Source organism: Triturus cristatus, chromosome 4_2 (genome assembly GCF_964204655.1).
Source record: "Triturus cristatus chromosome 4_2, aTriCri1.1, whole genome shotgun sequence".
NCBI classification, from domain to species: Eukaryota; Metazoa; Chordata; class Amphibia; order Caudata; family Salamandridae; genus Triturus; species Triturus cristatus.
The window spans coordinates 309,994,993-310,571,708 of record NC_140586.1 but is presented as its reverse complement, the minus strand read 5'-3'; the positions used below and the strand labels follow the sequence as shown (position 1 = coordinate 310,571,708).

Sequence of the window (576,716 nt, the reverse complement as noted above, 5' to 3'; positions counted from 1 at the left end):
GTGTGGCCAATGCTGTAGTGTGGTAGGTGTGCACAGGTGTCCCTGGCAAGTAATTGTGTGTTGAATCCATCGAATAGTCACACCAATGAGGTCCGACGCGGGGGACAATGCATAAGCATTGCACGGTTCATGACCGTGCCGTGCGTACGCTTTGTCACTGACTGCAATGAGGTCCGATGCGGGTGACAATGCGTACGCATTGCACGGTTCATGACCGAGCCGTGCGTACACTTTGTCATTGACTGCAATGAGGTCCGACGCGGGTGACTATCATGCATACGTGTCGGGCAGGCATGGTCCGAGACAGGCGACAGCTTGGCCATTGAATCGTATGGAGACGGGTGTGTGTGTGTTTTCAAAATACGCATTGTACAGTCAGTTGACCGAGCCGGGCACACCCATTGGCTCTGGACTGTCATGGAGAACTTGTACGAGTTGTGCACTGGAAATTCAGTTGGATGCCTACAACAATGTTGCAATTTCAAGTGTTTCATGAAGGTGAAGATTTGAACGATGCGGAAGGCCTGTATGAGTCGTACATTTCCATGGATTGGCCAGATTCATAGAATGCAACCGTGTTGGACCTATCACGGGGGACACATGGCACAGGGTCTGCCTCTGCAGCACAGATATAAGGCTGGCTGGCCCCCAGGAGCTCACTTGGCTGCACTACATGCTCCTGGACCACATCCCTGCTACCACTGCTGCTGCCTCTGCATCCTCTGGCTCCTGCTATGGCACGTACTCTGGAGAGGGCCCCAGCCTTCACTGAGGAGGAGAACCAGGCCCTGCTGGATGGGCTCCTTCCACAGTACAGCAAGCTCTATGGGAAACAAGGGGAGCAGGTGAGTGTGCAGTCCACTGCCTTCCGAATTATGCATGTTGTCTGACTAGCAGTACTAGCAGTGTGTACACCAGTGGCAAGCATTCTCACTGACTACTTTCATCCCCCAAAGTGAGTAGGTACATGTAATGAACAGGTGTCCTGCTGCTAAAGTGCATTAGTGCAACCTTAAACTATCCAGGCATTGTTAACATGTCAGACATGCAGGTGATTTGTCCTTCCCCATTGTTGCACTACCTGTGTAACTCATTTCCCTTTGTGATGATGACATGTATATCCAAATGTGTGCAGCACAAATCTGGGGCATGTGTGTTAATGGACTTTTAAATTTGTCATCCTCACAGGTTGATGCCCACCAGAAGCAGGAGATATGGCTGACCATCGCCCGGGCAGTTCGTTCGGTGGGGTTCACCAAGCGCCGGATCCGCAACTGCCAGAAGAGGTGGCAGGACCTTCGGGGCTGGACCCGGAGGATAGCTAGAGTCCAGCTGAAGCTGTCACCTCCACGCAGGAGGGGCGGACACCGGACCCTGACCCCACATGCTCCGGATACTGGCGGTGGTCTTCCTGGACCTGGATAGGCAGCTGAAGGCCAGACAGCAGCAGGAAGAGGGTAAATCCATGCCTAATCTGTGTACTATGTCTGACATGCTAATTGCTGTCTTTTGACCTGCTCACACTTCCACATTACGTAGATCTTGTAGTCCAATACTTAGGTACCGCAATTGTGTGATGCACCCTCCTCATCTGTTCCACAGGTGTGGCCCCTACAGTCTGTTGCTTGTGTCACTAGGGCACTGTGCCCTGCAGTCAGCTATGCTTCATCTACCGGAGAGCATCTGTTCCCGTGACTCTGTTGTGTGTTTCATGGGTGGGTCAATTGTTTGCCCACTGCCTGAGATCTGACATGTGATCTGTGTGTGCCCTTGAGATGTGTTCCAATTTCTGGTCTGACTCGCCACATGTGGCTGTTGTATTCCAAACAAACCCATGCAGCAGGGGATTCCAATTTTGGGACCTCAGGAGTATGTATATCAAGTATGTCACACTTGCTTAGCCACCTGACTGCTGTCCAGGGCCAAACACTGTTTCATGTAGACCTGGGCAGTCCTGCCTCCTCAAGGGCATTTAGAAACACTCTGTAATCCCACTCCTGTGTATTAAATTACAGGTTGTGCTTAGTGGCATGCGCCCTCAGGTGTCTGCCTCTGTGTCATTATGGTGTGGCTTGTTGTTACGTACAACTGAGATGTCCATGATTCAGAGGGTCAGCAGGACATCTGAGATGTGACTGTGAGAGACAAGACCTGTGTGATATATAGGTGTGTGATCATCTGACAGCGCACAATGGTGTATGCAACTGTGTCCTTCATGCAGCTGGGTTACATGCATGGCAGACTGTGATGTGTTACTGTACAGGGAGTTGTGTTTGCAGAGACTCATATGTCTGATTTGCATGATGTGGGGTCTTCTGGGTCCTGGATATGTTGTTTGCAGGGGATGGTTAAGTGCGCCTGTCATCTGCTGAGTTAGCTTTACCCCTGAGCTGGGATTGTGAGTCAGTCCATATTGTTGTTGTCTGGATGCCCTGCCCCTGTGACAGGAGACAGTGTTGACTGACTTTCCAGGCATCCCAGTGCCATGGCATTTAACTTGATATGAGTGATCCTGCATTGTGTTCAAGTGTGCACCATGCACCCCATTGTGGAATTGCCCATCAGGACATGAGAACATCATAATGTGTGTTGCTGGCATGCATCACAAACATGTGAAATGAGTCTCTGCCCATCCCTTCATCCGGACACCTGTGCTGAGTCAGTCAAAAGAGATGTGCTGTGTGTATAGTGACTTGCATGTCCAACTAATGTGTGGGAGGAGCATGTCGGCATATTGGGGTATTAGCATCCAACATGCAACAGGCATATGTGTGCAAGTCAAGGAGGGATATGTGTGCCAAGGTTGATGTTGAGAATGACAATTGGCTTATTCTAAACAGTGTTGGCACTTTGAGCTGTGTTCAGCTGATGATGCCAGGGCTTGCCAAGTGATGTGATGTACTCACTGTGGTGTGTGCAGTCGGTGCAGGTGACTGATGTTGTTCTCTTACTTCCTATTCCTATCCAGATACATCCACGGCCACAGGAGGGGACAGCTCCACGGACCAGGAGGAGCCACAGAGCCTGACAGGGACAGAAGGAGAGGAGTCGGGGGGACCCAGTGGCACGGAGGGCGAGTGGAGCCACATAGAGGAGTCGTCAGCACCGTCCCCCCCCAGCTGAGGGCCACAGCAGCTCTGAGGATGACTCCCTTGTGGAGGCGGGTGTCAGAAGCCACCAAACCCCAGCTAGTGAGGCTGTCCCCACCACCGCCACCACCACCACCCCCATCACCACCCTCCCATCGGCTCCCATCCCAGAGGTACCTGTAGGCTCCTGTGTTTGTAAGCATGTCTCCTTTGTGCCAGGCACCGCACCCCCTGCCCCTGTTTTCCCCTGCTGCCCTGAGTTAGGAGTATGTCGACTTACTTAGACAGATCCATATAGGGCAGACGTCGATGCTGAAGGTCCTCCATGTACACACAAGTCTGTTGCCGCAACTGGTGTCGTTCATGGAGGGCATTTCATCGGGCATGTCTGACCTACAGAGGACCAATCAGTCCATGGCCTCCTCCCTGACGACAGCAGTGTCCCTCCTCCAACAGTCCCGCACCCCTCCTACCCCTGCACAACCCACGATTCCTAGCAGCCTACCTGTCCCAAGCACACAAACACCTTCACATTCTCACAGAGCCACAGACACAGACAGCACACAAACACCCAAACCAAGGTCTAGACGTGCACACAAGCAAGCGCAGGGGACTGATACCACACTCACAGGGGCTGGTTTGCAGACACACACACAGTCATCCACAACCACTCCGCGGTCCTCCGAAACCTTTCCCTTCCAGCCCCCTTCCCTTGCCTCACCTGCAACCCCATCTCCCCAGTGACCTTGGCCTCTTCCCCACCGACCCAGCCGATCCTGATTACAAGGGAAAGAGGAAGTCCCCACACACAGAGGGGAGTGCCCCTCACACACGGACACCCTCCCCCAGGTGCAGTCAGACTGAGACCCCCACCCGCAAGTCCCCGCGGAGCCGGAAGAGCAAGACCCCCCCGCCACCACGCAGCTCCTAGGCAAAGTCTCCGTCCTCCATCCCCCAGGCCACCACTCCAGAGGTTCCCCCGCCACTCCCTGCCCCGGGTTCCCACACCCACAGATACACCATCCCCAAAATGCTAAGTCCCTCCCCCCCTACCACTTGCTCCTCCACACTTGGTCAGATGGTTAGTGCCACTGATGTGGGGACCGAGTCCCCCCCTCTGTCTTGTCTACCTCACCTGCACCCCATTCCACTCCCATGGATGTAGGCACTGCAGTGGAGTCCACGACCACCCCGTCTGACTTGGGCACTGCAGTGGGGACCCAATCCACTCCATCTGACCTGCCCACTGGAGTTGTGCCGGCACCCACCCCATCTGACTTGTGCCCCACAATTGTGACTGCACCCACCACTTCAGTCAGCTCCACTGCAGTTGCAAGTGTCTCGCCTGCATCCACCACCTCTTCACTGCCTCCTTCTGCTGCGCCCTGATCCTGTCCCTGCGGTGCCTGGCCTGCCCCCATGTATGCCCCTCCGAGGGGATGACCCCGGTCCTTAGCAGTGCAGGCAAGCAACGTGTGACAGTTGTCACTCTAGTTCACTCCTTGGCATTTGGACATGGACTGGCCATTGGCCTTTTGTTTGAACAGACGTTTAACTTTTAATATTCTGAATAAAGCTTTTTTCTTTATCCCTGTGAACTTGATTTAGCTGTACATTATGTTGATGATGTTTAACATGCCCTTGCACCTGTAATGCTTGGTTTCCAATGTTGAATACTGATGTGTTGATGTGAGGTACTCCATGTGGTCCATGAGATATGTATCCTATTCTGGTGGGTATCCATGTCATCCTTTGCAGCTACCTGGGTGTGTCATGATCAACTATTTGTGGACATCTCTGTGAACATTTCATTTGCATGGTCACATCTCTGGCTTGCACCCATGTACATATGATGTGCTACCCATTGTCCAATTTGTCAATTTCACAAACTTTGTGCGCATCACCACTGGACCTACAGGTGTGGGCATCATTGGTATAGGAGCAACTGGATCCTCTGTGCAACTTACTGTACATATGTTTTGAGTATGTGCAGATGCCTTAGGGGAGACTCCTGTACCCAGGCTGTTGTGACTAGAGCCTTCATTGTGTGGTAACTGATGGCTGACTGACCAAGTGTTCTGCTGACATGAGTGAGACGTGCTGTGAATATGTTTGGTACAGCTGGGCTTCCACAGGAGTTGGGTCCCCTCAAGTAAGTGTGTTGTCCCGTGACATAGCCTGGGCCCATGGTGTGTTTTGTATGAGCATGTGTGTGTGTCCACATCCCTTTTCATACACAGGCAGTGTTCCCTTGATATGTTCCTGTTGTTGATGCTTGCTGAGTGGTACTGTGTTCATCCCACTACTTTGCCATGGGCTACCAGATGTGTGGGTGCATGACACACTACTGTTAATTGGTGTTTCATCCTTGGGATTTGTCAGTTCTGAGTGGTGATGATGTTGTCAGACGCAGATGGGACACAGTCAGGGCTCCCCAAGCCACTTGTTTATTCGCAATATCATGTAGTTGTCCATAGGTGGTTCCTTTCAGTGATTGAGACATGTGTATGTGTGTGTGACTGCTCCCACTTGTCGGGTTCAGGGCTGCAATGTTGGCAGGTGTCAGCATGTGTGCCTTGTGGTTCTCCTTGGATTCTGCATTGTCCTGGCACTGTGGCAGGTATTCTGAAGGTTACGTGAGCTTTGACGTCATGGCTATGTACCGCATACTGTGCAGTATGTCTGTCATTCCCCAGGGTTGTAAACAGTCCTTGTGTGAAGTCTGTGCACCTTAGTTCCTCCCAACATTCCTGTGTTTGTCATGGGTGCATGTGCAATGTCACCTCTCCATGTGGGCTTCACAGATGCACATTGTTGCAGTTCAGGGTGTGTGGTGTTGAGGGTGGACTGATGTAAATGTTTGCATGGATGGTCCTCTAGCTCCCGTTTGTCCATGGATGAGGGGCCATGCTGAGTGATTTGTGTTTGTGTATGTGTGATGTAGGTTTGTGGAACAGGACACATGTCTGGGTTTCCCAGTTTGTACGACATCTGCCTTTGTCATCACAGTGGAGGTGTCATGCATGCTTGTGTCACCCCAATGTCTGGTCACTGGGGGTAGTGCTGTTGTGTGTCAGTCTCTTTCTGTGTTAGTTGGTGTTCATTCAAGCTTGTGTCACATGTGTCTGTTGTGCTCCCTCTCATCTCACAATGCCTGGTTCCCTACTAAGGGGGTCCCAATGATGGTTTACTTTTGTATGGCACTGTGTCCACATCTGTGTCACTGTGGTTCAGCCCCCCTCATGTGTTGTGTAGTTGCCTGGGGATACTGAGACACACACACACATGTTTTGTCAGATTTGCAGTGTGAGGTTGCCTGTTTGCGTTTGTGCATCTGCATCAGTGCATTGGTATTGCTGTTGTGGGCCTTTGTCTGGATGCTGTTTATGTGATTTTCCCTGCTGTCCCTGTGAGTCATATCACATTATTGTGCACATTCATCCTGGTTGTTAGGTGCCATTGCTGGCATGGAATGGGAGTTTGTGAGCTGACACCTACAGTCTACACAGGTTGTTTTGATTAGTGTGTCTATTTTTGAGATGTGTGTATGCTTTGTGATGGTCACTTCTGCTCTTGTGTCATTGTACACTGTATGCATTGTCAGCCCCCATGTGTGGTGCCTGTCTGCACATGGCCGAGAGTGTGTTATGTTTTCACAGCACTGTTAGCCTCACCACATCTCTGTGGGAATGGGACACAACCACTAGTTTGCCCCAGAAGTTTTTAATGTGTTGGGAGCAGGGATCATACATGCTGTTTGCTATTTGCAGCTTTGACCATGATGACACTTACCTTTTGGTCACTGTGATGAGGGGGGTTTAGACTCCATCACCACAATGCTCAACATTTGCTGCAGTTTGGAAGCCCACACTTAACTTTTGTTCTACACAGTGATAGGGTGTTCTTTTTACATTAACACAGTGCTATAGTGATGCTAGCCTTGTGTAGAGCACACTCATTTGTTGGTCACACATGTGCTGTTAGTTACATTGTATGTTCAAAGTCATAATCACTGTTGCGGGCATTTGTCACAGACTACACACTGTTGTCATGATGTTAGGGGGGATGTATTTTGCTGACATACCTAATATTGGAGTATGATGGATGTGTGGTGCATCACCCATCCTATGTGTGGGGGTGGCAGGGGTGATGGGCAACAGGTCCCCTATGAGTGGGGGTGGCAGTGGTGATGCGCAACAGGTCACCTATGATTGGGGTGGCAGGGGTGATGGGCAACAGGTCCCCTATGAGTGGGGGTGGCAGGGGTGATGGACAACAGGGCCCCTATGGCTGGGGTTGGCAGTAGTGATGGGCAACAGGTTCCCTATAAGTGGGGGTGGCAGGGGTGATGGGCAACAGGTCCCCTATGAGTGGGGGTGGCAGGGGTGATGGGCAACAGGTCCCCTATGGCTGGGGGTGCAGTAGTGATGGGCAACAGGTCACCTATGGGTGGGGGTGGCAGGGGTGATGGGCAACAAGTCCCCTATGAGTGGGGGTGGCAGGGGTGATGGGCAACAGGATTTTGCGATGCAGCGCGCGCAACGAAATTCGTTTTATTTATTTAAATGTGTACTTACCTCCGTTCATCCATATTCCGGTGTTTACAATTCCCCACCCTGCCCCTCTACCGCCCTGCCTCACTGCCCCGCGGAACTCCCTCCACGGGCCGCTACTGCAAACACCCAGCTGAACAGAACACAGTACACACAAATACACAACAAGAAAGCACAAAAAGGACTTGAGGGACATGACAGGGACAGAAGGCACAACTAACCAGCTCCAGACACACCAAAATACTCTGCAGCACGGCCAACACACAACCACTCAGAAGCACAGAAAGTAATATTGTGACTTAAAGTGAAAATGAAAGTAACTTCACACTTTCTGGTTTGCAGCATGCATGAGAGATGACCTCACTTCCTGGGCGGATGTGTCATGTTTTCAGCTGATTTGTGTTTTTTTTTAATACGCCACCAGTCAATGTGTCGATTTCAAACAAGGCCTGACAAGGCACTATGCGGTCATTCAGATGCGTCAGCCGGGAAGTGTCATTTTCGGCTTGTCTGCAAAATTCACGCTTTCAGCTCATGCGTCCTTTTTAAAAAATATTTTTACAAAATAGGGCAAATGTTTGTTTTTGGGTGTATTGGGATGTGCAATGCATGTAATCATTTACAAGGATTGCTGTGTTGGGTGTGAATAGTGGAGTTGACCTGCTTACCGTCTTTAAATGTGTTTAATATGTAGGCTGACAGTGTGCATATGTGTGAGTTCATGCTTTTTGGGGATCAATCCATGCATAGGGCCAATCCCTCTGGTAGCACAAGGGCATACCTTACAAGAGGTGCCCCTTGTGCTAAATTAGTATTAGTACCCATTGATATTGCTTCAGCTTTCCCCAGGGATGCCACAAACTTGCACTGCCATGGGGTCAGTGCACCCACATCTACAACAGCACCGCCTACTGCCAATCTGCACCATGTACCACAGTACAGGCACCAGGCTGTGGGGATACTTGGGAGGGTTACATTTTCCCTTGCAGGCGAGTGCTGCGATTGGCTGCAACCACCTGGAAGGGGAGGTATGGATGACGCCATAGGATTGGTTGAGTTTGGGCCATTCATATTTAAGGGTTATACCCCACAGGAAAGTAAAAATCATTATTTATGGGCCACATGATTCTCACTCATGCTGATGATGCTATGCTGGCTCACCATGCATGCCTTGGCGTGACTTCCTACATATTGATGACAGTAAGTCTGCGTAAATCACACCATAACTACACTCTGTATCAAGGCGGGTTGCTTGTGTGTAGCAGTGGGTGTTTGTCAGATTAGCGTCACTTCCTCAGGATCTGCACAAGGCTATACAAGGCTCACCTCCAGGCACCGCCAACCCTGAATGCTGTTATAGCATAGAGTATGGGAGTGGCCAGGCAAGGGGAATGGTGTGAGAAGTGAACAGCAGGGAAGGAGATCTGAAAAGCAAAATGTTAAACAGCAATGTAAACATGAACATAAAAGAAAAGAACACTCTCATATGGTTTGGACGATAATTTTCTAGCCCACTTTTACCTCTAGGTTAGCGAGTACAACACTTATGCCCACACTCTGTGTTGTGCACTGTCTTGCTACGCCTTTCAGATAATACAGAATCTCTGACACGCTGGTTCAAACACGGCGAAGCAAAACATAAAACACAACAATACCTAGAAAAGGGTTTCACTTTACAAAATGCAAAGACTCTCTTTTTAGAATAAGGCTTGGGGTTTATTTATGCAATGCTCTCTAACAGTAAGGCTTTCCCAGATGTTGATGAGTAGCATTCAAATAAACATAGAGATATATATTCATATGCCAGCAATAATAACACAGTTGGTAAATGCAACAGTTAAATGCATGGATATGAAATACAAGCAGCAAATATTATGAGATAAAACTCAAGCAAATAATATACTGGATGTCCTCAAAAGAATAATCAGAAAGATATATACACTGAATACATCAAATAATTACTTTGGATGTGCATCTGACTAATTCACACATCACAAAGAAAACACCTCAAATGATCAAAGCCACTGGCCACACATCACAATGGCAATAATCAAAACTCAACACTTCACCTGGTGCAAACACTGCGTCTTAGCCCACTCCTGACCGGGGGATTTAACAGCCGGGGATAAGAGCCTCATCAACCAGGGATCCACTGTACCGAAGTAGACGAGTCCGTCCCCATTCGGATTCCAAAATCCCGGTTTCTTAGTCAACAACCCTCAGCTTTATAATCTCAAAACACACACTAGTCACCAGTCACCACTGACCTTTTATTGCGCTGCTATGTGTTTTTAACAGTTTTTAACTAGCAAAGTATATTATCCTCTTAAAACTCCCTGCTTATTTGCACTTCTTCCCCCGCTGGTCCCCGTTCCACCGCAGCTTGTGCTGTTTGAGTGGAGGGACGTGGCTCCGCCCTTTCTCCTTCATTTCCGCTGCCGGGGGTGTATTTACACTGCATGTCAGCCTGGCCGCGCAGCGGACGCGTACGGCGGACACGTGCAGCGGACGCGCGCAGCGGGTGCCTCAAAGGCAAGCCCGTCTGCGCCCGTCCGTGGCCAGATCGCCGCCAGCGCCAGCCATACTGCCCGTTTTCAGATAAACAAGGTAACCCAATGGTCTAGAGTGGATCTCTTGGCCCTTAATGCTGCTACCTGTCCCAAGCCTCATGGCTGCGACCTGATGGCAGATACACCTCTCAGCCTGTGTACCGATTGCAACTGGGTGCTAGGAGTCCCAGGCTTAAGGGATGGCAAAAGGGAACAGAGTGAGCCGATTGATCAGATTAGGGCATGCCTAATAAAGTGTAGATCTTTATCTAAACATGCAGAGGACCTGTGGCTGTTATTGGCTGGAAATGAGTTGGAGGTCATGTTTTCAACTGAAACTTGGCTGAAGGATGATACCCTTGCAGCAGTGGCTTTAGCTATGCCTTCTGGGTTTAAAATATGTTGCGCAAATAGGGCTAGAGAAAAAAGGGGACTGGGGTAGCGATCATTTTCAAGGACTACTGGGACATAGCCTCCTCAGCATTAGTGAACATGGGCATGGTCGAGGGCCTAAATTTTTGCATCAAGACTGGCCCCGCAACCTCTTGGTTTATAAGCCTCCTGACTGTCCACCCAATATACACCTGGAACTATGTAATTTTATTGCACAGAAATCCCTCTTAGCCTCTAATTTCACTGCATTAAGGGACTTTAATTTGCATATAAATGATCCCACTTGTGTTCAAGCAATGCAGACGGTCTCTTTGCTAGAAGGCACAAATTTGCCCCAACTTGTGAAATTCCCTACCCATAAAGCAGAGCACACCCTTGACCTGATATTTTCTAATATCTCGTCCATGAGAACCGAAGTGCCAAACCAGGTGGTTTGGTCAGACCATTTTCTCATTCCTTTCTCCTTCAATCTGGCAAAACCCGCCTTGCCTGAGCGTGACAGGTACTTTTTCAAGGGAAACTGGAAGAAGCTACTGGCCGAATGTTTAGGCCCAATTCTGTTAGCCAGCCATCCGCCTCTATCTCTAGACCCTAACGTAGATACTCTGGCCTTACATAATTGGATTGCCGCCGCAGTAGAATCTACAGCACCAGCCAGAGTTACAAAATCTATGGGGAAATCCCCCTCAGCCCCTTGGTTTTTCGAGTCGCTTAGGGCTATGAAAAGCAAGTGGAAGCGCTTGGAACGACAATGGAGAGTGGATTATGATTCCTCTGCCAAAATGACATACAAGAAATCCTTGAAGGTTATGCATAAACTCATGAAGGAGGCAAGGAGAGATCACATTGCCAAGTGTATTGACACTTCCAACAAACCGAGTAAGGCTATTTTCAAGGTGGTCAACTCCTTCCTCAAACCCCGCGAGCTGGTCATCGACGCCCAGCCGTCACTGGCACTGTGTGAGAGAATCTCAATTTTTTTTAATGATAAAATCAGCAAGGTTTACAATTCCTTTTCTGCTACAACTTCTACGTAGTAGTTAGAAAAACACCCCTGCCACTCCTCTCTGAATTCACCCCTATCTCTCAGAAGGAAGCATTAACTGTGATCCACGGTTGCAAGTCAGGTTTGCCGGAAGATCCGTGCCCCCCTAAACTGTGGAAAGTGCTGGCAAATTCCACGTGCGATATGTTGTCCAAAGTCTATTCTATATTGACACAATATCTTCAAGACAGAGGGTTAATGGCACTGCCCTGGCATGGCTGAAGTCTTTTCTCCACTTGTGCACTCAAAGGGTTGCCCTACAACCGCATCAATCCACCCGCAAGCATCTATTGTGCGGGGTGCCACAGGGGTCAGCCCTAAGCCTGCTACTGTTCAATATATATCTGGCTTCTCTATTTACTCTGATAGCCAACTGGGGTGTGAAGGCGATTTCCTACGCCGACGACACCCAGCTGGTCTTCCCGTTTAAGGATCAGACCGAAGACTCTTTTAAGTGCTTTAAAGGCTGCTTAAAAGACATTGCAGTCTGGAAAAACAATAACAAACTGTAGTAATGTAGTCCAGACAGGTTGAGGTATTTCAAGAGGATTTATTGTAAGATGTTAAGCATCCTGGAATGCAGGCAGCTAAATGTCGATAAAACTGAAGTAATGTTCTTTGGCAAATCCCAGCCTCCGGCCGCAGACATGTGGTGGCCTGTGGAAATGGGCTCACCACCTGCACCAGCGGGATATGCTAAAAATCTGGGTGTAAAATGGCAGGATGATTCATCCTTCTCTGCCCAAATTCAGCAGATCACAGCGGCCTGCTTTAGTAGCTTGAGAAACCTACGAAAAGTTATACATCTGCTGCCTGAGAGCTGTTGAAGGACAGTAATCCATGTCACAGTAACTGCCCACCTAGACTACGCAAACGACCTCTATATCGGCTTACCGGCATACCTCGTAAAGAAACTCCAAGTGGTCCAAAATGCGGCTGCGAGATTAATCAAACATGTTCCTTGTCGGTAAGGGTGGGCGGAATTTGCGAAATTGACTTTCGCAAATTGTCGCGAAATTGCACAAAATCTCCGCGAGCATGCGAAACTTTCGCAAAGATGCGGAGAAAGCTTTTCCCGCCTGTTCGTGATGTGTTTTTTGCGTGCTCGCGGGTAAATATATCTCCAACTTGCCCATGCGGTCGCTAATGGGCGCGGCCATCTTGCTCGTAATGCTTATTTCCTGTTCGCGATCGCAACGATGTGTTCGCGATCGCAAACTCTCGCGGGATAACGCGACTGGCTACCAACAATCCAACATCTTGTGGCGCGCGCGAACGGATAGGAAAACTCGTCGGCGAATGCAGGGACCCGGTAAGTTGCGACCGTGCGCACGAGAATGCATTTTTAAAGCGCGAACAAGAAAAATACTTCCGTTTCGCGGCAGGTTGCGAAAGTTTTTACATTTTCGCGCTCTCCGCGGAACACGAAAATGTCAAAATATCGCAAATTCCGCGAACGGAACGAAATTTACCGCCCAGGCCTACGTTGTCGGCAATACATCTCTCTGCATTTCATAGAACTACATTGGCTTCCGGTAGCCAAGAGAATCAGATTTAAGGCCTTGACCCCTGCCTTTCGGTCATTTCACGGATCGTGCCCTTCGTATCTGAAACAGAGGCTGGGTGTCTACACGCAATCGCATGCTCTGAGATCCAGTTTCCAGAAACTACTTTGCATTCCTCGAGTGAAGAAATCCCGGCTGGATGGCAGATCTTTTATGTTTGGGGCGTCCAAACTGTGGAATTCCCTTCCTAATCCCTTGCGTCAGATATCGTCTGAAATACAATTTAGGAAGGCAGTTAAAACCTTGCTTTTTAACCTGGCTTAATTTTTTATGTGTCATGATCACTGTTTGTTCCCCGTGTATCACTTGTCGCTCTAGCACCGGGACACCTCCTTGAGGTAGCTGTTCGCACTCAACAAATGTCTGTAATATTATTATTATTAGAAGGTTTGAGAGTCTTCCACTCTGTGCCAAGGAATCTTACTGGAATTGGCCTGCTTCCAAGCAAGCATTCCATGGCAGGAAGGAGTTCCCACATTCCCTCTACATTCTTGCATGTTCCAGCCTTTATCTTGACGAAAGCCTTCCAGGGTACATTAAACAATCTCTCACAAAAACAATCCTGGAACGTGATTAACCCAAACAACTTGCAAGCATGTCTGTGCGCGCAGAGAAGCTGCAGTAAGTCAGAGTCAGAATTAAGGATGACATGAGGCCATGTCAAAGCCAATAGTAAGAACTTCATAATTCTTCCTAATGTACAACATAATGCACATTTCTGCACCACTGCCTATAGCATCACATACTTCAGCTCTCAATGTACAACACAGTGCACATTTGTGCACTACTGCTCATAACACTGCACTTCGAGACCAAAAAGTACATTCCACACCTCTCTCTCTCTCTCTCTCTCTCTCTCTCATGCTTTCAAATGCACATCCCGCACGTTCTGTTCTTGGCAAGGTTGTTCTACTGTGTCAGCTCCCACTGTAAGACTGTAAGATTACAAGAAAGAAACCTTCAAAAGAAACAAGGCATATGCAGGATGTCGAACATTCAGGCTAGGATAAAATAACACACCAAAGACAATTAAAATGATGGTAGTCAAAGGTCATCACATGGTGTCAGACCACAAGAGTGCCTCTAGCACTACATGCACGTTTATTCTGTTTTGGAAATGCTATGCTAAAAGTAACAGTAGAATACTAAGAAGGCCAGACCCATTCTAGTCATGAGACCTAAATGCACTCTTCAGCACAATAATGGAGAGCTTCCTCACTCTTTTCAGTTTTAAGGTCAGAAAAAGACCAAAGTAGAGCTCTGGAACCAGAGGCTCAATTATATCTCAGCACTAAAGGTAGATCCCAAGGGAAACATAAGACACCAAATAAAACCTGAAACTAAAGAAAAATTCAACTTAATGTCAATTACGTTTCGAGCTCTGACAGCTCACAAAGCACTTAGAACACATACACATGCAGATGTATGTTTGGTCCTCCTAACTATAGTACACCACAACTGAGATCGATCACGGCAAGCCGATACTCTTTACCACCCAGAGCACGACCTGCTCTGTACCTGCGCTGTTGTGGGTCTTTTTAAAAGGAAAGAGCCTGCGGGAATCTCAGCGGGAGCTGGCGAGAATGAAGGCAACGGAGAGCGTCGTAGGATATCAGCGTGAGCCCACCGTCCCCTACAAAAACAGGATACTGCAGGTCCAGAGAACATCAGCTCTGACCTGGAAGGAAGCCTAAGCAATAGTGAGCGCTGAGGGTTAGGCATGACTCATTTTAAAGAGCCTGCCACACCCAATATGGCCGCCACCAGGGATTCTGGGAGTGGTAGTCTCCTGTGACTACAAAAATCCTGAATGGGAAAAAAGGCATCAAAACGCATTGGGAAAACCCTTACAGTAGAAACAACAGTAGTGCACAATAAACACCCCCTCCCCCATTGGTTGTAGAAAGAACAGTGTGACCACCAACGCGCAGCAATGGCTGCCTCTTTGGCTTTCCTGCACAGGGGCTTCACACACAGGGCCATAGGCAGACAAGAAGCCGCAACTGGGATAGTTGGGGTGGGCTCTAGACCGTGCACTGCCCTAGACTTGACAGTGTTCACATCAACACGCATGTAGTTTGACACTGAGACAGGGGATGAGATTCACATGGACCTAGCACACTTCAAAACTTGACAGTCATCCCTAGTAGAGCCAGAACAAGGATGTATCAATTGATTCACACTCAGACTGTACTGATAGGAGTTTAGCCATTCTTTATATCTGAGTGCAATATATCAACATGGTAGGCTATATCACTGCTTATCCCATTAGCGTCTTAGTTTATTGGGGCATGTGTGGCTACATTCACACTAGGTACACACTGTTGCACTGGCAAAGTATAGTATGTAGCATTTGTATGTGTGATATGAGTTCTCCTAATGGATTTCATATGTGGATGCAGTTTTTGATGTAGCATATGTAGACTGTAAATTCGTGACTGTGTTCACATACTAAGTGGATGACTTCACAGTACAGTCATTATTCTATGAGTTGAGTCAGCTACCGTCCACAAGAATGAGGCCGTACACATGACTAGCTGTAGGAGAGACACACACACACAGTCATAGCACACTATCTACTTTACCACACCATTGTACTTGTGGTTGGCAATGAATGACTATTAGCTACAGGTAGTTGGCATGCACACTATTTTGTTTGTGGCAGATGTTGTCCTATGCTGTTTGTTACACATAGCTATATACATGTTCTGTGTGGCAATTTGTAGCTGGTGTGATGTGAATGTTCTTGATGTTTACTGTGATTGTGAAATCAAAATGCATACACACTAGTAGTGCTCATATGTTTATTTACACAGTTTCATGTTGTCATCATTTTGTGACATGATGTAAGTCACTCATGCAGCAGTGAAAAAATTGTGAATGATATGGTCCCTCTGCTGTGTTGCTGCTACTGATGGAACAGTTTGATGTAGCTCCTCATCTTCCTCATCTTCATCGTCCGGCAGTTCCTGCTCGCCATTGGCATCAGCCCATGGTATATTTGTCTGCACACAAATATTGTGTAATATGCGGCAAACAAGTGTGATTTTGCTTACTATTGCTTACTATTGGTGGAAGGAGAGCAATCGGCCGGCAGACATATCTAGACTCCTGAAAAGGGATTTCAGTACGCCGAATGCCCGCTATACTATAGACCGGGTCCTGCCCGTAAATGAGCCCTAAAGTCCGTTGTCCATGACTGATGTCTTAACGGACCACATTTGTCTGTAATATTAGCTTCTTAGCTAAAGTACAAGAGTTCCTTACCACAATTGAGATTTCCCAGCTGAAGTTCAAGGGGAGGAATCTTCTGTGCTGCAAATGTGTCTAATTGGTTAATTGGCAAATGTGAAGGCTGCTTGGGATGCTTTAATTTATGGAATCACTTGAAACCGCCTGATGACAAGATATTTTCTTTTTGCGAGTTACTTCAAGGGTGCTGCAAGCTGAGCGATTGAGTGCATGTTTTTAATGGACAGTTATAAAAAAATGTATGCACTAGTTATAGTCTGCATAGTACTGAAATCTATGCTTTAGAAGCACTTTTCATCTTTAACCTAAATTTAAATGTGCATTTAGAGACTGCCTGTACTATACTATGTATAATGCACGTTTAAAATATGTACTTAAACATCCACAGTGCTTTCAGGGACCTCGTGGCACTAAAAAAGTCACTTTTCCCTGCTGCACCAAACACATCTGCAGTGAACGAGTTAACCAATAGAGGTTTCATTACATAAAATAATGCATTTCTCACTTTTTAGTTCAACTTTTATCAATTTTTCAGTGTGTTATTTTATATCTAATCATCTGACGGTGTGGGATCAACAAAATAGTTACAGAATATTTTGCTCTTTTTCGCCATGCCTTTGATTACGCGCTGCGCTCACTGATCCTTTCCCCAAGGCAGTATTTATACTTTTTTTAATGCACTTCAACCGCTGCATTGAATAGCTTCGAGGTGGGGGAGCCAAGAACGTAACAAGGAATGCAGAGCCAGGGCTCTTGCTCGGATCTTAGAGCCCATGAACAAGCCAAGCCATATGTTTGCTGTGTAAATCATATAATAAACATGTAAAATATTCAAGAGAAGTTTTATTTTAACATGTGAAGCATTGACATTTATGCATCACATTAAAGTCTATTAAATCATATGCAATAGTTTTTTATACAACTAGCATTTGGAACTCACATATTTGAAAGTGCTTTCATGCCCATTAATGAAGAAAAAAGAGTTTTGGTGAAGTAAAACATTTGTCTAAGATCACACAATTTAAGCAGGGAAGCTGCAATTTATCCCGGTTTTCTAACTTAACTTTGTACAAATCAACCAGAAAATGGGTACTTGTATTTCCTTATGGTAAGTGCTTTGTTTTTACTTTGTGCATTTTTCTGAAGTTTTTATATTGCGTGAACTTGACCCAAAGGTATTGGAGGACTTTATATTAGCACCGCTTACATTGCCCAGGGTCACATTCATTGTTTATAAGCATAGGGAGATGAATTGCAGGATCTTGAGCCATTGTCGAGACTTGAATCTGGATCCTTAGTTCCAAAGTCAGTAGCCCTGTCCCAAACGCTACATCCTGGGTAGAGGGAAGAAGGCAGGCAGAAGCCACATGAAAGCTTGGCTCATTATGGGATTGAGGTTCCAACAGGACCTCGAGCTGAGCCAGAGCCAGGATTCAGGCTAGGACGTTATGTGGTACCTTGGGTATGAAGAAAAATTGATTACCGTAATGTAATCAAGGGGCATGGCTCCAGATTTCAATGATCCTTTCAATCCCAAATGTTTCACCAACATGTTTCTGCCCTTCCGAATAGCCAAATCGGTCTGGGGCATTCGTCAGGGTTATGAGCTTTTTTCTCCTACCCTATCAATAAGTGAGGGCCAGGATAATAACCCTGACAAATGCCCCAGACTGATTAGGCTATTAAGAAGGGCATTACGGTAATCAATTTTTATTCATACCCAAGGAACCACATAACTAAAAGGATACATGGTGGTATACCTTGAGGTATTTTTAGTTTAGTAACTGGAACATTTTCTCCAGCGTAGAAAAATATCTAAGAACTCCCTCCGGATAGTTTAACCCGAGGTTGAGTCCACCCTGGTGGTATGATCCTACCAGGGTGGGACGAGGTGGCCTATGATGATGCATGTCACATTACGTGAGTGAACCCACCTCATCCAATTCTTGGATTGACCTTCCTCAAATGTCTATACAGGTTTGTGTACAATAAAACAATGAACTCACCCTCTTAGACCTGGGATTCGTTCTATCCTAAGGTCTCTGAGATACAGCCATCACACCTTTGTCTTGAGTCATATATGTATTTGGAGGTCGGTGTGTTGGCCCATTGGGCCTCTTTCTTTCTCCCATTGTGTTTTATCTGTATTTATTTAACACAGTATACTATTCATCTTACAGAATTGTGCAAAATCACTGTCTTCTGGTCTTAAATGGGAATGAGAAAAATAAATTAATGTAATCAGTGTTTTAAGTGCACTATGTGTGACCGGGAACCCTGGGTTCAAATCATAGATTTCCTGCATGATGTGATCTTAGTTAAATCAAGTTACTTCATGTGTCTAATTTACTTGATAGTGGCATTTGACAACACTTTCAAGTAATTCAATTTAAGATGGAGTGTGTACAAAAACTCACTTGTATGTTTTATTAGCCTGGAATCTTCCACCATACATAACAATAATATTGACCATGATGTAAGGGACACAAGTTAATTGGTTCACTTTATTCACTCCTAGTGTTGTTAAGAGGAGGGGTTAATGAATGCTTCAAAGTTCATGTTAAGAAACTTTCACTTCAAATAAATGTCAATGCAATGTTGTCATCTAATGCACTAAACTGAAACACTACCATATGTTTTTCAAAAAGATTTTATTGTTGTCTGCCAAAAGAGGTTAAATAGCATGATAGTAGCCAGGTGTGTGGCAAGGGATTCCATTGTACAATTACAGAAGAACAGTTTAAGGGCTATTTATGAACAGTTAGCATGCATTTGTTAAAATTTTCTGTGTAATAAACTGACCCATAATAGACTGTCCCTTTCTATCTCCTGCCCAGTTGCCATGCTTTACCTACCAGTGTAGGTCCAACATACAATAACTGGAGGAAGTGAATTCTTCCAGAGTAGTGTAATATTGGGTTTCGCTAGAAGAAGAATCAGATCGAAGAACTTTGTGGAGGGTTTCTATTGGAAGCCGGAGTCCCAGTCCCGCACCACTGTCACTAAATGCGAGACCCGGGACTCATCACTCAACGTTAAGCCAAGTAAGTACACCGTTTGAGATAGCCCTGCTCACCCCCTTAGTAGCTTCGCACGAGCAGCCAGGCCTATCTCCAAGGCATGAGTTTGATAAAACAAGTATAAACTTTATATAAAAGGATATACGATCAGACCGCACGATACAAAAGCCAACATATATTAAAGGGTAATCTTCGTTCCGGCTGGCTGGTTGGTAGGTTCAAATCCCAACCACCGCTTTCAAAATGCTATGCTGGTCGCAATGCTAGAATCACACAAGTTGCAATGGACAAACAATAATGCACTGCGTAACGATATAATCCTGTGCTGGGCAAAGGAGAAATAATACAATGTGTAACGATACACCCCAGTACCTTGCAATGGGAGAAATAATGCAATGCGTACCGCTACAATCATGTACTGCGCAATGAAGGAATAATGCAATGCGTCACACCCCAATCACGTACTTTGCAATGAATAAATAATGCAATGCGCACCGCTAAAATCATGTACTTTGCAATTAAGGAATAATGCAGTGCGTAGCTACAATCATGTACTTTGCAATGAAGAATTAATGCAATGCGGGCCGCTACAATCCTGTACTTTGCAATGGAGAAATAATGCCATCGTAGCACTACAATCGTGTACTTCGTTATGCAGAAATAATGTCAGGCGTCATAAGACAGTCCGGCCGTTCGTTAGCAGCAATATTGCAATGTGTATTACGACAATCAGCCTCTTCGATATCAACGCTCAACCGTCACGTATCAACGATGACATACAGTACAGCTTCTCACTCTGGCCCCAGTACTGCCATTCCTTTGGTCAGTACGGGCCCCAATATGAGCCGAAGCAAAGGCTCACATCGACAGAAGGACTGAGAGGCCGAGAGGGTGTCCCTCCGAGCCCGCACCCTGCCCAGGTAGTGATCCACGTTACCTGGTGGAGCGGCCCCACTCTCCTCTCAGCAAACTGGGCCTTGCATGCAGAACTTACTCAATAGGCCTCAGCGGCTCGGCCTGACAGCTCAGCTCCTCCGGGGCTGCCGGTTCGGACCGCGACTGTTAGGAAGATCTCAGGGGGCGGCAGGGCACACGTACCCCACACCTCTGAGATTATGTTACTCTGGGTGCACATTCACCACAGCACCGTCCGGGTCTCCTCTGGCAAGAAGCCACACACACAACGCCGATGGAACTTCACGTCGACTCCGAGTGCACGTTCACCAGGCACTCCTTCCTGCAGTCTCAGTTGGCACCAAGACACGCACACCGCGCTACAGAGACTCACTTTCTTCCGGTGCACACGATGATCAGCCGATCACCTCCACAGTCCCAGGTTGCACCAAAGCACACACACTGCTTCACTGAGACTTACTCCAACTCTGGTGCACTCGATGACCAGGCGCTCTTCACCAGCGCCTCCGGTTCACCCTGCCACGCACCCTGCACTTCCGAGACTCACTCCACTTCCGATGCACACGTTGACCAGGCGCTCCTCACCAACGCCTCCTGTGCACAACGACACGCACCCTGCGCGTCCGAGACTCCCTTCACCTCCGATGCACACGCTGATCAGGCGCTCTTCACCAGCGCCTGCGGTGCACCACGCCACGCACCCTGCGTGTCCGAGTCTCACTTCACCTTCGATGCACACGTTGACCACACGCTCTTCACCAACGCCTCCTGTGCACCACGACACGCACCCAGTGCATCCAAGTCTCACTTTTCCTCCATGTATCCAAGATCACAGGCCACATCTTCCGAGGGTCTCAAGCTGCCACAACACGCGCCCACCGTGTCGCTTGAAACTTCTCTGGAAACTTTTATGTTCCTGCGTTTCCAAACATGGAGCCAGCTCACCTCGGATCCTTGGGGTAACAAGACACAGCACAAAGCACAGTCTTCTTCAAGCAGGGGGACCCGGCGCACAAAGCACTGTCCCAACAGCCTCTTCCTTGGTTAAAACAGCAAACTGTAGACCAGCCCCAGGTCACAAAGCAAGGGTTGTTCCTTCCCAGCAGTCTCTTCAGTTGTTCTTTCCTTAGCAGAGGTTCCTCTTGACCACGAAATGGGTCCAAGCCTTTTCAGTCTCAATCCATTTCTATTCCAACGTTCAGGGGTCTCAGCTCTCATAGTCATACCCCTAAATGTATTTGAAGTTCGTTGATCTCAGGGGTCCCTGACCCCTGCCTATATCAGTTCTGGGTGTCTCCCTCCCAGTGTCACCTTTCTCCCTTTGATACTGGGATCTGGATCCTTAATCACTCAGCAGGAGACGGGTCAATTGTTTTATAGCCGCAACCCAGGCCTCCCGGGGGTTCTCCTCCACCTGCTCTCCAAATGCAGGGCAGCCTGGTGCCATCGCAAACCCTCCCTGAGTCAAGACCTCCCCCAGCTCCTCCCACCTCTCAGATCCAGACAGTCAATCCACATTCAGCAGAGACACGCAGAAATGCTTAATTTACAAAACTCAGCCACTTTCTAAAAGAGTGGGTTCTGAACACACAGTGACAAAACCACTTTCATAGAAAGATGTTTTATGACACTGTGAGTTCATACATACTAAACTTCACCTCTCCATTTTAAACTTATGGGAAACTAGGCTAACAAAACACAATACCCAACCTCCCCAATTCTGTCTTATGGGCAGGATGGCCTTTCACCACTGAAAAACGAAATGGAGTGTTTTTCACTGTCAGAACATAGCACACACCTCAATATTTGTCCTGCCTTCTACTTACACTGCACCCTGCCCAGGGGTTACCCGGGACCTACCACAGGGGTGCCCACTGTGTACGCAAAAATGAAAGTAAGGCCTGATAAGTGGTTGCACTTGGCAGGACAACATGCTAACTTAGCAAACTGCACACAGGCCCAAAACTGCAGGCCTGAGTTCCCTTTTCCGCGCACCTTTGCATTACTAGCCCTGGCACACATAGTGCACATCACTAGGGACTTTACTAGTAAGGTAAATATACCAATCATGGCCAACCAATTACCATTACACTTTACACAGGGAACACTTGTACTTTGACACTGATCAGCAGTGGCAAAGTACCCAAAGCATCTAAATTGGCAACTCTATTTCAGGAAAACGGCCTAGGGGGAAAGCAAAACGTTTAGGGAACTTTAGCCAAAAAGGACAAGTCCTACAGTTTCTCAACCTTAGGGTGGGGGAATACTCCTAATAGGATCACTTCTGGTCCTGTTTGTTCTGGGGAATTTGTTAGTACATGGCCCATCATGGTCAACAGCACCTTGAGAACTCTTTGCCTATATGAAAGTATGGGAAAAGACCAAAAGCATGTGAAACAAATTGGCATCTAATTGCATACAGCGAGGACATGCAGCTACAGCTCTCAGTATATTTTGTTAATTCAGGCAGGTGTAAGGTAGGCTCAGTTCAGAATATTCAATTGAATATAAATTGGATATTAAATTGAATATACTTGAAATGGCAGTCATGGGATACTTTTTGGGGACATTTCAATATTTTAGCCCAGTCTGCATCATGCAGAGGTTTGGCCACGTCAGTCTCCCAGTTAGCAGAGAGAGAAGCCCTACAGTGGTCACCATGATGCAGGAAGGCTTTGTACACCCATCCTAACAGTTTTTCTACAGCCCTATGGTGTAGAGCATCTGGTACACTTCATGTGGGGCTGGTGCTAGGTGGTGGGCATGAAATGGGTATTAAATAACCGCTTATGGTGTTCATAAGAAAGAAATTGCCCCAGGCGAAATTTCTAGTCTGCCATAAGAGTTTGGAAATCTAGTAACTCGCCGTCAACAAGCAAATAGCCCCATTTTGAGAGTCCTTCAGCATGCCCTTGGTGGACGTGCCCTTAGCAAAAACATCCTATGCAAGTGACGAGGCCTAGCAAGGGGATTTTGCAGAAGAATAGAGTTTTTTCCTGTTAGCAAGTTTACGGGTTCTAGTAGGGTAGGAGAAGGTCAGGTGGGATAACCTTGGGTAGAATGGTCAGTAGGAAACAATGAGTAGTGCAGTAGGCCCTCCTTAAATTCTTTACTGGTAAATCCATCTTATGCAGTGGTCAGCCAGATAACCAGAGAAACACTCATTGGAGCTGTGCAGGTAAATATTTACATTCTAAGTCCAGATGGGCAAATCCACTCACAGTAATTGGTAGCTTTAGAGTGAAAAGAGCTACCTGGTGGTGCCCAGCCGCCAGATCAGATGTGGGATGTTTCGAGGTGTCTGAAGAAGGAACGACGAATGAGCAGGTGAAGGATGGCAAAATAATACAATAACTGGGGTATCACCACCATCTACACTAGTGCTACATGGCCAATTACTAAAAGTGGAAGAGAAGATCAAAAAGCAAACTATGCTCGCAGAGACCATGTTGCTATGGCCAGATTTCCATCTTGCACATCAGTGGGGAAAAGGTAGATATTAATCCCTTAGTATCGAAAAGTAACTGATTTCTAGTTGAATCTGGAGTCTAATTGTATATAAAGGGTTAAACACTACCATATAGGTAAAGAAACACTTACATTACAAAATCTTCATCGTATTCTTAAATTTTGCTTGTGTAACATACATCCAAAATGTTTTTGAGAGTCTGCCTGTATACTTTAGCACTTAGCGATGAGCCATATCACTGGTTTGACTGCAGAAAGATTTTAAGACATGGACAGAGTGGACAATTGCCCAGCACAACCATCCAAGGGGCCAGTCCCCTGGACTCCCTCTCCAGACCCGGGGAAGGTCAGCAGCATTGTGGCTTATTCAATTGCCATGCCAAATAACCAACAGGCTACCACTACAGCCACGCCCCTGGACTCTGAGGACACACAGGTCACCTTAAAACGACTTGCGGTAGGGGCCAGCAGGAGATGAGGGATCAGGTGAGGGCGGGGTTGGATACCCTGGCAGCCACAGCATTCCCTGGCTGACATCGCTGGTGTCATGAGGCACCAACAGCTTCCCTGCCAAAGGCACCAGGGAGTTGGTAAATGAGATGCAGACAATGCAAAAGATCTTCGAGACTATGGAGCCGGAGCAGGACTCCCACATGGCTGCCATGGCTGCCTACCACTGTGATGCTGCTGCTGTGTTGCAAAACAAGCAGATCCTCCTTGCTGCAGTGATGCCTCATGTGTTGGCACACATGAATGCTGCTGCAGCTACTACATCCATATCTTCTGCCCCTGATGTGTCTTTGTCTCCCTCCCCTGCCCATGTACCACAGCACCCTCATGGGAGACACCACACACATCAGAGGAGGAAGATGTGAACAGTACAAATTAGCGTGAAAGAGGTGGACAATGGGTGTTGCGGTGGGCGTTCCGCCACAACACCCATTGATTTAGATGCTGCTTAATATTTACAAGGGTGACATATGAATGGGGCAGCACCAAAATTAAGACCAGGTAAAACCTAGTCTTAACCTTGTGAAACGAGGAGAAATGCTATATTTCTCCTCCTTTTTGCTGTTTTTTTCACAGAGACAGCAAAACACCATGAATGATTGTTTATGTTCAGGAAGGGACACCTTTGTGCACATAAACAATCATTCCCACAATGCAGGCACCCTTGCACAATGGTGCAAGGGTGCCTGCGTTGGTGCTAGGCAGCCAAATTTTGCACCAGTGCAGGGAAGAACGCAGGGCTGCACCGTATTGTTGTAAATACAGCACAGCCCAGCGTTTGTAAAGTGATGGAGCATGCCATTAGCCTTCTTGGCCTAATGCTGCGCTCCACCACTTTAGTTGTAAACATTCCCCAATGTCTGATATACATTGAGTGCTAAATCAAGTGGACCAAAACATTGTTGAACTGGTAATGTGCCCTCAAAGTGTATGAAAAAAACAGTCCATCAAAAAGTATCATGTCAAAACATGGTAACCAATGAAAACACCTCATTGGGGTAACAAGCAAATGGAGTGATTGTCACAGTTCACGAGGCAGCTAACTAAGTAGCAACCAACATAACTACATTACGGAAGGAACACAGAGGGAGCTCCATTTGTTTCACACAATAATCTTTCATAGAACTTATTTAGCAACCTATACCCATGCAATAAAAAAGTAACCTTTTTAAAACTACATTGTATGCATGTTTGTTCATGTCAATCAATAGGCTGTACCACTGTACCCTGTCCCTAGATAATGAAGTCACTCACACTTGTTGGGCAAATAATCAAGTTGGGAAATGAGATCTGATGTTTGTAAATTCTACCTCAATACCTCTCTAATTCACATTAAGCATTACTGACGCTGCCAATTAGAAAACAGTATACGTTTATTATTAACAAAAAAGTAACTAATTATAAACCTACCTAGCTTATGTTAAATTCCTAATCTACACTACACTACACTACCTTATCCTCAGTACCCTAAAAACTAACCTAAAAAACCTTATCTTAACCTATACACTTAACAACATATATTAAACATCAACCCACCAAACCCTTTAAGGCACATGTGAAGACAGGACAAAGACAACTATACCTAAAAATAAACTACCTAAACAAATATCCTAAACAATTATATATATTATATTATATATATAAAGTGCCTTTAGATCACGAGACACGTCATGTGATCAAGCGAGCGCGAAGCGAGCGTAACGCGTCATGGAGGGCACTATGCCTGATTATCTGGTGCCGATTTTTCATCAATAAATGTCCTCACTGCTTTCAAACTTCTAATTGAAGTCTCCGTGATTTGGGCTGGGTGCGCTGAGGTCCGTGCCTGTGGTTTCCTGGAGTGACTGCCAGGTCAGGATTTGGAGTTTCATATATATATATATATATATATATATATATATATATACATATATATATATATATATATATATATATATATTACCTACTGGCGGTCGCCAGTAGGTAGTTATAGTTAGGACCACGTTTCCATAGGAAATCCGCAACATTCTATTTTGAATAACTTTGGCGCCGGTCGACGAATCCACACGAATTTTTCAAAATAGGTGGGGCGCTACACTCCGCTCCTACCCTGAAAGTCTCGGGGGGATTCGTCAAGCGGGGGCTGAGATAAAAGGGGGGTCCCAAAACACGTTTTTCCCATGCATTTTTCCATAGGACCTTTAGACAGGGCTACAGCCCGAACGGCTGAACAGAATTACTTGAAATTTGGCAGAGAGGTAGTCCTCAGGTCAAGGAAGTGCCTTTTGTAGGTTTGGTGTAAATCTGTTCAGTAGATTCTGAGAAAATAGCCTTTAAATCAATATATATATCTGAGCCAGCTTACGGTGTGCTTACGGTACGCTTACCGTACGCGTACGGTGGCGTGCGCGAGCGCGATTCTGATTGGCTCTTAGATCTTAGTAAACATTCGAATCGGCCGAAACCAGGAAGCGGCGGCCGCCATTTTCTCTCTCGCACTGAGAGTGATGATGAAAATACAAAGCACAAAAACATGTAAAGGGGCTGTTTAGACAGCTCCCACACACATAGCCATGTTGAGGGAGTCCACAAAGATCCCCCAAGGCCAAAAACGGAATTTTTTTTTTTTCGCTAATTTCGCCGATTACGCTTACCGTACGCGTACGGTAAAAAATTATATATAAAAAAAAATTATCCACACTCTCCCCACCCCGTGTGCAATTCGTAGCCGAAGGCCACCAATTGTGCATGGCTTATAACATATGAGATAAACTATAATATTTAAAAAAAAAAAAAAAAAAAAAAAAAATTATCCACACTCTGTCCACCCCGTGTGCAAATGGTGCCCGAAGGGCACCATTTGTGCATGGCTTATAAAAATTACGAAAAATTAAAATATTACCTTTCAAAACGAAGTGCATCATATGTCCTCCATGTGCGCACGGTGCGCGAAGCGCATCGTGCGTAGATGGCCCATCTAGCGTAATGTGGGCACGCGGTGCGCGTAGCGCACCGCGTGCCCACCGTGCGTGCACGGCACTAACTGCGTAAAGTGGGCGCGCGGTGCGCGAAGCGCACCGCGTGCTTACTGTGCGCGCACGGTGCGCGAAGCGCACCGTGCGCGCATGGAACGAACTGCGTTAAGTGGGCGCGCACGCCACGAATGGCGTAAAGTAACTTAGCATTTAAAAAAACGTACAAATTCACTGAAAAAACCATAGGTTTCACACACGTTATAGTTAGGAATTAGCATTTAAAAAACCTTGCAAATTCACTGAAAAAAACATAGGTTTCACACATGTTATAGTTAGCGGAAATTTTACTGATAAAAAACCAATGAAATTCCCCCGTTATAGTTAGTGCAGGCAACTATAACTCACGCGACCGCAATCTTCTGCTGATGACATATGTGTCTTTATGAAAAAAAAATATTTGTAATATATGTATAGCTAAAAATGTATGGAAGAAGACATGGGCAAATAAGTGTCTAAATACAGTATTAGCATCAGCAGAGGATTGCGGTCGCGTGAGTTATAGTTGCCTGCACTAACTATAACGGGGGAATTTCATTGGTTTTTTATCAGTAAAATTTCCGCTAACTATAACATGTGTGAAACCTATGGTTTTTTCAGTGAATATATATATATATATATATATATATATATATATATATATATATATATATATCAATTCCTCCTTTCGCAACACCAGCCGGTGTTGCTGCAAGACACGGACACAGGTATGCTGGTACAAATAGATTGCTTGGTTTATTTTCACTCAAACTTCATTCCGGTTCTGACGCGTTTCAACCGACGCAGCGGTCTTGATCACATGATTGACACGAGCAGAATGTGATGCTTTTAAACCAAATGTGTGACCCCTCCGCACAGACATAAAAGAAATACTTTACGTATAGGCATAGAAAAAATACTGTCGCTTTGTTGAGAATCTCTCTCATAGCTTTATACCAGGATTAATCCTGTATGCTATTATGTACGCCAATTTCCAGAAGTGGACTATTACAATGAATGTATCCATATATGATGCAAAAAAAGGTAAAAACAAGGTAGTTTGCTCAAATGCACAATACTAGTTGGTATGTTAAAACTGAATGGGGAAATGTACATAGGAAAAACTACATTTACCATTAATGTGCAAAATACGCAATACATGTGCAAAAATAAGCTTGATGGAAATATATGTACAAATACAGCAAGATGTGCAAATCTGCGAAGAAAATGTGCAAATCTGGCAATCTATACATTTGAATGTGCAAATACGGCTCAATGTGCATATCCCCAATAAGATGTGCAAAATATGCAAAGCATATATTATAAACCAAAATAAATACCTAATGCATAATTCAAGATACATATCTGAAATAAGTCTGGAAAACTGGAAAAAACCTATATACTCATTTACTTGAAGTCAAAAAACGAAGGCATATAAAAGCACAACTAAAAACACACTATGTGTGTATATGTGTAGGCTACGAGGAAGCTTATATACTTAAATACCCCTAATATCTACTCACAAACCTGAACTAAGGTGTACGGGAAGAAATATGAAATGTCATAGTAACTCCTCTCAAATCATCATGACATTAGGATACTCATAGTGATGTAGCTATGCATCAAAATATTTGCAGATCAAAAAGGAAAAGGAAAACAGGGAGAAGACCCATATGACCAAATGAAACCGATGCACCCAACAGATTACAATACAATTTACCAATCATTAAATCTCATAAAAAATGGTGCAAATCCTCCCCATTGTTCAATCCTCCTGGTATACGTGTGTCTAGCTCTAGTATATACTTGCACTCCAATTGCCTAAGGGTTTTTTCACGATTGCCCCCTCTCTTTAGCTTAGGTACCGAATCTATGATGAAGTAGCTCAGACAGCTCAGGTTGTTATTATGGCAAGCTTTAAAATGTCTGGCTACTGGGTACGTAGGATCGGAGTTGACTATAGCACGTAAGTGCTGCAGAATTCTATTGTAAGCTTGTAGCTTTGTACTGCCAACATATTGAAGTTTGCATGTGCATTGCAATATATAAACCACATGATCGGTGCGACAGGTATAATGTCCCTTCAAATATTTAGGCTTATCACTAAAAGGTGTCATATAGTGGTAGGTGTTGGTTCCAAACTTACAAGCTCTACAGGAGGAGCATTTAAAAAATCCTTTTGTGGGAGTGAGCCAGGTGCCTCCTACTGATACTTCCGGACTACTGGAAACCAGTTCGTCCCTCATAGAGAATGCACGTCTATATGTGACGGTGGGAGTGTTGGGAAGTACTGTCTTCAAGGTGGGATCAGTCAGCACAATGGGCCACTCCTTACAGATTATATTTCTGATTTTCTTGGCCTGTCTGCTGTAGGTTGTAATCAGTCTCATTTCACTTTTGCTCGCATCGTTATCAGGAGCAATACTAGCAACTGCTGGAGTTTCCTGATTCATGGTATTTTTAACTACCAAAAGATCGTCCCTATTTCTAAGATTAGCTTTGATCATTGCTTTGTTAAGACTAAGTTCCTCATATCCACGTGCTAACAGTCTGTTCTTAGCATCCAACTGATGTTGGTCGCGCGCTGCCATAGTGCTACACGCTCTGTGGATACGCAGGAATTCCCCATAAGGAATACTCTTTATGGTGTGTTGTGGGTGGAAACTCTCTGCGTGCAGTACCGTATTCCCTGATGTCTTTTTACGAAACAAACTGGTCTCTAATACCCCGTCCTTAACATGTACTGTTACATCAAGAAAGTTAACAACACTGGTGCTCACATCTACTGTGAATTCCAGATTCAGGTCATTATCATTGATGTTTTTGGCAAATTCAAATGCTTCATTTTCCGTACCCTTCCAAATGACAAACACGTCGTCTATATAACGCCACCATGCCAAGATGTTGTTCGACCACTGTTTCACAAAGCGGGCCCTGAGGGCATGCTTCTCCCACCAGCCTACATGTAAACATGCATAGCTGGGAGAGAAGCATGCCCCCATCACCACGCCTCTCAACTGTTGAAACAACTCACCATTAAACTGAAACATATTATTGTTCAGACAAATACGAATCATTTTCAATAACATGTTGTTGTGGTTGTAAAACTCAATGTCTCTTTCACCCAAAAAATGTGCCACAGCCTTCAACCCATCTTCGTGAGCTATACTGGTGTATAGTGCTGTGATGTCCATAGTCATAAGAACAGCATCAGAAGGTAAGTTTAGATTGTTCAATTTATGTAAAAAGTCCATGGTGTCTCTTATATAGCTAGGCAACTTGATCACTAGCTCCTGGAGGAAAAAGTCTATGTACTTCGAGGTATTCTCAAATATACCATTGATTGCCGATACTATAGGGCGTCCTGGAATCGGTTTGACTCCCTTATGCACCTTGGGGACGAAATATATACTCGGAAGAACCGGATACTCTTTATTCAAAAATTGTAGTTCTTCCTTCGTAAGCAGCCCTTCTTTGTGCCAGATATGTAATTCATCTTTGTACTGTTTATTTGTGCTGGCAATCAGTGCTCTGGGTATCCTACGATAACATTCCGAGTTGTTGAGGTGACGGTAAGCTTCCTCCTTATATTCTTTTTTACCCCATAGAACTACGTTACCTCCTTTATCTGATTTGTTGATAATGACATTACTGTTTTCCTTCAATTTGGACATCAATTTGAAATAGTCTCTCATTCTTTGGGTAGGTTTTGTCTTGTTGCTTAGAGTCTGGTGCTGTAACTTTTTAAGTTCATCAGTGACTCTCTCTTGGAATACGTCTATGGAATCACGCGGCATAGTAGGCATAAATGTGGAGGCCGGTTTGAAAGGACTCTTGCAAGATTTGGAGATGTTAATCCCTTCATACTCTGCCACCTCCTGTGTAGCACTTATAGCTTCCTGACCTTTACCCAGTGCGTTTAAGATGTTAATTGCTTGCATGTCCGATGCCACCAATCCTCTAGTGTTGTTCTCACTCGTACACACATTGCTTGTGGGTGTATCCAGTTCAGATATCTTATTGGACTCTTCACTTAATTTATTTTTAATAGTAAAGTATTTTTTCAATGTAATCTTCCTAATGAACTTGAATACGTCCACTCTCGTATGCACATAGTTAAAGTTGCTTTCTGGGCAAAACGAAAGGCCTAATGAGAGTAGTTGTTTCTCCGCCGTGTTCAATTCGACATCCGTAAGATTAATGATAGTATTGTCACTTACTTTTTGTGCTGTCTCCATTGTTGTCCACGACGATTTCGCCCTCTTGCACTTCCTTCTTTGCCGCCTTCTGATGTTTCGCTTCTGGCTGGTTGTGATTGCTGCTGACGTGGGCGCAGGGTCTGTTTGCGTTGCATGCGAACATAATCCAGTTCTTCTGCCAAAGTTAAAAGCCCTAGGTCCCCCGCTTCATTGCTTGAGCTTGGGTTGTCCGAATCCACCTCACTGGTAGTTGCGCTAGTCATGGCGCTACTTTCTGTTGATATATTGGAGGTCGCGTCATCGTCAGCCTCAGGTTGATTACCTGGTGAAGGCACAGGTGCTGATGTAATTTTGCGTTGTCCACTTTGATTTTTACGTAATTTGTCGAACTTGCGGGCAAACGTAAACACCTGTCCTTGTTCATAATCGCCTTTGTCTCTGGCGAATTTATAAGCCTTCCTCGTTTTGATGACCAATTCTTGTTTCTTTATGCGATCCTTCATTTCATGAATGCTTTTTTCAATGAGGTCCTTATTCGCTAGGAATTCTGGTTTATTGAGTTCTTTTTGAATCCGGTCAACTTCCTCCATATTGGCTGCTCTATCCACTTTAGCATATTTGATTAGCAAGCATACTATATACTATATATATTATCTACTGGCGGTCGCCAGTGGATAGTTATAGTTAGGACCTATTTTCCATAGGAAATCCGCAACATTCTATTGGGAATATCTTTGGCGCCGATTGACGAATCTTCGCGAAATTCTCCAAACTTTTGGCCAGCTCCGCTCCGCTCCTACCCTGAAAGTTTTGCAGTGATCCGAGAAGCGGGGGCCGAGAAAAAAGGGGGGTCTCAAAACGTGTTTTCCCCGTGCAATTTCCCATAGGATCTGTTGTCGCAGCTACAGCCCGAACCGCTGAACGGAATGACACCAAATTTGGCAAAGAGGTAGTCCTCAGTTCAGACTCGTGCCTTTTGCATATTTGGTGTGAATCTGTTCAGTAGTTCCTGAGAAAATTAGGGTAAAAAAGTTAGTGATATCTATGGCCGCGGAGGATCCGCGGACCGTACCCGCACCGTAAGCGCACCCTCCCCGAACGGAGCGCGCACCCTCCCGATCGCGCGCTGAATGCTAATTGGCTGTCGAGCGTCTCTCTACATTCGAAACCAGGAACTGTTGGCGGCCATTTTCTGCCTTGGTAGAAGCGAGGCTGAAGATGGAAGGGGAATAAGCGCGTAAAACATATAAAGGGGGCAGAGTGGGAATACTCTGACCCTCTAGAGGTGCTTAGGGGGTCCCAGAAGGACCCCCTGTGGCCCCCTTTAAAAAAAAAAAAAGCGGCGAAATGCACGCACGGTGCGCGCATCCTATCGCGTTGGATGCACGGATTCTCTCGCGGTGGGTGCGCGGATCCACGGCAACGTTTTTTGAAAAACGACTAGAAATCATTGGTTGTATAACAACTTTTTACACTGAAAGGTAGGGTGTATATTTTTGTTTTTTAAAGGTATGATTGTTATTGGTTAACAAAAACAGATTGTAAGGAACATTATATATGATAAGTTGAAAAGTCAAGCACACTTCCTGTCTTGTGTAGGAACATTGTGTGATGAACTTGTGACCTGTGAGCTCAGTGCAGTGTTCCATGACCTGTTTCTATGGTAACAGGCAGAAGGCAGATTGGGGGAAGGGTTGAAATGTATTTCAGTTGGAAAGGGTTGAAATGTTTAACCAATAGAAATGTGTGTTTGCTTTTGAGTTTATGTGCGAAGGATTGTGATTTGATGTTTACATGTATATGTGTGGAAAATGAAAGGGAAACTTTTCCATTCTTTGCTTTCGCTGAGAGGTGCACAGTGCAGAGATTCTGTAAAAGAAAATATGGTGAGTGATTGATATACTCCTTAATCTACAAAAGAACTTGAAAGATGAGTTATTTAATTGTGAGGGGATGTATGTAGACTATTTTGATTTTAATCAGACTAATGTATTTTTCCTGCTAAAGTGTAGGGAGTACTTTTTGCTCTACAATGTGTGTGCATGTAGAAACCATTCTGTGATTGGCATTTGTGTTTTTCATGTGTTTGTAGACAGATAACTGTGCAGTTTTTATATTTTGGTAGAATTAGAAACCAGTCATTGTTTATGAATTTGTGAAATGAGTTATGTTATGTTTCTATACTAAAATGTAGTACTACTTCTAGATGAAGAAATGTGTTTTGATATAGTGCAAGGGATAGTGTTGTTTGTCTAGAATCACACAATGAATCTGTGTGCATTTGGGAACCACTGTGAGAGAAGCATTTGGTAATATCGTGTATTTGCTGACAGATAACTGTTTTGAAACCAGTCAGATTGTCAAGTTTTAGTAGCATTAGAAGACAGTTATGGCTTATGCTTTCATTAAATGAGTGTGGCATTGACAGTAAATTGCAGTAGTGAAATATGTAGATTGTGTGCAGTTCCTCTACTACTTGCACTGTAGTGAATGAGTTTTGGTAAGCTCATAGGGATAGTGGTGCTTGTCTAGAATCACACTGTGAGTTAGTGTGCATTTGGGATCAGTGTGAGAGAATCATTTGGTAACATCATGTATTTGCTGACAGATAACTGTTTTAAAACCTGTCATGTTGTCAAGTTTTAGTAGCATTAGAAGCCAGTCTTTGCTTATGTGTTGATTAAATGAGTCAGGCATTGACACTAAAGTGCAGTCGTGAAATATGTAGATTTTGTGGAGTTCCCTTCCAGTGTAGTGAATGAGTTTTGGTAAACTCATAGGAATACTGGTGCTTGTCTAGAATCACACTGTGAGTCTGTGTGCATTTGGGAACCACTTTGAGAGAAGCGTTTGGTAACATTGTGTATTTGCTGAGAGAAAACTGTTTTAAAACCTGTCATGTTGTCAAGTTTTAGTAGCATTAGAAGCCAGTCTTTGCTTATGTGTTGATTAAATGAGTCAGGCATTGACACTAAAGAGCAGTCATGAAATATGTAGATTGTGTGGAGTTCCCTTATCACTTCCAGTGTAGTGAATGAGTTTTGGTAAACTCCTAGGGATACTGGCGCTTGTCTAGAATCACACTGTGAGTCTTTGTGCATTTGGGAACCACTGTGAAAGAAGCGTTTGGTAACATTGTGTATTTGCTGACAGAAAACTGTTTTAAAACTTGTCATGTTGTCAAGTTTTAGTAGCATTAGAAGCCAGTCATTGCTTATGCGTTGACTAAATGAGTCAGGCATTGACACTAAAGTGCAGTCGTGAAATATGTAGATTGTGTGCAGTTCCCTTACCACTTCCACTGTAGTGAATGAGTTTTGGTAAGCTACTAGGGATAATGTTGTTTGTCTAGAATCACACTGTGAGTCTGTGTGTATTTGGGAACCACTGTGAGAGAAGTGTTTGGTAACATCGTGTATTTGCTGACAGATAAGTGTTGTAAAACATGTCATGTTGTCAAGTTTTAGTAGCATTAGAAGACAGTTATGGCTTATGCTTTCATTATATGAGTTACGCATTGACAGTAAATTGCAGTTGTGAAATATGTAGATTGTGTGCAGTTCCCTTACCCCTTGCACTGTAGTGAATGAGTTTTGGTAAACTCATAGGGATAGTGGTGCTTGTCTAGAATCACACTGTGAGTTAGTGTGTATTTGGGATCACTGTGAGAGAAGCATTTGGTAACATCATGTATTTGCTGACAGATAACTGTTTTAAAACCTGTCATGTTGTGAAGTTTTAGTAGGGTTAGAATCCAGTCTTTGCTTATGCGTTGATTAAATGCGTCATGCTTTGACACTGATGTGGTGTAATTAAATATGTAGATTGTGTGCAGTACCATTAACTCTTCCAGAGTAGTGAATGAGTTTTAGTAAACTCCTAGGATAGTGTTGCTTGTCTAAAATCATGCATTTGGGTAAGGATTGTGAGAGAAGCATTTGGTAACATCGTGTATTTGCTGACATATACCTGTTTTAAAACCGGTCAGGTTGTGAAGTTTTAGTAGCATTAGAAGCCAGTCTTTGCTTATGCTTTGATTAAATGAGTCAGGCTTTGACCCAAAAGTGCAGTCCTGAAATATGAAGATTGTGTGCAGTTCGCTTACCACTTCCACAGTAGTGAATGATTTTTGGTAAACTCCTAGGTATAGTGGTTGTTGTCTAGAATTACACTGTGAGTCTGTGTGCATTTGAGAACCACTGTGAGAGAAGCTTTGGTAACATCGTGTATTTGCTGACAGATAACTAATTTAAAACCTCTCATGTTGTCAAGTTTTAGTAGCATTAGAAGCTAGTCTTTGCTTATGCATTGATAAAATGAGTCAGGGCTTGACACTAAGGTGCAGTACCATGTACTATTCTGTTCACTGTGGCAGAACTGAAAATTTAAAAGTTTTACCTAAGCACTGTCCTAGATGTAGTCTGATTATTTAGTCAGTTTCTAAGTACCAAATAGATTGTTTCAAATAAAAGTGTTCTGACATACTATACACTTGTCTTTTACACCTTCAATTCCCTAGTCAGTATCCATACACTTCCAGGAAACATCCTGTCACTTCCTTTGCAGTCCTCCAGAGACCCATTCAACAGCATGTACTAATCCATTGACTGTGCCAAAACTCAAACACTTATAAATTAACCTAGACACTCTCTTTCCAGTACTCTAATGATTCAGTCACTGCCTAAGTATTCATGCACTGAGCCAGGTCTTAGCACATGGACTACGTCAAACCCATATCCACTATGCATGCAGTCCTCTAACCACCTACACATTTGTCTTTCACACCTTCAATTCCCCAGTCAGTATCCCTTCACTTCCAGCAAACACCCTGTCACTGCCGTTGCACTCCTCTAGTGACCCATTCAGCATCATGTACTAATCCATTCACAGCGCCAAACCCTAATAAATTCACCCAGGCACTCTCCTTGCAGTACTCTAATCATGCAGTCAGTACCCAAGTACTCATCCAGTGACCCAGGCCTTAGTATATGGACTGCTTCAAACCCTTATCCTCTATGTATGCAGTCCTCTAACCACCTACACAATTGTCTTTCACACCTTCAATTCCCTAGTCAGTATCCATACACTTCCAGGAAATACCCTGTGACTCTCTTTGCAGTCCTCTAGTGACCCATTCAGCACCATGTACTAATCCATTCACTGTGCTAAAACCCAAACACTTATAAATTCACCAAGATACTATCTTTGCAGTACTCTAATCATTCAGTCAGTGCCTAAGTATTCATACACTGAGCCAGGCCTTAGCACATGGACTGCTTCAAACCCCTATGCACTATGCATGCAGTCTTCTAACCACCTAGACACTTGTCTTTCACACTTTCAATTTCCTAGTCAGTATCCATACAGTCCAGCACTTGTCACTGCCTTTGCACTCCTCTAGTGACCCATTCAGTACCAAGTACTAATCTATTCCCTGTGCGAAAAGCCTAGCACTTATAAATTCACCTAGGCACTCTCCTTGCTGTACGATAATCATTCAGTCAGTACCCAAGTAGTCATGCAGTGAGCCAGGCCTTAGCACATGGACTGCTTAAAATGCCTATGCAGTATGGATGCAGTCCTCTAATCACCTACACAGTTGTGTTTCACACCTTCTATTCCCTAGTTAGTATTCATACTCTTCTAGCAAACACCCTGTGAGTCACCCAGTGTGTCTCCTTATAGTACTGTAATCATTTAGTCAGTTAGCATGTAGTATTTTAGTGAGGTAGTTAGGGCATGAACTGCTTCAAAGTAGTATGCACTATGCATGTAGTGTTTTAATGATCGTCACACTTGTGGTTCAGGGCTATAGTTTCATAGTCAGTTTTTATATAAAATGTGTTTGTACAGTAATGGAATAGTATAAATTTGAAAGTTATTAATATACATTTATTTGTGATTCTTTTTTACAGATACAGAACAGGAGTGTTTCTCATCTGTTTGCACTCCTCTCGTGCAAGATTGTTTGGATGAAGGGTCCTTAGGTGTTTCATCATACTTGCTTGCCGCACAAGTATTTTTTGTTAGGATCTCCTCGTAACAGAACTCTTTGGCAAATCTTGCGAGTGACGAAGGTGGCATTGGTCTTTGTTTGCTCCTTGGAAAAAGTAAAAAATTTCCTCACCACTGAAGAAATACGTTGTTTGTGTGGTGCCTTCTGCAAAACATTTTCTTCAGATTCGGTAAATATTTTAAAGCGGCAACATTTACAGTTTTTGTAAGTTAAACTTATAAAATTTTGTTAGCTGTATGCATTTTATATATCTGTGATTTGTTTCTAGTGGTATTTTGTTGAGAATACCATGTTGTTGTTTTTTTAACAATCTTTCTTATTTTCCAGGTCTGTCGTCGACATCCATTGTCCCCACAGTAGTGTTCCACCTTGTTGTTTTTTATTATTGTTTGTTACATTTTGTTTGTTAGTTTATTGTTCATATATATGTTAATAAAAAAATAAATTTTGAAAATAGTTTTTCGTTTATATATTTATTATTATAAAAAATAAAGTTTGAAAAAAAAATTAATAACGTTTTTGGTTGTTCTCTTAACTGGTGTGTGACTCTTTCTTGTTCTTATTACTGTTATTTGATGGAGTCCACCATGGTGTTAAATTTTGGGGCACTTATCGCTGGAATACTGGTGATATCTGCAGTTTGCACCAACTTCTGAATAGTGTGTTAGATTTATCTCAACTTTACTTCCGTTAAAGTGCTGATAATGAAATGGAGAGTAGCCGTTCCCGTGCAAAAAGACACGAGGTGCACCTTTCCGATTTATTCTAAATACTAAAATTCTGTATTGAATTGCACTGAGGTATTGGCTGCACTTACAGTGTACACACAAAATCTATTAAGAAATCTCATTGTATTTATATTGATTGGGAATAGTGCGTCAGGTGCTGGATCTTGATGAGATACACTGCTCAGTTTGTATATTGTTCTGCACACGAAAAAAATCACATCACAACTTTCCCACCAATTGCAATGCGAAACAAATTCCGGCGATAACGCACGTTAGCACCAGGGATTTTTCACCTGCTTTCTGCTGGTGTTAAGCAGGACAACTACCTGCACCATGAAAGGGAACACAGCCAAGAGCCACACCAGAACACCCACAGGTACCATAGAGTCAATGAGCATGATACAGGGATACCCATGAGGGCCAGAAGACTCATCTCAACAACTCCAGGACCGCCAATGCCCCCCAAACCCACATCTTAGTAAGTGTGTCCCTGTGGTCATTGTCTTAGCATGATAGGCACGAGCCCTGCAACATCACAGTGTGCTGTCACCTCAGCATTGGCAGTGAGCCTGGATGTGTAGCTACACACGCATCCTCCTGCATGCACAACTGGCGTGTGCTGGTCTGGGGTTCACAGGTCAGTGCAGGGGTGTGCCTATCCGGCAAGGGGAACGGGGTGTCTCGGACATGTCCGTGTACAGGAAGTGCGGTAAGTGTGTCTCTGTGTTCTGGTGTGGCCTGCTACAAGAGCTGCAGCAGTTGATGTTGTAAACTGGCATGCACCACCTCCAAACGGCACTGTGATGTTGTAGTTGGAATGTAGCAGGACATGCGCAAATAGGCATTACAATGGTGTGCCGTACGAGTGCACGAGATACAACAGCGCACCGTACAAAAGTGTGGGGGCTCGTGGGAGGGAGGTGCAGCCGTTTGGCAACATAACACACAGTGAACTCGACCATGTGCCACATGCTGGGCATCTCATCCATGATGACCACGGTCGCAGACATCCCACAAAACCAACGACTGGCCTTTGTACACATCCTGTATGAATGCAGCGTGGTTTTCACTTCTATGCTCGTTCAGTGGTGTGATGTTGGCGGGTTGTGTCACTTGTGCTGCTTGTTGGTGTGTTTCATTTTGGCCATTGTTAGTTTATATGTGTGTTGTACTTAATTGTGCATGTGGGCCATTCTGCCCATCTCCACCCCTCCCCCCACTCCCTGCTTCTTCCTCTTCCTAGTGCTGTTGTGTCTATAATTTTGTTGCTGCACACATAAATACATGTAAAGAATAAATTAGAATAGTTCCTTGATTCTTTTAGGTTTCAAAACTTCTCTATTGGTTTATTTTTAATTTTCCATATGAACCATTTTTTAATATTCAACAACACATAGAAGTCAGAAGTGCAACGTATTCTATCAACACACTCTAGAACATTCTACAACACGTGCAGGTTAAAAGTTCATCAATTTTTTAAAACTTAACGATATTTTTTTGCAACATTTTCTTGAATATTTAACGACACGTGCAGGTTAAAAGTTGACAATTGTTTTAAGTTCGGACAGTGCCTTTCAAATGCAAGTAGCAGGTGTGGTTGATCTGAGCAAATTTTATCCTTTGATATGTACTCCACGTTGAAACTGCTTTTTCTTAACCAATCACAAAGATGCTTTTCCACAAAACTAATGTGCACCCTACTTTAAAAAAAGAATGCTTTTCATGATATCTTCAGAGATAAGTTATAGATAGGAATTAGCATTTAAAAAACCTTTGAAATTCACTGAAAAAACCAAAGGTTTCAGGGGCGTTATAGTTAGGAATTGGCATTTAAAAAACCTTAGAAATTCACTGAAAAAACCAAAGGTTTCAGGGGTGTTATAGTTAGCTGGACATTTCCCTCGTACAAAACCCTAGAAATTCCCCTGTTATAGTTAGTTCAGCTAACTATAACTCGCACCCCCGCAATGCACTGCTGATGACGTCACATATTACATCACTCATGACATGGTCAGTGACATCACTGATGACATCACTGATGACATCTCAAATGACATCACTCATGACATCACTGATGACATCATCCATGTGATAAATGAGTGCATCTTCTCACACCCTAATATAACCTTTGATACACCGACTCAAAATTTCAGACGGCCATTTTGAAAATCATAGATACTCCAATACCAATAACTACATACCCACTCATTAACTCTTAGGTCTACATACACCTCCACTCACTCACCTGTACAGTCACTCATACTTACAGTCACTCCGTACAAGACTATCATATGCATTTATACACCTATATAGACACTCACACACCGCCAATCATCCATTGAGGTACTGACACACCTAGTCAGTCGTGCAAGTAATTAAATACAGTCCAATTTACTCACCTATACAGTTAAACACACTCAAGTTCACTAACTCAGAAAAATAGTACCACATTCTTATGCTCTAATAGAATCATTGATACAAGCACACACTCATCCATACAGCCATTCTCACAATCACACACTCTCACATACACCCACTTATATACTCTTACACACATATATACTGCCTTTCCCATATGTAGTTAGTCACACATGTACCACTGAGATATACATTCAATCCCTAACACACCCATACATACACTCACCCAACCATACAGTCCATCACAGATGCACTCTTAACACCATGCACCCATAGAATCACCCACTCACACATCTATGCATAGAGTCACACACACCCTACCCACACAAACACTCAGGCACCCATACAGATACTCAGACAACCAATCAATAATCCATATAGACACTCATATAGCTATTCACAAAACCATGCATCCACTTATACACCTACACACAGACACATACAGACATTCACACAGTTTAGTCACTAGTCTGCAGTAAGATACATTTAATGACTCACTTAAAGAGTCAGTTACGCACCTACAAAAACATCCATTCACACACTTGTACACCCACTCATTCTTCAACAGACCTTTCCCTATATATATTAAACATATTAAAACTGTACAGAAACACATACCTACTGGATGATGTCATCAGTGATGTCATCAGTGATGTCATTTGAGATGTCATCAGTGATGTCATCAGTGATGTCACTGACCATGTCATGAGTGATTTAATATGTGACGTCATCAGCAGTGCATTGCAGGGGCGCGCGTTATAGTTAGCTGAACTAACTATAACAGGGGAATTTCTAGGGTTTTGTACGAGGGAAATGTCCAGCTAACTATAACGCCCCTGAAACCTTTGGTTTTTTCAGTGAATTTCTAAGGTTTTTTAAATGCCAATTCCTAACTATAACGCCCCTGAAACCTTTGGTTTTTTCAGTGAATATATATATATATATATATATATTTAATTTCTAATGTTTTTATTTTTTTAATATTTTTTATATTTTACATTCTAAACAAGTACTGAAACATCAACCCCGCACCCAAATGAAAAGGAAACTAAACCCAAATCACTATAACAAAAATCAAAACTACATTAAAACACTAGCTACACCTAACACTAAGCTAAACCTACTCTAACTATAACATTACCCAACAATTCAAAACATAATAACAAAGATTAAATGTAACACATGGGAATTGTGAACTGTACATGAGCAAAAGTCACAAAGGAAATTCAGAAAGAGAGCCCCAGCGCTCCCTTAATGTCCTAAGGATGTGTGAGCACCTGCTCCATTTGCTGCTCCATATCAGCAACCTTCACATTGAGGTCCAATAGCATCCTCTTGTCCTCCCTGCTTGGAGCTGATTGCTATCTTTGTGTGGCAGGTTGGTCTGGTGCAGTAGATTGGCCAGTTGTGGATGGTGGAGCAGGTGGGTCTGGTGCAGTAGGTTGCCCAGCTGTGGATGGTGCAGCTGGTGGGGTAGGTTGGGCCAGTGCAGCAGGTTGGCCAGCTGTGGATGGTGCGGCTGGTGGAGCAGGTGGGGCGGTGCAGCAGGTTGGGCAGCTGCGGATGGTGCTGCTGGGGGAGGGTGTTGGGCACCAGAGGAGATGGACATGTTATCAGTATCCCCATGGTGCCTTGCAGTGGCTGGTACTATTCCTCTTGGTGTGACTGCTCTTGGGGCAGCCTGAGAGAATTCTTTCCAGTGGCCTGCAGCCTTCTCCTCGATCTTGCAACTCTCCATTGCCATGCAGCCCTTGGCAACTCTTCTCACATTCCGGTATCTGTACTTCCCAAGTTTGAAAACCTTAGCTGCCTCAGCTCATATGTTCATCTGTAAAAATATGCACGCATGACTAGATGTAAGAAACAGAACAAACAACAATAGGTAAAAAGTAGCATTAGCAGTGTAGGCCATAGATTGCTGCACAGGTATAGCGTTCTCCATTGGTATCTAGAATTCTAGATCTAATATGCTAAAACTTTTTGTGACCCCACTGCTTAGGAGTCACAACAAAATACAATTACTGATACACAAAAAATGAAAAGGAGCATATGGTTATATCAAATCAAGTTGTAAAGGACAATAAGTCTTGTGAATCCATCAAATCCAAATATAGTAATCAGGGAGCCTTTGTTCATCTATTTCCAATTCTACTTTATTGCAGTTTAGAGAACATGCGTACATCAGCCCAGCCAATGCGTTTCGTCCAACAGGACTTCCTCAGGGCTGTAAAACAATTATAAAATATATATATAGATAAAACTATATTTCAAAACTAGATAGACGAACATAGATATTTACATCAAGTCATAGTAACATATTTGTTTCCATCACTCTTCTAAGACCCCCTGCCGATATACATTCTTTTGTGCCAAAGCACAGTCAAAGAATAATTTTCTTTAGACAATATGAATATATTGTTCACACTACCCCTCAATATCAAGGTTCATGTTCAGTCTCATGTATTTATCAATTCATGATATTCCCAAATTTATTTTTGTCATCTAATTGTGAGAGGGATGGGCGGAAAGTAAATCGAGGAGGTCTTAGGTAGGGCTGAATGATGGCTGCATTTATTAACAAAAGTTAAAAAAAACAAGATCAAACAATAGGAGGTTTGTAGCGGATGTGGCTTGGATGTCGTCTTCTTCCATTAGTCTGGTGGTGGGTATTCTTCTCCTCTTCGTAGGGCGATGTTGGCACAACCCCGGAGTACAAAAGAGAAAGGAGAGAGGACAATCAGTATGGCTGTCTTGTCTGTTTAAGGCTAACGTGAAACAAGTCACGTTCCACCTCCTTAGGATTTAGGCAACCACGGAGGAAGTGAAGGGGTATAGCAGGCAAAGAACCCAGGAAGACGTTTTAGGGGGGAGGGGATTCGCAACAGAAGGAAAGAACTCAAGAGTAAACCTCCTTTCTTTGGTAGTCAGGTCCGTCTAAATGACCAATACTCTTTTAGTTGTCAAGAGCTTGCTATTTTCTTTAATGTGGGCCCCTAAAGTTCCGCGGGGCTAAAAAAAAAGGCATTAATACGTGCAAATCGGTTGTGCATAAAGGAGGTGCTGTGCAAGGGGTTTATCCTCCCCCTGGAACGTGAGTGAGTGAACCGCAACGGAGTGAGTGAACCGCAACGGAGAAACACACAAAAAAATAAAAAAACAACGGGGGGAACAGGAGGGGGTGAACGGTAGAGGAGCATGTGACCACCACACTTCCCTGGGTGCCCTGAGTCTCTCAGACTCGCCTCCCCCTTCCCTATGCCACTGTCCCCGGCCCCGTTCCACGTACCGCTGGAGCCACAGCTCTCCAGAGCTGTGGCGGCGTTATGGCGTCCTCCGGGGGTGTCCACCACTCTTCGGACCACTCCTCCCGCTCGGCGTCGCCTTTTCCTCCGTATGGCTGGAGCGCTTCGTCTGCTTCTCGTCCTGGCTCTGCACAACCTGGTCCCGTCTCCACTCCAATTCTCCACTCTTCTTCTTCCGGCACTTTCCTCTCGCGTGCCTCTGTCTCGGCGTCTTCCTTGTTTTCAACGCAAGGATCCGCCCCTGCAGCCCACGACGTCTTCCGCCATTGGCCGATGCATCGAGAAGGGTGTTCTTGGTCCTGCGAAGGAGAGGAGCCGAAGGGGGTTAACTCTTTCTGTGCTGGGCTCTGGCTAGCGAGAGGTATCGTTGTTATTCTAGGGGTTTTAGCAGGGGTCCCGGGCGCGGTGATATCCCGGTCTTCCTCACATCCCCCTTCCCTAACATTCTTGTTGGCAGCAATCCCATCAAGAGGATACCGGGATAAATAGTCAGCGTTAGCTTGGTCTTTTCCCTTCCTGTGTTTGGTATGAAAATGATAGGGTTGTAAGGCTAGGAACCACCTTAGTATCCTGTCATTATGTCCCTTGTTTCTAGATAGCCATTCTAAAGGGGCATGGTCTGTGAACAACGTAAATTCCCTTCCTTCTAGGTAATTCCGAAGGAAATCAACCGCCCATTTGATGGCTAGGGCCTCTTTTTTCGATAACCGCATAGCTCTTCTCTCGAGGAAATAACTTCCTGCTTATATATAGGATGGGTCTTTCTTGTCCCTGGTAGTCGACTTGAGACAACACTGCTCCCAAGCCGGTGTCGGATGCATCTGTTTGCAGAATGAATGGCTGGGAATAATCTGGGCTGAGTAACACAGGGTGACACGTCAAGGCTTGTTTCAGTCGATGAAAAGCCTGAAGAGTGGGAGTAGGATGACTCAGTTCTTTCTCGGTCTGTACATTCTTCTGTAGAAGGTCTGTCAGGGGGGAGGCTATTTGCGAAAAGTTGGATATAAATCGGCGATAATACCCCAAGACCCCAAGGAATGCCCTTAACTCCTTTTTTGTCTTTGGAAATGGGGTGTTGGAAATAGCTGCTACTTTTTCCGCTTGCGGTTTGATGTATCCCTCTCCTAAAAGATACCCTAAGTATTTCACTGAACGGGCAGCGAGTCTACTTTTAGCTGGGTTTATAGTTAGTCCAGCTTTTCCCAATACTTGAATGACTTTCCGTAGGTGGGTAAGGTGGTCTGCCCAAGTGGAGCTATAGATGACGATGTCATCTATATAAGCTGCTGAGAAATCGGAATAAGGCCTTAAAACTGTGTTCATCAGGCGTTGGAATGTAGCAGGGGCCCCGTGGAGACCAAAGGGAAGAACAGTAAAGTAATACAGGCCAGTTGGTGTTGCAAAGGCTGTCTTCTCCCGGTCTCCAGGTCTCAAGGGCACCTGCCAATATCCTTTGCACAGATCAAGGGTGCTAACATATCGGGAAGTTCCTAGACGCTCTACCAATTCATCGACTCTCGGGAGGGGGTAGGAATCCAAACAGGAGATCTTATTCACCTCCCGGAAGTCGATGCAGAACCGGATGGATCCATCCGGTTTGGGTACCAGTATGATTGGGGAATTCCATTCACTACTGGAGGGCTCAATGATACCCATTTGCAACATTTGTTGTACTTCTCCCTCTATTGCTTGTCTACGGGATTACGGGATGCGATAAAGGCGTAGTTTCACTTTTGTATTGGGTGGAGTTATAATGGTGTGCTCTAGCAGATGTGTTCTACCTGGTTGTAGGGAGAACACCTCTTGCAGGGACTGAAGCTGGATCACTAGTTCCCTTTTGTTGGTTTCAGGGAGGTCCCCATCTATGCTTTGTATAAACAAAGGTTCGGGACCCCGGACAAGCCCTATCTGCACTGGAAGAGCTCCCTCCCACGTCTTAAGCAAGTTGACGTGATATATCTGCGTACTTGTCTTTTTCTGGGGATCCATTTCCAGACGGTAGGTAACTGGAGTGACCTTTTCTACAATGCGGTAAGGGCCCTGCCATTGTCCCAACATCTTATGGTCCGAGGATGGCATTATTAAGAGAACGTAGTCGTTAATGTCAAAGGAGCGGGCTTTGGCCTTTTTATCGTACTGTGTCTTCTGGGCTAATTGGGCTTGTTCTAGGTGGGTTTGGACAATACTGCGAATCTGTCCCAAATGGGTTTTTAGGTTTAATACATATTCGGGTAGGGGTTTTGCCCCTTCTGGCTCCTCCTCCCACTCCTCCTTTAACATGCCAAGCAAAGTACGCGGTTGTCTACCATAAAGCAACTCGAAGGGTGAATACCCAGTGCTTTTTTGGACTTTGCAACGTATTGCAAAGAGAGCCAGAGGGAGCATATCCTCCCACTTCCGTGACTCAAGGTTCAATAGTTTCTTTAACGTCACTTTGAGGGTGGCGTTGTAGCGTTCCACGAGCCCATCTGTTTGGGGGTAGTATGCTGAAGTACGGGTTTGCTTGATGTCCAGGGAGTGGCATACCTGTCTCATGAGGCGTGACATGAAGGGTGTTCCCTGATCTGTAACCAGTTCCCGGGGAAAGCCCACTCTCGAAAAGATGGTAATCATGACTTTGGCTATTTGCGAGGCGTTAGCCTGGCGTAAGGCCACAGCTTCCGGAAAGCGAGTGGCATAATCAACCAGCACCATCAAGTATCTACAACCACTGCGAGAGGGTAACAAGGGTCCTATGATGTCCATTCCAACCCTGGAAAAAGGTTCTTGTATGATGGGCATGGGACGAAAGGGCGCTCTTGGTGGTAGGGACCTACTGTTTTTTTGACAGGTAGCACATTCCTTGCAATATTTCCGGACCTGAGAATAGACGCCAGGCCAATAGAATCTTTCCAATATCGTCCTCTCTGTTTTGTCCTCCCCGAAGTGACCCCCTAACAGGTTACTGTGGGCTAGGAACAATACTTTTTCCCTATATGATTGGGGCACCAATAATTGTGGTGGCAAATCCCTTCCACCCTTTCGATAGAGTAGGTTCTTTTTTATAAAAAACTGGGGACCTACTTGTCTGGGATCTTCCTCACTTGTAGCCCTATTCCAGGCTTCACGTAAAGTAGGGTCCTCCCGTTGGGCTTCTTAAAACCCTTGTTCGTAGTGCCATATGGGGGTCTCCTTACTTTGGGTTAAGGCGACTCTTGTCCAGTCTCTTCTTTCTCTTTTTTTCTGCTTTCCACTCTTCCTGCATTTCCCTGGGGGACAATCGGGTTCCACCTCTTGGTAAAAAGGTGCTGATTTCCTCCATTCCTCCCCTTCTGCCCAGGTCTCTTGAATCAGTTTTGGCATATGTGGGTAATCATTTCCTCAGACTACAGGTTCAGGTAAACGAGGAATAAGCCCTACTCTCAATGGTTCTGCTTTCAGGGAAGGGTCATGTTGGATTTCAATCTCCGTGGTGGGATACTGATGACTGTCCCGTGCACGTATTGTATGGTGACCTGTCCCGTGAGCCTTGGGTGCCCTCCCGGGATCGCCTGTGGTTGTATCACGCTTTGTAAACAGCCTGTATCGATCAACGCCTGTCTTTCTTCTCCGTTAACCTGCACTGTTCTATGGTAGGGAAGACGGGCGCCAGAGGCATTACAATAATAGTTGCGCACCAATCCCACCTCAATAGGTTCTTCCTTCTGGGGGCAAAAACAGGCTATATGGCCTATGGCTCCACAATTGTAACATTGTGGTCCCTGCTGTACAGGGATTCGGGTTGGTGGTATGGAGGGTCCTGGTAGGAGGGTAACAGTGTCAGACTTGCGTGAGTGGTGGGGAGGTTTGTTGGGTTTCATAGGGGCTCCAGGATGTTTCCAGTGTATGTCATCCCATCCCCGTGGAGACTCTTGGGCCCTGTAGAAAGCGCTTGCAATGTCAATGGCGCGGTCCAGGGTGAGACCCGAATGTTGTCTTACCCATTTTTGTATATTTGGGTACAGGGATGACAAGTATTGCTCCAAGTATACCTTCTCCATAATTTCGTCTTTTGTTGAAAACTGAGGCTTCAGCCACCTATCGGCCATGTCCCGTACTCGGTAGGCCAGGGCACGAGGCGTTTCCATGTGGCCCTCTTTAATTTGTCCCAGACGCAAACGGAAAGTCTCTTCGTCTATGCCCATTCTCTCAAGTATACTCCTCTTGACATCTTCATACGGTGTTACGCCTAGTGGATTAACCGCTTGGTAAGCCGCTTGAAGTTCTCCGGACAACAGCGGGCCCGGGTACTGTCCCCACTTGTCTTGGCCCCATCCCGCAGCCCTGGCCATACGCTCGAATTTTTAAAAGAAAACATCGGGGTCCTCCCCTTCTACATATTTCTGTAGGACCACAGAGGGGAACCCCACTGCCCCTTTTTGTTGGCTAAGGGTGTCGGCCAGGTTCCCTATGACCGCCTCCTGGGTCTGGGTCTGTTCGGCAAGGGACTTATGTAAACTTGCTCGGTCCTCTTCTGCTACGGTCAAAAACCTCTCCATGCAGCGCTCCAACTTTTCCTGGCTTTCAGCCATCTTGCGCACAACTACCTCCATCTTTCCCAATCCCACTTCTGACACTAGATGTGAGAGGGATGGGCGGAAAGTAAATCGAGGAGGTCTTAGGGAGGGCTGAATGATGGCTGCATTTATTAACAAAGGTAAAAAAAAACAAGATCAAACAATAGGAGGTTTGTAGCGGATGTGGCTTGGATGTCATCTTCTTCCGTTAGTCTGGTGGTGGGTATTCTTCTCCTCTTCGTAGGGCGATGTTGGCACAACCCCGGAGTACAAAAGAGAAAGGAGAGAGGACAATCAGTATGGCTGTCTTGTCTGTTTAAGGCTAACGTGAAACAAGTCACGTTCCACCACCTTAGGATTTAGGCAACCACGGAGGGAGTGAAGGGGTATAGCAGGCAAAGAACCCAGGAAGACGTTTTAGGGAGGAGGGGATTCGCAACAGAAGGAAAGAACTCAAGAGTAAACCTCCTTTCTTTGGTAGTCAGGTCCGTCTAAATGACCAATACTCTTTTAGTTGTCAAGAGTTTGCTATTTTCTTTAATGTGGGCCCATAAAGTTCCGCGGGGCTAAAAAAAAGGCATTAATACGTGCAAATCGGTTGTGCATAAAGGAGGTGCTGTGCAAGGGGTTTATCCTCCCCCTGGAACGTGAGTGAGTGAACCGCAACAGAGTGAGTTAACCGCAACGGAGAAACACACAAAAAAATTAAAAAACAACGGGGGGAAAAGGAGGGGGTGAACGGTAGAGGAGCATATGACCACCACACTTCCCTGGGTGCCCTGAGTCTCTCAGACTCGCCTCCCCCTTCCCTATGCCACTGTCCCCGGCCCCGTTCCACGTACCGCTGGAGCCACAGCTCTCCAGAGCTGTGGCGGAGTTATGGCGTCCTCCGGGGGTGTCCACCACTCTTCGGACCACTCCTCCCGCTCGGCGTCGCCTTTTCCTCCGTATAGCTGGAGCGCTTCGTCTGCTTCTCGTCCTGGCTCTGCACAACCTGGTCCCGTCTCCACTCCAATTCTCCACTCTTCTTCTTCCAGCACTTTCCTCTCGCGCGCCTCTGTCTCGGCGTCTTCCTTGTTTTCAACGCAAGGATCCGCCCCTGCAGCCCACGACTTCTTCCGCCATTGGCCGATGCCTCGAGAAGGGCGTTCTTGGTCCTGCGAAGAAGAGGAGCCGAAGGGGGTTAACTCTTTCTCTGCTGGGCTCTGGCTAGCGAGAGGTATCGTCGTTATTCTAGGGGTTTTAGCAGGGGTCACGGGCGGGGTGATATCCCGGTCTTCCTCACACTAATGCTCTTAAAAAGAAGGCTCTATGTGTAGCATTACTCATAACTAGCCCCTGTCCTTATCCATTACTCTCAATATTCATGAACCAACCATTTAAGTATTTTCAACATGCAAGTTTACACCAACAGGAAGGTAACAGTCTGATAAAACTTTTTACAACGTGAAGCTTGAGGGAGCCACTCACATGTGTAGTCAAGGTCAATTCACAACATCAAATTTAGACCTTTAGGGTAATGATCGGTATATCACATAGCAATGGCAAAGTTACACAGCATCAGTGGATGGTCTCCTAAGTGAAATACTGACATTATCACAAACTCAGACTGAGTCCACCAGGGCCATGTACACAATGAGACTGAGTTACAGGCCCATTTTGGGCCCAGGGCATGACATTTACCCATACTCATAGGATGCACTGGGTGTAGTAGGGGCACATTACTGAGCACCAAAGTGTTTCACTTACACAAAAGTCACTCATCTGTCAACTGCAATGCACAACATAGTCTGATGTGTCTCCATAGCTACATATCCAGGGTTCAGGCTGTTTTCATCTACTTGAAGCATGTTGTACTTATATGTCACAATGCAGCTTCCCGTACTAAAATGCTACAAAATATGAGCACATGGCAATTAAGACAGGGAACAAAGTTGGAAAGTGTAGTTGGCCACATTCCATTGTCCAAATATAGATCTGGAGTAGATCAGTCATCGAACATTCTGATATACAACAGTTCCCAACATGTGTATGAGACTGGCTCATTGTATAAATAAGTCTCACTGACAAGTGTAGCTACAATACTCTGATCCTCAGTGATTGCCATATCATGCCAGTGTGCCCCAGGACGGTCATACATATCACCAATATCCCTTTTTCATAATGTTGCCTGTATCTACACTGTGAAACAGAGGCAGAGGCAGATGTCAGATAGACCTGTTGCACATATGTACAAGGTGAAAGTGCTACAGGAACGTCAAAAGATTACCATCCTCCATGTGTATTAGATAATTCTCTAGCTATCCACTGTGGACAAATGCTGCCATGTACACATGCAACTCTACCAAGAAGGCATATTTTCTGGCAATACTTACATGTTATGGGACAGGGCAGACACCTTACGCTCAGAACCCACTCAGCGATAAGCCTGGATTCACTCCACCACAAATGGGAGCAAGACTAGGCCACCAGTTCGCAGACACAGAGTGGGCTCGGGTGCTAGAGAGTCCGACACGTATCCCCAGGAACATGCGGTTCCGAAAAATCCAGTTGTATATAATTCACAGGGCATATCTCACACCTGCCAAAATCAATCAGTTTTTCCATCGCAAGGACGCTGCATGTCCGAGGTGCGCTGAACTGGGAGCTGATTTGATACACATGCTTTGAAGCCGCCCCCGGGTTAGCGCATACTGGAGCATGGTACCCACTGTATTACACACCCGTACTTGGCGTGAGTTGCCTTTTGATTGGCCAACGTACCTACTGCACAAATTCCATAGAACACCCTATACCAAAGTAACATCCAGGTTTCTGACTTAGGAATGGTAGTAGCCAAGAGGTTGATAACCAAAAGATGGAAAGCACCAGACCACCACATGTAAAGGCCTAGCGTAACTCATTGCTCGTATGGGCCAAGGCGGAAGGTCTCGCCATTAGGCGCAAAGAAGCCCTGGGACTACGTCAGGTTCCCATTGTAACATATTGGGATGCGCTCTGCGCTGAGCTGCAGCGGAGTGTGGACGAGGCCGCAGGGGACTCCTCTGCTGAAGTAGTCCGTGGGTAGACACCATGAGCACATTCCACAACTGCGTAAACACCACAACACTTTGCTAGCAATTACACACTGGCTGTACTAGTGCGCAGATGCACGCACCAAAGCGCAGAGGTAACAAGCAGTCAATAAACATAGAAGCAACACACAGGACCTATGTAGGGAAACGAGGGTTACTGCGGGCAGAGCGAATGTTTCAAGAGTTCCTTTTTTTTCTTTTCTTTTCCTTGTTAATCTATTAATGCCAATCAGGCACTTGCATTAACCTGTGTTCTTTTTTCTTCTGTATTTAAACAAGAACAACTGCAAACAGTAGTTGGTATGCAATATTAAGCATAGTCGAAAGGATGGTAATGCTTCTACACTAGTAATAGCTATCAAGACATGCCGGGTAAACGTATAAAGAACCAGGATCAGTATAGCAGCTATATTACCACCTGAAGTATCAGAGACTCACTAATGTATATATACCATACCAATTGTATTTACCAAAAGAACAACAATGTCTGTATATGCAAATTCTGAAAAAACTGCAAAATTCAATAAAAATAGAAAAGAAGGCATATTTTCTTAGGGAGATGCTATAGATGTTGCTGTTGACTTAACAACACTACACCCATTGCAGGCACATGATGCATCTAGTACACACCGAATCAAGATCTGTAGCTGCACCATCAGGTTACAACATAAATTGCAATATTGAAGGATGGGCCCAATGGGTGACATAGTATTGTAGATCTGCGTGCAAAAGTGTAGGGGCATCCTTTCAGAAGAATGGTGGAGCGTGGTATCATGGCATAACATGGGACATAACTTTGCCCTGTACGTACCACGCGCCTCTTAACGCTATTTACATTTTAGCCTAATAACGCTGCTATCTCATTGCTATTTTGCACATTACTAGGCACCTTGCACCTTCATTAGAAGCTTGGGGACTATTCCGTTTGGGGTTACGAACAGTATCTTTTTATTGTACTTTTATTGCATTTTTAACGTGTTCTTAGCCATTATTTTACTTACTGTTTGTATTGCCTTCTGTTTGCTGGTGTTGGGGCCGCCCCGTTCCGTCACGGCTGCTGTGCCGATTGAGCGGAGGGCGGACCCTGCAACACTCAGCTACACTGCCTCCTTCCGCTTCCGGTGGCTCACGCTCTTGGCGCTCACCGGAAGGGTTCATAAGCACCGATGGGGCGGACGCGCGCAGCGGGCGCGCCGAAGGCGCGCCTAAGGCAAGCCCGTCCGCGCCCGTCCGCGCCAAGTCCGTGCCCAGGGCCCCGCTTATTGCATCTTCAACATTAAAATATACGAGCAGTGCTCTACACGCCCTGGGACATCCTAGGGAGCTGACTTGTTGTATTTTATATCCCGGGGAAATGATAACTAGCTGTGCCTGTGGATTCGCTCTCCCCCTCCCCAGACTGGTGAGGGCATTCCGCGTTCATGAATGGCTAGAGGAGACCTTGCCACAGGTCCAGCCTATTTTTCAAAGCGGACTTATCAATGCTAGGTCCTTGGGCAAGCACAAGTACGAAATTGCTCACATGATAGAGTACTTGGCCCTAGACATACTATTCATAACAGAGACCTGGGCCGATGCGGCATCTGACCCCGACTTTATCAAGGCCACTCCCACGGGATACAAAGTGATTAGAGAAGATAGGCCTGCCAAGCATGGGGGTGGAGTCGCCATTATTCTCAGGGATCAGTTCCCGTCAGCTCATCATTCCATCTCCTCCTCCCTCTATGAAGGCCTCCACTTCTCGCTTACACTTCATCCCAAATTAACGCTTAAGGGAATTCTTCTCTACCGCCCACCTGGCCCTCGCACTACTTTTTTAACCAATCTAGGCAGTCTATTTGAATCAGCTATCTTAAACTCCGATTTTATCATTCATTTAAATTTTTATTTAGAGGATGCAGGTAACAAAGATACGGCAGAGCTATTGGATAGTTTTAGTTCCTTTGGACTCTCTCAATTGGTGCAATCTCCCACACACTAGATGGTGTGTTCTCCTCAGTTCAGGCTCTTATGGTTGAGGAGACGCTTCCTTTAATTTGGTCAGACCACTCCCTAATTAAATTTACGCTTCCTATGCCCAGTGAAGCCAAGGAGGTTGCCAGTAAACGCTCTGCCTCTGTTGGACTAGCATGGAACAAAGCAGACTTACTGTCCTTTAATGCTCTGTTAGAATCCTCCTATCCCTCCCTACAGGACCAGGTAGACCCGGCCGTGGATAGCTATACTAATTGGATACAAGATGCAGCGAATGCTTTAGTTCCTCAAAGAACTCTCTCAGCTAATAGGTCTACACCTTCCGCCCCCTGGTTCTCCGACTGTCTTCGCCTGGAAAAACAGCACTGTCGTCGTTTAGAAAGACGGTGGCGGATAAACTATGATGAGCCAGAGAAATTAGCATACAAAACAGCATTATCCAAATATAAAAAACTCCTCATATCTGAAAAAAAAAGATATTTCACCTCTCAGATCGAGTCTGCTGCCAACTCCTCTAAAGAACTGTTTGCAGTGATCAATAAGCTCTCAACACCCATTGACTCAGGCAGGAGGGTCAACCAGGAATTCTGCAATGAGGTGGCCGAGGTTTTTAAATCTAAGGTTTTAGATATTTTTAATGCTTTTAGGGAAGTTTCTGATCCCAGCCCAGTATCATGCCCAAACAGCCCAAGCATTAATAAGCATCCACCATTTGTATTTTCTGCAATCTCGATAGACATAGTGAGAAACTTTGTCCTTCAGGCTAGATCGGGGTCACCTTTAGACCCCTGCCCCCCAAGGGTCTATCAAGAACTGTTACATTCGGTGAGTCCTCCACTCACCGATATTTATAACCTGATGTTCTCCTCTGGTGTTTTCCCGACTAGCTGGAAGCAGACATCCATTCTACCTTTACTAAAAAAAACTACTCTTGATGCGACTAACCCCACCAACTATCGGCCCATTGCCAGACTGCCGCTGCCAGCAAAGATAGTGGACAAATTAATGAACAACCAATTGTCCCTATTTATCAATACCAACGGCCTATTGGATCACACCCAATTTGGCTTTCGCAAGGATCATAGCACGGAGTTGGCATTGATTAAAGCCTCCGAGGAGATCAGGGCAGTTATGGATGGTGGAGGTGCAGCAGCTCTGGTGCTCCTCGACCTTTCTGCTGCATTTGATACGGTGGATCACCGTCTCCTGCAGAGATGTTTGGAGAAGCTAGGATTAGGAGATTCAGCACGAGCACTTATAGCCTCCTTTCTCGCTGATCGAAGATCCACTGTATCCATGGATGGTTTTAACTCAAATCCCTACACCCTTCCATGTGGTGTACCGCAAGGTAGCTCATTGAGCCCTACACTATTCAACATATACGTCTCTGAACTGGCACCCCTTATTCGGGATTTTGGTTTCAGTCTGACCACCTATGCCGATGACACTCAGATTGTGGTGGCAGCCTCCAAATCTCAACAGTCTCCGGCTCCGCAGTTCAGGAATTGCATGAGCGCAATTAATAAGTGGATGACAGCACACTGCCTGAGGCTCAACTCCAGTAAAACGGAAGTTCTTATCTTCGGCAGTATACAGCCCCCTTGGAATGATCTGTGGTGGCCTGTCGAGTTGGGCTCCCCGCCCAATCCGGTGGTTAAGGCAAAGAACCTGGGTGTGCTTATGGATGCTAAACTCACCTTCCATCACCACACAAATGCGGTAGTGTCGGCATCGCATTTTCTTATTAAAAAAATTAGGAAAATCTTTCCTTTCATCCCCGATCACACCAAGAGAACAGTAGTCTCTTGCCTTATCTCATCCAGACTGGACTATTGCAGTGGTCTTTTCCTTAACGCCCAGAAGCAACATCTGCATAAACTACAGATGATTCAGAACTCAGCAGCTCGTCTCATACTGGATATCCCTAAACATCATTCTGTCTCCAATGAAATCCGCAATCTTCACTGGCTTCCTGTACCCCAGCGTATCGATTTCAAAGCCCTGTGTATTGTCTTTAAGGCCTTGCATGGTATTGGTCCGTCTTTCTTGCAGGATCATTTGTCTTGGTATTGTCCCACCAGACAGCTGAGGTCCACTGGAGCCCGATTACTTGCTGTTCCAAGAATCTTCAAAGCCCACTGGGGTGGACGCAGTTTCTTTTATGGAGCGTATAAATTGTGGAACACTCTTCCTTTTTCCCTCAGAAATGCTAGCTCCTTGACGATTTTTAGGAAACAACTGAAAACTTGGCTCTTTCAGCATTAGGGGCAAGGTAGTCTCGTGTCACTGTTATGTCTAGCGCCAAGACACCCCCGGGTATATGTGCGCTCTATAAATTCCTGTAACATAACATAACATAACATAACATGGCAAAATTGATGATGTGCCAAAACATGTGGAAAATACATGAAAGCAAGGAATGCACAATAATAAGGGGCACCCATGCATTTTCCCAAGCACCTGTGCCATTTTTGCTGCCCAGCACCAAAGCAGACACCATTGCACCATAGTGCAAGGGTGCCTGTGTTGGCGCTAGGCAGCTAAATATAGGACAGGTGCATTTGGACAAGTGCTTGGGAAAATGCAGGGGTGCCCTGTAGCATTGTACAGATGGAACATCCTTGCATTCTGAAAATGTTGGAGTGCAGTGCAGTAGATTTTTCTGCAGCTCAGTGCTACAACATCTTCTCATGAATATGCCCCATTGTGGGAGAGGTAATATCCATGTCATGCACACCCAGAGTGGGATCAATAACCTACCAAACCAGTCATCACAAAAACTCATTTGGGGATCAAGCATACATGGACTAAGGCACTCACTTGTGTCGTGGGGGGGTCCTTGAAAGAATCAACGTCCCCTTGTGTGAACAATGGCCATCTAGCCGTAACAAAGGCAATAGGAGTAATGATCAGTCATCATGTAGAACATGTATTATGTGTTGGTTTCAACTCATCTACACGCAACAACTAGTATTTCAACCATGTGTAGGTTTATGTTGCATAGAGGAAGGGGTGTGAAATGACTGACTCACACACAACACATACTCAATGCAGGATTATGTAGTAGAAGACAATCTGGAAAAAAAATAGGTGCTTCTCTTGTGACTACACTTTGAGAGTGGCAGTCACCTCAAACATTGCTTAACCACCTAATGACAACTGAGTGTCAGAAGACACCAAACCTAGATCACTTGTATGTCAGAGACTGCAAGGTGGTGTTGTTTCCATCTCAGCAGCACATCAGACTCTGAGACATCAGTCTACCATTTGTCCTCACATACTTGAATGCATGTAAACAATCACCATATTGCCAACGGTGGACTATTTTTATGTGCTCGGCTGGCATAGCCTCATGTCAATTAATGAAAACGTGGTGCAGTGCCTCTTAGCATGGCGTGGGCCACATTGTAAATATAGCCCTTTCCACTGCAGTCCACTAGAGCAAAGGGGCATGCAATGGGTTTTGGGGCTGTGCATACAAACACAAGACCCATATTGTTTGGCGCTGACCCAGATTAGCAAGTCGGTGGCTAACTCAGTCCTAACAACTCTAAGTGGGAGGTGTTAGAGTGGACCTACAAGGGCTAATATTTACATTCCTACATGTAATGTGCTCTACATATGCATACTTCATCTTCATTCTGCAGCACAAATAGAAGCATGGATTCGCAGTGAGCTATAGTTTTTATGCAGGAAGGTGTCCGTTCCTACACATCAAAAATCATTGCAAAACGGTGAGTCGCAAAATCTATGTGTGCGGCATGAAATAGCACACATAGAAGTCACAAAGCACCATTACCAATTGTCTATGTGCAGGAAGGGACACCTACCTGCTAATGAACTATCTTTTTCTTCACCAAAGTCACCCGTGCACAATGGTGAAAGAGTGCCTGCATTGGCGCTAGGCAGTCAAATTTTGTGCCAGTGCTAGGGGAAATGCAGGGGTGTACCGCATGAGCCTAACATTTGCGCATCCAGGCATTTGGAAACTGTCAGAGCGTGGCGTTAGCAAATGAGGATTAACGCCACGCACAGACAGATTCCTTGCACATATGATCCATGGAGTCATCAGCCTGTTTCCAACCTAACATGTCAACTTTGAATAATATTATTTACCTGGAAAACACAGTGTGAAGGCAGAAAATAGGAGAAAGGGGAGAGGATGTAGCCTAATGTCTAGAGCCATCAACCATGAAGCTGGGGAAAAGGGTTCAATCCTCAGCAGGGACGCTCAACATCCTGTGATTCTGGACAAATCACTTAATCTCCACGTGCCTAACAAAAAAATTAATGTGTCCATCTGTAACGCAAGTGGTGCTCATGTAAAGTGCTCTGATACCTTTGGGTCAAGTTTGCGCTATATAAAACTCCCACTAAATAAATAAATAATGTTCATTTACTTGCTACCTTGCCTGCCAACAAGGTTTCCCAGGTTGTCCAAGATGTCGCCCTCCCACCCAACTCAATCCTGCCACCGATGTTTCAGTTGTCGGACAGTCCTGTCCGCACCAAAGATTCTTAGCATGTGTCTGCAGATGCAGTCCCATCGCAATTTCCGGAGCATCACATCATAGCCCTTGAGGACCCGACTCCCACTCTCAATCATATTGGGGAGGTAGAATTTAACCAGCCAGAGGAAAAGCCCCAGATGCTTCCTCCGACTTCCTCCGGCATCCTCCCAGGCCTGTCTTCCCCACAGTCAGAAACCCACTATAAAAAGAAAACCCAACCTAAAGTAACAATAACGAACTAAAACTTAACTGTATACCCAGTAGACAGACACCAGACAAAACAAGAGTAAAAACACAAAAAACATGACAAATACTGACAGAGGACTTGACAGGGACAGTAGGGACAGGAGACTAGACACCACAAGTAGACTTTAGCCACACAGATCAAGCACACTCCTCCAAAGACAACCACACAGCTCAAAGGACACTAACAGTGTGGGCAAAAGTGAAGGTGAAAGTGTACAGCATACTTCCTGGGGAACAGGATGCATTCTGACATCACATCATGTGCTTTTTCAGCACTTTTTGGGAGTTAGCGTGGATTTACTAGACGCTAAAGGTTTAGAGGGTAATTTCCATTGACAACTCATGTACTTTGTGAGTTTTGTGTAAAGTGGCTCTGACAAACTTCATGCTAACGTAAAATGCGCGGGAAAAATTGTCACTAAGTGGTATTTGACCTTTACTTGTACCATTATTTTCTCTGTTGAATGCCTGGCAATGGTTTATGGCTATGGCATGTGACATATGTTGTGTATGTGGTTTTTTTTGGTCATATGTCTTTCCTTTAAAAAGTGTATGGGCTATTACCATGCAAACATTCACAGAGTCATGCTGCGCCATACGTCAAAATGTTTAAATGGCAATGCATGCATTTGTACAAGTCATACAGTTTTCCATATGTTGTATGTGTGTCTATATATGTGTCAAGTATGTGCCCCATTCCAGTAAGGTGTGTACCACTGTCATGGGGTTGAGGCACACACATATGTGTCAACCAAGCATTTACTACTTGTTCCAAAGATTTGTGGTCACAAGTAGTAAAAATCCCTTTTGATATTGCTTTGGTTGTGTTAAAGATATCCGCATACTTACAGAGTGGTGCGAAGACACTTAATGTGCTTTACACCACCTCGTCCATTTTTGTCTTATCACAGCAGTAACCTACATTGACGTGGGGTGAAATTGGTGTTGTGTTGGTAATTCCAACACAACATCCATGACTTTTGATTCAAGTCCAAATTCACAGGTCTGGGGCTGTGTCAACTTCGACAACCAAGAAAATGCAATGTTAGACAGGCAAGACTAGGAGACATGTACTGAGTACTTGTGCATTTCCACTGTTTAGAATATTTTCTGTTCTGGAAGGAGTCCCTTTATGCACACAAAAATACAAACATGCAGCATATTGACTCTTTCTACATGGCACAAGGGTGGCTGCACTGGCACTGCCCAGATTTGTTTGCACCACTGCAAAGGCACGCACAGGGATGCCCCATAAATATGGTACATATGACTTGCCCCTGTGTGTTGAGACAAGATAAAGCACCATGTTATAAATTAATGCACAACACCTGCCTCAGACCTTTCCTCATAGATTACCTCTAACAATTCTGAAGCTGAATTTGCAGTCTCAATGTGTGCAACAGCATGCATTACACAATTGATGAGCAAACTAGGAGGAACATGCAATGCTTTAGACTCGTATCACCCTTCTTAAGCATCCTTTTCAGAGCCCTTACATATTTTGGCACAGCTTCAGATTAAACACTTGGTTCCGCAACATGAGGCCATGTATGTTGCAGCAGAAGGCCCACTGCAACACCCTTTGCACACCCCTTTAACACTATGTGCAGCATGTGCAGATGCCTAACTTTCAATGCAACATTCAGTCATGTTACGTGGCTTGATCCCACTTTGAAAAACAGGAGAAGGGGAGTTTGCCATCAGTACATCACTAAAAGTGATGTTCTGTAGGTGGTATCCCCTGGTACATGTACCCCTAAGTAGTTTCAACACATTAGACATGTCCTTATACATTTGAAGATTTGTGTCATGCATGCTATAGCAAACGTTGCTTAGGTCCCACTATGTGGGCCCATATGTGCATGAATGTGTGAAGAGATGGTGGCATAGGATGATGTAACAACCATATGATAATTGTGTGTGTTCATGAGTGTTAATCAAATATCTGGTGACATACAACAGTATGTGACAGGACTATTTACTAGGTGTACATGCTCTTATTTATGTTCAATTATGCTTGTAAATAGAGTGGCATGTTGACAGGTGTAGTGCAAAGAAATACCTAGATCACATCCATTGACCTAACAATGTTTCAATTTGGTGTGTAGCATTTACTAGCTAGGTGATAGCTCTTCATTGTGGTACCAATCGCTTTTAGAAATTTCTGAGCACACTGGATTTGCCTTTGAGGGTGTAAAAAGTTGTATGTCACCTTGCATGTATTGGCCATGCTTGTTGGGATCCCTAACGCACTCTACTCCTGAGACTTTCATCATTTTTTGGAGAGTTTTGGACACACAGTAAGTGTGATCTGAGGAGGATAGCAGCTTTTGTCTAAATTGATTGCCATAGCACGATCATGGTGGTGGGCATAGGACATCCACACATTGTTATCATTGAATTGGTACCCTATTTGGTCTACGTACACATTAGTGAACACAATTGCTTAATCTGTTATCACATGGCACATGCCAGTGTTTGTGCTGTGTGTTGTAAGTCAATTTTAGGTTGGTACAGTGTGGACAGATGAGTCAAACACAGTGTTTGCATTTCAAGACATTTACCAACCTATAGTTACATCGACCCATGTCTAAGGTATGGGTAAGTATCACCTGCAAGACCGGACATTATGTGTATCGTTGGTGTGAGATGTTGTCCTTCCACTGTATTGATGCAACAGTTGGCATTGGGACCTTATCCTTTTCGTCTTCATCCTCCCCACCTTCCAGGTGATCCTGCTCACCATTGTGATGTAGCAATTGGACTTTTGTCCACACACATATTTTCTGTGTGATAAAGCACACCAAGATGCCTTCAGACACCATTGGCAGTGAGAAGAGCAGTCTGCCCCCAGATACATCTGTGCATCAGAAGCAGAATACCTTGGCTCCTACACTCATGCAAGATGGACCTGGTGCTACCTAGGGCACAACACTCCATGCACATAGTTTTTCCCAATAGTGCTCCATCTGCTTTTTGTAGTTGGCATGGACTAAACATTAAATGATACCAAGTTAGGTCATAGGCAGTGTCACACACTCTACTAGGTGATTGGTCTGTATGACTGAATTAAGGGGTATGAACTACAGTATGCCAGAAGTGTAATATTCAAATATGATTAATGAAGCTTACAATATGTTGGTTATGTGATTGTTTTTTTATGTTCCTAATCCTGAAATAAATAAGTCGATATTTATAGATGATTGTTGAATTGTTGTGTCATTACGTGAAGAAATTGTTTATGATGGCCTCCCTCCTCTGGGTTGCTGCGGCTGTACTTTCAGGTTGCCTTTGGTCCTCCTCTTCTTCCTCTTCATCTTCAGGATTTTCCTGATCCACATTGTCATCAGGCAAAGGTGTATCAGTCCGGACATATATGTTGTGTAGTATCCAACATACCGGAATAATTCTGCTCACCAGGGGTGGTGAATACAACAGTCTCCCACCAGATATGTCCAGGCACCTAAAACATGATTTTAGGACACCAAAGGACCTTTCAAATATGAAACCGATGGGGCCACGTGCAACATTGTTGCCCCTCTGTGCCTGCATCTGCGGATTTTTTTAACGGTGTCATCACCCATTGTATGAGTTCATAGCCTTGGTCAGCTGTAAATGAAAATGGTGAAAAAGGTACATTAGTCTATAATCATGATGGAGTTGGGGAAAAGTACATTAGTCAGCATTGTGTCCAGTGTCCAACTTTCTAACTTCACCTTGCACATGGTCTAGTACATGCCATTAAACAGCATCTAAAACATACCAGTGTCAATTGGTTACAGCTTACACATTACATCACAGCCATTTGTGTTGTCCCATGTGATATCTGTTTTTTGATAATCAGAAAAGTGCCAATGCCTTGTAGGATCTGATTAGTAAACACTGTAAATGTGTACTTAAGGATCTCTCAGACAATTGTCTAACATGCTTCATTTTTTTGGAGGTATGGGTACCATTCCAAATCCTCATCCTTACAATTACATGGCACATGACAGTAGCTGTAGGAGTTACATCCTTCTGGCAAAATGTTTGCAGGGTAATTTTTTAGGGATCCACAGGTTTCAAGGTGTCAGGCATGGCCATGACAGTGGATGTATGTGACCCCGTGCAATGTTTAGCAACACATGTTAGTGCACAATGTCCATTGTAGGGACACTATACATGAGTTAGTGACTTTATGTTGTACTTTTGCATTATATGGGCCTCATTTTTGCGCCACCAGTACGTGACTTTTTTTCCTTTCCGGTGGCGTAATCTGCCCCGGCATATTTACACGGCTACGAAAAGCCACTTTACGTGGCTTTTCCTGGCTTGTATATATGTGCCCCTTTCACGCAGCGCTTTGCATGAAAGGGGCATTCCATGGGTACTGCTGTGGTTGTTCACCCGCAATGGCTATCAGATATCAGCCAAGAACATGTTCAATTGTAAACCACCAATGTGATTTACCTTTTAGTGTGTCCCTGTGGTTTGGTTCTATATGGGTGAAACCTCACGAGCCTTCCATGTCCGGCACTCAGAACATCGCTCAGCGATACACACAGCCAAACCCAATGCCCCTCTTGTTTAACACTTTCTAGAACATAAACATACCGCGAATGATGTACGGTGGTTCATCATGGAAAAAACTAAAATCACTCCAGGAGAAAGAAGTGACGCTGTTCACAAGAAATGTGAAGTTTTGGGGATTTTTGTCCTAGATACAGTGAAACGGGGTCTCAACAGTGATATACCATGGGCAAATGCCATCTGTTACTGTTGATATAATGTGTTACTATCTTCTCAAATGTATCGTATGGTCTTTTTGTAGTCACTTTTCTTGGACATTTCATTGCATGTTTAGCGTGCTATATGTGATGCCAGTATACATATGGCATATATTTTATCTACATGTATTGATCTATTTTTCTAGATTTTAGGTTTAACTTCAATAATATATATATATATTTGAGTAATCAGTTGAATTTAAATAGGGTTCTTGCCTATCAGAAAAATTATAAGACGATGCCGGATTTATTTGGCACTACCTCGCATTTTATGAGTGGGTCACATTTTATGGTAACCAACTAGACAGACCATATTAATATAAAGGAGATATTTTGATATCCCTTTGCAGAGTATTCTTCATTCACTAAAACTCAATATACATATATGTGTCTCGCCATTGAACTCTCGACCATCGCGTCTTTCTTTTCTGTCTTTTTTGACTCTTCTATTTTCATTACAGGTGTCTGTCTGCGTATGACGTCCTCACGTTTTTTACGTACGTTGTTGCGTTACGCGGGATTGCCATCCGTTTGAGTCCATCAAAACGCGTATAAATATACGTACTATTGCCTGGCTATTTTGCACCCGGGGAGTATGCCACGATAGGAGACAACCTTATTTTGGTGAGGTAAGGAATGCTGGCCCGAGCCATATCTTCCATTTTGATCTGTCATCATCACATATGTAGGGCCCCTCGCTTTATTTAATTTCTTCGAGCCGGTGGCGCTTCGAGCATTCTGTATATGTGTTTGCTTCGTTTAACAAACACAAAGCGTGCGATACGTGCTCATTCATTTATTTATCATGTATTCCCATTATACAATACATAGATATTAGCGCCCCATTGATGTTCTAGTTTATCGCAATTGATATGATTAAGACCTTCTTTCGAAATATAGATGAGTTTATTTATTATTTATTTTTTCTTTCCTCTTGGTGTCACCCTCAGATAGTTGTCTCCCACTCGGATTTGATCTCTCGACTATGAGGTAACATACCATCCAGTAGACCATCTTGGGCAGAGTAACATATACATAAGGTACCTTCATTATTTTCACATATTCTGCAATTTATATATGTCTATAATATATGGTAGAAGTTTCTTCGATATCTGTATTTAGGATACCTTCCTTTTCCTGTTTTACAGAGCCTCTCTATTTTACAATACAGATTCATTTTCACTTGGAAGGCTTCATTGTGGCCCCTGTGGACGACTTGATAGAACTTGTTTAGTTGAAACCCATTACATAAAAGTTTTTAGGTAAGGTCTTCGTCATTTGTAGGTACTTCAGGGCCTCCAGACATAAGAACAAGCTCCTACATGGCAGTTCAATGTTTTACAACTTATACCTTATGTGTTTTTTTCTTTACTTACAGTATCATTTGTTCTTCTCCAATGAATCCTTCATTTCTTTAAACAATTCTATGTACGCCAATTGCATCAAAAATAGGTACTTTGAACGAGATGGACAGATGCATGCTAGCGGAGACCGCAGTTTTTAAGGCTCGGGGATGCCCCAAGAAGTGGGATAGGAAATGGTCGCATTAGAATGCATACCGAGGGAATCCATGTGTATCGCCTACTGTCGAAATAGAAATGAATAAGCAGTCGGAAAGGGGGCGGGGGGTAATGACATGTACTGAGAATTAATGACTGTCCCTTACTATGTCTATATATCCTGGTTCTGTCGTTCATTTATGTATGCATGGCTGAAACTAAAATCCAATAAAAATAAGTTTAAAAAAAACAAAAAATAGGTAATTTGAATTTATGATTAAACCAATTATCCTTGGTAATTATATCATAATAAAGAATATAACTCTCCTTACTCTTTCTTTTGCATGATAGGCAATTGATTTACTTCGGATACTAATATCCTAGTTTTGGGCCCCTTTCTCTCTTTTTGCTGTTATATCAATTTAGGTAAGCATTCCATTAAGTAAATCCACTTGTATCGTCATCTCGACTTCTGATTAGGAATCTTTGCTTACTTTTCTGTATCCTATCTATGCTTCACTCTCTGGGGCCGATTCCAATCCTGGAAAAAGGCTGTACGAATCACTGTACGGAGCGTTTTCTCCGTACTACTCGTACCCGGTAAACTTTTCTTACAACCTAGGAAGTACGATTCGTACAGAAAGCCTTTTTCTGTACGAATCGTACAAAAGAACATACGGCCAAAAAAAAACAACGATTCTGATCCCGAACAGCTTGTACGCGACGTCCGGACTTATTTAAGCAGCGGTTTCCGGCCCAGCAAGTACGAATCGTCCCTACGGCACTCCGTACGGCTCTTTTCTTACGGGAGCCAAACACAGCCGGAAAAGCAGAGTCCTACGCGAACCGCTACGCAACGGAGCCCCGGTACGCGATGTACACGCCATGAACCCCATCGTACGTGTCATCCCGGTCCTCTTGGCCTACGACCTGGTGCACCGGACCCGACGCAAACGCCGCAGAAGGTGAGAACAACACCCAGGGGACAGGGTGGGGGTGAGGGGCAGGAAACATACCCCATACCCAAAGCCAAACCTATAATATGGAGCCCATACATTACCACCAGGGTCTGGTCACTTGGGGGAGGTGTCCAGCAACCCCTGCGTACCGCAACAACGGAAGTGGACATGTACGGTGCGTTGCACACGTACCCCTACGGCACCATGGGAATAGTGATACGGACTGTACACACGCAATGAATACGTGGGTACGGTGCGTTGCACACGCACTCCTACGGCACCAGTAGAACAGCGATATGGACCGTACACACGCAATGAATGCGTGGGTACGGTGCGTTGCACACGTACTCCTACGGCACCAGTAGAACAGTGATACGGACCGTACACACGCAATGAATGCGTGGGTATGGTGCGTTGTACACGTACTCCTACGGCACCAGTAGAACAGCGATACGGACTGTACACACGCAATGAATGTGTGGGTACGGTGCGTTGCATATGTACTCCTACGGCACCAGTAGAACAGCGATAAGGACCGTACACACGCAATCAATGCGTGGGTACGGTGCATTGCACACGTACTCCTACGGCACCAGTAGAACAGCGATACGGACCGTACACACGCAATGAATGCGTGGGTACAGTGCGTTGCACACGTACGCCTATGGCACCAGTAGAACAGCGATACGGACCGTACACACGCAATGAATGCGTGGGTACGGTGTGTTGCACACGTACCCCATTACGGCACCAGTACATTTGGGCTACGAGGCGTACACACGCCAGAAATGTGGGCTTACGGACTGGCCCTGCATGTTACCTTCATATTGGTGTGTGTGTAGGTCCAGGCCAGCAGTGTACTGCTCCAAGGGGGTGGGTGGGTGGGTGGGTGCAGAGGATTCCCAGCAGTGGACAGAGATATGGGTGTGGGTGCAGAGGACTCCCAGCAGTGGACAGAGACATGGGGGTGGGTGCAGAGTACTCCCAGCAGTGGACAGAGACATGGGGGTGGGTGCAGAAGACTCTCAGCAGTGGACAGAGACATGGGGGTGGGTACAGAGGACTCCCAGCAGTGGACAGAGATATGGGGGTGGGTGCAGAGGACTCACAGAAGTGGACAGAGATATGGGGGTGGGTGCATATGACTACCAGCAGTGGCCTCTAATATGAGGGGTGGGTGCAGAGGACTCCCAGCAGTGGACAGAGACATGGGGGTGGGTGCATATGACTACCAGCAGTGGCCTGCAATATGAGGGGTGGGTGCAGAGGACTCCCAGCAGTGGACAGAGACATGGAGGTGGGTGCAGAGGACTCCCTGCAGTGGACAGAGACATGGGGGTGGGTGAAGAGGACTCCCAGCAGTGGACAGAGACATGGGGGTGGGTGCAGAGGACTCCCAGCAGTGGACAGAGATATGGGGATGGGTGCAGAGGACTCCCAGCTGTGGACAGAGATATGGGGGGTGTGTACATCATTATCAGATGACCACACCTACATGGTGGTATGGACGCATCCCTAACTTTGGACTATGATGATAGTGCTATAACAACACATCACTGACAGCAGTGTCCCACTCCCAGGAGGATGGATGTCTTTCACACACTGCATGACACACCAAATGTGGGTGTGAGGACATATAACACATGCATACCCACCCATGGCGGATGCAGCACATTACACACCCTGATATCATGCCACCAGACTGTATAGTCATGTAACTGCCTACAAAACTAAGATAGCCAAAGGGAACACACACTGTCACGCACATCCCAGGAGTGATCGGAATGTCCAGGTGCTGGTTCAGCCACCAAGATGTTGTCTCTCATGGAAGGAATAGGGTGGAATTCCCCTAGATACAATGCCTACAATTGTGATTCAGGTGCCCAAATACCCTGCATAACAAGTACCATTTGTGTGGTAGGTCGTGATTACACACATGCATAGTGCTGAAAAGGTGGAATTTGTCCCTAAAGGCATTCCTACATACTCAAAACACAAGTACAGTGACTAGCAAGGATGGCACAGACGATTCAGCAGGAGACATTGGTGAGCAGGCATGGCCATTGTTGAAGGGATCCGTCACCAACAAAGGAAATGTTAACACAGGTCAGCAATAGTGCAACTCTTTGCAGGTAAGATGTCAGGTGCCACAGAGGAAGGAACACTCCTTGGGACAATGTCTCAAAACAAAATGAACACACACTACCAATGATTCTTTGCAGACACATTGTGATGGCACACAGATACCATGGTCCACCTCATGACCATCATACAAAAACATTTCTCAGAACCCTAACACATTACCAGAACACCAACTCCAGGAGCCTCATCACCAACATCAAGTACCTGAAATGCAATAGTGTTGAAAGTAAAAAAAAAGGCGTTATTCAGCACAAAACAAAAAGTTAAACATATCGAATATTTACAAAGGCCAATGGCCAGTCCATAATTCAAGTCCAAGGGTGGACGTAGGGGACCCCGTCTACCACTAGCTTGCCTGCACAAAGGAACCTCAAGGTTTGTCGACCGGGTGGGGCATCATCTGTGGCAGGACCAGGCACCACAGGGACAGGAGGGGGAAGGGTAGGTGTGCTGGGTGCAGGGGTGGACGTCTCCACCACAGGGGGTGGGGCAGCGCCGAAGGTGGAGGCGAGCTCGGCGCTGCACACTGCTGCTAGGACGTCCGTCCTAACCCCTGCACCTGAGGATTCCCCAAGGTCAACGGAGGGTGTGGTGGGAGAGGGATGGGGTGCAGCGCTCTTGGTGGAGGGGGTGGACATGGTGGGGGACTCAACTCCCGTGCCCGTGGACTTCCTCGCCCGCTTGTGGGGTGGTGGCTCAGTGGGGGCGAGGTCCAGCTCACCCATAAAGAGCTGCTTGGGTGAGCGTTTGGCAGGGGAGCTAAGGGGAGTGGTTTTGGAGGGACAGGGTTGTGAGGACTGCGGACTGTGACTGTGGCTGCGTGTATGTTGTCTGTCCCCAGACCCTGTGGGTGTGCCTGCATCCCCCTGAGTGTGCGTACCAGGAGGTGTGTGCTTTGCCTTACTTGGGGGTGTGCTGGATGTGTCTGGTGGGGTGCGTGCCCGTGACTGTCTGGGTGTGCGATGGGCAGGCATGGGAGAGGGAAGTGTGGATGGGTCTGGTGTAGGGGGGGATGGAGCGCTGCAGGAGAGTAACTGCTTCCATCAGGGAAGAGTCCATGGACCGCAGAATCCTGCATTGGTCAGACATCGTTGCTGACATGCCCTCCATGAACGACACCATCTGTGTGAGCAGTTTAGTGTGTCCATGGAGGACATTCAGCACCGATGCCTGCCCAACCTGCAAATGCTGCAGGATGTCCACAGACTCTTCACTGAGGGCAGCAGGGGTGACAGGGGCAGGGGGTGCGGTGCCTGGGCCGAAGGAGACATGGTGGGCCTTTGCACGGACAGAAGGAACGGGAGCAACTGGGAGGGCGGAGATGGTAACGGAGGAGGCGGGGGCAGATGTGGGGATGCTGCCAGGTGGTGTTGCAGCCTCCGCCTCCTCGAGGAGGTCAGCGTCGGACCCGTGGGCGTCGTAGCTGCTATCGCCTCCAGACAGGTCCTCCGACTGACTCCCTTCACCCTCCGTGCCACTGGCTCCTTCTGACTCCACAGCACTGGCGGCACTGTCGCTGGGTCCCTCCTCCAATTCCGTGCAGGTGTCTCCCTCTGTTGCGGATGATGATGCTGTGGGCAAGGAGAAGAAACCAAAATGCATCAGTCACCTGTATACATCTGACACATGAGCACAAAAACAATAGGTCACAGTGCATATCAGGCAATGCATCATGAGTAACAGCTAGATTACTCTGCACATATGTAAGCCCTGTACTGCCCAGTTAGTAGACCCACTATGCCACTTGGACACCAGGAAAAAAAATAACACACCAGGCCAAAACTTGAATGAGAAATACACTGAGAAGCTAGTGTCTGTGAACCGGTGAGCACAGCAATACAATGAAGTCGTACCACCTCTTGTTTACCCTGAAAGAAACAGTAGGGGTGCACCCAAGGTAAACTAACACATCTCAATACTCAATGTGTCACCACACTCAGAGACCTGTAAGTACTTTGGAACACAAAATGAAAAAATGTTGGTACCTTGGGACTCACAATACTTTACACAATCGACATGTTTTGAATGTGCCAATTCGCCATTTTGTGAAAAGAACACTCATGTGCCTGTGTGAAATATGTCTCACAAGGCAGTGCACACAAAACTACATTTACACTGTCATTGAAGAAGCTGGCACCTTTTCTAAGAAGCCACTGTTAGAAATAAATGGTGTTGCCGAAAGTACATATACATGGGCCCACGGAGGTATTGATGTCTTGAGACTCGTTAGTTTGTATCACCAACAACAAAGGAGTCTCACCAAATCAAGACCACTGTGGGAACATGTATATGGAGAATCAGCAACACCATTTAATTCTAACAGTGGCTTCTTTGAAAAGGTGCCAGCGTGGTCCATGAAAGTGGAAATGTCGTTTGGTGTGCACTTCCTTGGCAGACATCTTTCATGCAGGCACATCAGTGTTCTTAACACAGATCATCAAATTACCACATTTAAAACATGAAGAACTGTTGACAAGTGCTGTGAGTGCCAAGGTACAATTTATTTAGAGTAACAACTTGAATTATGTTAGTTGTCACATGGCCATCCGGCACCTGATTACACAGTTGGCTACACATATGACCTACTGCCTGTCATCTGGAGTGGCACACATGTCCACACCCAGGACAATGCATAAGCTAATGGGCCTGCAATTTGTTAGTAAAAAAGCATAGCTGTACTATGGAGACACCCTCATGGCAAGCCGGAATGTACACACAGATGTCAGCACACAAAGTCCAAACTACGTTGCATCTGAACCACACACATGTGATAAAAATGTATGAGCAGGAATCATGTTTTTAAAAAACTGACACAGGCTGCAAAGCACGAACATTAAGCACTGGCCAGCATCACAGGGGCACTGCACGGTGATTCTTTGTACAGCCAATTCTCACACACAGGTCAGACCTGGCAAGGAAAAATCAGGGTTGCCCATGTAGGCCTCTCCCGCACAACCACCCATACCTGAGTCAATGTGATTGATACAGATCAAGAAGTGACAACTCTTATTCAGGGTTACAAAAACTGTGCAGCAAAAATTGCTACATTTACACAACATCACCTCGTGGGGCTGTCAACACATATTTGTGACAAACAACCATCAACAGATTGTTGTGAATAGCCACACAGGCACTGCCCAGTGTGAGTATGCACAAGCAAAATGGTGTATCCCTGTCCAGTGGACACATGTAGCACACATTTGAAAAATACAAACTAGGCCAGGGAACAATGACACAGAGGTAGGCCTATGCTGAACCCACAGAGAATGTGCACAGTGTTGGATGACACACATGATTAGGAGACCAGGGTGTCTCAGGGGACTGTAGTGGGCACACTGCTCCGTGTTCCTGGAATGAGCTGACTGTACCATGATCAACCGTCATGGCACTATGCATATCTCCCACTCATGCACATCATGTCTGAGGCCACAACATTGGTCATGCATGGTGCAAGGGTGTTCAGTTGAAACCTCACACTCCTATGTTGAGACTCATCATCAGTGCCAACAAATATGGACCCCCCACATAGTGAACAGGTGATGGCACAGGCAAGGTACCAACAGAAGTCACAGACCACCCTCCCACATGATGCAGAAAGCAATGTGCACTTAGATTTACTGGCACCCTAGATGACCATGTGCAAATGTGATTACACACAGACCAGGGGACACATGTCAAGGAGGGGAAGTGATGAAAAAGAGCACCAGGTGACATTGGGGAACAGAAAATGCACTGCACATATAAACTCTGGGAGTGTATCCAGGCTACAGATCACTTCCAAAGCTGGTGACACATAACACAACAAACAGCCATGTACCTACCCCCTCCTTGCTGCAGTCTCTCCAGTAACTGCCTAGCGAGGTCAGGGAAGACCACCGCCAGGACACGGCTCATGTGGGGGGTCAGGCGTCGGCGGCCGCCGTGGGGGAGAGGAGTGTCAAGCCCCAGCTGGACCCAGGCGATCCACCGGGTCCAGCACCGGATGTCCTGCCACCTTTTGCGAACCTGTGGCAGCTGCCGACTACGCTCCCCCGCAAATCTCACGGCCCTGACGATGGTCCGCCAGATCTCCCCCTTCTCGTAGGCAGTTACCTGTCAGGATGACAAAGTGACACAACATCAATACACCTGCTCCATGTCCCAGAGACACACATTTGAACATCTTTGAAATGTTGAAAAGGGCATAGGATGCAGACACAAATTGCATCATACACAATAAGAAATTGGCCTGTGTGCAAGCCCCAATGCACTACATGGCATTGAAAGTCACCAGGTGGCATGAGGGGTGCGACACACTCACTGATCATGCCACACACTGTGCAGCACATGCAACAGCAGGCTGATGGCCAGCACGTGCCAAGCAGTCACATGTCCCACTCCACTGACGCACCCTCATCAGACTAGACAGACACACCCAGGCACAGATCACTTGCCTGTCATTGACAACAGCGGATTCAACCCTCACTCTGCACATGTGCCACTTGGCAGTGGGGTGTCACAGGTGTCATGCTAGCTCTGCAAGTCAGACACACAGCACGGCTTACTTGTCACATCAGATGGGTATATCTGTCGCCTCCTCCATGCAGCTGTGGTGCAACACTTCACATAGACACTCACCCACATGTCAAGGAACATTCACACACATCAATGTCCATGAGGTCGTACACATCATTTGGACACTCTCACCACAGGTCCACTCAACTCATACACATCTGTGGGTTCAGTCACCTGTCACACCGGGGGGACCACTGAATCACCTCAGGACAATAGGAAAAAAAGCCATCAAGGATTTTCCAGGCTGAATGTGTCATGCACTATGCAGTGAAAGTCACAGTAAGCACAATGCAAGTGAGGAGGACACACAGGAACTACATCATGCTCTGCATGAGAGACATCAGCAAGTCCCCCCTGGGACCCACTCTAAACAACATAGCATGTCTGTCCCACCTGGACACAATATTGACAGTCACACAACAGGTGCATAGGCAAAGGTAGTGGAGTCAGCACTCACCTGCTCCCCTGGTCTCCCATACAGCTTGGTGTACTGTGGGAGGAGGCAGTCCAGCAAGGCCTCATTCTCCTCCATGGTGAATGGCTGGGCCCTCTCCACAGTACGTGACATGGTCCAGAGGAAGCAGAGACAGCAGCAGTGTGGTCGACTCAAAAGTTGTGCAGGCAAGTGCCCTCTCATGGGTTCTGGCTGCCTTATATCTGTCTTGCTGAGGGGCATTCATTTAGAGGAGTACATAGTGATTGGTCAGAATCATTTGCATCGTACGATTACTCCAATCACTTTAAACATACACCAATGACACGTATTCGCATCGTTCAAATTTTGAGCATCATGTCAAGTCAACAACCAGTTTGCAGCATTGTATATTGTGGCCAACTGACTGTTCCAGGACACCTGATCGACACATTTCAACTGAAAACTCTGTATCCATGACAACCAGGCATGCATTTAGGGCCTAATACTTGTCCCTTATGTGTCCCCTATGTAATTTTGAAATCCACACACAGGTACGGTGCGTTTCACACGTACCCCTATGGCACCAGTACAATGGTGAAATTTCACACTGTACCCCTACGGCACCAATACAATGGTGAAACGAAGCGTACACACGCAATGATTGCGGGTGTACGGTGCGTTTCACACTGTACGCCTACGGCACCAGTACAATGGTGAAACGAAGCGTACACACGCAATGATTGCGGGTGTACGGTGCATTTCACACGCACCCCTACGGCACCAGTACAATGGTGAAACGAAGCGTACACACGCAATGATTGCGGGTGTATGGTGCGTTTCACACGTACAGGTACGCACTAGTTGTACAGTAAGTTTCGCACGTACAGGTACGCACTAGTTGTACGGTGCGTTTCACACGTACCCCTACGGCACTAGTTGTATGGTGCGTTTCTCACGTACCCCTACGGCACTAGTTGTATGGTGCGTTTCACACATACAGGTACGCACTAGTTGTATGGTGCGTTTCACACATACAGGTATGCACTATTTGTACGGTGCATTTCACACGTACAGGTACGCACTAGTTGTACGGTGCGTTTCTCACGTACCCCTACGGCACTAGTTGTATGGTGCGTTTCACGCGTACAGGTACGCACTAGTTGTACGGTGGGTTTCTCACATACCCCTACGGCACTAATTGTACGGTGCGTTTCACACGTACAGGTACGCACTAGTTGTATGGTGCGTTTCTCACGTACCCCTACGGCACTAGTTTTATGGTGCGTTTCACACGTACAGATACGCACTAGTTTTACGGTGCGTTTCTCACGTACCCCTACGGCACTAGTTGTATGGTGCGTTTCACACATACAGGTACGCACTAGTTGTACGGTGCGTTTCTCACATACCCCTACGGCACTAGTTGTACGGTGCGTTTCACACATACAGGTACGCACTAGTTGTACGGTGCGTTTCACACGTACAGGTACGCACTAGTTGTACAGTGCATTTCACACGCTTACAATGGTAATACAGGCGTACACATGCCAGGAATGGAGGGCTACGAGTCGCAAAAGGGTGTCCATCAAGTACTTGTCATTGCATACTTTCATGTGCAGGCCCAAGGTGTGGCAGCCAGTAATATTGCACAGGTCATCTCATCTAGTTGCACAATTGATGTGTGATGACCTGTGGCCACATGTCATGTGTGATGGGGCACTATGTGGCACATATCACCTTGACACTTGCCACATGTGTGTCTGTAGTCCAACTGTGTCATGCACAGCAGCAGTGGGATGGCACAGTCATCAACACCCGCACCTGTCTCCTGATGCCAGGGACATGGACACTCTACCAACTGACATGTCACGATCAGCGTGCCCCTTTGTGACTATGTCAGGTGTGTGTCATGTGTTCCCATGAGCTTGCTGTCAGTGTTCCGTCAACTGCATCTGCTGTTGGTGCATCCAACATGGGTCTGTGTGGAGATGGGCATGGCACACATCTAAGCACACCATGCCACATGTGGATTCCCACGGCTGTAGGGTCTGTGTGCATCGGACATCATATTTTCCCAGGCATACATGTCTGCGTCGTCTCAATGGCTGTGTTTTTCTGTTGTCACGTGTACCCCTTCATCGCAATGTGTTTGATATGTACATTTGACATTCCATGTGACCTGTGCGTGTGCCTTGTCGTCAGCTGTCTGGATGAGATGACATCCTTCCAATGCAGCTATGTGGATGTGTGTCACTCCGGTGATATCTCTGGCTGTTCACTCAGACTGGCCCCCAGCTCATTTCAGGGATGTCATGTAGACTTGACAATCAACGGGTGTATCTGGCTTTTCGTAGGAGTGCCAGCAAGCTTGCATCTGTGTCCTGGATGTATTGCACACACCCGACTCCATAGTTACCTGATGTGTAGTAGCAGTTTAGCATGTGCTATGTTCATTGACATTGATGTTGGCCAACTCTCAAACTTCATTCTTCAAAACAATGTCTTGCAGGGCACCGCCTGTCCCAAGAACAATGCCAGACGTGGCTGGCATGAGGGAACGTGCCTGCATCCGCCGTTACAGATTCACTCGTCAGTTGATTGAGGACTTGACAAACAAGCTGGCACCACACCTCCAACTGTAACACAGGTATCCTACTGCGCTGACCCCCAAGATGAAGGTGAGGGCAGCCCTACATTTTTTTGCCACAGGTACGTTTCAATTGACCATAGCTGATGTTGGTGGGATGTCACAGACAATGTTCAGCCGTGTCCTGCGTGATGTTTTGCCAGCCATGTTGGAGCACCTTGATGAATTCATCAAATTTCCTACTCCTGAGGAGTTGACAGATGTCAAGGGTGATTTCTATGCCCTGGGAGGGATGCCCCATGTCATTGGGTCCATTGATGGGACACATGTGGCTTTGGTACCACCACAGGCACAGGAGCAAGCCTATCGCAACCGAAAACATTACCACGCAATAAATGCCCTTGTGGTGTGTCTTGCTAACATGCTGATTTCCCATGTCTGTGCACGTTTTCCAGGATCAGCACACGATGCCTACATCATGAGGCGTAGCAGGGTGCCACAAATGATGCTGCAGCTGCATGTTGGACTTGGCCCTTCTGGCAAGTTCACCCCTAGAACTTTTTGCAGTATCCTAGCCTTTTTCCTGTGTTGTACTAGTGGTTTTAGGCCTCTAGGCGCTTTCACACTGTGTCCCAGTGGAAAGCGCGTGCGCTCTGTGTGGTTGAATGAGACTGACCTGCCCTCCCATAGGAATGCATGGGGGATCTGAGTGACCGTGCTAGTTCCTGATGCGTGGGGAGTGCAGGGTCGAGTTTGATATGTGCGAACTCGTGAGAGTGAATGCTGTGCGATGATGTGGGCGGCGTTACTGTAGCTAGTGTAGAAGTACCACTTCTAGATGCTGGCATAACTGTGCAGTGACTGCCTGGCGCGTGATTGGCTGGTGAGCCTGGCTCCAGGGGTCAGGATGGGTCTGCCCCAGTGGTGGGTGGAGAGAGCTGCATGTTGATGAGTTGGAGGAGTACACCTAGGACCTGAATAGGGCTGGGCTTTCCCCACACAATGCTGGCTCCGCCCCCTGTGGTGCGGCTGATGACCCTGGCCTGCTCTGTGAATAGGGAGAGGGGCTGAGCAAAACAAAGTGCTCAGGAACCAGTTGCATCTGGTTCACCCCTTCCCTGCACCTTTTGAGAACAAAGGATTTGGTGTATAAAAGAGGGGCTGTGACCCCATGAAAATGTTCTTGTTCTTGTGCTTAACTTGAAACAACCAGGGGCGTGCTGCTGCTGGGGCCCAGGGGAAGGCTTGCCTCCCTGGGCCCTGCCCAGCCCCTGGATGTCTGATGGACTTTGGGGGACCTTTTGTTTCTGTTCCTGGATCTATCAATGACTTTGTGCAGGTCCTCCACATAGCGCCTGGAGAGCGCTTTATTCTAAATTTCCCCCAGAGAGAGCAGATCCTGATTGAACCACGAAGGAACTCTGCCTGACCAGAAAGACCTGGAAGAAGCTGAAGGAGGAGTAACTTTCCCTGACCTGGGGATTGGCCTGCAGTTGGTGCCTTGCTGAGAAAGGAGAGGAAAAGACTGAAAGAGACTTTGCACTTTGTTTTTCAACTATCTCCAAGGGCTTGGCAGAAGAGCTTGCCCCCTGAACTGAGTCCCAGGACCATTGGACTCATCTGCCTTCCAAAATTGAGTTGCTTGGACGATTTGTGCTTGTTTCCCGCTGGATTTGGCCCCAGTACGCCTCGTACCCCATCCGCCGCGAAGCCGTGTCTTTGCCGCCCGGCACCGTGCGTCTACGCTGATCCAAAAGCGTTAGTACGCGCCGTATCCCTCCCGGCCGCATTGCACCTAACCTTCCCCGCCGATTCGAGACGTACAACACTGGCTGCCGAACCCTGTAAGCCGGACCCAAGCTCCATCGTCCCGCAGGTAAGGTCCGTACACTGCTAACGTACTGCACCGTGCCGTACTCAGAGCCGAGAAGCCGCAGTACGCTGATCCTCCCCGTACGCTGTACGGCGCCGAGAAGTGTCGCCGCCTATCCGCACCGAAGGTACGGCCCGAACGCCACGGACTCTGCAAGCTGATCCGGGCCATCCGCACGTATCCCTGAAGGTCCCGTACCAACGCCGCGTCCCGACGCCGCGACCCGACCAGCATCCGAATACGCTGCCGAACTACGACCCGGACCCATCAACTTGTCCCGCACTGTCCATCGCGGACTCCACGAACTTAAGGTACTTTGTTCTGTTCGCACCGCAGCGTGCGCTCACGGACCCCGGAGTCCGCACCGATTGTTTGACTCGTACTTTCCTTGTTTTTTATGCGGACGAGCCGCACACCCAGGTACGAACCATACAAAGCCTGAAAAGAAGCAGAATTGAGTAAAATAAGTATTTTTGTATTTTAAGCCTTTTTACAAGAACATTGAACTTTGAAATAATACTGTGGTCATTTTAATCGTTATTCTGGTCTTGTGCTAAGCCTTATATAAAGAAACCTATTTTTGAGATAACCTTGACTGGTGTCCATTTGTGGTGTGTCATTGTATTACTGTATGTGTTCACAAATGCTTAACCTATGACGCCCTGAGAATAGTCTTGACTGCTTGCGCCACACTACCTAAAGGGTGAGCAGGGGTTATTTGAAAGGGTGATCCCCTTACTCTGACTTAGAATTGAGAGTCCCTGCTTGTCGCAAGTGCATACCTGTGCCAACTAGAGATTCCCAATTCTAACACTGCACAACGAACGAGCATGTCTTGTTGGTGGGTATACTCTGTTTGTCCTGTGTGTTACGGTATCTTTGGCTCTTACGGCATCTCCTGACCCACTTATTTACATGATGTTTCCATGTAGGGAACTCTGGATATCCCAACATGCCATGGCTGCTGACACCTCTCCGCAACCCAAGAACAGCTGCAGATCACCGGTACAACAATGCACACGGGCAGACCAGGCGAGGGATTGAGAGGACGTTTGGACTCCTGAAGAGCCGATTCCGGTGCCTTGACAAGACAGGCGGGTCCCTCCCATATGCACCGGAGAAGGTCTGCCAAATCTTCCTCGTGTGCTGCATGCTGCACAACATGGCAGTTCAGAACGCAGTGCCACTCATCCTGGATCCGGATGAGCAGGAACATCCACCCGTGGAGGATCAAGGGCTTGGTCACGAGGCTAGTGATGAGGAGGAGGAGGATGATATCCGGAGTCAGCTCATACGCAACTTCTTCTCATAATGGTGAGTCACTGGGTACGAGTGTGCAAGCTTGTAGCATTGAGTGGCATGTGTTGCAATGTGTGTGTCCAGCTGACTGAACGCAAAGTGACTTTGATGTGTGTTCTGATGTGTCACTCGAGTGATGATGTCATGCCACACAGTTTTGCGGAGAGAGTTTTTTTAAAATTTGCATGTGTCCAACATTGTTTGTTTCGTAAATGACCATGTGTGCGGGGAGAATTGTTTTAGGTGACTTCTTGTGTGTCTGTCATTCCCAGGTTTTTGCGCCTGTTTTCTGCTCGTGTCATCGTTGTCCTCCTGCTATTCCTCATGAGGATTGCAACGTGCGCAGAATCAGCGTCCCATGCACGGACATGTGGAAATGTCAGTTTGGGTAAGGACTGCAGCAAGGCTTTTTGGTGGTGGTACGGGTTGGGAATGTGTGGGGACTGCTTCTGTGCATGTTGTGGTACCATGCATACATGTCTTCTCACCATGGAGCATATCACATGTAGCATCACTCCCATGACATGATAGTCACGCTTCTTGTCAGTCATCTGTAGTGGAGTGTGGAGTCTGATGAAGGCATCAATGTGTGTAAACCTTGCCTCTGAAACATTGCGGATGGTACGGGTGGACATAGTGTGGGACATCACAACAACAGGCTCTATGGGGAATTGCAGCCTCTCCGTGTGCAGCAGGATGTGTTTGGCTCATCCCTTAACTTGTGTGCCAGTTCATTGGGATTTATATCATCCGTGTTGTGAAGGGGGGGTCCAGCGTATGTCCCACATGTTATGTCAACTGACCTGTGAGTCTGTTCATATGGATACATTTCCCTTTGTGTGAGTTTGCGGAATAAAGGTGTTCAGCACAATCCAAAGTGCCTCATCTCTGTCACTGTAGATCTCTTGCCAGTTTGCATGTGTCATCTGTGGCATAATTGTCAAAGATTGAGCATATGGGTGTATGTGTACTTCGGCAACATGCATGCAGTTCTTCATGTCTAATAATATCTATTGTGCATGAAGTACTTGGTTGTGTATGTATTTGTGCAGGTTGCTCCCCACAACAGGACGTGAAAGCCTGCTGATGATGTGTCTCCTGTGCGCGGCTCCGCATTTTGTTGCCTGATCCTGTGGCTGTCATTTTTGGTGATTGTTCATACATTTTCTCGGAGTGACCCATGAGTAACCTGACACTCCTTCCTTTACATACACCTGTTGCACTGTGCCTTTATGACCTCCTTGTCTTTGTGTGCTACTTTTTGCCTAGTTTCTAACCCCTTCCGCCTGCTGCTGCCTCACCTGCGGCACCGCCCCACCGACTGCCCTGATTCTGCAACCCACACGCCTCCGAAATGCTCCTCCCTTCCCCCTCCCATTCTAAATGCAGCCAGCAGCTTGTCTGTGCCTCTGTTGCGCCAACGCTGTGTCAAAGGCAGGATCGTCTGCACCTGCAACGTACACAGTGCACGACCCTCTGGTCTTTGCATGACCCATGTCACACAACAGGCTCATGCTGCAGCCACCCTCCAAGCAATTTCCTCCATACAATCAACCGCCTGCTATCAGGCAACCCCTAAGCGCACACACGACACCTTCGCATGCTGAGTGTGCAACTCCAACTGCCTACACAGAGCTGCCCCACCTATCAGACCCTGTCAGACCAACCAGGTCATGTGCCTCCTACTCCACACCCGCTCCGTCCACCAGCATGCCATTGGACTCTGTTACCTCCTCAACACAACAGCCCCACACATCACCTTCATGACAGTAACCTGGACAAAAGCATCCTCAGCACACAACTTCTTCATTGCCATCTCAGACAGATACAAGATCACCCGCAGGGACGGCACTAACAATGAATTGCAATTTATTCACAGGTACACCCTCAGAGTCAAAATCCGGTTTAGCACCAACGCCCTGGCAACCCTCAGAGTAACACTCATCTACAGATCTCCAGGCCTACATCCACAATTCCACTAAGCCATCAATACGTACATCTGCACGCACGCCCTCACCTCCACAGGCTACATGTGGCTGGGGACCAGTAACTTCTTGCTGGAGGAGAACCACACCACCATCCATCATTGGTCCATCAACATTTGCATCCACGTCTCCCACATGCAACACACTGCCCCACACCCCACTACCGATCCCCCAAAGATGCTTGATGTGAGTCACCACAGACAAGCTGTGTGGGACACTCAATACAACACCACCGCCACACCCTGCAACCTCACACACTGGATCAGCAACTGATCCAACAATCTTGCCACATTGACGGACTTTCCTGTGAAGCACAACAACAGTTAAGCCACCTGGGACAAGGCAGACCTACTGAACTCATACAGATCTAGCCGGACTCTCGTGCAAACCTTGTAACACAAAGAACCATAATTTATCTTACAGCCCTGGAAAACGCCACACACAGCCATCACCATATCATCAGCAATGACAAGTGGAGATCCTTCAGATAGGGGCGAGGCACCAAAACACACAACATCAAGGAGCTCATCAGCATGGTGAGTGAACTGACAGCAGATCTCCATCCAAAAGACACCCCACCCTTGCAAGGCAGATCACATCCCTCGCAACTTTCTACCACTACAAGCTCATGGCCATACACGACAGCCTTGGCACACAGAGGCAGACAGCACTATTATCCGCAGGACAAAGCCCCCTCAGGTTCTGGACTCCCGTCAGCAGCAAATACACCACCTGCCCCATGTGCACCATCCACTCTGGCTCTCCATCAGGCCCCTTCCCACACAACAGCTCAAACACATCATTCCCCATCCTTGAAGCCCACGTCCAGCGCGTCATGAATGTCTCCTTTGAGTTTGCCACATTCCATGGGAGATGTAGGCATGCAGAGACCCAGGCCCTTTGTTATATCCTGAGTTTTACATTGATTGTAATTAGCCTAGGTTTTCCTAGCTGCTCAGCCAGAGTGAGAGATGGTAACGGAATGTTGGTGTGACTGTGATGAATGGAATGCCTGGGTGCCTGTGTGGATGAATGATGACAGTTGGAGATGGGCTGAGCAGCTAGGCAGGCTGCTCCTGGTGGGGCTGAAGTAGGGGCTGGTGTAGGAGCTGGTACATGACTTGTACCTATCTAGAGCTGGATGAACTAAGTCTGATACAACCTGAGCTGGAACTAATAAAGAGAAATTAGAAACTGCAACATGGCTACCAGTGTCTTCATGTAAGATCACAACATAATTTTGGCGACGAGGATGGGATCTGGACACAAGCGTACTCAAGCACTGAACAGTAACCCAGGAACTAAAAAGAAACCAGCGCAACTACAAAGAAAATAGAAAGAAAAATACCAGCGCAACTACGAAGAAAAAAGAAAGAAAAATACATGAAACAGAATGGAGTAAAAGGCAAGCCGGCCCCACCAGTGTCCAGTCATAGGACGGCCCCAACCTGTGTCCTGCCTGATCTTACTCCATGGGCTTGACCACAGGTATGGTCTGTATGTTAGGGTATGGATTGACTGGCTTTCTCCCTACCACTTCCTTTTGAATCTTCTGTATGGATGTATCTACTGCGCAAAGGAATGTGGCTGTTCAAGATGTGAGTTGTGGTCCAACTCAGTGAAGTAAATTCACAGGTGCCACACAGGAGCGGTGTGGTTCTGCTAAGATTGGTACTTGTATGGCACTTAGAAAGTACAAGCAGCGTCAGTGAACAAGGTGGAAATAACGTGCCTGGAAGTTGTTATACAAAGCAACATGTTATAAATTTCTGGACAATATTCCTACAATTCGTTTGTACCCACAAGTTTTGCTTCAAATTGGGAAGTCTACTCCTTTGAAATGTTTTTCCACATTGAGTGTACACAGCATGGATGCAGCAGACGTCATGTTTCAAATGGAAAGTTTTTCTGCAGTTAATCTGTCTACTGCCAGTGGTGAGCGCCATTTGAGAGGCGCCTGCATATTGCTTTTGACATCTAAAATGTTGAATGGATATTTGTGCACTACAAAAGGAGTTTTGCCTCATCTAAATATATGTCCGGTTTTTGGACTTGAGGCGATCTGAGTGTTGGGAGCTTAGGAAAAACTAACGCTGGTACTGATCTCGATATCAGGAATTCTATGACTTGCACCTGAGGAGTTTTCCCGTGGAGAACGTAGCAGTGGTTATTTGGCATGGATGTGAGTGTGGTGTATTTGATGCTGGCGATTTCTCTGCCGGTGACACTTCCAGCCATTTCCGAAGTTTGGCGTATTGGTGCAATTATGGATGGTGAGACTTTAAAGTTATTTTTAATTGTCCCTGGCAGTCTCTCATTTTTGGCAGTTTAACCGCACTGTCTTGGTTTGAAAATGCGGCGCGTGTCTTGCTTGGCGCGTTCTTACCTTCACGAGGATCTCCGAAGGTTCGTTGGATGTTGTTCCAACTCTTCTGACGTCGTGTCAGCTTCATGGTTGTTTTTGGCGCATCCACGCGTCGTGAGCCACCCGGTGTGATGCCGAAAACGTGCCGCCATGTTGGGGTTGGCACAGTCTGCCTGTTATCTATCTTCGTTTTGCCAACCACGTTACTTTGCAGTGCTGCGAGACTGTTCGCAATAAAGTTTGTTCAAGAGTGTACTACGTCGATGCATGTCAACTGTAATGGACAGAGCGGCGCGGGTTGTTTGCGAGTGTCAGCTTTGAAGCAGCCCTTTTCGCTTTTCGGTTTTCCCATATTGTGTGGCAAAAGTCTTCTTCAGCTGACTAAAGGTACATTTATCTATAATATGTTCGGCGAACAAGTGTGGTTCCAGAATCCAGCACATGGGAAGTCACCACGGTCTTATGCCAACAATCTCTTTTAGTCGTCAGACTGCTCGCTTCCACAGTCTGTATTAACTGTGTGTGTTTGGTATTTGGTTATCTTGGTCTTGTCTGTACACACATTATATTGAGGTTAATTGTCCCCATATATTTTTGGTGAAGTCCAGCAATAGGGTGGTTGTTTTTGTGTTTTTCCTTATGTAGGGAAAGCTCTGATCTGGCACAACTCGGGTGAGAGGTCGCTCACCGGCGTGGAGCATAAGTCACTAGTGTTCTACAGTAATTGGGATTGTATTGGTATTATCTAATGTTTCAAAGTTTGTGATGCCACAGTTTTACGCTGTTTATGGGTGGACATCACAGTTTCTCCCTTAGATGAGGGTGGTCCTGATCTTGGTGGGTGATTCCCATCTTCTTATGTTGTGTGTGCAAGTTGCTTTGCGTTGCACGTCTTGTCTGTGTGTTGTGTGTAAGTCGCCTTGTGCATCACATGTGGTCCTGTGTAAGTCGTCCTGCGCTACAGATGTTGTTGTGTGTAAGTCGCCCTGCGCATCACATGTGGTCCTGTGTAAGTTGCCCTGTGCTACAGATGTTTTTGTGTGTAAGTCGCCCTGCGCGTCATATGTTGTCCTGTGTAAGTCGCCCTGCGCTTCAGATGTTGTGTGTAAGTCGCCTTGTGCATCACGTGTTGTCCTGTGTAAGTCGCCCCGCGCTTCAGTTGTGGTCGTGTGTAAGTCGCCCTGCGCCTCACTGTGTGTACCCTCTATGTGGTCCATATTGTGGTACACGTGTATTTGTAGTGTCTGTTCACCCTTGTTGTCTGTTTATGGCCTCGGATGTTCGTTGTGGGGTGTGTTCACCTCTCGCTACATGGTTTTCAAATGTTCGGGGGGAAGGATGGGGTTACTGCTAGTTTAAGTTGTTTGACATTTTATACTCCTTCTCTAAAGTATGCAGTGTTATTCTGCGTTGTAACATGGTGTGTGATTTAATATCTATATGAATTAATAATCTTCATGAGGGAGGATGGGGAATTTTGATGCATGTTTTCTTTAATATGTCGTTTTTTGCCCATCTTTTCTTTATTTGCTTTGTTCTCGCTTTTGTGATGTTTTACTTTGTGTTGCATCCTTGAGTTATGAACATTACTGTTTAACTTATGTAAAGTTCTCTGCTGTAGAATGGTAATCTTTGTTTTCATTTTAAAAGGAAAGTGATAATGTTATATCCTGAGTTTTACATTGATTGTAATTAGCCTAGGTCTTCCTAGCTGCTCAGCCAGTGTGAGAGATGGTAACGGAATGTTGGTGTGACTGTGATGAATGGAATGCCTGGGTGCCTGTGTGGATGAGTGATGACAGTTGGAGATGGGCTGAGCAGCTGGGCAGGCTGCTCCTGGTGGGGCTAAAATAGGGGCTGGTGTAGGAGCTGGTACATGACTTGTACCTATCTAGAGCTGGATGAACTAAGTCTGATACAACCTGAACTGGAACTAATAAAGAGAAATTAGAAACTACAACATGGCTACCAGTGTCTTCATGTAAGATCACAACACCCTTCTTAAAAAACGGACGGCAGTACCGCAGGATCTCCTGGAACATCACCCAGCTTCCCTACCCAGCAAATGTCATCAGGAAGACACTCAACGAGCAACTGACAAACTTCATTCACACAAACAGCTCCAGGCAACCGGCAACCGGCACCAGACCATTTTCCACAGTAATCACACCACTGCAACCGTCATCATTGCCACCACCAACTACAACTTTGCCCTGCTCAACAATGGTGAGACCACCCCCCTTGACCTCTCAATGGCATTCTACACCATGTGCTACCACACTGTCAGCTCACACATCTCCAACACTGGTATCCAGAGGAGGGCCCAGGATTAAATCAACAAGTAGCTCACCAGCAAGGCCCAGGGAGTCGGCCTCCACCCTGCAGCATGTAGTACACTGGGGTTATCTGGCCCATGCCCCAGGGCTCATCTCTCAGCGTGACTATCTTCAATGTCTCCATGACCCCCCTCTCCACCATCACATGCGCACACGACATCATCATCATCTCGTATGCCATTGACACCCAGCTGCTCCTCAACCTCACCAAAGACCCAGCCATTGCCAGATCCAACGTTCAAGAAGGCATGAGATCTGTTGACAAATGGCTGAACATCAGCCACCTGAGGCTTAACTTGGACAGGACTGAGGTCATCATCTGAGGAGTGTCCCCTTACGGCTGGGTCAACTCCTTGTGTCCCACAGGCCCGGGCACCACACCAGCATCCAGTGGCCACGCACGCAAGCTGGTGTTCATCATGGACTCATCGCTCACAATTACCATGCAACTCACCACCATCTGTACCTCATGCTGCAACACCCTCCGCATGCTGCAAATGATCCACAGATAGATCTACTCCAAGGCAAGACAGACCGTCCCTCAGGTCCACAACACCAGCCGGCTCAACTACAGAACCGCCCTCTACGGAGAACAACAGCAAAACTGCAGGAGAACTTGTCCACATCCAGGGTGCATCCGCACACCTCATCTTCAACATCCCCCGCCCCAGCCACATCACCGTCCACCTGAGATAGCTTCAATGGCTCACTGTCTGCTGCAGGATCCCCTTCAGACTCCTCAACCACACTCAGGAGGCAGTCCACAACCCCAGACCCAAAACAGACCTTGGACGTCTGTCATCCAACACCCCGTTGGCCCAACTCCGTACAGCCCACCTTGCCCTGGCCACCATTCATCACATCCACAGAAAAACTGCATGCAGGAGATAGTTCTCCCACCTCACCAAACAGACCTGGGACTCCCTCCCCGGGCACCTCAACATGACCCATGCCCTCTACACCTTCATGATACTCTTCCAAATTGGTCTGTCTGAGCAGAATTGCAAGCCCCCCCTCAGCAGCTTGAGGCCATCACGGGTGAGTATTGGGCTCCATGTCTTTATTTGGTGATACATTGTGACGCATGTGTGTCCTCGACCGGACTCAGATCCAAGTGTATGGATGGCTGGAGTTAGTTCCACACTCAGGCATACTTTGACATATCCCCACATGTATGTTGTGGACTCATGCTAAATGACTGCAACATAAAATTTCAATTATTAATTTTTTTATTATAGGTCTGGGGCGTGATTTGTGCGCAGAAAAAGGTGCAATACAGGGACCATAGAATCCAAAGTTCACAGGGGGAGATGGGATCCTTGGCATTTGAAGTCATCAGAGTCCAGACCACAGTGTTTGGCATCATTGGTCAGACTGTGACCAGCAAGTCCATGTGGCAGATGATGTCAGTCAATGAGGTAATGCTGTCGCACATGAAGGCCAGGTGCCAGGCCAGGTGACCTGGGAGATGTGGATGTGCCGCTGCCTCTCACGGTCTTTTCCGTGGACGACCCACCTTCCTCGGGGGACCCTCAGATGCAGGCCTTGACGATGCTTGGGACGCTCCGTCAGACGAATCCTCCTCCTCCTCCCTCCCTGTGGCTGGTGGTGGTCTTCGCCTGGTGGCACAGGGAGGGTTGCCCATGTTGTCGGCAATCCGACGGAGTGAATGGCTTATGTCCCTTTGCACCGCCAGGAGCTCAACCAGTCTTGCCTCCATCCGTCCTTGGTGTTCTTGTTGACTGGCGTGTTGCTCGGCCTGCTGGTTCTTCATCTCTGTGAGTGTCACCACTACCTGGCTGAACTCCCTGGTGTCACGCCGGTATGCGTCCATGATGTTGTGTATGTGTGACATACCGGTCCCTTCAGCTGGCTGGTCAGGTTCTCGCCTCCGCCTGCCTCCACTCCCACCACCCCTGCCCACACGAGCCTGGCCTGCCGTTGTGGGCACATCGGGTATTCGGGACCCCTGAGGGATGGCAGTGGTGGTGTTGTCTGCCTCCTCCTGGGTGCCCGCCGCACCTTGTCCCTCCTGGTCAGACTGGCTCAGTTGTTCACTGCAGGCAGGGCTCCTCGGTGTCTTCTGGGATGTGGCAGGAATGGGGGTGGTGGTTGGCACAGATGTTCCTGAACCAGGTGCTGCAGGGGCTTGGACACCAGAGGGTCCATGTCGGTCGGGGTCATCCGCGGACTGTTGAGTGTTGTGCGTCGCTGCCGGTGGGATCAGGTTCCTCCCGAGCCTGGGACTGTGATTCTTCACCCCCATTGTTGGGGGGAGATTCATCACGTTGCCCTGTGTGTGAGAGACAGACAATGTTAATGCTGTTTCATGCAACATCCATGTTTCATACACATTCAAATTGGCACTGTTCCTCCAGGTAGTTGTATGTGCCTAGCATTCTCCTCAATGTTCACTTGTGGATGGGTATGTTGCGGGGGACAGATTGATATGTTCTCCTGAGTCTTTGACATGTAGATTTTTGGCTTTTTATGCTTCTTCGGCTATGTATTGGTCTTGTTGTGTTACATGTCCTTTGTGACAGTGGGTAAATCCATTGCCTGTCCCGGGGGTGTCTGCTTGTGTAAGGGGTGTGTGTGGCAGGGCCTGCTGGTGTGTGTAGTGTGAGTTGGCACTGGGGCTCTGTTCTGCTATGGGTTTTTGGATCAGGTAGAATTCGCTCATCAGAGCCTCACTAACGCAGCCAGAATGTTCCTTCGTCCCTAGGACCTATTTACAATAGGTAACCACATATATCTACCGCCTAAGGACAGGGAATTCCTAATACACATACCAAGACCTTTTACAATCGGCGGCCTCGCGATCCCATACGGATCCAGAACTCTCTACCCAGACGGCAGTATCACAAATGGCGGCCTCGCGGTCCCATACGAACCCAGAACTCTCTACCCAGACGGCAGTATCACAAATGGCGGCCTCGCGGTCCCATACGAACCCAGGACTCTCTACCCAGACGGCAGTATCACAAGTGGCGGCCTCGCGGTCCCATACGAACCCAGGACTCTCTACCCAGACGGCAGTATCACAAGTGGCGGCCTCGCGGTCCCATACGAACCCAGGACTCTCTACCCAGACGGCAGTATTACAAGTGGCGGCCTCGCGGTCCCATACGAACCCAGAACTCTCTACCCAGACGGCAGTATCACAAGTGGCGGCCTCGCGGTCCCATACGAACCCAGGACTCTCTACCCAGACGGCAGTATCACAAGTGGCGGCCTCGCGGTCCCATACGAACCCAGGACTCTCTACCCAGACGGCAGTATCACAAGTGGCGGCCTCGCGGTCCCATACGAACCCAGGACTCTCTACCCAGACGGCAGTATCAGCACAAGTTCATCCTATGATCACCATAACATCATCACACAAAGACTGTTAGTTCGAGCACTGCCTGTTCTCTGGTTCGAGGGGCTCCCCTTCCCCCTTATTCAGTTACCACTCATCCGATCAGGGTTAACATCTGTTCATATAGCCGCAGCTGACTGGAGGAATAGGCTACCCTCTCATACAAGAACACACAGCACACGTTGGTCCACTACAAACTGGGGTATCATTATTCATCGGATCACACAAAGATTACTAGTTCGAGCACAACCTGTTCCCTGGTTTGAGGGGCTCCTCTTCTCCCTTGTTCAGTTACCACTTACCTGATCAGGGTTGACATCTGTTCATATAGCCGCAGCTGACTAGAGGAATAGGTTACCCTCCCACACAAGAACACGCAGCACATGTTGGTTCACCACAAACTGGGGTATTTTATTACTTATTTCATAACATTACAATATAACTCACAACCTGTAAAGAAAAGTGAAAGATTAGGTTGTACAATCTAATAAGAAAGGGTCGACATCACCTTAATAGTGTGTAGCCTGCACTCCGTGGTCATCTAGGTTCCCTTCTCGTCTATGCCTCGGCTCGTCTGGAAGTCACACCTCCGCGCACGGATCTGTTTCCTTCACCCTTCTCCGAGCCACTGGGACCTCTTCCTCATTGGCTACTCTCTCCTCTCTGGCTACTCTACTAGGAGAGTATCTGTCTCTCGGTTTCTTCTCCGCCTTCAAGATGGCGTTTGTCTTCCCTGGAATAAGTAGTAGCTCTACTGCTAACGGCCAGACGCCGCCTACGGACTGAAACAAGTGCCCACAACTGCCTCGGACTTTCACTAATATAGAGATGCATTTCCTCATGGAAAATTCCGGCCCGTAACCTGCCGCCCACCAAATTCTTGTACCTCCCCGTACCAAGGACACTTTCCCAGTCGGCCGGCCTGATGTAGTGTCTTCGGCATGAAGAAAAATACAATCCTTCGATAAGGGCCGGCCCGAACCGGTTCTCTCCAAGCGAATAACACCTCATAACTAAAACACTCCCTTTGACCTAGAAGCTTCCCAAGCTGTCGGAGCAGAAAGAAAGATGGAGTCTCTCCCGTTTGAGGCCTACCAGGTCTGAATTCAGCACGGCCCCAGGAAATACCCTCACTACAGGACAGGTTATCCCTAATACTAACAAATCTATCCCCTAGGTTATGTGTGCAAGCCCTGATCTACGGGAAGAGCACAGGATCATGTCGAAGTGCCCAGCAGATAGGCTCCATTCACTACTCTAACCCTTAGACTTGGATGGTAAGAGACTGAAGTCACAGTAATCACCCTACAACACAAAAAGGCCGGGAAAATCGAGCAGAACATTTCACCCTTGACTTCAGTCTATTATACATCCATTAAACGGAACTAACATCTGTGGAAGAATAATATGAAACAAAACTAACTGATCTATGTCTAGTACCAGGTGTGCAAAATTGAAGTAGTGAAGGAATACACTGAATAAAGCAACAGATAGATATTAAAATGGCGATAGCAATCAGAATACCTCCTAATACTTGACGTAACATATGGACATTGGGTAACCAATTAAAGATCCAGTCAAACCAGCCCTGGTCAATGTGTTTTCTAACTTCTTCTGTCAAGTCATGTAACTTATTGATATGGGTTCGAATGGATTGTGTATGATCAGACAAGTTAAAACAACAAAGACCCTCAAAGTCAGAACAATCATGTCCATGTTTAAGCAAAAGATAATCAATGGCCGCTCTGTTTTGCAGGATAGCCATGCGTTCACCCTGGGCGTCTAATAGCATGTCAGACAGGACTGTAGACGTATGATTAATGGATTTCACCATCCAGCAAGCCATTTTCCCAATAGATTTGGCATTATAAACTGCCAAAGCAGGAACACCAATAATTGAAATAGCCAGGCTAAGGTATTCAGACTTGGAATATAAATGTAAAGATGAGTCACAATCCTCATGTAACTTCACTGTATCTCGAATCACGCGAGAGTTGGCATTTGGATGTGAAGCGAACATGAGTAAACTCAGTCTAGTAATAGCACAAGGGCCTCCAGAGATATTTGCGGGGACATATGGCCAGGAAGTATTACCACATGAGAAAAGCCATCCGGCGGGTAGTAACATCGTGTGATAATGGCTGGGGGTAACTACCAAGCTCTTGCAAGTCATATTATTTAGAACAGGAGTACATGTTTTCGGTGTCCTTTGAAGGCACAAAGTTCGTTCATGAGCGGTAAATAACGTGGCACCTTTTAGTTTTAAGCGCACACATTCAGAGATCGCACTAGGATTACACGTGAGGAAAAAACATAGATCACCTTGTGTGATATTATAGGTAGTTATTTGAGACTGGATGGGAGGTATCGGGTCTGACAGTTCAGTACACGAGGGGCAATATTCATGGGTGGCAAAGTCTCCCAGAAGAACATTGGGGCGAGCCTCGGATATATTAAAAACACGAGTTAAAGTCTCCAGTGACGCAGGGACAGCAACCAGACAAGTTGCTAAAATATCGTTCACTGATCTCATCGGTGTCAAGCAGAAATGAGGGGCGCTAGTCACCCGCTTCGCTAGTGCAGTCCAAAAGTTCGACGACGAATCCCACGCAGTGAATGAACGCGACACTCGGATTCTTGGCTCATCCCGGGTTGAAGGGATCCCTCCTCTCTCGTCGTACCAGCCCGAAAACAGTCCACTTCCGACACATCCTGCAGCAACAGTCCAAAGAATGATCTGCTAGTGGCTTTCTCTCCAAAGTGTCCTGCTTTCTGGTGGGCCCATTTCGCCAATCCCGCAATATCAGAATCTTGCCTGTCCACCACTGCCTCAGCAATTTTGGATTTCTCATCTGCAATGTTATGAAAAAATTTGTCAAGAGAGTCTATCGGGGTATGAGCATCCACATGGAAGATTGTAACAGTACTCTGTGGGAGCATTTCCCAAATCTCCTGCCATAATTCTTTTCCCCATAGTTCTTTGGAATGTAATTCCCAACCATGGGAATGCCAAGTCGGCAACCAAACTGCCAGTCCATTGAGAGTAGACCAGGAGTCGGTGAAAATATGACATGTACCAGGTAACTTTTGTTTCAAAGCTTGATAGACAGCATAGAGTTCAGCAAATTGGCTGCTCTTACCCTCACCAGTTGTGCTCAGCAATTTTTGTGTGATCGGATTATAGGACACCGCCTTCCAATGCCGCTTCGTCCCTATGAACCTTGCTGAACCATCCGTAAACCAGACATGATTTCTGTCCTCAGCGGACAAATCATCAAAAGGTCTGCCCCACTTAACAGGAGACTCCTGTACTAAAGGTACGGAACATTCATTCTCAGTCTCAGTCGATGGCGCTCGCGCCACCTGCTCATGCAAAGATGCAACTCCTTTTTGTCCCACACGCGCCCTGTCTTGTATATACCACTTCCATTTAATCACACTCGCCTCTTGAGCATGTCCAATTCGGTGAGTTTTCGGCGAACTCATAACCCACTGCATGATAGGAATTTCAGGTCGCAAAACTATATCATGTCCCAAAGTCAATTGCTCGGTATCCACCAGAGCCCAATAACATGCAAGTAACTGTTTCTCAAAAGGTGTATAACGCTCACCAGCATCAGGTAACTTTTTGGTCCAGAAACCTAACGGTACTCTACTCTTGCCTTGTTTCTGCCACAAACTCCAATTCGCATAAAGACCTTGTACCGACACATTCAAATCCACATCACCATCACGTACAGGCCATAAATCCAGAGCATGCTGAATCGCTTCTTTTGCCAGACTGAACGCATCTTGCTGTGGTTTATCCCATTCAAATGCATTCTTTTTACGAGTGACACGGTACAAAGGGGCCAATATTTGACTCAAATGAGGAATATGCTGTCGCCAAAAACCAAACAAACCAATGAAGCTTTGGGCTTCTTTCCTACTCCTCGGAACTGCAAAATCAAGGATCTTCTGTTTAACCTGAGGGATCACTTCTCGGTGCCCCTCATGACAATTAATACCCAAAAATTTCACAGCCTGGGACGGACCTTGTAATTTATCCGGGTTGATTTCCCAACCTTTCTCACGCAGGCACTCAATGACTCTGTCCAATTGGGTCTGAACTTCCTCTTGTGTCTCGCCTTGGATCAAAATATCATCAATATAGTGACATATCTGAATTTGTGGATGAACCGGTACCTCAGCCAAATGCTCTGCCACCAGCCGGTGACATATCGTAGGACTATGTACATAGCCCTGGGGAAGACTTCTAAACGTCATCTGACGCCCGTTCCACGTAAAACTGAATTGTTCCTGACACTCAGGGGCAATCGGAATCGAAAAGAAAGCATTAGCAATATCAATGGACGCATACCATGTACCTGGATGTTTTTGAATTCTTTCAATTAGGGTAATAACATCCGGTACTGCAACAGTCAAAGAGGGTGTGTGTTTATTTAATTCTCGATAATCAACAGTCATACGCCAAGAATTATCACTCTTACGTACAGGCCAAACAGGATTATTCCAAGCAGAAGTAATTGGGGTTATAACTCCTACATCCACCAACTCCTGAATAGTGGTACTAATCTCTTCATGACCACCTGGAATACGATACTGCTTCTGACAAACCACTTTTGTCGCCTGGGGAACTGTTATGGGGGGCATTCTTAAACGACCAACCCGTACAGGCCTGGACGATATATAATTTTTAGTTCCAAATTGGTAACATCCGTCATCTAAGTGCAAAGTCATTCCTTTCAAAATATCAATTCCAATTATGAATTCTAAGAGTGGCACCACTAATACAGAGTATTCTTTTCTAGGAATTCTACCTATTCTCATTTCAAGTAACGTTTGAACTGCGGGAGTTTCCTTTCCTCCTAATCCGGTAATTGTAAAAGACTGACCTTTAAACTTCTTTGATTTTCCATGAATAAGAGTGGCCTCCGCTCCTGTATCTACCAATGCTCGGGCCCTTTGGATATTACGATGTCTCCAATAAATATCAATATCTACATAGGGTCTATTATCTCTGTGAGCCCATCTGTGTACTGGAGCTTGACCTATCTCCTAGTCATTTTTACTGCATTCTGTGTACCAGGATAAATCAGGATAGAGACTCTCACGTTTCTTAGGTATCGATACCTCCTGTTCATATCCATCTCCATTACGAAATGGATTCCTGTCCTCTGTACTGTGCTGCGGGTATCGATCAGCCAATCTGTGCCGATCCTCTCTCCTTCTCAACTCAGGGGATTGATCCCTATCATCTCTACGTCTGCTATTAACATAATCATCTCTCCCCCTTTCTTTTTCCCCCTCTCTCTCTCTGTCTCCGTCACGACGGGGGGACAAACCACGTACAGGACGTCGATCATCACGACGAACAGAGCGCCCACGGCGGTCGTCATCACCGCTACCGTCAGAAAAACCACGATCACACTCAGTCGTCCGGACACGCCGGGCACCCTCCTTTCGATCCAAGCCACGTTTGCGAAACATTTCCCACAAACGAGCAGTAGTCTCACCGTCAATATCCTCCTTCCGCACACCATCAGCCACAAGACCAAAAAACATATCACGTCTAGAAAGTTTATTGTCACCAGGAGTACGAGTGTCAGGCCGGGACTGTCGTTCAGGTTTAAACCACTCACCCAACTCACCGAGTTGGCGTATCGACTCCAGCACCACAGATAACATGTTGCCAGTCTGATTAATCAATAAAGTCATCATGACCTGCTTATAAGCAACAGGGGAAGAACGAATAATACGATTCCGCACAGAAGATGTCAAGAAACCATCAAGCAACCTGTCAGAAGTATTTAGAAAAATTGCCGTTTTCATCACCTCCTCTTTGAGGCATTGTGCAGCATCGCGCAAAGTATACCACGGTTTATCATTCGCAGGCCAGTCAGACTCAGTAGGACATTTTTGATTACAACCCTCAGTCGCCAATTGAAGCAAAGAAATTTGACCACCACCATTAAAGTTACGAAAATGATCCTGTATAGTAGAATCCGAACTCAAGGAACAAAACTTCAAACAATCGCCAGCATCCAACATAATGCCAGCAGCGCCCAGTTCATAAAGGCGAACCATCCATGTGAGTAAGGTCTCACCTGCACGCTGGCGAAAGCGCTGCAAAATATCACTAATTTCTTGTTGAGTAAAATCCTCCAAAGAATCCAAAGAAACACCATTCGGAGCAGCGGGAGACTGCTGCAATTTCCGTCGAAAAACTGGATGTGCCGAGACCGCGGGACGAGCATCACAAGGAGCCCGATCAGTACGCGCAGGGGAACAATCAGTGGAAGAAGCAGCGACCCCACTGGAGGGACGAGCGCAATCACGGGGTGCACCATCAGAGGTGCGAGAAGCAGACTCACAATCACGGCCGGAGCGAGAGGACTCGCGCTTGGCAGACTCCTCACCCGAGGAACAAGAGTCACTCGAGTTCCAGATATTACCATCCCATTCATCAGGATTCCAATCTAGTCCGGCTTTCGCCACGACCAGACGCACCTTCCGCGTCGAAACCCGACCACGCCGGTTCTTGTATTTATAACGAGCAATTCGCACAGCCGCCCTCTCGGCAATAGTTTGGTACGTCTCAAGTTTGTCAGCAAGCAACTTATTTTGACACCGCAACAAAGTATGAGCATTCTGAATCTCAACAAAGTTCTCTTCCACATCCTTATGCACTTTCTGTAACTTCAACAACCTCTCATGCAGAATCCTGTACGCAGACAGAACAATCCAACCTCTGCGCCCCAAAACGGGAAGCTCATCACCCTTCGATACGGGTGCCTTCTGTAAACAAGTAATCACATTAGCCGGCTCCGCCAGCTCCAAAAAAGAATTCCAATTCTCACTCAAACCAGTGGAATCAGCCCACTCACGGGCTAAGGCTTCATAAGGCGTTGAACCCCAACCGGGAATCTCAACGGGCAACTGAAAAGTAGATTTCGACTTTCTAGAAAACATCTCGGAAAAGAAAAAAGAAAAAGAAGAAAAAGAAAAGAAAGAAGAGAGAGAAAAAAAAACTATACGCAGAAATATACCACAAATAATATACAAACAAAACCACGCACACGCCGAAAGCAAACACGACACAACCACAACGCACACAGGTTTCGTAAACGGTTCGTGACGCCAAATGTTCTGCTATGGGTTTTTGGATCAGGTAGAATTCGCTCATCAGAGCCTCACTAACCCAGCCAGAACGTTCCTTCGTCCCTAGGACCTATTTACAATAGGTAACCACATATATCTACCGCCTAAGGACAGGGAATTCCTAATACACATACCAAGACCTTTTACAATCGGCGGCCTCGCGATCCCATACGGATCCAGAACTCTCTACCCAGACTGCAGTATCACAAATGGCGGCCTCGCGGTCCCATACGAACCCAGAACTCTCTACCCAGACGGCAGTATCACAAATGGCGGCCTCGCGGTCCCATACGAACCCAGGACTCTCTACCCAGACGGCAGTATCACAAGTGGCGGCCTCGCGGTCCCATACGAACCCAGGACTCTCTACCCAGACGGCAGTATCACAAGTGGCGGCCTCGCGGTCCCATAGGAACCCAGGACTCTCTACCCAGACGGCAGTATTACAAGTGGCGGCCTCGCGGTCCCATACGAACCCAGAACTCTCTACCCAGACGGCAGTATCACAAGTGGCGGCCTCGCGGTCCCATACGAACCCAGGACTCTCTACCCAGACGGCAGTATCACAAGTGGCGGCCTCGCGGTCCCATACGAACCCAGGACTCTCTACCCAGACGGCAGTATCACAAGTGGCGGCCTCGCGGTCCCATACAAACCCAGGACTCTCTACCCAGACGGCAGTATCAGCACAAGTTCATCCTATGATCACCATAACATCATCACACAAAGACTGTTAGTTCGAGCACTGCCTGTTCTCTGGTTCGAGGGGCTCCCCTTCCCCCTTATTCAGTTACCACTCATCCGATCAGGGTTAACATCTGTTCATATAGCCGCAGCTGACTGGAGGAATAGGCTACCCTCTCATACAAGAACACACAGCACACGTTGGTCCACTACAAACTGGGGTATCATTATTCATCGGATCACACAAAGATTACTAGTTCGAGCACAACCTGTTCCCTGGTTTGAGGGGCTCCTCTTCTCCCTTGTTCAGTTACCACTTACCTGATCAGGGTTGACATCTGTTCATATAGCCGCAGCTGACTAGAGGAATAGGTTACCCTCCCACACAAGAACACGCAGCACATGTTGGTTCACCACAAACTGGGGTATTTTATTACTTATTTCATAACATTACAATATAACTCACAACCTGTAAAGAAAAGTGAAAGATTAAGTTGTACAATCTAATAAGAAAGGGTCGACATCACCTTAATAGTGTGTAGCCTGCACTCCGTGGTCATCTAGGTTCCCTTCTCGTCTATGCCTCGGCTCGTCTGGAAGTCACACCTCCGCGCACGGATCTGTTCCCTTCACCCTTCTCCGAGCCACTGGGACCTCTTCCTCATCGGCTACTCTCTCCTCTCTGGCTACTCTACTAGGAGAGTATCTGTCTCTCGGTTTCTTCTCCGCCTTCAAGATGGCGTTTGTCTTCCCTGGAATAAGTAGTAGCTCTACTGCTAACGGCCAGACGCCGCCTACGGACTGAAACAAGTGCCCACAACTGCCTCGGACTTTCACTAATATAGAGATGCATTTCCTCATGGAAAATTCCGGCCCGTAACCTGCCGCCCACCAAATTCTTGTACCTCCCCGTACCAAGGACACTTTCCCAGCCGGCCGGCCTGATGTAGTGTCTTCGGCATGAAGAAAAATACAATCCTTCGATAAGGGCCGGCCCGAACCGGTTCTCTCCAAGCGAATAACACCTCATAACTAAAACACTCCCTTTGACCTAGAAGCTTCCCAAGCTGTCGGAGCAGAAAGAAAGATGGAGTCTCTCCCGTTTGAGGCCTACCAGGTCTGAATTCAGCACGGCTCCAGGAAATACCCTCACTACAGGACAGGTTATCCCTAATACTAACAAATCTATCCCCTAGGTTATGTGTGCAAGCCCTGATCTACGGGAAGAGCACAGGATCATGTCGAAGTGCCCAGCAGATAGGCTCCATTCACTACTCTAACCCTTAGACTTGGATGGTAAGAGACTGAAGTCACAGTAATCACCCTACAACACAAAAAGGCCGGGAAAATCGAGCAGAACAGGCTCCCAGGTGATGTAGCTGTCCCCCCATGGAGCATGCTGCTATGACAGTGAGTGTGAGTTCCTGTCCTAGATATCTGACCTTGTTGTCTTGGTATTTTTGTTTGCACTGGTCACAGGAGGGCCTTGTGCTGCCTACACCTGGGCCAAGTGTGAGCTATCTTGTCAATACTTTCACAATCCCTGTGCATTGCACATGGTGCATGGGTATGTACCTGGGCCATATGGGATGAGGGCAATTGTGTCTGATTTGGTGTTCAACAATGTGTTTTGTGACACCCACTCTCCCAGCATACTGGACATCCATTCTTGGGTTGGTGCTTCGTGTAGCATGGGACATAGCTTGGCCTTGCTGTCTCAATGGGGCATACACATGTTATTGGCATTAGCATTTTTTTTTACTGTGGTTCTGGCCGGTGGGGGCTTGGGGGTAGTTGCGTGCATTTAATGTAGTTGGGTGTGGATGCCATTACCCCCATGTTACATAAGTTGTTTGTGTACTCACCAGGCTCTGGAAGTCCTTGAAGTCCATGTACTCCCACCGGTGGAAGCAGGGCCATCACCTTCTCCTCCCAGGGATGGAAATGTACTGGTCTGCGGGGCCCACCACCTCCAGTGATGTTGCTCTGGGCGTAGTCGTCATTCATTTTTCGCTTGACTGACCTCCGCAGATCGTACCACCTGGCTTGGCATTCAGTCCTGGTCCTTCTGATGGGTGCAACAGCATTCACCCTATCGACGATCCTCTGCCACAGGCGTGATTTTTCAGCTATGCTGGTCTGTCTGACCAATGTTCCACACAGCTGTGGCTCGACTCTGATGACTTCATTGACAAGGATCTCTAGCAACTCCCTTGTGGACTTTGGATTCTTGTCTGTGGGCATGGTGTGGGGTGAGGGTGTGGATGGTTGTGGGTCTGAATGTGGAGGTGTGGGTCGGAATGTGAAGAGGGGGTATGTGTGAAGGAGGTTGTGTGAAGGTGTATATGTTAAGGTGGATGGGTGCAGTTGTTGGTGTGTGCTCTCTAGCTGCAGTGAGTCTGTTGCAAAAGGTCATGGTTTGTGTGTGTGGTCCCTTTTTATTGGTCCATTTGTGGGTGGGCCTCAGTTTGAATTTTTGGTGGGTGTGTTATAATTGGTGGTTGTGAATTTGCCCCTCTGTTTGCCTGTTTGGATGTGGCCAGGTCAGTCATTTCCATTGTTTGGGCACTGTAGACGTGTTTTGTGGTGTTGTGCGAGTCGAATAGACCCTCCTTGTGCTGTTTTACAGTGTCCGTGGTTCAGTACAGTACAGGGGTACGAGTCGTACAGGCACACACCCCCATTCATTGTGTATGTACGGTCCGTACACCTACATTGCTATGTACGGAGCGTACACCTACATTGCGTATGTATGGTGCGTACACCACCATTGCGTATGTACAGTGCGTACACCGACATTGCTATGTATGGTGCGTACACCGCCATTGTGTATGTACAGTGTGTACACCGACATTGCGTATGTACAGTGCGTACACCGACATTGCTATGTACGGTGCGTCCAACGACATTGCGTATGTACAGTGCGTACACCGACATTGCTATGTACGGTGCGTACACCGCCATTGCGTATGTACAGTGTGTACACCAACATTGCGTATGTACGGTGCGTACAACAACATTGCGTATGTACAGTGCATACACCGTCATTGCTATGTACGGTGCGTACACCGACATTGCGTATGCACGGTGCGTACAACAACATTGGTGCGTATAACAACATTGCGTATGTACGGTGCGTACACCGACATTGCGTATGTACGGTGCGTACACTGACATTGCGTATGTACGGTACGTACACCGCCATTGCGTATGTACAGTGCGTACAACGACATTGCGTATGTACAAGTCATTCCCCGTGTACAGGACGTTTTCCGTACAATTCGTAAATCGGAAAGCTGATCCGGATCGTACTTGTACGGTCGGACTGTATTTTTAGGCTTCGTACGGAAAAGTGTCCGGGTCCGTCTCGTACAACTTTTCCCGATCTGATTCGTACGGATAGGGCAGATCCGTATGTATTTTTCACATACGAATCGTACTTCATGGGTCGGACGGGACTTGTACGATTCGTATGGAAAAATTTACGGATGCAGGTCGTACGGTAACAAAAAATACAGGATCGGAATCGGCCCCTCTGTGTTCTATATTTAGTTTCATATGCAAACTCTTAAGTATCTGGCAAGTTGGGTCTTACACTGTATTTCTTTCTCTTTCTTTGGTTTATGACTATTCAGACAGTCATTCCTTTTTTCAGTCACCGGGGATAAGGATTCTTTCCTCTTTTCATTTGGTTTTTATCCGGATCGTCTGTACCCTTTCCTGAACCCTTTTGTTCTTTGAGGGTGATAGAAACCAGTTTTTGCACAGAAATTGCATGTTGGTTTATTAAACCAAGTATTGCTATTTATGCTTTGTTGGTTAGATATCATTCCCAGGCTCTTTAGGCTCAGTGCACTTATGTATTTGTGTTATTTAAATGGATTTTATTGTTTGTTTAGGCTTAAGTTGCGTCTGTCCTGAAGAAGGCATCTCAAAGCCAAAACGCGCGTAGACAATTTGAGAATTTGTCCAACATCTAGCCACTCTACTTTATTTAGAACAATTGATTGAATGTTGATTATGTGCTTTGTTTTTTATGTTTGAACTGTAACATTATGAATTACGTTATATTTGTCTATATTTTGATTGTTTTATAATCATGTATGTCCAATTAGTTTTTGATTTACACAATATTTAATATGAATTTATATCGATACAAATGGAAATATTTTAATATATGTTAAGCTCACTGTAGTCTATAAAATATATTAATGAGCTTGGTGTAGGTAGCTCCTTGACCAGTTAATTGCCTAGGTTTTGTTTCAAACCTGTTCACCCGCAATACCCATGGAATCTGAAGCATTCCCAGACTTACAAGAAATCGTAAAACTGTGAATGCGCCAGAATCTAATGCCACCCCACGGGTGGCGTTAGGGAGGTGAAACAAGGATTCATGTTTTTTTCCCTACATTTTTTCCTTTTTCTTTGTGTGCTGCATTCTGCAGCACACATAGAAAGAGGACATCAACTAAATTCATTGATTTTGTTCACAAAGGTGTCCCTTCCTAAACAAAATAAATCAGACCCGCAAAGCAGGCACCATGGCACCATGGTGCAAGAATGCCTGCGTTGGCGCCTGGTAGCCCAATGTCCACCAGCACAGGGGAAAAGGACAGGAATGCACCTTATCTCATAGATACGGTACATTTCTCCCCTTTTGTTTTGACTTAGTGTAGCGCTGCAAGATTCCTTGCGGCGCTGCCCTACATCAAAACTTCATAAATTAGGCCCATATTTTTGGGGATGAGAGTTGCCACAGCAACAATGTATGCACTGTATAAATCAATACATGGGCAATTTGACATTGTTTCCATAAATGATTGATTGCCTTTTGGTGTGCCGTGTGTTGGAGTTGTACTTACCAACAAGCAGTCCATTCCCACAGGCGCCATTCTGGAACCGCTGGTTGATGACAGATTGGCGGAAGGTGTAGGAACATGCACACTTCCAGGGTATTTTGCAACAACATTGATGAAGACACCAAGATGGTCGACACTAGCCTTCAAATTCATTGAATTGTTGTGCTTCCTGTTGCGGTAGGTGTGTGCAGTTTCAGCAGGAGGCACAAGTTGCGCATGGGTGCTGTTCATTGCCACCAACACATGCGGAAATATGGCAATGGCATAAAAGCCTTGCTTGTTGTTAAGTTGTTCTTGTGCAGTGTTGGCAAGTGGTGGTACTGTGGCGTGAGCCTGATTTTGGCAGTTAGGACAGTGGGTAGGAACCTGGAAAAGATAATTGTGATAGTCCTGCCACTCTGGCAGTGGTAGGTTGGAATCTTCATGAGGCCAGCATGCGTAGGACAGCGAGTAGCTTGGACTGTGGAGGGATGTTGGTGCAGTGCTGGGATGCGGACTGCAGCATTGGTGCTACCTGGTTCAGGTGGTGAACAATGGACCCCCTTTTTAGCCTGTAAGGGGCTATGACCTCCTCTTGCTGGAGGTGAATGAGGGTGATCCTCTGGCGGAAGATTCGCTCCCTTCTCCGGCGGTGCCTCGGTGGTGGTCTCCTTGGTACTCCTAGCTGCAGTAGCAGAAGATCCATGGCGTTGGTGAGGTTGCCAAAGATGACTTGTTATGTTAGCAACATTTTTAATACGAGGAAATTCCTAGAGGTAAAAAACTGCCACTAATAGAACTTAGCAGCAGTTTTACTATTTTAGCGACGTACAAGGAAATCCTTGTAAATATCACTTTGTATGTTTTGCGGGAGTCTTATTGCAGGAACACTACCTTGCATCTCATTTTCAGTTACTCATGCTAAGCAAAGTGACGAAAATTGTTGATAACTGTAAAAATTTCACTAACGGGGCTTTGCAGCAATTTGTAAATATGACGAAAAAAAGCTGCTGTGGCATCAGAAAAATTATGCTTTAGCTGCGTTAAATCCTTGTAAATATGTCAATTTTTTCCTTTCTATCTCGGTGTGGATGGCACTGGGCTAATCCTATGCTTAACAACTTTGATAGAAAAGCAGACATTTGAGGTGGGCAAATTCAGAATGCTGCTGGTATTGTAGGGTGCTCTAGACAGGAGCTGCTTTACACCTAAACTTGGGAACTGCCCAGAGTTCTCAGCTTCTTTTTTGCATAATTTATATATATATATAAAGTTATTCCAAATAGAATGTTGCGGATTTCCTATGGAAACACGGTCCTAACTATAACTATCTACTGGCGACCGCCAGTAGATAATATATATATATATATATATATTGTGATCAAGACCGCTGCGTCGGTCGAAACGCGTCAGAACCGAATGGAGTTTGGGAGAAAATAAACCGAGCAATCTATTTGTACCAGCATACCCGTGTCCGTGTCTTGCAGCAACACCGGCTGGTGTTGCGAAAGGAGGAATTGATATATATATATATATTCAGTGAAAAAACCATAGGTTTCACACATGTTATAGTTAGCTGGACATTTTACTGATAAAAAACCATTGAAATTCCCCCGTTATAGTTAGTGCAGGCAACTATAACTCACGCGACCGCAATCTTCTGCTGATGCTAATACTGTATTTAGACACTTATTTGCCCATGTCTTCTTCCATTAAATTTTAGCTATACATATATTACAAATATTTTTTTTTCATAAAGACACATATGTCATCAGCAGAGGATTGCGGTCGCGTGAGTTATAGTTGCCTGCACTAACTATAACGGGGGAATTTCAATAGTTTTTTATCAGTAAAATGTCCAGCTAACTATAACATGTGTGAAACCTATGGTTTTTTCACTGAATTTGCAAGTTTTTTTAAATGCTAATTCCTAACTATAACATGTGTATAACCTATGGTTTTTTCAGTGAATTTGTACGGTTTTTTAAATGCTAAGTTACTTTACGCCATTCGTGGCGTGCGCGCCCACTTAACGCAGTTCGTTCCGTGCGCGCACGGTGCGCTTCGCGCACCGCGCGCCCACTTTACGCAGTTAGTGCCGTGCACGCACGGTGGGCACGCGGTGCGCTACGCGCACCGCGTGCCCACGTTACGCTAGATGGGTATTGCGCACATGGAGGACATATGATGCGCTTCGTTGTGAAAGGTAATTTTTTAATTTTTAGGGTATATTGATATGCCATGCTCAAATGGTGCCCATCGGGCACCTTTTGCACACAGGGTGGGGAGAGTATGGATAATTTTTTTTTTTTTTTATAATTTTTACCGTACGCGTACGGTAAGCGTAATCACCGAAATTTTCGAAAAATTAAAATTCCCTTTTTGGCCTTGGGGGATCTTTGGGGACTCGCTCAACATGGCTAGGTGCTTAGGAGCTGTCTAAAAAGCCCCTTTACATGTTTTTGGCCTTTGTTTTTCAACCCCCTCTCAGAGTGCGAGAGAGAAAATGGCGGCCGCAACTTCCTGGTTTCGAACGATTCGAATGTTTACTAAGATCTAACAGCCAATCAGATTCGCGCTCGCGCACGGCACCGTGCGCGTACGGTAAGCTTACCGTAAGCGCACCGTAAGCGCACCGTAAGCTGCCACAGATATATATATTGATTTAAATGCTATTTTCTCAGGAACTACTGAACAGATTTACACCAGACCTACAAAAGGCACTTCCTTGACCTGAGGACTACCTCTCTGCCAAATTTCTAGTAACTCTGTTCAGCCGTTCGGGCTGTAGCTGTGTCTAAAGGTCCTATGGAAAAATGCATGGGAAAAACGCGTTTTGGGACCCCCCTTTTTTCTCAGCCCCCGCTTGACGAATCCCCCCGAGACTTTCAGGGTAGGAGCGGAGCGTAGCGCCCCACCTATTTTGAAAATTTCGCGAGGATTCGTCGACCGGCGCCATGTTGCGGATTTCCTATGGAAACAGGGTCCTAACTATAACTACCTACTGGCGACCGCCAGTAGGTAATATATATATATATATTACCTACTGGCGGTCGCCAGTAGGTAGTTATAGTTAGGACCACGTTTCCATAGGAAAACCTCAACATTCTATTTTGAATAACTTTGGCGCCGGTCGACGAATCCTCGCGAATTTCTCAAAATAGGTGGGGCGCTACGCTCCGCTCCTACCCTGAAAGTCTCGGGGGGATCCGTCAAGCGGGGGCTGAGATAAAAGGGGGGTCCCAAAACGCGTTTTTCCCATGCATTTTTCCATAGGACCTTTAGAACGAGCTACAGCCCGAACGGCTGAACAGAATTACTCAAAATTTGGCAGAGAGGTAGTCCCTAGGTCAAGGAAGTGCCTTTTGTAGGTTTGGTGTAAATCTGTTCAGTAGATTCTGAGAAAATAGCCTTTAAATCAATATATATATCTGAGCCCGCTTACGGTACGCTTACCGTACGCTTACGGTAAGCGTACGGTGGCGTGCGCGAGCGCGATTCTGATTGGCTCTTAGATCTTAGTAAACATTCGAATCGGTCGAAACCAGGAAGCGGCGGCCGCCATTTTGTGTATTTCACTCTGAAAAAAAAGAGTGAAAACAAGGAAAGGGGGCAATGAGGAGAGTTACAGACCCCCTAACATTTGTAAGGGGGTCAAAGAAGGACAGAAAAGTACAAAGAAAACATTTATTGATTTTAAAAAAAATCACGGGGTACGCGTACGGTAAGCTTACGGTAAGCGTACGGTAGGAAAAAAAAAAAAAAAAAAATGAAAATCAGATTTAAGTGTTTAGATATTAGGGGGCTCTAAAAAGAGCCGTTGTGTTTATGAAATGATTTTTTAGTGGTACCTACAAGTAAGTACCGATGCAGAGTCTAAGGTTCAAGAGGAAGACTCTGTTCCCTTCATCATTGAAGTGCACACCATCTCCTCTATAAATGTCTTGCATGTCATAACGCAAGTTGTTGTGGTAAATGGCACCCATACCATAGTCACGGAGGAAAGCAGAAACAGATTTGTTGACGTGCTTTCTTGCTTTGTCATCGCACTGCGTGCCCACCGTGCGTGCACGGCACTAACTGCGTAAAGTGGGCGCGCGGTGCGCGAAGCGCACCGCGTGCTCACTGTGCGCGCACGGTGCGCGAAGCGCACCGTGCGCGCACGGAACGAACTGCGTTAAGTGGGCGAGCACGCCACGAATGGCGTAAAGTAACTTAGCATTTAAAAAACCGTACAAATTCACTGAAAAAACCATAGGTTTCACACACGTTATAGTTAGGAATTAGCATTTAAAAAACCTTGCAAATTCACTGAAAAAACCATAGGTTTCACACATGTTATAGTTAGCGGAAATTTTACTGATAAAAAACCAATGAAATTCCCCCGTTATAGTTAGTGCAGGCAACTATAACTCACGCGACCGCAATCTTCTGCTGATGACATATGTGTCTTTATGAAAAAAAAATATTTGTAATATATGTATAGCTAAAAATGTATGGAAGAAGACATGGGCAAATAAGTGTCTAAATACAGTATTAGCATCAGCAGAGGATTGCGGTCGCGTGAGTTATAGTTGCCTGCACTAACTATAACGGGGGAATTTCATTGGTTTTTTATCAGTAAAATTTCCGCTAACTATAACATGTGTGAAACCTATGGTTTTTTCAGTGAATATATACCCACTGTGGTGTTTAATTTTAATGAAAACTGACATTGCATTTGAGCAGCTCACTGTAGCGTTATTGTGGCACTTCAAAGACCAGCAGGCTCAGGGTGAGCCAACGCCCACTGGGGCAGGTGATAATCATTATAAGATGCCGGTGCTCTTTGCAACGTTAAAAGAAGCCTCTGAAGAAATGCTCGTAGAGCATGAAACGCGTCAGGCAACAAATTCTTTTGGACTCTGTTTTCATTGCCCTGCGCTGTTTTCCTGCACATTAAAACGAAGATTTACCTACCTGTAAGCTGGCTCTTCTAAGTGGGAAACTTTGGATGTTGGATGTATTACGGCTGGTCCCGGTCGGTGAAGAGCCCTGCCACGGAGGTGTGGACCGAGCTGCAGGTATTATGCAAGCAGCACTGAGGGCAGGAAGGTCGTGATGCAGGTCAGAGGGCAGCGCAGAGACTTTGAGACATTTTCCATACCCACTGTGGTGTTTAATTTTAATGAAAACTGACATTGCATTTGAGCAGCTCACTGTAGCGTTATTGTGGCACTTCAAAGACCAGCAGGCTCAGGGTGAGCCAACGCCCACTGGGGCAGGTGATAATCATTATAAGATGCCGGTGCTCTTTGCAACGTTAAAAGAAGCCTCTGAAGAAATGCTCGTAGAGCATGAAACGCGTCAGGCAACAAATTCTTTTGGACTCTGTTTTCATTGCCCTGCGCTGTTTTCCTGCACATTAAAACGAAGATTTACCTACCTGTAAGCTGGCTCTTCTAAGTGGGAAACTTTGGATGTTGGATGTATTACGGCTGGTCCCGGTCGGTGAAGAGCCCTGCCACGGAGGTGTGGACCGAGCTGCAGGTATTATGCAAGCAGCACTGAGGGCAGGAAGGTCGTGATGCAGGTCAGAGGGCAGCGCAGAGACTTTGAGACATTTTCCATACCCACTGTGGTGTTTAATTTTAATGAAAACTGACATTGCATTTGAGCAGCTCACTGTAGCGTTATTGTGGCACTTCAAAGACCAGCAGGCTCAGGGTGAGCCAACGCCCACTGGGGCAGGTGATAATCATTATAAGATGCCGGTGCTCTTTGCAACGTTAAAAGAAGCCTCTGAAGAAATGCTCGTAGAGCATGAAACGCGTCAGGCAACAAATTCTTTTGGACTCTGTTTTCATTGCCCTGCGCTGTTTTCCTGCACATTAAAACGAAGATTTACCTACCTGTAAGCTGGCTCTTCTAAGTGGGAAACTTTGGATGTTGGATATATATATATATATCACAAGAAAGTTACCCCACGGGTGGAGGCACAAACCCAGGGCAGCCCACATTCCACACACGCTGGCTCCTCGAATTCACCGCCGACGCGTTTCAGGCCATCCGCCCTTCTTCATGGGCGGTCTGTAATTCAAATGAAAAGGCAAGCATGAACCACCAGCGTATTCCCTCTTTTATTTCAATCACTCCTTAAATGGGAAATCGGGGAATTCTGGGTCTGGTAGTTTTAACAATCAACTTCAAATGAAGTGCTGCCATCAAATCCATTTGTTATATAAAATCAATTCAGTCAGAGTTAATCGTGAGCGCACGGAACGAACTGCGTTAAGTGGGCGCACACGCCACGAATGGCGTAAAGTAACTTAGCATTTAAAAAAACGTACAAATTCACTGAAAAAACCATAGATTTCACGCACGTTATAGTTAGGAATTAGCATTTAAAAAACCTTGCAAATTCACTGAAAAAACCATAGGTTTCACACATGTTATAGTTAGCTGGACATTTTACTGATAAAAAACCAATGAAATTCCCCCGTTATAGTTTGTGCAGGCAACTATAACTCACGCGACCGCAATCCTCTGCTGATGCTAATACTGTATTTAGACACTTATTTGCCCATGTCTTCTTCCATTAAATTTTAGCTATACATATATTGCAAATATTTTTTTTTCATAAAGACACATATGTCATCAGCAGAGGATTGCGGTCGCGTGAGTTATAGTTGCCTGCACTAACTATAACGGGGGAATTTCATTGGTTTTTTATCAGTAAAATGTCCAGCTAACTATAACATGGTTTTTTCAGTGAATATATATATATATATATATATATATATATTACCTACTGGCGGTCGCCAGTAGGTAGTTATAGTTAGGACCACGTTTCCATAGGAAAACCTCAACATTCTATTTTGAATAACTTTGGCACCGGTCGATGAATCCTCGCGAATTTCTCAAAATAGGTGGGGCGCTACGCTCCGCTCCTACCCTGAAAGTCTCGGGGGGATCCGTCAAGCGGGGGCTGAGATAAAAGGGGGGTCCCAAAACGCGTTTTTCCCATGCATTTTTCCATAGGACCTTTAGAACGAGCTACAGCCCGAACGGCTGAACAGAATTACTCAAAATTTGGCAGAGAGGTAGTCCCTAGGTCAAGGAAGTGCCTTTTGTAGGTTTGGTGTAAATCTGTTCAGTAGATTCTGAGAAAATTGCCTTTAAATCAATATATATATCTGAGCCCGCTTACGGTACGCTTACCGTACGCTTACGGTAAGCGTACGGTGGCGTGCGCGAGCGCGATTCTGATTGGCTCTTAGATCTTAGTAAACATTCGAATCGGTCGAAACCAGGAAGCGGCGGCCGCCATTTTGTGTATTTCACTCTGAAAAAAAAGAGTGAAAACAAGGAAAGGGGGCAATGAGGAGAGTTACAGACCCCCTAACATTTGTAAGGGGGTCAAAGAAGGACAGAAAAGTACAAAAAAAACATTTATTGATTTTAAAAAAAATCACGGGGTACGCGTACGGTAAGCTTACGGTAAGCGTACGGTAAAAAAAATAAAAAAAAATAAATGAAAAGCAGATTTAAGAGTTTAGATATTAGGGAGCTCTAAAAAGAGCCGTTGTGTTTATGAAGTGATTTTTTAGTGGTACCTACAAGTAAGTACCGATGCAGAGTCTAAGGTTCAAGAGGAAGACTCTGTTCCCTTCATCATTGAAGTGCACACCATCTCCTCTATAAATGTCTTGCATGTCATAACGCAAGTTGTTGTGGTAAATGGCACCCATACCATAGTCACGGAGGAAAGCAGAAACAGATTTGTTGACGTGCTTTCTTGCTTTGTCAATCTGTGGACAGAAATGATTGGACCAGTTCCATTTTTGCCTTTGGCATATGTTGGAAAACACAAAGGCAGTTTTAGGGAAAAGTGTAAACAGTTGTGCAAAGGTGTCCTTCATAAGCATTTTCAGACCTACCCCAGTCAAAGTGCCTAGGTCATTGCCACCACAGTGCACTATTATGAGGTCAGGGTGTTGGATTTGAATGAAGGATTTCACCAATGGCATCAATTGGTGCCACTTTAACCCTCTCTGACCAATCCATTTAATGTCTACATTTGGCAAAGCAAGGTCTCTCACCATACCTGTTTTCTCTGCAAACTTTTCACTCCAGAAGACATAGCTGTGCCCTACAATCCACACTGTGAACATCTTCAAAGGAGAACTGGATGCACTCAGGAGGTGTCTTTCAGTAGAATGGCAATATGAAAAGAAAGACAGTTTGGAAATGGAGGCATACATATTTTTTTCAAAACAAAAAGAACTGATTGGCTGTTTCATACCATTCTAGAATAAAAACTAGGCTGTATGTGTAAATTAATAGAAGCATGTTTTGTATTGTTAAAAAAAAATGTGTAACCAAAGAACAGTACTATGGATTTGCTGTTAGGTTTGAAAAGTCAAGCACTCTTGCTCTGTGGAATTGAAACATTGTTTGGCGAACTTCTGACCTAACTCAACACAGCAGTGTTCCATGAGCTGTTGCTATGGTAGCAGGCAGAAGTCAAGTTGGGGGAAGGGTACTAGGCAGAAGTCAAGTTGGGGGAAGGGTACTTTTGGAAAAGGGTTGGTTTTCAACCAATAGAAATGTGTGATTACATTTGAAAAAAAGGGGGAAGCACTGAGATTTGAAACTTACAAGTATATGTGTGGAAAAATAGAGGGAAAGTTTGCCATTATCTGGTTCTGCTGAGAGGAGAGAGGTGAACACAACAGAGATCCTGGCTCTGATAATCTGCTGTTTGAGTGTCACATTTCTTTCACAACTAACTAATTTTAAAGGTGAGTTTACAGTTTGAGAGGGGATGTATGTGGTAACTTAAGAAATGAATAATAGAAATGGAAATTGTTTTTGTTGTAGTTACACATGGTGGTTTCATAATGTGTCAGTCTGTAAAAGTGATTTTCACTTGCCCAAAAAAAAGAGCAGTAAGTGTGCTTTCAAATTGGCAAAGAAATGTAGTTTTGGGACTAATGTGAAAACATGACTCTGTGTGCAGAGAGGAATTATAGGCAGAGATTTATTGCGTATTGCTCTGGTGATTTCACAGTTGCATTAGATGGAAAGGGGGAGCGAATTTTTGGAGGAAGAAGCAGAGTCTTAGCACACACCCAGCTGCTTTCCATGTAGAATCATGCACAGTATTTACAAGCGAGTGGGGTTTTCAGGTTTCAGTCTGTAATGCAAATACATTCAGCATCACTAAGGCTGGTTGCCCTTGCTGGAGTGTAGGCAGTCACCGAGAATACACATGGTGGTGGTCTGAAAAAACAGTTTGGACATGTGCATTTAAATAAATCAAAAAAAGTGGTTTCATAATGTGTCAGTCTGTAAAAGTGATTTTCACTTGTAAAAAGTGATTTTCACTTGCCCCGAAAAAAAAAAGAGCAGTAAGTGTACTTTCAAATTGGCAAAGAAATTTCGTTTTGGGACTAATGTGAAATCATGACTCTGTGTGCAGAGAGGAATTATAGGCAGAGATTTATTGCGTATTGCTCTGGTGATTTCACAGTTACATTAGATGGAAAGGGGGAGCGAATTTTTGGGGGAAGAAGCAGAGTCTTAGCACACACCCATGTGCTTGCCATGTATAGTCATGCACAGTATTTACAAGCGAGTGGGGTTTTCAGGTTTCAGTCTGTAATGCAAATACATTCAGCATCACTAAGGCTGGTTGCCCTTGCTGGAGTGTAGGCAGTCACCGAGAATACACATGGTGGTGGTCTGAAAAAACAGTTTGGACATGTGCATTTAAATAAATCAAAAAAAGTGGTTTCATAATGTGTCAGTCTGTAAAAGTGATTTTCACTTGTAAAAAGTGATTTTCACTTGCCCCGAAAAAAAAAAGAGCAGTAAGTGTGCTTTCAAATTGGCAAAGAAATTTAGTTTTGGGACTAATGTGAAAACATGACTCTGTGTGCAGAGAGGAATTATAGGCAGAGATTTATTGCGTATTGCTCTGGTGATTTCACAGTTAATGTTAAGTTTAAGTAAAAAAAGAATCAGGGCATTTTTAATACAATCTTTGTGATTGGTATTTTTTTTTGCCCGCTGTAAAATGATGAATGCAATTGCTTTCACAATTTATAGTGAAATGCAATATATTCTGAAAACAGCAAAAATAAGGCAAAAATATTTTTGGGAAAAAAATGTAAATATGTGTACTGTATTATAAAATGTTTTAAAAATATTAATACTTTTTTCTTTTTTTCCAGATAGATATAGAAAATTTTCGAAAACTACAAACATTTTTAAAACTATTTTTTAAAAAAACAAATGAATAAATATTTTTTCAGTGAGTATGGTAAGTCAATAATAATAATTGTAGTCTCTCAAGGACAATGTAATGTGATAAATGATTTTTAGTGTTTTTTAAAAAAAAAAAAAAAAAAGTACGCGCACCGTACGCGTACGGTAAAAAAAAAAATAAAAAAAAGTTTTTAAAAACATATGTAAAAAAAAGATGAAAGATAAGGTTGGCTCTTAAAAGAACCGTTGTGTTCATGCAGGGACAGAGGAAAGGAAGCATGGGAAAATTATTCAAAGCGACAAATGTGCTGATCTATTTTGTTGTTCACTAGGGAAACACTGGTCTCCCTATGGCAAATTAGATCTTTACAAAATGTGCAATGAATATCAACCGTCCGAAATCGAGGGTTCATTTCCAGAGGGCCAGCAAAAGGAGATTCTCCCCCCACAGATGAAGGGCTCACCTGACCTGCAGAAGAAGGAGTCAGCCCTGCAGATGATGGTCCAGGCTGAGCTACTGTGGATGTACTGGCTCGTCTTTCTGAAGAGTTACCTCCAAAAAGATGACCATGTGTCCTTCTGTGTACATCCTGGAGGTGTCTCTTCATGGTGTGATTCCCAAAGGAATACTTCCTGTTAGGATTACCTCTAGAAAGTACACGCTTACACAGCTTACAAGTCACTAAGGGTGCATTTACCTTTTGCTGGCCTTCAGGAAAAGTAAAATAATCCCATACATAAGAGGGCTTTTGTTTCCTCGATCTCTGCCTCAAGACAGTGCTGCTAGTGCTAGCCTCACTCTCAGAAGAGCTCTGCTGTTCTGCCATCGTATCCCAAAGACAAACCAGCTCCTTCTCCCAAGGGATCACAAGCAGAAATGAGGGGAATGGGTGTGGTGTAGGAGAGTTCTAGAACTGAAAGTAGTTTCAACCAATCAAAAGTTGTGTTTCATGATCACATGACCTACCGTACGCTTACGGTGCGCTTACGGCAAAAGTGCGCATGCGCGTAAAAAAGACACGCGCTTGCGCGCATGCGCATAACAGTCACTACCCGACACTTCCGCGTAACGTGCGCGTGTAGCGTAAGCGCGCACGCGTCCCACGCGCAGTACGCGCGGCTACGCAAAGTGCGTAACTATACGCAAGCAGCGTAGATAGATTACGGACGTTGCGTAAACCGTACGCTTACCGTGAGCTTACGGTACGCGTACTAAAAAAATATTTTTTTTTTTAAAAAAGTACTGCAAATAAATTTTACATGTTTATTTTAAAAAATATATTTAAAAAAACATATTAAAGAATTTTAAAAATTTAATCATAGTCTTTATAAAAGGTAAGATAATTAAATTAAAAATATGTTAGAAAAAAAAAAAAAAAAAAAAAAATTAGCATTTAAAAAACCTTGCAAATTCACTGAAAAAACCATGGGTTTCACACACGTTATAGTTAGGAATTAGCATTTAAAAAACCTTAGAAATTCAGTGAAAAAACCATAGGTTTCACACACGTTATAGTTAGGAATTAGCATTTAAAAAACCTTAGAAATTCAGTGAAAAAACCATAGGTTTCACACATGTTATAGTTAGCTGGACATTTTACTCGTAAAAAACCAATGAAATTGCCCCGTTATAGTTAGTTCAGCTAACTATAACTCGCGCGCCCGCAATGCACTGCTGATGACGTCACATATTACATCACTCATGACATGGTCAGTGACATCACTCATGACATCACTGATGACATCTCAAATGACATCACTGATGACATCACTGATGACATCATCCTTGTGATAGAGTGGCAGACCTCCTCTCACCCTAATATAACCTTTGACACACACATTCAAAAATAGAGACTAAAATTTTCAAAACAATGGACATACCAATACCAGTTACAACAACCTCTTCAGTAATTCTAAGATCCACATACACATCCACTCATTCACCAACAGTCCAATACAGTCACTCATACATGTACTCACTCATCATATGTACTCATACACCTATACATCCTGTTACACAATGCCACTCATCCATAGAGTTACTCACACACATAGTCACTCGTACTAATAAAGAATCAAACATACATTTACTTGCATATACAGTTATACACACACCACCATACTTACTTCTACGGAAACTTACACATACTTAGTCTTTTAAACAATCACTTATAGAAACACATACTTATTCATACAGGAACTCTTCCAATCTCTCACCCTTGCATATACTCACATATATACACCAATAGTCACATATACTAGTTTTAAACATATGTAGTTACTCATAAAGACACTATTGAGACAGTCATTCACTCACTAACACACCCATACACACACTCATCCACCCATGCAGTCCTGCACACATGGTCTGTTCAACACATACAAACAGTGAGTCACTCATTCATGCACCTGTGCACTACGTAATACCCCCCACCGAACCATGCAGACACTCAGACTGATACTCAAAAAACCAACTAATAACCTATATAGACACCCATGTAGCTACTCACCAACCCATGCAGCCACTTATACACAAAGTGAGAGACTGATACAGATATATACATATTTAAACATTACTCACTAAAACATGTATTCACTATGATACACTTAATCAGTCAGTTAAACAATCAATTTTTCAAAAACAAATCATCCATTTAGACACTTATATACCCATTTATTCTTCCATCGACCTTGAGATATACATATATAAAACATATTTAATTTTCAGAAAAACCCACATTCACTGGATGATGTCATCAGTGATGTCATCAGTGATGTCATTTGAGATGTCATCAGTGATGTCATGAGTGATGTCACTGACCATGTCATGAGTGATGTAATATGTGACGTCATCAGCAGTGCATTGCGGGCGCGCGAGTTATAGTTAGCTGAACTAACTATAACGGGGCAATTTCATTGGTTTTTTACGAGTAAAATGTCCAGCTAACTATAACATGTGTGAAACCTATGGTTTTTTCACTGAATTTCTAAGGTTTTTTAAATGCTAATTCCTAACTATAACGTGTGTGAAACCTATGGTTTTTTCACTGAATATATATATATATATATATATAATCGGCGCCAAAGTTATTCCAAATAGAATGTTGCGGATTTCCTATGGAAACACGGTCCTAACTATAACTATCTACTGGCGACCGCCAGTAGATACTATATATATATATATATATATATATATATATTGTGATCAAGACCGCTGCGCCGGTCGAAACGCGTCAGAACCGAATGGAGTTTGGGAGAAAATAAACCGAGCAATCTATTTGTACCAGCATACCTGTGTCCGTCTTGCAGCAACCCCGGCTGGTGTTGCGAAAGGAGGAATTGATATATATATATATATACATACATACATATATATACATATGTATGTGTGTGTATATATATATATATATATATATATATATATATATATATATATATATATATATACAATCTTCCGAGTGGGTCATTCCGGGATTGAGCCCGAGGTCAGGTGGTGCGTTTGCCGGTATGCCCTCACCGGTAAATAATCTTTATCCTTCTTCGAAATAACACGTACTCTCGAAGTTTAATGCTTAGCAGGAAGCCAATTTATTGTTTGCTACGCGTTTCGACAAATAAATGTCTTGTTCACACAAAGTATAAACAAAATAAAGACGTGTATAAATACATATGTAAAACTGAGGAAGGACTTCTATACATTCATGCTATGTCCTATCATTGACAAGTGTCGGCCATCTTGTAATAGTAAACACAAACCTATGTGGCATTTGTACTCCGATAAATATCGTGCTAAATGCAGTATATACAAGGGGACAACTTTGAATTTATATTTCTATTTCGCTCTAGTGGCGCAAAACAAAGTGATGTTGAAAAGATATATAAAAAAAAAAAGGTTTTTCTATATTTACATTATGTAGTGTATATTCCATTTTGAAATTCATTGTACTTAGTAAGAATAACATCAAATCGCACTAGTGGCTTTTTGCTTCAACTTAGTGTTTTAACTGAAATCACTCCATAAAATGCATTTAATAAGAGAATAGTTCCCTGTACTACATTTCATTAAACTCACTATATATATAGTTTTTCAAGAGAAGGCCTTCTTTGTATCCATTAGACAATAGCAGGACTAAAAGACAAGTGCACACCCTACTAAATATAAGTCCAAAAAGTAATAAAGGTTATCAAAAATTATTAACCCAATCCCTAAAAAAAGTGAAAAAAATGCAAGTAAATGATCAGACTTTTTTTACAAATTCAAACTTTGAGTAAAATTCAAATTGCTCTCTTATCTTGTTTCACATGTAGTTACGAGCCCGGTGGAAGGAAAGGGTAGGGTGCCCATGCAGTTACCATCTAATACGGTGGGTCCCTTCCTTTCCTCCTGTAAATATGAAAACAAGAAAGAAAATAACAACTTAAAATACAATAAAGAGTGAACTTTATCGTAACAAATTGTCCACAAAGGCAGAACATCGAAAAATAATTACAGTTTCTCACTCATTTTACGGTGTAATCAATTGGAGTTACGCTGACTAACATTTATTCTTCATACAAGTGGGTTGCCATTTCATCATCAATATTGTGGCCCCCAGGGAATTTAGTCTCCAATTCAAGTATCCATTTGGATTCTTTTTTGCGGAGAGCCAATTCTCTGTTGCCCCCCCTGTTGCTAGGGACAATCTGTTCAATAGCATAGAAGCGTAATAGATCACTGTTTGAACTGTGAAATCTTTTGAAGTGTCTGGCAATCGGATAATGAGCGTCAGTGTTGGCAATTGCTCTTAGATGTTCCATAACCCTCTTTTTGATCATACATGTGGTGCTTCCTACGTACCTCAGCTTGCAGGGACATTCCAAAATGTATATTATGTAGGAGCTACTACATGTGAGGAACTGTTGTATTTTCCATTTGCGTGTTCTGCCTGGAATACTGAATTCTTTAACAGAAGGACTATATTTACAAGATCTGCAGTGACCGCATGGGAAGAAACCCTTAAGATCATGGAACGTGCTTTTCTTCATGACTGTAATGTCACTTTTTACTAGAATATCTCTCAGGTTTCTACCTTTTCTATAAGTTATTTTGGGTCTTTCACCTATTTCTGTACCAATAATATTATCGGTTTTAAGGATACTCCAATTGTCACACAGAATTTTTTGGACTTTTTTAGAATGACTATTGAAAGTAGTAATCACTCTTGTGACTGATTCAGTGGTCTCCAATTCAGGTGTTTGGCCCAATGATACTTCTCTGCTTATTTTTGAGATCTTTTCTAGTGCTTTTTTCAACACTTGTTCAGGGTATCCACGTTCTCTAAATCTTTTCAAAAGGACACCTTGTTCCTGTATGTATTTAGCATCATTGTTGCAATTTCTTCTTGCCCTCAGTAATTCGCCATATGGAATGCTCCATTTAAGGGCTTCTGGATGTTCACTGAGGGCATGAAGAAGGCTATTACCAGCTGTCTCTTTGCGATATAAACTGGTAGTGATTTCTTTTTGTTCCACTTCAATTTTGATATCAAGAAATTCCACATATATTTTGCTGATATTATGGGTCAAGGTGATATTATATTGGTTGTCATTGAGTTTCTTGATAAAGTTCAGGGCTTCTGCTTCACTACCCTTCCACACAATCAGCAAATCATCAAGGTATCGCAGCCATTTTATTACTGACTTGAAATCTTCTGATAAATTAATGTCTGCACGAATTTCCTCTTCCCATTTTCCTAGAAAAAGGTTGGCAAAGCTAGGTGCGAAGCACGTACCCATCGCCGTGCCTCGCACCTGCTTGTATAACATACCATTGAAGAGGAAAATGTTGTTTTTAAGGCATATCAATATCATGTCTTTTAACATATTGGTATGTTGCAGATACATTATATTTCGTGACTTCAAAAAATGTAAACATGCCTCGACACCCTGATCATGATCGATGATAGTGTATAGTGTGTTTACATCTAAGGTAATCAATAAATACTCATCCTCCCATACAAGGCCCTCAATCTTGTTAAGAAAGTCCTTAGTATCCCTTACGTATGAGGGAAGTTCGATGACATAATCCTTCAGGAATTGATCAACGTATTTTGAAATATTTTCCAACACATTTCCTACTGAGGAGACAATCGGCCTACCAGGAGGAATAGTAGGATGTTTATGGATCTTTGGTAAAAGATACAATACAGGTAGTTTCGGGTAATCTTTCTTTAAGAAACAATATTCCTGCCAGGAAATGACACCTGCCTCTTGCCATTCTGCAAGTTTCTCCCATGTTGAAGTTATACTGGCATTGTAAGTACTGGTATCACAAATACAGTAAAAACTGGTATTATTAAGTTGTTTTTCCGCCTCTTCTATATACAACTTTTTGTCCCATAGTACTACATTACCTCCCTTGTCGGAGGGACGTATAACAAAACTATCATCTTTAGCCAAAGATGAAATCACATCATATTGCTTAGGAGATAAATTGTACTTTATACCATGTTTGTTATTCAATCCATGTTTTTGTTTTTTCAATTCCTTTGCTACTACGTCTTGAAAAGTGTCAATTGCATCATATGGTAGGTTCGGATAAAACACAGAACGTGGTTTAAAAGACGTACAAGCAGCCTTGTCAGTTAAAAAGTCAGAGTCAATGTTTTCCTGGTTTGTCGATGCATCTGTACCTATACCCAGGTCAAATACTGTAAGTAGAGTATCTGCATCACCAACTGTGAGATTAATGTCACTTGGGTTGTCAGACATGCCTGTGTTTTCAGACTGGGTTACGCTGTTTTTTAATATGTGCCATTTCTTTAATTTGATTTTCCGTACAAATTTAAAAATGTCTATTCGAGTGTTTGTATAATTAAATAGTTCTGTGGGGCAAAAAGATAATCCCAAACACAAGGTTGTTTTATCAAAAAACGACAAAGTACGTGATGAAAGATTTATAATGGTTTGATTTACCGTTTCCGGATCCATTATTATTGCATCTTGTTGGAGCCTCTTCTTCTTGTTCCCATTGGCTCGTTGCTGCTTTGTTCTACGCTTGCGTTTAAGTCTTCTCTGTTTACTCCTCCCCTGTCTCTTCCTCTTCTTCTTCCGCGGCCCCTTCCTCGGCCCCGAGTTGGGGGGGTTGGAGTCAGGGTCATTTTCCCCGGTTGTCGACTTTTTTTCATCACGCGAAACTCGTCTAAAAAAGTGGCTTGACGTGTAATTACTTCCACTTCTGACGATGAACTCGCTGTCCGTATAGACCCCTCGTTATCAGAACCACTTGTTTCGTTTTGCACATTCTGCACAATTCCAGTCTGATCTAAGGCTGATGATTCATCTGGTATGGATGTTTGATTATATAAGTGATCATACTTGTGGCTATATGTTAAAATACGGCCCGTCTCGTAGTCTATGCAGTCTCTGTGGAGCTTTCTTTGTTTACGAAGCTTTATTTCCTCCTCATGTTTGGATAATCTTCCTTTTAGATCTTCTTTGAATTTATTCACACTATGTTGATCATCATTTTTCTTTAGGTCTTCCTCTAGTTCATGTAGTTCTTTTAGGATTCTTTCCCTATCTTCCCAGGCATATTTTATTAATATGTTGAGCATATTCCGAGAACTAGCAGCTGAATTTTCCGCCCATTCATCCAGCATTTGTGGGTTTGGTGACTCATGGGAGGGAGTTATATATATTCTCAAGCCCCGGGGAATCATCTGTTTTTCAACATAGTCTTGTAGGGAAATAGCTTCCCACCACTTTGATGTTTCTTGTCTCTTGAGTTTTTCATATCTTTTTAACTGGCTGCTTAGTGTAATGTCTTTGTTCTGGGTAATTGTTGTAGTTGCTCCTCCTTTACCAGGTGCTCTTGCAAAGAGTGACAATGCAGCTTTACGTCTTTCACTTTCCTCATCCATATTGTCACTGCGGATAAAGTTTTTTCAATTTGAATAAAGTTTCAAAAGTCTTGTCATTCGTCTTTATTTCAGGAATTACGATTGAATAATTCCAAATTAGGCTTCCTCTAACAGCATTAAAACTTCCCCCTTTACCATAACGGGGTTCCTGATGCCATTATGTTAGTTTTTGTACGCAAGGGAACATTTACGATCTCTCCATATATATTATACACGAGAGGCTCTTCGTCGCGGTACAGCACCTCCTTAGCGTTCGAAGAATAAATACACTCTTGCAAAACAGTTTTTGCGTATCGTGCCTCTTTATGGATCTTAACGTTCACAGACCTCCCCCGAGAAGCAAGTAATCGCCCCGCCCGCAGCTCTCGTAGGTAGAACGCCGCCCGAGCAGATAGCTACGGCGAACGTTCCCACCACGGTGCTACAGGCACAGACGGCTTACCTCCTAGGGTTGGTCAAAACCTTGCTTGTCCTCGGTGCTTCGCCGATTTGGTTTGTCGCTTGCAATCCGAAAAGTAGTGGCCGGCTCAAAATCCCTCGTAATTCATTTACAATCTTCCGAGTGGGTCATTCCGGGATTGAGCCCGAGGTCAGGTGGTGCGTTTGCCGGTATGCCCTCACCGGTAAATAATCTTTATCCTTCTTCGAAATAACACGCACTCTCGAAGCTTAATGCTTAGCAGGAAGCCAATTTATTGTTTGCTACGCGTTTCGACAAATAAATGTCTTGTTCACACAAAGTATAAACAAAATAAAGACGTGTATAAATACATATGTAAAACTGAGGAAGGACTTCTATACATTCATGCTATGTCCTATCATTGACAAGTGTCGGCCATCTTGTAATAGTAAACACAAACCTATGTGGCATTTGTACTCCGATAAATATCGTGCTAAATGCAGTATATACAAGGGGACAACTTTGAATTTATATTTCTATTTCGCTCTAGTGGCGCAAAACAAAGTGATGTTCAAAAGATATATAAAAAAAAAGGTTTTTCTATATTTACATTATGTAGTGTATATTCCATTTTGAAATTCATTGTACTTAGTAAGAATAACATGCCCAGAGTTCTCAGCTTCTTTTTTGCATAATTATATATATATATATATATATATATATATATATATATATATATATATATATATATATATATATATATAATCGGCGCCAAAGTTATTCCAAATAGAATGTTGCGGATTTCCTATGGAAACACGGTCCTAACTATAACTATTTACTGGCGACCGCCAGTAGATAATATATATATATATATATATATATTGTGATCAAGACCGCTGCGTCGGTCGAAACGCGTCAGAACCGAATGGAGTTTGGGAGAAAATAAACCGAGCAATCTATTTGTACCAGCATACCTGTGTCCGTGTCTTGCAGCAACACCGGCTGGTGTTGCAAAAGGAGGAATTGATATATATATATATATATATACATACATACATATATATACATATGTATGTGTGTGTGTGTATATATATATATATATATATATATATATGATATCAACACATTCAACGTAAAGGTAGCATTCCTCAATGATCTTATCTACTTTTATTAACTTTGGAGCATGTTTGCTTATAGCTGAGGGGTTGCATGATGGTAGCATTAGATAGCAGGCATGAACCCTCAATATGTTTGTCAAGAAGCATGATAATGGGAAGAGTATTTAGTTTTCGTTTCAAAATTTGGAATAAAACATTTGAAGTGCTGAATAATCTAATTAAATAATTTTGTGAATGAGCTCAAGGCAGTCACTTTTCCACCGACACGTTTTTTACTCTAATTATTTTAGGACGACAATAAAAGTTTAATGACCTTTATATATAGATAAAAAACGTAACTCCACTGAATACAATCATTAACTAAACTCATAAGTCTGCAACTTGAAGAACAATTTACTTTTGTGAGTAGCCCAAAACACTAATCAGAGCAATGAAAACAGCAGGGGACATCAGAGATATTCAGTATCAGTTAAGGTGGCAGCCATGTTTACAAAGTGAAGCAATCATCCTATTGCAATGCTGAATGAAGTCATGAGTGGGAAGCCAGAAGGGGTAAGGGTCAGGGGTTCATATCAGGCAAACCAAAACCATTCTGAGGTTGTGATTCCTAGTGTTGCTCGTTACTAGTGCAGTAGAAAACTGGCCAACCAGTGAAAAAATGTAGTCGAGCACATAATAGGGAACATAAAAATTTTAAATACTACACTTGGGGGTGTTAATTACCCGGGTTTTCAATTATGTTATAAAGCCTTTCTTCTTAAACAACTTTCAAAGTGTTTAAATCATTCATCCTCAGCTATTTCCCCACTATGGCAGGATGTCGAATTATCCTCTCTAGATCCTTTCTCAATTTAAGAATTCCTTAAGTTCACTCATAGGACTCAATTTTCATCCTTTCCTTTACATAAAACTTCTCTTAACTTTTTAAATTCAATTATCAACTCACACCTCCCGCAGGTTGACCGGTTTCTATATTCTTCGATTTGGCATAATCGCTATATAACAAGTAATAAAAAACCCATATTCTGGAAAGCTTGGCGAGACAAAGACCTGCTTTGGGTCCACCAACTTGCTCTTGCGATACCTTTCTCACTTTCTCGGATGCACAAACACTCTTTGGTTTTCTGGATTCATATTCTAATAAATTTGAAACACTGATTCACTCTATATTCTTATTTTTATCATCTCAATCTTTGAATCCTCCCCCCTCAATATCTCATGGTAACATCCTTCCTATATTGAGTAATCATCCAAGTGCTTCTTCTATTTATAAATTTCTTACCAAATCCGTGGAGCATAGAAATAAAACCAAAGTGGAATAACAGTGGGAGCGGGATTTTCTTACTTCATGGTCCACTTTGTTTTGGGATAAATTATGGACTAAAATTCGCAAGACTTCGAGATCAGTTAGTACAATGCAAATGCTTTTCCTTTTATATAATAGACTCATGTTCACTCCTGCATCTTTACATAAATTTACACCCACAACGGCCCCTAATTGTTGGTCTTGTAATATTCCTAACGCAGGTTTGTTTCACATGTTATTCTCCTGTCCCCTTACCCATCAATTTTGGGTAAAAGTATGGTCTCAAATCAATATTATTTTTCACACTGACTTAACTTTTTCCGCTTTAACTATTTTTCTAGGCTCACTTTCTGAACATTGGCAATCCATCACATATAATACAGACATCGTAGATTTATTAATTGCAATTGCTTTTCAACAAATTACCAAAAATTGGAAACAATCCGCACAATTATCTTTCCAGGCCTGGTGGTATAGTGTTTGTTATTACCATCGACTTGATCGTGCTTACATCTCTCCTCTATCCCTACTTATCAAAAGAGTACATTTATGGTCACCTATTACTATTTTCTGAGATGCTTCTGCTCAGAGATATAATCATTATTGCCCACTGCTAGAAGAAGTCCCCAAACCGCCATGAATTGAATTGACTTCTCCAATTTTATACAGTATTTTCTTTGTCTTATTTACCTACAGTTACTATATAATGGTTTATTTCCATTTTACAGTCACTATTTAATAATTGATCCAAGCTCTCCTACCTTTTCATGACATTATAATTAATTCAATGTTATTGTACATTTTCCCTTCATGCTCTTTTCCCCCCTTTTTACAGTTTCCTATATCCTTATTATATTTGCGACTGTTTGATTTTGCTGAATGATTATTCAGTAATTAACATATTTCCTATTATATAAGCTCATTGTAATTTGTATTAATTATATATGTTTTGTTGCATTACTCTTTTCAATAAACTTCTTTTAAACTTAAAAAAAAACAATAATTAAAAATACTGTTCCAATCAGAAACTAGATTAGTAGTGGGCTTCCTAGTTAGCCTTAATAGCTCGAGTCATCTGCCTTTAAGGCCTGTTAACTAAGTGCTCCAGCTCTGCGTTTTAGGCCCTAGTTCATCTTATGCCATTTGACCCCATGGCTATGCCAGCCACAACCCGCCAAAAACACATTTAAAATGTGTAATACCTCAAAAGATTAAACCTGCTTCAAATATTGTTAGGTGAGGCAGTGACACTGAGGCAAACAAATACCAGAGTGTGCCAGTCCTCACGTAGGTTTTCTGGAGTGAATTATTTGCTTTCAAACTCAGCCAAGGTGTATGGGTTCTTGCCAAAGTGCAAGGTTTTATGAGGACACAACAATCCTGTAGAATAACTTTTCATGGAAAGGAGCTAGTGCTGGGAAAGTGAATCCAGTCTTCGGTACACATGTGCACTCTTCAGAGGCGACAATGTTGTAGTAACAGGAATTGAAAGGAAGACAAAGAATTGGTTCAACTGCATGACAGTGAGTATCATCCATATTTCTTTACTTTTGTCGGTGAATCGGAGAGTGAGCAGGAATCGCTTATCAAGATTTTTATCACAAATCTGATAGTCAACTTTACAATGGGTTTTTCATCTTTAAAATGAACCATTGGTTCTCTACACATATCTAAACCTTCTACGACCGACTAAGATATTTTGGATTTCCTACACATCAAGTGGGATTCGCCATCTATTTCTTACTCTCGATCCATCAAATATAAAGTTTGAACTTGACTTGCTATCAATTCGAGCCCTGAAGAAGTTCCGTTAAAATTGTCTTTAAAGGAACCAAACGCGTTGGCTGTTGTTGTGTATTTATCAGCTATGAAATAAAAGTCAAACAAAGAAAAAGAGAAATATTTTAGACTCTCTATTCTATGTTTAGTGCACCTCCATTTGTTCTAAATAAATTGTCAGATCTTTTTTCTGAGGCACCATTAGGTGAAGGGTGCTGGAGTTTTTGTGCACAAACAGCCAGATAAGGCAGCAGCATTACAAAAGTGAGGTGCTACCATTTATGTCCGTCACCTTCTAGTTATTTTTGATATCAATATTTCTTAGTGTTGTTCATCTGATCTCATTCCTGGACACATTCAGTTGTGCATGCAGAATAGTTCGTCTTTCTCTACACCATCTCCTGAGATGGCTTGCTGAGTGAGTGCCTCTTTGGGAGAGATCACTTACAAGGAAACCTATATTGTACTGCAGCAAATGTTTGTTTTTCATTGGAATATTAATATGTGTTCATATAAATAATCCACACATTGCCATGCTGGGCTTTAGGAATATTCCCTTGACTTCTGCCTGGCAATAGGACTATGAGAACTTTTTAATAGCATTGAAGAGATATGCACTGATCTTTTAAGCCCCTCTGTGGAGCAAACTGAGGGATGAGAACCTCAATCTGGATTGTGCAGTGAAGAGTTAAATTGTTTGATTAAAAAATATATTTACCACAAAAAAAAACATTTTAACAAAGGGTCTATGATCACCAGGTTCAACATCAAAAAGCTAGGGACAGCGCGGTCACATGTACCCAATATGTTTATTAATGGAAAGTGGGTAAAATGTTTTGCCTCGAAGTGTCAATTCACAACTGCGAAAAACAGTTTTTGTCTGAGATAATTTATTGCAGGGAGGGATGATTGAACCATGTGAAAAGTAAAGTAAACAGTTATGCACAACTTTTATTTTTACTTTAACAAAAATTTGCATTTGTAATGTATTACATTGTAAATGACAAATATAACTTTATTATTTTATTTAAAATGTATTGCAGGTTGTTTAGAAGGTTTTAAAAAAATATATATTTGTCGTTAAATGATCAAATTATTTAAGTTAAGGTTATTTGGTAGGCAGTTGTATAAGTTACATGCTATTATCTACAACCACTGTATAGTTATGAGAATTTTTGCAGACTTTTCAAAAAGAAGTTGCAATTTTTTGGTAAATGGTGCCAAGAACTTTTTCTGATGTTTTAAATCTTCTGTACTACAGTCCGTGGTCCGCCTTGGATCCCGTCGCTCACTCAGTGTGGCTTAGCGCCAAACTGCTTGACTCATTTGGCTCTGGTCTGCCCCTCACCCTCAATGTGCTAAATGTGCTAGCTCGTCAGTTTTTGCTTTTAAAACTCAAAGCTTAAAATGTTTAGAATTTAAAAACAGTTGATATAGGCTGTTTACATTTTAAACGTATTCACCTTTATGAAAAAAAGTGACATAGATAGGTAAACGGCAACAGGTATAAGGGTACAATGGTACTGTTTAGCTTCCAGCCATAAATGTTAAAAATGTATAAAAATTGCTTATGTGTTTATAAAAAAAGTTGTACTCTCAAAATAACTTATACAAAAGTTAAGTTTGTAAGTAAAAGCCTCAAAATCATTCAGTTTAAAAAAAAATGATTATAAACGTTCAAACTAGCTTTTTAACTTCTACAAAAGTTAACATTGTAAGCAAAAGCCTCAAATGTATTAATAAAAGGTATGCATTAATGCTATACTATTTATGGAATGATGAAATGTCAATGAACTCTCTTGTACAGTTGTGGGATTACAGACTAGAGAGCACATTTTTCTTTTTTCCAAGAATTCTCCAGCGTGGGATTTGGTCTTTTGCCCATCATTACCTATTACACCTTCCAAGGCTCATATTAGCTGCGTACTTAAATATTGTTTGCAGACAAAATACAAAGATATCCACTCACATGCATTTGTTTGTCAATTGTTCATAAACCTGATTCAAAAAGGGATTTCTGAGTCCTTTGCATTGTATGTAGTAAAAATGTGTAACTGGCAGATTTAAAAAAAGCTAATTTTTACCAAAATATGAGGCCACATCACTCCCATTCTGGCTAAAATCAATAGGCTAAACCAAAGGGGATGATGGACGGAGCGTTGAACAATGCAAGCACTCACCCCTAGTCAACTGATCTGGGATTAACCCATCATCATTCTTTAGCTCACTCCGCCACCCCAGTTCAGACATGGCCACATGCAAATCAGTCTGACCCTGTGCCTCATGGGAACAGTCCAGCCCGAACTGCCAAGCCATGTCTTCCCTGGACCGGAAACAAGCATCCTGGGACCGGTTTCTGGCTAATCAGCCGTCATCAGCCAGGCTAGCTTGAATCCAGTGGCAAAGTGAGCAAGGGACCCACATCTGGGCATACCCTGCCAATTTAGGGCGAACAAAGCAAAACCAAAGGGGATGATGGACGGAGTGTTGAAAGCATCCTGAACACTAGTGGTAGGTTAGTTTTTCGGGGGCATCTCTAAGATGCCCTCTGTGTACATTTTTCATTAAATCCCACACTGGCATCAGTGTGAGTTTAATGTGCTGAGAAGTTTGATACCAAACTTCTCAGTTTTCATTATAGCCATTATGGTGCTGTTGAGTTTGTAAAGACAAACTCCCAGCATCATATACTCTTAATGGCAGCACTGCACTTACAATGTGAAAGAATGGACTCAGACACTGTAGGAGTACAGGGCTCATGCACCTGTACCCTCACCACTGGTATAGTGCACCCAGCTAGAGGGGTGACTGACCTATGCCAGGGCAGTGGGTTGTATGCATGGCACACAGAGATGTGTGCCATGTCGACTCTTCACTTTGTTCTGCACCAAAACACACAGCCTGCAAAGGCAGTGTGTGAATGTAGTGGCACAGGACCTCTAAGGGTGGCACAATAAGTGCTGCAACCCTTAGAGGCCTTCTCTGGTCACAGTGCCCTGGGTACCTGTGGTACCATTTCCAGGGGCTGAGCTGTGGCCAGAGATGCCAATTGGGTTTAGGCTTCAATGCAGTTTTAGGGAAAGAACATAGGCCCTGGCTACCTGATTAGCAGGAGCCCAGGGCACACTCAGTCAAAGTACATCAGCAATTCAGCAAAAAGTGGGGCCAACCATGCAGAAAGAGGGCACTTTCTCACACTCTGATAACCATCTGTGTCTGGTTCACGCTATATAAAACTATAACTAACTAACTAAATAAATAAAACAAGTAAATGTAGTCACAAACTGTATAAGCAGAAACATTTAGCCTGCGTGAATAGGACCCTCACAATGCTTTCAATTGCAAATAGTCATTCTGAAGTATAGTATAAAAGCAGGAAAGCTTTTCCTTCAAGGGTCACTCCCTCCTCCTGGACTCTGTAGTCACTTTTTATTTTAGGGGGTCTCAGGATGAAAAGCAAAAGCCTTTCCTCTGAGGATATCACCTTCTTCCTAAAAACGGCATTCCCTTTTAATTTAATGTGGTCTAAGGATGACAAGTAAAAGCATAAAAAGCAAAAACATTTCCCCAGAGGATATCCCATTCTCCCTGAAAATATTCACTTCTTATTGAAAGGGAACCCAGAAGGAAAAGTGCTTTTATGCTTTCATTGCACAGATTATGCTGATCCAGCACAGAAGAATTCAGCTAGTAGGGTGTCGGACTTTGGTCGACCAGGACAACGACCAGCTTTCAAAATATCAGTATGCAATACATTTACACACACTTAATCCAAAATGGAATAGTTTACACAGCAGTTATCCTGAAATCGAATGCTAGACAGCCCCTCTGGGACCAATTTTGTGACTTTGAACAATGGAGTGGATTTACTAAACACATGTGCAGTGCACAAGTGGCACACATTAGTATCAATTTTATTTGTATGTATGAGGTATTTCTATAATGCAAGTCGAGACACAGGCAGCAGTGTACAGTGTCAAAAACAAGGATGCAGCAAACAAGTGATTGGAGAGATAGCTGGTTTGTTGAGGTAGGTGAGCCCACAAATTAAGAGCAAGAGCCGAGCCAAGGGTCGGCTCTGGCTATAACAGCCTGGGCACAAGCCAAGCCCTTCAAAATGTTAAACAGATAAAATGTGCTAGAAACATCATGTTAAGATAGGATAAAAAGTTCAAAAACATTTTGTTTTTAAAGTTTTTCCTTTGTTGCTTTACTGCATTCATTTACACCACTAGATTTAGTGTCATTTATTAGAAGTGATAGTTTCTACATATGAAATTAGAAACTATAATGACCCGCCCTCCCCACGATGATGCTATTATTGCATTAAGAAGGATGTGGGGTGTGATCTGCCCCATGTGACTCAGGCTGAGATAGATTGAACACTGTCTTAGTCTATTAGCCCAGGTACAAGAGAGGATTTTGTAAATCTCCCATCCTGAACTGATGTTTTTAAAGGTGCTTTCAGACGGGATGATGTAGGAAAAGGAGGCTTAGTGAAACTAAGTATTTGCTGAGGATCACACACGTTAAAAGCAAGGAGGCTGAGAATGATCATATGTGACCTGGCTGCACATCGTGCAATTCCAGCCACTAGATGGGTATATCTATATAATTTTACTTCATATGGTCAATGCTTCGAGTTCTGTGAGGAGCTAAATCATTACACTGTTAAATAAATGCATTTATTAAAGATCTTCACAAAAACAGACGCTCAGCTGGAGTCAGACGTTCGTGGCAGAGCTTGGACTATGCAAGTATTTTAATTTGGAATTACACTACTGGGGGGAGTGGGATACAGATGAATTAGAGGGCTCTTCACAATACCCTCATAGGCAGAAAGACCATGAAGGCTTAGTGCTGGGCAACACGACTCTACTTCAAAACATACGAATGAGGTCAGGGCAGGGAGGTGGCAGTGCAGAGGTCCAGAGTCATCTCATTGACCTACGTGTCTCCTGGTGTCCCAAGCTATTGTCTCTACAAAGAAAGTGGGGGAGGACTTACAATAAATTAGGCTGGCCCGACCAAATGCTGGCAGAGTTTCTTCATCAGAGTGTCTTGTGCAGTGGGTAAGTTGAAGGGATAAGAGGGTCTGTGAACCGCTAGGTCTAGCACAAAAACTTTGCCCTTATTGACAAACGCGGCGATTTAGGCTGCGGCTGTGTGTTGTTGTGGACGCTGTTTTTAAAAAAACTGTATTTTGCTGCTGATTTTAATAGCACGCCTAGAAAGCATTTTAAAATTGTAATTTGCACTTCTTGCACTTACTTGCATTTCCTTTCCCTCGTGACCCCGTTCCGCCCCGGCTCTGTGCCGTTTGTGCGGAGGGTCAGCTTGAGGAGCGTCACTTCCTGCTCGTGACACCACTTCCGCCCTGCACGAAACCTTCGCAGGTTAGCGGTCTAGTGCTGCCGAGCCTGCAGAGTATATAGACCTCGCTTTCAGCTCCCAGCCCCATTGACAAACGCGGCGATTTAGGCTGCGGTTGTGTGTTGTTGTGGACGCTGTTTTTAAAAAAACTGTATTTTGCTGCTGATTTTAATAGCATGCCTAGAAAGCATTTTAAAATTGTAATTTGCACTTCTTGCACTTACTTGCATTTCCTTTCCCTCGTGACCCCGTTCCGCCCCGGCTCTGTGCCGTTTGTGCGGAGGGTCAGCTTGAGGAGCGTCACTTCCTGCTCGTGACACCACTTCCGCCCTGTACGAAACCTTCGCAGGTTAGCGGTCTAGTGCTGCCGAGCCTGCAGAGTATATAGACCTCACTTTCAGCTCCCATCCCCATTGACAAACGCGGCGATTTAGGCTGCGGCTGTGTGTTGTTGTGGACGCTGTTTTTAAAAAAACTGTATTTTGCTGCTGATTTTAATAGCACGCCTAGAAAGCATTTTAAAATTGTAATTTGCACTTCTTGCACTTACTTGCATTTCCTTTCCCTCGTGACCCCGTTCCGCCCCGGCTCTGTGCCGTTTGTGCGGAGGGTCAGCTTGAGGAGCGTCACTTCCTGCTCGTGACACCACTTCCGCCCTGCACGAAACCTTCGCAGGTTAGCGGTCTAGTGCTGCCGAGCCTGCAGAGTATATAGACCTCGCTTTCAGCTCCCAGCCCCATTGACAAACGCGGCGATTTAGGCTGCGGCTGTGTGTTGTTGTGGACGCTGTTTTTAAAAAAACTGTATTTTGCTGCTGATTTTAATAGCACGCCTAGAAAGCATTTTAAAATTGTAATTTGCACTTCTTGCACTTACTTGCATTTCCTTTCCCTCGTGACCCCGTTCCGCCCCGGCTCTGTGCCGTTTGTGCAGAGGGTCAGCTTGAGGAGCGTCACTTCCTGCTCGTGACACCACTTCCGCCCTGCACGAAACCTTCGCAGGTTAGCGGTCTAGTGCTCCCTCACCCCCCAGTATTTAATGGCAGTATGGAGGAAGCGCAGCGGACGAGCGCAGCGGGAGCGCCGTCTTCGCGCCGAAGTCGCGCACAAGTCAAGCCCGTCTGCGCCCGTCCGCGGCCGACCAGGCCCAGGGCCCTGTCGTAATGCCCAATCTTACTCTTATTCCTCCTCCGATCTCCTGAGACTCAAATCCTCAGGACCCATTCCCGCCCGTGCTGTCAGAGCGGCTCAGGCATGTGGCATATTTGTTCCATCTGACTTCTCGGCACTTGATTCTCTTTACGACCCTTCCCCCTCACTACCGCAGATCTCCGCCTCTTTACTGATTTACTATCTTAATACCCATTCCCTTATCCGCCATCAGCTCGAGATCTTCCAACTATTGCATCAGAGCTCCATCGATATCCTTCTCCTAGCAGAAACCTGGATCACTGAAGACTCAGTCCCCGACATTCATGCAGCAATCCCTACGGGATACTACATTATGCACGCCAACCGGCCCGCGGGGAAGACTGGTGGCGGAGTGGCGGCTATCATCCGCTCTGAACATATCTTCTCCGAGATCACGGTGACTTCTATCCCTAAAACTGATTACTTAGCACTAAAATTTACCTCCCCTAAGTCGTCCTTTATTTGTGTTCTCGTATATAGACCCCCCGACTATATGCCTCTCTTTCCCAAACTCTTCAGCGACTCTATCGCCCAACTAGCAATCAACCACGCTAACATCGTGGTGATTGGTGACTTTAATTATTGGCCTTCTGATGTCCATGAAAGCCAATCGTCGGTGGAATTCACAGACCTTCTAAAAGGCATGAATCTCTCCCAACACATCCACACCCCCACCCATCAGAAAGGTCATATCCTCGACCAAGTCTGGACATCCAACCTCGACATTTCACCTCCTTCAGTTCTCCCTTGCTCCTGGTCTGACCATTACTCCATCTCCTTTCACTTACATCTGCACACTCTGTGTCCTCCCCCCCGTATTAAGAATCTTATGGCTCGCAACTGGAAAAGAGCCAATTTGCCTGAATTTCACGACTCACTGGCTTCTACTGCACCCACGTCTTTGACCTCACTAGAGGATCAGGTTGACAAACTTGATGAATGGATACGTCAGGCTAGTGACAAAGTTGCCCCTTTAAAAAAGATCAAAGCTAAGCGCCCCCACGACGCACAACGATGGTTTACGGAGCAACTCAAAGCGGACAAACTTGCCCTGCGGCAAGCTGAACGCCGCTGGCGTCGCCACTATTACCCACAGCTTAAACTTGTTTACACTGAGGCTTTAAAATCTTATAAACAATCGATCCTGGCAGCTAAGACGGCATATTTCGCACAAAGAATCCTGGACTCAAACAACAAAACGAAAGATATTTTTTCAATTGTAAATGAGCTCTCCTTGCCGGATAGGGTCACCCCCCAACCCCAGCCGACCCAAACCCTCTGTGACTCGCTAAACTCCTACTTCATAGAGAAAATTACAACAATAAAAAACAACATCCCGACCCCGGCATCTCCTACTCCCCCTCCTCTTCCCCCTAGAAATACCAGCACCTTGTCGGAGTTCCCACCTATCTCTTTACAAGAATTCGCCTCACTCCTTCACAAAGTCAGTTCGGGATCCCCCAATGATTGCTGCCCCCCGCAGATCCTGAGAGAAGCCTTTCTCGCATGTCCAGGCCCCCCCCTAGCACTACTTAGCAACTCTCTTGCTACTGGGGAGGTCCCTCTTTCCTTCAAGCAAGCTGCCGTCTTACCTATCCTAAAGAAACCCAACGCAGATCCCACAATACTCAGCAACTACAGACCCATTTCCCTCCTCCCCTACCTAGGAAAGATTCTGGAGACCTACGTCACCCGCTGCCTGAGCTCTTTCATAGAGAAATCCTCCTTCTTGGACCCTCAACAAGCGGGATTCAGACCCCTCCACTCCACCGAGGCGGTCATAGTAGCAGTCATGGACACCCTCAGGAAGGGCGCTGACAATAACACCTCCCAGACCCTGGTCCTATTAGATCTCTCGGCGGCATTCGACACGGCCGATCACACCATCTTGATCGACCGTGTCCACAATGCCGGCATTCAGGGAGTGGCCCTTGACTGGCTCAGATCTTTCCTTCACCAGCGATCACAGTCCGTCCATCTTTTCACTTTTTCCGCACCCTACACATCCCTTCCCTGCGGCGTCCCACAGGGCTCTGCACTATCCCCTCTTCTTTTTAATTTGTATCTCCAACCCCTCTTAGCCTCCCTCCGCAACTCCCCGGTCACAATTTTTAACTACGCGGACGACCTCCAGTTAATTTTTCCCATAGACTCCCTTCCTTCCTCCCGTCCTAATTTCCAGTCCACCATGCTGACCATTGCGGAGTGGATGTACCACAGCCACTTAAAGCTGAACCCTACCAAAACTGAGCTCGTCCTGGTAGGAGGCCCCAATCACCCATGGAATTCCACCTTCTGGCCAACATCTCTGGGGACAGCACCCACTCCTGTGAGCTCAGTCAAAAGCCTGGGGGTGATCATTTCTGAAGATCTTTCGATGAGACGGCAAATCAACGCGGTCACCTCAGCCTGCTTCTTTCACCTCAGGCGGATCCGCAAGATCAGCAGGTTTCTCACCAAAGAAGCCCTGACCCAAGTTGTCATTGCACTCATCACCTCCAGGCTCGACTATGCCAACATGCTGTACGCGGGAATTCCTGCATGCCACCTTCACCGACTACAGCTGGTGCAGAATCAAGCTGCCCGCCTGATTTTCCGCCAGCCCAAACATCAGCACGTCACTCCCCTCCTCCGTAGTCTGCATTGGCTCCCTATTTCCAAACGTTGCACTTTCAAACTGGCATGTTCTACCTTCAAGGCCCTCTCGGATGCAGCCCCCGCGTTCATCTCTTCGGGCTTGACCCGTCACATCCCTCCTAGAGTTCTTCGCTCGGCATCATTTAATCTCCTTGAGGTCCCCAAATTCAAAAGAAAAAAGCACGGTGGCTTGAGCTTTTCTGTCCAGGCCCCCTCCACCTGGAACTCCCTGCCACCTTCACTCCGTCTCTGCCCAAAGTACGACTGTTTCCGCAGACTTTTAAAAACCCTGCTTTTTCAATCCGCATATGACTAACCCTCTCATCCTGGATCACGTTACCTGTCAATGAGCGCCAAGAAACCGATGGTGATAGTGCGTGTTACAAATAATTTTAACGTAACGTATAATATCAGCCCCTTAATAAGCCAGGCCAGCATCCCATGGGGCTGCAGATTTCACTACTTCTTGCCCCTCTGCCCTCTACCACAGCCCTGTCCGGTGGCATAACGAAACTTGATCGGGCCCCCTGCAAAGTACATGGATGCCCCCCTCCGGAGTCAGTCAGGAGCTCATAGGCCAGGGTACTGTGCTTAGAGGGGCCCCTGGAGCTCGGCCCCCCCAGCACCGCGGGGGCCTATGTTACGCCACTACACTGTCCATGTCAAGCTGCGCCATTTGAAGGGCAAGAGAGCAGCTTCATCTCACTGGAACATAGGAGTTTCTGGGGTTTTGAAGAAAATGCTGCACTCTCTAAAACTGACAGTAAAAGTAAGCTGTGAAAGCACCTCTTCTATATATCTGTACAATATCAGGCACAAACCAGGTCATTTTCGGATACAAAGGGAGCTTCTGCGATTTTGGTCCTGGGGTCGGCAGCCATCTAGGTAAACCTACCAAACCCAAACATTTCTCAAAACTAGAGACCCGGGCGAGTCCAGGGAGGTATGAATTACTTGGATCCTCCAACGTTTTCCTACCCAGAATCCCCTGCAAGCCTCAAATTATAATGAAAAAATCTACTTTTCTCAAATGTCTGTGTGGGAAAGTTGTCGGATCACCGGGCTGACACAAATTTCCTACCACCCAGCGTTCCCCCAGGTCTCCTGATAAAAATGGTACCTCACTCTTGTGGGTGGGTCAAGTACCCGGGACAAGCAAGGGCCAAAACGTATTGTGGAGACATCAAAATTACCTATCTCAAAACCATCTGCTTTTGCAAGGGGGGTCACATTAGCTTTTGGTCACGGGTTTGGCGGCCATCTACGGAAAATGACCAAACCCACACATTTCTGAAAACTAGAGACCCAGGGGAGTCCGGGGAAGTATGGCTTGCATGGATCCCCCAACGTTTCCCTACCCAGAATCCCGTACAAACCTCAAATTTTGATGAAAAAATCAAATTTTTCTCACATTTCTGTGTGGGAAAGTTGTAGGATCACCGGGCTGACACTAATTTCCTACCACCCAGCATTCCCCCAGGTCTCCCAATAAAAATGGGAATACAGACAACAGCAAACAGTGAAAACAGTGTATACTGTGGCAACTACAAATGCGACAGCGACAACAAAACAGTTAAAACAGAAAACAACGATCAGTGAAAATAGTAAAACAGTGAATAGAGTGAAAACAGCAAACAGTAAAACAGTTAAAACAGCAAAAACATGAAAACAACAAACAGCTAACAGTGAAAACAGTGAAAACAGTGAAAACAGTAAAAATAGCAAACAGAGTAAACAGTGTAAACAGTGTATTAGCGACAACAGTGAGAAGAGTGAAAACAGTGAAAACAACAACCGCGACAGAATACAACAGTTAAAGCAAAAAACAGAAAACAGATAGCTGCACATAGCAAACAGAAAACAGCAAACAACTAACGGCATACAGCATATAGTGGACATCAAATAGCAGGCATTGGATGTGGTCTTCGCTAGGTCACGTTCCAATAAACAATCTCAACAAACCATTGACAACCATCAACAAACCATCAAGTGTATCACTAAAGACACCTGTCGGTGTCAACAATAATAAAATACGCTGAAGAAGCATGGAAGTCAAACAAAAATGGCCGACAAGGAGATTAAGACGAACTTCAAAAGAATTAAGGCAGACTCACCAAACCCAGACTCTCCAAATAAAGGCAAGCATGACATCAGTGCCACCATGGATACCATATTAAATAAATTAGCGGAAGTCCACAAACTCGCCAAGTCCACAAGAGAAAACACGGACAGGATGCAGACTGAGATCTCTGTGATCCGAAAAGACATCAGGGACACTAACGTCAGAATAACTGAAATGGAAAGCAGAATTAGCCGATTGGAAGATGAGGAAAACAAAATGAGCAAATCCCTCAGTGATCTAACAATCACGACGGACTCCCTCACGAAACGTCTATCAGGTCTGGAAGATTGAAATAGGAGGGGAAATCTACGACTCTTTGGAATCCCAGAGGGAGAGGAAGATTCTTCTGGGTCCTGCATTGCGTTCCTAGAAAAATGGTTTATTCAAGCCACTAATATATCCTTCAGTAAACCTCTAGAGTTTGACAGAGCTCACCGAGTACCTACTCGAATACTTGCGAGTCAGAAAGTTCCGAGGCCAATTGTGTGTAAACCTCTTCGCTATCAGCATGTTGAACAGATCCTCGCATTCATGCGAAAAAATTATCATATCCTTTGGAAAAATAAAAAAATCTATATCTCGCAGGACTATAGCAAAGAAACTGTTGAAACAAGGAAGGGTTTTCTGGCACTCCGCCCCAGGCTAAGAACAATGAACTATCAATTCATCTTCGCGGGCCCAGCAAAGTATTGCGTCATGATTCAGGGGTCTCCACACTTCTTCACTGATCACCTACAACTGAAAAGATTCCTGGATGGGAAAGATGATTCACTCATGGACACAGCCTCTGGATCTTCATCTTCAACTATAAGCCCTTAGCACTACGGCAATAACTTGATCTGCCTAGCCATCACCTCGGCCATCTCGGACTTGTTGTGTAACTCAACGATAAGCTCCATATGTCTTTGAGCTTCTTGTGACAAGAACTACAATCCATTGAACTCTATTGGATATGATAAGTACGCAGCTTTGAATCCTCTATCCTCTTTGTAAGTTTGCTGGTGGTTAATAGATAGATATCATACACGTTAGTGTACTGTCGGCTAGATATCGGTGACATGATATTTTATTGACACGTTTAATTCTCCAACGAAGCACAAATTTCCTTTAAGCTTCACAACTGTTTGGTTAAGTTAAATGGTGGCTTCCTTAGATACCTTACTTGACTTTTGGCCACAACACAACACAAACAATAACACAGCCAGGACTCTAGTGCATTATTATGTTGCATATGTTGCATATATCACTATGCTATGTTGCTATGCTGCCTGTTTGCCTGCTGCCTGTTTGTAAACTATGTTGTACATGCCGTAGCGTATTAAGATCTACATCCAATGACTTGTCTCTCTGAACACTATGTTGAGCATGCCTCTATCATATTAAGTTCCACATTCTCTGAATGAATTTTCTGAAGGCAGAGAATAACCTCTCTTAGTATGCGAAATTACCAAACTGTATAATGTGCCCTATGTCGCAAGTTATGGGACTTATGTGTCTATGGGAAACTTCAGTCAGTTTGTTCGTCAATCCCGCACTTTAGTGGGATATCACATTTCTGAATATGCTTGGTCAAGTTGCTAATCCATACTGCTAACTATCCACAACTGGCCCATTCTGCTTTACATTCCTAATGCGCCTACACGTTTATACGTTAATGCACAGTTTGTTAATCCTTCAGAGGTGCCTCCTACCGCTTTCAGTTCTAATCCATTGATGTGTTTGCCTTAGGTCACAGATTGGACAAATGCGTTGAATTACTCTTATCTGTTTCCCATGGGAGGGAAGTCTTCTTCCCCTAACACCATGCCAGTTCACTACTTTGTGGGTTGGGTGGGAGGGAATGGGATGTGGGTGGGTGGGGCATTGGGCTTTAGATTCCGTTTTTTTCCTTTATTTATTTGCGTTGTTGTTGTTTTTCTTTGCCTGTTATTATCATTATTATCCATATCGCCATTATTGTCATTGTCATTATTGTTTTCATCATCCAAATGTAAGGAAATGCAGTGAAATCTGTGTGCACACAGGTGGTTCCTCAGGGGATGGAGTGTGCTGTTTGTGCATAATCCCAACCAAGTTAACACCAAAGTTAACAACAGAGCTAACTTCAGAGCCATTAAATACTTTAGCGCAGGTAAAAAAAGGTGATTCATTCCTGTTCGAGATTGAGAGTGAACGTTACAAAAGGTTTCTATTAGATAGACTAGCACTCACTATGATCATATTTCACCTATGATGTTCCAAACTTCATCGATAGCTAGGGTGCAACAAAATCTCAAGATGGTTTCGCTGAATGTTAAGGGTCTAAATCACCTTAACAAAAGAAAGAATATCCTTGACTATCTCCATAAACAGAAAGGTGATATCACCTTGTTACAGGAAACAATTTAATTCACTTAGAAACAGGTTTTACAGCGAGGTTACTGGCTCTGAAGCTGTGGGTACAAAGAATGGTGTCCTGACTTTAGTAGCTAAAAAAGCCAACATAGATCTCGTGTCTAGCTCTACCGATACACAGGGAAGGTGTGTCACAACCAAACTAGTAAAAGACAACATGGAATTCTACATTACAAACATCTATGCCCCCAATAGGGATGACCCGGCATTCTGGGAAAATCTCAGTAAGCAGATTGAAACAATTCCAGATTCAGCCATGCACATACTCGCGGGCGATTTTAATCTAGCCATGGACCCAGCCCTAGATAGGGACTCACGCTGCTCTTTTCGTGTCAACAAGCCACACAAAGCCTTTATCAATCTATGCAACTGTTTTAATTTGTCTGACACTTGGAGGATACAAAATCCCACAGGGAGGGAGTACACTTTCTATTCATCTCTACATAATTCTTACTCATGCATTGATTATCTGCTTATTTTGAACAATGCTGTCCCTAGAATAGAACAAACCTCCATTGAGCCGAAGGTGATCTAAGATCACTCGTGTATTAGTCTGACCATAATTGATCTAAAACCTTTTAAAAAGCCATCCCTCTGGAGATTCAATAACGAAGTATTAGATGCAGAATCAAATAGACAAAGTATTGAGAATGCAATCCAAACCTACCTCAGGGAAAACAAAACAGGTGACACATCGGATCTCACAAGATGGGAAGCACTAAAAAGCACTCTTAGGGGTGAGATCATCAAAATTAGGTCTGCCATGAACAAGGACACTAACAGTAAACCTGAAAAGCTAGAAAAGGAGATTTCTACTTTGGAAGAAAAGCATATCATATCTAGAGAAACCTCTGTTTTGAATGAATTAGTGAAAAAGAAATACGAGTATAATAAAATAATAAGTAACAGGGCAGGGGTTTGGATTAACAAGCAAAAAAGCATCAGATTATGTGAGTCTAACAAAGCAGGGAAGAATTTAGCTTCCTATTTAAAGTTCAAACTACAAATAAATACGATTAAGAACTTACTGGATCAAAAGGGAATAGCTCACTCTGACCCCCAAAAAATAGCAGACATCTTTAAAGATTTTGACAGCACATTGTATAGCAAAAATCAAGACTTGGGTACTGCCAAAGCCCAAGACTATTTAGGCAAATGCAACTTGCCTACCCTCTCAGAACAAGACAGAGATGAAATTAATGGCCCAATAACTGCAACCGAAATTGGTGACACAATAAAAGCCCTTAAAGTAGGGAAAGCACTGGGGTCTGATGGTTTTAACGCTAAATTCTATAAGTCATTCTCCTCGGCTTTGATTCCCCCTCTTGTTTAACGATTTTAGTGAATCAGGCAAAATCAATGGGACAACGGAAGAGGCTATCATAGCTGTGATACCAAAGGATGGGAAGGACCCAGCACATCCTAAAAACTATCAACTAATATCACTGATTAACATAGACTGCAAAATCGATGCAATGATCCTCGCTAAATGTCTCCAAAAACATTTACCCAAACTCATTCACCCTTCACAAGTTGGATTTTTAAAGAATAGACTCTCTAGTGACAATACTCATATTTTATGCCATGCCCTGGAGAAAGCCAAAATAACTGACTCCCCACGTTGGATGCCAAAAAGGCTTTTGACAAGATCGATTGGTCCTACCTTAAAGCAACACTAGATAAATTTAATCTAGGGGACAATTTTATCCACATGAATATGGCGCTGTATTTTAATCCTACCTCCAGAGTTAGAGCAGGGGGATGCCTCTCCTCCTCTTTTAAACTAGAACAGGGCACTAGGCAAGGTTGTCCTCTCTCCCCTTCCTTGTTCCTACAGGCGATAGAGCCGTTCCTTTATCAACTTCGGAACAACAATCAGATTACAGGAGTACGCTTCAACAAATGCACGGTCAAAATAACAGTTTACGCTGATGACGTGTTAATTATCTCCGAAATTACGGAGGAAACCATAACTGCACTTATGACATCAATAGAAGAGTTTTCTGCGGTTTCTGGTTATAAACTAAATAAAGACAAAACAGAGGTAAAACTCATAAACAATCTTGGCGGCAAGGAAATAATCGGTAACTCAGGCCTTTCATGGCAACCAAATAGTATCAAATACCTAGGATGAGACTTTACAAGAGTCCTAATTACCACCCTGCAGATGAATGAGAATGCTGTCATAAAAAAAAATTCTACGTTACTAGATGGCTGGGCACATTTTTTTTATACTGGTGGGGAAGGGCAGAGATGTTAAAAATGATGATCACCCCACTAATAAATTATTTAGCCAGTATTCTACCAAAGATACTCACTGATGATTTCTTGACCAAGATTTATAAAATGTTCAACTCATTCCTATGGCAAGGTAAGAGACCCAGAATTTCTCAGTAAAAACTTCAATTGACCAAAGAAAAAGGAGGTCTGGGCCTTCCAAACTTCAGGAACTATCAAACTGCGTATCTTTGTAAACAAGGAGTAAACTGGCCACTCCCCTATTACGACTACACTCCAGTTTGGGTGGAGATAGAAAGATCACTCATTAACAATATCCCGTTATCTGCTCTCCTAACCATGGATATCTCTTCCATCGCCCATTCCAAATATATTATTCAAAACACCAAATGAGCCCTGCTACACCTGGATCAATTATCTGTGGTTAAAATTAACAAATCCAACTTAACCTCTCTGTGGAATAATCCTTACCTGAGGGTAGACAGTAAGATGTTTCTCTTGGAAAAATGGTCGAACAACGGCATAAACCTAGTCAAAGATCTTTTTACAGGGAAACTCCCTTCGCCTTTCTCTGAGCTTCAAACGCTATTTGATCTAGTTTACCTAGATTTTATACGTTTCTAAAGCTAAAGTCACAACTCACGCTACGTTCCATAAAACCTATTGACCCGTCAATCCTCACAAGGATGCTACAACTGCTAAAGTCAAGACACGCTGGGGTTTTATTCACAAGAACGTATGCTAAATATCACCAAAAAATGCTAACGCAACTTTACACATCGCAGCCCATCGTGGGAAAATAACCCAGTGTTAACGTGGAATTCACAACACGGTAGTAGCATGCGAGAGTTCACCGAAAACACGGCCAATGTCCGCGATACAACCACCCCGACGGAGATAAAAACACAAACCACAACAAAAGAAAACATGCGATGAGCCCATTTGCGATGAGGAAAGCAGGGATAAGCACCGCCAGGACCGCGAAACACACGGCAGGCGGGAATAAGCACAACAAAAGCCTAAAAAAGTAAGACAGACCAAACAGAAAACAACAGCCAACCACAATGGAGGCAACCCAACCCAGCAGACAACCCCACCAAACCCATTGGCAACAAAACATTGTACATGGCAGGCCATCTTGGACAAGATGACTGCAGCCTGAGAGTGGAGGAGGACAATGGCAGAAAATCAGACCTTCAGCAATGATGAGAAAGGCACAAACAAGCAGAAACACGCCAACAACAAGAAGGCAGGAATGCACACCGGAGGTGGGAGTCCAGCGCCACACCAGGAGCTGGATGACATGGAGGAAATGATGTCCACCACATCAGTCTGGAGAAGATGGCAGGACTCGGGGACCGGAAACTGCACCAAACAACAGACACAACAGCAACAGGGAGAGGAACCAGCAGGGACTGGGAGATGGAGGGAGATGGGCACAATGGTACCCCTGCACAACTAAGCACAGCACAACTGCAGACAAACCATGCCCAAGATGAACAACACCAACCAGGAGCACAAGTCACACAACCTGGCAATGTCACACCACTGAACAAGCACAGAAGTGAAGACAATACCGCCTGAAAGGGAGAAGGGTAAGCCAAATCAGAGCTGAAGGGACATCTCACACACAATGCAGCACACACACATAGGAAGCAGAGCACCCCAACATCAAAAACAATGTGGTACAAACACCAACTTGTGCACAACCAAACACAGGACACAAGTGCACCCGCCTGTGGACGGTAAACGGCCATACGCATCTGGCAAAGCACGAAACAGGGACATGATAATGCACAAGTACAAACACACAGTCCTGATGGGGTAGCAATGCACGTATGGCAGGGAGCCAGAGAGTCCGTGACACACACATTGGCATACAAATCAAAACACAACACAGTTGGAGACAAGTGAAAGTGCGGAAACTTTATCAACAAGTGCGAGTTAGCCAAGAGAAGTGCCACGATATGCAGACAAATGCAGCAGCAAGTCAGAATGAGGAACGTAGGAAAGTGCCCATCTCCACCTCGGGGGAGTCCCTCACCAACACAAGTCAGTGCCAACTTTCGTCTTGGGACATGTGACCATATCCACAACATGCAACCATGTGTCGGGACACGTGCAATGGCTCACATCCAGTTGTGTTTGCAGGTACCTTGTCACTTGTCCATGAATGCGAGTGCAGCTGCGTAGGCCAACATCTCCAATGAGCGATCGTCGTCCACCACATCTGACATGTCGTCTACGTAATCCATCAGCTGACCCGGACAGATGTGCTGACTCCAACCACTGGACCCAATGTGCACCAAAGCCCAATCAGGTAGTGGCTCAATGTATTCCCTGCACACGACGACTCGTGCAATCTCCCAGGTCCAGTTTCCAGCCTGCATGCCAAACATCCATGCATGCCATAAGCGGTTATCCTGGTGACACTCCTGGTCATGGGCAAACAGGGGGCGCACACACACGTCGTAATCCAGGTCAGCTACCCTTACGTTGGAGAGGCAGACATCCATGGGCCACTCGAATATGCATGAGCGACAATGCAACACAGGCTGCACGCAGGTGACGTGCGCAAGGCGGAAGCTCAGCCGGTAACTGATCCGCAGCACTACCAACAGCAGTGCCCCCAGTACATGCAGCAGACGTGCACGGTACAGCTACACGTGACTGGAGTCGAGCATGTGTCCGGGATGGTCTGCCATTGCGTCAGTGGCTCTGCTTGAAGCGGCACTGGCTCACACTGAGACAGTCCTGTGGATTAAATGGCACAGCTCGGTGCAATGTGCAGTGTCTGTGTTCAACGGGTGTAGGCCTTGGGTGGGGTGGGAGTACGTGTGATGGCCCTTTCATCCGCAAGACTGATACACATAACATCTGGCATGCATGTGCCAAGACCCCGAGCGTTCTTGCACTTCTACATGTCCCCGTACCCGCCCTCCTGGTACATGCCACATTGCAACATCGTGTCCTGTGGCCCTGGTGGCGACAACACCCCCAAACAGAGACACACTTACCGCACTTCCTGCACTGGGCCAGGTCCAGACCAAGCCATTCCCCCCCTGCCGAACCAGCACACGCAGCCTGTGCATGCAGGAGGGTAGGTGCGGGGCTATATGTCCAGGGTCACTGCCTACGCTGAGCTGACATGGCAACATCTGCAGAAGACAGCACACTGTGATGTTGCAGGGCCTGTGCCCATCATGCTGACACAATGAACACACGGACACACTTGCTCAGATGGTGTGAATAGCTACGGGCACGTGCGCACGGCCACATTTATTATCAGGCACCCTTACCGAGTGACACCTGTGTTGGATGTGTGTGGGGTGTGTGCACACCAGCCGGGAAGGGATACCTGGTGCAGTCAGAAACCGACAACAGTGTATATCGTCAAGGACACAACCATTCAACCTTAAAGGCCCCATGATTTGTGCTGCACAGAGTTAGTAGCCCCGGATGCACAGCGTCCTGCACGGGCTTGCCGCCACGGGCTGCTGACTTGCGGTGCACTGGGGCAGGGTCACGGGTGCAGAGCAGGTTCGCGGGATGACAAGGGGCCTTGTCGCGGAGTGTCTCGATGGACAGTAATAGGTGTACCCCCAGGGCAGGATGCAGAGGGCAGGCCCACGCTGATACAGTCACTATGGTGGAGATGAATGGAACAGACACATGTCAGACACCAAGTGCGGTCCAGCCAGAAGAAGATGCAGAAAACCACAAGGCCATGGGCTCTGATGCCACCAAGGTCCAACCGGATGGTGCCCATGACTCATTGCGCACAAAGTTAGTGGCACCTGTGCTGTCAAGGGATGCCGCCTGCGATGAGGCGTGTCCAATGGTGTGGATTCCTCCACATCTTACCCAAGACTCAGTTCCAAATGTGTGACCTATCTGACCGTGGTGTAGGCCTGAGGCAGCGGTCAGCACGGCCCATTCACTGAGTGTCGCCGGCATAGGTTGGATGGCCCCACTGGCCTGCGTAGTTCAGGTTCAGTGGCACCACGGGATACAGACTTGCAATGAACAGGGTTGATGGCACCAGGTCAGTTGTTGATAGTGTTCGGTCACCTCCGTGACTGTGACCCGGCGTTCGTCCAGACTGATCCACATCTTCCTCTTACTCCTCTCCGTGCAAGCACTGGCTTGGACTCTGCCATTCGTGATTCGCGACTAGGTGCTGGATGTGGGACCTACTGGTCCACAGGGTAGTCCTGGTCCCTCATCCGCGTGTCGCCAGCTGGCGTTGAACAGGGTTAGTGGCACCACATGTCGCCGGCTGGCGTTGAACAGGGTTAATGGCACCACGTGTTGCAAGATGCCCAAATGAAACTATGCCTCACTGATCGGGGGTCTAGTGCTGTGGCCGCTGTCACGGCTCAGAACTCCTCAGGATCCGGACGATGATATAGGGGTCCACCTCCCGACCACCCCGGACTCCAACCAAAGGTTTACAGAGCCCAGAGGGGATCAGGCGAGGGAAGGATAGGGGAAGGGGTCAGCAGGGATTTAGGCTCTGAAATGACAAAACACCATATTCTATCACTAGTACAGTCTACACTCATTTGGTCTCGCTAAGTATTTAAGCTAGAAACAAGCTAGCAGTATACTCTACACCCATGCAGTCTCACTACAGCACTATGAAACGTGTACGCAGGACACTCTACACTCATGCGTTCTCGCTATAGCACTAGGAAACGTGTAAGCAGTACACTCTACACTCAGGCGTTCTCACTAAAGCACTGTAGGCAAAAAACGTGTTGACAGTAAACTCTACACTCATTCGGTCTCACTACATCACTTAGGAAACGTGTGCTCTGTACATCCTACTCTCCCTCTGACAGGGGATAGGCGCTCTTTCAGCGCAGGAAGTCTCGAGTATTACGGCTCCTCCGAGCCGGTACTACTAATCAGGAAGCGTAATCACCGCCACCGATAATCGGCTGGCGAGTTTACGAGGAAGTCTAATAGCGCTTTCAACGCGCTGAATGCTGGTCTGACCGCTTGCTCCTCCGAGCCGGTCAATACTCTATAGCGAGTCCTGAAACGGGGACGCGCTCTTATAGCGCGGGATTAATCCGGCTTGTCCAAGCCGATGTGTCCAGAAAACAGGGACAAATGCGGAAAGTCAGGGTCCACCCCTTGTACACCGCAGCGTGCTCAGCCGAACACCGCCACGTCTCACCTGCCTCCTCGGCGTACGCTGTAGTTCCCCAGCCGCTCCCCGCCTGGTCGCCAAGCTCCGAGGGATGGGGGCGCGGAATCCTCTGGAAATATCTCCTTCGGTGCTTTTGGAATCCTTAAGCTCGCCGGAACGCCAACTCCGATCGACGAACGGTTTCCTCTGAATCAAAATAACGCACGTCTTCTGACGTGCGTGACGTCCTTATAAGGACGCCCATTTCCTGGGTACAGGGTTGCTGGGATTTGTAGTTTTAGATGCTAGGTAGGCGCCTCAGGGCCCGTTTCCTCACAGTAGGTCCCCTCCCCAAGCGCCTCCTAGAGCCTGGTTTCCCCGGATGGTTCTCATAGAATCTCCTCACAGCCGCCGGGGCGTGCACCGCCTCGGAGGGCTCCCACGAATCCTCCTCTGCCGAGTAACCCTTCCAGGAAACCAAGAACCACAACTTGCCCCGTCTATAGCGGGCGTCGCGGATGCTTCGCACCCGGTATCCCAATCCCCCATCCACCCATATTGGAGGGGGGGGTCTCCTCGACGCAGTCCTCGCCGGTTTCAATAAACTGCAATGAAAAACGGGGTAAATCCGCAAGGAACCCGGCAGTTTGAGTTTGTAAGCCACCGGATTGATCCTTTTCACTACAGGGTACGGGCCAATGAATCTCGGATGGAAAACACTACGGAGCTTAAATCTGATGTACCGCGTAGACAGCCAAACGCGATCGCCCACCTCGTACGTGGGACCCGAACTCCGTTTCCGATCCTCCCACATCTTGTACCTCCGTTTCGCCGCCTGCAAAGCCCCCTGTACGTTCTTATGTAGGCTATGCAGTTCCCCAAGCCTGGCCTGGACTGCGGGTTGATTCCCCAAGTCCTCAGGCATAGATACCGGTAAGGTTCTTGCTTCATATCCATAATTGGCGTTAAAGGGAGACACCTTAATCGAGCTATGCCAAGCCCCATTGTATGCCAGTTCGGCCATCCACAGCATCGCTACCCAGGACTCCTGTGAGTGAGACACGTAACACCGTAAATACTGTTTTAATGTTTGGTTTAGGCGTTCAGTTTGCCCATCCGTCTGTGGGTGAAAACTGGTGGATGTAGCGGATTCAATTCGGAGCGCCTTACACCACGTCTTCCAGAAGTTGGCGATGAACTGTGGGCCCCGGTCAGACACGATCACCTTCGGCAATCCATGAAGCCGCACCACATTGGTCAATAACAGCTGAGCCGTCTGTCCAGCCGTAGGGAGGTTGTGACATGGGATGAAATGACCCATTTTGGTTAGGCTATCCACCACAACCAGGATCGCTGTATTACCGCTATCCTTCGGCAGTCCAGTAATATAGTCCAAACTAATGTTCTGCCATGGTTGTGGTGGGGTGGGCAACGGGAGCAATTTCCCTTTCTTCCTCCCTCTGTCGCTTTTGTTCCTCGCGCATACCTCACAGGACATTACCCAGATGCGGATGTCCTTATGCATCTTTTCCCACCAAAAATGCCTGGCCACTGTCTCCGTTGTCTTTCGGATGCCCGGATGCCCCGCCAGAGGGGAGTCATGGCACCATCGAAAGGCCTGGATTCGGAGCGCCTTGGTCGGGATGAACAGCCGTTGTCCCTGAAAAGGCAGCCCCTGTTTTAAGCACCGTCCTGTGGCCGTGCGGCCCCACTCTTGCCATTTCTCCGCGGAGCGAGTAGCTCTTATTTCATCCAGAAACTCCTCTGCTCGGACGACACATATCACTTTAGCTGGGGTGATGATAGCTAGCGGAGCCGGGGTTGCACTCCCTTCTGCTGTGTTTTGTCTTGATAGGGCATCCGCTTTCCGGTTTTCCGTGCCCGGTCCAAAGGTAATGCTGAAGTCGAACTCGGCAAAAAAAAGAGACCATCGCATTTGTCTCGGTGTTAAGTGACGCGCCGTCTTCATATACAAGAGATTCCGATGGTCGGAGTAAACTAGAACTGGATGCTGAGCCCCCCACAGGTAATGTCGCCACTCTTGGAACGCCTTTTTTATGGACAATAGTTCTTTCTCGGCGATCGTATAGTTGCGCTCTGCTTTGTCCAGTTTTTTCGAAAGGTAAGCGACTGGATGCAGCCGTCCTGTGACCTTATCTCTTTGGGACAGCACTGCCCCGATGGCTTCTTCGGATGCGTCTGCCTCCACTACGAACTGAAGGTCTGTCTGGGGATGCCGCAAAATTGGTTCTGACGTAAACATAGATTTTAACGCTTCAAATGCCTTTGTGGCTTCGGTCGTCCACTGGAAGGGGACACCTTTCCGTAGGAGTCTGGTAATGGGTACTGCTATTAAGGAATAGTCCTGTATAAATCGGCGGTAATAGTTTGAAAACCCTAAAAAACACTGTACCTCTCGAACATTATGAGGAAGAGGCCAGTCTCGTATTGCCTGAATCTTTCTTTCAGACATACACAACCCTTCCGGCGTCAGGATTACCCCCAGGAATTCTACCGTGGATACCCCAAACTCGCACTTGCTGAGTTTGCAATACAAGTGATTAGCCCTTAATTTTTCCAAAACCAGCCGAACATGTCCGGTGTGCGCTCCCACCTCTGTGGAGTAGATCAAAATATCATCAATGTAGACCACTACAAAGATGTCCATATACTCTCTGAGGACTTCGTTTAAGAAAAACTGGAAAGCCGCAGGGGCATTGCAGAGCCCAAACGGCATCACCAAGTACTCATACAGCCCAAATCTCGTTTTAAACGCCGTTTTCCACTCATCCCCCTGTCTGACGCGTACTAAATGATAAGCTCCCCTAAGATCTAGGCGAGTATACACTACAGCCTCTTTGACTTGATCCAGCAGGACACTGATTAGTGGCAACGGGTATCTGTTTTTGACCGTATTTTTATTTAGCATTCTGTAATCACAACATGCTCTCAAATCCCCATTGGCCTTCGCTATAAAAAAAAGCGGAGAGGCCGCAGGGGAGCGGGATGGTCTAATGAATCCCAGAGCAAGATATGTGTCGAGGTACTCTCGTAGATGACGCGTCTCCGGGTCTGACAACGCGTAAACCCTACAAGAAGGTATGATTGCCCCGTCGATCAGATCAATACGACAATCAAAAGGTCGATGCGGGGGCAGCTGTTCCGCCTGTGTTTTATTAAAAACGTCCGCATAACCCTCATACTCCCTTGGCAATTCTACTTCTTTTTCGGCGGCCGTAGCCAGGCGGAAGGGACCAGCTAGAGCCCTAGCCTGGGAGCAAGGCCTTTGTAGGCATTGTTCGGCACACCCCTTGGACAAAAAACGTACAGTCTTGTCCTGCCAGTTCACCGTAGGATTGTGGCGTACAAACCATGGCATCCCCAGGATCACTTCGTATTGTGGTGCGGCTATGATGTTAATCTCAATGACTTCCTGGTGCTGTTGATCTCCATCCTGAAGGGTCATTTTCACGTCCCCCGTGTGGAGAGTGATCCTTCCGGATTTTAGTGGTTCACCGTCCACGGCCAACACCTCCTCCGGGGAGTCTCTCGGTACTGCTGTCATGGATAACAACCGTACCAGACCGCTGTCAATGAAGTTCCCTGTTGCGCCTGAATCTAACATTACTAGGACCTGATGTTCTTGTTCCCCTACTTCTAAACCTGCCGTTAATACTATGTGGGATTCTGTGGCGGTAGACCTCGTGTTGGCAAGAGACGGTATTCTCCACACCGTATCCTCGCGTAGCACCGGCGAGGCGACTTCCGCGGGATTCGGTTCCCTTACGAGGGTGGATACCGCGGCCTTCTTGCCTCTATAGGGCACCCCCTGGCTTTTAGGCTTGGATGGGCATTCCCGAACGAAATGCCCCCGTTTCCCGCAATACATACAAAGCCCCAGAGTGCGTCGGCTTTCTCTCTCAGTCTTTGATAAAGGGGGTCTCACTGCCCCTACCTCCATAGGTTCAGTGGTAGCTGCACCAGGGTGGGGTTACTCCTAGTGTACCTAGCAGTATTTCCGCTCCCTTTCTGTCTATCCCCCCCTCGTTCGGACATGCGACCGTCTAGTCGCAAAACCAAACTCATGAGCGCCTCGCAACTGGTGGGTTGGGGGTCTATCTGTGCCACGACGTCCTTTAATTCGTCACAAAGCCCTTGATAAAACAGGGACATGCGCTTTTCTTCCGGCCAAGCCGCTTCCGCAACTAACCGCGTGAAAGCAGTGAGATATGACACCAAGTCACTCTTTCCTTGTCTCAACGTTAGTAGCTCCTTGTCCGCACTGAAGGTGGTTGTTCGTCTATCAAACACCCCCTCAAACGCGGCTCGAAAGCCTTCCCAGTCCGACAGGATCGCGTCATTGTTCCGGACCAACGGAACCGCCCATGAAGCCGCGTCTCCCACCAAGTATGAGATGGCAAAGGCCACTCGGGAGTGGTTAGTCGGAAAGGACGAAGGCTTACACGAAAAATGTAATAACACCTGCGTTAGGAAAATCTGAATCTTTTGCGGGTCTCCCGCGTATCTCTCGGGACTGGCCAAAGGGATAGGCGGTGGAACCGTTACCTGTATCTGTTGTCCCATAGGCGACGTTGCATCAAAAGGGTTACGGGTTAATCTATCCAACCTATCTTTCAATGCAGCTGTTTCCCCCCGTGATGCCACCAGTTCCTGTTGGATCAAAGCTAGCGCCTGAACTACGTCCTCCAGGGAGGCCATCCCATATAAACACCCCCGGACCGGGAGGAGCACCTATCGTGGGTGCGTTATTCTGTCACGGCTCAGAACTCCTCAGGATCCGGACGATGATATAGGGGTCCACCTCCCGACCACCCCGGACTCCAACCAAAGGTTTACAGAGCCCAGAGGGGATCAGGCGAGGGAAGGATAGGGGAAGGGGTCAGCAGGGATTTAGGCTCTGAAATGACAAAACACCATATTCTATCATTAGTACAGTCTACACTCATTTGGTCTCGCTAAGTATTTAAGCTAGAAACAAGCTAGCAGTATACTCTACACCCATGCAGTCTCACTACAGCACTATGAAACGTGTACGCAGGACACTCTACACTCATGCGTTCTCGCTATAGCACTAGGAAACGTGTAAGCAGTACACTCTACACTCAGGCGTTCTCACTAAAGCACTGTAGGCAAAAAACGTGTTGACAGTAAACTCTACACTCATTCGGTCTCACTACATCACTTAGGAAACGTGTGCTCTGTACATCCTACTCTCACTCTGACAGGGGATAGGCGCTCTTTCAGCGCAGGAAGTCTCGAGTATTACGGCTCCTCCGAGCCGGTACTACTAATCAGGAAGCGTAATCACCGCCACCGATAATCGGCTGGCGAGTTTACGAGGAAGTCTAATAGCGCTTTCAACGCGCTGAATGCTGGTCTGACCGCTTGCTCCTCCGAGCCGGTCAATACTCTATAGCGAGTCCTGAAACGGGGACGCGCTCTTATAGCGCGGGATTAATCCGGCTTGTCCAAGCCGATGTGTCCAGAAAACAGGGACAAATGCGGAAAGTCAGGGTCCACCCCTTGTACACCGCAGCGTGCTCAGCCGAACACCGCCACGTCTCACCTGCCTCCTCGGCGTACGCTGTAGTTCCCCAGCCGCTCCCCGCCTGGTCGCCAAGCTCCGAGGGACGGGGGCGCGGAATCCTCTGGAAATATCTCCTTCGGTGCTTTTGGAATCCTTAAGCTCGCCGGAACGCCAACTCCGATCGACGAACGGTTTCCTCTGAATCAAAATAACGCACGTCTTCTGACGTGCGTGACGTCCTTATAAGGACGCCCATTTCCTGGGTACAGGGTTGCTGGGATTTGTAGTTTTAGATTCCTCACAGCCGCTGCCCCGGCTTTGGGGTCACTTCCATTCAGGACTCAGGACATAGTTTCATATATCGGACCTACTGGGCCGAAGAGGACGCCGGTGTAGGATGTGAATGAGGAAGGAGTAATGTGGGCCAGCGTCGGGGGGTCAGCGACGGTCTGAGGAGGCTGCAGAGGTCACGGAACTGATGCTTGGAGCTTGCACCAGCACGTGGTGGGCCCTCCTTTTTATTTATTTTTTATTGAGAGTTCATAGACAGAAATAAACATTACATAACATATCATATATGTTTTCCCCCCTAGCAATAAAGTTAGAAAAGTGCAAAATACAATTCATGTCATGATCAGCTAAAGCTAACTACAGTTAAATATATGTATTCAAAATCAAACAATTTTAAAAGAAATATTCATAAAGTGCAATGTGCATGATGCAGTCAATTAACAATCGAAGAGAAAAAAACGTTAAAATCATTATCCAGCAGAGGAAATCTAACACTCGAACATACTCCAATATTTATCATATTTCCTCAACGCCCCTGATCTCAACGCATATTTTCTTTCCCTTCTCTGGATTTTGGATAAGTTTGCCTGCCATGCTTGTAAGGTTGGTACTTTCTCTGATTTCCAACACTGCAAAATGAGCGATTTTGCTATCAGAGATGAAATAAATAAGGCCTCATCGTTAGGAGTAGAGGTCGAGGAACAACCAAGAACTGAAGTTAGTTCATCAAATGTAATATTGGCTTTAATGATATTACTGAGATATTTCCCTATCTCCTTCCAGAGCTCCTGTAAATTAGGGCACTCCCAGATTATGTGTTTCCATGTACCTTTTTCTTCACAGCGGAAACACTTATCCATAACATGGGGATATATACCGTGAAGGAATGAGGGTGTTCTGTAGATTAGCCACTTACTATAAAATTGCATACGTGTAAAGTTAGAGCCTCGAAAAATAGATTTATTACATTTATTGACTTTGTTTCACGTTGGTCTATCAATTTCAATATCCTCCCTCATTTTCCATCTGTCTCTGACTTTATTATACAATTCCGCTGAATTATCAGCTTTTAATTTTTTTATCCAAAAACTAATCTTTCTTTGCGTAGGATTGTTCAACTCTTCTGTTATATCGCTTTTATGAAATAGCTTATCCATATCTACCTCATTAAACACGGCATGGAGAGAGAAAAAGGACCATTTCAATATAGTATTTGAATGATGGATCTGCCCCTTGATTTCCTCCCAGGATTTCCATCTATTACCTAGTAGGAAGTCCTCAATTTTCTCGAAACCATTCTCTTTCCAGAGACTCAGAATATTTTTATCCAGAGAACCCGCAACCCCTATATTGAAATTAACTAAACTCGTTGACTTACTTATACTAGAAATATTATGGTATTTCATAAATTGGGTTTTCTGCTTAAGTAGCCACTGGAGAGACTTATAACGGACCTTCTTTGGATCTTTCGTAATTCTTACGGGATCAATAATTTTAGATTCTAACAGCATTTTCCTCATGAAGAAATTGTCTGCCTCGTGATCTTCTGTGAAAAAAAACCTAAAACTGTGATGTGTGAAAGTAGCGTGATAATGTTCTCTAATATTTTGGAGGGACAACCCTCCTTGTGTGGACGGAAAGTGTAAAATGGTAAGTGCTAATCTCGGAGTTTTTTTGCCCAAAGAAAAGAAGAGAACATAGCATCGATTTAAAAAAAAAAAAAAATCTGAATTGCACAAGGGGCTGCACTAAAAAGAAAATTAAACAGAGGTATAATAGACATCCGAATTAAAGCGACGCGCCCCATTATTGATAGTGGCAATTGATTCCAGCGCTCTAATTGTAGACCAACCCTTTTTAACAGAGGTATATAATTTAACGAATATAAATCTTCCAAATTTTCAGAGATAAAAATTCCCAAGTATTTCTTTGGATCAGTATTATAGATCTGCCTAAATTCTGGCAATAAAGTGTCTACAGTGCAATTGACTAAAATGATTTCCGTTTTTTTAACATTTATCCGATATCCTCCTAATAATTGAAAGTCGGAATTTTTTTTTTAAATTGCTACTTGAGTTGTGGACTTTGGATTTAAAAAAAGAGCGATATCATCCGCGTATAATTTTATATTTGTCATTCCGACTATAGGTACTGTATCGATCGATATCCCCCTAATAGCAATCGCCAAAGGCTCAATAAATAAAGCAAATAAAATTGGCGATAAAGGGCAACCTTGCCGTGTACCCCTATTAACTAGACAAGTTCCAACATTTATGCTATTAATAATAATCTGTGCCCTAGAGTTCTCATAAAGTTGTTTTAGGAGGGAGATAAAATTGATCGGGAAATCGAAACTGTGCAAAATTGCAAAAAGACAGTCCCATGACACCAGGTCAAATGCCATTTCGGCGTCTAAAATCCAGATTTGTGCTTTCACATTATTGATCTTAAAATAATCCAATGCCTCCAATAAAAATGTTGTATTCGTGTAAAGGTGCCTTCCTGCTATAAACCCGCATTGGTCAGGGTCTATAAGAGACCCTACTATTTTATTCAATCGGTTCGCTAAAAGTTTCGTGAAAATTTTATAATCTGTGTTTAACAGACTAATAGGCCTGTAAGAGTTCGTATTCTCCTTGTCCTTTCCCTTTTTTAAGATGCTAACCACTACCGCTGCGTGAAAAGAGTACGGAGGTTGCCCTCCTTGCAATATATAATTTGCTAAAGTTAAAAACTCATTGCGAAGGGTACCCTCAAATTTTTTTAAAAATTCCGCAAGGAGCCCATCATCACCAGTAGCCTTGCCACAGGGGAGAGAGTGAATAACCTCATCCAATTCAGCCTTTGTGAACTCCTCGACCAGCAACTTTTTCTCCTCATGATGTAATTTCGGTATTTGGAGCGCCTCTAAGAATTCCCCAATAGTTTCTGTTGCAGCACCTATACTTATATTTGTTTGATAGAGGCCCTCATAATGTTTTAAAAACAACTCCCCTATGGATACTGAGTTTTTCACTTTGACTTTGGTGACTGGATCAAAAAGTTGATCTATCCTGTTGCGGGTTTGATTTTCTTTGGCTTGCCACGCCAACAGTTTTCCTGTGTATTCGCTTTCTTTGTAGAGTTTCTGTGCATAGAGGTTACTGTTTGTGTCAGCCAGATCATAATAAAATTCCTTCATCATTTTGTTTGCTTCTGCTACTTTTTGCGCCGAGGCTAAAGATCTTACCCTGTAATGCTCCTGGTTCGCATGTACCAAATTTGTCTGTATCATAATTTTCTCCTCTCTTATTGCCCTCTGCTTCGGTATTTCTTTGGAAGTGATTGTTCCCCTTAAAGTAGCCTTAAATGCATCCCAAATCATGTTAATTGGAGCAGACCCTCTATTCCGCATGAAAAACTCGTCGATCTCTACCTGAATGTCTGAACACCATTGTGAATCTGAGAGGTTTAATTTATTAAAATACCATCTTCTAGCTGACGCCAATTCTTGCTTTCCTATTATTACTTCCATATAAAGTGCAGCGTGATCAGAAAAAGCATTCGGTAGATGATCGCATTTGTAAACTTCTAGCCCATATGAAGAAAGAAAAAAATCTATCCTAGATGCAGAATCATATTTTGCAGAATAACAGGAATATTGACGCTTGAGGGTATTAGAAGAACGCCAGTGATCGATAACATCCAGATCCGATTTACAACTCTGTAGGGCGATGGCGACTTGGGGTTCATTCTGGCGCCGATCTTTTTTAGATGAGTCAATTAAAGGATTCTGTAAAAAGTTAAAATGCCCCCACCCATATTATTTGCCCGGGAATACCCGTCAAAGCTTGTTTCAACTGCAAAATTGGAAGCGGGTCATCTATCACTGGTGCATATATTGTAGCTAATATTATATTTACATGATTTCATTTACCATAGGCAAATGCCCATCTTCCGCCAGGGTCAGTAAGTGACCCTTCCAAAACAAAGCCTATGTGTTTTCCTATTAAGATGCACACCCCCCTCTGTGCTAATCCAGCTACTGATGAAATCCTGTGATCCGCCCAACCCTTTAAGATATTATCAGATTGTACAGAGGTTCTGTGGTGGGTCTCTTGGAGGAAAATAATATCGGGGCTGAGAGTTCTTAACCAACATTCGATAGCATTTTTCTTACGAACATTATTCAGACCATTTGTATTAAAGGACACAAACTTCATCCTATTTCTCATTAATACTCATAAAAAATACATTCAGGTACTTTAGAAAATGACCAATCTCTAGTGCAGAAATGCGCAAACAGTAAAGTGCAAATGCATACATATAAACAACCTTTGTGGAAAATACACCGACCGACATTCCAAAAACAGCAACTAGTTATACAAAACTGAATTAAAAATGCAAGAAATGTGCAACATATGTCTAAAACCTCCTTTTTAAGCAGCTGTGCAAAATCGTGCAAAGTCGTGCAAAATCAGCAATAAGAGTGCAAATAGCATTAAGCTCAAATCTTATAATTCTTATAATTCTTTCCGAGTATAAACAAGCTATCAGGAATTTAAGCCCTATTCCAGTCGTCACTTGTAGAGGAACCCCCCGACTCAAATCTGGAGGCACCTTTCCATGTGAGAGAAAGAATTTGATAAACTTAAACTTAATTAGCAAAAAACAGGCTACTGCTAACAATGGAATTTTCTCCCCCGTAGTTATACTCCTAACTGATCAAATAACTTCTTATCATATGAACTCTCTTTTTTTTTCTCTACAACACCCCCTTCACCAACCCACACCCACTAGAGTGGACGGTAACCCCCCATGACCCACTTCCGTCCCCCTCTGTTCACTTTTCTTCTGTATGGATGCCATTTTCTTGCATCCTTATGCGCTTCCTGTACCGTCATCCGGCCGCCCCTTACTTTCTCAAGGAGAAAAAAAAAAAACTGTGAAATATCCATCACCTGATTTAAATCACAGACCTTCCAAAAATGACTGAGCTTCTTGTAAATCTGTAAAAATAAAAAATCTCCCTTTTGCTAACACCTTCAATTTAGACTGCTGGATGATCATAGCTTGGGTACCCTTAGCCTTAAAGGAGTCAATCATCTTAACAAACTCTGTTTCCTCATCACCTCTCACTAACTTGCCAGTGCCAGTCTCAGGTCAAGGATTAGGTCCATTACTGACCCAAGAAGAGGCAGCAAGTTTACTTCCTAATGCCAAAAAAACAAATTCGGTTGAAGAGATGCTGGTAATAATACTTCGTGAGATAAGGGATTTTAAAATCTCCCAAGCTGATGAGATATCACAACTTCATGAAAGGCTTACAAAAATAGAGGAGCATTTTGGAAACCTTCCTTTAAGGGTCTTGGAAGCTGAAGCTCGTATCTCGACTTTAGAGGATTCATTAATTATAATTCAGAAAGACCTTTGTGTGGCAAATAAGGAGAAATCTCAACTAGCGGAAAAATTGCAAGATTTAGGAAACTACAATAGACGGTCCAATCTACGCCTAGTGGGCATTCCAGAAAGCATGGAAGATACGGACATGGTGAAATGGACAGAGTCCCTTTTAAAAAAAACTATCCCCGAGTTACAAGGAGACCTAACAATTACCAGAGCACACAGAGTCCGTGCATACAAATCAAATCAAAGGAAAATTTATATAGCGCAACATATCACTCGGCAAGAGTCTCATGGCGCTGCAGACTGCTCAAGAGGGCAAAGACCAGACTAATTACCGTATAGCCAAGTTTTCAGCTGTTTACGAAAACTACCATGTTCTTTTATGGTACGTAGATGGAAAGGCAGTTTATTCCAAAGAGTCGGTGCAAGAAAAGAAAATGAACGACCTCCTTGTCTGACGGTATTGATTCTTAGCGGAGTTAGTAATGCCGCATCACTAGAACGCAGCCTTCTAGCCAGCTGATACCATTGCAATTTTTTACGCCAGTATTTTGGACCAATTCCATAAATAGACTTATGTGTAAGACATAATACCTTAAAGTGAATTCGTTTTTTTATCGGGAGCCAATGAAGAGTATTCAAACAGGCCGCCGAAGGTGATCTGTATGGGCGGTCCAGGACCAGTCTTGCAGCAGTGTTCTGTAGAACCTGGAGTTTGTCAGTGAGGTCTTCATTTATGGATAACAATAGGGAATTGCCATAGTCTAATCTATTTGTGATCAGTCCCTGAGTCAGGGGTTTACGCGCCTCCATGGGGAGCCATCTAAAAACCTTTTTGAGACTGCGCATGACGCCGAAACAAGTCCCTATAATATGCTTAACATGGCTGCGCATAGATAGGCAGTCATCTATCTGAAAGCCAAGATTTCGGACTGTTTTCTTCGGAACAGGACAGATTCCGAGCTCAGAAGGCCACCAGTCCTGTGACCAATAATTGCTGGCTTTTCCAAAAAGCACGATCTCTGATTTGGCCCCATTTAACTGAAGATGGTTTGATCTCATCCATTCGTCAACACAGATAAGACAGTCCTTAAAATGCTTTTTTGTATCACTTGGGTCAGGACCGAAAGTGACCAGAATCTGCGTGTCATCCGCATAGGATATGACATCAAACCCGTGTGATCTAATTACTTCAGCTAAAGGGGTCATATAAAGGTTAAAGAGAGTTGGGCTTAAAATGGAACCCTGAGGAACTCCCATTTTCACTGGCTTCGCACAGGAAACAAAGTTTCCCAACTGGACAGCAGTGGTGCGCTCAGATAGATAACTGATGAACCACCTCAAAGCATTTCCCCTGACACCAACCTCCCATAATCTTTGCTCAAGAATCTTATGGGAGATGGTGTCGAAAGCCGCGGAAAGATCGAGCAGGACAAGCACAGCAGATTGATATTTGTCAAGTGTCAGTCTGATGTTATCGGTGACCTCGACCAATGCCGTTTCTGTACTATGCGCTGCTCGAAATCCGGATTGAGAGGGGTCCAGAAGTTCATACCTATCTAAATGGCCCACCAGTTGCTGATTTATGATGGATTCCAGTATTTTTCCGAAGTATGGGAGCAGTGAAATGGGACGATAATTCAAAAGTACCTTGGGGTCCGCTGTTGGTTTCTTTAAAATTGGTCTGACACTAGCTACCTTCCAAACAGAAGGGAACACCGCGTCAGCCAAAGATTGGTTAAAAAGTGCAATCAGACTGTCAAGGACAGTGGATGCTATTATGGAGAAATATTTAGCAGGAATAATGTCAGCCGGGGAGCCGGACTTTATTTTCTGCATGGCAGAAATAACAGTTTTTTGATCGCAACCAATAAATTTGACTAGAAGGCCCGATGGATTTGATAAAAAACAGGGTCGTTCAGTTAGGTGACTATCGTTGGGTATGGGGGAAAAAGTCTTTTGAATAGTCATTATTTTTTCTTCAAAAAAATTTGACAACGAATCAGCCCACTCTTGAGACACGGGTATGGTAGGTAGACTTGTAGAGGTTGTAAAATCTTTTAAAATGTGAAAAAGTTCTCTAGAAGAGTTCTCTGCCCTAGTTATTCGGTTCAACAAATAAGATTTTTTTCCCTGTTTTATTTCATTCATATACAGATGGTGCAATTTTTTATAACTTTCCTCATTTGCAAGGCTTCTGTTTTTTCGCCATAGTCTTTCGGCTCTTCTGCATAAGTTTTTAGTAATTTTTAATTGATCGGTAAACCAAGGGGCAGTTTTAGCCTTAGGGTTGGCCTTTTTGAAAGGGGCAATTTTATCAAGGGTGGCCAGAATATCTTCATTCAAATTTAACGCCCTTTGATTAGTGCTAATTTCTAAAACTTTATGGTTCGCGCCAAAGTGTTCTTGGAAAAGATGAGGGGTAATCTTACGCCAGGATCTGCGTAGAACAATTTCATTTTCCAAATTATTTTTCCCTATTGAGACCGTGGGGATAATGAATTTCAGTAGGTAATGGTCGGTCCATATCAGTGCTTCTGGAGATTCCATAACAATGTCAGGTATATTTGTGAACAGGAGGTCTAGTGTGTGCCCCGCTTGGTGAGTAGAACCATCAACCAGCTGTGCAAGACCTAGCGAACTCATATTTGTAATTAATTTGTCCGTATCAGGATTTAATAACACCTCTGCATGGTGATTAAAATCGCCAATCAGGATAAAGTTATCCGAGGCTAATACGTGTGGTGCAATGAACTCTAATATTTGATTGGAAAAATTACCTTTAACACCAGGAGGTCGATAGACCAAAGCCGCTCTCCAAATACCATTTGAGAGACCGCTAATCTTAACGGCGCATATTTCCATCTGAGCATTCCTTATATTATCCAAGATTGTAATTACTAGGGTGTCTTTGTGAGCTATTAATATACCACCCCCTCTTTTTCCTTTCCTGTCGACTCGAATGATTTTATATTGCGAGGGAAAGGCGACATATATATCTGGGCCGGCATCTGCATGAAGCCAGTTTTCGGTAATGAAACATATGTCAGGGTTATTTGAGTCTAATATATCCCATACCTCTGTTGAGTGTTTGGGAATAGAGCGAGCATTTAAGTAGATCGCCTTAAGGGGCGTATTTTGTGTACCGCAATAATGAGGACATTTTGGGGTCCTGCAACGAAAAGGTGCAGAAGAACGCCATATGTCCTGGACCTTAGACGGGTCAGTTTCCCATGTGCCAGTAAAACTGCCTGCATAGGGATGTAGATCTTTGATCTCTTGGCTTGTATATTGGATGAAACCCATATTTCTAACAGCGCGCTCAAAATAATGGAAATAGGGAGATAGGACAAACAATAATAAGGGCACTAATACAGTATATCATCTAAAACTACCAGAGTAACTGGCTTCTGGCTGCGGTCAGGCGCGGACGGGCGCAGACGGGCTTGCCTTTGTCGCGCCTTCGGCGCGCCGCCGGCGCACCGCTGCGCGCTTCCGCGCCCTTAGTCAGAACTAAATAGAGAGGGGGGCGTGCGAGGCTGAAACGCTAACCTGCAAGTTCCGGTGTCAACCGGAAGTGAGTACCAGCCCCGATGACCCTCCGCTCAATCGGCACCAGCCGTGACGGAACTGAGTCAGGGGCAGCTAGGCAGGACGGAGCACAGTTTGGGTGAGTACATACAATTTTAGTAGTTTAAAAACATTGTGCAAGTATACAACTTTAGTAGTTTAAAAACATTGTGCAAATATATAGCAATATTGTGCAAAACAGGCAATGTTAAAATCTCTCGTAAGCGGGAAAGGCAGTTTTAAACATTTCCGTTTCACAGGCTAGAGGTAGGAAATACCGCCAGAGTCCAATATAAACACCTAGCAGCGGCCTCAAGACTTGAGCAGTGCTGCGCGCGTCTGTGCCCTTAGTCAGAACTAAATAGAGAGGGGGGCGTGCGAGGCTGAAACGCTAACCTGCAAGTTCCGGTGTCAACCGGAAGTGAGTACCAGCCCCGATACAAACCTAATAACCTAAAATACTCTTGTACAATAATACTTAATTTCTCAGAGTATAGGGTGAAAGAGAGAATCCTCAATACAGCCTTCTCAAGAAGAACATTTAATGCTGATGAAGTAAAAAAAAATCGGATTTTTTCTGACATGTCAGCAGCATCTGCCCATAGACGCAGAGACTTTGTTAAGATGATTGACTCCTTTAAGGCTAAGGGTACGTGGTGGGCCCTCCTTGACACACGCTGGTGTCGGCAGGTGATCAACGTGGCCTCGCTGCGCAGGGTCGGACCTGATGGGTTCGGGGTCCGGAGGGCCGGGGTATGGCAGGCGCACAGGATTGCAGGCAACGAGGATGGCATTGGCCTCGTGGCATGGTGAGAGGCGCCACCCTGACAGAGACGTTGGGCTTTCCGGAAGAGGACCACGCACAGAGCTACGTGCTTTTTATTCACACCCCTACTGTAGTGTAGTTCCTATATTCCTGCTAGGCTCTGAGCATTGTAATAACATACACTATAGATTTGACATAGGACTGAGGTCAGTATGTCTCTATCAAGTATATTAAACTTAATTACTTGTGTGTGCCAGCTAACTCAGAGGTCACTAGAAACATCTTGAATGAAAAAGAAGGAATTTGTTTCTGACAACCACATAAACATGACAACTTTGTTTCCCTTATAGTCGGAACAATCTCAGAATCATGGAAACAATAGATAACAGTTTCACTCAGTCAATTGTGCATGCTTCGTTTCTACAGAGTTGCATAGAAATAGAGAGACGGGCGTTTCAATAAAAAGGGTTTATTGAACAGTCTTATTTCTCATGCAAGAGATATGAACTGCTACAATCGTAAGACATGCTGCGAAGTACAATATGTGCAGAGTTAGCAGTAAGATAAAATAATACTGCAATAGCATGATTTGTAGCTATGACATATATTAATTAAAATACATACATAAATAACACAAGCTAAAATGTGATACTCATCTGGTGCTTCCAAATAGTTCTACCCCAGTGTACCTAACCTAAGTGTAGTACGAGGTATGAAGTAGGTGCTGCATTCTAAAGTATAGCTAGCTATATTTTAGTTTAGCCAAGAGTTGTCAAAAGTTTCTCTAGGTTCTAGCCTGCTCCATACCTTGGAATGAGAGGGGTTGGAATCTCTTTCCAGAACTCGATATCTAACACCCCGCAAGGGGAGTCAGAAACACTGGAACTGGATTCTCTGCGAGGAGGATGACAGCGTCTGGTCAGTGCGTCAGGCTGGGACTCGATCTCCTTCAAAACTTGCCGTGGCGAACCGCGTAGCCGTCGTACTGGATCTGACTGGATCGGACCGAGGGCCAAGGACTGTGGTTTGCCAGGGCAAGTGCAGGTATATTTATACCTTGAAGGTGTTTAGGAATGCCAGTATTGACGTAAAAGTCGGGCAGAGGAACGTCATGGATGAACCCCTAAGCTATAGATGTTCATCCATAATAATGAGTTCTTGGAGAAATCAATATCCAAGCAAGGGAAATTTCTAAAGGCTTAAGAGTCTGGTTTTCCAAGAACTCGTTGTGACGTGGATTGACAGATGTAGGTGACCATGTCTGTATTTGGTTAGCATGGACAAAGCCTAAATAAGGGCTGGATTTTCTATGCCTAAATAAGGGCAATATGAATTGTACCTATATAAGGGCATAAATCGTGAAACCTATATACGGAATCTAAATCGACACACAACACTACGCTGGGCTGGTGTACGCCGGGCCATCCCACTCTGCTCACGCTTACGGGGGGTCGTAACAAGCAACATTTCTGCGAACTCCCCCACTGGCTAGGGTGACATGTTTGCATCCACTGTCCACTACACTTCATACACCAGAGGTGTATGTCTCCATGGTTATGGGTGTGTTCTGCATACTGAGGTCTCTCCAGCACATCTCCGCCACTCTTGGCATTGTGTACTTTCCCAATCATGGATCTCCTGCCTCCTTCACACATGCCTGGTTGCCACCTCTCCCCACATTCGGCTAGTGTGTGGCTGAGGTGCCATGCCGTTGATGACTCATGTTCACGGCTTGCCCAGGTTACCATTGTAAGTTTTTCTGTCGTGTCTGGTGGGTGGGCATGTTGTTTTGCTTGTTGGTTTTGATTTTGTGACGTGTGCATTGCCAGAGTTGTGAGTTGCATGGTTGTGAAGTTGAGGTGAGTGGGGCGTTCATTTAAAACTTGCCAAGGGGTTGTGCATTTCCCTTGGTGCCATCATGGGAACTCTGGTCGCTGATGGACTGTCGGAGGATGGAGGAATCATGCACACTTGCAGGGTATTTGGAGGCGACATTGGTGGAGGTTCCACGGTGTTCGGTTGTTGCCTGTACATTGATGTGAGACGTGTGCTTTCTGTTGCGGTGATTGTGTGCTGTGTCGGCAGGGGGCACGGGTATTTCATGTGTGCTGTGGATTGCCCCCAACACGTGCGTGCATCCAGCTATGGCATATGGTCCTTGCTTGGTGTCCAGTGGATCCTGCGCATTGTGTTGGACGTATAGGGACAGGGGTACCAGGCTGATGGTGATGTCCAGGACAGGTGTGAGGGACTGGCTGTGTGACTCCTCCGGCTCTGGCGGGTGTTGGTTGGGGGGATACCAGGAGCCAACAGATGCAGCACAGCCAGCAGCTTTGTGTGGGGCGGGATGTTGGTTGTCCGCTGTGTTAGTGCCTTCGGCCTGTTGGGCGTTGTTGGTCAGGATGCGTACGATGGGTGTCCTTTTGAGCCTGTAGAGGGAAATGACATTGTCAGGTGTTGGGTCTGTGTGGCTGGTGCGTTTCATGGGGGTCCGCTGTCCTTGTCTGCACTGCCTCTGTGGTGGTTGGGGGGTGTTCCGGGTGGGGGTTGGGGTCCTGGGGTGGTAGCGGTGGGTGTTCTGGCCCTCTTGGGTGTCTGGGCCGCATGGCCAGTGGCTCCATGGCATCTGTTGCCCTTCCGGTGTGGCTGTGGGCTGTGCTCCCTTTTGTGGTGCAGGCTGTGGTCCGACTTTGCACCAGGTCAGAGCAGGTGTTATTTTCCTGCTGCTAACGCGCCTTATCACCTGTTTTGTGTTCTTATCGCAGTTCTGGCTGGTCGTTGTGAATGTTGTGGAGTGGTGTTGTCGCGGCTTTTGGCCCGGGAACGCCTACCCTGCATCTCATTAGTGATAGTTGCGGGGGGTCTTCTGTGGCGATGTTTTTTGTGGCTGGGTAAACTAGTGCTGTGGGCTGTTAACACCAGCTTGTGAATGGGGCGATAAATTTATCGCAACTTTGGCTGTGGTAAAGTGCCGTTAACTTGGCGATAGCTCCTTGAGAATATGCACCACTGTTTCTAAAATCTACAAGCTCCTATCTCCTAAACCCTGTAAATCACACTTAAAGAGTGAGATAAAATGGGAATCCGAAACTAACACCAGAGAATTCCCCTTTGACTGAGACAAGATACATATAACTCCCTTCTCCAATAAAATTTCGCCAGTATAATCCCAAACAAAGCTAATAAACAGGACATACTAGAACCCTGAAAGGATTTTTAAACTTAAACTCAGCCAGAGCCCTACATGCTGGAACTGCAACACACATGTTGGCGACCTTTCCCATATACCTTTCCATTGCCCCACCTTACAAACTTATTGGGACAAAATATATGAGTGTATATACAAAACATTTAACATCAACCCCTCAAGGGAATTTTCCTATATCCTGCTGGGCGTTCTGGACCCAATGCTTCCAGATGTGAATGATCGCTATTTGCTAGACCTTATGCTTACACTGCCTGCAAAATAGTGCTCAATAAGTGGAAGAACTCCAAAGAAGTCTCCTTCAGAATATGGCAGGAATGGTTGTCCTTCCTTAGAGGGGCGGATAACATCTCTCTGCATTCCTCTCCCTGGCGCACTCCACATAGGAAACTATGGAGGTCCCTTGATGCCTTTTCCTTAACATTTGACCCACAGTGAAACCCATTATTCCACTGCAAAAACACAGTATCCAAGGTCTTCGTACTTTAAGAGGAGTCTTCCCACCTGTCCCCCATTGCTAAAGATCGTTGTGATTTTACTATGTCCTCTATAGTATGCCTGTAATGTATCATGGATCGTACGTAGATTGTGATATTCATAGCCCTCTAAGGTATGCCTGTAATGTATTATAGTTCGTATGTATGATGTGATATTCATAGTCCACTTGTACCTCTCCAACATAACTGCATTTCCTTCTGCAATGCACATGGATCATTTGTCAGTATTATTGTTATTTATGTTATTTTTACTGTGATTTCCTTTTGTAATATTCGTTTTGAAAAACCAATAAAAATAATTTGAAATTTTAAAAAAATCAAATTTTTCTCTCGTTTCAGTCTGTCTCTCCGCTGCTGTTCTCACCATGCTACAGGAGTAGCACAACTAATCCACTCTGTGTCTGAGGAGCCGCTGGGACGCCGGCACTAACTGTGTAGCAGCAGAGGAGGGTGAGGCGCAGGCCCCGGGACTGCGAGGACCAGCATTCCACAGCTCCAGCTGGTCCTCTTCCCGCGTGAGCCGCGCCCCCTCACAGCGCCACGCCCCCAGCCAAAGCCCTGCAACTACTCGCCGCACCCGCTTCGCGGGTGCCACTCGTTTCAGTCTGTCTCTCCGCTGCTGTTCTCACCACGCTACAGGAGTAGCACAACTAATCCACTCTGTGTCTGAGGAGCCGCTGGGACGCCGGCACTAACTGTGTAGCAGCAGAGGAGGGTCAGGCGCAGGCCCCGGGACTGCGAGGACCAGCATTCCACAGCTCCAGCTGGTCCTCTTCCCGCGTGAGCCGCGCCCCCTCACAGCGCCACGCCCCCAGCCAAAGCCCTGCAACTACTCGCGGCACCCGCTTCGCGGGTGCCACTCGTTTCAGTCTGTCTCTCCGCTGCTGTTCTCACCACGCTACAGGAGTAGCACAACTAATCCACTCTGTGTCTGAGGAGCCGCTGGGACGCCGGCACTAACTGTGTAGCAGCAGAGGAGGGTGAGGCGCAGGCCCCGGGACTGCGAGGACCAGCATTCCACAGCTCCAGCTGGTCCTCTTCCCGCGTGAGCCGCGCCCCCTCACAGCGCCACGCCCCTACAATCTATTACACTTTAAAGAGCGCGCTCCGAACCGCGTAACGCGGGACGCGCGCGGGACGCAGCCCGGGGCGAAGACCGGGCAAAGAGCGGGCCGTTTGAGGCCGTTCGAGATCGTGAGAGCCCGGCCCGGCCCATCCTCCAAAGTTTTTATCGAGGACATCTAATTGCAGGTATTTACTACTTCTGTGACATGCTTCTGCTGATTGTATAGTTGCCACATAAAATATCTCCTGTACCCATCCCGCTGAAAATGAACACGAGATCCAGCAAGTACAAAAAATCAAAAAAAAACGGGATAGGAGAGAAACTGTTAGGCCCAATGGATGACTTTCTCGCAAAAGCTAATACATTCATAGACCAAAGCTTAAGTCTAATTGAGGGGAGGGTCTCAACAGAACTTGCAATAGCACGTCGATCCTCATTGGGTCTATTAGCAACTGCAAGATCCCCGGCCATACAGCCCCGGATACCTCAAAGGGATACTGCTGCAAACAGAAAAAACCCCAAACAGTTTTCTTGATCCAACCCCCGAAGAAGTAAGGCAAAAAAGAGGGAGGAGGGAGGGGGCCATAAAGAAAAGAAACGTTAAGAAAAACTTAAATCAAACTGAAAAACCTAAATCAACTGATCATACAAGTCTGGTCGGAGATACAGATTTATTCGAATTGCCCTCTGTCCCCCTAAACAACAACGTGATAGAAATTCACCAGCCATCACACGCCCTCCAAGATTTTTCTATGCCAGATTCCTTAAGCCCACATCATCTAGGCAAAGAAAGAGACTTATCAAAACTATCTAAAGAAATAGCTTCCCTCTTAAATTCTTATATTCGCCCATTAGAAAGTAGACTGACTAATATCGAGAGACAATTAACAAAAATCTCTGGCTCTATCAAATCTATATCCTCTCAAGCTCTTCTGAAACCAGTCTTAAATCCCACGACTGCTTTTCCTATACTTAACCAACCTGTTACTTTATCTCCTCCAAACACCAAAAAACAACCTTTACTAAAACCCCCAACAGTACCAAACATTCTTACTTCACAAAAATCAATTCCCAAACCCTTGATTATCCCGTCACAAACTAATCCCCAACCTTTATCATCACTAAATACACCAACTATTAGTACACCTGCCCCCAAAAACCTAGCTACAACAAACACTCAGGCATCAAAAATCAAAGGACCCCTGAAAGGGACCACTGAGCAAAGACCCACCCTAAACATGCCACCTGAGGCATGTCCATATGTGGTAGTCATGACAGGGGTCCCGGAGCTTACAGGTGAGGGGACGGAACCAAACTGGTCATTAAAGAACAAGGTCCAGTATTGGCTGAACACAAACCGTCCGGTTCCGCCACCCTGGAAAGCCAGAATAGTATCAGTCACTAGGACCTCGTGGGTGGGCCATAGAAAAAAAACTATTCGGGGAGACTGTGTCGTAATTACATTTGAGGACCCCACAATAGCTGAGTACATCTGCTCTTGGGAACACAATAACACCATAGGGGCGATCACTATAAGATCGTTGTCTTATTTTTACCCAAAAAGATCCTGCAATAATAACACCTTATACGACACTGATAATATCTGGCGGAAACCCATTTTACAGCCCTGGGAGTTAGAGGTTGTCGGTCCAAAACTCCCGCTACGACATTGTGACCCTCAAAACTCCTGGTGGTCTGTAAATCAGAATCTCCAGCAAAGAGAAGCCCCATGGCAGATCATGGGCCCACAAAATAGACCCAGAAATTGGGAGCAGTGGGAGAGACCACCCCACCAGCTACATGGACTTAATTATAGAGACACCATCAAGGGGCAAAACTGGTTAGGCATATCGACCATGAATCGGTTCAGTGGTCTGGAAATGGTTGATTGACTAATGGTTAAATCTTCGGAGTCCCCACAAATAATCCAGGAACTATCTACCCCTATTTCAGCGGCTGTACAAACAAAAGCTACCGTTCCAGTGTGCACTTCGTCACAGCTTTCTGTGATCTTTTGGAATGTGGCGGGTCTCCGAAACAAAACTGAGGATGGTTCTGCAGCAGATTTTTTGAAGGATGCACAAATCATCTGCTTACAAGAAACATGGTCAACTACACCTATACACTTTGAGGGATATAAAACATTTACATCCCCTGCCCTTCCTAGTACTTCAGGCAGACCTAAAGGGGGATTGGCCATCTACCTAGCAAACACAATCTCTGACCTGAAGATTACCAAGGTAGACCTCTTCCCAAACTTCCAGCTCCTTACGCTCAAAATAGGGAAAAAGCTCTCCGTAATATTCATCAACATCTATAATAATCTAACGGATGACAACTTTTTGAATGTTCTTTCACAAATACAAGGAAAAATAAATGAACACAGACACCCAAAGCAAATTTCTGAATATGCTAATATAATTTGGGGTGGTGATTTTAACCTGCATCCCTGCCCCAAAAATGATATTTGTGGAATAGTGGATGAATTCGAGAACCCTTTAGCCCACTTTATCCACTCAAGTGTGGGATCAGCCATGAATAAAGTACTTTCCGATCTGGACTTGCAAATTGTAAATCCCATTCAACAATCAAATAACAAACTGGAACCTACCTACAGAGGAAGGGGCCACAAGACCACTGTTGACTATATAATAACAACCGATTCCATCAGAGAACAAATTAACAACTTTAAAATCCTGGAAAACATTTTGAGCGATCATTCCGCTTTAAAAATAATCTTCCAAACAAACCACCTAAGAACACATATGGTAAACTTAGCAAAATCCTTAACACAGAACAGGATTGAACTGGGGAAAAAAAACGGATTTACCATAAAATGGGAAAAATTGGACCCCAATACCATTACAAAACAGTTAGTAGAATCCACTTATAATAACATCTTGATCTGCCTTGATCCCCATGCAGGAACGCACCAAATTGTCGAAAACTACAAGATAATAATAGAGCAAGTGAGAAAACTACTAACAAAAACATCTAAACGAAACAACATAAGCTCTACAGGTTGGTTTAACCAAGATTGTACTAAGGCACGCACTAAGTTGAAAAAAGCTCTCGGAAACCCAATCAGAGACATCACTAATATTCAATCTCTCCGACGGGAGTATAACACCGCCAGAAAAATCAGGAAAAAAGAACTGAAACAATCTTTGTGGAAGGCTTTGCACAAAAGTGCTCTGCAGAAAAATAGCCAGGCATTCTGGAAAATAGTCAAATCCCCCTTGTTAACGGAAAACAATGGCCCAAAAATAGATGTGGCCATTGACGAGGATGAGTGGGTAAATCACTTCTCAAAAATCTTCAAATTGACATCTACGAGCGAAGAACATCATTCCATTATCAATCCAGTTGTATATCCAATCCTAATGGAGGTTGAGCTGCAGGACATTGACACGGCGCTATCATTAAGTAAGACTGGGAAAGCTCCAGGTCCTGACGGGGTCCCAGTAGATTTATTCAAACATCTTCCAGATCTCTGGGTACCAATTCTTACCAGAGTTTGCCTAGCAACAATGAAACTTGGGCTGCTAGAGTCATGGTCAACTTCCATCATGGTCCCAATTTTCAAAAAGGGGGACCGACAAGACACCAAGTGCTATAGGCCAATTTCGCTCCTAGACTCTGTGGGCAAATTGGTTGGTAGAGTCCTTCTCGAAAAATTACAGCAACGGGCAGAAGACAAAAACATTCTATCAGACTTACAGTTCGGGTTCAGGGAGGGCTTTGGAACCGTCGAACAAGCCTTAAATCTAAGCCTGTTAACATCAAAATATACCCATGCAAAACCTGGCTCCATTTATATGGTTTATGTGGACCTATCCTCCGCTTTCGACTGCGTCTCGCACGCAAGGCTCTGGTCACTGCTGAGTGAAATGGGGGTAGATCCCCCGCTCTTGGACTTTCTGAGAGAGCTATACAGCGAAGCCACGGCGAGAGTGAGGTACGGGACACAAGGAGAACTGACATCGCCATTTAGGGTAGAGCGGGGTGTGAGGCAAGGCTTTGTCCTTGCCCCCTTCCTCTTCTCTCTGTACACCAACGGCCTAGAAAAATCTATGCTGAGAGGAGGGAGAGACCTCCCAAGAGCAAAAGGTCGCCCGATTCCCGCTCTGCTCTATGCTGACGATGCAGTTATCTTAGCACGTACCCCCATTGAACTGCAGAAATCTCTATCTAAATATGCAGACTTTATGGGTGCCCTGGACCTCCACATAAATGTTAAAAAAACTTTTGTTATGGTAGTTGGCGGGTCAAGAAAAACAACAAAGTCCATCTTTTTAAAGGATCAAAGAATTGAAAAGACTACGCAGTATCCTTACCTAGGTATCATGATCGACGACGCCCTGAATTGGAAAGCGGCAGTAGAGGCCAGGAGACATCTTTTCAAACGAGCAATTATGGCACTGATGAAATTTTCTAACAAACTCGGTAAAAGACCATCAGTAGAATTGTTACAGATCTATGTTGCGAAATGTCAAGCCACTGCTCTATATGGCGCAGGGCTCTGGGGACATATACCTACCGGCCCCGTCCAAAAAGAGGAGAATATCTTCATGAGGTTCCTTTTATCAACTCCAAGAGGCACTTCCATCTATGCCTCACACATAGAACTTGGAATCCCATATATCGAAGACTTAATAAAAATCCAACCTATTCTGCTCTGGAGGCGAGTATGGGTATCAGAAAAAAACAGTCTGACTAAAACCATCTTACGCGACACTATGGATCTGGACCACGCCCATAAAATAGCCTGGCTTTCCTATGTAAGACACTTCCTCTGCGACCTGGGTCTAGAAAAATACTATCACAAGCCGGAAGAAGTGAAGGAAATATCCAAAAAGGAATTGAAACTAGCTGCTTTGAGTCACCTGGAATCCCTTAGACTGACAACAGTGATCGCGAAAAAATCAGTTACTCATGCAATAATGACACAGCAGTCTCTGAAGATCCAGCTATATCTGACCATGGAGCTTACAACTTATGAAAAGATGCTCCTAACAAGATTCAGAATGAATCTTTTTTTCAGATTAGTTTCATTTCCGGAAAAAAATAATTGGAAAACTCAGATGGAACCATGCCCATGTGACGATCTTTCACAACAGTCTACTATGCATACCCTACTGTTTTGCAAGTTCTTCCATTCCCATCGAAAAATTTGGCTAATTCCTCTATTAAGGAAATGGGGCTATAGACAATGTCGACCAGCTATGCTGGCCCTTCAAACTTTGGACTCTGAATGCACAGTGTATCATGTACTGAATTTTTTAAAGTGTATTATGAGGCATAGGAAAAACTTGTAAAATAGTGAAATAATTCTCATATTATTTAACTATTTACATGCTTCTTTTTTAACTGTTTATTTAAACATACTCTTCTTAACAAATTTTACTATGAACATTTGTATGTTATGATATCTTTTATGGTTTTATAATGTCAAAAACCGAATAAAGATTATTATTATTATTATTCTGTATGGGATGGTTGTAGGATCACCGGTCTGACACAAATTTCCTACCACCCAGAGTTTTCCCAGGTCTCGTGATAAAAATGGTACCTCACTCTTGTGGGTGAGTCAAGTACCCATGACAGGCAAGGGCCCAAAAAGTATTGTGGAGACATCAAAATTACCTATCACATTACGATCTGCTTTTGCAAGGCGGGGTCACATGGGTTTTTGGTCCCAGGCTTGGTGGCCATCTAGGGAAACCTACCAAAGCCACACATTTCTGAAAACTAGAGACCCGGGGGAGTCCAGGGAGGTAGGGCTTACATGGAACTCCCAACGTTTCCCTACCCAGAATCCCCTGCAAACCTCAAATTTTGATGAAAAAATCACATGTTCTCAAATTTCTGTGTGGCAAAGTTGTGGCTGACACAAATTTCCTACCACTCAGCGATCTCCCAAGTCTCCAGATAAAAATGGTACCTCACTCTTGTGGGTGGGTCAAGTACCCGCGACAGGCAAGGGCCCAAAACGTATTGTGGAGACATCAAAATTACCTATCACAAAACAATCTGCTTTTGCAAGGGGGGAGGGTCACATGGGTTTTTGGTCCCGGGTTTGGCGGCCATCTAGGGAAACCTACCAAACCCACACATTTCTGAAAACTAGAGACCCGGGGGAGTCCAGGGAGGTATGGCTTGCATTGAAATCACTTTGAAAAATGTCCTATAATTCACATGCTGGTAGGTACCCACAATTTTGGAGATGTGCAAATAGCTACTGTTTCTAAACTCTACATTTTGTTCTCATTTCAGAAATACAGAAATACATAGGTGTCTTTCATACTGATTTTTCACTTTTTATTTTTTCCCAAAAGAATTGCTATAGTCCCGGTACACAATAAAAAATCCATTGCAAAATGCTGCTCAGGTATTGGTTCCGGGTTCGTTGGGTTCTTGGTGAACCTACAAGTCCTATATATCCCCACAACCAGAAGGGTCCAGCGGATGTAACGGTATATTGCTTTAAAAACTCTGTCATACTTAGAAGTTACAGGTGAAAACATTGGCACAAATGGCTGTTTTTTTCAACTCATTTTCAATTGTTCCTATTTTCAGCTGGTAGGGTCTATGAAAAACCTTGAAGGATCTACACAAATGACCCCTTGCTGAATTCAGAATTTTGTCTCCTTTTTTAAATATATAGCTTTCTAGGATCCATTATTGCTTCCATACCCATTTCTACCATTAACTGGAAGGAGGTTGAAAGCACAGAAAATAGCAAATGTTGTTTTTCTGACAAACGTCAGCCTGTCCCTAAAAGCTGGGAAGATGGTGATTTCAGCACCACAAGCTCTTTGTTGATACCATTTGCAGGTTAAAAAACAGACGCTTTCCTCTTCAGCACTTTTTTTCCAATTTTTCCCAAAATAACCAAAATGTGGCTGTATTATGACTAATTTCAGGGTCTCCTCCAAGGTAATCAACAAACCTTGGGTACCTTTAAAATCCCCATGATGTTGGAAGAAAAGGACTCAAATTTGGTGTGGATACCTTATGTGGTCAAAATGTTACAGGGGCCTAAGCGCGACCTACCCCAATAGCCAAAAAAAGGCTCAGCACAGGGGGGGAAAAGGCCTAGCAGTGAAAGAGTTAAGCATAACATTCACATTATATTTCAGCTATGGATCAAGCGATGTATCATGAATCGGTGCGCTGAGGCAATGCAGAGATGTGGGCCTGTTTTGAAGGCTCCCCACTGTCTAAAGCATGCACCCTTTTTATCCTGAAATTCTGGGTTCAGTGTTTGCCTCGCTCTGCTTTTGACCAGCATCAACGGGATCCCAAAACAATTCTTGTTTGTCCACTTTCTGGTCTGTACAGTGACTGCCCCAACCCAGATTTTGCCTTTAGATGTGGGAGGACAGAAGGATTACCATAGTACACTTCCCACACACACCTCTACTCCTCAGAACACAAATTTAGTGTGGCCTAAGACTTCGACCAGCTTGCAAATACCTAATGTGTGAAGGGTTAGCACCGGGAACCTTTGCCCCATTGGTTAGGGTGACTAAAGGGTCATTATCTCATGCCAGGAATAACCTTTGCACCTCCAGGCACCGACTTCAGAACACTCCTGGATCTGTGGATGATCAAAAGAGGACTACACCTGCTGTAAGAGGCCAGAGAAGGGCCTAGAAGACTGGATCTGCTCTCCCTCTTGTTCCCAGGAAAAAGAAGTGGATTCCAAGGGTCATAATGATGACCTTCTGTTAAAGCTACAGGGACAGAACAGGCTACATGAGGTGTTTTTGTGCATCTGCCCAGCTGACCAGTAGCAACTGGATTGGACTGAACCCAATTCCTGGCCTCTGCCTGTCACAGGATGAACCTAGTTGATGTATCTGACCCACACCCCATCACAGTCAGGGTCAAATTACACCTAGGTTCTATTCTACCACTACCATCGACTATTGTTGCCACTTTGTGCTCCTTGACAGTATTTCTACACAAAACTTTTAAAAGTGTTGACCCCGGTTTTGCATCTTGGATTTTTGTCATCTAGGTGTCACTTTGTTTATTATATTTTACTCAAATTTTTTATTTTGTTTTGGGATATTTATTGTTTCGCATTTAAAATGTATTACTATTTTTAGTACTGGATAAATACTTTACACATTGCCTTTCAATTAAGCCTGTTTGCTTTGTACCATAGCTACCAGGGTGTTGAGCTCTGGTGAATTCAGTGACTTTAGTGAGTCACCCTAACAAGGACTGAGGTTATTAACCCCTTCTGTGCCCATGACGAGATAGTCTCGTCATGGAGCGCGGTTGCGCTGTGCCCATGACAAGACTATCTCGTCATGGACCCCGCCCGCTAATGAAAGGGCCGGCACAGGAGGGGGAAAGGGCGGGGCACTCAAGGGGTTAACTGAGGTGGGTACCCATCGCCCACAAATAATACCCCAATTTCTGACACTTTGTTTTCCTATCTTTATCTTCCGCTTTTATTCTCCCTTTTATACCCTTCTATTTCTTTCTCTGTGTCAAAGTCTAATGATGGAAAATAAGGGCTAGTCCTCAAAGTCAACACTGATGACCACCGCCAGCAAACAACTGAATAAATGAAGCATTGTTTCTATGTGCAGCTGTTCTCAGGCATGTATGCAAAGGTATACCCTCTTTGTTGCTCTTACGGATTGTTGCCACGGTGTGACGTGTCGAATAGGGTAACCTGGAGCAGTAAATAGGGCTATGGACTAGGGGTATGTAATGCTGCAAAGGTATTTTTCTGTAACTTTCACAAAGATCCATGCAAAACCTTGCAAACCTCTCAGGGTTTGTGAAAACTTTGACACTGGAAATTTGAGACTGCCATTTGAAAATCGGCATACTGGCTAAGCATGACTTTACATCCATGCGTCAAGTTGGGCTTTGGCTAGTTTCTATTAGCGTGACATTTAACTCACTAAGGGGCATATTTACAATGTGGCGATAAAAAAATTATCGCCACGTTTGCGGCCGTTTTCGTCCGAAAAGCGGCAATAATTTTATCGCCTAATTAGCAAGGCCACGCTAACGCGTGAAACCTTGCTTTAGCGTCAGGATTCCTAACGCCCAGCTTTGCATCTCTAATGAGATACAAAGTGGGCGTTCCTGACCTAACCTAACATGACAGGAGAAATGTCGCTAAGCGACATTTCTCCTATCATCAAGCCCTACGCTATGAAGCATAGCAGCAAGAAAAGTAGCGATAACCCCTGTTATCCCTACTTTCCTTACGCCTGCTTCAGGACTGACTTAGCCATGATATCCTATGGAAGGTGGATGTCATGGCTAAGTTTGTGAGTCCCTATCATCAAGCTAACGTGAGATTATCGCTGGGTTTTCAGAGATAATCTCACGTTAGGCAGTTAGCGTGAGGATTTTTACCGCTCAGGAGATAAGCGTTGCTAATAGCATGCTATCTCAGCGATAAAAATCCACGTTACCCTGGAACAGACCCAGACCGTGTGTAAGAAGTCCACCTCTTCCCGGAGCATCGTGTGCATCGGGCTGAGAGGCTCTGCCAACTTTGTGCAGTCGCCGAGGCGTCATGTAGGTAAGATGTAGGTAGTTGAGTTGGAGCATGCGGAGGCGCGAGGAGATAGCCATTTCTCAAGGAGCCAGCCTGGCCTCACGCTATTCATCATCATCAAGGTCTCCCACCCATGCCTCACACCACAGACATAACCCCGAGAAGCGGTCCGGAACATTAATGACTAGAGACCGGTAGATCCTAAGAGATGGCTCCCTTACCTAGCCTTCCCATCAAGATCTTAGCTTCAAAAGGATTACATTCAGAAATGTGTGTGCCCATTGGAATATGTGCCAACAGCTGGTTTTTCTGCCACTGTGAATGGTAATTTCTCCAGTTTTTCAATGCTCAGCACCATATTGTCTGCTCCCCTTTGTGCCAGTTTGATCTGTCTATCAGTGAGATTGAATTCTGCAAACAGTGATGTAGTATTGATTAAATGCCAAGGCACATAGCCAGAATGCAGGTTCTGAAGCGTCCAGCTTAGTAGCATGATAGAACGTAGCTGTGACTGACCATGTTGCAACATGACCAAGTCTAGTTCCATGATGTCTATGACAGAGGATACAATGCTGTCCAAAAAATATATCCTGGACGACAGAGTCGTTAACCCATTGTCTACTACAGAAAGCGATTTCTCTAAATTAATACGATCAATTTCTCGTATTTGTTCTGCAGTCTCTGCTTGGGGGACTTTTCATGCTTCATTATAAGCAGCATAGATACCGGCATATATGAAACGTTTTTGATGTGGTTTTCTAGGCCCTAGCAAGAATTCCCTAAGGTCTGCACCTTGAAGTAAAGTTAAGTGTTGTTTTACATCCTCTAGTGTAGCCTTCTGCAGCCAATCAAGGCAAAGTTTCCGTACACTGTAAGTTGTTACTACCCCCGGATGCTGTCTTTGGACATAACGTGTGTCTGGCCTATGAAAGGGAAAACCTTGAGTTTTGTTCAGGAATCTATCTTGACAGCTGTTTGTGTCTAAGGCCCAGAGCAACCATTTTTTCCATTCAGGATCTGATCTGTTGTGATTCAAAATAGTATGTACGTCAACCTCCCCCTGTGTAGTGCTTTCACTTGTAGGTGCAGGTATAGACGGAGTGTTCATGTCTTTTATCTTGGGTATTCCAAGGCATGATGTTTGTTGGACAGTGTCGTTCAAAAACATAATTTGCTCATGGATTATACAGGCTCTAACCAAAGCTTCTATTCCATGTACTTGCCAATCTTTAGTACCCCAGACAGTTTTCGGCTCAATGTTGTCTTTCCAAAGTTCGTAACCCTGTCTAGACAGAAATGACATATTTTTCATTTCTGTCTTGTTGACATTCTTAAAGTAAAGTGTCTCTGCATTCAAGATATTAAACCCTGAAAAATATGGAAATGTTATTGCAAATGTTTTTGAGCTTCCCTTTGGTGGCGTAGGACAATGTTCCCATTGGTTATACATAAATACATTTCTAGATGTTGCAGATTTATGCAAGAAATGATGACCATAGTGGTTATAACAATACAGTTGTTCATAGTCTGATTAACCTTGTAAACATTCATTATTAGTGAATGCAGTTGACATCTCTAGATCAGACATCATATTAACAGTCTCGAAGTCCCAATCATCAGAAAAGGTACTGGAGGTAATACAATCACTTAATGAAATTTTAAATAAATGTGGAATCTTCAAAAGCTCCGATGAGCTAAAAATGTCATATTCGGTTTTGACCCAAACTATACCATCAGGTATAGGAATCGCTGTGATGTTCACTGCTGACAAGTCTCTTGCTTCACGATGGGATGATTTGTGTGGCTGGAGAAGTAAGTTCACTCTTTTACTTGCTGTGTCCATTTGAATATATCTTCCATTAATCAGCATACCCAGAGTTATTACCAGAGCTAACCAAAGTAGAAAGAAGAATATTCCCAAAACAATCCATACTTCAATCCATGGTGAAACCAGATAAGTTTTTTCCAGTAGATGAAAAAAGTCTGTTGCTTGTTCTTTAAAAGTTCTTTGTACTGGCGTCGTTTCAGGCTCGCTGGGATCCTCAGAAAACGTATCAAAGTTCATGAAATAGGCATAAGCAGTTCTGTCAATGGTTGGATTTGCATCCAGATTTGATAAAATTGCTGGAACCAGTTGATCACTTGTTACTTCGTTGTAGACAGATGTATCTGGACAAACTATTATTTGGGTCTCAAGAGGTACAAGGTCCATAGCATTGTTGCTTAGTCCTCTATTTCTTACTGTCGAATCTTCAAAGGTGATGAGTCTCTCAGATTGAACCTTTTGGATTGTAGCTAGAGGAGTGCGTCTGCTACATTGGTGGAGTCCACTTGGCCTACTGTTCAGTATCGGCCACATAGTGTTGCTTGATCAGGTCGATGGACACAAATCTTTTATCCTTTTTACCAGCAAGGGGCGGCAAAAGTACTGTTCTTGATCTGTGGATTGCTAGGGCAGGTACTGGTTGTCTGTATGAAGGCCCAAATTCCTTCTTATCCGCGATCTTTTCTCTGACTAGATCCCCAAGCTTTGGGATCCAGACAGGCCTTGCTGGGACGGCAGGATTTTTCTCAGTGGTAGTTGGTTTCAGGACCACGTTGCTTTGTTGCGTTCTCAGTTCATTTAGGTCCTGTAAAACAGCCAAACGATCTTTGATATCAAATTGTTTGTTTTCCACCACTGTGCCTTTCATATCTAAGTCTGGAACCAACATTCTAGTCCCAAACAGGACCTCATATGGAGTGACACCATCTAGAGAACTTCTTGGAAAGTTGTTTATTGTGCGCGGGACCCCATATAAATGTTTGACCCACCCATCACCCGAACAGAATACCCTAGCTGTTATAGACTGCTTTATGTATCGGTTTTTTCTTTCCACAACAGAATTTCCCTCAGGATGCAATGGAGAAGAATACCGCAATGCTACGCCCAGACTGGCCATGGCTTCTTTGTAAGCCCTAGAGCTAAACGCAGGACCCTGGTCAGAATGTAGTGTGCCTATTGCGTATGTGCCGATTAAGACTTGCAAATCTTTTATAACAGTTTGAGCGTCAGCCGAGCGCTGAGGCTACATCCATAGGAACCTAGACTTAGTGTTTCTGGGATTGCATTCGCCCATGAGGACGCATGTATATCGTTAGTCTGATGCTATCTAACAATGGTGTCTGAACTGGGCTGGCTACATTGTAGTCAGGTGTCTGGTGGCGTTCTGTACTGCGATCTCTATTGCATGCTATACAGTTATTAATGAAGATGTGAATGAGAGTATTCATCCCTGGCCACCAGTACATCTCTTTTAACTCTAAAATTGTTTTTGAGATCCCTTGATGTATCAGACCCTCTCCCAGATGCGCTTCGTCAATCAAAGCTGCTCTACGTTCACTGTTTGGAATTACTCTATACCCCTCTCCAGGAATTTGAGCAAACAGAACGCCATTCGCATCAATTATATATGAGTATTTGAGTGGAGACTTTATAGGTAATGCCGCACAGCTGCCTTTGCTTGATGCATTGACAGCCAGCATTATTTCGCTGTATATTTTCGTTTTTGAACAAGTGATTGCAGCTACGGAAGCCGTTTGCACAGCCCCTTTCGCAGCTTCATCAGCCAATGAATTCCCTTCAACGTGAACACCATCATGTTGGTGACTCAGCGTGTGTATCACGTGAGTGTTCTGTAGTCCGTTACGCAACTGAACTACTTGTTCCCAAAGCAATTTGTGCTTGATTGTGCCACCTTTTGCATCTTCGAAACCATTTTGAATCCAATTCTGTAAATATTCATTGTGAGATTGAACACAGTAAAAAGAATCGCACACTATCAGTGTGGGGAATTCGCGATCTGTATTTTCAAGTGCGATCTTAAATGCTTGTAGTTCAGCTCACTGAGCTGTACAATCTCCTAGAGATTGCGTTTTTGTGACCATTGGTCTGAATTTGCCATCTCGCATGCAACCTTTAACGATAGCACACGCTGCACTGTAAGCTTGTTTACTCCCCGTAGCGGGCTGCGCAGATCCGTCAGTATGATTTATAAATTCGTACAGGCCAAGAGGGAGAATTTCAGTAGGCAGAGGACATTTGTGTTCATATTGCAGGAATACTTGTGTTTTCAAATATGGATCAAAAACGTATTCAACATCAGTTGCAGCAAGAGAATTAACCCATTGTTTACATCTCGGATGTAAAGCTTTTACATTTGGAATGCTAGCCTTTTTAACTGCCTCCAGGGCTGGTACAGTAGTCACAACCATAATGCCTTTCCCCTGTGCTAGGGCTCTTTCTTTTGCTACAGCGGTTTGAACTGCTGTCACAATTTTTTCTATAGAAGTGAATTTCATTTCTGCTTGTGTATACAGGTGGGATTTGTATGCAATTGGTACTTTTTTACCTTCGTTAAAAGTTAAGTAGGTGAATCCGCATTGACCCGGAATGATTCGGATCACTAAGTTGCGTACGTTTACGCGTGTTTGCAAGTGTTTTGTTGCTAACATATCTGTTTGGAGTGAACGCAAAATTTCTGTGTGTTTTTGTGTCCAATGTGTGATTTTAAAATCAGGTTTGATTAATTCGTAGCGAGGTTTAACCCTTTCTACGTAATTTAAAATGTAAGTTCTTCCAAAATTCAGAAAACCTAGAATCAACTAAATTTTTCTGCGTTTTTGGAGGTTGGAGCAGCGCACACTTTTCTAAAAAGTTGGCTGCCAGGCTTTTGCCTTCACTTGATAGTTCATATCCTAGGAAAAGGACGTTGAGGTGGGCAATTCTTGACGTCCTAAAGTTGAATTTGTAACCCTCAGAGGCGAAGCCCAATATAATGGTGCTCCCCTGTTTAAGTGCCTATCCAGGTCATTGTCTGTCTGATATTTCATCGACATATGACAATGCCTCGTCATCATAAGTTTGTAGTAACTCTGTTACCCTTGCTGAGAATAACCCTGGGCTGTTTTTCAATCCCTGGGGCAGTCGACAAAATTGACGCTGGGTCCCCATTATTGAGAAAGCGGTCAAATATCTGCTTTCTGGTGCAATATTTTGACAAAAGAAACCATTTGAATTGTCTAATGTGGTTTTGTACTTTTTACGCACAATGTTATTCATTAATGCTGTACTGTGTGCATTTTGCACTGCAAATGTTTTGCAACAAGAATTTAAGTGTCAGTAAACCAAAACTAGATGATATGTATTGTCTGGTTTGGAGACAGGAAACAAAGGATTGTTCATTGATGAGGTGCATGTTTCAATCACCCACTGGTAGTCAAGTTGATCTAAAATCTCCCTGATCTGTTTTTTAGCTTCTTGCTTAACTGGGTACTGCCTTTGTGCAGTCGGTTGACTTTTTAACTGGATTTTATGGTGAGGTGAGTCCTCATCCCATCCTACATGATTTTTATACAGTGCTGGGGCTTGGGCTACTGCCCATTTTCTGGCTAATGTATATTTTAAATGAACTGAAACATGGTTGGAGAAGGGAGGCATAATGATGTCGTCGCCATGTGGGCACTCCCTGACATATTCTGGTGGCCAGTCCTGTTCTGCTAGAAGTATATCATAACCCTTTGAAAGATGCTTCCAAAAGAGTGCTTCACTTTTCTCGGTATGTCTCCTTCCATCTGGAATGTTATTTCATATAACCTATGTGGAGAACTAACCCTGGTGTCTACATTCTCAACTTGTATGTCTTCATTCAAGTCCACTGTCTCCAGAAGTCCCTTCAGGTTCTGGCGAGTTATTGTAACTTCTGCTGCACTGTCCAGCATGGTCTGGGCCCATTCTCTGTTCTTGAGTTGAGTTCTCAGTATTCTCGGCATGTCTTATCTTCAGACCTGCTACCTTTTTCTTGGAGAATTGAGGTTTTACTTTATTTTTCTGAACGTGTTGATCGTCTTTGGACTTCACGCACTCTTCCTTGTTTTCTGACCGTCCTCTTCTTTCGGATGTCTGTGACGATATCTGAAAAGTATGAGAGGAACGTGTATCATTATCTTGATATCTGTCAGGTTTTCTCAAATTATCCCTATTCCTGAGGTTGTACCTCCTTTCAAAGGGCTCCTTCTGTGGAGGAGACCTGCCTCGGGAATGAGAACGCTTCTCTTTGGAATTCTGTTTGCTATTTTCCCACTTCTTTTTAGAAGAGGTAGGAGTGTTTTTAGGACAGACCTTATCAGGACTTTCAGACAGTTGTGGTTTTACTGGTTTCCCTCCCAGACTGTCTCTGCCTAATTCCTCATACGATTTTTCAATTATTCTGGCTAGTTCTTGAGGTTGTTCTGTAACATCAAATTGCCTTAGTTTCTGGAGGATCGCCACTGATGCTGCTTCTCCTTTAATATTAGATAATATTATTGCTGGCACCTGGTCGAAATTTTTAAGTAACTTCATACCTAAATTCAGAGCAGGCTCTGCCCCGTTTTCATTTTGAATCTGTTTCAGGACAACAGGTATTACTTCCATTGATGGAACACCATGTGTCTTTGAGTAGATAGCAGCACAGACTGTGCCCCAAGAGGTGCAGTCTTCCAGATGTGGTGTGATCCCCATTGGTAAACAAATTGTTAAAATTCTATGTTTTTCAAACGGGGTAGTATTAGGAAATACTGGTTCGATTTTAGTAATTTTTTGAGCTAACCAGAATGGAATTTGTTCGCGTTTTGCGGGTAATTTACCCATGACTGAGTGTAAAGTCTGTGGAGTAATTTTTAACGTATTCCCCTGATGAGGGGCTGGATTTTGAATTCTTAATGGTGGTTGGACTATGAAAGTCCGCATGACATATTGAACCAATTGTCTATAAATCTTGATTAACTCCTTGAGTTGAGCAAGTAATTCTACATCTGACATAGTTTCAATGTCAGGATGAGGTGTATAGCCGGCTAAAATCGGCCATGTTGGTCATGGTCTACCTAGTGGACCGAGCCTGGTAATGTGATTGTAATGTTTTAGGGTACCTTTAAACCAGAGCTCATGCGAGTGGAATTTCAATATCCTCGAAAGGAATATACTCCTCAGGTGGTTCATCTTCTTTGTAGAAGTGAAACACATGTGTTACTGGATTTGATTCTGGGAATACTATCCATGAACAGAATACCTCTGTCTGGTGAAATTCATGTGCCTCTATCACAAAAACTGCTCTACCACCTCTTGGTGTTAGACCATGTTTTATAAGTTTTAGAGTGATGGCTCTCTTTAAATTTGTTGGGATGTGTATAACACCCACTTCGTCTTCATTAAGACCCGTAAGGTCAGCCGCAGCTTGACCGTTGTTGACGATTGGATCGCCGTTCTCCGACATTGTTTAATGAAAGTTGCAGAGCAAGTTTCAAGGAAACAAAGATACGGTGCACAATATTTTGGAACACTGTATCCTTCAACGTTGAACAAAACCAAACGTTATGTTATGTTATGTTATTTGGTATTTTTATAGCGCACAGCTGCCCCAGCAAAGGGGCGTCCTGGCGCTTTGACAGATGCTATAACATAACACACAATAAAAGAAAAGAAATTAACTAGATACCGGGAACAGGAAGGTTTTAATCGCCTGCCTGAAGGTGAGCAGATCTTCAAGAGCTCGAATGTGTACAGGGAGCGAATTCCATAGGCCTGCCGCTAGCACCCTAAAGGAGCGGCCACCCATTCTGCTCAACTTGAAGCGTGGACAGATGGCCAGATGAAGCCCCTCCGATCTCAAGGATCTCGAAGGCATATAGGGCGTAAGAAGAGGAACAAGTGCCGGCGGCGAAAAAGATTTCAGAATTTTAAAGGCCAGGCACAGCGCCTTGAACTTAATTCGCTGTCTGACCGGGAGCCAGTGCAAGGCCGTGATGGTACCAGACACTGAACAATGTCTTGGAAGGCCCACAATGGCTCGTGCCGCGGCGTTTTGTACTCTTTGGAGCCTAGAGGCCTCCGCTTGATTCACCCCTAACAGCAATGAGCTGCCGTAGTCCAGCCGAGAAAGTATTGAGGCCTGGACTACAAGCTGTCTGGTAGGGGGATCAAAATACTTTAAGACCGGCCTAGTACCACGCAAAATTCCGTAGCACGTGGCAGCCACCTTCTTGGTGTGATCTCTGAAGGTCAGCGCAGAATCTACCCATACTCCTAAATTTCTCACTCCAGCGGCTGGAATAGGAGTGACACCAAGCTCCGATGGCCACCACTGATTTCCCCATAACTCCGCGTGCTTCCCTAGAACCAACACCTCCGTTTTGGTGGCATTCAACTGAAGGCAGTTGGTGCGAAGCCAGCCGGCTACTGCCAAGAGACCCGCACGGAATCTGGGGGCCTCCACCTCAGGGTCTTCACTAAGTGTCACCGCTAGCTGTGTGTCGTCCGCATATGAAGCCATCGTGAGACCCCACTGTTTGACGACACCAGCCAACGGTTTCACATAGAGGTTGAACATTGTCGGGCTCAACGAAGATCCCTGTGGTACCCCGAGCTCCAAAGGATAGGTGGCAGATTGACCAGGTGGTATAGCCACTTTAAAGGAGCGGTCTGCCAGAAAAGACCGAAACCACTGGAGAGCGACATCCGTCACTCCCGCCTCCTGTAAGCGTTGGATAAGTATATGGTGGGACACAGTATCGAAGGCTGCGCTTAGATCTAATAGTATAAGCGCTGCAGTATGACCTGAGTCAAGTACCTGGCGAAGATGTTCCGTGATGTAAAGTAATGCCGTCTCGGTACTGTGTCCTGACCGGAAGCCGTTCTGACTGGAATCCAGAATCTGGTTACGAACCAGATGCTCGGACAGAACAGAGTTGACATGGGCTTCAGTTACTTTAGCGATCCAAGGCAACAGGGAGATAGGTCGATAGTTTTCTGGCAATCGGGGGTCAGAGTTGGTTTTTTTTAGTATCGGAGTGACCACTGCCTGTTTCCATGCCGCGGGTACCGTTCCACAAGACAATGACATATTGATGAGATTCAATATGGGGTCGCGGCACAGCGGGGAAAGTGTGTTAATGAAGGCTGGCTTTAACGGGTCCGTAGGAGAGCCTGACTTGACCTTAAGGCTGAACCTGTCAAAGGCCTCAATAGACAGTTCAGGTAGAATGGCCAAAGGCTCAAGATCTATTGTGACAGGGGTAGAAGCCAGTTGATCCTGGTGGAGTGTGTCGAACCCATGATAGATTTTTTCCACTTTCTCCACAAAAAAGGAGGCCAATTTATCACAGTGCGAATCTGTGCAAATCACCTCTGATGATGATCTATTTTTCATAAGGTGCTTCAGTACCTTGAAAATCAATTTTGAAGGATTGGAGCTGGTAGCAAATTCATGAGCGTAAAATGCAGCTCTTGCTCTGCAGATAGCTCTATGATAGAGCTTCAACTCAGTGAAGTACCGAGTTTTCAGCGCAGGGTCATAGGAACGTCTCCATTCCCTCTCTGTTTTTCGGCAGGATTTCTTCAATTCTGCGAGAGACTCATTATACCAGGGGCTCGGTGTTTTTGTCCGGCCTTTCGACCACCGCAGAGGTATAAGAGAATCCAAGGCATCTGTGATCCAAGCGCAGAACTGTTGATATCCTTGATCCACATTAGTAAAGGTACTCAGAGGTTTTCGCTCTAATATACCGTAGAACTCTTCCAACGTAAGCTTATGCCAAGGCCTTTTAAGAATAGGCCTGTCTATGGGGATAAAAGGTTTATCAAGGACCGGACAGAAAGCTTCTACTAACAAGTGATCAGTCCACCCCATCAACCTCGGTTCTGACAGCCTTAACCCATCTAGAGTGGAAAAGAAGGGGTCAAGAATGTGACCTCCCGAGTGGGTTGGAAGGGTAACGAGCTGAATCAGTTGGAGAGCTTCCAGATCCGCTAACAGGGAACTCACGGTAGTGGAAGACCCATTATCGAAATGTATGTTGAGGTCACCCAAAATATTAAAATTGGCACAGCCGAGTGCTATAGGACTGACCATATCGGCCAGTGCTAACCTAAAAACCGAGTCATTGCCGGGGGGACGGTATACAAGTAGGCCACTGAAAGTAAATTGATGGGAAAATGCGACTTTAAAAATAGCGCTTTCACATGCGGGTAGTTCTGACGGCTTCCATTCCGCCGGAGAACAGGATTTGACTGCCATAGCAATACCACCACCTCTTGTGGTCCTGTTAGAAGTGAAGATGGTATAGTTCTGGGGGAATGCAAGATTCAATATGGCGGAGTCAGAGTCCTGAAGCCAGGTTTCTGTCATTAAAAAAACATCGGGATCCTCTTTATCTATCAGGTCGTAAATAGACAAATGATGCTTTACAAGTGATCTAACATTAAGGCACCAAATACGAAGTTCTCGCGATGCAACATGTAATCGTGTGACTGGGGCGGTATTGTCCAAGGAGCGTATTTTTGTAGGGCTCATAAGAGACCAGCCCTTACAGGCGCAGCTGTATGGGCCAATTAAAGGGTCCACAGGCTTACACGCACCTCCTTTGGACATTTGCCCTATGGCCAGCAGCTCTGACCGTGTATAGGACAACATACCTGCCAGGAGCAGCTAAACAACGATGTGTTGAGATACAGAGCCTGCCCCGCCTCGCGCTACTTCGACGCGGACGAGCGCAGACGGGCAGGACTCTGGCACGACTCCGGCTAAGCGACGGCGTCCTCACCTGCGCGTCCCGCTGCGCGGGAGAGGGGAGCTTTAAGTAGGCTCGCCAATTAAAGTGCGAGCGCGAGGACGCTCCAAGATGGCGCCCAAAGCTATCTTCCCATTCCCTACCCAAAATGGCGCCCACAATGAGCCACCCCCGGGATCCAGGCCCGCCCAAACGGCGGTGAGGGAGCCGAATTATGTGCGGTAAGAGGAGGGGGCCAAGACCCTGCTAAAATCAGGGAATAAGTGCAGAAAATAAAATTTAAACAATATACAAAACGAGGAGAATTAAAAGCGTTAAAAAGCGCAGCAAAGCGCCTGCAGCAGCGCCAGCAACAGCGTGTGTCCGGTCAAATGAGCATCTGTCAAGGCCTGCCCTGAAGCTAGATTCGCCTTAAGTAGGCTCGCCAATTAAAGTGCGAGCGCGAGGACGCTCCAAGATGGCGCCCAAAGCTATCTTCCCATTCCCTACCCAAAATGGCGCCCACAATGAGCCACCCCCGGGATCCAGGCCCGCCCAAACGGCGGTGAGGGAGCCGAATTATGTGCGGTAAGAGGAGGGGGCCAAGACCCTGCTAAAATCAGGGAATAAGTGCAGAAAATAAAATTTAAACAATATACAAAACGAGGAGAATTAAAAGCGTTAAAAAGCGCAGCAAAGCGCCTGCAGCAGCGCCAGCAACAGCGTGTGTCCGGTCAAATGAGCATCTGTCAAGGCCTGCCCTGAAGCTAGATTCGCCTTAAGTAGGCTCGCCAATTAAAGTGCGAGCGCGAGGACGCTCCAAGATGGCGCCCAAAGCTATCTTCCCATTCCCTACCCAAAATGGCGCCCACAATGAGCCACCCCCGGGATCCAGGCCCGCCCAAACGGCGGTGAGGGAGCCGAATTATGTGCGGTAAGAGGAGGGGGCCAAGACCCTGCTAAAATCAGGGAATAAGTGCAGAAAATAAAATTTAAACAATATACAAAACGAGGAGATTTAAAAGCGTTAAAAAGCGCAGCAAAGCGCCTGCAGCAGCGCCAGCAACAGCGTGTGTCCGGTCAAATGAGCATCTCGTCCTACTCCGCTATGGCGGATACTATCCCTACCCACTCCAGACGTCTTATGGAGTTTTATGAGTAGAGGGTCTCTGAGAAAAGCACGACTGAGTTATTTCAGTATCTAGCATTAAATTAGTGCCTTACCAAACCGTTGGTCGCCATGTAGTGTAGTTCCTATATCCCTGATAGGCTCTGCGCATTGGAATAACATACACTATAGATTTGACATAGGACTAAGGTCAGTATGTCTCTATCGAGTATATTAAACTTAATTACTTGTGTGTGCCAGCTAACTCAGAGGTCACTAGAAACTTCTCGAATATATAAGAAGGGATTAGTCTCTGACAACCGCATAAACATGACAACTTTGTTTCCCTTTAGAATCGGAACAGTCTCAGAATCGTGGAACCAATAGATAACAGTTTCACTCAGTCAATCGTGCATGCTTCGTTTCTACAGAGTTGCACAGAAATAGAGAGACGGCGTTTCAATAAAAAGGTTTATTGAACAGTCTTATTTCTCATGCAAGAGATATGAATTGCTACAATCGTAAGACAGACTGCAAAGTACAATATGTACAAGGTTAGCAGTAAGATAAAATAATACTGCAATAGCATGGTTTGTAGCCATGACATATATTAATCAAAATACATACATAAATAACATAAGCTAAAAAGTGAGACTCATCTGATGCTTCTAAAATGTTCTACCCCAGTGTACCTAACCTAAGTGCAGTACAAGATTTGAAGTAGGTGCTGTTTCTAAAGTATAGTTAGCTATATTTTAGTTTAGCCAAGAGTTGCCAAAAGTTTCTCTAAGTTCTAGTCAGCTCCATAACTTAGAATGAGAGAGGTTGGAATCTCTTTTCTGTACTCGATAGTCTAACCCCCCACAAGGGAAGTCAGAGAGCACTGGAGCTGGATTCTCTGCAAGGAGGATGGCAGCGTCAGGTCAGTGCATCAGGCTGGAACTCGATCTCCTTCCGAACTTGCCATGGCGAACCGCGTAGTCTGGGTTGGATGTAATCCTCTGGGAACCGCAATTTGCAAGGGCAAGTGCTGGTATATTTATACCTTGAAGGTGTCTAGGAATGCCAGCATTGACGTAAAAGTCGGGCAGAGGAACGTCATGAATGAACCCCTAAGGAATAGATGTTCATGCATACTTAATGAGTTCTTGGAGAAATCCTAAAGGCTTAAGGGTCTGGTTTTCCAAAAATTCGTTGTGATGTGGATGGACGGATGTAGGTGGCCATGCCTGTATTTGGTTTGTACTGACAATGTCTAAGTAAGGGCCGGATTTCTATGTCCAAATAAGGGCAATGTGAATTGTACCTATATAAGGGCATAAATCGGGAAACCTATATATGGAATCTAAATCTGCACACAACAAAACAACCCATCCTCCCAACAGCCCCCCACCCCACACTATCAACTCTTAAGGAGTTGTCACCCCAACCCCAAACATAGCAACAGTCAAATGGGGCCTAGAGCTGTCTGGAGGGTCCCCGTTGCCCCCATAGAAAGGATAATAGTGCCCGACAGCAATCTCAATATATTATGCTACAACATAAGAAGCAATCAACCATAGCCCCAACCCCAAATGGAATGACAAAAGGCATGCATAACAGGGAAGCACAGTCTCTGCAGCACAGACTCCTGATCACTCACCAGAGCAACATCACTCAAGTCAAGGATCCAGATGTCATGGGAGTGCTTCTGCGTTTTCCCCGCGGGATCGGAAAAGGTCCAGGGTGCCCGAGGGCAGGGCCTCCAGATCAAGGGTTTCAGTACCGACAGCACCTGGGTTGTTCTTGGTGAGATGTGCCTCATCCGTAGGCAAGAGCTAGCATTCAAGGAGCAGGTAAACTTCCTTCGGGGACGTTTGGAAGGGATGTATGACGTTACAACGCATGCTGTTACAACGCATGCTGTTACAACGAAAGTTTTACAACGCGATTGCATTGACAACGCAAGTATTTACATCGACTTGCACTAGATGGCGTGCTAACATCAAAAAAGTGTAATTTACTATTCCAACTCCAGTCCATGTAACAGTAGGGAAGGTGTTGGGATAGTAAACTACACTATTTTTAATGTTAGCACGCCATCTAGTGCAAGTCGATGTAAAGACTTGCGTTGTAATGTCCTGCGTTGTCAATGCACTCGCGTTGTAACAGTTTCGTTGTAACGGTAGTGCGTTGTAAAAGTTGCGTTGTAAAGGTTGTTCCCCGTTTGGAAGAGGTGATGGAGTACACCTCTCCATGTGCGACTCAACCTCCTCCGATCTGCCGGGGCATCAGAGTTCACATTGTTCCGTTGCCCACTCCCATGCCTGCTCCGGAGTGTAAAAGAAATAGGATGAGGAGTTTAATAGCACTCTCAATCTGGCCAGAAAAAGGAGCATATATTGTAGTTTGATGGCATGAAGTTTCTGTTTGACAGCTTCAAAGTAGCATTTGTGTTGGTAAACTGTGCCAGTGAAGTCAGGGAAGACCATGATCCTGGTGTGTTGAAAGCGCAGGTCTTAGAGTTGTATGGCCTCCCGGACAACGACGTTCCGGTCTCGGTGGTTGAGGATACTGGCTATGGCAGGACGAGGAGGTCCCCAGGGGGGCAAAAGGACCAGGGATCGGTGAGCCCTTTCCACCACAAAGCACTGGGACAGTTTGTCGGAGGGAATCCAAGACCGCAGCCAGTTTTCTAGCATTCGATTGGTGCCTGACATCTCTACCCCCACAGGAAGCCAATAAATCCAAGGTTGTTCCACTGCGACCAGTTTTCTACATCTTTGGCACTTTCTTTCAAGGTTTCCATAATGGCTAGCAATTTAGAGACCTGAAAATTTAGGGTGGCCACCTCGTCTTCCATCGAGGACACCCTGGTCGCTGCCTCAATCACCAGGCCAGCGACGTTGCAGAGGTCTTGGCATACTTTAGTTTTGACTGCCTCTCTGGACTTCTGCATCACTATAAGGATAATAGTGAGGTCAGCCTGCAAGGAGGTGTTACGGGAGGGAGGCCCCAGCAGTCCCATGCACACCAGAAGTAGGCTTGGTAGATTGATCTATCTTAGTCTGTGCCAGCGGGGGGGGCCTGTCTCTCTCCATGACCCAATGTGCATCCAGCAATGTCATCAGGAACTGATACCTGTACCTGCAGTGGCCCACTTATCCCAGAGGGGCAGCATGTGCAGCATGTGCAGCATGTGCAGCCGAGAGGTTGCCTGGAACCCAACTCGTTTGAACAAAGAAAGAATCAGGTAAAATCATGACTCGTTTCCACATTTTTCTCCACAGTAAGCTTTGTCTCCTCAGCCCATGTTGGCACTCAGATAGGACCAGTGCAGTTGGGCACAAAGAATCAGTTGGGAGGGTGCCTTCCGTGACACAGTCCCATATGTAAGGGAGAGTGATGGTGTGCCTATTTCCCAGGAGCAGGTGTCTATACCCCCGACGCACGTGTAGGTAGACCATCGACCCCCCATGCAACTAAACAAAGTGGGAGGAGGGCAGTGTCTCAACATCCTGTGCAGCCTCGCCTCGCCACCCCAAATTGGGTCCACAGCAGATAGGTACCAATGATCCCTGACAGTCCCCTAAAGGTGGAAAAGAAGTGGGGGGCCTGCAGCTGCAAGTGTCACAGGCGATGAGCCCTCCACCGCCACCTAGCAGCAGGCGTCTCGGCGAGGGCCCACAAGTCATGGTGTGGTTCTTGTGGAGTAGAATAGAGATGGGTGGGGGAAGAGAGAAAATCAAACACCCGCACCAGAAGGGCAGCAGCTCTCTCCTCCGATTGTCTGCCACCAAGTGTTGGTCCCAGAGTGGCCTCCTGATCAGACATGACCCTGGACCTGCTGATGTAGGCACTCCGGTTCCCACGGCAGCAGTCTGGGTGGCATCTAGCCCATAGTCTGAGAGGCCCAGGGAGTCAGCACGGGGCAATGCCACAGTGTCCAGCGATGCTGCCTCCCCCAACAGTGCCAGTACCGCTCATCTTTTTGGTAGGTCACACCCTTGGGACTCAAGGGGGGTGCAGAGGCCACAGATTGCTGGGTCGCACAGGCTCCACGACCCGTCTTGGCTCAGGATTCCGTAGCCGGAGTTCAATTTCGGGGCTGATGGCACACACGGCACCATCCCAACATGTCAGTTTGTGCCCTCAGCGTCTCTGCGCTGAATCACATGGTGGGAGGCGACTAGCTCTGCTCTTGGGCAAGGATGGCAGAGGAAATTCGTGGGGCTATGGGAACTGGGCTAAAAATGAGTCGCCTTCTTGGCTACGGAAGCCACCCCCCAACTTCATATACGTTAGAAAGGTTAAAATTAGGTTGAGGATTATGGCCTTATTTAGTGGATGGTGTCAGTCAGTCAAGAAAATGTTTATTTAGACCTTGGTATTTAACACACGATAAAAACAATGTAGATATTAAATACTTTTTACAAAGATAATAAGAGCCCTCCATATAGTTTATATGAGTAATTTAGCAGCCACGTATAATTCCTAAACAATCCATATTAAAACCCAGATAAAAATTCCCTAACGGCAATCAGATATCTTCCTAAAGCACGTCACATCCAAATATTTCATATCTGTTAAAAACTCCACAGCCTGCCTGTGTTCTTCAATACCATAGTTTAAGAAAATTGCTCTTTGTATTGTCAGCAACTTTTGGCAATCTACAAGAATATGCAAGCAATCACACTTTACTTATAGTCTGCAAGTGCAATTTCCGGTTTCCTCTTTCATTACATTTGTCACCCTAGGGTTTATGTAGCACGGATTTAGTCTAATTCATAATCATAACACCTTAGATCTCAGCAAAGGGATGGGTTAAGGCATCAATAGATGGGGGACGTTGCGCATTTTTCCATGAATTTTGCAGGAAGTGGGTAGATGTATATCCCCTTAGATACCTAATGCCCTGTTTTCTGGCGCCATTTTTAACCAATGTGCTGCGTTTCCTCTTAGTGGTCTTTACTTGTAGGATTTCCCTTTCTATATTTAACCCCAAACTCCTATATATGTTTTCCAGGTTGTTCCTAACTCCCTTTACCCATTTCAACTTACTATGTATGATCTCCTGTTTCCAGGCGCAGCCAGAATCATAGTCTAGATGGTTCCAAGATGATATGTCAGTTTCCATTCTTATTGCCTGGGTCATTGTTGACTTTGTTAATGACAGTAGGCTTTTTAAGCATTTCCTCTTTTCGTACTCCCAATAATGTTTATTACTTAGACCTAGCAGTTCTACTCCATAGTGGAATTATGGGTATCATAGCCGCATAAGTGGTTAGCATCGGTCTTAGGGACCCTCCACTAGAGTCTTTATTACATTTTTTAAACCCGCTTACTGAGGCCAATGCTCTTGCTTTAAGTGATTCGATATGTTCTTTCCACATTCATTTCTTCTTGAACCACACCTCTAAATAATGATATTTATTTACTATTTCGATCTTATCTGGTCCTGGGTACCATTCATAATTTACTGATTCTTTCCCAAACTCTATCACTTTGGTGCTATCCATGTTTTCCATAAAAAAACATTCTCACCACAGTACTTCTTGAATTGATCTAATTTCTTATTTCAGTCATATCCATTATGACCACCAGGCCGTCAGCATATTAAAGGCATGCAATGTGAATGCCATCCATTTTAGAGAAGTGTGCGATAAACAGTGAGAAAAGCAGGCGGGGGCAAGATACATCCCTGTCCCAGACCATTTTTTATTGGAATTTTCTGGGTTAGAAATTAACCCACACATTAACCACACCTTACCCCCCTTAGGAACAGAGATATTATACATCAGAGACTGAACAGAGGGTGTCCTGAGACAGCAGTAATCTGCTGTTAGTTGTTTAAGCTTTTTTTTTTTACAGTTTGTACACTCATTTTTTGGCTAGGAGAGTGAGAAAGGTTTTGGAAAAACAGTAATGTATGAGGGCAAAGTCTGTTAGGCCCTTACCTGCAGAACTCCAGAGTGTGGATTGAGCCTGTCTGTGTCAGACTCCGTAGCACGCAGGGCCTTTAACGGCACTCACGCTCACAGACGGAGCAGAGAGCCCCGCCCGCCATTCCCTGTCGGTCGGCTGGGGGTGGCGCCTAAGGGATATTTAAGGACGGGATCCACGCTGGAAACGTGCTTCGCGTTCCGGTTCGGATCCCGCCTGGCTTCCCACCGCCCACCTCATTTTTTTTCCATGCTTTCCAGCTTCTATCCTGGACCTCCGATTTTTGTGTAGGTCGTTTGCCTGCTTTCGGTCTCCGGATAGGCTCTTCTGTTTCCTGGGTCCTCGGGGGTTTTCTTCTGGAGCTTGCTGCTCTTCTTTGATGTTGCTACATAGTTGCTAGCTAGATTCAGTGGTGTTAACCCTTGGCAGTCTGGTCCTGTAAGACATAGGAAGGAAACAGCATAGGGTTTTAAAGCACCAATATCTTTGCTTTGGTTTTTTTAATTTCAAAACTTTATTTTGGAATAGTATTATCTGATGGTTCTGCATTCCCTTGAGCATTTCTGGCAATTCTTATTGTTTTCTAGTCACTATAAAAGAAAGGAAGATATATTGGCATAATAAAGGAGTCCATATCTTCATTAATGTTGTTTGCATGATTAGACCCCTGTTTATTTAAATTTTTTATTGAATGTCCCTGTACCTCCTCCTGCGAAGGGAAATTAGTTTTTTGTTTTTTCCCTGCCTATTGGAGTATGGATGTATTTTGTCTTACTTGGGGTCTTCCATACCTATGGTGATTTTCACCTAGGTTAGTGCTCGCTATTTTGTCTTCTTGGTTTCATATGCTAACTGCTGCAGTCCTATTACTTAATTGACCCTTGTACATCCTTCTAGGTAGCAGGCATTCTGGCGTCCCTAGGAGCTGTCTCTTCGTGCAAGTTAGCTTCTTCCATCCAAGGTATCCCTTAAGAATAGTGCAGTATTTAGCTAGCTTGCTTGTGTGAATACTTAGTACTCACCTTGTGCTTTCTCTTTTAGGGTTCTATGAGACTCTCTCTCTGAAGATCCAGCGGACGACTACCCTTTCTTCCTTACCTTGTTTTGTTTCCCTTCTTCCCCACCTTCCCTCATTTGCTTTGACTAAGTTAGGCGAAGGAGGTGGGTGAGGGAAATTGGGGTCTAGCTTGGTGTTCATCATGTCGTCCCTGCAGTAAACCCAGGTGAGCTCTCACAGCCTGGCTCCTAGGAGATTCTGAATTGAAGAGCAGCTTCCAGCCCCCTGGCCAGCAGCCTAAGCTTGCTGATTCGCTCCCTAGCTCCCAAGCCACCCTGAGACCACCTCTCACAACTGCCAAGGCCCCTTAAGGGCTTGTTGGGTGAACCCCAAAACATTCACCTCCATTTTGTGAGTTGCAGTTTCCCTGTGCCCAATATTGCAGTGAACCAAGGACCAGGAGGTGGTAAGAAGGCAGACTTGTGCTGTCTCTTTCCTGAAATTTAAAAAGCGATTTTCCTCTTCCAGTGATTGCATCATTGTCACCTGTTTTGTTTAGAAATTTGAGGTTTTTACTTGCCTGTGACTGTTTCATTTTATCTGTTGCATTGTGGTTTTTGCAGTCCAAATTCAGTTGTATTTACAACTTGCCCGCGACTACCTGATTTTCCCTCCTAGTTTCTCCCTTGATCTGGCTCAGACCAATGTGTTAAGCAATACACCCCCTTGCTCCAATTTCGTTTTAGCAAGTGAGTGAAACCAGATTACCCCCCCCCCCCTTCCTCCCTTAGCAACAGAGATATTATACATCAGAGACTGGACAGAGGGAGCTCAGAGACAGCAGTAATTTGCTGTTAGTTGTTTAAGCTGTGTTTTTTAGGGATTGTACACTCGTTGTTTGGCTAGGAGAGTGAGTAAAGTTTTGAAAAAACAGTATTGTTATCGGGCAAACTTACCTGCAGAACTCCAGAGTGTGGATTGAGCCTGTCTGTCTCCTAGGAGATTCTGAATTGAGGAGAACCCTCCAGCCCCCTGGCCATCAAACATTGCCTGAGGTTGCAGGGACCTTATATAGGTGGCTATTGGATGCTACATGTGTGCACTTATTGGTGGTTGTATCTGGTGTTTCTAATGGATTAGGGTTAGTGTTCTCATTGGTTAAGTATTTAAGGGTGCTGATTGGATCCTTGGTCAGTGATTTCATTGATGCAGGACTTAGGGTATGTGATCTGATTGTGGATCAGCAGCAGACTCGACTACGGAAACGCCCTCTACACGGGAGCCCCGACCAAGCTCATCAAACAACTACAACGCATCCAAAACGCCTCGGCGCGACTGATCCTCGACTTACCACGCCACAGCCACATCAACCCCTCCTTCAAGCTCCTCATCCACGCACACAAGCCACTCCACAAGACCGGCCCTGCCTACCTCAACAGACATCTCTCCTTCTACATCCCCAACCGCTAGCAACGCTCCGCTGACCTCTCACTAGCCACCATCCCGCGCATCCAAAGAACTACCACCAGCGGGAGATCCTTCTCCCACCTCGCCGCCAAAACATGGAACACCCTCCCACTGAGCCTATGACAGACCCAAGACATGCTGACCTTCAGTAGAACACTCAAGACCTGGCTGTTCGATCAGTAGCAGCCCCTCCCCCCAGCGCCTTGAGACCCTCGCGGGTATGTAGTGGGTTTTATAATTGAATGATTGATTGATAGGTTTAGGGTTTCAGATTGGTTCATGGGGCTACGCTTTTTTATTGGACGTAGATCTTAGGGTTTCTTGTATAATTTGCTACTGGGACAAGGGTTAGGACTGGGGTTGGGACTGGGCTTGGGGGCTAGGCTTTCTATTGGAGGTAGTAATGTAGGGCTTAGGGTTTGGTCCCTGATTGGCTGCTGGAACTAGCTAGGGCTGTGATTCGCTATAAGAGGCTACTGTCCTATTGGATCTAGGGCTTAGGGCTAGTGTTGTGATTAATTAGGGTTAGGGCTAAGGTTCTCTTTGGCCGAAGAGGTCAACTGATTACTAGGGCTATTTAAGGCCAGGGTTCAGGGCGTCTTAGCCTGGGCGTCGAGGTTAAGAGCAGGGAGGACAAGGGCAATTGCCTGTTTCAGCCTGGTCAGGAATAGGGCTAAAAATGCTGCCCAATTTCATATACACCAGCACCCACCCTACCCCATCCACAACCAGAGTAACACACTCATAGCACATGTACTCTACTCATTCACTACAAACTAACCCAAGACAAAGTTCAATGTCTCAGCACCCACAACAGAACCCAAGAAATCAGACCTATACAACCTTCTATCCCAGCTACCACACATTTGCACCGTCACCTGCAAACCGTACACAACTCTATCCAATATAACTAACCAATCCACTCCTCACTAACACAACCCACATCCACACCATACTTAACTATATCCCATCTAGACACACATTTCCTGCTCTAATTACTCCTAACAGACCCCTTTTTGCCACTAACAAACCCATACTCAGCCTTCCATAATTTCTCCGACCAACACCCTCCTTTTCTTTCTACAACAATAATACGACCGCACAACACTTACACTCCGCTGCACCACACATATTACGTCTTTCAGCAATCAAGTCTAAAACAGACACCCTTAACTCTACTCCACCCCCTCTTACAAACAATACTCTACTTACAAACACATCACCACCCCCTTTACTGTCCAAATTCCACTCACAAACAATACTATACAAACAAATTCATCTCATAAAACAAATACATCAGCACCTCATTTCACTACTCCTCAAAAACAAAAGATAACACACACATCAGCACAACAAAATCTCTCACACGCAACACCTCATAATACTTTCCATCACAAACTAAAAACATACATCCACCTTTCAGACTACACAAATGAACAAACTTCAATGCCAAGCTTTCTCTCTTCCCCCACACCTAACACATATACAGCAAGTCTCTTTGAACCGCCTCTCATCCATTGGACAATTTAGAACCTTACTACATGACCCACATGCTGCACAACCACAACTCATACACCTTCCGCCCTAAACAGATGCAAACAAAATAAGCAAGATGCCAAAACTCACAACTTCACTTCTCCATGTCTACTGCACAGCAAAGTTACACTACAAAAACAACACAGCGCACCAACTCACTCTCAACCCCCGTCTCCACCACCTACACATGCAGACCCATCAAAATGCCTTCTTAGCCTGCTGGATGAGAAACTCGATACATAACAGCTACACAATTGCTATCCTAATACAGCTAATACCAACACTAAGAAAACACCTGCTGCAAGCCCTCAAAATACTGCTCACTCTTCTACAAAACAAAGTCACACTATCACCAAGGCACAATCTCTAAACTGTCTACTAATAAATGCTCGATCACTCTCTAAAAACAAACATCATATCTACGACCTTCTCACTGACACAAAACCTGACAATCTATTCATAACTGAGTCATGGTTGGGAGACGATATGGCTTCAGTCTTGCATGAAACCGTTCCACTAGGATATCAAACTTTCTCACAAAATCGTATAGGCAAAAGAGGAGGTGGCCCAGCTGCTGTGTTCAGACAAACATTACATATCACTAAAACTGACAACATCTACATAAAAGATTGTGAGGCCCTTTTTACCAGATGCAATCCTGCACCATCTTCCTCCTGTAACTTCCTGCTCCTTTACAGACCTCCATCTAGCAATGCAACATTCCCAGACACACTTCTATATACAGTTTCAAACCTGATAACACTACACTCCAACCTATGCGTTCTGGGTGATGTCAACATTTGGTGGTTTTGACAAACCCAATATGCCCCATCCCAAAATAATCATCGCTGGCCTAGATGCACTGAACCTGCATCAGATCGTCCACAAACCCACACACATCGATGGACGCATCCTAGATGTCATTTTTGCTAATACAGAACTAGTTACCTTTCAAACAATGACTCCGGCCACATGGTCAGACCACCACTTGCTTGCTTTCCAACAGGAAACATCCTTTACCCCGCATGCGTTACTCCGCATGCCATTACCACGCATTTTTTACACCGCAAAATCTTTTACGATGCAGGGCTTTACACCGTAAACTATTACAACGCATTCCCCAAAGTAACGCCCCCGTGGAGCTAGAATAGTAAGTTGTGTTGTAATGGGGAATGCATTGTAATAGTTTGCGTTGTAAAGCCCTGTGTTGTAAAAGATTTTGCGGTGTGTAAAAACTGCGGGGTAATGGCATGCGGAGTATAAGTGTGTGGGGTAAAGTGTCCTATTCCTTTCCAACATTAAACAACACAAAGCAATGCACCTAAAACCACCTTACGTACATCCACCTATCGACCGTGGAATAAACTCAATTTGGAACACTTAGAAACACAACTAACATCCAGTACAGATCCAGACACAATAAATTCTGTTAAAAAACTATATGAGTGGCTACAGGAAGCTTTTGATATCCTAATACCACTAAAAACGACACAACAGAGTAAAAGAAAACAGGAACCTTGGAGAAATACAGAGATAAAAGAGATAAAACAACAAATTAGAAAGCTGCAACAAGCCTGGCTCAAAACAGACACCAATCAAGACAAACTTTGCCTACAGAAACTTAACAGATTATACAAGTCAGCTATCAAAAAAGCTAAGAAAGGTACTATTCAGAAAGAATCTAAATGCTAAATGTGCAAATAAAGAATTCTATAAAATTCTCAATTGATAAACCAAATTACCTAGAAGAAGCTCTTCCCGTTACTCAAGATTTTAATGACAAACAGGCAAATTATTACACGGCCAAAGCAGACACATTGGATTCATATTTAAAACAAAGACAAAGCAACCAGCACCGACCCGTTTCCAAAACAACAATCCATGAATACTCTAACCCAGCCTCTTTGTTCCTTTCAACACATTTCACACAATGAATTTATGGACCTGGTCAAAGCAAGCAGGCCTGCCGACAGCCCTTCTGATCCGTGTCCACCGAAAGCCTTCAAGAGAATTCTTCTAACAACCTCTGCTGCCACACCAGTAAGAAGAATCATCAACAATTCCTTAACTACCGGAATATTTCCAGAAGAACTCAAAAAGTCATGCATACTCCCATTACTGAAGAAAACAAACTTGGACCCTCAGAACCCTGACAACTACAGACCCATTACAAATGGACATTCCCTGGGCGAACTGATAGAAAGAGCAGCATTCACTCAGATGTCACAATTCATGGGTGGTGATTGGAAAAATTATGACCCCTTGGCCGCCTGGCCTGATGATCTGGGAACACCGCCTAAAGTATCAAAGGAAGTAAGAAACCTCGGATGACCATGGACTCCAGGCTATTAATGAATGCCCAAGTGGACAAACCTGCAAGATCAAGCTTTGTTACTATCAAAACTCTGCGACAAATCTTCCCCCATCTGGGATTTCCACACAAGGTCCAGGCTACCATCTCTCTTGTTCTGTCAAAACTCGATTAGGCCAATAGCCTCTACCACGGATCACCTTTAACGACTATGAAAAGACTACAAGGGATTCAGAACTCAGCTGCCAACTACTTTTACATATAAAGCCACATGACCACATCTTCCCTACCTTGAAAGCCCTGCATTGGTTACCGATTGCCAGAAGATCCACATTCAAGCTGCTTTATATCACCCACAAGGCGATACCTTGAACAAGACCTCTCTTTCTCAGGAATAAAATCACCAAGCACATTCAACAAAGGAACCTCCGCTCTAGAGTGGTACCTAACCTTAGAATCCCAACGTACAAGAAAAAACCATGGGTGGCGCATCCTTCCCTGTTCAAGCAGCCAACCTATGGAACTCTTTACACCCCAACATAAGATCCACGGATAACCACCTTATCTTCAGAAAACTAATCAAGAATTGGCTCTTCCCCACATAACCACCATACGCAAACAGAAATAAACAGCATATCCCTATTTATATAAGCATTTATTTGGATTGATATGTACCTATATATGTGTATTGCTTTGTATAAACGTGTATTATAATTATGTTTTTAAAAATAATAGATGTTCATTAGTTCTGTTTAACAAATGTACATATTACTGATAGTTGCATTATTCTATGTTTTTAACATGAATATAAGTGACTGAATAAAAAAGTAAATCTTTTATCATAACTATTTATCTACAATTGCTTCACTATTGAATTACAAAAAATAAATACATTTAAAGTACAAAAACACTTGAAAGTCGGAGTTTATGCAATGCATCTTTAATCTATGTATACTACCTTCCTTATACATATATATACCTTCAATGTACTTATGTATCTGTATATGTATTACTTTACTTCAAATTCAGCATATCCAAAGCACTACCCTATTTATCACCCTATACTGCTCTCAATATGTCCTCTACCTCAACTCTCTGACTCAACTCAAACCTCATTCTACTGCTCTTTCCAATGCACTATCCATTTCTCACGCTATACCTCTATCAATATATCCTCTACCTCCACTTTCTCATTCATCCCAAACCCCATACCACTACTATGATCGCCAAAATAACCCTTTCTAGACTCTTCCCCCTCTACCCCTCCTTGCATCATCTCATACCTCTTTTACTATTCAGATCTCCCAAACATGCCTTTCTAAATCCTTACCTCTGACTCGTCCCCCTCCACCTCCCTTTTACTCATCCCAAACCCCCTCCTTCTGCTATGAACTAAAAAAAAAGATTCTTGACCCTTCTGTCTTCTATACCTCTTCTATCCCCCTCTATCCCTCCACCATTCCTTTTCCATCCAAAAAACAAAATAACATGTCCACCACTGAAATTCATTTCATATTTCCCTATACTAACTCCCCTTCACCACCCCTTTACTCACCCCAAACCCCCTCCGACGGCTATAAACTACAACAAAAAAAATTCTAGACCCCTTCCTCTTCCATCTCAATCCAAATAACTGACTGACATGTCCACCACCCAAATTACTTTCATATTTCACTATAATAATACACCACTAATCCTTTATTGGTTCCGGGGTAGCATCCTACTTGCTGAAAAAGTGCTTTGACACCCCATCTGGGGTAGCAATCACAATATAAATGCAAACCTTTTTCCCTCTTCTGTCCCTCCACTATCCTTCTCAATCCAAATAACTAATATATCCACTACTCACATACTTTCATATTTCACTATAAAAATTCCCCACTAATCCTAATGGGTAGTGTGCTACCTGCCGAAAAAGTGCTTTGATGCCTTGTCAGGGGTAGTAAGCGCTATATAAAGGCAATTACAACACAATACCAATTCCTTCTTTGTTGATGTTTACCTGAGCCCAATTCTGGGAGAGAACCTCTTTTAAGATGACAAGTATGGTGGGTGCAGGTCATCCACAAAAATGCTGCTGATGTCTCGGTCACTGTATTATGAGTGCACTGATGTCAATAACACTTTAAATCTGCCAAGGTTTTTGTTTTACTTGCAAACTCTGGGACTAGTGTTTATATGGCTTCCCTGCTGGGTGATGCTACATGTGTGCACTTATTGGTGGTTGTATCTGGTGTTTCTAATGGATTAGGGTTAGTGTTCTCATTGGTTAAGTATTTGAGGGTGCTGATTGGATCCTTGGTCAGTGATTTCATTGATGCAGGACTTAGGGTAGGTGATCTGATTGTGGATCAGCATAAAAACAAAAGAAAAGCATAAGAAATAGGCCTTAGATTTATAACGAGTGCGACTCGGCCGAGCCACTCTCCACTCGTTAGTGGCTCCTGACTTCTCGCGAAGTGTATGCGTATTAAAGCATTCTAGCAGCTGTGGAAGAGTAAAACACACAAAAAAGCTGTGCAAAACATATGCAGCCACTCTCAGGAGGCATGTGTGAGAAAAGACAAGATGAGGAAACTACCCCTGGAAGAAGCATATGGGAGGGTCCATGCTGCACTGAATTGCCTGGGAGGATGTGAAAAATTGCACAGAAGTCTCATCCACCCATGGGAGGGGAGTGATAGTGGGACATGAGAGGGGTGTTTACCCCCTTGGAGAGGAGTAAAGATGGAAACAATGGTGCAGCTTGAGGAGGAATGGCATGTTGTGCAGCCACTTCTGATGAGACCCTTAGGTAAGGTGGCAAGAAGCGCAGCTACCCTTGGGGGGGGAACATTTACTTCTCAGCCGAAGCACCTCTCATAGTGCGGTGCTGTACGTGAAAATTGAAACAATAATAAGAATGTGAGAGGAATATCAGGGGCGTTTTGTAGCATTCTTACACAGCACTCTGTACTGTTAGCTATTATGTTGCACGTATTTGTTTACATTACACATTTGAGCATCAGAAGTTTCCCACAATCAGATGACTTTTGGTCACGTGCCAGAACCAGGTTTAGGAGCCTGCCATGCAGGTTCCAACAGCAACAAAAGGAGATTTTAATAATGGTGATAATAAAAGATTATCCTTGAATTGGGAGCAGGAGCCAGTGAGTTATCAACATGCTGTCAGTTTCCCAGCCCAACTCGCCAATTAAGCAAGAAAATGGCTCCTTTGATGATTCTCAGAAAGGACTCTTAATAAGAACAAGGATTGGCAGCGCCAATAGGTCTGGCTTTAAAAGAATGTTTTATGGTAACATGAAGCCATACAAGTAAGTAGCATGGGTATAGAAATGTATTTGTGTGGAAGCAAAGAATTGTAGAATAATGTTGGGGTAGGTTAAAGGTCAAGTGACAGTTGCACTGTGAAGCCAGACTTATAGTTCCTATAGGTTAGTAAAGGCCCACCTCCGTTCTGTGCTGCTTCCAAAGAAATAAAAAACACCATAAAAATAGCATGAAAATACTATGTGTGAGCCCCTGAATGTTCAATCCCCAGCCTGCTGGATAAATTATCAAGCACATCTGCGTGGAGGGTAAGCACTTTTTTGTGGAAGCACACAACTTCTGCCCAATCAAAATATGTACTCTTGGCTTCCAACACTTTCCCTCTCCTGGGGATGCTCACATAATTGTCTGGTGACAGCTGAGCTGTCAAGCCAGACCATAAGAAGAAATAGTATATATAAACATTGGCAACATATACGTCTGAACAGCACATCACGCTTGTCATGATGAAGAGGGAAAGCAAGGGATAATGAACAGATATATGGCCGAATCTAAGGACACCCTCCCCCCACCCCATCGAAATATAGAAAAATACAAGAATGGATGTCTTGCACATTCATCCTATTGTAAATACCCAAAAAACAGGAGAGGGGCCGGATAAGAGGGCAATACTGTGAAACAACAAGCGAAATGAGTGTTTTATTTAATCTTTAACCACAGTGAACTAAGTCAAATCTGCCTTGAAAACTTGCTTAAAGCTTGTAAATCTGGATTTGTGAAGGTTAAGGCATATTGGTCAAAAATAATTTTTATAACCTTAAAAATGTTTGTTTATACACTACAAATGTTATTTAAAACTTTTTAAAGAAATTCCTCCCATTTTTAAATTAACTCAAGTTAATTAGGAGGTTTTAGATACTTGAGGGCGGTTGATAAATGTTGTCAACGACATATTTTGCTGTTTATTTTTTTGCTTCTTTAACCCTTTGGAATATACATTTATGCAGAAAGGCAATGCCATATGGGCCATAGAGGCAAAAATCAAATAAGATTAATAGACACGTCCCACGTTATAAAGGCCCACTATAGTCTTCCGAAACGGCCATATCATCGAAAAAATAAGTACATCTACACACATACACAGATTTATTATCTCGCATCTGTGTAGATTTACTCAATCTTGAAATTCACAAAGGCTTCCCATGTTACGATTGGAAAAAACTGACATTTGCAGATGTCCAGAGGTATTATCAATTGCACATTTGCAAATGCGCCTACACTTCGGTTTTCTGGCATGCACACTTTTCCATAATTCACAGTTGTGCATGAGGTAACACCACTGTTTATGAGAAACAGCATCTTTTCTTTTTTTCTTTATAGGAAAAATATTTATACACAGGGACAAACTCTTACATTACATCCCCACTAATTTTGGGAGTGGTCCATCCTTTATCCCTTTCAACACTGAAAATTAATTTACACCCTTCCATTGTCTGAAGTAAATTTCTGCCCATTTCCAAGGTGGATTTGGGCGGAGAACAACTTGTGAATCCCGACAAAGGTGTGGCAGGGGTGTGACTCCTGTCTCTCCTTCCCCATGATAGTCTGGATGTCAGGAGGACCCCTCTACATATTTCACAAGGGGTCGCCTCAGATTTTGTAAGTACCTGACGCGTAGGCTTGTGCAACCTCTCAGGGCATTTCAATGGTCGAACCCCCCCTCCATTCCCCACTAAGGAAGTAGATTCACTACCACAAACATATTGTGGGCCTAAATCCTAATGTGATTGAAGACACAACTGTTGTGAATTCCAAAGGTGGCTTTACATTCATAAAAGAGGCTATTCACTGTCTTCACTTAAACTCACAGCTAGCCCAGAGAGCTCAAAATATATAACTAACCTTTGAGATATGTGAATAGCCTACTTAAATGTTCATACACCTGGAATAATAAACATTTCAGGTTTATAGCTGGTCTTCAAAAAATGAATGTCTCCCCTAAGTGACTATGTATTCTATTTCCACTAATTACACCAGGCGCCAACCAGTGCAGAGTCCAATCCAGTATTTTTGCTTAACAGCCTTCATTGACCCTTTAAATGCCATACTGTAATTTTCCAAAAGGCCACAAAATTCAGTGCCTACTAAAGTATGCTTTACGTGAGAAGGCCAACATCATTTTGTAATTCCTTCCAATTCAAAAATATGTTTAGTAGCGTTTAGATCAACTAAAGCCGGCTCCTTTACCAACAACTTAAAGAAGAACAGTACCTGTTTTAGGACAGTATTGATAAAGAAAGCATTAACCAAAGGAGACTATAACACAAATTATCTTCCAACACCTGAATTTTGCCATTGTGCAGTGCCTCCACAACTCACCACAGTATCTTGTGCCACCATTTAGGCCTTGAGCACGTCTATCAAAGTTTTCAGGGACTGACAATTATGGGTGATTTTGAAGCTTTTGATTCGATTGCTCAACTATGTCATAACATGGACTGATATACTAATTTAATCAACACAAAACACTGAACCTGCAAACCTAAGACCCAGGTTGTCAAAAGACAAAACCAAATCCAAAACTTGGCCATTTTTTAAAAGTAGGTTTTAGGCTTTTGTTGAGAGCCAATCACCAGTAATTTAGATTTACTTTGGTTTTATACGAGGCCCCCCTTTAAACAAATCCATCTTGCTTGTTCAAATTCTCTTTGCAGTGTGTTTTCTGAATTCATCCTTAGCAGTGCATTATTGGCAAATTATGCCATTGGCTAATAGGTAAAAAATAATCATTTGATACTCTAAGTGCAAGAAATGCTCAAAATATTTAAAACATATATTACATATATTCAGTGCCGACACAAACCCATGTCTGACACCTGTTATATGAATAGATTCACTGTTGACCTAAAACTAGTATATGTGAAATACAAGGTGGTGTAGTTTCAGTATGTGTGCTGTATTAGTGGCCATGCCTTCTGTTTCTAAAACGGGCCATAGATCAGAGCAAATCACTAAGTAGAAAAGACCGACTTGAGGCCTGCTGTACAAAGCGTGGAGCCACAAAGCACCTGCTGAAATGGATGATGTAAAAGAAACTGACACTCAAAATAGTAAATAGACGTCTAGCACATGTTTAATGCAAAAATAGCTAGCAAGGAGTAAATTAAGCAAAGGTAAAATGCCAAATTAGGGGACCAGAGCTTAGCCCCTTGGTCAGTTGGAGCACATATCGCTGAACTCCCCAAATGTTGGCCCTACATTTATTCACTTTCTCTCTATAAAAGTGAAATGAAGTAGGTACATGTGATGGGCCGAAACTGTAGATAGGCGCTAATGAGCAGGTACCAAGTCCTTCTTGTCGAAAGAATGCAAGAATACCTTAAACGATATTAATAGTTTTCTCTAGCAAAATGTTTTTGTTTATTTTAAAATAATTTTTATTGAATAATTAAAACAGTACCTTCGTTACAACGAGCATAAGGAAGAGAAGTAACATGGTAACAAGATAAATATAACAGTAGAATATATAAGCCTATGCATATGAATAAAAGAGAAAAACAATAAAATAGGGCACCTATTAATCAATATTATGCATATATTTTTAAGTATAGAGAAAAAAGGTGAAAAAGAAAAGAAAGATGTAAAGAAAAAGGGAACAAAAAAAAAGGAAGAAGGGATAGAGAGAAGAAATATAATTAGTAATTAGTGTAAAGATGAGTGTGTAGATAAATAGGTAGTAAAGGGTAACCAAAGTAAATCGGATTACATTTTTTGAGGTATTGTAGAAGATGACACAGTAGAGATTCTATGTTCATCACAAATAAAGTTTCACCAAGTTAGTATACACATTTTTGAGTTGTCTTTCCAACAGGTAAGAATAACCTTAAATGCCATAGCAATAAAAAGATCAAGTAGATTCAGCCTCAATGAATTAATATGAATATCATTAGATAAGGAATCCAGAAATACATTTTGAATAGAATAAGGAATACAAAAGTGAAAAATCTTATAACATTTGAACCATACAGCTTCCCAATTTTAAAAAACATTAGGCCACTAGTACAATAAATGAATTAAAGTACCATTGGAGGATAAGCAAGACCAACAAAGAGGAGAGTGAGAAGAGTTAATTTTATGTAGGGAGACAGGTGTTCGATAAGCTCTATTATATATAAAAAAGAGCGATTGTGTGATATTAGCAGCTTTAGAAGTGGTAAAAATCTTGTGCCATAATTTATCCCATTCTTTGATTGAAAGAGTTATCAAGAGATCGAGTTCCCAAGCTAGTTCAGTCGATGTTTTTGGTCTTTCTGGGTTAGAAGAGGAGATACATTTATATATAAGAGAGGCTTTCACATTAAAATCAGGAGAAATGTTATATAAAGGAGTCAAGAGTGAAAATGGAGTAACATTAGGAGGAAAATTATTGTCTAAAATAAATGCCTGGAGTGCTTGTGATATTTGAGAGTATTTAGGTAAACACTAGGTGGGTAAATTGTAACAAAAGCATCCCAATTGTTATGGATAGAAGTGTCACTTGGTTTGTTAAATTTAAAAAATTCCTTTATAAAACAGGTGGCATCAGAAATAAAAGCTTGACGAGATAACAAAAAATTATTGAATCTCCATCTAGCGTGCTTAGGTGTAATGAATTATAAATCTAAATTAAGAGAGACAAGGTCATGATCAGAAATAAAAATGGAACCAATCTCAGAGGATTGGATTGAGGGGAGTAAAGATTTTGAGATGAGAATGTAATCAATTCGAGACATGGTATGATGTGCATTAGAGAAAAAAGTAAATTCTTGTTGATCAGGATTACAAATTTTCCAAGCATCGAAGAGTGGACGAGAAGCAATAGCAGATTGAAATGCTTTATGAGATTTGTCAGGTTTAAATTTACAATCGGATTTCCTGTCAAAAAAGGGGTCCAGCCAATCATTGAAGTCTCCGGCCATAATGATATACGGGTTAGTAAATGAGGACAATTTTATTTTGATAGAATGCCAAAAGTCTGGGTCTGATTTAACTAGTCCATAGATATTAAAGAAAGTGATCTACTTATCATTGACCATGGCATTAAGTATTGCCCATCGTCCACTTGTATCATTTTCAGTAGATAAAATTAGCAATTTCAAAGATTTGTGGCAAAGAATGGCAACACCACCCTTACGATTGATAGCTGGAGAGAAAATCACCTGACCCACCCATTGGCGTTTTAATTTAAGCGGTTCAACATCATTACAATGAGTTTCTTGCAAGGCAATCTGACAGTTTAATTTAGATAAATGAGAAAGTACCTTTAGACACTTGATGGGATGACCCAGACCACGAAAGTTCCACAAAGCAACATTAAACATGTTGAGGACTAAAGAACAGGGGGATGAATACAATAATGACGAACTGCATGGGGAACAATGAAAACAAGAGACAACTCATATCAGAGATCAAATAACATGACAAATATAATGAACATATAAGGAAATAAAACAAATATACACTAGTGAAAATAGCAAGGATAGGGACATTAGATTTAGGAAACAAAAATGAGGAAAAGAAGAGGAAAATAAAGACAATGAACAAATACAACGGACAACAAGATAAAATTAAAAGGATCATAGTTAAGCACATAAGGTAAATGATCACGCAAATAGGAAAAAGGTAGGGAAAATAAACAAAGAAAGGGAAAATGACGAAGAGGGAACAAAACAGAAAAAAGTAAAAAAACAATAGAGCAAAGAAAAGTAGGAAAAGACAGATCAAGTGCAAAGAGCCAGATCTACACAATGCAGAGTAGAGTACAGAAACCGGGCATGTCCGCACACATGGACAAGGGCAGCAACGGAGAAAGGTGGAAAGGATGAGGATAAGAAAAATGTAGATAATAAAACATGTAAGGTATAGAGCAGATAAAGGAAATTTAACTGTTGAAACCGCATAAAACTTCATAAATGGAAGAAAATCAAAAATGTGTGAGATATAGAGGAGATAAAAGAAGTATAAAAGGAACTGTTTAGACTGTATAAAACATCATAAATAGATGAGCCGCCATCTTGTTCGGTGCGGTAGCCACGCCCCCCCTCTAGCAAAATGTTGACTTCACTCATTTCTACAAACCTTGCTTCATTTTGCCAACTACATAACGGGGCTACGCTTACTAGGGATAGGGAGGTTGGGCAAAATGTGCAATTTAAAAATGGGTAACTAAATGGCAGTCCATTTAAAATGTGTGTGGGTGTGCAATAACTCTAATGCTTTAGTGAAATTTAAGCAGGTATTAAAAATGAAATTGCAATTGTTAATACAAACAGTGTGATATACATAAATACACGTTATCATTGAAAATGCAAGGATGAACAGACAGCAGAGTGAGCAGACCTCCACCATGGGGTCCAAATCGCAAACTGCGACTTTTTTCTTGTTTTGATGATGTGAAGGACATTGGTGGATATATGCGAAGGGGGCACTCAGTCGTCCCTTGCACTGCTGTGTGCTTCCTCCAATGTCTACATTTGCAACTCTCAGGGTTAAAGACCATCCGTTGGTACATCGGGGACATTCAAGTCTTTAAAAATTCGATAAACAACTCTTTTACATGGTAACTCTTTTAATTTAGTAAACACTAGCTAACAAATGTATTAATGTTGTCAGCTCCTCTGCAAAAATCATCCTTGCCTGTTGTCAAAATTTGCCGTCATCCCATTCCTCTAGTAAATGGTTCAGAATATATCCACCAAATATTATTCCAGATCAACCCAATAAAGAAATGGTAGGGGGGTGGTAATTGCCAGGAAACTGCTTTTTATTTGTAGAGCAGTAGGACAATATTGCTTTTTCAAGGTGCTCCCAATTTCCCCTAAAATATTAATGACCAGATATAGCCAGGGGTCCAGGCCTCAATCTGTGATAAAACAAATTAAGTGGAGCAAAATCTCATCCTGAATTTAATTTTGTGCACAGAAAGCCTCTTGATCCTAAGCTAATGAGACAACTTGTCACTCACATCTGTAACCTTAACCTTGTTAACTGCTGGCTGAGCCTTACTCAAGTCAGCGTTACAGAGGACTGAATAATAAGATATGCAGTTTAATGCAGTGGCTAGCTGAAGAGTGATCACATGCATTTTTCATTATAACTTTCCAAAATGCTTTGGTGCACCTGGATTTTACTGACTCTAGAAGATCTTCCAACTGCAGTTCCTGGTAAAGAGCTTCTTTCTTGCTATCATTTGTTTACACTCCTGTTAGGTTACTCTGAGCTTTGCCACAAGGTCACCTCACCTCTGTCTCTATTATGCTTAACAGCTCTCTCAGTTGCCATTTTCTCACCCTGCATGTTTTCCCTTAACCAACCTTGGCACCTTCTTAGCTGTGGCATGTACTACAGCTTCCCTTTTCTTTTATCATAGGCTGTTAGTACCACATAATGTTATGCAAACAGCTGCCAGTAGAATGATGAGTTCAGGATAGATAGCATTTTTTTATGCAGGTAATAAGACGTTCTTACCAAGCCTTTCCCACTTGATAACATAGCGGCTGCTATTGGCATAATATCTGCAATGTTTCATGACACTCCTCATTCAATACATTAAAGGCACACGCTACCATCAAAGTAATGATCATGGGAAGATGGGTGGGGGGTGGTCTTAGGTCTATTAATTACAACAGGTTTGATGACGAGGTAATTTAACATTTACTAAAACTCCTTGACTATTAAAACAATTCTCAATTAATCTACATTCCACAACCAAAAGTAAACCATGTCAGTGAAACAGGTGTTGTCTCATTGACGATTCCTAATGAACATTCTTTATTCAATTCTATGAGTTGACTTCCAATGCCACTACCTTCCTTATTTTCTAAACATCCAATATCCTGATTCCTCATCCTTAACGCATGTTCAAGTTTAAACATGCTTTACTGGATAAGGATCAAACTAACTTGGAATAACAGAAAGAACGTATAAGAGCATCTATAGAGTACAGAATAATAATCAAAACATGTTGCGTTGTTGTAAAGGTCCAAAAAACAACTTCACATTTTATAAGAATTGTGTGTTTTTGATAAATATTGGGAAAAGATACATAATATAACAAGTAGCTTAATAATAATTTCATGGGTCATCGAGGGTCAAACTTAGTAATTGTGGTTGGAGGGATACAAGATTGTCTAGACAAGAAGGACGACACGACTGCCATAGCAAATGCCGCTTGATCATCAAGTGCATGGAAATAGTATTTGCTCTATCAAGTCTTTGATTTTGACACATAATATTTCACCACCCAGCGAACGAGATCTTAGTAGTGTCCTTCAACTTAGATGTAATAGTCTGTGCCGCAATGGCAATGAATAGGTTGACAAGTTTTTCAGCATTGACTTGAGAATGCCATATGTATGATGAACCTCCTAGAAAAATATGTATGAGGTCAAAAGGTATATTTATAGAACACATTTTGGATATCTTGTCCCAAACTTGCAACTAAAAAGCATGTACATGGGGACATTCGAAGAACATATGGAAAATGTTGCTTTCCTCCTTTTGTCAGGTTTCAGTTAGGAAGATGATGTTGAGTGTGAGGGTGGTGATTAGGTCCCATAATTCAGTGAAAAGCTTGCATAGTGAGCGTGTGTTGAGAAGGGTGCATGCGAGTTGATGTTTTCGTACATGTGGTGTCTGTGGTGTGTTCAGGGTCTGGCTGGCCGGTGGGCTTATGTGTGTGCAGTGGCATTGGGTGCAGGTGAAAGGTCCTACCGTGGAGCGTGGGTTGGCGCGGTGGCAATGTTTGTTGCAGCATCCTGGGTTGAGAGTGTAAAGATCGGTGATGGTGTATCTGCAGAGGGCCAGGGGCTGTGGTGCTGCGTGCAGTCCAGGCACTGATGGGTGCAGATAGTCTTACCTTTAGTGCGCCTTTGGTGCACCAGCAGTGTGGTCACGCCGAAGACTGCATTAAGTAGGTCCTGGGGTGGGTGGGGTTCTGCTGGTGGGAAGAATGGTGAGTGGGAAAACCCCGTCAGGAAAACCTGGGCAGCTGTGTTGTCACTGGATCAGTCTGGAAAAAGCAGGAACTGGAGTCCACAGGCCAGGGGCAAGCTAGGTGTCTAGGTGCCTACTGATGTGTTTGCACTGCGGCCTGCATTAAGTATATCCTAGGGTGGGCGGGGCTTCTGTTGACAGGAAGAATGGTAAGTGGGAAAAACCCGATCAAACCCAGTGGGAAAACCTGTGCAGTTGCACTGTCACTGGATCAGTTTGGAACAAGCAGAAACTGGAGGCCACAGGCAAGTGGCAAGGTAGGTGTACAAGTGCCTACTGATGTGGTCGTGCTGCGGCCTGCATTAAGTAGGCCCTGGTGTGGGTGGGGCTTCTGTTGGTGGGAAGAACCGTGAGTGGGAAAACCCAGTCGGGAAAACCCCAGTGGGAAAACCTGGGCAGCTCTGGTGTCACTGGATCACTCAGGAACAAGCAGTAACTGGAGGCCACAGGCAAGTGACAAGCTAGGTGTCCAGGTGCCTACTGATGTGTTTGCGCTGCGACCTGCATTAAGTAGGTCCTGGGGTGGGTGGGGCTTCTGTTGGCAGGAAGAACAGTGAGTGGAAAAACTCAGTCGGGAGAACCCTAGCGGGAAAACACGGGTGGTGTCACTGGATCAGTTTGGAAAAAGCAGGAACTGGAGGTCACAAGCAAGTGACAAGCTAGGTGTCTAGGTGCCTACCTCAATACTAAAATAAAAATAACGGTGGATGTAGGAGGGATAGAGTGTGAATGAAGAGGCCAACTAGATTGGACCCCCGGATGATCAGTAACATATGAGAGACACGGTGGGGGAAGATAAACTAAGAAAGAGATGGATAAAAATGCATATGAGTAAAAACGCAGACCATAAATATCAAAATATGGAAAAGACTTACCGACATGGACAGGACAACACCCTGGGATCTAAGTGGGACGGAGACAAGGAGACACTCGAACATATAGAATACCATAAATTCTGAAGTTGTTACACCTGTTGCAATTTTCTGAGTCTTCTGTCTGTTTCTTCAGGACAGTAACCTCTTTGGAAAGTAACCCCATTGTAGCCATAACGTCCTGTGTGTTAACTAACTCGCTGTTCAACCTTTGTGAGCCAGGAATCCAAATGAGACCATATGCTTTGAGCTGCATTCTTTTCCACAACAAATGACATTTTAGCTCATCCATAATATCCTCCAGTGTTAAAGGTAGTACCAATTTCATAGGAGAGGTTGGGCTCTTTTTAGCTCTTTGAATTAACATTGCCAATGGGTTCTTTGTGAGAATTAGTAAGGGAGGGGTAGGAGAAGCGAATGGTTTAGATGAATAGGGAATTTGAGTTCCATTGTAAAATTAAATAGTAATATAGTGTTAATGTGTAGTGGTGATCATGAAGATTCTGAAATGCCTAAGGAGGATGACCAAATGAAAGGGCAGAGGAAGTTAAGAGAGAAAGGCAGTCCTATTGAATAAGGATGAGCAGAGTGATCAAGAGTACTGTGATGGGAAAAGTATCGAAGAGTCTAGAGAGAGTCCCAGTCTGCTGATGAGATGTGCATGATAAAACTGTATATGCCTCAAAGGACAACATATGAAGGTGAGAATCCCGCACTCATTAAGGTTGGCTGAAAATGAAAGGAGAACCCTCACGCCCACATCTTCAAATAAGTAGCAAATGAGAGCGAGTGAAGCGCCTTCAATGGATGTTGTGTGGGAAAAGAAAATGGTGGCCGCGGCCTAGGGAAACAAGGTGAAACAAGAGGTAATCACCAAAAGGTTGAGAAGATTTGTTAAAGGTCTAGAAATTCACCCTGTGTCTATCCAATGCCCCCGCAGCCAACTCCGAGCTTCGGATACCATCAGAGCGAGGCTCCTCTGGTGTCAATCCTTCTAACAAATGCAAGAATGAACTGTGGATTTCTTTGGTGGCCTTTGAATAATTACCTTAGCTCTGGAGATGTCATCTTAAGAGAGAATATTATCAGTCAGTGCACAGTGACTGATGGGAATTTACAGTGCTGTAGAGTAATGAAGTGAAACACTGTGTGGAAAAGCGATTTCTAAAGCTGCAAGAAGTAACAGTGCTGTTTATGTGGTGTGCTTCCCACTTCTTTAAATTTGTGCAGGGAAATTGTTTAGTGTCCTTATCAGCCCAAGTGAATGTAGATGCAGATAATGAGGGCAGGTGAGGCATTCCTGAAGTCCGTCATGCATCATACAAAATGGCTGCCGCGGGAAGCGAGATGGAGTACGGGGCAACTGGCAAAAGGCTGAAGAGACCTGCAAAAGGTCTAAAAACTCACCTTGCCACTCTCAGTCGCTCCCATAGCTGATTCTGAACCTTGAGTATCGCCAGGGTGAAGTGGATTCGCTCTGCCTCAACTATCTTTTCCAAGGGAACCGGGAGGTCGCGGACTCAGTGGACATCTTGTGATGCTCCCACACACGCTCCCTTAATGCATGCTTTTGAAGTAGAATAGAGGTCAGCACGTACTTAAGCATTTTGTTACAAGCAGGAGGTCACGCCAAGCTAGTTATTAACTGGGGTAGAGTGGCGTGAAAGGGCTCGAGGAGAATGCATGTGAGCTAAATGTCTGACGAGCAGATTAAAACATACACTTTCAATACCAGCAGCAGTCTTTAAGTTGATTCCCCAGTGTTCTACATTAGCTTCACCCAAAGTACTATTGAACAGCAAGAGTGTTATAGTTTTATATTAATGACAAAGTGAGACACTCCAGGAATTCATTTTTCTGGATTAGGAGCTACAGAGCTGAAATTGTTTCCTATGGACTGGGCAGAAGTAAATGAACGCTTAGGTGTTAATGCAGCTATACAATGAGCTGGCTAAAAATGCAAGGGAAGTTTAGTCATTTATTGCATAATATAGTTTTAAATGGAATAAAATATTTAATGAGAGAGATCTCTACATAGGTCCAGCATCCCTTTCTACATTTGTTTACTCATACTACCATTCTTCTCTGTCGCCTAATACCTCCTTAATATTAAAATAGTAATATTTTGGTTGACCTAGAAGGTGCTTTTTAATCTTTTATTTAAATATATGGGAGTAATGTTTGTTAATGGTGTACAAAGTGTGGTGACAGGAGCGTGCTTCAAAGAACTCTGCTTGCAGCGTGTGCTCCTATGTTACCATAGAACCTTTCTGGGCTGACACAGATCAGTGACACTGGGGTGCTTACCTGTAGTGTATGCCATCTCCTTTCCCACTGTATCTCGTTAAATCCTTGACTTATCCTCTCCTACTTGGTGCTGTGTTCTTCATTATTTCACTTTGGCGACCAAGTGCTAAATTGGCAGAAGTACCGTGGGAAAATTTCACAGTGTTGATGCTAGACTTCAAATCCTTGGCGTGGTTTTCCCCCAACGTTTTGCCTGTTACCCTCTTGTTTTGCTGACATCATTTTGCTGGCCTTAGGACTCTACACACTTTACCACTCCTAACCAGTGATAAAGTGCTTCTTCTCTCTCCTTAAAACCTGGTAGAATTGGCTTATACCCAACTGACATATTTAATTTACTTGTAAGTCCCTAGTAAAGTGGCACTACCTGTCCCCAGGGCCTGTAAATTAAATGCTACCAGTGGGCCGTCAGCACTGGTTGTGCCACCCACTTGAGTATTCTTTAAACAGGTCTCAGGTCTGCAATTGCAGCTTGTGTGTGTAGTTTTAAACTGCCATTTCGACCTGACAAAAGAACCCAGTTGACAGGCCCAATCCTTCCTTTTAATACATATAAGTCACCACTAGGTTAGGCCCTAAACAGCCCAGAGAGCAGAGTGTATTGTTTTCAAAAAGTTGGACATTCCCTTTTACGTTTTACATCTCCTAGTAATGAACAATTCTGAAATTAATTATTCACTACTGCCTGTCCTACCTCTCCCATAGGACAACTTTGGATTTACCATATTACAGTTAATAAGCTGTGACTTCCAAATGGGAACGGGTATCCAGTTCAGTCTCGGTGTCTTTGGAATTGTAAGGATTATCCTCTCCAATGGTAAAGCTGGATTTTACATTATAGTTTTGGAAACGCCACTTTTAGAAAGTTGGAATTCACCTGTCCTAGCCATTTGGTGCCTGCAGTGTGTCTCTGGGTCACATGACTGGCTGTAGCTGACAGTTGTGCTTTGTGTATTAACCCATAGAGGGCTTGGGTGTGCCTGGATGGGCCATCATTGGCAGGATGAGAGGGCAGAGCTGGGGATTGCCCTACTTACGCTTGAATAGGCTGTGTCCCTCCTCCACACAAAGGGCTGCATATCCCCTGTAGTACGTTTGGCGCCAGAGGAGGCAGGAAATCTGTGCACTTCAAAGAGAAACCTCTAGAAGCTTCTCCCACTTCAAAGGAGACACTTGGTAAACATTTGGACCTCAGACAGCAACTCTTCAGCACACTTTGGAACCTGTGGACACTCTGCCAGGAACAAGGACTGTGTGCTGTTGAAAGGACTGCCACTCTGCTGGGCTGCTGCCCTGCTAGACTACTGCTCTGCTAGCCCGCTGCCTTGCTGAATTACTACCCTGCTGACCTCCTGTCTGCGTCAGAGGGATTTTCACTTGCACCCAGAACTCCCAGAGTGACTCCAAGGGCTAGTCTGCTGGCCTCCTGTCAGAACCACAGATACATAACAGGCTCCCAAAGACCTGAACCAGCACCCAGATCCAGATGGAGCAAGCCCTTGACCCCCAAAGTAGTGCTCCACAGGTCCTGGGCCCTTGGCGTGTCCTCAGGGGAACTGAATTGACGTTTTTCGGCTCTTTGTGACTGTGAAAAGGCCCGTTGGTGCCAAAATCGTGTTGCTCAAATTGCTCACCAAATCGAAGTTCTGTCAACCCAGCCCTTCGCCTTACAGCCTGAGCCACTAGCAGGGAGCATCAGCACGATTCTCCGGCCCAACCGCTCATGAAGACAACAGGATCTTCACGCTAAAGCAACAACTATCTGTGACACCTGGCCTGCTTTTTGTGCTACATTGACGACCGCCGGCAATGCTACCCTGCCCCTCGCAGCTCCTCCACTGCGAACAGGACTCTTTGTGCTGGACTGAGAAGGTAACTTCTCAGCGGGACAAACCTGGTCCCTGTATTCAACCAGCACTCCATTGCGATCAGCCTGAACTTGTGACTTTCTCCCAGTCTCGCACGACCAGATAGACGTGAGTAGCGCTCTGGGCATTTTGACGCTATTTTCACTTAAATCCTTGAAATCGCATATCTCTTGTTCTACTGATTGGATTTTTGTCATTTTGTCTTGATTTATTATTTAAATTTTGGTGTGGGATTTTTCATGTATTATGTTTTCACTCTTGTACTGTTTCAAGTGCAGCATCAATATTTTACACATTCCTCTAAGTTAAGCATGGATCCTTTGTGCCAAGCTATCACAGGGTTCGAGCACAGGTTAATTTGGGGTTTGCTAGTGCCTCACCCTGACAAAGATTGTGGTTGTTGTTTCCTGAGTAGGGTTTCACACTGTTATGTTGTGAGGACCACACCATGCAATCTGCGATGCAGGGGTGTCCTCAACATTTTGTCTTAAACACACCAACAGAGTGGTACCGCCCCAGGCGGAAGTGGGGTTAGGAGATAAATGAGGGTCGGGACCGGATATCCGGGTTCAGACCGGTATTACCACTATTACAAGTGTCTGCTGTCTTTCATTCATCACGCTGTGGCCTGTCTCATTATAATACCTAGCAGTACATGTCAACGGGTTCCCCTGGCACATAACAACTGGCGACGAGGGTGGTTCCTGTCCCTGGGACCCGTGCGACTTCTGTGCCTGCCTCCGTGCGATCGCTCCACTCCGGAGTGCGTCTACACTGTCTGCGGTGGTCTCTGTGCGGCGCGGTGTCGTCGGGCGCCAGGCCCGACAAGATTACAGTGAGCGTCCCCCCTCCAGCGTGTCTCCGCTGCACGCTCACCTCCTCAGCATGTGCTCGTGGCTCTCCTGTGCTTTCTCCTGGGATCCAGAGCGGCGTTCGGCCATGTCCATGTGCTGCCTCAGCGCGGCCCAACGCACGTGGTCTGTGCGTGCGCACGCCTGCTGTGAGCAGAGATTAGCGTGGTGCCGGGGTCTCAGTGCCGGTTGGCCCTGGATTCAGTGTGACTGTGTCGCCGGAGGGCGGGGGGCCCTCAGGAGTTCTTTTCAGACAAGCGCAAAAGTGAGCAAAATAAAAAAGAAAAGAAAAGAATTATAAGAAGTAGTGAATTCACAATACAGAAAGTCACAAAAGAACAAAAAGGGAAGGAGAGCCATAAGAGAAAGGGCATGTGTGGGCTACACATACCGACAGTGTGGATTTTCTACAGGCAATTAAATGGCTGTATGAAATGACAGGGGCATCCCAGAGACTGCCAGTGTAACACATTAGGAGTACAGTGCTGGAACGTGCTACCGCACAGACAAGAGCCACATCCCACTGCTATTTTCGCTGGTGCATCCCAAGTGGGACTGAAGCTCGCAGAATGGCGATGGTCCCCCCAGTGGAGGCTTTCGTAGTCGATGGTCCACCATCTGCACAGGTGGCCAAGTGGAAGGACTGGTTGGAGCGCCTCGAGACCTACTTCGCAGCAGTGGGCCTGAAACCGGATCGCCATCAACCCATGCTGCTGCACCAGGGTGGTCCCGCGATCCACAAGTTGGGCAAATCGGTGGTGGAAACTGGGCCACCTCACACGTATGCCACACTCAAAGCTGCACTGACTGCGCACTTCGAGCCTCTAGCCAACCCAGATTATGAACGTTTCCTTCTACGCCAGGCACAACAACTTCCCAAAGAGTCAGTGTGACACATTCTATGCCCGGTTAAAAGAGCTGGCGAGATCTTGCATGTTACCGGATGCTGAAAACGAGATTAAGGCCCAATTCATTCAGGGGTGTTCGTCAGCCAAGCTACGAGAAAACATATTCCAAACCCCTGGAATTTCCATGGTGGATATCTTGATGATGGGTTGGTCCAAAGAATTGTCGAAAGTGTGCGCTGCGCACATGGAAGCAGCCCTCCAACGGCAGGTGAAGACAGAACCTGTGAACGCGGTGGTGACCGAATCCCTGGCAAAACCCTCAACAAAGAAGCCTGAGCGCAGTAAACCATCTCCAACATCAAGGGCGTGCTACACATGTGGAGGAGTCTACCCTCATCAAGGTCCGTGCCCTGCTCAAGGAAAGCAGTGCACTGTGTGTGGCAGGTTCAATCACCTGGCACAGGTATGCCGCTCGGCTGGGCAAAGACGACAGCGAGGCCGTCAAGTCAATGCGATGGATACCCCGCAAACGGGAGGAGAAGAAGATGACATGGATGACGATGACGTGGAAGGCGCAGTCCACGTCATTCACGCCCTGCAACCAAACTGATGCCCCAGATGGCGAAACCCAAAATACAGCATAAGTGTCGCCGGACACCCAATTCAGGCGCTCATCGATACAGGAACCTCAATAAACATAATGGCGAAGTAAATACTCAGGACCCTCCCATTACAGCCAACCCTGCGGCCAACCACGACGGTGAATGACATCGTCGCGGAAGTGAGTGGTTCGCAGTGGTTTTCGAAGATGGACCTACGGGCCGGGTGTCATCAACTATTGTTGGATCCTGAGTCGAGAGCCATAACGACTTTCTCCACACACATGGGACTGCGCAGATACAAGTGTCTCAGTTTTGGTGTCTCCAGCACAGCAGAAGTCTTTCAAGACACCATCAGAGGTGTGCTCTCCGGCCTAAGAGGAGTCATCAAAGTCAGTGATGATATCTTGGTGCATGCACCCACTCTAGAGGAACACATGGACCGCCTTGGAGATGTATTCCAGAGACTTAAAGACAGTGGCCTCACCCTCAATCGGGTAAAATGTGCATTTCTACAAAAGGAGGTAGCTTTCTTGGGATACCATTTTTCCCAGCAGGGTGTGTCGCCGGACCCTGCGAAAGTCCGTGACATCCAGACCGCACCAGCCCCCACCACTGTGACTGGTGAGAGAAGCTTCCTGGGCATGGTCACATACTGTGGCCGGTTCATCCGCAACCTCACTGACCTCACGGCACCATTGAGAGACCTTACGAAGAACACCTCCACGTTGGAATGGGGCCCTGTGCAGGAAAAGGAGTTCCTGAACACCAAGCGTGCTCTCTCAGCTGAGACCACGTTGGTCTACTTCAACCCGGCGTGTGAGTCGGAGCTATCCATTGATGCAAGCCCCATTGGACTTGGTGCAGTGCTGTCGTAGAAACAATCGGACTGGGAGTGGGCCCCGGTACCATATACCAGCCGTGCCCTCACAGACACTGAACAGCGGTATTCCCACATCGAAAAGGAAGCTATAGCGATTCACTGGGGGTGTCGTCATTTCCACCTGTACATTCAGCCGTTCACAGTCCACACAGACCACAAACCGCTAATTCCCCTCTTCATGGGAATCTCGTCAAAACCTCCTCCGAATATAGAAAGATGGATCCTGCAGCTACAGGAATACCAATTCAACGTGGTCTACCACCGTGGGACGAACAATCCAGCCGATTTCCTGTCCAGGCATGCGAGGCCAGTAACTAAGGAGGAGGAAGATGAAGCAGACAAGGTTGAAGAGTACGTCAAGCTGGTGGTCGAACGATCTCGCCCCCTGCCGGTCTCGTTGGAGGACATCGTAGAAGCAACCAAAGCGGATGAGTGCTGGGTGATGGCGATCTCGGCAGTGGGGTCAGGACGGTGGCATCTCCTCCTCGAGAAGTTGACATGGAGAACGGAGGAAGCGCAGGTAGCCCTCAAGGGCCTGCATCATGTCCGCATGGACCTGGCTGATTCCCCTGAGGGATGCTTAATGAGGGGTGCCCACCTGGTGATCCCTAGAGCACTACAACAATAGGTGGCGGATCTGGCTCACATCGCTCACCAAGGAATAGTCAAGACTAAGTCCCGACTGCGCGGCAAGGTGTGTTTTCCTGACCTGGACAGTGTCGTAGAGCAAACAATCCAGTCTTGCTCCCTGTGCCAGGCAGTTGGCCCAGCTGAACCATCTGCACCGATTTTGACAGAAGAAATACCGCCTCACCCCTGGCACAGAGCAAGTGCCGACGTCGGGAGTCTGCAGATGGAAGACACATGCTCGTAGTAATAGACGACTTTTCAAAGTATCCTTAGGTCGAAATTCTGGACTCTATTACAGCCAACAACACAATACCACAAATTGAGAAGGTAATGGCCACCCATGGCCTCATTCAAGAATTACGCACAGACAATGGTCTGCCTTTCTCGAGTCATGAATTCATTAGCTATATCCAATTCTGAGGTGTAGCTGCATTGTGGGAGGTAGAGGATAAGCTTTGCTGTCGTGTTCTGGATGGTCTTGAGTCAGTGGAGGAGTTGATTGGAGATCCCGTCATTAAGTGCGTTGCTGTAGTATAGTCTGCTCATGATGAGGGCCTGTGTGAGGGTACGTCTGGTATTCTGGAGTAGCTTTTAAAGATATTGCAGAGTATATGGAAGCAGGAGGAGCTGACTATGTTGACCTGTGCTGTCATGATGAGCTTGTCGTCTAGCATGATTCCCAGTTTTCTTGTGTGGTTGGTCGTTGTGGGTCTGAGGTCTGATGACCACCAGGTGGAGTCCCAGGGAGAGTTCTTGTTCCCAAATACCAACACTTCCATCTTGTTCGGAGTTGGTTTTCAGGCAGTTGTTTTCATCCAGTCTGCTATGTTGATCATGCAGTTGGAGAAGTTGGTTATGGTGGTAGTGGACTTGTCGGTCAGAGATAGGATGAGCTGGGCATCATCGTTGTAGAATATGATGAAGGTGCCATGTCACTTGGTAATGTTGGTGAGGGATGTCATGTATATATGAACAGGGTTGGATTTAGCGATGAACCCTGGAGAACTCTGCAGAGCAGATTCTTGTGTTCCAATGTGAAGGGTGGTTGTCTGACTTGCTGTGTTCTTCCTATGAGAAAGGAGCAAATCCAGTTAAGGGCTAGTCCTTGGATACCTTTGTCATGCAATCTTCTGATGAGGGTGTGATAGGAGACTGTATTGAAGGCAGAGGAAAGGTGGAGTAGGATGAGGGCAGCAGTTTCTCCAAAGATTATTGTGTGGATTTCATCAGGGGCCACGGTGAGCGCTATTTCTGTCCTGTGGTGGCTCCGAAAACCTGATTAGAAGTGGTAGAATAGGTCATGGAGTTTTAGGTGGTTGGTGAGTTTTTTAGTTCATTGCCTTCTCTATCACTTTGATTGGGGATGGGAACAGATGGATTGGTCAGAAGTTGCTCAGGTCGTTGAGGTCGGGCGAAGGTTTTTTGAGGAGAGCGCTGACTGCTGCATGCTTTCAGTCTTCTGGGAAGGTGGCAGATTTGATGAAGGTATTGATGATGTGGGTGAGGATGCAGCTGATCGTTGGTCGTCCCATGTTGTAGATGTGGTGGGGTATTAGGCCCATTGGGGCCACTGAGTGAATTGTTTTCATGATTACTGTGGTGTCTTCTTCGGTGAGTGTTTTCCATGCAGTCAGGTGTATGTCTTGTTTGGTGGTGTTCAAGTTGGTGATGAGGCCTTTGGGATCAGATTACTGTTCAAAGTTTATGAAGACTTTTTCTATTTTGCTGTGGAGGAAGTTAGATAACTTGTTGCAGAGTTCCTCTGATGGAGTGATAGTGTTGGCTGCGGCCATGGGGGTGCTAAATTCTTTGACAGTCAAAAAGATCTCCATGCAGTGGTTGGAACTCTCCTCTAAACTTTCATTTTGTTCCCTTGTATTCATGTCTCTCAGGAGTCAATGGTAGCACCGGAGTACAGCCTTGAAGGTGGTTCTGGCATCGACATTATGATTGGATCTCCATTTTATTTCTATTTGTTTGCAGTACTGTTTGGATTCCTGGAGGTCATATGTATGCCAACTGGTTTGTTTGCTGGTTCTTCTTTGTATGTTGTTTTTGACTGGCACGAGTGAGTCTGCACAGTTCTTCATTTATTCATACAAGTTGGTGATGTTTTTGTATAAGTTGTTGGTGGGGTTGGGATGGTCCGTTAGGGGGGTGTTATGCCAGTCTGCCTATGTTACTTTGTTCCAGCTTCAGCTGGGTAGGTTGATGCTGGTGGGAACGTTGACTTGCAGCATTGTGATTTGTATGTGTATGATAAAGTGGTAGGTCCATATGAGTGGTGAGGCTTCATTGTTCGTGATATTGTTGGTGGAGAAGATTTGATCCAGAGTATGTCCTGTGATATGCATAGGGTCTATTACGAGCTGGGTGAGTCCGATGTTGTTCAGGCTTTTGAGGAGGTCTGTGAAATTAAGGTTGCTGAGTAGTATGAAGTCCTTGGAATTGTTGTTGAAGGTACCAATGAAGTCTGTGATGAGGTTGTGAAAACTGGTTCATGGTCCAGGTGGTTGATATACAAGGGTTCCTTTCAGGGAGAAGCTATTGTTTGTTTGTAGGCAGAAGAGCTGTGTTCAATGACGGGGGGTCATTGTCCATGGATATTGTTGATGGTGTCCTTGTAGATGATGGCAAGTGCTTCTCCTGGTTTGCAAAGGAGGTCTTGCCGTGCGATCTTGTAGCCCGCTAGGATGTCATGGAGATAGCAGGACCCAAAGCAGGGTTGAGCAAGGTTTTTATGAGGAAGTGGAGGTCTGGCGCGTTGTTGCTGAGGAGATCTCAGATTTCGGTGGCCTGATTACTGAGCGAGTGGGTGTTGGTGTTGAGAAGCATGCTTGCGAGTGGTTGTCGAGGTGCGGTTATGGAATGTTGTGAGGCGTTAGCCCGAGTGGATGGTATAGGTGTTGGTGCATGAGAGGCAAGTGTGGATATGTTGCTGAAGGTGGAGCAGCAGTGGATTCAGGTGAACAGTCCTACCATGGTGTGGGGTGCAGCGCAGCAGCAGCAGGTGACTTGGTGAACTGGGTCAAGTGAGAGGAGGATTGTTGTAGTGTAGTGGCACAGACTGACCGGACCAGGATTTGTGGCGCTGGGCGCAGTTGCGTAGCAGCCACAATTAGTAGGTCCTAAAAGAGGGGAGGAGCATGGTGGCTGTGGGCAGGGCTTGAAGCAGAAAGCAGGAAGAAGAGGGTGAAAGGCAAAGTGGGAGGAGCAGGTAAAAAGTGGGGGAGGAGGGAGGAGTGGAAAAGTGTTGGAGGGGGCAGAGGGGCCTGAAACTGGGGAGGGGTCTGACACAGGGGGGTGAGCTGGAAAAACGGCACAAATAGGATGGACAAAAGAGAAACATGCACAAGGATAAGTCTGCACAGAAAGGACAAAAGGTCAGAAAGGGAGAAAGGTACCAAAAAGAGAGGGGCACAAAGTGCAAGAAAGTGGTAAAGGAGAGCTGAAACAGATAACGGGCGCATAAAAGAAAAAAAGCACCAAGAGACAAGGGCCCAAAAGTGGAGGAAAGTGGTGAAAGACAGCAGAAATCACAGAAAGGGGCACAAAAGAAGAAGAGGCACTAATATAGAGGGCACAACATTGGAAGAGCAGAGAACAGGCAGAAGAAAAAATGTGGCAGAGAGAGAGGGAGTAAGAGAGAGAGGAGAGAGGTGGCTGCAGAGCAAGGCTGGGTCTGAAAGGTCCTAGACTGGTGGGAGGACCAGTCCCAGATAAGTGGGTGGGGAATGGGCCTAAACACCTGCTATAAGGTTGAGCACAAGCATTAGAACCTTCAACACGTATTTAGGCACAATTTATGGACAGAGATGTAGACCTGAAAGACACAAAGAATTTGGTCTGTTATTATTTGGATAGTGATAGTTTTTCCTCATAATTTATTTTTCCAGAGCTCAAGGTCCCAATGAGCTGGTAAAAGCTTTTGTTACGGCTGTGAACATTTTAGCCAAAGATTATCAGGATAGGGGTTTTACCTCACAGTGAATCAAAATTCAACTTGTTGCTTGATGCAGCTTCAAGGTTTACAAGAGCATCATCTAGATTGTAACAATGTTAACCTTGACAAAGCTCTACATATAGCATGAAGTAGAAAACAGTCCCAGGAAAATTCCAATTACAAACTTGTCACATAAGTCAAAGTTTTACTCTCACATTGCCACTCCCTCATCATTTACTATGCATCCTACAGCGTTTGTCACATTCAATATGAGAGTTGCCACACAACAGTATGGCCACTGTGCCATGGTACCTTAAGGTACAAGATAAAGTGGCAAGTCAAATTCAGGGTCTCTTCTAAATAGATTACCATTGGGTCTAATAAATGCTATAAGCATGGCTCTTCTTTGCATCTAGCTCGTTTTTGCATTTGTCCTGCCATCTGTCAAGTATGCCGGAAATGCGGAACACTAGGTAATTTAGCAAAGTATGGTGCTAAAATGAGTGGTGAAAAGTGTGAAGTGTTATGCTTTGTAGATAATGACACTCAGAATGACAAAACTAACACTGAAGATAAAATGGATGAATTAGTCTTAGTATCTGACCCTGAAAGCAGTTGTCCTGTGAAAGCCTTTTGAAATTATGATGACCCATGCATCAAAGTTGTGATTGATGGAAAACCAACTGATGTAGTAGTAGAATCTGATGCAAGAATCACTATTATTTATATGGTATGTTATGAAGGTGATTGAAAAAAAAAAGATTTTGCTCCCTCCAGATGGAAGAACTTTAGAATTTGAATGTAGCAGAATAGGTTAAGTAGTTAAGTTTTGGGGCTGATTTTTTAAAAAGATCGTAGCCTTCAAGGAAAATTATATGTAACAATGGAGGGACTCACTATGGACTCTGCAATAGGCAGTTTCAAGATGATCCTTATGTCCGTGGAAAAAGATTGTGCTTTGCTAGTAGAAGACTATACAATGCATTCCTGGACTGATATGTGCAAATACATGTTCTTTGTTAAACTGGGCACAATTTGTGGTAAAACTAATCATCCTCCTATTAAGCATAAGCTCCCTGCAATGTTCCTTTTAGTATCCGTGCAGACTTGCACAAGCAAATTGATTACTTTGTTTAGGGCATAGAGCCTTTAGATGCCACATGATGGCTTTCTCCACTGATTCTGTCATGTATGAAGGCAGGTGATCTAAGGTTTTGCACAGATTACAGACATCTGAATGATGCCATCTGGGTAAACAGTTTTCCTCTTCCCAGAATCGTGGTCCTTTTAGCTGTTGTTAGTAAGGTCATTTGGCACACAATGTAGGATATAATGGCATGTTATCATCAGATAATGCTCGAACCAGGGTCAAAACATTTCACCGGATTAATAACTGCTATAGGTACATACTAATTTTGACAGAAACCATTTGGCCTGGCATTAGCTGCTTCAACCTTCCAAAGGGCGAGCTCTGAAATGGTGTAGATTTTCAAGATGATATCTAAAATTTTGATGATTGTGTTCAGCAACATAATTCTGATGTTGAAAAAATTCTTGAAACTTTAAAATAAGGAGGGCACACTAGGAAAGGAAAAATGTGTTTTCAGGGAAAAGGAAACTGAGTATTTAGCTAAATTTTTGCCTTGTGCTGGAGTTAAACCTCGGCCTGCGCTGATCGAATTTATCATGAATGCACCATCTTCTAAAGACAGAGATCAACTGCAAAACATTTAGACCATTACTTACAAAAAATTGAACTTTTGAATGGAATAATAAGAGCCACATTGCGCTGGTTGAAATTAAGAAATTATTTCAAGGGATTCTGCCTTAAAGGATTTTTGGAAGGACCCTTGAGCTGTATCACAGTGAATACCAGTGCATATGTCTTGGGAGCAGTGTTATCCCCTGTTGAAGGACACTCAGGGATTGAAAAGGAAATGATAGCTTGTGGATGGAGTGTTGAGAAGTTTAAGGTGTATGTTTAATTATGTCAAACCAAAGACCTCTAGTGAAAATTGTGTCTGGTGCCAAAAGAAAATCCAGGCTAGGTTAGTTGCAAAACTATGAGTGTTTAATTTGAGAATAGAATTCTTTTCAGCTGTGAGAAATGTGTGCAGACTGCTTATTGAGTTTGCCAGTAACAGACGAAAGTGGTGAATTTGTGAACAATATCAAGGAAAATATTATTGCTGAGTGTGAGATCAAGTTGTTGGCAAGAGTTACGATCAATAGAATTTGGAAATGACTCGTGATTGTGTTATGCAAGTGGACCTTAGTTATTTGCTCTAAGGATGGCCCAGAGAAAAACGCGTTGTGCCAAAGATAAATTATAATAGGGTAACGGATTGTTGTTTAAGCAGGACGTAAATTGTTCTGGCCATGAAGAACAACTTCCCAAATTTTAACAGGAAGGCTTCCTTTTGAGTGGATGCATGGGAGGATGACAGGCTCAGGGCTGTATCTTAATTGCTAACTTACCTATAGATCTGGGGCAGTCTGCTTACCAAAATACTAGATAAAGGGTCAAGGTAGTGAATGAGAAAAATAGGAGAAAAGTTTCATATGTATAATTCATATGCCACGTTTTGTTGCAGGGGAATCGGTCAGAGTTGAGTCCATTTTTGTGAAGAAAGATTTGCTGAAATTTCTTGACCTATACCTGTGTTGGAGGTGCATGGCAATGCCGTCTTGGTTGAAGAGAGGCAGTGGGGGCATAATGGTGGACTGGCTAAACTGAAAAGAATCAAGTGGCATATCATCAACAACCGACGATAATTATCGCTAAGCGCACTTGGAGCTAGGATAATTATCGCCAGCTATTGCTGAATTTTATTGCTGAGATAGCGTGCTATTAGCAACGCTTATCTCAAAAGTGCTACAATTCCTGGCGCAAGCTGCCAAATGTGCGATTCGCACAACGTTTGCCGATAGTTTGCTGATAAGGCAGGGCAGACTTAACCATGATATCCACCTTCCATTGGATATCATGGCTAAGTCAAACTAAATGTAGAAGGAAATAATGGTTCTTAATGGCCTATGAAGGTCCAGGACAGAGAGGGGCCCTTAAGAGGGCAGGTGATTTTGTATAGGTACAAAGACTCATAGGGGAGAGTGATAATTAATATAGAGAAAGGGGACAAGAGAAGTCAATATATGACACTTATTTATTATACATAAGATGAATTCAAGTGCTCACATATTCAGTGACAACAAGCGTGACGTGAAGGTGAGGGTGAACTTTAAAAAAGAACATCGCATTGGCAACAGTTGTGAACCATTTTTTGTTAGATCAGTATAAAGGGTTCAAGTTGCGTAAGGTCGACGACGTTTCGAACTCAGTTATTCGAGTTCATCTTCAGGACAAAATGTGAGCATATGAACTTTAGCATATGGGAGGGTTAATCATTGAAGGTGTAGTCCATTAACTAGCGTTTCACCGGTGGTGTCACCACTTCAGTGAGTGCCTCGAGGAAGATCGAAGGCTTGCGAAAACCGCTGTGTCCAAACACATCAATTTAGAATGGAGTGAGGGTGTTCTGGTGCCGGGAATTGAATTCTTTGAGGCGGCACACAATCCAATAAATGGGACTCTCAAGGAGGGGTGGAGCGGGTCCTGGTCGCGTGCAAGTACGCGCTGTGACTCACGCGCCTCACATGCTTCCCCAAATTGCATGAGGTAATTGTATTTCTGCAGTGAAATCTGTTGTGTTTACCAAATCCATTTTGTTGTTATACTGGGGCTTGTATATCGTTTTTGGTCAATGAATGTCATTTTTCCCTTTTGTACCTATTCACAAAATCTTTTACATTATTTCTTACACGGCATGATTGTATGGTGGATTTGTTGCCATAACGATAGTAAGTATAAACAGTACTGAATACATGATATAAATCAAAAGTAAATCGGTGACTATCATATAAAAATGCTACTGTGAAAGTATGTTTATATAACAGGTGAATGGATGAATAATGAATTGGAACAATATGCATTTGCATAGTTGGTATTTGTAGAATCTTCATTTGGTAACGTGTTTGCAATAATATTAACACATTACAAGATGGCGCCACCGCTTTTGCAATATAGGAGTTGTCCTTTGTTTATTTCCATCACACATTGAGGTGTTTAAATGACGGCTGCGTATGGTGTGCCGGTAACACCGAAGAAGGCAGACCGCCGAAACGAGTTTGTTCTGGCAATAAAGACCCGTCAACACGTAAACCCGTGAGTGCTTTTATTTTTCTATGGATGAGAAAAATATCGGAGCGTTAATAAATTGCGACAGGCACCGCCGCATTAACAGCACCCGACCGTGAGTGACTCGGACATGGTGCAAGGGGAGCGGATATATATATATATATATATTTTTTTTTTCTTAATCCTTTAATTTTTCTTGGCACATACACCTTTTCCATATACGCTCTATTTTCAACATTTTTGCTTGTCTGCCCACTTGGGCTTTACTCCAAAAGTAAAAGCAAATACTTTGTTTGACAAATTGTATTTTACAAATCATTGCATTACTATGACTTATGCATTTCATTTATACGTCAAACTTAACTATAGTGCCCTTTTTGCTAAAATGCATTAATGTTTTTTTCAACACAAGTCAAAAATGTGATGTGTATTTCAATTCAATATTGAATTTTTTGTTTTATGGTTAAGACATACCTGTTATTTCTTTTATGTCTATGTATACAGTTGCTGTGGCAACCATGGTGGAATGTGCCTCGTTTCGGTGATATAAACGAACACTGTAGAGGGACCAAATGTAGTGAAGAAGACGGTTTTCCCGTCGAAACGCGTCTTGGCGTCCTTGTGAAATAAAGTATTTCTTTGATCTATCATCCCACGGAGTCAGCGCCTGGATTTGTATGCGCTCAGAATTCAGGATTGGTTCAATATATATGTGTATATATATATATATATACATACATACATCACCGGGAAAGCCCATCATAGTGCCATGTGATGGACCTTGGAAAATATGTGTTGGTATATTGACTATTTTTAACAAGACCATGTCAAGAGCCTGAAATCCTATGTACAAGATACCAGTGACTTTTTGCGTAAAATCCAAAATATACAATGGCAACCAGGACATAGGCTTATTGCACTTGATATCACGTTGCTCTATACGAGCATAAGGCATCTGGGTGGTATCAGAGCGGTGGAGCACTTTCTAAATAAGTGTCATTTAAAAGATGCACAGCACAGCCAGATGTTAGTGAATATGCTCCTGTTCTGTCTTGAAAATATTTTTTTTATGTTCAAAAATCAAATATATCAACAGGTCCGAGGAGTGGCAATGGGGGCCAGCTTCTCTCCCACCTATGCTTGTTTGATTATGGGGTGATGGGAGGAGCTGGTTCTCAAACAGCAATATGGCCACATACTCCAAGATAAAATAATAACATGGTTGAGGTTTATTGATGACCTGTTTATAGTATGGAATGGGACAGAACAATGTGCAATGGATTTTATTTCTCAGATTAATGTAAATAATATGAATTAGAATTTTACTGCCACTATTAGCTCGGAGATGGTAACTTTTTTAGATATACAGGTATCTATAGTGAACAATCAAATCCAAACGTCCTTATATCATAAGCAGACCGCAGGAAATACGGTCTTGCATGCTAAAAGTTTGCATCCAGCACATCTCATTGAAAGTATCTCATATGGGGAGATGTTAAGGATCAGAAGGATATGTAGTGGTGATGAAGATCTTGAAGGGAAACAGCAAGAAAGTAAGGAGAGATTTCTTGCTAGAGGCTACAAAATAAAGACCATAGAAACCGCTATAAGGAAATCCAGACTTCGGTCCAGATCAGATTTACTCACAGGTATCACCAAGAAAAGAGGTAATGATGAGATGATACAGAGTACTCTAATAAAAGAGCCCACAAGACTCATTCTAACATACACAAGACAGGAAAAACAGCTTAGGGGCATAATCAAGCGGAACTGGCCTATTGTATTAGATGATTCAGAAATAGGCCATTTGCTGCCTAAGACACCATCCTTCTCATACCGAAAACAGTCTCCATGGGGAACGCCCTAGTTAAGAGTAGCCCGGAAGACATACGAACGGGCTCTTGGCTTACAACACGAAAAGTTGTTTTTAAGTGTGCAACCTGCAAAGCCTGTAAGTTTGGTTGTAATAAGAATACATTCCAGACGGCCTTCAGTAGCAAAATGGATTTTGTAGTCCACATACTGGAATGCAGCTATGGGCTCCGGTACGTGGGCAATACAAAATTGCAGGCACACAAAAGGATCTTGCAGCACACTAGGGTTATAGTAAACAAAGACCCCACGTTACCGGTTGCCAGGAATTTTAGAGAAGTTCATGACAGCCATGTAAAACATTTTAAATATTTCTAAATTGATACTGTCAGTGCCCACAAGAGAGGAGGCAACCAGGAGGAGAAATTGAGATGTTTGGAGACAAGGTATATCTTGGAGTTAGATATCAAAATAACTGGAGAGTTAAATATAAGCGATAACCTACATACATGTCTATATCTTGGCTAGTATTGGTCCGCTCGTGAGAACGTACGATATATACTTTGTTTCTATGCCCTTTGGGGCACTAAACAATATTAAGTATGGGCGCTTTTGAGACATTAGCGCATACTTATATAGACACAGGAAATTTCACAAAATATACACAAGTTATTTTCTCACGAGCGGACCGATACTATGATTCCCATAATGCATTTGGGTGGCTATTCCCTTCGGGGAGTTGCACAAGACAATGGGACACAGACATACATGACAGGTCTGTTCTTTCTGAATTGCATTTATTAGAGTGGCCTTTTAATTTCCCCTGTGGGTAATGCTTTTTACCATTTATAGTGTTAGTTCATTGAATGTTGAAGTATTTAACACAATGTAAACAATTGTCGATGCCAAGATGGCGGTGATGTATTGTAGTTGTTACAGTCCACTTTCCATGTTGGTGATTTCTCGTAGTGGAAAGTCCTTTTAAGAGACGAACTTTATTGACTGTTGTGTGAACAAGCGCTCTTTGGAGCGCGAAACGCGTCACGACTGGTTTATCTTGTTAATAAACCTCTTTACTTTGCCTTAAGAAATGGACCCTGTTGTTTATTTACTGACCCGAGTGCTCGTTGGCACTCCATTTATATGTGTATATATATTGTGATGCAGACATTTAAACAACACGCCTGCAGGTGGAAGGACAATGGTGCCTTTGAAAAAGAAAGATTCCCTTTCGAAACGCGTCAGGCTTTCTTGGGGTATGAGGAAGCACTTGCAACTTACCTGTGATCCTTAATAAAGAAGAGTTAAAGCTCCCCTGTGTGTTTGGCGTCTTCACAAGGGCAACTTTGTTGAAATGTGGATTTTGGCGGCCGGCCCGGTCGCGAAGATGCCCCACTGCTGCGGCGGATCCTGCAGTGACCCACACGGGTCACGCTTATGGAACAGGGAAGTTCGAATTTAAGGACTTGTAAAAGCAAGAAGTTGTCTTGTGTCGCCCCATCCCAAACCCACTGGGGTAACACTTTTGCATTGCCTTTACCTGCAGCACTCACTTGAGAAGATTGATGTTTGAAACTGCAAGTACCAGCGGCACTTGCGTGCTGACGCCCACTGGGGCGGGGTTCACGTTGTGATGCAGACATTTAAACAACACGCCTGCAGGTGGAAGGACAATGGTGCCTTTGAAAAAGAAAGATTCCCTTTCGAAACGCGTCAGGCTTTCTTGGGGTATGAGGAAGCACTTGCAACTTACCTGCGATCCTTAATAAAGAAGAGTTAAAGCTCCCCTGTGTGTTTGGCGTCTTCACAAGGGCAACTTTGTTGAAATGTGGATATATATATATATATATATTCATCAGGCATCTGCAGTACAGTAATAATGTTTATATAATGTAAATCACTTAAGCACTTTAGAAAGTATTTTAATTATATTCTGTCTGGGAAGGATTCTTGATAGATTTTCACATATATTTATCTTTTAGGAAGGCACAGATACACTTTAGGAAAAATTGGTTTGTGCAGGATTAGCTTTGGTTCATGGCCTCGCATTTAAAAAACAAAAGGGATTGAAAAATAGGGAGAAAATATAATGAGGACGTGTATTTAAACATGCATTGAGACCAATTTCCAAATCAATCTATACCTAAATATCTTTTGTACTTGTCACTTTAAAAAGTCAAAAAGTGAAAAAGATAAAAAGTTGAAAAATCAAAACGATAAATTAGAAATTATGTGCGTATTTAATCTGTATATTGGGTCAATGATAAGCCAATATGTGTGGTATTATTAGAACCATTAGGGATATTTCACTACATGAAAATGTGGATATTAAGGTGAAATAGAAATACTCATTTTAGCTATGTAATTACAAAATTGTAATGAGGTTAAATCTGATAAAATAGGGGGATTTATCCACCTTTTATATTCGTTGCATATTGCATATAGTTGAAGAGTCTTTTGTCTAGGTTCATTGACCACGTGTGGAATACGAATGATTACAAAAGGAATGATCACCATCTGAAGCATTGTCATGTGATCAAGGCCAGCAACGGCAAAAACGCGTCATAGCAGAAGTAGCTCATACTAATTAAAAAATACCTGCACTCAAATGCGGTCTGCACTCATTCTTTGGGAAAAGGAATACAACGAGATCTGTGGAGATATATATATATATATATATATATATATATTATTCACCAATACCCTAATGCTTCGGGAGGGCACTCGCCAGCAGCCCTGCCATCCGGCTTTTACTCAGAAATCTTCTCCGCATACCAAATCAATTAATCCAGGCCTAACGCGTTTCAATGCACAAGGCATCTTTATCAGAGGCTCACACAATTTTCACAGGAAACGCTCTCCTTTCCTTTTATTGTCCGTATGTTCTTTCTTTCTATGTTTCCTTAATTAGGTTTTGCTAAGTGCAAACTTGGAGCATACTGGGATATGTAGTTCCCTTTAACGAGCAGTTCATCTTCCCTAAGTGGGCTCCTGTTAAAAATTTGAATTAAAATGAAAATTTTCTTCCTTCGTAGGATTTTGGATGTCGGGAAGAGTTATATTAATTTCGGGTCGCTGCGCTGTACGCGGAGGAAAGGTTTCCCTCCACAGCCTCTCTGCTTACTTTGACCGAGATGGTGCCTCCTCCCCACGACCGGACCGTCGTGCAAGTTATGTTATTCACCAAATGCCCTGATGCTTCGGGAGCTCACTCGCCAGCAGCCCTGCCATCCGGCTTTCACTCAGAACTCTTCTCCGCATACCAAATCAATTAATCCAGGTCTAACGCGTTTCAATGCACAAGGCATCTTCATCAGAGGCTCGCAAAATTTTCACAGGAAATGCTCTCCATTCCTTTTTTTGTCCGTATGTTCCCTCTTTCTATGTTTCCTTAATTAGGTTAGTGCAAACTTGGAGCATACTGGGATATGTAGTTCCCTTTAATGAGCAGATCATCTTCCCTCAGTGGGCTCCTGTTAAAAATTTTAATTAAAATGCAAATGTTAGAATTGTAAATCAAACAGAAAAAAATTGGTTTTTATTTATTTTAAAACACACTGCAGATTGTCATTAACTGCACAATCTTCATAGTTTTAGAACAATTTAGATATGTAATACTAACAAATGGAAAGGAAGGCTTTTGGGTACTGGTTTATCCTCTGAACCGGCAGCAGCAGAGATAGGAAGCATTGTCATATACATAGTCAGCATTCAGCAGAGGAAACTGGATATTCCTAAAGCTGTCTTCTCCAGCAAGATGTCTCCCATCTTAGGCAGATTCTGTGAGCTCGTGAGCATTCTAGCTCTTTACTAGAACTGCTTCATATTCACAGGCACCTGGTATTGGAAGAATGCATAGTGATATGTGGATTGAAACTGTTATGCAGCTTGTCTCGGATACTGGCTGCTGGGTAGATATCGATCGGCAGGAAGGGGAATCAAAATGCAGAATTTTTTCGTAGTGTACAGCTGTCTGTGGCTTCAAGGATTTACTTTGTACCTACTCGATTCTATCACTTACCTTTCTAAGTGTGTCCAAGCTTCCCCTTCTCAATATTCATGTTAGAAACATTAAGCAAATAAATGTTTAACTCTTCCCCGCTTCAATGCAAATATGTAGAACGCTCTTGTCGGTAGGCATTCGTATAAATAACTACCCTCCAATTCTATTTCCTGCCCAGACCACCAAGCCTGCTGCTTCTATCATTCTCAAAATCTGTTTTATGAACATTTAACTAATAAATATTGCCCCTTACACCTCTTCGGGAGACAGGTTACTCTTCAGAATGATTATTAGCTGAGTTGCCTGCTGTGCAATTTAATAGGCTACCTAGACCACAATGCCACCTGCAGGGCATCCTCTGTTGTCTTTAACATCATTAGTACCAAAGGTGGAAAATAATCACATTATGGTGCATTTAGTAACCTTGCTTCCTGCCTCCAGCAGATATCAAATTGTGAAATAGAATCACTCCAATTCCTCCATGTAATCCTAACGGCTGATGCATTTCAACTTAAAATTCTTAACATATAATTAGGGGTGAGCGGAATAATTCAATTACGACCATGGAAATGGCGGAATTTGGTGACTCCGCGTTACTCTTGTAACATGGAGTTCCAGCCAAGTTCTGCCGATCGCTGCATGGCTAAATTTTTTCCAAAAAGGCTCCAGAAATGAGATTGAGATTTGGTGTCGGCCAGCACGATTTTCTAACATGAGTGGTCGCTGTCAGAGAGCTGCTTCATGAGTAAATTTGCTGAAGTTCAAGTAGATTTTCTACTCAAGCATCAGCCAATTCAACTCGAATGGCTGCGCACTCTTGCTCATGGTGCTGTGCATGCTAAGTTTTCAGCACTGCTCGCGCTTCTGGCGCTAAATTGCAGCACAAGCGGCGCGCCATGCATATTTTTAGCCCATTGGCGGAACTCCGCAGGATTTTGCTGAGTTTTTATGTAACTCCACAAAATTCGACAGTGTGAAACTCCGCGTGTTCCGCCCACTCCTACATACAATCATATTTTCATGCAAGCTTAGCACCCTTCTCCTTTAAAAAACTTATCACCTTTTGGAAGGGCCTTTCTTCAGCAGATGGAGATCCTTATGAAAAAGCTGTTCTTTTATAATCCAAATATTAAATTATAGGGTTACTAAAGGGTTGACATCCTCAACCCCTGCATTGCTCATTTATCCTGTCTGGACTTATAGTTCTACTTTTGGTCTTTTCACATAAACACTTTTCTTGAAGCAACTTATGCGCAAAGGGAAAAAATCATGCATATAGTTACAGCTGACCTTCTTTTGGAACGTCCAATCTGTAGATATATTTATACTTATATTGTAGTAATACGAGTCATTATTAAACTCAGTCGCAGCTGCTGCCTGGAAGCAGCAGTGGGACGGTTGGGGGACAAGGGACGGGGGGAGTGGGGGAGATCGCTATAAAAAAAAAAATCACTTACCTCCCAGTCGGCCGGCTGGCCAGTTACCGCCGCCTCTCCTGCGTCCTCTTCCTGGCTTCTTGTAAGAAACAGGAAGCAGGAAGCTCCAGGGCTCGCACGCTCCCCGCAGCCAATCACAACGCTGCAATGCAGCGCTGTGATTGGTCTGAGCTCCGTCACACGGTGCTCATCCAGGGGCTGTAGGGGTAAACATGTTCTCCATGCAGGCTGTAATGCAGACAGCATGGAGAAGGGGTAGAGTGCGCATGACTGGTTTGGGCTGCGCGACAGTCATCGTGCACTTAGGAGGGTTGTACCACTCCTCTCCTGATCTTCAGCCCTGCCCCGCCCCCTCGCGAAGCTGCCGCAGTAGGAGGAAAAAATAAAATTATATTAGCACTATTTATTATCACTTTTTTTTCCCCTTTCTTTTGCTTCTCCGAGGCAGTGGGGCGACGCTCCTCCGCCTTAGCGGAGGAGCCGCCACTGATTAAACTTAGGGTAATACGTTTATTGCTGTTCTGCAGAAAGACCTTTATGTTCGTTTTGGATTATCCTCTAGTTAAAAAAGTAAATGAATGAAATAGTTGAGGGCAAATAATTACTGAAAACTAACAGATTTCATTGTGATGCCCTATACAGGCAACCATGGTGAAGAGCGTTGCTGTCATTGGAGCCGGCTGCTCAGGGTTGGGTGCTGTGAAGAGCTGCCTGGAGGAGGGGCTGGAGCCCACCTGCTTTGAGAAGAGCGATGACGTTGGAGGGATCTGGCGGTACAAAGTATGTGTTTGTTTCACCGACAAGTTCTATAATTCCGTAACTATGCATGGTTGGGCTTCTCATTCTCACTGACCGAATATCTCTCCAAGCTAGTTTTGAATTTAAATCCTTTAACCCTGCTTTTATAGTTGAGGTCCTGAAAGTGGGGGGAGGTAGTAATCGGTATTGAAGGAGATAAGGAATTGGTGAAAGGTCTGAGAAAGCTTGGTAAATCGATTTCATGGAAAGGTAAGCACTGGTAAGCATTCAAAAGCAGGAAGGTGTTTCATCTGGAGCTGCTTGGAGCTGTAAATGATGGTGGCTTTAGTTAATGCCTGAATATAAAGAAGACATGCTAGTGCCAATGCCAGTCTAACATCTAGAAAGGATGAGAAGGTAAGTATGTTGGCTATAAAATTGTTGGGGTTTAATCATTTATTATAGGTTTAAACCTAAAACAGGACAGCCTAATAAAAAGGTAAGGAAATGCATTCAGTGAAATTGAAAATGAATGAGTGATTGAGTGCATAGATAGATGAAGACAGTTTACACCAATCATTTAGGCTGGGACCTCAGGTAAATCACAATTATGTATGTTTATTGTTATTTATATGTTATTAAAATTATCTCAAACAGTATGTAAGGACTTACAACCAATATGCAATTAGGATTGTGTTCTTGGTGGGCACAATAGTGTCATGGATGCCCACCGTCTGTCAAAAAGCATCCCCACTATTCCAGGAATCCCTGCCATAGTGCCAGAACCCTCATAATGCCAGAGGTAGGAACTATGCTGTCATGGATGTTCACAGTAAGCAAAGAAGAGCTAACCTTATGCAAAGACTGGTATTGTTCTCTTGGTGGCTATCATGCTAGAATGTTAACATTACATCAGTAACGATGACGCAAATAAGCAGATGGGTGGTACCTGTGTGTCAATCTTTCTCCATTTTGCTTTGATTGATATGTGGGCATCCTACCAATAAACAAAGATGGGGCAGGAGGGATGGGAAGAAAGTACATTATAGGTTTGCGGACATGGCTATCCTTATAGCAAAGCGCGCAATTACTCTGAGATGGAAATCGGCCCTCCCCCCCCACACCACTCACCTGGCACGCAGAGATGACTCGCTGGGGCAGAGCGGAGAGTGCTATAATACGTAAAGAAGAATCTAAAGGCTTGCGTAAAATACCCATATCTTTGGAATGGGATCAGATGCTGGAATCATTAAAAGCTGTTGATCCCTTGGAACGCCCAGTCTCCCAAAGTGCAATCCCATTTTCCCCTGTAACGCCTGCCAATACGGATGTGCCCGATTAGGGTTATGTATTGAGAGAAACCGCAATGTTTCAACGCCATTAAAAGATACATTATTCCCAAATCCTATAGTTATTCACGAGATCATATTTCATATACCTTACTACTTAATGCAAACATAGGTGGAGGCTAGAAAAGTGGGCGGGGGGAATTCTTAGCTGTAGGACTATTACGTTGTATTGTTGTGAGTAGAAATGAATCATATAAAACGTGGATTTATGTAGATTGTGATGGTCATCTCCTGTGGAATAAGATGTATCATTTGGACACTGATGGATACTGAGATATTATAACGAAGAAGTACCTCCGCATATGTATGTACCATCACACGACAATGACATTTGTGTATCATTTGTTTGTGATAAAATCAATAAAATTGTGTTTGGTGGGAGGAGCCAAGATGGCGACCGGAGCAGTCGCTTGAGCGCCCGGCTCCGTCGGCCCTTGGCCTCGGACTATCATCCTGATTCCTATCCTTGCCGATTTTCGAGGTGCAACGCGTGCGACGACGCGCTGACTGCGCCGCCGCTTTCCCGAAGTCTTAGCCCGCCCGGATGCCGGAGTTTTTGGTGCCTTTGTTCCCCGCCCTGGACCCTTGCTCTACTGTGGCCTCGGCCGACCCCCTGGAATCGTTGCAGTCACCGGACCCGCTGGTGCAAATCTGAGCCCGAGGTCCCGATCCCGCCTCACGCCACGCACGGTCGCCAGAAGAGCCGGGAGAGAGACGCCCGGACACCTCCTGTACCCTGCATCTGATGGGCTGGAGCCAGAGGGTAAGCCCCGGTGTGGCGGGTCTCCTACCCCGCTCTGTGGACCACGCTGTAGAAGGCTGCAGACCCCCTTCTTCTATGGTCTAGTCGGCTGCAAAGAGAGCCTGAGGGAGGGGAAGAGACTGCTGGCTTTCACCTGTTGCGGCGCAGACCTGTTGGGAATTGCCTCCTTGTCACGATCCCCCCCCCTGGCCACGGTACCGTTCAACGGTAAAACATGGCGCTGATTGCCTGCTCGCTGCGGGGGGGTGATGCTCCGGTCTCGCCCGCTGCCCGCTTCGCCCTCCCTCTACCAGACTCCAGCTCCCCAGTGCCGTCCCGGATTGTTGCCGTTGGGGGGACGCAGCTTCCGCTGACATACGGCTCCGTTCTGGCTGCCCTGCGGGACTTTTGTCTGCAATTGTGTGTCGGCTTGCAAACGCTGAGTGAGCGGTTCGACTCTACACTGTCTGCTGCGGGCCGTGAGCGCCCCGTTTGTGATCAACAAGACGTGAGTCTGCCAGTGCTGTGGTCCTCCTGCGGGGAAGCAACGACTGGGTATAACGGTGCTACACTGGTGTCTGCATTTGGCTTTCCCGGCGCTCAGGATCAATCGCTCTCCTGCTCAATGGCAGATACTTTGTTTCCCCGGTCATTGCCGCCTGCTTTGTTGTTGCCTGCCTCACCGTGCCCGCAGGAGTTTCCAGCTGAACTACACCTGGCGACCTCGAGGAACTGTTCACGGTGGCCTACGACTCCTTTTATGTGGAACTCATGTACTTTACAAGCCAGGTCTGGATTTTATATGGTGTGCAAGGGGACCTCAATAGATGATCGGCGGCCATTTTGTGACTCTACTTCTCCATCTTCTCCCAAGTGGCCATATTGTCTTTGTCTGTTCGGGATGCGGGGCACTCACGAGGGGGCGGGTCTAATCGTACGCCCGCGATCGGGCCAGGGCTAGATTACTTTCTATCATCATGGCTTCACGGCCGGGCTGGACTGGGACTGGAATTGTCTACTTATGTTGTGCGCACTCGTCGCGATCTGTCTGCCTTCATTTCCGTGGTGTTACATGCTGTCTTCCCACGACCGCCTTTGGGTGTAGTGGGGTTTCAGTGTGTGGAGGCTTGGTTGGCCGGTGGTGTCGGGCGCTCCTGAGGATACGTGGGCTCCTCCCCGCCTCCTTTCTTCTTTCTTCTCTTAGTTTCTTTACTCTATTCCTACTTTCTCTCTCGGCTATATTTCGGGTTCATTGGGCGACAGGCACTATGCTGGGGGGGGGGTAGGCCATAGCCTCCGCATTGGTGTAGGGTGGGGGGGTAATTTACTGTTTCTTTTTTAGTTCTATGGGCCTCTTTCTTTCATGTCTCTGCGCTATACTTGTTTCGATTCGGGGTCCGGGTGTGGGGTGGATTGAGTGGGGGCGGCTTTTAGGGGGTGCGTATTTACTACTGTGATGATCCTGTTATCTAATTGCATCGCCTTACTGTATGAGATTTTCTATGGCTGTTTTAATGATGCTGCTGCTCTCCAGTGTATGAAGCCGACTTGCGGACTCGAATCTCCTTGTTTCTATCCTTTATTGACTTTTTTTCCCGAAAAAATTTTTTTTTTTGAAAACCTTAAAATTAACCTTCACTTCTCCTTCCCCCGGTGTCAAGGCTCCCTCCAGTGTATGAATCCTGAATCGTTGCTAATCTTGACCTTGACGCACAGGGGATGTATTGTTTGTCTCTGTGCTCAACCGTATTGTGGCCGGCCTGATGGTTGTAGGCCCGTATTTGTTCTTTTACTATGCACAAATAAAGGTTTTTAAAAAAAAAAAAAATAAAAAAATAAAATTGTGTTTAAAAAAAATGGGGCAGGAGGGATGGGATTCTCCAGAGCATTGTAGCCATTCATTCGATCTCGAAGGAATGGGACAAATATCTAATGCAGGTTCTAAAAGGCCCTTCATATGGCCTTAATCCCTGACAGGGCTGTCACATCTCCATAGTGAAATTCACACCCTAGGGGCTATGTGTGCATGCACATATGCATCTGCAGGCGTGCAGAGAATCTCAGGGATCTAAACACCCGCTAAAAACATGGAAACACATGGAGAGACTTCAACATAACCCCAGCATTCCCACTCACATCTCTAGTCAACGTTTGGCAGCAGGAGCTGTCTAAATATCAACTTTGCAGAGTGACACCAATAAAAGCCCCCAGCACCCAAGCTCTAATAGCTGAAGAGCATGAGTGGATAAAGCCCTAAAGCCCAAATCCCTTAGAAGCTCCCACGGTAGTCCTCAACTAAGGTTTTGCATTTGCTTGCATGTTGGAAAACCACATATTTGCTGGCCTGCCCCTTTCATGTTGCTATTAGTGATTTCACCTGCATAATGCCAATAACAATGCGTGAAAGTCACACCTGAATGAGAGGTGCTTTCCATTTACATTTCTACCTTTATGTAACACACAGGCAGGGGCAACCAAACCCCAACCCCCACCATTGCAGCAGCCCTGCTGTAGGATCTCCCTCCACATCCCACATACATGGCCTGACTAGCCGTACCGGGCAACGGAAGTTTCCCTAGGAGGTTGGAAGGGTGGGGGCCGGTTTTGTAGTAGGGAGTCCACATCTGTCGTTGGGGGTTTTGCTATGCAGAGCCGTTTTGCAGTGGTGCAATATCAGCCCCCAGTAACAAAAGCAGCAGGCAAGCATGTCCAGCCTCCGGGGACCAGGCAGTCCTTCTTCATGGGCTGGTCCGAGAATATTGCCAGGGCTGCTTTGGGTTCCCAGTCCGGCCCTGCCCACATGTACCTACTGAGTAGGAGCACATGGTGTTGGGAACAGCTCAGCATAGGCCACAGCCATAGCAGGGCTTTCATATACTGTGGACTGTTCCTTTCAATGCTTACTGCTACTGTTAGGAGATTGAAGATCCGCAGCCCACACTTTTGGAAGCCCTGCTTCTCTGCCATGACATTGCCATCAGTGGGTGGCAGGAATTATACATATACTGTTTCCTCCCATTACCTAATCAAAGGTGAAAAATAAAGAGATGTGGCTAAGGATGAGAATTAAATAGAGAGCGAAAGAACACAGAACACTCCTCTTACCCGAAGGCAGAACTCTGGGTCCATGAACCAGCTGAAACCCTTAACGCATGTAAACAAAGACCATGTAATTGATCTCTGGCACTTTTATGGGGAGGAGCTATTTCACAAGAGCAGGGGCTATTTCAGCAGTGCACACCTCAGCCTACGCCTCCCCACAGCCAAAAATCTTGGCGGTGTCCTAAACTCTCTCGGCACATTGTGCGCATGCCCCTCACAGGGATTGGTGTGCAGACCGCCTGACGTCTGTGCGGGAGCCAAGCTCTGGCTGAGATGCCACTGATTAATGCGCAGATGCCAGGAAAGCTGATCTCTGAATGGAAGAGAGTTTGTCCTATTTTTGCAAGAGGACTAGATCCATGCTGGCGTCTGATCAGTGGAGATCTCACCCTGATTCTTATTTAAAGTGATATTTTTAAGGAGGATGGGCCGGTGGGATGTAACAAAACCACTGCACCTCCATTGCACGTGCATGGATACTTGACTTGTCCGTGCACTGCAAATGGAACACTCGGTGAGCGGAGTAACACACCTAACTACCAATATCATGACAGTGAGACAGAAAGAATCCGCTGGGGAAATCGAAAATGTGGATGACGCTTTCTTCAAGTAACAACTGAACGGTACTGACCCAAAGCCCCTCTCTGTATTTTTTTCTTGGATCACATGAGCAGACAGCTAAAATGGTTTGTAGTTAAATTTAAGAATGGGAACGACTAGAAGAAAGCTGAAAGGACCAAAGGAGGGCCTTTGAGGAATACTTCTTGTAGGAAAGAGAATACGCAGCATGCGTTAATCCCTAATATGTACCCTCCACCTAATAGAAAATGTTGCTTCAGATATTGCTTTCTATTTCGCTTTTGATAATATATACAATAATATTAAATGTAACCATGGCAATTGGCTGTGAACGTTCTTCAGCTGAGAGGGTACAAGACCCATGAACAAAAACATATTTAGTGATTTCTTTTTAGATGTTCTTAAAAACTTTTAAGACCTTTTAATCAATCAAATGTATTTATTTATGATGTAACATGCATTGCATTTGTAAATGATTTTAGGTAATCATACAATAAAGAATTACTCTTAGTGATTCCCACATCTGGAAAAAAACATATCTGATTGCCACATCTGGGTATAAGGCAACTGCCATTGACAAAGGAATATATCAATAAAACACTTTTCAGGAGACACAAAATGGATGCAATCGTGTTGCCCCCATGAACCCTAAATCCTAAACCATTTGTTGACACAGCCTCTGCTGTAGTAGCTATCTCTCAGATGACGTACAGTGGACCTTTCCACTCAAGTTCCATTACTACTATGTCCCTTATAGCAATGACGAGCCTAGGAATGTTTCCTCATAACTGGTTGCTTCTGGATTGCTGCTAGGTCCGAACAAAGCTAATAATTTCCCGACAGAGATAGGATGACAAGTCATTTCCACTAGAACTTTTACTCCTCATTAAACATTGTGCACTGCTGAGCAGCTCAAAACAATATGTATCAGGTTGAGGTTTCCCTTTGGTTCCACGCATCGGAGGCACACATTAGACACATTCCATACCATGTTCAACAATGTAATGCTTATGTAGTGTAACCAACACAAATATTATAACTGCGCCAATCTGAAGCTGGTGTAAATGATCGTCAGCCTTGGTCAAATGATTGCTTCTGTCCTGTTTGCATCTTCCAGGGCCCCTGAATCCCTTTCACGATTTCGCATTCAATCAATGTTTATCTCCTGAATACATACCCATTAAAACAATGTGACATTATTATACAACCTCCTTGGAGATTCAGAAGTATAGTCTGTAATGCTTGATGCCCTGATTTTGGGAGGTGGAGAGGAATGTCAGTGGGAAAATGATACTGTCCTTAAATGATTTTCACTGAGAGCTACTGATGACATATAAGAGTATTGCTCATGGCCTATTTCTTGTTTCTCGCTATGCCACATGTACCAGGGTTCTCTGCATAAATATATAATTAAAGTTTAAAAAACAAACAAAAACATTATTAAACAATCTAAAAATATAGAGAGTAATACCTGTATATAATTCACATCATCCATTACAATTAAAGAGAATCCATATAACACTACGTCCAGTAAATTGCAAACTGTAGGAATCAAACAATTTTAATCATAACTGCAAAATGCAAAAACGATCATAAAAACTGCGAAATGCACAAATCAGAAACACATATTCTTAACAAATATACCATTATATATAAAATTCATTCAGCAATTGATAATAAATCCAACCTACTTTTCCAGGCAGAAAGAATTAAGTGAGGAATGGCAAAATCTGAGAGACCTAATGTGTCTGATTTGAGAATACAATGGACATTCTGGTCATTCCTAAAAATGTATGTTCCTCAGGAGTAAACAAGCCACTTAGATTTGCAGTAAATTATGCAAAACAATAGGATATGAATCTGGGATTCTTCCATGGAATTAGAAGTAGTGTTTTTTAAAAAGGTACTTCTTGAAATCTTTCTTAAATCGGAGCGGCACTGGGGTGGTCCTAATGAATACCGTAATGTGTTTCCAGAGACTGAGGGGCTTATTAATGAGAGTCCTAAGTCACTTTGCACCACATAAAGTGGTACATGCGTGACGCAGGGCTCTCATAAAGATATATGAAGCCACGCAACGTCACTCTGCGCAGTTTTTGAGTGGCCTTATAAATTATGAGTAAGGTGACGCAGTGCAAATCGCTGCATCACCTTACTCTGCACCCACGAGGGATTCCTTGGGCGTTGCTGTGGGTTTTCCCACACAACACCCATGGAATTTGATGTTGCCCCAGATTTACAAAGCGATGTAAACCCGGGGAAGCATCAAATCCATAAGTCTCCCAAGGTGAGGCGCAACAAGGAGAAATATGTTTATTTCTCCCTTGTTTCCTCTTTCTGCAGCACACATGGAAATAGGAAAATGCCTCATGAGATTGTTTTTGTGCAGGAAGGTGCCCCTTCCTGCACAAAAACAACCCTGCCTGCAATGGAGGCTCCCTAGACCCAAGACAGCGCCAGCGCAATCAAAAAGCTTAGGAATGCACCGTATTGCTGAAAAACAGTGCATTCCTGCCCTACGCCAAAATGCATAAATGAGGCCCTGAGTGCATAGATAGACATGGTTCCAGAGCATGATCTGCAACGTCCCTTCAACTTTATTGAAAACCTTAGGGATCTTAAATGGAGTGTTGGGAAATCTCAGCAGGGAGATCATCCTAAATAGAATGGTGCTGTCTGGAAGATAGATCTGTTCCATGCCTCTCATCCTCCTTACATATTGCCACCGACCATTCTAGGTTTATAAAGTGTACCATGTAACTTACCACCTCCAGGCCTAGACATACAAAACAATCATTCTCCACCCTTGATTGGTATATCCTGGACATCATTCAATCACATTGCTTTACTGTGAATAAAACTGATATTAGCTAGTTGATTTAAAAACCTGAGTGTCTTCTGAACTCTCTGACCAACTCAACATCCTAGGCATTCACCACTGTTCATGACCTACGTATGCCATCATATTGTCTGCTGTGAGAAAACAGTCTTTTTGCAGGTTTCTCTCGAACTTTTTGCCCCATTTTGGACTACTAACTGCTGTTTTCTTTACTTTGAGAGTGCATAGAGGCCTTCTGTCCAGACCTCAGTTGCAGAGTTCTTTCCTTTGCAAAATGGTATGTTTAATTGGGTATTCCAAATTGGCATCTGCTGACTTACTTATAAATCCCTAGTATATTGTACCCAGGGCATGTACGGCTGGCTGTCCACACAAGAGCTGCACCACTGGTTGTGCCACTCTGTGCGTAAAAAACTGGAAACACGACTTTTAGCTGCCATTTCAGCCTGAAGAGGCTTGCATCCACTGCACACACGACTTTGCCATTGCCATTGCCAATTGTGTCACAGTGCACAAGTCCTTTAACTGTATATGTAAGTCTCATCAAAGGCAGGCTTATGAAGCCCTAAGGCAAGCAGCTGTATATTGTTAAAATTGACATATATTTTGGATATGTCTGTACAGCAAAACCGTAAACTGTTGGTGTTAGCTGAGGACAGTTAAGTAGCCTTATAAGGCAATTGCCGGGTTAATGGTTGGCATTCCAATGCGTCTAACTCCTGACAGAGGCTACCTAACCATGACATGTAAAGTATCAAATTGAATGGGACATTAAATGTGACTCCGTGGGGCAGTAGATATTTATGTCAAATTTAATGCTGGCCACTTTTGCAAAAGTTGCCACTCTTTGATCTAGCTGGTCCAGTGACTTTGCAGAGGCACTGGGACTGAGACAGAGTTCTGCCTGCCTGGGGAGACATATCAATGACTCCCAGTCCAGGAACAAAGACTGTTGCCATGCTGTAGCTGTGACCCCCCAGAGGATGGGCTACATAGGGTTTGAGCCCAAAAGGCAGGCATCAAAGCTCATGTCGCCTTTGAATGGCTGCTGCAACAACACTCACGCACAGAAAGCCTTTATTTTCTCCTAGGCAAAACAGAGCCAGGGCCAAGGAAGGGACAAAAACAGTTTCAGAACTGGTTGTTCATGGGTATGCATCTCATGGTAGTCACACTCAAGGATGTGGGCTACCAATGTCCTCACACTCGACGAAAATGTAAGCAATGTTGTTTGTGGTATGCAAGCTGCACTCTGGGATAGCCAGATGCCACATATCACTGGAACTCTGTCACCAGATAGGAGGGAACCTACTAGCCCATTGACTAGTGACTGCGTTGTCCTCATGGGGCACTGATCTGGGATATAATGGGCACCCCTGTCACCCGAGACTTCAGTACTCGCTGGACTTGGAAGAAGAATAAGAAGAAGACCACTTTGCACCGTTACACAAAGAGAGACTGCGACACCAGAGAGATTGCAACTGCTGCACTTTGGGCAAACAGAGTTTGGACCCTGTTCTGCGTGCCTGGCTTGGCAAAAACTTGATTCCCAACTCCAGTCTGAATTACTGACTCCAAGGGTCAGTTGGCTGACCTGCCACACTGGGGACATTAAAGCTGAAAGAGCCCAAGTCACATCTCTGGTAGCCACCATAGAAGGTTTGCCGCTACTGTACACCGGGCACCCCAAAGGACAATTCGGAAATAGCCAAAAGGTACACCTGTGTCTGCTGGACACATGAGTGTTGGTTGTGACCAGATTTGCCAACCAAAGTGGATCCCAGCTCCCACCAAACATTTGCACAGTGACCACTGTGTTGTAAAAGCGCAAGGTCTTCCTCGGCAGCCCTTGGAATCCTGCATAGAGGACTTCGTGGGACCCAGAGATCCACTCACCTGTGGACCAAGGACTCAACCGGACTTTGCTCCCATGGACCGCACTGCACCAGGAGCATCCTTGAGCATCTTTAAGCCTGCATCCATCGGCATCAGGACCACTCTATTCACTTCTACGGCGGCTGTCCTATAAAGTTTGGAAATCGCTTAAAAAAAGCTATTGTGGCCAGGTGAAAGTCCAAAGTATCCTTTCTGGCCCCCTGCTGGACTTGGTCACCGAAGTCGGGCTGGAACATACGCACTAACTTTTCAAAAGTTTTCAAACTTTGCCTTTGCAATGCTTGTTTGTGGTTGCATTCCAAAGTGATTAAAAGTTCTAAAATCTGTATCTCTGGAACACTCTGGGGGATTTGAATGATTAAGGTCTCTGAAAATTCATAAAAATATGCTCTATTTTTTAAAATGTTTTCGTATCTCTTTCTTGTTTGGTGATTTTCTTATTCTGTTGATTGGTGCTGCTAAATGCTTTACACGTTGTTAATTTGCTAAGCCTTGCTGCTCTGTGCCATAGCTACCAAAGGGTTGAGCTAAAGGTTAAGTAAATACCTCTAACTTTACCCATAACAGTATCTGTGAGTTTATTCTACGATAAAGTCACAGCCATATAATATAATACACCCAGATCCTAACATCTGCATAGATGGAGAGGCAATCCTCAACCCCTTCAGTCACTCAGTTCTTTTTAGAACCAGATCCATGTGACTTCAAACCATAAAGTATTCCAGCACCATCCCAATCAGAGACAGGGACACCTTTGTCTAGTTTCGCTCACAAGTGGAATTACTTATGAAATGCAACTTTTAACCCTTACCTTGGTGGCGAGCTTTGTGTACCATACCTTTTTTCCAACCCATGAAGAGCGGGCTAAATTAATATTTTCTTAAATCTTCAAAATGAGGTTCCATTGCAGGTAATTAAAAGACTTTAAAGATTCTAGAGCTAAAATGATGAAGGGTCACCGAATATTAACTGGAGGTTCAATAATCAGCTAGCTCTAACAAATACTAGAACCTTCTGCAGTTTCATCTACAGGATAATTTCACCATAAAGTCCAGTCAGTAGGTCAGTACTTTGATTGACACCACCTTCCCAACCAATTGGTTATAATTCTCAAGAGCAATTTTGATTCTAATTAAACATAGGGATGGTCCTGTGTCAGGGACAAACATCTTTTGGTTTCCTTTCCTTAGGGATTACTGCAATGATGGGTGACTCCCACTACACTAATGCTCTGAATTAAAACTCCTCACACTCACATTCAGGCACTACACAACTCAGGTCCTATCTACCTGAATAGTCGCATCTCCTTCCACCAACCACCCAGACACCTCCGCTGCGCAGGACTTCTACTCGCACACATTCAGATCAGGAGAACAGGCGTTCTCTTACATCATTGTTTTTTAAATATATTTTTATTGGCATTTTGCAAACATCAAACATTTGAACACAATCAAGAAAAAAGACTGAAACGTAAAACAAAAAATGAAAAAGGAGGCAAAACATAATATACCTGCTATTACCGTCCACATTCTAGGGTGTTAGCTCCACCCATACAAGGTTATCTCACCAATAACATATTGATGGAGTCGTTCGATATCAGCCCACATTGTGTGTGCATGCCTGTTCATAAGTTAAGTCATGATATGCTATTGATATCGTATAAATGCAACCAATAAGAGATGAGAAAAAAAGGAAAGCTAAATAAAATGTAAACAAGCAACGAGTAACTGGTGCAGAAGAATGGTGTGAACACTTGAATTTGCTAATATCTAGTGGGGTCTGGAACAATCCCAACCCGCAAATGAAGCCTGGGCTGATGAAGGGGACCCCCCGTTGCAAGTACTCTACTACATTGGTGGTCTTGCCCGTGGCAGAGTGTGGTCCAAGTCTATCCAATCTCTTACCCTATGTCAGACATCTGAAGTCCTTGGTGACCTCGGCTCTATCGTCTGGGACTCGCTATTTGTTCGCGACAAGCGGTCTGACTCTCCCTCATCACTGCCTGACCCTGCAGGCCCCTCCAATGCAGCTAGTACTTCCTGCCATTGTTGAGCCGTTGGGAGCTTCCTCATCCCTTTGGCCTCCTCCCATGCCAGAGCCCTGCCCTCTACCCCCACCTATGCAATGACATCCCGATTCCAAACTGAGATCAGTGGGCTCCTCACAGATTTCCACTCCATCACGATCCTGCGTTTAGAGAAGCCCAATGCAAGATCAATCAAGCGGTTCCCGACATTGCATTTAGGCGGTCTGGGGAATAGACCCAGCAGGCACGTCTGTAGTGTTAAGGCCAAATCCCTCCCGAGCACTTCCTTGATCTTAACCAACACCGCCTCCCAATAGGGGCGTAACTCCTGGCAATCCCAAGGCATATAGACAAAATCAACATCCGGATGCACACAACTAGGGCAAAGTCTCACTTCCCTTCCGTATGTCACGTTGAGCCGATGAGGTGTCATATAGGTCATGTGCATATAGTTAAATTGTATATATTTCAGTCTGGTGTTCCTGGGAAACTTTCCCAGAATATCTCAAAACTTTACGCCACTCTGAATCAGTATGGACTTTACCCCCCATCGTGTCCCAACTGCTCGTAATCTATCCAGTGGGCCGGTTGAGGCCTCCACCAGGGTGGCGTAAAGCCATTTCACGAGATGTCCCGCCATGCCAAGGGTGAGTATCGCATGTAGAACAGGGTGCGTATCAGGCTCCTCCCTTCCAGAACCCCATAGTTGTGCAAAGGTGCGCATTAACGCTTCATAGCGCAGGAATTGGCCCGGGGGGAGTCCACTATCTTCCATTAAGTCCGCAAAAGGGATTAGGACTTTGTTGAGATAACAATCCCCTACAGTATCTAGTCCAGCATCCGACCATCTTGCCAGTTGGGCGTCCGTGAATACAGATTGAGGGTCCCCGTGTGGAAGACCCACTAAGGGAATCAAGGGGGAGTACTTTACAGGGTGTTGCCTTCCACGTCTGACAGGCCGTGCGATGTAAAAGAGAACAGGAGGGGACGGACATGGCCAGCAGTAAGAGTTTTGCCATCACTAGTCCTTGACTAGATGCTGTATCCGTTAGGCATGTTCCCTCCTCATTCACACCCTCCACCCACTGTGCCAACCATTGTAATTAGACGGCCAGCATATAAAATTCGAAATTTGGCACCCCAATGTTAGATTTAAAAATTCCCTTTCCCATAATGCCTCTGCCGTGCTATTTTAGGTTAGCAGTGTGTGGCTAAAATACTTGCATTTGTATTCACGTTATGCAACCCACTGAGATATCCTCGCAGCATGTAAGCTTTAGTTAGCCAGTGTGCATCCATTTTAAATTTCGAAATCCATATTAGACTGTGCCTGGGTTAGGCCTCAGTGCTCATATTGCTTGCATCAGCAGAACACTGTGTTTTGTAAATATTTCTCCTGCTGTCCAAGCCTGTTTCCTTGACTTGCTAATGAATAAGGTATTCTGCCATCACATGACTAGCTGAATGTGTAGCTTCTGCCTCCACCTTAGGAGATGCTGAAACCCAGCACCATGGCCTTGTAGTCCTGATAACATGTTCACATCTGGCATGTGTTAGCTCATCTCTCTGTGCTCCATTGTTCAGGTCCGGCTCAAGCCAGTACTTTTCCACAGTGGGCGGGGTTGGAGATGGCTGGGAAGCCCTTTTTACCTACTGTAACCTGTTGGGTATGCAGTCCCCTCAGTGTCCATCTTAGGGTGCAGGTCTGACCGGGGCTCTCTCCGCAGAGAACTACTAATAAAGCCTGTTTATATTCTCTACTGTCTGACCGACTCTTCACTTAGGAAGGCATAGCAGGTGGTTGTATATATAACCCGCGGGGCCCTTAGAGGGCCACGTCCTTCACCAAGTCCACCTTCCGATACAGGGCGCTGTAGGATCTGCAAGGACACTCGCGGGCGTCTGCTACCCCAAACCAATTGCTGCAGGAGAGCATGCAGAGGTTTAAACCAAATTCTCGGCATCAGAACCAGGAGGTTCACAAAAAATGGAGCAACAGAAGCAACATAACCATCTTGGACAGCGTACTCCGGGCCATGATGGGCAATTGCAACGAATTCCAAAAATGAATGCATAAGTGAAGGGAGTGCAACGTCTTGCCCAGATTCCCATCCTTTAGATCAGTCAGATCATGGAAAATTTGTATGCCCAAATATTTGAGTGTACGCTGTGCCCAGAGGATATCGGGCGGGAGCTCCTCCTGCCTGGGTAAGGGCCCGGCTATGGTAAATGGATAGGTCTTAGTTTTATTAACCTTAAAGCCCGAAAGGACAGCAAAATCGCCAAGAATCTGCAAGGTCGTGGCGGTCCCCCCAAATGCCTCCGTAAGATGCAACAACAGGTCGTCAGCGTACATAGAGACATGATGGCAACGTCCGCCCAAAGTCAATCCCATCGCACCCCCCCCCCAGTCGGAACCGTTCTGCCAAGGCGTCCACAGCCAAGGCAAACAGGAGCGGGGAAAGTGCACAGCCCTGTCGGGAGCCACGAGAAATCCGGTAGGGCCTAGATATGGTTCGTCCTGTCTTGACCCTCGCAGTGGGCGAGGCATAGAGAAGCTAAACCCACCGCACCCATTCATCACCCAAGCCCGTACGACGCATCACCTTGAACAGGTACTCCCAGCTCACCATGTCGATGCTTTCTCTAAATCTACAGATAAAACCGCCGCTTGCCCAAGGGCCAGATTATCCGCGTGATAGAGCACGGAGTAGAGCCTACGGTGGTTATAGGAGGTGCTACGTGTGGGGATAAACCCGTTTTGGTCTGGGTGAATCAGAGACTTCATATGCAGGAGCAACATACCCGCTAATACTTTACTCAGAATCTTGAAGTCTAAGTTCAGCATGGAGAGTGGTCGATAGTCTCTCACTCCTGCATCAGGGTCTTTGGACTTGGAGAGTAGGATCACTGATGCTATCTGGGTGGATTCAGGTAAACCCCCCCACCCTCATATGCTTCCACATACAGCGTAACCAAATGTGGCGCCAAGACAGCAACAAACCTCTGGTAACATTCAGCCGGGTGGACATCAGGCCCAGGCATCTTACCGTGTGCCAGTGCAGCTCTGACTTTGTGCTCCGTGACCGGGCCTCCAAGTTCATCCTGATCATCCTCCTCAAGCATGCAGAGTCACAGAGGAGCCAGGAAGTCAAGTATATCTGACAAGGTGGCCACAGCCGAGGCCTCATACAGACTCTCATAATACTGCAAAATACAAGAGGGTCATGCACTGTATCCCCCATATCTAAACCAAGCCGCGTGACAAGGGCACCCCCATCTCGGTGTTAATTAAACGTGCCAACAGTCGGCCCGCCCTTCCTTCCTCCCTCGCACCTTGTCCAAATAGTCCTTATAGTTATAACACCGCAGTCTCCCCAGCGCTTCGTTGTATTGCACCCGCACTTCGTGTAAGGACGGTAAGGCCGTGTTATCCATACCCTGCAAGTTATCCAGTCTGCGGATAGTCTCCTCTAGGTCCAACAGTTTGCACTTAATTTCCCTTTGTGCCCCACATGCCTGAGCCATACAATGACCCCATACCACAACCTTAAATGCTTCCCACTCCACCTGTGTAGAGGAGGCAGTGTTTGCATTGATAGAGAAATAATTGTCAATTAATGCTTCCAGTGAGGACTGGAAGGGGGTATCATCAAGTAAGAGCGGATTCAATCTCCAAGTTGGGATCGGGGGGCACAGATCCAATGGTTGGTATAGCATAAGTAATGGGCTATGGTCCGACAGCGTACGCTCCAAGTACTCTGTGTGAGATACCGAACCATTAAATGCCAGGGAGCAGAGGAACATATCAAGCCACCTCTCCAAGTAGGCCCAGCAGTCAGCCTGGGCGCTCGCCACCCCTCCGTCACACCATACGCAGCACTAGACCAAGCCCCGGCAAACCGCCAGCTCACTGGGAGGAGCCCCAGCCTCCACAGTGACCATTACTTTCGCTCCACAGGACCCAGCTAATGTCCAGTGGAGAGGCCCCTCCTAAGACAAGAGCGCTGTGGGCGCCCTCCGTTACCAGGGCCGGTGGCATCAGACTCCCGCTGTCCGCTCAAGCCCCCACCAGACCCGGCATTCAGCTCAACTTCACCAGAGTGGGCGCGTCCCACCACAGCATCGCCGGTGTCTCCACTGGGGTCCGCCAACATACCACTGTCCCACGCTGCCAGGACCCCAGCTGCAGCTGCATACCTGCTCCCAGAGCGCAAGCCGCAAAGAGGAGCCAGCTCCGCTCCTCACTCAATAGCAGGCACTCGTGGGCCGCCATCTTGTCTGCCGCTTCCCGGGGCCGGTGGCTGAGGCTCCGACCTCCCGCGATTGTCCAGGGAGTCGCCCAGGTGCCAAATCGAGCCCCCAATGTCTCTGCACTGTTAGGCACCGGCCGTAAGCGCCCCCGGTCTCCGGCCACAAAGAACTCACACCAGGTGCACGAGCCCCTACCGGGCTCCACGCGCCATATAGCCGCAGTGCGCATGTCCTACTTCAATTGCGCTGGGGCCGCCGATATATCACTGGACCACGCCATCAGTAGCAAAGCAGGGTTTTCAGGCGCATACACAGAGTGCCGGCCACATTTGGAAGCAGACTCCGTTCTCCTCCGCCCAGCAGTCCCTTGCAGGCCGCCATCTTGCCTGCGATCAAGGTTCCGATCTCCCACTGCAAATCAGGGAGTCGCAGCAGTGCCAGAGTGAGCCCCTGGCATCTCTGCACCGCTGGGCATCATTTGTAGATGTTCCCCGGTGTCCGGCAGCAATTTACATGCGAATAAGTACCAGGCCGGCACGGAGGTCCGAGCTCACGCATCTGTCATGTTCGGCTCCTTGGCCACGCTCCCCCTCTTACATCGTTGTTAAAGCATGGAAGAACTCCTACTCACATCAGAGCCTCCTCCTCTCTTCCTGAATTTCGCAATTCTGGCTTTTCAATTAACCAACCTTCCACAGGTAGGGCTAGGCACACACACCTGCTCAGCACCAGGAAAACCTTGTGGGTGATAGTGCGCTTTACAAATGTACAGATCAATGACAATCCCTATTAATTCTTGCTGGAGACATACCATTTCTCTGCCATCTGGAAACATATAGACCATATGCCCATCAGTGTCCAAGCCTTTTTACAAACTCCACCCAGAAGAAATTTGTGTCAAGCATTTTGCATTGTTTGATCCATTCAACTTCCTCATTTACTTCCTGGATAGTGATCACTGTTTCCAATTTTTTCCTGACTGACTTTTGGAGGCTGTGTGTGTTGAATCTGGTCCTTTGAGGAATTCATCCATTAGAGTAGGAGTTTCTAGCGCGTAGCTCGTGAGCATCAGGTAGCTAGCCAGTACCCTGGAAGTAGCCCCCTAAAGTGCAGTCCAGCTCAGTACTGAATACAGAGGCTCTACTTCTAGTCATATTGAAGGTCACTTTGTGAGAAAATGGTGTGCAAAAAAGGATGTACTGCGATGTGGCCTGAGCAATTACCAGTGGCTGAGATGAATTCAAGCATTACATTCATCACTTTCTTGTATACGTCACTGTGACCCTCTAAGAGTGGTGGTTTTGCATGGAGGTACATCCTGTGCACACTGTGCCACTGGAACCAAGATATACTGGGCTGATGAGCTGTAATAAGTGCAAAATCGGTCCTGGGTTGCTTGTGTTGTGGTTCAGGGAGGGCCTGGCCTTTAAGGGTGAACTGTGCTCATTGGAGCAGGTTGAAGACTGATTTGCATATGGCAGAATCCAAACTCAGGCAGCATGGTGTGCAAAATAACAATAGCCTGGGATACGGCCCGTGTAATTACCAGTGGGTGATATTAATTCAAGCATTCCTTCCATCACTTTTTTGTATATTTCAGTACAACGCCCTAGGTGGTTCCGGTATGCCCAGATGTGGGTCCTGTACATACTGTGCCACTGGAACCAAACTAAACCCAGCACTAATAACGATAGAACTGGCCCTTGGTTGCTTGTGTTCCAGTTCAAGAAGGACCTGGCATGGCAGTTTCGGCTGTACTGTTCCCATTGGAGCAGGGTTGAGACTGAAATACATATGTCGGGAAACAAACTGAGATGGCATGGTGGGCTAAAAAATTATGGACTGGGATGCGTCCCAGGTAATTATGAGTGGCTGAGATTAATTCAAGCATTCCATCCATCGCTTTTTTGTATACTTCAGTCCATATTCTTTACTCACAAAATGTATTGCCACCCCTGTGCTTGGGAAGTAAAGGATATAAAAACCTTTGTAATGTTCTCATCCAAATATCGCTCTAGTTCAATAAACTATTACACCGTTAGTGCAGGTATCTATCAATGATGGCTTTTACCACCAGGTATTATATCCATGGGACAATGATATTTACAATGAAGTGGAAATAACTCTATCCCTTCTCACTGAAGACATGAGAATATTCCAGGCAAAGTTTGTAAATACCATAGAAATGACATCTGTTGTCAGAAACATTGTACTTTTGAAGCCTCGAGTCAAGGACATTCTCTGGATGGGATGACAGTGTTCAATGAATGAGGATTTTGACTGGCCAGATGGGTCCAAAAACAATAGTGGGGCCCACGATTTCTCATAACAGGAAAGTAGTACATCCATCAAAAAGTTTGAATGTTATGTAGTAGACTTGCATCCTTATAGTTTGATTGAGCTGCTCATGTCATTCATGATGGCACAGTGCTGCATTTCTCATCTATTTAGGACATTTACAAAATATAGGGGCATATGTATCAAGAGAGCCGTTTGCGAGTCCTTATTAGCGAATTTTAGCGATTCGCTATTAAGGACTCGCAAAAGGCAATGTATGTAGGATTTGCAATATTAATTGCGATTCCTACGTATACGTAATTAAGGAATACCTTTCCATACATTCCTATGGGCCTAGAGGCCCATAGGAATGAATAGGAAGACATTCACAATTTGCGAGTACCCATTAGGTACTCGCAAATTGCGAATGCAATTTCAAGGGTGCAAAAGGACACCATGTTGCACCCCTGAAATAAGCATGTGTGCACATGTGGTGCACATACATGCCCTAAGGGCATGTAAGTGCGCCACATGGCACTTTCAAAAATGCAAAAAGTGCATTTTTCAAAGACATCGCAAATTACCACCAACTTGAAGTTGGTGGTAATTTGCGATTTCTAAAGGCAAAATCGCACAACTTGGGTCCTTCTTGAATTGCATTTAAGGAATCGCAATTTGCGATTCCTTAAATGCATTCGCACAATTGGGAATCGCACATTTTGTGATTCCCTATTCCCAAAAGGCTTTTTCCAGTTTGCAAATGGGCCGATCCGTTTGCGAACGGGAAAAAGGCTTCAAACATATTCCCCATAATGTGGTTTCTACCATTGGGGGGAGCCAGTGGTTGTCTGCAAGCGGAAGAGCAGGAAAGAATAATCGCCCCATTCCCAGTAGGCGCATCAGACGGCGACACGCCCACCAAGTGGTGGAGAGTGGCTGTATGTCTTCGGGGTCCAGTGGAAGCCCCATGGGAAGGATGGCATTAAGTGGTGTATCACCCGCTAAGTCTGCCCAATACGATCATAAGGAAGGTGAGCATCTCTATTGTACCAATGGTACGCAAATTGACACTGAGCGACCAAATAATAAAGGTGACAGTGTGGCACACCAAAGCCGTCTCTTGTATAGGGAAGGACTAGCGCCCCCCCAACCAACCCGCGGTCTACGGCCCACCCAAATTGGTTGCAACACAGAATACCCTGCAGTGTGGCAAAAAAAAGCATTAGTAAGAGGAAAAGGAATATTAAGAAACAGATAGAGAAATCGGGGAAGGACGACCATTTGAATAATGACAATGCCGCCAGCTAACGACAGCAGTAACTTTATACACCTCTCGATTTGTGTTGTTAGTTTACTCACAGCAGGACCATAGTTCAGGCGGAGGACCTGCTCCTTATAGTGATGAATATGGATGCCAAGATACTTGATGGTATCATCCTGCCACTGCAAGGGGAAATAGCTTTGAAACTGTTGCGTGGCCGCTGACAGCGGAAAGAGCTCAGATTTTCTCCAGTTGATTTGAAGACCCAAAAAATGACCGAATCTTTGGATCTCCTGAATAATAGGATGCAAATTCGTGGAGGGATGCCTAAGGAAAACCAATATGTCATCTGCATAAAGCGATAGTAGCAGCAAGCCTTGGTTGAACTTTGGCTTACACCAAAGATGTTTCTCCTGCAGGTGTCGCACTAACAGGTCCATGGCAATAATGAATAGGAGTGGGGAAAGTGGGCATCCCTGTCTGGCGCCCCTAGCAAGCGTGAACGTGGATGTTAAAGAACCATTGACACGAATATGAGCCATCTATTGAACGTAGGGGAGCATGATTAGGGACAAGAACCTGTGCAGGAGGCCAGGTTTCTGCAGTTTTGCAAAAAGAAAGGTCCACTAAAGAGAATCGAAGGCCTTCTCTACATTGAGTAAAGCCATAGCGGCAGGGACCTCAGGAGAAATTCTGTGCAAAATGGAGAACAACATATGCAGATTTTTGGATGTAGATCGATGCAGAATGAAGCATGGTTTTGAGAAGGAGAGACAATCTAGTGGCAAGAACCTTAGCGAGAATCTTATTATCAAAATTCAATAAAAACAACGCCATATAGGATTGGCAATGCAGTCGTCCTTCCCAGATTTTAACAGTAGGGATATGATCGCTTCACCAAGCATGGGAGGTAGCATACCCATCTCAAGTGATTCTGCGTAAAGTTCTAAAAGGCGAGGAGCAAGAAGATGTTTGTACATTTTATAAAATAGTCCTTTGAGGCCATCAGAGGGGCCATGGACCCATCCATGGACTCTATTGCAGAGTTGATTTTCTCAACCACTATTGGTTCACTCAGAAATTGCTGCTCTGGAACAGATAGGCAGAGCATAGCCACCTCTGAGAGGTAGTCTTGAAGGGCACTGCCCTCCTCCGCATACTGAGAAGTGTATAGCCAGGTGAAATACCATAGCTATTCTGCTAGAACCCTGCCATTCTCTGAGGTCCGGCCCATCCTCAAGTGTGAGCTTCGGTATCTAATCGGACCCCTTCTGCGGGCAGAGCACTGTCGCCAATGTACGACCCGGGTGCTCGCCCTCATTATAGCAGCGGGCCCTCGCATATTTTCCAAGTAAGTGCCACTCAATGTCAGCTAACTTGCAAAATTCCTCCATCGTCTGATCACGGAGGTGGAGTTGCTCATCATCAAAACACCTCGAGGCAGCAGCATTTATATGTTGAAGAGTGGCATCTAACCGCTCCAAGGAGTAGCGTATGTCCCATAGTATACCGCACTGCTTAGCTATAACTACCCCACGCATGTAATCATTAAAGGCCTCCTAGAGGGTGGCCTGTATGGTCACTGTGCCTTCATTGAGTTCAGAGTAGTCAGTGATGGCAGTTCGAAGTTCCTCGTGGAAAACCGATTCACGTAAACCATGACGATGAAAACGCCACGTTTTGGCCCCGCTGCCCAGGAGTGGGACTATTCAAAAACCATACATACCGAAGTGTGGTCCGGCAGTGTGCAGAGAGGGCATCTCAGCTCACCAAGCCAGAGGAGGAGTGAAAGAAAAAGGAACCACTAGTCGAGCTGCAACCAGGTGCCATGAGGTGCAGAGTAAAAAGTGCAGCCCTGGAGCTGGGCATGTCGATGTTGCATTGGATCCCTAAGGGAGTATGAACAACAGATGTGTGTTGCACGAGGCTTTCACTTGTGCCAGCCTCCATGGAGTTCAATGCTGGGTTGAAGCCTAAGTTGAAATCACCCCTAACTATTATATGGTTTGTATCCACCTTCTCTAGTAACTTAATTAATTCATGAAAGAAATCGGAAGAGTCGATGTTAGGAGCGTACATATTTAAGAGCAGCACAGTTTGGCCTACCAGTCAGCCGGTAACCGCCACGTATCTCCCCTCTGAGTCAGTAATACTATCTATAAAGGAAAAGGGGACAGAGCAGTGAATCAGGATGCATACCCCATGGGAGTACGAGATATAGATGGAGAAATATTTATGTGGACCCCAAGTCGAAGTGTAAGTCATATAGGAGCCTGGAGACATGTGCGTCTCCTGCAAGAACACAATCTTTATCGCATGCCTAACCAGGTACTGTAGCGCAGCACTTGTTTTCCCTTGAGGAGGTTGTTAATGCCTCTAATATTCCAAGTCATCAATGGGATCTCTAGTCTACCTGTTGCAGTGCTATGAGCCATGGGCATTCTCTACCATCGTCATGCAGGACCAACTGAATGCAACATCACAGTCATACTCACAGCATGGTGTGTAATCATAAGCACAAAAAACAACCTGTTCCCAACCACCTCCCCCAACCCATCCCAGGCAAAGACCCATAAGAGAACAAAAATGTAAAATACCCAATACAAACTAAGAAACATGACGTGTACACCACAGAGGGTGGGCAAGACTTCCCCAGCAAGTTCCCATTGTGGACTCATACGAACAGTTAGAGATCAGGATAATGGATACTTGTGAAGGAAAAAGGGGCAACAACAGGTCAATTGGATTAATATGTCATGTTCAGTAAACAACTCAAGGGCACCGCCCGTCCATAAGCACATAGACCTCCTTGAAGAAACCGCCACAGAAAGCAGGCTGTCTTGGCAGTTCACAAGGACCTAAAGGTACTATTGATCATCCTCAAAGGCTGTGGGGAAGGAGCATCATGACCAAGTTGACTGTAGCATCACACAACACTCGGTATTACTCCAGTGGGAACATATCTGAGCAATTTGTGGCCTGCAGGTTCAGAGGAGATCGTGCGGAAGACTTTCTGGAGGTGTTCTGGTGTTTTCTAGCATATTTCTCGCAGAATGCTTGGGCATCCGCAGGTTTGTCAAAAATACGTGGCTTACCCTGTACATTCACATGAAGACAATCCGGGTAAAGCGTAGCCTCAGTCCCCTAAGTGAAGCCTTCGCATCTGCAAACTTATGACGGGTCTCCTGGACCATCAAAGTGAAGTCGGGATAAAAGGAGATGGTGCTTCCCTGATATCGGACCTGCCATTTTCATGCACAAATGAAGTGTGGTAGCTCTATCTCCGAAGTTCAGCATTCGAGCAATAATAGGGCGCGGTGTCGCCCCCATAGAACGTCCCCTGTCCGAACAAGTCCACTAGTAGTTGTTCAACAAATAGATCCATTTTAACGCTACCCATGAATTCTGCAATACCAATTATGTGTATGTTATTGCGGTGCGATCTGGCTTCCAAGTCCTAATTTTTCATAGCCATGGCGTTACAGCTTCTCCAGGTGCTTTGACATGGTAGCCGTTCCATTCTCTAGCGTAGATACACATTCCTCAGCTCCCTCAATCTAGGTCTGATTGCGGTCAAGGTGTTAATTCATTCCATCCAGTCTGCCTGACCCGGCATCACACGTCTTGTCTGACCTCAATGCCACAAAGGTGTACCAACCTGGTGAAATACTCAAAAGGTACTGTGACCCGAGAATACTTTGGCAGCCTGCTCAGCAACCCCAAATATTTGAAATGCCTAATCTCTACTGATGACAAATAATAATCCAGAAACACGTGTATAGAGATTAACAAGTCAGCACCAGTATGCACCAACCTGGTGAAATACTCGAAATAACTTTTTTGCAAGTACACACGCTTGGCGAACTGCATTCACCATAATGCTTAGGGGCGAACCTGCTGGGAGGTGAAGCAGTGTGATCCCACATCTGTTTCCTGTGTACCAGACACCTCCCTAGTCTAGCAGCACCATGGCCTGGCTAGTGAGGGTGACTCTGGCTGGAGGCTGGAGCCTGGAGCTCTTGCTAATTGGGCTTCATGAATTTCTTACGGGGGCCTGTTAGAGCAGGTTGCACTCTGTTGCCCCCTCAGACTGTAGGCTTAATAATTTAGCCTTGGGTGCCCAGGGTTTCTGCACATCTTCCTTGAACTCGGACGGGTTTGCCTGGTTTAAGGTGGTTTAATAAGCTGCACTATTTGGGCCTATCTAGGAACCCACTCTACCTCGAATATTAAACGGTCACTAAGTGCCAGGGGCAGCAAGAAATATAAACAGCCCTGCTGGCTGACACTCTTGCCTTCTGGTCTGCCAGCCATTAACCAGTTTACTGCAGCCATTCATTAACCAGGTAGCTGTAGACAGTCATTGATCAGTAAATCCAGGCCCACTGTAGCCCTTCATCAGCATGCCCAGGTCCACTGAGGTCACAGACCAGAGTTCCTAGACCAGCTGGAGCTGCTGCCCAAGAACCTAAAGCCATTGACTGTTATGTCTCTACCAGTGCCCATTTCAGCTATCCGGTCATCAAGCTGATCTGCAAAGGGTGTTTGCCCACACCATGCACCTGGTGGTACAGGGTCGATGGAGAAGCCCACATGCCTTGCCGCAACTGGAGGTGACTGGTGCCCTTTCCCTCCTGCTAGAGGTAGAGGGATGCTGACGTGGGCGCCAATGAGATAAAAGCTTGAATCAGGATAACTTTCAATAGATTGCAATGAAATAGCTGCCCTCCTACATACGAAACCCTGGCCCAGAATCAGGTTGTCTACAAATGATTGAGCATCATGTGTTGCACTAGATGTGATTGAGGCAGGCTCGTTCCATCTGCACTCTAGTTTGCAAGTGAGGAGCTGCACCCCCAGCTCAGAGGTCAACTATAGGAGGACAACCAAAGCTCCAAAGCTCCACAGTATTGTTACGGTTTAGGGGAATCCGGACTTAGAGATATTCAGTTAAAATTCCACAGTTGGTAGCTTTGGTTTCATTCGCTGCTCTGCTAAGCACATACAGCAAATGTCTAAACCTTCAGGTCCTCTCATACTAAGCAGGATTACTATTGCAACAACACATAATCAGTAACGTAAACATAATCTGTTTCACAACAGTTTAAACCCAGCACATGTTCGCTATTAGTGGATGATCAATCTAACACTTAGTGAATGCTGCCTTCCAATGTTATAAAGAGCTGACGTAGAAGAATCAAAAGCAACAGAGCTATGAATGCCTAACCACCATAAGCCAGTTATCACTGTGGTATTTTTTCTGACACTTTGTGCTAAAACCCAGAAAGTCAGATAGATCATGAGACCCCACTTTCACGGTCTATATATGTATCGAAAATCCAGATCAAGCAAGATTTTTCCCTTCTGCTCCACAAGAGGTTTGTGTCCTCCCTGAGATAACCTTAGGATACCAGTGTTTTCATTTACAGATGTACCACCACAGTCATACTTCCTACCTCCTACTGTCTATGCAGTGGGTCGCACCCAGCAATTGCTGGACACATAGGGCCGGAAGCAAGAGAGCCACAGGGCTCCCCTACCCCTTACCTGGCAAATGAAATAATGAAATGAATAGTGGTAGTTTCTTGCTGCACAAAAGCCTTTTACTTATCCTATATCCTTCATGTCGCCTCACGCTTCCAGACTACAGGCTAGCTGAATAGGGGATTCTTTCCCTGCTGGTTCTGCAAAGCCAATGTATGTGGTTTTGTAGGATAGTAGGTAGGGACAGTGGGATTCTTGTTCTTTCATTCATGTACTTCACTATCTAGATGACAAGGCATTTTACTATTTGTGCTACAATGTGGTGGCTCATTCTGGGTTATTATTGCTGCTCCTCAGTGTCAACTCAGTCTTTGTCAGACACTATTCAGGGGCCATAGGACAGATAAGGGCTACTGGGCATAAACTTTGGTCATTTGCTTCTGGTTTCCCGAAATCCATCCTACTATGCACCGCAAAGTGGGACCAGTATATCCCTTCCACACCGGTCTCTCAAGGGTAGTGAGGGTGAGCAGTCAAAGGCTTCTGAGGTGGTACTGTGGGGAGGCAGAGATTCAAAACTCAAGAGTCAACCAACAGACACAATAATTCACTGTCCAGTCTGTTTCTACTCTTAAGAAAAGAGAATGAAACCCTGTACAGGTGTGAGTTCACTAACCGATCACTAAGTTTCAGTAATCAGTAGGTTAGTTCATGTGGTTTTAAATGAAAAAAGTTCACACTGGTAATGTTATTTCCCAAAGGGCGAGCTTTTATTTGCAGTTCAAGATATATGGCCTGATTTAAAGTTTGACAGAGAGGGTACTATGTCACAATGGTGACGGAGTACTCTCTCCACCAAACTGAAGGTCTGTCTGCCTTATTTAGCATCAGGCGGACTTTCAGTATGCCAGGGACGGAGACTACTCCATCTCCGCTACTGACATACTACAAAAAGAGTTAGGGCAGTCGGAGGTTTGGCCATTTGAACACCTGCCCGATTTAGAGTGGGTGATCGAATGGCCAGTTTTTGCTTTCACAACCTGCCATCAAAAATGAGGTGGTAAGTGAAAGTAAAAACTTTTAAGTGACCCCCACACCATGGGAGAAAATGTACAAGATGGGGGTGAGGGGGAGTGGCGGGGGGGTCATTAGCTTTTTTATTTCCAAGAGGAAAATCCAGCTTTGGAATTTTGTTTTTGAATATTGAAAAACATATTGAAAGTGTGCCAGACGTCACCTTCATATTGACGGAGCCTTACTACATACTTTCAATACATTGACAGAACCGCCATGCCAGCAGTTCCTGCAGTGGTCATAGATGTTTGCTGAGCCCACAAAAATCTATAAATTCAGACTGCGGCTAATCCAAACTCTAAATCAGGCCCATAGTCTCAGTTTTTCATTTCCAGGCCGCTTGTTACTTTTTCTCAGGGAATGCAGGTGTAGCAGCTCCTGACAGGGAGCTTATCTGGTTTGCTCTTATGGTATCCTTAGACGTAGAGCAGTGCAAGAGATGGCAGCCTCACTCCTCATTGGCATTGTTCAGATGAACAGTATGGCAGGCCCGATCACTTGTTCTTAGCAGTTGAGGCCTTTGGGACATGCGCAGGTTCTCTGCTATGGTGGTGACATGGACCAAGTCAAGCAGCGGCAGTACCAGTCTCTCTGAATATGTTGCAGGGGTGTCAGACACCACTTTTCTAGTTTGGTCTATAAGTTTCCTTCATGCAGTTTTCCACATGAACTACATAGGTAGACCCGGTACCTCTTCACATCTTGCTCAGTACTTGTTTGCTCTTCCGATGGCAGTTGACTTCCTCTGGGTACTCCACATGCCAGGAACATGGTTGGACTTCTTTTCCTGGAAAGCATCATCTTGCAGGGCCCAACACGATCTCTGATAAGGCAGCAGGCCTATGGTGCTAGGCAGACTCACCAGCTTTTCCAGCTGGTTACACATACATCAGGTTATATCCCATCATCTGTGGTAAACAGGTTGTCATACGGACACCAGTCTGGTGTCACAGCAACACTTCAGATACTCTGTGGAGCAGCTTGAAACTGGAACCTAGTGGAATGGTTTACGTCCCACTTTTATACTCATTTTGCAGAGAGGGGATCTTGATCCACCTTCTATGGTTCCGGAATGGGTTTGAGGTGGTTCCCTTTCAAATGCCGTTCTCTGGCTGCAGTGTAGACACAGCCTTTGAGCAATTGAATTGCCTTCTCAGCAAGTAGCAGTGATGCTGGCTCCAAGCAGCAGTATCTAAATAATTAACACAATGCAGTGTGAAAACTCTGCACCTATCAGCTTTTATGCAGCAGCAATTATGGAAATACAAAAGGGCAGGCACTGCCCACAAATGTCTGCACCCTTAACAATAGAATGTGCTAACTCAACCTCTCTGTCCTACCTTCCACCAAATGGCAATACTCGGAAAAATCTGATCAGCAATAACTTGCTAAATGGTCTTCACAGCATTTCCAAGGGCAGCCCTGTTCCATCCTCTGTCACTTCAGTGTCTAGGTCTCCACCATGAGGCAAAAGGAAAGCTGGCAGTACACTTTCACTGTCGGGGGAAACTGTATCCACCATCAAAATGTTGCCTTTCAAAACCAGGGGCCATCCAAAATAGATCTGTCTGTTCCATGCAATCACACTACAGCCTTGATGTCACACGTGCTGTACATCGACCTTGCATAAATGCTCTCAATAACCTCACAGAATGCTAGTGCAAGGTTCTGGGTGTCATATTTCAGCATATGATTGCATGACTAGGCACAGTAGGCCCAAATCCCCCATGAAACAGAAAAAGGTCTGCATAGGACAATTTATTTACACAAATCCGTACAAAGTCCCTACTAATTTATGTCACCACCCCAGAACATTTACAGAAGTCCCATTGTCAGAAAAGAGGGCACACCTGGTGAGGTCTCCAGGGCGCCGAACAAGTTATGAACCTTGGCTTTCCCACATTCCATGGCTGTATTCCCAGGGGAGCTCAAATGCTGTAGATACTTGTAAATGAAGATGGCCTGGAAATGCAAACTTGTTTCTTTGGCATGTTTCCATGTTGTCTTAATTTACATGCCTCCCCTGAGGTGCATACAAAAGTGTGGAATCCTTAATCCTGAGTGCCATGGGACAGGATCAGTGAGCCTGATGGCGGGATCAACTATGTGCTAAAAAAGTTATGGCATATAGAATAATGCATGCACAGCTTAAAGGAAACTTATGTGCAAGTTAAAATAATCGGTAGGAAATGTACTATTACATTAAGAAACCTCAGTTGGTTAATGCGATCACTGTGTTTGTTTGACTTGGGAGTCAGACAATGTAATCCTAATTGGTGCAGTGGGGACTTGACTCTGCTACAAGGTCCCATCTTGTGACAGAAAGGCACTGTGAATATGCAAGTCATTATTTTAAAAAAGTATTTCGCAGCATAAGCTAGGCTGCCAAAAATGAAGTAGTGTTTCAGATAAAACAAGTGCTTCCAAGATATATATTTTTGTAATAAGTAATGAGACTGTACCTAGTGCAAACATTTCACAAATGTCGTTTAAAAGGGCAGACTCCCGAACTGAGTGTATAACACCTTTACATTATAAAAAAGAATACATCTTTGCCATCATGAAGGTTTAAGTGACAATTAAAGCCTGGTGAGAAGGCGTATTTCTTCTTTAGCTCTCTGTCTCACCCACCACCTTCTTCCGCTTTCAGACAGCGGCACCTCAAAGTCAGCATTTAGGGATAATTGATCTTTTTGTGAAAGGTGGGTCCACAGGGAGGTGGGGAGAAGGGCCGAAGGGTTGCAGTCAGATTCAGAGCCCTGATCCTCTTGACGCCTTGGGCCTCAGAGTAATGGCCCAGGCAAAATAGGGAAGGAGGAAGATCCAGTGATACATTCAAAGAGGTGGCCCAGAAGAGGGGGTGTTATGTGGGGGCTCATTCTTTCATTTACAAATGGACAGAGATGGCTCCCTCAGCAAAATACCCCACCCGGCAACGTCACAACATATGGAAGCTTTTTTAAAAAAATAAAGGATAATCACTACCATTGGAGCAGGTACTGGGGCCAGGAGTGTGAGTGACCACTGTACCCCAATTATGGGTGTCTTACTACAAAAAGCGAATGGAAGCAATTTTTTCTTGGTAGCATAGAACCCAGGTTGCCAGTGCTGCTTTTTATGTTTTTTACAAAAGGGGCAAAAAGTCTGCTTTGGGGCTCAGGCATAGGATTGATTGCCCAGTGGAGTGGGTAGAGCATACAGCCTGCTCCACAAGGCTGTAGGTATCATAGCTTCTGCAGGTGCAGTGGCACCAGGACCCAGCAGTATGAGGGGCCAACTAAACCCCAATCATGGATGTTTTACTATCCTTCCTTGCATGCATGGGGCCCATAGCAGACTTACTGTGCCAGTGTTCCTTTGGGCCTCAAAGTATTGTCTCAGGGAGAGTAAAATTGAAGCAGAGGAGACACCTTAGCTTTGGCCACAGAGAAATGGCACAAAAGAGGATGTGGCACGATGGTATCCCATGTTTTTAACAAACAGTAGAGAAGCCCGCTTTGCAAGGCGGTATCTAAAGTAAGTGTAGCAGCTGCTGTGACTCAGGGGCTCACTGCATTAAAATAGAGGCATTGGGGCTTATTTTTCTTTCTAGCATTAGGGGCCAAAGCCCGCCTTCCTAAAAAAAAGGGAGACATGTGGGAGCTAATTTTTTAATGAACTGGACAGTTTCAAGATTGGAGTGATGGTCAGACATGATGACAAAGGGAAGAAAGAGGCAGAGGAGCCTGCTACTGAGGGCCGCATGTATAGTTAGTTCAGCAGGTGCAATTGCATTGGGGCCCAAGAGTGCAAGGGGCTCACAACATCAAAATTATGGGGAGCAGTATTTTTTTTTTTTTTGTTTGTTTTTTTTTGTTTGTTTTTTTTTGTCCTCATATATGCCGCCAATCTATACACTGGATGGAAACCCCATATGCCTTTCACATTGTCTGTTAGTACCACCCTGGACTCAATGCGTGGCATTAAAGGTCGCCCAGAGGTAGGCTGTTTCCCTGTCCCACTCCCCTGTCCTTCGATGGAATATCTCAGGGCTGGGGAGGACCGGATCATAACAAACCTCTGGCGTAATCATCGGACCGTTATGTCGACAACCAGGCGACCAATGCCGACCACACGTTATCTGAATTCTCTTTATGGCACGCCATATCCATCTTGCTAACTTCTATAATAGTTCGTAAGCAGTAAACCTGGGGGGGCAGTTGACTTCCATTCTTTGCATATCTCTCTCCTGGCTATAACCATCACATAGAATATAAATTGTGTGGAATAATTGTTCCCGTTATAACCAGGTGGTAAGCCAAAAAAGACTACCCTTGGAGAACATATAATGGTAGTTGTTAAAACCTTCCGCAGGAAGTCAAAAATCTCCTGCCAATATTCGAGAATCTTTGGACATTCTAAAAATATATGTATGTCATCGGCTAACAAAAGTTTGCAGCGCGGGCAGCAATAGCTCACACGTGTGACCCTGGACAATCTAGCGGGGGTCCAATACACCCGATAGACCGTGAACAGATTATTTCTCCTTAGACTAGCCGGTTTTATTAAACTCTGAGACAGAGAAAAAGAGTCCGTCCAGATCTTACTTATCACTTCAGAGCTATCTGATATCGAGTTACCCCAGAGACTAGCCAACTCACTGTTTAACATTTCAGTTGCCCCCAGTAAAGCCTTATACCAAAATGAAACCTCACGTTTCCACCCTCCTCCCCTGGAGACAGATTCAAGTAATTCAAGGTCTCTCGGTCGCTGTACCGTCTGTCTTGACCACCAGGCGGAGAGTTGGTAAAACTTAAATCTTGTCAAAGATCCATTTGTGAGTGAAACTAAGGAATCCCAGTCCAAAAGGCCCGAGTTGCCCCAAAGATCTCCCCATCTCCTCACGCCGGCTGTTTTTAAAGGTTGGGACAACTGGTCCTGAAGGCACTCCGGGGTGCCCGGGGAGTCCCAGACTGGGGCATTAGCATGGTAATATGGGATTCCCAGAGCCCTCCGGACAAATACCCAGTTCCTAAGGGCAGCCTGCAGGATCTTCAAACTGACTTTCTTATAAAATTTCTGGTCGCCAAATTTAAACAAAAAAAACTCCTGTCCCTGTGGTAGGTCATGCAGCAAAGCCTGGAATAGGCGGCCCTGTGAGGTTGAATCCAATTTATTGGTCAGTAGTCTAAAATTTTTGAAGTGAAAGGCGTGACAATATGTGAATAAGTCAGGTAAGCCTAAGCCCCCAATCCTTAACCCTCTTCTTAGCTTTTTCCAGGCTATCCTGGGAGATTTACAAGCCCAAATAAAAGAACCGATCTTACCTTGAAGGTACTTAATCTCTTTTTGTGGAAATGATAAGGGGATGGAATTGTACAAAAAAGTTAATTTGGGAAGAATGGACATTTTAATAAGGTTAACACGTCCATAGATGTTAAGTGGCAGGTTACCCCATCTTGTTAATGTTTTTGTTATTTCTTTTGCTACTATCTGCCAGCTCATTTTCGAAATATTTTTCAATTCTTGGGTTAAATTAATTCCCAAATATCTCATTCTATGTTTTATATTTTGTATAGGTGTAATATTATTCCATCCCATTATTTCGGTCTTTTCTCTATTTATTTGGTATCCCGATAGCCTTCCAAATTCTTCCGCTAAATAAAACAACCTGGGTATGGCTTCCTCATGATTAGAGGTATATAAAAGAAGGTCGTCAGCATAAAGAGCAACCTTTAGCTCTAGATCTGCTATCTTAAAAGGTTGAATTACATTATCAGCCCTTATACCACAAACAAAAGGCTCAAAATAAATGTCAAACAAAAGAGGGGACGGGGGGCAACCCTGTCTCGTACCACGGGATATCTGAAACCAATCAGACAAGCCGTTGTTGACCAATACTTTTGCTCTAGGGCCCTGGTAGAGTGATTTAATTCCCTCTATAAAAATTGAAGGGAACCCAAACCCAGCCATAGTGGCCCACAGATAATTCCAATTTACTTGGTCGAAGGCCTTGGCTGCGTCTATTGCAATTAGAGATAATGGAAGCCCTCTGTCTTCTGCATAATCGATGGCACCGATCGCCTGGAAGGTCAACTCATTCAGCTGCCTCCCCGGAATGAACCCTCTTTGATCCTGATGTATTATAGATTTTATAATTTTGGCAAGCCTAGTTGCTAGGATCCCCGAATAAAGTTTCAAATCAGAATTTAAGAGAGAAATGGGCCTGTAGGACTCAATTTTTTTCGGATCCTTATTAGGTTTTATAATCAGGGTGATCGTCGCTTCCGCCCAAGTGGGGGAGATGCTCTGGCCAGAAATCAATAAGTGGTTAAAAAGTAAGGTAAGGATAGGTACCAATTGCTCTGAACAGTCTATATATACTTCACTTGGTAACCCGTCTGGGCCCGCCGCTTTCCCCCTCTTTGTTCTCTTGAGTTGAGCTATTACTTCCCCTTCCCTGATCTCACTCTCTAGATAGTTCTTATCAATTTCTGAGATTTGGGGTAAATTTTTCTGGCTTAACCAGGATTGGACATTCTCTAACTCGACACTCGTATCTTCCCTATAAAGGCCTTGCATGAACCCTCTCGCTTCCTCCCTGATGTCCCCATCCTCCAAAATTGATATACCTGTCTCTTTCTGAATTAAAACTTTAATATTGTTCCTAGATCTTTCCTCTCTGGATTTCCAGGCGAGAAGGGCCCCACATTTCTCCCCATATTCAAAATTCTTTAGTTTACTAGTTTCCCATTTTTGTCCGAGTGATCTTTTCTTCGCTAGCCTTAAAAGATAGTTGTAGTTCTGAAAGCTCCTTTTCTAATTTTGGAATCTTCTCTCTATCTGAAACAGTGGCCATTTGTAGTTCCAAGTCCTTTTCAGTAATCGCTTTCAACTCATCCTGTTTTTTATTTTTAAGAATCTTTCTATTGTGGGCCATCAGGGAACTCAACATGCCACGTAAAAAAGCCTTATAAGATTCCCACACCATCTGAATGGTAGAGGAGCCAATGTTAATATTTAGAAATTCAGTTGTTAATTTCCTCATTTCTGCCTTCACTTGATCCTCTAAAAGTAGCGTCCTCTCCAGTGTCCACCTAATGACAGGGGGTCTAGAACTTAGTGAAAAGACCATTTCAACTACCGCATGATCGGATATCCCTACTGGGGTATGGGAAAGGGAGATTATGTCTGCTAGCAAATGTTGATCTACTAGGAAGTAATCGATTCTCGAATAATTTTTATATTTTTTGCTGTAAAATGTAAACCCCCTAGTAGAGCCGAACTTAGCTCTCCAAACATCTAGCAAATTAAAGTCTTTCATCATAGCTCTCAGGGCAGAAAGTGATTTAGAAGGGGCATGATATTTAACCTTTGAAGTCCTATCCAGATTAGAATCAAAAATAAGATTAAAATCCCCCCCCAAAATCACAGGACCTGGGGGTGCTAATAGACCTGCTGCCAGTTTCAATAGAGGACCGGGGTCATCATCGTTTGGGCCGTAATATACTGCACATGTGTAGTGGATACCGTGAATAGTGAGGGCTGCCACGATCCATCTACCAGTCTGGTCAGACTCAAACTTTATCAGTCTTATCCCCCTGTTTACCCTAACAATAATAGCAACCCCCCTGGTCACCCCCTTCTGTCTGGAGCACACTATCTCCTGCACCCACCCCAATTTTTCAAAAAACTAGCTTGCAAACATTCAACTCAAGGTGTGTTTCTTGTATAAACATGAGGTCGGCGCCGGAGTTTCTTAAAAAATCACAGACCCTAGTCTGTTTCCTCTTGTCGCCGATTCCGTTCAAATTCCAAGAGAGGGTTTTAATACTTATCGATCTACCCATGGCTCCCCATGACTATACTTCACGTTTGCTCTCATCCTAAGCGTGTGGTACCCATATATGAAGACTATTTTTTTTGCTTTTTCACCCACCACCTGACACCCCACCCTCATCCCCCCCCTGAGGAACCCCCCCAATATACCTGACGGTGAAAAACCGTCTGTAGCGCTCTGGGGGAACTACCTTTGGGTCTGCATGTAACACGGGAATTTTATCATTACTCCAATTGCTACAAAGAAATGAAATAAATATATATATATATATATATATATATATATATATATATATATATATATATATATATATATATATATATATATATATATATAGTGAAAGAATAAGTGCGTAAGTGGAAGGGTGCTACGTGACAAAGTAGGTTAGGAAAAAAATAAGTCTTTTTTTTTAATTTTTTTATCTCCTTTGCTATTCCCTTCTTTCCCCCTATGTGTCCAAAGTGACCTATGTTACCGCAGATATTTTGCACCTTCTTTAATCCATATCTTTAATCCATATCACTTCTGTCTCATCAGAGTTAGGAGATCTTCTACTTCTGTAACCTGAGTACAGTTATACATTTTATTGTTCCACATAATCTTTAAGAGAGCTGGGAATTTCATTTGCACTTGGGCTCCAAACGATCTTAATTCTGGCATTCTGGTGCCCAACTCCCACTGCCTCTGAGCTGTTCTTCCTCCTATATCCGATCTAATAAGATATGGGGTTGCCCGATAGTGAAGGTCTGCTTTAGAGAGACTTCTCCCCAAGATTAGTTCTTTGATATTGAAAGACTGAAAGTTTACCAAAATGTTTCTGGGTGCTTTTCTATTTGCGTGTAACTTAAAGGGGTCTCTATGTACTCGTTGAATTTCAGCCTCCAAGTCAATGTCTGGACGGTCTTTTAAAACCCCTTCTCTTAACAGGTTACAAACAAAGCCTTTGATGTCCTCCAGCTCCGCTCCCTCTGGAATTTTCAAAATTCTCAAGTTGTTTCTTCGGGCTTGGGTTTCTAGCCTCTCCACATCTGAAGCCAGGGATTTATTCTGTAATTTCAGAGTTTCTAAGTCATTAGAGTTCCCCTGGACAGATTTGGTTACGGCTTCCACTTCCAGTTCCAATTTACTGGTCCGGGCAGTAACATCATCTAATTTAGATTCCAATAGATCAAACCTATCGTGGATCGCCTTTTGATTGCCCTCCGAGATCTCAAATTTAGTCATCAAATCCCCCCTTAAGGACTGAAAAAGGGAACCCAATCTGTCTATCTCTAAGCTCTCTGGTTCCCTTAAGCTCCCCTGGGTCTGACCCTGTTTGCGAGTTGGGCCCAGGCCCAGGCCCGGGACCTTGATTTGTTTTTCCTGCGGCATGACCATTGTAGGAGCAGCCTGTGGGCTTGGACCTTTAACCGGCCCCACCGTCTCCTCAGACTGTACCGGTAGTGTCTCACTCCCTGTGTCGGACAGTTCTGCCAAAGGGGCAAATTGATTTTCAAGGGGGATTGAGGAGATCTCACTCTGCCTGTTTATCATGCCCAACAGCCTGCTCCATTATTCTAAAGTAGGTTTTAAGTGAGGGTGAATTTTTCTTGAACGGTAATTGCGCAGGTTTAGGCACCTTTGCTTTTTTAATATTTCCTACTTTTTTACCCCCCTTGCAAGGGGTTAATGGCGTGGGCCGATCTCTTTCAACAGGATCCAGCTCACCGCCCTCATTCAGCTCCTGTGAGCGGAGTTGATATCTGTTCCTTTGTCTCCCAGGAGGAAAGGACGATGTGACAAATTGCTGCCCTAGTTTCCGACTTGGCACTTTTACTACCGGTACAATAGCTTGTGTAGAAAGCGAAATGGAACGGGATTTGCCTGATGGAGGAGGTTTCTCTGTTACCCCCGCGTCCAGCCTTTGCCTCATAACACCTTCCTGGATTAGCTCGTAATAATAACCATCCGTGGAATTAGGAGGGGTAGAAACGCTTCTGCCCTTATCCATAAAATCACACACTTTCCCCTTGTCACACCAGCTTACCATCTGTACCTGTGCCTGCGCCACATTACCCCATGGGAGACTGGGAACTCTCTCGCACACTGGGCCACGGAGCTGGAATAAAACGAGGGCCAAACGAGATCGGAACCACCAGCTCCTCCGGTATGTGGCCGAGTTTCCTGCTTGCAGCACTCGTTTCCCACACATGGGAGCCCGAGCAGGTCCTAGCGCCGTCTGCCGTACCTCAAAAAACAGGGAAATAAGGACGAAATTTGAAAGATAGAACCCTCTTCGTCAGCGTACCAACTCCATCCACTTCTTACCGCATTGGAGTGCCTTCCACAGCCATCTACCGTCCCGCATCATTATCGGTATTTTCCGACCTCGATAGTCCCCCGGAGCCGCTGCGACCGGCGCTCAGCCTGCCGCCATGTTCCTCAACGCTGAGGAGCAGTATTAGTGGGTCAGTTACTGTTTTGGTTTGATGCATTTGTGCTCTAATAAGTACCACATTCAGTGTGGATTACAAGCTAAAGAAAACCCCTGAAATGATATCATAAGTCCGCATCTTGAACTCGGCCAACCACCTTTCGCTCCCCAAAACTTGTCATAAGATTTTGAGCGGGGCCTGCCTTTAAAACATTTTGCTTAGTGGTCTCAGAGCAGAAAAGTGTGGAGGTCTACCATAGAGTTTCAATGCACATGCTAGATTAGCCTGCTAGCTAGGCCAACAAAACGTCAGGATATGAAACAGTCAGATTATTCAGGGCAGGTGTCACACCCATATATCAGGCATGGGGCATCCCTGTATCAAAAGACACCCCTCCCAGATCAGACTATCTGAAACCTCTCTCCACTGCTGGAGAAGTCCGGTTGTCAGATTGGCAAAATCGTCAGGAACGTCCATTTCCATTCAAATACATCATTCTGGCTTTCTTCCAGGAGCACAATGGTTGTTTCAGAAAACCAACCATATAATTAAGATGACCTTGAGAAACATGAATCATACATGAGATAGGTAAATTACACCCACCAGCATTTCCCTAATAGTTTACCAGTGCCTAATATTTACCAAAGTTATGGAATTTTCTAACATTGCTTATCCTGAGCAGAGTAAGTTTCAAATAGCATTTCAATACTGTGACCTTGACTTCCATTTAATTTGAAATAATTCTGAACAAGTTTTACCAAGAGGTACTAACAGAGTGGGCCATAATGATAGACGGTCTGCCACTCATACCCACCCAGAAGACTGAAATACTGAGTAAATATTTGATTCCCACCCTACCGTACAAACTAGAAATGGTAGGTTCAAATGCAAAAAGTCTAACAGAACTTGATCAACCAATAACAAATTATGTGAAGAGTTACTATTGCCTACCACCTATACCTATATGATGGGCTGTTATACTCAAAAAGATCTAATGGTGGTTTAGCAGTACCAAAACTACGTACAGCAATCAGAATAAATAAAGTGAACAACCTCTGAGATCTAATAGAAAAGCCACCTTTCTATGCGTGCTGCAGACTAAAGATATTTCCCCTCATTATACCTTGCCTGGGAGGCCTAGCATTTTGTCGCATTCCCAGGTCTACCTGTAATGGTAAATCTGGGAAAGCTCCACAAACCATGGGTGGATGCGTGGGAAGTCTCACGCTCCACCCATGGAATGCTTCCCTGGGGCAAGGTAGCAATTTGCACTGCATTGCGTTATTCTGAATTTATCAGGCCATGCAGTGCCACGCAAGCTTCTGATGAGTCTTGTTCCAAAACATAGTTGCATACATACAATGTTCAGGACACATTTCTCAGTGTCAAAGGCTCAAGGGTTTCACAGCCTGCGTAGTATTGTGTGTGCAAAGCCCCAGGCAGCTGGTTGGCTGAAACACATTTACTGATGTACTCTGTTTCCTCTTATGCTTGATTCAGGAGGGGGTGGAGGAAGGAATATCCAGCATCTACAAGTCCCTTGTATCAAACAGCTCTAAAGAGATGTCCTGCTACAGCGACTTCCCCATGCCTGCTGACTTCCCTAACTTCTTGCCCCACACCAAGTTCATGGAGTACTTCAAGTTGTATGCAGAGCACTTCGGACTCATGAAATACATACGCTTTAAGGTGAGAGATGGTTTCTTCTGAAGGTGTAGAATAGGGCATGTACCGTGTGGCCTTGTACATGTTCCTGAAGGTAAAGTGGTATAAGTATGTTATTCATTTATTACAGAATACCTAACAGTGCATATTTTGGGTTTATCTTAAAAATGAATGTCTGAAGATTGGTTTTCAGAGATGCTGTCTATTAAACCATATTTGACAAACTACCAATCATCAGTATTGTTTTATTCCTGGTAAGAGTATTCCATTAGAATTAGAGGAGAACTAGAAACCTATTCTGGATAGGATTTTGAATAGGGTTAACCAGTGTCATGGTCCTATTAGTCCTAAGAAAGTAAATTAATTGGAAGAAGCATAATCATTGAAATGATCCAGCTATTAATCTATCCACTTGGTTGCTCTAGGCCTCTACCATTTAATCAATATTATATTATATTATATTATATTATATTATATTATATTATATTATATTATATTATATTGGGAAGTCTGAATCACATTCAGTTCCAGATTTACTAAGGCTTTCTGCTGACACAAAGCATCACAAGGTATTTACTATTCAGGGCAGGCAGTGCTTTGGGATAGGAAGGTGTTCTTTTCTCAGTGCAGAAACAGCTTTGAGCTGCTTTGTATCAACGGTGTTGATTCAGCGATCTGAGACTAATAAATGTCATCACCTGGACCCAATTCAATACCCTACAAGACCCTTTCACGCAGGGTGAGTGTAAACCAAACATACCAAATTTTCATTACCATATCATCCTCCTATTACCCTTTTGTGGCGGTGCAATCTTTATTATGTAATCAGGGTTTGGCAAAATAATAATTGGATCTAGAAATAAACTATTGTATACTCTTCATATAGCCCAGTCAATAACAATAATAAAGACAAACTCATTTATGAGGTAATAATGTTTTATCTATAAAAATGTGATTGCTCATCAAGTACAATACAGCTCGAATCATAAATCACCATACAAGAGAAATATCAATGGAAAATGACAATAGAACATCTCAAAATGCAGCGCTCTGAATGAGTGGAAAGGCGTAGAGATAAAAGAGTAGAGACATAAGTCATTTGCAAACGGTTATGCAAATTTAGAACATCATACTAACCCAAGTCCAGCCAAGGAAATACAAATTTCAAGCTTCCATAGTTTGTACGCTTCTTCCATCTCAGTCGTGTATCAACTTTTGTGCCTCGATTGTTTCAATGCGCCGCTCACTGAGGAAGTCTTCCATTCTTTTATTCAATTCATTTCCTCCATGCAACCTTGGCGAACACACAGGGCTCGCGAAGGACAGTTCACAATTTTCTTCCCTTCTACATTTCTAATACGGCTTTGTAATTTCAATAGTGACTCTCAGGCCTTTTCGGCAGAGTAGAAAAATCACACTTCTAGGAAAGACAAATACAAGTATTATTTATTGTTTATGAAGTCAAACTATTAAAACACCCTTTGTAATGCATATTTTCTCGCTTTATCTATGCGCACTTTAAAAGATTATTCTTTTTGATTCAATTCAGTGTAAAATAAAACTAGCAGCTTTTAGTCTGTTATTTTCACATGCATTTGTGGCCTATTACAGCACTTTAACACACTTGCGCATTTTTCATCTTTCCCCATTAGCCTTTTACATTTAGTTTGCACAAAACTTGAGTAGTATTTTCACACAATGGGGGTTCAATCCGAGCAGGTTTTATTTCGTGAAAACCCTGCTCTATCAGTGTGTTAGTGGGACAGGTCAGTGCAACTACTCATATGTTTTAACATAAAGCCAAATCTACACATAGGCAGACTGGGCTTTGCGTGAAAAACTAACACCCCTTTGAAGAAGGTGCCAATAAGAGGACGTGTCTTTTTTACCAAAACAGGGGATGTCAGCAGCAGCAGCACCCCAATCTTAGTATGGCTTTGTGCTGTGTTTTCCCCCTTTCATAACGCAGCAGAGAAAATCTAGCTGTTGACCTGCATTGTGTGACAAATTAGAAAATCTGTCCCTAAAAGTCTCTTTGGTCATATAGTTAAGCTGGCGTCCTTAAGGAGCAAACTCGTGAACTAAGCCTCCTCATGTTTCAGCCAAAGAATGTAGATCAGTCTCCAATAAACCTTCTGGTATCATTGAGGCCTCCGGTGTGTGCATTAATCAGCAACATGGATGGGTGCTGGTGGACCTTCTAACTCAGAGAAGGCACAGCAGATTGACCTAGGTGTAGCTATCATTATCCAGCAGGTACATCTATCCCAATCTAAGATGTCTCCTTAAGGGTGCTGGGGCTGTCTATCATTGCTGGGAACACCAAGACAGTGAGAAAATCTTGCATTTTCCTTTGAGCATTGACATACTCACCAGGAGCAGGAGTGAGTCCTTAAACAACTGAAGCCATAGAGGTCTCAGCGGATGAGGTGAGTTATGCTGCATCAGTGTCTTTAGTGCCTCACTTTTGCCTCCAAGAGCTTGGGAGATTCAAAAGCCGATGGTGAGTCTCACATGCGACTGGTGGGTGTGGAGGCACTTGTAGTCATTGCAGCTCAGAGGCTCCACGTGGCTGAGGGGCTGCGCAGTAGTCACAGGTCTGGGATCCCATTCATCTACAGTCCTACAGTCCCACAGACTCACAATGTTACATGAACCACATGTCTCAGGCAATGTGGCGGATTTCTCTTATGTGCAATGAATGGAAAGGCAGTAAATAGAACTTCCATCCCTCCAAAAACTATTTTTTTTGCCACGAACTTCAGACAGCATAACAGTGTGTCAGACCTGTCTGAAGATCTAGTCAATAATGACAGCAGTTCACCATCACATATGTAACAATACTTAGCGCTATTGACTGGCTGCAAGGTCAGTGATGATATTAGCACATGGATGTCACCACACCTTCTTCTTTCTCTCTAAGGAGCCAGTAGCATGTATAAGAGTCCCCGATGAAGGCATGTGCCTGCATTTAGGGGCTGTATTATGAAGAACCTGTTTGGTGTTTCAGTCTCAAAATTCAAATGCATTCAAAATTACAGTTACTAGTGTTACAATAATATTTAAACAATTTTTTCTTGCCCTTATCTTTAAAGACCAAAGTGTGCAGTGTGAAGAAACGGCCTGACTTCTGTAGTACAGGCCAGTGGGAGGTGGTGACGGAGAAAGATGGCAAGCAGGAGTCGGCCATCTTTGATGCTGTTCTGGTCTGCAGCGGACGCTACTTGGTACCATTTCTCCCTCTGGAAAACTTCCACGGTAAGCTCTGTGTATGACCCATAAATTGGCAGTTCTTTCTGGTTTTCAGCCCAAGCGCTGTCTAAATTGCTTCAAGAAGCTAACAAGCATTGGCAAAGCCAAAAGGTCTTACCATGCAAGAGCTATGGCTTTGCCAATATGTTTTCGACATGTTGCACACCAACGTGACTGCTGTTCAGCATGGCTAAAGGTTAGTGGGGTAAAGTGGAGCAGAGTCGAGTGACATAGAGTACAGTTAAGTGGCGTGGAGTGGAGTGGAGTGAAGTGGAGTGTCATGGAGTGACGTGGAGTGGTGTAAAGTGTTGTGGAGTGTCCTGAAGGGAGTAGAGTGTTGTAGAGTGGAAGGGGAGAGAGTGGAGTGGAGTTGAGTGTAGTGGAGTGTCAGACTGGAGTAGAGTGTCATAGTGTGGAATGGCCTAGAGTGCAATGGAGTGGTGTACAGCGGAGTGGAGAGGCATAGAGAGTGTTGCGTACAGTGGAGTAGAGTGTTGTAAAGTAGAGTGGCATAGAATGAAGTAGATTGTCGTAGTGTTGAGTAGTGCAGGAGAGTGGAATGGCATCAAATGGAGTAGAGCAGAGAGGAGTGGCATAGAGTATCATAGATTGGAGTGGCATAGAGAGGAGTGGAGTGGAGTAGATCGGAGTACATAGAGTGGAGTAGTGCAGTGGAATTGAGTGGAGCAGTGTGTCATAGACTAGAGTGGAGTAAAGTGGCATGGAGTGGCAAAGAGGGAGTTGCATAAAGCATTGTCGAGTGCAGTAGTGTTGTACAGTAGCATAGAGTGGAGTAGATTGTCATAGCGTGAAGCAGAGTTTAATGAAGTAGAACATCATAAAGTGGAGTATCGTAGAGTGGAGTGTCATAGAGTGGAGTAGAGTGCTCAAGAGTGAAGTGGCGTAAAGCATCGTGGTGCGGAGTAGATTGGACTAGAGTGCAGTGGTGTAGAGTGCATTGGTTTTGAGTAAAGTGGTTTATAGTGCATTTCTGTAGAGTGCAGTGATGCAGAGTAGAGTGCAGTGGTGCAGGGTAGAGTGCAGTGGCGCAGAGTAGAGTGGAGTGGCGCTGAGTGCAGTGGTACCGAGTGCAGTGGTGCAGCACAGATTGTTTCAGAGCACAGTGGAGTGGTACAAGGTAGAGGACAGTGGTGTAGAGTAGAGTGACATGGAGTGCACTAGTGCAGAGAAGATTAGAGTACCGGAGTGGATTGGCATAGAGTACAGAGTCAAGTGCACTGGCATAAAGTGCAATCGCGTAGAATGCAGTGTTGCACTTTAGAGCTGCATAGAGTGGAGTGGAGCAGAGAGGAGTGGTGTAGAGTGCAGTGGCATAGAGTGCAGTCCTGCATAGTAGAGTAGTATGGGTTTGAGAGCATGGGCAGAGATTAGAGTGGTGTACAGTAGAGAGGCGTACAGTAAAGACACGTAGAGCGAAGTGGCATAGAGTGGGGTGGTGCAGAGTAGAGTGCGGTGACCCAGAATGGAGTGGAGTGGCGTACTGTGGAGTGGTGCAGAGTAGAGTGGAGTGGAGTAAAGTGGAGTGTGCATGGTGTGGTAGGGTACTGCTAATTTAGGCCTTATTTAGGGTTTGGTGGTAATGCACAATCCTCCAATATCTGGAGGGAAGCACTAATCCAATAGGTGAATATTCTTCACCAAACTATCTCTATGCCAAAAGAAATTCCGTATTTCTATTAGATATTTAAGACTTTTCATTACAACCAAGCTACCAGGCTCTTTGTGTACTTGGGAGCTTTTAGTGCCAAAATTCCTCACTTTAGTGATATAAATTCAAGCTTGAAGATAGCTTTAGAGAGAGGACAACGTTTACAATCCCTCTCAAGTGGATACACAGATTTGGCAGTGCTGCAAAATGCATCACTATCCAGCACTTCTATTTTTGGCTGCTTTTTTTGTGATCTGGAAATGGTAGTTTGGTATGAACGCTCTTGCTGGATCTCAGGCCCGTTTTCTCTCCTTTGTCTACCTGACGGAACGTTTTCTCTCCTTTGTCTACCTGACGGAAATAACTTTAAAAAAAACAATGCCTACTTGCTGTTTGTGAGTAACTGGATGTTTGTTGCAGTAACCCCCCACTTTTTGCCCAGCTTTTGATGCAACTTTGACTAGGTGTACTGGGTCCCTGCTAACCAGGTTCCCATTACCAGTGTTCTTTCCCAAAACACTGTACCATGATTGGCACAACTTCAGCTACCCTGTAAGTCCCTATTGAATGGTACCCCTGGACCCTCGGGCATGGAATCTGGAGAGGGTCCTCTGGGGCTGCAGCACTGGTTGTGCCACCCCAGGGCCACTTCACCAAGGCTATGCACTCTGCCACTGCAGGCTGCGTGTCTTGGTGAAGGAACATCAGAAGAGTCAGCACTGGGTCCAGCCCTGTGTGCTATGCCACCCATGCACTACATTAGATCTAGGTTAGTCACCCCTGCTGCAGGCCTTTAGCTCTAAGGCAGGGTGTACTATATCCTATGCGTGGGCATTTTAACATGAGCAGATATGCCCCTCCAATGTCCAGTCCATTCTGTGATGTTGTAAGTGAACAAGGAAGCCATAAAGAGTATATGGGCAGGATACTTGTCAACACGACTTTCCACCTCTATGATGGTGTCACTGATTTCTAAGATGTTTGGTACCAAACATCTTGTCTTAATAAATCCTCTCTGTTGCCAGTGTTCGAATTATTAATACATTCACACAGGATATCCTTTTAGAGGGTCCCCTGAAACCTAACCAAACACTAGTGGGGTCTCTGGTAGGTTTTCATCAGCCTGCCACCACCAGACATGTTTCTGAGCTCATGGGGTGAGAGCCAGCACTCTCAGAGGACAGAAACGATACCTGCTCTGGGTGGGGGGGTTTTACACCTCCTTCAAGACAGGATAGCCTTCCCAGACAGGAAGCTTCAAAGGCAATGCCACATTTGAAATCTAACCCAGGAACCCCCAGATAGTGGGAAAGCCAAACCCCCTTTCCTGCTCTGCCTTTGGTGGGAGGAAAGCCGGGAAAATCAGTTAGATGAGGAGGATGGTACCCCCCAGCCTGCACTACCGCTATGGCAGGGCAAGCGAGGTGAACCCTCTCCTGAAATTCCACCATCTTGAGATGGTGGGAAAACCTCCAATCAGGGTTATGGTAGTGCCCCTTCCCACAGGAAGTGGTCACTAGAGGGTGTAAACACCCTAAAGGTAAGTAGCCCTTTGGCTGCTACGTGTCTCCACTTGCAACACCCCTAAATTCAGTATTTTGGTGGCTCCCTGAGACCTGAACTTAAGATTCAACAGACCAAAAGAAGACAAAGGAAGAAGACGTGCTTCTGAGCCAGGAACTGAGCCCTGCTGCATAATAAACCAGCGCCAAACCCTGCCAACTTTGAAAAGGACTTGACAACTGTTGCTTGCCGTCCCTACCTGAAACATCTGCAGCCTCCAAGAGCCCTACCTGCCTTTGTCATTTGCCCGGGACCTCCCTTTGGACTAGTAGTACTAGTCCCCAGCACATAGCCGGTAAAGACTGCTGACTGTGTCAATGCAATTCACCCCACCAACCAAAAGTTGCAGAAGCCAAGGCCTGTTGGCCACCAGACTGATAACCAACACCTACAATGCATCCACTAGCCTGAGAGATCCTCGCAGTACCTGCAACCGATGCTGGAAACAGCCCTATTCCTGTTGTGCCTGTACCCACTTTCTGGTGGCGTGGACTGCGTGAAAGCAGCAACTTGGGCACGACTGCCATGGACTGCACTCACCGCACCTGTCGCTGAATGTTGCCGAACCATTTCTGCAGCCCAAAACCTCCAGCACCTCAGACCCAGGTAACCCAGAACTACCTGCTGTGTCGAGCCCTAGGACTTCCAAAACTCTGACTCCCCTGGAGTAGAACTTCCCCTGAACTCTGAGAGACCGTTATCCCCCAAAACTCGATGGCGGAGTGTTGCCTTTATTGACCTCAATGGTAAATGTGTTGGCGGTACTCCGCTATCTAACCCTATGCCTTCCTTCCCTTGTTCGCGATGTCTCTCCTGATGGTATTAACTGCTGTTGCTTAAAACCTGTAAGCATGTGTGTCTTGAAATGCATTTGGATAACAATCAACACACAAAGCAATTACTAACTGTTGAATTTCTAAAAAATATCAATAAAGATACAAGGTTATTTTCTTGTTTGGTCTTGGATTTATTCTTGAGTGTGAGTCTCATTTCTTGCCTGTGTGTGTGACAACAAATGCTTAGCACTACCCTCTGGTAAGCCTATAACTGCTCACCCACACTACCACAAAAAAGAGCATCAGAATTATCTGCTTTTAGCTCTGCACACCTATTGGGGATCCACTGGACTCTCTGCACAGTGTACTCCATCTGTGTGAACTCTATGGAGAGCCAGCGTCCTACACTCTTGCAGTTGTCAAACCTTTCTCCTCTACTTATTTTCTCATCTTATCCCCTCACCACCTGTCCACCCTAACCCCTCATCCTATAACCACACCTCACCAGGGGGCATATTATCAAGACAGGCGATACAATTATCGCCGCTTTAGCGGCAGAAAACTGCCACTAAAATGGCGATAATGGGCTTGATAATATGCTCTATGGAATTCCAATTGAAGCCCATGTTAGATGTGAAGGACATCTAACCCGAACTTAAAGCGGCGATAATTTTATCGCCTGTCTTGATAATATGCCCCTAAGTTTCCTAATTAGACCCTCATTGCGAGTTGTGCATTGCGAATTAACAGCATTTTTTTTTCGTTAAAGCCACTCCATACTATTAAGGTGGAGGTAAAACCAGGTGCAATTTAACCTCAGCCAGATTTTCCCCGTGGGGTAAAATCATAACTGCTAAAATTTGGTGCAATAATAAAATTCCGGTTACAAATTGGCAGTTGACCCTTGGAAAGGTGGTGAGTTATCCTATCATTGGTGTTATTAGTACAAAGGAAAGTGTTTTAGTAACAAGCATACTCTGAATTGTAGGTCAGGTACGCATGGTTAGAACCTGTTGGCTTTATTACATAAGTTTGCAGAGCCTGTTGGAGGAGTTGTTGGAGTGACGTGAGGCAGCAATCCTGTAGAGGTCAATTGATTTCACCTGTTGGGGTGGGCGGTTGCCTATTTTGCCAGTTTCATTCGTAATCATTTTTTTAAAGTCATATTTCATACAAACTAGTACAAAATAGTACAACACCAAAGCCCATGTTCCATAACGACACTGGCAAGGTTACGTCATACAGTACAATCATTGCATCATCACATGAATGATTTGCCCATTATACATGTTCACATACCTTTCCGGAGCTATATCCGTATCCCACCACCCCCCCCCCACCCCCATCATATCCCTCCACAACAATCTTAATTCATGCGTAATCTTGAAATATGAATATGCAAATGTGTGTATTGGAGGGATAACGTTCGCTTCTGCTTGATAGGCACAAACTGGATATAAAAGTCCAAATTAACAATGGTAAACAATGTTTTATTCAATAATGTTTAAGCACATGGGAGGTGCGTGCAAACAAAATAAATGTTAATAAGGCAAAACAAATTCCCGTGCTTGTGTTTAGGTCTCGTCTGACCCAGCGCATGCGCTGGTCTGGCGAGACCTTTTTTGAGGGCTTAAAAAAATGCTACCATGGCCAGCCTAGAGCTACAGTGCATGTGCGCGGGCGCGCGCCGCGCTTGATCGGGATCGCGATCACTTTCACTTTCCGCTTTGATGTTCTCCGTGAGCCAATGCTTGTTTGTTCATGCTTCCCCTTGATCCTATTTTTTTAAACAGTAGTACTTGCTTTTCAGTAATTGCTATCTATTTATTTAAGTCGGTTATCTGTATAACACCGAGATCGATCGTTTAGGATAGTTAAGAGTTGACGAAGGAAGTTTAAATGTGACCATGCGGATTGAGCAGAACTCAAAAGAAGTAATACCTCACGTTCTTCATTGACAGAAACTTTACCCAAGAATACCCACATTGATGACGGCAGAGATATCAATGTCTACTTGGCTTTTACTATGTAAAGCACGCAGTATAGTCCCTGGTGTATCTGTTGTGAAATCTACTTTTGTTTACCCTTTTGCTTTTGTCTAAATTTAGATTTACATAATGAATGTTTGATATGTTTTTTTTCTAACTAATTTTTACCAGTTTTACATCCTTGTTTGTTTAGCGCTTATATTTTGGATCAAACGACATCTGTTGACGGTTCATTTTTAATGTTGATTACTCAAATGGAACCGTGCGTGAAGTTTTCTGTCTCATAACTCTTTACGTTGTTATTTATGCTGGCCACCTTTAATTGTCTTGACGACGAACCAGGGTAACACAATGTCTTCCTAAAAGAGATACTTTAGTTTCAATTGACTGCCTGATCATTTGCATATTATATATGGCAACAGAGATCATTTAAAAAAATACAATTAAAGGTGTTTTCATTTATACAATTTTCAAAAGATGAGTTGTGGTACCAGAACGCCCATTAAACAATCCAGAATGTAAAAAGGAATCATGTATTGTATCTGCTACATCGAAACTTCAATGTGGTATATGATTGTAAATCTGCACATGTATTGGCGTTTTTTGTAAACAATAGAGTGTCGGATGAACGAAAACAAAGTAGGTCGTTGACATTGGTGTGGTATTGGTCTGTGGCGTTTACATTGTTAGTGATTTGATAAACAGGGTATTTCAAATTAATAGGGTGGACAGATAGCAATATTGCATGTTTTTTTTCTCTAATAAATACATCTATGTTATTCCAAGATGGAAAAGGTCAGGGTTTATATTGTAGCCAACGTCCTCTACTTCTTTGTGTTCCAAATACTAAAGTAAATGATTGTGCAGCCAATACATGTTGCCATTCTGGACGGCACTCAGTCAGTCATTATTCTTCATTTTGAACACAATAGAGAAAGTTGTGCAGTCAGTACAATCAATATTTGCACTGATTTATTTGGTCAAGAAGGAAGGGAATAGTGAGATTTCCATTGTCGAGGCGACCCTTCGGTTTCAGGTGTGTCTAATGTAAATGCGATAGTCCCTCTGTCTAGATTTACACTGGCAGTACAGATATTCTTGTCGTCGTAATGTACTGGTAGTTCGGTAGTAACCTCGTGAAATGTGGACAAGGCAAATTGCAAATCACTGAGGTCCAAATGCAGAGAGTCAGTTTTCATGTGGTACATACCACACCACATCTAAATATGTTTACATCCTGGGTAAAATTGGCATATATTGGGTATTCATTTCTACACTGTTGGTTACAAGGCATGTAGGTCAGTGGCACAAGATGTAGTCTGCAGGCATATTTCTTTGTGATGACACACACCTAGCTATATAATCGACGTAGATAAAACCCCTTCCCTGTTCCTGTTTTTATTTTTAGCCCATGCAGTAGTTAGCACACCAACACAGAGGTGCGGTATGGCCTTGACTCCTAAATGGTTCACCCCCTTTTTGTGTTTTGCCCATTTGCAGTACTTCTATATGCAGCAATGGCACATCACATACAAAATTGTTAATTTTCACTGTTCAGACAAATTATTTTTTTCCTCCAGGAAAGCTGAGCAGGTTTATCAATTTGTATTACTTTAATTTAAATGTTTCCATATGTTTTACCCTTCCATGTTTTGCTTGTAGACTGTTTTGTTTGTTATAAATCCTAGTGTTTAAATGTTGGCGTTATGGTGGGGTGGAATTCAGTACGTTTTATATATTGTTTCTTACTTTGCCGCTGGACACCTTTTCTAATGTATGCTTTCCTTTCATATCAAAACAAAGGCAGCGCAAGGTTTTATGTTTGATCTGGTGCAGGTACAATGCTTTATGTTTGATCTGGTGCAGGCACTCGACTTCCCAAGTAATGATGCTCCAGAGACAGGCTTAGTTACGATACCCACTCTCCTGTTTGCCAACATCACGTTACTTACATCTAAAACTCCTGCAGGCCTCCGGACTATTTTAAATAGCTTCTTGGCCTTTTGTTCAGATCGTGTCCTAGAACATAATATAGGAAAAAACAAGTTTCTGGCCCTAAATCCGTACAAGTTTGTAGTGTAGTTCCTATACCCCTGATAGGCTCAGCGCATTGAAATAACATACACTATAGATTTGACATAGGACTAAGGTCAGTATGTTTCTATCAAGTATATTAAACTTAATTACTTGTGTGTACCAGCTAACTCAGAGGTCACTAGAAACTTCTCGAATAAACAAGAAGGGATTAGTTTCTGACAACCGCATAAACATGACAACTTTGTTTCCTTTTAGAATCGGAACAGTCTCAGAATCGTGTAAACAATAGATAACAATGCTTGTTTTGTTTTTCCGTTTTATAGTACACAAACTCAGCCCAGGGGCATGCATCGGAGATCTTTACAAGAGCACCAGTTACATTACACAAGGACAGATTCATTTTTAGGTCTCGCCTTGCTTTCGCGTAAGCGATCGCAAGGCGAGACTATTGTAAAGGGGCTTTTCAAAATGCTCCTAAAAGCGGATTGCATGACTAGCACGCGCACAATCACGCGCATCGTGCCGCCATGCACTCCGCTTTTGGGAGCACTTCAAAGGGTCCGCTCCCCCACCAGGAATGGGCTCCCCCGCCAAGCGCACGCGCGCCACGCTCCGCCGGGCTTTTTTTTTCTTGTTTTCCTTTCATCTCCCTCCTATTCTGTAAAGAGGATGTCTTCTTAAAGCTATCTGCCGCACCCTCACGTTAGAAATCACAAGGCGTCTTTACAAAATCCGTCTGCCAGTTCCACACACAAAACAAGGGGGCGGAGCTTGAGACATAGTTGACATTTTCATCATAAGAGTTAAATTTTGTTTGGAGAGCGGTTTTTCTACATTATACTAAAAAGCGTTTTGTGTGGTCTCTGATGAGCGTGAAGATATCTTTCTGAGAAGTAATGCCACAGAATGTTCCACAACAGTGCATGGGCTTGCATAACGTGTTACATAATTAGCTCTCCAAGGCCGCTGAATTCAACCAGCTCTGCAACATGACTTGATTCTGCACCCCCTCATGAACGCACAGCTCCAGCTCATGATGTGGAAACGCACGCGTCTGCCTGCAATAAGTTCCCTCACACATACACACTACCTGCTGTCTCCCAATCCCTGTCTCACACACACTTTCTCTCCTCAGCGCTGTTTCCTCCTCTCCACATCTCTCACAAAGATGCTTCCTCTCCTTCTCTCGCTCTTTCTCGCTCTGTCTCCCTCCTCTCACACACAGTCTCTCTCTCTCTTACCCTGTCCCTCCTTTCGCTCCCTTTCTTCCCCCTCCATCTCTTTCAACAAGCAGTGGGGACCACGGAAGCCTCTTCCTGTACTGGGCAGACGATTCAAAAATGTAAATTGTAACACAAATTCAGTTCAAAACCATGTGTACAGCTTTCAAGTCCCTGCACGGCCAGGGTCCTACTGGGTTAACTCACTACTTTAAACCCTATACCTCTCGAGAGCGCTCTGGTCTGCTGCCGGCAGAAACCTTGCCGTCCCCTAATTCAACAAGCATTTGCAATGTAATAGGTCTTGCATTACTGAAAGTTTGAGCTATTGACGTTGCATCATTATTTGCAACGCCAATAGGTCAAACTTTCAGTAATGAGGGTCCGCTCCCCTGCCTGGAATGCGCTCCCCCGCCCCCGCCAAGGGCGCGCGCCACGCTCCGCCGGGCTTGTTTGGGGAACAGCGCTCAGTATTTTCACACTTGACTACCCCAGCCAGTCAGGCTTCTAACGCCTGTTCACGCCACTGCAGCCTGGCCTCCAGATAACAGCTCGGCTCAGGGGAGGGGGATGCGAGCACATTCCAGCCCTCAATATCTTTTGTTTGTTGGCCTTTGGGCTATCTTTGTACTTACAACTGGAAACAGGGTTATGTGACCCCAAGACATGCTAAATCCAAACGATAATAAACTCTTATAAAACAGCCTGGCGCAAGAGAGAAGTACACTACGGTGCATCATTGTCTTTTGTTTGTTGGCTGGGCTATCTTTCCACTTACAACTGGAAACGTGGACAGCCACCAATCACCAAAGCTCTTGATACACCATAACAGCACTGCAGTGGTACGGGTTTCATTGACCATAGAAGATGGCGGGCTAGGTCGGCTGCGCTGGTATTGTCAGTTGCGCCTGGGTGAAGTTATCTCTGCATCTGGTGCATTGAGCCAGCGAGATAGCTTATCGGGCACTCTTTGCGTTTGGACGTGTTTTCTCGCCGCGAGCTTCGTTCCTGTGCTGTCTTTGCTTTCGAGTGTCACCGCGGTCCCAGCAACCTTTTCGCACACCTCCCGCGAGGCGCGTGTTTGGCAGCACTACTGAAGATGTTAACCTGCCTCTGGGCTACAGCAAGCCTTCTCACCTTGGTGAATAATTGTCGCATGGTTTATTTTGTGTCATTGTGGTTTAGGTGGTGTTGTTTCCCAGCAAGCCAGGAGGTGCACATCTGGCTGAGCCCGTTAGAGTAAAGTTTGCACCATCAGCTACGGGTTCTGGTGCTTCGGGGGATGTGGACCCGAAACCCCTTCTTTGCATCCAGGTTTGAACCAGAAACTCGCCCCTCTCCCATCACAACCCACACGTTTCTTTGCATGGGTGGCTGTGAATCACTGGTTTCTTTACATCGCGGTGTCTGAACCCGCCCCTTTCTTCGTTTAATGACCTATGTTCCTGGTTCCGACCCCCCCGCCCATTTTCTCCCTTTCAAGCCTAGACGTTCCTTTGCATCGATTGATGTGTACCCGTCACGCCCACATTTATCAATTCAATCCTTTACATTGGGGTATAAACCAGATACCCCCCAATTCCTCCCCCTTATAGGCCTTAGGTTCCTCTGCATTGGTGGATGTAAATCTGATACCAGCTCCTTCCTTATCAACCACAGGCTGCTGTGCACACCGATCCCAACCCCACACAATCTTTCTCCCTTTAAAGGCCGTACGTTCCCCTGCATTAGTGTCCCTGCACTCAAAACCCCTCGTTTCATCCTCCACAGACTACCTCCGCTCCTAACAAAAGTATATCCTGTAATTCGGGCATCTGCTTTTGCAGCTGGACACACGTTTGTTCCTTCCTCAGGCCTCAGAGTGCATGTGAGTTTGTCTGCACACTATTTACTATTTTGACTAAACCGCACAATAGAGGGTTATTAGTTGGGCCGAACTGCACTGCTTTCATCATTTTCGTAAATGTTCTATTTATTTATTCAGTTTTAAAAAATGGCGATGCAGAAATCAGCACATGCCAATGTGTTAGTGTGCCTACTTGTGGCCGCAATCACAGGGCAGTGTGCGGCGGACCCTATAGGCCTCAGCAAGTGCTCCTTGAGATGTGATGTCTCCAGATGCCCAAGTCCCAGCTGCCCCGGCTGATACGTGCCCAACCGCTGCAACTGCTGTCTCGTCTGTGCCGCAGGTGAAGGGGAGGCCTGTGGCTGCAAAGAGGACCCGCTGTGTGGGGATAGTCTTGAGTGCAAGCACCCAGCAGGGAAGCGCATGGCCAAGGGCGTGTGCCAGTGCAAGCTGACGTCCAAGGTGTGTGGCAGCGATGGAAAAACCTATAACCATATGTGACAACTGAAGGTGGAGACATGCAAGGCGCTGCAACAAGGGCTGCCCGCCATCCTCCAGAGGCAGAAGGGAGCCTGTGAATCGGGTAAGAGTGTGAAAGCATCACCGGCTTATGTCACCACTGGGCCTTATCTGCAATCTGCTCTTAGTATTGTTGCCAAATGTAAATACTTTTACCTGGGGACAAGTGGATCCTTTGCAATGCAATAGGTCTCGCATTTGCGAGAGTTTCACCTATTGGCATTGTAAATGTCAATGCGTTTTATTTAAATGTTTGTTTTAAAGCATAAATAAAAGGCTTTGTCATTTACAATGCCAATAGCTTAAACTCTAGCAAATTATTGCATTTTTTTTACCACGCGAGTTTAAGCTATTGGTATTGTAAATGACAATGCCTTATATTTATGTTTCAAAAACGAAAACATAAATAAAAGGCATTGTCATTTACAATGTCAATAGCTCAAACTCACGTAACTGCGAGACCTATTGCATTGCAAATGCTTGTTGTCTTTGTTGTTTGTTTCCAGGCCTCTGTAAAGGCGAGCCACAACTCCCTACGATGGGAGTGAGGTGACCTGAAGACAGAGAGACTGAACACTTGTAAGTCCTGGTCAACCCTTGTAGGCATGGCCAGCGTGGGAGTGTGCAACAAGTAGCCACTTCCGCATCCTGGACCAAGGCAGAAATGCTTGCAGATCATCTGGTGAGCTGTAGTGTAGTCAGCCTGTCATGAGTCTCAGCGCAACGAAGGAAATGGCCCCCAGATACATTTTGTGATATAGAATAGAGTAATAATCAGGGCTCAGAGGCTCCCTCGTTCGTCTGGTGCCAGGTACCACTGCACCTGCTGCACTAAGGAACCCTTGGCCCCTGCTTGTGAGACCATAGATGTGGACTGCCGCCTCCCGAGCTTTCACAGTGCAGAGTACAATTGAGAGTCACAGGGGTCCACCACCACTGGTGATCTATGACCTGTCACGCAGCAGGGTCTTATGATCCTGGTGAAATGATTTATGTATGGCAGAGATGATGTATGATGAGTCAACCGTGATTAATGACCTGTGTCATAATTATGGTTCATGATCCTGTCAGAATGATGTGACATCAAAAATCAACAAGAGAGGAAGGGATCTACACGGCTAGTCCCCTCAGTAGATTATCCAAAATCAACAAAGCCAGTGTACAGTAAATCAAAACAAAGGGCACTGTAGTCAAAGCAGCACTGTAGTCAAAAGAGCACAGGTCCACAATTTCCATATAAACCGGTATGTTCACGGAAAGAAAGTAGACCTCTATGGAACAATACCCAGTTGGTATTAAAAGCCCTCACTCGCCAACCTGGTTGGTGACATGCTTCATCATCGGGCTTCCACTGGGACGACCGAATGTCATCCCAGTGTGCTGCAACGCCAGGTTACTGCGGAGCGGGGTTTTTTTGTGTGGGGATAGTGAATTTAAAATCTCCAATTGAGTCAAAAAATAAAACTTTAATAATTTTGCTTAATTGGAAAAGAATAAAAGGGAGTGAGGGTCAAAAAAATAAAAGACCTGGTTCACTCAGCGGCGGTCAACATGTTTCTGCCTCTATGAGTGTTAATCGGGCATTCTTCAGGACCAGAGTGGAGGTGCGGAGCCCCGGTGGTGTGAACACTCTAAGGTCCACCCTACCGTGGGCTACTTATGTGAAAATCAAAAAAACTTGATAGTGAAAACTCCGCCAGTTAATGTTAATTGTTAAGGGGAGAGGAACGAGTTTACTAGAGAGGCCAATCCGTTAATTGCCTCATGGATCCCGGGAGGGGGGTGGGAGCAAATTGGCACACCGCCCTTGCTGCTCAGCACCCGTGGAAAACCTACACAGCCTCTTGCTGCCGGGTCCATCCATTGGAGATTTTAAATTCACTATCCCCACACAAAAAAACCCCGCTCCGCAGTAACCTGGCGTTGCAGCACACTGGGATGACATTCGGTCGTCCCAGTGGAAGCCCGATGATGAAGCATGTCACCAACCAGGTTGGCGAGTGAGGGCTTTTAATACCAACTGGGTATTGTTCCATAGAGGTCTACTTTCTTTCCGTGAACATACCGGTTTATATGGAAATTGTGGACCTGTGCTCTTTTGACTACAGTGCTGCTTTGACTACAGTGCCCTTTGTTTTGATTTACTGTACACTGGCTTTGTTGATTTTGGAGAATGATGTGACACTCAGAATGAGTTATGACAATGTAATATTGTTTTTATGGCCTTGTCATCTTGATTTATGACTGGCCACTGTGATTTGCGAGGTCAATGATGTAATGTAGAGTCGATGCATGTAATGAAACCGCGGCCAAGTATTGCCACAGAAAATGCGAACACATGGCTGGTATAAGTTTATTCATAAATGTATATGTGGAATGTGCATATGTACTAATTAGAGTGGGCCAAGTGTAGGGTTATCGTTGGGAGCGTGCTTCGCTCAAGCACAGACATGCTGCACGGGTGGTAGCACAATAGGCAGCCGCGAAGGGTGAACAGACCACGATTGCGGGACCAACAGTTGGCCAACTTCATGCATTGTAGGAAAGCGTCTGAAAGTGAGGGGGATTTATTACACTTTAGCCGTCCTGGGAGCAATATGCAGATGAACCTCCCACTCTGGTGAACAGTCACCCAGAGGGACCAAAACTTCAAGGGGAGGCAGTCCTCGCCTTCAGGTGCTTCACATGCCCTTTGTAGAAGGCTGGCCAGGTGATCACATCTGACCTCAGCGTTTGTAGCACCTCTAGATAAGCACGTGTACCACGATGAGCTGTTATCCAGGATGGGTCACTGCCCAGCAGATGTGAGGTCCTGGATGATTTATCACAGAGGCAGAACACAAGCCTGGCTCAGCAATTCCAAGTGGAGACGGGAAGCAGGCACTCATGATGCTCCCTCTACCTGACACAATCGCTTCAGCTTTGTCAAAGCCTTGCACCGAGAATGTTGAAAGTGGAACTCAAGCTCTGCATAGGGAGGAGGGGTCCATTAACCTTTCAGGTGATGCTATAACAATGTTTCCCCTGGCATCCCAGGAAGTGGCACTTCACTGCGGGTGAGGGATGATTCCTACAATCCACTTCATAAAATAAATGACAACTCTCCGGGTTTAGTTGGTAGCTGCCATGTGTTGTAGAAAAGTAAGGAAGTGGATGGACATTATATTCCATGTAGTGGCTTTCTGAGCCCTGAGTAAGAAACAGGGGGGCTTCATGAAATCAGTCCATCAAACAACACGTTTCTTGTATGTTCCATGTCTGGAGAGAGCACAATTGGTTGGTAAATCCACAGTGAGAGTGACTCAGACACATACATGTTGTACAAATGCAGATCTGTGTTAGTTTTGTTTTAGGTCGAAGCCTACCTGACAGTGCAGCTGTCTGGTTTGCTGACAACATCTTGGGTATATTCAGAAATGTTCTCTGGGCAGGCATTCTGCTCATTGCTTACCATTGTCTTTTTGGTTTGTAACTCACATTTGCTTGCTTTCTTTTTGATAACTTTATTTGTTTTAGGCTGTCCAGCTTGAGTTCCTTTCTTTCCTTTCCCAAACCCTATTTACTGTATTCTTTCACTAGTAATACATTTCTGTAAAAGTTCCTTGAAAGTTCTTATCTTGTCACATTTTCTGTACATTCAAAGACAGAGGTCAAATGTCAGGCTTGTCTTCCACAGAGCTTGGTGTTAACTTTTCTTTCTCTGACTCAAAGTGAGAGGATTTATGTGACAAACGTGCTACCTCCGGAGGGTGTGCTGTACAATTTTACCTTCTATTATAGCAGAAAACAAAATTTAAATGTCTGTAAATTAAATGTGCATATTCAGAGTATGGAAACCACAAATTAAGCAAATTTTGGGATAATTCAGAAGTGTGGCGAAAACAACATTTTTAATATGATCAAAACAAATCAATACACCAGCAGATGCCATTTCCACATGTTATAGTTTGTGCGCTGTATAGTTTTATCAGTAAAACTGCATGTCTGTGCAAATGTAATGTCTATTTCAATTGAAGATGTGTTGTATGTAATGGCAGTTCATTACCACATCATGCATACTCCACTTTACCGCACTCCACTCTGCTCAGCACCACTCCATAACACTGCACTTTACTCTGCACCACTCCACACGATACCGCTCCACTCATTCCACTCTGCATCACTGCACTCTACTCTGCACCACTCCAGTCTACGCCACTTCACTCGACACCTCTCTACTCTATACCAATGCACTCTACCCTGCACTACTCTATGATGCATCACTGCACTCTACGCCACTGTACTCTACACCATTGCGCTTTATGTCACTTCACTGTGCACCACTCTATGTCACTGCACTCTGCACCAATGTACTCTATGCCACTCTACACGATTGCACTCTAAGACATTCTACTCTGCAACACTGAGTTCTCTGCCACTGAACTCTGAGCCACTCTACTCTATGCAGCTGCACTCTATGCCACTGCACTCTACTCTACACCACTCCACTCTACACCGCTCAACTGGACTGTACTCCAGTGCACTCTACGCCAATGCTCTCTATACCACTCCACACTATGCAAATCCACTCTATGAAGTTCTAATCTACTGTGCACAAATGCATTACATGACACTGTAGTAGTATAAATCTTTATTCCATTAAAACATAACCATAAATAATACATAAAAAAACATAAAAGTATAAAAACGTATTATAAAAGTAGATTCCAACAAAACGTCACTGAGCACATAATATAGGGTCTGACCCACAATCAAACCATTATGACATGCATTATTATACTATATGAAACATAAAAAAGGACCTCAAGCATTTCAAACTGTACAAAGGGTATCTACTAGGTTCATCAGGCTCTAACCAAAGAACAATAAAATAACACCTTTATTTCCCACCCATCAAGCCAATCCCACAATGAAGTCCATCTCTCCAGAAGCTTTATTACACAGCTCAAAAAGTTGGTGACGAATACACAGGTGTAAAAATCCCTGAGCCTCAGAAGATAGAACATAGTAGGCCTTACCTGTTTGAATTTAAAATCTTTAAGAAGGTGCATTAAAAATCGTATTCTGGGCCAGGTTAATTATGGACAGAACAATAGAAAGTGAGCAATAGTTTAGGCCAATCAGCTATCACACTCACAGGGACACAAAGTACCCTGAGCAAACCAACCCTTGAGAACACTAATCAGTTGAACAAAAAGATTTAACTTGAACCTTGTCGATAATTGATAATTGACGATGATAAACATTAGTCACTGATGTCAAAAATGGTTCTGTAGAGGATACTGTTTTTATTAAAACAGAAGGCATGGGCGGCAGATTTCTGTACTTCATTACTTTCCCTTATGGCTGCGGCACGGGTGGTAAAATTATGTTTAACCCACTTCTAATCTGCTTTGGTGAACTTTTTAGGAGTAAGATATAAATCTGGGCGATCCAGGCTGACAAATTCTGATTTTATATAATCGAGCCAAGGAATCGCTCTTACATTGTACAGAGAAAGACAATCCATAATGATCATTCTGTTCAGGGTTGGCTCACTTTTATACCACACAGAAATCCACCATAGCAAAGGTCTTGATGCAATGGTGTGTGAGACCTATTTGAGACCCAGTTCTTTGTGAACAACAGAAGTTGAGGTACTTTTCTGGACCGCCAGTAAATGTTTGGCAAACCTATTCTCCTCAACCTGAATACTGTTACAATCCTTGTACCCCCAAATCTCACTGACATAAGTTGTAGCAGACACACACTGGCCCTATAAACCTGAAGGAGGAGCTTAATTGATTTCTTGCGCAGCCTTGCATCAAAATCCAAAACTGCTCCCCATGTGCGAGCAAGCATTAATCTTTTAGATGTAAAAAGGGGACCCCAGGCATTCCTTTTATCAAATCAAATACCAAAATAATTAAAGGTGTGAACTTGAGCAATGTTAAATTTGTTAAAGGACAGGGTTTTTGGCCACATGCATCTAGCTAGGCAATTGCGATTACTTAATAGCGATTATTAAGGAATCGCTATTAAGGAATTGCAATTGCCTATGCATGTAAGTTTTGCTAAAATATTAGAGATTCCTACACATTCCTTAATTGCGAATCGCAAATTGCGATTCGCAATTAAGGAATGCTTTCCTATTCAATCCTATGGGCCTAGAGGCCCATAGGAATGAATGGGACAGCATTCGCAATTTGCAAGTACCAAATAGGTACTCGCAAATTGCGAATGCAATTTCAAGGGTGCTAGGATGCCGAAAGGCCACCCTGATGCACCCCCAAAATATGCATGTGTGCACATGTGGCGCACAACCATGCCCTAACTTGAAGTTGATGGTAATTTGCGATTACAAATTTCAAAAATGCAATTTGCGATTGCATAATGCATCGCAATTAGGGAAACGCAATTTGCGATTCCGTAACTGCATTCGCAAAATTGGTAATCGCAAAAATTACTATTACCTGTTTTGCGGATGCCTTTGGGCTTGATGCATTGCAAATAGCATTTTACCAGTCGCAAACGGGCCGATTCTGAAAATTGGCCCATTTGCGACCGGTATTTTGCTACCCGCAGTGGCAGAATCATGGCCCAGAGTTTGGATTAATGTACCTGGTCAAATGCTGAAGTAAGATACCTGAAACTTTTAAAAAAGATGACTTTTTTGGCCATGGTATACTTCGGACATATTAGATATAGGTTTAGGCACTGGTCGATGGTGCCTAGACCAGGCCTGAACCCTTACTGCAAGTCGGATATGATATTGTTCTCCTGGCCCATAGGGATTGCCTTTCCAAAATCACTTGACCCAAGACCTTGACAGTTGTATCAGTCAAGGAATGGGCATGTAATATCTTAGATTGGCTCAGTCGCCTGTTTTGAAAATAGGAACAGTGATAGATTGGGCCCATAAACTCGGCAGACCGAGTGCAACAACAGCATTTAATACCGTAGTTAGCTTGGGTGCCCAAATAAGAGGATCACTAAAAAAGATATCCACTGGGACTGCATCTAGGCCCGGTGTCCTATTTCCAGCCAAACTCCTGATAGTCCCTCCGACTTCTGCGACAGAGAATGAAAGATTAACATTCAGTATGATACACTGGGAAGGGGAATCTGGCCCTGGCTCTAAAAAATATATATGAGAGAAACGGTCAAAGCATTTTCTTCATCTCTCACACAGCTCAAAATAGGCCCATACCGAGATGCTAAAAATGGCCTTTTAATGACCCTCCAACAGGTGACACTTACATGGGATGGGTATCACAAGCACTCATTAACTGATCCCAGGCACCATCTTTTAGGGGCCTTTTCCTTGCCTTGATAGTCTTCTTATATGGGCTACATAAGAATCTCACCTCCTCTCCCACCCTATGTGTAAATTTAGGGCCTTCTTTAAATCATGATGAGCTTTAGAGCATGCCTGGTCAAACCAACGTTCTGCTTAGGTGATGGTATAGTCTCTACTGAAAACAGTAAGAGCATTCCTCACACTTTCACAAAGTACAGACAAAGCCTTTTGAGTCTTTGGCCTCTAATTCAAAATTTAGGCAACAATCGATCTCACCACTCCACTGGCAAAACAAATTTCCAAGAAACTCCTCTGGGATCACTTTTGGCCATCCATTTCAGCCACCTGCCTTTTTCTGTGGGAGCAATATTTGAAGAGGCAGGAGCTGTCAAAAGCCGCTTCTGTAGTAAAAACCTTAACAATAATACCAAAGGATTAAGATCACTCCAGCCAGACTCCAATACGTTATGCTCAACTCCAAAGTGTTATAAGGATGAGGAGATTAAAATATAGTCCACTATTGTTCTGAAGCCCCTGCTTACATAAGTAGGATCCCCCAAAGAGCTTGGTACAACCAGATGTAAGGATTGCGCTCCCCTTGAGAGGTGTACTTATAATGAGCACTAGAAAATCAATCCCCAAAAGAGGAGCCTGAAACATCTGGTAATATTTTTTACAGGGCTGTATGTTAAAGTCACCCCTAATTAATAGTGGAATAAAAGAAATAGAACTTGAGCCAGATTCTGTGGAGCATGTCTTCGGATTCTCAATGGCCAGGCCCATAGAGGTGATAATATCAGAACATGCCAATTGGCCATTTGAGTTATAAATATTTAGGACAAGAAAGTGTGATTTATTAGGAAAGGTGAGAAGAACATCTCTGAGATTAGGAGAATTAATCTCCAACTCTTCTGTTAAACAATTCAGTGACAGTTATATTAAAAAACACACCACCCTGAGCCTGACCAGAAGACGATGGAATTGGTGGGTGGAAAAAATGAGGAAAGCCGTCTAGGAAGGGATTATTTCTACCTGACCAAGTTTCTTTAAAGGCCAATATGCTAAATTGTATGATAAAATCTAGCCAATCTAGCCAATTCTGATCGTCTACCTTCTCCTCAAACTCAGCTATATACCAGGACACAAAACTGAGATGGTAAACAACAATATCCCCTGTAAGTGGGGGAACCCCTTCCTTACCCTGTGAGGCATTTACCTCAAAGCAACTAGAAAGGGGTAGGCAGTCCACCTCCTCAAGTGTAGTAAGTACCTCAAATATGTTCAAGAGAGGCATAGTCTTTATTTTAGCAGGCCTAGAACGAGCTCCAGGAACTAAACCCTGATGTACTGAGATTGTGGGCCATGCGGGTAGCCAGAATATTAAAATACCCCCCACCCCCTTTCAAATCAGGTTCTGAGAGCACCAAGCACGCCAGGCATGTGAGCCGTAGCCTCTCTAGATGAGCTCCCTTTGTCTCTTCCACACAAGAATCAATCTACACATCCTTTCACCCTTCCATCCACCCACTGACCTCCACCATTTCACCTTTGCATTCTCACATCCATTCATTCTTTTATCCATCATTAAATATTTAACCAGTCCATGTATCCACTGACCATTCCATCTATCCTTGCTTTAATCCATCTATACATTCATCCACCTATACATCCATCATTTTACTTATCCATCCATCAATAAAGCCTTTCATCCATCAATTGATCCTTTTGCCCATCCAATCATCTATCCATCATCCATTCGCTCTAATTTCGATTTACTTTGCCATCCATGTTTTCTGATTTCAGTCAGTCAAATAAACTTTATTTCGGAGAGTATCTCCATAAAAGATGCATAGAATTATATTATTATAAAAATATTTAAAAACATGCATAAAATTAGTTAAAAAGTGGTTTAAAATATTTAAAACATTTAAAAGACCAGGACATCTATATGGCCGCTCGTTACAACAGTCATATACAGTTTAAACCAGTACAAATTGAATCAGGTGAGCGTTTTCAGGTACCGTCTCCTTGTATGCCAGAAAGCCCGCAGAAATTTGGCCACAGAAAACACAATATGGGCAGCCATTTCACTCTTGAGGATTCTAAAGGCTTCATGACACCTAGTAAAACCCAAGTTCCTGCAAATGGGAATGATCCATTTTCTCCGCGCCTCACTATAGCCCGGACAAAAGAATATTATATGCAGTTCAGTTTCATCACTTACTCTGCATGCCGGGCAAGTGCTAGGTGCGGACTCAGTCCAGTGACTAGTGAGTGCACGGATTGGCAGGGACCCATGCCTCCATTGCAGATATAGCTTCCTTATTAGTACTGGGTGTATATTGTCCAGGGCTGGTTCCAGGCTGTAAACATTTTTAATACAAATAAATTGCTCCGTGAGGGTCCTAGGGGTTGTGCAGGGGTGGAATGTGGGAGCCTTGGAGTCATAGTACATTTTAGTGAGGGCCTTTTTTGGAAGCCTGGGGCAAGCATCTAGAGGATCATTCCATAGGGTGTCAAGGCCTAGACCCACCAGACTACTCCTTACAAATTTGAGCCAACCAATATTCCCCGAATTCGGAAGGCTAAGGACTTCCTGCAAGCCCTGCCTATAATGGATCAATTCGGGCACCGCCCACAGTCTGCGCCAGTAGATCAGAGGGCGGAGCGCCAGATCTTCTTCCAGGGGTCTAATACCTAAGTCAAGTCTTAGTGGCACTAAAGGTGTGCTTGGAGGGAGGGCTACTAAGCACCTGAGAAACCTGTTCTCCTCCTTTGCCAAGCAAGACGAGACTTTGTGGCCCCATAATTCACTGCCATAAATAACGGCTCCTCTGGCTTGCGCCCTATAAATGTGGAGCGGAGGGCCTATAGGTTTAAGAGTTGACCTATTCTTCCCCAACAGCCTTAATATCCCACCCACATGTTGTACTAGTTTTAGCTTTGCTTTCTCCTGATGCGGACCCCACCCCATTTTCTCATTGAGGGTTACACCAAGATATTCAAAGGTGTTAACCCGTTCTAGCGTATTGTTCCCTATACGGGGAATGCAGTGGAACCTAGGCGGGGGATTGAAGGCCATAAATTTGATCTTCGTAGTATTAATCTCCAGTCCGTGCTCTCTACAGAAGTCCACAAAGCCATCCAGAACATGCTGGATTCCCATCGGCGACTTGGAGAGGAGGAGGGTATCATCCGCAAACATAATTGCCGGAACCCTCCTTCCTGCCAGCTTTGGGACGTCAGAATTAGGGACCCCGTTGAGGTGGTCAATGACCCCATTGACAAAGAGGCAGAACAGGGTCGGTGCAAATACGCACCCCTGTCTTACCCCTCTGCCAACGGGAAACTTGTTGGATAGGGCGCCCTGCTTACCACACCTCACTTGAGCATAGGTGTTGGTGTGAAGTCGAATAATCATCGACAATAGATCACTTGGTACCCCCACTCTAGCCAGCACTTCCCACAGCTTACCACGTGGAACCAGGTCAAAGGCCGCCCTCAGGTCCACAAATACAGTATAGAGGCTGCCACCCTCCAACTGTATTGTTTTCCAATATATGAGGGACAGCCTGAAGACCTGGTCTATGGTAGAGACCTTTTGTCGAAACCCAGCCTGGAGGGGGCTCAAGATTTCCCTATCTTCGATCCAGTCCGAAAGCCGATTCAACAGAAGCCTCGCGAAAAGCTTCTGGGGGACGTCTATCAGACTGATCGGTCTGTAGTTGGCTGGAAGCAGAGGTGAACCCCTTTTAAATATAGGGACAATCTCTGCCCCCAGCCAAGTAGAGGGAACCGCCATACCGTGGACAATAGCATTCATTTTGCTATCCATCCATCCTCTCAGTTTCCCATATACTCTGCCATCCATCCATCCATCCTCTTATATTCAGATACTCTCAGTTGAGATAAACTTGCTCTCATATTAGGTGCATCGGTGGCCAGGGGTTCGGGCAGCTTAGCACACAGCTTCTCGCCAAACTCTAAATAACCTGCAAAGTTTTAGAATTACCCATTATCAGGGTGGTGGGTAAGGGCAAGCCCCTTCGTGGGCAAAGTCCGTATGCCTGCAAGATCTAGTGTTGCATTGGGTAGGATCAACGGTACAGTGTCCCTGGGGGAAATAAGGTCCTTCAAATGGTCAATGTAGATGCTGGGGCTAACAGTAGGGCTGAATGTACATTATGGCAGGCCTGGTTCAGCCTGCAGGGAGATATCAATTTCTGGATGCACTGGGAAAGTGCATCTCACGGGCATCAGCCAGTTGAGGACATGGCCGATCCATCTTGGACGCTCGTTAAGAGTATTGTCAAGATAAAAAAGGAGTTTGCCTCTTGACACCAGTGACTGTTGTTGAGATGAATTATGTTATTTTGCAGGATACAACACAAATCAGCATCTAACAGGCATCAGCCCGTGACAAGTTAACTGCTTCACCTTTGGGCACACCTTAAGAGGTGGTTGTAATGCTATTGTTAAAAGGTTTCGAGGCTTGGCCGAGGGGGGGGGGGCATGTTCACCAGTAACCTCCATGCCCTGTGGTAGAGGTAAATGGAAAAAAAGTCAACTTTATCAACTGAAAGTATAATATGTTTATTGATGTCTGTTTTGGGTCGGTGCTGGGCTGGTCGGAGGAGGAACTGGCATACTGGCCGTCCAAACCTTGCAGCCCTACTCGGGGTTGCCCCCGGATGGACAGTGCATTGGGGTGTAGCTGGTCATGGGTGCCCCTATCACAAAAGGTGCCTTGAAGTTCCCTGTCTGCTCTTGCTATGAGGTCTTGATGGGTGCGGGCCTGGCTGGACATAGTTGGAAAGTGATGATGACAGGAACCAGATTAGTATAAGTCCTGTTTATTTGGCCATCCACTCTCCACAACTGAACTCAGGTGTCAACATTCCAATGTCAGCTCCCAGAGGGAGAAACCAAGGCACAGGAAAGGAAAGGGGGGGCAGAAGGTACCAATATGTTATGTTATGTTATGTTATGTTACGTTATGTTAATTGAGAACTTCTAGAGCGCACGTACACCAGCAGGTCTCTTGGCGCAGACCTGGACATTCTCCGGGGCTTCACATGGATGAACTATGATGCATAACTGTTGTAGTCAAATGTAGGAGGCCACTAGCGTGTTTGTAGAAGTATTTATTCCGTCAGCTGAAACCCCTCCAAACCACTCCCAGGCAGGCATGGCCAACAACTGCCCTCGCACTATTCAAACCTGAATAACCGCATCTTGTCATGAATACCCTTACGTAGAGAGCACTCCATGAAGCACAACAGGTTGTGAGCTACCCAGAGCTCAACACAATACAACACATCCCCTTCCCAAAAACAAACACCAGAAACAACAACACAAAAACAACACAACATACACAAACACACAAAACATTTAGACAGCACCCCCACCCTAAACACACTCCCCAAAAAAAACATGTGGTACAGTTAGTTCACCCACACATATAATCATCCAGGCAGTCACCACTACCTCAATGCTCTTGCAACTGACAACCCCACATCGCCAACACCCGCACTGACACAGACCACCTCACCACCACCAACCTCCCCTCTCTGAAATTCTGAGTCTTCCATGAGTAACCACCCTGAACACGTGTCTTCACTGCGAGGACTCGCCTTCAATGTACCTCCCTTCTTATACAAGGAAACTCTCCCCAGATTCCAGGTTCGACGATTCTCCAATTTGACCACATTTTCTCTCACGTCCCTTACCTTAAATGGTCCTTTAGAGTGGGACAAACCTCTACCAACACCACTAGGTTTGACCTTCACCCAATCTCTCCTTTTGATGAACCTATGATGCTGGCTCTCTGTCACCCCATTCCCAACGACTTGGAATACAAGAAACGCTTCCTAGAGGGAACCAACTATGTCCTGGGCTGTCTACCCTGCATCATTCCAAAAGGTGTTTCCCTCATACTGTCATTGACTGTGGTGCGATAAGCCCACAGCATGTCTGTAACAGGCATCTTGAGCGGATCAACCTGCACTACATGCCATTTCTATGGTCCCCTTCACCAGCCTGTTGATCCTTTCAACTAAACCATTCTCTTGGAGATTGTACAAGGATGTATACACACATGCCTGGTGCCAACATTGTCCAGAAAGAATTCCATTTCCAGAGAGATGAGTTGTGTGCCATTGTCTGTTACCAGCATTGGATGAATACCTCCCTTTCTAAAGACTTCTTCCATGACTGCAGTAATGGATTTAGTGCTGATAGACCTCATAAAAGCCACCTCTACCCATTTGGATTTAGCATCCAGCATGATGGCTGTAAACATTTCCTGTTCAGGCAAAGAACCAAACGGGCCTATGAAGTCCAAACACACCTTCTTCCAGACTGCACTTGCTTCTGCAACATGCTGTTCTTGAGATGAGACCCCTAAAACCCCTCTCAAACACTTCTCTGATTCCTTGCACACCCCACACTCCTTCACCCACTTCTTCACCAGAGTGTCCATAAGTGTCCATCAATAGATTTCTCTCAGTCTTTTAAGCGTAAAGGTTTAACAAAGATGGGCCTCATGCGCCAAATGCACCAACTTGGGTGTTACCAAACTGGGAGGTATGAACTTACTACCCATCATGACAACACCTTCACCTTACAATGACAACTCGTCTACGATTTTATTGAAAGGTCTAACTACCTCTGGCAAAGTACTTTCTCTCCTCATCCCACCTTTGATCAACACCAGCACTACATTGAGTATGCTATCACTTTCCATACCTCTCATCCAATCTGCTTTGGAGACACAACTCTCCAACCCCTTGGTGGCATCCTTCACATTAATAACCACCTCCTCTCCGTATATATACCAATTTGCAACCTTGCTTTTCCAACAAGGTACGTATTCAATCCTGCACTCCTTATCCTGTAACTTTGCCACCAATCTAGCCAATCTCCCTAAATACATTTTCGTGCCAGCTGGACATAGTATCTTGAGTGAGGGCTTCTGATCTGTACTTCACACTACTCTGTTTCCCCAAATAAAAGTTCAGAAGTGATGGTTGCCCAAGCAGAATCTAATGCCTCTCACTCTATAATGAAGTCATTTCTTTCCGCACCCAACAAGGAGCGCGATGCAAACACCACTGTCTTTTCCACTCGGCCATGCACCTGTGACAACAGTGCAACAATACCAACTACACAAGCATCCACTCTACCAGCCGTTTTCAAACCCATCTGGAATGGTGCTAGAACCCCTGCATTGGCGATGTTATGCTTGATTTCAGAAAAAGCTGCCAGCTGCTCCTCACCCCAGGTGAATTATCTTTCTTTCCTCAATAATACCCTTAATGCCGCCATCCTTTGAGTGAAATAATGTACAAACATAAAATAATACTCGACCAAGCCCTTAAAAATTAGAGTTTCTCTTTATCATTAGGTACTGCTGCATTCACAATCGCCCTAACCAAATCCGCTTTCAGTTTGACCCCACCTCTGGTGATCAAATAACCCAGATATTCCACCTCTTGGAGTAAAAATGTACATTTATTTCTTCATGTCAGACCTGCTTTAACACTACAAGCCAACCTCTACATATGTGATAGGGTTATCAAATTCAAATTCAAATTCAAAAAGCTTTATTCGGCACATATTACATGACCATAAGAGCATACTAAAAACACAAATAAAAATATCTCATTTACACAGTCACTATTAATATACAAATACAGTCCATATTTCGATAAACATCCAGGAAACAATTTGATATAAATTCATTAAAATGTTACAGATTCATTAAACTTTAAAAATCATCTTACAGAGTACATAAAGTGCATTCAGTTATAAATATCACACGTTTTTAAATATTGTGCATTGTATTATCCATCTTCAATTCTCATCGTTTTCGTAAATTAGAGCCTCCAATTGGGAATAGGTCTTTCTTTTCTTAATAGACATTTGGATAAAATTACAAGCAGCATTCATAATTTTTTCATCCTCCAAGCTACATATAATATTAAAAGCTTGCTTGTAATGATAATATGTATTTACTTTAAAAAGGGGTTTCAATGCAAATTTACGAATGTCCCTGTAAAAATCACAAAATAGTAAGAAATGCAGCGTGGTTTGAGTAAACTTTCCATCACATGGACAATTTGGTAATACATGATACCTTCTCCTGATCTTAGGAAACGCAACTAGATAATGTAGGGTGCCAAATCTTAATCGTCAGAAAATACCTGTGCTGAACATTTCTTACTATAATAAGGTAGGGTTGTATGCCGTTAAAAAATGAGCGTTCATAATAAGAGATAACACTTTGTTTTGTGCTTTGTTCGCCCTCCCTTACTACGTCCATAGCCGTAATAAGCCTTATTTTCAATTCTTTCTTACTATATTCTTGAATAGGCATGAGTTCCTTAGGCTCTAAAGTTAGTTTGCAGCTTTTTAATAGAGTTTGTATATATTCAAGCCACAATATTTTCCTGCTATTATCTAGGGCCAAGCAATCAAGTATTATACTCTTAGTGAACCTAGCTTCTTCTCGCGTCCAAATCCCATGCCATAGTGTTAACCCAGCTGTTTTTATAAAATCGCTAATGTAGGGAACAGACAGTTCTCTATGAACTAAGCAGTTAGATGTAGAACTTGGGACTGCTAGCAAACGTTTTAAAAACCTATTCTCATGTGTTTGGAGGATTGCAATATTAGCTCTCCCCTATAAAGCTGCACCATAGCATGCCGTCGAAATTGCTTTACTTCTATATAGGGTGAGCATTTCCCTTATGGGTTTGTTTCCTATTTTTTCTGAGAATCGAAAAATGCCCTCTATGCTTCATGTAAATTTTAAATTAGATAAATTAATATGTGGGCCCCATTTACCATTTTCATTAAACAATAAACTCAAATAGGTAAAACTGTAAACTCTCTCAATCGCAATGCCGTCCACATAATGTTTTTTAATCCTACTTCTATTTTTGCCACAAGTCATGATGAAGGTTTTTGTTAGGTTCAATTTTAAATCCTTTTCAGTCATGAAGTGGGCAAATTTTTCAATCAGGCATTGCAAACCGTTTGCCGTCCTTGAAATAAGGACGGCGTCGTCTGCATAAAGGAGCACTGGGGTAGGACCGGGTCCTACTTTCGATACGTCAGCCTTAGAATTCTGTAGACAACAATCAACGTTATTTATATATAGTGAGAATAAGAGGGGTGCTAAAATGCACCCCTGTCTTATCCCACGAGTTACCCTAAAATCAGCCGTGCAGTCTCCCTTTAAACCGAATCGAACTCTGGATAACAGAAAAGTGTAAATCTGGGACACATAAACAAAAATATCTTTGTGGGCACCTAACTCAACCAGTGTTTGCCACAATTGTTTGTGATTTACCAGGTCAAAAGCACTGGTGAGATCCATAAAACAAAAATGTAGGGACCCCCCTTTTGCTAGGATATATTTTCCCACCAAAAGACATTGTTCTTTTGTTCCGATACCTCTCCTAAACCCATACTGGGCCTCTGAGAGGATGTTATTCTCAGAGGCCCAGGTCTCTAGTCTTCCCAGCAGGACGCTCCCCATTAATTTCGAAGTAGAGTCAAGGAGAGATATGGGACGATAACACTTGGCATTTCCTCTATCCCCTTTTTTAAATATGGGGACTATAATACTTTCAACCCAGGATGCGGGCAATTTTCCATCAAGGGTTGCATTAAAAAAATGTAGTAGAATAGGTGACCAGAATTCAATATCGTGCCTAAAAACGTCGATTGGGACCCCGTCAGGGCCAGCAGCTTTTCCAATAGCACTTTTATTAAGTGCTCCTTTAATTTCATCTAGAGTTATCAGGGGCATCCCCACGGGTTCATCTTTTATAAAATTATTTTCCTCTTTTTGCAGGGTATTTACCCCTCCTGGATTAAAGATACCTCCATAATGGGTTATCCAATCTTCCATAGGCACTAGGATGTCTATCTTTACTGCTGCAACATCTCTAAAGAAAGGGAATTTAATTGTTTTCCAAAATAAAGTAGTATCCCGAGTTGTTGCAGCTTGTATTAATGTATCCCAGGCCTCTTCTCGGATCTCTGTTTTCCTGACATTCAGAGCTAAATTATACTTTCTCCTTAGGTCTCTTATTTCAAAATTGTTCCTAGGTTTAATTTTTAGAGTATTTTTCAGTTCCCTATTCAACCCTGAGCATTCCTGATTGAACCATCTAGGTTCTTGTTTATGCACTTTATTCTTCTGTTTTGTTTTTAAATCATCAGCTATTTCAGTGATAATACTGGAGAAAGCACCAATAATATCTGAATCAGTCGAGGAGGAGCCTAGCGCGCATCCAAGATGGTCGCGTGAGCACAGGGCTCCCCGGACCCTCTCTGCTCCTCGGCATTTATCCTGAGAATATCCTGACTTGGCTTATGGAATCTGGGAGATAAAGACCAGCTGAGCGTATATCTCTTTTCAAAACTCAAATCGGACCTGGGAATCCTGAGTTGTCGTCGTCGGAACTTTTGGGACCCACCCGACGGAGGTGACCGGGGTGAAGGTGACCCGAGGGACCGGGCTGCAATTGAACAACAGCGGCTTCAGCGCGGTGCCAGCTGCCGATCCACCACTTTCGGTTTCGGTTTTGCACTTCGGGAGACCGGCAGGGAGGTGCGCTCGGGGTGGAGAGGTGCTTCCTGGGCCTCTGCATGAGGTTTTCTTTCATCTGCCACTAGAGCGCCTATCGCCTCGGACCCCCTATACCGACATTTTGTGGTCTTCTAGCTGGTGCCTTACACCTCTTGATTGGAGGTCCCCTCGGGTGACCGTGTTCACATGGGGGGCAAAGGGGGTCCCGAGGGCCGCAAGACCAAGGCTTCCCTCCGCGGGGGGGCAGTCCAGAGCAATAACATGGACCGCTACACCCAGGGCAGGGGGCCCTCTGGCGCTGCTGGCCTCCCCTCGGATACTGCGGAAGGAGGCGCGACCGCCACTACGGAACTATCCTTGCAGGACATTATGGGCGCCATTGATGGCATCAGGGAAACCATCGCGACGCAATATGAGGCCCTGGCCCGTAAGATTGACACTGTCGCGATCGATGTCACCCTGATCCGGGCCGACCTCTCCAAAACTAACGAGAAGGTCCAGGCTCTCGACGCACGGACCTCCACCCTCGGTGCGGATGTGTCGGATCTGCGGGCCGCGCTTGGAGACATTAGGGTGGTTAACGACCATATGGCCCGGCGGCTTGAGGACTTCGAGGGACGGGCCCGACGCAACAACATCCGCGTCATAGGTGTACCGGAGTCCTCTGACGGCCGCCCGGTTGACCTCGTGGTCGAGGAACTTATCCTGAAACAGTTGTCCTCGGCTGGCCTAAGTAAGTTCTTTGCCGTGGAGCGGGCCCATCGAGTTCCGGGCGGTCGGCCACGGCCGGGGGCCCCCCCGAGGCCTATCGTGGCCAAACTGTTCTACTACAGGGACCGCGACGCTATTCTTCAGGCCTCACGGACCCACGGCCCGGTTCGCCATGAGAACTCGACCATCAATTTTTACCCGGACTTCACGCAACTGGTCCAGAAACAACGGATGGGATTCCAAGGGGTGAAGCGTCGTCTCCGTGAGCTGGGCCTAAAGTATTCGATGCTCTACCCTGCAAAACTCCGAGTGGAACATGGGGATCGGACAGCCTTTTTTGACTCTCCTGTGGCTGCAAGTGACTGGCTGGACTCTCTGCCGGACGGAGGTGGCCGTCCCGGACCCTCTGCGGGCACCGCAGGTGATGGGTCCCCTTTAGAATGACTTTTGGTCCTTGATTTTGCCTTTTTGCACAGTACAATCGGGTCTTATTTCATTTGCATATTGTGTTTTACCAGGACCAGTGAGGGGGGCGGGCGGGGACGGGTCCCTTACCTCCTCGGGGTTCTTTTCGTAGAATGGGGTTAGTGGGGCGACAGGCACACTGCAAGTTGGGGGGGTTTGTTGGCCCGCAGGGGTGCAGGGTGGGGGGAGTTGGTCCTGGGGTGGGGTTGGGGGGGAGGAGGGTTTGTTTTGCTGTGTGTTTTTTGTTTACAGGGCGAGGTACTGATTTTTGTCCACATTTGGGAACTGTGCTGCAGGCTGGGGGACCCTTGATCTATTGGGGGGGATGGGGGGGGACGGGTTGAGGCTTATGTCATGGAACGTCAATGGGTTGGGGGACCGTATCAAGCGGGGTGTAGTACTGCAATATTTGCGTCGTCTGACTCCTGATGTGGTGTTTCTCCAGGAGACGCATCTGGTGGGCAATGTTTGTCATGCAATGAACAGGGGGGGATACCGCCTCGTGGCCCATTCTGGTTTCACAACTGGTTCCAGGGGGGTGGGCATTCTGCTGCGAACCTCACTTCCGGTGGAGATCACTAAGATAGTCTCGGATGACAGAGGGCGCTATGTGTGTTTGATTGGGAGGTGGGAGGGGCAGCCCCTTGCCCTGGTTTCAGTTTACGTCCCCCCGGGCCTCCAGAACTCCACCTTCACTGACTTGGGTCGAATGCTGCTTGACCTTCCGGACAGCCTCCTGCTCATGGGCGGGGACTTTAATTCAGTGGTTTCGGGTGAACTGGATCGTCACCCACCAAGGACCCTCCCCGCTGCCCAGGCATGGCTGGGTGGGATGCTGGAGACCTTCGGCCTGGTGGATAGTTGGAGATTGATGCATCCGACCCAATGTCAATTCACCTTTCACTCGGGGGCGCATGGGAGTCTCTCTAGGTTAGACTACTTCCTTATGCCCGCGGCGCAGACTGGTCGGATTCGAGAGGTCAGGCACCTGGCGCGGGGTATCTCCGACCATTCTCCGCTGTGGCTTGTTTTTGACACCGGGCCGCGGTCTGCAGGGCGGATCGCTCCCATTAATCCATGGTACCTGCGAGACCCTACGACTCGTGACAGCCTGGTTAAGGCTATGGACCAATACTTCCTGGATAACGAGGAGTCGGTGTCTTCTGCAATGTCCCTGTGGGAAGCCTTTAAAACCGTGATCCGCGGACACGCCCTTTCCCAGATAGTGGTGGCTAAGAGGGTCAAGAGTGAGGCAGTGGTGAGGCTGGAGACTGACATCTTGGGGCTGGAGTCGGCCTTGGAGGCGAATGTTACTCCGGACGGGCTCCATGCCCTCAGCCTGAAACAGTTTGAATATAGGTCCCTGGTCACTGACGCGGCCAAAACTATGTATAGGGAGCAGCAGGGTCGACTGTACGATGCCGGGGACAAGGCGGGAAAGTTGATCGCGTGGCTGGACAGGAAGGAGAGAGTGAATCGTGTGGTCCCGGAGTTGCGTGCTGCGGATGGTGTGTGTGTGACGGAGCCTGGCGAGATTGTGGAATGTTTTGCCGACCACCTCCGGGCTGTGTACTCCCCAGTGACTGACAGGGATGAGGACGACTCTCGCCTTCTACTGAGGGATATCGCCTTGCCCTGCCTGTCCGTTGAGGACCGTGAGCGGCTGGACGCCCCCTTGTCGGTGGATGAAATAGCGACCGCGATCCGCTCCCTTCGCTCGGGCAAGGCTATGGGTCCCAACGGTCTGCCCATTGAGCTATATAAATTGCGCCCTGACAAGCTTGCGCCCTTCCTCAGTCGCATGTTCCGTGAGTCTCTGGCGGCGGGTTCCCTCCCGGCCGATCAGCGTTTGGCCACGATAGTCGTTATCCCCAAGGAGGACAAGCCGCGAGATCGCTGTACTTCTTACCGGCCTATTTCACTGCTAAATGCGGAGCCTAAGATCCTGGCGAAAGTCCTTGCCAATCGTCTGTTGAGCGTCGTGTGCGATCTGATTCATCCGGACCAATGCGGATTCATCCCGCATCGTAACACCGCTCTTAACTTGCGGCGTCTTCATGGCGCCCTTGCCAGGGCGGAGCTCCTCTCCGAACCGGCCGTGCTGGTTTCTTTGGATGCCACGATGGCTTTTGACACCATCGAGTGGCCATTCCTCTGGGCTGTCTTGGCTAAATTTGGCTTTGGGGAAGGGTTTATTGGCTGGGTGAAGCTTCTGTACACGGGGCCCATGGCTCAGGTGGTGGTGAACGGGCGGGTCTCTCGGCCCTTTGCCCTCGGCAGGGGCACGAGGCAGGGATGCCCGTTGTCCCCTTTGCTCTTCGCTCTCGCCCTGGAGCCACTCGCGGCTTGGCTCCGCTGGGAGCCCTCGCTTCAAGGGATCCGGTGGGCCCCGGGCTTTGAAGATCGGGTTTCGCTGTATGCGGACGATATTCTCCTATATCTCACCTCACCGCGGCAGTCGCTCAACGTCCTCTTTGACGTTCTGACTTCCTTTGGGAATAATTCGGGTCTCACGATCAATTGGTCTAAATCCTGCGTCTATCCGATCTCCGGTGGTCCTCCACTCCTACCGCCTCGGCTTCCGATCCAGGTATCACTGAGCGGCTTTAAGTACCTGGGGATATACGTTTCGCTGGACCCGGTGGCTCGCTATGAGCTGAATCTCCTGCGACCGCTTCGGCGATTGCGAGAGGATACGGCCAGGTGGTGCAGGCTGCCCCTGTCCCCGCTGGGTCGGGCCGCGCTGTTCAAAATGATGTCCCTTCCCAGGTTCCTCTATGCACTCCAGAATTCCTTCGACGTCATCCCAGTGGCCTACTTTCGGGAGGTAGAGAGCCTGCAGAGGAGACTGGTGTGGGACGGGCGGGCGCGTATTGCTCTTGCTAAGCTTACTCTCCCCTGGTATGACGGGGGCATCGCGCTTCCCGACATTCGCAGGTATTATTGGGCCGCGCAGCTTTCGGCCATCAACCATGCCACGTATGCGCCTGGCCTGAACCCGGCGTATGAGATGGACAAGTTCCTGCTTCCCGGCGGGGACTATAACAGGGCGCTGTACTCCCGCTCGGCTGGCCGGACCCTTACGGGTCCTACTAAGATTGCTGTGCGGACCTGGAGGGCCGCCACTGCTGCCACGGGCTGGGGTGAGCGACTGACATGTGCTACTCCTTTGTTTGCCTCCGATCGCCTGGGGAGCCTCTGGACTACGAAGGGGTTTGACCAGTGGGACACGATTGGCATCAGCAAAGTGGGAGACCTGTGGCATAAGGGCGCGGTTAAGACTTTCGCGGCTCTTCAGGCCGAATATGAGCTTACGGATAGGGAGTTCTTCCGCTATGCCCAGGTTCGACACGCCCTGCTCTCGGTCTTTGGAGAGGGGACCACGATCCCGGTTTCCTCGCCCCTCGAGGACCGCATACTTGACGGACATGTCCCGGACAGCACTATTTCTTTAATTTATAAGAAACTGATTAATCATCGGGCTGACCTCTTGGTGCGCCTTCGGGAGGCGTGGACGGGGGATGGGGTGGAATTGGACGACGAGGACTGGCAGTCTGCACTGTCGTCCCCCAAAGAGGTCGCCATTCCGGCCCGTCTCCGGTTGGTACAGCTTAAGATTCTTCACCGGGTGTATGTGACGGGTCCTCGCTTGGTCTCGATGGGATATTCCGACGATGGGCTCTGTAAGCGGGGTTGTGGGCTCAGTGCCACCTTTCTCCATATCCTGTGGGAGTGCCGCGAGGTGGCGGACTACTGGCGCCGGGTACATACGGTTATGGGACAGGTCACTGGGGTTGTGCTGCTGCCGGAGGTGCGTCGTTGTGTTCTGAATGTGTGGGAGCCCAATGATTATAGCGCGGCTCAGACTCGGTGGGCGGCCCTGGGGAACATGATTGCCAAGAGAGATATAGCGCAGCTTTGGGGTGCCCAGCGGCCGCCCACCGTGTCAGTATGGAAGGAGAATATGGACTGGTGTATGTTCAGGGAGAAGACTGTGTATGTTGCCCGTGGTAAGCCGGGGGCATGGGGCAGAATCTGGGGGCAATGGAATGCTTATCGCGGGGGTATCTGTACGCCCCCCCTGGTGGACACCGATATCGCCATGTCCCCCTGACCCTTGACGGTTCCGGGCACCTTTTGGAATGACTATATATGGACGTTCAGTTCCCTTGGCCCCCCCCCCCCGTCCCCAGCCTCCCGGTACTCCTTCCTGTCGTGTGCTGCTTAATGGTCTGACCTGGAGTTCCCCGGAGGAAGCCTGCCCTGCGCCGTTTGTCTTTATGCCTCGCCTTTTGTTTTTCTTTTAGTTTTCTGTGTTTGTTTGATCTAAGTCTCCTGTGCCTCTAGAACTATCCGGACTCACTACGGGGCCGACCCCCGGGAACCGACTGCAGCTTTGATAAATGTATATTTCATTCTGTACTTAGCGGCCGGCCCTGGTGGTTGTAGGCCCGTGCTTGTAATCGACTTATTGTTCAATAAAACTTTTAAAACACAAAAAAAAATAAAAAAAATAAAAATATCTGAATCAGTCGATGAACCATCTAAACAGGTATCAATATCATGTTGTTTCTTCCCTGTAAGATTTTCCATAAACAAAGAGGCATTTACTTCTGACCATTTTAATGAGACTCCGTTGTTACCTTGGGTCACAATATTCAGCTACCTTCCGTCTTTTAATCCTGGATGTATTTATCTTCAGAATCAGGACTAAGGGGCGGTGATCGCTAAAAAACCTTGCATTAACTATAAGGGAACCCACTAGATCCCTATATTGTTCTATGACAATAAAATGGTCAAGAGTTGAAGACGATCTAGCACCTACAAATGTATGGGTGGGCGATTGCTCATCTACATCCTTTAATTCTACAATTACTAAATCATATTTATGGATGACAGAATTAATAGCTTCTTCATAAATATCATGGGGGAAAGGTGGAATTTGATCTCCACAATCATTTAAATGGTCACATTGTTCCCCAAATATGACTCCACATTTTTCAATATTAAAGTCACCAGCCCATATGAGCATATAACCCCCATCCCTATCAGAAAACCATCGAGATCCTTTTCTAATGAGTTAATTACCTTAGATCTTGTTTTATCAAAAATGTTGTTATAGAAATGTATTACAACAATGGGCTGTTTCCCCTCGATTTTAAAATAAAATAATTGATAAAATTGCGATACAGTGTATGATTTTTTTTAAACGAGAGAGGAAGATACTGAAATTGCGACTGCTAGGCCACCTTTTGCACGTCCCATTCTAGATGGTGTAGCATGAGTACATATAGTTTGGTGGCAATTTATAAAAAATGGTTCAGTATGCCACGTTTCTTGAAACAAGATTAAAGCACAGTTCTCAAAAAAAAATTGCCATTCCTCATCATTTAATTTAGCTTTTACCCCTGCCACATTCCATGACATTATACTTAAATTGTCTTGTGAAAGTTGGCATACACCAACCACTTGTTTGGTGCCCATCATTTCCCTTTCACAAACTAGTGGCCACTGATTCGGAGGTGGCTTTCTAGCACAATCCTCTTTGGCGGTCATCCTACTCTTTTTTTCGAGTTGTATCTTATTATATTTAAGATTGACTTTCTGGTCATTTGGTTGCAGCTCTGTGACTTCCATTACTTGTCAATCTATATCACTACAGGGATTTAGTGGCATAAATCTATTTGGTGTGGGGGTAATCCCCATTACTTCAGACATTCCTAAATTATTAATTTCATTATAGCAATGCTCATTTTTGGCCTATAAAAATAGCCAAGGGGAACGGCAGTAATATAATCACCCGAATATACAGTGGGCTCTGCTATAAGGTTACGGGGCATATTTAACAATTTACTAACCAGTTCCCTGCTACGAAATTTCACTACCACACAGTCTCCTTGACAAGTTTTCCTTAAATTCCCTACCCAGCTAACTCTTCTCAACATTATAATGTTTTGCTGTAGTAAGTTAGTATTAAATTTAAACTTATTAGAGAACCAATGCACCACCTGATTTTTTAATGTATCATATGATTCTTTCCTGGCCCCTCTCACTTTGGGGATATTTTTCAGAATTATCACATAGGGGGTTGCCTGTGGGGGTAAATGTAAAACTTCAGCCGGGTTGTTAGTTAATAATTTTTGCCCCTCTGCCGATTCCGGCTTATTTGCTTTAGCTATAATTTTAAAACCATCTTTGTCCATTCTTATTCTTTGATCTGATGCGGGGTCAGTCTGATGAGATGATACTTGTGGTATGGATCTTAGCTGTTTTTTACTCCCTGCAATTTGGGTCTCGATTTGAATCCCAGAGCAATCTTTCTGTGTCTCAACAGGTGACTTTATTGTCAATATGTTTTCCGGCATATTTAAAGATGATAATTCCGAGACCAATTCTAGGAGGTGTGTAACATCCTTTTTTACTAGCATTATTTCTGACATCATTCGTTGTTCGATGCTGTCCATTTTTCCGTGCAATTTTTTAAAGAGATTTTCCCATTTTTATGGTTTTGGATCATAATTAGCCATATTTTCATTGGGTATACATCCTTCATTTTTTGTTCTTTTCTTAACTTTCGGTTTGGATTTAACCTTTTTTTGCTGGTTTAATGTCAATATTTCTTTTACTTTAGGAGGATGTTGTTTCAATTTTTTAGCCGGTGGAGAGACCATTTCCAAGGAATCGGACAGTGCAGAAATTTCTAGTGGAATTGTCATAATGCAGGCATTTGCCATACCTCTAGTATTTGCTATGGTGCTTACGCAATGACTAATAGGTTCAACCACAGAGACCTTATCGCTACCCTCATCGACATCCTTTGGCGTTGTGGGCAAAACAGGTTGCGTGCTCCCTACCTCTAGATGCAACTTTTTCATTACTGCATCTAGGGCATCCTTTGTGGCAGCAAGTTCTTCAACCTGGGTTATTTCATTGTTAATTATCCCCACGGTCAAAGTTAGTAATAGGTAAATTTTTTGTATTAGCCTTCCCTCCATTTGGCACTAATTTTCTCTTGCCCATGCTCGGATATATTTGATTCGCGGATTTGTATAATCGGCGGCTTCTTACCCGTATGATGTTATTCCTAGGACCAAGGGGGGTAGCCCAGCCCAGCCTTGTCCTGCTGCAGACGGGCCCGCCCTTGGTCCGGGCGCGTCCCGGGAGTTCTCTAATGAGTCGCCTTTGTGTGCCTCCTGGCGCTGGTCGATGACGTCGCGGCAATGCGCCGCCGAAATCAGGCTGGGGCTGGAGCCTGTAGTCCTGGGTGCTGCGGATGCGGCCGCCTGGCTACTTAGTAACCCGTGCAGCGGGTACGTCTAGGTGCAAGGCAGTTTGGCTCGATTGAGTCAAGTTCAAAATCCAGACCGTGGCCAAGAACTCCCAGCTAGCGCCCTGCGAAGACCTGCTGAACCAGCCGAGGGCCCGGCAGGGGATCAGGCAGGCAGTCCCAACAGTTCCACAGGTTCCGTAATCCCCTCGCTGCAGGTTACCGCCAAGCACGGCAGGCACGACAGGCGCGACCCTTCCCCCTCAGCTCTCATCTCCGTGACTCCCCGAATTCATCCTTGTCACTGGCACGCGATGGACTGCAGGGGTCTGGTATCACTGTACCAATGTGATCCGGACCGGAGCTGGACCAGAGCAGTCAAAGAGCAGAAGCACCAATCACGAGGCACCGGGTAGGGAGGCGGCGGGTCTTAGGTTGCTGATCCTCAGTAGAACAAGCTGGACTCTGGCAATGCTGCACACCGGGACACGGAGCAGTCGTCCCTCCCTGGAGCGAGCGGAACAAGCACAGAGCCCGGAGCAGCTGGCAACAGCCAGCAAACAATCAACAGTCAAGCCGTCAAACTGCGGCGGCAGCAAGCACTCCGGGCGGCAGGCAGGCAGGCACTCCTGGATGACAAGCAGTCCAACCACAGAGCAACACCGCAGCCCGGAGACAGCCAAGCCGCGGACCGCGAGCAGCGGCAGACACTCTGGGCGGCAGACGGGCCGGGGTAATGAGCAGTCCAGCCACGCAGGCAGTCAAGCCGCAAACCGCGACCACGAGCGGCAGCGGCTGTGGTGGCTGGAGCAACGGCGGGAGGGACAACAGTAGCGGCTGCAATGTGTGATATATGTGTAATTTAACTTTACATATGTGATATTGATGAAAATATGTTTTCTTGCACAGAATGTGTAAATATCAATGGCATGGCTCCTGTGATGTTTAACTGTTGCCATACTTTTGTTGTGATTCTGGAGGTCATTAAATGCAATAATTTTTTTTAAACACTGCAAGCCAACACCTCACCCTAAGTTTTGTTATGTGCAACAATGCTTTCCCAAACACAAGGATGTCATCTTGAAAAAAACAACATTTGAGACACCAGTTAGTACATTTTAAATTAGACTTTGAAAGATGCTTGCAGTCTCCTAAATTGAAATGTACCCTCTGACGTAATAAAGGCAGTCAGGTGCCTGAAGTCTGGGTAAAGTTCCAACTGATGGTAGGTACTCCTTAGGTCAAGATTTGAAAAGTATTTTCCCCCTACAGCAACAATATCAGTTCATTGATGTTAGGGGGAGGAAAGGAGTCCACAACTACGTTTTTAATGAGGCTACGAAGATCCACACAAAACCTCAGTGACCCATCAAATTGTTTAGTGAAGACTACTAGTGAAAGCCATTCAGTGGCCTCCACTTCCTCTATGATGTTATTTTTGATCATCTGCACCAGTATTTCCTTCACGCTGTCCCTCACTACCATTGGCTCTTTCCTCGCCACATGCTTCACTGGTACTGTATCTCTCTTGAGTTTTATCTCATGCAACTACTCTTTGGCTACGCCCAGCCAGCTCTCAAACACAAACTTTTGTTGATTTGAAATGTTCTCTAGGTTCTCATCCTCCACCACCATCACCTGGTTGTCATCCCTTGCGTTCGGTACAATATGTAGATCATACTGATATGACCAACTGAGATAGGTGGCTCCTCAGGCACCACATACACCCTTCCTTTACTCACCTTACCACAACACTTTATCACAACCGAAATGAAACCAAGCACCCATGATGTCATGAATGCCCTTACTTAGAGAGCATTCCCTGAAGCACAACCGGATTTGAGCTACATAGAGTTCAACATAATATAACAATACCAATATTCTGTCATAACAAATTCTGCAAACAAATAACATGAAAATTGGACATGCCTGGTGTTTGCTTTGAAGTAAAGAAAACAACAGTCCACCATGAATACCACCAAACTGTTGTCTGCCATATATAAAGTATGTGTTTGGAACATGAAGGACTGATATCAATTAGCTAAACAAGTGAGCACACTATGGAAAGAGCACCCTGCAGCTAGCGAATTGGCACCTTTCGTAAATCTTAAGGGGCCAGTTGTGTTTAGCCTTTTGTTTGAGGGAAGTCTCCAACCCCCACCTTCTATCCATTGTCCACTTTTGCTAAAAGCAAACTCTTAGCAGAGCGAGTGGTTTGGGTGACATCAGTTAATGGGAGTGGCAATAAGCTTATAAGCCTAAGTTGCTCAGTTATCACCCTCTTTTGTTCACACCGTCCTTGGAAATGGACCACGCTTAGGTCGCAAAAATCCTGCTCACCAATGAACTTCTCTTGTAAAGGCAGGGGAATAGCAGCAGAAGTAAATGTAAAACAGTTACATTATTAACTGAAGGAACAATATGCGTACTTATGACTGCTCTTGTTATGAGAGTTTTTGGTGGGTGAGGGGCTGGTCGGAGGGGCGACTGGCCTGCTGGCAGTCCAGTCCTTGGATGGCGCCTCGGAGTTTCCTGGTTGCATTCACTTGTAAATTAATGATTCAGATATGTTGCATAATGATGTGGAGTTTAAAGAATTGTAAATGAGGTGACACAGACGTTGGTTGGTCATTGGAACCTGCCCTGAGTGGATGTAAATAGAAATCTGATGATGTAGAAAAATGTTCTGTCAAAGAATTCTGCAAAGAAATGACCTGCAAACCTTAGCATGCATTGTGTTTAATTTGAAGTGAAGAAAGCTTCAGCCTACTATGAATGCCACCAAACTGTGGTCTGCCTTATGTATCGTATGTACTTGGGAATTAAAGGGCTGAGATTAACTGGATACACAAGTGAGCACACTATGTCATGGGACAATCTGAGGCAGACCTTGAGAACTGTACAGAAAGCTGACGTGACTACCCTTGATTACTCATTCAATTATTTCTTTCTGCCAGTTCCTAAACTCGCTGCGGTAGTCTGCGGGCTCTCAGCAATGAAGAATCCAGGAACAAAAACACAGTTCATCTTGATGCAGCTGTAAAGTTACATGCTGCAGAAAGGTGGCTTTAACTGGGTCTTCTACAATCAATAACATTGTTGGGCTCAATAATTTTTGTTTATGGTGAACAATGACTTTTCTCTCCTAAGAGCAGAGAAAAACATCACGCACCATTTTAGGCCAAGCCTAAACAGCGTTTGCGCTGTTAGGCAATCTGTTGTCTGTACTTTGTGGGGTCTGACTCCTCTCATGCATTGGATTGGGTTTTCTGTGTGTCATTTACAAATTATAGCCTGTAAATGGCTAATGGTGGGTGCATGTCCCACCTTTTCGGAGAAGTTCACTCCCATGGACTAGTCCCTACATGCAGTCTGGTGGTATTACTGCCTTTCCATTACCAGTGCGAGTGAAAACAAGCCTAAAGATCTTGTTTTTATTGCAGCTCGAACACAATGGACTTATCCACAGCTGGTGGAGCGAAAACATCATGTAACCCGTGGCCTCCCTGCAACATGCCCTTTCACGCTTCCCAAATGGCCATTAACTCAACACCATCAACCATCCACGTCCTACCATGGCACCCGCACTCCAGGCATGCTACGATACTCCCCATGCGTCTCCAGCGAAACCAAGCCCACACCTCTTAAAGCAGCTGCCCTGGCACAGAATCCCCCCCCCACAACTCCCCCATGCCAGGAGCAGACGCGCTACAGCTGCTTTATTCCTTCATGGCGCAAACAAGGCCAACTCTGTCATAACCGCCGCCCATGGCCCCCTGGCAACACAACACCAGCAGCACGCTTCAGCAATGCCCATCAACTTCACTTTAAACCCACAGCGCCTGCCTTGCCACCCGTGTACCCACAAAGCTCCATCCACTCCGCTCCTCCCCTGCAATACCATAAATGTTTTATTTACACTCGTCTTTCTGACAATTGACTGACACCTTGTCTTTAATCACACTGTACCCGCAAGCTATTTTATTTGTCCAGTGTTTATGAAGCTGCTGCAGCCTGCTGATAAACTCCCGCCTGGTCTCAGCGCCATATTGCAATCATCGCGCAACTTGACCGGTATGGACTTTGTACATATAGTCCTTACTTACGAAAAGCAAGGCTGGCAGCAAAAGAGTCGTAGTTACTGTTATATCCTGAGTTTTACTTAATTGTAATTAGCCTAGGTCTTCCTAGCTGCTCAGCCAGAGTGAGAGATGGTAACGGAATGTTGGTGTGACTGTGATAAATGGAATGCCTGGGTGCCTGTGTGGGTGAGTGATGACAGTTGGAGATGGGCTGAGCAGCTAGACAGGCTGCTCCTGGTGGGGCCGTGTTATGGGCTGTAACAAGGGCCTAAGTTGTGGCTGGAATAGGAGCTGGTACATGGCTAAGCCTTGTCTGTTGTTAACTGGAACTGGATCTAATAAAGAAGACTTTGAAACCTACAACATGGCTACAAGTGTCATCCTGTACAGATTACAACAGTTACTGCCAGCCTTTCTTCTCATAAGCAAGGACTATAAGTGCAAAGTGAGGGTTTACACACTGCTTGCAGGTTTTCAAAACAAATAAATAAAAGGCATTGTCATCTACAATGCCAATAGCTCAAACTCGCAAAAAACGCGAGACCTATTGCATTGCAAATGCTTGTTTGAAATAGTACCCACTCTGATATGGTACGCTGTGGGGTGCCAGACCCCTCCATTCCCGTTAATGTGACAGGACATCCTAATTTTTAAAGCAAATATGTCAGAGAAAGGATAGTAGCAGCGGCCTCTCCCCCCGCCCCCATCAGCGTGGGCTTAGTCACCTGCGTATGTAACGTGTTCTTTGTCTCTTTTATCAGCTTTGAGGGCGAACGCCTAAATTTGGTGATGTGCGGGGTGTGTATGTCTGAATTCAGTTTTTCCCTTCCTATCGCGGTTGAATTCACAGACACAAACTTGACCTTGTAGTAATGAATGCAGCGTCGCAGACTGAAGAGCCAAGAGATAGGGAGAGTCGGGAGAGTAAATCATTTAAATCGCAGTGCACAACGTTTTCCAATAGTTACAAATATGACACCGAGTCCATATGGCAGCGATTTGTCATAAAAACCTTGAAAGCCCACGCACAAAACAAATACTAAACTGTTAAAAAAGTAATCCTTGAACAAACATGTTACCAGTGAATGAACCTAAACATCAGTGTGACGTGTTGTATGGAAAACCTGAACACCAACATCCACATGTAAAATTGAACTTTATTTATTGCTTACTTTTCCTGCAGCTTGGCCCTGGTAAAATCAAAATAGAGAGTTTAGAAATATGAACTTTGTTGAATTAAAGCAGCACGGCAGCAGGGAAAGCCAAGGGAAAGGGAGATTAGAGGAGATGAAATCATCACAGAGGGTGACGTTTTAAAGTAATTAATAGCAGGTAATCAATTGGCTTTCACTAAACAATAGGCCAAGTGTGCAGGTTTTAGATTTATCAACTGCTGTTCTTTGCTTACTTTTTTCAACAACTTGACACCTTTGAAAGATAGCTCGGCGGCGAGATGGCTACGGAGAACCACGCCTCCGAGTAGCCACAGGTGACGCTGCTTTCCCCACCCCCAGCAATGGAGAGCTGCACCTTTGCGGTTGTTAGCGACCACGCTGTGAAAACCTATTGTTTTCGGCCCGCAAAACTCTGAAAGACGCTGTGGACACCGAAGGAAACAGAAGAGAAGCGTATGCCGAGTTCAATGCGAAAGTAGTTGGAATGCCGCTGCCCGCGTCCCAAGCAGTGGGACATCAGCAGGGCAGCATTCTAGTGGCCGCCCGTCGGAGCCTTCCCCCCTTGTGCTGCCTCGCGCGCGAGGCCGACGCCCACTTGGGTAGGACCCCCTATCGTGTGAAGCTGGAGGCGGGCCGGGGGGCGCGGCTTACCCCCCTACTTAGTTGGCTCTCTCGCCCAGTTCCTCCTCTGTCTCCTGCGCGCCGCACCAGCCTGGACACGCGTTCTCGTCGGTACTGGGATCGGCTCCCCCCCCCCTCGGCGTCGTCGTGCCTTCCGGGAGATCTTCTACGCCGGTGAGTCTTGCTAACCTCCCCCACCCCGGCCCTGTCCCTGGGCATGACCAGGTTGACGGGGCCCTGTGGCTCGATGTCCACGGGTGGGGGGGGCGCAAGTGGCGTGATGCGCGTCGGGGGGACGCTTTGGTCGGTTTCGTGGCGGGAGAATCAAAGGCGGGGCGGGCTTGCAGGACAGCGCGATTTCTAGCGCCGGTAGACGGGACCGTGTGCTTGGGGGTTAGACGTTTGGACTCCAACATGGTGAGTCGCCGCGGAGCATAGCTCAGGGGTAGAGCACTGGTCTAGTTACCAGCGGTCACGGGTTCAAACCGCGCTCGGCCCTGTGATCTTTTCAGAAGGTCGGGGGTGAGTCCCGGGTGCAGTGCGTTGAAATGCGGGATGGGGATGCTTGAGAGCAACCCCCCCGACGGCGCCTGCCGCGTGGGGGCCCTTGTGCGAATCGCGTGAAGACTCTCCACACCCCTGATCGACCCCCGCCGCCGATTTCGGTGGCTTTGCTAGCCCCATGCCCAACAAACAATCTGCGTAGCGGCCACGCGCGTTCGTGCCGGTGTATGGGTGTTTGAAACCCAAACCCCCCCCCCCCCCCCCCTGCGCGGCTATCTTGCCTTGGGGTTCCACGGTACCTAGGCTCTCGCGGGACAGGTTTTGCGCCGGTGCGCAATATCGGGTTCGGGTGGGTCCTTAATTGCACATCGCTTTAGACTGATCCACCCGGGTCCGGAAGGGAATGGGGATTCGGGCGTGTCCTCAATTTCGCAGCGCTTTGATATGTGCACCCGGGTCTGGAAGGTAATGGTGGCAAGGCGCGAGCGGGCCACTACAGGGCCGCAGGAGGCCTTGAGGGAAGAGTGGGGGCTCCTCCGCCACAGGGCGGGCCGCAGGGGGTTTGGTGTCTGTTTGGACGTGGCGTCCACATTGCGTGATTGTTAACCCCCCCCCCCACCTGAATTTGTAATGCGAATGCGGTGACCGTATGTAGCGCTCCAATGCCGGCGGTGGGGTTCGCGCTAAATTTTAAAAATCGCAACGCACTTTCCCCCCCAGCTTCAACTGTTCGTCGCGGCTTGGTGAGTCTCCGGCCTGGGTGTTTGAGGCCGCTGCCTCCGGTATTTGAGAAAGTGGCTGAATAGTTGCGAAATAGGAAGGCTCTCCATTCGCGCGCAACCCACACAGTCCATCGGCCGGCGTGGCGCGTTAATAGACCCCGGGGGGTTGATTCTGGGCAATAACTCCCTCTCCCGTACCTGAATGTGTAATGTGATCGTGTGAAGCGCTCCATTACGGCTGGTGGAGTTCGCGCCAGATATTGATACGCAAACATGTAGAATGCAGGGACGCTCTAGCTTTTCGGCAGCAGCATGTACGGACATGCGCAGGTAGCTGTACAGTCACGTGGCCTCCGCGCGGTGATTAGCGCCCCCTGCTCTTTGCTCGCCCAGCTGTTGGTGCCTTCTCAGACCATGTGTGGTACCATCGGGTAAATGGAACGGTATCTCTTGCATAGCTCCGAACATCTCCCCCCCCCCGCACCCACGCCGGAAACTCGGGCGCGTGCATGTAGCCCACAATGTTAGAAGGGCAGCGGGGGCATACGTTCTGCATTTCGCACACAAGGCCTCCTGGCTCTGCCAGTCTTGGGGGCTGGGACGCGGGGTAGGTCATTTAGTGTCTCCGTTGCAGGAGTGCGACCAACCGGCTGGCGTCTCGAGGCTTCTCTTCCAGGAGGCGGGCCGGGTGGGCGGGAGGCCACCCCGGCATGGTACGCTCACCTTTTAGTTGGGGCGAGAGGGTTGTGCTTGGTTGCGGAGCTGGCCTAACGGCGAGAGCGGCCAACCTCGAACCTGGACCGGATTCGAGTCTCGGGATAGACGCTGAGCATCCGGTGACCCTGCAAATCACCCTATCTACCCCTGCCTAACAGGGGCGGGCATTTGCAATGCAATCGGTCTCGCTTCCCCCAGGAGCCGGCGGCTAATTGGCGCCCGGAGGCCCTGACGGGTGATTGTTCACGCTTTACAGGTGTGGTTTCTTGTTTGTGCGTGGCGCCGCTACAAGTGGGCAGTTTGTCTTGGTTGTTGGGCCCAGCTGCCTGCACACCGCGTCGCCGGCAGCCTCGTGGCCATAAGCCATTGAGGGGGGGCTCACAGTCGGTGCTGGGGGTATTTGCGTCGCCGTGTGCTCTTACCATGGACTAAGCACGAGCAGTTCCCCCCCCCCCCCTGTTGTAACGATCCCATTCCATCCCCTTCCGACGCGCGCACTTACCGATGTTAACGCGAACATAAGGCCGTATTGCTTGTCACATGGTATGTTCACCGTTAAATAATTTAATGCGTCCCATCGCTGGGATGCCGGCGCATCCCCTCTAAAAAGGCGCTGTTGAATGCCCCGAATGCACGACCGCTTGGTTGGGCTGGAGTGTTCCGTGAGTTTAGTCTCCCCGCAGGACAGTTCACTTGCTGCCTCAGTGACCCCCAGTTTCGGCTGTTGTGCTTTGTTTGCCACGCTCTCTACCGGTCCTGTGCCTGTGCTCCCTCCTTTCATTCCCGCTGCGGGCAGCAAGCGGAGCGGCAACTTGTGGGCGTGGTAGGCCACAACGGAATGTAAAGGCGGCATTTTTAAAAGGATTTGCTGACGTGACACACTTAAACGTTTGCTCGTCAATGATTTTAATACTGTACAGTTGTGGATGGAAGGCTCGGCGCACAGGACGGAAGCCTGAGCCGGGGTACGCTTTGCCCGAGCTCCAGCCTGGATCCTGGGGGCGGAGGGGGGTCTGGCAAGAATCTTGGTGGTGCCGCGGGTAGCCTAAATAATTTGGCGGGCTAGTGCGTAGGCAGCAAAGACAGGGAATCTACTTTCCGATGCGTGTTAATTATTCCCTGTGTGTGCACCTTGTGCCCACAGACCGTCGCAGTAAGGCCCGGGGCGCTCCCTGTGCCTGGACATTTTCTAGTAGCACTCTGTTTTTTCATGCCCGCAAGCTGTCTCATTAATGCACTGTCAGCACTTCTTGTGCAACGTTGTTTACGCGTCTTGTGCTAAAGAAGATTATCAGAGCAATAATACACGGCTTGTGCTACCTTTAGCCCGTTAATGCCTTCTGTGTGCTTGTTGTGCCCAAAGGCTGTTTTTGCAGTGCACTGTTGGTACACCTTGTGCCCCGGTGTACACTGCATAGTGTGTGATGCAACTTTAGCTCCATGTTCACACACTGACTCCTTGTGCACGTTCACGGGTCATCCTGAGGTTACGCAGGGCCAGGCCGGCTAGTACTTGGATGGGAAGCCCAAAGGGGAACACCGGGATGATGCTATTTTGGAAGCAGATTTTAAAGGTATTATAATGCTCTTGTCGGTTTGGCGGCTATGCGCCTAGACAAAGGTGCTTGTTGTTTTTTCAGTCCTTTGGCCTTTCTTTTCAGTATGCAGATGCTTCCACCCAGGCGCCCCCCTTTTCCTGTCGCTGGTTTCTGATGGTGCTGTCACTTTTGCTACCAGGAGCTATAGCTCAATGGTAAGTCTTGTGCCTCTGGTTATCAAGGCTCTCACAGGACAAGGGTTCGAGTCCCGCAAACGCTGTCAAAGTGTCATAAGTTGGCAACATTTCAAACTCTTCTTACAGGGGAGTATATGGCAGGGGGAAACAACGGAGCAAATAGCTATGCTGCTGAATCCTGCATTTTCACGCAGACTAATGAGCCTATCTGTAATATGCTCTGCGCGATTCTCGGGCCTGTTGTTGCTCGGAGGGCGTGCACTTTGGTGTGGAGGTGCTAGCTCCACGCCCCTACTGAGAAGGCCATCTCACGGAAGCCGCTTCTGGTGGCCATGGTTTACTTAGTAAAGTGCGGCGAAGTTCGTTAGGTGTCACAATTTGTTCCGTGAGTGCCACGCTTAAGTCAAGAGATGCTGCCGCTTTTCATCTTTCGCCTCGCTCTTCTGAAACAGCTGTTGTAATGTTTTCTGCAACTCGGTCATAAGTGGCAGTTAGTTCATACAGATTAGTTGATTAAATGAATAAGTCGCATGTTCTAGCTCGAACAGAGCAACTGTTACTTATCGCAATGACATGGGTTCCCACGCACGCGAGAGCCCCCCCCCCCCCCCTTTTGCATGTATCCCCTGGTATTTTTGTACCGAAATGCAGCATTTATTAGGAGTATCCGGTAATAGGGGGTATCTCGTTGGCATTAGTTCCATGCCGGTAGGTACGAAGGGACGAAGTTGTGTCCCACGTGGTGCAACAGGATAAGGGCAGGTATATAGGTAGATATATGTCCCCTGGCAGCAGGTGTACAAATATGTCAATGTTCAGCCTAATTCCCGGTCTCAACCATGGTGCAATGGTCAGCTTGTGGAAAGGTAACACAGTAATTGAGCGACCAATGTTATTATTGTAAGTTCAACGCTTGAGTCAGGAGATGCTGCTGTCTCATCTTTGCCTTGCTATTAAAGAACAGCTGGGGTAAGGTTTCCCTCAAATTAGTCATAGTGGCAGCTTAGCGTATATGGGAAAGTCAGCAGCCTGTGCTGTGTTGAGGCAAGTTGTGGGCTTGGGTTTGTGTATCATACATAACATCTTGAAGGTATTGTGTAGTTCCACGCTGAAGTCAAGAGATGCGGCTGCCTTTCATCTTTAGCCTTGCTATTAGGAAACAGCTGGTGTGATATTTTCGGCAACCCAGTCATAGTGGCAGCTTAGTCTATACAGGATAGGCAGCAGCATGAGCTGTTTTGAGACAGGCGGAAGGCCTGGGGTTGTCTATCATACTTAACATCTGTGAGGTTCTTCTCCCTGCCACAGGGAGGCCAGGGAAGGCAGAGAGTGACATGGTTGACCGAAACTTAGCCTGGCTGCCGCTTCTGCGACCTTGTGAGGTTTGTTTATGTATTGTATGAAGGTGACAGAGGCTGTCACTGTGGTTTGATAGGCGCCAGGGCCAGATGAGGGTTCAGTGCAAGGCCACATTTGGGGGGGGCAATTCCAGGCGAAAGCATTAAACCAGACAGCCCTGGGAATTAGCCAGGCATACGATTAGCTAAGATTTTGGTCAAACTGAGGAAGAGCATATCGACCACGAATAATTGGGGAACCAGATATCGCTTTACAAGCAATGCTGTAGATTTACGGTAGAATGCTGTATGGATAGGCTTCAGGGATAAGGCCGTGACCTTTCGGGAAGGGGCATTCTTCTTCAACCTGTGTCGATCTGGGAAAGGAAATAAGGAGGGCAGGGTAACTCTTTATTCTACCTGCGTTGGCACATCTTGCCAGGAGTGATGGTCAAAGGTTTTGCCTTCAGCCAGCCTAGGCAACACCCATCCACTCCAAGCTAATTGTTCATGGTGGTGTCGGGCCGCATTTACACAGCCCAGTATTTTGCCCCTGGGGTTGTCAGTGTCGTGAAGTACTAACTTTCACTGAACTGGAGGTGGGCCGGGTTTTACACGAGCAGAAGTTTGGGAGTGCAAGCCTCCACCTAGGGGGTGGCTGGCTGAATCTGATGAACCACTTGAAACGGTTCACAGCACTGCGCGTGGGAGAGTGTCAATGACCTGGGCATACTTCAACCAGACACCCGTGTATGGCATGCCCTCAGCCCATGGTAATAATTGAGAGACCAGAGAGCGACCTTGAGCATGACCAGAGACGTGCTGCTCTCCACAGACATTTGACGGGTTAATGGGCAAGGCTAGCGGAAAAGCCAGATGTAATGTCGTCATTTAAGGCGGACGTGCCCCAGGTATTGGCAAGATAGAGACACTGTCAACTATGATGATATGAACGATATCATATCTGGGGCTCACAACAAATCATTTGATAAAATATGTCGTTTCATTTTCAAGCCACTATGGCGGCACCACGAATTACCATAGCACAGCAACACCGGTATAACAAGGACTGTAGGCACACCTTTTGACCCTTTCCATCAGAAAGCTAGCTGCTATTCACCAAGCGAGGCAATTGTATACGCTGTCCCAGTGGAGAGCAAGAAATGATTGGGTTGGACAGTGGGACTAGTATAAGACTCTATCGTCCAATTTAATGTAACTTAATTTGCAAGTAGAAAGGCTGAAACGAGGAGATGTTGCTGAGATATGGGTCAGTTTGCGGTAAGCAATAGGATAATACCTGTGAAAGGAAGCAAAATTTACATACCCGTGATGTCAGCTTGTGTTTATATACGTAGGTAAGCGGCCGACTCACACGCTACCTTCACCCTGCTTGTTGTGCTGTTGGGAACACAATTACACGCCAGGAAGGCACTTATTTTGGCCAATTGGAAAATCGCAATAGGATTGCAGGTCCATAAGTGCCTAATTCACCTATGCCTTGTTACCAATGCCATATTTCCCAGCCTGAGAAACTGATTTAGGTGTTGCTCTTCCCGCTCAGCCTTTCTTGGAGCCAGGGAGTTGGGAAACATTCACACATTTGGGTCCCCGAGCTGAGAGAGGTATCCTTCGGCAGCTCAGTCAGTCAAATTGGCTTTATCCGGAGTCATGATAAACGGCGTCCGATTAGCAGTTGCGTTAAAAATGTCTTGCCCAGCCGACAAATCATGCAATCCTCGCAGTAGCAGCAGCAACTCAGGAACCATGACGCTATCAATACATCAGCTTTGGAGATAGAGTGGAAATTAAAACCTTCGTGCTAGGATATGAAGGGAATCGATGGATTGAGGAATTCAGCTATGGTTCAGTTCTGGCTCCATATGCAGGTGCTAGATCTTCCCATAATTACGTTAGGACGAGCTGCTGTGGCTTCGCTTAGAAGGTTAGGAACACCATTCACGTCTAAGCTTACGGCAGTGGGGCCAAAAGACATCCTTTGTTCGTCTGCCCTGGGCTTCTGTGTGATGTTGCAAATTAATGCCGTCTTTTACGGGTTACGGAGCAGGACCCCTAATTTAGCCCATTAAGCTGGCCCGCAGGGGCAGGGCACATATAACAGCAAAGGGAGGAAGGGGGGTCTCTGGCAGCGACGGTAGCCTCCCCAGAGCTGTGGCGGAGTTACAGGGCGATCTGGATGCAGACTGGTACAGTAAGGGTACCTCTGCGACAGGCGGTACAGTAAGGGTACCCCTGTCCGGCACAGTAAGGGTGCCCGAGCCAAGGTCCAGGAGCCGAAGGGGGTTCTGGGAAGACCGCGACGGCGCCCCGTTAGTCCTTCGGGCGGTTGGGGGGCCTGACCAACCGGGGGTGGCCACAACACGCTCCGCCCCTGTCGGAAGGGGCGGGAGTAGGAGGCAGATCACGTGACCCAGTGGATGATCTGCAAATATTTATGTGCCACACTGCCGGGCATCGACCCACCGTGTGTGCTGGCTCACCAGGCGGGCGGGCAGCAAGGGGCTGCCTGCCCTGGATCGCCCGTAAGATAACCCAATTTTATTATCATACTGTGTTGTATGAAATAAACCTGCAGCAGTTCTTCACCCACAAATAAAGTGTCAGTGTAATCTTTGGGTGATGTCTGTGTATGCGTGTTGACTGAAGCGGATGACGGTGTGGTCACTATGCCGCTGCCCGCGTCCCAAGCAGTGGGACATCAGCAGGGCAGCATTCTAGTGGCCGCCCGTCGGAGCCTTCCCCCCTTGTGCTGCCTCGCGCGCGAGGCCGACGCCCACTTGGGTAGGACCCCCTATCGTGTGAAGCTGGAGGCGGGCCGGGGGGCGCGGCTTACCCCCCTACTTAGTTGGCTCTCTCGCCCAGTTCCTCCTCTGTCTCCTGCGCGCCGCACCAGCCTGGACACGCGTTCTCCCGCCCTTTCCTCTTACCCCACGTGTCAGGCACAGCGCGTTATTGGAATGTTTAATGTTTTCTTTTTGCGTTGCAGGCGGAGTTACAGGGCGATCTGGATGCAGACTGGTACAGTAAGGGTACCTCTGCGACAGGCGGTACAGTAAGGGTACCCCTGTCCGGCACAGTAAGGGTGCCCGAGCCAAGGTCCAGGAGCCGAAGGGGGTTCTGGGAAGACCGCGACGGCGCCCCGTTAGTCCTTCGGGCGGTTGGGGGGCCTGACCAACCGGGGGTGGCCACAACACGCTCCGCCCCTGTCGGAAGGGGCGGGAGTAGGAGGCAGATCACGTGACCCAGTGGATGTTCTGCAAATATTTATGTGCCACACTGCCGGGCATCGACCCACCGTGTGTGCTGGCTCACCAGGCGGGCGGGCAGCAAGGGGCTGCCTGCCCTGGATCGCCCGTAAGATAACCCAATTTTATTATCATACTGTGTTGTATGAAATAAACCTGCAGCAGTTCTTCACCCACAAATAAAGTGTCAGTGTAATCTTTGGGTGATGTCTGTGTATGCGTGTTGACTGAAGCGGATGACGGTGTGGTCACTATTGAAATCTCTCGCTCGGAGGAGCTCGAGGCAAGACGCGGATGCGAACGCCGAGTTCAGATGGCGGATACTCGGGTCAATCTCCGACTCTAAATCCTCTGGATAAGACTCTCGTGACACCACCGACCTGCTCTTCTGCGGTGTGTTTTTATCGAGCTGCTCTCTGATGTGCGATGTGTAGTGTTAGAAGGGGAGCTGCGGGCATTAGGATTCTTGCGTGCTTCTCCCGAACCTATTGGTCCTTCGTCCGTCTGGTTGGAGCGGAGTGCTGATAGCAGGACGGAGTGGAAAGTGCGGAGTGCTGACATCAAAACGGAGCCCTGAAAAGCTTGAAGTCCTACGTGAGTTTGGTGAAAGGACGCACAACTCGAGGTATGGAGGAGCTAAATTACCCCATAAGAGGGAGAGGGAAGGCTAAAAAAAAACTGTAGAAAATGGGCAAACCCCTGAAGCATTCTAATGTAGTTGCGAAAGTCGACTCCGCAGCCCGCCTTAAAGCTAAAACACGTCTAGTCCAGGCAAAAGAAACTTCAGTTAGCCAATAAGAATATACCACCAATCCTCATTGTAGTGTCCTGCGTGGACAAAAGGAACACGGACACTCGTGGTTCTTGTGGAGGTTCTTTATTTGCGACCTCGCTATATCTCGGGTATCTGCTAACTGCCGTTCTTGGCCCCCGGCTCCTCCCTTTCCGACCGCCCTCGTCCTCCCTTGGGCAGGTCCTAGTGCCCCTCATGTGAGGTGCATCATTACATCTCCCCTCCCCACCCCCTGTAAACAAACAAAATAGAAACAACAAAAGAAAAGACAGTTTCAACTTTACAGTTCTTCAATCAGGCGAGATGGTTTCTTAATGGTCTGCTTGGGGCGTGATTGATGATCAGTACTGCCTCGCTCATGTTCGCCAGTGATTTCCATCAGTGCCTGACTGCAGCGGGGCGGTGTCTCTGGTTCTCTTTTCTCAACTCGCAGTTCAGTCAGTAGTTCCTTGACATTTGGGCTGCACTTCTTGAAGTATGTCACATTTCTGGTAACTCGTCTTCCGTCAGTTTCCGCAGTGATCATAGTTCCTTTCTGTTGCACCACTTTCAGTGGAGTTTCGTGATATCTGCAGTCAGTCTTTCGGTGTTGCTCTTGTCGCGCTAACACCCAATCTCCTTCTCGGATCTCAGCGGGAGAGGCATGTCGCCGTTCATCCGCGTAGTCCTTCATTTTCTTTATCTTCAGCCTGTCTGTGGCTGCAATCTCCTCATGGTCAGAGTCGGGGTATTGTTCACTCGCGGGGACACCTATCATTGGTAGTGTAGTGCGCGCGGGCCGTCCTAGCATGAGGGTGGCCGGACACTTGCCCGTGGTGGAGTGGGCTGTGTTTCGATAGGCTCTTAGTACCTCATTCAGTGCTGTCTGGATGCTCTTTCGAGTGAGTTCCGCCTGTTGTATTGCTTTCTTGATCGTGGACATGAAACGTTCAATCATTCCGTTCGCCTGAGGCCATAGTGGTGTGATCTTCCGGTGTTTAAAGTTGAGGTGTTGGGCGGGGCGTGGCTAACCGAGCAGCGAGATGGCCGCTCTTTGAGTGAGCTCCGCCGGCTGCACATGAATTAATCCTTTAATATCCTGCACAGCGCTACCGAGGGGCCCGGCTTCCGTGGGTAACTGATGCGGCTGTCCGGAGGCACGATCAACTGAATCCTTGCCGCTCGCGGGAGGCTGCGCGCCGAGATCTGGCGGCCGCGGGTGACGCCGGCCCGCATACCAAAGCCCGCCTGCTGCTGTGGAGCCCGAGGCGGCTGTGACACCTGGCCGAGCCTCGGGGATTACTGGGCCTACGGAGATCGGCGGAGGGGAGACTACTCTGGCGCGCTTGGCGCGGGGCTGGAGGCTGCCGGCGGCCACTACGCGGAGACCATTGTGACCGGAGGAAGGGAGCGGAGCGGCCATTGAACAGAGGTAACGGCTCGGGGGAAGGTCGGGGCTTAGGCTGAAGCGAGACGCCGCCATTTTGCGGTGCGGCCGGGTCGCTAGAGGAGAAGCTGCGGACCCGTGGCGCACTACACCCCACACTGCGAGAGCCCCCTGCTTGGCGTGCCCCTGAACCCCTGCAGATCGCCGTTTGGTGTACAGGTGTCGATCTTGCCCTGATACCAGGAGCTCCGCTCCCGGGCACAGCAACGTATTAACAACCTCAGCCTGATCCTGCGGGAGCCCTTCCCGTGCTCTGTCCTCCAGCCGGAGCCCGTGGGGGGAACTTGGTAGGGTCACAGACGGACTCTGGGCAGCCCACCGTGGATTGGGGCTGCTGGCCCCCAGTTCCCTCCTGCGACGACTCGCACTGCGCCTGTCGGCCCTAAAAGCCTACGCGGTGCGCCGGGGAGTGCCTCCTACCACAGCCTGCACCCCGTGCTCCACGCGTGTCGGAGATGGGGGGCACGAAGGATGCAAAGCAGCCCAAACTGACTTTTTACCATAAGCAGAAGGCCAAGCAACATACAGCGGAAACAGGAGCCGCGTCGTCTCCTCCCAAAAGCCCTGCAGCTGAGATTGATTTTGGCGCTTTAATGATGGAGGTTCGATCTAGCCTGAAGAGTATCGACGCAAAGTTGGATGCTATGGCCACACAGCTAGAAGCGGTCAAGTCCAAAGTGGACGTACACGAAACGAGGCTAGACTGCCTAGAAAACAGGCATACCGAATGTGCCGAGTTTCAGCAGCAGGCGAAAAATCACATCACCAATATTCAGCGCGAACTGGAGTCCATGCGGGCCAAGGCGGACGATCTAGAGGCGCGCTCCCGGAGATCCAACGTCAGAATCACGGGCATTCCGGAGACGGACAACACCGGAAAGATGGAGGTCTTTGTGACTGATCTATTACACGAGCTGTTTGACCCGGACCTGTCCCAGGTATTCACGGTGGAGAGGGCGCACAGGACACTGGGCAAGAGACCGCCGCCAGGCGCCACCCCACGCCCTATATTGGCCAAGCTGCTCAATTTTCAGGACAGGGACCGCATCCTGCAGATGGCCCGTGAAAAAGGCAAGATCATCCATAAAGGGAATCATATCTCATTTTACCCTGATTTCACCCCCCTCGTCCAGGCTGCCAGGAAGGAGTTCATACCTACGAAGAAACTCTTGATGCAGGCCGGAGTCCAATACTCCTTGTTATACCCAGCCAAATTGAAAATCTTCCATGAACAAACTGCCCACTTCTTCACCGACGCTAAGTCAGCCTTGAAGTTTGCTAAACACATCAGTGGCCCTGGCGCCAGACGCAAATCGCCGAGGTTGGAGGAGGAAGCGACCCGCACAAGCGACAATGATTGAGGGACTGAGGGTAATGGGGTCTGTGTTGCCCCTTTCAACTAAAGCTGGCATTCGCTGGCTTGTTTGGTTCCCTCGAGTGGTGAAATGGAGGGTACTACTGGAACTGCTGGAGCTGACCTATTCATGTCGAGAGGGTCTTGGTTGTTGACTGTGTCACAGGTCCGAGGTGTACTGGACGGCGAACAACTAAAGTACTCTTTGTTCCATGCTGCTGGGCACCCCTCGGGTGTCGCGCATCACCTTCAGTGTGCAGCCACCCTGTATATTCAGGGGTGTCAGCTAGGAGCACCTCGCCCCATGGGGAATATCCCGTTGTTTTTGTTCTTGGTTGTCTCAAGTGCGATTCAGAGCACGTATGGGTTTTTAGCGCAACCTGATTGGGGGTTTGGCGTGGGTGGGGGTTGGGGGGGGATGTTGAATGTTTGGTTACCGGTGCTGGTGGAGCGAGTTGCAAGCTATCTTCTTATGACTGTGCTGCGCGGGGGCGTGCGGCGGCCTGGGCCTGTCGGGGTGGGGGGGGGGAGCGGGGTGGCGGCCTGGTCGCCCTGGATGTGCTATAGACATGGGGGGCGTTAAACTGTGGACTTGGAACATTCGTGGCCTTGGGGACTATAAAAAAGCCAGATTGATGCATAACATGTTGACCAGACATAATGTAGACATTTGCTTGCTGCAGGAATCTCACATCAACTCGACCCCATCGCCCAGGCTGAAACACCACAGGTGGTCGCATGTATATTCAGCTATCTACTCTAACTATGCCAGGGGGGTGGCTGTCCTCATACGGAAAGGATTGGATTGGAGAGAGCATCATTGTGTACTGGATAAGGAGGGTCGTTATGTACTGGTGCATGGCTCGTTGCAGGGTAGGCCGCTGGTTCTGGCCGCTATATATGGTCCAAATGTAGACGACCCTGATTTTTTTCGCAATGTTTGGGCGCAAATTGTGTTGCTCGATTGTAACTTGATAGTGGTGGGGGGGGATTTCAATGTAGTGCTGGACGATGATTGGGACAGAAGGGGTGCTAGTAGACCTACGCATGCGAAGGCGAGACAGGCGTTGCTAGATGTGATGGAGGAGGGGAGGCTGACTGATGTGTGGAGACTTCGTCACCCGGGGGAGAGAATGGGGACCTGTATTACGTGTCATCACGACGCTTGGTCCCGCCTAGACTTTTGGCTGCTGTCTCCTGAGGTGGCTACATGGGTGGGGGAGGTGGACATTCAGGCCAGGTCGCTCTCGGACCACGCCCCCTGCATGCTAGAGCTGCGGATACCCAACGTGGCCCCCAGGGCGTTTTCATGGCGGCTGCCGCCCCACGCCCTTACGGATCAGGTGTTCACGGAAGAAATCAGAGATGACATTGTCAAGTACTTTGCCGAAAACGAGGGTTCGGCCTCCTCCGAGGCCGTGGTGTGGGACGCTTTCAAGGCGGTGATACGGGGCCAGTGCATAGCTCGGCGGGCGGGGGTGCTACATACCATACGTCGGACACTGGCTAAGCTAGAGCGAGAACTCAAGGAACTGGACTTGGCCTTCTGCCGAGACCCGACGTTGGCTATTGCAGGTAGTATTAAAGCAAAACTGTTGGAATTCAACGAGGAGGCACAGAGGGAGGTGAAGTTCTTAGGGAAACAGGCCGAAGCCCGCAGATATGGGGAAGGTGATAGACCGAGCAGGACACTAGCTAGACTGATCGCTCCCCAGGCTCAGGCGCATTACATACACACTATCAGGAATTGTGAGGGGACGCGGGTCACGGGCCAGGAGGCGGTGCTGAAGGCCTTTGCCGATTTTTATGCTTCCCTTTACACGTCCAAGCACTCTGCTGCTCCGCCTCCCCTGGACGGTTTTCTTGATTCTATCGCCCTTGTCTGGTTCAATGACAACCATAGACAATACATGGACCTGCCTGTCTCGGCCCAAGACATAGCTCAGGTTATCAAGAGCATGCCAGCTAATAAAGCTCCCGGCCCAGATGGCCTAACCACAATGTTTTACAAGACATACGCTGAAGAACTGGCCCCGAAACTGCACTCTGTATTCGTGGAGGCGCTAGAGCTGGGTGCCCTCCCAGACTCCATGCGCGAGGCACTCATTGTCACCCTATTAAAACCCGACAAAGACGAATTATACTTGGACTCCTATCGTCCCCTTTCTCTTATAAATGTGGACGCCAAAATTTTCGCCAAGGTCATTGCAGACAAATTGCAGCCGCTGCTGCCGATCATCGCTCTCCCGGACCAGTCAGGCTTCAATCCTGGCCGTGCCACCTCGCACAACCTCAGAACACTTTTCTCCATCCTACATTATCTCCACCCCTCTGTCCAGGCCGCAGTTGTGTTTTTAGACGCGACTAAGGCCTTCGATTCGCTGGAGTGGCCGTACCTGTTTCGTGTCTTGAGCAGGATGGGCTTCAGTCGTAACTTTATTACTCTCATCCAATTGCTATATGACAGACCCCGAGCTCGAGTGCGAGTAAATGGCCTGGTGTCCGAGCCCTTTCCCATCTCCAGGGGGACTAGACAGGGGTGCCCACTGTCGCCCCTCCTCTTTGCTATTGCGATGGAGCCACTGGCGGCCAGAATACGCCAACACCACACGGCGAGAGGGATAGGCTTCAGCTCTCGTAGTCTGCTAATCTCTCTTTATGCAGACGACGTCACTCTGTATGTCTCCAGCCCCGCAGAGAATTTGAATCCACTGCTCCGAGAATTTGTACGTTTCGAGGGTCTGGCGGGCGTGTCTATAAATTGGTCCAAGTCCGTTGCGTTCCCTCTAACTAGCGAGACAGCTCAACCCCCTTCGGACTACCCCCTGCGTTGGGAGACCGACGCGGTCAAATACTTAGGTATTTGGATTAGTCGGGACACGCAGGAACTATGGTCACTTAACTTCGGCAGAGCGGTCGATTGGCTGGAGCGGAGGGTGGAGGTCTGGAACAAACTCCCCCTGTCCCTGGTTGCGAGGGTTGCACTGGCGAAAATGGTAGTTCTCCCGAAATTCCTATATCTGTTCGTTAATCTTCCGTTGCCCATGACTGCATGCTTCCATGCACGAGTCCGCTCCTTACTTGTATCTCTGGTGTGGGCTGGGCAGCAGGCAAGGACTTCTTGGGCTTTGCTCACACTCCCGCTGCGACAGGGGGGCCTCGGGGCGCCTGACCTCAAGCTCTACTCGCTGTGCGCTCAGGCTCAATTTTTGCACTTCTGGGTCTTCCCCACACCTTACCAGCCGCATGTAGCGGTGGAATTGGCCGCGGTTGCCCCGCTGCCACTTCGGGTGGCGTTGTATGGCAGGGTTTCCCGCCCCTCGAAGGAGGTGGACACCGTTGAAATGATCCGTTGGTCATGGAAGGAGTTGCGCCGGAGGGCGGGCCTTCCCTTGCTCTATGCGCCGGCCATTCCGCTGCGAAGCAATCCGATGCTGCCCTGCCTGTGCGCTAGGGGAGATACCATCACGCTCCAGGGGAAACGGGTGGCCACTTTCGCAGACATCTACCCTGGTGGGACGTTTGGAGCGTTGGGTGTCCGTGAGGACGGTCAGCCTACCTCGTTCTCGGACGCGCTTCTGTATCACTCCCTCCGGGAGTCCTGTAAGAAGATGTGGCCTCAATTCCCTGAGGCACCTCCACAACTGGATGCCCTGCAGAACTTGCTGTCATGACCCTCCCCCGCGAAACTGGTATCCAGACTGTACAACTGCATGCAGGAGCAGGCCCCGCTCACTGTGCCTGTGGCCAAACAGGCTTGGACCGCAGACCAGGACGGTGCCCTGTCAGACGACATGTGGGAATACTGCTGTAAGCAGCTCACGGCGCTGTCACCGAACTATAGGCTACGGCTGGTTCACTTCAAATTCTTGCACCGGTACTATCGCACGCCAGTGCTGCTACACCGCATGGGAATCCGCGCTGACGCTTCATGCTGGAAGTGTGGTGGAGCTGACGCGTCCTTTCTCCATGTGGCGTGGAGCTGCCCAAAGCTAGATGAGTACTGGTCGAGCATCTTTGAGGCCATCAATCACATTTTACACAGGTCAGACGAACCCACTCCGCTTTTGGGGCTCCTGGGATACGTTAAAGACACCGAACCCGTTGACAGGAAACTGCATGCGATGCTGCTGCTTTACGCTAAACGCCAGGTGGCGATACACTGGGGCCGTGGAGCCTTGCCCACGTTTGCCGCATGGGTTCGAGACGTTACATATGGTCAGACACAACTCACGAACTACTGGGAGACGATGCCCACCGCGTCTAGGCCCAATGACATCTGGGAACCATTCCTGCAGTGGACTAGAGAGCAGGCGGGTTCGGATGCCTCTGTGGACTCCCCTGGGACGGGTGTTTCGGATGACATGGGGTGAACCTTAGAGCCCTGTGTGCATTGTGTTGGGCTGGATGGATACATGCTTGGTTGATGTGTTTGAGGGCTGTGGAATGTGTTGCTCTTGCCGGATCCCATGCCTGCTGCATCCTATCGGGCTGGACGTATTGCCCCCCTTCCCGTCCAGGCGCCCTGCTGGCTTGTCCTGCCGCGTTCTCTCCCCCCCCTCCCCCGCCCCCGCCCCGTGGCCGCTGCCTTGCGTTCCTCCTGCAGCCATCAATATTGCTTGTAGTCGTCCCTCTATGACGGACGGGTCCTTGTACGTGAGCCCCTGCGTATGCGAGATGAGATGTTTGTTGGTTCTTTTTATAATAGCTCTGCACCGAAGTTTGCTGTTTCCCTCCGATTGTTGCGGGGGGGTTGGGTGTAAAGGTGGTAGTGGACGATTTACCTATGCAGTATCTCTTTCATGTGCTGCGGTCCTAGTACTCGCCGGAGTGCCTGGATGAGACCGTGAGCCTAGGATTCGTTTCCAGTTCACGAAACCCAAAAATGTAAGACCAATCCACTCTGCACTGGTTACACCTTGGTATTCCTCACCAGGGTTGAGGGTGTGTATCGCCATGAATGTTAGGATATTACATTGTTTACGTCTCCTAATCTGGTACACCTTAATTGTAAACACTTGCTGATATTGCGGCCTGCCTCCGGGTTGTTGGCGTGACGCAGTGTGACCATTCTTTTGCACAATAAAGGTCTTTAAAAAAAAAAAAAAAAAAAAAAAAAAAAAGTTGAGGTGTTGGGCAAAGTCGGCGAAGTCGTGTCTGTTGAATGGGGGCCTGTTGTCGGATTTCACCACTTGAGGAATGCCCCACGCAGCAAAGACTTCCTCTAGTATTGATATGGCGCTGGATGCTTTCGTGGATGTGCATAGTTGTGCAATGGGGAATCTGGAATATTCGTCCATGATGACCAACACATATTGGCCTGACTTGAATGGCCCAAAGAAATCAATGGCAACGTGTTGCCAGACGCCCTCCGGTAGTGGAGACATTTGTAGCGGTGCAGGGGGATCTGGACGGCTCACCAGTTGACATTGTGGGCAGTCCTTCAGTGTTGTTTCCACCATTTGGTCCAGTGTTGGAAACCAGACTCTTTCGCGGAGTGCTCTTTTCGTTGCTACTATGCCCCGGTGTTTTTCATGTGCTAGGTTTATGACCCCTTGTCTTAATTGTCGTGGGATCACAATTCGCGTGTCCTTTAGGATGAGACCATTGGTCGCTATGGACAGTTCTTCGTGGACGTGCTTGAACGTTGCCATCTCTTGGTAATTTTGTCCCTTTGTTTGCGCCTGTCGCCAGCTGTTCGTTTGTATCCTGCTCTTTACTTCTTGTAGGGTGACGTCAGATTGTGTCGCTTCGCAGATGGCTTCCAGCGGAACTGCAGGGGGTCTAGCCTGATCTACCACGAAGCGAATGTATTCGTCCGCAATCGATTGCTCGCATCGGCTGGTCTTGGTCGGATGTCTGGACATATAGTCGGCAGGGTTTTCAGCTTTTCTGGGCTTGTGTATGATGGTGTACGTGTATTCTTGTAGCCTGAGGCCCCATCTCTCTATCCGTGGCAGAATTTTTGCTCGAGGGTTTCCAAAGATTGTGATCAGAGCCTGATGGTCAGTGACCAGGGTGAAGTGTTTTCCGAAGATAAATATGTGGAAATGTTCACACGCCCATACGACAGCCAAACTTTTCTTTTCTGGCTGGGAGTATGCTCTCTCTGTGTCAGTTAGACTCCTGCTGGCATATGCTACAATGTGCCGTCGGTCTTCCTCTCTGTCATATTGCGCTAAGATGGCTCCTAGCCCCACTGGGCTGGCGTCCACTGTGATTTCTGTCTTTTTTTTTTGGATTGAAGTAGGCCAAGTTGTTAGCCGACTCTACCACTTTCTTGATCTCTCTGAACGCCCATTCACAATGAGTGGACCACAGGAATGGCTGCCCTTGTTTGGTGAGCATCCTCAGGGGGTGACTTATTGTGGCGTAGTCTGGTATATATCTGGAGCAGTAGCTGGCCATGCCTAGGAACGAACGTACGTCGCCAACGTCATCTGGGGTCGGTGTGTCATTTAGCGCTGCTACCTTTTCAGGATCTGGCTTCATGCCATTTCCGGAGAATATGTGTCCAAAAAATGTCAGCGTTGGCTTGTGGAATTTACACTTGTCCTTGTTGAGTGTGATATTTGCCTATGTCAGTGCATGACAAACCCGATCTAGCGCTCTGTCATGTTCTTGAGTGGTTGCTCCGTATGCCAGGATGTCATCGCTATAATTTAGTACATGAGGCACATGATGAATTGTTCTTCTAATTGCTTCTTGAAATATTTCTGCTGCTGAGGACACCCCAAAACGGAGTCTTTTGTACCGGAATAACCCTAGGTGCGTTGAGAACGTCGTGATGTATCTGGACCGCTCATGCAGCTCTAATTGGTGATATCCTTTGTTGAGGTCTAGTTTTGAAAATATTTTTGCTCCGTTGAGTGACGTGATCATGTCGCTGATGTGGGGGCCCGGGTGTCTCTCTCTCCCTATCGCTGTGTTAGGTGCTCTCATGTCCACACACAGGCGGACTTGGCTTGTCTCTACTTTCTTTGGGACTACTACGTCCGGGGAGACCCATGGTGTGGGCCCATCGGTTCTCTCTATAATGTCAGCCTCTATTAGGTCTTGTAACTCCTTCTCTACTGCTTCTTGCAGGTGAAATGGGATTTTTCGGTGGTGTTGGGCCACCGGTGTGATTTGTTCGTTGATGTGCAGTCTGACTTGGCAGTTTTTCATTTTTCCGAGACCTTGGAAAAGTTTGGGGAACTTTTGAATGACATCTAGTTTGTCATCCACTTTGTATAGTATGTCTATCAGTTTTAGTCTTTCTGCAGTGGGCAGGCTAAACAAACTGTCTGCCTCAGGCCCTTAAATAACGTGAATGTAGGCTTGTAACGTGCGATCGCGATACGATAGATCGGTTGCGAACTTCCCAAGACACGGCAGTGGTTTCTTTGACATCCACGTGTACACTTGCACATGGGCGTCGACCAGTTTGGGAGGCGGCCTCATTCTTTGATATTCCGCTACAGGTAGGTAGTTTAGTGACCCCCCACTGTCCAGTACGAACTTGGTGTGATGAGAGCCAACTCTGATGTCTAGCCGTGGGTATTCTTTTAGCCGGTCAGGATCAGCCACGAAGTGGATATATTCATTTCAGTCTTGTGGGATGGGTGAGAGGGAGCTGGATTCTCTCGATGACGACCGTCGAGATTGACAGGTCCGGCAGGAGTGACAGCTGGATTTTGACGACCCTGTGGATGAGTCTCGTCTATCCTGAACTGCTCTGACATGGTGACGACTGCCCGAGGGATGGTGTTGCCGGGGCTGTCTTTGTTGGTCATCCTTGTGTGATGTACCACACATGCTTTCGAAGTGGTTGCTTCTGCCACATTTCTGACATTGTTGTCTTAGTGCCGGGCATGCGTCTGCATGCGGGAAGTCGTAGCCGCATCTGTAGCATTTCAATTGTCTTTCCAATCGTTTCTGAGTGTGGCTCGCGCTTCGGCGTGAGTTGCTTGACGAGTGGTATTGTTTCTTGGATCTGGAGGAGCGCACTTGAGGTGAGCACCGTCCATGCGCTGGTCGAGACTGCATTCTGAATGCCTGTTCACGTTTTTCACTTCTCCCGGCTTCCATCTTCTTTGCGTGTTCATCGGCTTGATCCTCAACTCTTGTCATTTCTTCAATCTCTTCTAGCGGGTAGCTTTTCTTTAGCAGTTTGCGCCTCAGGGGCTCTGATAAGCAGCCTTCTATGATCCTTAGTCGGAGGGCATCTTCGGTGGAGAAATTATCAAACTCACAGTATCTTGCCACGCGTATCAGACGTGTGACAAATACACCCATTTGTTCACCTCTTTCTTGTGAAGCTAGGTTGAAGGTGTATCGCTCATAGTCGACATTCTTTTTGTGCAGGAACTAGTGGTTTAGTGCTTTACAGACTTTATCATATGACCCAGCGGACTCAATAGGCAGCTCTTTTATGATCTGTCCAACTTCTTTGCCGACCCGATTCTTGAGGGCAATCAGTTTCTGTTCCAGGTCCGTTACCTGAGACCCATTCATGAAGTCTCTGAAATCTTCTAGCCATTCTTGCCACCGCAGGCCCATGCCCCCGCCCGATTCAAGAGTGAGGGGCTCTGGAGGGCGTAGGAACGAGACTCCCAGCACACCCATGGGAGCCGGAGCGGACTCCGTCATCTCGTGGTTTGTTGCACTCGCCAGTGCTTGTATGCTATGTTCGTTGCACTCGCCAGTGCTTGTTTGCTATGTTCGTTGCACTCGCCAGTGCTTGTTTGCTATTTCAGGTTCTTTGCCTGACTTCAAAATGGCCGCCGAATATCCCTGACAGGGGATTGGATAACACTGCCTGACTTCAAAATGGCCGCCGCAAGAGTCTCGTGTGCAACGAGATTTGGCCTTTTCTTCACCGGGGACTAGATTATTTATTCACGCTCTCTCTCACTCACCGCTTGTCAGTTTCAGTCGGCACTTTCTCCTGCCAGGCACCAGGTGAGGCAGCTCTTTCTTCGGTTCCCTTTTTTTTTTCTTTTTTCGAATGAAGTCATCGACGGGGTTGGCTCCCGGCGAGTAGGCAGGCGGCAGGCTCTAGCCCTCAGTACATGCCACATACACGCGCGGTGTGAGCTCCGGGCAGTTTGGCACACTCCCAGATGGCTGGGGTGGGCTCCCAGCGCGCGAGGATGCTCGCGCCGTTGCTCACTTGCCATGCGGTTTCCGGCCCCACGCAGCTAGGTGCTCCCCTTTCCCAGGGGCCACACCGAGTTAGCCTTCCCTCGCGTGTTGGGTCTGTCACCTTTGTCTCCAGATGTAGTGTCCTGCATGGACAAAAGGAGCACGGACACTCGTGGTTCTTGTGGAGGTTCTTTATTTGCGACCTCGCTATATCTCGGGTATCGGCTAACTGCCGTTCCTGGCCCCCGGCTCCTCCCTTTCCGCCCGCCCTCGTCCTCCCTCGGGCAGGTCTTAGTGCCCCTCATGTGAGGTGCATCATTACACTCCTGGCCTGGATAGCACCCTAGAAATTTCGGAGGAGGAGGTCCCTCTCATAGAGTCTAAGGTAAGTGAGGTACAGGTGGTAGATCAGTCCAACGTTGCACCAAATCTTCCAGAAGTCCTAGTTTTAAAGTCCAAGTTACAACAGGATAATTCATTATTGGAGGGCCACAAAAAAGACTTAAAAGGAGCGAAAGAATTTCCTCTGTTTCTAAAGAAAACAACTATACAACCTCTCTCTCTAAATCCAATTACCAAAACATTAAAAGCGCCACCAGTGTTACCGGAATCATCTGAGGATCCAGCTTCAAAGGAACAGGAGAAACCACAATGCCCCCAGCTACCTGACCAGACTCAAGCATTGTCTATAAGAAATAATTCTCCAGTTCTGGTGCTAGATCAAGGTCAAAGTCCAGGTCGAGGGCGAGTTCAAGACCAGGGGGTTTCTTTAACATCATTAGGGGCCATATGTAGATAAATTATATTTACCGATTCATAAATACCGAATTTTACCGAATCGGTATTTATGAATCGGTAAATAGTATGTAGGTAAACAATCGGTAATTATTACCAATTCGGTAAATATCGGTATGTATGAATAGGTATTTACCGAATCGGTAATAATGCATCCCTTCCCATTCATTCCTATGGGTCTGGAGGCCCATAGGAATGAATGGGAAGCCATTTACTATTACCGATTCGGTAATAAGGGAAGCATAATCATGGGTGGCAGGGTGTCACATTGACACCCTGTTGCACCCCTGATTCGTGCATGTGTGCACATGTGGCGCACATACATGCCCTAAGGGCATGTATGTCTGCCACATGGCACTTTTAAAGCAGCCAAATTTAGCTTTTTGAAAGGTATTTGTTATTTAACATCAACCTGTAGTTGGTGTTAAATACCGAATCCTTACTACTGAAATTCACTCACTTGAGTGCTCCCTACATATGATTTAAGGATTCGGTAATTTACCGAATCTGTATTTTACCGATTCGGTATTTTACCGATCCCTTACCGATTCGGTAAATTACCGAATCCTTGAATCATGCCTCCTACATCTCAAATGCCTAAATACCGGTCGGTAACGGGATATTTACCGAATTTCGGCCGTTACCGACCGGTATTTAGCTACCTACATGAGGCCCTAGGTCTTGTAGAAACGACCACTTCCTGCTCAATTCAGTCAAAGCTATCTTGATCTTCAGATGAAGGCAACAAGACACCAGTAAATGCCTCTTTAAGCCCTATGCCACTTCAATCTCAGCCTCAGCTCCAACTCCGACCCCAGTCCCTGGCTCAACTGATGACTGTTGGTCTATTAGACCAGGAGACCTCCATTGTTGAAAATCCGAATCTCGGCAGTGGGGAATTACAAAGTAACTTCAATCAAAGGTCGGAAACACCAGGAACATATCAGATGGATATTAGAGATATGCTGAACCTAATATTGGAAGAGGTTCGTGAGATGAAAAAAAAAAAAAACATGAGATTGCCTCTCTGTACCAACGGCTAGATAAAATTGAAGAAGCAATGATATGTTTCCCAATTAAACTCCAAGAAGCGGAAGCCAAAATGTCACTACTTGAAGATCAAATGAATACAATTATTGGGGAAGCAAAAGAGGCAGCAAAAAAGAAAAGCTATCTAGAGAACAAACTCGAGGCTCTCTAGAACCATTCTCTGAGGTCAAACCTCCGAATAGTGGGGGTTCCCAAACCCTGCAATGGGGCAACTCCTTTATTAAGGAAAAAGTTCTTCCGGAATTCGAAGGAGACCTCACGATCACTAGGGCACATTGAGTTCCGGCTCATCCCTTCCCCAATTCCACGATACCACGAACAATCTTACTGAACTTTTCAGACTTTCGTATTAAGGAGCGAATCTTAACAAAGGCATTTCAGCAGAGGCAGTTTTCTGTAAACGAAACCTCTAAATGCCACATATTCTCTGATATGATTGCTGCTGCAGCGCGCAGAAGAAAATAATTTGTTAAGATTCTTCATTTGTTTAAAGCTCATGGCACTAAAGCATCAATTGCTCAACAGACTAAATTGTGGGTTTTGGTTAAGGGGATGTTTTTTATGCTTTCTGATTTGGAAGAGGCTCAGGCATTATTAAAAGAGATCTCGCGTGGATCTTGAGCGCAAGGGAATAGCATAAAAACTCAGGCCTTTCATATTTGAAAAGGGGCTCCTCTCATGTATAATGCTAAGGTGTGCCGGCTATCTATGTAATTTTGAAAAAAAAATGTGCTTCTTCTTTGCTGGGGGAAGCAGGGTCGCCCAGAGTGTAATTACATGACACCCAGGAGGCTAGATGGGTAGGTCGAAATGTGACTAGCGTGGATAGTGGGTTTTCTTTCACATTTCGATGGGCGGGTTCTTTTTTTGTGGGGTGGGAATGGGGGGGGTGTGGGAAGGGTTCGCAGCAGGAAAAAGAGCTGTAGCAGAAGGTACAGATAGTAAGAAATTAGGAGATTTGTTATTGAGTAAACCGGAAATTTACTCTAGAAATAGAAACAGCAATAGAAACTAGTAAATGTAAGATCCTGTAAGTCAACGCTAATGGAATTCTTAATAAACGTAAATATGGCGCTCTCATTAGATGGCTGACCTCGTTTAACCCCCAAGTCTTGTTTCTCCAAGAGACACATTTAAAATCCAATTCCCCCAAAGTATTTTTACCCAGGGTCTTTTCTGATGTATTTTTTGCGTCCGCAGGCCTCGCTATGAGAGGAGTTGCTATCTACTTTTCTAAAAAACGACCCTGGGAATTTGTACAAGTTCGCAGGAATCCACAGGGGAGTTGGATATGGGTGGAAACTAAATTAAAGGTGAAGATTTTAAACTTTGTAAACTATTATGGTCCTGGCTCGGACGATACCTCAGAGTTGGTTAAAATTAATGTGCTCTTGAGGGGAACCCCCGGGCAGATTATTATAGGTGGCGATTTTAATTTTATACAGGATTTAAGAAAGGACGCCTCAAACAAAAATAAAAAAACAATTAAAACCTAACACAAAAAAAAATTGTGGATGGCATTAAACAAGAATCCCAATTAATAGATCCCTGGCGAAATATAAATCCCGACAAGAACTCTTTTACTTGCTACTCGTACTGTTTTCAAACTGCTTCCCGAATTGATTTTTTTTCTTGCATCAATATCCCTTTGGGCTTTAAAGGCAGACATCGGTAGCAACTCATTTTCTGATCATGCGTATATAGGGCTCAAACTCGTACTTGGTGGGGGAGCAGAGACCAGCCCAGGTGGCAGCTGGACCGCCTCCTTCTCCAGGACCAAGATTGGGTTAAGAGCTTTATAGAGTGGATCTCCGAATATTTTAAGATCAATGATAGTACAGCAGAACCCTTTTCTGTATGGGGTGAGTTCAAGGCTGCAGCTCGCGGACAAATAATTTCCTATTCGGCTGCTCAATCTAGCGCTCGGCGGCTTAAAATAGCAGAATTACAAGCAGTGGTCGAAGAGGAGTACGCTCACCAGATCCAGCTGCATCCTCATCATCTCGAGCAGGCTAGAAAGGCTCTGAGGGATTTTTTTGTTTTAGAGGAGATCTGTAGTTCCCAGCTGTATCAACAAAGGGTCTAGGAAGATAGCCAGCTGGTTGGTAAGCTATTGGCCAATTCTACAAGAAAAAAACAAGAAGCAGCTATAATATCAAAAGTGATAGACCCTAAAACCGGATTAGAAGTTGCTAATGGTGAGGAGATCCCACAGACCTTTTTAGAGCATTTCCAGCAACTTTACACTACCGAATATTCAGTAGGGGAGGAGTCTATCCAGGAATATTTTACAAATGTGAATATCCCAAGAATCTCTGACAGCCAGATCAATCAGCTTGGATCTGATGTGGAATCCATCGAGATTTTGGAATCCATCAAAGCAACAGCCGGGGCAACAAGCATGTGGGGAGGATGGCTTCCCCATCGAATTTTATAAAACCTTTTCAAAATAATTAATTTCGCCTCTGACAAAATTATTTAATTATATTAAAAAGGGTGGTCAGGTGCCCTCTTTTTTTTAAAGAGGCAATAATTGTGTCCTTCATAAAGAAAGATAAAATTCCTATGGATGCCAGGCCTATTAGTCTCCTAAGTTCAGACTACAAGATATTAATGAAGGTATGGGCTGGGCGCTTTTTATTTGCCACACAGGAGACAATCCACAAAGACCAGACCGGTTTTATAGCAGGAAGATTTATGGCAGCTAATACCGAGTTCTTAATACAGGCCTTGGATTATTTTAACATCAATTCTATTCCGGCCTGTATTATGATGGTCGATGCGGAGAAAGAATTTGACTTGGTAAATTGGAAAACCTTGTTCTTTGCCCTCAGTCAATTTGGTTTCCCTCTCCAGGTCATTACTATGCTACGCAACATCTGGGGCCTCGGCTCAGGTAGTAATCAATATGAAACGGGCGGGCATGGTAAAAATAAACCGGGGGACAAGACAAGGTTGCCCGGTTTCGCCATTGCTTTTTACCTTTTTTATAGAACCGTTGGTAATCAAAATACGAAATAGTGCTGCTATTAAACCTCCAATCTCTGGTATGGCAAAGTTGAAACTTTTTGCAGATGACATTATTTTATACTTGAAGCACAGCAAAGATAATTTGGAAATGGTATTGAGCGAATTTAGGAATTTCGAGTTAATAGGGGGCTACAAAATAAACTCTAATAAAACTGAAGTTTTGGCCCTCAACACAGATTTAAACTTTTCTCCATCTTGTCTGAGGGCTCAAGCTGCAAAGTCAGACCCAATTATATATCTGGGGATGTATGTGTCCAACCAATACCAACAACTATATAAACTGAATTATTTAAGGATAAAAGAAAAAATTAAGAGACTTTTAGAACAGTGGCTTTTACTCCATTTAATGAAAAAATAACTGTTGTTGATTTTTTTTTTTTCTTACGACCTTTGGTCAAAGAAATGCCCACCTATCTCCAGGATACGAAAGACGTCCTGAGATTACTACCCGACATCTCTTTTGATATTGAGACAGATTTGTTGGTAAGCTTTGATGTTGAATCACTGTACACCTGTATTCCACAGGAAGAGACATTAGAAGCCATACGAGGGCTTCTAGATGCAATAGATATGGACACTATAACGCCGGTGCACTTTATCATGGAGTGTGCCAGATTGGCCATGATGGAGAACTTTTTTAGATTTGAAGAGATTTTGTATCTTCAAATCTCAGGTACATCAATGGGCAGTATTTTTGCGCCTAGCCTGGCCAATCTTTATGTCCATCTCTTCGAACAAAACAGTGTACTCAACCATGACAATCCCTACCATGATCAGATATTGTTATGGAAGAGATATATAGACAACATTTTTGTCATCTGGCATGGTTCAGCTGCTACACTTTTGGAATTCCATACATGGTTGAACACTCAAAATAGTTTTTTGAGATTCACTGTTGACTATGACAAAAAGAGACTGCCCTTTTTAGACATTATAATCTGTCCTAGGCAAGGTAGACTCTGGAGTGAGCTGTACAAAAAGCCGATGGCAAAAAACTCGCTACTTAAATTTGACAGTCATCATCCAAAGTCTCTCCGGGAAAATCTGCCTGTAGGGCAGTTTTTGCGCATACGGAGAAACTGTGCAGACAGAGAGACTTTTGAACATAATGCCAAAATACTATCCAAACAACTATATGAGAAGAAATATCCCAAACATTTGGTGAGACAGGCTTGGAAAAGAGCCTTTAACAACAATTGTGATGCTCTCCTTGAACCCCCTGTACTGAAACCTCCGCTTTCAAGAATAATTTTTGTTAACACCTTTAGCACTTTATTGAATAAAGTGCAAAAAATTGTGCGCAAACATTGGCGTACTCTTAATGTTGGTAAGGCGAACATTGAAACTCCACTCTTTTCTTTTAAAAGAGGGACTAGTTTACCGGACAGTCTAGTGCATACAAGACCTAAGATCCATACAGGGATTACGACGAATACACTGTGGGATCTCCCTCCAGTACAAGGACACTTTCCTTGCGGATCTTGCACAGCGTGCCCCCAAACACAACACACCAAAATAGTGGATATTGGGACAGGTACACCGTGGGTCCTCAAGAAGCACACTAATTGCAATACTGAAAAAGTCATCTACCTGATTACGTGCCCTTGTTCCCTTCGCTATGTAGGGATGACGACACGTAAAGTTAAAGTTCGTATCAACGAACATAAAAATACCATCAGACGAAATAAACTGGCAACTAGACTCACGAATCATTTCGTGACTTCGAGACATAAACCTGATGACTTACGCTGGATAGTATTGGAACATCCTTTTATTCCACCACACGTTGCAGATGTAACAAAGTTCTTGCTCATGAAAGAACAGAAATGGGTGTACAAACTTAAAAGTGATCGATGTGGGCTGAATGACGAGATACCTTGGGTGTCATTATAACGAAGTCTCATGTCAGAAAATTTCCATAATAATACATGAGGTTGTGTTGTATGGGAATTTCTTCGGTATACATGATAACATCCAGTCAACAAGATTCTCATAGTGTGAAATATCTCTTGCCAAGATCAAGACACTATTTTCAGGTGGCTTTGTATATTTCATGACTACCTTTCCGCTATGTTTGACAGTGTCTACACATCCAGAGAAACAATAATAATAATTTTTATATCACGCTCTCTGTATAGACATCACAAACACAACAAGGAAGTTCTCGATATGTTGGCAACATATATGTTACTCACTTCTGGAATCTTGGTATCGTTTTACCTAGGAATTCTTTTTAATAATGGTATTCATGAAGATACGAAGAAAGAGAAACGTTTCCTCATATTGTATTGAGTGATGCCATAAAACTACAGAATGTGTGATTCATTGTGTTCGTTGAGAACTACAAAGAATATCACGTGACGCTTACTTATTTTTTGCCATTGGTTTTTAACGGTGTGACGTTAAGATATAACATTGATTGAGAGAGGACAACCACTATGATCAGAAGATGCCAATTCTGATCTGGGTTGTTTTGTCATCCCTTTTTACATATAGAGCGGTGCCTCACGTCCTGAGCGGATGCCAGGTGAGGTGAGGCGCGCACCCGCACAAAGCCGGGTAAGTGCTTTGGACTAATGCATAAAACTTTTGGTTTTTAAACGAATGTTTGTTTCTGACACACTAGGTGGTGTCTTGATACATTTAGAGTATCACTTTTGAACCATTTAACCCACTGTTACAATGATCATTGTGAATGTTTTGAAATCTATATATTACGTTTATGTGAGTCTTTCTATTTTTCACTAGGTACTATACCAGTACTACTGTCTGTATTTTTCCAAATTGGATCCACAGATATACTCAGGTTGTATGGTTCCATCAACCTTGATTTTATTGTTTGATTTATTTTTTGCACATTGAAGCACTTATTTTCTCGCAGTAGCTAATTAAACAAATGTCCTGACGAAAGCCGGGATTTCAATGTCCAAGGGCTGAAACATGTAGACCAATACATCTTACAGTTATTTGTTAAAACTGTATAGACACTGCTTTTACTTTGACTCCAAGACAGCGCTGAAGAAAGATTTTTGTGTCTTGTTAGTCAATTATAAAATCACCAATGTTTGCACATTTCTACACTAGCACTGCAACCATCACCCCGAAAGCACATTCTGGCTTTTTCCACATAAGTGAAGCCTTTGCTGCTTTTTTTACTGAACCATATCTCTCAATTTTCTAATGAGGGTTAGGGTCATTAAGAGTTCGCAGATGATGAAGCAAGCCACTTCGGTGGGTGATGGGATCTCATTCACTTTTCTTTACGACTCCTATTCTTACATTTGTAATGGTCATTGTTTGTGTTGTTGTGGGTTATATTCATTTCTAGACCTCCAGTTTTTACTTGTATTTTGTATTAGTGTGGGGATTTAAAACTGTTGAGGTCTTTAAAAATTATCCCTAGTACCCCCCTCTTTTTTGATGGAATTTTTGATGTTTTACTCCATTTAACCTTGGTGGGAAGAGTTTCAGTAATTAAAATGTCCATACTTCCGCTACTTATCTTTCTTCTTATTAATGTTCCGATAAAAATAAATGTGTCTTTTTTCAAAGAAATGGAAACTCTGATTAGAGAGTTCGGTTGGGGAAAGAAAGTCGCAAGGGTTAAATTGACAGCATTACAATTATCGACTCCACAAGGGGGTTTAGCTTTACCTCACTTAAGAACTTACTATGAGGCCGCATTTTTAGCTCTATTGGCGGGCTTGTTGGGATCTAAGTCCATCAAAGATGGCTTCCTTATTGACAAAATGACACAGGAAACAGGATCTCAAACCCGAGTGTTTTCAAAAACTTCCAAACTCCCAAAAAACCCAGATATAAGACCTTGAAGGATTACTCTTTTAGACTCCAGTCCTTCTTTAAAAAGTCGGGCTCCCCCGGTTTACAGTACCTGAGACTGGGAGAATGTACTCGTCTCGGCCTCCAGATTCGATTAAGCCATATGAATAATTGGGAAGGATGCGGGCTAGGGGAGTTAAGATATTTTTTTATTCAAAATAGGGTGATCTCCTGGCAGGAGGTAGTGTTAAGGGCTGGGAGTCCAAGGAAACCTAATTTTTTTGAATTCCTACAAATTGTCCATTTAAAAAAAATATACCAATGGCATTATTGATACTCCTAATACACTTGTGGTAGCTCGCTATGGGGCTAAAGTAAACGGGGTAGGGAATTGGTATCGTTTGCAACATGATCAGGGTCAACTACCCTTGATAGCGAACCATTTGGAAAAAATAGTTCGCGAAACACAATGTATTTTTTCCATAAAAGAATGGGAAGCCCTATGCCACATAGGAAGTAAATCGCTGCGTGCAGCAAACTTCAAAAGGATGACCTTCCTAACCCAATGGATGGCCTCCTTTACTCTGGAAGGACTGGAAAAAAGATACCCGGATGCCGAAAATAGGTGCTTCCAATGCCAGGCGGATGAAGAGGGGGGTTGGCATCATATTTTTTTTTTACATGTCCAAGGTTGAGGCCTTTTTGGGAGGCAATTTTTCTTGATTTAGATCAGGCAATTGGGAAGAAAATTGAACCTGAGGCTGAGGCTGCTCTGTTTGGATTATGTAGAAATAGAACGATTTTAACAGAGGACGAGGCAGTTTTTCTCTTTATTTCTTGTACTGTAGCCCGTTCTCTAATTCTTCAAAATTGGAAATCTAGGGATCTTCCTACCCATGCGAAATGGTTTAATAAAATGAAAAGGACACCGGATTTTGAAGAAGCTTATGCAAGACGGGTGGGAGCTACTAGGAAATTTACTAAAAAGTGGAAGTTTTTAAATAACGTACAAAATCTAAGGAGAGATAACATTATTCGCCTTTGATAATAGTTTACATGTCAAATTATTTCTTTTTTTGGTATGGTTTGGACGAATTGGAACCACTCTTGTTAAGTAGTCCAACACTTGTATATTGCTATTCAGCAGTTTAGTATAAAATGTACTAGCACTTTTTCTTCTATTGCACTTTATTGCACTTTTTGCACATTGCTATATTGCAACTATTACTGATTTTATATTAATTATCTGCTATAGAAGAAGCTATCCTATCAATGTTAACATGGTTTTTATGCTTGCTCTGATTGCAATATGTATATCCTGTTCTTAATGCTCTGCTCAATAAATAATTTGTAAAAATAAAACAATCTTTGAAAGATAACTCCAAAGGTGGGAGAACTGTGAGGCCTGCACACTTACTTAGTCCAGACTGAGCTAGTGATAGACGCATACCTCTTCCCTTGGTGCAGACTGTGCCTTTGTGAGGAGGCAGCAAAGGCTGTACATTGAGCCGTGACAGGTTACAAACATAGCCAATCACTATGCAGTAGGTGTTGAAAATACTTCAAGGCTCGGAAGACTGCCATGAGGTCTTTCCAGTTTGATGACTTGAGACTCTACAGGAATGACCGCTTGAAAAGACCCTGGGCCAGATTTACAAGAAATTACACATCTCTGCATTTTAGCAGCTATGTGTCAGTTCAATTGCGTCATGCAAAAAAACCCTTGCGCCACCATGGATCCGTCGCATTTATGATGCGGCGTACCGTGGTGCAAGGATTGACAGATGCGTTGCGCATCAGTTGGCGTAAAGGTAACGCATTGCTGGAGTCATGTCGCAAGTGCGACGCAACTCCAGCAATGCTCAGGAATGCCTATTCCTATTGTGCAGCGTCACTCCTTACGCCTGCTTCAAGCAGGCGTAAGGTTTTGACGCAGTAGCGTCGTAGAATTGACGCAGTGAAATCTTGTAGCTTTCACAGCGCCACTTTTATGAGGCTTTCTTGCATCGGAATGCCCACCCTGCATACATTATACCTGACGAAGGTATAATGTTACGCAGGACTTTACAACTTGATGCATCTCCCTAGATGCGTCACGTTGTAAATGTGTTGCTAGTAGAGCCAGGGGGCTTAGGTTGTTCAGGATGGCCCTCTCTACCTGTAGCCAAGCCGGTGTGTAGCCGGTAGGGGGTGATATCCAGTAAGACCCTTGTTTTGCCAGAAAAGCTAGTTGGAATATTCTGAAGTCTGCTAGGTTTACTCCTCCTTGGTTTTTCCCTAGTCTTAGTTTTGTTATGCTTATCCGTGCTTTCTTCCCTCGCCATAGGAATTTAGAGATCAGGATATCTACTTTGCGGTGAAAGTCATCTGTGAGTAGGAGTGGGAGTATGCTAATCAGGTAGTTAATCATTGGGGTGATCATCATTTTGATAGTTTCAATTCTGCCACACCACGTTATGAATTTTGGAGACCAGGACTCCAGAAGTTTCCTAATCTTTTCTAGCAGTAGTTTCTCATTGTGAGTTAGTGTGTCCATTAGGTCACTCCCAAAATGTATACCTAGATATTTGATAAACCCTGTTTGCCAGGCTAGGCCTGACCCCCCAGAATATCTCTAGTGCAGTGAATATTTAGTGGTTTGCACTCTGATTTGTCCCGGTTTAGCTTGTACCCTGAGTGCTCGGCGTATTCTGCTATGGTATCTATCAGGACCTCGATTGAAGCCTTCGGTTGTTCCGTTACTATTAGTATGTCATCATCATATGCGGCATGTTTTATCTCAACGCCATTAATATCGATCCCTTTTATGATCGTGTTTAGCTAGATGTCTCGGATCAGGGGTTCCAGTGCCAGCAAAAATAGCGAGGGGGGAAAGTGGGCAACCCTGTCTTGTACCCCGTTGTAGTGTAAAGGGTTCAGAGAGTGACCCATTAATGACAATACGGGCTGTTGGGTCCCCATACAGGGCCATCACCATCCGTATATATCCTTCCCCTAAGTTGAAAGATTACATGCAGCGTTCCAGGAAGGCCCAGGAAACCCTATCAAAGTTCTTCTCGGCATCTAGGGTAATACCTACTGCCGGCTCTGATTTTGTGGCCGTATGTGGCAGAGAAGTCGGGTATTGTCGTTAGACATACGAGTGCGTAGGAATCCCATCTGAGAGTTGCTTATTAGGTTGGGTAGGGCAGAATTGAGATTGACTGCCAAAATGTTAGCGTATATTTTGCAGTCCACATTAATGAGGGATATGGGTCTGTAGTTTTTTGGTGACAATTGGCCTTCCTTTGGGATGACTATTATGTTGGCTTCCGACATGGATTGGGACACAGTCCCTCTAGATGCACAGTGGTTAAAGAGCTGCTTCATGGTAGGTTTCAGCTGTACTAAGAAGGTCTTGTAGACAGCGGCTGTGAAACCATCCAGCCCGGGGGCTTTATCTTTCATTGATTTGACCGCCATTTCGATTTTGTTATCGCTAATTTCTTGACCTAATCTAAGTGTATCCTCGCGGCTTAGCTGTGGTAGCCCGAGTCTGTTGAGGTATGTTGTGCATTCCTCTGAGTCCGGGGTCTGATCATTTTTGTAGAGTTCTTGATAGAACCCTTGAAAGGTCTTGAGGATGTATTTGTGTCTTGTGTGGGTTTTGTTGTTTGAGTCTGTGATGGACGAGACGGTAAACTGGTCTCAATTGCACTACTAAAAATAGACAGGAAACTGGAGCATAGCATCAAGGGCACTAAGATGGAGTACCTCTGGGCCAATAGTAAGATTCTGTATAAGGGGGAATGCCTAGTCTTCGACACATGGATTGAGAAAGGTATCTACCACCCTCACCAATTAGAAGACGGTGCATACCCCGTTACTTTCGCCGACCTCAAATTTAGGCACAACCTAACCGCCATTGAATTCTATAACCTTTTGAAAACCAGAACGGCCTTGACCAAAACCAAACTATCCACCGCACATCCGTCAATCTCCCGGTATGTGGCAAACATTAATAAATTAGGACACCAGGTCTCACACCTCTACAAACTCCTACGCCCAAAATCCTCTAAACTTAATGACAAGACAATTAACTATTGGGAAAAACAAACTAAAACCACACTTAACGAACGAGAACGGGCCACACAATCGGCCTCTGCCTCACGCAATAAAATCTCCCCAGTGCTCTCACAAACAACATTTGGGCTACTCCATAAGGCTTTTTGGACCCCTGCACGCTTATTCTCACTAGGTCTCAGGGAGGATGCATTATGCTGGAACTGTACCAAGGAAAAGGGGGACTTAGCACATCTTATCTACCAATGCCCAACACTTAAAACATTCTGGGAGAAAATCTTTGGTTTTATAAATAAGTTGCTGGGCTGCACGGTAACAAATGAATTTTCCTCCCTCTCCACCACATTTATGTCCGTAGAACTAAGATCAGATCACGATAAGGACCTACTAGATCTGCTGCTGACCGCAGCAGTGAAAATGGTCCTAGCCAATTGGAAGGACACAAGTAAGACCTCATACAAAGGCTGGTTCAACTGGATTGCGCATCTCAGAGGTGCGGACAACATTGCACTGCAGAACTCACCCTGAAGACCAGCCTCCAGAGGGATGTGGAAATCACTCGACACATACCTAGACTTTTACAAACCCCCATGAAAACAAGACATGCCGGCGAAACATACCCTAGTCCCCCTTATCTAACGACAACTGAATGTAACGGAGCGCAACTATTATGGCCTCACGGGTCTGTATGCGAGCCAACATGCTTCCCAATTTCTTCACAAGTAAGCTAGTCGTATGTCAGTTTGATAAGCGATCATAGGATTTATAACTATCAGAGCCTGTCTCCTGTCTTTTTCTGTCACCCTTTCTCTTCTTTTCAGTAAATAACTTTATGTTGGGTTAGCTAAGTAAATGTGTCATAGTGCCTCAGGGCACTGTTGTATAAACTGCGATTAGCTAACCTTAACAGAAATGCTAATGTTTTTGCATAAAAATAAATAAAACAATTTTGAAATAAAAAAAAGTAAATGTGTTGCAATGTGGCGCTTTTTTTACGACACAAAAGTGACATAATGGTGGCGTAAAAGTGTCGCAAGGGGCTTGTAAATCTGCCCTCATGTCTTTTTTAGCACTGTTGCTCACCAATCCAGACAACTGGCAAGCATTGTTAGGACCACTGGAGATTCTGGCTGCATTCTCACTCCCTTGGATAGAATATAAGCATCCAACCACCAAAGAAGACTGTCCTTGACCTCTGAATTTAGAGAAACCATCTGGTCCAAGGAGGTCCAAGGAGTCAATTGTTGATCACCACCAACAGTTGAGATGCCACAGGAGAGGACATAGATGAAGTTGTGCCCATTGAACTGTATGAACACTTGCTGCCATGTGGCCTTGGTTTTTTATCCATAAACTGGAAAGAACCTCTACCTTGGAAAAGAGTTTGAACACTGAAGATTGCAGACAAATAAGTCTGTTCTCAGGTAGAAAGACTTTCCCAAGATCTGTCATGAAATTAGCCCAATGGAAGGAGAGAGCTGGAACTTTGGAATGTTGAGCAGGAGACCCCAAACGATATATGGATAGTTGTTCTTCTCTACTCCCAGAACAGGAGGGTTTGGACGATGTTTGAGGCATGCAGCAACCAATTGTCGAGATAAGGAAAGACCGGGATCCCTAACACATGTAGATGTGCCACTACTGACGCATGTTATTGAACACTCTTGGGGCCGACTTCAGGCCATTCGAGAGGACATTTAACTACCAATGTTGATTTTCCTCTGCATACTTCAAGTACTTGTTATAACACTTGGTATGCGGAATATGTAGAAAAGCATCAATGAGATCCAACATTATTGAGAAATGATTGGCAGATATTAAAGGTATAATCCTCTGCAGAGTTTCTTACTTGAATTTGATGTTCTGGATGAAATTGTTGATGTTCTTTAAGTCAATCACTAGGTGATAGTCCAGAGATGATTTTGGGGCTAGAGAGATTATAGAATATGCTCCCTGACCTGATTCTTCCTTGGAGATTGGGAAAATCGCCCCCTTTTTCTGACGAGTTGATACTCCCTTTAGTAAAGCCTCCCTTTTGGCTGGATCCTAAGTGAGCGGAGTATGAATAGTCACAGCAGGAATCAGGTCCGACAATAATTCAATGAGGTACCCTTGCTGACAACTTGTAAAATCCAACGAACCATTGTTATTTTTTCCCATTGTAATAAGAATCTTTTAATTCATCCTCCAACATTTAATGGCTAGTGCTTCATCATGGCATAGTAATGAGCGCTGATTCTTAGTGCTTGCATCATGTGTGTTTCTTGTATGATTTGAAGGATGATGATTTACTCCGAAAAGTCGAGGACTGATCCTCGCCCTGTTTCCTCTTTGAAGGTTAACAAAAGAGAATTTAGGCTTTGAAGAACTTGAACCTCTGGATGACTCGTGTTGGAAAGATGAAGAATGCATCCTTTAAAAGAAAATTCTGTGGAATTTATCCCTAGATTTAGCACCAAATAATCTGAAACCCTCAGAAGGCATTTGTAGCACTGTCGCCCACTGAGCCGTATCAGTGTTCTAGTCTTTGAGGTACATATTCCTTCTGGCAGCTATGGCAGCTCCTCCCACAGGTGCTGCCGATCTGACCACGTCAAATGAAATATCTGATTGAAATTCTATATGGTGCTCCATGTCCCCCAATCAAGGAAGGCAATGCAAATTACCTGGATTGCAGTAAACCGATTCTTAAAATCTGAGATGCACCCTAAATTCCAGCTCTCATAGCTACACAAATACCAGAAAATACTTTTTTCAATGCAGAGTCCAACTTTTCATCTGATGGGTCTTTCACTATATTTTCACTGCCATGGATGAAGGACCCACCAGATTCAACACCATGAAATCAATGTGCATTGTCTGACAACATACTGTCCATATTTACCAGAGGTTAGAGCTTGCCAATAAACCTTGTTAATATGATTCTATCAGGATCCTTCCGTTCCTAATTACCACTTTCATAATGAATTTATTTATTGGTAAAACTTTAGTATATGGCTTTTGAAATTGTCTTAACAGAGATTTTTCAGAGGTTCCTGTCTTTTTCAAAGGAAGAAAATTGCAATTCTCTCTGATAGGAGCTAACGCGCCTGTTCACATGTCATTTGTAATGTACTTTCCCTATAAATCAGAGGAAATAGGGGATTTGTCAGCACTTTATAAATCCCCAGTATCAGAGAGGTCACTTCCACTTTCTTTTTCTGGCTGGGAGCATCATCCATACATGCAGCCAGTTAGCAAATCATTTTTTCGAATCCTCTCCTCCTCCCTCCCATGTCTTTGGCATTTAGGGGAAGGAGGCCGATCATGTGATCTTGATGAGGAAGAAGGGGATGAAGAAACATACCTCCCTTTAGCAGAATGCTTGCCCATCAATGTACACTCAGCTAGTGACAAAAAAGCTAACCACATACTAAAACTTTCCCAGAGTTACTTGTTAGCTGCAAAAACGCTTACCTGCACTTTAAATACTGGAAGAAAAGGCATGTTGGCCCTGCATGGCCGAATCAAAGGACACACATGCACAGTTGAGCCCATTTTGACTGCACATGTGTGAGTAAGCCATCAACGCACATGAGCGAAAAGCAGGAAGCTCCTCCAATGGTTTCCACAGACCATGGAAGGAAGTCTTGATATTTCAATGTCCCTAGTCTCAAGCAGGCGGGGACAAGACAGCGCCACCAGGAGAAAAGAAGCTTCGGAGAACCTTCTTTCTCAAGATGCACCTACAAAGGAGGCCAGTATCCACCAAACCCAGCAAGGGAGGTACCAAGCCCCTCAAAGTGTCTAAGCCAAGAAGGGACATCCTGCTCCCTCATTCCAGTCACAGGAAAACAAAACAGGAGGAGTCTGGACACCCAGGTTGGGTGAGTGGGGCTAGTGTTCTAGGATCTTCCTGCTTTGATCCTGTCATAAGGTGACATCACCTCATTTGTAATGACTGTGATGAGGACAAGGGACATAGGGGTAATGCTTCTGTCATAGAGCCCACCCCAGCCAATCCTAACTCTGCTTTCATGCTCTATATTACAACACATAGCTTGAAAGTAGCATTGAGGTTAGCTGGGCAGGCCAACCCAGTGCTCCCTTTGAGTACTAGAGGGCTGGGTCTCTGTTCCCATGGCCCTCTGGCACAGCGCGGGTTCAGAGGGCTAATATACTTATTTCAGGCTGGCCTTTTTTGAGGGATTAGTCAGTCTGACATTCGTACTTCATTTGGCAAACTTCCAAACTGTCAGTTAAAGGCCTTTCCCACCACACTGAAAACTCATATTAAAATGTGGATCTTCAATACATAAAGTGTGTGATAGTTCATAGTGGGGAGAGGCACTGCCCTAACACGCCTACGGAGGAGCCGCCTCTTCCACATCATCTTGCTTCTCCTTTCCAACTCTACCTCTTCAATCTGCTTCCCAACTCTCTGCATCTCCGAATTAAATCCTCAAGTTACCCTTCCCCCATTCCTTTATCTGCCTGAGGAGTAATGCCTGCTACTACTCATGTTCTCCCCTACCTCCACCCCATCGCAACTCCCATCCCAACTCAGTAAGATAACTTCTGAGCATGCTTGAACCTGATCTCCAGGACCTACTTTGGTCACTCCTGTAACAGTGTGAAACCATTTCTGATCTTCTGCCCAATTTTCTGGTCACTTATTCAAGCTGTCACAACTCTAGTTTGGGATTCTGACTTGCAGCTTGGTCACTCAATGCACGTGGCCTTATAAGATGAACTTTGTGCTTCACAAATGGCAAATTAGAATAGAATTGTTTAGAATAGATAAAGAGAAAGATGATAGAGCGAGCGTGAGAGAGAAAGAGAGAGAAAAGGATCAGGTGGCTCCCCAATGCCATTTTTAGGTCTTGCCTGACCCAGCGCATGCGCTGGTCTGGCGAGACTTATTGAGAAGGCTCCAAAAAGTGCTACCAGGCCAGCCTAGAGCTACAGTGCATGTGCGCGGGCGCGCGCGCCACTTTTACCGCGATTACTTTCACGTTTGATCGCGATCACTTTCACTTTTGCGGCCGCTTGGCATAGCCAATAGGTCTTGCTTTTGGGACCTTATAGGTGTTTAGTTATGCAACTGTTGCATGGCTGAACACTAAGGTCCCATAGGCGAGACCTATTGGCTATACCAATGCTTGTTTCATTTTATAGCAGGATCACACCTATGGTAAATAAAACATTGTCTAAGCCAATAGTGTAGTGTTGGCTGCCGGCCTTTTGGCTTTGTCAATGCTGGGGTTGTTTATGCACAACATTGTTGTTTGGAAAGCTGTTGGACTACATGACTCGAAAAAAAGAAAGCCAAAAGCGATTTTAGTTAGTCTCAAAAAGCACATATTGCCTAAATTGGCTCTGAGGGGTACTATGGTGTGGATTTGCTCCTTGTGAAAGAGCAGGATGCCATCACTTACAGTGAAGTCAGCCAATAGCTGAAGTGGGCAAACTCATTGCTTGACCTTGTATGCTTTGGTGGGTGGAAGTAAAATGTGAATGACACAATAACAGACCAATTTATGAAGAGGGCACCTAAAAGCTCTCACAAGTAAGTGAATTATACATTAAATTATATTAAAACAAAAAGGTCTTGCCTGGTGCGAAACCTGTTGATGAAGGCAACACTATTTTGTGTGCATCTGTCTCCCTTCCAATAAATACACCCACTGCAATTAACTTCATGTTATGCATATTTATTAAGTGCTAGATAACAGTATGAATTGCATCTTCTTGCAAACAAACTGTTCACGTTTCTTCCTCTCATTTCCCGATACAGTATCTGATATGTGACAAAAATTATCAAATCACATCTAATTGCAGATTATTTTCTTTAGCTAAGTGTTCATTTTCCTCTATATTTTTGGCCCCACAGGTATCAAAAGGTTCCAGGGCAAGTACTTCCACAGCCGAGAATACAAGCATCCCGAGGGGTTCCAAGGGAAGAGGGTGCTCGTGGTGGGGGTCGGCAACAGTGGAGTGGACATCGCTACAGAGATCAGTCGCGTGGCTGCAAAGGTATGCAGCATTTGGATGGGGCCTTGAAAAGGATGCACCAATCGCGACTAATGTCAGTCTCAGAAAATACAACCGGTGTTCCTGGAATCAATCAGCGACTGGCTGACTTTTGAGAATTTATGTTCAAGTTAAGAAGCGAGATGGGCAGGCTGGCATGCACAGAAAAGAGAAAAGAGATTGCTGACTGCACTCATGCAGGAAGCAGGGAGTATTGAAACATGGCTGACGTCAGGGGATTCGAATGCATTTCCCTATCAATAATAATCTGATTGAATAGCTTTCAGCAGTCACTGGGATTTGGTCATCCCTGGCAATGTCGTTACCTTGTCCCGAGTTCTAGGAGCTGAAATAGTCCTTTGACTCCGCCTTACCTAAACAGAAATAAGTCGGAAACATTTTAAGTCTCTAAGTATCTGTAACTGGATGAGTACTAGATTCACAGGAACACACCCTTCCATATGCCGTTACTTTCTCACATACACATGCAACTTAATATCTTTTTTATTTATTTAATAATGCACACATTTTTTCCTGTATTCAATTTAAATATCTTCATCCTTATTCACTATATTCTTTTGAGAAGAAGCGCTGTTTTTTAGATAAACCGTTCTTAATCAGAATATTCCCCTTCATAAAAACAATATATTCAGTTTTTGAAAAAAAAATAACGGAGGTCCCATTTGAAATGTTGCTGCCTTCACATTTGATTCTCGAATGAAAACCCTTGCTTCAAGGGTGTTCAGTTGTGGGTTGACAAGTGGTCATGGTGAATATATTGTATTTGGGACATACTCTAAGGGGCTTTGGTTCTGTTTCCTTCCGCCATTGGCTTCTTTGAACCGTGAACATTCATCAATTGGCTTGAGCCCTTATCAGTCACGGCTTGGATCAGACGATAGGATTAATTTAATCTCACTTTCTTTCTATTGGTTGCAAGCATCCTTCCTCCTCCACTGGAATGCAAGATGGACTTTTTCATACCTGAAAAGTACGCTAATTCATCAAACATTTAATGATTTATCTATTCCATGCAAGGTATTCTCAAAGAAATCCTCCTTTTAAAATTGTTTTGCACTGCAGCAGGTTTTTATTGTAGCTTGGTTCTACTTACCACATTGAAACTTTTCAACATGACACCCTTTTCGATACATAACATGGATGCCAATTCATTGATCAGGGTTTAAGTAATGCCTTAGTGTATATGACATTGAGACTCTTTGGCGACCTGTGCAGGGAAGAAAATCCAAAAAGCTACACAGTGGTGGATGTTGAATGACTGGTTTGTCTTCCAGGTGTTCATTAGCAGCAACAGAGGAGCCTGGCTGTTGAGCCGCTTCTCTGAGGGTGGCTATCCTTGGGACACGGCGTTCACAACTCGCTTTAAGACATGGATCCGGCTATCGCTACCTTTGTTTGTGGTTAACTGGTTGATCGAGAGGCATCTGAATAAACGATGTGACCACTCAACCTACGGCCTACAGAGGAACAGGTATGGGTTTTTTTTAATTCAAATTTTTTTATTTAATTTTATTTGGCAAAAGGGGAAAATACATTCCAAAATATATCTGAAATTTCTTAAGGGATATGAATATCTACCGAAGATTTTATATAAAAAGAATCTAAATTGAACTTATTTGCATGGTCACTGGTTACCATGACCCACAGGAGGCTATTAGGAATGTTAGGCAAAATATTATACAGGTAGATGTTGTGTAGGTTGAAATAACTGGAGTCTCATTAACCCATTGTGTGCTACGTCACATGGGATAGGTCAATATTGTAAGAACTTCAGACCTGAAACCCCAGTAGGATTTTGTGTTTGGACTTCTCAGCCAATTTGGAGTCAGAGAAGTCCATCTGAAAATTTGTATTACAAAATAACCTGTAGCATAGAAAATGGCAGGGCAAGTGTGTTAAAGCATTAGCACAGGAGACATCTATGAATGTGAACAAAAAATATACTTATGATTGTACTAAGGGGCTAGTGAAAGGGCTGTATATGTTGAGGTTGGAGATGGGACTTGGTGGAATTTATGGTAAATCTCAACCCTTGGAGCAGGGAAATCACTGCTTGAGTGTGGGATGCGCATTGCTGACTCTCACTGCTGTTAATCAGCCAATGTAGAAATAGGGAAATATGTGAGTGCCCCCTCGTTACAGGTGGCCACCCACCACTGTAAGGCGCTACAAGGCAGTTTGTGAACACCCGTGGAAAGAATTTTAAATTTGTAGTGTTGTCCACTTACCATAAAACCAAGGTGCCTTGGCTGGGCAGGGTAGGGTGGATGAGTATGTGAATTTAGGCATCCTTAAGGTTGAGTGCTGTCATGTAATAGCCTTGTCGGAGCAGAAGGATAACATCATGTGGGGTAGTCCTATACAAATGTTCCGATAGGATCTATTTGTTGAGGGGCATGAGGACTGAGGGGCGTCTCCCTTTTTGGAGATGAGACAGTACAGAGTAGATGCTTTTTGGTTTGGAGGCATTCTCTCTATTGCATCTTTCTGGAGAAACACTTGTACCTCATCCTCGGTAAGTTAGAGATGATCTCTGCTGAGGACATTCTGTGGAGTGGGATTTTACAAGGGGTTGTGAAAAGTTCTAGGAAGTAGCTATGGCAACGCACTTGTAAAACCAACTGGTCTGATGTGATTTCCTCATAGTGAAAAAGGAAATCTCGTACTCTACCTCTGACAGGTGACTTACGATTGGGTGGAAGTTGGGTAAGCCACTGGTTAGAGGTGGAAGCTCCATTCCTCAATCAACCTCTGCTCTTGCCTCTGTTATTACCCCAGTATGTACTCCTGGTGTAACCCCTCCCAGCCTATTGGAGGAAGGTTTGCTGCTGTCTCTGATAGGACTGTAGGTGGTTGAGCGAATTGGCCCTGGCTCCACCCCTGGGCTGTTGCTTATGAAAGGTACCTCTATCAGCTGGAGTCTACAAGGCACCCATGAACTTTGCAGTCTCTGTGTCCTTCTTCATTTACTGAAGCATCTCGCCAATGGGGGTAAACTATCTTATGGAACCTGTTAGGATCCAATAAGTGTCTATATACAATGCAATAATTAATGTGAACAGACCATGTAGAATATTCCATGGCCATAATTTACATCAAAGTAAATTCTGATTTACTTCACCAAACACACATGTAATTTCAAATGAAGAAGGCATAACATTTTTGATTCATGAAAGCAGCGGTAGCCGGGACCTTTATCTTTTTGCCCATCAAACATTTCTGTGATGGGACTTTGTCCCCCAGAGTGCTGCCTGGTGTGGGCGGGGCAGCCCAGGACAACCCGCTCAAAAGCGCTCACAAAGCAGCACAGGATGCGCGCGGGTAACGCCCAGGTGCGTGCACGGGTGAACACCAGGCCAAGAGCGGGCCCTTCTGCGCCCTATTCGCGGCCAGATGACGCTGGGCTGGTCCCTGTCTCTTGGCTCTGGACTCTGGTGTTTTTCATCTTTTATTTGCACTTTTTGGCCTTTCATCCTGTGTGCCTGGGATCTGTGAAGATCAGACAAATCCTAACTTCTATTTTTTTATTCTTGTGTGACTGTATCTTTCTAACAATGGGGAAAAAGATTTTTGCAACCAGGAAGTCTGAGGGGATAATGGGGCCCTCCATGCAGTTCCAATTACAACTTATTTAACTTCTGCAGTGGGTGCCATCTCTTCTGAATTGGAGATTGTAGAAAGCCGCATAGATGCAGTACAAAAGTTAGACCCTTTTACAGTGCTGGATGCATATTCTGCAAGCCAAGGGGCTGTACCACTCTCCCACAGGTTTACCCTTGGAGCCAGTTATTGGGATTCAAAATCCACACACTCTTCTAGATGCTTCTCATGACAACTTACCTAATCCTTAAGTTACCAACGTGCCTAAAGTCAAAAGGAAAAGGCACAATGATACCAAAATTACTACCATTGGAGCCCAAAAAATGCGCACAAAATCTAGTGTTCTTTCATGTTCTGACTCAAATAAATATTCCTTTGGACATTAATGCCACTCTATTGGAGGTGTGCAAAACCCTTTTTTCAAACCAAGATTCCCTTTTGTTTGATCTCTGGAATGAGATTTCTACCCATTTAAATCTCTTGGGTGAGAAAGTTCAAGCACTTAAGGCACAACACACCTCTTCATCCCCGGATTCGGCTAACTGTATTCTACATCAGCCCCTGCCACCAAGTAGTACCACCCCTTGAAGTTTGACTGGGGTACAAGCGCTCAAGCCCGGTCATACTTACCAAATAGTGCCCACTCAGTCCCAAAGTCTTACTATGGGGGTTCCAACATCACTTCCACCTAGCTGCCCTTTAACAACCTGAACACCGGCAATGCTTTGGTGGAACAAGTTAGCGTAAGCCTGGCCCATGAGGGGTGGCATAGGGACTGTCAGCAACTTCCACCAGATTGTACCCCATATGTAATCATTCTTGCTGGGGTCCGCCCAGAGCAGACAGGTGGACAAGAAAGTTGGCACCGTTTCAAGAAGATTATTGTCCACCTGTGTAATAGACATTCGGGTGGGCCAACAAATCTGGCAAACAACATCATTATGGTTAGAAGGGTGGGATTGGAAGGGCTTTCTCAGAAGTCACCTAAAGGGAACTGTGGGGTTAGAAAATGTCAAAATCCTAAATTGGCTGGGCATCTTTTACACAGGATTAATAACTCCTCAAAAGGCCACAGGGACTAAATTCAAGTTCGGTGTGTGCTCTACCATTGGGCTTCTTGTACCAGCCTTCAACATTGCCTCCTGCTCATTCAGGGAGGGTTTTGAGAATTAGAAGCTAAACAGCAGCTCCTTTTCTTCTCCATCCAAACAGTTTTGTGGTTATAGAAGGGTCCCTGTAAGTTAATTGACTGGGCGAAATACCAGTACATAAACTATCCTTTTCCGCTGAAGATCCCTCTGGTTCTGTAACTCCTTTACAGGACCAAACTGTCTCAAATCCAATTCGATTTGTATCATGGAACGTTGTCTGCATAAAATATAAACTGAGTAACCTTGACTAGCTAGAAATTTTCAGGACATCAATGTGGTTTGTTGTCAAGAGACTTGGTCTCAGGAGGACCTTTTTATTGACAGTTTTCAATCATTTTGTTTACCGGTTTTACCATCTACCTCAGGTCGGGCTAAGCGGGGGTACGGGGATCTGTGTTTGCTTAAAAAATGGGCTTGTGAAAGCAGAGAAGTTATGAGGTTCACCTTGCTCCCAAATTTTGTGCCTCAAAATTCCAGGCTTATTGGATATACTTTTGATTAATTTATATTTTAACTACTTTGTAATTCACCCCATCAGTTTAGTTAAGGCGATAGATACATTTGTGTTGGAATATTTTCTGAGGTGCCCAGACAGGGAGGTGATCTTATGGGTGAGAGATTTTAACTCAATAGCTTGACCCATAGTGAACAAGCAGGTGTATGGTGTCTCAGATGGATCCAATGAGAATCTGACCCATTTCTTAAACACCCTATATGGAGACACCTTGAACCAAAGCATCATGAAATTCAATCTTCAATATAGCTCTGACTTTCCAAAGTGAAAGCCCCACCCCCGTCCCACATTTATGGGCAAAGGAAGAGGTTCTACAATTGACTTTGTTCTTTTCTTCCCACACAGTCCCATATGTTCTTGACTCCTACAGAATGCCTTCAGTTTTGAGTGACCACAATCCTATTGTTTTAGTCCTTTCAGGCCCTATTATCAAATTAACCGGGACTAATTGTCACATTGAAATAAAATATTCAGTGAATAAGAAAGTCCATCTTAAATGGGTCAAAATCAATCAAAAGAAGTTTTGGAGTAGCCTGATCTCCCAGAGCGGTCAGGACATTATGGTCTGCCTGACTGAGGGTGCCCCTCCTGTTGACGTGGTCCAGAGCTTTGAGGCTATTTGCAATCAAGCCGTTAATCAATTTATAATTCAGGTTAAACACAAAGAGCCTCGTCCTTTTGAATGCTTTTCCTAAGTGTACAGCAGCCTTAAAATTGCTTAAGGAGGTCCTCAAGGAATCCCCTCATAACGCTGCCCAAATCAAACTGCTTAGGGATTTGTATAAAGCAATTGCTGCTGCTAGGAAATAGGGAGTGAGGGACAAGGCCTGGGACGACCTGCTCATGGCCTCATTATTTTGTGACTCTAAGATTTTTTTTGGGAAGTCATCAACAGGTCTTATTATAGTGACAACAATTCCCCTCAGATCGAATGTCATAGCCCATCCGCCAAATGGCTACACAATGTTTCTGAACTTTTCGGCAACACATGTTTAATTAAAGACAGGCAACTGGTCTCCCGTTCCCTGGATGAAGTCCTAGCCCTGAGCGATGACATTACTGTTGATATGACAATGATAGCCATTTCTAAGTACCCCTCAGGTAAAGCCCCAGGGCCTGATGGGTTACCCATTGAGGTTTTTAAACAAAGCCTTGTCTTTCGGGCATTACTTTTAACAAATCTTTTTCTTAGTGTAGTCTTAGGTCAGATCCCTCCTTCATGGCGAGATTTTACCAAAATCCATATTTTTAAAAAGGGTAACAGCAATTCACCCACCTGTTAAAGGGCTATATCCCTCTTGGATTGCTCAGCCAAAATTATGGAGATAGTAAGGCCCCCCCTCTTGAGGAATGGGCTAGCGATACAAAGTTTTTTTCAAAGGTTCAATTTGGCTGCTGCCCTGGTGTTGCAACTGTGGAACGATTTCTGAACCTCCTTATGATTTCAGGTAAATATGTGCAAGCCAAGGGTGGGGCAATCCATATGGCTTTTATTGGCTTGCCCAGCGCTTTCGACTTGTTTGACAGGGAGAAGCTCTGGACAATTATGGGGAAAGCTGGAGAAAAACAAGCATTAATCGACCTCTTGACTAGGATACACAAGGGAATGGAGACACTGGCCCGTTTTAACGTCGTGGGAAAATGTACCCCTTTCTTTTTTGCCAATAAAGGTGTGGGACAGGGCTGTATCCTGCCGCCTTTTCTTTTTCTTTTTTATATAAATGCCCTAGAGAAAGAATTGACATTAAGAGGCAAAGATCTCCCACGGACCGAGGTCCAGGCTTTTCTCTTAGCTTTCAGAGCGGACTGGCTTCAGCTGTTATTGGATATTTTTAACAAACTTATGAGGGAATTAAACTTGAAAATTAACTATGCGAAGTCCTATACCATGATTTGGAGGCTCAAAAAGACCCCTTCCCGCCTTCACAATGTTGCAGGCACTTCTATTACTAGAGTTCAGAATTTTAACTATCTTGGCATTTTGTTGTCTTCTGATTTAAAATGGGAAAAACTCTTGACCCCAAGAGTAGGCAAGATGGAGGGGCAATAGAGGCTATATTTTGCTTTTCAAAGAAATGAAGCCATAAACCAATTCAGGAGTTAATCGCCCTGTATGAGGAGAAATGTATCCCCTTGGGAACATATGGCGTAGGAGTGTGGGGTTATACCTCCCCTGGTTCATTACAAAGAATTGAGAAGAAGTTTCTCTGTAGGTGATTAGCTTTGACATGGAGTACAGCCAGTCTAATTACCCACATGTAATCTGGCATTTCTTTTCTTGAAGATGCAGTTTTAGCTGTCCCTTTGCTCTTGTGGATCAAAGTATGGACCTCTCCGTTTTGTTAATTTTCCAAAGAGATTTTGGCAGATTGCCTAAAACTAGAACAAGTTAAAGCCATTTCTTGCTTGTCCTATGTAAATAAAAACAATTCTGGACCTAGAACTCCCTCATTGTTTTCCTTTCCACAAATGAACTCACTGGCAGTGCAAAAGATGAGGTGAATTCTATATTTTTCCAATATGGAACCCAGAAGAGACTTTGCAATCAACATTCTTCAGTTACAGTATTGCGTTACTTAGGTCTCAAACAAGAGATGAAGGGTGAACGCTATCTTCTCTGGGTTACCAACATAGGACATATGTTCTATTGCACCTGTTTAAACTAGGCTTGGTTCACTTTCTTGTAGCGCATCCCCATGAGGGTTCATGGTTTTAAAGTTTACCTCCTTGCCTCTGTGATGGCATCGCAAAACAAACACTTGCACACTTTTTGTTTTTTGTAGTTTCTAAATTCAACCTAGATCTTTTTTTACGACCTATCCTGCTGTCTTTTGGGTCCAGAAGTCATAGCGCGTTGTCTGTCTCGTCCCTTACGCCTAGATTCAGAACTATACTGTTCTGCTATTTTATTTGTGGGGCCCTAAAAATCAGGAAATCATTGGGTTAGATAGTCTTAATATTAACTGCTGCATTTTAATATTCTGAATACTGTATTTGCATTTTAAGTATTGACCTTTTTTAACTTTATAGTGCATTTTTTATGATTGATTCTTTTTCTTAAGGGTTTTATTTGTTGGCGTTCCTTTTTATAGGCTTTTGGTCACGTGGTATGTCCTTATCAATATGAACTCATGCAGATCTGAATAAAATTGATCGACATTTTGCTTGATAGTTGCCACTACATCCTGGGTAACTTGGTGGACCCTCTGTGTCCTTTTTATGGACTATTTGGAGGTTTCCATGGTTTTGTCTTAATCATACAGCTCTTTATTATTCAAAGGTGCATTAAAATGAACGTAATTTAACCTATGGACAATGCACTTTGATCTTTATTTTATTGTGTTTTTATATGTTTATCTTGTTTACTTCTATGGTTCATTTGAATCGAATAAAGATGATTGACTGACTGATTCATTCTGAAAGTACACTTTGCAATGTGTCTTAGTGCCTGTACGTTATCTACATAAGTGGTACCAGGCTTCTTGGTGCAATCCCTAAACCTCTGCCTGTACAATTCAGGAGTTAACCCATACCTTGTCATCAGAGCTTCCTTCATGTGTGGATAGGATGTGGTGACATCAGAGGGGAGATCCAGCAGTGTATCCCGCCCCTCACTCAGGAACCTTCCCCACAATCCCGCTCCCCAATCTCTCTCAGGGACCCGGTGGGAGGACATGGCTACTTCATAGGCCCTGAACCACTGCCCAATATCATCCTGCTTATAATACTCTTTCACTAAATCTTTAGGAATGTGCACCCTTGACTCTGTTAAATTGCTGCCACCAGAGGGAGAGCGGTCTAAACTCTTGGCCTTGAGATCCAACTCCCTCATTTTTACCTCATGTTCCATGGCCAGCCTTTGTCTTTCCATTTCCATTTGCAGTTTTGCCATCTCCACTTCATGTGCTCTTGCAGCAATCCTGTCGCCCATCTCCTCTGGCGACAGGCCTCTGCCAGGCTCAGAAGCTCCTTCTGGGGGTATCACCTCCAGCACATTCTCTGGGAACTTGGATTTGTACCAGGCCCTCAGCGCCTTGGTATTCTGCTCCTTGTTTTTCAATCCAGTTTGGTTAATGCTGTACTTGGAGAGGTATCCTTTCAAGACTTCACTTGTGCACCTCAGCAGTGCCCTCTCCTCCCAATACATGTCATCAACCCCAGAGAATATAGAGGCCTTTCTGCCTCCATTGTCTGAGCTAGGCATGGTTTCTTAAAGTGGAGATTCTTCAGCAAAACAAAAATCAATACTGTGTGGCTGCGTTATCGGTCTGAACTCACTACGTGGCGTTCACTCAATCACTGTACATGAATCACAAATGCAAATTCAAATCCTCACCGCTGACCACCAATGTTAGAATTGGGAATCTCTGGTTGGCACAGGCATGCACTTGTGACAAGCAGGGACTCTTACTTCTAAGTCAGAGTAAGGGGATCACCCTTTCAAATAACCCCTGCTCACCCTTTAGGTAGTGTGGCGCAAGCAGTCAAGACTATTCTCAGGGCGTCATAGGTTAAGCATTTGTGAACACATACAGTAATACAATGACACACCACAAATGGACACCAGTCAAGGTTGTATCAAAAATAGTTCTCTTTATATAAGGCTTAGCACAAGACCAGAATAACGAATAAAGTGACCACAGTATTATTTTAAAGTTCAATGTTCTTGTAAAAAGGCTTAAAATACAAAAATAGGCTTCTTTTAGTCAATTATGCTTCTTTTCAGGCTCTGTACGGTTCGTACCTGGATGTGCGACTCGTTGGCATTAAAAACAAGGAAAGTACGAGTCAAACAATCGTTGCGGACTCCGGGGTCCGTGACGTGCACGCTGCGGTGCGAACAGAACAAAGTACCTTGGTTTTGTGGGGTCCGCGACGGACAGTGCGGGACAAGTTGATGGGTCCGGGTCGTAGCTCGGCAGCGTATTCGGATGCTGGTCGGGTCGCGGCGTCGGGACGCGGCGTTGGTACGGGACCTTCAGGGATACGTGCGGATGGCCCGGATCAGCTTGCAGAGTCCGTGGCGTTCGGCGTTCGAGCCGTACCTTCGGTGCGGATAGGCGGCGACACTTCTCGGCGCCGTACAGCGTACGGGGAGGATCGGTGCGATGCGGCGTCTCGGCTCTGAGCACGGCACGGTGCAGTACGTTGGCAGCGTACGGACCGTACCTGGGGGACAACGAAGCTTGGGTCCGGCGTACAGGATTAGGCAGCCAGGGTTGTACGTCTCGAATCGGCAGGGAAGGTTAGGTGCGATGCGGCCGGGAGGGATATGGTGCGTACTAACGCTTTTAAATCAGCGTAGACATACGGTGCCGGGCGGCAAAGACACGGCTTCACGGCAGATGGGGTACGAGTCGTACTGGGGCCAAATCCAGCGGGAAACAAGCAAGAATTGTCCAGGCAACTCAGTTTTGGAAGGTAGATGAGTCCAATGGTCCTGGGACTCAGTACAGGGGGCAAGCTCTTCTTCCAAGCCCTTGGAGATTGTTGAAACAAAGTGCAAGGTCTCTTTCAGTCTTTTCCTCTCCTTTCTCAGCAAGGCACCAACTGCAGGCCAATCCCCCAGGTTAGGGAAAGTTACTCCTCCTTCAGCTTCTTCCAGGTCCTTCTAGTCAGGCAGAGTTTCTTCGTGGTTCAATCAGGATCCGATTTCTTAGGAGCAGGGCTCCTACATTTATACCAAGTTTCTTTTGTCTTTACAGGCCAGGGTGGCCTTTGCATAATCCCAATCCAGTTCTTTTCAGTGAGGAGCACTTTGTTGTTGGGACTCTGGCTTCTTCTTTCAGCGGGCAGGGCAGAGACATCAGACGCTCCCCAGGGGGTGGAGCTAGCATTGTGGTGGCAGAGCACTGCCCTATTCAGAGTCAAGGTGCACTCCTCCCACCCATCCTGGTGTAATCTCTCTATTCACCACCTGGCAGCCCCAGCCTGTCTCCTGGAACTTCTCAGCCCTGTCACTCAAGCTACACACAAAGAAGATAGCCCTCCCCTCCAGAGGCGGATTGAAATGGTTAGGCACGCAAAGTCTAACTTTCTAAAAGTAGCATTTGCAAACCCAGGATATTAAAATAACCTTTGCTAAAAGATGTATTTTATTATTCTGAATTCAGGCATACTAAACATGAATTTCTACCATGCTTCCTGAGCCTGCTAGGATTATAAAGTGTTATAATCTAGTAGCCCATTCTGGCCTATGGAGAGCAGGTAGCCTTAGTCAATTCACATAATACATTTTCCCATAGGGAGCACTTGCCCTGTGGCACTGGATGGCAGTGTCACAGGGCCCTGAGCAGCTAACACCAGCACAAAAATACATTGAGGCACAGACAAAAATGGAAGGGTGACCCACACCAATGGTGCCAGGTCTAACAACAATGATTTTAGGCTCATATTTCAGGATACGGGCAATGCGCGATGGATCGGACAATCTAATCAATAGAGAGTCAGTGGGAGGCGTATCAGTCAGTCGAAGTACGGTCCTTTCTCTTCATTGTAATGTCTCGTACATGCACCTTTACTTGTCTATTCTAAATGATACCAGTTGAGATTGTTTGTTGTCTCTTGCTGAATCCTGAATGGCAGTGTCCCCAACTCCATACCACCACACTCCCTTTGATCAGTGAGGGATATTTCCATATGCAACTACAGACTCCAGTAGGCAAGTAAATATCACAGTCCTACACCCTACATATTATCCTTTTAGTATCCTTGCTTCAAGAACTTGTTTTTATATCAGTTATAGCTTTACTACAATAAACAAATTCATCTTCAAATGAAAACTAAAATGGAATAGCAGTCTACACTGCAGGCATTACAGCTCGCAATTCCATTTTTAAATGCTAATTTCTAACAACAAGATTGTACTCAGAAAATACAACACTTCACCAGTGTATTCTATACTTATTTCATCTTTTCATCATACACCTACACTGCCCTCACTAGGGCTCCCAATGGAAATTATTTCTTCATTCATTAACTACAGAGTCCACTAGGCAAGTAACTATTACAGGCCTCAAATCTACATAATATCCTTTTAGTATCCTTTGTTCTTGAACATTTTTTATATCAGTTATACTTTTAGTACAATCACCAAATTCATTTTCAAGTACAAACACTCAGCAGTCTACACTGCGGGCAGCAGACATCGCAATTTGAATTTTGGACACGTGGTGCCAACTAACACTGTCCAACACAAGCCGATCCCACATGTGTAACTGTGTCCTGAGTCCTGAATGGCAGTGACCCCAAGTCCATGGCAGCCACCACAGCAGCAAACTCTCTTTGATCAGTTAGATGTATTTCCATATGCAGTGACCCAAAACTTCATGGCAGCGACCACCACACTCCCTTCCATTAGTGAGGAGTATTTTCATATTGAAGGCTGGCGACAAGTGGTGCCACTGAACCTGCACTACGCAGGCCGGTGAGGCCACCAACGTATGCACGTGGCTGTGGGCCCTTGCTCACTGCTACCTCTGGCCTACACTATGATCAGCAGGCCTCACAATTCAGATAGAGTTGTGATTCCACCTGACGCAGTGCTATAGCCAAGACACATTGCTCCCAGTGCGGCCCGTCCACACCAAGCATCATCACAGGCTTATACACTCTCAATACTTCTGGTGCCACTAACCCTCTTTAACAGAAGCCGATCCCACATGTAAAACTGTGTCCTGAGTCCTGAATGGCAGTGACCCTAAGTCCGAGGCAGCAACCACATAACATACTCCCTTCGATTTGTGAGGCATATTTCGATTTGCAAGGCAGGCGACACGTAGTCCCACTAACCCTCTTTAACACAAACCGATTCCACATTTGTAACTGTGTCCTGAATCCTAAATGGCAGTCACCCCAACTTCGTGGCAACGACCACAGCACCAGACTCCCTTCAGTCTTATTTGTTGTTCTTTTCTTTAAATAATTTTTTTTATATGTAAATCTATACATGTCTAAGACTCCTCTTTGTCCAAACGCACAGGGACACTTCCGGGCCCAAGAAGGTTGTTGGGGGTATGATGGTAATGTGGAAAGAGGGTGCGTTACCTACTGATGTGGGGAGAGGCAGCGTCGAAGGGGTATCTATCACAGAAAGAACTCCGATATGTTTTCACAAATACCTCGGACAAATGCCAGCTGACGGACTGAATCACAAAATGATTTTTCAATACTCAGGCTCGCAAAGGGACAGCTGCGGCCCGTCCACTCCACTCACAGATGCGGTACTACGAGCCGTCTGCGCCATTGTAGCCATCCCTGCCCTGTTCTGTTGTACGCCACGCCACGCCACGCCACTCAGATTACTTTCTGATGATGGCCCCACATACCTACCAGTCGCAGACGTACTCGCTGTTTCTGTATAGGTCAGTGGTCTAGTTCTCCGCATCTCCCACCCACTCCCTGAGGGCAGCTTTACCCACACACCACACCCGTCCGGCACATGCGTCACAGGCCATGTGACCACGCACATATAATAGATCGACAACGTCACATCCTTTATTGCTGGTGCTGACTAGATGGTGTAAATGGAATGCAGCAGCACATGTGCAAATAGGCATTACAATGGTGTGCCGTACGAGTGCACGAGATACAACAGCGCACCGCACAAAATTGTGGGAGGGAGAAGCAGCTGTTTGCAACGTAACAGAGAGTGAACTCGCCCATGTGCCACGTGCTGGGCGTCTCATCCATGATGACCACGGTTGCAGACATCCCACAACACCAACGGCCCGCCTTTGTACACATCCTCTATGAATGCAGCGTGGTTTTCACTTCTATGCACGTTCACTTGGCGAGTTGTGTGACTTTTGCTCCTTGTTGGTGTGTTTCATTTTGGCCATTGTTTGTCTATACTTGTGATATACTTAATTGTGCATGTCTGCCATTCTGCCCATCTCCCCCTGTCCCCCCACTCCCTACATCTTCCTCTCCTGGTGCTGTTCTGTCTATAATTTTGTTGCTGTACACATAAATACATGTAAAGAACAAATTAGAATAGTTCCTTGATTCTTTTTAGGTTTCAAAACTTCTCTATCTTGGTTTCTTTTTAATATTCCATATACATTTTTTTTTTTAATATTCAACAACTCATAGAAGTCAGAAGTGCAACGTATTCTATCAACACACTTTCTAGAACATTCTACAACACGTGCAGGTTAAAAGTTCACGATGTTTTAAGTTCGAACAGTGCCTTGCAAATGCAAGTAGCAGGTGTGGTTGAGTTGATAACTTTTATCCTATGATATGTACTCCACGTTGAAACTGCTTTTTCTTAACCAATCACAAAGATGCTTTTCCACAAAACGAATGTGCACCCTACTTTTAAAAAAGAATGCTTTTCGTCTCCCAATCACGTATCGTTTTGTATGGCAATAAAAAGTAGTTCCCCATCTTTAAACATATCTCTTATTCTACCAAGGAACTGCATGAGCTACAGACATCTTACCATACCTTCAAAATGCTAGTGTGGATCGTAGGACATAGGTATATTTTCTGGTGCAAGAGGTATGCAGAACAGAGACGTATTGACTTAGACCTAGGTTTACAAAATGTGGTCATTAAATGGTTTGCACAGAGAGGATTGAAGTGGCACCAATTGTTGCCTTTGGTTAAAACCCGTTTGCATCTCCAACACCCTGACTTCATGATTGTGCACTTTGGTGGAAACGACCTAGGCACATTGACTGGGGTAGGTTTGGAAATGCTTATGAAGGACACCTTTGGACAACTGATGTTACTTTTCCCTCAAACTGTCTTTGTATATTCCAAAGACAGAAGTGGAAATGGTCAAAACAATTTTGTCCTCAGATTGAAAAATCTAGGAAGAAACTCAACAAAGCTGTGTCTGCATACCTCAGAGACCACAAAATGGGGTCCATCTACAACAACAACATACGTTTTGATTTGGCTGATATCTACAGAAGTGATGGAGTACACTTCACAGATCACAGAAATCGAGTTTTCCTGAATAACTTGAAGCTGTGCATCCACACTTATACGTAGCTGAAACTAATCAACACAAGGGCTCTTTTTAGAGCCACCCTATAACTGACAACTTAGGCCCGCTATTTTAGGGCCAGGTAACGGCAACTCCCGGACCCTCGCCAAAATGTATTCTCCACACAGCTGTGATGCAGCGGCCAGACCATTTGACTTTGCAGCACAGAGCTCTTGCTTTGATCACCACCTCTACTCCCCCATAGGGGTGAGTAGTTTGTGCTTTACATATACCGTACTAATTTACCTGCGCACTCCCTGTACAACTCCACCTAAGCACCATATACAAGTTGGACAAGTGTGGCACAGCGCCCAGAGTACATGACTTCACAGCATAGCAAACACAGGCTCACGGTTTCATATCTGAGTCCAGCAGCAGCTCAATTTAGCAGCATGCTACTCTAGGCAATACCTCACTTAATATCCGTACCCAGCACTTTCAGACCAGTAAGGGTCAATAGTTCACCGGCTTTCCCCGAGTCCGTCAGCAGCTCAGCTTACGCCCCCAGCGCCATCAGGCCCCTAGGAGTGAGTAGTTTGCACTTTACAAATACCGAATTGATTTGATACGCGCAAATTTACCTTCGCACTCCCTGTATAACACCCCCTAAGCACCATACACAAGTTACAATGTTCGAAACAAAAGTTCCTCCGAGTAGGTATAACTACATACTGACACTACTTGGACAGATGTGGCACAGCGGCCAGAGCACATGACTTCACAGCATATGACCCACTGTTTGGACTCACGCTTTTATCCCCGAATCCGGCAGCAGCTAAGCCTAGCACAATGAGACTGTACACAATACCTCACATATTTTCCGTACCCCACAAATTTTAGACCAGTACGGGTCAGTAGTTCATCCGAGTAGGTATAAACACATGCTGACACTACTTCCACAGGTGTAGTGCAGCGGCCACTGCACATGACTTCACAGCATAAGACACACAATTTGGGCTCACGCTTTAATCCCCGACTCCCGCACCAGCTCACCTTAGCAGCGTCAGACTCTAGGCAATACCTCACTTAATTTCCGTAGCCCAGCACTTTCACACCGCTAGGTGTGAATACTTCGCTTCACACCCCGTCTATAGCACACCCTAAACACCCCACAGAGGCTTACAGTGCTCCTACCCTACTCTTTCCCACTTTTCTCACCCTTTTTTCCCCTTACTCGCATCGACGGAATCACAAAATGGCGGCCAACACTTCCTAGTTGCAACCGCTCGCAGCGCTCACAACCAATAATTGGATTCACTCTATCACTAATTCATTTCCAAGCTGGGACAAGCGACTCCTGCTGTTGCCGTGACTCTGCGGACAACATCTTACTGCTCCTATTGCTTTGCATATTCTAGATGCCGGCTCTCATTTTCTGAGGACGCTGCTACTCCTTGGTCCCGGCTGGGACATTTCCCTTACCCGACCTGAGGCACCATCTACACAAACCCCGGACCCATTCCTTTTCCCTTCCCCCCGCTCCGTGTTTGCGGACAACCTTGCATCGTCTCCGCTGGACTCGTGCACCATTGACCCCCGCTGGTCTCAGGATCTACTACCGCATCGCCGCCGCCCAAGCCGCTGGCCGCTCCTTTCTTGTACCTGCGCCTAGCAAACTTCCCAGGCATTCGTTTCATCGTTTAGTCCTGAAGAGATCCCACCACTTTCATGGGGATCGAAACGTCGTCGACTCACGTCTCTAACTCTAAATTATATTATGTATTCTACATTTGAGTATTCGATGTTAAACTGATTGTGACTTTCTATACTTTCATTTTTGCACACACTGAAAAGTCACTTTTCAAGTCACTTGCCTGTGGTAAGAAAATCGGCTGATTTCCATTTTACCTATTCATGGTTTGCTCACTTATCCCCCTGCATATTACGTGTTTCTACTTTATTGTTAATAAATTGCATTTATTTTTCTAATTGAGTACATGGATAATTCCAGTTTTTGACTGTAAAAATTGTGATACTATACCTATCCTATTTGTATGGGACCTTTGTTTCTTTAAAATATATCTACCCTTGGTCCCGTCTCACCCTTAGGGTTTCCTTGTTTCTCTCTATACACAACCAATAAGCAGCAAGCTCGTGCTCGTAACGCCTCAGCCAATCAGATGGCAGAATTCCCAAATATCGATATCTGTAAATTTCGATATTTCTCAAAAACTACTGAACGGATGTACACCAAATAAACAAAAGCGTGCTTTCTAGACCAAGACCCTTCTCCCTGCCAAACTTGGGGTAATTCCGTTCCCCCGTTCGAGCTGTAGCTTTGTCTAAAGTTTCCTATGGAAATTAACATGGAGAAACCAAGATTTGGGACCCCCCTTTTTACGCGGACCCCCCTTATGAATCACCCCCATACTTCCCACATAGGAGCTGATATGAACAAAGAATTACTTTGGAAAATTTCATGAAGCTTCATAAAACGACGCCAAAGTTATAAGCAAAACAAAAAATGCTCTTCCTATGGAAACTTAGTCCTACCTATAACTACCTACTGGCGACCGCCAGTAAGTAATACATATATATATATATACACGGGAAACCTCACCCGGCCCGGACACGGAAAGGATTGACAGATTGATAGCACTTTCTCGATTTTGTGGGTGGGGGTGCATGGCCGTTCTTAGTTGGTGGAGCGATTTGTCTGGTTAATTCCGATAACAAATTAGACTTCTCCATGCTAACTAGTTACGCGACCCCCAGCTGCAGTCTCCTTGTGTGATCAAGGGCACTGGATGCCCGAAACGCGTCATGGAATGAGGAGTGAGAGATAAAGAAATATTGCCATTGGATTTGTCCTGGTGGTCCGTCTTTCTTCAGTTCGCCGAAAGGAAGTGCTGGGAGGTGTATTGTGTGTGTGTGTGTGTCTATATATATATTCCCCCGTTATAGTTACTGCAGGCAACTATAACTCACGCGACCGTAATCCTCTGCTGATGCTAATACTGTATTTAGACACTTATTTACCCATGTCTTCTTCCATTAATCTTTAGCTATACATATATTACAAATATTTATTTTTCAGAAAGACACATATGTCATCAGTGATGTAATATCTGACGTCATCAGCAGAGGATTGCGGTCGCGTGAGTTATAGTTGCCTGCAGTAACTATAACGGGGGAATTTCATTGGTTTTTTATGAGTGAAATGTCCAGCTAACTATAACATGTGTGAAACCTATGGTTTTTTAAGTGAATTTGCAAGGTTTTTTAAATGCTAATTCCTAACTATAACGTGTGTGAAACCTATGGTTTTTTCAGTGAATTTGTACGTTTTTTTAAATGCTAATTTATTTATGTATTATTTTTTTTATATATTTATTTTACAATAAACTACGTATTAAAAATTATTATTTTTTTTTTTTTGGTTTTCACCCTGCGAATAATTTTTTTTTTTTTGTAAAAATTATTTTTATTTTTTTGTGTTTTTCAGGGTGCGCGCACTGTGCGCGCACCCCCGCGATTTAAAAAAAAAAAAAAAATTTTTTTGCCTTCGGGGTCCTTCAGGGAGCCCCTGACAAAGGCTAGGGGGTCAGGAACTCTCTACCCTGCCCCCTTTTCACGTTCGCCACCTTCCTTTTTCACTCTCGCACTGAAAACAAACAAAATGGCGGCCGACACTTCCTGATTTCGACCGATTCGAACGTTGACTAACATGTAACCACCAATCAGAATTACGCTCGCGCACGTTAGGGTGCTCGCACGGTGCTCGCACGGTGCGCGCACCCTGCGCGCATATATATATATATATGCTTTTAAATGCTATTTTCTCCGGAAATACTGAACAGATTTACACCAGACCTGCAAAAGGCACTTCCTTGACCTTATGGCTACCTCTCTGCCAAATTTCAAGTAATTCTGTTCAGCCGTTCGGGCTGTAGCTGTGTCTAAAGGTCCTATGGAAAAATGCATGGGAAAAACGCGTTTTGGGACCCCCCTTTTATCTCAGCCCCCGCTTGACGAATCCCCCCGAGACTTTCAGGGTAGGAGCGGAGCGTAGCGCCCCACCTATTTTGAAAAATTCGCGAGGATTCGTCGACCGGCGCCAAAGTTATTCAAAATAGAATGTTGCGGATTTCCTATGGAAACGTGGTCCTAACTATAACTACCTACTGGCGACCGCCAGTAGGTAATATATATATATATATATATATATATATATATACTTTGTTGTATATCGTAGTGACTGCCCCGGTCACGGATGGCACCGCCGCGTAAGCATTGCGGCTCGGCTGCTGCCAGAGGATTCGAGCGGCAGCGGGACAGGAGATGTGTGTGATTGTATTTGCATCTAACGCAAAAGAAACAATTGATGGACGGAATGCTGGACAATGCAAACATTCACCCCCAGTCCCAAAGATCTGGGTTTAATCCATCATTCTTTTGCTCACCACACCACCCCAGTTTGGACCCAGCCATATGCAAATCATTCTTGACCCTGTTCCTTGTGGGAACAGTCCAGCCCGAACTGCCAAGCCAGGTCCTCACTGGACCAGAAACAAGCATCCTGGGACCGGTTTCAGGGCATCACCCTTCTTCAGCCAGGCTAGCTTGAATCCAGTGGTGTAGTGAGCACGGGACCCACGTCTGGGCATACCCTTCCCACTTAGGGCGACAAACGCAAAAGAAACAATTGATGGACGGAATGCTGGACAATGCAAACATTCACCCCCAGTCCCAAAGATCTGGGTTTAATCCATCATTCTTTTGCTCACCACACCACCCCAGTTTGGACCCAGCCATATGCAAATCAGTCTTGACCCTGTTCCTTGTGGGAACAGTCCAGCCCGAACTGCCAAGCCAGGTCCTCACTGGACCAGAAACAAGCATCCTGGGACCGGTTTCAGGGCATCACCCTTCTTCAGCCAGGCTAGCTTGAATCCAGTGGTGTAGTGAGCACGGGACCCACGTCTGGGCATACCCTTCCCACTTAGGGCGACAAACGCAAAAGAAACAATTGATGGACGGAATGCTGGACAATGCAAACATTCACCCCCAGTCCCAAAGATCTGGGTTTAATCCATCATTCTTTTGCTCACCACACCACCCCAGTTTGGACCCAGCCATATGCAAATCAGTCTTGACCCTGTTCCTTGTGGGAACAGTCCAGCCCGAACTGCCAAGCCAGGTCCTCACTGGACCAGAAACAAGCATCCTGGGACCGGTTTCAGGGCATCACCCTTCTTCAGCCAGGCTAGCTTGAATCCAGTGGTGTAGTGAGCACGGGACCCACGTCTGGGCATACCCTTCCCACTTAGGGCGACAAACGCAAAAGAAACAATTGATGGACGGAATGCTGGACAATGCAAACATTCACCCCCAGTCCCAAAGATCTGGGTTTAATCCATCATTCTTTTGCTCACCACACCACCCCAGTTTGGACCCAGCCATATGCAAATCAGTCTTGACCCTGTTCCTTGTGGGAACAGTCCAGCCCGAACTGCCAAGCCAGGTCCTCACTGGACCAGAAACAAGCATCCTGGGACCGGTTTCAGGGCATCACCCTTCTTCAGCCAGGCTAGCTTGAATCCAGTGGTGTAGTGAGCACGGGACCCACGTCTGGGCATACCCTTCCCACTTAGGGCGACAAACGCAAAAGAAACAATTGATGGACGGAATGCTGGACAATGCAAACATTCACCCCCAGTCCCAAAGATCTGGGTTTAATCCATCATTCTTTTGCTCACCACACCACCCCAGTTTGGACCCAGCCATATGAAAATCAGTCTTGACCCTGTTCCTTGTGGGAACAGTCCAGCCCGAACTGCCAAGCCAGGTCCTCACTGGACCAGAAACAAGCATCCTGGGACCGGTTTCAGGGCATCACCCTTCTTCAGCCAGGCTAGCTTGAATCCAGTGGTGTAGTGAGCACGGGACCCACGTCTGGGCATACCCTTCCCACTTAGGGCGACAAACGCAAAAGAAACAATTGATGGACGGAATGCTGGACAATGCAAACATTCACCCCCAGTCCCAAAGATCTGGGTTTAATCCATCATTCTTTTGCTCACCACACCACCCCAGTTTGGACCCAGCCATATGCAAATCAGTCTTGACCCTGTTCCTTGTGGGAACAGTCCAGCCCGAACTGCCAAGCCAGGTCCTCACTGGACCAGAAACAAGCATCCTGGGACCGGTTTCAGGGCATCACCCTTCTTCAGCCAGGCTAGCTTGAATCCAGTGGTGTAGTGAGCACGGGACCCACGTCTGGGCATACCCTTCCCACTTAGGGCGACAAACGCAAAAGAAACAATTGATGGACGGAATGCTGGACAATGCAAACATTCACCCCCAGTCCCAAAGATCTGGGTTTAATCCATCATTCTTTTGCTCACCACACCACCCCAGTTTGGACCCAGCCATATGCAAATCAGTCTTGACCCTGTTCCTTGTGGGAACAGTCCAGCCCCACTGGAATCAAGCTATCCTGGCTGACGAGGGCTGAAAGCCCGAAACCGGCCCTAGGATGCTTGTTTCCAGTCCAGGGAGGACCTGGCTTGGCAGTTCGGGCTGGACTGTTCCCATGGGGCACAGGGTCAAGACTGATTTGCATATGGCTGGGTTCAAACTGGAATGGCATGGTGAGCAAAAAAACGATGGATTTAGGCCCAGATCTCTGTACTGGGGTGAATGTATGACATTGTTCTGCATTCTGTCCATCAATTGTTATTTTTGCATTTGTCACCCCGAGTGGGAAGGGTATGCTCAGACGTGAGTCCCTTGCTCTCCATGCCACTGGAATCAAGCTATCCTGGCTGACGAGGGCTGAAAGCCCGAAACCGGTCCTAGGATGCTTGTTTACAGTCCAGGGAGGACCTGGCTTGGCAGTTCGGGCTGGACTGTTCCCATGGGGCACAGGGTCAAGACTGATTTGCATATGGCTGGGTTCAAACTGGAATGGCATGGTGAGCAAAAAAACGATGGATTTAGGCCCAGATCTCTGTACTGGGGTGAATGTATGACATTGTTCTGCATTCTGTCCATCAATTGTTATTTTTGCATTTGTCACCCCGAGTGGGAAGGGTATGCTCAGACGTGAGTCCCTTGCTCTCCATGCCACTGGAATCAAGCTATCCTGGCTGACGAGGGCTGAAAGCCCGAAACCGGTCCTAGGATGCTTGTTTCCAGTCCAGGGAGGACCTGGCTTGGCAGTTCGGGCTGGACTGTTCCCATGGGGCACAGGGTCAAGACTGATTTGCATATGGCTGGGTTCAAACTGGAATGGCATGGTGAGCAAAAAAACGATGGATTTAGGCCCAGATCTCTGTACTGGGGTGAATGTATGACATTGTTCTGCATTCTGTCCATCAATTGTTATTTTTGCATTTGTATTTGCATCTACTCAGACATCCCCAAAATCTGATTGCATTTGAATGGCTTTAATGGTGGCACCCCATTTGGGAATGATTTTATAAAGACTACCAGTACCAGAATGCTTTGAATTACCTAATTGGGCGTAATCGAAATAAAAGGACACAAACTGGTGGTTTGTTTGCCATTAATCATTGCATCAAAGGCTGCCCATGAGGAAGGGCGGTTTGGCCTGAAACGCGTCGGCAGCATGATGGAAGGGGCTCTGTTCTGGTGAGAAGCGAGCGATCCCCTGTGTGTGCCTCCACCCTTTGGGGAACTTTGTTGTATATCGTAGTGACTGCCCCGGCCACGGATGGCACCGCCGCGTAAGCATTGCGGCTCGGCTGCTGCCAGAGGATTCGAGCGGCAGCGGGACAGGAGATGTGTGTGATTGTGGGGCTCTGTTCTGATGAGAAGCGAGCGATCCCCTGTGTGTGCCTCCACCCTTTGGGGAACTTTGTTGTGTATATATATATATATTTTTTTTTTAATTCCCCCTAAAACCCATAAATGTCCCTTTGTATCCCAATATCTAAACACCCCAAAATAGTAAAATTACCTATACCACCCCAAAACCCATAACCCCTAAATTCTTAATTTACCCTTAGCACCCTAAACCCACCCTGAACCCTAAAATTACCCTGGGCACCCAAAAAACCCAAACAAACCCTGAACCCTAAAAAAAACCTGCACCCCAAAACCCAAACCCCTGAACCCTAAAAATACCCCTGCACCCCAAAACCCCAAATCACCTCAAAACCCAAACCCACACTTTATCCCAAACCCCATTCAAACCCTGAACCCTAAAGTTTGCCTGTTCACCCCAAAATCCAAACGTACCCTAAACCCTAAAATTACCCCTGCACCAAAAAACACAAACCCACCCTAAACACTAAAATTAACCTTGGCACCCCAAAACATATACCCCTACACCAAAACCCTATACTTACCTTATACTTACATATAAAATACATATGCATTTGCCATTTATGCCTTTACAATGAAATTCGTTGTAAAAGCACGCGTGGTAAATGCATATGCATTGTAATGCCATGCGTTGTAATGGCATTGCGGAGTAATGGTAGTTGCGTTGTTATGGTATGCGGGGTGAAATTGTTGTAATGGGTATTTACCGTGATGAATATATATGATAAATATATCATAATATATATGTTGGTGTGGGCCGACTAACTGTAAGGCACTACTGTAGACTTTGGCTTATTCAAAGAGGTAACTGGAAGTCTACGTGCCTCCTGTACTACAGTACTACAGATATCTTCGCGAGATACATTTACATTCAAGTACTTTTAAATAAAATGTAAATATATGGTCAGTAGTTAATGTGGAACTACGGCATGGATTTGACCACCTGGGACTATGTAGTCCACCTCTGTGCGTCAGCATCACGTCTCAGTTATTCAGACCAGGCATGGGTTACTAGCAGGGTACAACAAAGCCTTCTGCAGCAATGAAAACATACAACTAGCTATGCCGCACCATTTCAGTGTAATAGGATGCACCCAATAACTTACAAAACAATCTTAATGGTATGACGGCACTTTGCTATATGTCTCACTCTGGACCAGAAGGCCCTGACCGATGCCAGATTTACAGGATCATCACTGAATATGTGAATTAATTCCATTTAGGTTAATTATATGGACATGTTTCTTATGTTACTTTACTGAAAGTATGGGCTGGATCTGGTACTCCTGGGTCTATGCTGGCCACACCCTACTCTTGAATAGTTTATACTAATGAAACTAGCAAGGTGGCTCAGAGAGCTTAGTACTTTACAAGTCGTAAGCCTTGACTATACAAGCAGTTAGATGCAGTTCTTCCGGGTGAATAATATGTATTTGAATGTGTTGTTGAATAGATATTAAAGATCTTAAAATTATCTCTTCGACTCAATGAAAAAGCATGATAATTAGTAAAAGACACATACCATAGAGTAACAATGCGGACATTTTTACATTAAATACCTTAAGGGCCTGTCCGAAATACATTATAGCTGCAGCTTTATAAACTCCTCCTATATCTGCTGAATGAGAATTCCCCACAGCTCATAAATGACAAATATGAAGATTAAAATGCATATTATAAATAAGTATAGCTCCAAGGTACTTAAAAGATGATACCTTCTTGAGCCCATCAGTACCCAAATACCAATTACCCCCTGAGGGATAGCTGAGCCTGGGACCAATGAGAGCATGTTTTCATTTGTTCTCAGGTATAGGCAGAATATAGTTTGCTGATTGCATCTTAGAATGCAATCTGTCTATAATTCTTTGGATCTAATTGCAAACCATTCTTGAGGTTTTTCATTGTTACACACCCTTTACAGTGATCAGGTACAATACTAAGCTTAAAGAAAGATGTAAATAATGGTTAAAAAAATGACCCCATAGTTCAGGATCTTTGGGACCCTATGCTGTATTGTCTCTCACCTTCCTGATTAACTTTATTATATCCCGGGATTGTAATGAAGGAAATTCACTTGCCCGTAGGACCCTGGCCTCTGTTTTTCCTATTGGAAACCATCCATTTGAGGAATACAGTTCATCCACATAACCTGTACTGTGTTTTTTGATACTTTTTTTTTAGAATATTTTTGTTGATACATTTTCAAGAGCAGCTTAACATTAGAATAGTAACATCTGACACACCATTGTGTAAGCATGGTTCTTATACAACATAGTTGACAGTCATAACCTTGCATGAGAATGCGTTCTAGCTTATTACAAATGTTGTGGGGTACAGAGGGGGCATGTATCTTATTCTTCCAATGTCCTCGGTTTTGGTCTAGGATTGTCCATGACATCTTCTTTTTCAAACCAATAGTATCTTATCCAGGGACCCCAGATCTTTGTAAACTTTTTGGGGCACCCTCTTGCCTGGTATATCACCTTTTCTGCCCCCATGTAAAGGTCCATACCTTTTCTCCAATCTACCCTTTTGGGAAGGTTTGCAGCCCCTAGTGTTTGGCAATGTCTCTCTTAGCTACCATCAACCCCAAGTTACATAGCAAGAGGTTATATCGAGAGAGATCCACTTCCATAGGGATACCAAGCTAAGCGTATTTAGGATTCACTGGTAGTTGTGAGTCCACTACCTTTCCCAACTCATCCATTATCTGATTCCAGTATGCCTTAATGAGATGACATTCCCATAATGTATGGATAAAGGTCCCAATTTGTGTTTTGCAGCGAATGTATTCAGGTGACTCGGCCCTCCCTATTTTATGTAGACGCGCCCTGTCAAAATAAGCCCTGTGTAAAACTTTAAATTGTATCCGGCATAGCCTGAGTTTTATGGCTACCTCCCATGGATGCATTAGCGCTGCTTCCCAGTCTGTGTCCTCTGTTCCCCACATGGTCTCTTCCCATTTCTCCCTAAGAGCCTGGAGATTGTCTGCCATATTGTTAATGAAAGTTTTGTATATCCATGAAATGAATGTCTCCTGTATTGCACCCTGTAGTAGTCTACCCTCAACTGGCGCAAAGTCTGGGATGTCTGACGTATCTAGCTTTTCTGCCGTCCAGGCATGTTGCAGTTGTAGGTACTTGTATCTCTGGGTTTCGCTCATCTGAAATTCCCTTTGCAGTGTGGAAAATGTGATCAAGCCTCCTTTCTCTATTATGTCCCATAGTTTAGAGATCCCTATTATATCCCATGTTTTGCATCCCTGCAGTTTGGCTAACTCTGGGAGACATGCCCCCGCCCACAATGGTGTCTCTTTTGTACGTTTCCCCTCCCACTTCATTTGACGCTCTGCCGCCTTCTATGCCTCTTTCGTTACTTGGGTAGCCGAGAGCAGTTTCCTAATTCCCCTTACCCCGTATGTATAGTGAAGGTATGAGCGGGGTTGGAATTCCAGCCTTTCTAGGGCATGTGCTGGATGGTCGCCAGGCACGTGGCCCCTTTTATTTAGGGCCACCAAGTGGGCTGCCCAGTAGTTAGACCTAATATCTGGGAGCCCTGTTACTCCGTTATAGTGGCTACGTTGCAGGGTCTGTAGTGACACTCTTGGGTCTCCCCTATTCCAAAGAAGGGAGCAAATCTCTCGCTCTATGGTCCGAAATATCTCTTTGGAGTCTTATGGTAGGTGTTATGGAGAACATAGAGCAGCTTAGGAAGAGTGATCATTTTGAACATTGCTGCTCTGCCCAGGAGGGTCAATGGGAGCTTGCGCCATCGTTCCACATCTGCATGGAATTCCCAGAGTACTTTTTTAATATTGTGATCAATGCTAGCCTCCGATTTAGTGGATATATGGAGGCCAAGATACTGGAATACCTCTTGTTCGATATGCAATTGTCTCAGCGCCCTCAGTGTGTTTGGACCTCCACCCACTGTATATAAGCTGGATTTGCCCCAGTTTATTTGGTACCCTGCATGAAGGCCATATTCGTCAAAGATCTGCAGTATTGCAGGTAGTGACGTATCCAGCTCTGTAACATATAGAAGTATCTCAGCTGCGTACAATGAGATATTTTCATCCTTGAGTCACCCTTGCTCATCTCTAAGGCCACTGATATTTGGGTATCGTTGGGTAGAACCACATGCCAGTGGTTCTACTATCAGGGAAAATAATTGTGGAGAGAGGGGACATCCTTGTCTGGTGCCTCGGTTGATTGGGAAATCAAATGACATTGCTCTGTTAACCCATACTTGTGCCCTTGGGTTGGTGTATAATAAGTCTATCCAGGCCAAGAACTTCGGTCCGAATCTGAATTTCACTAATATGAATGGCCAGTGCACTGTATTGAATGCCTTTTCTGCATCCAGTGATCGAATTACATGTGGGTTCTCCCTGTTTCTAAATGCATCCAACCAGTTGGCCAGTGTGCATAGGTTGAGTCTTGTTGCCCTCCTGGACATGAAGCCAGACTGGTCACTGTGTATGAGGGTAGTGATCACTGACACCAGTCTTGTGGCTAGGATCGTGGCCAGTGCTTTCGTTTCTATATTAAGTAACGCTATATGGTGGTATGACCCACAGCCTAGTGCCGGTTTTCCTGGCTTGTGGATCACTACCACAGTACCACTCCGGAGATCTAACTGCAGGGATCCCTCTGTTTGAGCTGCCAGGAACAGCTTAAGGAGATATGGGCCCAGCAGACTAACATTTGCTTTAAAAAATTATGCCGGTATACTGTTAGATCCCGGGGTTTTTGCCCGATTTTAGTTTCTCAATGGCCGTCATGACTTCTTCTAGGGTGAATTCTGCTTCGAGAGCAACTTGCTCTTCTCTGCCTAGGGTGGGTATATTTAGTTTGGTCTGGTAGCTAACAATTTGAGAGATGTCTGCTAGAACCCATGCTTTGTAGAAACCTGCATAATAACGCGCGAAGGCGTCTGCTATATTTGGGCATCCGTGTGTATCGCACCCTCTTCCTGAATGGCTGCTACCCACCTAGAATCCCTCTCCTTTCAACCCAGCCATGCTAGCAGCCTCCCTGCTCTATCTCCAGTATCATAGAGGCAATGGTGCATCGCCATCAGTTGCGACTTGGCTTCCTGCTGGGCCATCGCCTGATATTCCAGACGAGCAACTTCTATCTGACGAAGTAGCTGCAGATCATTGTTTGTAAGGGCTTGTTTCTCCAAAGCTGTGAGTTTACACTCCAGAGCCTTGACCTCTCTAATCACTTTCTTCTTCTTATGTGCAATTGTATTTTGTGCTCCATCTCGGAGAACCATTTTAAATGCCTCCAATAAGACTACATCCGACGACACAGAACCCTCGTTTTCACTAAAATACAGTTCTGCATCCACTCTAATCTCCTCTGCTACTACCGGGGCTCTGAGTTCCCATGCATTGAGTCTCCAGCCTGACCTACGCCCATGGGTTTTCCCTCCTATTGTCATCCATAGGGGTGAGTGGTCAGATAACCCTCTCACCAGGTATTCTATCTTTGTGACATCACTTATCTCTCCTGCTGGTACAAGAAGGTAGTCTAGCCTTGAGAACACCTTATGCGCCCCTGAGAAGAATGAATATGTGCGGTCTGTCGGATGGTGTTTACGGCAGACACTGACCAGGCCCATGGTCGGTATCTGTTCTGCTAGTCATGTCGGGTTCACCTGTCCCCTGTTGGTGCGTGAGTGGTCTAAGCCTGGCTCTACCACATCATTAAAGTCCCCTCCTAATATGTGTGTTGAGGAGTCAGAAGCTGGCAGGATCTCCACCACCCTATTAAATGTGCCTTTTTGTAGTCCTGGGGGAGCATATAGACTGACCAGGGTAAATTCTCTTTGCCCCCAGAGCCCCTGGACTGTCACAAAGGTGTTGTTGGGGTCTGCCCACGTTTTGTGAATGCGGAATGGGGGTTTCTGCTTTGAGTATTGCTACGCCTCTCAAACCACTTGTGAATCCTGCATGGGCCAGTGTTGTGTATGCCCAAGGAATGCCCACTGGGTGCCTTGAAGGTGCGTTTCTTGAAGTAAAATTATAACCAGTTTCAATCTCTTAAAGTAATTAGCTACCAGCCCTCTCTTAATTTTGTTTTCTAAATCGCTGACATTCCAAGTCAACAACGAGTAGCCACCCTTATCCTGAATCCCCTTGGATAGACTTTTGAATAAACCATGCTGCCCATGTCGACGCCTGGGCATATCCTTCCCCGCCCTCTCGTCCATGCTCTCCTAGTCCAATTTTCAATGTTATACAACCCTGTCTTTGTTGCCCCACTCACTTCAACTTCCCTTTGAAACTCCCCCCTCCCCACTCTCTCCCCTTACCCACGCCCGAACCCCAATGGTCAACTTGACAACTATGGCGCAGGTGAAGACTGAGAGGTCTGTCCCCCCCCCCCCCTCTTAACTGTCCCCTTCTGTATATTCCTACCCAATTATACCCAAAAGTGAAGGGGATGTGTTCTAACTACTTCCCCGAGGTGTTGTGTGTGTTAATGTGTCGGGGCACCTAGTGCTGGCTTACTCTCCACCGGTCATCCTTCAGCCCACTCGGTTCACCCTTTCTCGCCTCCCTCCTGCATCTGTTGTGGCTCAGTTCATTGGTCGGCCTCTGCTGGTTTCTGCTCTTCAATCCGTACAATCTTCTGGAGCAGTGGATGATCACTGTCTGTGTCCATTGTGCGATCTTGATCTGACACTTCCAGAATTGCGCGACCCCAGCTCTCAATTGCTTCAGTTTCACCATCTTTTCCTGCTTTTCTTCTTCTGATTTGGTGGAGGGTATATCCTCAGTTGACTGTGTACTCCGTCTGAGGGGAGTCTCCGCTCATTTCATGCTTGACCAGCTAGTCCTGTGATGCCTTACATCTCTTTTTTGCTTTGAGATTGTCTCCCGCTGTGGAGCCGCATTCGGGGATCCACCGGGTTCAGGCCGGCGCCGCAGTGATGGGCGTTGTTCTATCCAAGCCCAGGCTTCTTCCGGCCTCTGAAAGAAGAGAGATTTTCCCTGGTAGAGGACTTTAAGCTTTGCCAGAAAGAGCAACATGTACTGCAGCTGGAGCTGCCTCAATTTTGCCTTCACTGCGTCAAAATTATGTCTTTGCTTCTTGACCTCTCTTGAGTAGTCTGGGAAGACCACGATTTTGGTATCTTCAACCTGAACTTCTCCCCGCTTCCTCAACTCTCTCAATATCAAGTCACGATCCTGAAAGTTCAAGAAGCAGGCTACTATGGGCCTTGGTGGAGCTCCCATCAGTGGCCCGATGGCGGGCATCCTATGTGCTCTTTCCACAATGAAGCAGGACGAGAACTGCACCGCCGGGAGGTATTCCTCAAACCAGAGGGCCAGAAAAACACCTGCATCTGTTCCCTCTATTCCTTCCGGAAATCCCACAAAACGCAGGTTGTTACTGTGTGCCTTATTTTCTGCATCATCCACCCTCCAGACAATTTCATTTGGAGAGGAGGTAAGGGTTGTGACTTCATTACGGAGCATGTGTGCTGTGTCCTCCACTCCTGGCATGCGTTGCTCTGCTTGTGTCACGCTTTCTGATAAGTCTTGTCTCAGCAGGGTAACTTTGCAGCGCACCTCTGCTATCCTACCTTTCAGTGCTTCTCTGGAGGACTGCATCACTTGCAGGAGAGATGTGTTGTCTGGAGGTGGCGGCGTTTCTCCCTCCGCTCCTGCTGCAGGGCCCATTACTCTTCCCTGGTCATGTTCTGGCTTGGTTGTCTGGCGCTCGGTCCCACAGGCTCAGGATAGGACGGCTTGTTTTTCCTTTCCACTATCAGGTTGGGCCATGAGCACCTCATTTCTGTTGTCCTTTAGCTAGGCTATGGTATGCTCCCACTTACTAGCAGAGCTGCCACTCTCATTCTCAGCCACTTTATTCAGTTTACCTTGAGTTGACTTAGCTCTTTTTTGTCCTCCCGGGTACTGGGGCCCTTCTTTTGGTATGCTGTCTCGTGTGTCTTTTCCACCTTTATGTTCTCTATGCTGCAGTGTGGCCAGATTACACCCCTAGCCCTCTACCTCATTGTCTTTTTCTCTCAGCGAAGATCTGAGGTGATTTGCGAGGTGTACCTCGAGACACTGCCCGCTCTTTGTGTCTGCTCCGCTTCCTATTAGTTCCCCATATCAGGAAGGGGCTTCAGGTCCCGTCTTCTATGCCTGCTGTTTACCTTCATTTTGTGTTCACTGTCTTTTGGGAGCTCCCTTCTGTACCCCTTCAACAGGGCACCTCTAAGACTCTTTAGACCACGACGGAGTGACCCTGCCTTTAGGCACTCAGCCTCCCGCCTACAGTCCTCGTTCACTGTGTGCTTCGGAGTATCCGTTATTTGGAAGGGCAGGCCTTAGCTAGGCCCAGTGGCTCTCTCTCTACTCAGGGCAGGTCTCGTTTTACCTCTGAGCTCGCTCGTGCTCTTGTCTCCGAATCTTTCAGTTTCCGCGGATGTCCCCTCCAGGGGCCATCTCTCAGTCCTGGGGTTTTGGCACAGCCACTGCACACAGGACTCGGTTGCCTCCTCTCTGCCAGTTCCCACTTCCTTACTGCCCAGGCCTGTTCCCGTTGATGTTTTACAACTTCACCCACTGAGGGGGGGGGGGGAGGCGATTCACCCCGGCCGCTCTAACACCCCCCTGCCATGCGAACAATAGTCCCCGATGGGACCACTTTCTTTGTCTTCTCTGGCTCAGCCCCCCCCCCCCCCCCCAGGAGCAACCGCAGGCCCCTACTTCTTTTCTGAGCCTGTGCTTATGCTGCCAGGGGCCTCAAAGGGATTTCAGAAGCCTGTGCCATCCGCAGGTTAGCAGCCCCTCACCGGGGTCTGTCCAATCTCCACCGGACCTCTGGTCGATTCCCCAATCTCGGGCGGCATCTGCTTCCATCTGGCGTCCCTGCCCCCACCCGGTCTCTCACCTCCGGTGTCTGCTATACTGGGTTATGATTCTGGGATGCAGGACCTTCCGCTGAGGTTCACTATTTCTCCCCTTTACACCATCTAGCGCTCTGCTCAGCGACCTCTTAGGCCTCAGTGTCTTCTTCTCTGCCGGCTTCCAGTTTGTTTCTTCCCCAGGATTTCTACTCCCCAAGTGTGGCGCGGTGGGGCCTATGTCGCAGTTAAATACGTGTGCGCTAAATAATGGACACAGGACCGCCGTTTGGTTCTTGTGGCGGGAAGACCCCGAGCAATCTTCCCCCTCTTTTATTCATACCCTCGGGACGAGCCCGCCCGAGGGGTGCAGGGATGCGTGGGCAAATGCAACAATGTCGGGGAGAGCCTGGATGGCTCTCTACATTCCTCCTTTCTTTCAGTTCAGAACCATCACGTCCTTCCCGGTCATGGAGAAGTTTATACAAAGTCCTTCAGCCTCTGGCTCGGGACTGGGTTCGGCAGGAGACTATACTTCTGGCTCTGGACACAAGGCTCGGGGGAAGTGCCCAACGGAACACTCCCGGACGCCTCGGCGGCAGTGTCCTGGCAGGTTGGCCGTTCATTCCCAGCGTGGCCCTGACTCGCTGAGGGGTGAACGGTGAGGTGATCCGCTCCCTGGGAGACGCAGGAGAGGAGAGGCTCAAAGGTGATCCTTGATAGCCAGACCCATCTTGGTCTGTGTCCGCCTCCAAGATCATCTTGAAGCTCCACACGTTCCTTGTGATGGATTGCTGCCCCCTTCTCGCTGTGACCATGGTTCCTTGAACGTTGACCACGGTCCATACCTCGGGCTCATAGGGGGTCCGGAACTTCCACCCAGGGTGTCGGTCTTTGATCACCACGCGGTCTCCCAAACTCAGCTGTGGTTCTGAGGCCCTTTGGGCCTCACTGGCCTTCCAATTGGTTGTTTCTCTCCTTGCTTGGATGGCTGCGTCATCCCGCTCAGTAGGTACCCACACCGGATCTGACAGAATGCTATCCCGTGGGGCTCTCTTGAACAGAAGGTGAGCTGGAGTACACTTGGTGGTGCTGTGTGGAGCCTGGCGGTATGTACCGAGGAACTGATCAAGAGCTGCTTCCGGATCTTCTCCATTCTCCACGGCGATGCGCAGCGCTCGATTAATTGTTCTCATTAGCCGTTCCACCTCCCCGTTCGCTTGGGGCCATAGTGGGGTGATCTTCCTGTGGCGTACCACCAGACATTCGAGGTATTCTTGGAATTCTCGCCCCTGAAAAGGGGGTCCGTTGTCCGACCTGACCTCCTCGGGCAACCCCATCATTGCGAACACTCGGTCCAGGACCCTCTTCACATGGGTGAACGCCGTCGACGCCATCACCTCAACGATAGGGAATTTCAAGAACGAGTCGCCATGACCAGCATGTGGCAACCGTCTGGAAAACTCCCAAAGTCCACGCTGAGATGCGTCCACGGAGTCCTGCTCGCTTCTTCTGTGATTACCGAGGCTGGCACAGGGTCCCCTCCGGTGATGGTACAGGCGTGGCATTGTCGCACCATCTCCTCTACTTTGGAGTCCATCGCCGGGAACCAGACTTTGTCGCGCAGCCTGGCCTTGGTTTTGGCCATCCCTTGATGGCCCACGTGTGCCAGCGCAAGGACTCTTCTCTGTAGGCTTTCCGGAACCACTATGAGGTGTCCCCTCAGGATGACTCCTTCTTCCCCCACACTGAGTTCGCTCCAGACGTGCCACAACTGTTGGCGAGCATGGCTGACCTCTTGCTGTAGGGCGTGGGCTCCATCCATGAAATGGGCCCATCCATTATTCTCCAGTGCTGTCCGGACGCGAGAGAGAGTGGGGTCCTCTCGAGTTGCTCGACCCATTTCTTCCAGCGTCATGGCCCTGGGGCATGCCCCTTGCGACACCATGTTGACGAACGCTTTAGTGCTGCAGGTGTCCCCCAATGGGGCCGATGGCACCACAGACTCCGGGTGACGGGACAGATAGTCCGTGGGGTTGTGAGCCCCAGGACGGTAGATTACTTTGAAGTGGTATGCTTGTAACTGCACTGCCCATCTTTCGATCCTCGGTGGCGCTAACCTGGATGAACCAGCAAACAGCAGGAGCAGCGGTTTGTGGTCCGTCACGACATGAAATTCTTGTCCACACAGATAGAGGTGGAAATGTTGACAGGCCCTTTTGATGGCCAGCGCCTCCCTTTCGATCTGGGCATACCTCATCTCGGTGTCCGTGAGAGCTTTGCTGGCATATGCAACGAGTTTCCACACTTCAGGGCCATGTTCCTGCAGGAGGACCGCTCCTAGGCCCACCGGGCTAGCATCAATGACCAGTTCTGTTCGCCTTCTGGGGTGGAAGTACGCCATGACCATCTTGTCTAGCAGTCCCTTTTTGATGTCTTGGAACGCTTTGTTGGCAGCTGGCGTCCATTCCCACTTGTGGTCGTGCCGCGTGAGGGCACGTAGTGGCTCTGACATGGCTGCAAGATTGGGAATGAAATGTCCACAGTAGGTGGCCATGCCGAGAAAGCTCTTCACTTCGGTGGGACTTTGAGGTGTGCTGGCCGCCCTAATGGCCTCAGCCTTCTTCGGGTCTACCAGGAGTCCTTCACGAGTGAACGTGTACCCAAAGAAGTCTACGCTTTCTTGATAAAAGGAGCACTTGGATTTGTGTAGAGTCAGTCCACAATCCGCCAGCCTCTTGAGCGTGGCCCGGAGGTGGGAGTGATGTTCCTCGAGTGATGTGGAGAACACAAGGATATCGTCCCTGAGGTTGATCACTCCTTGCAGCCCTGACAGTGTCTCGCGGATAGCATTTTGGAAGACCTCTGCAGCTGACGATACTCCGAAGCTGAGCCTTTTGTACCTCCGGAGGCCAACATGGGTTGAAAAAGTGGTGATGTACCGGCTTCCCGGATCCAGTTCCAGCTGGTGGTAGTCGGCATTCAGGTCCAGCTTCGAGAACCACTTTGCCCCGTTGAGGTCCGCCACGATGGACCTCTTCACCGCCGTGTTGGGCAGTCCCATGTCGACACAGAGTCTGATGGCCCCCGGTTGTTTGGGCTTGGGTGCCACGACCAGCGGGGACACCCAGGGAGTGGGGCCTGAGACCTTCTCGACGACGTCCAGCTCTTCGAGCTTTCGCAGCTCCTCCTCCACTTGCGGGCGTAAGTTGAAGGGCACCCTCCGGTGTCTGAGGGCTACCGGCCGTACTGAGGGGTCTATGTGAAGCTTGAACAACTTGCCCTTGAGCTTCCCCAAGCCAGTGAAGAGCGCTGGGAATTCCTTCAGTATTGCCTCCGCATGCCAGTCGTGTACCTGGTTGGCGAAGAAGACAAGTCCTAAATCCTCTGCTGTGTGGCAGCTGAGTAACGTTCCTTTCTTGCCTTCGGTGACATGGAACTGTGCCTTCGTAGAGTAGCTCCCACTAGCGATGGTGGCTCGGATGATGCCACGGAGAGGGAGAGGATCTGTGCCTCCATACGTGTATATTCGCGCCATGGGCGGTGCGAGGGGGGGTCGCGGTGACAGACGGTCATACTGATCGGAGTCCATCACATTGACGGAGGCACCAGTGTCGATGAGGGCCTGTACCTCTGTGCCCTCAACTGAAACTGAACACATGGGAGGTGGTCTTCGCCGGGAACCTGTCCAGCTGACGTACGACACTACGAACACCTCATCATCTTCGTCCTCATATATCGGATGTCGTGTCTGTGGCTGGTCTTCCGATATTGTCGGCGGGTCAACAAGAGAGACCTGGCGAACATGCTGTGGCCCGAACCTGGGTCTTGACGATGGCTGCCGGAACTGCCCGCCGCGGCACACTCTGGCATAGTGGTTTAGCCTTCCACAGCGGGAGCACGTTTTTCCCTTCGCCCCGCAAACGGCTGTTGCTGGGTGGTCTTCGCCACAGTACCCACACGACCGACCTGGTGGCGGTTTGGAGACCTGACGAGGCGCTGCGGGATGCCTCTGGATGGCCTCCACCTTTTCTTCCTTGATGTGCGGGGCCCTAGACACCGACCCCGTGACGACCGGAGTGTGTAAGGCCGCTTCCATCTCTTCTGCCCGGGCGTCCGATAGTTCATGGGAGCGGGCGAGGACCAGGATCTCGTCCAGCGAGATTCCTGGCTGTCGGAGGATCAGCTTTCGCAGGAGCTTTGAGCGGCAGCCCAAGATGATCTCGTCTCGGATCTCCTCCCTCTGATCTGTGAACGGGCACGTGCTAGCCAGCCAGCGTAGCCGCGCGTAGAACATGTCAACCGATTCGGTTTCGGTATGCCACGCCCTCCGGAACTTGAATTTTTCTAAATCAGGGTTAAGCTGTGGGTCGAAGTGCCTGTTGAGCGCGGCGACCGCCGCGTCATAGTCGTCCTCATTCCCGGTGTTGGGGAGCGTTTCAAACAGGTCATACATTTTTGCTCCTCCATAGTAGAAGAGGAGAGATCGTTTTACTGTCCCATCAGTTTCACGTGTCCCCTTGAAATAATGATTCAGCCGACCTACCCACGCCTTCCATCTTGGCGCAACAGTGGCGGGATTCGAAACCTCGCTGAATGGTGGTAGCGGTGCAACTGCGGTGTGGGTGACCACTGGCGGTGGTGGGTTGGCACAGACGGCTGGGTTGCGCCCTCCATCTTGCTGGGCGGCCGCGCCTGCGGGAGGTGCAGTACTCATGGCAGCCAGGCAGGGGCATGCTGGTGCAAAGGCACGGCTTGTACGCTTGCGTGTCGCTCTGGGGCGTGTGCTCTGTCCTTACGCCTGGTCAAGGACGCCCATGTGGCGTAGTCCTGCAGGCGATGCCTGCGGCCCCTAATTGGCCCCCACTGCCTTGTGTATGAAAGCTACCAAGGTATGTTCGAGGTGAACCACTGCGTGTGTTACGTTGAGTAGATGTCCAGTGCCTGCGTGTCTGGACATGCCACCTAAATGCTGCTAATGTTTGACGCGTGGCCCACAGTCATGTTTCTGGGATGACCTTCTCCCCTTTTGTATGTTTCCTTTTGAGCCCCTTTGGTGTCCTTTAGTTTCCCTCCTGTGCTATTTCTTCTTTCTTTTTTTTTTTTTGTTCAGGCAGCAGAGAGGGCAGCCCTGATGAGGCCCCCTACAGCACACCAGCCGGCTTTGATCAGGAGCCAGCAGGAGGCAGAGCAGGAGCGGGGATATCAGCCAACCAAGCAGCAGCAGCGCGGGGCCACTCCACTTACCCCACACAGCGCACAGAAGCGCCGCCAGCTGAACGCGCTCCCGTTGCTGAGGGAGACGCGTAGGCGGGCGCAGCGCTGACGGGCAGGGAAGCACGGGAGCTGGACGCGGGACCGCCGCGTAGTCCAAGCGGCCTGATCGGAGTGGTGCGGGTGGGCTCCGCGAGCTCCCGGAAGCAGCAGGTAGGCGGCGTGAGGGCAAGCACAGCGGGGGGGCTCCGCACACTCCAGAGGGAGCCACCAAGGACCGGAAGGCACGCGTGAGGGTGCGACCGGCCTCGTAGCCAAAGTGGCGCGGCGGGGCCTATGTCGCAGTTAAATACTTAAATGTGCGCTAAATAATGGACACAGGAACGCCGTTTGGTTCTCGTGGCGGGAAGACCCCGAGCGATCTTACCCCTCTTTTATTTATACCCTCGGGACGAACCCGCCCCAAGGGGTGCAGGGATGCGTGGGCAAATGCAACAATGTCGGGGAGAGCCCGGATGGCTCTCTACACCAAGGTCCCTTAGGCTAAGCTCTGGATTCCCACCCACTCAGAAGGGGGGCCCGGGGTAGCCTAGCGGTACGTGAATTCTGCTGCCCCGCCTGCGTCTTTCTCTTTCACTCTCGGCCGCACTCTTACCAGGGGGGCGCATTTTCCTATGGACTCTTGTGCCGCTTCCTCTTCAGTGAATGCACTTTACCGGTTCCGGATCTGCCGGGGACTGTTGGGGCTAGCTGGCTTGGTGTTTGCTATCCTAGGGACTGCCCTGTCTCAGTGTAGGCTTCTATCGATCTTTGGTACTTATCACCATCTTTCGGCAGCCCAGGCCCTCTTCCGATTCCGCTTTGTCGCTGCTCCATGCCTGGCTTCGCCTTGCAGCTATCTTTCTGTCTGGCGGGGATTACGGCGGAGTTTTGAATTTCTCATCGGCCTCCCTGTTACCAATGTATTGTTGCATGTAGGGATGGCGATCCAGGATCAGGATTTAGGGTCGGATTTAGTTTAGGCTGTCAGAGCCTTGTGATTGCGACTACTCGGCCATATTACTTGAACAGAAGTTTTGTATATATTTCTTTTGTCATTTTAACTATTATAAGCCAATAGTGTCTGGAGTTCCTAGAAAGTGCGGCAACAGTCAAGGAATGTTACATTTCTAAAGTCTGCTTCTCCTTTAATTCTATTTGAAGTCTTTTAAGAAGCAGTAACAATGATTTGATTTCTTTAGTATAAATGTTTTTTTGAATAGCCAAAGTGCAAAAAGGGGAGATGTCTCTGAGGCATTCTAAAGCTGCTTTGTAAAGTGTGAAAGAGACATTGTTAACAAGGTAGGACAAGACACTCCATGCAAAGTAGGCGATAAAGACGTAATGAGTGCAAGGAATGTCAAGGGTGGAAAAATAGTAAATTGAATAAAGGCAGAACTAGTGGTGCTCACTATTATAGGTGTGGTAGTTGAGAATTCATGGTAAAAAACAAGAAATGTCCAATCATTTTTCAAATGTTTTCAGAGTGTGGTACCGCAGGTCACTTCATGAGAGCATGTAGAAAAAAAATGTAATGAACCCCAAAGTCAAGTACGTGGAGGACAGCTCGGTAAACAGATCCTCAGAAAGTGATAAATCAACATGCAGCAGTTTTGTTTTAAGTATAGAAGAAGAAAATGTTATGGGTTTGCCAAGCCGATATGACAGTTTAAAACTGCACACACAGGCTCTACAATGGCAGGCCTGAGCTCTGTTTAGAGGGCTACTTTGGTGGGTGGCACAATCGGTGCTGCAGACCCACTAGTAACATTTAATTTATAGTCCCTGGGCACATGTAGTGCACTTTACTAAGGACTTCTAAGCACTTAAATATGCCAATTGTGCATGAGCCAATATTACCATTTTTAGAGGAGAGAGCACATGCACTTTAGCACAGGTTAGCAAGTTAATAGCACATTTCCACATTAGTGCGGATGGCCATCATGTTTTGGACAGTGGACTTGTGACTAAAGGGAAGTTTTGATTGGAATCGGGTGCTTGTGGTCATGCCTTTAACATGAAGATTAAGATTTGTTAAGTTTGAAGCCAAACTATTTTGCTGAGGTGATTGGCTTTGTTGAGAGACTTGTGTCTTTAACTTGATTTGTCTAATCAATTAGGAATTCCTGGCATTATGAACGGGAGAGCAAGAGAATTCTGTCTTTGGTGGACCTGGAGTTTCATATTAGTCATCCAGTTTTGAGTTTCCAATAAGGGAGAAGATTAAGGCAGTGAGGTTGTGTGAGCATTCATTCTTATGTGTAAGTGGGTTTTATCCAAATTTCCTACAAAGTGGCTTCCTGCTTTTCAAGACATCACCTTGTGGCTTCAAATACAGATTGAAATATAAGAGGGTGAGACTTTAGACATGCGTGACTCCATATGGAATCATATTAGAATGTAAGTATCTATTTATACCCACTTTATCTCCCATTTAATGTCATGATCTATGTGCAGTAAGTGAGCAATTACTTCATTATCAAAAGACTAGCACTAACTTATTTTCTAAAAGAACTGGGTGTAAACGATAAAAATATCTGGTCTCTATCTTCCATACATTTTCTTTAAGGTATTTTTACTGTCTCTTGTGCTTTTTTCTTGCCTTCTCCAGCTCCACATGGAAAGATCCACTGGTCAGTGAGGACTTGCCATTCTGCATAATCAGAGGCTCTCTCTCAGTGAAACCAGGTGTGGCTGAGTTTGCTGAAAACTCCGTCACATTTGAAGATGGTACCTCGGAGGACATTGACATCGTCATCTTCTCTACAGGGTTCCACTTCACTTTTCCTTTCCTGCAGGAATCGGTTGCCAAACCCAGTAACAGCAAGGTTTTGCTCTACAAGCAGGTCTTCCCTCCGGACCTGGAGAAACCAACACTGGCCTTCATAGGCCTCATTAAACCAATTGGTTCGATCTTGGTAACCTCAGAAATGCAGGCACGTTGGGCCACACGAGTCCTCAAAGGTAAGAGAACAGGTGGCCAGTGAAACCCAGTAGCATTAAACAAAAGGAAGATTGTTGTCAGTCTAGTCTCTCATAGCATGTGTTTCTGTGTTACTGCAGAAGGCTCTTGTTGTTGTCATCAGATGGCAACAAGAAAATTTATTTATTTTAATCGTTTTTATAGTGTGGCATTCGACCTCATGGCTTCTTTGGTGCAGTAGTTTCCTGAACCCTGGCCTGGTGATACATGGGCCTTATCCAATAGACAAGGATGCATTTATTATTTGAATATGCATAGTACCAGCTTGTCAGAGCAAAGTCCTGGCCTCCAGCAGAATCAGATACTAACAATGTTTGGGAGCTGTAAACACTGATATTCTGACATACTAATTTGGCTCAGTCCCATCAGAATATGGATGGGGGAGTCCTTGAGTCCAATCACATAAAACTATCAGTCCAGGCTACCTCTAAAAAGGAAAGTATAAGGGGCAAGTATCCTGAGTGTTATTTTTGTGAGGTCAGTGTGTCTCTTCCCAGTTCACTGCTGAAGAGTAGCCAGTTTTCCGTCAGTTGCCATTATATGGGAGTCAGTATTTGGATGAGTCAGTCCAAAGTATGCTTAGCCAACAGATCCTATAGGACTGTTAATTGTCTCTATGTTCATCTTGGAATAATTGTCCTTAATGTCTCAAGCAAGTTTCCAAACTTGCGCTTTGTTACAATGTTGATGCCAAGAAAACCCTAGAAAAAAATGAAGTATTAGAGATTAGAGAGGAGTGTTGGTTTTGTCTCTTCTGTAAGTGCCAGAGAAGAAAATGCCTACAAGAAAGGGAGGTAAAACCTTCAATTGCAAAGGGAAATCTAGCCCCCATGGAGACCAGTTTAATGCATGGCAGTGCTGTTAAGAAGAACCCGGGGCAGCCAACACATGATTCAGTTGCTTGAAGCGTATCATAAACTGAAGTTTCTACTATGACAGAAAGAGAATAAATCTTTTTAGCCCATAAATGTGCCACTTGAGTGTCAACTTGGCTGCTGGTCGAACCCATTGAGAGATGCAGGCAGGTTGATGGAGACCAGTAAAATTGTAAATGGGAGCTGATATTGGGACCAAGTTGCTGGACAAAGCAGCACTAAGAGTGCAGAGAGTGAGGGATGTTCCCTTGAGTTTGAGGTGATGTAAACAAAGAATTAGCTAGCCTGAAAAATTAAGGTATAAGAGAAAAAGCAGAAGCAATTTAGTAGGTATGCCTACGATGGGAGCAAGGAAGTTGGCAAGAGCAATCAGATCTCTATCTTAGCTCTGAGGTTGTTTAGTTATTCGTTGAACTAGGGCTTGTGTGTTACATTTCTAGGTTATTTTCATCTTTTTGGAGCCACCAGGTCTACAAAGTTTTCAATTATCTTGGAATATTTCCTTGAGGAGTCACTGATGTCTGTGGGATGGTTTAGGGTAACAAGATGTGGTATGACAAGAGAACTCACTGTTTTCTCAGTGATATTTCTGTATTTTCTAACTAGTTTTTTTGTCTCTGTGTTTGGGGTAAGGTCTCAATTTAGACTTGAGTAGAATAGAGAAAGATATAGGAAAGTGATAGGACCAGTCCACTGGTGTGGTATGGGAGAAGCCGCCACTGGAGGATCAATTAGGTCCAGAGTTCTTCCCTTGATGCTGGGTTGCTTCAGATAAGAGATGTTTAAGGTTGAAAGTTTAGCAGTATTTAGCATGTAGCAGAAGAGTTTGAAATTGTTGTGTCCCCAGTCAATAATAAAATCACCTAAGTATATGTTGCTGGGTGAAGGCATTTGATTGTGGGAAAGGTATTCAGTTATGCGCACAATAACGTTTTTGAACATATTAGATGGTCTGTAAATTATATGTAAGAGTAGGTCCAAGACAGGATCCATGGATGTTTTCATTCATTTGAAAGATGGGAAGGCAGAAGTTGGTAAGATTTCAAAAGGTAGAGAGGGGTGTGGCTCAAGACAATGATATGGAGAAAGTGTTATCCTTCCTTGGCATGGCTAGTTCTGTTCTGTTCATTACCTTGTCGATATTTTGGTCATCAATTTGGCCATGATAGTCTTGTAGCATGATAATCTGGAGTCGATATCTAGATGGAACACACCTAACCTCTGGCTTGTTTGTAGCCCTGAATATAGACCACAATATCGATGTCAAAATATCAGCGACCGAAATATTGTGAACTCTAAACTTTTACATAAAATAAAATAACATAAATATCAATTCCAAAATATTGTCCAAAGTATTGAACGTTTAAAAATATATACTACAGAAATAGAGGCTACAAAAATACCGTCATTTAAAATGAACATTAGAATTTACACAACTATAGAAAAACAAATTAAAGTGTAACATTTTTATCAATTAATATAATTAAAAATATTGTATTTAATTAATTTAAATGAATTACTAATAAATTCCCATTTCTTTTTTTTTTTTTTTCTATTAGAAACCGTAGGTACACGATAAAATACAGACAAGGGCCTACAACCACCAGGGCCGGCCGCTATAGAGCCCGAGGGCCCGCAGTGCAACGCCACACATTCAAATGAACCAGAGGCAAAGCTCCCGGCAGTTCGTGAGCACATGTAACAGGCTGTGGCCATAGGCCAGGAGCAATCGGAAAAAACAGTTTCATTTTCTATTAAATATAAAACACACTCAAGGCAATGAGAGTCCGAAATAGCAGCGTGCCCTTCCCAGGACGGGGAGCAACGTACAGTGTCCAAAGCAGTTCTTGTCTGGAAGCGGTAATGGGGGGCAACGGGAAGACAAAGCATGGAACACACCTCACACCATCCCGCAGAATGCGTGGCTAGGGGGACAAAGCAATATCGACCTCTAATGGCAAAGGCGGGGTGCAGATACGTCCACGATATAAATTCCATGGACCCCATACCTTAGTCCATTTCCCTGGCTTGCCTCTCGCCACATACACCGTCTTTTCCCTAAACATACACCAGTCCATATTCTCCTTCCATACCTCGATCGTGGGCGGCCTCGGGGAGCCCCATAGCTGTGCAATGTTACGCTTAGCCACCATGTACCCCAGAGTCACCCACTGCGTCTGTGCCGCATTATAATCATTAGGTTCCCAGACATTCAACAAACACCTCCTAGCCTCTGGCAACAGAGCGACGTGCGTGACCTCCTCCATTACGGTGTGGATACCATTCCAGAATCGCACAACCTCCGAACACTCCCATAAGATATGAAGAAAGGTACCTGGCAGGCCACATCCACGCTTACACAGTCCATCCATCGAGTAACCCATACGCAGCAGACCGGGCCCCGTGACATACACTCTATGAAGGATCTTCAGCTGTACGAATCGTAAGCGGGCCGGGATCGCCACCTCTTTCGGGGAGGCCACCGCCGAAACCCAGTCCTCATCGTCCAGTTCCAAGCCATCGCCCGTCCATGCCTCCCGCAGACGGAGCAGCAAGTCCGCGCGATCATTAATGAGTTTCTTATAAATCAGAGAAATAGTGCTGTCGGGCACGTAGCCATCCAATACTCTATCCTCCAGTGGGGAATACTCGGGGATAGCAGCAACGTCCGGAAAAACCGAACACAGCGCATGGTAAACTTGCGCATACCCGAAGTACTCTCTATCGTTTAATTTATATTCAGTTTTAAGCATTTCAAACGTTTTGAAAGACCCCTTCACCCAAAGATCACCCACCTTACATATAGCAATCATATCCCATTTCTCAAAGCCTTTCGATCTCCACAAACAGCCCAGCCGCCGGGAGGCATACAACGGCGTCGCCCGAGTCAAGCGATCCCTCCACCCCATTGCAGCATTCGCCGCGTGCCACACACGTACCGCAGCCTGCGTGGGTCCTGTCAACCGCGTGTCCGGGGTCACCGAGTACAGCGCCCTATTATAATCCCCACCCGGGAGCAGAAATGTATCCATCTCGAAGGCCGGATTCAAGGCAGGACCGTATATCCCGTGGTTCACCGCCGCCAACTGAGACGCCCAATAGTATTGTTTAATATCGGGGAGGGCGACCCCCCATCGTACCAAGGGAGCGTCAACTTGGCGAGAGCAATCCGCGGCCGCCCGTCCCAAAACAGTTGGCGCTGAAGACCCTCCACCTCCCGGAAATAACGGGCCGGCACGACATCTAGAGTATTTTGCATCAAAAAGCGAGGTAGCGACATCATTTTAAACAATGCCGCCCGTCCGAGCGGCGAGAGCGGAAGTCGTCGCCACCTCGTGACGTCGGCCTTTAATCGCTGGAGGGGAGGGAGAAGGTTTCGCTCATAGCGGACTGCGGGATCCAGAGAGATAAAGATTCCCAAATATTTGAACCCCAGTGTAGCAATCTGGATGGGGCAATCCCGTGGTAGGAGGGGGGCCTCGCCCGAGAGGACATAAACACATGACTTGGCCCAGTTGATGACCAGGCCAGAGTTGCGACCAAAGGAATTCAGTACGTCCACCAATACAATTAGCGACTGTCGGGGAGAGGTGAGATACAGAAGGATGTCATCCGCGTAAAGGGAGACACGGTCTTCAAACTCCGGCGTCCATCTAATGCCTCGCAGCGACGGCTCCCAACGCAACCAGGCGGCGAGAGGCTCCAAAGAAAGTGCAAAGAGAAGGGGTGACAACGGACATCCCTGCCGCGTACCTCTCCCCAGTGCGAAGGGAGCCGACACCCTACCATTCACCACCACCTGAGCCAGTGGGTCAGCATATAATAATTTTACCCAACCAATAAACTCAGGGCCGAACCCAAATTTCGCCAACACGGCCCAAATATACGGCCACTCCAAAGTGTCAAACGCCATAGTGGCATCTAAAGATGCCAAGATGGCCGGCTCACGTATAAACTCCGCTCTAGCAAGCACGCCGTGCAACCGCCTCAAATTCAGAGCGGTATTCCGATGGGGTATGAAACCGGACTGATCCTGATGAATCAAGTCGCCCACGACCCGAACCAGTCGATTAGCCAATACCTTAGCCAGAATTTTGGGTTCTGCGTTCAACAGCGAAATGGGCCGATAGGAGGCGCAGCGATCTCGCGGCTTCCCCTCTTTGTGTATCACAACTATGTTGGCGAGGCGTTGGTCAGGGGGGAGGAAGCCCGCCGCACGTGCCGCGAAAAACATGTCCCGAAGATACGGCGCTATCTTATCGGGACGCAACTTATATAGTTCGATGGGAAGACCATTAGGACCCACAGCCTTACCCGATGCGATCGAGCGAGTGGCCAGAGCGATCTCATCTGACGACAACGTCGCCTCCATCAATACTGCATCAGCCTCCGATAGGGTTGGCAATGCAATATCTCTAAGCAACAGATGAGAATCCTCCTCCGAACGCACAGAAACCGGAGAGTATACCCCGCGGAAATAATCCGCGAAGCAGTAAACGATCTCCACCGGGTCAGTCACACGCACTCCATCCATTCTCTCCACAACGGGCACCACCCTGCTCGCTCTCTCCTTCTTATCCAACCAAGCAATCAACTTTCCGGCCTTATCCCCCACATCATTCAGTCGTCCTTGCTGCTCTCTACTCATCCCTTTAGCGGCTTCCGTGACTAGCGCTCTATAATCTGATTGTTTGAGGCTGTAAACGTGCAATTTCTCATCAGTAACTCCCCGTTCCAAGTCCTCCTCCATTTCAGCTACTTCAGTTTCCAGGCGAACCACCTCTGCTCTCTCGCACCTCTTAGCATGGGAGATAAGGGACAAGGCCTGCCCCCTGATCACCACTTTATAAGCCTCCCATAGGGAGACGGCCGACGACACAGACCCCACATTATCATTGATGTAGTGATCAGTGGATTTGACCAGTTCCACGCGGATCTTAGGGTTACGTATATACCAAGGGCTAACGGGTGCTACTCTCCCCTCTGCCCCAGGGACAACCTTCAGTTGCAACCATATAGGGGAATGGTCAGAAATACCACGGGCTAAATGACGCACCTCCCCAATCATACCAGCTTGGATCGCCGGCATAAGCATATAATCAAGTCTCGAGAGACTCCCATGGGCCCCCGAGTGAAAGGTATATTGCGCCTGTCCCGGGTGCATCAATCTCCAGCAATCTACAAGTCCCAAGGAGTCCAAAAAGCCACCCAACCAGGCCTGAGCCCTAGGGAGATCCCTGGGGGGGTGACGGTCCTCCAACCCGGAGACAACAGCATTAAAGTCACCCCCCAACACCAGAACGCCCCCAGGGAGTCCCAGGACCAAACGCCCCAGATCAGCAAATGTAGCCGTCTGTAACCCCGGAGGCACATACACAGCAACAAGCGAAACAGTCCTACCCTCCCATCTCCCCACCAGTGCCACATAGCGCCCCCTATCATCGTGAAGCACCTCGTCCACCTCCAATGGCAGAGAGGCCCTAACCAAAATGCCCACTCCCCTAGAGCCAGAAGTGAAACCAGAGTGAGCGGCAAGGCGATAGCCCCTCCTATTTAGGGCATGGAAGGAGTTCCCAATCAAATGTGTCTCCTGCAGGAAAACAATGTCGGGCGAAGTCCGTTTCAAAAACTGCAACACCACCCCACGCTTGATCCTGTCCCCCAGTCCATTTACATTCCACGAAAGGATTCTCAATCCCCTACCCCCCATCCCACTCCCGTGCATGATACCCACATCCCGGAAAGCACAAACCGGATAAGTCAGCAGAGAACTTCACATTGCCTTGCGAAACAAACAAACAATCCCCAACAACCCCCCTCCCCCACAATCCCCAAACCACAACTCCCCCCTCCCTGCACCCCTGCTTGAGCCCAAACAGCCCCCCCAACTCGCAGTGTGCCTGTCGCCCTAACATATACCACAAAAAGAACCCCAGAAGGAGGAAAGGACCCCAATAAGCTCCCCACAACCCCCAGGCATTTGGAGGGCATATTGTGCCAAACTAGGGTCCAGTTGAGCCAAGGTACAAAACGTCACCAGTCCAGTCCATCACCAGGAACCAAGTTCTAGGCCTGCTCCACCAAATCCTGTCCGCGCTCCGCCGTCCGACTGTCTCGATCCTGTCCCCGAGGCAGGGCATCCAACCAGTCTCCAACCGCCTCCGGACGGTCGAAAAAGTGTGAGCGACCCCGGAACTCAACCCGCAGCCTAGCCGGGAATAACATCGCATACTTCAGCTCCATGTCCCTCAGGCGCCGTTTGACGCCCAAAAATCCCAGCCGTTGTTTTTGGACCGCTTGCGTGAAGTCCGGGTAAAAGCTAACATTAGAGTTCTCAAACTTCAGCGGCCCGGCCACCCTCGACGCCTGAAGGATAGCATCCCTATCCCGAAAGTTAAAGAGTCGGGCGATTATAGGCCACGGGGGAGCACCCACTTTGGGCGCACCACCCAGAATCCTGTGGGCCCGCTCCACCGCAAAGAACTTGCTCAGTCCCTTGGGCGCGAGACGATTGATCACCAGATCCTCCACAAAAAGATCTTCAGCAGATTCCTCCGACCTTTCCGGCACTCCAATGATACGAACATTGTTCCGTCTAGCCCTGCTCTCGGAGTCCTCAAGTCGACGGTCCGTCAGATCACTGGCTAGCCGCAACCTACGGACCTACGTCTGCAGGGCGGCCACGTCAACAGTTAGACTCGACGCCGCTTGACTCAAGGAGTCGACCCGCTCGTTAGTTTTGGACAGGTCTGCCCTGACCAAATTCACATCGATCAGGACCGCGTCCAATTTATGAGCCAAGGTATCAAACTGCTGACCCACAGCGGTCTTCATCTCCTCAATGGCGCCCATGACGTCCAGCAAAGTCAATTCTGACGATGGGTCTGAGACCTCTTTAGACCTCTCAGGCGATTTATGCGAGCTACCAGGGTATCCCTTTGCCTGCGCATATCGATCCATATTATTGACCTGGGTATAGGCACCCCTCCGAGTTGACTTGGGTTTCGACTTGTCTCCGTCTAGTCTCGCCGCCATCGTCCGGAGGCCACCAAGGTTGGCACCCGCCCGCACCAGGAAAAAGAGGCCAGGTAGCTAATTCAATTGAACACAGCCGTCGCCGACAGAAGGCCCATGTATAGTCCGAGAGTCAGGCCAGACACTCCGCCGTCCGCGCCCCTCTGAAACACCAAAGTCTCTCAGCCGATATCAGAAAACGAGCTTGAAAACGAAAGTGAAAGTGCGGGGTCCATGACAGGTCGAGCCCAACCAGCCGCTGTTGTTCACTTCGTACCCGGGCACTTCACCAGCTCGAGATCGAGACCAAGGCGAGAGCAGGCCGCAAACTTCGGAGTGCAACCATTCCGGTTCCCGGCGTCCGATCCGGATTTGGAAAACTGGTGGCACCTCAGCGCAAGTTCATCTGCAAACGCCCGTCGAATAAACCAGGATTAAGTCAGGATAGACGTGGGAGGTTGCGGGGTCCCTCGAGAGCCGTAAGCCTACGCGGCCATCTTGGTTGCGCGCTAGGCTCCAAATTCCCATTTCTAAATATATTTGTTACATATTTAAAATTCATTTTGCAATTAGACATTAATACAAAATATATTTATTTTACAAATAATCAAAAAATATATTTTTGTATTATATATTATTCAGTTTAAAAACAATTTATAAAATATTCTGATTACATTTTGGAAATATATCTTCATCTAAAATTAAAAATATAATGAAACATATTCATTAATACATTCATTTTTTTAATTGTTAAAAAGTATGTTTTTTTAAACAATCAATGAAAATGTAAAACAATCAATTGTAAAGTGTAAGAAAACGACATACATAAACAAAAGGTAAACAAATCTTTTCCATTTTTTTTCAAAAAATGTAATTACAAATTACATAAACAAAAATACAACAAGATTCCAATGTAAATATAAAAAAATATCTAATACATAATACATAATCATAAAATTATAAAAATGTGTATAAAAGAAGCATTGGCAAAGACATTAGGTCTGGCTCTCAATGGTTAATGGCTAATTCAACACTATGCCACAAAATAAAATGAATCGAAAAACATGCAGCCACCTAAACATGGCTGCCTTATGCTCACAATAAAAAATGTTAAATGAAAAAAACATTGGAGGGGCATGGCACGATGCAGACCAAGATAGCCATGCTGGGCTGAAGCACTGACAGACCCCACACCAATGGGACGAAATTCAGTGGCGCAACAACACTTAAAGAATAACCCTGGCCATAACATTCATTTTGATTCTGTCTAAACAAGGGAAATTGCACATTTTGTGCTAAGATGAGCAGCAGATGCACACAAAATGGCCCTTGGCATTTTCATAGTCTGCATTTCAAAAGGGCTGTGCAAAATATTTGCAAATACAAATGGGATGAACAACTTGATGTAGTAGCCAATAAAGAAAGCCATCACAAGAGAGTGGAGGAAACAGGGTTTCAACATAGAAAATACACACAGGCCTTTTTTTTCTTGAACCACACTAGGCATAGTGAAGGTTGCACCCATCTGTGTAAGCCAACACTGGAAAACGACAAAGAAGGGTGAATGTTAATGGTCAAAGTCACCTAATGATAAAAATTAACAATAATAATAGCTTAAGCCCCCAACACAGGCCAGGATGCTTTTCTTTGTAGCCTTTTCCACATGGTTGTGGGCTTGCCTGAAGGTGATATTATCCTCCTGGGAGATTTTAATGGGCTATGAGACCCATAAAAGACAGAATAGGTGTGGCAATACTGCAATCAGGGGTGTTCTGCAAAAAAATGAAAAGCACTGAAAAGTGAACCAAAAACACAAATGTTATACTTTTTTAGTAACAAGGATATTGAAAAGTTATCACAGGACTATGAGACGCTTGTAGGACAGTGCTTCAGGGCATTTGTATTGGGGCAATGTAAAAAACAGGCGCCAGTAGAGGGCATGTCTCGGAGAAGACCTCTGAAAAGCTGAAGTAGAAATCGGAACTGCTCCTTCGTTCCCTCACACCAGAGTCATAATATTGATCAGAGAGAAATTAAATGCGATGGACACTAATAGAGTGGAAAATATCATAGTGTATTTAAAGAAGTAAGCAAGAATATGGCCTTGGCAAAGAAATGTTATTAAACTCTGTCAACACAATGATAAGGAAGAGAAACAGCTATTAGGATTTTGCGACTTTCTCGGTTATACATCCTGATCTGCTTTCAAAGGCAACCCAAACTGAATATCTGGACAAATGACAATTGCCAAATTTGACTCCAGAACAAAGAAATAGTCTAGAATGACCTATAATGGAAGAACAGGTTTAAGCAGTTATGAACACACTAACAATCAATAGAACTTCAGGCCCAGATGGATATACAAAGGTGGTTGGAGTTATAAAGCATTCTCAAATCTCCTAACCCCATAATTAACAAGACACTATAATACTTTATGCAGAAACTAGGAGTGATTCCAATGATCGCTGAAGCCACATTCCCCCTGACACACAAACAATGTAAAGATCCCAGGCTCTTCTCATTACATATACGATTAGCACTACGTACTATAAATGATAAAATTCATACCAATTTCCTGGCCATGCAAAAAATCAGGTTATGCACAACAATTTACGAAGAGTGATTCACCTGGCTGAGAAAGAAAGAAAAAGGGTAGTTCTAGTAGTCTTAGTGACTCTAGACACTGACAAAGCAGTTAATCGGAAGGATTAGCAATTTTTATTTAAGGTGGTAATGACAGGTGTTTTCAATACCAAAGTCATAGCAACGGGCTGAGCAGACTATGGGGCTCCACTTCCAAAATAAATCTCAGTGGGGAAATCCCACAATCATTTTCATTGGGAAGAGAAATGCGCCAAGGATGTCCCTTATTAGACACATAAAAAATGGTATTTGAGATGATGCCTTATTAACATTGACAGACCCTTCACTTCCTTGATTACAAAGATAGCTAGTGGAGTATTACAGGCTTAAAAAATGAATACATCAAAATCGGGGATCCTACATCTGACAATCCTGCAAGCAGCCCGTAAAAAAACACATGTTTTCACTGGGCTACAAAGATCATCAAATATTTATCGGTCTCTATCATCCCAAATTCAATAGATCTTTAGAGGGTCAATTTACCTCCCTTACTCTCCAAAATAAGGGAATATTTATGAAGTTGGGTAGCGTTGCCTGTTTCGTTCTTACATAGGATAAGGATACACTCCATCAAGATTAATGTTCTCCAGAGGGCACTTTATCTTTTTCAATCCCTACTTATTATGATAGCAGAAGCTTCTTTCTTGACTAATCATTGACATTGAAATACATTTGGAAGGGACCACATCTGAAAAGCATTTGCCATCCTAAAGAGAAAGGAAGCCTAGCACTAGCAGACGTGAAGACTTATTATGCAGTGGCCAAGCCAAGGGTCTTCACAGAAGGGAACCCCAGAGCCTTTGCCAAAATATTGGTGTACATGGACAGAACAGTAGTAGGTCCAACTTTGTGGGACTTGTTTTGGAACCAAAGTCAAATATGTCAGGAAATGTTTGTTAGCGCACCGACATCTCCGACATTGGAGGTTTGTGACACCTTAAGCAAACCACTACAACGGGCCTTATTCGCTTCCCCATATATGCTTCAATCCTGCCTTTTCCCCAGCTTTGCAGCCAAGGCCCTTTGATGTGAGACAAAGTGAGGTTTTGTGTTATGGTCTCAGACATGTTAAAAAACTGAACGATTAAATCTTTTGAGGACTGCTAACTGAAATTCCATTTAGGGAAAAAGCAGAACCAACCCGAAGTACTCAGCAACTACGGACCCATCTCACTGCTCCCCTTCCCAGCAAAGTCATCAAGAAGATCATCAAAGGGTAACCTCTGACTTCCTAGAATGTCACAAACTCCTGGAAGACTGGTAATTAGGATTCTGAAACAACCACAGCACCGAAACAGCCCTTATCTGTGCCACAGACAACATACGCACCATACTTGACCGTGCACATCCCGCCACCCTCATCCTCCTTAACCTCTCGCTGCTTTTGACGCCGTCTCCCACCACACACTCATCACCAGACTACACACAGCAGGAATACAAGGACCAGAACTCAAATGGAGAGTTTCCTTCCTCTTCAGAAGGACACAACGAGTCAGGCTCTCGCCGCTCACATCAGAATCCAAGGACCTCATATGCTGAGTCTCACAGGGATCATCACTCAGCCCAACACTTTTCAACATATGCATGACTCCTCTGGCAAACATCATCAGATCGCATGAAATCAACATCTCCTACGGCAACGATACCCAACTTGTTTTTTCCCTCTCATATGACACTGTAGCCACCAAGATAAACTTTACACAATGCATGACCAGCATAGCCAATTGGATGAAAGAAAGCTGCACCAAGCTCAACACTGACAAAACTAAGGTGCTGATCTTCCAGTAGAAGAGCTCACCTTGGGATTCCATCTAGTGGCCTGCCGATCTTGGACCCACACCCACCCCAACCGGCCAGGATATGAGCTTAGGCCTCATCCTGGACACCAAATTCACCATGAAGTACAAGGTCAATGCCGTCACCTCCTCATGCTTCTACATCCTCCTCATATTACGTAAAATCTTCAAGTTGCTCCCACTGGGCACCATGCATACTATCACGCAGGCCCTAATCACAAGCAGACTGGACTTAGGCAATGCACTTTACGTCGTTGTCCCAACCCATCTTCTTCATAGATTTCAAACCATCTACAACACCGCCGCCAGACTCGTCCTTGGCCTCCCGTGACAAATCAACACCATACAACTCCTCAGAGAGCTCCACTGGCTCACCTTCCAGACACGCTGACAGTTCAAACTTCTCACTCATGCATTGAAGTCATTACACAACAGATGACCCACATACCTCAGTCACTGGCTTCACTTCCTCTAACCCACAAGATAACTTTGCTCAGCATCATTCTCACTCGCACACACACCCCACATCCACAGAAGCACAATGGGAGGTCAACCTTTCTCCGAATAAGCCGCCAAATCCTGAAACTACCTTCCCCAACACATCAGGGCCTCCTCACCACTTCCTGAATCCGCAAGAAGCTGAAGATTAGTCTTCTTGCTGGACTATTGATACTGCCTGTATTGAGACCCGGCCTCACCACACTACCACACTGACCTACTCAGAGCCCGTATACCCTCATGGGTGACAAGCAGTGCTTTACAAATCCACTTTACATTATATATATCTTTCCATTTCCTCAAAATTAGGGATTTCACTTTTTCATGTAGTGGGAGGTAAGGTCTGACTGATTGTCACATTGAGGAAAGAGTCCAACATATCCAAATCTTAAGTGTGAACTTATTGAAAACCCAAGTTATTTCTCACATGCAACGATATCTCTAGCTCTACTTTTTCTCATGTATTTGCCCTTAGAAGAGGGACTGGGTTCAGGGAAGATGAACGCAAATAATTGTCTCCCTTGGCATTTCTGGTCTTACGTTTCTTTGCCTTTTCTAAGGCTTCTTCCACAGCTTTCCTTTGTTTGCTATATGCCTGCTAAGTATCTTGAGAATGTCCGACCTTCTGCTGAAGGTCCCTTTGCCTCTCCATTTCTTTTTTTTTTTTTTTTTTTTTTTTTCGAAACCGTTTATTGCAGTTTGAAAAAGTTACAGGTATGGGCCTACAACCACTCGGCCGGCCGCTAGAGTGACAAAAGCATATTGCATACATACAGTAAGAGTCTCTTGGCAGTGCAGATTAGCAAAACAGGAGAAATCAATGTTGCAGGCCGCATAGCTCCATGCCCACAGTACGGTTCCCTTTTATCAAAACAAAACAACACAAAAAAACCACACCCGCAAGGCAACCCGCGATACAAAGTGACAGCACGTGCTCCATAAGTGGGGGATCCCAACCAGCAGCAGAACTCTGGAGAGGGGAATGGGAATAGATCAGGGACTGGGGGACCGCGTGCCCAAGGCCGAGGGAGGGGGGCCATCTAGGGAGACGGAGCAGGCGAGGCAGCCGGTAGCAGTGGCGGCTCACAAATACCCCCGCGGTAGGCGTTCCAGGGGCCCCAGATTTTCACCCACGCCCCAGGCTTACCCCTCGCCACATACACCACCTTTTCACGAAACATACACCAATCCATATGTTCTTTCCAGGCCAACACCGCAGGGGGCCTCTGGGATCCCCACAATTGGGCAATGTCACGCTTAGCTATCATATATCCCAGAGTCACCCACCGCGTCTGCGGGACCGAATAGTCATTTGGTTCCCACACATTCAGCAAGCATCTCCTCGCTTCAGGCAACAGCGCGACACGCGTAACCACACGCAGGACTTCATGCACACCACGCCAGAATCGCTCCACCTTTGGGCACTCCCACAGTATATGCATGAAAGTTGCCAACGCGCCACAGCCACGCTTACACAGTCCGTCACCAGCAAAGCCCATACGTAGAAGCCTTGGCCCCGTCACGTAAACCCGGTGAAGGATCTTAAGCTGGACGAAACGAAGGCGAGCCGGGATGGCCACCTCTTTTGGAGAGGCCACCGCGGAAATCCAATCCTCGTCGTCCAGCTCTAGCCCGTCGGCAACCCAGGCCTCGCGGAGACTAGTCAGCAGGCACGATCTGTCGTTGATCAGTTTTTTATATATGAGGGAGATCGTGCTGTCTGGGACATGGCCATCCAGCACTCTGTCCTCCAGGGGGGAAGACTCCGGAATGGACGCGACATCCGGGAAAACGGAGCCCAGCGCATGGCGGACTTGTAGGTACCGAAAGTACTCACTGCCCTGCAGCTGAAACTCCGTCTGCAGCGTCGCAAAAGTCTTGAATCCCCCCTCGTCCAGAGATCTCCCACAGTGCTGATTCCGATCGTGTCCCACTTCTCAAAGCCCTTCGATGTCCACAGGGAGCCCAACCTCTCAGACGCATATAGCGGTGACGCCCGGGTCAAACGGTCCTTCCACCCCATAGCTGCATTAGCCGCGTGCCAGACACGCACCATGACACGCGTCGGTCCCGTCAGACGGGGGTCGGGCGCGGCAGAGTAAAGCGCTCGATTGTAGTCGCCACCGGGCAGGAGCATCTTGTCCATCTCAAACGCCGGGTTCAAGGCGGGCCCGTAAAGGCCATGATTAATTGCAGCCAGTTGGGTGGCCCAGTAATACCGTTTAATGTCCGGGAGGGCGACCCCCCCATCGTACCACGGAGCGTCAATTTAGCCAAAGCAATGCGCGGCCTCCCGTCCCAGAACAGGCGCCGCTGGAGGCCCTCCACCTCACGGAAGTAGCGTGCCGGAACCAAGTCCATAGTATTCTGGAGGGCGTAGAGGAAGCGCGGCAAGGACATCATTTTAAACAAGGCCGCTCGGCCGAGCGGCAAAAGCGGCAGACGCCGCCAGCGCACCACGTCCTCCTTCAAGCGCTGGAGGGGGGGCAGCAAATTCCGCTCATAGCGAGCCTCCGGGTCAAGAGTGATATATACCCAGGTACCGAAACCCCTGGGAGGCAATCTGGATCGGGCAGTCTCGTGGTAGGACCGGAGCCTCCCCGGAAAGCACATATACACAGGATTTCGCCCAGTTGATGACAAGGCCTGAGTTGCGACCGAATGAGCGCAAAACATCAACCAGGACGATCAGTGATTTACGCGGGGAGGCGAGATACAGGAGGATATCATCAGCATAGAGGGACACACGGTCCTCATGCTCGGGGGTCCAGCGGAGACCACGGATGGAAGGGTGCCACCGCAGCCACTCCGCCAGGGGCTCCAGGGCCAGTGCAAACAGGAGAGGTGACAAGGGGCAACCCTGTCGCGTGCCCCGCCCCAGCGCGAACGGGACCGAGACTCGCCCATTCACCACCACCTGCGCCAAGGGGCCCGAGTACAACAATTTGACCCAGCTAATAAAGCCCGGTCCAAATCCAAATTTCGCCAGCATCGCCCAGATGTATGGCCACTCAAGCGTGTCAAACGCCATGGTGGCGTCCAAGGACGCCAAGATGGCCGGCTCCCGCACAAATGGGACACGCGCGAGCACGCCGTGCAAGCGCCGCAGATTGAGCGCCGTGTTGCGGTGTGGTATAAAGCCAGATTGGTCTTGGTGGACCAAATCGCCCACCACGCCAACCAACCGGTTGGCCAACACCTTGGCGAGGATTTTGGGCTCCGCGTTCAAGAGCGAGATCGGCCGATAGGAGGCGACCCGTTCACGGGGCTTCCCCTCCTTGTGGATCACCACGATTGTGGCCAGACGCTGGTCCGGCGGGAGGGAACCCTGCGAGTGTGCCGCCAGGAACATCGCGCGCAGGTGGGGCGCCAACACATCCGGGCGTAGCTTGTATAGTTCGATGGGGATACCATTGGGGCCCATGGCCTTGCCGGATGCAATCGAGCGAATAGCCAAGGCAATTTCGTCCAAGGTGGGAGGAGCGTCCAGCGAATCCCTGTCCTCCACCGTAAGGGAGGGCAGTGCGATGTCCCGAAGCAGGGCATGGGAATCTTCCTCCGAGCAGGGGGAAACCGGGGAGTAGACTTCGCGGAAATAATCCGCAAAGCAGGAGACAATGGCTTCCGGCTCGGTGACACACGCACCATCCGCACTCTCAATCAAAGGAACCACGCGACTCGCTCTCTCCCTCTTATCCAACCACGCAATCAATTTGCCAGCCTTATCACCCACATCATACAATCGCCCCTGCTGCTCTCGACCGAGGCCCCTGGCCGCCTCCGTGACGAGGGCCCGATAGGCCGCCTGCTTTAGGTGTAGAACATGCAGCTTGGCATCTGTTACCCCGCTCCCCAGTTCACCCTCCAGTTCTGCAATCTCGGCCTCTACCCGGGTCACCTCCTCCCGCTCGCGCCGCCGGGCATGGGAGATAAAGGAGAGGGCCTCCCCTCTAAGAACTACCTTAAAAGCCTCCCACAGGGAGATGGCCGAAGGGACCGACCCCACATTCTCGTCAAAATAACGCTGTAAGGATTTGATCAAATCGGCACGAATGGTGGGGTCGCGCAAATACCATGCATTGATTGGAGCCACCCTGCCATCCCCCCTCGGGAAGACATCGAAATGTAACAGCAATGGGGAGTGGTCTGAGATACCCCGCGCCAGATGGCGCACCTCCCCCACCCTCCCTGCATGGGCCGCCGGGACAAGGATGTAATCAAGCCGCGAGAGGCTACCATGGGCACCCGAGTGGAAGGTGTATTGCCGCTGTGCGGGATGCTTTAGTCGCCAGCAATCCACCAGGCCCAGCGCGTCTAAAAGGCCGGGCAGCCACGCCTGTGCCCGGGGGAGGTCCCTGGGGGGATGGCGATCCATAGACCCAGAAGCTACCGCATTAAAGTCCCCTTCGACCACCAGCAGGCCACTCGGAAGGTCCAGGAGGAGGTGCCCCAGGTCCGCAAATGTGGTGGCTTGTAACCCAGGCGGGACGTACACTGATATCAAAATAAACACTCTACCCTCCATTCTTCCCACCAGGACAGTGTAGCGTCCCCTCTCATCATGGCGCACCTCATCGATCTCCAACGGGAGCGAGTTCTTGATCATAATACCCACCCCCCGCGAGCCCGAAGTGAAGCCAGAATGGGCCGCCAAACGATAGCCCCGCCGATTCATTGCCTGAAAGGAGTTACCTATGAGGTGTGTCTCCTGCAGGAAGACAACATCTGGTGAAATACGTTTCAAGTACTGCAGGACCACACCACGCTTAATCCTATCCCCCAGGCCGTTAACATTCCATGACAACACAGTCAGATCCCTACCCCCCATCATACGTCGAAACAATCGGTCGTCCCCCACAGAGCATCTTAAAAACAACAATACAGTAACGGGTTTGCCTTGCGGTGCAAACAAACAACACACCCCCCCACCCCCCCATCCCAACAGAACTCCCCCCTCCCTGCACCCCTGCATGAGCCCAGACAGCCCCCCCAAAGTGCAGTGTGCCTGTCGCCCCATAGCTAAAAACTAACTAGTCCCCCAGAGGAGGAGGGAAGCCCCCAACAGACCCCGCACGACCTCCATAGGAGGGGAACATATGCAATCAATAAATGGGGAAGGAACATCGTCCAGAGCAAGGCCTATTCAGTCACCCCTCAATTCTGATCCGGCGGGCCCTCCTCGCCAGCCGCGCCCCCCCCGCCCCCCGGCCCCGATCTCCAGGCAGAGTGTCCAACCAGTCCCCAGCCGCCTCGGGCCGGTCAAAGAAGTGCGTGCGACCATCCACCTCCACCCTCAGCTTAGCTGGGAAAAGCATTGAGTACTTAAGGTTCAGGTCCCGTAGGCGACGTTTAACACCAAGAAAACTCTGTCTCTGCTTCTGAACCGCCGGAGTAAAGTCTGGGTAGAAATGCACATCCATGTTGTCAAGCTTGACCGGTCCCTGTTGCCTGGAGGTCTGGAGGATAGCATCTCTGTCCCGAAAGTTAAAAATCCGGGCAATGAGAGGCCGCGGCGGGGCACCGGTCTTAGGTCTGCCCCCAGGGACCCGGTGTGCACGCTCCACCGCAAAAAGCTTACTCAGCCCCCGGGGCTGGAGATGGGTAAGGATCAATTCTTCCACAAAAAGATCTGCCGCCTCCGCCTCTCGTCCCTCCGGCACCCCCACAATACGGACATTATTCCTCCGGGCCCGACCCTCGGAATCCTCCAGTCGCCGGTCCATCAGGGCGCTCGCCTGGCCAAGCCGGCGCACCTCCTTTTGGAGGGCCACCACGTCCGTCGTGAGGCTCGTTGCGGTGTGGGCCAGGGAATCGACCCGGTCGTTCGTTTTGGACAAGTCTGCCCTCACAAGGCTCACATCCACCAGGACCGAGTCTATTTTTTGCGCTAGGGTGTCGAAACGCTGGTCCACCGAGGCCTTCATCTCTGCGATGGCGCCCATGACGTCCCGGAGGGTCAGATCCACAGGCTGAGCAGATGCCTCCGTCGGGCCCGCCGGGGATGTGCGCGATGTCTCCGGAGAACCCTTCTGGAGAGTGTAGCGGTCCATACTGTTAGCTTGGTGCGCCGTGCCACGGCGGGTCGTCTTCACCTTCGCCCGGTCGCCATCTTGTTTGGTGGACATGCTTGCTCTCCCACCGTCGTGCCAATCTCCTAGAACGGGCCGCTATACCAATTCACGGGCTCCGGGGGGGGGTGGGGGCGACCACCGAACCGCAGGTCAACCCACAGCCGGCGGGTCAGCCGGGCACTTGGACAAGACCACACCACCGCACCCCGCTCCGCAACCCTACCTCGCTTGAGGGCAAGGAGGGCGCAAAAGCGAAAGTGAAAGTGCGGGGTACGCGAGTCGCCCAGCCTGCCCGCCGCTGTTGTTCACTTTGTCCCCGGATCGCCCCACTACTCCAATCCGGGGGGCCGGCGAGGAGAAGGCCGCAACCTTCGATCGGTGCTCCCACCGGTGTCCGGGGTCCGATTCGAGCCCGAAAAACGGGTGGCGCCTCAGCTCGGGTTCCCCGACACAGTCCCCTCAACAAGGACAGGATATCGCCAGGATTAATTCAGGAGGTCGCGGAGGTCCTCGGGAGCCTCGCACCTACGCGGCCATCTTGGTTGCGCGCTAGGCTCCTCCTTGCCTCTCCATTTCATCACATTCTGATTAAGAGGAGCCTATATCTTTCTGCTTGGAAGCTCCTTTCTTATCCATGATGCAAGGTGAAAACAAGATGCCACTTCTTGCTAACCAGAACTCCACATAAGATCCATTAAAAAAAAAGTGATTTGCTCTTACATTTAACTGACCATACCAATAGGAGTACAGAAGGCTAGTAAAACAATTGGCCCATAATGATGTTTCACAAAAAAGTGTGTCTCTTCATGATCATCTGCTTTAGGTTGACCCCTAGTTGGAGCGGCATTATAAAAGAAATCTGAAAAGGGAACCTCGTGCTACTCACAAATGTAACTCCACTTTCGTTATGTCACTATTGCGTCCTAGACCTTTCCTGCAGACTCACTGGACAGGTATCCTGAGGTTGTTAGTGCGCTGTTCAAGTGACACACACCACAACATCCCTGTCTGCAGCAAGATTCCCAGTCTAAATCCAGAGCGTGTTAATAATACCGGGATGACAGTAGCTTAACCCCTTTTGCACCCAGAAGGTTATGGTGGCCATAATCCAAAAAACACTCCGTATGGGGCACTTCTCAATGCCCAACTATGTAAACCATATTCCAATCCAACATAGTGGCTGGAGTCCGCAGGACTGGCAGCCCAATCTGCTTCAAGGCAAAGCAAAAGCAGGATGTTAGTAGGTGGGAACAGTGCAATATACTGTGTGTTTCCTTCTTTCTGTTTTTGAAAGATCAGTAGGACTGTGGGAGCGGTCTGCGGGAGTAGGCAAGTTCTTCAAAGATAACAGCTGGAGTGAGGAAGAATGAGGAGGTAATTGCCAGCAACGCTGCAAGGGAAGTTACAACTGCCATAAGGAGCATCACTCCAGCTTTGCCAGTCATTCAAGCTTTGCAGATGACAGAAAGGTGTGCACTCCCTAATGTACTCTTACATACAGGGGTGTTGTTTGGTCATTAAGAATGGGGGGGTGAGCATCAGTTTTCCTGACAATCATGTTGGCATATAATGTTTAAATACATTATGTGACAAGCAGGGTGCATGAGAAGGGGTTAAGGGGGAATGAAAAGGTATAGGAATGCGGATTGGTAGGAGTACTAAGCGAAAGAAACACAATATTTTGTAAAATAAAATGTTTCAGGACTTTCAAAACAGAGATGAGAGATCAGAGAGTGTGCATGCAAAACTCTGAGGTGAAATCTGACAGACACCTCACTATACTCAACTGAAAGTACCTGTACTCAAGTATTCATCAGACAATACATTTATTAGGAGGGTGTAACACCTCAAACACCCCTCCTGAAGCTACACCCCTACTTACATAATAAAATGCTGTGCTGTATCAGGCGGTGGACTCTTTACCCAAGGTTGCTTTAGGTACTTACGCACTTCACAGTTAAGAATCCTTAGTTACCTTGCATACTCCTTAAGAGTAGGAGCCCTCTACCACTGTGTGTGCACTGCTAAGTGCTGAAGCACTGCCATCGTGTACTTCCCCTACATTCCTCCCACTCTTTCGGCCTCTCATAGGCTCTTCGAATACTCTCAACACTATCGGCGTCCTACACTCAGGGCGGCTCCTAGGGCACCAGAGGTGAAAGACTGGAAGAAAGATTTATTGGAATGGCTGATGAGCAGCCAACGACAACGACCCGGAGAGATGACAAGATTACTGAAGATAATGCAGTCTGGTGGAGATACTCTCTAGGATCATGAACCCCTTAAATGGATACTCTTGAATGCTAATGAGGGAAGGCTGCAGGGTTGGACCTAATGCGGGGTGTGGGGGGCTGTTGTCTGGGTTGGACAGAAATGGTGGACATTGAAATGCCGTGCAGCAAAGCAAGGCGGTGGGCTGCAACTCTGAGGCATCCTGGGTGGACAGCAACTAGAAATGCAGGGTTCCCTCCTCACTTGGACAGGCATGTCGCCCACCACATGGAATGTGAGCTTTCAAACACTATTGCGCAAGGGTCCATAAACTCATGGGCCTAACCTAGCCAAGGTGGCGCCATCACCAGGCGTTACCTGGGCACATTGCAAAGTTAAGAGCGCACTGGTAGACCTGGGTGGGTCATAGGACTTTGAAGACAGGCCCTGCGCTTGCAGTGTTTTTATTGGGTTTCTGGTGATCCTATGGGACTTGTTGCTGCAGGAGGTACTGAAACAGTCCTGTGCCTGTGCTTGTGAGGCCAAACGGAGCGCACCGGCACCAATTAATGGCTGCATGGACGTGGCAGACCTTCTGTCTTGAAAATGTATATAGTATATATACACTGAAGTTGGTACTGTGTGCAGTACAATAACTCTTCATCAATGTAATATATCTCCGGATTTTTTCATAGGGCTTGATAAACTACCTTCATTGGAGGAACAACGAAAAGAACTCGCCTGGAGGAGCAAATTGATAACAAAAAGGTAAGAAATGTTGAAATGGAAGCCTGACCCACTTTTTTTCACCACCTTTGGAGTGTATGAAATTACAATTTATCTAGCAACGTTTTTCAAAGGTGACAAAGTTCATGAGTTGCAAAGTTTGTCACCATTCTCAGTCTTTGCCTGTGGAGGTTTTCCGCCAATTATTTCTTTTGCTTACAAATTCTTCTACAGAAATAGATTGATCTCATGGAAAGCCTACTCTTCGAAAATGTTCACCTATTCCTTTTAAACACGTTGTTGACTTCATTAAGAGAAGAAATGGGCAGAAGTATCAATGTTTTTTTTCTGTTTGGTGCTAATGGGAAAATGCCTTAGTACATATAGACTGAAGTTCGCAAAGTATTTAGAAATACATCTTGAACAATTTGGTGTAGTCCATCTTTGCCAACTTCGCACGTCCAATTTTATTATCTCTGAATCCCACGCACACTGGATCTATAAACATAACAGGGGACCATAGACTTACAAATCACACAAAGTGTGCCACAGGCAGCCAGCTTGCACATGTCTATCCTGCTTAGAGACTTTAGCCATATGCTTGCTTACTCAGTTCTTTTTCTGCCTGGATATTTTAGCTTACATACTGGGTTTTTTCCATCCACATTTCAATAACAGTCTTCATACTGTCTCCAACCTGTCCTTATGCTCTGTCCAACCGAACACAATATTCCAGTAAAGGCCGTGATGTAAGCAGTGATAACACCACCCCACCTCACTTTACCACTGATTGTTGCTGCGCATGTTCCACATTCTTTCTGTTGCTGTATCGACAGCCATTTCACGTTGTTCCCACAAGTTTATGTTCAAGCAAATGATCACCTGAAGGGTTAGCTCTTTCTTGATATTGTTTAGACATCACCTTCCATCCTGCACTGCTCTTCAGGATTTCTGGGTCCTAAGTGCATTTCTTTGAATCTAGGTGCATTGCACAGAACTTTCCACTAGCAAGCCAGCACTTACAGCTCTTCTAAATTGTGCCTTGTTGCACCTCTTGAAACACTCCCATTCCTAAAGCATTGTGCACCAAGTGGTGCTTGATAGGCCAGTCATGCCTACCAGTCGCAGTGTTGACATTAGGAGACCACAAGCAGTACAGGTAGAAGTGAAATAATCTTTCTTAGTTTCCTTCTCTGAATTGGGTGATGCTAAAAAAAGGGCAGTATCGATCTATGTGTCATGCAGGAGCTTTCCTTTGGAGCCACTCATAAACCAATTTAACCAGTGGGTAGCTACATTGGTGCTAAAAATGAAGGTGCACAAAATACACCCTCATAGTGAACTTATACTGCCACCAGACAGGTAGCACCAACAATGCCAATTCAGTTGTTGTGCAGAGGTGACTTCTCCACTTACAATCAGGCCCATAGCCTATTGAACATCTCAAGATATACAGCAAATTGTGTATTTGCTTAAATATAACTTTTTCTGTTGTATTTTCCCCACTTCAGGTCAGGGAAATTGCTAGGCGTTCCCTTGTGGTGATAGTTTTGCTGCTTGGGTTCATTTTGCGAATACCTGCTCATTTATAGCACTTCATCTTACGCATTATGCAGCTGCATCTCTGATCTGATCATTTGTGTTATTTCTTCTCCTTCAAACATGTGAAGACCTGTTCTGGTAAATCTTGGTACCTGTGCACCTGCACCAGCCTGCAGCTCTTCTCTCAGCACTTCAGCTGCTTTCACACTTGAATTGAGCATCCATGGCCACTGTCTGAACATTCATGTTGATTTAACCACTCGCGTGGTGCCCCAGGATACTACTCTTCTCACCCAATTACTGGTGGATAGCTCTTTGGGTGTTTTCTGTCATGAGTAGGCATGGATAGAGAAATGCTGTTGTTTCTCATGATGTCAATTTCCATGGAGAAATGGTCCTTCATTCCTGAAGACATTACCCTTTTACCATTTTATTATGGTAATTGCCACATTCCCCTATACTGTCACAAGCTATCTGTCAAGACTGTCTTTAACACTACCCCTTCTTATTGTTTGTTTCCTGAATTAAGTCTTCTCTAGCTCTACCTTATTGTGTTTCAACTCTTCTTGACTGTTCCCCTGAGCCATCAGCTTTTTCACTCCAAGATCTTTTTTCAACTTTCAGTTCTTATTTGTCAGTCTTCTGTATAGCTGTGGTGCACTTATTCCAAGACTTATGTTCCTCAATCTTCACCTTTAACAAATTCTTTCTTATAACTCCAGTCCAGCATTTGCAAGACTGAAACCTACTCTTGCCTTGCAACCTTACATCAAAACGTACACCATTGCAATTTCTACAAGAGCTTCTTCTGCCACTAGAACTTAAACCCAGAAAGTTCTTGTATTGTTCTGTGGCTTTTTCTCTTTTGAGTAGTATTTGGCAATTTACAGGAGGCATTCTTCTGTAACTATTGTTACTGTAAGTACAGACTCTGTGGCTTCTGGAAGGGACTGCTCTTCTTTTCAGAAAGTTAAGGACAGACCCATTTATCCAGCCTATAATGCAGGTAGGAAATACCGAGGGCTGTTCTTCACTGCCCAGTAGCAGAGGAATCAGATTGACACTGCAGATTGAAAATGCTGCTCTTAGACATAAGTAGGCTGATCCCTCACCATTGGGTCACCATCATAATGTGGATCTTCTAAAAAAAGAAATCCACTATTTTTTATTTATGAAGAGAAAAAAACAAAATAAATAATAGCATATCCTCTGTCCCAAAATAAGCTTGATCTTTATATTTTACATAATTGTAAAAAGGATCCAATTCTCTCTTCTGTTTCATATTTTACAGTAACAAAACACTCATTTACAAGTTCTTCAGTCTACAGAACTGTTATATCTCAATATTCATGTATCAGGCATACAAGTTATTGTTTGTTCTACATTCTAGTTCCATTAAGAACCTTGCTTAGGAACTCTCTATATCTGAAGGGTCAGTTGCACTGAGCCTTAATGATGATCAGACTGCTCTATGTTGCTGTGCTGCAATTGGAAATAAAATCATTTTAAATCATCCTGGATTTATTGCTTCCTACAAGAACCTTCTTGCACCATAAGCCACCTAAGGACATTTTGTCACTCTTCTGTTTCAATATTATCTGCATGCGGGCAATGGTGGCCGAGGTGTAACTGCATGAATGTCAACTAGTTGGAAGTAATCTTAGGGTATTAGTCCAGAGCAAGGTGAACCCTATAGTGACAGTTAGCCCCCTTTCACAGAATATATATCTAAATGTACAACTGATTGCTTAAGGCACCTACAAAATCACTGTAAGATTTAAGACAAGGTACGTTGTTATTTTTGAGATCTGAAGTTTTATAGTTCAATATCAAGATATTTAACATACATAGTTCAATGATATATAGATAAATGTATTGACAGTCATACACGTCATTAGATCATAGTGATGTCTCAGAGTTCATATACCAATGTATTTACAATCATACATTACAAAGTGTTCAAAATGCAGCAGCGAGGCTTATTCTCGACTTACCCAAATTTCATTCCATTTCAGTCTATATCAAAAAGCTGTGCAGGCTGACAGTGGCTAACCGGATTAAATTCAATGCTCTGTGCCTTACTTACAAAGCCTTACACGATTCCGGCCCCAGTAACCTTAAACAATCCCTTGTCTGGTACATACCCAATCGAGATCTAAGATCCAAAAATACATTAACGGTCTTGTGCCCTAGATTAAAGAAACTCAAATGAGGTGGCAGTTGTTTCTCCTCCGAAGCCACAGTGCTTTGGAACAGCTTGCCCATAAATATCAAAGCAGCACCCACGTTACTGAGCTTTAGGAAACTTGTCAAAACTTGTCTCTTTAATGCTTAGCCTCTTCTGCTCCGCTTTTACACTGTAACACCCCAATGCAGCACCAAGACACACCCGGGTAATCGTGCGCTTTAGAAGTTTCAATAACATAACATAACATTATATTGGGTACTTGTTAAAATAGTAGAGCTGACACGTTTGGTTTCACATTTCCAATGCTGTAATTTGACTCAATTGTGTCTCTTTCAATGTGATGAATGCATTATCTCTTAGTCAAGGATATTCAGCATCTAACAGTATCCACCATTGGTTGTTACTGCATGGCAGCAATAGCCAGTAATCTCGGAGGAACCATTAGTGTCAGTGATCTTTCATTAGATTTTCAAACATCTAATTCTGTAAATTCAATTTACTAGAAACAAATTGTGTTTAATAGATGTCATTTTTCCATATACTCAAAAAAATCTAGTACAGATGATATTACACCAAACCCCATAAGTGGGGGATGATAACTGATGAATCAAAGAAAAACATCATGACAAGATTAAAAGAGATAAATAATTTGAAAGATAAAAAAAAAGAAAGAAAGGAAAAAATGAGGTGGGGTTCCCAATTCCTATTGCTGTTTTAGGAACTGTTACATCGACACAAAGTGATCACCACCATTGATTTGAGTATTCGAGTGAGGTAGTGTGTTAAAAAATATGCAGTTATTCACATACAAATTTGGGTTAGAAGATCTTTGTATTAATCCTCGTATGTAAGATAAAATATTTGTGATGAAAATGTAGAGCCATCCGAAATAATTTAGTTAAAAGAGAAGAACAGATCATATTGATTACTACAAGAACTACTTATATGGGTTACCAGCAATCAGTTGTGTAAGAAGGTTGTTGTACCTCATATTTGAGTTCCTGTGATCGATTAATATGGATGGTCTTAGCAGAGATCCCAAGAAGGTTGGACACCACTATAGCTAAAATGCACAGTGTGATCTATAATAGATATAGTTTCAGGGATGTTCTATTAGCTTATCAAAGAAAATAATTTAAAGAACTAATTTATTAGCAGATCATGCAATGGATGTTTCTCCCCAAAAACTCAAGTCAGGAAGAACCCCAACACCAGGTGAGTATATTACAAAATAAGTATTAGTTATGCATTCCAATAGATAAGATACAAACAAACAGACTTTTAGGATCAAATTGTAGTTCGAAAAAAGGGAAATTGTGTCCATATATATATCTTCAAGTAGTACCTATTATAAGGTCTGAAAAATTGGAACTTCACACTCCTGGTTTACATACCTCCCTCCCCCAGTCCACCAACCTCATCTCACGGACGCCATCTCCACCTTCAACAAATAGATAACCACCTACACTGACTCCCAGGGCTTGATCCATGCAAAGTCCAAACCCCGTACCACATCAGCTGGTACACAGGAGACTTCTGGCTCACAAAACGCCAGTGCCAGCACCGGAAACCATAATGGTGCCTCACCCACGATGCCACTGACAAAGCTACCTTCAAATCGGCCCTAAGGATCTATCATCAACTCCTCAAAGCCGCCAAACTTTCAAGCCTCACCTCTCGCATACAGAACAGCAGGGTTTCAGAGCCAACCACACCATTGAGACAGCTCTCATCATCACCACGGACAACATATGCCGCATCACCAACAAGGGGGACATGGCAGCCCTCTTCCTTTTCCACCTGCTTGTTCATTGCCCGCCTTCAGAGGTTTTTTTATATCTGTACTCCTGTTGTTTCCTTTGAGAACAAGATGTTTCCAGTCTGCTCTTCTTGGGCTGCACTGAATCTAGTTGTATATCACCCTGGATTCTGGGAAATCTTCTAGAAGTGGCAAGCTTTATCTTGGAGAGCATAGAAAAGCCTCCGCAATCCACTTCAGAAAATCTGCACCTTACAGATACAAAAACAACAATTGATGGACAGAATGCAGAACAATGTCATACATTCACCCCAGTACAGAGATCTGGGCCTAAATCCATCGTTTTTTTGCTCACCATGCCATTCCAGTTTGAACCCAGCCATATGCAAATCAGTCTTGATCCTGTGCCTCATGGGAACAGTACAGCCCGAACTGCCAAGCCAGGTCCTCCCTGGACTGGAAACAAGCATCCTAGGACCGGTTTCGGGGTTTCACCCCTCTTCAGCCAGGATAGCTTGATTCCAGTGGCATGGAGAGCACAGGACTCACGTCTGAGCATACCCGTCCCACTCGGGGTGACAAATGTAAAAACAACAATTGATGGACAGAATGCAGAACAATGTCATACATTCACCCCAGTACAGAGATCTGGGCCTAAATCCATCGTTGTTTTGCTCACCATGCCATTCCAGTTTGAACCCAGCCATATGCAAATCAGTCTTAACCCTGTCCCTCATGGGAACAGTCCAGCCCGAACTGCCAAGCCAGGTCCTCCCTGGACTGGAAACAAGCATCCTAGGACCGGTTATTTAAAATGGAGGACCTTTCCCACCAAATTCAGATATTTTGTATCACTTTGGTCTTCAAACGATTGTTCACAAAAATGTGGTTTCCAAACAGTTTTCAAATGCCAAAGAGATACATCATAGCAGAGGAAAACACAAACATGTCTGCATTGTCAAGGGAACCTTCAAGACAAGGAGATTGTGTTGCAGAGGTCATGCAGTTATTTAGGCTCACTATGCAAGTACGCTGATCTCAGTGGCGAGCAACACTGCTGCAACAGTCAGCAAGCAGACGAGCTCCATCTGGACCACAAAGTGCGAGAATGGCATGCTTAATAAGGTAACGGAAGCAATGGTAAAACAGGAAAAATAAGAAAAGTATGCCCAGAGAGGAATGTGCTTACCATGCTGTATCACCACTGTCTCTCTGTACATAGAGGGGTCCATCCCTCTGGCCGACCTTTGTTGCTGGCGCTGAGTGTTAGCGGCTCAGCAGATGTCAGTGCACAACTGCGTCGGAAGAGGTTAAATATTAAGTAGCCTACCTCCACTTCGTGGTGACGTCTACAGCAGACTCAGGCTCTCTTCATCAGGTCACGCCTCCTTGGGCTTCCTGTTTATCCTTACAGTTTGAAAGTCCAACAACTAGTTGGGGGCAAATCTTCCTTCCTCACAGAAGAGTTTGGGACAGCAAGAACCTCTGCCTATTTGCAGGCACTCGGGTGAAACCCCTGGGCACTACTCTGGTGGGATACCATGTGCATTACCGAAGGGTTACACCAGTGTTGACTGTCCCTAATGTATGGCAACATATTTATTTAAAAAATATACTTACAGTATGGCTACATTTGCCCGACAATTTGGACTTCACTTTATAAATGGAGGTCACTAGGCAGTTTCTGGAGGTGTACCTAGGCACCCCAAAAATTATCACTGAACTGCTAGGGCTCAGTTCAGTGTGGCAATACTAGCAGAAACACGGGAAAGGAAAGCCATTGCCACCTCTGCCTTATTGGGAACCTTTATCCTTAATGGTTCCTCTAAAGCTTTTTCAGATTAAGAAGCCACTTCATGAGCACATACATGAAGGTCATGTAGGGCCCAGTAGATGAGTTACCTATTACCACCCCAAGAATGAACTGGTTGAGCGTTTTAAGAAAATACTCACATGTATGATGAGCTCTCTATAAGCCCCATTGAGGAGGAACTGGTGTTAGCTTAAGACCCTTCTGGCTGATTTTTAGGGCATCCCCCTTGCCCATGTCCAGGAAGGTGAGGAGGGAAACCCGAGGGCTCTCATACTTGATGGGGTAGACTCCATACTGGGGCTCCTTAGCTCATTCATGAAGTCAAATCCAATCTTCAGGCTGCTAAGGAGCCCATCAAGGAGTGGTTCAAACGGGTAGTCACTCTCAGAGGGTATCAGGAGGGTCAAGAGATTATGATAACCAAACCTGTTAAGCCTTGTGCTTTTGATGATAATAGAAACCTTGCCTTAAGTAAATCAATAATTTACTTGTCATTGATATCACATTAGAGTTTTTACCAGTGGCAAGGAGATACAGCTGCCATGCTCCCAAAAACACACCAGGAGGAGAAGAAGAGTGAATCCCTTCCATATAGGCTAAATAGGACAGAGCAGTGGTTCTCTGCACTGAGTCCAACTCTCCCACGACCTAACATCTCAGTAGTGTGAAGATCATACATCTCTGTTAGGCAGCATCTCTGAGCCATTTCCATTGATTCCGAGCCTAACGCCACAGTGTGCCACCAGAGTATTGACACTGTAGATAGCCTACCAGTGAAGTCAAAGAATTATCCACTGCCTAAAAAGGTCTTGGTACGTATCTAGTAAAGTTGCTGAGATTAAAGACTTGGAGATCCTTGATTCTTCAGAGTGCCTGGGACAGCCATGTGATACTTGTGCTGAAACTGAGCATAACAGACCTATACCAATTCGTAGATTACCAAAGTCTCAATAATGTAATTACTGAAACTGGTGTGCATCCCCTCACACACAGCCGTCAAGCTCGTGAACCAGTTAAAGCTGCTTATTTTCTTTGCACCTTGTACTGGCAGATTGCCCAGATTCTAGTTTGCAAGGAAAAGACTACATTCTTGAATTAGTCTGTACTGGCAGATTGCCCTGACTCCGATTTGCAAGGAGAATACTAAGTGTTCTCTACCAAAGAATGCTTGTTAAAAATAGAATCATGCCTCTTGGACTCAAGAATGCACTGGCCTATTTTCAAAGGTTGATTAACCATATCCTACATGGCCTGTATGCATTTTGCATTGCCTGCCTCAGTATAATTGTGTTCACTGATACCTGAGAGATCAGGATAGATGGAAGTCACTGACCACCTTCATTAATGTGTGAGCATTCTTAGCCTGCAAAGGCTACTCCAAAACATTTGAGAACTATAGTTCCATTGTTGCTCATCTGACAGTGCTGATGTGGAAGGCACAACCCCAAAAAAGTGAAATGGACTGTGCATTTTCAGCAGGCCTTTGACCAACTGAAGAAGGTTGTCTGTGAGGCAAAATTATTGAAGGCACTGAACATCTGTTGGCCCTTTATTGTGCAGACTGATGCTTTAGACCATGGAATTGTAGCAATCTTGTCCCAGATGAATGAGAAGGAATGAGAGCAATCAGTAGTTTTTATTAACCAACTGTTGTTGCCCATAGAACAGACCTGGATGACCATTGAAAAGGATGCTTTGGAACGGAAACTTTTCATCCAGTTTTCATCCCTACTTGTTTGGGACAACCTTCACTAGCTAGATGGATCACAAGCATTTCAAATAGAAAATCAAAATAAAACAGAATGAGATGTGCATGCCGTCAGGCACGTTAATCACATATAGGCTTAAATAGCCATTTCTTAGTTTCTAGGCTTGCTTTGGATCATGGAACATGTAACATGTAATTGTGAATCATGCATCCCGTGGAAAAGCGTGATTCTGAGAAATTTCTACTTGTTTACCAAGATTTTCAAATGTGTGTAGTCGAAAGGGTGTGAATACTCTTCCACCCAACCGAGATATGATTGTGCTATTGGTCTTATACATGGAGCTTGCATTCCTTTTTGTGGACATATCCTTGAACTTTAAAAGAAGATGAGGTTTTTAAAGCAATATCTCAAGGAAAACCTAGAAAAGGGTGTCATACTCCATTCCACCTGATCTGTAGGAGCACCTATTATTCTTTAGTCCTAAGCTGAATGGTGAACCCAGATCCTGCATTGATTACCCAGAGTTAGAGCTATGCCATTTGGTTTGTACAACTCCCTTGCAGCCTTTAAGCAGTTTATAAATAATATCTTTAAAGATTTACTAGGCACCTTCATGAGTGTATACCCTGAAGGCAATGCCTCTTTGTCTTTACCTTCTCTTGTAAATGCAGTTTCCTATCGTTCTCCCACACAATCTGCTCGCTGTTTCCTACAACTTTATCATACCCAGTTCGTTTTTAAACTTAATTTGCTTCTGCCTCAAACGTTTGGTTGTTTGCTCTGCTGATTGATATCTGTGCTTCTGAAAATTATATTGTTATCTACAAGTTACAATGACAATTTGTACCATTAAAATGCGAGATTGTTTGCTCTCAAGGATTTAGAAACAAGGCAAGCTAATTTCTGGAGGCTCCCATCCTTCTGTGTCATAAATGAAATGCCTTCTTCTTCCTTCATTCGCAGAGTAGTGACTCATCTACTAATTCATATGCAGTTTTGGGGCCTTATGTAAATTATTGCCATGACCAGACAAGGCAAAGAAGAACATGACTTTGTAGCAAAGAATTAAAATCGGCTTAATCATATTGCACAAATTTTAGATTTGAATGTTTACAAATTTTGTGATGGTGATATCATGGGTATACAAATCCCAGAAGTACAAAATATATGGTGCGTGATCAGTCACCAAAACTCGCACAATGACTATGGGCTTGATTTAGTACTTGCCGAATGGGATAGTTCATCAAAAATATGACGGATAGCCCGTCTGCCGTATTACAAGTGCCAAAGAATATAATGCACTTGTAACACAGTGGGCGGGATAGCCGTCACGTTAGTGACAGAGTGCCCCATCCACCAAGATCTAAATCCGGCCCTATGTCAAAATTGAGAACTGAAATATAGCAATCATAGAAGAGCCACAAACAGCTGAGTGGGATGCAATCCATGAACATATGGTCTAGTGCAACGCTTCATAATCTGTGATCCTGCCTACTTAGGTTCTGCGATAATTTAGACAATTAAATGATCATGGCAAATCAAGGAAGTATATTTAAAAAACAGAATTAAAAAATGTAAAACACTTTGTTTGAAGGCATTTGAAATTGGAGACTAAAAATCAAGTTGGTATACTTATCTTAATTTGTTGGAGCATCACAAGAAAAGCAAATGGTATCGAGTATGGGCAAATGATCTCCCCAGTTGAAGCATTGGCAAACGCCAACAAAAACAGAGAGTGCATTTAGAGAAAAAAAGACAAAGTCCACTATATCACTTTGTCTTTTAGAAATAAATATAATTTTGAAACGCTCCATCCTTCCGATTAGAAATATAATTTATATTTTTGCAAATAATATTTCATAATTTGTGTATTTGACGTACACTTGTTTCTGTATTTTTGTGTATTGTTTGTGTGTCAAATCTTAGAAATTGATTAGGTGGGGGGTGGGTGACTCAGTGGGGCACACGGAAGTCAAAATGTTAAGAACCTCTGGTCTAGCACATTGAGAATGTCCATTGTAGCCTGATCCTTACTCCAAAAGAATCAGTTTACCCCTGTCCCCTACACCCTCGCTTTACTTCACAGGAGAAGTAATATCTAGAGATCTTTGTAGAACAATTAGGGCCTGATTACGAGTTTGGCAGTGCTGGAGTTGGGCCGCCACAGCTCCAGCATCTCCACAGCTCCAGCTCCAGCATCGCCACACCCGTGTACACACCGCCAGTCAGTTTATTACGTTTTTTTGCTACTGATGGGTGGTTATTTGCAGGCCCATGGCAGTGCCTATAAATAGGCACCACAATGGGAACATCATAGGCAGCACCTGCACAACATGGACTGTTGCAGTCCAAGTTGTGCAGGTACTGGGGTGCATGCACACAGGGGGGCACAACATGTGCCCCCCTGCATGCACCCCATGGCACTGAGGCGACAGGGGGCCCAGTATGGCCCCCTTTGTTTCCTCTCCACCACAGTTGTTTTCATAGCAGGCTCACCGCCATGAAAACCGTGGCGGAGAGGAAACTCGAATATGCTTGGCAGGACCGTGGCAGTCCCACCAAGCATACTGCGGCCTCAAGACCACCGCACCACCGCCAGAGATTTCTGATCTCTGGCAGTTGCGGCACTGCAATGGCGGTCTTACAGTCCTAGTTGTAATAGGGCGGTCGGAAGACCACCATTGCCGTGCAACCGTTAGTCTGGCGGCATGTCGACCGCCAGGCTCATAATCAGGCCCTAAATATTCTAAACAGGTTTCATGTCTTTTTTTTAAAATAGCCTTGCGAATCTGTCGCTGTTTTCGTTCCACTGTGGAGGTTACAATCCCACTTCTCTAATGGTGCATTCTACTGTCTCCTTGTAGCGGGTCCCACTGGTAGAAGTTAAAACCGACATGCAGGAACCGCCTGGTGAGCATTCAGAACAAAAACAGATTTCAAAGTCAAAATAATAACCCAAATGTGATAAAACGATCCTTGTGCCCACTTTTGACCTTAACAGTAGTTCCTTTTAAGGGATATTCGTACACAAGCAGGAGTGTCGAGGTTAGATAGAGAAAAGCAGGATCTATGGCAGATTTTAAAGATAGCTACCTACTATGCTAACAGCTTACATGTAGATGTATTACATGGAAATGTATCTTAGATGGATATTCTTAGAATCAAGTATGGTTCCAACCCTCCTGTAACCACACTGTGTACCAAACCTTCTTCTAATGCATTGGCTTTTAATTAAAAGACACATGGAATGGACATTTTCAGTTGGTGTTCAGAGCGTACCAGTTAAATTTTAGCTGTAAATTTCTATTAGAAAGTTTTGTCTCAAAATAATTACCTCGTGTATAGCCCCTTCCATCATAACTGTTTCTTCACATTGGCATGTTACAAATTAACATACACCATATTCATATATTTTTCAGCTGAAAATCTATATGATGTTATATACTTGAAATTTTACAAATAAATTGATAGAAAATTTCTTTCTTGGATTCAGGTATGGAACCCTCGAGGGAAATGCCTTTCAAGTCGACATAATTGAATATGTTGATGAGATTGCTTCAGAGATTGGTGTCAAGCCCAACTTCTTCAGTCTTCTTGTAAGTGACCCCAGGCTGGCTCTGAAAGTATTCTTCAGTTCCTGCACTTCACCACAGTACCGCCTGACTGGGCCGGGGAAGTGGGATGGAGCTCGGACTGCCATCATGACAACGAGGGACCGGATAATAAAACCCTTAAAGACACGAGTGGTGAAGAGGAGGTCCAGAAGGTCCCCACTGTCCATTGTGCTTGGACTTCTCTGCCTATTTGCTTTGCTTACTTCTATGCTTCTTTTCGATTGAATGACAGTATCGCTTCATCATTACATTTGGTTTTGCCCAATGAATATTGCTAATAATCCTAGCTGATCCGTTTCTGCTTTTTTCTATAAAATCCTCCTACATTTCTGTGATGAGGTATTGAGGTGTAACTTGTAAATCTTTCCACTAGAACTGGATCAAATGGCCTCTTAGAAGAGTCCACTAGGATGGATGATCTGAACAGACAGCCGTACACATGCCTTGAATTGATGACACTGCTCAGAAGCATCACACAGTGCTTAAATTGTGCCTGGCACCAGCACTTATTTCGTAACACCGGCAGATATTTATGACAGTCTTCCACATGGTGGCTTGTTCAGTCTGTATTTAATAAAAGCACATGAGCAAAGTGTTTAAACATTCAAAAAAATAATACGGGGTGCTCAGGACACTCTTACATCTTTGAGTCATCTAGTATAGTCCAGATTGTCACATTTGTAGCTCTTTAATGGTAAGTTGGTGTCATTGGTACTGATATTTGGCAGAACATGCTGGTACTATAGGTGGTGCAAGCTGCAGGGGCCTCCTAAGAACTATCTTAGGCCCTTGCACTTATTATTTTACAAATTAAACACTGGTGACACAGTAGTTCAAGCCTGGCCTATCGTCCCTGAAGATCCCTGGGAGAGCTCTGAATTTCAAAATCAGCTATACATCCTAAGAATTCTTGGTGGACTTGTACCAAACCTAACCGGAATCAAGTAGCACCCATATGGCAGCTTCACATGCACTTTAGCTTGCCTGACTCTAATAAAGTCAGTTACTTTGAAGTATCAAAGCCTTTATTCCTATTTATGACTTCCACTTAGTAGTCCATGCCATTATCATTTCCACACCACCCTTCTTCCTTGTCAAAGACCTTAGAATATATGGAAGAGTTATGTCCCATAAAGAGGCAACCATGCTAGCCTCTTAAATTTAAGAAAATATGTAGCTACTTCACTTTTCCAAGATGATGTATAATACCTGACCTTTCACTCTAGATTTCTTCTTGTCTCTTTCCCCAAACTAGATATAAAAAGAGCTGCCTCTACACCAGAGGGAACCCGGGCATTAGACATATAATTAGAGCAATGGTTCACCTGGAATCCATTCATTCATTTCCATTGATAGGCAAATAAATCAATTTTAAGCATACATCTAAGGTGATAAAGTAATTGATAGACTCTAGTCTTATAGGTGGTTTAATTAAATCACACGGAAATTACTTGTAGTGTAGTTACTCGTAAATCACATAGATTATGCTAATTTGCCAGTAAACAAAATGGACGATGCAAGTGCACTGTATCCCAAAGTGAAAAAACACATGGAAGAAAACAGGTAGTGATTTCTATATTCAGGTAACAACATGCAATATGTGTTTTCAATTGCACCTGTGGTAATCAGTATAATGGCAGCTCATTCTAGGCCAGCAGTGATTAGTGTGCTTGGGTGTCGACAGCGTTTCAAACTCTTTTGCAATGTCGAGTTCTCTTCAGGACAATGAAATAACAGGAATACCTATGTGGGGGAATCAATGAAAGTATCATTAATATAGGAATTTACTTAAGTTTCTGGTAGGCTGGAGTATAGATAGGAAGGAATGTTACCTGAATGTAGGGTAGCCACCGGGCCGCTAAACGGATTACAAATACCTGTTGGAATGATGATTAAAAAGTATTAGAAACATTGTCGCAACTGGAAAACAATGTGATGGTCAATACATCATCACAAACTCACCAAGGCATGCAAGAGTTCCAATTGACACCTATATGTGAAATAATGTCATTACCTACTTAGTAGTTATTCAAACCTGTAAAGAAATCCGGCCTTTAGTAGGTTAATATATATTTCGGGGTAAACAGTGTTGGCTGTGTAACTAGTACACTTATCCATCGAGTAGTATCAGGATGAAAAGTAGAGCACAAAGATGTGTGCTTCCAATCCGTAAGATGGAGGTGTGCTCTAGGTAGAGAGAATTAGTTCCATCGAGCCGGTAATAATTCCAGGCTTGCGCTGGCTGGAACATCCAAGGTGAGATACGGGAGACCAGTTCACCGTTACCACTGATGAACCCTTAGTGTGGACTGCAAGAACAAAGATATATGACTTCCCTAAAGTAACAATAACTCGCGCTCCTGCCATGCACAGTGTTGTCATCAATGATGTTGGTTCAGTTGTCATCAACAATACTATCAGTGATGTTAAAGATCATGTCATGAGTGATGTAATATGTAGAGTAAGTAGCAGTGCATGGAGAGGAAGTGAGTTATAGTTACTTTAGGGCATGATTTACATTTACTAGAGATAATCATAAATGCTGAATTTCTGTGTTTTTTTAGTTTAAAACATTATGTTGTTAGAATTACTTTAACGTTACTTTAACTTTTTTTTGAAAATCTAAACAATAATATAATTAGTATTCCTAACTGTATGTTCACTTTAACCTTTATTTGTTTTCAGTGGATATCTAGTTTTTTTTAAATGTGAAGTAATATTATATTACCATACGCAAAGCCAACCCCCTGCCGCACAAGCAACCCCATGCTGCGCATAGCAAAAGGCTGTGTGATGTGGGTTAGCTGCAGGACATGCAGCCAGGCCCTGAGCCCAATCCCTTGCGACCAGTAAACCCCATGCTATGCATGGCCTTCTGGTATACGCAGCATGCGGTTGGTCTCACAGGTACTGGCTGCACTCACTCAGACTTACTGAATTTGTCAAAGAGTCACATCACTAATGTATAACAAGTGTCCTTTTGGCTTTATCAATGGGTTGGCATATCAATATATACAAAGCAGATCTGTCATTCTCCAAAAATCACCAATATTTTTTAATCAAATGCATTTTTCAGTAATTTACACAATGCAATGTTTATTAATAGTGATTGTTACAAAAATGTTTAATAAAGTTTATTTAAAAAATGTACATGTCTCTGAGCCTTTTTTAACCAATGTTTTATTATTGCAGTTTGTGTTCCAAAAATGTTGAAAGAAAGATCAGAGACATATTGTTTTTAAAAAAAAATTGAACTAACATTTCTCTGAGTCTTTCTTTTAAAAATTTTCAGCCCACAAAATGCAATCCTAAAAACAACCATAATAGGGCCTTGCCTCCAGCTGACGAGCATAGAGCTCCAGCTAGGAGTGCTTTAGAAATGTATGGTAAGTTCTCCTGAGGTCCTGGATGTATTGACCCAGGAGGTTTACTTTTTTGCTTTATTGTTGCTGGGGGGCTGCTGAACTCCCTGTAGTTCTCCACAACATTATGCCATCATTAACATATGTTTCACCATCCGTCCTATTACCCCCTCCATTTGTAAACCCTACTTGTCTAAAGGAAATCACTCTACCGCCTTTCTCCTTGCCCAACTATCTAATGGGTTCACTCCATTACATAATACACCAGTTACACATTTCAAAGATACCCTGCTCTATGCATTCAACCATCACTATCCTTTCTCTACATTTTCAAAAGCTTCATGGCCTCAACGATGGATTACACCACACACCTTTGCTCCTCCAAAACACTCAAACACACACTCATCCCAAAATGATGTAATCAAGGATTTGGAAAATCTACATCGATACAAACAAGCTCTAGACATGCTAGTCACAGCAACAAAAAATGCTACATTTGCCTCTTACTAAAACCTCATCACTTCTCTTAAACCACACTCATGACTGCCCCCCTCAATAAGTAATCTGCTCACTCATCCTAGAAGTTGAACAAGCACTTCTGTATCCTCTCTCGTTATAATGTTTTGAATCTTCCTTCTCTTTACAAATCACAATTAAATACACGCTTGCTTCATAAATAACCTTTCCACTTGACTCCTCTTATATCCTATTACTTTTAAACTGCACCCAGCTACTCTTTATTACTTTCTCCCTGTTTCTCTTTTGGAACCCATCCATATACACATCTCCTTAAACGTCATGTACTCCCTGACGTTTTCATTGCTCTTTATCTAAGCTCAAAAGGACTACAGATATCATATTCTGCAGCTCACTCTTATCTTGTATCTAACCCTCAAGCTTTAAAAGTGCAGCAGTTCTATTCATAATATAAACCTACAAAAGACCATTGCCTCTCCTTCAAACTACTGCCTGGTGTCTCTTCTTTCTTTCTCCCGAAAAACCTGAATATATCATCTTAACCGCTTGACTCTCTTTCCCATTTCGAACAACCTGCTCAACCCCTTCCATTATGGCTGTCACTCTCAACTTCATTGAAACAGCCCTCTCACATAGCTAACTTCACCTCAAAATACCACAACCACCTCTCATACATCCTTATCCTGGATCTACCTAATGCATTCAACACAATTTAGTTACTGAACCTTACATGGCACCCTCAGACTCCTGGGCATTGTGGGCTCTGCCCTTAATTAATTGGTTTACCTCTCAGATCAGTCTTTCTCTGTCAACTGTCAGGTTACAACACACTCCAATAATAGTCTGGGTACCCTCTTTTTCTTGCTCGATATTAGCTCACTTGGTAAAACCATATTCCCTTTTCAAGTTTTTGTACCAATTAAATGCAGATGACACCTGATCTACTCCCAGAATATGGAATTGAGAATGTAAAGAATATGATTAATTCAAATAGAAAAGACATAATTCAACAATTTGGGAATTATACCACTTACAGATATCACAAAATATATAGACAAGGATTTTATTCCTAGACAGATTAGTACCAGTCACAGCTAATTGGTTCAAAGTACTGGTGTTTATTTTGTCAAGTAGTGTTGAGCAAAATATTACACGCCAACAAATGCAGTACATCCGACAAATACTCCAGTTTGTGTATCAAACACATTAGGCTGGGACAATGGTACAGAAACTTCCTTGATAAGGAGGTCTCAGAGACTTGCCATCAATTCTCTGTATAAAATGGCATGAGCATGAGTGTAGGGCTCCTTGATGTACAAAATTACAACTGAACGTTCCAATTGTTTGTCAGGAAGAACTTGGATTTCTTTTGATTGGTGCCCAGGTGTTTTATATCAAAACCAATGTCCTGAGCGACCGCCAGCGAAACGTGTACTTTAAGGGGATAGATACAAGATAATTTCCTCACATTTCAAAGGCACTGGTTACAAGAAAGAAGAACCTAATAAACAAATAGGTAGAAGTTGAAGACTGCAATGTCAATTCCTTTGCAGAGAACTAATTTTGTCCTAGGAGTGGAGAAGTTAGAAGGGTTAAAAGACTGAAGAGAAAAAGTCATTAGAAGTGTGGCAGATCTGATGCAATAAGGAAGACACAAGAGATATGATGAACCATATGAGGAATATGGAAAGACCATGGCAGACTTTTGTATGTTTGTTCAACTATGTAACAAGCCAGACAGACACGGCTCTGGGATTCTCTGCCCTGGAAGCTTACATTTTGGTTAACATTCAATATATACAACGCATTATGGGGCGACCGGATAATCCTGGGAATCTGCATAATAGACCAATAGTACAACACAATGATCCCATTGGAGGGAGGAATATCTTTCTCATCCCTGGGCCAATGAGAACCTTACACCCAGGAATCAGTACAGTATACAAAACCAATTTAATGACAGAATCATGCATTAAACAATCCAGGTAAATAATTCATAATGTATTTGTCACAAACTGGATATTCTAAGTACATCAATAGCACTGCCGTGTGACACCATAAAAAAGTTGCAATTAGGCATGAGCAAGCCAAGAATTTTTTTAAAGCTAAAACAGAGTGCCTGCTCTGTTCCAGGAAAGCAGTAATGACTGCTTGATGGTAGGTGGCATAGACTGATTTGACATCTTAAATAAGAAGATGCCAACATGTTGCAAAAGAAATTGTTGGGACCTTTTAATGTGGTTAATGGAGCCAATTTGATCAAACTGTGACAAGATATGCTAAGCTAAGAGAGGCATGAGACAGGCAGTTATGAGTCTTTGTGCAAGAAATAAATGTGTCACCATACTACACAAACTGGAAAGTACAACTAAACCGCGTACAGCTGGCAGAGATGTGAGGATTGAAGTGCAGCTGCCTGGTGTTGAAAGCTGCCCCCACAGGATTTGAAAAGAGAGAGCAGGATGATCAGGATAAGGCATTAAAGATCCAGAATGCGAGGCCACAGGCAGTGCCAGATAAGCACAATAAGCAATATTAGACAAGACTTGAAAGGTATTTGCTTCTGTCTTTAAAATGCCAATTTATTTTTCCTCAGGTACATGTTTTTTCCAAGTACAGCAGATCCCCTACAGAGACAGATACATTAAGGGCCTTTCCTAACTTTGGTACTTCTTTATCCACATAAGGGAGATAAGCATGTATTTATGAATTCGTTGTATAAGGTGTGAACCCCATGCAACCAATCACTTCACAGTAAAGATTTAAATTATAAATGGGTTTCTAGAGGGTAGGGAGATGAGGGGTTATGGAAGGAAGAATGGAAATTGAGTCAACAAAATGCCAGGATTTGTGAAGCAACATTTCATGCTCTTTGCCTCCCTTATGGCATTATAGGGAATAATGTCAAATGAACAACGGCATCAATGAGATCAAAGGCAGTACATTTGTTTGAGTAAAGTGCTATCACAATTACCATTCTCCAAGAGCCGCCTCATATGCGCCATCATAGTGCACAGTGCAATCTCCTATGGGGAGGTATGAGCTTATAGGCACATGTATTGCTCTTTAGCGCACTTACAGGCACATGCATCAAGGTGACCGCTCAGCCCTCCACAGGGCTTGGTCGCCCCACTCACTGCTGCTGCTCCTGCCTGCCTTTGCCGCCTCCTGCCTGCAGATTCCTTCGCTCGCTGCCCGCTGCTCCTGGGAATTTCCCGCTGCTCCTGGAAATTTCCCGCTGCCCGCTGCTTCTTGGAATTTCCCGCCGCTGCCTCCCTGCGGCCCCGCCCCCCTGTGATTCCATTCGCCGCCCCGCTCCCGCCACCCAGCTGCTCCTCCCTCCCGGCTCCTTACTTATGACGCCCCCAGAGCGACCGCGCAGCGGACGCGCGCAGCGAAAGCGCCGATTGAGCGCCGAAGGTGCGCCAAAGGTAAGCCCGTCTGCGCCTGTCCGCGCCTGGACCGCGCCCAGCGCCAGACCCCCTGGTCCTCGCCCTCGCCAGCACACCCTGCACATCTACGATGCCAAAACCCTCCACGCACTCAACGCCGGCCGAAACACCGCCTGCTACCGAGCCACCCCGAGACGCACCCACGGACCCTTCACCTGCCTGACCTGCCGCTTCACCGGCCTCCGACCCAACACCGCACCTGCTAAACCGAGCCCCAGCAACAAACACCTGATGTGCATCCTGCTCAACACCCGCTCTGTTCACAGGCATGCCGTCGAACTCTGGAACCTCCTCGACTCGACAGCACCAGACATCGCCTTCCTGAAGGAAACCTGGATGAACGCCTCCTCAGCGCCCGACGTCGCCATCGCCGTCCCAGAAGGCTACAAAATCACCAGGAAGGACCGCGTCAACCAGACAGGAGGAGGCATCGCCATCATCCACAAGAACACCATCCGCATCACGACCAACTCCGATGACACCTTCACCTCCGCCGAACACCTCCACTTCCAGATACACACCGACCCCAAGACCACGCTCAGAGGCACCCTTGTCTACAGACCACCGGGACCACGCACACAGTTCAGCGAAGACATCACAGACGTCGTCAGCCCGCACGCTATCAATTCCACCGACTACATCCTCCTGGGGGACCTCAACTTCCACCTGGAGGACAACAAGGACCGCAACACCACTGCTCTGCTGGACAACCTGGCCAAACTCGGACTCAAGCAGCTAGTAACCACCCCCACCCACTACGCCGGCCACACGCTTGACCCAAATACGTCACCTTCAGCCACTCCACCAATCTCCAGTGGACTGACCACAGCTGCGTCCACTTCAGCTTCAGTAAAACGACGACCCACCACCACCCTCAACAAGCCCCCCGCAGAAGCTGGAACAAGATCACCGGCGACCAGCTCACCACCTTCCTCAGCCAGAACCCCCCCACCAGCTCAACGGACCCCAACGAAGCCGCCAACAACCTCACACAGTGGATCACCAACTGCGCAGATGCCCTCGCACCACTGAAGAACCCCCCCAGCAGACGCGGCAGCAAGAAAGCCTCCTGGTTCACCGACGAGCTCATCACCTCCAAGAAGAACTGCCGCTCCCTGGAGAACACCTGGCGCACCAACCAGACCACAGACAACATGACGGCCCTCAAAAACTCCACCCGCAAACACCACCAACTGATCCGCGCCACAAAGAAGACAGCCTTCAAGGAACGACTGGACAACACCACCCACAACAGCAAGGAACTCTTCAGCATCGTCAAAGAGCTCTCCAACCCCGACGCCGGAAACAATGACATCACTCCCTCGCAAGACCTCTGCGACTCCCTCGCAGCCTTCTTCCACGACAAGATCGCCAACATTCACAACAGCTTCGGCCCACCAACCACGAACCCCACCACCGAACCGATGCCCCCCACCGCCACCCTCCGCACCTGGACCCCAATCAGCACCGAAGACACAACACGCACAATGAACACCATCCACTCCGGATCCCCTACGGACCCCTGCCCACACCACATCTTCAACACGGCCGACCACATCATCGCACCCCACCTCCGCGACATCATCAATGCCTCCTTCAACACCGCCACCTTCCCGGAGTGCTGGAAACACGCCGAGATCAGTGCTCTGCTGAAGAAACCAACTGCAGACCCCTCCGACCTCAAGAACTACCGCCCCATCTCGCTCCTCCCGTTTCCTGCCAAAGTCATCGAGAAGACCGTCAACAGACAGCTAGCCGCCTTCCTCGAGACCAACGGTTACCTCGACCACTCGCAATCCGGCTTCCGAGCCAACCACAGCACGGAGACCGCCCTCATCGCAGCCACAGACGACATCAGATCCCTAATGGACAATGGGGAAACTGCGGCCCTCATCCTCCTGGACCTCTCCGCAGCGTTCGACACTGTCTGCCACCGCACCCTGGTACAGCGCCTGAACAACACCGGCATCCAGGAGAAGGCCCTGGAGTGGATCACCTCATTCCTCGCCGGAAGAACCCAGAGAGTCCGCCTCCCCCCGTTCCGGTCAGCGCCCACCGAAGTCATCTGCGGCGTTCCACAAGGGTCATCGCTCAGCCCCACCCTCTTCAACATCTACATGAGCCCCCTCGCAACCATCGCACATCAACACAACCTCAAGATCATCACCTACGCCGACGACACCCAGCTGATCCTCTCCCTCACCAGCGACCCGGACGCAGCCAGAGCCAGCCTACACGAAGGGATGAAAGACGTCGCCGAATGGATGAAGAACAGCCGCCTGAAACTGAACTCAGACAAGACGGAGGTCCTCATCCTGGGATCATCACCCTCCGCCTGGGACGACTCCTGGTGGCCCCCCGCCCTGGGAGCCACCTCCAAGCCAACGGACCACGCACGCAACCTAGGCTTCATCCTGGACTCCTCCCTCTCGATGACCAGACAAGTCAACGCCGTCTCGTCTTCATGCTTCAACACCCTGCGCATGCTTCGAAAGATCTTCCGGTGGATCCCCACCGAGACCAGGAAGACGGTCACCCAGGCCCTCGTCACCAGTCGGCTGGACTACGGGAACGCCCTCTACGCCGGCACTGCCGCCAAACTCCAGAAGAAACTCCAACGGATCCAGAACGCCTCAGCATGACTCATCCTGGACATCCCCCGACACAGCCACATCTCTGGACACCTGAGAGACCTGCACTGGCTCCCCGTCAACAAAAGAATCACGTTCCGACTGGGCCCCAAGTTCCTCAACAGCCGCCTGACCTTCCACAAGACCACCCGCCAGCTCCGCTCCGCCAGCCTCGCTCTCGCCACCATCCCCCGCATCCGCAGAGCCACCGCCGGAGGAAGATCCTTCTCCTACCTGGCAGCCAAGACATGGAACTCCCTCCCCATCCACCTCCGGACAACGCAAGACCATCTCGCCTTCAGGAAGCAACTCAAGACCTGGCTGTTCGAGCAGTAGCGTTCCCCCCCCCCCCCCCCCCCCAGCGCCTTGAGACCCTCCGGGTGAGCAGTGCGCTATACAAATGCCTATGATTGATTGATTGATTGATTGATCAAGGTAGGATTTTGCGAGTCCTTAATTGCGATTATTAAGGACTCGCAATTAAGGACTCGCAAAAGCCTATGCATGTAGGAATCGTTATAAAAATAGTGATTCCAATACATTTCTTAATTGCATCTCGCAAATTGCGAGTCGCAATTAAGGAATGGCTTCCCATTCATTCCTATGGGCCTACAGGCCCGTAGGAATAAATGAGAAATTGCATGCGCATATTGCGAGTCCCAATTGCTACTCGCAAATTGCGCTTGCAATTTCAAGGGTGCAAGGGTGTCAAAAGGACACCCTGTTGCACCCCTGAAATTGCACTGTGCACCCATGTTGCGCACACACATGCCTCAAAGAAGTGTAAGTGTGTGACATGAAACTTTGAAAAATGCACTTTAGTGCATTTTTCAAAGTTTTTGCAAAATACCGTTTTGTTTTATTTTACGGTATATTGCGGCCCCAAATAGCAAAATCGCTATTTGAAAGTGCATCTTGCATTGCATTTAAGGAATCGCAAATTGCGATTCCTTAAATGCAATCGCAATTTGGGAATTTGCAAAAAATTCCATATACCGAAATTGAGCATGCCAAATTGTTTAATGCATCGCAAAAGCCCATTTTGCGATCTCAAACAGACGATTTTTGCGAATCGCACCGTTTGCGATCACAAAAAGCTTTGATGCATGTGCCCCATAGGCCTGTATTCTAAGTTAAGGGCTAAATTCGGATCTATTTGTGCAGACTAGAGTTTGGAAAGGGATTGAAATTATGAGTTGTATGGTAATTATCATACCCTTGCAATTTTCTTGATAGATTCCAGCAGGTCAACATTTATCCTGAAAAAAAGATCCAGAAAAAAAGAAAAAACGTGGAATCTGATGTGTTAAACATCTATTTCACTTTACACCACACTTTCATGTTGAAAACTCAGAATAGGAGGTAATTACCACTTATGGGATAATGGTACTTACCATGTATGGTAAATACCCTACCCCATTTCTACCAACTTACAATGAAGGCCATCATTTACGTCCAGAGTCAATACAATCAGCTGCTGGTGAAGAAGGCTGCACTTTCTATGCCCTCAGGACCTGCCTTCCCTGAGGTACAAGATCCATCAAAAAAGACTGCTCTGCTCTGAAAAGATACTCGTAAAAGAGTTGCCAGGTGTATTATGTCGGTACAATGAACTTTCAGTTTGTGGTAGCTCAGTTTGCTATTATTTGAAACAAAAGGTCAGCATCCAATGCGAATGAATACACTGTTTTAAGAGGAATGCAAAACCAGAGCCAAAATCACACCACAGTGAGCAACAAATACGTGCCAGCACAATTTTGAAACTAAAAGGGAAATTAATGAGAAGTTATAGAGTATATGTACCCCAAAGTTCATCAGCACAATGGTATTGATTAAAAAATGCATTTGACAGAAAAAAGCATTTCCTCTAAGTATATAATACAGACCCTTGTTCAGCTGGACTACCAACCTTACTTGGGATCTTCCCAGGGCTTTCTCAGTTATAAAAGTTACCATAGAACAACATCCCTAAGTATGAGAATGGTATTTAAACAGAGATAATATATTGTTTAGATTACAATTTGTGATTATCTATTCCATGCAGCTGTTGGAGCCGGCCTCGTGGCGTGGTCCTGTTCCCCCTCGCTAAGCCGCACGAGGTCCCATGTGCCTCGGGGCTCCTCCATTTTGGATTGTACATGACTCTACGTAACCACCTACGTGACCCCGCTCCACCCGGCCTCGGTCCCAGCACGGCCCGACATCGAGGCGCCAACCCCTGGCCCGGGGGATACCACGTGAGCCCTTCCCACTCCCGGCGGAGGGCAGTATCGATGGGACCCCCAAACCGTCCTTCCACACCTAGGTGCGATCGCCCCACAGCTCTCTGGGGCCTGGCGCCTCTCCTGCTGGGCGTCTGGCCGCTCCCTACCCGGCCTCTCCGCCCCCCCCCGGGTGCAAGGGTCCGGACATCAAAGGGCTCCAGTCCTATATCTGGGGCGACCCGACAACAAGACAACAGTTGTATCCTGGAGTCAAGAGCCCTGCTGATCGGATCGCGGCTGACCCTACGGAAGGAGACTCAACCTGAACCCACCCTATGAGCCCTGCTGACGACGTCGCGGCTCCACCGTGCTTAAAGACCTTCACGAATCTTTGGGGCCCTGCTGACGCTGTCGCGGCCCGACCTTGTTGAAACTTACTATCAGAGCCCAGCTGACCTCGTCGCGGCTCGACCCAAGCAGAACTACCGACGGAGCCCTGCTGACTGTGTCGCGGCTCGACCCAAGCGGAACTACCACCCGAGCCCAGCAGACGCCGTCGCGGCTCTCCACGTCCGAGCCGCTCCGAGACCAGCACTCAAGGTCTGGCGCAGAGCCTTCCCGTACCTGGCTGGTACTAAGACTGTCCCGCTACCCTATCCCTCCAAAGACATTGAGACTCTTACCGGATCCTTCGATCCCACTGTAAATATTGAACGTACTACTATTGATAAAGAACCACGTTAAGCAACTTATACGGAGTCCTGTGTGGTGGTATTACTGGGCCTAGTACGATCATAGGAGAAGGACCTCCCCTAGGGGGCTTCTCAGCGGCGCTCGGCTATAACTTTGCGGTAGGAAGGTGCCCCGGAGTAGTCTCCCCGACTCCCCGGTGGTCCTCCCTCCAACATTTGGTGGCCAGCGACGGGATCCGAGCCAGACGCAATCGTACAGGCAAGTAACGCACCCACTACCTAACCAGACGGAAAAAGAAAAGAGAACCATGGACGGCCAAGAAGCAACCGTGGCCGCAACCTTCCAGCCGGAAAGGCTGGAAGAATACACCCACAAAGAACTGAAACAATTCTGCAAGGACAAAGGGATCCCAACCACAGGATTGGGCACCAAGGAAGAAATGCAGAAAGCCCTGAAAGCCTGGGCAGAACCCGAGACCACTCCACCCCGAGCCGAAGGGACCTCGGCCAGGGACGGAAACCTGCCGACCCCAACCCCGACAGATGGGGGGCGAAACGTCCTAGAAGCCAGCCTTTCCCACGAAGAAATGCGAGAACGGGAGAGGGTCCGGACACACGAAATGGACCTCGCCCGACTCCGGCTGGACGGTGAGCTCCTACTGGCGGAGAAGAAAATAGCCTTGGAGCAACTGCGGCTGCAGGAGGAAATCGAGGAAAAAAAACGACATTGGGAACTAGAGGAGAGACGGCTAACCCTCGAGCATAAGAGGAGCCTCAAGGAACTTGAGCTAAAATCCAAAACGGGGGAGACCAGCACCCCCGGATCCCGGGACGCTCTACCACTGACCGAGCCAAAGGTTCATATCCCCAAGGACGTCGTCAAGGAGTACTATAAAAATGACGACATCCAGCAATGGTTCCGAGCATACGAAGTAGCCATGACCTCCCATCGGGTACCCCGGAAGGATTGGGGTGCCGGCCTATGGGGGAGGTTCCTCAGCGAGGGCCGGGATACCCTGCTGCAACTCCCCGACGCGGTGATGACATCATACGACCACATGAAAGAAGCCCTACTCACACGCTACGGACTATCAGCCGAGATGTACCGGCAGCGCTTCCGGGACTGCAAGAAGCTCCCCGGTACCACGTGGGTCGAATACGTGGACTTCTTCAGCCGAGCCTTTGAAGGATGGATAAAAGGGAGCAAGGTCACCTCCTACAATGAGCTGTTCGACCTCATTGTCTGGGAGCACCTCACCAACAACTGCTTTGTGGAACTAAGGCAACACCTCCTGGACAGTAAACTGACCGAGCCCCGGAAGCTCGCCGCCAAAGCCGACCGATGGGTCAACACCCGGGTCCCCCGGAACCCCGTGGGGGACTACCAACGGAGTACCACGGGACCTCCCCGCCAACGAGGTGGAGGAGGGGGGTCCCACCGCAGTCGGGAATTCCCGGCCGGGCCGCCCAGAAGCCCACCACGAGGCCAAGCCACCAACCACACGTCCCCGACCCTGGGCCGAAGGGGGACCCCTATCGCACGGCCTGGACCCCGACCGACAGTGACCTGCTTCGGCTGCCAGCAGACCGGCCACTATGCGAGCGACCCGGCCTGCCCCGTGAACCGACGGAACGGGACCGCTGGGCCCCCTCCCCGACAAATAGCCGCTGTGGCCCTGGGGGAAGGAGAAGACGAGGAGGAAAACCACGACGGCGGTTCCCCCGAGTGGGAACCAGCGGACATGTCGCTCGTATGCCTGGGCTCCCAAGAAATGGTGCCCCGAGCTGCCATCCCCAGCAACACCCAGAAATACCAGCAGTGGGTCACCATCAATGGACGATGGGCCGAAGCCCTCCGGGACACTGGGGCCAGTGTGACCGCTGCCACCTGGTGACCCCCGAACAAATCCTGCCACATGTCCTATGCCCTGTCCGGACCGCGGACAACACAGAGAGCATGTGCCGGATGGCCAGGATCCCCTTCGAGTGGGGAGGAGTGTCCGGCACCCTAAAAGTAACTGTCCGCGACGACGCCCCCGTGGACTGCCTCCTGGGGAATGACCTAGAGAGCTCCCCCTGGGCCCAGGTGGAACGCCGAGAGCATCTGGGGATGCTAGGGCTGCCCGAGTGGGCCTGCGCCACCACCCGGTCCATGACCGCCCAACCAGCCGCTGCCGCGGCCCCCGACAAGCCGACGGGCCCCGAACTACCACCCTCCTCCGGCACGGAGGAACCTGACGATGAGGCCGGGCCATCCGAACTTTCTCCCGACGAGGCCGCCTCTCTCAGCGAGATCCCCGAGCTGGCCCAGTGGCGCCACGACGGGGGCCCCACCCGCGAACAATTCCAGCAAGAGCAGAAGGCCTGCCCGTCCCTCGAGGGGGCCCGACAGCAAGCGGCCGCCCAGGCCACGGGGGACCCCACGGGAACCCACTGGGTCTATTGGGACAATGAATTATTGTATAGCGAGCAGAAAGTCGCCGAACTGGGGGCCGGCCGGGTGTTGGTGGTCCCCCTCCGATTCCGAGAGTTCCTCCTGAACCTGGCGCATGACGTGCCCCTCGCCGGACACCTCGGGCGGGACAAAACTTACAGCCGCCTAGTGACCCATTTCTATTGGCCCCGAATGAGAAGAGACGTGGACCATCACTGCCGGTCCTGCCCGACCTGCCAGGCTAGCGGGAAGACTGGGGGTCGAGTTAAAGCCCCCCTCCAACAATTTCCAGCCGTCCACACCCCGTTCGAACGAGTGGGGATCGACATCGTGGGGCCCCTCGACCCCCAAACCGCCCTGGGACACCGCTTCATCCTGGTACTGGTCGACCACGCCACCCGATACCCCGAGGCCATCCCACTCCGCACCGTGACAGCTCCAGTGGTGGGCCGGGCCCTGATGGGCATCATCTCCAGGGTGGGGTTCCCCCGAGAAGTGGTGAGCGACAGGGGTACGAACTTTATTTCAAAGTACATGAGATCCCTCTGGCAACAATGTGGGGTCACCTACAAATTCACCACCCCTTACCACCCCCAGGGGAACGGACTGGTCAAGCGGTTCAACAGAACCCTGAAGGGGATGATCAAGGGCCTGGAAGAGCCCCTGAGGAGGAGATGGGATGCCCTGCTGCCCTGCCTCCTGTTCGCCTATCGAGAGGTACCACAGAAATCCCTGGGATTCAGCCCCTTCGAACTATTGTATGGGCACCCCGTCCGAGGGCCCCTCAGCCTGGTCAAGGAGGGCTGGGAGGCGCACGTCCAAGATGCCCCCCCGACGTCTACCGGTACCTCCTGACCCTGCGGAACCAGACTCGGAAGTTCCGGGCCCTGGCAGAAGCCAACCTCGAAGCCAGCCAAGAAGACATGAAACGCTGGTATGACTAAAATGCCTCAACCATCGAGTTCGAGCCGGGCCAGCAAGTCTGGGTCATGTCACCCGTGGACCCCTGCGCCCTGCAGGACAAGTGGACCGGGCCCTTCAAGGTGGTTGAGAGGAAGAGCCCCGTCACCTACCTGGTCGACATGGAGTCCCCAAGGAACCCCCTCCGGGTCCTACACGCCAACCTGCTCAAGCCCCACTTTGCCCGAACTGAACTAAGCCTGCTGCTGGCTACCGACGATGGGGGCGAAAGTGACTCCGAGCCCCTACCAGACCTCCTGGGGTCCTCGGGCCAAGACGGCTCCTTGGAGGGCGTCCGCCTCTCCACCACCCTGACACCAGAACAGCGCCATGACTGCCAGAAGCTGCTACAACCCTTCGCTGCCCTCTTCTCTCTCACGCCCGGGGTGACCCCCTGGTGCGTCCACAACGTGGATACCGGGGACAGCCCCCCTGTGTGACACCGCGCCTACTGAGTACCTGACCGAGTCCGAGCCTGTATACAGACCGAGGTCTCCAAAATGCTCGCCCTCGGAGTCATCGAACCCTCAGACAGCCCGTGGGCCAGCCCGGTGGTCTTGGTGCCGAAGGCCGCCGCCCCCGGCACTGCCCCGGAACTCAGATTTTGTGTAGATTACCGGGGCCTGAACGCAGTCACCAAGACCGATGCCCACCCCTTGCCACGGGCAGACGAGCTGATCGATCGCTTAGGGGCCGTCCGCTACCTAAGCACCTTTGATCTCACCGCTGGGTACTGGCAGATCAAGCTCACTCCCGGCGCCCAGGAACGATCCGCCTTTTCCACCCCCGATGGGCACTACCACTTTCGGGTAATGCCCTTCGGTATGAAGAACGCCCCAGCGACCTTTCAGAGGCTGGTGAACAAGGTCCTGGCCGGGCTAGAGGCCTTCAGCGCGGCCTACCTCGACGACATTGCCGTCTTCAGCGACCACTGGGCCGCGCACCTAGGACACCTCGGGGAAGTCCTGGCCGCTCTCCAAAGAGCCGGGCTCACAATTAAGGCCAGCAAATGCCAGATCGGTCAAGGATCTGTGACCTATCTGGGCCACCAGGTGGGGAGTGGCCAGGTGGCGCCCCTCCAGTTAAAGGTCGATGCCATCCAGGCGTGGGAGCCCCCCGCAACCCAAACCGCTGTCCGGGCCTTCTTAGGCCTCACAGGCTACTACCGACGATTCATTAAGGATTATGGCAGCATTGTGGGCCCCCTTACGAAGCTCACTTCCAAGAAACAGCCCAAGGCGGTGCACTGGACGCCCCGCTGTCAGACCGCTTTTGAGGCCCTCAAGGCGGCCATGTGCGCTGCCCCTGTACTACAGGCCCCTGACTACAGCAAGGAATTTGTGGTCCAGACCGATGCCTCGGAGTACGGGGTCGGGGCGGTCCTCTCCCAGATGGACGCCGAGGGCCTCGACCGACCTGTGGCCTTTATCAGCCGCCGACTGCTGCAACGAGAACAGAGGTGGAGCACCATCGAGCGAGAAGCCTTCGCTGTGGTATGGGCTCTCAAGAAGCTCCGGCCCTACCTTTTCGGCACCCACTTCAGGGTCCAAACTGACCACCGGCCCTTGCGGTGGCTCATGCAAATGCGGGGCGAGAACCCCAAGTTGTTGCGATGGTCCATCTCGCTGCAAGGGATGGACTTCACCGTGGAACACCGGTCCGGCAACGACCACGCCAATGCTGACGTCCTGTCCAGATTCTTCCGCCTCGGCGAGGAGAACCCCCAAGGAGATGGGTGACTCTCCCTGCCTTCAGCTGGGGGGGACGCGTGTTGGAGCTGGCCTCGTGGCGTGGTCCTGTTCCCCCTCGCTAAGCCGCACGAGGTCCCATGTGCCTCGGGGCTCCTCCATTTTGGATTGTACATGACTCTACGTAACCACCTACGTGACCCCGCTCCACCCGGCCTCGGTCCCAGCACAGCCCGACATCGAGGCGCCAACCCCTGGCCCGGGGGATACCACGTGAGCCCTTCCCACTCCCGGCAGAGGGCAGTATCGATGGGACCCCCAAACCGTCCTTCCACACCTAGGTGCGATCGCCCCACAGCTCTCTGGGGCCTGGCGCCTCTCCTGCTGGGCATCTGGCCGCTCCCTACCCGGCCTCTCCGCCCCCCCCCCCGGGCGCAAGGGTCCGGACATCAAAGGGCTCTAGTCCTATATCTGGGGCGACCCGACAACAAGACAACAGTTGTATCCTGGAGTCAAGAGCCCTGCTAATCGGATCGCGGCTGACCCTACGGAAGGAGACTCAACCTGAACCCACCCTATGAGCCCTGCTGACGACGTCGCGGCTCCACCGTGCTTAAAGACCTTCACGAACCTTTGGGGCCCTGCTGACGCTGTCGCGGCCCGACCTTGTTGAAACTTACTATTAGAGCCCAGCTGACCTCGTCGCGGCTCGACCCAAGCAGAACTACCAACGGAGCCCTGCTGACAGTGTCGCGGCTCGACCCAAGCAGAACTACCACCCGAGCCCAGCAGACGCCGTCGCGGCTCTCCACGTCCGAGCCGCTCCGAGACCAGCACTCAAGGTCTGGCGCAGAGCCTTCCCGTACCTGGCTGGTACTAAGACTGTTCCGCTACTCTATCCCTCCAAAGACATTGAGACTCTTACCGGATCCTTCGATCCCACTGTAAATATTGAACGTACTACTATTGATAAAGAACCACGTTAAGCAACTTATACGGAGTCCTGTGGGGTGGTATTACTGGGCCTAGTACGATCATAGGAGAAGGACCTCCCCTAGGGGGCTTCTCAGCAGCGCTCGGCTATAACTTTGCGGTAGGAAGGTGCCCCGGAGTAGTCTCCCCGACTCCCCGGTGGTCCTCCCTCCAACAGCGAACACTCATAAATACATATGATTGATATATATACATGGTCTTGTGGACAAAAGGAAGCGTGGGCGAAAGCTTGGTATCACCCTTGTGTCTGCGTGCTCTCAGCACCTCTAAAACTACACCTCAATGGCACGCCCTGATGTTGGGTGGATCCTGGACAGGGTTAACCTCAAATCAAAAAGTAATGTGTCCTAAATGGGTATAAAACAGAATTTCATAATACAAATGAAAAGGAAGAAAACTTGCCCAAAAAATGAGTTCTACAGCTGAGTTTAGGAAGACCATGAAGGTTTATTACGAAAATTCAAATGGTACAAAACAGGCATAGTAACTACAGATGCAGTAATAGTCTCATTAAATGCATGGAGTCATTGCCATGAAGGCTTCCATGTATAAGAAGACATGCTCAATAGGCAAAATCAGAAAAAGATAACAGACCAGATTTTCATGTTGATGTTCAGGCTGTTTTTCCACCAGGGAGATGGAGCAGTTTCCTCTGTCTAGCAGATTTATAAATGACTGCTAAGCTGGTGGCCATCTATAAAGCAATGGTAGGAATTGCCATTACAGCGGTTCCTGTCAATGCATTTCACTTTTTGGTGCAACATAATGGAGCCTTGCACCAAACAGTTTTCTTTGTTTATTTTCAAAAAGAAAATCCCAAAACAGAATTTTCTTTTTGAAAATAAAAAATATAATGACTCCCATGGCAAGGAGGACACTATTTCTTATTCACTCTCCCTCAGTGCCAAGGTTTGCCTGGCAGTAATGGACAGAAAAAAAACAGCGATATGTCCGCCCATCAGACACATAGGCAATTCTCAGCAAGATATTCTCTGCCATGGTTACACCAGTGATCATGTATACACAAATGGGGCTGTCCCTAGTTGGGATTCGTACAGGTTCTACAGGGTCTCTAGTGATGCAAAACCAGTGGGGGCATCTCACAAAAAGTAACGGACTGGTCTCACACACCGCCTGGTGTCATGCTTCATCATAGGCCGTCCTCGCCCTCTAACAACTTTGTTTGATAGGGGGCAGGCATACACCCGGAGACAGGGATGCACATCTAAAGATAAGTGGTGGCCCGTGAGTTAGTGAGAGGTGATCTAAAAACCATTACATTTGTCAACAAACTAATTTTATTCAAGGAGTAAATGCATGGTATTAAAAGAAATGAGTGGTGATATGGGACTTTATTGTCCCTTCACCGTGCTAGATGTGGTCAACATGTTTCTGCTTAGTGGTCCCCGCAGGGTACATAGCATTCGTCAGGACCCAAGGTTTTTTTTAAACATGGGCTCAGCCTTATAACACGCGGTGCATAAAGGATCTACCACTAAAGGATCGGGGGTAGTGAGCATCAAACTCCCCGGAGAGTGTAGTACTAGTGCGAGCGTCTCTGTAGGAAAAAAAGAAAAAAAAAATACATACATACCGAAAGTGTAAATATAATGATAGCACAGTAGCTTTTCATACATCACCACATTTACTGCGCGCGTGGTGGGATCTAGGTGCAACACGTGACATTCACACGTGTCATCATTGACAATAAGCGAAAGAACTTTTAGTCCGCTTCTTACCCTGGATTACTATCCCACTTGCTCCATGGATGGTCGAGGGTGGAAGGGCCTACTTTGACATTCTGAAATGGAGAGGTAGATAGAATCATAGCCTGTTGTTGTATGTACAGGTCCATGATTTTGAATAAAAACACACATGTATCGTTTTTAAAAAGATGCATTCCCTGTATGGGTGGGTGGGGGAATTTGCATCAGAAAGTGAAAAAATTGCACTTTCCCAATCATCCAAGACATTCATACTCTTACTGTCTACTTCAGCGCTTCCAGCCGTCTCATCTACAATCGTCCGCTTCGCCTTCCCGCCGTTGAAACATGGTGAGTGAGGAGCGGGTTTATAAACTGAGGTTAAATGGCTGATTAGTCGCTAATTAGTAGGTGATTGGTAACGCCTACTGCATATCTGGTGTACCATCTAAGCGATGCCTGATCGCCTGGTGCGGGGCGTGCACAACTGCATAGGCTTCTCTCGCAGTGGGAGTGTCTGTTCGCCTTCAGTGGAGGGAAAGTGCCCGTCTGTGCTCTCCTCCGGGCGCAGGGCGAGTGTCTTTTCTTGTGAGCATGGGCAAATGGGGGTTTTGCCGACAAAGCGAGTGCATATACCCTTGAGCATGCACAAAGGGTGATTGCATGCAACTGTATCTGACGGCTGCTCAGAGAGCCGTGTGTGCATGTGTATTTTTAGAAAAAGTCCCGCATGCAGGAGAAACAGCATTGGGGGTCCCGTAGGGGGCTGGTACAGCTGCATGGTGGTAATTTCAAGAAAGCAGCAAAATCATACATTGTGTCCACTAGATTCTACTGAAAAAGATGAGCATGTACCCGCTCAAGTAATTATTGTAAAGCCCTATTACTTTTTGTGGGGGCCCCTCAGGTGTATCACAACCAATACATGCCAAGCCACTGGCACGGGAGTCTACATTGCTTGGTAATAAGACCGTGGTGAGATTTTGAAATGGAGCTGTTTGGGTGTACCACCACTATTTCTTACCGGGCTGCTGGCACGGGAGTTCAGCGCCTATATTACTTGGCATTAGTGCGCGTGTAGGCTTCAGGTTTAGGTTTATTACACGCATGGCTGTGACTGTTGTTTGATGAAACAACCATGATCCAATGCTGCATCAGTAATCACCTCACTGTACATTATAGGTTTACTTTGCCAGTTGTAGCCATGGGATTTCATCATTGAGTCCTGTATCACATGTGCGTAACCGGTACACCCAGCGTTGTTCCCGGATGTGTAGTTGTCTGCTGATGTCTGTTTTATGTTTCCTCGTCACCTCCAGGACCACCCAGCACAGTTCTGATTCATTGTGGTTTTTGTCTGTAAAGTGTTTAGTCAGTCTGGTGTTGGATCCGCGTTTAAACCTTCCTTGTCGTCATCCCGATGTACTTCAGGTTACATGGGCAAGTCAGGAGGTAGATCACGTTTTCAGTGTTTCGATTGCTGAAGTCTTTCAGTTTCCATGGGTTGTCCGTGCCGATATTTACTTCTTTAGTAGTGATGGTCAGATGGCAACACACACAGTTACCACACAGGAAATGGCCTATTGGTTTTGGTTGACTCCAGAGGGTGATCTATTGTTTTCTTCATGTGTAATCTTGGAGTGTACCAGGTCATCCCTCAGATTTCTGCTTCTCTTGAATGCGAACAGGGGGGGTTCCCACTGTCGTTGTCCACTATTCAGTATTGCCCATTTTTTCTTTATGATGCTCTGAATTTTATTCGATGCAGGAGTGTACGCAGTTACACATACCAGACGGTCGGACTGTTCTTTCGGTGTGGTGTCCAGTAGGGTTTCCCGATTGTTATTCTTAGCCCTTGTCTTGGCTCTCCTGATGAATCGCCTTGGATAATGTCTCTCCAGTAGTTTACTCTCCCGTTCTTCTGCCTGTGCCTGGAATGTTTCCAGTTCAGAACAGTTTCTCCGGACCCTGAGAAATTGTCCCACTGGTAAATTCTCACTAAGAGCCATCAGATGGTAGCTTTCGTATATTAAGAGATTGTTCCTGTCTGTAGGTTTTATGTGCACTTTCGTGGAGATCCCCTCGGTCGTCAGGGTGATGTCCAGATCGAGGAAAACAGCATGATTATTTTCGATGGTGTGAGTGAATTTAAGATGGGGGTCTTTGCTGTTGACCCACTCCACAAAGTGCATACAAGAATTCAACTATCTCAATGTAGAATTCCATCGAATACCCATCTTATATGGGGTACCTAAAATACACAAGAACCCTTCGTCCCCTCCGTTTAGACCAATAGTATCCACTATTGGGTCTCTAACTGAGCCACTGTCCAAATATGTGGACATCTTTCTTCAACCATTGGCATCTAACCTCCGAGGATACATAAAAGACACGGGACATCTCATTAGTGAAATAGAGGGCATTCAGTTTAACAGCCACACAGACTTCCTGGTATCTATGGACATCGAAGTGTTGTATACCAACATCCCGCAACTAGGGGCTTTAGAAGCAGTTAAACATTGCCTCGAGAATAACGACAACCATGCAGACCGGCTGTTTCTGCTTGAGTGTTTAGCCATTGTGTTGAGAGAAAACTATTTTGAATTCAATGGACAAGTCTTCAAGCAGATACTAGGAGTCAGTATGGGCGCAGCCTGCGCACCTAATGTAGCCAACATCTACATGGGAGAGTTTGAGAACAAATTCATTTTTAATGAAATAGCTCCATTCAGCGAAAACATTACAAACTGGCATCGATTTATCGATGAAATCTTCTTCATTTGGAGTGGCCCGGAAGAACAACTCCATGAATTTATGTTGTGGATTAATCTTTGTGATGTCCATCTCAAATTTAGCCCCAACATAAGCAAGTCCAAAATTGAATTTCTGGATATCTGGATACAAATTATTGATGAAAAAATTGAGATCAGCCTTTACACCAAACCCACGGCCAAAAATACCCTACTCCAATACTCCAGTTACCATCCTCGCAGTCAAAAAGATAACATCCCCTTCAGCCAATTTTTACGTTTACGTAGGAATTGCACCACTATATCAAATTATGATATACATGCTGAAGAACTAAAATTAAAATTTGCCAACAGAGGTTATCCACCTAAATTGATAAAGGATGCCTATAAAAGAGCAAAATATTATGACAGAACAGTATTGCTGCAGACAAAAGAAACTAAATCTGAGGATTAATTGGTCTGTGTTACCACCCATTCCAACATTGACCACAAGATTAGACAAGTCATCAATAATGAGTGGCATATTTTGAATTCAGATCGTTCTAAAAAAACCATACCAAAGCCCATCTTTGCGTTTAGACGCAATAAAAACCTAAGGAACTCTTTGGTCAAGTCCAAAGTATCTACTGTCAATCCATTTGTGCAGAAATCTATTACTGGAGCCAGACCAATAAGTGGAACTCACAAATGTGGTAACTGCCACGCTTGCCAGTTTGCTATCGTAACCAGTGAACTAATCTGGGACAAACGCACCTTTTCATTCAAAGACATGACCAATTGCCGCACCCGCCATGTGGTCTACCTTATCCTTTGTCCATGTAACAAAGGATACGTAGGCGAAACCAGCAGAGAATTCCGTGTACGTTTCAGCGAACACAAGTCAGCTATTCTGAATAATCGCGAAGGGGCCCCATTGGTGGCCCATTGGACTGAGAAGCAACATACTATTTCTGCCTCAGGTGGCTAATCCTGGAACATGTACATCCATCCAATAAAACTAATGTGGATGCCGTTAGACGTAAAAGAGAGGTCTTCTGGATATATGTTCTCCAGACACAAGAAAAAGGTCTTAATGAACATCTTCCTTGGGAAAATGCGATTATATAGGTTTATGTATACATATTTTCCAACCTTGCTGTCACCTCATGGAAAATATACATGCTTCCCGTTCATCTTGGTCCCTTAATTACACTTCGAGATGTATGGTTATTTTACATGATGCCTTACACCCTCCTTATTTTTGGGCCATTTGCTGCATGCTTTGCAATTCCGTAATCGCTGAGTATACATATTCTTGTATATTTCTGATATTAACAGGAGCATATATATAAATTATTATGCTCTTCAATATAGTATTCATCATGTGCTCGATCGGTTTCTGTTTACCTCATGTGACCATTTTTCAAGCCTTCACATTGGCAGTCTTTACTAATCGTTAATGGGATTTTTTCCTTTTTCATGCTGTTTGACCCCTAACGCTTTGAAACCCGTCCGTAGTCCATTGTTTATTTTTAGTATACCACTCTATAGACACTCTGAGTCCCTCCTTATTGTCTATGACCCCGTTTCATCACTTCCTGGTCTTCCATATAAGGAAGACGCCAGAGTCCATATCGTTCTAGGCAGAAAGTGGCAGCAGCGGGACCCGTGATGCGTAACTTTTAGAATCTCTGGTAAGAACTTTACCGATACTACCGGAAGCCGTTTTATTACCCTTTCTAACTATGCCCACATTATCATTCAATGCGTATTCTACACAAAGTGTATGTCTTGTTTTTTAGATAACTGTAAGGACTCGTACCTCATTTGTCTAGTCCGTGTTTCAACTTTTCTAAAGATAACGGCCTGCCAAACTATTGAATAGAAACCCACTCAGGTATATTTTTGTACCATCTATTAAACAACTTTAGTCTATAAATTGTACTCATTTCCCTTTTGTTCGTAATAAACCCTGTTTTATACATACTTTCAGGCCTTGTTTAACCTGGTGATTATCTATATCCCCCCATGATGACATCTCTGCAGGATTGTCTATGTTGATAAGAAATCTCCCTGACTTACTCTACACATATCCAGGTTCGGATATTACTAATGTGGTCAGCGATGACCCAGCTTGGTAAGCAGTTTAGATTAGATTCTATCACATCAACTCTGCCTATATATCGCGTGATCTCTTTTTTTTTTTTTGTTTTTTTTTTTTTTTTAAACCTTTATTCGTGCATCTTAAAAGAACAAATACGGGCCTACAACCGTCAGGCCGGCCACGATACAGTAAAGCACTGATACCCACATTACATCCCCCGTGCGTCAACGGTCAAGATTAGCAACGAGTTATGAGTTACATACTGGAGATATCTTTGACCCCCGGGGAAGGAGAAGTGAAGGTTAATTTTAAGTTTTTAAGATAATTTTATCAGGGAAAAAAAAGGTCAGTGAAGGATAAGAACAAAGGAGATTCGAGTCCGCAAGATAGCTTCACCACACGGGAGAGCAGCAACATCAGTAAAAACAACAATGGAAGTAAAATCTCAAGCAGTGAGGCGGTGCAGAGATATATCAGGATAGTCACATGAGCAAGTACGCACCCCTCCAGAGCCGCCCCCACTCGATCCACCCCACACCCGGACCCCGAATCGAGGCAAGTAGAGCACAGAGACATAAAAGAAAAAGGCCCATAGAACTAATTAAGAACAGAGTATTACCCCCCCACCCTACACCAATGCGGAGGCTACGGCCTACCCCCCCCCCGGCATAGTGCCTGTCGCCCAATGAACCCGAAATATAGACAAGAGAGAAAGTAGGAATAGAATAAAGAGACTAAGAAAACAGAAAAGAAGGTGGGGAGGAGCCCACGGGACACCAGAGCGCCCCAAACCATCAGCCAGTTATGGCCTCCACAAACTGAGAGCCCACTACGCCAAAAAACTGCATGCGAAGATACCATGTCACCACAATTTAAGCGAAGGAAGACAAGTCACGACGAGTGCGCACAAAACATACATACAGTTCCAGTCCCAGGCCAGCCCGTCCATGAACCCTGGCGATAGAAGTCAATCTAGCCCTGGCCCGATCGCGGGCTTGGGATTAAACCAGCCCCTACATGAAGGCCCCGTGTCCCGAGCAGACAAAGACAAGATGGCCGCTTGTGAGAAGATGGTGAAGTAGGATCACGAAATGGCCGCCGACCATCTATTGAGGTCCCTCTTTGCACCACATAAAATCCAAACCTGGCAAGTAAAGAACAGGAGTTCCACAAAAAGGAAGCAGTAGGCCACCGCGGACGGGTCCTCGAAGCCGTTAGGTGTCGCTCAGCAGGATACTCTTGCGGACGCGGTGAGGCAGGCAACAATGAAGCAGGCAGCCATGACCAGGGGGACAAAGTATCCGCAGTTGAGGTGGAGAGCGGTGGATCCCGGGTGCCGGGAACGCCGGATGAAGGCACCAGTGCAGCACAATCATACACCGCCGTTGTGTCCCCGCAAGAGGACAAAAGCACCGGGAGACCCACGCCCTGTGGATGACAAACAAAGCGCTCACGACCCGCAGCCGACAGTATGGGGTCAAACCGCTCACTCAGCGCCTGCAGGCCAGCGCACATTTGTAGTTGAAAGTCCCGCAGGACAGCCAGAACGGAGCCGCATGTCAGCGGAAGCCGGGCCCCCACATCGGCAGCAATCCGGGACGGCACTGTGGAGCTGGTGTCCGGAAGAGGTAGGGCAAAGTGGGCAGCGGGCGAGACCGGAGTATCACCCCCCAGCCGCGAGCAGGCACTCAACGCCATGTTTTGCCGCTATACGTTGCAAAGGCCAGGGGGGGGGTCGTGGCAAGGAGTCAATTCCCCTCAGGTCTACGCCGCAGCAGGGAAGGCCGACCGTCGCTTCTCTTCTCGCAGGTTCTCTTTGCCGCCGGCTAGGCAATAGGTGAAGGGGGTCAGCAGCCTCCCACAGCGCGGTCCTCAGAGCGGGGCAGGAGACCCGCCGCACCGGGGCCCACCCCACAGCTCCAGCCCGTCAGGCACAGGGTGCAGAAGGTGTCCGGCCGTCTCTCCCCGGGCTCATCCGGCAACGATCCGTGGTGCGAGGTGAAATCGGGACCGCGGGGCTCAGGTTAGCGCTGGCTGGTCCGGTAACTGCGGAGCTTCCAGGGGGCCGGCAAAGGCCAGAATGGCGCAGGGGTTTAGTGCAGAGGACAAAAGCACCCACAACTCGGGCATCCGGGCGGGCTGAGACTCCGGGAAAGCGGCAGCGCGGTCAGCGCGCCTTCGCATACGTTGCACCTCGAAATTCGGCGAGGATGGGCATCAGGATAGTAGTCCGAGGCCACGGGCCGACGGAGCCGAGCGCTCAAGCGTCTGCTCCGGTCGCCATCTTGGCTCCTCCCCCATCGCGTGATCTCTTTATTCAGTCTGTGTCCTTATACTTTCAGGTTATTTCTAACCACGCGACCATTTATACTAATCTCATTCGTACAACTTATCTGGATAAAATCAGTTTTCGATTTTGAAACCTATCGGCCCAGACACTTCCCCAACACCCGATGATACCCTAGCATAGTAAGTAATTGGGTTAGTCATATCTTGGCTTTAGTCCTCCTAGAACTACGCGCTTTCTCCATCTCATTGCGCGAAGATATTCTTATAGTTAATCGCCATCCATGTTTCTAGATCTAGGATTATAATTAGAGTAAACATGTTCTTTTACTTTTTTGTTATAATTGCCGTTAGACGCAGGCCGTCACACCATCTTTATCAAGGGTACAGCAGCAGTTAGTAACCCTTTCCACCATTCGTAAGACCCAGCGTTAACATAGTACGATAATTTTCTAGGTTTTTTAACCCTCACTCCTAAACTTCCCAGATTTATACTTATCAATCTGGTATGTCCTTAAATTTCTAAAGGGTCACTGTTTGTTTTTTATTCATTTTTTTAGTTTCTCCATAAAAGTTAAGCCAAAGAACGAAGTCGCTGCCCACCTGGTATCCTCTTATAAAAGAGTCGTTGTATGACAAGTATGTGTGTATATATTTACTCTAACAGTTCTTTCTGTGCTCATCTAGGTGATTGGTACTTGGAATTCTACTCCCTCACAATTTCCTTCTTTTCGGGTGACTGTTTTTTATCACGGGCCAATATGAGCCTTTAACTTTTTCATTCTTTGTATAAGCTCCTTCTACCGTTTCTAAGAAATTGCTAATTTAAATGATTATTATAAATTACTCATTGAGGTTCTTTATACCCACAGACCAACGGCTGTCAATGTTGAATGTGTAACTTTACCTTATGAGGTTGGACACCAAACTAGGCCTTGAAGCCTTGGTTTTTTGAAAGACCACCTAAGCACGCCCTGAAGAAGGAGCCTGTAAAAGCAACATATGAGCTCCGAAACGCGCGTTGGCGCTGGTCTCATGTTTATACTTTACAACCCATGGTTTTAACCACTATTATATTGCTGTCTTTTTGTGTTTTTCAGGCCTATTGTCTTGAATGTTTTGGAATTTATGTCGTATATATGTTTTTTATAGATGTCATGTTTATATATTGTTAAGGATAGTTACAATCTTGTTCTATCATTGTGATGCTATATGCACTTTATGCATCAAGAGATATTTTCAAATATAACTGTATATGTCTCCCAAAAAATAATGAAAAAATGAAACAATGAACAAAATGAGTTAATAAATGAAGTAACATTGTTTTGTACACCGTTGTCTGTGGGTGCTATTATATCTTGTGGACATATTGCCTTTTTGAATTAGACAAGTGTAGGAAGTTCTGTTTTTTGCATAGAACTACCAACGGAGCCCTGCTGACTGTGTCGCGGCTCGACCCAAGCGGAACTACCACCCGAGCCCAGCAGACGCCGTCGCGGCTCTCCACGTCCGAGCCGCTCCGAGACCAGCACTCAAGGTCTGGCGCAGAGCCTTCCCGTACCTGGCTGGTACTAAGACTGTCCCGCTACCCTATCCCTCCAAAGACATTGAGACTCTTACCGGATCCTTCGATCCCACTGTAAATATTGAACGTACTACTATTGATAAAGAACCACGTTAAGCAACTTATACGGAGTCCTGTGTGGTGGTATTACTGGGCCTAGTACGATCATAGGAGAAGGACCTCCCCTAGGGGGCTTCTCAGCGGCGCTCGGCTATAACTTTGCGGTAGGAAGGTGCCCCGGAGTAGTCTCTCCGACTCCCCGGTGGTCCTCCCTCCAACAGCGAACACTCATAAATACATATGATTGATATATATACATGGTCTTGTGGACAAAAGGAAGCTTGGGCGAAAGCTTGGTATCACCCTCGTGTCTGCGTGCTCTCAGCACCTCTAAAACTACACCTCAATGGCACGCCCTGATGTTGGGTGGATCCTGGACAGGGTTAACCTCAAATCAAAAAGTAATGTGTCCTAGATGGGTGTAAAACAGAATTTCATAATACAAATGAAAAGGAAGAAAACTGGCCCAAAAATGAGTTCTACAGCTGAGTTTAGGAAGACCATGAAGGTTTATTACGAAAATTCAAATGGTACAAAACAGGCATAGTAACTACAGATGCAGTAATAGTCTCATTAAATGCATGGAGTCATTGCCATGAAGGCTTCCATGTATAAGAAGACATGCTCAATAGGCAAAATCAGAAAAAGATAACAGACCAGATTTTCATGTTGATGTTCAGGCTGTTTTTCCACCAGGGAGATGGAGCAGTTTCCTCTGTCTAGCAGATTTATAAATGACTGCTAAGCTGGTGGCCATCTATAAAGCAATGGTAGGAATTGCCATTACAGCGGTTCCTGTCAATGCATTTCACTTTTTGGTGCAACATAATGGAGCCTTGCACCAAACAGTTTTCTTTGTTTATTTTCAAAAAGAAAATCCCAAAACAGAATTTTCTTTTTGAAAATAAAAAATATAATGACTCCCATGGCAAGGAGGACACTATTTCTTATTCACTCTCCCTCAGTGCCAAGGTTTGCCTGGCAGTAATGGACAGGAAAAAAACTGCGATATGTCCGCCCATCATAATTGGGCGGACAGACACATAGGCAATTCTCAGCAAGATAGTCTCTGCCATGGTTACACCAGTGATCATGTATACACAAATGGGGCTGTCCCTAGTTGGGATTCGTACAGGTTCTACAGGGTCTCTAGTGATGCAAAACCAGTGGGGGCATCTCACAAAAAGTAACGGACTGGTCTCACACACCGCCTGGTGTCATGCTTCATCATAGGCCGTCCTCGCCCTCTAACAACTTTGTTTGATAGGGGGCAGGCATACACCCGGAGACAGGGATGCACATCTAAAGATAAGTGGTGGCCCGTGAGTTAGTGAGAGGTGATCTAAAAACCATTACATTTGTCAACAAACTAATTTTATTCAAGGAGTAAATGCATGGTATTAAAAGAAATGAGTGGTGATATGGGACTTTATTGTCCCTTCACCGTGCTAGATGTGGTCAACATGTTTCTGCTTAGTGGTCCCCGCAGGGTACATAGCATTCGTCAGGACCCAAGGTTTTTTTTAAACATGGGCTCAGCCTTATAACACGTGGTGCATAAAGGATCTACCACTAAAGGATCGGGGGTAGTGAGCATCAAACTCCCCGGAGAGTGTAGTACTAGTGCGAGCGTCTCTGTAGGAAAAAAAGAAAAAAAAAATACATACATACCGAAAGTGTAAATATAATGATAGCACAGTAGCTTTTCATACATCACCACATTTACTGCGCGCGTGGTGGGATCTAGGTGCAACACGTGACATTCACACGTGTCATCATTGACAATAAGCGAAAGAACTTTTAGTCCGCTTCTTACCCTGGATTACTATCCCACTTGCTCCATGGATGGTCGAGGGTTGAAGGGCCTACTTTGACATTCGGAAATGGAGAGGTAGATAGAATCATAGCCTGTTGTTGTAAGTACAGGTCCATGATTTTGAATAAAAACACACATGTATCGTTTTTAAAAAGATGCATTCCCTGTATGGGTGGGTGGGGGAATTTGCATCAGAAAGTGAAAAAATTGCACTTTCCCAATCATCCAAGACATTCATACTCTTACTGTCTACTTCAGCGCTTCCAGCCGTCTCATCTACAATCGTCCGCTTCGCCTTCCCGCCGTTGAAACATGGTGAGTGAGGAGCGGGTTTATAAACTGCGGTTAAATGGCTGATTAGTCGCTAATTAGTAGGTGATTGGTAACGCCTACTGCATATCTGGTGTACCATCTAAGCGATGCCTGATCGCCTGGTGCGGGGCGTGCAAAACTGCGTAGGCTTCTCTCGCAGTGGGAGTGTCTGTTCGCCTTCAGTGGAGGGAAAGTGCCCGTCTGTGCTCTCCTCCGGGCGCAGGGCGAGTGTCTTTTCTTGTGAGCATGGGCAAATGGGGGTTTTGCCGACAAAGCGAGTGCATATACTCTTGAGCATGCACAAAGGGTGATTGCATGCAACTGTATCTGACGGCTGCTCAGAGAGCCGTGTGTGCATGTGTATTTTTAGAAAAAGTCCCGCATGCAGGAGAAACAGCATTGGGGGTCCCGCAGGGGGCTGGTACAGCTGCATGGTGGTAATTTCAAGAAAGCAGCAAAATCATACATTGTGTCCACTAGATTCTACTGAAAAAGATGAGCATGTACCCGCTCAAGTAATTATTGTAAAGCCCTATTACTTTTTGTGGGGGCCCCTCAGGTGTATCACAACCAATACATGCCAAGCCACTGGCACGGGAGTCTACATTGCTTGGTAATAAGACCGTGGAGAGATTTTGAAATGGAGCTGTTTGGGTGTACCACCACTATTTCTTACCGGGCTGCTGGCACGGGAGTTCAGCGCCTATATTACTTGGCATTAGTGCGCGTGTAGGCTTCAGGTTTAGGTTTATTATACGCATGGCTGTGACTGTTGTTTGATGAAACAACCATGATCCAATGCTGCATCAGTAATCACCTCACTGTACATTATAGGTTTACTTTGCCAGTTGTAGCCATGGGATTTCATCATTGAGTCCTGTATCACATGTGCGTAACCGGTACACCCAGCGTTGTTCCCGGATGTGTAGTTGTCTGCTGATGTCTGTTTTATGTTTCCTCGTCACCTCCAGGACCACCCAGCGCAGTTCTGATTCATTGTGGTTTTTGTCTGTAAAGTGTTTAGTCAGTCTGGTGTTGGATCCGCGTTTAAACCTTCCTTGTCGTCATCCCGATGTACTTCAGGTTACATGGGCAAGTCAGGAGGTAGATCACGTTTTCAGTGTTTCGATTGCTGAAGTCTTTCAGTTTCCATGGGTTGTCCGTGCCGATATTTACTTCTTTAGTAGTGATGGTCAGATGGCAACACACACAGTTACCACACAGGAAATGGCCTGTTGGTTTTGGTTGACTCCAGAGAGTGATCTATTGTTTTCTTCATGTGTAATCTTGGAGTGTACCAGGTCATCCCTCAGATTTCTGCTTCTCTTGAATGCGAACAAGGGGGGTTCCCACTGTCGTTGTCCACTATTCAGTATTGCCCATTTTTTCTTTATGATGCTCTGAATTTTATTCGATGCAGGAGTGTACGCAGTTACACATACCAGACGGTCGGACTGTTCTTTCGGTGTGGTGTCCAGTAGGGTTTCCCGATTGTTATTCTTAGCCCTTGTCTTGGCTCTCCTGATGAATCGCCTTGGATAATGTCTCTCCAGTAGTTTACTCTCCCGTTGTTCTGCCTGTGCCTGGAATGTTTCCAGTTCAGAACAGTTTCTCCGGACCCTGAGAAATTGTCCCACTGGTAAATTCTCACTAAGAGCCATCAGATGGTAGCTTTCGTATATTAAGAGATTGTTCCTGTCTGTAGGTTTTATGTGCACTTTCGTGGAGATCCCCTCGGTCGTCAGGGTGATGTCCAGATCGAGGAAAACAGCATGATTATTTTCGATGGTGTGAGTGAATTTAAGATGGGGGTCTTTGCTGTTGACCCACTCCACAAAGCTCGTGGCTTCCTCTGTTGTCCCATGCCACACAATGAGGATATATTCTATGTACCGCTTCCATGTTTTCATCTGATATGTGAATGGATTATCGGCACTGAAGATGTATTCCTCCTCAAACTGATGGACATAAAGGCACGCCATGCTCGGCGCAAAAATGCTGCCCATGGACGTGTCTTTCACCTGGTGGTATAGTGTGTCCTCGAACTCAAAAAAGTTTTCAGTGAGGGCCAGCTCTGCACACTCAATGATGAAGTGTTTTGGTGTTATGTATGTCCATTCTTGATTTAGAAGGATCTGTTCCACCACTTCCAGTGTGCGTCTGTGGGGGATGCTTATGTAGAGCGCTTCAATGTCCATGGTTATGAACAGGTCTTCCTCGATGTTGATCTCCAGGTCCCTCAGATGGCATAACACATCCTTTGTGTCCGTTAGGTATGACAGGGATTATTGTACGATGGGTTTTAAGAACCAATCACAAAATTGTGATAGAGGTTCTAGTGCAGAGCCAATGCCCGACACAATAGGTCTCCCCGGTGGTGGCATCCTGTTTTTGTGGATTTTGGGGAGTGTATAGAATCTGGGTGTCCTTGGTTCGGTATTGATGAGGTATTCACCCTCATGCTTCGTAATCCAATCACAGGTCTCTGCCTCACTGACCAGGCTCCCGATTTTGTTCATGATCCCTGTGGTGGGGTCCTCATGATGTATCTCATAACTTGTTGTGTCCGATAGAAGGCGTAGGCACTCTTCTCTGTACATATTGTAGTTCATAAGGATTATTGCCCCACTCTTGTCAGCTGGTTTTATTACTAACTCATGGTTGTTTTTTAGTTGCTGAAGGGCCATTCTTTCACCCCTGGTCATGTTCTGGAATCCCTTTGTGTTGTTGAAGTCAATTTTTTCAACTTCTTTCAGTACTTCCTGTTCAAAAGCGAGGACATTGCATGAAATGTTTTGGGGAAGGTGGAGAGAAAGTGGACTTTTTCCGTAGGCCTGTGTTTGATTTTCCGTCATCAGTTCCTCGTGCATCACCAAAGAAATCTTTCAGCTTGATTTTTCTAAAGAACTGTGCCAGTTCAGTGTTAAGGAAAAAAGGGTCATTGTTCGGTGTAGGGACAAAGCCCAGGCCTTTCACGAGTACATCTTCTTTGCCTGTGCTGATTGTATAATCGATCAGGTTCATGATGTTTGTCATTCCTTGCTCATTGCTTGGGTGCTGCCCCTGCCTTTGCTCCGTGTTACTGCTCCGCTGGTGGTCGCTTCGTCCTCCCATTGAACTCTGGGGGTTCTTCTTGGTTTTTGTCTGCCCCTTCCTCTCCCTTGGCCCCTGAATAAAAAAGGCTGCGGGCCTTGTTGGAATCCAAATCCAGGTGGGTAGTACTGTTATGGCCAGAACCCGAAGGGGTGTATCGGTGGTGCGAACATTGGTTGTTTGGGGTTCTGGTGTCTTCCGATCTGTTGCCCCCCTGTGCTCTCATCACTGCTGCTGTCACTTCTCTCCTCATCCGAGTTAAAAGTCCAGTTCTGGGGGGTAGGTCTGAAGCGTTGTTGGTGTCTTTGTGCCTGTTGTTGCTGGGGTTTCTCGTAGAACTCGTCGGTTGTGTTGGGGTACACTGTTTCTCATTTAAATTTTTGCACATCCTTTTGCAATTTAGTTATCTTGGAATGTGTAAGATACTCCCTGTATGCCGAGTGGTCATTGTTTATCTCTTTTCTAGTTTCTTTTTAAAAACAGTGACATGAACTGAAGTTTTTAGTTTGCTTTCACTCTGCTGTATTTCGACCATCAGGGCATCCGCTAATTGTCTGGCCGTATTAATGATTAGCACCAGCCAGTCTTTGGTGCACTTCCAAGCTATGCTTGAGCAGTTGATCCGGAATTCTTTATTGTTTAAGAACAACTTGGGCTCATTGGTAACCACGAGTCCTCGTGGTGCCACGTTCTTTCTCAGATACTCTGTCTAAAAGCCCCATGCAGGGCTGTACGGATCTGTTCTTTCTTTTTTGCCGATAGTGCTTCCCACTCGTCAGAATTCTTAATGGTTTGTGCCACCGCTGTTTCAGCTAGAATGGATGGTGTTCTTAGTATATCTGCATATGTAGTCTCATCGAATGCCAGTTTGGTCTCCATTTTATAGTGCTAGGGTTATGTAGTTCAGGGCGGAATCAGTGTTGGCACCCTTTATTTCTTACGTTCTTTGTTGGGGCTGATATAAAATTACCAGTCCCCTGGTCATATATGACCACAGTGTAGCCCCAAAATGTTCCCACAGCCAAAAGCTGTCCGGAAAGTCTCACACACTAGCCCCAGACCTTGCTGGGGATGGGAACTAGAGGCACGGGACCTAGGGACTAGCCAGCCTCTAATACGACATGTATGCACAAATGGGGCTGTCCCTAGTTGGGATTCCTACAGGTTCCTACAGGGTCTCTAGAGATGCAAAACCAGTGGGGGCATCTCACAAAAAGTGACGGACTGGCCTCACACACCACCTGGTGTCATGCTTCATCATAGGCCGTCCTCGCCCTCAAAAAACTTTGTTTGATAGGGGGCGGGCATACACTTGGAGACAGGGATGCACTTCTAAAGCTAAGTGGTGGCCCGTGAGTTAGTGAGAGATGATCTAAAAACCATTACATTTGTCAACAAACTAATTTTATTCAAGGAGCAAATGCATGGTATTAAAAGAAGTGAGCGGTGATATGGGACTTTATTGTCCCTTCACTGTGCTCGATGTGGTCAACATGTTTCTGCTTAGGTGTCCCCGCAGGGTACATAGCATTCGTCAGGACCCAAGGGTTTTTTAAACATGGGGTCAGCCTTATAACACGCGGTGCATAAAGGATCTACCACTAAAGGATCAGGGGTAGTGAGCATCAAACTCCTCGGAGAGACTAGTACTAGTGCGAAAGCGTCTCTGTAGGAAAAAAAGGAAACAAAAACAGTGTAAGTAAAATATAATGATAGCACAGTAGCTTTTCATACATCATCACATTTACTGCGTGCGTGGTGGGATCTAGGTGCAACACGTGACAATCACACGTGTCATCATTGACAATGAGCGAAATAATTTTTAGTCCGCTTCTTACCCTGGATTACTATCCCACTTGCTCCATAGGAGGTCGAGGGTGGAAGGGCCTACTTTGACATTCTGAAATGGAGAGGTAGATAGAATCATAGCCTGTTGTTGTAAGTACAGGTCCATGATTTTGAATAAAAACACACATGTATCGTTTTTAAAAAGATGCCTTCCCTGTATGGGTGGGGGGGGGAATTTGCATCAGAAAGTGAAAAAATTGCACTTTCCCAATCATCCAAGACATTCATCCTCTTACTGTCTACTTCAGCGCTTCCAGCCGTCTCATCTACGATCGTCCGCTTCGCCTCCCCGCCGTTGAAACATGCTGAGTGAGGAGCGGGTTTATATACTGCGGTTAAATGACTGATTAGTCACTAATTAGTAGGTGATTGGTAACGCCTACTACGTATCCGGTGTACCATCTAAGCAATGCCTGGTCGCCTGGTGCGGGGCGTGCTCAACTGCGTAGGCTTCTCTCGCAGTGGGAGTGTCTGTTCCCCTTCAGTGGAGGGAAAGTGCACATCTGTGCTCTCCTCCAGGTTCTGGTGTGAAGGACCACAAACCTGGGATTCTATTGGAATTCTCTAGGGCATATTATCAAGCCCCTTATCGCCGCTTTAGCGGCAGTTTCCTGCCTCTAAAGCGGTGATAATGTTATCGCCGTTCTTGATAATATGGCCCAATGTATGCCTGCTAGACATGGGCTTAGTGAAGCACCCGCTATTCCAGCTTAAGTAGAGGTGCTTTTGTGGCAGATGAATTTGTCTTCTGACACTTAACTTTCATTTCAGGCTCACAAGTATCTCAAGTAAGAAACATAAACTAATAAATGCTGCATTACTAACCTTCAATTACACAGCTATGAGGTGGAAACCAGAAGTTGTATAAAAGCCTAAAACAATGACAGAAGGAAAAATTATTAAAACGGCAAAGAAGAAATAAGTTAAATGCAAATGTAAGAGTGCATAGGAAACAAAGTAGAATGCAAGTAATGAATGAAGGAAAGAAATAGAAGCATGATAGAAAGGGGGCACAAAGGCAAAGGAAATAAGCAAAAAAGTTGTAAAGAATGAAGGATGGATGGAAAGAAGAAAATAAGTAGGAAAACGTAACTAAAAAGAAAAATGGGAGCACTGAAAGAAAGCAAGAAGGAAGGCAGAAAATACAATGAAATGACAGAAAAAGGAAAGTGAGATCAAAGGAAGGGCAATGGAAGGAAAGAAGAGAAAGAAAAAAATTACAAATGAAAGGATACAAAAAAGATGGAAAGAAGGTGTGAAGGAAGGACAGGAACATGGTAATAAAAAAGGAATAAGAATAATAGAAAGCTAGAAAGATGGGCAGATGGGAGTAGAGAAGAATGGACAGATCAGAAGATCGATGGACAGAAAGAATTAAAGACACGAAAATTAAAGAAAGATGATGGAAAGAAAGAAGCATAAAAGGAAAAAAAGAAGATGGAAAGGAGGAAAGAATGAATGACAGAAACAAGTCAGTATTGGTAAATGTGTAGTTTGGGGCCAAGTCCTTTAAAATCATGTATATCCATCATTTTGCACACTTTTTCTGCAAATTTTCTGCATGGGGTACAATTCCCATGGCACTTCATAAGAAGGGATGGGATCACTCACTTTGCTCAGACATTTAGCGCTATTTATTGTTCAAAGTTTTCCGGCTATTCCCTTGATGCTAAAAACTTTTTGTGAATTAATGGCAAGTGCACAAAATGCAAATTTGGTCCTAAGCGTATATTTATGACTGACTACTATAGGCCAACAAGGTTCAAGGTTATTATGCTCATCTAGCTTTGGAATACATCACAAACCGCACCAGGCAACTTATAAGGACTAAAACAAAGTCACACTGAAACCAAAGGCGTCAGGTAACAACACATCCAGTAGAAACATTACAATAAATGGTCAATGGTACAGCAGTTGACACACCCACAAATGGAACCATGACAAGAGGGTTACAAAAATTAAGAAACTCTACATTGGAATAAGATCATCACTGGAAATAAATCACAAATATTGTCATCTACAAAAATATGAAAGTATACCACATGAGCATACAAAAACTATACAGTCTCACCCACACAAGTTAGTACACTGCAAAATGTAAATATACCTTCATACGAAAAAATACATGACAGTACACATGTACGCATGCTAATTAAACGTGGCGCATCATTGGCAACATCTGCACTACATCCCTCCTCAGCTGCTCCCCGTGAAACCACCGATGAATCACACATTCGTAAGACAGCCAAAAGGCAGAAATTCCCCATGCTGTTGCTCTGCCTCTAATCTCGAGGAGCAACATGGGGAGGACAGTGAGAAAGTACAAAGGCTCAATCTAATTGGAGTGATAAGGATGGGGTATTTGGGAGATACCATTTTGCTCCATATGTGATCCTGGACATGGTTGCACTTTTGCCACCCGAGCAGAGGGCACAGCAATATCACTTGATTGATGTGTGCGCTGCCTTTCCTGATGCAACACTTAACAGCAAGACAGCTGCATCATCCATCATCATTGATTGCGCTTCAGTTGTTTGCCACATGCTTTTGGTGACATGTGCCTGCTAGGTTAGTAGACCAAACACACATAGGACATGCTGGGCGTGACATCACGGTGACTCCATACCACGCAAAACTCTTCTCTACATTACACCTGATGGAAGTTGTCAAAGCAAGCATGAGTGAAATGTGTAAAAATGTTACTGAAGAGCAACTGTAATTCACATTTCTATCTTTTTTTTAAAGATGATGGTGTATATTGCCTCTCTTCTCACGCCCTTCAGATATTCAATAACTGGGCCTCAACAGACACATTTCCTCAAGGCTCATTTACATCCCTGAGTCATGATTCAGATGTTTTGATACTGTTCTCCCTGTAGTAGTGTGCAGGATCATCCCTACCTGCTACTGAACTTCCACAGACGTCTGGAACATGTAGCCCAGTCCAGATGAAAGGCTACTAATAGCCCCGATTTGCTGCTGATAACAACCTTTGTTATGTACCCCTGTTTTTAACCCAGGCGAGAGAACCAGTACTAAATTAGTGAGTTGGATTACTGAAGACTATTTCATTGTATTCTCACTGGAATCTGGAGACTTCCTCGTTTCTGCATGAAAAGGGGAAAACACCCTTTCTTTCACTAATGATGGTTGTAGACCACTTAAACTCATATGAGTTTAGGTGTGGGGATGGTCAATGATGAAGCAAAACCAAAGGGGATGATGGACGGAGTGTTGAACATTGCACGCACTCACCCCCAGTCAATTGATCTGGGTTTAATCCATCATCATTCTTTAGCTCACTCCGCCACCCCAGTTCAGACATGGCCACATGCAAATCAGTCTGACCCTGTGCCTCATGGGAACAGTCCAGCATGACACATTTGTGTGGGTAACAGCTTTTCAATTCCCAGTGGCATATCTGACCCAAATGTTTGCTCTCAGATATGTATAGTCCATTCTTCCATGTTTGTGTGTATAAAAGATGGAGGGTAGAAGAATGTGAATTGTGAGTTAGAGTGTGTGGATTAACACACCTATAGTGCATATCCATACACCTTTTAAATGTAACAACCCAAACCATGTAAATGTGCAGAAATTGAGGAAATATTTTGGGTATGGTGTCCAAGGAATTGCTCTATGTACAAAGGTCTGTTGTCTGTCTCTCCATCCTTTCAGTCATCTGTTCCTGCCTGTTTTTTCAGATACTATGCAGGACATGCATACATAATGTTTATGAATTAATCCACCAATCATGGAAAACTGGAAATGAAAAACACAGAATTGCAAAGTTACCAATTCGTGAGGGTAAACAACCTTTACAACGCAACTTTTACAACGCAATGCTATTACAACGCATTTTTTACAACGCAAATGCTTTTACAACGCATGCATTTAGACGCCTGCTTTTATATCGTAAGTACTTTTACAACGCATAGACCTTTACAACGCAAGCATTTTAATTAAAAAGAAAATGAAATATAAAAAAATAATTAAAGAATTTTTAAAATAAATAATGATTAATACTTGAGTATTTATAGAGTATTTATTTAAAATGTTAGTAATAATATAAAAAATAATTAAAGAATTTTTAAAATAAATAATGATTAATACTTGAGAATTTATAGAGTATTTATTTAAAATGTTAGTAATAATATTATTAATTTAAAAATATGATTGACTAATATTTGAGTATTAAAAAATAATAAAGATAATGTTAAATACTTGAGTATTAGCTACAAAAAAATAATTACATTAAATGTATTTATTAAATACATATTTATTATATGTATTATGTTAGGTGTATATCAAATAAGGTTTACTGTACTAATAATAAATATACTCAAAATATTTAATAGTAGGATAAATAAATAAAAAAATAATAAAAATAATGTAGTATTGATACAAGATATTAATATTAAAAAGATTATGTAAAATAATAAATATATATAAATATTTTTTAAAAAAAACAATTTAATGATTTTAAAAAAGAAAGAATTTAAACATTATTATTTGAGTATTAAAAAATAAAGATTACTTTTAATAATTAAAAAAAAATAAGAAAAAGGAAAATAGAACATACTTGCAAAAAATTCCCACGCTTTTGTATTGAAGTCTATGAGAATAATTGTCCTTCATTTATTTTGGCAGCTTAAGAAGATACAACCTGCGGAACAAGAAAGGAAGGAGTGAAAAAAGACGAAAAGGAAAGTTTGGAAGAAAAAAGGAAGTAGAGTCGAGGTAAGGATGAAATTTAGTAAATTTAGAAATTTTAATATATATATAACATGTTTAAATAACAAATTAATAATAAATAAACATAAACAAAGAAGGTGTAAAAAATATTTCTTTCTTGAAAAAAGCATAGGAATAACATTAAGGATTTATTCTTTTTTATAACATAATGTAAATATTTTTAAAAAATATCACATTATTTATTAATAATTTAAAACATATATTTATTGAAAAAATAAATAAAATAGTCCCTTTTTTTCATTGCAGCACGCGATGACGTCATGACATGAACGTAAACGTAAGGCGCCATTTTGGAGAGCATCGGAGGAGGAAGCAGCAGGAAGCTGATCTGCGTCCAGGTAGGAAACTTTTTTACATTTATTTATAGATATAAAGTTAAAAATGGATACATATATAGTAAATAAAGAATAAGGAGAGGTTGCGGAATAACTAATTGATGTATTAAATGTAAAAAAGCATGTCATTAGTGTATGCCTATGTCGGGTCGATGAAAGTTAATTGTTAAAAAAAAAAGTCTTGTTTCAGTGTTACATTAATTAAAGTTTGTTAAAAAATTTCCGGTAAATCATTTCGGTTGAAATTGAAAAGATTTTAAACTTTGTTTAGAAAAAAAAAACGTTTTGCCTTTTCTGCTTTTGGGAAAAAATGAATGTATTTTTACTGTTGATAAAGCTTCATTGAGCATTTCTTTTCCTGGTTTGACATAGGGATATTTGAAGAGGTAGAGACATTTTGGCTTTTTTGGTGGTAGTAATTAAGGATGTTTACCAGTAATTAATATCTTGAATTTGATTATTGGAAAATGGGAAACATATTCTAGGGAATTTGTTTTTGATACTTTGGTTGTTTGGAAAAAAGGAGATTAAAAAAGAAAAAGTAAAAAATAAGTAGACCCGACTAGTAATTTGGAAAAAATGTTTGTGAAAAATTTGTATGCCAATTGTAATTAATGGTTAGTTTAATTTTATGCAAAGCAGGAAAGTAAGTAGATATCTATATTTAAAAAGAAAGAATGTTAGCAAGATTTTCGAGGTAGTCTAGAGCCACACACAACGTAAATTGTTGTAAAATACCCAATAGTCTCTCAGACATTTCCTTTGTTTTTAGAGTTACTCGTGGGTTTAGACTACCAGCTAGTGTTTGGGAAAGTCTCATTTCTTGAAAACTTTGCTCCTTCTTCAAAGTTTCCAAGAAAGAGTAGAAATTAGGATGTGGTTTGCCAATTGTATGGTTGAAGGAGTTATGCCATCCCTCAATGGCATTATTTGTTTTCGCTTCTCCCTCTAAACAGCTCGTGCAACAGTTCCACCACTCCACATGGAATCGTGGCTTCCTCCTGCGACCTGATCTGCTTAGGTGCCCAATCCATGTGTCTTCAAAATAATTTAAAATGGGTGCCAATTTTTCTTCATTACTTGTAAAATAATCAGATTCTGTAATAGCAGTGTAGTACTCGTCCACACTATCGGGAGGAACAAAACAAAGTGCTGTTAATTTTTTTAATTCAAACTGTAGTTTGCTATCTCGACAGTATTCTGCAACCAGGGATGTTTTTTGTAACTTACGCCAGAATGCCTGGGAAAAATGGAAAAAACATCCCTGAATTTGGGTATCCATGTACGTTTTAGTGATCACATTGATCATGCTCAATTCAAAATCTACTATTATTTTCCTAGGACTTTTGGAAGTTTTATTTTTAATAACTGATAAAAATTCAGAGTACGTTGCAGAAGTCTTATCAGGTAGCATACTATATACTAAGGGTATTACATTAGTGTTAATTTTTGCATGTATAGTGTAAATTTGAGTGAAAGGATGGGGTGTACTTTTAAACGTCCCATCCATCATCCAAATTTCACTATTTTCTAATTTAGCAAGGTTACGTGGGGTACTAAAAATAAGAATTCGTTTTTGAGGGTTTTCGTTATCATGCAGAAGGAAAGGTTCATCAGCAAAAAAAATAGAAAGATCATGTGGAATTCTCATATCAGAAAATGTATGTGGTGTAGTTAATTGGATGTTACTTGCCTGCTTTTGTCTTTGAATAATTCGTCTCAAATTAGGAATTATAGGCATATTACTAGCAACATGACTGGGGACATGCTGTGCAACCTCTCTTAAAATGGATCCTGTAGAATCATTGGAGGTGCTTGCAATGGCTTTCATTTCATTTAATGTTTCTCTTATTTCTACCTCCATTGCAGAGGCAGAGTAGTTATGTTCTGTTGTTTTTACAACGAAATTATCAAGTGTAACCGCTCTGCCACTGCAATGGGAAGAGTAGTATTGCACACACCTCCAATGATTTCTAGGAAAACTTATTCTTTCTTTACTATATATGTATCCTGCATGGTTCAGTAAATTTTTCCCTTTTCTAGATTTAATATATTTTGCAGCTTCAAGAGTAGACATTATCTGTGAAGAGAAGAAAAATAAATTAGTCTATAAAAGTTAATACACTATCCCTAATGCTGCACCTACCTGGAGTTTGAATAGCAATTGTTACCCCTGCACCATCCCACACTTTCCCTACTGCTGCACCTACCTGGAGTAAGAATAGTAATTGTTACCCCTACACCATCCCACAGTTTCCCAAGTGCTGCACCTTCCTGGAGTTAGATTAGTAATTGTTACTCCTTACACCATCCCACACTTTCCCTACTGTTGCACCTTCGTGGAGTTAGAATAGTAATTGTTACCCCTACACCATCCCACACTTTCCCTACTGCTGCACCTTCCTGGAGTTAGAATAGTAATTGTTACCCCTACACCATCCCACACTTTCCCTAATGCTGCACCTACCTGGAGTTAGAATAGTAATTGTTACCCCTACACCATCCCACACTTTCCCTACTGCTGCACCTTCCTGGAGTTAGAATAGTAATTGTTACCCCTACACCATCCCACACTTTCCCTAATGCTGCACCTACCTGGAGTTAGAATAGTAATTGTTACCCCTACACCATCCCACCCTTTCCCTACTGCTGCACCTTCCTGGAGTTAGAATAGTAATTGTTACCCCTACACCATCCCACACTTTCCCTAATGCTGCACCTTCCTGGAGTTAGAATAGTAATTGTTACCCCTACACCATCCCACACTTTCCCTACTTCTGCACCTTCCTGGAGTTAGAATAGTAATTGTTACCCCTACACCATCGCACACTTTCTCAACTGTTGCACCTTCCTGGAGTTTGAATAGTAATTGTTACCCCTACACCATCCCACACTTTCCCTACCTCTGCACCTTCCTGGAGTTAGAATAGTAATTGAAACCCCTACACCATCCCACACTTTCTCAACTGTTGCACCTTCCTGGAGTTAGAATAGTAATTGTTACCCCTACACCATCCCACACTTTCCCTAGTGCTGCACCTTCCTGGAGTTAAAATAGTAATTGTTACCCCTACACCATCCCACACTTTCCCTACTTCTGCACCTTCCTGGAGTTAGAATAGTAATTGTTTTCCCTACACCATCCCACACTTTTCCAACTGTTTCACCTTTCTGGAGTTAGAATAGTAATTGTTACCCCTACACCATCCCACACTTTCCCTAATGCTGCACCTTCCTGGAGTTAGAATAGTAATTGTTACCCCTACACCATCCCACACTTTCCCTACTGCTGCACCTTCCTGGAGTTAGAATAGTAATTGTTACCCCTACACCATCCCACACTTTCCCTAATGCTGCACCTTCATGGAGTTAGAATAGTAATTGTTACCCCTACACCATCCCACACTTTCCCTACTGCTGTACCTACTTGGAGTTAGAATAGTAATTGATATTCCTACTACAACCCATAGTTTCTGTATTGTGGCAGCTTATTTTAATTATTAAAAAAAAGGTTAGTCTATTATAATGATTTCTAGGAAAACTTATTCTTTCTTTACTATATATGTATCCTGCATGGTTCAGTAAATTTTTCCCTTTTCTAGATTTAATATATTTTGCAGCTTCAAGAGTAGACATTATCTGCGAAGAGAAGAAAAATAAATTAGTCTATAAAAGTTAATACACTATCCCTAATGCTGCACCTACCTGGAGTTTGAATAGCAATTGTTACCCCTGCACCATCCCACACTTTCCCTACTGCTGCACCTACCTGGAGTAAGAATAGTAATTGTTACCCCTACACCATTCCACAGTTTCCCAAGTGCTGCACCTTCCTGGAGTTAGATTAGTAATTGTTACCCCTTACACCATCCCACACTTTCCCTACTGTTGCACCTTCGTGGAGTTAGAATAGTAATTGTTACCCCTACACCATCCCACACTTTCCCTACTGCTGCACCTTCCTGGAGTTAGAATAGTAATTGTTACCCCTACACCATCCCACACTTTCCCTAATGCTGCACCTACCTGGAGTTAGAATAGTAATTGTTACCCCTACACCATCCCACACTTTCCCTACTGCTGCACCTTCCTGGAGTTAGAATAGTAATTGTTACCCCTACACCATCCCACACTTTCCCTAATGCTGCACCTACCTGGAGTTAGAATAGTAATTGTTACCCCTACACCATCCCACACTTTCCCTACTGCTGCACCTTCCTGGAGTTAGAATAGTAATTGTTACCCCTACACCATCCCACACTTTCCCTAATGCTGCACCTTCCTGGAGTTAGAATAGTAATTGTTACCCCTACACATCCCACACTTTCCCTACTTCTGCACCTTCCTGGAGTTAGAATAGTAATTGTTACCCCTACACCATCCCACACTTTCTCAACTGTTGCACCTTCCTGGAGTTTGAATAGTAATTGTTACCCCTACACCATCCCACACTTTCCCTACTTCTGCACCTTCCTGGAGTTAGAATAGTAATTGAAATCCCTACACCATCCCACACTTTCTCAACTGTTGCACCTTCCTGGAGTTAGAATAGTAATTGTTACCCCTACACCATCCCACACTTTCCCTAGTGCTGCACCTTCCTGGAGTTAGAATAGTAATTGTTACCCCTACACCATCCCACACTTTCCCTACTTCTGCACCTTCCTGGAGTTAGAATAGTAATTGTTTTCCCTACACCATCCCACACTTTTCCAACTGTTTCACCTTTCTGGAGTTAGAATAGTAATTTTTACCCCTACACCATCCCACACTTTCCCTACTGCTGTACCTACTTGGAGTTAGAATAGTAATTGATATTCCTACTACAACCCATAGTTTCTGTATTGTGGCAGCTTATTTTAATTATTAAAAAAAAGGTTAGTCTATTATATTGTTGGATTTATAAGAGTGTTTATTTAAAATACCTTTTGCTTTTTGTGTTTTTTTCTTGGTTTTGCTTCTGGTATGGTTTTTGCCTGCTGGCTGGAGTTTTTGGGTGTCTGGTCTTCTGTTTTTCGACTTTTTATATAAAGTAGCAAAGATTTATCTGAGAAACAGAAAGAAAAAACAATTTAGAAATGGAGAACTTTGTCAATGTTTGCGAAAATTGCAAAATGTGAAAACATCTGTGTATATTTGACATTTTATTTAAGTCTAACTACATCAGATATCACACATTCCCTGCTGCTGCACCTATCTTGAGTTACATTAATATTTGTTAACCCCACCACATTCACACACTTTCTCTGCTGCTGCACCTAACTGGAGTTAGAATAGTAATTGTTACCCCTACACCATCCCACACTTTCCCTACTGCTGCACCTTCCTGGAGTTAGAATAGTAATTGTTACCCCTACACCATCCCACACTTTCCCTAATGCTGCACCTACCTGGAGTTAGAATAGTAATTGTTACCCCTACACCATCCCACACTTTCCCTACTGCTGCACCTTCCTGGAGTTAGAATAGTAATGTTTACCCCTACACCATCCCTCACTTTCCCTACTGCTGCACCTTCCTGGAGTTAGAATAGTAATTGTTATTCCTACTACAACCCATAGTTTCTGTATTGTGGTAGCCTATTTTAATTATTAAATAAAAGGTTTGACTATTATATTGTTGGATTTATAAGAGTGTTTATTTAAAATACCTTTTGGTTTTTGTGTTTTTTTCTTGATTTTGCTTCTGCTATGGTTTTTGCCTGCTGGCTGGAGTTTTTGGGTGTCTGGTCTTCTGTTTTTGATTTTTTCGGAAAAGTTGCAAAGATTTATCTGAGAAACAGAAAGAAAAAACAATTTAGAAATGAACAACTTTGACAACGTTGGAGAAAATTGCAAAATGTGAAAACTTCTGTGTAAATTTGACATTTTATTTAAGTCTAACTACATCACATATCACACATTCCCTGCTGCTGCACCTATCTTGAGTTAGATCAATAATTTCTACCCCTAAACCATCCCACACTTTCCATACTGCTGCACCTTCCTGGAGTTAGAATAGTAATGGATACCCCTACACCATCCCACACTTTCCCTACAGCTGCACCTTCCTGGAGTTAGAATAGTAATTTTTAACCCTACACCATCCCTCATTTTCCCTACTGCTGCATCTACCTGGAGTTTGAATAGCAATTGTTACCCCTACACCATCCTACACTTTCCCTACTGCTGCACCTACCTGGAGTAAGAATACTAATTGTTACACATACACCATCCCACACTTTCCCTACTGCTGCACCTTCCTGGAGTTACATTAGTAATTGTTACCCCTGCACCATCCCACACTTTCCCTACTGATGCACCTTCCTGGAGAAAAAAAAGTAATTGTTACCCCTACACCATCCAACACTTTTCCTACTGGTAAAGTTAATGTTTTTATTTACAAAATTAAAATTATTAGAAGTTTTAAGTAATTTACCTTCACATTAATAAAGGTGAGTCGTGTAGCTTGTGTAGAAAAAATATTTTGAAAACGATATGTTGGTTGTCATAGAAAAACAAATTCCTGTTTTAAGTAAAAAAAAAATAGATCATATAAGTTTGTATACATTAAAATTTCTTAACAAAATAATATTGTTTAGGGTACATTTTAAAAAATATTTAAATTATATTTGCTGCACTGTTTGGATGGGAATGAAACATGAATTAAGAGAAAACATGGTGTTTAAATATAATAGTAACTTACTTGTAGTAGGAAAGAAAGAATGCTTCTCCAATGGATTGTAGTGTTCTCTCAGTGTAGGAGTCAGAGGGTGAGGTTTTTGCGTCTGGTCTCTCTGGGAGTTGATAATCAACTGATTGTAAAATGGTGTCTTGCTGGTATTTATAAGTTTTAGTCAGTGTCATTATTAATTTTTTTTAAAACAGCGTTCGTTGTGTTTTTTATTATACTTTTATTTGCTGTGGAAAATGATAATTTAAAAAAGCATTAAAAGATGTGTTGTTTTCACTTATTCGCTCCGTTTTGGCATCCATTTTGGAACATGTATTTTGGTATTGTTTTCATAGAAAGTGTTGTAGGACAAGATTTATAAGTGGGATGGTTAAAATGGCGACTATGTGTGTGTTTTGTGTTTTAATCCGTTTACTTATTTTGTGATATAATCATGATTTACATGTATATGATCTGTTGTTTAATTATTCGTTATTTGTGTAAAACTTTTAAATTTGTTACATCGGATTGTTTTTTGGGAACACGAGTATTAACTGCAATGCGCGAGTATTAATTTTAATACTGGAGTATTAATTTTAGTACGCGAGTATTAATTTTAATACTCGAGTATTAATTTGTAATGCATTTCAGTTAATTTACGTTCAGTTTTTCTCCACATTTTAATACACTTCCCCACCCAAAAACCCCAAATTTCCCTGCATCCCGTGCCAGATTTTATTGTACTTTAAAAAAAATATATATATTTTGGCGTTGTAATGGTATGCGTTGTAATTGTTTTCGTTGTAATTGCACTTTTAAGCAATTTACTCACTTTTGCGTTGTAACAGTATTCGTTGAAAAATAATGCGTTGTAACAGTGTTTGCGTTGTAAAAAATGCGTTGTCATGGCATGCGTTGTAATAGTATGCGTTGTAACGTCATACATCCATTTGTGAGTCATACACAGGCCAGGCCAGCCTCCACCTCTACCTCCATGATAGTGCTCTTTCACCCTGGATAATCCCCAAAAGTGGGTTCAGGAAATGACTGTCTGGGTGCCCTATTTGGTCCAGAAGGAGGTGAACATCACTGGGCCCGGGGTCCTTCAAATATTCCCCCATCTATACAGGAGGACCTGCACCCCCGGTCTCAGAGTACATTCCTAGAAATCTAGCAAGAACTGCCAGGAAATGCACTGTGGTGGGAATTGCCACCAAAAAAAGCCTAGGATGTATAACAGCTATGGAAGACCTCTGCTGCTAGTCCTAAATTAACCCCTTCGTTGCTAGGCCTTTCCCCCCCCCCCCCCCCCCCCCCCGTGCTAAGCCTTATTTGGGCTATTTGGGGTAGTGCGCGCTTAGGCCCCTGTAACTTTTTGACCACATAAGGTATCCACTCCAAATTTGCGTCCTTTTCTTCCAACATCATGGGGATTCTAAAGGTACCCAGGGTTTGTGGATTCCCCTGGCAGGGTTCCAGAAATTAGCCAAAATACAGCAACATTTTGTTTTTTTTTGTGAAAAATTGGAAAAACGGGATGCAAATGAAAGCGTCTGAGTTTTTCGCTGCAAATGGTATCAAAAAAGGGTTTGTGGGTCTGAAATCACCATTTTCCCAGCTTTTAGGTAATGACAGACTTTTGTCAGAAAACCAACATTTTTTACACAGTTTTGGCATTTTTCTGGGACATAGTCTATTTTTGCTATTTTTGTGCCTTCAACCGCCTTCCAGTTAATGGTAGAAATGGGTGTGAAAGCAACAATGGATCCTGGAAAGCTATACATTTTTGAAAAGTAGACAAAATTCTGAATTCAGCAAGGGGTCATTTGTGTAGATCCATCATGGTTTCTTTATAGAAGCTAACAGTTAAATGTAGGAAAAATTGAAAATTAGTTTAAAAAAACAGCCTTTTGTGTCAACGTTTTCACCTGTAACTTCTTCTAATTATGACAGCTCTTTGAAAGCAATATAGCGTTACATCCGCTGGACCTTCCTGGTTGTGGGGATATATAGGACTTGTAGGTTCACCAAGAACCTGACGAACCCAGAGTCAAAAACTGAGCAGCAATTTGCAGTGGTGTTTTATTATGTTCCGGGTATATAGCAATTATTGTGGGAAAATGTATACATGGAAAAATCGGTATGAAAGACACCTATGTATTTCTGAAATGGGAACAACTTATAGAGTTTAGAAATAGTACATTTTTGCACATTTTCGAAATTGGGAATACTCATACTAGCATGAGAATTATCAGTCGTTTTTCAAAATGACTTTTTTTTTACACAATGTCTTTCATTTGGAAGGCAGAAATGCAACAAAAATCAATAGGTAATAACAGTTGCTTTACAAATCAAATTTACCCCAAGTCTCCCGATAAAAATCGTACCTCACTTGTGTGGGTAGGCATAGTGCCCACGACAGGAAATGGCTCAAAACCCAACGTGAACACACCACATTTTCACAATGAAAATTTACCTTTTTTTTGCGAAGTGTCTAGCTGTAGTTTTTAAACACTAGCTCTGCCGGGACCTTGGGAAACCTAGCAAACCTATACATTTTTTTAAACTAGTCACACACGGGAATCCAGGATGGGGTGACTTGACTGCCTCCCACCAGGTTCTGTTACCCAGAATCCCTTGCAAACCTAAAAAAATTGTCAAAAAAAACACATTTTCCCCACATTTCTGTGGTGGAAAGTTCTGGAATCTGCGTGGATCCACAAATTTCCACCCACCTCGCGTTCCCCAAAGTCTTCCACGAAAAACGGTACCTCACTTGTGCGGGTCGGCCTAGTGCCCGCGACAGGAAACGGCGCAAAACGCAACGTGGACACACCTCAATTTCTCAGTGATAAATGACCCTTTTTTGGCAAAGTGCTTAGCTGTAGTTTTTGAACCCTAGCTCTGCCGGCACCTAGGGAAACCTATCAAACCTATACATTTTTGAAAACTAGACACCCAGGGGAATCCAGGATGGGGTGACTTGGCTGCCTCCCACCTGGTTCTGTTACCCAGAATCCCTTGCAAACCTAAAGAAATAACAAAAAACAAACATTTTCCTCACATTTCTGTGGTGGAAAGTTCTGGAATCTGCGTGGATCCAAAAATTTCCACCCACCCCGCGTTCCCCAAAGTCTTACGAGAAAAATGGTACCTGACTTGTGTGGGTCGGCCTAGTGTCCGCGACAGGAAACGGCGCACAACACAACGTGGTCACACCTCAATTTTGCAGTGAAAAATGGCCCTTTTTTGTCAAAGTGCCTAGCTGTCGTTTTTGAACCATAGGTCTGCCGAGACCTAGGGAAACCTAGCAAACGTATACATTTTTTAAAACTAGACACCCAGGGGAATCCAGGATGGGGAGACTTGACTGCCTCCCACCAGGTTTTGTTACCCAGAATCCCTTGCAAACCTAACAAATTGTAAAAAAAAAACACATTTTCCCCACATTTCTGTGGTGGAAACTTCTGGAATCTGCACGGATCCACAATCTTCCACCCACCCTGCGTTGCCCAAGATCTTCAGAGAAAAATGGTACCTCACTTGTGTGAGTCGGCCTAGTGCCCGCGACAGGAAACGGCGCAAAACGCAACGTGGTCACACCTCAATTTCGAAGTGAAAAATGACTCTGTTTTGGCGAAGTGCCTAGCTGTAGTTTTTTAACCCTAGCTCTGCCGGCACCTTGGGAAATCTAGCAAACCTATACATTGTTTAAAACTAGACACCCAGGGGAATTCAGGATGGGGTGACTTGACTGCCTCCCACCAGGGTCTGTTACCCAGAATCCCTTGCAAACCTAAATAATTGTAAATAAAACCACATTTTCCCCACATTTCTGTGGTGGAAAGTTCTGGAATCTGCGTGGATCCACAAATTTCCACCCACTCCGCGTTCCCCAAAGTCTTACGAGGAAAATGGTACCTCACTTGTGCGGGTCGGCCTAGTGCCCACGACAGGAAACGGCGCAAAACGCAACGTGGTCACACCTCAATTTCGCAGTGAAAAATGACCCTTTTTTGGCAAAGTGCCTAGCTGTAGTTATTGAACCGTAGCTCTGCCAGCACCTTGGGAAACGTAGCAAACCTATACATGTTTGAAAACTAGACACCCAGGGGAATCCAGCATGGGGTGACTTGACTGCCTCCCACTAGGGTCTGTTACCCAGAATCCCTTGCAAACCTAAAAAATTGTCAAAAAACACACATTTTCCCCACATTTCTGTGGTAGAAAATTCTGGAATCTGCGTGGATCCACAAATTTCCACCTGCCCCGCGTTCCCCAAAGTCTTATCAGAAAAATGGTACCTCTCTTGTGCGGGTCGGCCTAGTGCCCGCAACAGGAAACAGCGCAAAACGCAACGTGGTCACACCTCAATTTCGCAGTGAAATATGACCCTTTTTTGGCAAAGTGCCTAGCTGTAGTTTGTGAACCCTAGCTCTGCCGGCACCTAGGTAAACCTAGCAAACCTATACATTTTTGAAAACTAGATACCCAGGGGAATCCAGGATGGGGGTGACTTGACTGCCACCCACCAGGGTCTGTTACCCAGAATCCCTTGCAAACCTAAAAAATTGTCAAAAAAAACACATTTTCCCCAAGTTTCTGTGGTAGAAAGTTCTGGAATCTGCGTGGATCCACAAATTTCCACCCCCACTGCGTTCCCCAAAGTCTTACGAGAAAAATGGTACCTCACTTGTGTGGGTCGACCTAGTGCCCGCGACAGGAAACAGTGCAAAACGCAATGTGGTCACACCTCAATTTCGCAGTGAAAAATGACCCTTTTTTGGCAAAGTGCCTAGCTGTTGTTTGTGAACCCTAGCTCTGCCGGCACTTAGGGAAACCTAGCAAACCTATACATTTTTGAAAACTAGTCACCCAGGGAAATCCAGGATGGGGTGACTTGACTGCCTCCCACCAGGGACTGTTACCCAGAATCCCTTGCAAACCTAATAAATTGTCCAAAAAAAACAATTTTCGCCACATTTCTGTAGTGGAACGTTCTGGAATCTGCGTGGATCCACAAATTTCCACCCATCCCGCGTTCCCCAAAGTCTTCTGAGAAAAATGGTACCTCACTTGTGTGGGTCGGCCTAGTGCCCGTGACAGGAAATGGCGCAAAACGCAATGTGGTCACACCTCAGTTTCGCAGTGAAAAATGACCCTTTTTTGGCAAAGTGCCTAGCTGTCGTTTTTGAACCCTAGCTCTGCCGGCACCTAGGGAAACTTAGCAAACCTATACATTTTGGAAAACTAGACACCCTGGGAAATCCAGGATGGGGCGACTTGACTGCCTCCCACCAGGTTCTGTTACCCAGAATACCTTGCAAACCTAAAAAATTGTCAAAAAAAACACATTTTCCCCACATTTCTGTGGTGGAAAGTTCTGGAATCTGCGTGGATCCACAAATTTCCACCCACCCCGCGTTCCCCAAAGTCTTACGAGAAAAATGGTACCTCACTTGTGTGGGTCGGCCTAGTGCCCACCACAGGAAACGGTGCAAAACGCAACGTGGTCACACCTCAAATACGCAGTGAAAACTGACCCTTTTTTGGCAAAGTGCCTAGCTGTAGTTTTTGAACCATAGGTCTGCCGGTACCTAGACAAACCTAGCAAACCTATACATTTTCGAAAAATAAACACCCAGGGGAATCCAGGATGGGGTGACTTGACTGCCTCCCACCAGGTTTTGTTACCCAGAATCCCTTTCAAACCTAAACAATTGTCCAAAAAAACACATTTTCCCCACATTTCTGTGGTGGAAAGTTCTGGAATCTGCGTGGATCCACAAATTTCCACCCACCCCGCGTTCTCCGTAGTCTTACGAGAAAAATGGTACCTCACTTGTGTGGGTTGGCCTTGTGCCCGCGACAGTAAACGGCGCAAAACACAATGTGGTCACACCTCAATTTCGCAGTGAAAAATGACACTTTTTTGGCAAAGTGCCTAGCTGTAGTTTGTGATCCCTAGCTCTGCCGGCACCTAGGGAAACCTACCAAACCCACACATTTCTGAAAACTAGACACCCGGGGGCTTCCAGGGAGGTATGGCTTGCGTGGATCCCCCAACGTTTCCTTACCCAGAATCCCCTGAAAACCTAAATTTTAGCTGAAAAAAAATCACCTTTTTCACACATTTTTGTGTGGGAAAGTTGTGGCATCACTGGGCTCACACAAATTTCCCACCACCCAGCGTTCCCCCAGGTCTCCCGATAAAAATGGTGCCTCATTTGGGTGGGAGGCCCAAGTACCCGTTACAGGCAAAGGCCCAAAACGTAGTGAGGCGACATCAAAATTGCCTATCTCAAAACCACCTAGTTTTGCAAGGGGGGGTCCCCTGGGTTTTTGGCCCCGTGCTCAGCGGCCATCTAGGGAAACCTACCAAACCCACACATTTCTGAAAACTAGACACCCGGGGGCTTCCAGGGAGGTATGGCTTGTGTGGATCCCCAAACGTTTCCTTACCCAGAAACCCCTGCAAACCTCAATTTTAGCTGAAAAAAACACTTTTTTCACACATTTTTGTGTGGGACAGTTGTGGCATCATCGGGCTCACACAACTTTACCACCACCCAGCGTTCCCCCAGGGCTCCCAATAAAAATGGTGCCTCACTTGTGTGGGAGGCCCAAGTACCCGTGACAGGCAAGGGCCCAAAACGTAGTGAGTCGACATCAAAATTGCCTATCTCAAAACCACCTAGTTTTGCAAGGGGGGTCACCTGGGATTTTGGCCCCGTGCTCGGCGGCCATCTAGGGAAACCTACCAAACCCACACATTTCTGAAAACTAGACACCTGGGGGCTTCCAGGGAGGTATGGCTTGTGTGGATCCCCCAACGTTTCTATACCCAGAATCCCCTGCAAACTTCAATTGTAGCCGAAAAAATCACTTTTTTCACACATTTTTGTGTGGGACAGTTGTGGCATCACCGGGCTCACACAACTTTCCCACCACCCAGAGTTCCCCCAGGTCTCCCGATAAAAATGGTGCCTCACTTGTGTGGGAGGCCCAAGTACCCGCGACAGGCAAAGGCCCAAAACGTAGTGAGGCGACATCAAAATTGCCTATCTCAAAACCGCCTGGTTTTGCAGGGGGGTTCACCTGGGTTTTTGGCCCCGTTCTCGGCGGCCATCTAGGTAAACCTACTAAACCCACACAATTCTGAAAACTAGACACCTGGGGCTTCCAGGGAGTTATGTCTTGCGTGGATCCCCCAAAGTTTCCTTACCCAGAATCCCCTGCAAACCTCAATTTTAGCTGAACAAATCACTTTTTTCACACATTTTTGTGTGGGAAAGTTGTGGCATCCCCGGGCTCACACAAATTTCCCACCACCCAGTGTTCCCCCAGGTCTCCCGATAAAAATGGTGCCTCACTTGTGTGGGAGGCCCAAGTACCCGCCACAGGCATCCCTCCCAGATTGAGGGCTACTGCCCCTATCTGCCCCCCTGACGGGGCAAAAAGCCCACTAGATGCCAACGATTATGCTGGCTTTTTTTATGGGCAAATTTTAATTAGGGTGGGGGCTGCCCAAAACGGGCATGCCAATGCCCCCACCCTAATTATAATTTACCTAAAAAAATCCCTGGCGTCTACTGGGCTTTTTGCCCCCTGGAGGGGCAGATTGGGGGCTACTGCCCCATCTGTCCCCCGGGGGGGCAGAAAGGCTGTAATTGTTGCGGGGAGGGGATGGGGTCATGGGCATGCCCATTTTGAGCAACCCCCACCCTAATTTAAATTTGCCCCCCAAACATCCCTGGTGTCTAGTGGGCTTTTTGCCCCCCCCCGGCGGGGCAGATTGTGGGCTAATGCCCCCATCTGCCCCCCAGTGGAGGCAGAATGTCCACTAGACGCCAGGGAGTTTTTTGGGCAAATTTTAATTAGGGTGGGGGCTGCCCAAAACGGGCATGCCAATGCCCTCACCCTAATTATAATTTGCCTAAAAAAATCCCTGGTGTCTACTGGGCTTTTTGCCCCCTGGAGGGGCAGATTGGGGGCTACTGCCCCATCTGTCCCCCGGGGGGGCAGAAAGGCTGTACATTTTGTAGGGAGGGGGTGGGGGCATGGGCATGTCAGTTTTGGGCAATCCCCACCCTAATTCAAATTTGCCCCAAAATAATCCCTGATGTCTAGTGGGTTTTTTGCCCCCCCAGCAGGGCAGATTGGGGGCTGATGCCCCCATCTGCCCCCCAGGGGAGGTAGAAAGTCCACTAGACGCCAGGGAGTTTTTGGGGCAAATTTTAATTAGGGTGGGGGCTGCCCAAAACGGGCATGCCAATGCCCCCACCATAATTAAAAATTTGCCCCAAAAAATCCCTGGCATCTAGTTGGCTTTTTGCCCCCCAGGGGGGCAGATTGAGGGCTACTGCCCCATCGGTCCCCCACGGGGGGCAGGAAGGCTGTAATTTTTGCAGGGAGAGGATGGGGGTATGGGCATGTCCGTTTTGGGCAACCCCCACCCTAATTAAAATTTGCCCCAAAATAATCCCTGGCGTCTAGTGGGCTTCTTGCCCCCGCCGGCAGGGCAGATTGGGGGCTGATGCCCCCATCTGCCCCCCAAGGAAGACAGAAAGTCCACTAGACGCCAGGGAGTTTTTGGGGCAAATTTTAATTAGGGTGGGTTTGGGCATGCCAATGCCCCCACCCTAATTATAATTTGCCTAAAAAAATCCCTGACATCTACTGGGCTTTTTGCCCCCCGGAAAGGCAGTTTGGGGGCTACTGCCCCATCTGTCCCCCGGGGGGGCAGAAAGGCTGTAATTTTTGCGGGGAGGGGATGGGGGCATGGGCATGCCCGTTTTGAGCAACCCTCACCCTAATTCAAATTTGCCCCAAATAAATCCCTGGCGTCTAGTGAGCTTTTTGCCCCCCAAGCGGGGCAGATTGTGGGCAATGCCCCCATCTGCCCCCAAGGGAGACAGAAAGTCCACTAGATGCCAGGGAGTTTTTGGGGCATGCCAATGCCCCCACCCTAATTAAAATTTGCCCCAAAAACATCCCTGGCGTCTAGTGGGATTTTTGCCCCCCGGGGGAGCAGGAAGGCTGTAATTTTTGCGGGGGTGGGGGCATGGGCATTCCCGTTTTGGGACCGTCCGCCCTAATACAAATTTGCCCCAAAAAATCCCTGGCGTCTAGTGGGATTTTGCCACCCCCGGCAGGGCAGATTGGCTGCTAAAGCCCCCATCTGCCCCCCAGGGGGGGCAGAAAGTCCACTTGACGCCAGAGAGTTTTTTGGGCACATTTTTTTTAGGGTGGGGGCTGCCCAAAACAGGCATGCCAATGTCCCCATCCTAATTAAAATTTGCCCAAAAAGTCCCTGGCGTTTAGTGGGCTTTTTGCGCCTCCGGGGGGGGCAGATTGGGGGCTGCTGCCCCATCTGCCCCCCAGGGGGGCAGGAAGGCTGTTATTTTTGTGGGGGAGGGGGTAGGGGCATGGGCATGCCCTTTTTGGGAGCCGCCACCCTAATTCAAATTTGCCCCCAAAAAAACCCTGGTGTCTAGTGGGCTTTTTGCCCCCCGGCAGAGCAGATTGGTGGCTAATGCCCCCATCTGCCCCCCAGGGGGGCAGAAAGTCCACTAGACTCCAGGGAGTTTGTTGGACAAATTTTAATTAGGGTGGGGGCTGCCCAAAACGGGCATGCCAATGCCCTCACCCTAATTAAAATTTGCCAAAAAAAATCCCTGGCGTCTAGTGGGTTTTTTGCCCCCTGGGGGGGCAGATTGGGGGCCACTGCCCCATCTGCCCCCCAGGGGGGCAGGAAGGCTGTTATTTTTGCGGGGGAGGGGGTGGGGGCATGGGCATGCCCTTTTTGGGAGCCGCCACCCTAATTCAAATTTGCCCCCCAAAAAACCCTGGTGTCTAGTGGGCTTTTTGCCCCCCGGCAGAGCAGATTGGTGGCTAATGCCCCCATCTGCCCCCCAGGGGGGCAGAAGTCCACTAGACTCCAGGGAGTTTGTTGGACAAATTTTAATTAAGGTGGGGGCTGCCCAAAACGGGCATGCCAATGCCCTCACCCTAATTAAAATTTGCCAAAAAAATCCCTGTTGTCTAGTTGGCTTTTTGCCCCTCCGGGGGGGCAGATTGGGGGCTGCTGCCCCATCTGCCCCCCAGGGGGGGCAGGAAGGGTGTTATTTTTGCAGGTGGGGGTTGGGGGCATGGGCATGCCCATTTTGGAAGCCCCCACCCTAATTTAAATTTGCCCCCAAAAAATCCCTGGTGTCTAGTGGGCTTTTTGCTCCTCCGGGGGGGTAAGATTGGGGGCTGCTGCCCCATCTGCCCCCCAGGGGGGCAGGAAGGCTGTTATTTTTGCGGGGGAGGGGGTAGGGGCATGGGCATGCCCTTTTTGGGAGCCGCCACCCTAATTCAAATTTGCCCCCCAAAAAACCCTGGTGTCTAGTGGGCTTTTTGCCCCCCGGCAGAGCAGATTGGTGGCTAATGCCCCCATCTGCCCCCCAGGGGGGCAGAAAGTCCACTAGACTCCAGGGAGTTTGTTGGACAAATTTTAATTAGGGTGGGGGCTGCCCAAAACGGGCATGCCAATGCCCTCACCCTAATTAAAATTTGCCAAAAAAAATCCCTGGCGTCTAGTGGGTTTTTTGCCCCCTGGGGGGGCAGATTGGGGGCCACTGCCCCATCTGCCCCCAGGGGGGCAGGAAGGCTGTTATTTTTGCGGGGGAGGGGGTGGGGGCATGGGCATGCCCTTTTTGGGAGCCGCCACCCTAATTCAAATTTGCCCCCCAAAAAACCCTGGTGTCTAGTGGGCTTTTTGCCCCCCGGCAGAGCAGATTGGTGGCTAATGCCCCCATCTGCCCCCCAGGGGGGCAGAAAGTCCACTAGACTCCAGGGAGTTTGTTGGACAAATTTTAATTAAGGTGGGGGCTGCCCAAAACGGGCATGCCAATGCCCTCACCCTAATTAAAATTTGCCAAAAAAATCCCTGTTGTCTAGTTGGCTTTTTGCCCCTCCGGGGGGGCAGATTGGGGGCTGCTGCCCCATCTGCCCCCCAGGGGGGGCAGGAAGGCTGTTATTTTTGCAGGTGGGGGTTGGGGGCATGGGCATGCCCATTTTGGAAGCCCCCACCCTAATTTAAATTTGCCCCCAAAAAATCCCTGGTGTCTAGTGGGCTTTTTGCTCCTCCGGGGTAGGGGCATGGGCATGCCCTTTTTGGGAGCCGCCACCCTAATTCAAATTTGCCCCCCAAAAAACCCTGGTGTCTAGTGGGCTTTTTGCCCCCCGGCAGAGCAGATTGGTGGCTAATGCCCCCATCTGCCCCCCAGGGGGGCAGAAAGTCCACTAGACTCCAGGGAGTTTGTTGGACAAATTTTAATTAGGGTGGGGGCTGCCCAAAACGGGCATGCCAATGCCCCCACCCTGATTGAAATTTGCCAAATAAATCCTTCGTGTCTAGTGGGTTTTTTGCCCCCTGGGGAGGCAGATTGGGGGCCACTGCCCCATCTGCCCCCCAGGGGGGCAGGAAGGCTGTTGTTTTTGCGGGGGAGGGGGTGGGGGCATGGGAATGCCCTTTTTGGGAGCCGCCACCCTAATTCAAATTTGCCCCCCAAAAAACCCTGGTGTCTAGTGGGCTTTTTGCCCCCCGGCAGAGCAGATTCGTGGCTAATGCCCCCATCTGCCCCCCAGGGGGGCAGAAAGTCCACTAGACTCCAGGGAGTTTGTTGGACAAATTTTAATTAGGGTGGGGGCTGCCCAAAACGGGCATGCCAATGCCCCCACCCTAATTAAAATTTGCCAAATAAATCCTTCGCGTCTAGTTAGCTTTTTGTCCCTCCGGGGGGGGGGGGGCACATTGGGGGCTGCTGCCCCATCTGCCCCCAGGGGGGGGCAGGAAGGCTGTTATTTTTGCAGGTGGGGATTGGGGGCATGGGCATGCCCGTTTTGGAAGCCCCCACCCTAATTCAAATTTGCCCCAAAAAAATCCCTGGCATCTAGTGGGCTTTTTGCCCCCCCCAGTGGGGCAGATTGACGCCAAGAAGTTTTTGGACAAATTTTTATTAGGGTGGGGGCTGCCCAAAACGGGCATGTCAATGCCCCCACCCTAATTAAAAATAGCAAAAAAAATCCCTGCATCTAGGGGGCTTTTTGCCCCCCCGGGGGGCAGATTGGGGGCTACTGCCCCATCTGCCCCCCGGGGGGGCAGGAAGGCTGTTATTTTTGTGGGCGGGGGTGGGGGCATGGGCATGCCCGTTTTGGGAGCCCCCACCCTAATTAAAATTTGCCCAAAAAACTCCCTGGTGTCTTGTGGGCTTTTTGCCCCCTCCGGCGGGGCAGATTGGGGGCTAATGCCCGCATCTGCCCGCCAGTTGAGGCAGAAAGTCCACAAGATGCCAGGGAGTTTTTGGGGCAAATTTTAATTAGGGTGGGGGCTGCCCAAAACGGGCATGCCAATGCTAATTAAAATTGGCCTAAAAAATCCCTGGCGTCTACTGGGATTTTTGCCCCCCCCCGGGGGGGCAGAAAGGCTGTCATTTTTGCGGGGGGTGGGGGGGGCATGGGCATGCCCATATTGGGCAGCCCCCACCACAATTTATAAGAAAAAAAAATCCCTGGTGTATAGTGGGCTTTCTGCCCCCCAGGGGGGGCAGAAAGGCTGTACATTTTGCGGGGTGGGGGCATGGACATGCCCTTTATGGGCAGCCCCCACCCTAATAAATTATGCGGGCAAAAATAAATATCCCTGGTGTCTAGTGGGCTTTTTGCCTCCCCTGGGGGGACAGATTGGGGGCTACTGCCCCCATCTGCCCCCCAGGGGGGGCAAAAAGACTAAATGACATGCAAAACATTTGGGGGGAGCAAAAGCGCTTGCCCAAGGGGCCGCTCCCCCCTCCCTGGTGTCTAGTGGGTAGATCCCTGCTTGGGGATCGCCCTCCTGTGGGATCCACTGGGGTACCATTGGAAAGGGGAGATTCTCCCCTTTCCAATGATACCTATCCCGTCTTTCTACGTGCCCGGGGGGCTGAGCTAGCCCCCTGAGCACATAGAAAGTGAAACTGAAATGAGCCAGGCTCATTTCGGTTTCTGTGCAATGAAGACAGCGCGACGTGCGCGCTGATCTTCATTCCACAGAAACCAGGGAGGGGGCCTCGGGAGCTGGGGAATCTCTTCCCCAGCTCCCAAGGTCAAAGGGATTAAATAGAAATACCTCTGCTGTCTGCAGCAGAGGGATTTCGTGCCCCTGGCCGCATGACGGAATGGTTCCGTCATGAGCACAGGGGCACCGATGCTCATGACGGAACCATTCCGTCATGAGCATCGAAGGGGTTAAGGTCATGGACACCCTGGGTAGATCCTCCTGGTGCCACGCAAAACACCAGTCCTGGACTTCATCACTTGTGAGGAAACACGTTTTGTGCAGGTTTCCCACCACTTTTTGCCCCCATTTGTACTACTACCTGCTGTTTTTTTTTACTCTGAGTGTGCACTGAGTCTTGCCAACCAGACCTCAGTGCCAGTGTTCTAACCCCTTACAAAGTGTATGTTGAATTGGCTACCCCCATTTGGCATAAGCTGACTTAATTATAAGTCCCTAGTGTCTGGAACCAAGGGTACTTAGGATATGTAAGACAGGGTGACCCTCCCCCTCCCCCGGGGCTGCAGCACTGGTTGTGCCACCCTGTGTGTGACAAAGTATAAAATGGCTCCCAGCCTGCCAATGCAGCCTGCAAGAGTAGTTTAAACTGCTAGTCCATTTTGCCATTCTAACCAATGGCACAGCCCCGACTTCTCTTAACAATTTATGTAAGCCTCCCCCAAGGAAGGCCTATAGAGCCCTAAGGCAGGGAGCTGTATTTATATTATTAAGTTGGACTTATACTTTTAATATGCCCTAAAAGCAACATTTCCAAATTGTCCTTTTTGCTATGGAAAAGTCAGTAGCCCTGGTAGCTAACACAGAGTTACCTGATGTTCACTCAGCCGGTTAACTTCTGAATGGGACTACTAAATAGAGTACTTCGAGGTATCAAATTAATCAGGGCATTAAACCCGACTTGATGCCGAAGTCAAATTTAATGCAACTTTTAAGGAAAGGCAAAAAATAAAAATGGCACAACATATTTTATTGTTTTTAAGCAGCACATCAAGGCCCGGTCGGCCTGCACTTAGATATAGAATCAAGAGCAACACAGGGCTCGATGATGCCAGAAAAGTATAGAAAAACAACCCCCAAAAACAAAGCACAGTCATAATTCCACCACTCCAAACCCTGCCCCATTTCCCACTGTATAGCAACAAATATAGTAAAATAAGATAAGGGGGCATATTCTCAAGGACCTATCGCCGAGTTATCGGCACTTTATCACAGCCAAAGTCATGATAAAATTATCGCACCATTCACAAGCTGGCGCTAACAGCCCATAACACCAGTTTACCTGCGATAGCAGTCGCAATAAACATTGCCAAAGATGACCCCGGCAACTAATGCTAATGATATGCAGAGTAGGCGTAGAACACAACTACACAACATTCTCAATGACCAGACAGATCGGCGATGAGAACACAAAACATGCGATAAGGCGCGTTAGCAGCAGGAAATTAAAACCTGCTCTGACCTGGTGTAAAGTCGGACGACAACCGGCACCAGACAAGGGAGCACAGCCCATTGCCACACAAGAAGAACAACAGATGCCCTGGAGCAACTGATCATGCAGCCCGGAGCCCCAATAGTGCAACAACACCCACCGCCACCACTCCCAGGACCCCACCACCCCTCCCAACCCCAGAGGCCTACCCCGGGCACCCCCCTTCCTTTGGACAAAGATATTGCACATCTACTCCACGAAATCATGAACCAAACAAACCACCAGAAGACGCACAATCACAACACCTAACATACATGTGTGGTCAGAAAAAGGGAACTCATACATGCATATCATAACATCCAAATAATACGTTTTTTACAGAATAAACCCAAAACAACAATTCCGAAGAGGCATGGTGGGTCTTCTCAGGACATTCTGTTAGTCACAGCCTGCAAAACAGAAATAGAAGGTGTGTCATGCACTCATCAAAGTACAGAGAGAGAGAGCGAGAGAGAGAGAGAGGGGGAGTGGGAGAGAGGGAGAGAGAAAGAGAGGGAGAGAGAAAGAGAGGGAGAGAGAGGGAGAGAGAGAGAAAGAGGAGAGAGAAAGAAAGAGAGGGAGAGAGAGAGGGGGAGAGAGGGAGAGAGAAAAAGAGGGAGAAAGAGGGAGAGAGAAAGAGAGGCAGAGAGAATGAGAGAGGGAGAGAGAAAGAGAGGTAGAGAGAGTGCCGACACTGCGGACCTAGGCCTCACTGCTCACTTGCTGCCACCGGTGTGTCTCCAACCACATGCCGGTATACACTGCAGTCCCCCAGGTCCCTCATCTGAAACTGTGTCCAGAGACATGAATGGCAGAGTCCATACAGTTGCACACGCCATCATCTCTTGCCCGCCCCTGCGCACACAGGCTGCTGCACTCCAGCCCCTCCCGCCGCCCGGCGGTGATTGCCCGCCCCTGCACAACCAGGCCTCACTGCTCACCTTCCCCCACCGGCGTGTCTCCAAGAGGAGCTCCAAGCCCAGGGCCCACGACCATGGCACCTTCCACATCATGGAGGGTGCCTACATCAGGTCACACACTTGATTCGGGGTTTTGATTTCGCAATGGCAGAGAACATATCCATGCACACGGCATCATCGCAGGCTGCACATCTGCTCAGCACGTTAGGTGCCCCTATCTCTCTGCACCGCAAGACCCCCTCTCGTGGCCTGTGCCTGCCGCAGTGTATCCGGTGCCACCAAGTCTGGGCTCCGCTAGCCATTGACCCTTTATGATTGAGTCCCGTGTTGCGGACGCCATCATGTCACCTCTGGCACTGGGCAATGTGAGGTGGGACAGCCCTAGGCCCTCATGCATAACTGAGAACCACACAGAGACACCCAGTTAGAGAGTGGAAATGGCATCCAGCACGTGCGCCAGGCCCTTTTTATTGGCAGGGTCACATGTCCTGTGATGCCTGTGCAGGATGGGTGTGTTGTAGGTGTAAACCAGTCGTGAGGGAGTGGCTGTGGCATGCTGACAACTAGACCTGTGAGCAGGAGATCCCTACAGGGAAGACCTGGGACATGTAGCATTGTCGTCCCCCCCGTGAGCGTAAGCGGAGTGGGCTGTCCTGGCGTATGCCAGTCCAGCGTAAGGGTGTGAACAATGACCCCGGGTCTCTGGGCGTGGTTCCGTCCTGGACTGGACAAGGAAGTGACTAATGGATGTGTCTCTGCCATAGTGTCGGCGCAGCTCAGACCCCAATCGGCAATGTGTCACCCTGTGACCCAAGTCCCACTACATGAGCAACATGGACGTAAGGGGGAATCACTGACCCTATATTCATCCATACTTACACACTTGAAAGTTCATAGACATGATACATCTGTGTTGACATAAATGTTTATTGCACATTCAGTGGAGTGTTGCAGCTGGAGCAGTACAGGGCCATGCAAACCCCATTTTACATTGTTGGCCCGTGGAGGGCCAGACAGAATCCTTCAGGGAATGACAAGTACATCAGAAGAGGAGGAGTTCAGTCTGCAGTCGGATGGCCGTGTCATTGGTGACCGAACAGAATATGGCAGTCCATGTCGAGGTCCAAGGTGAGTGTTGCAGAGTGCATCGGGGGACAGTGGAAGGTGATGATGCAGAGGGCAGAATCAAGCAGAAACAGGACACATGGTGGAGATGAATGCTACTGCGTCCTTCTGACCGCGAAGGGGGATTCATCTGCATCTTCGTCCTCTGCTGTTGCATGTGCCTCACATGTGGGTGATAGTGTTCTGTCTCCAGCACTGTGTGGCACTGACACCTCAAGGGCAGGAGGGGGGATGTTTGCCGCACTGTGTGGTACTGACACATTAGGGGCCGGAGATGTGGATGGGGTGGTAGCAGCAGCATGCATCAGCACCAGGCCTTGTGGCAGCAATGCCATGAGGAGGGTCTTTAGGGCATTGAGGGACCCAGCTACCTCTCGCTGGTGTGCAGCCGTGGCAGCTGCTCTTTCCGCCTGCGTCCGCTCCATGTTCTCCATGATCCTCCGCATGTGTCCCAACTCCCGGTCGAGATTGCTGGTGGCACTCTGACTAGACAGTCATTCTTGACGCAGAGTCAGGACTCTAGCGATGTCAGCCATGGTTCGTTGGAGAGCATGGAGCGGACTGTGGGTGTCCGTTAGGGACTGTGAGTGGTCCCTGATGGGACTCAGACACCCACATATGGCATCCAGTTTGGCTGCCATGCGGTCAAACCCCACCTGCACCTGTTCAGCTAGCTTCTCCTGGCACCCCAACACAAGGCGTTGGAAGGCCATGTGTTTGTCGTGGGGGTCATGGGTGGCAGCCATGGTGGTGGGTGCTGCCTGCTGTGTGTTCTGTGCAGGGGGGGGGGTTCTCCTCATGGCAGCTTGGCTGCCCTGCTCCTGGAAGTGGGCTGCAGAGGCTCTCCACAAGCTGTTGGAGGGCGTCGGAGTCGAAGGTGTGGTGGTCCTCTTCGTCATGAGAGAAGAGAGGTTCCGACTCCTCTGTAGAAGGTGTTGGATTTCCCCCTGCAATGTGAAGGGGAGATGCAGTTTAACATTGTGTTCACATGTATGTTGACGCATTGTCCATGTTTACATTCAGACTGCATGACAGTGTACATTGTGACTTTTTGGGGGGAAATGCCTCTTTGATGCGGGACAGTGGACATTGCGACTACATTACGGATGTGTGTTTGTACTTGTACATTGTCAACTCACATTTCCCTGCAATGCCAAAGGTGATTGGCCAGTTTCTACGCACATGCGGCACCAGTTGTGTCCTCTGTTCTGTTGTGGACGTGTTGCGGCTTGTACCACATCGTTGTCAATGGTGATGTGCTCTGCATGTAAAGTGTGTGTTTTACATCTTGGGGGAGTCGCCCCTGCAGCTGATTTAGCTGCCCCTTATCCCTTACATGCGGTGTGCCTCTGGCTTCTGTGCTTATGCAGTGCATTGGTCTCTTGGTGGGAGTTGGGGGCCTGGGGCATGGTTTGTCCGCAGATGCGCTCTGCTTAATTGTGCTTAATTGTGCATGTGTGCCATTGTGCCCATCTCTCCCCATCCCCCCAGTCCCTGGTTGTTACTCACCCTGTTGCTGTTGTGTCCGGTTGCAGTGTCCGGGCCCCCGACTCCTGCCACCATCTCCCCACTGATGACTGTGGACACCATTTCCTCCATCTCGTCCAGCTCCTCCTGTGGCGCAGGACTGCCACCTCCAGTCCGCATTGCTGCCTTCCGGTTGTTTGCGAGTTTCTGCTTGGTTTTGCGCTTCACATCATTCCAGCGCCTCTTGACCTCTTCCGTTGTCCTCTTCAGCACTCCGACTGCATTCACCTTGTCCAAGATGGTCTGCCATATTCCATTTTTAGTTGCCAGTGACACAATGGAGGTGATGAACAGTAGTTGATGGTGTTCTCTCACCTCTGTTTTCAGGATCCTGTTTTCCTGCGGACTGAACCCCTTCTTCCTACTCTTCTTGTCCTTGCCCTTCCCCTTCCCTGACCCTGAGGTCCCAGGCTGGTCCTCTGGGGGGCTTGTGGGGTTCTGGTTGTCCTCTGTACTTGCTCCGGATGCCTCCATTGTGCTTCGCTGTTGTTTGTCTTTTATTTGTATTTTTTTTTCTACTTTTATAGTGCATTTTCCCCCATGACGCGTGGTAATTGCTGGTCTGAGGCTGGTTTTCGCTGATTTTTGTATCGCGATTGGCGTCATCGCTACTATTTTGGCGTTTGAATGCGTTATCGTGAGACTATCACATGGTACCGCCGTGTTGGGAATACCACGTTAACACGGCGTTATATTCCCGCGATAGACTGCGATACACAAAGTTCCGTTAAGCTAAATTTGCGTTCTAGAGAATATGCCCCAAGGTGTATCCTCATGGGTCGGCGCAATTTGCCCGTATTTCACTGTCAATCTGAGCCATGATAGGCTGCTCTGGCACCAACAATATGGCTCTGTATTCCGCTCACCTCTGCCATATCTTGGTATGCTTTTGGGGCATTCCCTTGCCCAAAACACTGGCACCTCTGTACCCACCCTCCCATTTCTGGGCATATCCCGTGTAGCCAATGTAAGTTCTAAAAACAATAAATGTTGTTTGTATCTGTTCTCCTCAATCACCTCAGTGCTGTGAAGGAGGATCAATTTAGGATCTAGGGGAATCTCCCAAGAAAGAACACGAGCGAGACAGGAGGTCACACCTCACCAGAAATGCTGCAGAATGGTAAAGCTTCATACAGTATGAAAGAAGGTCCCCTTCTCTGCGCCACAACAAATGCACTGGGAATCTGCAATCACCCCCATCCACCATAGATGATGTCTAGTATAATAAGCCCTATGCAGGTATTTAAATTGGATCAGGAAGATGCAGAATAAGAAGTCTAATATAAAGGTACCACAAGGTGGCTGAGTCGGGGGAAATAAAAACTCCCAAAGATTTTAAACCATTGGAAGCTTGTCACAAGGAAAGGCAACTTTTAGGAAGTTGCCACTCTGTTGCCCAGTTTGTCCTGTGGCCTTGTACAGTTGCTGGCCACCAGACAGCCTTCTGCCCTTCTGGGGTGTAGTGTGAACAACTCCCAGTAACAATAGAAGCCTCCTACAGGGAGACGTGTTACCTCCCCTTTGCAGGAAGCCACTCAGGGTGTTGGCCCAAAAGAAGAACTTTAAATGCAAAGCCGCCTTTGGTTGGCAAATGGCGATCAGACTTTTGAAGGGTGGCTCCAATGTTCAGGTAGAAAGGTTTGGTGTGGGAAAAGAGAGGGGAGACCAGTGCCTAAACCGGTTTTCCCATGGGTGTGTAGCCCACAGGTAGCCACATCATTAGGGTGGGCTACTAAGATCCTAACATCCAAGGAAGGGTTCAGACACCCAGAGAGTGGGCAGAATAATGCACTCTGGGATTGCTGGTTGCCACACATAGTCGGATGTCATCACAGGGCGGGAAGGATCCCGGTAGCCCATTGGCTAGTGACTGCATTATTCCCCCAGGGCACTTTCTGGGCATAAATATGTCATCCCTGGCACACGGAACCTCAGATCATGATGGAACTGGAGGAAGGACCAAAGAAGGACTGCCCTGCTGACCCCGGACCTAGCAAGAGAGGCAGCACTGACTGCTGGACTACACCTGCCGCACCTTGGGCTACCAAAGAGAGGACTGTGCCTGTGGCTCCTGGCTCATGGAACGTTTCTCCTGAGCCCCAGACCGAGAAAGTGACTCCAAGGGTCAGTTGGCTGACCCCATGGAACCAGCACCAGGGCCATCAAATCTGAAGAAGCCCATTCCCACAAGTCAGTAGTCACTTTCTTCAAATCGCCACCGACCGGCCACTGGGTGACCCAAGTGACCGATCCTCAATGGCTAAAAGTTGCACCCGAGTCTGCGCGACCTGAAAGTGTCATTTGAGTCCAGATGATTCGCCAAAGAGTGACACCAGCCTTCACCAAAGATATAGCTGGACCTGCTATATAAGGAGATCAGTAACCCAGCCGCAACTAGCCTTCTACTGGCTTAAAGAAGGCTTCGAGGGACACTGACCCCCGGAGCTAAAGTCACCACCATCTTACCCATAGACCAAGGAATGATCACAAGGACACCCCTGTTTACTGCACAGAACCCAGAGCATCTTTCAGCATTATAAGCATCCTGCATCCCTGGCATCAGAACCACTCCAATGAATGCTATGGTGGGCTTGATGTAAAGTGTAGAACTGACCTTGAGACTGCTTTGGTGACCTAATAACTCTCCAAATACTACTTAGTGCCCCCCTTGACCTTCTCCCTCGGTATCTGGTCCCCTACTTTGGCAGAATACCCAAACATAACTCTTTCAAACTTTCCAAACTTTAGAGTTAGCAATGCTTGCTTGGGCTTTCTATTAAAAAAGCTGAGATTTATGTTTTACTTAAAAATCTATATTTCCACAACCCTCTGGTAGATTTTTCTCTTCTTGGTGTCTAAACATTCATAAAAATGTAATCTATTTTTATAAATTGGTGTCAGGTTTCTTTTGTTTTGTGTGACTTTTTTATTTCACTGTTTTGTGCTTCTAAATGCTTTGCGCTAGTTCCTTTGTTTAAGCTTTGCAGATTGAAGCCACAACTACCCAGGGTTGAGCTAAAGGTATTACAAACAAGCCTGACTAGACTCAAGACAGTTTTGCAGGTGTATTACACGGTAAGGTCGCACAACCACACCATATAATACACTACAATCTACACACCACTGCAAAGAAGAGTGCCCAAGATTCCCTGGCCTTGATCCGTTGGATGCCAATGAGCAGCACCTTTGGGGTGAGTATATTTCCTAGGTTTTCCAGGGACATAAAAGGAGTTGTCATGCAAAGACATGTTATGTGCCAGTAAACCTGTAACATGTTTTTGCTGTCATCTGTTTTACATCAAAATGTCAGATAGGCATGACCGTCTCATGTATATTTACATGACTATTTCAGGCTGAGGCAAACATATATGTGCTGGCCCATCACAAAATGGAAGTCACAAATGGCTTGGGTTAGGGAAGCCATTGTACTTTACCTCTATAAATGTTCATTGTATCGCTTTGATATTGTAAACTGTTCATGCAAAAAGAAGATGCATGTCTGGGATAGGACAGGCCATCCTGTCTGTGACTTTTCTGAAAGTAGTTTATGTTTGGTGTCCATCTTTGGAGTGATTTAGTTTGAAGTGCATAACATGTATTATTATTGTCCCATTGGTATTGTGGGCATGGGAAGCCATTTAAATTGAACACCACAAAATATTACCTCAACAGCATGTCCACTGGTGGAGATGGTATTAAACCTCAATTTCATGAGGCAACGTGTCTCTGAGATAAAGACTATAAAGCATATCAAAAAAGACAGTGAACTTAGGAAGGACAGACTCAGGATTTGAGTTCTAGGGCAGGAATAGAAATTGAAAAGATGTAGTCCAAAAATCCAAAAGGCGCAGTAGAGAAATTGTAAATGCAAATGCATAACATAATTGCCATGAAGACATTCAGCAAATGGAGCAATATTAGGTGGAAAACCAGAAACATTTGAGGTCCCAAATGAGCAGCAAAATTAAGAAACTGGGCAGCACCCCTAGTAGCTTCAGAAATTCTCCAGGGAGGATTCTAGCTCACCACCAACATATGGGATTTATTTACAGTTTTGTGGTATAGAAAAGCATTAATTCCTCCAAAATCATCATGATGTGAGCAAAACAATTATACTTTTAGAGAATCAGAGCACAATTTTTTTAAACATCATAATGCCTTTCCATCTAAGCACTATCCCATTGCATGAATATTGATTCTGTCCGCTCCATGCTAATGATATCCGGAGATGGCAGGGCAAACTAGTCACAAAAACAACAGTAAGAGCTATTGTGAATGGAGGCAGTACAGTGAGCTAGTGGAAGGGCCTTGGGAAACTGAAACATTACTGGGACATGTTGGAACGTTTTCTGCGAGAACAGCAGGAACAACGTCAACAGAAATAAACAAACATGACTTCACTTGACTCTGTGCTGCACAAACAAAGGACAGTGAAAATGCAGGAGGAGACATCAATTTTGAACAAGATGGCATTGAGGCCTAACTAAGTCCTAGTTAACATAAGCCAGAAAAGGCACTTTGACAAGTCACAACAAATTTGTTTCAAATGAAATAGTACAATGCCAACGTATATATGTAAATTCAAGAGTAAATACATATTCTGCACATTGTTAACAATGTGAACATTTATGAACACGTAATACAACTGTTACAGTATCACACATTCGCATACACAACTGGGCTGATGTGCTATCCTTTCTCTGTCTCGTTCTTTCTCTCTCACTTTCTTTATATCTCCATTTCTTTCTCTCGCACTCTCTAAGTTGGCAGAACCAAGAAAGAGGATGGAGAGCAGGACCCAATGAAAAGATCTAGGTGTGTGGCTTCGTGAACATCCACCACTAGCGTGGAGGAGGGGGAGCAGGGGATTGAGGGGGCGGGATGCTTTCTCCCATGCAAGAGGCAGTGCCTACCCTGACACACACGCGCGTGGCCCAAATGTCTCCAGGCAGTGGTCAAATATGAGCGAGGGGGTACATTGGAGAAGATGGTTCTCCAGGCTAGAAAGAACAGATGGTTTCCTGGCATCAGCCTATTGTGATATTAAAGCCTACACCCACACCTCTCATGTCTCCTCCCCTTCCCAAGAGCAGTGGCAAAACATTAAAAGACTAGTCCTGGTGATACATTTCACTCCTGGAACTCCTGAATCCTCTTGTGCCTCCCAAACGCATCCTAATTTATCTTTGCCACAAAGCCAGTCGTGTAGTGGATGTGGCAGTTGGTTGCTGGGCACAATGCCATCCTGCAAGAGACTGAGAAGGGCTTACCAGTCTTACAGCATTTGCGGACTGTCCAGCTCAAGGAGTTGATTCGCCTCCACTCCTCTGGGAATGCCTCCATATCATCTCTTAAATCACATTATCTCTCCCCAGCATCTGTGATTTAGGTGTCCCACCCATTCCACAACCCCACCCCTGCCTCTGTGGGTCATACTGCTAAAAATGAGTCTGGGTGTCCTGCCCCAATGGAAATGAACGCATGCAAGCAGGGAGTTCTGGTTATGGTCCCTACAGTCCAGGAGAAGGATGGCTAGGAACTTCACTGCCCAAATGGGGACACTCGGAACAGCACAATACCTGATTTGAGGGAGTGTCTTTTGGTTAATTTAAACTTACCTTTTAGATTGAAATATGGTTTTGAGTTGTGGAATTTTGCACTCCTTTTAGGACATTTTGGTTTGAGATTATTATTTCGGATTACGCTTTCTTACAGATTTATATATTTGGATATTTACTGGACCACTATCATCTCACCTTGCATCTTCCATGTTCCCATCACAGTTCATCCTTTATTATTTGTTTAACATCACTTTCTTTTTTACAAACTTGAACGTTCTTTTGGTGTTCCTTGTGGGCATTTAGCAAAAGGATTAGTTACTTTACAGTGGCAGTGTTATTGTCAATATTGTTGAGCTGTGCCCAAATATTTTTGATACATAATCACATATACCCCACATAGTTCCATCTGTAACAGCAATGCACAAGTTGATGAACACCATTAGGGTTACTGCAATAATATTTTAGTATGATAGGGCGTTCCAGTAGGGAGCTTTATAAACATACATAATGGTGAAATGTGCACACACATGAAGGGTTGGGGTATATACATGAAGGGATGGGGTATATACATGAAGGGATGGAGTATGTATCAGATGATAGTGCTTGGGAATAATATATGACGTGTTTAAGGTGAACGTGGTTGCCATCCACGTGTATGGGTGTTCACCCGAATCCCTTGCTATGCAGTACAGGTCTTGGGGTTGCATCAGGGTCAGGTTCTTCACTGCAATGAGGGGAGTTTGTGGGGTTGGGGAGCTCTGCATATAGTTTTGCACCAGATGTTCCTCTTCCAAGAGCTGCTGGTGTCCTACCAGCCAGGGCCCAAATGAACAGCAAGACCTTGTTATGCTGTTTGGTGTTCTCCTCCCCATCATTTGGAGATGTTACCAGTGCAGCACCAATGTGTCCTGTAGGTTATTGTTGGCAGTTCCATCAGATAGCTGTGATCCTGCAGGTGGTCGGCCATACAGGGTCCCCAGGTAGGTGTTCACGTAGCTTATTAACCCCTCTCTTGACAATACCACATCACATGGAATAGTGTAAGAATCTTATATCCCCCTCCCACCTAGGTATAACTCCAGTGCAAAGACAGTCATCGCATGGATAAGAATCTCAAGGTGGAAACTGAGCAGCTCCCACTCTACATTCACCACGTCACAGTCACATCCCCTTAAAGTAAGCCTTTCACATTCTTTCTAACCAGGTGGGTGAGTGAAAAAGGAATCAATGACTGGACGAAGCAAAGGTCTGCTAGTTTTCCTTTTTGATTACCAGAGGTAAATTGACTCATCCTAGGAGTTTCGTCCTCACACTGCACTCAGTAATACATTTAAAAGGTGTCATATGTCCCTCAAAAGGGTACCGAATAGGAAGAAAAACCACAAGGGTAAAAAATCTTCCTTGGCAATCCTCCTTGATTAAAGATGGAGATTAATGTAGCAGCAGATAATGTTTCAAAGCACTAAGCTATTTCTCAAATCGGGGAAAGGAAAGGAGCAGTGCCAAGTTTCCCACATGAATATCCAAAAGTAATCCATCTGCTAGGAGCAAAAATAAGGTATAACAAGCATTTGCAATGCAACCGGTTTGCCTTTGGGACCTTAAACGTTTTTAGCAATGCAGCATATCATCTTGGGTGGTAAAAAACGAAAGAGCCATGTATGTATCCGATGAGGTGGAATGGTTATGGGAGGCCACATCGCATGTGGGTGGGAAAGAGGTCACATGCCACAGAAGTGCACAAGACTTGTAAAGATGATGCGACGTTGCTGTACGTTTTGTTACTGACCACCTTGGCCAAGGGGAGGGGCCCGCACTCCCAAAGCAACATGTTTCAATGATGAAACCGAAGGTTGAATGGTTTCTTCTTAACGGAGCTAACTTGGCAACACTATGGAGACCTTTCAATGGGGAAAAATGCCGGTTGACCCAAAAAGATTTGTACCGCTCCTGCGTCGAGCGTGAAATGTTAGGGTATCTCTATGTCACGACAGAGGTGAGATGCAAATGCCAGGGCAGAATGTGCCCTGGCAAGGTGAGGAGGTCGGCAGCTCAATATAGCTGTGCCCTCAGCGCTGCATTTGTTTTTATAAGCACTCCGATATTATTGTCTATTTCACTGCATTTTTTCATTTTCTAAATGATTGAATATGAGAAATGTCGTGCCGTGCAGAGAGACATATCTGCATTGGTGCGCCTGGCCAACTTTGTTCTCTGGAGGTGCCTTGTGTTGTGTGTGGGAAGCTGCTATGGGAACACGAGAAGCTCAAAATGTGAGGAGTATCGGGAAGGGGGCAGATGCTCCCACCGCTTGTCTCCTCTAACTTTAGCAGCGCAGCCAAAACCGCAGAGCACCCGTAGGCAAAGCCTGCTCCCTACGGAGCTCACCGACCTCGTCATCCTTATCGACACAGGCATGCGCTCGCCCCATGACAAGGCACCCTGCCCTCAACTCCAGAATACACGCGCAATCAAAAGTGCCACAAGAGATTCGCCTCACTAAAACACCCACACAACGCACTCTAAAATATACTACGCCTGCACCCAATCCACCCGATAACACACTAAACACAAACAACACACATACCCCAAAATACAAAGAATACCCCACCCCACAAAATATATACTGCAAAGTCACCAACCAATCACGGGACAAACAAGCATTGAAAATGCAACAGGAATCGGATTTCCCTGAGTCCTATTGCATTTTCAATGGAAGTGCCGGCATGAAAGAAGGCACGAACGGGAGGGGCTGGGAGGGGTAGTTGTGGTACAAAAAATTACAGATTGACGGAGGGAACGAGGAGCGACAGGGAAGCAAAACGGTTTTAGTAGTAAAGGGGCTGATAGCCTCGGAAGAGGAAAAATGACGCCATGGCAGTCAGGAGGCGGGACTAAGACGCCAAAAACCAATCAAAATGCAGGAATTTTCATTGCAGCCTATCAAATTTATGGCTGGAAAGTGGGCGCTATACTGTATACAGCATCTCTCGCCGAGACAGCGCATGGGCTGCCTAGGCGAAACCTAAAAATAAAAGTGAGCGGGCAGTGAACGTGACGAAAAAAAAAGGAACAAATGTATTGCGGTGCATCTATCTCTCGTGATTGGCTCCTTTAAGTATAGTTCAAATAGGAACTGAGTTTCACAGGAAAGACTCAAACTTTATCCTAAATTAAAATTGACTGGTAGATTCCCCTGGAAAGACCACTATCTTGGAAAGGGTTCTTTATAAGCTTGACCAAATCCCTCTCCTCCGAATTCTGATGTCGACTTGACACACAAAGAATACGGCCAAGTATGGCATCCTTTGCCAGCTGCCGAACACATTTTGTAACATGTCAATGTCAATGGTGATTCACATAATGGAAATCTGGGAGCTATGTTCACATGGAGCAAAGCCATGTGTATTTATGAAGTGTGCATGGCGGATTCTGGCACAATGAGACCATTTCTCAAGCTGTTTTGCTAGATGTGATTTTAAAAATGGTACCTTTGGTGACATTAAAATGTCAGGTCCTACAACATTTAAATTGACATGTCAAACAATGACATCATTAGAACAATCCTTGCATTTGTATGATTTTCTTCTATGTTAACTTTCATAAGTCTTACACTGGTCTTACATAATTGTATATAGTCTTAGACTGGATAAAATTAGAGGAGATCACACATTTTGGACATATTTTAATGCTTGCATTTGTTGTGGACAGGACTAGGAGTTGGTTACACCAGTGGCAGTCATGTTTATGGTGTGTTTTGTGAGCACAATGTAATCATGATATCTTTGTGTACTATTACAGCGTAGGGATTTGGTAGGATGTTTATAGATACACTGAGGTGTACGTGTAGGTGACTGGTACGTTTGGTACCACATTTATAATGGAAAAACAAAACTACTAGGTCTAGAGTGAAGAGTTAAGAAAGTCAGGTCTGGGTGAGTTCATCATGCTGGACAAGCAGACATTTGAGACTTTATGTGCCATAGCCAAATACTCTTGAAAGCTGCATCATAGGTACTTTTCATTGTTTCTGCTTGTGCTCATAAGGTAAGCAGTAAATAGTTCCCTTGTAACGTTGTTGCCAGATCATCAGTTTTCTCTCAGAGCCCAAACACTTTTAAATTCATCCTGTGCCATAGGTTAACATCCCCATCAGAAATACCAGATCAGCTGTAACACCGTAGATCTGTGTTAATTTACCTGGAGACTGTGCGTGTGGGCAAAATACAAAAAAAGAGGAATTACGGGTAGAATGGAGACCAGAATTTCCATTTCGCCCAATAACCAACTCTTACATCCCGGTAATCTTCATATACCCCTAGGATGGTCCTCCTCATCACAGTGCTTAGATGTGAGGCCTTTCGACCACCAACAGGGATTACTAATACACTATTTTCTGTTGCACTAAATCTGATTGGTGTAGAAGAAGTCCTCACACCCACTCTAATTCCTGTTAAGTAATCAAGAATTTTAAATTGTGTCATAGGAATTAGGAGGGCGGGACGGGAGGAGGAGGACCATCCTAAGCGTAATTAGGATTATTGGTAAGTAGGAGTTCATAACCCTTACGTCTCATCCTCCCCTTTACAGTGCTTACGTGTAAGGATGCACCAAAGCAAAAGTGGACATAATTTTATGCTGCTTGAAAAGCTCAATTTATTTGTATTCAACAATTACTTCATTGCTGATTTCAGTAGTAAAACACCAAAATTAACATTATCACTCGCAGACAATTTTAACTTGTAGTGATTAATAAAGGTATTTGGGGTAGACCAGGTGGTGGCTCTGCATATCTCTTCTTAGGGAACCCCTCCTACTTCTGTTCCAGAGGTAGCCATGACTCTAGTTGATCTAGCCAGCATATTATTTGGCAATAATATCCCTGTAGAAACGTAGAGTTGAGAAATCACTTGTTCACCCACCTACTAATGGTGGCATTGTTGCTTTTTTGCCCTTGTTGGCAGAACCTTAGGAGATAAAAAGGAACTGAGGCTTTCTTAATTCTTTAGTTTTTTTCCAGCTAAATGATTAAAGCCCTCTTGTGACAAAGGAATGTCATTTGAGCCTTGAAAAATTGGAAGGATTATTTCCAGAGACGTATGAAAGTGAGATTGTACCCTGGGCTTAAACTTCAGATCGGTCCGAAGGACCACCCTGTCAAGAGAAAATGTTAAATAAGGGTGAGGAATTAAAAGAGATGTCAACTACCCCAACCATCTTGCTGAAGTTAATGGTAGCATGAAAGTAACTTTTGCAGAAACCCATGAAATGTTGCATTGATCTAGAGGTTCAAAAGGTTCTTTTTGTAAACCCTGCAAAAGCAAAGAGAGATCCCAAGAAGGAATAGGGTTGGAAAACGTTGATTACTTTAGCCTAAAGGATCTCAGATGTTTCTTTGCCAGATGTCCTAGACAATAAAGATCACCAGTTGCTCCTCTACAAGATTGAATGGCAGCCCATTGGGCTGTTGAGGTAGAAGGTGTCAATCCTTTAGAGAAGCCCTCTCGCAAGAAGTCCAGAATTTTACATGGATCTCCTGAAACAAGGGTTAAACCTCTCTTTAAACACCAACAAGAAAACCTTCACCATTATTTGGCACATGCCTTAGGAGTTAAGTGTTTTTTTGAGGATTGGATGTCCCTTACCACCTCTTTGGAACACCCTAGAGGTTGAGCCTTGCCCTCTCAATCTCCAGGCTGTCAGTCGTAGCTGACGAAACTGTTTGTATGTTAGCTCTGGAGACTGAAGGGGCTTGGAATGAAGGGGAAAGATGATATAAGGATACATTGCCATATGTGTCTAGAGGGGAAATCACATTCTCCTCAGCCAAAACAAAGCAATTAGAATCACAGCAGAGTTTTCCTCCGAATCCTCTTAAGCATTTTCGGTTTGAGGGTAATCGGAGTGAAGGTGTATAAGAGCTCCTGAGGCCAAGGAATTTCTAGGTCATCCCTCCCCAATGCTTGTATGCAAATGTGATCCATGCAAAAACTGAAAAGAAACACATTCTTGGAGAATGCAAATAGATTCAGAGTTGGACAACCCCACTGATTTGTTATGACTTAAAAAGCTTCCTGACAGCGAATGTGAAATTCACGGAAGGCGAACTCCTACTTAAACTGTCTGCCGGAGAATCTTCTTCCCTCAGAATATACATTGCCTTCAGAGAAAGAAGATGTGTCTCTGCCCAGGAACATATCTCTTTGGCTAATGCCAGGGATTTTTTACACCCTGCCTATTTACATAGGATTTTGCAACCTTGTTGACTGTTCTTATTATCACAGGCTTGTTCTTGAGGACCACCTCAAATGAATGTAGAGCTCTGTTGATAGCTTCTAATTCTCGCCAATTTGATGCATTCCAGCTTCCTGCATCTAACGAACTGGACTGAACCTTCTGATAATTCAATGTTGCACCCCTACCCCACTGATTGGCATCTGTTGTTACTATATGGGGAAGGGGCTCTTGCATTAAAACCTGCCTCTGCAGGCTTGTCGGAATCAACCATTACTGGAGACCCTTAGCTGTACTAGGCGATACAAGAATCTGAAATTGATAGTTCATTGAGGATGTAGACTAATGGACCAGAACATGAGGTACTAAAGGCTTTAGGTGGTACCAAGTCCAGGGTACCACTGCAGTACAAGAGGCCATGAGACCCTGGACCCCAACCATTGAGAGGCTGAAGTTGCTTGGGTCCGAAGCAATTGTTGCAACTGAGACTGAAAAGTCATTATCACAAGGCTCTGTCAAAAATTCCCTTGCTTGATCCATATCGAATAGTGCCCTGGTGAATGATTTCTGATGAGATGGAACCAGATTTGATTTTGCCTTGTTGAGAAGGGTCCCCCGTGACTCTAGAGTTGTACAGAAAAGATTGGCATGTTTCTCTGGCTTGGAAAAAGAAGAAACAACTATTAACCAATCATCTAGGTAAGGATATAATTGCACACCAAGAATATGAAGACAGGCAACCACTGGAGCCAGTACCTTGGTGAATATTCTTGGTGATGAAGAGAGACTGAAAGGAACACCTGCAAATTGGAAATGGTTGTTCACTACTGAAAACCATAGGAATTTCTGGGAAAGCCTTCTTCTAAGGCTGGGACTGGAATCACTGCTCCTTTCTGCAGGAGGGATTTGTCTGAGAAGATACTTTATTGAATATCCTTTTTGGACAACATTCAAAACCCACTTGTCCATGATGAGGATGTGCCATCTTTCTAAACAGCGGTTTATTCTTCCCCCCAACGTACGAGATTGGTTGTCATTGCTTTTGAGTGGGAAGTAACCCGGTCCGAAGGATAGGGAATGAAACAGGAAGTACAGTGGGTGAAGGGGTTTTATACACCAAGCAGATTTGGTGTAACACAAAAGAGAATACTAGAAATCCTTGAACTGTAACAGCCTCACATGTAAGCACTGTGACGAGGAGGACCAGAATTTCCATTTTGTCCAGTAATTCCTCCTTTCTCTGCGGAATTTCAGAATCTCACTTGTAATACCCATTACCTGCGCCTGCACAGAGTTACAGATACCCCTAGTATCTGTAAGTTCCGGGGGCTGGATTAATAAAATATAGCATGGGGAGTTAATAATGATGCCCAGAGTGGGAAAATGGCTTATACTGAAAATGTGTTTATATTTCAGTGATAATAATCTGTTCATTATTCAGGTAAGAGAATTCTGTAAACAACACAAAATTTGTGAGGCAAATCACAAGTTCATTGTTTAATTGCTTGAAAAATGCAGTGGAAATTTCCTCAAGCTGTAAAATGTGTTCACCCTACAAAATGTATTGTGTGTTGCATACTCGTGTATGGAGTCCTCTATCACTTCTCCTCTCCCAGCATTCTCTTCAGGTCTTCTAGGATCATTTTGCAGTGGTAGACAATGGTGCCACATCATTTTCCAGGTAGAAGATAATGCTGCATAACTTTGAAGGATTTTTAAAAATTCTTCTCAAACCCAAATATTCTAAAAGAAGAATTTGGGAATAAAGGATCAGCATTCTACGGGACCTCTCTCTGGATGACCTTGATCTCAGGTGGTACAGTCTCGTTCAACAATGCGCTGCTCTCCTCATCTATGGGCACCCTCATCAGTCGGGCATCTAAAAAGGGACGAATCAAGGTACTTGCTACGTTTCAGAGTCGACAATCCCCTCGAGTACCCATTGGCCATAGGGTAACAGGAGGGGTACCTTCCTGCAGTGTGTAGAGTGGATCCAGTCCTTCCGGCCGTCCACCTTCAGTGCTGTGCGAGTGGCGAGGAGGACCAAAACAGGTCCCTTCCAACACGGCTCCAAACTGCCCTTCCTCTGTAAATTCCTTACGAGAACATAATCACTGGGCCGGATGTTGAGGCCTGGCCCCTCGGAAGCTGGTGGCAAGGCTTCATGAATCTGTTGGTGAATAGAGTGCAACTTTTTAGTCAACTCATATAAATAATCCACAAGTAACAGGTATTCTATCTCAGAGAATCAACGAGGTCGCAGGACGCCCCATACATTCGACTGTTGCCCAAACACAACCTTGTATGGTGACAATCCTGTCCTAGAGTGTGCCGTAACTCTTGTAGACAAAAGGCATCTGGCCACTGCAATCCTGTGCTCTCTTTCATTTTTGCCAGTTTCAGTTTGAGAGTACCGTTTTACTTCTCAAACAGACGTGCTGCCTGAGGTTGGTTTGCAGTATGGAATTTCTGCTTGATGTGCAGACCGTCGCACACCAGCTGAATAGCCTTTTAATTGAAGTGACTTCCGTTGTCCAAATCAAACGGGGCAAACCAAAACGCGGGAAGAACTCTTTTAGGAGTGCCTTCGCCGTCGCCATGGCTGTGTTCTCTTTAGTGGGATAAGCCTCAATCCATTTACTGAACGCACACAAAACTACTAACACATATTTCAGATTATTGACTCATTCCATTTCGATAAAGTCCATCTGGAGAACCTTGAAAGGGAAGGAAAGTGGTGCAAAGTTACCAGGGGGTGTAGGGAATCCTTTTCCAGGATTATACATCATTGACATCATACAGTGCTTTACTAAGTGAGCAGCAACTTTCGGGATATTATCGTTCTGCCATACAGGATCTAACACTTTGCAGATACCCTTTGCACGAATGTTGGCTGGCCCGTGCGCCATAGTGACCACAGGGAGGACATATGCATTCGGTAACATCCATCTCTGTTTCCCTAACTTGTCTGCCCAGCACCCATCTTCATCTAAACGTGCTGTGCTCTCCTGCCATACTGCTAACTCCTCAACTGTTGCCTCACTTTGAAATTCCTTCACATTATCTAGAGTATATTCGAACATGGCGGCCTTGGGTACCCACCTAGCAGGACTCGCTACAAACTTTCTTTTCATCTTCATTCGAGCTGTCTCCTTACCTGTCTGGTTAGCAAATGCATTACCCCTTCCAACATTGTCAGTAAGTGCTTTTTGGGCACTGCCGCTGATTATGGCCAATTTCTTTAGGAGTGTCAGAGCGGTCAGTAGCCTATGTATCAGAGGGCCATGCTGTATACGAGTCCCATGCGGTGTAAGAAACCCTCTCCCTGCCTAGAGCTGCCCAAAATTATGGGCAACCCCAAAGGTGTACTGGCTGTCCATATAAATATTAACAGCCAGTCCCTCGCTCAATTCACAATCTCTAATAAGAGCAACTAACTCATTTGCCTGGGCTCACTGATAAGGAACTTGTGATGTCTCAACTACTGCATGCAGTGTAGTAAGTGCATATGCAGTGTGGTGGTGCCATCTGGCAATTTGAATCAAGAGCCATCGACATATTGTTCCTTTGGGGGTCAGATAAAGGAACATCAGACAGGTCTACCGGTCCCTTCGTCTCTTCCTCTGTCTGGAAAAGACAATCATGTATGTCAAGTTCCTCACTCTCAGAAGGGAGGGGTTGTAACATGGCTGGGCTCAGAGTGGCACATCTTTTGATCGTAATATGCGGGGCAAAAGGAGTTAGCTCATAACTGGTCAGACGTGCACTGGTGAGGTGCTGCATCTTGGTCTTATTCAAGAGGGTGTCCACAGCATGCGGTACCATGACTGTGAGGTCAGTATCATGTACGAGCCCAGCCAATTGCCTTATAGAGATGGCCACAGCCACGACCGCTCTCAGACAGCTCGGAAGGGCTCTGGCGACTGGGTCAATCAAAGCAGAAAAATAAGCACACAGCCATTGCTTACCTCCAAAGGCCTGTGTTAAGACAGAAAGCGCACAGCCAGCCGTCTCGTGTACATACAACACAAATGGCTTCGCGTAATCTGGCATACCAAGCACAGGCGCAGAGCAAAGAGCAACCTTCAATTGCTCACAAGACTGCTGACATTCATGAGTCGAAGGCAGGGGCTCATGCACATCTTTAGTGGTTAGTGCTAATAAACACTTTATTAGTAATGAGTAGTTTGGGATCCAATGTCGACAGTAGGAAGTGATGCCAATGTAGGCACGTACATCCCTCTGGGTTTTAGGGATGGGCATTTTAACAATGGTGCTAATGCGCTCAGGTGTCAATCTCCTACCCTCCTTCGATAGTAGGTGACCTAAATAGGTGACCTCCTGTCGACAATATTGAAATTTGGAAAGGGACACTTTATATCCACGATGAGTCAAATGGAGCAACAACTTAACTGTACTGTCCTTGAATCCCAGTTCAGTGTCAGAAGCAATTATCCACGTACTGGAGCAATACATTACCTGGAGAAAGCGTGAGGGAATCCAATTGATCTTTCAAAGCTTGGCTACATAGCTTGGCTATATATACTAGGGCTCTCAGTATAGCCCTGAGGAGCACGACAGAATCTAAAACTTCTGCCAGCTACTGTAAAACCAAATAAATAACGACTATCATTATGAATTGATATACTGAAGAACGCATTTTTCAAGTCAATGATAGAGTAGAATTTGGTTGAGAAAGGAAGCATTGTGAGGACGGTAGTAATGTCAGGGACCACCAAGAACTGAGGAACCACTATTTTGTTAGCTGTTCGCAAATCAATCCCAAAACGATAAACATCTACATTGTCATCGGGGGAGTCTGGGGATACCTTTTTAAGAATAGGAAGAATATGGCTGTTACACACATTCGCCGCTGTCTCCTCAACTACCCCGATTCAATCAGATCTTGTATTATTCTTAGCAAAGCTCGCTCCCCCCACATTTGGTCCAATCGTCATATAGACACCTTCCGCAGAACAGAAAATTGTTGCATGCAACTTCTTCAATAAGTCTAGACCCATTACATTTTTAGCACAATTTGATGTTAATAAAAATTGCGAATCCACAGTAAAAAAGAACCAATAGTCAAAGCAAGATGTTTGGAATTGGGGCTCACAACTGGTACGTCTGAAAAACCTACTGAAACATTATGTTGACCAGACAGAGCTGCCCCGGGGACCAGCGAATGTGAAACAGAGCTATTAATTGCACCTGTATCCACCAAAACTTTCTTAACCAAGCCTTGCAAATCTGCGGTGACATAAGGACTGTGCTGATCTACAGGTATCTGGACTGGTCCCTTACCCTGTCCCTGGCTGTCCTAACTGTGAAACATCCCTGTCACCTCATCCAGGTCATAATCATCGTGATAATACTATCTTCCCCAAGGGTCATCAAAATAGTTCTGGTCAGAACGACCCTCCTGTGTCCTGTCTGCTCGGACCCCAACCTGATCACTTGCTCCACAGTCCGTCCACGAGAACCCCGAACTCTGGGTACTGCATCTTTCTGCAATAACACCTCTTCCTTGCCCCTAGACACCAGCTGCAACAACACCTTCCTCTTCAATTCCTTATGCTTCCTTTCTACCTTTTCTTTCTCTTCATTCTCCCTGTGTTCACAGTACTGTGTAATACTCAGTATCACAGAAGGGGAGGAGGTAGTCCAAGTACTCTCCGAAGCCTGCAACTGAGTCGAGATCTCAGGAAGCAAGTTCGTAACAAATCTATTAACGAACAGTCGGGCTCCATCTTCCACTGACAAATCCTAGTCGGTTAATATCCAAAAACACACCCTCAAACCGAGTGAAAAAATCAGACACACTTTCATCTTTCTTTTGGGGACATGCTGTTAACTTGTCCCAATCTACCCCAGGTAAAGCTAGTATCTCAACGTTAGGCTTCACCCCAGGTTTCCTGTCTTTGTCCCACTCTTTAATCTGCTCCCATGTACCAACCAACTCTACAACATGATCCCATGTGTGCACTTGCCTCCAAATGTCGACAGGTACCAGCAAACCAAAGATCATTTCAATGTTGGCAAGCGTCATTATGTTCGAAGAAGCTGCTTCAGTCAGTTCCTTATAATACGCTGTTGGATTTTTCCTAGGGTCAGGCAACTGAGTCTTAAGTGATAAAACCTCACTCCTCTTCCAAGGAGTGTAAACCCATTGTACCTGGAACCGAGCCTCCAGCTTTGGTCTGATAACGACATCATGTTGATCTCGTTGCTCTGGTATTTCTGGGTGATATATGGGATGTGCCTTCCTCATCGGAAACTGAGACCAAGTTAGTTTATTACACGGCTCCTTTGCTCGTGATCAAGGATCTTCTAAATGCTTCTCTACAGGAAGCCACCGTCCCGCCTGACTGGAAACATGCCATGATTCTCCCTCTCCTCAAAAAGGCCAATGCTGACCCCGATCTACCTTCCGACTATCGACCCATTTCGCTACTTCCCGCTTTCTCAGAAATTTTGGAGAAGCATGTCCACACACAGCTCTCTCTATTCGTCGAAACTCAAGGGCTTCTTCATTCCTCCCAGTCTAGTTTTAGAGCGGGCTTCTCCATAGAGACTACCCTCCTGGGGGTAACTGAAAGACTGCGTCGTCTTTTGGATGTTGGAGACACAGTGGCCCTCATTTTACTGGATCTGAGCGCAGCTTTCGACACGGTGTCTCACACTGTGCTAATTAAAACCCTAAGTGCGCTAGGCATCTGCGGCTCCGCTCTGAACGGGCTCTCTTCTTTTCTCTCAAATCGAACCTTTCAGGTTTTTTCCCCTACAGCCAGATCTGACTCCCTTTCCATTACCCATGGGGTCCCTCAAGGCGCCATCCTTAGTCCGTTACTTTTTAATTTAAATGTGCGACCCGCAGCCAACGTGGCGGAAGAATAGGGCTGTTCCTGTTTTCTTATGCGGATGATTCCCAAATAATGTTTTTACTCTCTATGAAGAACGCAGTTGGACCCTCTCCCCTTCAATTAGGTTTGAGCAGAATAGCGCCTGGATGTAATCAAACTACCTAAAACTTAACGGAGAGAAAACTGAGGTCTTTATATTTGGGAAAAATAGGGATCTCTGGGGCCCGCAACATTGGCCGTGTGAGCTGGGTCCCTTTCCCTTACCCGCCCGCCAAGTCCACAACCTGGGTGTAACCATTGATGACTCACTCAGCATGCATGCCCAAGCGGTCAAAGTAGCAGCTACTTGTTTCACCATTCTTAAATGGCTGAAGAATGTCATCTGGATGCTACCAAAGCCCAGAACACGGTGGTCAATGCCTTGATCACATCAAGGCTGGACTACGGAAATGTTCTTTACTTGGACTCAAACAAGGAGGTCACTCGCAGGCTCCAGATGGTCCAGAACTCCGCTCTAGGCTTTTATGCCGAGTACCGAGAACCGCCTCCATCTCTGGACACTTACATAATCTACACTGGCTCAGGGTGGAGAACAGAATTAAGTTCAAAGCTCTGAACTACATGCATAAAATAAAAGCTGAATATGCCCCCCAATACCTTAAATCTCTGGTTAGTCCTTATGTTCCTACACGCAACCTCCGCTCATCCGCTCAGGGGAAATTTATTGTTCTCAAAAGTAAACTATCCAGGATGGGTGGAAGGTCTTTCATTTATCTGGGCCCCTCCCTCTGGAATGTCCTGCCTACAGCTCTTCGAAATGAAACAGAATACGTCAAATTCCGCAAGTCATTGAAGATGTGGCTTTTTCACAAATAACCTACTAGCCTCTTCGTCTCAGTCTATGATCTGCCCCTGCGCCGGGAAACCCTTTTTGGGTAGCTGCTGCGCATTATAAGTTTAAATAATACATAATAAATAAATGAGTATTCACTCGAGCCGAGTCCAGTCTGACCAGCCTCCTTAGACAGTCAGTAACACAAAATATATATTTTCAACACCTCTAAAACCCAGCCTGGGCACTAACGAACAAAAGGAGTACAGAAAGGCCAGCTAGAATCTTGAGAATGGGTTCATGCTATCTTAGTTTCAAGGTTACTTTGCCCGTGCTCGTCTCTCTAGGGTGGGAGCAGGGCTTACTCGAGAGGAAAGGTATGCGGAGACAGAGCGATCTACTCATTAAGGCAGTGGAACTCAACTCTGGATAATACTAAAGAGAAACAATCAAAGCTGCTTTTCTGCTGAGGCAAACATTATGAGTAAGACTCCCTGTTTCCCGTTTTTAGGGATTTTTACAGATAAATACAGACAGAATACAATGTGTTTTCTGTCTGCATTTATTTTTAGAAGTGGATAAATATAGAAAATTGTGCTGCTTTAATGTGACTCTCCGTGCAGTCTTTCATGAATTATAGCCCAACAGTTGAGCAATGTACGGCATGGGAAATTAAAAACCAGGATGAAATTACTTTAAATAACAGATGTGTCAATATACATTTGTGGTATAATGCTAGTATTTACCAGTGGCTATATTGCTATATAACATTTGGGAGCTTATATAGCTAAAACATGACAGGCATCAAAGTATAAGTGCGCATCTATCAGTTAAATAAATATGGAAATGTACAGTTTTATGCCTTCATTTATGTGCTACACACAAAATAAATATGAATAAATACAGATAAAATGGACAAAAAATAAATATGGAAAAATGCAGATGGAAATGGACAAAAAATAAATACCTTAAAACCGGGAGCCCTAATTATGAGGCAGGAGAATATTCTGCCGATCATGGTACAAAATGGTGGCTGAATACAAAATGGTGCTGCAAATGCTAACTTAACTCACATAATGCTAAAAGGAGTCGGCTAGATGCATTCTCAGTCCAACACTTCTTTCTTTCCTTTTTGACTACTTTCCTTTTTTTCTTCTTTTTTCCTTGGATTATTTTACCTTTCTTTCCTTCTTTCCTTCCTTCTTTATTTTTTGTATTTTTCTAATTTCTTTCCTTTTTCATTATTTTTTGCATTCTTTCCTTTTTCATTCTTTTTTGCCTTCTTCCTTTTTTATTCGTGTTGCTTTCTTTCCTTCCTTTTTTGCCTTTTAATCCATCTTTCTTTTGTTTTCTGCATTGTTTTCTGCTTTCTCTTTTTTCCTCTTCCCTTTTTTTATGTCCTATTGTGCCTTCTTTGCCTCTTTTGCCTTTTTTTCCTTCTGTCTTTCTTTCCTTCTTTTTTGTCTTGTTTCCATCTTTTTTTCTTTGATGGTTTATTTTCTTTCTTTTCTGTTTTTTTTCCTTCTTCCTCCCATATTTGCCTTACTTCCCTACTTTTCTGTCGTCCTTCCTTCTTTGTTACCTTCTTTCCTTCATTCCTTTTTGTCTTCCTTAATTCCATTAATTCTTTCCACCTCTTCCTTCTTTCTTTGTTTCTTTGCTCCCTTCTTTCTTGCCTTTTTTCTTTTGTGCCTTCTTTCGCAAGAGGCTGGTAGCAAAAGCAATTCTGATGGACTTTTGTAGTTCTGTATTAGCCAAGACCTTTTTGTTTTACTAAAAGTATGTATAGCATAGTTATTTATAGGGGTTTTCAGCATCACATCATCAATTAGTGTGTGATTGTGTCATTCACTTTTTGATTCGACTCACTCCAGCATGCACCAAGGGGCAATGCATCAGTCCACTTCATTCACATTTTGATTCCACTCACTGCAGCATGCATCCGGGGGCAGTGCATCAGCCCACTTCAGCCACTGATTGACTTCACTACGAGTTAAAGGAGCTCATTCACACAATATCGTTCCGTTCAGTGCTAGGTACTACTATGGATTATGTTGCCTTCTTTCTTTCCTTCTTTGTTTTTGTATTTTTCTCATTTCTTTCCTTTTTCATTAATTTTTGCATTCTTTCCTTTTTCATTCTTATTTCATTCATTTCTTTTAGATTTCTTTCCTTCCTTTTTTGCCTTCTTTCCTTCCATCTTTCTTTTTTTTTGTGCCTTCTTTTCTGCTTTCTTTTTTCCTCTTTCTTTTTTTATGTCCTATCGTTCTTTCTTTCCCTTTTTTACCTTTTTTCCTTCTGCCTTTCTTTTCTTCTTTTTTGTCTACCTTCCAGCTTTCTTTCTTTGCTGGTTTCGTTTCTTTCTTTTCTTTTTCTTTCCTTCTTCCTCCCCTCTTTGCTTTCCTTCGCTACTTTTTGTCTTCTTTCCTTCTTTCCTTTTTGCCTTCCTTCATTTCCTTAATTCTTTCCACCCCTTCCTTCTTTCTTTCTTTATTTGTTCCTTTTTTTCTTGCCTATTTTCTTTTGTGCCTCCTTTCGCAAGAGGCTGGTAGCAAAAGCAAGTCTGATTGACTTTTGTAGTTCTGTATTAACCAAGACCTTTTTGTTTTAACTAAAAGTATGTATAAAATAGTTATTTGTAGTGGTTTTCATCAACACTTCATCAATTAGTATGTGATTGTGTCATTCACATTTTGATTGGACTTCCTCCAGCATGCACCAAGGGCAATGCAACAGCCCACTTCAATCATATTTTGATTCCACTCACACCAGCATGCAACAAGGGGCAATGCATCAGCCCACTTCAGCCACTGACTGACTTCACTATGAGTTAAAGAAGCTCATTCACACAATATTTTCCCGTTCAGTGCCAGGTACTACTATGGTAATGTGTACTTTTGTAAGACTTAAAAACATTTTTGTCTTTAGACAATGTTTTTTTTTTACATTTGATGAGAGCCGGCAGCTTCCCAAACAATTTGGTTTTACAAATACCATGACAAAGCAAAAGAATTGCCAAAAGGCTGGCTGCCACCGCCTGACCTATTGGCTTTCCCAGTGCTTGTTTTACTCTCATATCTTTCATATGGCTGGGTGTTTCAAAGTTGCTATGTGGTCATGTAACCACTAGATGGCAATGATACATTTGTAAAAGATGTTTATTATATGTTACAAACTCCTTTTCGAGTGGCCTTTCTTTACCTGACTGTTGTCATTTCATTCACAGAATACCATATTGTGTTCCTAAACTCAGTTTCATAATGGTTTTTAATAAACTTTGTCCAGGAAGAAAACCAAAACGTTATTGTGTTTAATATGCATAATACTTTTAACACTTGTATTTAAATATCAGCAGGCTTCATTTATATTTTATACTATGAACTTTTTTTTCCTTTCTTCTTTCCATCTTCTTTTTCTTTCCTTTATTCTTTCCTTGTTTCCTTTTTCTTTCCATTTTGCCTTCTTTCTTTGTTTTGTCGTCATCCTTTTTTTTCTTGTTTTTTCTTTGGATTATTTTCCTTCTTTCTTTCCTTCTCTGTTTTTTGTAGTTTTTCTCATTTCTTTCCTTTTTCATTATCTTTTGCATTCTTTCCTTTTTCATTCTTTTTTCATTCATTCCTTTTAGATTTCTTTCCTTCCTTTTTTGCCTTCTTTCCTTCCATCTTTCTTTTGTTTTCTGCCTTCTTTTCTGCTTTCTTTTTTCCTCTTTCCTTTTTTATGTCCTATCGTTCATTCTTTCCCTTTTTTGCCTTTTTTCCTTTTGTCTTTCTTTTCTTCTTTTTTGTCTTCTTTCCAGCTTTCTTTCTTTGCTGGTTTCTTTTCTTTCTTTTCTTTTTCTTTCCTTCTTCCTCCCTTATTTGCTTTCCTTCGCTACTTTTTGTCTTCTTACCTTCTTTTTTTGCCTTCTTTCCTTCATTCCTTTTTGCCTTCCTTCATTCCTTTAATTCTTTCCACCCCTTCCTTATTTCTTTCTTTATTTGTTCCCTTTTTTCTTGCCTATTTTCTTTTGTGCCTCCTTTCGCAAGAGGCTGGTAGCAAAAGCAAGTCTGATTGACTTTTGTAGTTCTGTATTAGCCAAGACCTTTTTGTTTTAACTAAAAGTATGTATAACATAGTTATTTATAGTGGTTTTCATCAACACTTCATCAAATAGTATGTGATTGTGTCATTCACATTTTGATTGGACTTCCTCCAGCATTCAACAAGGGGCAATGCATCAGCCCACTTCAGCCACTGACTGGCTTCACTATGAGTTAAAGAAGCTCATTCACACAATATTTTCTGTTCAGTGCCAGGTACTTCTATGGCAAGGTGTACTTTTGTGAGACCCCACAATTTTTTTGCCTTTAGACAATGTTTTTTTTTTACATTTGAAAAGAGCCCAGCAGCTTCCCAAACAATATGGTTTTACAAATACCATGACAAAGCAAAAGAATTGCCAAAAGGATGGCTGCCAACGCCAGACTTATTGGCTGTGCCAGTGCTTGTTTTACACTCATGTCTTTCATATGGCTGGGTGTTTCAAAGTTGCTATTTGGTCATGTGACAACTAAATGGCAATGATGCCTTTGTAAAAGATGTTTATTATATGCTACTATGTGTGGCACACTCTGTCCTGTTAAGTTTGAGTACGTGAGCTCTGGGAATATAGGAATGGTGGCCTGCAAGGGTCAACAGATCTCAATTCACTTTGCAGACCCTCCAGGATTTCGCGATTGCGCGATTTCGCGGCTTGCCGCGAAATCTGCACTTTTGTAAAAATGCCGCGATTTTTACGAAAGTGCCCGCGAAATCGGCACTTTTGTAAAAATGCGGCAATTTTTACAAAAGTGCCAGCGAAATTGAAGGAATGCAGGGAAAAGGTTAAGGTTGTACATTTCTAAGGTAATTGTAATTCTTCACTTGCCTGCATGGATGTTACAATATTACAAGCAGTGAAAAATGTTTTGCATTTGTGTTTTCCTGTGTCAAGACCACCTTATGCGTCATTCACAAACAAGATGCCATGTTTTTTGCATTTGTGTCAACAGCACTGTGCGACCACTTCACTATATATCGTTAATCACAGCAGATGTCTGCATTCGATGTGTGGTTTTAATTTTCTCCACTTACATATAATGATCCTTTTAGAATACTGTGCAAACTGTGATGTCCTTATGTTTCAAGTTTGGAATTGTATATCTTTCACCTACTCGTTCCATGAGTCGCTGTGTATTTAAGAATCAGCAGTTTCCACATAAGCTTTTTCCAAAGTCCGTTCCGTAAAAGATCATTTTTGATTTATTCATCGATCACCATATTGATTATACATTTTTGCTAAAACCGGCATTTTTTTATTATCTTGGGAATTTGTTTTTATGAGTATACATTCCTTCCTGATCGGATAAGACCGGGACTCATGCTAAACGTCATCCCGTTATCTACCGGCATGGCCGTAACCGAGGGGAATAGCCATTACAACTCGGTTTTTACCACGCGTTGCCATTACATCTCATGCGTTACAACGCATGCGATGTTACAACGCGTGGTAAAAACCACGCATACCATTACTTCGCATGCGCTTTTACAACGCATGCGATGTAATGTGTAATGGCGGCTGCGGCTATCCAAGTCGTTGTGAGGAAACTGAGGCTGTTTCCTCACAATGACGTGCACCAAGCAGGAAGGAGGAAGCAGGAACCGGGAGCAGAGATGGCGACGCTGGAGAGGAGAGAGGTAAGGGGGTTTGCACTTGGGGTGGGTGTTACTTTTGTAGGGTTTAGGGTAGTGTAAAAGTAGTGTTGTAATGTTTGTGTTGTGTGGTTTTTTTAATAACGTTTTAGTGTTTTTTTTGTAGTGTTGTTTTGTAGTGTTTGTTTAGTGTAGTGTATTAGGGTTTAGGGTAGTTTAGTAGTGTTTATGTAGTGTAGTGTTTTAGGGTTTAGGTAGTGTTGTAGTGTTTGAGTAGTGTAGTATTTTAGGGGTTAGGGTAGTCTAGTGTTTTATGGTTTAGGGAAGTGTAGTAGTGTTTGTGTAGTGTAGCGATTTAGGGTAGTGTTGTAGTGTTTGTGTAGTGTAGTGTTTTAGGAGTTAGTGTAATGTTTTAGGGTTTAGGGTAGTGTTGTAGTGTTTGTGTAGTGTAGTGTGTTAGGGGTTAGTGTAATGTTTTAGGGTTTAGGCTAGTGTAGTAGTGTTTGTGTAGTGTAGTGTTTGAGGGTTTAGGGTAGCGTTGTAGTTTTGTGTAGTGTAGTGTTTTTGAGTTTAGGGTAGTGTAGTGTTTTAGGGTTTAGGGTAGTGTAGTAGTGTTTGTGTAGTGTTTTAGGGTTTAGGGTAGAGTAGTAGTGTTGGTGTAGTGTTTTAGGATTTAGGGTCGTGTTGTAGTGTTTGTGTAGTGTAGTGTTTTAGGGTTTAGGGTAGTGTAGTGTTTTAGGGTCTAGGGTAGTGTAGTAGTGTTTGTGTAGTGTAGTGTTTGAGGGTTTAGGGTAGTGTTGTAGTGTTTGAGGGTTTAGGATACTGCTGTAGAGTTTTAGAATTGTAGGGTTTTAGGGTTTAGGGTAGTGTTGTAGTGTTTGAGTATTGTAGTGCATTAGGGTCTAGGGTAGTGTTGTAGTGTGTAGTGTAGTGTTTTAGTGTAGTGTCGTGGGGTCGAGCAGGGTAGTGTAGTGTTATTGTAGGGAGAGGACTGGGGGGCAGGGGAGGGTTGTGTAGGGGTAGGGTAGTCACTTACCTTGCAAACTTTCACCAAGAGTATAGCTTTACCACGCATGCCTTTGAGTTGTAATGGCATGCTTGGTAAAGGCATAGTCGTGGTAAAAATTTGCGTTGTAATGGCCTGTCGTTGTCATTGACATCGCGTAGTAATACCCACGTTGTAATGGCATGCGTGGTATTACTATGCGATGTAATGACATACATCCGTAACTGAGCTGCTGCACCTTGATGTGCACGCTTCTGCCGGGCCTACCAGCTGATTGGGAATGCCACGTTAGCGGGTCATTACCCGCTGTTGAATACATGACGATTTACCTCTAACCATGACGCAGCCTTTAGAGTAACCCCGGGTTTGCTTGATCTCCCCCTAACTGCCACCCATTGTCTGCAACTGTTAAATAATGGTATAAATAGATTTAAGTAAAAAACAATGCGTTATATTTTAGCCCTTGAAAATAATGGAAGGCTCTGCCTTTTGTAGGTAGTTTAAAATCATTCACATTAATAGCAAATTTTAGGAAGTTTGCTTATTACAAAGAAAGGTTTGGTCACAAGCGAGATCCTGTCTCAGCAGCTGATGAAGATTTCACTGCGCTGTGAAGAGGCTGAAGACACCAAGGCCCATGGAGCTAGGTAGGCTTGGCAGTTGGTGATGGCGCAGTGACTCAATGAGCTAGCCAGGACCCACGCTTGGCCGTTGGTGATTGCACAATGACTCAGTGAGGTAGCCAGGCTCATTGCTTGGCAGTTGCTGATGGCACAATGACTCAGTGAGGTAGCCAGGCTCCTCGCTTGGCAGTTAATCAGACTCTTCAGGATTTTCGCGATGTGCCGGACCTTATCTGCCGTCAGGAAGGAAAGTAAATATCCCGAGACACAGAAAGTCTGGCGCCTGGTTTGTAGGTTCTGGAATGCCATTTCCTATGGGATGCTTCCAGGCCATCTTTTATGGGCTTCTCAGAACCTATACTAAAGCAAATGGAGGATTGCATTTCCAAGGGATAACAGCCTTCACCATATCCCAGGTTGTCTATTCCAAAGTGGAATACTCTGCTAAAACAGTTTCCATTGATTTAAGCCTGAAAACGAATGATTATGAGTAAAATAAAGTGCTGCAAAAATGCCACTAAATTGCCATATTTGTGCCGCTAAATTTGCTAATCCATGCCGCTATATCCTGGGGGGTCTGACTTTGGGATCACACACCTACACTCCTTGCCCAAGCAACTGGATATCCTCTCGCAAATCAACATAGCATAACATTCTGCATTCCAAATCACAAAATGTTTTTTTTGCCTTCTTTCTTTTTTCTGCCTTCATTCTTTTTTGCTTTCTTTCCTTTTTATCATTTCTTCCCATCGTTCTTTTTTGTTTTCTTTCCTTCTTCCTTCCTTTTTTGCCTTCCTTCCTTATTTGTCTGCCTTCCTTCCTACTTTGCCTACCTTTCTTTCTTTCTCTCTCTCTCTTTCTTCCCTTCTTTTTTGCCTCTGTTTCTCAAATGCAAAAATTTGGAAGCCAATGCAAGCCTGATTGGCTTTTTTAGGTCTGTGTTAGCTAGACCTTTTGAATTTACAAAAAATATGTATAGCATAGTTACTTATAGTGGTTTTCAGCTAGACTTCATCAGTTAGTATGTGACTGTGTCATTCCCATTTTTCATCTACCCACTCCAGCATGCATCAAGGGACAATGTATCAGCCTAATATAGCCATTGACCGACTTCACTGTGTATTATGGTATGCTGCCTTGTCACAAGGAGCACACTAACACAATATAGTTCCATTCTGTACCAGGGGCTACAACGGTAATTAAGTCTAGGCGGTGAACTCTGGTGTTTGCAGGATTTTTCCGCACTCCGCGTTACACTCAGAGCTCGCACAGTTTTTTTCCTCACTCGCATTCGTCAATGTAAAATTGGCAAGCGCGAGCGTAGGATATCAACCTCCCGGTGAGATTTCTCAACACGGGCAGTCCGATTTCTCATTGCGAGTGTTTGCATATGCTCGCAACCGCTTGCGTTGAGAAGCTGTCCGTTCACGTTGAGAAATCTGCCACTCAAGTAAAAATCTACTCGAGCAGCAGAAAGGAAGCAGCGCCCGCTTGCACTGTGCATGGTGCCGTTCGCAATGATTGCAAAGTGTGGACGAGCACCTGACACTGAAAATCATCACAAACTGCATTTATCTAACGCACACCGCCGCTTGCGGAGCTCCGCGTAGCGTGGGAGAGTTTTTTTGCACCTCGCGGAGTTCCAGGCTTAATGGTAATGTGTATTTTCTTGAGAGCAAAAAACATTATTGCATCTAGCCAATGTTTGTATTAGGTTTAATGAGGGCTCGGCAACTTCTTGAAAAACTACGTTTTTCAAAGACAATGACAAACTAAAAGAACTGCCAAAAAGCTGGTGGCCAACGCTAGACCTATTGGCTGTGCAGATGCTTGTTTTACTCTCATGTTGCTATGTGGCCATTTGACCACAAGGTGACAATGATGCCTTTGTTAAACATGTTTCTTTTATGATACTATATCTGTGGCGCACTCTGTCCAGTGAATTTCGAGTATGGGAGCTTTAGAAATATAGAAATGGTGGCCTACAAGGGTCAACAGACTTCCAGTCTGCATTCCAAATCACAAAAAGCTTTTTCCTTTAATATTTTGAAGCCTTTTTTCCTCAAAGGACCATAGCTGCCAAGTCTTCAAATTGCTCATGTGTGACATTCCCATGGTTTCAGTGTATTTATGAGTGACATTCAGCAGCCAAATGTGTGATAATTAGAGTGAAACTTTCTGACCAGTAAAGTCAAGCAACTAAGTGCAGAGAAAAACAGAAAATACCACAAATTAGACCATTTGAGCAAGGAGAAGCTCTAAAAACATCTTAAAACTTATGCAAACCCCTCAATAGTTGCTATGTAATGAACACTAGGGGTCGAATTACATAAGTGCCCAGAGTCCGCCACAGGCATTTGCGCGCACTTTGCGCGCCCCTGGGGCACATTGGTATCACAGAAGGGGTGGTAGACTCTTGTGCGGCTCCTTCTGTAATGCAGATAGCGCTCGCGTACATAAATCGCCAGCGCTAGCTTCAGGGGGAATTCTCTCATTTGCATGGGGCATACCCCATGCTAATGAGGGAATCCCTTTACCTCTGCGCCCACGCTATTTTACAGATGCAGGTGCAGAGACAAAGAAGCTCACAGGAAGCACACGAACAGTGCGCCGTCTAAAAGGTGGCGCACTATTAGTGCACCCCCTGATGATAGCCCTCTGGACGGGGGAAAGGGGATCCCATGGACTGCAGACTACACTGCACGGGCCAGGCTGTGGTTAGCGGCTTTGGTCCAGGTCGTGACGACTTCAGGATGCCTGCTAACTTGAAGCAGGACCACTCCTGCAGTGGCCATGGTCTGGGTAGGGTCGTGGACAGCCATAGTCACATTAGGGCCGCACTAGCCTACACAATAATGCACGGTGCCCACTATCAAATTTCAAGTGTCTGCAGGGCCTCACGCTTGCACCGCAGGCGGCAGGGCACCTATAGCTGTGTGTATTCAGTCTATCAGACATTGGGCGCAGGGCAAATCATGCAGACACTGATTCGCTCGAGTTGTCACGTGTGGTCAGTGAAGCTGAATGAGGTGCCAGCCCACTACGGGTGAAGTTGTTACATTGTAGCACCCAAGCATGAGCAAGCAGCGCTGACCGAGCGCTGCCAGCTTTCTGTAAGGGGTGCTAATTACCAGCTGGCACTGGGCTTGACATTGGAGGAGCCTTTATAAATGTGTGACTTCGCATTTCAGAACGGTGATACTGACCACCACACTGAAATTCATTAGTCTAACTCCTGATGCGTGGTACTTGGCAGGGCTGGTGAGAGTGGAAGATTAAATGGATGTTTGACAGTGAGCGCCCATGGATAAGCAGCTGTAAGCACCATTATGCTAGTGGAATCAGACCACTTCTTTACCAGTTGCTCAATGCCTCATCAGGGCGGGGGCCACCAGGAGGTTTTTAGTGGAGTGAGGCAAATGATGCTACAAGAGCCCAGGTGAGTCAAGAATGGCCCTCCTGAGCCTTCAATCAAGCCCACAGATTTGCTCCTGGTGAATGCTGATCGCCTTGAGTCATGTGACTCTTCTTAAAGGGACTGGAATGCTTCTTGGATGTACATAAACCGAGCATAGCACATGCGTACTAAACTGAGGAGAGTGTTCTAGCTTTGGGAACTAGTGCTAGGGCTGGAAAAGCATTAGTAAACAAAAGCAGCTGAGTTTCCACTTCAGGATGGCATGAGGTACATGAATGAATTGGAGGAAGATATGCTTTCATTACTCCCTCATCCCTCTCACTTAGATTCTTAACAATGTGAGATGTACACAAGCCAAAAAACACTCAGGACACATGGTACAAAAAGGCCATCAAAGCAGGAAAGAGGGAGAAAGGTAGAGGGGAATGCCCAAGGGGCCACTGGACAAAAGGCAGATAAGAACACCCCCCCCCCCAACAATCAGAACAGGCAACCAAAAAGCTCGACTCGACAGACCCTGAACCCCCAAAGGGGAAGGACCACCAAAGTGGGAGGAGGCCAAGGAAATAGAAACTGAGCCACTGGCATAAGGGGAGGGTGCCAGGGTGCCGACCATAACTAGCAGGCTCCAAGGAGACAAACAAAGAGGAATCCCAATGGATGGTACCACCAACACCAGAAAAACAAGACCCACTCTGTGGATGACTAGGGACAGCAGATGACTCTCCTCATTAGACCAAGGTACCGGACAGAAAATGGACAAAGAACCACTGGTTGGAACTTAATAGAGGGGCGCATCCAGGAAACCAAAAACTGGTCCCAGGAGCAAATCACCCCCTTGGCAGAGAACCTGCAGGAAAGGAGCCCAAAAAGCAAGCACCACCAGGTCCCCAACTTCCTCGCCGAGGCAACAGCCGGCAGGATGAACACCATCCTTGCAAGAGACCAGAAATCCATGGAATGGAGATGTCCAACCATCCCCAGGGAGACCCAAATGCTCATCTAGCCACCCATATCCACATCTAGGGTGACGGGCAAGCCCGAAGGAAAGAAACAACCAGAGGCAGCTACTGGCACCACTCACCATCACTGCCCCAAGTCTGCCCAAGGGTGAGCAAAACAAGCACAGAGGACGGACGCCAAGAAGCTCAAAGGAGACAGCAACAGAAGAACCCAGAAATTCAAAACCTGCCTACACAACCAGACTGGCAAATGTAGATGAACAAGAAAACGCTCATGGAGAAGGGGAAAAACCAAAAGAGACAGAACCATCCTGAAAATATCCACTGCCTGCCCCCCCCACCCCCACCCACCCATGAGAAAAGGAAACCAGAAAGAGCGGGCCCATGCTAGAGCCATCAGAAACACAGGAACACCCACCTCCCACTCCCTGATCAGAAAGCTTCAGAGGAAAGAGAAAGGAGGGAAAGCAACAGAAGAAGCACTGGCCAAGGACAGGTCAGAACATCCAATCCCCACGCTGTAGGCTCCCACCACCCGGCGCAACAAGGTGGGGGGGGGGAGAGATCTGAAGGAAGGTGGAAATAAAAACACAGCAGAACATCCCCACGTCAGACAGAACTGAGCAAACAACAGGGGAGAAGCTAAAGTCGCTGGGGTAGGGATACCCCCTGCTAAACCTGTCTCCCGTAGGGGACAGGAGACGCAGAATAGAAAGGACAGTGCAGGAAGGAGACAACTAGGCACCAAAAGAAGAGCTGACCCAAAATGATCAAATAGGGACAGGACCCTGTCCTCCCCTGGCCCTCGTGAAATGAATAAACCAAGGGACAGGCAGACCGGGGCAAGACTGCCTTAGCAGAAGGCATGAAAAAGGACAGGGGAGCCAAATGGACAGTCCCGAAACCTGTCAAAGCAGTGGACCACACACTTTGAATGGAGGAAAAAAGACCCCAGCCAGAAGGGAGGACATCCAGGTACCTCATGATTACCAATGGAAGGGGAAGACACAAAACGACCTTCTGCAAAGATGTAAGGGCCACAATCACCGAGCCCGGCCCTGCTGAAGTCTTCTGAACCAGAAGACACAAAACTCGCCAGGCAGGATTCAAGCACCAGAGCAGGAGAAGTCCTTGTGGAACCGAGCCCAGGGATCCAAAAAAAAAGAAAAATACTGTGTCTGTCAAGACCCCCACAACCTTCATTCAATCCCGATCGTGGGATGGGAAGCCATCCGGAGAAGTATACCTGGAGACTGAATCCACTGCACCCTCCTGACCAGTAGGTCAGGAGGATGCAGAACAGAGACAGAGAATACTCAGGTTCCATGGAGACTCCAGGTTCCATGGAGACCCAATTCAGCTCATGGTGCAACAGATACTGTGCAGCCACAACAAGGAATCCAAGAGATGTGGACGAGTAGACAACCCAAGCAACATGAACCGCAAAAGGCCAGCAGGAGAGGCAAGGTAGGATGCAACCTGCCAAGCGATGCGTGTCAACAAGGCACATACAGGGCCCACAGGAATGAAATTATGCAGGGATATGAAGTAAAAAGTGAACAGTTGTGAGCAAGAAGGCATCTCAAGAGAACTAGCACTAGAGGATAGCAACTTGCCACTTGCCACATTTAAAGAGAGGAAGTAGGACATCCCCTCCTTCCTCCTGGAATGAGAACAAGCACAAAGCTACCCTCTAACAGAACGGAAGCAAGAACGCACCCTGAAATCTGAGGCAGGGATATAAAACTGAGAGGGGGACCCAAGTCAACCAAGTCCAGAACCCTGCCTCTGTCTGTGCATCGCCAACTCTGCGATGCAGCGAGCGCAAGGTAAATAGTTTTTTAAATTGATTTATCTACTTGCTTTACTCGTGGATGTCGTATGTCCGACTCCACTACCCCCCCACTCTATCCCTCCCCCGCCCCGCCGCACTGCCCCGCAGCACTCTCACTTCGAGCCGCCACTGCTGATGTGTGGGAATAAATCAAAGTAAATTTATGTAGGAAAAACAATAAATTAATCCCTACGTATAGGTTCTTAGTACAAGCGCGCCTCAAACATTGGTCCAAATTATGCAATTCTGGCCTCTCGTTGGTAAACATCCAGTGAGGTAGAATTAATTTAGGCAAACTCAGGAGATGTTTATTTTAACGTGACTGTCAATGTACTTACCTACTTAGGAGGAATATGAAGCTGACGTGCCTCAAAGAACATCAGGTCCCGGCATGCATTTTGATTAGAATGGGTTCACTCGACGCTCATGAAAGGGCATTATGGATATTGTGCATAATTTGGACCAATGTTTGAGGCGCGTTTGTACTGGCAACTGCGTGGCCTATGAAAAATAACTTTATTAGTTCGAAACGCGTCGGCCAATCATCATTGTTTTTACCTGATTTTGCCCTGCACTAACCAATAAAATGTTAAGCTGGATGTGAGTGCATCTTCGTCTCCCTGACCAGGAGGTGTGAGTTTGAAGATATATATATACATATATATATAAAATTAATATAAAAAGATCAAGTAGATTTAATATAAATTTTAAAATATATAATAAATAAACATAATAATTCATATATTTACTTTAAAACAATTATTAAACTGTTAATTTTAATTTATTCATTTAAAAATTATATAAACATTTACAAATATATATATATATCAGGAGCACTCCACCCGCCGCTGGCGATTCTTTTGCTGAAAAATGGAGCACGGACCAACGGAGTAAGTGCTTAAAGTTTCTTTTATTCCATTAGGTTACATGGCAGCCATAACGCGTTTCAGCCCCGGAGGGCCTTGTTTATATATATGTGTGTGTGTGTACCAATAACATAAAATCTAATTTGAAAAAACATTCTATATTAACTTCCAACATAAAACTATTTAAAAATCTCCAAACTTAAATTTCCCACCCCAGGGAGTGCAACAGTAGGAAAGTGTTAAATAGCGGAGGGGTAAAAATTACTATTCCCACTCCAGTGAGTGCAACAGTAGGGAAAGTGTTGGATAGTGGTGGGGTACAAATACTATTCCCACTCCAGTGATTGTAACAGTAGAGAAAGTGTTGGATAGCGGAGGGGTAAAAATTACTATTCCCACCCCAGTGAGTGCAACAGTAGAGAAAGTGTTGGATAGCAGAGGAGTAAAAATTACTATTCCCAATCCAGTGAGTGCGACAGTAGGGAAAGTGTTGGAGACTGGAGGGGTAAAAATTACTATTCCACTCCTGTGAGTGCAACAGTAGGGAAAGTGTTGGACAGCAGAGGGGTAAAAATTAATATTCACACTCCAGTGAGTGCAGAAGTAGGGAAAGTGTTGGAGAGTGGAGGGGTAAAAATTACTATTCCACTCCTGTGAGTGCAACAGTAGGGAAAGTGTTGGACAGCGGAGGGGTAAAAATGACTATTCTTACTCCAGTGAGTGCAACAGTAGGGAAAGTGTTGGACAGCAGAGGGGTACAAATTAATATTCACACTCCAGTGAGTCTAACAGTAGGGAAAGTGTTGGATTGCAGAAGAGGAACAATTAATATTCTCACTCCAAAATTTTAACAACAATAAAAATATTCAAAAAACTAAATAAATTAAAAAAATATAATTATGTTAAAAATTCAAATACAAATATATCTAATATTATTTTTTTCCCAAAACATATTAAAATGTTAAAGACCTATAATGAAAACCTACAAATATTATAATAACTAAAATAAAAAATAATGTGTTTAATTGAAAACATTAATTATTACATAAATGTATTTTATTTCCTACCCTATAACACCACACAATTCACAACCCACATCTTAATTTTAAAAAAATGTACTTCCTCAACTAACATATTTAATTACCAATTAAAGAAATATTATTAATTAAAAAACAAATTAAAACTCATAAAAATTATTTAACTTCCTACACTTTACCCCTATAATCCCCACAACCCACAGCTAAAATGTAACTGTAAAAAAATGAATTACGCAATTGAAACTTATTTTCAATTAAAAAACTAACAGTATTTAACAACTAATTATAAAGTAAGTAAAATTAACTTACTCCCCGCACTGTACCCCTAGAACAATAAAACCCACACACAGAAAAATAAACAAATACCCTAATTAAATATAAATTAATTGATTATTATTAATGATCAACTTATTTTTTATTAATTAAACAAAACTTACTTCCCACCCTTTACCCCTATAAACCCCACAACCCACACATTACATTAATTACACAATTTCTGTAATTAACTTTCTATCAATTAATTAATATTAATTAAGAACTAATTATTAATTAATTAAAAATAAATTACTTCCCACCCTTCACCCCATACACCCCACAACCCCATCTAAAATAAATCACACAATTACCATAATTAATGATCAATTAATTAGATAATATAAATTAACAACCAATTATTAATTAAACATAAATTACTTCCCACCCTTTCCCCCTATAAACCCCACAACCCACACCTAAAATTAATAACACAATTTCCATAATTAATTTTCAACCAATTCATTAATATAAATTAACAACTAATTATTAATTAATCAAAAATACATTACTTCTCACCCTTTACCCTTATAAACCCCACAACCTGCACCTAAATTTGTTTACACAATTACCATAATTAGTTATCAATTAATTAATTATTATTAATTAACAACCAATTAATAAGCAATTGCAAATAAATTACTTCCCACAATTAACTCTAAAAATTAAATAAATAAAAAAATAATCATTTATTTATTATAATTAAATTACTTCACACCCTATTGCCCTATGAATCCACAACCTGCTACGGAATTAAAAAATGCAAAATTTAATTAAAACAAAATTCATAACTGCTAAAAATGTAACACATATTAAAAACCATAAACGATACTCATACAAAAGAACATACATCACATACATTTAAAATATAAACTAAAATACATAACCCTGATTAAACAATATTAATGACTTCTATATTTTTAGAAACAATATTTCGTACATTAAATTCGATATTCCTGACCACAATATTCTTGCTGTCGATATTTCTGAATCACGATATTTCCAACTTGATATTTGTACAAGTCGACATTTCCAACTCGATATTCTGTCTCAGCACCGTTTGGATTTTTGTAAGGACCATGGGATGGGAGATGGCTGTAGGAGGCAATTATTGAGTGGGGGAATCGACACCAAGCTGTAAATGATTTATTGCATTTCTAAGAACCTTAATGAAATGTAAGGAAACAAGATGCTATAATAAAGGCATGTATTTCTCTGTTATTGTAAATAAATATTTAATAAAAAGAATTAAAAAAAAAACTTTTACCTGTATCAGCTGACCCCAATGCCCTCAAATAACTGTAGCAGGGACAAGTGCACCGTCATTCCTAGGAAACGGGTACCCCCTGCCCACATTGTTTCACATTTTCTACCATGTCGTGTCTTTTTTCTACCAGGGTATTTGACAATCAGCGAGCCTAATGGAAGTGCATTATGTTTTTGCTGCAGTGTTCAAGGGAAAGCCTATGGTCTACTGGCTAGGGGGGTGCACAAAACCTGCAGCTCCACAAATAGTCGAGAGTAGATACTGCACCCTCACACAGGGCTATGGAGAAACTAATATTTGGTGCCAGCTTATCCTAGTGGCATGTGCATGAGCCCTTTTATCTGTATACTGAAGGGGTGAGGATCTGCTAGCCACATATAGTATATATAGTGATGTCCCCCTTAACCAGGGCCAACCATATGCTATAATGTGCATACTGTGATATTAATGACATAGTTTACACATGTGCTTAGCATTGAGACCATGTGCACTCTCAGGACACGGTCTCTACCTGCACAAGTGGGGGATTACCCTACTACAGATTATATTTAGCAGCTTGTAGAAGTGCATCCTACATATCCATTGTTACTGACACTGCCCTGAAATGCCAATGCTGTTTATTAATGTACATCAACCTCATGCCAGATCATTTTTGACCTGCCTCAGGACCTGAACTCTCCAATGACACTTTTGGGGTTGTAAGGGGTGACATCTGCCAACCAAGGACCTTGGCCGAGTATGTCTGGTATCCATACAATTTCACAAATTGCCAAGGCAGTTGACAGCATTAACTCTCCCGCCAGCTTCCCCATTCTGCAAAATCTCTGGAAGATGCAAACCAGCATGACTGCCAGAGTGCGTGAAATGTAACGAACACACACCTTTTCTGACCTGGGTTTTTAGCAGTGCACCAAAGATGAAAAAACGTTGGGCCCGCCCAGCCTGTAGAGGAACATGTCTGGTTTTATGAAGACGTGTTTGCCTGCACCAATGCAAAGAGACAATTTACATGAGAAAGGAAAGCAGATCCCCCATAAGTTTTGGACCCAAACCCTAGACAGGTAAAATGCCTCATGCTACTGAACTAGGATCAATTGCTACCAACTGTTAGTTTCATCAAATCTGGAATGAGGGGGCAGTAACAACTCTCAAGTATGGGTCTGGCTCCAGTTTGGTGTCCTCCTAACCAGCAGAGCCTCAGCTCGGCCATGAGACAGCACAGCAAAAACATGGAGCACTATCATTGTATGCACAGATTTGAAGTATATTAACCCTTTCCGTGCTCATGACGGAACCACTCCGTCATGAGCCACGGGTGCCGTGTGCTCATGACGGAGTGGTTCCGTCATGCTGCGGCCGTTGGCGGCCGCTCCGCCCACGCGGCGCTAATTCCCCACCTGTGCGGGCGATTAGCGCAGTGGGCGGAGATGTGACGGAACCACTCCGTCATGAGCACAGCTCACCCGTGGCTCGTGATGGAGTGGTTCCGTCACGAGCACAGCGCCACCGCAACTGCCCCCAAACCCCCCCAGCGCCGCGGCGGAATTCCTGCCGCGGCGAAGGGGTTAAAGGAAACACATAACGCAGACCAGCATATGCTAAACAATGGTTGGGTTGAGAGGACAACTTTCCCATCAATATGTGGGCGTTTGTCACTACAGTATTTGCCTGGTGTCGTCAGAGGTGATTGATGGCATCAGAGTGGATGATAGAGATCAAGGGCCAGATTTAACAATCTTTCACGCAATGCAGCACAGCAAGTCAACTTGCTGCTCTGCATGAAAAGCAGAGAGAAGGAATGCGTCATATTTACCATTATGGGGTCGATTCCGATCCTGGATTTTTTTTTCCTGTACTCGTATCCGTATTTTTTTACGTACGAATCGTACAAGTCCCGTACAAACGGCGAAGTACGATTCGTACATGAAAAATACATACGAATCGCCTCGGGAAAAGTCTACGAGACGTCCCCGGACAGTTTTACATACAAATCGTAAAACTGAAGTCCGAGCGCGCAAGTACGATCCGTACCGCCCGTCCGAAAACACAAGCACATGGAAAAGGCTCCGTACGGAGCGAACTTTGTACGAGCCCTACCCCGAGTACACTTGTGCCCGGGGTACGAGTTGTACAGCCCCCCCAGCCTCCCACCCCTCCCGAGTATGTCTGCACCGTACCCCCCACCCCCGTATGTATGGACCATACCCCCCACCCCCCGTATGTACGGACCGTACCCCAGGCGTACTCCCCACCCGCGTATGTCAGCACTGTACCCCAGGCATACCCCCCACCCGCGTATGTCCGCACCGTACCCCAGGCGTACCCCCGACCTGCATATGTCCGCACCGTACCCCAGGCATACCCCAATCCTCGCGTATGTATGGACCGTACATACGCGAGGATTGGGGTACGCCTGGGGTACGGTGCAGACATACACGGGTGGGGGGTTCGCCTGGGGTACGGTGCGGACATACGCGGGTGGGGGTACGCCTGGGGTACGGTCCGTACATACGGGGGTGGGGGGTACGGGCCGTACATACGGGGGGTGGGGGGTACGGGCCGTCCATATGCAATGTTGGGGTACGCACCGTACATGATGACACGTACGATGTGGGTGATGGCGTGTACGTCGCGTAGCGGGCCCCCTTTTCCTCGTGCATCACAGCGTACTTAGGTTTTCCGGCCCTTTTTGGCTCCCGCAAAAATATAGCCGTGCAGAGTGCTGTAGGTACGAATCGTACTTGCTGGTCCGTAAAATGCTGCCTGACTCCGTGCGGACGTCGCGTACGCGCTGTCCAGGATCGGAATTGTATGTATTTTTTAGCCGTACGGTGTTTTTTACGATTCATACGGAAATGGTATTTCTGTACGAATCGTACTTGCTGGTTTGTACGCTGGTGGAATTCCCGTGTACGAGTCGTACGGAGAAAATGCTCCTTACGACCATTTGTACCCGGGTCTTACAGGATCGGAATCGGCACCTCTATGGTGCTTTCCTGCTGTCTGCGCTGGCACACAATCAGCTGCCTAGCACCAACACAGGCCTCCTTGCCCAATAGTGCAAGAGTTCCTGTATTGCAGACAGGATTGTTTTTGTGTAGGAAGGACATCCTACTGCACAAAAAGAATCCTGCAAGGCTTTTTCCTCTGAAAGTTCTGTAGAATGCAGCAGACATAGAAAGGGAAAACGGAGAAATAAAGATATTTCTAATCCTTGTGCCTCCCCTGAGAAGGCGTTGCATTTTAACACATTCCTAGGGTTACCAGTCTTGGTTAATCTGAGATTGCACCAAACCCATGGGTGGATCCATGGAAACACCCATGCTCCACCCATGAAACGCCTTCCCAGGGCAGAGTGAGCAACTTGTGCTGCCTTGTATTACTCCAGATTTAGCAAGCAATGAAGGTCCACAAAAGGCAGCCTTGTGCGGCTTGGAAAATCTAACATTAGTATTGTGCTGCCCATGCAACTCCATGCGAAACACAAGGGCAATGCACTACTATGATAAATCTGGTTCTGTAACTGTAACTGGTAACTGTAGCATGCCCTAATAGATTGCAACAGTACAGCTGCAGAGAACAGGCTGTCCCAATGTATCCCATTTTGTTGCATATATCTGTAAGTTTGAAGGACATTTAGAGAAGCTGTATTGTGGAGGATTCTGAGAAACGGATGTGCTCTAGATTGAATCTTTATACTTTAACCTAACTGGAGCGTTTTATGGGAACTCTGTGTAGATGCCACAATGTTGTCTGATTTATGTTAGTGCAGAGTGGGTTGCAGTCAGAACGCCTTTATAATACACATTGAGCAGGGCAGGGTAGGAGGTTTACAGTACTCTCTTTATGGGAGAAAGTATTTAACTTAACTGTTCCTTTTGAGGTGACTTTATAATAATTCGTCCTTTTACTTATATGGCTTTGATTGATTGGCACTTAATATTTACCAATGCATTCATGTGTTGAATATTGATTGAAACAAATTCAAATATTTTGCATCTGTAAACTTTTCACCTTTATTAAACCTTTATGGTTTGGAAACATTACCACTCTTGGTTTTCCTCGTGAAGCCTAATGTGCTTCATGGTCTGTAAATGTATTGATTTGTTGCCGAGCCCCAGTTGTGAATGTTGATTCATCAGATAATGCTTATGGGCCCCAATTTTGCACAGAGAAAAGCACTAACAGATCAGAGAGACTCCTGTACACAAAATAGGCTATCACCCACAGTGGGTCCTAGTGGGTACCAAACAACAGCAGGCCATACCTTATGATTGGCTATTCACAGTCAACATTATTGAGTGGCCGTGACACTGAGTGGACCTTGGCAGCTATGGAAACTGCGGGTTCTAAATAACGACCGGGGAGCATTGATTAAATGGTGAGGTCCAATCTTGACCTCTCCAGATCGAAAGCCATAGGTAAATCATTCAAATTATTTTGGAACCGGGCCAGTTAACCCCAGCTGATGAGGCACTGCCCCAATGCCTAGTGTAAATGGATAAAACCCCTAATGTTCCCCTTATTGTGGTATGGGGTGATAGGTGCTCCCAGGAAGAAGGGAGGTACAGATGAGGTGATGCTGGCTTACAACACATGTAGTTATGGAATTTCCTCAATGCTCAATTTACTGCATATTTCTTTGGTTCAGTTCTAGCCAGCTAGGCTACAAAGGCCATGCATTGGTGGCTCCATTCTTTGAGATGTCCAGCACACGGGCTTCAGTCTGTTTGGCAGTGTTCCTAGTCCCAGCCTGGATCAAATCCTCTCCATGCAACGGGAAGTACAACTTCCGCTCTATGCATTGCAGGTTAGTACACCAGCTCTTCCTCCAAAGTCGTAAATTAGCACACTACAACATAACTATTTTTAAAGTACACAATCACCCCAGTGGCATTCGCAGTGCTTTTAAATAAACATTTAGGGGCAGATTTACAATAAACTAATGCAGGGCGGTGCAGCAAGTCATTTTTCTGCGCTGCGTTAGTTTGGAAGCACAGGGTTGCAACATATTTACAACAATATGTCGCATCTCTGTGCTTCCCCCTGCGCTGGTGCACAAACTACTGCCATGCACCGACCCAGGCACCCTTGCACCATGGTGCAAAGATGCCTGAGTCACGGGGATGATTGGGGATGAAACGCCATTTCTGATTGTTTATGTGCAGGAAGGGAACCCTTCCTGCACATAAACAATCAGAAATGGCGTTTTACAACTTCTATGTGTGCTGCATTAGCACACATAGAACTTGTAAAACGTCATTGATTTTAAGGATTGTTTATGTACAGGAAGGGCCACCTTCATGTACATAAACAATCATTATAGGTCATTTGCTCCTTCTATGTGTGCTGCAGAATGCAGCACGCATAGAAAGAGGGGAAAAAAACGAGGAGAAATGAATACATTTCTCTTCATTGTGCCTCCCTACGCCTCCCCTGAGGAGGTGTAGCATTCAGACGCATTTCCAGATTTATGATTTCTTGTAAATCTGGAAATGTGTCTGGTTCCACGGGTGTTGCGTGGGAACACTCACAGCAACACCCATGGAATGCCCCTTAAATGCAAAGTGCTGCGTGTAAAGGGGCCATATTTACAAGGATAGGAAAAGCCACGCAGGGTGGCTTTTCTTGTCCTTGTAAATATGGGGCAGAGAAATGCGCTGCAAGTGTGTCACAAAAAGTGACCCACTGTGGCGCAAGGGACTTGTAAATCTGCCCCCTACTGTTAGTCAACTCAATAATACTCATTTTATCGACCTCAGGATGATGAAACACTGCGAAGGATTCCACCCTGTGCCCACGAGGTCAAACACAGATCCAGCAGCGGATGATTTAGTTCACTCTGCCAATTGACCTAGCTTTGATCCTTGGCTTGGCCACTGCTCTGGACCAACAGAACCTTCAGAGTCCTGTGTGAACACACGGGCAGGAGGCCATCTTTGAAAGACGGTCACCCCTGCGTTTGCACACATGTACACATGGGCCAAATGTGGACATGAAAAAACACAGTAGGGAGCAGCAGCAGCCAACCAAAGAGCTGTGAATGCGTAGAATGTAAACAGCTGGGCAAGCAGAACATTTAACAATGATCAGATCAGAAGCTCCATAACAGACCGGGCATTACACAACCAATATGCCAAAACCTCCGTGGAGACTGGGCAAGCATATTACAGCTACCACAGATCTGTAGAAAAAGTCCCCACAGTCATTTGATGGAATGACTATCAGGATGGGATCAGTCTAGTGCAGTGCTTAATTTGAGCCGGTGCTTTCCGCTGCTCAGCACCGGCACTTAATTGGTTTCCGGTGCTCGGGCACGGGCACCTTATTTAACACCATACTTTGAACAGTCCACCAAATGGTGGCGCTGCTCATCAAATTTATAGATGAGCAGAACAACGTAGTTTAGGACTACAATATACATTAACATTGCTAATACTTGCCTCCCCAGCCATTAGCTTTAGGGACCTGGAATAATCGGAACTGTTGCACATACATGCGAGAGAGATGATTAGTAGTTGTTTTGGCAGCGATGACAAGGGCGATGGGTGGTGCAAGCTGCAGTGGCATCCTGGTCAGAGCCCTGGCACTTAATATTTTGCAAATTAAGCACTGGTCTAGTGAATACTGGCATGGGTGGTTTGGTTGTGATGAGGGGCTTCAGTTATTTATATTAGATAACACTGTCCGTCTTCACATAGGCTGATTGTTTGAAAACCAATTGTAGAATGGCCCTGGATTTCATGTACTCAGGGCTATATTTCATGTAAGAGTTGTGCAGTGATTACCGTGGCTGCCTAACTAGCGCAAGGAAGGGGACAAGGATAGCCACCGCTTGGTTTGTCTCTTATGATTGTATATTGTCCTGGAACCCACACATTTTGAAGGAAATCTCCATAATGGTATATTTGCATTTTTTACTTTGTGCTGCTTTGTACTGTCTACATTAACTATGTATATTTTGTTTACTGTTTTAGAAGACAAAGTAATGTATGTCTTTGGCAACTGGGTGAAATAGAGCAGCATATTTTAAGCCTTCAAATTGTATTGTTTTCAAGCAATTGGTATTGAACATGTTGCCAAAAACTATCATTTTAATGGAGCCGGAGACTCAGGAAACACTGATGGAAAATTGTCACACGCAAAAGACTGGAATATTAGTTGTTGGCACGCATAGACTTATTTATCACAATGTAAATCCCATGCCCTGTGTTTGCATAAATGACTTTGAATAGCACACCCAATATGAAGTATATCACATACATGGCTCGTTTCTTATCTTTACTGATATCTGTCTGTGAGCTGCAAGCATTAGCCCTTCCCACGGAAACATATCACTTGAAGCTGGCTAGCTTTGAATTTTTCGGAATGAGACATAGTGAAAATGCCCTACAAATATACATGCATTGTCAGTGGAATTCACTCTCGTGTTCCTAATTCGCAGTTTTATGGGGGTGCAACCCTGGAAAATGCTTGCCTTTATCCCACGCTCAGTACAGGAAAACATAGAAAACCAATTTTAAAATAATGAAAGCACAACATTTCTGAATTTCTGTAGGAACCCCGCAAAAACAGCTGGGACTTTTGGGAAAAAATCATCCAGTTTTAATTTTAAGAGTCTTTTTTCCAGCATGACCTGTTTGCAGTGGCATACTTTTTGATTAAAAAACGAATTTAGAAGTCGGAAATAGAACTTGTGGTACTTTGAGGTAGAGAGCAAATGAGAAGGGAAGTAGAAGTACTTATATGCTTGAGAATGTCTAGGACATCAATAAAATATGTTTTATTTAGTTTCTGAAGTTGTTAGAGTCTAAGGGCCCCATTAGTATGGTGGGCGGACTTTGTCCGCCCGCCATACCCTCAGGAAACAGGACCGCCCGCTGAGGGTGCGGCGGTCCCGCACTCCCGATTAGCATGCGGCAGCCACACTGGCGGGCGCATGGCACATCTGCAACATTGCAGAGAGCACCGCCCGCCACAATGCCACAAAGACAGCCTATGCCTTTCAATGCACAATGTGACAGGCACCGCGCGGTGCCTGCCACGTTGTACATTGAAATGCAGGGGGGTTCCTGCACCCCCCAGAATCCCTGGGGGCCCACTACAGGCCCCCAATGTAAAAAACAGCCTGCCTTTCCGTGGCGGCGTTGCCGCCGCGGAAAGGCAGGTCCCCGCCTGCATAGTAATATGGATGGTGGTGTCTACCAGACACCGCCACCATATAAACTGCTTTTCTGCCCGGTAGGCAATCGGGCGGATTGCCTACCGGCAGAAGACCGCCGGGGTCCCCCCCCCCGCCATGGTAATGTGGCGGTGGGGAAATTGGCAGCGGGCGGAGGTTTATAGCGGGCAGATCGCCATCGCCATACGGGCGGTGGCGATCCGCCCGCTATACTAAAGGGCCTCTAAGTTACTGCCAGAGGGTACAATGCCCTGAATGTAGTATGTCCCACAGGGTTTCCGTAGTTAGCGCTGGTTCAAGGACTTTTACCAACCTCATTCAAGTAAGGTTTTATGCAACCTTTGCTTTAATATTTGTTTTATTATTTTGCATATCGAAACCATTTTTCCACTCAGAGACAAGTCTCGAACAATTCAAACTCTAATCAGAAAACAAAGTCCTAGCGTGCGAGGTCATAAATGTTTTGTGTGCAGGAAGCCATGGTATTAGAGTGTCTTTAGTCATTCGATCACAGCTTTCTCCTCTTTCGCTAGTACAGGCTTCCGCTGTGTATGTCCTTTTAGTCATGCCATTTGGATTCCTTTGTCTTCATTCTCCAGTTCTCTTCGCTTTGCACGTGGGTTATATTTACAACTTTGTTTTGGTAGTGTACACGAAGAAGTACTGTATGACAGATAAAGGTTGGTCTATATTGAAGCCACCCATGATAGGATACCGAAGGACTGCTTTTAGTTTCGTACGGGATGTTGATGCTTTTTTAGGGCATGCAGAATGATGATAGAAATTGAGGTAATGTAAAAAAAAAAAAAAAAATGTGGGGCTTTGCTAAGATTTTTTGTTATGGCCAACAAGATACAAAATATTGCAGGCAAATTGTTCCAGTGTTTTGCCGAAAAATAGATTTGATATATCAAAATATGGCTGTTGACTGCTGACTTCTAGCATGGCCATGAACCACAGGAGGACAGGAATCCCCATTGAAACCCTCTTATAGAAGGACACTTCAACACTTAAGATGACCAGGATGACCATTTGACAAAAATGTTTATGAATAGTCCAGTATTAGGGTATTTTATCTGCAGAGCATGTACCTGCTGCTACAAAGAGAGGCAATGAGGGTCAGGCTAGCCCTTCAAACATTGACATTTTCATGTGCTTAATTTGAGCCAGAGGATGCAGCTGAGGCCCACCGGCATTCATTTTTGGGGACCCACACTTCTTTTTCTTCAACGGGCAGAGCAAGAAAGAGAAAATTACAAAAGGGGGAAAGAAACAGTAAGAGAAAAATTTGAAATCAGTGAAATGGCAATGATGAAAAAGAACCTGCAAGAGTAAGTTAAAGGGAGAGGGAGTATCTGGTGGTGGATGGAAGAGGCACGAGGTAGAGTCAAGTATAAGCAGCTTTAGTATTTGGCACTCCGACATTCTGTAGCACCAGGCACAGGCATCTAAGTAAAACGTTGGGAACCAACACTTATTTTTTACAAATTAAGCACTGCAGCATCAGACAAGTATGAATATGCCTCTTCACTCCGCGTACCATTATACGGCATGCTGTCACAACGCGGTCGTAACAACAACCGTGTTGTGACAACGCATACCATTACCCCGCAAGTCGTTACAACGACTTGCGGAGGGGGGGCGCTGGATGTTGGAATAGTAAAATTTACTATTCCAACTCCAGTCTGTGCGGACTGTAGGGAAGGTGTTGGATTTTAAATCCAACACCTTCTCTCCCCTCAGCAAGTCGTTGTAACAACTTGCGGAGTAAAGGTATGCGTTGTCACAACGTGGTCGTTGTTACGACCGTGTTGTGACAGCACGCAGGGTCACGGATGTGGGGTGAAGGTAGTTTACCGACAAGTACTCTGTGGCATCAAGGACTGATGCTACAACATTAGCAATCGCTGTCCGCAACCCACTATTGCCTATGGCTCCAATATGAGCTTTGAATCAGTTTTGAAAATATACTCATTTTACCCTAAAACATCAACTTGTCATTTGATTGAAACAATCCATTTTCCCCACATCATCTGCTATTGGGATTTGAAGTATATTGCTGTTTACTACTAAACAGCCGTTGACAGTTATGATGCAACATGAGTGACTGGAAAAAGGAAAAGCGTCTCTTGACAATAATCAAAGTACGTAAACCTTTGGTTATAATGTCCAGTGTTGGTAGGAACTGAAACACATAGGCCCTCATTACGAGTGGCCTCTTAATTCCAGTTGGGGCGGTTACTGCAGTTACCGGCTCCACTGGAATTATCACATCTGTGGGAGCACTGCAGATCTCGTAATTTTCACCCGGGTAAATTTCTGGGTGAATGACAAATACAAAAAGAGATATTAAGAGGGGAATCAGTCCCAGAATTACCAATTCCCCAGGAAATGTGTCATTGCTAAAGGGACCTTCCAGGTCCAACTCGTAACTGGCTGGAAAATTCGGCCCTTTTACAGAGCCATGGCAGAAGCATGAACTCTCTCTTGGGCCCACACCATCAATTCCCTTTAAAAGATCCCTACATGTTGGAATAGACCCCCTCCACCATGATGTTAAATTATAAAGCTGTCATAATAGGGTGTCACAGGAGGATTGATAAATTTACGTTGGAATGGCCTTGCCCAAAATGGGAGTCTTCCAGAACTCCCAAGTTAAGTTTTCTGTTTTGTGTACTAGGTTTCTGGGCTCAGATTCACTGGTATTGAGCTCCTTGCTCATTCTGCACTGATATAATCTGATGAGGGCTGATAAATCCAAAACACAGATTAGTGCCTGCTTTTGCTTATTCCATGTTGGCATAATTGGCATTTAATAGTTGAAAAAAAATAGTTTTTTTTATTTTGTATTCATTATTTTATAGTTTGTATTCGTAAATAACAAACAAAACGCACCTGTGTACATCTTCAGCATATATTAAACCAACTGTCGCAATACCTTCTTTCGTCACCCCACATGTCATCAATGACACAGTACATGTGATATTACGTTCTCCAGATCACACCGCGATCCTCCCGCCCGCCAAGACCCCCCCACATGTGCTTTTATTTACATACATATACATATTGTACCTGCTGTAGCAGGTATCAAACCTAGGAGTGGGTACTACCAGCACACACATGGGCATTCACTCCCATGCATCTTGTGGGGTGCTAACAGTGAAGATGGAGTAATGACCACCTACTGGGCGCGACCAGCAGAGAACTCCTGCATGATGCCAGTCCATGTCATAAGATCATCTCCACCCTTTTCATCTCTCCTGACCTGTCGAATATGGATTTCCTGTGCAAGGGCCCATTCCATAGTGTCCTTCAACCACAATACGCCTTCTGGGGTTTTTGCTATCAGGAGGGTAACTGGAGGAATTTATATTCCATTTTTTGGGTGGACGTGTGATGATACCAACAGGAAGGACTGAGGTTAGAGCAGCACAGTGATCCCCAACGCTTTGTTCAGGTGCTTAGTGACAACAACCCAATATTCCGAGACTCTTGGGCAGGCCCAACAAGCCTTTAGTAAGAAGGAGGCTGACTGCAATAGTTTCTTAATCATTTTCTTAATATGGATAGGGAAATATTAATCAATTTGCATTTGTAAGTATCTCTATGTAAACGTGGCGTCTACCATAACTCACAGAATGCCTCCATCACCCATTTGCTATGGATCAGAGATCATAGGTCATTATGACGTCACAGTTCTGTCCTTGCACTAAACAGTGTTTCCTGATAATGGTAGGCAACAACAGCTAATCTGTTCATCTCAATCCCAAATATAGGGTTTGTTTCTTTGCCCAAAGGGTTTGATTAACAGACAACTAATACTTTGCAAACTCAAGTATCGCTTTCATCAAGTTCATGGCAAATGTTGATTACTTTAGGTAAAGTCTTCGGTTTAATCTTGGGTACACGTTCATGCACCCCCTTTATCCCACAAAAATGAATAGAGCAATTACAATAATTGTATTTAGTAAAAAATTACCAGAGTCTGCTTCAGTTACCAAAATGTGTAAAGTGTATGGGAGTTCCTCACACTATGCACAATCACCCAATCCTGCTAGCAAAATCAGGCAAACATTTATGACATCACAAGCATTCGCTTAATTCCCAGATAGCTGTCAGTTTGGCCAGTTTGACTCAGCGAACGTGCAAGATTCAGCACCAGCAACGGATTGCTGACTCACAGTTTGCAGATAGATAATCTACTGTGGTTAATATAGATCAAAGTCCGCTCAGTTGTAAGTTTTAATCTTTGGCCTAGTCAAAGTAACCCAGGTGATGAGGATGAAACAACGGTCTTATCACGTCTGGAAAAGGGCGTATCCAATTGTATACATCAGGAAAAGCACGGAAGGAGGCATGGTGCACACTGTAGCCTGGGCAACGGCTGAATAGTGACTCCAGTCATCATACTAATTTGTCACTCATAGCCTTTGTATCTTCTCTGAGGAATTGAAGCAAGTTTCACCAAAAACAGTCATTCCCTTCCATATAATGTACAGGGAAAATGATTCATGATCACTCAGGGCCGGATTCGCAAAGGTAAGGTACTACCCTTTCCAGCTTGCCACCCCTTGAGGTACCTGCCCCACACAACCTTGAGTGACAGGAGCTACTCTTCCCCAACTTCATATACCACGGGATACCACATGCAACTTCTAGCCGCAGAGTACTGCTCTTTATACTGGGCTATAGTCACAGAGAGGGGAAGGCATCCTACAAGGCTCTGATGGAATTTGTGCTTGATCTCCCCCTTAGAGGTTTGTCAGGGGTGGAGAAACTCTCTTTTGAGGGGGACTTCACGGCGTCTGAGCTTTCGGAGACCTTGAGCCGGCTGCAATCAGGACAGAAACCGGGTCCAAATGGACTACTGGCAGAATTCTTTAAACTCTGTGCCAAAAAACTCATGGATCATCTTGAGGATGTTCTTTGAGAAGCGAAAGAAAAGACACTGCTGCCTCCCAAACTGAGAGCAGCTAAATTAGTGGTGATTCTAAAGGCCAGGCGCCAACCAGAACTCTTCCTACCATCCAATTTTAAATTCCGAAGTAAAGGGTCACCCTTACAGTTTTATTTTCCCCAGCCTTTAACTCTTTCATTACAAAGTTTGTTTATACTCATCACATTCACTCCATTCAAACATGCCTCACATTTACTGCATTTAGTGAAGCCCTCATTAAGTGTTAACCAAGTGTTCTTGTATCCTTTGGTCACTATATCACTCCTTACCAATCGTTGCTGATTAAAAGGCAGTGTTTGGTGAGTGCAGCTCTCGGTTGCATATGTTGTGTGCTGTATGTTGTTATAAATCGATGCCCTATGCTTCCAATTTTTTTTTTTACATGCACTAAAGAGTTCCTCTTCTCTTCTACAGTTTCTAGCCTTGATGCATGCTGCTTTTATTATGCCATCAGTGTAACCTCTTGCTCTAAATCTATTCCCCGTCTCCCTTTCAATTAACTGATACTCAGATTAAGTACTGCAAACCCTTTTGGCGCTGTAAAATTCCCAAAAAGGGATACTATTGATTAAAGGAGTCGGATGAAAGCAGGGCCAGACTGGCCGTAGCAGGCACCGGGCGTTTCCTCAGTGGGCCGGAAGGGTGGGGGCCGGTTTGTGCCGGTGGGGGCTGTTTTTGTTGCTGAAGCTGGTTTTGCAGCAGTGCTGCAAATTCGGCCCCTTATAACAACAGTGTAGCAGCGTTCCTGCCAGCCCCCCCCCCCCACCACCACCACTCCCCCCCCTCTCCGAGGCCGGTCGAACATAATTGCCAGGGCTGGTTTGCGATCCCAGTCCGGCCCGCGATGAAAGCTTCGTGCATGCAGGATGCTGTTGCCCGCTGTGGGCTTCCTACATTTTGTCAGGACCAAACTCTGACCCTGACCGTTATCAACACATCCAAAACCGTTCGTTGTTTATCACTGATACTGCTTGCAAATAACAAATTCAAATAATTCATGTTGATTCCTTCTACAAATGACTTAGCTTCAGACATACTGCCTCTCCATATAAGCAGCAAGCATTGGAAAAGCCAATAGGTCTAGAGACATTTGGCTCTTTCTTTGCCTTTTGTTCATGCTGCACATTGTGGACTTTGGCAATGATTTGTAGCCATAATTTAAAAAAGACTATGGTGCATCCAGTGCTAATGCACTTTAAAAAAAAGTTAGCCCTGGCTCGGTCATAATGCTTTTTTAAATGAGTTTTAGCCACACTGCAAAGCATTCATGTTCCTGCACAACAGGACTGCAAAGCATTGCCAAAGCTAATAGCCATCATAGGGGAGACCTATTGGCCTTTGCTAATGCTTGTTTCATAAGCGGTCGCTGCACCAATCTAGGTGAGCAGCTGGGACGGATGGATATGGACACAAACCCAAGAAACAAAGAGAGAGTAAGAGCAGAAGAGAAATACAGAGAAAGACAATGAGAATGATAGAAAGAAAATATAGACAGACAGACACAGACAGGCTAGATAGACAGAGAGACAGACAGACTGACAGACAGACAGACAGACAGACCGACCGACCGACCTACCGAACCACCGACCGATCAATTGAGCGATTGATAGATAGATAGATAGATAGATAGATGGATAGATAGATAGATAGATAGATAGATAGATAGATAGATAGATAGATAGATAGATAGATAGATAGATAGATAGATAGATAGATAGATAGATAGATAGATAGATAGATAGATAGATAGATAGATAGATAGATAGATAGATAGATAGATAGATAGATAGATAGATAGGTGTGTACGCACTCTTGTTGGAGAGGACCATGCACTCATGTGCAGGCAATATCTACATGAACAATGACAACAGGTGTATTTAGTCGTTGAATTTAGAGCGTCAGCCCTGCCCCTTTCATCTGAAATGCAATACATAAGACATCCAAATTCCCATGATATTATAGCGCACACCATACCCTCCTCTAGGCACTTGCATTCCATAACTTTAGCCATCATGTTCAATTGTACTCATGTTATCGACCTGCAAAGATGAATGTGTGAGTCTGGTTTGTAAGCATCTTCCTAAGATAGGCAGGTGTTTGGGCTGAGCTACCACAGAGCATTACAAAGTAGTGAGGGCAGGGTGTGTTGGTGTGTTTCTTTGACCTCGCCCTGGGGTACTGTTTGTGATTTTCTGGGGGTACTGATTGTGAGTTTCTTGGATAATTAACTTTCCCAACACAAGTCCCATGAAGAGTGCAAGGTCCTCGCCAGTAAAAGGTGCCCGCCGTTGTGGGCCCTATGACTGCAAAGGAGGTAAGTTCACATGCCGATTGAGTGACGGAGAGTAAGTCCCCTTTGGATTCAGAAGGCACCCTGCCTGACTGAGATCAGCGTGCCAGCACCCGTCCCCAGTCATCATGGCATTCTGCATTTTATGACACTTACTCCCTAAACACGCACATAGTGCCATAATTACAGAAAAGCAGCATATGGCTGCAGTGAGATGTGCAATACTGATTTGCTATTTACAGCGAGAGAAGGGGCAAATAAAAGAAGCTACCTGGGCAAATAAAACAAGCATTGGCATAGCCAATAGGACGCGCCTTTGGGACCTTATAAGTGTTTAGCCATGCAACAGTTGATGTTGTTGCACCAAGGATATTGTGCTGCATAACTAAATACTTATAAGGTCTCAAAAGCGAGACCTATTGGCTATGCCAATACTTGTTGACTAGGTTGGTTGGACTTTGATAAGTTTCAGACCTGTTCTATTAAAGCAGCCTTTTACCCTAAATTTGACTTATGTGCCATCATTGCGCACCGTGTTGCTCGTTAAGAAAATGTCCAAAGTGCATAACAGATCAGTTCATGATTGTTCTGGAATTTGCATATATAAAGAAGTTTTTAAAAAAAGATTGAGCAAAATTCATTATCTACATTTCAGTTTTTCTCCACTGCCAAATGCTGTGGGCCTTTTTACACCAGCTCATATTTTGTTTGTTGTTCTTTTGAAAAATACTTGTAACAAAATAAGCCCCTTGCAAGTTTGATTTTAAAGATTGGTACTAAATGTAGGACCTTATAAAATCGCAGCGAGACCAGAGCCAACAAGCGGTCCCTAATGGGAGTAACGTTCAACTTCGATTACAACCAAAAATCGAAGCCCCAATGAGCTGATCATTTCATTTGATGTCATGAGGCACACTGAAGCTGGCTCTTGGCTTGTACCCCACAGACCACTTACATCGGTTGTGTCAGTCTAATTAGTTCAAAGGAAGTAAACCAAGATTAGAACCCCCAAAGCGCATTAGATTTTAAGTGTCTAACAAGAAGTAAGGCGGCCACTCTGTGATCAAGGCATGAGTAATGCTGTTTTTGGGGCAGAGATGGGGAGAGAGGGAATGTCTGATTTGACAATATCAGCCAATTGTACACTGCCCGGTACTGGGCCACCAAATTATATATATTTTTTTTCAGCACGATTCATCCTGTACCTTTTAATTAATGCATGTACGAACGACAAAACTATACCCGTAATACATACAATCCTAGCAGTTACCGCCACCCAACAAACACATGATGCTCCAAGGCTAAACCCGAGACAAGGTGCACACGATCAAACAGTATGAAATTGTTATTTTGGAAGATATTGCGCAGCACACCTTAATAATATGATTAACTAGACAGCAGAAACGAATTAATGCGAATAAAAACAATAATAATACCAGCAATACTAGATTACAAGATTCCGATAAAGTTCCCACGGGCACAGCACCTAGGAGAAAAAGAGCCACAGGGATTCAAGGAAAGGTTCAAACAAACTCTTATTGTGTTTTTCACGAGTCTAAACTGAACTAAATTCTTACCTAGTTATTGTCTGTATGCTTACGGGGAAATGTTGCTATTTCCTTTTCTTTGAAGTGAAGGAGTAATCTCCACCAAAGCCCAGGAATCTGGAAAAAAAGGTTTGCCGACTCTGGTTACGCTGGGACGGATGTCAACAATAAAATGGCCAGCCCATAAGCAGGGTTAAGCAGCAAGGAAGCCTGGGATATATGTTAGTAGTAATTTACAGGTGTTTAATTTGGAATCTGTGCGTGGGGCAGGTCACACTACTCAACCTGCACAAAACAAACATGGCAGTTTAGCGCCAATAAAAAGATGTAAGCAGTTATAGGCTTATCTCGCTAATGCAAACACTGCATAGCATTGAGAAAATCACCGGTAATGGCGCTTGAATGCAAAGGAGGGGCCCTCCTCTCACAATCTTTACTGTGCATGGTCAAAGCTGGCGCATAGCTCGAAGGTGGAAACTGCAACTGCTTTCCACTGTTTTGTGGGCCTGTACGGTACCTTTAAAGCTCTCTGTAAGGGAAACACGTCACACCCACATTTGAAGAGGACGAAGAAGGTAAGTAATTTGGACAGGTGGCGGCAGGTGTTGAGGGCCAGAAATCGATTTGGGGCGTCTGGACTTATTTAACATCATCAGAGTGTGGCCCCCAGCAAAACAGAAAGATGAACAAGCATTGGTCGCGCGGCCGTGAAAGTGACACGGACGCGGCCCGCGAAAGTGAAAGTGATCGCGATGAAGCGCGGCGGAGGAGAGACAGATGGCGGCTGCGCGCGTGCATGTTCACGTGCACGCAAGCTTTAGGCCACCAAAAGCCTGTGGCAGCACTTTCAAAACCCAAACACTAAATGTCTCGCAGAGCAGCGCATGCGCTGGCTCAGCGAGACCTAAAAAAACACAAGAGGGAGGGTGTTAGAGGGGAAGAAGAAACTCGGACGAGCTGGGAGAAGAGGAAAAGAACCAGGATGAGGTTGACTGCGTCATAGTGTTTTTTTTCTTAAATAAATAGTGCCTGAATCGCAAAACAAGCAAAGAAGCAACATGGGCACATAAAAAAAGCAACATGGGTAAATAAAAAGAAAATGGAATGAAGGGTGTTGGGGATGGGGGAAGCAGAAACAAGGGGGAAAAAAGCAATATGACTTGGCCAGAGTTGATCATGTCATACCATTTTTCTATTTGTTAAATAAATAGTAAGTGACACAGGCAAATTAAAAAAGAAGCAATGCAGGCAAATAAAACAAGCATTGGCATAGCCAATAAGTCTCACCTTTGGGACCTTAAAAAAGTATTGCCAGAGCTATTGGCTTTGCCAAAGGGTTTAAGCTATGCTGTAGAGCCTTGTGGCTGCTGTACAGCATGTTGAAAAGTTATAATAAAGTGTTTATAAGCATTTGTGTTACCTTATATATAACCAAGTAAACATTATGTACAAATGAACAACCCTATTAAAAAAAGAATTAACATATTCAATGTCTTCTAGTTTGTCTGTCCTGGTGCTAGGTGATGCTGTGCTGATGCTCCGGTGATGCTGAGTTATACTGACATGGTGCTGAGGTGGTGGTGTGCTTGTGCAGAGGTGGTGCTCAGTGATGCGGAGGTGGTACTGAGTGATGCTGAGTTGGTGCTGTACTGGTGCTGCACTAATACTCAGGTGGTGCTGCACTGGTGCAGAGGTGGTGCTGCGCCGACGCAGTAATGGGGCGGTAGTAGTGCTGAGTTGGTGCTTTGCTAGTGGTGCACTGATGTAGGGTTGGTGCTGTGATGATACGGAGGTGATGCTGTGGTGGTGTTGAGTGATGCTGAGGAGATTCTGCGCTGGTGCTCAGGTGATGCTGAATAATGCTGTGGTGGTGCTACGCTGATGGTGAGGTGGTGGAGCACTGGTAGTCAGGTGGTGCTGCACTGGTTGTGAAGTAGTACTGCATAGGTGCTGTGCTGAGGTGGTGCTGTGCTTGTGTGGAGGTAGTGCTGTGCTGGTGCTGCGCTGGTGCTGAGGTGGTATTACGCCTCACATACGCACAAAGACTGGTGAGAGCTTGCAGTCCATAGGGGCAGCACAAAGCGGCCCTTATATGAGGAATACAAGAGTTTTTCCCACAATTGAGGAAAAAACATACGACTCTACACTACACTGTGTGTGAAACAAAAACAACCTAAATCAACATCTGGCTCTACAGTGAAGAGGTGTTGCGCCTCACAAGGAGCAGACTAGATTTTATTTAACTTTAACTTTTTGAGCATGATCCAAGTCTGCGAAGACAGCTGCGGGCCTCTGAGAATTAACGCGCGCGTGCGCCTCCGAGTCAGTGCATGGGCTTCACATTATTTTATACTTTGTGCTCGGCTGGGCGCACCAGGGCACACAGAGCAGGGACCAGTTGTCAGTGGTGTGTGGTTACTCCGGGCCCCGAGGAATGCTGATCGATTACAACCCATGAGTTCCTGTGCATTGCTGGGAGGAGCTGCCAACACTAAAGGCGAGGCCTGTACATTTATGGCAGTCATCTGCGTTTCAGCTATGGCCAGGGGGCTTCACAGAACCTACCCAACAACAAAATGCAGAGTAATGCTTTGACAAAGTAACGAAACCTAGACCCAAAAAGATGGCGTCTTGGTATAGTCCACGGAGCCCACCCGCCAGTAGAAAACCATTTGGACGCGGAGGCGACTTGTTGACTGTAACTCTGGGCGCAGTGAGCTGACTGCGGCCGTTGTGAGCAGCAACAGAGAAATTGTGTTTGCACCGGACACTCTCGGAGACAAAGCTATCTCTTTCTGCGCAAACAGCAACACAAACCTCGCCACAGATGGGCCTGATGTTTACGGAAGGCCTCTGTTGCAACATTACTGCAACTGAGACAGGCAAGCCACGTTTACAGTAACTCGTTCCTTGCCATTTATATTGCGCCCTCTGATGTGGTATAGCAGCGCTTAATGTATCTCCAGTGGGAAAAGCAGGCCCTAACATACAGGGGGTTCTCAGAAAACGTTAAACTCCATCTTATCAAAATCCATTCATGAACTGGCACATTATTTATACTACTAGGGAGGCCTCCCCCTAGCATACATGATGTTGTATAAATGCCTCCCGACCCCACCCTTTCACAGGATAATAGGAAACGGAGTTTGATGGAAGGAGAGCCTCTTATTAAGGCGCACAGATCAATTGAGCTGGAAACTATACTTGTATTGGTTCTTGGTGTTAATGCAGATAGAGTAAATGCGTTTGACACGTGTTAACTTTATAAAAACAACCTGTCTACATTTTAAAGATGGAATCCAATAGTGTAGTGTTTATGGAAGTGGTACTGGTGTGGTGCCCTATGTGTTGTATGGGGAAAATATACTCCTTGCAGCTTCTTAACTATGGATCACCCAATTAGGATATGGAGGCTAGATAACAAAATGTTTGGGAGGGCAGAGTTTGCACTGTGCATGCGCAGCAGTGGAGAGAGCTGGTACAGTGTTCTTTGGACCTCTAAGTGGAAGGTGGAGTGTAGGCATATATTGATTTCCATCTTTGGTAGGCGGAGTGTAGGCTTATATTAATTTCCATCTTTGGAAGGTGGAGTGTAGACATATATTCATTTCCAACTTTGGAAGGCGGAATGTAGGCATATATTGATTTCCAACTTTGGAAGGTGGAGTGTAGGCATATATTGATTTCCATCTTTGGAAGGTGGAGTGTAGGCATATATTGATTTCCGTCTTTAGAAGGTGGAGTGTAGCATATATTGATTTCCATCTTTGGAAGGTGGAGTGTAGGCATATATTGATTTCCATCTTTGGAAGGTGAAGTGTAGGCATATATTGATTTCCATCTTTAGAAGGTATTGATTTCCATCTTTGGAAGGTGGAGTGTAGGCATATATTGATTTCCATCTTTAGAAGTTATTGATTTCCACCTTTGGAAGGTGGAGAGTAGGGATATATTGATTTCCATCTTTGGAAGGTGGAGTGTAGGCATATAGTGATTTCCATCTTTAGAAGGTATTGATTTCCATCTTTGGAAGGTGGAGTGTAGGCATAAATTGATTTCCATCTTTGGAAGGCGGAGTGTAGGCATATATTGATTTCCATCTTTGGAAGGCGGAGTGTAGGCATATATTTATTTCCATCTTTGGAAGGCAGAGTGTAGGCATATATTGATTTCCATCTTTGGAAGGTGGAGTGTAGGCATATATTGATTTCCATCTTTAGAAGGTATTGATTTCCATCTTTGGAAGGTGGAGTGTAGGCATATATTGATTTCCATCTTTGGGAGGTGGAGTGTAGGCATATATTGATTTCCATCTTTAGAAGGTATTGATTTCCATCTTTGGAAGGTGGAGTGTAGGCATATATTGATTTCTATCTTTGGAAGGCGGAGTGTAGGCATATATTGATTTCCATCTTTGGAAGGCGGAGTGTAGGCATATTTTGATTTCCATCTTTGGAAGGCGGAGTGTAGGCATATATTGATTTCCATCTTTGGAAGGCGGAGTGTAGGTGTAGGAGAGTAGGGTCTGCTATCCTATGGTCACCCCACATTTTTGCTTTTGCTTCACTGGTTTTATGACTTAGTGTGGCTGTGGGCCTGCTAATCAGACCCACAGCCCTGCTGTTCTCTCCCTAAATTAATGCCAATGCACACTGGGTGCAATACCAATTGGAACTGGTTCACCTTATAGACCCTGTAACAGTGTACCCCAGGTACCCAGGGCATAGGTGTATCCAAGGCCTACCAGGGGCTGCAGCATCTATTATGCCACCCCTGGCCTGACCTCACTATTTGACACAACTGGCTGATCACTCAGCTGGGGTTGGTTGGTGTAATCACCTCTTACTTAGATATAGTATATCTATATCTAACCTATATGGACACATGGTAACCTATCAGTCACTCCTATGGCAGGCCTTAACAATCCTGGAGGCAGAGTGCTTGGTTTCATGTGAGATGGTGCTCTGGCATGAGCTGAGCCTGTCTGCAGCTTTCGGAACAACGTCCTTTAGCTGTTTCCATGATATTGCCAGACCATATACCCTTAAGTGCATTTTGGACCTCGCGGTCAAATGCTAACTCTGGTTTGGCTTTATCAAAACATGTCGAGTAAGGTGTCATACGATTTGGAATACTACCCCCTCGCCAATTCTGGCGACGGGGGTAGCATTCCACCCTTCTAGAGGGACACGACATGTACCTAACCTGAATCCCGGGTAAAGTTAGACAGAGCCTCAGCATCACAAAATGGATGCTGTCACCACAGACACAAGTCTGCCCTCCTGCTGCTGGGAGTCCTTCCAGCTTGGGATGTTTGGACAAAGGGTTTTCTGTCAGGGAAGGTGCTTGCACCACCCCAGACAGGATTTTGTGTAGTGGGTTAGGGAGGGCTGAATAGATTGAGACATGCCTGGGGCACACAAGGTGTCCCCGTGCATATGCCAGTTCAAACTGGAGCTGGGACTCTCCATCCCCAGCCCTGGTGCGAAACTGAACAAAGGAGAGGGGGTGTAACCACCCCCCTTCCTGGTCCCACCCAGAGGAGGGACCTAGCAGGTAATCCAGCCCCTAGATTTGGAATAAGAGTAGGAGCTGTGTCCCAGGACTTTAGATCATCCTGAAACTCGACTTGAAGAAGAAGAATCACTGGACTTCGACATTCTGCTGCACAGAAGACTGAAGAGAATCTCCCTTGTGGTCAAGGAGTGACCACCCTGTGAACACAGGCACCATCCAGCAACTCAACGAGCCTGACAAGACCCAGACTCCCAGACATCTCAGAGCCTGATCCACAGTCCCTGCAAAGAAGAGACCCGTGGAGGCACCGAGAGATGTGGGACCGGCCATCTTGAAACGTCCTCGTCAAGCTGACTGCGCAGCACCCAAGGCATCCTCATCGTTGTGCATAGGGCCCTGAGAAGCCCCAACACCGAGCAGCATTTGCACCAAAGACCAGCCCTCCAGCATCCACGAGATCTGCGTGGGGCCCTTTTGCTTTTTGCCACTCGACGCGTCATCCCGGTTACTGGCCCGTTGGCTAGTGGCCATCTTGGCGACGAAATCTACAAACAACACTGCTGGTCTGGTTGCTCCAGACTGGCCCTTGCTCCTGTGAAAAGCAGCAACCCCTCTGACCTTGCTGGTTAGAGTACCAAGCTTTCATGGACTCCTGCGTGGCTTGCATTAGACAAGGCCTGTTTCCTCCCATCGAGAAGCCGACACCGCCATCAGCTAGAGCCTTTGTGGGACAGCTCATGAGTGACTTCTGGACATCATCGACATCTTCACTTCCACGTGGCTGCAGAGACAAGCTTTACTTTTTCACCTGTTGGCACCCGACATCGCCTGGTTCCTTCCTGGTTCCACGCCGGTCACTGGCTAGTGACTCTGAACAGTGTCCCCTCTGCTTTCAGGTCTTCTACTCTTCAGATCCACCCTTGGATCTACCGGATCTCTTCTCGCCTGGCCGCCTGCAGCATCTTCATCTTCAGGCTCCATAGACCTGCACGACGAAACCTGACGCACTTTGAAACCTATGCACCCGCTTCCTGTGGGTGAGGTAACGCTGGCACTCCGGTGCTCCTGTGTAGAGAAACATCTCTAGTGTCTAGGTTTCCAGTTGTTAGGTTCTGGTCCATCCGGAAGACTCCCTTTGCTTTAACTTTGTGACTTTTATGCACCCATTGAATCCAATAGGTGCACGCGTGTAACTTTCAACACTGCACACACATCCTGTGGGCCTCCTGGTCACTAATTACTGTTAGCTCCTTGTAGTCCCAGCAATTCTCAAGGCCCTAGGCCTTCTTACTTTTCTATACGTGGTTCTTATACCACTATTTTAGTATATGGTTTAGCGGGCCACCCGGGCCCATCAGTAATTGTGCAACTTTTGTATATTTAAACATTGCCTTGTTTTAACGAATGTGCTTCTGTGCTCATACAGAGTATAGGGGATACTTTTAGTAAATAAATACATATATAGTTTGAATATATATCTGTGTGGTGTCCTTTCATTTGGTATTCAAGGAGGTTACATATGGTAAAACAGCTGGCTTCACATGCCCTCAAGAGTTTAGCCTGCAGACTGCACTGTCCACGCTACCACTAGGATAGCTGGTCTATCTAGGTTGACTTCAACCACCACCATAAGGGTTGCATGGCATGGTACAAGGTGATCACTAGAACTAGTGAACAGCATATACCAGGCCAACTTCTCACATTGGTGAGCAGTGGTTGGGATTTGAGCTTGCTGTGTTTTACCAATTGTAATCTTTGAAAATATCATTTGAAAGATCATACAGGTACCTTTAGGTACATATAAAACAAGACTAGTATACATAAGTTCTACTGAACTTAGGGGTTGTAGAGCAAAGAGAGTAGCACACCCTGACTACAACTAACTAGAGAAGGTCCAGTAGGAAAACACCAGTGTAGGTAGATTGCGACACATCCACCTCACTAAGAGAATGGCTGGAGCAGCAGGAGCCACTGGGCTTCCAGCTGTTGAGAGTGACCCTCAAAAGGGCACCATCCAAATATTCTATGTTAAACTTTCAGGAGTTAAGACAACTGTGTAACACCAGAAGTCTTAAGCAGGGTCAAAACCCTACTATAGCCCAACTCCTAGAGCTATTAGATTACTCTGATACTCTAAGGGCCCCTGACTCAGTCCCTACAGGGTCTGGAGATGGAGGTCACCCATCTGAAAATGATAATACTGATGCCCCTGTCCCTAGCACTCAAGAAGAAGATGAGGGGGAAGATGATTCAGATGATGATAGAAATAGCCAGGTGCGAGTCAGGAGACTTAGCCAGGCCAACATAAGCTTACATGGGACTGGACATGGGATACCTCTCTACAGACCCCCAAGCAGGCTTAACCAGAGACAGAGGGAGAGAAGATCCAGCTCAAGTGGATCTGACCATTCCAATGGCTCTAAAGGCTCCAATGCCTCTAATCAGAGAAGGATGACTTCCTCTCAGAGAAGAGAGCATGAAGCCAAGATGAGAGAGGCTGAACTTAGGATCCAAAGGCAAGAACTGAGATTGCCTTGGCTAAGGAGAAACTTGCTAGCGCAAGACAGTCTAGAGAGAGTGGATTAGATTCCACTGGTGGCAGCAATATCTCTAAAGATAAAGACAGGTCCTATGACAATAGGAACCTGAGTAAGATTGTGCCCCCCTACAAAGCTGGGGATGACATCCACAAATGGATGACTGCCCTTGAGAGGGCCTGCAGAGTACAGCAGGTCCCTCAGGAGCAGTGGGCAGCAATCTTGTGGCTCTCCTTTGAAGGTAGAGGCAGAGACAAGCTCCTCACAGTTAGTGATGCGGATGCTAGAAACTACCTAGTCCTGAAGAGTGCTCTGATTGATGGGTTAGGCTTAACCACTGAACAGTACAGGTTAATGTTCAGAGACACCCAGAAGACACAGACTCAGGACTGGTCTGAATTTGTTGAGTGTGCCACTAAGGCTCTGGAGGGCTGGTTGCTGGGAAGTAAGGTTGCAGATTACACAGGATTGTATAATCTAATTATGAGAGAGCAAATCTTAAATAATTGTCAGAACCAGCAGTTGCATCAACACCTGATTGACTCAGATCTGACCTCTCCTCAAGAATTGGGAAAGAAGGCAGACAAATGGGTTAGAACCAGGGTTAAGCAAAAGAACCAGAACCAGAACCAGGGTGGTGACCAAAAGAAGGCAGACCAAAAGGGTGGGGAACAGGAACCTAAAGACCAGAAGTCTTCTCCAGGCCCCCAACAGAATAATGAGGGTGGGTCCCAAACTTCTAAGAAGAAGAAGAAGAAAGAAGGTCAGAAAAAGCCATGGTGTAATGTCTGTAAAAACACCTCTCACTGGACCAGTGAGTGTAATAAAACTGGAGCCCCCATCACTGCAGCCCCTAAGGCACCTGCACCCATTAGTACAGTTGGCAGTGTTGGTCCTCAGGCTAAGGGAGTAGTGGGGTTAACCTTGGCTACTGAGGGTGATTCTGGCCTAGTCAGAACCCCTACACAGACTGTTCTGATTTGTGATGTGGACATGGATTTGTCCACTACTGTGGGTCCTAGTAATCTAGGCAAGTACAGACAGACACCTTTAATCAACAATAAAGTGGCTCAAGCATACCGGGACACTTGTGCCAGTGTCACAATGGTGACACCTGGCTTTGTGGACCCTGGTCAGATAGTGCTAGGTGATAATTACCTAGTGACCAACCCCAGCAATGTCTCTACTTCATATAGTGTGGCAATTGTTAATTTCTCCTGGGGAGGGGTAACTTGCCTCAAAAATGTTGTGGTAAGTGCAGACCTCCCAGTTGAATGTCTGTTGGGCAATGACCTAGAATCCTCTCTATGGTCAGAAGTGGAGTACAGGACTCATGCAGAGATGTTAGGGATTTCATCACATGTCTTTGCTGTGACCAGGTCACAGGCCAAAAAGTGCCTCACTGAACCTCAGGTCTTGGAGCCTGGAACAATGGACCAAGTACCTACCAAGAAGAAGAACGGAAGGGTCAAGGCTGTGCCTTCCCTCCTGCCTGAAAGTGAAGATCAGTCTTCTCAGGAAACTGATTTTGAGACTCCTGAAGGAACTGTCCCTGAAGAGCTTGAACCTGACCAGGTTGAGTTTCTGGGGGCAGGGGGACCTTCTAGGGCTGACTTAAGGCAGGCTCAGTTAGACTGTTCTTCCCTTAAACCCCTTAGACAGCAAGCGGCTGCTGAGCTCCTGAGGCTGCTGGGAATGCTCAAGGTACCCATAAAGTATATTGTATTTGTATTTGTATTTGTGGGGGTATTTGTAAAGCGCGGCGTTCGCTCCGGAGGGAGCATCTTGGCGCTAAGTGTTCTTGATGGCCGGTCTGGGAACAGAGCGGGATTAGATGGCTGCTTTAGTGAGATCGTCGTATTGGGATGATGGGCTCCTTTATTCAGAGGCTAGAGACCCAAAACCTGGTGCAACCAGGAGGTTGGTTATACCTCTGCAATTTAGGGGCTTCCTTCTTACCTTGGCCCATGATATTCCTTTAGCAGGACACTTAGGCCAGAATAAGACTTGGGACAGGCTTGTCCCTCACTTTCACTGGCCTGAATGAAGATACCAAGGAGTTTTGTCGCTCCTGTGTAACCTGCCAAGCCAGTGGCAAATCAGGTGGCACAACAAAGGCCCCCCTAATACCACTACCTGTGGTGGGGGTCTGCTTTGAAAGAGTGGGGATTGATATTGTGGGTCCTATGGATCCCCCCACAGCATCTGGGCACAGATTTATACTGGTGGTAGTGGATCATGCCACCAGGTATCCAGAGGCAATTCCCCTTAGGACCACAACAGCTCCTGTTGTGGCCAGGGCCTTACTTGGAGTTTTCTCCAGAGTGGGGTTTCCTAAGGAGGTGGTATCTGACAGAGGTGCCAACTTCATGTCAGGATACTTAACAGCTATGTGGAAGGAATGTGGTGTCAACTACAAGTTCACCACTCCTTACCATCCACAATGCAATGGGCTTGTTGAGAGATTCAACAAGACCCTAAAGGGTATGATCAAAGGGTTACCTGAAAAGCTAAGGCGAAGATGAGACATCCTTCTACCCTGCCTTCTGTTTGCTTACAGAGAGGTCCCACAAAAAGGAGTTGGCTACAGCCCCTTTCAGTTGTTATTTGGACACCCTGTAAGAGGACCCCTATGTCTGGTGAGGGAAGGATGGGAGTTACCTCTCAAAAAGCCTAAGCAAGACATAGTGGACTATGTACTTGGTCTCCGCTCCCAGATAGCTGAGTACATGGAGAAGGCATCTAAAAATCTGGAGGCAAGCCAAGAATTACAGAAAGCTTGGCATGACCAAAAGGCTGTTTTGACTGAGTATCAGCCAGGACAGAAGGTATGGGTGTTGGAGCCAGTGGCCCCAGCAGCACTCCAAGACAAATGGTCTGGGCCCCATACAATTGTTGAAAAGAAGGGAGAGGTTACCTACTTGGTAGACCTAGGAACTCCCAGGAGCCCCCACAGGGTGCTCCATGTCAACAGACTCAAGGCATATTTTGACAGGGCAGACATGGGCTTGCTCATGGCTACAGATGAGGGGCAGGAGGAAGAGAGTGACCCTCTCCCAGACCTGTTGTCTCAGAACCCTGAAGATGGCTCAGTTGATGGTTTGGCCTTAGGTGGCAGCCTCACTGAACATCAGCAAAATGACTGCAGACAAGTTTTACAGTCATATAGACATATGCTCTCCTTGACACCCAGTCAGACTAACTGGTGTACCCATGTGGTGGACACTGGTGACAGTCTTCCTGTAAAAAGCAAGATTTACAGGCAACCTGACCATGTCAGGGACTGTATAAAGACTGAGGTGCAGAAAATGCTGGAGTTGGGTGTCATTGAGCCTTCATAGAGCCCCTGGGCTAGCCCAGTGGTTCTGGTCCCCAAACCTCACACACAAGATGGAAAGAGAGAAATGAGGTTCTGTGTGGATTACAGAGGACTCAATGCTGTCACCAGGACAGATGCACACCCAATTCCAAGGGCAGATGAGCTCATAGATAGACTGGCTTCTGCCAAGTTTTTGAGCACATTTGATTTGACAGCTGGCTATTGGCAAATCAGGTTAGCTGAGGAGTCTAAGGCCAAAACAGCATTCTCAACCCCAGGAGGTCATTACCAATTTGTGGTGATGCCCTTTGGTCTGAAGAATGCACCTGCCACTTTTCAAAGGTTGGTGAACCAAGTCCTCACTGGGTTGGATGACTTCTGTGCAGCATATCTAGATGATATTGCTGTCTTTAGCTCCACCTGGGAGGATCACCTGATCCACCTGACAAAAGTACTGGAGGCCCTGCAAAAGGCAGGCCTCACTATCAAGGCTACTAAATGCCGGATAGGGCAGAGTAAAGTTGTATACTTGGGCCACCTTGTAGGTGGAGGCCAGGTTCAGCCACTGGAGAGTAAGATCCAGACCATCAAGGACTGGTCCCCTCCGACTACCCAGACTCAGGTCCGAGCTTTCTTAGGCCTGACTGGGTACTACAGGAAGTTTGTTAAGAACTATGGGTCCATAGTGACTCCTCTTAATGATCTGACATCCAAGAAGATGCCCAAAAAGGTTCAGTGGACAGTAAACTGTCAAAAGGCATTTGATGACCTGAAGAAGGCCATGTGCTCTGCACCTATCCGGAAGAGTCCTGACTACTCCAAAGAGTTTATTGTCCAAACAGATGCTTCTGAGTTGGGGGTGGGAGCTGTGCTTTCACAACTTAATGTAGATGGTCAAGACCAGCCCATTGCTTTTATTAGCAGAAGGCTGACCCCTAGAGAGAAACGTTGGCCAGCTATTGAGAGGGAGGCCTTTGCTGTGGTGTGGGCCCTGAAGAAGTTGAGACCATACTTATTTGGAACTCACTTCAAGATTCAGACCAACCATAAGCCCCTCTTATGGCTAAATCAGATGAAGGGTGAAAACCCCAAACTACTCAGGTGGTCCATTTCCCTACAGGGGATGGACTTTACAGTGGAGCACCGCCCAGGGACTGACCATGGTAATGCAGATGGTCTCTCCCGGTACTTCCACTTAGAACATGAAGACACAACTGGTCAAGGTTAGTCTAATGTCCCTGCGGTTGGGGGGGGGGTTGTGTAGGAGAGTAGGGTCTGCTATCCTATGGTAACCCCAAATGTTTGCTTTTGCTTCACCTGTTTTATGACTTAGTGTGGCTGTGGGCCTGCTAATCAGACCCACAGCCCTGCTGTTCTCTCCCTAAATTAATGCCAATGCACACTAGCTAAATTAATGCCAATGCACACTAGGTGCATTACCAATTGGAACTGGATCACCTTATAGACCCTTTAACAGTGTACCCCAGGTACCCAGGGCATAGGTGTATCCAAGGCCTACCAGGGGCTGCAGCATGTATTATGCCACCCCTGGCCTGGCCTCACTATTTGACACAACTGGCTGATCACTCAGCTGGGGTAAGTTGGTGTAATCACCTCTTACTTAGATATAGTATATCTATATCTAACCTATATGGACACATGGTAACCTATCAGTCACTCCTATGGCAGGCCTTAACAATCCTGGAGGCAGAGTGCTTGGTTTCATGTGAGATGGTGCTCTGGCATGAGCTGAGCCTGTCTGCAGCTTTCGGAACAACGTCCTTTAGCTGTTTCCATGATATACCATATACTCTTAAGTGCATTATGGACCTCGCGGTCAAATGCTAACTCTGGTTTGGCTTTATCAAAACATGTCGAGTAAGGTGTCATACGATTTGGAATACTACCCCCTCGCCAATTCTGGCGACGGGGGTAGCATTCCACCCTTCTAGAGGGACACGACATGTACCTGACCTAAATCCCGGGTAAAGTTAGACAGAGCCTCAGCATCACAAAATGGATGCTGCCACCACAGACACAAGTCTGCCCTCCTGCTGCTGGGAGTCCTTCCAGCTTGGGAGGTTTGGACAAAGGGTTTCCTGTCAGGGGAGGTGCTTGCACCACCCCAGACAGGATTTTGTGTAGTGGGTTAGGGAGGGCTGAATAGATTGAGACATGCCTGGGGCACACAAGGTGTCCCCGTGCATATGCCAGTTCAAACTGGAGCTGGGGCTCTCCAGCCCCAGCCCTGGCGCGAAACTGAACAAAGGAGAGGGGGTGTAACCACCCCCCTTCCTGGTCCCACCCAGAGGAGGGACCTAGCAGGTAATCCAGCCCCTAGATTTGGAATAAGAGTAGGAGCTGTGTCCCAGGACTTTAGATCATCCTGAAACTCGACTTGAAGAAGAAGAATCACTGGACTTCGACATTCTGCTGCACAGAAGACTGAAGAGAATCTCCCTTGTGGTCAAGGAGTGACCACCCTGTGAACACAGGCACCATCCAGCAACTCAACGACTGCTTTGCCGCCGCCTCCCACCGGAGACCGAGCCCAGAGCCCGACAAGACCCAGACTCCCAGACATCTCAGAGCCTGATCCACAGTCCCTGCAAAGAAGAGACCTGTGAAGGCACCGAGAGACGTGGGACCGGCAATCTTGAAACGTCCACGACAAGCTGACTGCGCAGCACCCGAGGCATCCTCATCGTTGTGCATAGGGCCCTGAGAAGCCCCAACACCGAGCAGCATTTGCACCAAAGACCAGCCCTCCAGCCTCCACGAGATCTGCGTGGGGCCCTTTTGCTTTTTGCCACTCGACGTGTCATCCCGGTTACTGGACCGTTTGCTAGTGGCCATCTTGGCGACGAAATCTACAAACAACACTGCTGGTCTGGTTGCTCCAGACTGGCCCTTGCTCCCGTAAAAAGGAGCAGCCCCTCTGACCTTGCTGGTTCGAGTACCAAGCTTTCATCGACTCCTGCGTGGCTTGCATTAGCCAAGGCCTGTTTCCTCCCATCGAGAAGCCGACACCGCCATCAGCTAGAGCCTTTGTGGGACAGCTCGTGAGTGACTTCTGGACATCGTCGACATCTTCACTTCCACGTGGCTGCAGAGACCAGCTTCACTTTTTCACCTGTTGGCACCCGACATCGCCTGGTTCCTTCCTGGTTCCACGCCGGTCACTGGCTAGTGACTCTGAACAGTGTCCCCTCTGCTTTCAGGTCTTCTACTCTTCAGATCCACCCTTGGATCCACCGGAACTCTTCTCGCCTGGCCGCCTGCAGCATCTTCATCTTCAGGCTCCATAGACCTGCACGACGAAACCCGACGCACTTTGACACCTATGCACCCGCTTCCTGTGGGTGAGGTAACGTTGGCACTCCGGTGCTCCTGTGTAGAGAAACATCTCTAGTGTCTAGGTTTCCAGTTGTTAGGTTCTGGTCCATGCGGAAGACTCCCTTTGCTTTAACTTTGTGACTTTTATGCACCCATTGAATCCAATAGGTGCACGCGTGTAACTTTCAACACTGCACACGCATCCTGTGGGCCTCCTGGTCACTAACTACTGTTAGCTCCTTGTAGTCCCAGCAATTCTCAAGGCCCTAGGCCTTCTTAATTTTCTATACGTGGTTCTTATACCACTATTTTAGTATATGGTTTAGCGGGCCACCCGGGCCCATCCATAATTGTGCAACTTTTGTATATTTAAACATTGCCTTGTTTTAACGAATGTGCTTCTGTGCTCATAAAGAGTATAGGGGATACTTTTAGTAAATAAATACATATATATTTTGAATATATATCTGTGTGGTGTCCTTTCATTTGGTATTCAAGGAGGTTACATATGGTAAAACAGCTGGCTTCACATGCCCTCAAGAGTTTGGCCTGCAGACTGCACTGTCCACGCTACCACTAGGATAGCTGGTCTATCTAGGTTGACTTCAACCACCACCATAAGGGTTGCTTGGCATGGTACAAGGTGATCACTAGAACTAGTGAGCAGCATATACCAGGCCAACTTCTCACAGTAGGCATATATTGATTTCCATTTTTGGAAGGTGGAGTGTAGGCATATATTGATTTCCATCTTTAGAAGGCGGAGTGTAGGCATATATTGATTTCCACCTTTAGAAAGGGGCTGTATCTGTACCCCAGAGGGAGCATGTGGACTGAGCAAAGAGTGCCAAAGCGAATGTCATGATTAGTGGGGATCAGAAGGAAGATATAGTGAAGGAAAATGTCTGTATTGCCGTACGCCAAAAGGTGATCTAAAAAGGGATGTGTTTATAGATTGTCTTTCCAGGGGATTTTATAGTGTCTCTAGGTGGAGTCTCTCCAGTAGTTGTCTGAATTATCATGCGCTGGGAGGATTCGGGTTATGTAAGTTATCAGGCCTGGGGTTCAGGGCATAATTGCAGGGAGGAGACGTAGGGTGACATACTACCATTGTGCAAGAGCAAACTCAATCCCCTTCATGCCAAGGGATCTCTCTTTCGTGATTTATGCAGTGGAAACTTACACCCCCCCCCCTTCCCAAGACTGTGTATGATTAAGGCTCCCAGTTTTACGGATTTTTACACATAGATATGTCTGTTTTTAACATTAAGGTGCCGATTCCGATCCTGTAAAACCCGGGTACAAATGGTCGTACGGAGCGTTTTCTCCGTCCGACTCGTACCCGGGAAAAACACCTTACAAACTCGCAAGTACGATTCGCACAGAAATACCATTTCCGTACGAGTCTTACAAAAGACCGACCGGCAAAAAAATACATACAAATCTGATTCTGGATGGTGCAAACGCGACGTCCGGACGGAGTCAAGCAGCGTTTTACGAACCAGCAAGTACGATTCGTGCCTACGTCACTCCGCACGTAGCATTTTTTATGGGAGCAAAAAACTGCCGGGAAATTGAGGACGACGCGAAGAAGGAGCACCGGTACGCGACGGACAGCGATGGACCCCAACCTACGCGTCATCCCGGCCCTCATAGCCTACGACCTCGTGTTCAGAAACCGACGCAGATGCCGCAGAAGGTCAGAACAACCCCCAGGGGCAAATGGGGGGGGGATTCAAGGGGCATGAAACATAACCCACACCCCACAAAAAACTAATATATCCTGCACATTAATTACCTCCATGGTCTGGTCACTTCGGGGGGCGTGTCCACCAATCCCACATCCCGCCACAACGGAAGTGGACGCGTACCCGTCACCACCCCAATGGTGGTACGGGACGTACCCACGCCCCTCAGAGCGTGGGTACGGTCCATACAACCATTGCAGTGGTGATGTAGGGGTACGCGTGTACGGACCGTACCCACGCCCCCAGAGCGTGGGTACGGTCCGTACACGCGTACCCCTACATCACCACTACAATGGTGGTACGGACCGTACCCAAGCCCCCCAGAGCGTGGGTATGGCCGTACCACGCATACCCCTACGTCACCGCCACAATGGTGGTACGGCCCGTACCCACGCTCCCCAGAGCGTGGGTATGGGACGTACCACGTGTACCCCTACGTCACCGCCACAATGGTGGTACGGCCCGTACACACGCTCCCCAGAGCGTGGGTACGGGCCGTACCACGCGTACCCCTACGTCACCACCACAATGGTGGTACGCCCCGTACCCACGCTCTGGGGGCGTGGGTACAGGGCGTACCACGCGTACCCCTACGTCACCGCCACAATGGTGTTACGGCCCGTACCCACGCTCCCCAGAGCGTGGGTACGGGCCGTACCACGCGTACCCCTACGTCACCGCCACAATGGTGGTACGGCCCGTACCCACGCCCCCAGAGCATGGGTACGGGCTGTACCACGCGTACCTCTACAGCCCCATTACATGATGGATACAAGGCGTACACACACCACGGATGTAGGTGTGCGGTTTGGTGCAGCACATCAGCTGTAAATTGGGGGTGGTGTATGCCCAGGACAGCAGTGTACCACAGCAAGGGCGCAAGTGGGTGGGTGTGTGGGTGGGTGCCTGAAGAGGAATACCAGCAGTGGACAGGGACATGTGAGGGGTGGGTGCCCATCACTCCCAGCAGTGGACAGAGACATGGGGGTGGGTGCAGAGGACTCCCAGCAGTGGACAGACATATGAGGGGTGGGTGCAGAGGACTCCCAGCAGTGGACAGAGACATGGGGTGGGTGCAGAGGAATACCAGCAGTGGATAGGGACATGTGAGGGGTGGGTGCCCATCACTCCAGCAGTGGACAGAGACATGGGGGTGGGTGCAGAGGAATACCAGCAGTGGACAGGGACATGTGAGGGGTGGGTGCCCATCACTCCCAGCAGTGGACAGAGACATGGGGGTAGGTGCAGAGGACTCCCAGCAGTGCCCAGACATATGAGGGGTGGGTGCAGAGGACACCCAGCAGTGCCCAGACATATGAGGGGTGGGTGCATATCACTACCAGCAGTGGACAGACATATGGGGGTGGGTGCAGAGGACTCCCATTAGTGGACAGAGACATGGGGGTGGGTGCAGAGGACTCCCAGCAGTGGACAGAGACATGGGGGTGGGTGCAGAGGACTCCCAGCAGTGGACAGAGACATGGGGGTGGGTGCAGAGGAATACCAGCAGTGGACAGAGACATGGGGGTGGGTGCAGATTTGATTTGATTTGATTTGAGCTTGTATTTATAGAGCGCACTATCACCCCACGAGGAGTATCTTGGCGCTAGCGTCATATGGCAGTGAAGACACTAAATGTTAACCTACTGAGAGTGATTAGATCAGAGCAAAACAACAGTCGTCCGAGATACCATAGATCCAAGTTTTGAGGTCTTTCCTAAATGAAAGTTGAGTATTACAAAGTTTGATCTGGGTTGGCAACTTATTCCATGCTCTGGCACCCAAAAAGGCTAGTGTTCTTGCGCCTTTTAATTTATATCTGTAGTTGGGTAGTTTTAAAAGGTTTGCCGAAGAGGATCTGAGTGGCCTAGTAGTAGTGTAGGGAGTGACACGTGCCGACAAAAATTTGGGACCAATCTTCATCTTTGCCCTAAACGTGACAAGAAGAATCTTAAAAAGAATTCTTTTGTGGACCGGGAGCCAGTGGAGTTTATTCAGGGCGGCAGATGCTGAGGAATTTCTGGGAAGTTTAAGAACCAGGCGGGCAGCAGCATGTTGTACCACCTGAAACTTCTTTAAGACTGATCTATTGGCTCCAGCCAATAGCCCGTTACAGTAGTCCATACGAGAAAGTATCAGGGTCACTGCTACGGACTTTCTAGCAGACAAAGGGAGAAACCTGAAGAATTTTTTTTGAGTTTTGATTAAGCCGAAGCACATTCATGCGACTGCTTTGGTATGGGGAAGAAAGGAAAGGGAGTTATCGAATTGGACTCCTAGGTTCTTGGCTACCTTGACCACCTCAGGGGGTGGTGTTGACCCATCGGGCCACCACTTAGACGGATGGAAAGAAGTGCCAATCCCTATAGGGAGAATCTCTGTTTTATCAGTGTTACACTTCAAATGATTAGTCGACATCCATTGGAGGACCGCAGTTAAACAAGCTTTAAAATTCATTTCGGCTTGCGTGGAGTCGTTCTCCAAAGAGATAATCATTTGAGTGTCGTCTGCATATGATAGAACCTCAATCCCGAAGGAACTGATCAGAGTGATAAGAGGAGCCATATAGACGTTAAAAAATAGAGGGCTTAGGGAAGATCCCTGGGGGACTCCTGCAAAAATGGGTCGTTCAGCAGAGAGGAAAGGACCAAGGGTGATGGCCTGTCTCCGTGATGATAGGAAGGATTTAATCCATCTCAGCACCATACCCGATATGCCGCTGCATTCGAGACGCCTCAAAAGAATGTCATGAGAGATCGTGTCGAATTTAGCTGACAAATCTAGCAAAATCAACACCCCCTTCCTACCTCTGTCTGCGATCATTTTCAGGGTATCAGAAACTTCAATAAGGGCTGATTCCGTAGAGTGTTTGGGCCGGAATCCTGCTTGGCATGGGTGAAGAATCTGTTGGTCTTCCAGAAATTTTGTAAGCTCCTTTAAGACAAAAGATTCCGTGATTTTACCCAAGGTTGGAAGAAGTGAGATAGGGCGGAGATTGGAGAACACAGCTGAATCAATATGTTGTTGTCTTTTTAGCGGTTTAACCAGCGTCAACTTCCAGTCTGCTGGGACGTTGCCCGAGCTAAGAGACGAATTGACAATCTGATTGATCAAGGGGTTTGCTACCTCTGACAATTTGTGGAGGACAGAAGGAGGACAGGCATCCAACGGAGACCCAGATTTGCATTTTTTCACAGCCATTAGGGTCATGTCTAGCGATACAGGTGTGAATGCAACTATGGAGGCCGAGCTACTCGTCGGAGGGGAATCAAGGGTGCGATTACCGGCTAGAAAAACCGGGAGATCTGATCGCATAATGACTGAGAGGCAGGCAACTCTCTTTGCTCCGCCATCAGCGTTGTAAAAGATTTCACAATTTGAAAAATCAACTTCTGATTGTCTTGAGCTGAGTTGATTTTATTTGTAAAGAATTCTTTTTTTGCCAGTTGAACCTGGGAAAAATATGCTTTCCTACCTTCCCTAAAAAAATGTTTTTGTTTATCCATATATCCCTTTCTCCACTGCCTCTCCAATCGTCTGCAATGTAATCGTGCTTGAGCCAGTTCGGGCGTAAACCAGGGAGTATTTAAATTTTTTGGTTTTAACGGCTTGCTCCTTATATCCAGGGGCATGATGGTCTTGCCGATGTTAGTGAGCCAGGACTGAAAAAGGTGAGAATCAGTCTCTGTATTGCCTGTTAAAGCCGGGGCAACATTTTTGGCCACCGTCAATAAATTAGGATTTTTAACAATCTGCGTCCATGAAGGGCCCTGCTGAGATTTATTAAAGATTTTCACAATCTGTGTCATTGGAGGCATAGTAATTCTAAGGGGGATGAAAGAATGATCAGACCAGATTAGGGGGACGGGGGCATCTGCAGCAAGCCAAGGTAAATTTGAGCAGACTCCATCGAGGGTATGACCTGCCAGATGGGTGGGGCAATGCACTATTTGCTGTAGTGAAAACAGGTCTAAAATTTGAGAGAAGTTATCTGTTCCAGAATCAGAGTTGTCCACTAAGTGAAGATTAAAATCACCTAAAAGCGTAAAATTAGCATATTTGAGCATGAGGTAGCTTAGAGAGTCATTAAGTGAATTAATGAATGTAGCACTTTGACCAGGAGGCCGATATATAAGAGCACCAGAGAAACATAGAGTGGCATTGTTGGACCCGGCCTCGTAGCATGGCTCTACTTGTCCCCGCACCACCTAACCTGGTACCTGCA

General features: G+C 45.7%; 1 protein-coding gene and 1 long non-coding RNA gene across 3 annotated transcripts; both read left to right on the top strand.

Moving 5' to 3' along the window:
- Positions 1-63,676: 63,676 nt before the first annotated feature.
- On the top strand, positions 63,677-64,359 carry LOC146833770 (uncharacterized). Its single transcript, XR_014960269.1, has 3 exons — positions 63,677-63,747; positions 64,069-64,158; positions 64,267-64,359. It is a non-coding gene; the product is annotated as an uncharacterized LOC146833770 (long non-coding RNA).
- A 101,041-nt stretch (positions 64,360-165,400) lies between these two features.
- LOC146833769 (dimethylaniline monooxygenase [N-oxide-forming] 2-like) lies at positions 165,401-439,431 on the top strand. Of its 2 annotated transcripts, none has more exons than XM_085601638.1 (9): positions 165,401-165,535; positions 235,985-236,122; positions 274,697-274,885; positions 277,957-278,119; positions 361,504-361,646; positions 362,939-363,135; positions 401,453-401,805; positions 423,628-423,700; positions 436,163-439,431. In XM_085601638.1, exons 2-9 carry the CDS (start codon positions 235,991-235,993, stop codon positions 436,506-436,508), a joined length of 1,596 nt encoding a protein of 531 aa, XP_085457764.1. In that variant the 5' UTR covers positions 165,401-165,535; positions 235,985-235,990; the 3' UTR covers positions 436,509-439,431. The 2 variants fall into 2 exon arrangements, with proteins under 2 accessions (XP_085457764.1, XP_085457763.1); XM_085601637.1 differs by lacking the exon at positions 165,401-165,535 and adding an exon at positions 227,347-227,572.
- The last annotated feature ends 137,285 nt before the right edge of the window (positions 439,432-576,716 follow it).

Excerpts from the sequence above, each read along its gene's own strand:
- LOC146833769 (XM_085601638.1), top strand. The coding sequence starts at position 235,991 with ATGGTGAAGAGCGTTGCTGTCATTGGAGCCGGCTGCTCAGGGTTGGGT. Across the intron at positions 361,647-362,938 it reads TCAGTCGCGTGGCTGCAAAG|GTGTTCATTAGCAGCAACAG; the intron begins GTATGCAGCATT and ends TTTGTCTTCCAG. Across the intron at positions 363,136-401,452 it reads TACGGCCTACAGAGGAACAG|CTCCACATGGAAAGATCCAC; the intron begins GTATGGGTTTTT and ends TGCCTTCTCCAG.